General features: G+C 38.0%; 4 protein-coding genes and 2 long non-coding RNA genes across 13 annotated transcripts; 3 read left to right on the top strand and 3 right to left on the bottom strand.

Annotated features, from left to right (window-relative positions):
* The first annotated feature begins 19,923 nt into the window (after positions 1-19,923).
* On the top strand, positions 19,924-150,996 carry ARHGEF38 (Rho guanine nucleotide exchange factor 38). Of its 2 annotated transcripts, XM_060654492.3 has the most exons (14): positions 19,924-20,282; positions 57,491-57,678; positions 82,752-82,875; positions 102,124-102,271; positions 109,239-109,256; positions 119,733-119,932; positions 122,611-122,744; positions 128,192-128,296; positions 130,058-130,180; positions 133,827-134,138; positions 137,556-137,699; positions 138,503-138,701; positions 138,858-139,117; positions 148,712-150,996. In XM_060654492.3, the coding sequence occupies exons 1-14, from the start codon at positions 20,087-20,089 to the stop codon at positions 148,895-148,897; spliced, it is 2,337 nt and encodes a 778-aa protein (XP_060510475.1). In that variant the 5' UTR covers positions 19,924-20,086; the 3' UTR covers positions 148,898-150,996. The 2 variants fall into 2 exon arrangements, with proteins under 2 accessions (XP_060510475.1, XP_060510476.1); XM_060654493.3 differs by lacking the exon at positions 109,239-109,256.
* On the bottom strand, positions 122,215-124,797 carry LOC132692237 (uncharacterized). The gene is made up of 3 exons (XR_009616243.2): positions 124,525-124,797; positions 122,544-122,612; positions 122,215-122,307 (listed from the first exon to the last, which is right to left on the bottom strand). It is a non-coding gene; the product is annotated as an uncharacterized LOC132692237 (long non-coding RNA).
* Positions 144,910-180,168, bottom strand: INTS12 (integrator complex subunit 12). 3 transcript variants are annotated; one of them, XM_060654504.3, is made up of 8 exons: positions 180,059-180,168; positions 171,510-171,674; positions 167,547-167,699; positions 165,836-166,023; positions 163,980-164,139; positions 159,368-159,514; positions 156,209-156,802; positions 144,910-145,154 (listed from the first exon to the last, which is right to left on the bottom strand). In XM_060654504.3, exons 2-7 carry the CDS (start codon positions 171,663-171,665, stop codon positions 156,218-156,220), a joined length of 1,389 nt encoding a protein of 462 aa, XP_060510487.1. In that variant the 5' UTR covers positions 171,666-171,674; positions 180,059-180,168; the 3' UTR covers positions 144,910-145,154; positions 156,209-156,217. The 3 variants fall into 3 exon arrangements, with proteins under 3 accessions (XP_060510487.1, XP_060510486.1, XP_060510488.1); XM_060654503.3 differs by lacking the exon at positions 144,910-145,154 and having other exon boundaries at positions 156,119-156,802; XM_060654505.2 differs by lacking the exon at positions 144,910-145,154 and having other exon boundaries at positions 156,119-156,802; positions 179,991-180,096.
* Positions 180,169-180,205: 37 nt separating this feature from the next.
* Positions 180,206-310,059, top strand: GSTCD (glutathione S-transferase C-terminal domain containing). Of its 2 annotated transcripts, none has more exons than XM_060654501.3 (12): positions 180,206-180,431; positions 189,631-190,068; positions 190,933-191,388; positions 200,102-200,353; positions 205,625-205,718; positions 281,462-281,577; positions 281,740-281,784; positions 284,096-284,224; positions 300,978-301,111; positions 303,479-303,509; positions 306,791-306,860; positions 309,699-310,059. In XM_060654501.3, the coding sequence occupies exons 2-12, from the start codon at positions 189,652-189,654 to the stop codon at positions 309,833-309,835; spliced, it is 1,881 nt and encodes a 626-aa protein (XP_060510484.1). In that variant the 5' UTR covers positions 180,206-180,431; positions 189,631-189,651; the 3' UTR covers positions 309,836-310,059. The 2 variants fall into 2 exon arrangements, with proteins under 2 accessions (XP_060510484.1, XP_060510485.1); XM_060654502.2 differs by lacking the exon at positions 180,206-180,431 and adding an exon at positions 182,252-182,323.
* LOC132692238 (uncharacterized) lies at positions 187,208-190,055 on the bottom strand. The gene is made up of 3 exons (XR_009616244.2): positions 189,914-190,055; positions 189,709-189,801; positions 187,208-187,329 (listed from the first exon to the last, which is right to left on the bottom strand). It is a non-coding gene; the product is annotated as an uncharacterized LOC132692238 (long non-coding RNA).
* A 35,749-nt stretch (positions 310,060-345,808) lies between the features above and the next one.
* Positions 345,809-428,615, top strand: NPNT (nephronectin). 4 transcript variants are annotated; one of them, XM_060654494.3, is made up of 14 exons: positions 345,809-346,492; positions 348,704-348,804; positions 364,117-364,167; positions 379,319-379,411; positions 383,608-383,700; positions 388,735-388,854; positions 391,011-391,130; positions 392,714-392,848; positions 393,142-393,264; positions 395,400-395,777; positions 415,098-415,184; positions 415,663-415,761; positions 424,152-424,408; positions 425,763-428,615. In XM_060654494.3, the coding sequence occupies exons 1-14, from the start codon at positions 346,422-346,424 to the stop codon at positions 425,871-425,873; spliced, it is 1,839 nt and encodes a 612-aa protein (XP_060510477.1). In that variant the 5' UTR covers positions 345,809-346,421; the 3' UTR covers positions 425,874-428,615. The 4 variants fall into 4 exon arrangements, with proteins under 4 accessions (XP_060510477.1, XP_060510478.1, XP_060510479.1 ...); XM_060654495.3 differs by lacking the exon at positions 364,117-364,167 and having other exon boundaries at positions 345,811-346,492; XM_060654496.3 differs by lacking the exon at positions 383,608-383,700 and having other exon boundaries at positions 345,813-346,492.
* The last annotated feature ends 62,685 nt before the right edge of the window (positions 428,616-491,300 follow it).

Here is a 491,300-nt window from a genome sequence, read left to right on the forward strand (position 1 = left end):
AGTATCCCTCTCTGGAAAACAAGAGTCGTACTCCTCTCACTAGGTTCTTGTGAGGGTTAAGTGCGATGATCCACGAGAAGCACTCAGAGTGCCTTGCACATAGTAAGTGCTCAATAAATGTTAGTTAGTAATACATTTCCATAGCATCTTTGCCATCGAATACCCTCCCCCATTTATGTTTTGACTCTCTTTTATTCAATTATCTACTTACATGATAAATTTTCTCATTCTTTTGAATACAATGTAATAAATAGAAAAGGTAAGATATTAACTTTCTGTGGCAAATATTAAAAGCTCTTGTAATTTTTCTCAAGCAGGTGTTCTTAAATCTGAGCTAAAAGATTCGATATCTTCAAACCATCCAAATTGAACTTACTCAATGTGTAACAGTGTTGAACAAAAGCCATAGAGGTCTGAGAATGTTCTTCTAGGATTGTGCCATGATGTAATCTTTTCCACCAATTAAAAAATAATAATAAAAGTTTAGCTTACTTTAGAGACCCATTCTATTCTTATATCTATTTTATATATCAGGTATGTGGGGACTTTTATTTTGGAGGAAAAAAAAAACAACTTACCCTAACCTCCACTCCACACCAAAAACAAATAAATAAACAAATAAATACCCTGGTTCAAGAAATTGCACTTTTGGTGCCAACTAGAAGCCATAATTTTCTAGAGGTCCTGAAGCCACAGTAGAGATATATTCCTCTTTTATTCGGAGCACTTAAACTGACAAATGGAGGAGAGCTTTGGAATGTGCTTTACTGATAGGAGCTTTTTTTTTTTTTTTTTTTTAATCACAGATTTGACATAATTAGATATGTGAGCCACCAACTTTTATTCATTTCTATTCTATCTTGAGCTTTCATAATTGTCTTAATATCCAGCACTGCTTCTGCCCAGGACTCAAGTCAGATGGAATTTCAGATAATATTTAATTTTCTTTCTTTTGAGTTCATATTTAAGTCTGTGTCTTGTGTGGAGTACACGTTCTAAGTCACTAGTTAAAGAGAAAGAGAAGTTACCAGACTGGTAACCATTTTCTTCTCCCTTCTGTTTACAGTTAAAACCGTGCTTTCCCCTACATTGCTAGAGGGAGAAAAAGAGACCTTGGTGACTACTCTGGGGAATAAATCATCCCAAAGAAAGGAATTCCTAAAATTAAAAGTTATATTTTAATGTGAAACAAGATTGAGTAACTCAGCAATTATATTTAAGAGAAGCCTTTTATTGACTAATAAAAAAATTATTGATTTGGATTTAATATATTAATTATAAATATATAATTATATTACATATACATGTATACATTCACAATTATGTGTATAATTATGTTACAACTATAGATGAGCAACTTACTCCATCTTCTGGAGATGTTATAACTATTATGAAAGTTATACGTATTCACTGGTAGAGTTGGGTGTACTCCATTTTGTCTGTTTATTGTAACACTTCTTTTAGAGAGAGAATGAGACAGGGTGTATAAGCAGGGGTGAGGGGCAGAGGGAGAGAGAAAGAATCTTAAGCAGGCTCCATGTTCAGCACAGAGCCCAACATGGGGCTCGATCCCATGATCCTGGGATCATGACTTGAGTCGCAATCAAGAGTTGGACACACAACCAACTGAGCCACAAGGAGCCCCTGTTTTTTCTAATATTTTAAGTGACTTTAAAAATATAACATAAGGGAAATTTAATCATCTAAAACCATGAGGTTCATTCTCCTAGATTCTATGCTACTAATAACTAGGGGTGGGGAGGTTTATAATGAAAACAGGTCCTACGCCAAACTCTATCACACACACACACACACACACACACACACACGTACACACACACTCAAATTTTATTAAATAAAATTTATTAGCAAACAGGCAAAGAACAGCTATTACAACTAGTATAAAATTGGGTACAGCCACCTTATCTCTACTTTACGTGCTCCAAACACAAGCATTAAAAGTTTACTGGAGGCAGATGCACATATTCTAGGGACAAGATTCAGTTTACTTATTATCTGCATAAAATAAGAAGAATGCTAAGAACCAGTGACTAGATGTGTCCTAGCTAAAGGTCAAGCATCAGTACCTCACAAACAATACTTACTATAGGATTTACTAAGTTCTTACTTGCTGAAGAAGCTGGAAAACTTATCCTGTGGAGTGCTCCCACCTTCCAAATTTTGTCTTACATCCTCTTTCTGGTGTCATTTATTTTGTGCTTTCATCCCTGCAAGTCTATAATCTAGAATTCAAATCTAAAGTTTTGGTTAGAAGCTATCATTGGTGATGTTGTGTTTTCTTTTTGTATCACATCTTACACCAAATTCTATCACACACACACACACACACACACACACACACACACACACACTTTCTTAAACAGTATTTATTGGCAAGCAGGCAAAATTATGGCCTAATATTTTGTCATTCTACCAATTGTGACACTAAGACTGCATTAAGGAGCTGACAGTGTGACCCTAGAGTATCAGTGGTAAACAAAGCAAAAAAGATTCCTGCCCTTATGGAGCTTGATTCTAGTGGGACAGAGGTATGATAAACAAGAAAAGTAAATACACAAATGCAATAATTTCAAATAACAATAAAGTTATAAATAAAACAAGGTAATTTGTGAATGAGATAAATACTGTTCAAGGTGGTCCAGGAAAGTCTCTATGAAGAGGTAGCATTTGAGCACAGCCTGAAAGATAAGAAGAAGCCGCAAAGTGAGGGCTTGGGAATGGGATTTCAGGGAGAGTAGAAATAAATTTCCACTTGTGGCGTAAGTGAGTTTGGCATGTTCAGGAAAAGAAAGGAGACTTTCGACTGGGGCATTAGTGATCAGGGGAAATACTTTGTGCAATGTGGGAGACCAGATATTATAATTCTCTGCCACCAAACACATAGAAATAATAAATATAATATTACATGTTTAATTTTAAATGGATTTTGGCTAGGAGACTAGAAAGATTTTCCCACCAGCAACACAAAGACATTCTACCAAAATCTAACTTTCATGGGAGCAGTGGCTTTGTGTTTTAATTTACTGCTATATTCATAGTCCTTAACACAATGCTGGCATATACCAGAAACATACTAAATGTTTATTAAATGAATTAATTGATGTCTTGGCCTGGGCTCTAAGTGAAGAAGAAAAAACGTGCCCTGTAAATTGTAACCAGTGGCTTCCTTTCACATGAATTTGAACACTTAGAGTTGAAATTAAGAATATATGCAAAGTTTGCTAAACTCCAAGATGAAAAAGTAACCCCAAATTGTGACATCCCTGGGGAGCCTAGAAATAGCAAAAGGACACACCTTCAACCAAGTGTTTCTACAGAAAAGAAGCCATTAAAAATAAGCTTAGAATCTAAAATTATAAAACATACAAAGAAATAAGCCAAGAGAGTGAGAGCTGACTTAAGAATGTTAAGTAGTAGAAAAAGCTGAAAAGTAGAAAAGAAATAAGTAAGCTTAAAATTATTACAACTGTTAAAAAAAAAGGATTCACAACATGAGAAAAGAATAGGACTTTAAAAAGGAAGAGCAGAAGATTTGAAAAGGGTCAAAATTATGTATTAGAGTTAAAGAAATAGTCACTCAAAACTCAATGGATGAGTTTGGTAGCGAATTAGATGTGTCTGAAGGGAGAATTAGCCAGACTGCTGCACAAATAGAAATTAAGCAATAGACATTAAATGCAGCACAAATAGATTGTCTTAATTTGGTGTCCCACTGCAGTTAGATAATGAGAAAACAGACTGAGGAACAAATAATATTTGAACAGATAATGTTGGAGTCTTTCCAAAATGATGAAAAACACATGTACCCCAAATTCAGGGAGCATAAGTTCTGAACACAATCAATAAAATAAATTCCACTAAGGTGCATCAGATTGAAAGAAATCTGGGGGAAGAGTGTCATGAGATGAAATTGGAGATGTAGGCAGGGGTCAGATCAAATAGTGTTTGGTTTTAAGTGGAGGACTGATAGTATGTCATTTGCATTTTTGACAGATCGTTCCAGCAACACCATGAAGAACAAATTGTTAGGACCCAGAGTGGGAGCAAGAACAATAATCTAGGCCAAAGATTATAGTGGCTAAATAAATTTGATGTGATGTGACCTAACTTGAGATGTCTTTGGGGGACAAATGAAGGTCATGAAATCCAGAAATAAAGAGTAGTTAATTCTCATGTGGAAAATTTTGACAAAAGGAAAATGAGAAGGGAGGAAGCTGGGCAAGTGATTTCTCTTTCCTTTTTCCTCCTCACAGGCTGTTCAGGTCAGGGTTTCTCGATGCAGCCTGACCACAGACATTCCTTGTATTGAGCAGGTACATGTATCCACCCACCTGCTTTGACATGCCAGCTCATTATGAAAAGTAGTGGCTTTTAGAAATTTAGCCTCAATGCTTAAACTATAACTTTTCTGTCTTTTTTTTAAGATTTTATTTTTAAGTAATCTGTACACTCAACGTGGTGCTTGAATTTGCAACCCTGTGATGAAGAGTCACATGGTCTTACTGACTAAGCCAGTCAGGCATCTCTACACCTTTTATTTCTAAGGCTATGGTCAGTATATGGGAGATATATAAAGTCTTCCTAAAACACAGAGGTAAGTTATTACTAAAACTGAAACTATGAAAAGTCTATAAATAATAGATGACATCAGATAGTTATATGAGTAAATTTACCCCAAGCAATACTCAATAAATGGGTGATTTATTAATTGAGAAACTCTAAAATTCTAATCAAAACATAATTTTTAGCATAAAACACTAGAAAAATGTAAACTATTATTATCGTTGTCACCAGTAGAAAATACAGAAAAAATGACTGTTTAAAGAAAACTTCATATCTGTTATGGAGGTAGGCCAGGGGGTCCTAGTAAGAAACAATTTAACATGAGCATTTCAGATCACCTTAGACTGCACCTGAATAGGTCTGGGGATAGGCCTTAAATAATTCGAGAGAGTCCTCTTCTTCTTTGTTAGCACTCTGTTATACTTTTATGGGAATTAGTGCTTATCAAAGGAGGAAACACTGAATCAGTCTGCTAAAGAGATGTACTTTGGTAATGAGGTAAACTAGATAAGGCATAGTATTAGTAAATTGTATGTTTCCAGTTCACACTTTTCAGTAAAATACAGTTTTGGAATCCCCATATAAGGCTTAATTTATGGATTAATGATGAAAAGCAATGTCTTGTTATGGTCTGGATCCATTTTGGTTTTGACACATAATGCGTGTTTATTAAAAAAAATATATGACCAACACAACCAAAGCCACGGCATTCACCATATGTCACTAAAGTCAGCAGAAATGCAGAGTATTGCACTGTATTACTGCTCACTGAGCTCATTTTGACAACCCCAACTAGATCAGAATTCTCAAAGGTTGTGGTCTGTTCCTTGCCTGAGAAAACTCCTACTGTGAATGGTAAATCACAGGCACTCAATAAGTATTTGTTGACTGACTTAGTGACTTCACCTGTCATCTTGATTTACCTTCAGAATAAATAATTTAAATGACATAAATAATTTCTGGGCCCTAAAATGAATCTCAGCAATGCTGATAAGGTACATATATACATGCTGGTGAATTCACCTTTTCACAAGTTCACAATTACATTAGACTTTTTCTAAATCATTGCTACACCCATCTTCCTATCTGCCCGTGAGCAGCCCCACTCCCCTCCTCCACATCCTGACACACATGGAGTCACACATTTGCCCTAATTACATACTAAGTGTTTCTTTAATAATTTTTCAGAGGAGTCAAAATTCCTTCTGTTTAGAGTAAGCTTCTTTCTCTAGTTTAAAGCAGCAGGTATTCCATGGTCTTCCCAAGACTGGATTAAATATCCTGTTGAATAGTCTGCTTACTGAATTTCTGTGCACACTTCTCTTTTGAGGCACACACAGTCCTAGATCAGAGGCTCTGAGCTGTTTCTCCTTTCTTGCCTTTTATGGTCTCACTAAATCTCTCTTATTATTGCCTTCTAAAACTTCCCAGTTTCTCAACCTACTCATATTCTAAAAACTTTTTTTTTTGTCTTACAATTCTGAATTTCCAGCCTTATAATCCCACTCCAAAATGGTCTGCACATCTTTTATACACTGTTTATACTAATATTAGGACAATTTAGTACATTTAATTTAGTGCAATTAGTACTAAATATTAAAATTTAGTACATTTGAAATCCAACCCCATATTTGGCTTTAGTTTGTGTCCGGGGCTCTGGATGACTCCTAATCCACATCTACATTGTCACAAGGAGAAGAATAGGGAAACGGTTGTGCAAAGATTATACACAAAATAAATATTTCCATTCAAGAGTCTGGCCAAATGATGACACAGCTTACATCAGTGATTTAGCGGGGAGATTGTGTCTGCATTAACAACATGTCTTATGAAAGGCAAAAAAAGTTTAGGCATCAAATGACTCCATTCTATTTTTATTTTTATTTTTATTTTTATTTTTATTTTTATTTTTGTTTTTATTAGTAGGCTTCACACCCAGTGTGGAGCACAACATGGGGTTTGAGCTCACAACCCTGAGATGAAGACCTGAGCTGAGATCAAGAGTCAGATGTTTAAGCAACTGAGCCCTCAAGTGATTCCATTCTAGTTCTGGATTTGCGACCAACCAACTGGATGAGTTTTCACAGTCATGTAAGCTTTATGAACCTCGGTTTTCTAAAACGGGAAATATATTGGTGAAGGGTGAAAACTGAATTCAACTTCACTGGCTCTGACACTCAGACAGTATTTTTCTTGGGAATCACCTACTCAGAGACTATGGAAAAGGCAGGGACTATTCATTTATGAAGAAAGTGTGATTTGATGGGGAGGCCACAGACTTGAGAGCCTGCTGCCTGGGCTGCAATCTCATTTCTGCCCTCCACCTGCTGATCTAGAGTGAAACTGTTTACCTTCTTTCAGTCTCAATTGTGCACCTGTACAACAAGAATGATGATGCTTGCCTCATAGGATTGTTCTGAGTATTGAGCGACAGTATGCAAGTGACATGTGCATAGTAGATCCTCCATAAATGATAGTTTTTCCTTTTTGTTTGTTTGTTTGTTTGTTTATTTTTTATTTTTTGGTATTTTTATTTAATGTATTATTTTTTAAATTTACATTCAAGTTAGTTAGCATATAGTGCAACTATAGGGGTAGATTCATTAATGAATCTTTTCATTACCCATTTAGCTCATCCCCCCTCCCACAACCCCTCCAGTAACCCTCTGTTTGTTCTCCATATTTAAGAGTCTCTTATGTTTTGTCCCCCTCCCTGTTTTTAGATTATTTTTGTTTCCCTTCACTTATGTTCATCTGTTTTGTATCTTAAAGTCCTTGTATGTGTGAAGTCATATAATATTTGCCTTTCTCTGGCTGACTAATTTCACTTAGCATAATACCCTCTAATTCCATCCACATAGTTGCAAATGGCAAGATTTCATTCTTTTTGATTGCAGAGTAATACTCCATTGTGTATATATGTGTGTATATATATATGTGTGTGTATATATGTGTGTATATATATATATATACATATATATATACATATATATATATACATATATATATATATATATATATATACATATATATATGTAAATGGTAGTTATTCCTAATGCTGTTGTTCTACCTACTGATTTGAGGAGGAGATAGCATTTGGGTGACTCGAAAGAGAAATCAGTGAACTAATGCCATAGGCCTACTAATATGTATACTAACATACATACTAATAAAGAATTTAGTAACTGGTAGATTGTTAAAAAGTGTCCAATACAAAAAGCTTAAAGCAAAAAGGGAAAATTCCCCTCTTCAACGCTACAGGACCACTGCCATGTATGTCTCTGTCCAAATTTTTTCCAAGTGTGAAATTATATGCACTAAATATAATTGCTCTAATAAAAGCCATACCATCTTATATACACTGTTAGATAAAATATTTAAATGGCGAGTAGGAAGGAACAATGAATGTTCTTTGGTTTACTAAGAAAACAAGCAGCTTTGCGGGAAAATATTAGTTATGAACAAAGTGGAAAGGAGACATCTCCACTTTACTCCAATTCTTTTTACAAGAATTCTCTGGGATTATTTTTATTAGACATTATTAATAATATTTTGTAAATTTTTTTAATGTTTATTTATTTTTGAGAGAAAGAGACAGAGTGCAAGCTGGGGAGGGGCAGAGAGAGAAGGAGACACAGAATCTGAAGCAGGCTCCAGGCTCTGAGCTGTCAGCACAGAGCCCGACACAGGGCCCATACTCATGAACCACAAAATCATGACCTGAGCCAAAGTCAGATGCCCAACTGACTAAGCCACCCAGGCACCCCTATTGACAATATTTTAAAAGAGATATGTAAAGCTTCACCACTAAAAACCATTATTAAAATATTCGTGTTGCTTGGGTGAAGTAACATCATATACTCATTGTCTAATTTGCATTAAGTTTTCTAAGTGTGGATAACAAATAAATATGAAAATACCTCTTCCAGATGCTACCAGGCAGTTTTCCTGCAAAACCACTTACTTTCAGCAGCATAACAAAGTTTTGCAAGCACAGAGGATGGTTGGAAAAGGATATAGATTCTCTGCTGTTATTTGTTACACTGAGTGCAAACTGACCTAGTTATGGTTGCTATGGATACCATAATTTTGAATTTAATAATATTCTCTGAAGGAGTAGTAATACAGATCTACAAAATGCTGAGCCCAATCTGAATCCCAGACTTGAAAGGTGAAAAAACTGCATCAGAGAGGCCGAATGGTCTATCCTGTGCCAAGAGAGAAATCAGAAGATTCATAGAGAAATCTTAGATTAACGAGGCTGACCTGATTAGCCGAGTGGCCAAAGCTTTTCAGAGTCACTCAGTCTGTAAAATATGCTTCTTAGCTCAAGTGATTCCTACGAGTCCTGTGGCACTCATGAAAAACACGCCCTTTCTTCTACAACTAGTGATTCCATCTCCAGACTCAAAAAGCACAAACATCTACCTACAGTCAATGTGCTGAGCTCTTATGACAAAACAGTTTCAGCGCAAATGAAAACCAAGTAAAATGAGAAAAGAATGCCTTGGAGGTAGAAGAGCAAAGGATCAATTCTTTTAACTGAGTCTCTAGGATCATTCAGTGGCTGTGTATTATGAGAATGCAGCATATAGTCTTGCATATAAAACATGGTACAATGACACGCAAATTTAAATATTCAACCGTAATATTAAGATTTTATTTTTCAATAATGTTTCTGAATTATTCCTAAGTACAATAAAATAAATAAGAAGGTGGCTGCTTGCAACTAAAATAAAAAGTACCCTTAGTTCTATCTCCTACTTAGGAGCCAGTTATCTACAAAGAGGTCCAAATTTGGGGAAGTAAAGGTGAGAGAAACCGGAGAGAGGGAGCAATGAAAATAGTCTTCTCATTTCTCCCTGGGAAATAAGAATAGTTCATCTCCTGTATCAATTGTTTTGACCCAAGTTGCTGTTCCACTGGAATAACTGTCAAATGAGTTCTGGAAGATCATGAACTATTAGAAATTGAATCCAATGCTCTGATTTGTATATTAGCATCATTAAATAGATAGTTTTCAAAGATTCCAATGGCACCTTTTCTTGCTTATGTAGCTGGTTTTGATCATAGGCTATCCCATGCACTTACAAGGGTTCTTCCATTTCCGAAGATCAATTTCCCCCCACACCCCGACAACCTTGAAAATCTTGTAATGGATGATTCATTACAGCTGAGACAAAGGCCCAAATATGATCATACGTCATTGCTAAAATTACTTCAGTCAAGGGGATAAAAACATCAGAAGGTTTACCGCCTTCCAAACCTCAGCTCCCATCCATTGTTTGCTGACAGGATTATTATGCTGCTGCTTGGTCAGTGCATTAACAGAAATTGTTGCTTTCAGGAAGCATAGCAGCAAATATAAAAACACAGCTACAAGATAGCAGGGCCACTAAGAACAATTTGCAGTTGAATAGGAAGCTCTCAAAGCTGGCTTTATGGTCATTTCACAGAAGCATTAATGACTTCATCTTTGAGGAAGTAATATTCTCTGCTTTTCTCTTTTGCTTCCAGATCTATATCCTCCTTTCCCAGGAAAGGAGATCCTAATCATAGACAGAGCAAAAAGAACACTGCAGCTTGCAACTCAGCCTCTCCCCATAAATTAGTAGGCTGCATAAGACCTTAAGCTGCTGTGTCTGACCCCCACAACATTTATTGATTTCGTATTGCTAGTCATGAGGGTTTCAAGGCAAACAGCTTGGAGAGCTTATAGTCTACCAAGTCACAGAATATACAGAGCTCCCTCTGCTGTGATAGAGGTATGACACTATGTGGTCTCAGAGGAGGGTGGGAATGATTGTTCTCAGGGACAGAAGGTAAGTGTCTCAGAGGGGACATTTAAGCGGGTCTTGAAGGATGAGTAGGAATTCACAGGGTGGGAAGCAGTATTCCAAGTAAAAGCAACAGCTTGAACAAAATCAATCCTAAAAGAGAAGAGAATATGGAGTATGTGATGAGTATATGAGTGAGGTTGCATTTTCCATAGATAGTCACAGCAATTTCTTCCATCCTATAAGGTCTTCTTACAATGGCACTTTTTTTTTAGTTTATTTATTTATTGTGTGTGAGAGAGAGAGCATGTAGAGGGACAGAGAGAGAGGGAGAGAGACAGAATCCCAAGCAGACTCCACACTCAGCACAGAGATTGACTTGGGGCTTGAACTCATGAACAGACCATGACCTGAGCCGATATCAAGAGTTGGATACTTGGGACTCCTGGGTGGCTCAATCGGTTAAGCATCCGGCTTCGGCTCAGGTCATGATCTTGCTGTTCACGAGTTGGAGCCCCGCTTCGGGCCCTGTGCTGACAGCTCAGAGCCTGGAGCCTGCTTCAGATTCTGTTTCCCTCACTCTGCCCCTCCCCTGCTCATGCTCTGCCTCTGTCTCTCTCTCTCTCTCTCTCTCTCTCTCTCTCTCTCTCTCTTTCTCTCTCTCAAAGAAATAAACATTAAAAAAAATTATAAAGAGTTGGAAACTTAACCCACTGAACCACCCAGGCACCCCACAATGTCACTTTAATACTCATCCCATTGAAAAGGTGGGGTCAATTTTCCCTTACCTTCAATCTGGGTAGGCTTTGAGACTACGGTGGAAGTGATACTAAGTGAGTTCATAGGATTGGCCATAAAAGAGGATGTGGTTTCTGCCTGGTTCCCTTGAGACCCTCCCCCTTGTATCCCTGAGCCATGATTTCAGCAGTCTGACTTCCCTAAGGCTGCCATACTGTGAAGGAGGCCCAAACTAGCCCACATGGAGAAACCAAAGAGGCCCTGAAAGTGTATGAAAAGAGGCAGCTGCCTCAACCAGCAGCTATTTCAGCTTCAGCCAACGTCCACCTACAACCACCTGGGAGACCTGAATCAGAACTGCTTAGCTGAGCCTTTCCTGAGTTCCTGATCCACAGGGACTGTGAGAGCTACTGCAATGATAATCATTGCTTTAAGCAACTAACCTTTCCGGGGTGATTTGTTATTCAGCGATCAATAACTAGAACAGCAAGTAATTGGAAATGAAACTGGACAGTCTGAGGCCTAGAGAATATTTGGATTCCCTTCTACATGTGGTGGGAAGCAATCCATCAAGCTTTTTAATCTAGAGAATGACATGATCTGATTTACGGTTTAGAAAGGAAATTCAAGAGGCCTTGGGCAAGATGAATTGGAGTAGAGAGACACGGGAGACAAGGAACACACTTGCAGGAGTTCTCTGACTTGTACCTAAAAATCACTCGAGATGTTGATAAAATTTCAGATCCCTCGGATTCAACTCCCCCCAAAGAGATAAGTAATGGAGAATTGTTCCTACATGCCTTAGACAGACAACAGAAAAGCACATTTGTGGTGTACTTGCTGTATATCAGGCAGTTTGCTAGGCACTTTGAGTACAGCAGAGTGGCCAAGACCATGGGCGTTGCTACAAGAGAGGCCTGAGTCTGTCCTTAACTCCATCATTTACTAGTCATGTGGTCTAGGGAAAATCCCTTCGCTTCTCTGAACCTGTGTCGGGATCTGTAACATAGGGATAGGAGTCTACCTTCATTGCTATTTTGCCTAAGTGTAATTCTTACATATAGTAACTGCTCAGTAATAATACATTATTGCACACTTTCTCAGAAATGTCATTCGCACATCACTCAACTGCCCTACCTCCTTTAACAGACCCGCCCTCATTTGAACTCTACCTTTACCACTTTACTGAAGCTCCTTCTGAAAAGTTGAGAAATGACCAACTCTGTGCCAAATTAAAGAATTCTATTTTCATCTTGTCTGGCTTTTCAGTAGACCAACCACCCTTGGATTTTGGAAAAAGCTGCCTCCAGCCTTGTAATGCCACATTCTCCCACTTTTCACCCATCTCAGTAGCTGCTCTCTTCTGCCTTTTGTGCTGGGTTTTCCTCCAGCCCCACTTTTATTTATTTTTTTTATTTATTTTTCCTTTTTTTTTTTTTAAACGTTTATTTATTTTTGAGACAGAGAGAGACAGAGCATGAACGGGGGAGGGTGAGAGAGAGGGAGACACAGAATCTGAAACAGGCTCCAGGCTCTGAGCTGTCAGCACAGAGCCCTACGCGGGGCTCAAACTCATAGACCGCGAGATCATGACCTGAGCCGAAGTCGGCCGCTTAACCAACTGAGCCACCCAGGCGCCCCCCAGCCCCACTTTTAAACTTTACTATTCTTCAGGGCTTGACTTTGGCTCTTCTTTTCTGGATATATTCTCTCTCTTAATGGTCTCATCCATTCCTGACTTTAAATAGTATGTGTATTCTGATGATCATTTTTCTCTTTTATCATAATGTAAATAGTATTTCCAAATTTATAAATCCAAAGGCTACCTATCTGACATTTCCCTTGAGTATCTCACAGGCATTTAACCCTAATGCATCCTGAATGGAGTTTTTGACAACCCCACCAAACTTACCCCTCCTCTTGTCCTTTTTTCTTCCTGTGTTAGCACACAGCACCAAAATCTTCCCAGTTATTTAATCTTAAAACCTGGAATTTATCCTTCATTCCTCTTTTTATTCATCTACCTCAATCTAACCACATACAAGTTCTGTCAGTTCAACTTTTAAAATGTATTTGAGGAGATCCTGGGTGGCTCAATCAGTTGAGCGTCGGACTTTGGCTCAGGTCATGATCTCACAGTTCGTGGGTTCAAGCCTGGCGTCCAGCTCTGTGCTGGCAGCTCAGAGCCTGGAGCCGGTTTCAGATTCTGTGTCTCCCTTTCTCTCTGCCCCTCCTGTCTTGTGCTCTGTCTCTCTCTCTCTCTCAAAATAATAAATAAAAACATTTTAAAAAATAAAATGTTTATTAAAAAAATGAAATGAATAAAAAACAAAAAAATTTTTTAAAAATGAATTAATCAATTTTTCTCCATCCCTACCACCACTGCCATGGTCTGAGAATCTCTCATCTGGACTCATACAATGAGTTCCTAACTTATAATAAGTTCCTTTCCTTCCTCCAATCCAGTTTATGCATGACATTATTCAAGAGATGTTTCTGGTTTGGAATTAGGACTTTTCCAACCTAATAGCACTCTAGGATTGGAATCCAGAAGTCATATAATGCTGGACCTGAAAAAGGTGTCTGTTTCATTTCATCTATACCCTACATCAATAAGGATAGTCTAGGTTATGCTGAAGTAATTCCGAAAAAAGCCTCAAATCTCAGTGGATTAAAACAGCAGAGTTCTCTCATGCTCAAACGACACAATTATTATGGGGTGCCTGGGGTATCTGCTCTGAATTATCCTCATTCTCGGACTTATCCTAATAGAGCAGCCACTGCCTGGACTCTTGCCAGTCATCATAAATGAGGGAAAGAGAGCTATAGCAAAACACACTGGTCCTTAACACTTTCCCAGAAGTGACATATATCACTTTTAATCAGTTTCTTTGGCCAAAGCAAGTTACATGGCCACGCTTTAATTATAAGGGTGTAGGGCAGTGCAATACTTCCATGTGTCTAAAGGGAAAAATGAAAATATTTAGTGAATAGCACTAATGACTAACCCACCCTCACATTTTATAGATGAAGAAACTGGGGTCTAGAGGAATTGTGTCACTTGTAATATCAGGGTGATTGATGTCATAGCCAAAACTAAAACTGAGACTTGAATTCACGGTCCAGTACTTTTAGAATAATGAACCAGGAATGACTTGTTCCTTACTCCCAATAAAACTAACTTAAACTTCTTTTTTTAAAAATTTTTTAATGTTTATTGTTTATTTTTGAGAGAGAGAGAGAGAGAGACAGACAGACAGACAGAGCACAAGTGGGGGAGGGGCAGAGGGAGAGGTAGACACCGAATCTGAAGCAGGCTCCAGGCTCTGAGCTGTCAGCACACAGCCCGACGCGGAGCTCGAACTCACGAAACTTGAGCCAAAGTTGGATGCTTAACTGACTGAGCCACCCAGGCTCCCCTAGATTTCTTAATATCAATGCTTTATTTATTTACATAATATAAAATCCTTGCATTGAAATACTTTTTTACCTCTGCCATAAAACATAAAACACAGACAAGTCAGGGGCCTGTCCTTCACTCTCCCTCACGTTCTGGCAAAGTGTTCCAGTGATGAAACACTCAACATCCCTTTATCCTGTCTTCTCTCATTTCCAGAAAAATTAAATCATGTTTTATGCTGGTTTTTCTAAACACATTGGCTTAAAAAATGCAAAGAGATAAGCAAGAGAAGTATGTGTCTCTCTATATATACCAAACACTCTCTGTCCGTTGAATCCATTAGAAATGTATTCCCAACAAAAACTCAACTGACCAATGGTTTTAGGAAGCGAGGTTTCTGTCACCCTCATAACAAGAAGGCTAAAGGTGGATGGCTGATAGTATTGGTTCAGTAGCTCAGTAGTATCAAAGCTCATAGCTCTCTTGGTCTTTTCTCATGGACACAAGGTGGTTGCAACTATGCCAAGAGACCAAGTATAGATGAAGGGGGAAGGTGGAAGCCAGCTGTGACACCTCTTAATAGAGAAGCAAAAGCCTTCCCAGAATCAACACATTGCCCCCCATTCTAGCAGACTGACCCTGAGGTCTCATTGGCCAGGCCTGGGAATACATGGCCACCCCTACCAGCAGGATAGACTGGAAAAATAGGGAACAAAATTCTCATTATGATTGGTAAAGCCTAATTCTGCCTTGAACAAAAAAAGTTCAAGGAATGCCAAGGGGATAGAACGTGCTAGGATGAATATTAAGAAAACAGCTAACAATGTCTGCCCTGTTTGTTGATTGATTCAAAGGTAGTATCATTTTTACAGTTGACATAGAAACTAGAACTGATACATGAATTCAGCAAAGTCACAGGATACAATATCAATATACAGAAATCAGTTGCATTCTTATACACTAATAATGAAGCAGCAGAAAGACAAATAAAGAAACAGATCCCATTCACAATTGCACCAAGAAGCATAAAATACCTAGGAATAAACCTAACCAAAGATGTAAAAGATCTGTATGCTGAAAACCATAGAAAGCTTATGAAGTAAATTGAAGAAGACATAAAGAAATGGAAAAACATTCCATGCTCATGGATTGGAAGAATAAATATTGTTAAAATGTCAATACTACCAAAGCTATCTACACATTCAATGCAATCCCAATCAAAATTGCACCAGCATTCTTCTCAAAGCTAGAACAAGCAATCCTAAAATTCATATGGAACCACAAAAGGCCCCGAATAGCCAAAGTAATTTTGAAGAAGAAGACCAAAGCAGGAGGCATCACAATCCCAGACTTTAGCCTCTACTACAAAGCTGTAATCATTAAGACAGCATGGTACTGGCACAAAAACAGACACATAGACCAATGGAATAGAATAGAAACCCCAGAACTAGACCCACAAACATATGGCCAACTCATCTTTGACAAAGCAGGAAAGAACATCCAATGGAAAAAAGACAGTCTCTTTAACAAATGGTGCTGGGAGAACTGGACAGCAACATGCAGAAGATTGAAACTAGACCACTTTCTCACACCATTCACAAAAATAAACTCAAAATGGATGAAGGACCTGAATGTGAGACAGGAAACCATCAAAACCCTCGAGGAGAAAGCAGGAAAAGACCTCTCTGACCTCAGCCGTAGCAATCTCTTACTCGACACATTCCCAAAGGCAAGGGAATTAAAAGCAAAAGTGAATTACTGGGACCTTATGAAGATAAAAAGCTTCTGCACAGCAAAGGAAACAACCAACAAAACTAAAAGGCAACCAACGGAATGGGAAAAGATCTTTGCAAATGACATATCGGACAAAGGGCTAGTATCCAAAATCTATAAAGAGCTCACCAAACTCCACAACCGAAACAAATAACCCAGTGAAGAAATGGGCAGAAAACATGAATAGACACTTCTCTAAAGAAGACATCTGGATGGCCAACAGGCACATGAAAAGATGCTCAACGTCGCTCCTCATCAGGGAAATACAAATCAAAACCACACTCAGATATCACCTCACGCAAGTCAGAGTGGCCAAAATGAAGAAATCAGGAGACTATAGATGCTGGAGAGGATGTGGAGAAACGGGAACCCTCTTGCACTGTTGGTGGGAATGCAAATTGGTGCAGCCGCTCTGGAAAGCAGTGTGGAGGTTCCTCAGAAAATTAAAAATAGACCTACCCTATGACCCAGCAGTAGCACGGCTAGGAATTTACCCAAGGGATACAGGAGTGCTGATGCATAGGGGCACTTGTACCCCAATGTTTATAGCAGCACTTTCAACAATAGCCAAATTATGGAAAGAGCCTAAATGTCCATCAATTGATGAATGAATAAAGAAGTTTTGGTTTATATATACAATGGAATACTACTTGGCAATGAGAAAGAATGAAATATGGCCTTTTGTAGCAACATGGATGGAACTGGAGAGTGTTATGCTAAGTGAAATAAGTCATAAAGAGAAAGACAGATACCACATGTTTTCACTCTTATGTGGATCCTGAGAAACTTAACAGAAGACCATGGGGGAGGGGAAGGGGAAAAAAAAGTTACAGAGAGGGAAGGAGGCAAACCATAAGAGACTCTGAGAATAAACTGAGGGTTGACGGGGGAGGTGGGTGGGAGGGAGGGGAAAGTGGGTGATGGGCATTGAGGAAGGTACCTGCTGGGATGAGCACTGGATGTTGTATGGAAACCAATTTGACAAGAAATTTCATATTTAAAAAAATAAAAAATAAAAATAAAAAATAAACAAAAGATATATTTACTACTGAATCCATAGTAGTTATATTATATATCTTTGCAACTGATAAAATTTAAAACTACAATAAAGCTAGCAGAGTCAGTTCTGCTGTAACGCTTGTTGTAAAAACACAAATTTGTTCCAACAAGATGGATATTTTAGGAAACTGAGCATAACACAACTTCATATTTGCTTCTGTGTGATTTCATCCACTTGAAACATTAGGTGAATGCAGAAAACTGTATCCAGGTGCCCCGAACCACAAAGGAATACACAAAATTCATACATGTGCACCCCACAAAATTACCAGTGATTTCAGTTCACTGCCTGGCCTATGAGCCATGCTCATCCACATCTACTGGTATACATTTCGATCTGATTTCACATACCTCTTCTTTCATGATCCATAAACTGTGACCCTTCTAAAAGCCCACTTCCACAAGTTTCCTTCAGTGCTTTTTCAGCATAAAGTACCATATTTATCACACTTTTTTTTTTAAGAGAGAGAGCACAAGAGGGGAAGGGGAGGTGGGGGGGAGAATCCTAAGCAGGCTCTGTACTCAGCGTGGAGCCCATGCAGGGCTCAATCCCATGACCCTGGGATCATGACCTGAGCTGAAATCAATAATCGGATACACAACTGATTGAGCCACACAAGCGTCCCTATTGTACCATTAATGTGTTTCTTAACCGTTTATCACATTTAAACTCTGTTACCATTTTTTTTCAATTTTCTATCTGTTTTTTATGGATCACTGACAAAGTTCTTGAGTTCTGTATCCTTAACACCATATTTCTCATAAGTCCTGTAGTTTTAATGGCACAAGTTTTCAGTAGCACTATACCTAAGTAGTATATCTCTGTTAGTTACCAGGTACACATATGCAAACATATCACATATATATATATATGTATACATATATATGAATTATATATTAGAATATATATATAATTATATTATATATATAAAATATATATATAGATTAGAATATAATTGAGACATTGTTAACAGAAATCAAGCTCATTTTACATGTTTGTGAGTGTGCCTTTTAAAGCATTTATTATATATGCTTGGGAGGGCTTGTTATAAAAAAGATTATCAATTATATTAAACAAAAACCATTCAATATGCCAAGCTATATATAGATGTCTCTACAGTGGGTGAAGATTTGTCATTTATCTTTTAAGGTAATTATGCAAACTATATTCAACCCACACATCTTTAGTGGAAAATGGTATTTATCTTTTTTTCCTCATTTATTAACCTTGTCTAACAAGACTTAGCCATGATTCAGAATGGGTAGCACAAAGCTGGATTTTGGCAAAACCTTTACGATAAAAGAGAATTTGCTTTCCTCTTTTCGTTAACGAGGGCATACAGAACATTCAGTACATCTCCAGGGCTTCCGTGAATTTCCCCCTTGAGAAATCTCAGTAACTCCAAGGAAAAACAACTTCAAAAAAATTAATGAGAGGCACATCAGTATTTGCCTTACTCCCTCCCAATCACTGCCCCTGTCCTTTCCACATTCTTCATGTCTCTTCTCAGTTTCAAACATTTTCCCTTCCCTTCTGTTCCCGGGGTGAGTTTCCCACACTCCATCTGTGAAAGGACCGGTAAAAGATCTCACAGAAATTACACCCCGACACAGTGCTTCTTTTCCTAAGCACCAGAACCAAGAACAGGGTTGGGACCATGAAAGGGTTAATTTAATGCAGGGCAATGTGTGGAAGAGAGACCTCAAAAGTCTCCAGGCTTCAATGGACATTTCCTCCTCATCTTGTGCCTGCTGCCAGATGCCTCTCAAATGAGAATGCTCCTTTCCTCAAGAATGTGGATCAGGGTTTGGCAAATATATTCTTAGTAAACAGTTTGTGAATATTTGTAAAGGCAGAAGTATGACTTTTGAGTGCACACGGTAATCCCTAAAAGTGATTCTGTCCCCACTGTTGTGATGCACATGTAAATTCTAATAGCCCCGGGGAAACTGGGTGGCTCAGTCAGTTAAAGGAGTTCCACTTCGGCTCAGGTCATGATCTTGTGGTTCATGGGTTTGAGCCCCGCATCAGGCTCTGTGCTGACAGCTTGAAGCCTGGAGTCTGCTTTGGATTCTGTGTCCCCTTCTCTCTCTGCTCCTCCCCTGCACTCTCTCTCTCTCTCTCTTTCTCTCTCTGTCTCTCTCTCAGAAATAAACATTAACAAAAAGAAACAATAAAGGTTTAAAAAAATCCTAATAGCACCACACTAACTGTGGGTCACATGTGGGTGACTCTAGCTAAAAGTCACACGCAAGCCCACGTCTGCCTCCAGGCAGCAGACCACGGCGCAATCTCCCAGTGCACCTGTACACACCCACAGGCACACATTAAACCCACAAGCTGCAGGTTACTCTCGTGTATGTGCTTCCCTTCTGCCCTACCCCACCCTGTTCTCCCGTTTCCCCCAACCAACCCCCAGCCTCGCCACACACAATGGGATTTTTGTTTGCTCCGGTAGCATGTGACAGCACAGTCCCTGCTTTGCCTAGCTCAGTGCTGCAGGTCTCTCTGGTAACAGGTGGCAGCTTCCCCTGTAGGATTCTAGGCATAAAAACCAATGACCTCATAGGGGTGGGGCTCTGGGACTCTGGAGAGGTGGCAGTCACAGCCAGGTAACCTTCACAGCTTTTAGTGAAGACTTTTAGTAAGAAGGGGGCTGTTCAACTCTTTACTCTGGTGCCTTCAACCCCGGCCCTGAGGCAATTTAGCAAACAGCCATTGCCTACAAGTCTCAAAAGCTTGTCTTGGCCTCAGATGGATCCCAAAGAAGCCACTGGGAAAGAAAACATGGGCACCAAGAAAAAGAACCTGACCTTCCTGAGGCCCAGGCTCTATATGCTGGAGAGAAGGAAGACAGACACAGTGGTTGACAGCAGTATTTCTGGGGACCACTCTGGTACTTTGAGGAGGAGTCAGTCTGACAGGACCGAATACAACCAGAAACTACAAGGTAACCACCAACAAATCAATTGACCTAGACTACTGCACTCCCAGCTGGTTTCTCCTACTCTTCAATTCGCAAGGAAATCACTTAAGGCAAAGGGGAAAGCGAATATTACCTTCTCTGTAAGGAAGGAAATAAGGAAAATAAGGAAACAAAAAAACCAATAAGAAAATGAAAGTAAATGTCATTCATAAATTATAGGAAAAATTTTTTATGTGCTTTAATCGTTAACGAGCCAATTCTGAATTATTCTTAATGTATTTTTTTTCTTCTGGTGAGAGTAGTATTTTTTCCTGCTGTCTTTCTCCCTTCCTTCTCCCTCTTCCAGCCAATTTAAAAAGTGGGAAGCACTAGAAAGCAAATGATTTAGAAACCAACAAAAGATAGTTTCTCTCAATAGACCGGTGTGGGATGTCATACCATGAGATCTATCTAAGTAATTGTACTGAACTGGGATTGTGGTTATCTTAAATAGGGGCATGAAACTGCAATCATGTCTGTGAAAAACGAGGAATGTTAGTCACTGGGTTGGTATAATAGGATTGGCTGAAAATCACATAGGTGTTCATTCCTTGAGAGTGAATCGAATAGCATCCAAATATGGTAAGAGATGTTTAGCATGCTTAGATTGAATGACTTTTGAGGAAATAACTTCAGTTTTTTTTGTGATAGTCATAAGATAATTTGGCACAGTTATTATAAAACATCCTGTTTAAGTCCCTGAATGTCTATCCCTTTCCATCTACCCTGTCTTTTTCCTCTCTTTCTCTTGAAGGTCACCTGTTCTAGTAAACTTCATTTTGATGTTGATATTGTGCCATGTTTTAAGTATCCACTGCAGTACCTGTTATGTGATCCCCAGACCCTGGCTCTCCTGCTTTGAGCACACTGTGAGTTCGAGCTTGTATAATCCTACCACAAGCTGTCATTCTGGACTGAAAAATTATGATGCGGCTAGAAAGACCAAGAGAATACCCTTGTATTAGTAGGTCTCTTTCTGGAAAAAAAAAAAAAGTACTCAGGCTTAGTTACACAAATTAATTAAACTAAATTAATTTAAATGAAATCTTTACAGCTGCCTGCTACACGTTAATGCTTTAAAAAAAAAAATCCTGATAATTCAGGATTAAAATGCAGAGTCAAGTCTTACCCTTAAAGGGCCTTTCTAAAAACAAAAGAAGGGTATTATTTGATCTTTGAAACTTTCAAAAGCAATGACACTTTACTCAAAGCAATGGATACTTTGGAAAGTGCAAATTTTAAAGTCAGATACATTTGTCTTGCAGTCTTGGCTCTTCCAACTTTCTAACTATAAGACTTTGAGCAAATTACTTGAAATTTCTGAGCCTCAGTTTCCCTATCTGTGAAAGTGGGACAGTGAGACTTACCACAGTATTGCTGAAAGAATGAAATCAGGTAATAACATAAAACGCCTGGCATATTGGCTGACACATGGTAGGTGCTCAGTAAATGGTGTTATTTTTTATTTTAGGAATAATTGGAATAATAATGATAGGGTAGGACTTTCCCTTTATTAATCAAATTTACAAATCTACTAATCTATTTCAACTCTTTTCTGTCCTCTGATGAAGAGACCACATATACAAATTCAGTAAAAGCCTATGGCTTTATCTCTTATAACATATTTATTCTGCCTGAGATTCACTAATTCAGCATCTTTTTGGTCCAGATTTTCCATTAGCAAAATAAAAATGGAAAATATTTTTTGCTCTTCACTTCCTAAACTTAGTTAAAAAAAACAAAAATACCAAAAAACTTCTGCGACCACAGAAGACAGCAAGTGTTTGCTGGTTACTTTGCAGAAGACCTCAGGCTTCTTATGCACTCCATTGGATTGGTGTTGTTTTTTTTGTTTGTTTGTTTGTTTGCTTTTTTTAGTCTTCTTGAGTTGAAGACTTGTTTTTTGGTTTTGTTTTTCTTTTTTTTTTTTTTAACATTTACTTATTCTTGAGAGAGAGAGACAGAGTACAAGCGGGGGAGAAGCAGAGAGAGAGAGGGAGACACAGAATCTGAAGCAGGCTCCAGGCTCCGAGCTGTCAGCACAGAGCCCAGTGTGGGACCCAAACCCACAAACCGTGATATCATGACCTGAGCCAAAGTTGGATGCTTAACTGACTGAGCCACCCAGGCACCCCTCCATTCGATTTGTGACTTCCCTGTGCCCTGATGGATCCTGTTTTCTTTTTTTTTTCAACATTTATTTATTTTTGAGAGACACAGAGAGGCAGAGTGTGAGCAGGGGAGAGGCAGAGAGAGAGGGAGACACAGAATTTGAAGCAGGCTCCAGGCTCTGAGCTGTCAGCACAGAGCCCAATGTAGGGCTCGAACTCACAGACCTCGAGTTCATGATCTGAGCTGAAGTTGGAAGCTTAACCGACTGAGCCACCTAGGCGCCCCGGGTCCTGTTTTTGAAGGTAGAAGAAAAGATCCAGAAGTTAACCCATGTTCCTAGAATCGTCTGTGTAGGAGAAAAATCATCAGGGAATGTAGAGGAGAACATCAGAGCTGTAAAAATAGGCTGGCCCCTGATAAGCAACATTTTTTAGATGTAACTTTTAATAAAATCCAAGTCTGCTATGTAATACCTATTAGAGCTTTTAGTGTGATTCTTCTGTAACTGCTTTGGCAACAATAGAAAACATTTTCTCCTTAACATTCAAAACAGTTCTGTTGGGTTTACACTCTGATCTGCATTATACCCATTATCATGCAGATGGATCCTAAATGAACTTTAGAATTTTTTTATTATCGCAATGTCAAGAGATTTTCCCTCTGCCTACTTTGGAACTGGTGGTTCCCTAGGAGGCACTGAATAAAGATCTGAGCTGGTTAGAGCCCTTGGATGGATGGCCCAAAGCCATTGTGAGGTCACAGTGTGCTTTTCAATACTGGAAAGAGGCCTCGGATTATTTAGCCAGAGTCCTTCAGCAGCTGTGATGCTAGTTGAGTAATACCGTTCACTGCTTTGTCTCTTTGAGCATCCTCCCTGGGTTTTGGGAAACCTAAGGCTTTTCTTTGGTGCCCGTGGGCTAACCTCTTAACTCATACTAGATAGTCTAACCTGTTCAGTTCAATTTCTGGCTGACATCACTTTAGCAGTGAGAATCCTAAATTGTAGTTTCTTTAAAAATGGTACACTGAGGGGCGCCTGGGTGGCTCAGTCTGTTGAGCGTCCGACTTCAGCTCAGGTCACGGTCTCGCGATCCGTGAGTTCGAGCCCCGCGTCGGGCTCTGGGCTGATGGCTCAGAGCCTGGAGCCTGCTTCCGATTCTGTGTCTCCCTCTCTCTCTGCCCCTCCCCCGTTCATGCTCTGTCTCTCTCTGTCTCAAAAATAAATAAAACATTAAAAAATGGTACACTGGGTGAGAGCTACTAGATTAAGCAGTAGAACATGGTCCTAATGAGAGTATCATAAAATTTTTGTAGAAGGTTGTGATCACAACAACATAGTCATTAAGCCTCAGGTTTTACAATAGTTTTTTGCTCGCCTACTGTTAATGGCTTCTTTATGCCTTCAACAGATTTGTTCAGTTAATTGGCATGTATTGAATATGTTATGTGGTGAGCAAAACAGAACACGTGCCAGGGATTACAACTACAAAACCATTAAGAAAAAAAAAAAAAATGACCTTTACTCCAAAGGGGCTTAAAGTCTCATTGGGAAAGATAAGACAGGTAAACAAATGCAATAAAGCAGCATGACAGACTACAGGTGGGATCGGTGGGTCCATAAAAGGAGGAAATTGTCTATTCATGTTTGGGCAGGGGAGGTTGTTGGAAAATGTTGTTGTTAAGAGCTGATAAGGTGGGCACCTGGAGAAAGAACAGAATGGGGAGAAAAGAGTGTTTTAACTTTCTCATCTGAAATTATGTAGTCTGTTTCCTTGTTTCTTGCCTACTATTGACTCTCATTTCCTCTCCTGTGTCTCATCCCCCAGTCCATGAGGGAGACCCTATCTGTCTTGGTAACTCTTCCACTTCTGCACTTAGAATCATGCCCAGCACACTGTAAGCCCTCAGTAACTTTCAAATAGAATGAATGACTTGAATGATGTGGTCTAGGTAGGGAATCAGTGTAAGGAAAGGCATCAGAGCCTGAATTAATAACCCTTGTATCTTCGAATGTGCGGGTACATGTTGCCATTAATAAAGATGATGCTTCAGTAGAAAGAAATATATTAGGGATGAAAATGTACAGAATTGCCTATATAACAAATAATTCTTAGTAGAAGCCTACTTCTTTCCTGACCCTACCTTTCAGAGCACAGCAGACCCTAAGTCCACTCATTCCTCCTCTTGCATTCATCACAAGAGCTATGTCACCTCAGCTTCCAAGCTAGCTCAGTTCCTCATTGCCATTTTACTGAGAACCACAGAGAGGGATCAAAGCTGGGGAAACTCACTGGCTGATTTCTTAAAACTCTTTTCTTTGGGAAGTGATTTTGTGTATGATTATATGTGTGAACTCCACCTTTGAAATGTGCCTCCTTTGGTTATGTACAAGTGTTCCTGTATGCATGCGGATTATCTATCTAATCTATGATTATGTATAGTTGTGTATGTATACTTGAGACATATCTCTGCAATGATTAAGACTTTTTATGAAAAGTTTATTGATAAACACTCAGCAGCTTTTACTGAAAACCCTACATGATTGATATGACTGACTTTGTATGTTGCCTCTCGGTGTGGGTGATATGGGATGAATGTTTATGTCCCCTCCAAATTCATATATTGAAGCCAGCGTGATGTTATTTGGAGGTGGGGTTTGAGGGAGGTAATCAGGTCATGAGGGTAAAACCCTGCTGAATGAGATTAGTACCTTATAAAAAGAGGCATGAAAGACCTTGCTCCTGCTCTCTGCTCTCTGCCGTGTGAGGGTTTGAGAAGATAGCCATCTATCGGCTAGGAAGGGGTCCCTTAGCAGACACTGGATCTGCCTTGAACTTGGGCTTCCCAGCCTCCAGAACTATGAGAAATAAATATTTGTTGTTTAAGCCACCCAGTCTATGGTATTTTTGTTATAGCAGCCCCAACTGACTAAGACAGTGGATCAGTTACTTTTATCCCATATGGCCACCCTAAGACTCTGGTTAATTTTTTGGCCACTGTGTATTCTTGCTTATCAAGTATCAGGTGAAAAAGTAAAAGTGGATGAGTAAAATGCCATCACTGTTGCTGATAACACAAGTCAAATTTGTATCTCCAATTCATTACAGGTCTATGGTGCTTTCTTATTTTTGCAAAGACTATCATATCATTCTCATTAAGAAAAGATTGCTTGGTTGTTTTTATAAAAGCCTAAGGTGTTCTTACCATGCTGATAAACCAACCTACTACATGAATGATATACAGAATAACATATATTGTCGTGTGAGGACAAATGGCTCAAATAATAAGTTAGATGTGGTAAGATTATGGGAGCATTTAATTTGTAGTGATTTTTAAAAATACAGACCAATCTGGGGCATCTGGGTGGCTCATATGGTTAAGCAACCAATTCTTGATTTCAGCTCAGGTTGTGATCTCACAGTCAGGAGATTAAGCCCCACATCAGGCTCCACACAGAGCACGGAACCTGCTTGGGAATCTCTCTCTCCCTCTCTTTCTACCCCTTCCCTGCTCACACGTGCGCTCTCTCTCTCTCTCTCTCTCAAAATAAATAAATAAATAGACATTAAAAAAAAAAGAATACAGACAATCTGTAAGTGAGAATGAGGAGCAGTTAACCCTGGGAGATTTGGTGATTTCTGTTTTGGGCCTAGTGAAGGGTAGAATAAAACCAATTGTGCAGCTGTCTGTGCACATTTCTATCTCAGTGCGACAAGTCCTTTGTGTTCCTCCTTTTCTTTGAGTATTAAGTCCTTTTTTACCTGCCTTCATACACCCATTAGTGAAGTGGGAAGTACTTGGATCAGTAATGTAACACCAACATAAATAAGGTGTATTTCATAGTTTGAAGGGTAAATCTTTATAAAAGGCAAGGCACCTGTAAATCTAGGTAACTTCTGTCTCATCACGTGCATAGAAACCAAAAAGAAGCATGATATTTTACTTTCCTTCTTTTTTAGTAAAGGTATTTTATGGTTTTTGGAAGTAATTTGAATTAAGCAAAGGGTGAGTTCCAGAAATCAAGAAAGTTTGAGCTATTCTTCCACAATCACATTGTGATAAGAAAATGTATTCCTGGGTTCTACTTATGGGACTGTAGATATAACTTTCTTTTTAAATTTTTTTTTAATGTTTATTTTTTATTTTTGAGAGAGAGAGAGAGAGAGAGAGTGCAAGTGGGGCAGGGCAGAGAGAGAAGGAGACACAGAATGTGAAGCAGGCTCCAGGTTCTGAGCTGTCAGCACAGAGCCTGACACGGGGCTTGAACTGACGAACTGTGAGATCATGACCAGGCCTCCTGCCTCTGAGGGAGCTGAAAAATATAAATTTGAACTTGGCCTTTCAGGTTATTATGAAGGTATATTTATCAATATAGAAAGACCTAACACTGTATTTAACAGTTTGCCAGCTTGACTCACAAGCGTTAAATGTATAGACGTGATATGTTGGCCTCTATTTGCACACTCAAGGGAGGCTGCTTATAAGTGGTTTTTGGTTGTAAGCTATGTTTGGGATGTGGCCCTTATTCTGTACTAGGTGTGAAAAGTGAGAGAAGGAAAGGTACAGACTGAGTGACTGTCATCTGCTAGCAACCACGCTGGCCCAGGGACTTTCACACATTATTATTTAATCCCAACACCTTTTCAGTTCTGGTTTCATAGTTGAAAAAAATAAGTGTGTAGGGGAGGAAAGACTTTACTCTCCTGGGTTCAATAGCTGGACCTATGAAATAAACTGACAACAGGCAGATTAACAGGAGAAAAGGTATACAAGTGTACTAATTTTTAATATTACCTGCTGGGTAGCATCATAGGAAAAAAAATGCATGTTCCCACAATGGGGAGATTTGAGAGCTTAGATAGCACCATAATAGGGAAGGGAAAAGGAAATGTAGGCCACTTAGGGGAGAGTAAGTCGTTTATGAAAGATGAATGGGTCTTGAGAAGAATAGATGGGGACATAACAGTTTGTGACAGTTTGCCTGGGTGTGGTGTCAACGTCTTGTTTTCTCTCCTATGATAAGAGTCAATGTTCCCCAATTGATGAAACTCCTTAGAGGGGCACCTGGGTGGCTCAGCTGGCTGAGTGTCCAACTTCAGTTTAGGTCATGATCTCACAGTTCGTGAGTTCAAGCCCCACATCGAGCTCCATGCTGACAGTGCAGAGCCTGATTCAGATTTTCTCTCCCTCTGTCTCTGCCCCTCCCCCTCTCAATATAAATAGATAAACTTGAAAAGAAAAAGAAAAAGAAAAAGAAACTCCTGAGGAGGAGATTTATGACAGTTGAGCTCCTTTTGGAGGATCTGTCTTTAGGCAAATAGAATGCATAGAAAGCCTCTCCCTGCATCTGCTGTTTATCAAGTGCCTTTGGCTCAAAATCATTAATATACCAATGCAACATATTTTCAGATGTCATGTCCTAAACTCTTTCAGGTGGTAGAGCTTGGCTTTGAACTCAGATGCTTTAAATATTTGCAAATAGGATGCATCTAGTTCCTTGACATAGTAGGTATTCATCTGGGTGGTTTATTAGTAACGAGAAGTCAAAGCAATTTGAGGGTTGTGGTACATGTTTTGTAATGGGGTAACATTCCTCTGCTGCAATGATGAAGGCTACTAAATGTTTCACTTTGGAATACATATCCTTTTTGGGGAATGATTGTGACACTCCCCTGCAGGAGTGTTGCTGTATAATAAATGCTCTTTTTGTTTAATTGTCAGGAAACAGAATTACAAAGTTAGGTTAAGCAAACCTGTCATGTGGTAATAGCTTGATGATCTCCATTTCCCACTTCCTTGATTATCTTGACATTATTTCTTTAACTTTAGGCCCTCGTCATTTATTTATTTGCATCTCCAAAACTAATATACAACCAAAACACCAAGAACCCTTGTCTACAGCCACAGGGATGGGATGGGTAGGGATGGGTAGGAGAAGTGGATGTGCATGTGTATGTGCAAGTGTGCATGTGCAAGTGAAAAAGAGTGGAATTAGATACTGGGAACAAGCAGCTCATCATCTGGTAGGTGATATTTCCATAGAATTCTATGAAGTCAGCCTAAATTGGGAGTCTTAAATGCAGCAGGAAGATAATGTTGTGATTAAAAGCCTTTGTCCTAGGTTGTTCTGAACAATTTCTTTGCTGATTAATGAATCGGAGAATAAATGAACACTCTAGGATACCTGTGCTGAGCCCCTCGATAGAGAATGCAATCTTGACTGTCTGACATCCAGTCCTGACTCAAAGAGGAGAACTTAAAGGTCATGTCATCAAGCAACTGCTCTAAGAACTTTGAGTCATTGCAGCCCCTTACAGAATTGTCTTTCCAGAATGCTTCTTAATGATAGGTCTCCCATGTCACTACAAAAAGCTGTCACAGATTTCTGCTTCTTTCTTTGTTGTGAAGTACTTGATGAAGACATTGTTTACCTCTCTCAGTGCCATCCAGTTTTATTCAAGGAAACGCTTTGGCTCTTCTTAAGAATTAAAACATGTCTCCTTCCCAGATAAAAACAAGCAATTTACTGCATTTAGCTTCCTGAGGCTTAGAGTCCAATTTGTACTGAATGCTTGGCCTTTAGAGTAGCTGTTTTCCTTGCCTAAGCATTTCTTCCCTCAAATCTCAGCTGGGATGGATTCTCCTCATTGAGGCCTTTGCTCACCTGGGAGAGTCCTTCTCTGACCATCCTACCTCAAGAGGTATAGGGAAGGAAAGATATTTCCTTTTTTCTCCTAGCTTCTGTGGCTGGAACCAGTGAGTTGAACTGACTAAAGACAGACCAACAGGAAAAAATCATATACATTTTATTTGATGTTAATATTTTTACATGGCATGGAGGGCTTCACAGAAAGGAGTGAAAATCCCAAAGGAGCAGCTAGGCCCATGGTTATATACCATTTTAACAAAGAGTGATAAGTTGTGGAGATGTGACAAGACAAAGGGAAAAAGGACTTGGACCAGGGGTGTGAAATTGTGGGAAAGTAAACAGGAAATATGTGGGGGGAGTTCATAGAACATAAGGATTAGTTTAGTGAGATCTCTACAGACTCATCTTGATGTCAGCTCCCCATCTCTGGTAATAAGAATGTTCTCTTTCTGGAGCACCTGGCTGGCTCAGTCAGAAGAGTATGAGACTCCTGATCATTGGGTATAGAGATTACTTAAAAATAAATCTTAAAAAAAAAAAAAAAAGAATGTTCTCATCCTGATGCTGGGAGGGCATCTTTCTCACAAGAAATTTACACTTTGCCTAAAGGCATTTCTCAATTGCCTTTAGCTTAAATAATCAATATGCCAAAGTAGCATATTTTCAGGTGTTCAGGCCCTTCTGCAGCCTTTGTATTACTTACCTACTGCTCTCTAAAACTACACTGTTCCATTTTCACCTCTCTTTTCCGTATGAATGTAGTTCTCCTTGGGGATAGAGATTTAGTCTTATTTTAACACTCAAGCAGTGCCTGATATATAGTAGATGCTCAGCTCAGTGACTAAAAGTTATTAAATGACTAATTACAAGTATATTGATCCGTATCATTGACATAATTGTCTTTATAATTCTGTCATTCCTATTTCCCCATTACTTAATTGCAGTTAACTTTTGGCTTAAACTGCCCTAAATTCTTTTACTATAAAGGGAGAGAGAATATAAATAAGTAAATATAATTAAACAAGAAAAGAAATAATTTCTTGGCCAAAGAAAAAGGAGATCTCAGTTTTAATGAATTTATTCCACAAGCATTTCTAGGTGTTCATATGTGCCAGATGCTGCCTAGATCCTGAGAATATAAAAATACATCAGAAACAAACCCAGTCCACTGAGTGACAGGCAATGAACCAATAATTGTAGCAATGAGGTATGTGCCTGAGGTGTGCCTACAGGTTGGGTTTCTGGGTTGCAGGTTCTGAGATGGAGATTAGGGTGCAGGAGCTTATTATGTGCTTGTGACCACCACCTGTGGAAGAGAAGGGAAAGGCACAGAACTGAGAGAGAACCAGTTGTGCTGTGATCTGGTCTCAACGGAAGCCTTAGCCAACTCTAAAGGCAAGTCCTAAAGATAAGATGATCCTTGAGAGTTGTTGCCAGTGGGATGAAGGACCCTTACATTGCCCTTCAAGTTACTGGCTTAGGGCCATCCTGGGAAGGAGGTATGAAGGGGAGGTTCCTGAAGAAGGCCTGTCTGCAGGTGGCACTCCCTGCAGCTGGGGCAGTAAGACTTTTGTTCCTGAAGGGGAGCTGATCAGCTCATCACAGCATCCACCTCTTATCAAGTGGTTATTCTTATATTAGATATATAAGAAAGCAATATAAGAATTGTGATGGGAAAGGGGCACCTGGGTGGCTCAGTCAGTTGAGCATCCAACTTCGGCTCTGGTCATGATCTCACGGTTTGTGAGTTCAAGCCCCTCAAGGTCTCTCCGCTGTCAGCATGGAGCCTGCTTTAGATCCTCTGTCTCCTTCTCTCTCTGCTCCTCCCCCACTCATGCTTTCTCTCTCTCTCTCTCAAAAATAAACATTAAAATGGGGTGCCTGGGTGGCTCAGTCAGTTAAGCATCTGACTTCGGCTCAGGTCATGACCTTGCTGTTCGTGAGTTCAAGCTCCACATCAGGCTCTGTGCTGACAGCTCAGAGCCTGAAGCCTGCTTCAGATTCTGTGTCTCCCTCCCTTTCTGCCCCTCCCCTGCTCATGGTCTATGTCTCTCTCTCAAACTAAATAAACATTTTTTTTTAAATAATAAAAAAATAAACATTAAAAAAGTGTGTGTATATATATACATATATATATATAAATATTCATTAAAAAAAAGAATTGTGATGGAAAAGAATTTAAGCATACAACAAGAGTAGAGACATTGAAATCTGAATCTTGAAATCCAATTTGGATTATTTAAGGGCAAGGGGGTAGTGGGCATTCCAGACAAAAGGATTAAATATGTCCTACAACATGGAACAGGGACTAAAACTGGTCTCCCTGTCTGAAGGTTCATAAATGAAAAAGAAGGTACTAACACCAATTAAGCATGCGTACTAGGCACATAGGTGCATTATGTCAAATGGATTGTCTTAAAGAACTCCTGGGCTATCTGTACCTCTTTGGATACCACTGCTATAGAACATGGCAAAGCACTAAGGACAATTAAGCCAGAGGAGCAATATGGTTTGACATTCCAATCCAGTTTTTCATTAAACATCCTCATCCTGCTGTGTGCCCCATTGTTAGTGATGATGAGGAGTTTTCAAAAACTAAATAATTCAAATTATCAGATTTTTATTCTTAGAGTGGAATATTCTAGTGAATCTATGGAGTATACACTTTATTCATTGCAGTTGTGCATCTTTCTAACTTCCTTCCACATGGAACATTTTGTTAAAAATCATAAAATAATACAGCCACTGGATCTGCTTGTTGGCCACTGTTTACTTCAGGAATGTAGATGAACTGGGAGCCTGGGTGGCTCAGTCAGTTAAGCATCCTGCTTTAGCTCAGGTCATGATCTCACAGTTTGTGAGTTCAAGCCCTGCCTCGGGCTCTGTGATGCCAGCTCAGAGCCTGGAGTCTGCTTCAAATTCTGTGTCCCCCTCTCTCTCTGCCACTCCCCCTGCCCATACTCTGTCGCTCTCTCTCTCTCAAAAATAAACATTAATTTTTTTTTGTAAATTGTAGATGAACGTGCAGGTAGAAATTAAGAGTCTCTTGAAGTTTTTGAGTATTGTTCAAAATTTTATCAGCATTGCTGGTTGAGAACTACTGATCTAGAATAATGCCTTACATGATGAGCACTCAGTAAATATTTGTTGAATGAACAAACAGATGGGTAAAACCAGTTTTTCTCATCCAGCAAAAATTTTACATTTTTCACAATAGAACAATTACAACAGAAAAATTGAATACAGTGAAGACTTTACAAAGTAAAGTTCCCTTTCTATTCAGGTCTTAAAACCTGTCCTCTTTCACTAATCTTCTCCTGCTAAAGACTTTAAATAAAGACATTCCCAGAAAGTCCCCATTTATTTAGCTCCTAATTGTTTTGGCTGTACTATGCTGCTCACTGTAGGAGCCTGTAAATTCAAACCAATGCTACTTAAGTATTTTTCAAGCTAGGTAAGCTTTGTTGTAATTTCTTTTTGAAACCCACTCCTTTACTTTCTGCAGCAATTAGCAGTCAGAGAAAATAAATCACATGCCCTTCGAATGAGAATAAAATATTTCCCTGCCCCAATGTTTGAGCTTTCAAATTCAGAGCAGTGGAGGGTCTGCTCTTTCACATTTTCGCTGAATACTTCACTGGCTTTTCTCCAAAACCTGTGTGACATGCAATTATTTTCAACCTATTTCACAGAAGACCTGCTCCATTCATCTTCCTGTGGGTCAGATTTCCATTGAAACTGATAAAAGATTTTACTGTGTGAAACTTAAGTCAGTAGGGTTCAATGCAATGCTAAGCCAAGGTTTTTTGGGTTTATGGGGGCAGACATGAAATATGGTTTGGAGAGGGATGAAAGAACATTCATAATCATATGTGGGGGGTTGGTAATGATATGTCTGGAATAAAACCCTAGATAGAATTATGACTGGTGTTTACACTGGATGGGTAGAGAAGGGGCTGGACAGGTAGAGGGAGGGAGGAGGTGATGGTCAGAAGCTCTGAACTCAATTTATGACTCTGTTACTTAAGGTAAAAGACTTTCTTCTTTAGAAATTAGTTTCCTTTTCTATATAATGAAATAGAACTGGATAGACTTTATCACCTTATCTCTTGTACCTGCTTTTCCCCTCATTATTCCCTATTTCTTTAAATGGCATCATTCCCTGTTCTCGGTCAGAAATCTGAAAGTGAGCTTTGACGTTTCTTCTCCTTTCCCCCATACACTGATTGCTCACCCAGTTTACCTCAGAAATTTCTCTTGGTCTGTTAAATTCTATCTTCTTGGTAACCAGACTAAACATAACTGCCCCAGTCTCTCCCCTCACAACTAGACTGGCTAGATTCATGGGTAGCTCACCATCTCCCTACCTTCAGGCTTGCTCACCACCCTCTTCCTTGAAATCTGGTACTACTGAGGCCAAAATGATCTTGCAGAGAATCTTAGAATTAGGAGTTCTTAAAACTCCAGATTCCTGTGGCACCTGGGTGGCTCAGTTGGTTAAGCACCTGACTCTTGATCTCAGCTCAGGTCTTGAGTTCAAGCCTCATGCTGGGCCCCACACGGGGTATGAAGTCTACTTAAAAACAATAACCAGGCTTCTGGGTGGCTTAGTCGATTAAGTGTCTGACTCTTGATTTTGGTTCAGGTCATGATTTCATGGTTCGTGGGATCAAGCCCCATATCAGGCTCCATGCTGATAGTGCAGAGTCTGCTCGGGATTCTGTCTCTCCCTCTCTCTCTGACCCTCCCCAGCATGAGTTCTCTCTCTCTCTCTCTCTCTCCCTCTCTTAAAGTAAATAAACTTTAAAAGCAGCAACAGCAACAACAACAACAACAAAGCTCCAGATTCCTTACGTAGGCCTTCAAGATCGGTCTCCTGATAATTTCTCTAGACTCATCCCATTATCACATCCTTACCACATTCTCTGACGTTTGCCCTCAGTCACATTAAGCTTTTCTTCTTTTTTCTTTTAAAAAATTTTTTTCTTTAATGTTTATTTCTTTCTGAGAGAGAGCATGCATGAGCGGGGGAGGGGCAGAGAGAGAGGGAGACAGAATCCAAAGCAGGCTCCAGGCTCTGAGCTGTCAGCACCAAGCTGAAGTCAGACGCTTAACTGGCTGAGCCACCCAGGCACCCCTCGCTAAGTTTTTTTTCTAATCTTCTTTTGCTGCCAAGCCTTTGGACATGCTACTCCCTTTGCTCAGGACACTAGCCCTTCTTCTTGACTAGTGCTACTCTTTCAGATTTCATTTCTGTCACTTCTTCTCAGGCCTGACCTCTAGGCTGTGCTATGTCCAGCACAGGTCACAGTTTATTGTAATTATATCCGTATGCCAGTTTTAAAATATTGATTGATATTTTAAATTATGAAGTGATTTGTTTGCACAATCTTTCTAGAATAATTTTCTCTTAAATCTTTTACAGTTGTCACATTCAACTCCTAATTATAGCAGAAATATTTTGGCAACCTGACTTTATCAAATCATTTCAAAGCCTCAGAGCAGTTTTCATGGAAACACACATACTCTTTTACTCTCATATTTCATCAGTTTATATAAGTGTAATTAAATTAATGTAATTACAATAAGAAGTACAACTGAATTAGTTTTGCTGTTGCACACAATTAATTCTTGGAAAACACAACTTAATCATTAAATGCATAAGTGTATGGACATCAGTTGGTTCAGGAAGGAATGGGAAGTATTGATTTATCCCATGACTTTAATAACCTATCTTTACTTCTAGAGTTACATTTCTTGACAGAAAATATTGTTATTTTACTTACTATTATATACTCAACATAAATCATAGTACCAGTTCAAACCTAATATGTAATTTTAAAAATTGGTATTAAATTACAAAGTTTCTTTAACTCTAAAAACTATAGAACTTGGGCTGCCTGGGTGGCTCTGTCGGTTAAGCAACCAACTTCCGCTCAGGTCATGATCTCACTCACGGTTCGTGAGTTCAAGGTCTGCATTGAGGTCTGTGCTGACAGCTTAGAACCTGGAGCCTGCTTCAGATTCTGTGTCTCCCTCTCACTCTGCCCCTCCCCTGCTCATATTCTATCTCTCTCTCTCTCTAAAAAAATAAACATTTAAAAATAAAAGATAAAAATAAGAACCATAGAACTTATAAAATTGTTAACACCTTCAAATTCTGATAATTTATCTTTTTTTTTTTTTTTTTTTTTTTTTTTGAGAGGGAGCAAGTATGTGCATGCATAAGCAGGGCAGAGGAAGAGAGAGAGAGAATCTGAAGCAGGCTCCAGGCCCAGGGTGGAGCCCATCTCAGGGCTTGATCACACAACCCTGGGATCATGACCTGGGCCAAAATCAAGAGTCAGATGCTTAATGGACTGAGCCACACACGTGCCCCAAGATAATTTTTATTCTTATTTAATTGTAAACATATTGATGGCTGTAACGAAATTGTGAATTAATTCAGGGTCAGCTTCTTGCGTTACATTATCCTGTGTTCTCCATAGTCAAGTGACTCTGTAGGTTGCTCAGTGAATAAGTGTTGAATGGTAATAAGTATATGTGCCTGCCTAGTCTGGTCTTGAGGGTATGGGGTGGGGGGTGCTGTTAAGGCATTAGGCACAACCTTAAACTTGGTGTATGAAAATATTAGCTCCAACTCTTATTTATTAAGAGATAAATGAGATTTTAATATAATTACAGAAAACAAAATCCATGATTGTTTTTCAGTCATTGATAAATAGTATCAGTTAGGAGCCTTAATCCAAATAAATAAGGACCTAGGATTTTAAAAGTAAGAATAACTTGTGTACTTTAGCAGGACATATATCCTATTTGAGTCATCTTCCTGCTCTTTCAACTTTCTTAAGAAGCACAACATTTTCAGTGAATTTCTCAGAAACTCATTTACATTGGTGATTTAGCTTCAGGGTAAATGGGAGAGAATTAGACTTTTAAAATTCAAGGGTTCATATTATGCCAAACAGCATAGCATGCAAGGGCTATATTCCCACCTCATTTGAATTCAGCCTAAGTAATAAGAATGCATGTTTGGCCTGGTACTGAAATGACTGTGTTGAAGTCCTTGCCATATTGTGCTTTTTCCTAGAATAGGTCCAGAGTGAAGGAAGGTGATTTCCTGATGGATGCTCAATCTCCCCTCCCACCTTTGGAACATTTCCAAAGCAGAGGGGGGGGAAAAGGAGGAAAATCAGGTGCAGCCATTCAGAACCAGATATAGAAAAATGGCAAGTAAATCATGGCCATAAAAATAACGACTCACATTTTTTGAGTGGTTTCTGTGTGTCACACACTGAGTTAAGCAATTTGTATGCTTTATCTCCATTCTCAAACTTCCTAGCAATGAGCAGTGGTTACAGTGCAGGTTTAGGAGCCAGACTGGCTCAGGTGTGACCTTGGGCCTTAACCTCTGTGTCTTTCAGCTTCTTCATGTGTAAATAAAAGGAAGGGAATTAAAAAATCTACCTTGTAGTGTTTCCGTGAGGACTGAAGAGCTAACACAAGACAAATTTAGTATTTAGCACAACAGGAGTGCTCAAACATATAGGTAAGCTCTTACTGCCATTACCATCACTACTGGTGTTATTCCCTTTCTGCAGATGAAGCAGTTTAGTGAGGCCAAATGACTTGGCCATGGTCTCACAGCTAGTGGATGGCAGTCAGTGCTGAACTGTATGTCCACCTGTCCAGCACAGTTCTACCACACGTAATGTAATGTACCCTGATCACAACGTAAGCAGTCAGGTGCTGGAGGGCAGAGAGCCCAGGCTTCAGAGCTAAGCACATCCGGTTCAAATCCCAGCATTTCCGCACGCTCTGTGAGTCACTGGATAAATTTCATTTACATTCGCTGTGTTTAGTTTACTCATCTTCAAAATCAGAGTAGTGTCCCATTTTTAGTGTTGTCAGGAAGATTATAGATAATGTGTGTTTTGATAAATGGGTACATAATGGGTACTTGCTCATAATAGTTGCTCTTATTAAAGGCTATCACAATGTATTATAACAAGCAGAGTTTCAATAATAGTGCATAATGTTTTAACATCAAAAATAATTTTTAATTATTCATTTTTTAAGCTTGTTTATTTATTTATTTTGAGAGAGACAGAGACAGAACAAGTGGGGGTGGGGGCAGAGAGAGAGGGAGAGAGAGAACCCCAAGCAGTCTCCGCACTGCCAGTGCAAAGCCTGATGTGAGGCTCGAACTCCCGAAACTGTGAGAGCATGACCTGAGCCGAAACCAAGAGTTGGACACTGAATGGACTCAGCCCCCCAGGTGGCCCAACATCAAAAATAATTTTTCAGAATATATACTTCTATAAATAAATGTGGTATATACATATAATGGAACACTATTCAGCCTTAAGAAGGAAGGAAATTCTGACATGTGCTACAATATGGATGAACCTTGAAAACATGCTAAGTGAAGTAATCCATTCACAAAAGGACCAATATTCTATAATTCCATATAATTCCATATGAGGTACTTAGAGTAGCCAAATTCATAGAGACAAAAAGTAAAATGGTGGTTGCCAAAGGTTGGGGAGATGAGGAAATGGTGAGTTGGTGTTTAATGGGTGTGCAGTTTCAGTTTGGCAAGATGAAAAAGTTCTGAAGATGGATGGTGGTAATGGTTGCACAGCAGTGTGAATATACTTAATGCTGCCAAACAGAACACTGAAAAATGGTTAACGTGGTGGGGCGCCTGGGTAGCTCAGTTGGTTAAGGATCTGACTTCGGCTCAGATCATGATCTCATGATTAGTGAGTTCTAGCCCCGCACAGGGCTCTGTGCTGATGGCTCAGAGCCTGGAGCCTGCTTCAGATTCTGTGTCTCCTTCTCTCTCTGCCCCTCCCCAACCTGTACTTTCTCTTTCTCTCTCTCTCTTTCTCTCTCTCAAAAATAAACATTAAAAAATGGCTAACATGGTAAATTTTGTGTTATGTATATTTTACTACATTAAAAAAATAAAAAGTGTATCCTTCTAGGAAAACATTATTATTAAAATTATTGAAATAAAAATCATAGTCTTGAGATCAGCTCCTGCTTCTCTAGTCATATTTTGTGATGTTTTATGTTGAATTCCACCAAGAAGTCACTTTAGTCTTTATATTTTATAAAGTATGCTTGACTATTTTTACCCACAACATACGTTCCTTTTTGAATTGGCAGGTAAGTATTAATCAATGTAGATATTCTAACAATACTGTCAGAGGAGAAATAATATTGTTGTGACACCAAGAGAACATTTTTATTATACACATTACCTTGAAATAACATTTTTGCCAGGAAATTTGATGCAACGTACATGTGATGCATGATAGAAGCAGCCCAGCTAAAGTACATTAGTCATGTGTGCCGCACATGATATATAGCCCAAGAGCCTGGGAGATACAAGGATATAATTAACTATGAAGGTCACTCCATCACCAGGATCATATTTGGAACAAAGATGTATTCAGTTATGCTATTTACTCTATTTATACTTCAACTCATTTTTATAAGCTTCCCTTTCTATGTGATTTTTAAAACTCCCATAAGCCCCCCGCCCCCGGTTTTTTTTTTTTTTAAAGAGCTGCCTTACATCCCAACCGAAGTCAAAACCATTGTGAACTTTAAAATATGACTTGCTTTTGACATTGAAACTTTTTTCCTCTTTTTTTCAATTACTATAATAAATGTTAAATTTGGGGTGGGTAGCGATTTCGATACGCTCAGAAGGCCTTATGTAGGTCTGTTCTATCGGCGTGTGTTTCATGGTTTCATTACATTTTCACGACTTCTGAAGTTCTCTTTTATTCTTGCACTCACTTTGCTTCAATTTAATGCCAGTTCTAATTATTCATCTTCATCTCCCGCCCTTGAGTTCCACCAGACCTTCCTGGACAGTGGGAGGAATTGTCCATCTCTGGTCTTTGCTCTAAGCATTTCCAAAGCCCTTGCTTTTTCTGTAGGCACAATAGTGAATACTGCACATCCCTGCTCTCTCTAGAGAGCTCTTAGCCTCAAAGCACTGAGATTTCTAAACTTTCAAGCAGGATCCTGTTATATGTTGAATGTTTTCATCAGGAGTTTGGAAAGAGGAAGTCTCTACAGCTGCTTCTTTTGTATCTTGTCTTCCACTACCCTGAGTTGTTTGCATCCTATTTTTGTTTAACTGGACTTCTTACTGAGGTAACATTTGCAGAGAGATTACAAGCGTGGCTACTTTCCAAGTCCTATGATAATTGAAATAAATGGTCTTTTGTCCTAAAATAGAAATAACAAGGGGGCCAAGAGCAAAGTCTTTTTCTCTCAGAATGCGTTACACATTATATTGCAATGTCTTCCAGTGTCTAACGTTTCACATAAGAAGTGTAATTCAACTCAGAGTGCCTTCCTAATTTTTTCATTCAAGAAGCTTGTAAGAGTTTCTTTTTATCCTTGGAATTTAGAAATTTCTCCTGAGTATGTTTAGGTATGCTCCTCTCTATGTGTTTCCCTTTTAATGTGAAAGGCAGTTAAAATTGACTAGCAAATGTCCATTTCATGGGTTACATTTTATATTTGTTTATTTTCTCTCCACTGGTTTCCATGTCTTTCTTAGATTAATCTTCCATATGATACATGTTTCCTTCTTCATTTCCATCCTATTCCTTTCTGCATTTCAATCTTCCATTTGGGACCATTTACTGAGTAAGGTACATCTATCTTTTGGAATTATTTTTAATGAAGATATTTTGGTGGTAACCTAAAATCTTGTTTTCCTAAAATATGTTTATTTCGAGAAATTTTTATGAGGCATACAACTGTAGGGTGTCTGCTATTTTCTCTCAGCCCTTTGAAGGTATTATTCTACTATCTTCTAGCTCTGTCTTGGCTGTTGTGGAGGCAGCCATGAGTCTAACTGCTACCCGTTTTTAGGTAATGTGTCCTTTTTCACCGCCTGTTCTTAAGATCTTCCATTCACTCTCATTATGTTGAAATTTCAAATGCTATCTGTATCTAGGTGTAGTTTTCTTTTTTTTTTATTGTGTTTGAAATTCATTGTAATTTCTGATTCTGAGGATTAATGTCTTTCAAAAATTCTGAAAAGTCCTCAGCAACTGTTACCTCAAATATTGCCTCTATTCATTCTCTATTATACCCCGCAAAACTCCAGTTAAGCGTTTGGTAGACACTCTTCTTCAATTCTCAATGTCCTCTACCTGTATTGCATATTGTACATCACATCACCTCTCTCTGCCACATTCCGTATAACATCTTTGGTTTGATTCATTAATTCTGCTTTGTATAGTTTACTATTTTATCTTTTCATTGAGGTTTTGATTCCATTGAGTTTTTAAATTTTCATTATGAATTTTATTTTTCAAAGCTACATTTCATTGTTTATAAATCAACTTGGTAATTTTTATAGCTTCCTGTTTCTTGTTCATAATTTCAAACCACTTTTTGCTTGTTTGACCTATTAAATACACTTTTTAAATACATCTCTGTCTCATAATTCTAATATCTTAAGCTTTGTGGGTATAATTGTGCTATTTTTTTCCCCTGTATCTGACTCACGGTACTTTGTTTCCTTGTGTGTTTTAGGATTTTTTTGTGTGTGTGATCTCATATTCCTTGCAAAATATCTGTGGTAATTATGTGAGACCTGAATTGAAGTTCTATTCAATTTCATTGTTTTGTTTTCATTTTCCTGCTTGCATTTTCTTTTATTTATTGTATTCTCCTCCCCTTTTTATTTCTTATTGAGATTCTTAAATCATTCATCTTCAGTCTTGCTGCTCTCCTTATACATGAATTTTAGGCTACACATTTTCTGTAAGTGATGCTTTAGCTACATGTATGTAAATATTTCTTATCTTTTGAAATAAATATCTTCTATTTATTTTTATGATTTCTTCTATGGCCCATCAGTTACTTAGGAGTTTAAAAAAAAATTTTTTTTTTTAATGTTTACTTTTGAGACAATGCAAGAGACAGAGTGCAAGTGGTTGAGGGGCAGACAGAGGGAGACACAGAATCTGAAGCAGGCTCCAGGCTCTGAGCTGTCAGCACAGAGCCCAACATGGGGCTTGAACTCACAAACTGTGAGATCATGACCTGAGCCGAAGTCGAACGCTTAACTGACTGAGCCACTCAGGCACCCCTACTTAGGAGCTTTTAAATTTAATTCCAAAACAAATAGAACTGAAGAATTTTCTGGATATTTCTTTCTTTTTTTTTTTTTAACGTTTTTTATTTATTTTTGAGACAGGGAGAGACAGAGCATGAACAGGGGAGGGTCAGAGAGAGGAAGACACAGAATCTGAAAAGGGCTCCAGGCTCTGAGCTGTCAGCACAGAGCCTGATGCGGGGCTCGAACTCACGGACCGAGAGATCATGACCTGAGCCGAAGTCGGCCGCTTAACTGACTGAGCCACCCAGGCGCCCCTGGATATTTATTTCTAACCGAATTGCATTATAGTTGTGGTTCGTAAGTACTGAGTCTTTTAAATTTATGGCTTAGAATATGGTATATTTTCATAAAAGTTATGTGTCCTTCAGAAGAATATAAAATCTCTAATTATTGAGCACACTTTTTTTTCTATCCTATTTGGCCTGTTACTGAATTGTGTTTGTAAAACCATTATTTCAGATGATTTGTCAAAATCTGCTTACAGCTCCCTCACTTTGGCATCACGTTTTGAAACCATGTGATTCAGTACACACAATATTAAAATGTTCACGTCAGGAAGACACAGTCGGGAAAAACAATTCATCATTATATAGTGCCCACTTTTATTTTTGCCTTCAAGTTTATTTTGTCAGATGTAAAAACAGCTTCACTTTCTTTTAATTAATATTGGCTCAGGAACTCTTTTTACTTTCAACCTCTCTATGTATTTATTTTTTTCTCTCTTGTAAACAATGCATAGCTGTTTTTTTTTTTAAGTTTGTTTATTTATTTTGAGAGAGAGAGAGAGAAAGAGCACACAAGTGGGGTAGGGGCAGAGAGGGAGAGAGAGAGAAAATCCCAAACAGGCTTCACAGCATGGAGCCAACGAGGGACTCGAACGCACAAACCATGAGATCATGACCTGAGCCGAAACCAAGAGTCAGACACTTAACCTACTGAGCCACTGAGGCACCCCTGGTGGTTTTTAAAATCCAGTTTGGTATTCTGGTTATTTGATTCACTGTGATTACTCATATGTTTCGCTTTACTACCTCGTATTTGTTCCTCTCTGTTTTCTCTTTTCTTCTTTTGAATTGCTTTTTTATCTCATTACATGTTTGTATCTACAGGTTTTGAAAATTCACATCCTATTTCTATGATTTGAATGGTTGGCCTTAAAATTTTAACGTGAATTCTTAATCGAAAAGCATCTAAAATTCATCAATGCCTTTACATTTTCCGCAATACTACAAAGATGTTTAAACATTGAAAATGTTTACTAAGCATCACAGCCTCTGTCAAGCTGCCCGCTCCTCCGATTTGCTCACCTCCTCTCCTTCTCCCACTTGTCCTTCTGCTGCCCGTCCATCCCTCTTCAGCCACACTGGTCTCCTGCCCGATTCCTGAACAGGCCACGCACATTCTCACCTGAAAACTCCCCACTGACTGGTTCCTCTGCTGAAAACTACATACCCAAGACAACTGCGAGACTGTTTCTCAGCATTCGAGCCTGCTTGATTTGACCCCTTACCTGCCATCTTATTTATAATTGCACACCTTTTGAGCACTTCCTAGAGGCTGTCATTGCTTTACTTTTCTCCATACCACTTACCACCTTTTAGTATACTAAATAACGTCCTCCTCTAGAATCTAAACTCCATGCGGAAAGGGATTTGTTTTCTGATGTTTTTTAAACTGCCATATCCCAGCCTCTAGAACACTGTGAGGCTCATAGTAGGCTCTTAATTATTTGTTATATTCAATGAATCCAAGCCCAAAACCCAGATGAGAGCTGACCAATGTCCTCAAATTATTGGGGGATCCCCGACTCTTTTTGTTCTATCACTACTCAGAACCATGGCTGAGACAGATGATTTCTACTGAGAGCTCTCCGTTTGGAGCGTTATTTGTACCAGTTCAGTTTTTCCTGAGTGTGTTTGCTTTTTGTTCCTGGCTTTATGCTGTTTCTCTAATCAGGCTCCTTGCCCAGACCCCAGTTCCACAAGTTCTGTCTCCTTACACAGACATGCAAGTTCTCATCTTCCTGGCCTGCCAGCATCTGTACATGCCTCCGGGTGGTTTGGCAGTTTTTAGCCTCACCGAAGTCCCTGAACTGTGCGTAAGGTTTGCTCCTGCCCTCAGAGGATTTCTTCCACATTTTTGATGGCTCATCCATTCATTGGAAATATTTTTAAAGGAATTTTAAATTTAATTTTCAGACTAATTTTTAAATTTGACTTTAAATGAATCTTTAATGTTTTCCAATGTCTCTGAATCTCCGTCCAGCAATTTGGGGTTCCTTTTTCCTGTTCTGTGAAATATACTTGGTATGGCCTGCCTTTCTTCCATAGCGATCTATTTCTTCTCTCCACTGGCTCATTGTTAATGTTTATCTAATTGAAGACTTTTGTCCAACTCTACACCAACCTTCCAAGTGTGAATTTTCTGGCCCCCACCAGAAACTAAAACCAAAATTGAACAAAGGCTAAAAAGTAGACGGAAAGAAAAAGTCCAACAGACAATCTTGTGTTTGTTTCATTAGAGAAGTTTAAACTATCTGAAAGAGCAGGGGCCATTTTTACTGCAGTGGAAAATTTTGAACCTATTGCCTTAATGTTCATTTAGTTACACTTGCAGAACATCCTGAAAAAGCTGAAGCAGGAGATGGCAAGGTGAAAACAGCAGCTTGTAAAACTTCCTGGTAACCACAAGATGAGAAAAGCTCAATATCACCAAGCTAAGCACGCTGTTCCAGGAGACACTGCTTTGGGAGCTATCCCCAATGATCTCCTTGCTTGCTGCAAGTAATAAACTCTCCCTTCTTGAACACAATCTTGAACGGGTCTTATTAGTTATGCTCACCAAGAGACAAAATCCCTGCATTGGGTTGCAAAGCTCCTGTGGCACAGGCCATCTTGGACTAGCAGTTTGGGAAAACTTGCTGAGGAACACTGTAAGGTGGAAGGAGTCTTATAAGCATATAGTTCAATGTTCTTTTTTTTTTTTTAATTCTTAACATTTATTTATTTTTGAGAGATAGATCATGAGCAGGGCAGGGGCAGAGAAAAAGAGGGAGACACAGAATCTGAAGCAGACTCCAGACTATGAGCTGTCAGTACAGAGCCTAATGTGGGGCTTGAACCCATGAACCATGAGATCATGACCTGAGCTGCAGTCAGATACTTAACAGACTGAGCCACCCAGGTGCCCCTAGTTTAATGTTCTTAAAAAGGGCAGCCTAAGCATGGTGAACATGATCTTTTAGGAATCAGCATATGTGAGGATACAAGTTTCCTACTGTAACAAATCATTGCAAATTTAATGGCTTAAAATCACACAAATGTATTATCTCACAGTTTCCCTCAGTCAGAAGACCAGAGTGGCTGAATAGAAAGTGGCTTTTAGAGTCTCACAGGCTGAAATCAAGATGTGGGTAGAGTTGTTCTCTTTTCTAGAGATCTAAGGGGAGAATCCGCTCCTCACTCTTTCAGATTTCCTTGCTGGTTGGTTGGTACCTATTTCCTTGCTGGCTGGCTATCAGTCAAAGGCTGTTGTCAGCTTCCAAAGGCCACCCACATTCCTTGGCTCTTAGCCCCCTCCTCCATCTTCAAATCCAGCCATGGTGGGTCAAGTCCCTCTCACTTTTTTTTTTTTTTTAATGTTTATTTACTTTTGAGACAGAGAGAGACAGAGCACGAACAGGGGAGGGGCAGAGAGAGAGGGAGACATAGAATCTGAAACAGGCTCCAGGCTCTGAGCTGTCAGCACAGAGCCCGACGCGGGGCTCGAACCCACGGACCGTGAGATCATGACCTGAGCTGAAGTCGGATGCTCAACCGACCAAGCCACCCAGGCGCCCCCAAGTCCCTCTCACTTTAACTTCTCTTTTGTTCTCCTCTGCTAATAAGAAATAATTTGGGGATGTTGGTGGCTCAGTCAGTTAAGTACCCAACTTCGACTCAGGTCATGATCCTATGGTTCATGAGTTCAAGCCCTACATCAGGCTCTCTGCTGTCAGCACAGAGCTCACTTCAGATCCTCTATCCCCCTCTCTCTCTACCCCTCCCCTGATCATGCTTTCTCTCTCTCTCTCTCAAAAATAAACATTTGAAGAAATAATGTAATTAGATTGGACCTACACAGATAATCCAGAATATTTCTTCATTTCAGAGTCTGTAACCTTAATCACATCAGCAAAGCCCCCTTTGCCACGTAAGATAACCTACAGTTTACAGGTTCTGAGGATTAGAATGTGGACCTCTTTTGGGGGACCATTATTCTGCCTACTACAGTGGGCAAGAATCCAGTTTGTAGAAACCAGGAGACAGCAGATCAATAGTGAAAAGGTAAGTCAGGACCACAAATGTTCAGAGATGTTTTCCAAAGCCCAGAAGTTTCTCTAAGAAGTACAACAGGAGATTAGCAGAGATCCACGAGTCAGATGAACGGCCAGGACTCAAGTAGGCAGGATTTGACATTCTTTAGCCTAATGGCCACTAGTAGTCTTTCAGGTACCACCTTCAACTTTATCTGTGCTGGTGTGTTTTCCCTCTCTGGAATGGCAAAGAATTCCTTGTGGAAGAGGAAGGCCTGAGGCACTGTTCTCATCACCTACTAAAGCTATCTCTTGGGCTTCACTTTAAGGATGGAAGCAGTTGGCATTTTGAATCCAATTGGGGTGCTCAGTCTAGATTATAGGCCACCAGCAGAATATCTTTTTTACTTTTTTTTCTTCCATCTCTCCTTATATATTGACTCACTGTGGTCTGAGTTAATATCTCAAATGTATGATTGTGCTAAAAGCAATAAATAATCAGTATCTGCCAACATTTTTATTTTTGCTACCATTTCCCCTGATTATATGTCTTGGTATGGAGACATATAGATTTACCAAATATTTTGCCATTGGATAACGATGGCCACCAACTCTCTAGACTATAAAATGTCTTCCTAATATCCTTCCTCCCCTACTGGCCGTTTTCATATTTTAGGTTACATTACTTCTAGCATTTGTACATCCCGATGTCAAAATCCCTATCAGATAGGAACGTACTCTCCCTTAAGAGTAGTAGAAAAATGTGGTTTAACACATAGAAATTTATGTATTTCAGGCAAAAAGCCTAGGAGTAGGAAGGCTCTTTATGTCTTTCCACACTGTCATCCTTTGTGTGTCTTAATCCCCATGGTTATTGTGTCATAGTCCCAGCATAGCTGGGTAAGAACCATGAGGTGTAGAGGATGAAAGAAAAGGCATTCTAGTGAAGTTTTCCTTGTCCCAAGTCCCAGGTTTTCCTTGTCCCAAGAGACTTCTGCTCATATCTCATTGGCCAACGGTGGATCATAGATTGAAGAAGAGTCTAACAAGTAGCATTTTTATCTATCCAGGATTCAATTTATGAAAGATAAATGGGAGATTAGATATTGAGGAGGCAAATGGCAGTGCCTGACAACTATACTGCTATTATAAAGAATAAAGATATATGGGAGTGCCTGGGTGGCTCAGTCGATTAACAGTCCGAATTTGGCTCAGGTCATGATTTCATAGTTTATGACTTCAAACCCACATTGGGCTCTCTGCTGTCAGCACACAGCCCTCTTCAGATCCTCTTTCCCCCTCTCTCTGCTCCTCCCCCACTCATGTGCGCATGTGTACCCTCTCTCTCTCTCTCTCTCTCAAAAACAAACATTAAAAAAAGGAATAAAGATATACATGTGTATATGAAAAATACTATATACTGTTAAAGTTGAAAAAGCAAATTGCAGAAGAATATGCATTTGAATCCATTATTACAAAACAAAAATAAAAAAAAAAACAAAGACAAAAAACAAAACTAACTGCTGTATGTATGTTTGTATGTGCATGTTAGGGGAATGTTACACCTTAAACAGGAATACAGCTAATGATACAGTGAAAATGATATTACTGATAATAAATAGGGATTACATCCAATAATAATAGCAAACGCACACAATATACTGACACATGCTGTTATATTTAGCAAACATTAACTCATTTTATCCTCATAATAACTTCATAAAGTTTCACTAATGTTTTCCTTAATTTACAGATGAGGAAGTTGACACGCAAAGAGTTAAATAACTTCTCCAAGATCACAGATCTAATAAACATTAGAGATGGAGTTTAAACCCAGAAAGTCCAGTCCACAGTCTGGGCACTTAATCCCTACGATATGTATTATTTTATACTTTGAAAAGAAAATAATAAAGCAATTACCTCTCCTTCAAATCCACCCAAAGCAGCAGCAGCAAGAGCAACAGCAATAGAGCAGAAAGAGCATCCATGAACTCTGAGCAAAACCTGGGCTGTCACTGCAGATTTGTCATCAGTCCTCCCCAAGTGTTCTCTTATCTTTGGGTGCCTTTTCATCTTCCTAAAAACCATGGTTCTCCCTACATGGGCACCCAACCCAAGGAAGCTGCTCAGGATTCCAAACCTGAGCTCTATCCTGACTTTCCCCAGAGAACAGCCCCCCTACTTTTTCTCCTCTTCCTCTCCCCTCTCAACATGGCTGTCCATGCACTTCAGAGCCTTGGAGTTCTCTGGACAAGTTGATAACTATAAAATAATGGGATAATTGTTTGTCCCAAATGGTGGACAAGTTTGAGAGTATAGAGGAATGAACCCTAGCATTCTAATATCTAGAGACACAACTAATATTTAGATTGTTTTAAAGGTCCCAAGGATCTCCCACATACTGCTGCTCATTTAATTCAGTCTTCATGGTAACACTATGAAGGTTTTCATTCCTATTTTACAGATATGGAAACAGAGGCTCTGTGAGGATAACTAACTTGTCCACCATGTTCTTGCTGCTAAGAGTGGCAGAGCTGATACTAAGTCTGATTATTCTTTCCCCAAACTGCAGCCACCTCTTTTTACACAAACTTCCTTGGCCAGGAATTTCCACATATGTTACCAATGAAGTCAGTGACTTGAATAGTGAAAATTGATGACCACTGCTGGAAAAATGAAGCTTGAGGTGCAAGGAATAGAGGAGAGGAAAGGAACATCACTTACATGCCACTGTTTGCATGCACAGTGGTGTATTTGGGTTAAAACCATCTAAATAGTCTTTTAGCCTCAATTTTACTTTTGCATTGACACAGTCTTTTGGTTTATGCTAACTGCTGGACAATATTCATTTCTAAAGCCCTATTTTTCTTTCTTTCCTAAATACTTAGCTCCTCTGCTGCTTTATCTAGAAATAAAAGGTTATCACAGGTGAATATTGGCAATATTCAAAAGTTATAAATAGTTTTGTAAGTAAAAACAGTATAACAGTTGTAAGTTTTAAAGGTAGAAAAGGATCTTATAAAAACTAAATTTGTACCACAGTGCATTGTGGAGACTGTTGGTTTAAGAAATGCAAACAGGCAAAGTATTTGGAGTTCCCACCATAAAATGATGCAAGTCAGGTCTTTGTTCCTGCAGTAAACTTGAATCAAAAGAGCAAATAGGGGCACCTGGCTGGCTGAGTTGGTGGAAGAGGTGACCCTTGATCTCAGGGCTATGAGTTCAAGCCCCATGTTGGGTGTTGAATCTAATTAAAAAAAAAAAAAAACAGAACTTGCAGAGGGAAGATGGATGGTGGGAGGGAAGGAGGATGCTGGGTTCACCTCGTCCTGCTGATTGCTTAGATTCCACCCACACCTGCCTAAATAACCCAGAAAACCGCCAGAAGACTAGAAGAACAGACTGTCCTGAGCCAAGCATAGACAAAAGGCCCACGGAAGAGGTTAGGAAGGGCGGAGAGGCAGTGCATGCTACACGGCCTGGCAGGAAGGAGCTGGGGCGGTGGAGGGGCAGCCCTCCCAGCAAGGAAGAGCCCCTGAGTCTGATTTGCAAAAGCCAAAGGGCCAGATGGAGTGACTTCTGACGGCCAGTGGGACTTACCATCTGGAATGTTAAAAGTCAACAGCTCTGCTCTTAGACAGTGGGAAGGGCAACAGGACACTGGGAGGGAGAGTTGTTGAGCCCCAGGAGACAGAGCTCAGCTCAGTGGGGAACAAAGGTGCTGGCAAGCGCTATCTCCCTCTCCCATCCCCCAGCCAAAATCCCAAAGGGAACCAGTTCACCAAACTTGCTTGCACTGTGCAAACACCCAACACTGTGCTTCTGTGGATCCATCCCTCTGACAGGTCTGCCTGCCTTCCTCCTGGTGCTGCAGGGCCCCTTTCGCAGGAGACCACCAACAACAAAGCAAGCTAAGCCTGCCCCTCCCGCCCCTGTGCACCTTGCAGATCGCCCCTCCACCCTCACTAATATGCCAGATCCCATCAAAGCTGCACCACAAGCCTGGCAGAGTGAAAGTAGCCCAGACAGGGGCCACACCACTCCATAGTGAGTCTTGACCCGGTAAGAGGGGAAGGTAAGGTACACACCAGTCTGACTATGGCCCCAGCGGTGGGCTGGGGGCAGACATTGGGTCTGACTGCGGCCCCTCCCACCAACACAACTTACTCCAGACAGCACAGGGGAAGTGCCCTGCAGTTTGGAGCAACCGCAGGGACTACCCAAAATGACGAAATGGAAGAATTCTCCACAAAACAAACTCCAGGAAGTAGTGACAGCTAAGGAATTGAACAAAAATGATTTAAGCAATATAACAGAACAAGAATTTAGAATAATAGTCATAAAATTAATTGCTGGGCTTGCAAAAAAGCATCGAGGACAAGGGAGAATCTATTGCTACAGAGATCAAGAGACTAAAAGATAGTCATGAGGAATTAAAAAATGTTATAAATGAGGTGCAAAATAAAATGGAGGTGACCACAGCTCGGATTGAAGAGGCAGAGGAGAGAATAGGTGAATTAGAAGATAAAACTATGGAAAAAGAGGAACCTGAGAAAAAGAGAGATAAGAAAATCCAGAAGTATGAGGGGAGAAGTAGAGAACTAAGTGATGCAATCAAACAGAACAATATCTGTATAATAGGAATTCCAGAAGAGGAAGAGAGAGAGAAAGGGGCTGAAAGTGTACTTGAACAAATCATAGCTGAGAACTTCCCTGATCTGGGGAAGAAAAAAGGCATTGAAATCCAAGAGCCACAGAGAACTCCCTTCAGACATAACTTGAATCGATATTCTTCATGACATATCATAGTAAAACTGGCAAAATACAAGGATAAAGACAAAATTCTGAAAGCAGCTAGGGATAAACACGCTCTAATATATAAAGGGAGACCGGTAAGACTAGTGGCAGACCTATCTACTGAAACTTGGCAGGCCAGAAAGGAATGGCAGGAAATCTTCAATGTGGCGAACAGAAAAAATATGCAGCCGAGAATCCTTTATCCAGCAAGTCTGTCAGTCAGAATAGAAGGAGAGATAAAGGTCTTCCCAAACAAACAAAAACTGAAGGAATTCATCACCACTAAACCAGCCCTACAAGAGATCCTAAGGGGGATTCTGTGAGTGAAATGTTGCAAGGACCACAAAGTACCAGAGACATCACTACAAGCATGAAACCTACAGACATCACAATGACTCTAAACCCATATCTTTCAATAATAACACTGAATGTAAATGGATTAAATGCGCCAACCAAAAGACACAGGGTATCAGAATGGATACAAAAACAAGACCCATCTATTTGCTGTCTACAAGACCTGAGGACACCTTCAGATTGAAAGTGAGAGAATGGAGAACTATCTATCATGCTACTGGAAGTCAAAAGAAAGCTGGAGTAGCCATACTTATATCAGACAAACTAGACTTTAAAGGCTGTAACAAGAGATGAAGAACGACATTATATAATAATTACAGCAACTATCCACCAGGAAGAGCTAACAATGATAAATGTCTATGTGCCGAATACGGGAGCCCCAAATATATAAAACAATTAATCACAAACATAAGCAACCTTTGATAAGGATGTGGTAATTGCAGGGGACTTTAATACGCCACTTACAACAATGGATAGATCAACTAGACACAGGATCAATAAAGAAACAAGGGTCCTGAATGATACATTAGATCAGATAGACTTGACAGATATATTTAGAACTCTGCATCCCAAAGCAACAGAATATACTTTCTTCTCGAGTGCACTAGGAACATTCTCCAAGATAGATTACATACTGAGTCACAAAACAGCCCTTCATAAGTATAAAAGATTTGAGATCATATCATGCACACTTTCAGACCACAAGGCTATGAAACTTGAAATCAACCACAGGAAAAAGTCTGGAAAACCTCCAAAAGCATGGAGGTTAAAGAACACCCTACTAAAGAATGAATGGGTCAACCAGGCAATTAGAGAAGAAATTAAAAAATATATGGAAACAAACGAAAATGAAAATACAACAACCCAAAAGCTTTGGGACGCAGCGAAGGCAGTCCTGAGAGGAAAATACATTGCAATCCAGGCCTATCTCAAGAAACAAGAAAAATCCCAAATACAAAATCTAACAGCACACCTAAAGGAAATAGAAGCAGAACAGCAAAGACACCCCATACCCAGCAGAAGAAGAGAAATCATAAAGATCAGAGCAGAAATAAACAATATAGAATCTAAAAAAACTGTAGAGCAGATCAATGAAACCAAGAGTTGGTTTTTTGAAAAAATAAACAAAATTGATAAACCTCTAGCCAGACTTCTCAAAAAGAAAAGGGAGATGACCCAAATAGATAAAATCATGAATGAAAATGGAATTATTACAACCAATCTCTCAGAAATACAAGCAATTATCAGGGAATACTATGAAAAATTATATGCCAACAAACTGGACAATCTGGAAGAAATGGACAAATTCCTAAGCACCCACACACTTCCAAAACTCAAACAGGAAGAAATAGAAGACTTGAACAGACCCATAACCACTGAAGATATTGAATCAGTTATCAAAAATCTCCCAACAAGTAAGAGTCCAGGACCAGATGACTTCCTGGGGAATTCTACCAGACATTTAAAGCAGAGATAATACCTATCCTTCTCAAGCTGTTCCAAAAAATAGAAAGGGAAGGAAAATTTCCAGACTCATTCTATGAAGCCAGTATTACTTTGATTCCTAAACCAGACAGAGACCCAGCAAAAAAAGAGAACTACAGGCCAATATCCCTGATGAATATGGATGCAAAAATTCTCAATAAGATACTAGCAAATCTAATTCAACAGCATATAAAAAGAATTATTCACCATGATCAAGTGGGATTCATTCCTGGGATGCAGGGCTGGTTCAACATTTGCAAATCACTCAATGTGATACATCACATCAATAAAAGAAAAGATAAGAACCATATGACCCTGTCAATCGATGTAGAAAAAGCATTTGACAAAATTCAGCATCCTTTCTTAATAAAAACCCTCAAGAAAGTTGGGATAGAAGGAACATACTTAAACATCATAAAAGCCATTTATGAAAAGCCCACAGCTAATATCATCCTCAATGGGGAAAAACTGAGAGCTTTCTCCCTGAGATCAGGAACATGACAGGGATGTCCACTCTCACCACTGTTGTTTAACATAGTGTTGGAAGTGCTAGCATCAACAATCAGACAACAAAAGGAAATCAAAGGCATCAAAATTGGCAAAGATGAAGTCAAGCTTTCACTTTTTGCAGATGACATGATATTATACATGGAAAACCCAACAGACTCCACCAAAAGTCTGCTAGAACTCATACATGAATTCAGCAAAGTCATAGGATACAAAATCAATGTACAGAAATCAGTTGCATTCTTATACACTAATAATGAAGCAACAGAAAGACAAATAAAGAAACAGATCCCATTCACAATTGCACCAAGAAGTATAAAATACCTAGGAATAAACCTAACCAAAGATGTAAAAGATCTGTATGCTGAAAACTATAGAAAGCTTATGAAGCAAATTGAAGAAGATACAAAGAAATGGAAAAACATTCCCTGCTCATGGATTGGAAGAATAAATATTGTTAAAATGTCAATACTACCAAAGCTATCTACACATTCAATGCAATCCCAATCAAAATTGCACCAGCATTCTTCTCAAAGCTAGAACAAGCAATCCTAAAATTCATATGGAACCACAAAAGGCCCTGAATAGCCAAAGTAATTTTGAAGAAGAAGACCAAAGCAGGAGGCATCACAATCCCAGACTTTAGCCTCTACTACAAAGCTGTAATCATCAAAACAGCATGGTATTGGCACAAAAACAGACACATAGACCAATGGAATAGAATAGAAACCCCAGAATTGGACCCACAAATGTATGGCCAACTCATCCTTGACAAAGCAGGAAAGAATGTCCAATGGAAAAAAGACAGTCTTTTTAACAAATGGTGCTGGGAGAACTGGACAGCAACATGCAGAAGGATGAAACTAGACCACTTTCTCACACCATTCACAAAAACAAACTCAAAATGGATGAAGGACCTGAATGTGAGACAGGAAACCATCAAAACCCTCGAGGAGAAAGCAGGAAAAAACCTCTCTGACCTCAGCTGCAGCAATTTCTTACTTGACACATCTCCAAAGGCAAGGGAATTAAAAGCAAAAATGAACTATTGGGACCTCATGAAGATAAAAAGCTTCTTCACTGCAAAGGAAACAATCAACAAAACTAAAAGGCAATCAATGGAATGGGAAAAGATATTTGCAAATGACCTGTCAGATAAAGGGCTAGTATCCAAAATCTATAAAGAGCTCACCAAACTCCACACCCGAAAAACAAATAATCCAGTGAAGAAATGGGCAGAAAACATGAATAGACACTTCTCTAAAGAAGACATCCAGATGGTCAACAGGTATATGAAAAGATGCTCAACGTCGCTCCTCATCAGGGAAATACAAATCAAAACCACACTCAGATACCACCTCACACCAGTCAGAATGGCTAAAATGAACAAATGAGGAGACTATAGATGCTGGAGAGGATGTGGAGAAACGGGAACCCTCTTGCACTGTTCGTGGGAATGCAAACTGGTGCAGCTACTCTGGAAAACAGTGTGGAGGTTCCTCAAAAAATTAAAAATAGATCTACCCTATGACCCAGCAATAGCACTGCTAGGAATTTACCCAAGGGATACAGGAGTGCTGAGGCATAGGGGCACTTGTACCCCAATGTTTATAGCAGCACTTTCAACAATAGCCAAATTATGGGAAGAACCTAAATGTCCATCAACTGATGAATGGATAAAGAAATTGTGGTTTATATACACAATGGAATACTACATGGCAATGAGAAAGAATGAAATATGGCCTTTTGTAGCAACATGGATGGAACTGGAGAGTGTGATGCTAAGTGAAATAAGTCATACAGAGAAAGACAGATACCACATGTTTTCACTCTTATGTGGATCCTGAGAAACTTAACAGAAGACCATGGGGGAGGGGAAGGGGAAAAACAAAAAAAAAAGGTTAAAGGGGGAGGGAGCCAAAACATAAGAGACTCTTAAAAACTGAGAACAAACTGAGGGTTGATGGGGGGTGGGAGGGAGAGGAGGGTGGGTGTTGGGTATTAAGGAGGGCACCTGTTGGGATGAGCACTGGGTGTTGTATGGAAACCAATTTGACAATAAATTTCATATTAAAAATAAATAAATAAATAAATAAATAAATAAAATAATACTTAAATGGGGAAAAATAAAATATAAAGGATACATCAAAGGCATATAAAAATTATTTTCTTTCTATATTATATCTAAAGTGTCTATAAGATTTGAATAGATGAAATAACTTGTTTAAAGAAAAAAATAAAAAAATAAAAGAGCAAACAAAGTATCTCATAAGTTTCCTCAACTGCAAATTCTCTGAGATTTTTATGCCTGAGGTAGAAGTTTCTGAAGATGAGTATCTTGACCTATTTCAACCACCATGACCTCCTAACTTTGTTCTGAACAAGCTGTGGAGCAGTATTAGAAAATCTAAGCGGTTAAAAAAATTTTTTTCTACATTTTTCAGAGAGAGAGAGAGAGAATGAGCAGGGGAGGGGCAAAGAGAGAGGGAGAGAGAGAGTCCCAAGCAGGCCCTGTGCTGTCAGTGCAGAGCTTGATCATGAACTATGAGATAATGACCTGAGCCAAAGACAAGAATCAGACAATTAACTGACTAAGCCACCCAGGAGCCCCTAAGCAGTGTTTAATTGATAAAATCTGATACTTGACATTTAAAGCACAGCAACTGGAAAATCTGTGAAGTAAGTTAAATTGATATAGTAACTGAGTGTGGAATTTAGAACTAAAAGGAACCTGAGAATGTATTTTAGGGCTCTTTGCCAATGTTCAGGAAAGACTCCTATCTCCTTGCTAGGCCCCCAAATAGTTGATAGATTATTTTTATAAGGCACAAAAAGTTTAGAACTTGGAAAAGCAGATATCAAAATAGTTTTTCAATAATGTCCCTTTTATTTTGGAGGTAATAAGTAATAAGCGGATACTATCTGAACAGGTTTGTTAGCTCTCTACTAGTGAGGTTTCTTTCTATAAGCCAATTCATATATCCCAGGAGAATCTCCATGGCTCCCCACTCCACCCTGTCAAGAATGCTTACAAAGTCAAGTTGTGTATACAACCTGCTCACTGCATCTCTCCTCATCAGTAACCTGCCTTCCTCTTTTATATCCCAAACAATTCATAGTAATGACACCCAATTATAACTTGTCCTTTTGAATTTGGGGTGCCGAAAGGCAGGCTTCTTCTACTTTCTAGTAAAGATATTAACAGGCATCCAAAACTTTTCATAACATAGCTCACGATATGAAAGCTTCAGACCAGCTCATGCATTCATTTTCTCTCCTTGTGTAGATTTTTCTCTTCTTACAGAACTTATGTAGATTATTTCTTTGGTACCAAAAGTCCCAAGCCCTGTAACACTGTGTGTTCTTAGATGCCATTTGTCCAATCCATCTTCTTTCCCAATGAAGGAAGAATAGTTACTGGGCAAATGATCTGGAAGCACATTCACCTGCAAGTCAGGGTTGCTTAAAGACCAGGCTAGCGCACCTTCTAAACTACCACTGGAATCACCTTCACAGCACCCTCCACAGATGTTTGATTATGGAGCTTCTGCCTGAACCCCTGGAACGAGCAAGCCAGGGAGAGAGGAGCGCTCTCCGTACTTCCAAAGTGTCTCTTCACGTTGAAGTATTATGTTGAACCCTCTACTCTAATGATTCTTCCATTGTCTTAGCTTTGCTTCTGGAGTCTGCCAAGAAAATATCCTCTCTTTATGTCCATTCCCATACACTATGACCTGTGTCCTTTTTTTCCCCCTTACACAGACCCTTTTTAAGCCCTTTTTTAAAACTCTACATTCTCAGGAAGTGGTGTCAGCATTGAAGAGGTTTCACGTATCAGTTACTAGAATCACATTAGCTTTAAAGGAAATGAAATTACTTCTGCAACTGCAGAGACTAAGAGGAAAATTAAGTTTGTGATGACTTCCAGCTTGAAGCAAATTCATTTACACACACACGCACACACTGCCCTACTATCTATCACTGCTCTGATTTCATCTGTGACCTAGTTTGTGGCTTCCAAAACTTTACACTGCTGTGGGAAGCTCATTCTTAAAGATATTTAGCTTTCTTACATTATACTTTATATAAAACTTTGGCTATATGTGAGGCTTCCCATTTATCTCAATATCTCATCAACACTGTGATTTTTTTTAATTAAAAATTTCCACTTGGCAGTTCAAGAATTTTGAAACAATAAGATACACATGATACCGAAAATGGGTAATGAAAAATCTTAGTTGAAATGTATTTAATCCACCAGTTCCTCACCCCCATGGATTCAGACTGTGACCTGAGAGAAAAATCCCAATCACATGCAATTGTTTGCCATTTCATTGAGGTTTGCATATTACCCACTGCGAATGAGGGGCAATTATTTTAAATAATTTTTTATTACACACAAAATTGGAAGGTGTTCCACTTACTAATTAAAAATCATCCCTTGATTTTTTTTAAATCATCTTTTGATTTAAAAGCCAATGTATCCAGAAGAAGTTCTGAACTGATTTTTATACATTTTATCTGCAACCTGAAGACCAGGATTATAGCCTAATATAGTAGCAATGGGATATTTTAAAGACAAGCCATGACAGTCAAGTGTCATTCAACTGACTTGTTAGAAGTATCCACTCTCACGTCCCTTGTTGCTCATAGTTTCATAGGATTCCAACCTTAGGGCAAACTACCACACATTTCTTCCTGAGAACACACTCTGAAGACACCCATGCCTTTTTCCTTGCTAACAATAATCCTGAAGTGGCATTGTTTGTAATGAAGGGACAAGAAACCTCAGCAGAATGTCTCACTTGTACATACATGTTTTTATTTAACAGAAAAGATGACTCCACAGGCTGAGTGTTCTGCACCTGAGACCCTAGCTCAGGAAGAAGAGCATCAGATGCAGAGAATGATGGCAAAGCGTTCGAAAATCATCAAGGAGCTGATTCAGACGGAAAAAGACTACCTCAATGATCTAGAGCTGTGCATTAGGGAAGTGGTTCAGCCCTTGAGAAATAAACAGGTAAATGCGACTTTGAGGGTCTCCCCCCCGCCACCATATCCTAAATAGGATGACCAGCACCGTGAAATCCAATCACCCAAGTGGTAGTATCTGCTGCAGGGCGGGTGGAGTGATGGGCCTTTTTCCTGGAGTCCCCGGTTTGGGGTGATCCCGAGTGTCATCAGACCCACATTTCTTGTGTCAGCAGAGGGACACCCAGATTCCTTCCATTTGGCCAGGGAAACTGTATTCTAAAATATGGGGGAAAGGAAGTTCATGGTTTCCATCATTTTGAAATTTCTTTCTTGGATTCTCATGGAACTGATAACAATATGTGAGCAAATAGGTTTCCAGTTCAGGAACAAAGCACTTGATCTGATTCAAAGATGATCCAGGATTTGGAAGAAAAAAATATTGTGTCCCTCCCTCCCCCCCATACATTGAGAGCTCAATTAAACTTACGATTATTCAGCAAAGTAAAATTCAACATAGAAACCAACCTGAATGTAAGGTAACACTTGAAGTGTTTATAAGTTAATCATTCTCCTTTTTAATCAAAGGCTTTTCAGGGTATTTCTTGTAAGGAATTAGAGTATAGGTACAAAGATATTTGATTCATATATAGGTGCATGTATATACACACACACACAATTTGCATGAACATAAACTCACACATATATCTGGCTCTTTTCATCCATTCAACACATTTATTAAGTTCCTGATGTGTACTCGGCACTGTTCCCAGCACTGGGGTTACAGTTCAGTACAAAACAAAGTTCTGCCCTTATGGGGTTTGCTTTCTAGTGGGGGAGAGGAAGAGTCAGACAATCAATAATAAATGAATGAACAAATGAGTAAAAAAATAAATAAATAAATAAATACAAATTAAGATATAATAGATGGCGTTAAGTATAGCAGAGATAGTTTTCTCATCATTAGTTTATGTGCAGACAAGGGATGGGGCATGGGCACAGAGGGGTGATGTTTCTATTTCAAACACCATCGTAAATGTAGACCTTTCCAATGGGGGAACGTTACAGCAAAGAATTGAAAGGGGAAAAGGTGCTCCAGGATGAGGGAGAACAAGAGCAAAGCAGAGGATAACCTGAGGAGTGATAACCTGATCACTGAGGGGGATAAATGGTCCTCACACACAATCGAACTGATATACAAAAGCATAAACTACCAAGGAAAGATGATCAGAATTCCACTACTTAAAGATAATCACCATTCACATGGTTGGGAACATCCTTGCAGGCATCAGTTGGGACGTTTACACACACACACACACACACACACACACACACACACACACACAAAATCACACATATATTTTTACATAAATGTAACAAAAACTACACATGCTATTTTATAGCATACTTGTCTCATTCAGCAATCTGTTTGATGTTTCTGGCCATGACTACTGATACTTATAAATGTTTTTCTACTGTTACTGATGCTGAGACACACTTATGTTTTGGGTGTGGTCACCTTATCTCCTTAGAATAAATTCCTAGAAGTGGAATTGCTAGGTCAAAGGGTATACACATGTAGCATTTTGACAAAAAATTTTCCAGCTGACAACCAAAAAGCTCATACCATTCTCATTTTCATTTTCATTAACAGTGCTTGAGAAGTCAGAATACCTTTTTATATATTCATTATCCATTTGTATTCTCTTAAATCCCTATTCATATTCATGTCTCTTGCCCTTTTAAAAAAATATATGGTTTGTCTTTTTCTTATTGTTTTACAAAATCTCTTTATATATTAGAGATGTTCTTTTTTCATCCTGCACGTTACAACTAATTTTCTCAGTTTGTCTTTTGCCTTCTAACCTGTTTAAGGTTAAAAAGTTAAAACCTTGTTTAAGGTTTATTCATTTGATTTTGCCATGTTTAAGTGATCGAATATATTTAACTTTATGGATTCTGGGCTTGGCATCTTAATATTTTTATAATCATGGGGTACATGTTAAGATGTACCCCATGATTATAAAAATATTGCCAGCCAGTTGTCTCAACTTCAATTATTACATCTTTCACCCAGTACTTACAATATGCAGAAGCAGAGTTTATGTTTCTTTTTCTTTCTAAAATTTTTTAATTTTTTTTTTAATTTATTTTTGAGACAGAGAGACAGAGCATGAGCAGGGGAGGGGCAGAGAGAGAGAGAGGGAGACACAGAATCCGAAGCAGGCTCCAGGCTCTGAGCTGTCAGCACAGAGCCCGACGTGGGGCTCGAACCCACAAATCGTGAGATCATGACCTGAGCCAAAGCGCCCCCAGAATTTATGTTTCTTAACATAAGACTCCTCCAAGAAATACTAGAAAAAAATATCTGGCCTAGAAATTAGGAAAAAGCAGTGTCGATCAAGGTGACCTTAGATATAGAAGTTGGGTTTGGTTTGATTTAAGACAATGTATGAAGAAGGAATTTTTCCTTCATAGGAAGTTACCTTTAGTTTTACTCCCTCCTGGCTTTCAATAGGTACTTAGTATCTGTCAGGCCCTGTTCCAAAGGCCTCATTTGTATGCTCATTTAATCCTCTCACAGTTCTCACGTTGGAAGGTAACTGGTGGCTGTCTGAATCTGGAAATTTCTTATTTATTCTGTAAGAGTAGGAACAACAAAAATGGTCATGATAAAAAGTCATTCTCTAGTTACATTGCTAACTCTATAAAAATATGTTTGAAGGTTTTTTTTCTTTTAATATAAACTAGCTGTGTCTCCTATAACCGCTGCTCTGGCAGTTATATATTTTTTGAAGTTTACTTATTTATTTTGAGAGAGTGCATGCAAGTGGGGGAGGGGGAGGGAGAACATGAGAGAGACTGAGAATCCCAAGCAAGCTCAGGTGCTATCAGCACAGTGACTGACTTGGGGCTCAAACCAGACCCGAAACTAAGAACTGGATGCTTAATCAACTGAGCCACCTAGGCACCCCTGTTCTAGCAGAAATTTATACTTATTAATAAAATGTTTATTTACATACCTCTTAAAATGTTGATTTGAAATGCACCTAGCGTCAGACTCTACCACTATCTACCTTCTCTTACGGTGAGCTTTTACCATCACTCCTATTCTCTGAAAAATTTAGAACCTAGCCCGACATCAATGTCAGATGATTTCAATATTCAGGCAAATGACGCACACAAACCTTGGGGCCTCTCCCCCAATTTCTTGCTCACATTCTGGGATCGTTGCCTCAACCCCATGTCAGCCCTTCACTCCAGGCCCATCCCCTAGAGCTGCCCTTACCTTTACTTCTCCCCTTCAGAACCGGAATTTCAGACTTAGCATTTTCTAACTCTCACGTCCTGTCTCCCAGCACACTCCCACTGGTTTCCTCTCCCTGACAAGTTTCTGATGCCATCGGACGTCCATGCTATTGACCTCACCACCTTTTCACCCTTCATCAATAGCCTACACCTGATTTCATTAACACAGGCCCTCCATTATAATCACTGCTTGCAGATGAACTCAATTCCCTCTCCTCCCTCTCTTTCCATTTACTTGCCTGGAAAAAAACCCCAAAACCAAAAACCAACTACCCTTGATGAAGTTCAATTTTCTGCCTACTTTACATCTTGACCCATGCAGCTGGAACCAATGTCTTCTACAGTTCATGGCCATTTTCTTCCGGTGGGGTGCCCAGTAATGTCTCTGAAGGGACTCTCACATCTTTCTCCTCACATCTCAGACACTCCCTCTTCTGTCCCAACTCTTAGCTAATATCCTTTCTCACCATTTCATTGAGAAAATAGGCACAATAAGAAGATACACACTGTCCCAACACCACGCCTATCAACCTACCTGCATTTCTATCCTTATAGCCTGGCTAATGGTTCTGCTTCTAATTAAGGACAACCTTCTATCCCCTCAGGCTTCCTCAAGGATATCATTCCTGCCGGTGTCCTTTCTCTTTTCTGTATATTGACTTTATCTCCACATTGGATCATTCTCATCAGCATTACCTGCTGTCCTAAAAAAAAAAAAAAAGAAAAAGAAAGAAAGAAAGAAAGAAAGAAAGAAAGAAAGAAAGAAAGAAAAACTCTCACTTGACTCTAAAAGAATTGGCTATATTCTCTGTCCTTCTCTTTTAAAGTTGGACATGAAGGGCACCTGGGTGGCTCAGTCAGTTAAGCGTCCAACTCTTGGTTTTGGTTCAGGTCATGGTCTCATGGTCTTGTGAGTTCAAGCCCCATGTCGAGCTCCGCGCTGATAATGCTGCTGACGGTGCAGAACCTGCTTGGTATTCTCTATCTCCCTCTCTCTCTGCCCCTCCCCCAGGTGTGCTGTCTCTGTCTCTCTCAAAAGTAAAAAAACTTAAAAAAAAATTTTTTAAGTTGGATGTGAAATATTTAATATGTGTAAAACCATGTGTGATTAAGACATTCAAAATAAACTCAATGTACCAAGAATCTGTCCCTGTGATGAGTTAATGATTAATATAAAAAAAGACAACATATAAGAAATGCCCACCTTTTAATTCATAACACATTTTTGTATCAAATGGAATAAGAAGTTTATGTAATGTGCAAATGTTCTCAACTTTAAACCATCTACCACACTGGTAAATTAAACTGGCCCCACCAATATATATGCCATTGTTCAGCTGTAATCTTTTATATGATTCCAATCTTTGTGTTTTGGCTTTTGTTGTTTTTCTTATTTTTTGCTTCTTGTGTAACCTTTACAAGCAGTTCTCAGAATTGGTGTTTCAACCATGTAAAATAAAACGTTTCCGTCGTGGTGACACGTAGTTTATTTAGCATGTTTAACTTACTCTTCAATACTTTGAATTCCTGTTCTCGCACTTCGAACTCCTATTTTCCCCTTGTTATTCTATTCAGATTGTTTGTAGCTTGCTCATTTTTCACATCTGGTACTTGTCTCTTTGTTTAGATATCTTTTCAGTGCTCTCTGTCTGGTCTCATTGTCGACATTGGTTTCAGTCTAGTGGTCACTTTGTCCTCTCTACTAATGTTGAAATACTAGTTATTCAGAGGTTTTTCAGAATTCTCATGTCAGACCCACCTTTCCCCTCACTTCTTAATGCTTTAACCTTGACTAAGTAAATAGATGCTCAAGGGGCGCCTGGGTGGCTCAGTCAGTTAAGCATCTGATTCTTGATTTCAGTTCATGTCATGATCTCATGGTTCGTGGATTCAAGCCCCACAACAGGCTCAGCGCTGACAGTGTAGAGCCTGCTTGGATTTCTCTCTTCTGCCCTTCCCCTGTTTGTGCCCTCTCTTTCTCTCTCTCTAAAAATAAAAAAACAAAAAACTTTAAATAGATGCTCAGGAATTCAGACGAAACATCTATGAATGCCAAGGTAGTTAATTTATGCCATGAGTTTATTTGCCACCTTTTCGATGTTCATTAGCTCCTTTGTGTCCTCGCTTCCTTTCTAACCGTTTAAATACCAAAGTCTTTGCATACGAACCGCTTGTCACCAGTTAGTGTCGAAATTTATAAATTAATATAGACAGTGTTTATGTAACCAGGGGAACGATCTGCAAACCATGCTGAGAAACCTGAGGCAACGTAAATAAATATTATACATGTACAAGTTAGAGTGGAAGAGAACTTTGGGAAGTCATCCGGTCCGTGTCTTTCCTCTTGGTGAGAAGACTGTCTTTGCTCTATTGTACCTCCTCCATGATTTCTTTCTCTAAGTCTGATTCATGTCTTTTCAGTCCAGGAAGACACAAGTTAGCCTAGGAGAATGAAACTTGGAAGGAGGAAGTTGAAAACTGAGAAAAGCACTAGGTTATTTGAGTGAACTTGCACGAATGAGTCAGTGTACTAATGAATGTCTAGACCCAGCCCTTGAGTGACGATCATGGGTACAAATCTTAATTTTAATGTCAAGCCTTTTCTATACATAAAACTTCACCTAACTGAAATCAGGATCAAACTCAACAGTTACATCTTCCTTAATAGCAGCATTGTGAGAGGTTTTGCAAAGAAGGCAAAAATTATTGACAACATTCAGTGTTGAAACATTTAGTGGGAAAACAGGTTCTGATTACTTATTATCCAAACAGGGCAAGAGGCAAGACTGTACATTTTTGGCAGTAAGTCAAAATAAATCAAAATCTGGGCAAACTAATCTAACAATGGAAAAGAGTTTTATGTATAAGGAAAGGACCAAAAAGTGATTGGACAGAGTAGTTGGAAGAATCTAAACACGTTTTAATTTTTATTCGTTTTCAATTACTTCTTTAATTTAAAAAACTTACATAATAAAAAAATTCCAAAGATCTCAAAGACACATTAGTATCTTATAGTACTCAATTTCCTTCTCTAGAGGCAAACACCATTACTAGCTTCTTTTTACCCTTTCAAGGGTATAAACATATATATTTGGATGCATGTTTAGTAGGTTTTTATATATGTAGTCTTATATTTATTTATTTTGGATTTGCTCATATCACCTAACCTTTGAATTATGAAATTTTGTGTTCTCAGAAAGGACAAAAATAATCTATAATTTTGTGTTGACAAGGGTTCAATTGGAATTTTCTGTTAAAATTTGGATACCCCACATAGCAGTAAGTTTGTAAATAATTTTTTTAACTGTTTTTATTTTGAGAGAAAGAGAGAGTGTGTGAGCATGAGCAGGGGAGGGGCAGAGAGAGGAGGAGAATCCCAAGCAGGGTCCGTGCTCAGAGCATCGAGCTGGACGCAGGGCTGTATCTCATGAACCGTGAGATACCTGAGTATCCCAGTAACCTGAGTCGAAATTGAGAGTCGGACGCTTAATCAACTGCGCCACCCAGGTGCCCCATTAAAGTTTATTTATTTATTTTGAGAGAGACAGAGAGAGTGCGAGTGGGGGAGGGGCGGAGAAAGAAAGAGAATCCCAAGCAGGCTCTGAGCTACCAGCGCAGAGTCTGACGCAGGGCTCAAACTCACAAAACCATGAAATCATGACCTGAGATGGTGAGCCAAAATCAAGAGTTGGATGCTTAAGCGAATGAGCCACCGATGTGCCCTGTACATAATTTTTATTAGGCAGAATATATAGGTGAAAATAATCACCTATAGCTCTACCACTTAGAAATAAGTACTATAAATACAATATTTGTGTTTATTGACTAGGCATATACAGACATACCCAAATAGTTTGTGAAATTGGAGTCATACCACATATACCATTATGGAATCCCTTCTCCCTGGAAAATATATTTACATGTTATATTTTTAACCACAGATAACAAATATTAATTTAAATGGACAACATTATTCTTTTATTTATTGGGGGACCATAAATTTGAGGAGAAAAATGTCAATGTTCTCTCTGGATGCAGAGCCCCCACTTGGAAAATGGTGCCCACCAGTATTATCCTGCAGGTCTAGGTGAGCAGTGGGGTGTCCAGTGTCATGATGGCAGGGACTATCTTACATCTAGCAATTGTCTTGTATGACATATGTGACATTTAGCACACTGTTTTGACATACTATCATACCTCTCTCTCAGGGTCTGAAGAGGATAAGGCAGGTCCTAAAATAGGGAAACATAAAAGACAGGGAATTAGAAAGGACAAATCCCCAACTTGCCTTTTTTTTTCCCCAAAGGGGCAGGGAAAGGAGAGGATCCCAAGGCCCACGGCATTCAGCTTCCTGCTCTGCTTCCCACCCCAGTGAGGTTGTTGTAGTTTAAACTATGATGTCAGCCCTGATTCAGAAACTTATGCAGGAAGGGGGCTTGCCAAGTTCCCAGAGCCCAATGTAGATCAAAGCATCTCAGAAAGGAGACTGGAGGAGGGGGCATAAATGCATTATAATCGTGAAATACTGTTCAAATATTGTGTTATCATAAAAACCTATATACAACAAAAAGATGGCCATGGCCCAATTTGTGTTGTATGAATTTAAGCTATAGTCACTCCATTTTAGTTTGGTAAATGATTTTTATATCCCTTTGGCGTTTGCTGTGTTTTTAATGACCCCCACCTCACCAGAGTGAGCCCATATATTGCTGTTCTATATAAAGGGGATTGTAGCTTCAGCACATGTTCTGGAAATCATTCAGGCTTCCTTCCATTTCCTGCTCTCTCTTCTTTGAGGTTTCTAGTTGGCCATTCCTGGTGTCTGTCTTGACAGCTCAAAGCTGGCTTCTACCCCAGCAGTTTCTAGCCTCTGGCTGCCTCGCTATATGAACAATGCTCCTGTTGAGTTACAAAGCACCCAGATGCTGTGCAGCAGTTCCGGAGGACTGCCTGCTTGGCTCTCAGTTGTAGTTTTGCTCCCCAGATTCACTCTCGGAGATTATACTCAATTCTGTCTGAATCCCCTCCACATCCTCCCCACCCCAACCCAGCTCCAAACAGAGAAAACAAAACTTCCCACTTCCCCAAGAGAAGAATTCAAGCAATGTAATGAAATTTTGCTACTCTCCCTGAACAAAGGACAGAATTACAGTGGTGAACTACAGTTAGTTCACTGGAGCACAAGATAAAAGAACCAAGGCAGAAATATTTTATCTAGTAACTATTAAAATATACTCAGCTTTCCATAAATAGAGAGATGATAGAGATGATAGATAATTAGAGCTTCTTAAAGCTATTTCCTAAAACTTTGGCCGCATAACAAATAGAGGAAACCATAGGTGAGCAAATCTATTTTGTCATGAATTTTTAAGTGTCCTAGAAGGACTCTTGCCAAATCGTCTTCTCTGGCTGTCGCCTTCACTAAATGACTTGTACTGTTGCCAGAAGTCATGGTCATTCATTGTCGCTTAATAGGCAACCATGCAATCTTTTTCCCCCTTACTTTTTCTCTATCACCCAGCTACTTTTTTTTTTTACCTAACTTTTTAGAGCAATTTTAGGTTCATAGCAGAGTTGAGAGAGAAGGTACAGAGATTTCCCATATAATCCCTAGCCCTACATATGCATAACTTCCCCCATTATCAACATCCCCCATGAGAGTGTCCCATTTGTTACAGCTGATGAACCTACACTGATACATCATTATCACCCACAGTCCATAGTTTATGGTTCATTGTTGGTATTGTCTATGGGTTTTGACAGATATATGATGACGTATATCCACCATTATGGTATCATGAAGAGTATTTTTACTGCTCTAAAAATCCTCTGTGCTTTACCTGTTCATCCATCCTCAGTCCCAGTCAATGGCAGTCACTGATCTTTTTACTATCTCCATGGTTTTGCCTTTTCCAGAATGTCATAAAGTTGAAATCATACAGTATGTCCAGGTATACCTCATTTTATTATGCTTTCCTTTATTGTACTTTACAGATCATGTTGTTGTTTTTTTTTATAAGTTGAAGGTTTGTGGCAACCCTGGGTCAGGCAAGTCTATGGATGTTATTTTTCTATCAGCATTTGCTCACTTCATGTCTCTATATCATATTTTGGTAATTCTTGCAATATTTCAAATTTTTTCATTATTATTGTTTGTGTTATGGTTATCTGTGATCAGTGATTATGACTCACTGCAAGCTCAGATTATGTTTAGCATTCTATTAGCAATAAGGTATTTTTAAGCTAAGGTATGTTCATTGTTTTGTGGACATAATTGTATTGCATACTTAATACACTGTAGTATAGTGTAACCATAACTTTTATATGCACTGGGGAATCAGAAAATCCATTTGACTCATTTTATTGTGATATTCACTTTGTTGTGGTAGTCTGGAAAGAACCAAACCTGCAACATCTCTGAGATATTCTTGTATATTTTTCAGGCTTCTTTCACTTAGTAACATTCATTTTAGTTAGCTTCATGTCTTTTCATGGCTTAATAGCTCATTTTGTTTTAGGGATGAATATTATTCCATTATCTGGATGTACCACAGTTTACTTACACTTAGTAATATTCATTTTAGTTTCCTTCACATCTTTTCATGGCTTAATAGCTCATCTCTTTTCAAGGCTGAATATTATTCCATTGCCTGGATTTATGCATTCACCTACTGAAGGACATCTTGGTTGCTTCCAAGCTTAGGCAATTATGAGTAAAGCTTCTATAAACATCCATGTACTGAATTTTGTGTGGACATAAGTTCATTTGGGCAAAAGCGAAAGGGTACAACTGTTGGATTGTACGGTAAGAATATATTTAGTTTCATAAAAAGCTATCAAGCTGTCTTCTGAAATGGCTGTATTATTTTGCATTCCCCCAGTAGTAAGAGTTCCTGTTGCTTCATATCCTCTGCAGCCTTTGGTGTTGTGAGTGTTCAGATATTGGCCATTCAAATAGATGTGTAGTGGTACCTCATGGTTGTTTTGGTTTGCATTTTTCTCATGACTTATGATGTGGAATCTTTTCATATACCTATTTGCCATGTGTATATCTTCTTTGTTGAGATGTCCATTAAGGTCTTTAGCTTATTTTTAAATCATGTTGTTTGTTTTCTTATTGTCAAATTTTGAGAGTTCTTTGCATATTTTGAATAATAGTCCCTTATCAGATATGTCTTTTGCAAATAATTTCCCTCACTCTGTGCTTTGTCTTCTCATTCTCTTGATACTGTCTTTCACAGAGAAGTTTTTAATCTTAATAAAGTCCAACGTATCAATTATTTCTTTCATGGATCATGCCTTTGGTGTTGTACTTAAAAAGTCATCACTGTACCCAAAGTCATCTAGGTTTTCTCCTATTTTATCCTCTAGGCATTTTTAATTTTGCATTTTACATTTAGGTCTGTGATCTGTTTTGAAATTTTGTGAAGGATATAAGGTCTGTGGGTAGATTCACTTTGTTACATGTAGATGTCCGGGTTTTCCACCATCAATTTTTGAGAACGCTACCTTTGCTCCGTTGTATTGCTTTTGCTCCTTTGTCAAGAATCAGTTGACTATGGGTCTATTTCTGAGCTCCCTATTCTGTTCCATTGAACTATTTGCCTATTATTTTGCCAATATGCTTAATTACTGCAGCTTAATAGTAAGTCTTGAAATCAGGTAGTGTCAGTCTTCCAACTTCGTTCTTCTCTTTCAAAACTGAGTTGGCTATTCTGGGTCTTTTGCCTCTCCATATAAACTTTAGAATCAGTTTGCCAATATCGACAAAATAACTTGCTGGGACTTTGATTAGGATTGCACTGAATCTATAGATCAGGTTGGTAAGAAGTGACATCTTGACAATAGTGAGTCTTTCTATCCATAAAGTTGAAATATCTCTCCATTTATTAAGTTCTTTAATTTTGTTCATCAGAATTTTATAGTTCCCTCCTCTAAGTCCTGTACATATTTTGATAGATTTATATCTAAGTATGCCAATTTTTGGAGTGGTAATGCAAAGGGTATTGTGTCTTCAATTTCAAATTCCACTTGTTCATTGCTAGCATACAGAAAAGCAATTGACTTTTGTACAATTTTGCAAACTTTTTATAATCATTTATTAGTTCCAGGAGGGTTTTTCCTGGATTCTTTTGGATTTTCTACATAGACATCATGTCACCTGTGTGCAAGGACAGTTTTATATCTTCCTGCTCAAACCGTAGAACTTTTATTTTCTTTCTTGTCTTATTGCATTAGCTAGAACTTCCAGTACAATGTTGAAAAGGTGTGGTAAGAGGACACATCCTTGCCTTGTACCTGACATTCCTAAGAAAGTCCAAAGTTTCTCACCATTTTATTAGCTGCTGGGTTTTTGTAGATATTCTTTATCAAGTTGAGGAAATTTTCTATTCCTAGTTTATTGGGAGTTATTATCATAAATGGGTATTGGATTTTGTCAAATTCTTTTTCTGTATCTGCTGATATGATCATGTCAGTCTTCTTTTTTAATTTTTTGATGTGATTGATTACATTAATTGATGTTTGAATGTTGAACCAGCCTTGCATACCTGGAATAAATCCCACTCAGTCATTCTGTATAATTCTTCATATACATTGTTGGATTTGATTTGTTAATATTTTGTGGAGCATTTTGCATCTGTATTCATGAGAGATATTAGTCATAATTACAGGTCCATTTTCCTATAATGTAATTGTCTGATTTTGTTATGAGGTTAATTCTGGTCTCATATAATCACCCAGCTACTTTTCATATCTCTATTAACTTTCAAAATTTTCAGATTGCATTCTGGGCCTCAAAAATATTTCATCTTGGCACACTGACCATAAATTTCTTAAAGCCAACTACTTTCTAAAACCCTGTATTCTCCATAAAATTACCCTGAACTAAGTGGAATCAAGATGTTAATTTCTTATAGACATGTCTTATTTGTACAAATAGTCACCCTACTCCATTCAAGGTGTATTCTACCATAGCATATCAAAATCCAATGCATATGTACTTTTGTAAGATATTATAATAGGGGAAGCTGGGTAAGGGGTATACAGTGTCCCTCCATATTATTTTTTAAATGCATATGAATCAACAATTATATTTAAAAATTAAAAGTTTAATTAAAAATATAATTCCCTTATTTTCTTTCTCTCTTCTTTTATCTCTTTAACTGCATTATCCTTTTGTTTATTTTATTTTTTTTAATGTTTATATATTTATTTTGAGAGAGAGCAAGCAGGGGAGGGGCAGAGAGAGAGGGAGACAGAAAATTCCAAGCAAGGTCGGCACTGACAGTGCAGAGCCCAACGTTGGGCTCATTCCCATGAAATGTGAGATCAAGAGTTGAATGCTTAACCGAGACACCCAGGCACCCCTACATTACCCTTTTAAATAAACATGTAAAATTATATATATCAAAACAAAATCTTTTCCTCTGACTCTTTACCTAGATTTCTCTACCAAACCTTTCAAATAATTCTCTTTTTCTTGTTGTTTCAGAAAGATAGAGACTACATTTTTAGGGTAAGGGCACACATTAGGTTGTTTAAAGGAAACTGTATAGCATACAATAAATTCCTGTGTATCTTGGCTCTTTCCCATGCTATATTTGGAACACTAGAAGTCCTTCTAGATTATAAAACAAACATGGGGAAAAGCCAACTAAAGGCCTCTCTCACTTCCACATCTACCCAATCTAGTCCCTTCTCCCATAGAGTTTAGCAGTTCCTGAGGTCAACCTCCTCAGTCACAGGACTTCACAGACTTCAGAGTGCAAAGATCAAAGCTAGGCTGATAGCATGAAAACAAAAGCTGCTCATATAGAAAGATGAGCACAAACAGGAATTCTGGTCATTATATTGAATAAAAATCTGAGAAAATCAAGGCAATTCATGCTAACTGTACTTAAAATGCTGGAACCAATTACTCAAAGAAATACTTTTGAATTCTTGATTCTTCCTCTTACTGGCTTTCTGAGCTAATGTGCTTACTTTAAATAATATTCTTCCTGGAAGACTGATTTAAATATCAATGCATATATTCTTCAATCAATTAAAAGTACTGATTTTCATGGTTACTAAGATCACATCACAATGAAGAATTCCATGGTCTACATGGCCACACCTTTATTTTTTAACTTAATTTTCACCCCCTTTGCAAAATTCCAACATTTATTACAAATCTGGGCCATTGGTCTTCCATTATAAGGTCAGATACTTGAAGTCATATTAGAAAAGTCAGAAAAAAAATATAATGACCTCCCCACCCCCACTTTTTAGAACATTAATAAGGGCAGTTCTTGAGGCATGGGGCTGGCTTAGTCAGTAGAGCATGCAACTCTAGATGTTGTGTTGGTGAGTTTAAGCTCCATGTTAATGTTTACTTAAAAAAATAGTTTTAGGGGAGCCTGGGTGGTTCGGTCGGTTAAGTGTCCAACTCTTGATTTTGACTCAGGTCGTGATCTCACAGTTCGTGGGATCGGGCCCTTGGTGGGTTCTGTGCTGACAGCATGGAGCCTGCTTGGATTAGGATTCTCTCTCTCTCTCTCTCTCTCTCTCTCTCTCTCTCTCCTTTTCTACCCCTCCCTCACTTGTGCCCTCTCTCTCTCAATAAGTAAATAAACATTAAGAAATAGTTTAAAAAATAAGGGTGGTTCTTATGTGCTAGAGACTATAGTTATGTAATGTTACATTTGAAAATAAAAATCACACAAGTAAATGGTGCTGCCAACCACAAAGTGACTGCATTACTATAGAATATGTTACCGGCCTCTTTTTCAAGTACTGACAGAGTCATTGCTGTTCACTTTCCCATTTTCCCCAGGAGGGACTTTTCTGTTTTGTCATCTTAGAAGGCACATAGTTTGCCGTCAGATTGGCTTCAGATTTAGTTGGGTATGGAACTGATATATCAATAGGCTAGAATGTGAAAATTCTTTGTATGGGTAGGAAATCTCTTATCTTTGCTTTTTCAAAAAAAGCCTCAGCTCAAAAAATGAGGGATTTTTTTTTAATCCTTGTATTACAGCTTTATGATGGAAGCTCTCCACAGTGTTGTTACATTTATAAGCACCTCATAAGCTCCATTTTAGGGAAACATCGGTTTTCTCTAATTTTTATTATCTATATTCCAGACCAAAACCTGCTGGGCCCAGTGAAGGGATAAATGAATGCATTTGCCAGTTCAGAGCAGGGCTTGGAATGCCCAGAATTGAAAAGAGAGAGAGAGAGAAAGAGAGAGAGAGAGAGATGTGATGCATAGATCTGTTTCAGTATCTAGGAAAGTCATCTCTTCAGCCTGGGTAACATGATCTTGTGCTCATCATCTCACTTCTCAGAACTGAGCTGCATAAACTACTATTTTCATTTGCTTTTATTTGCCATTTTATTTGCGAAAATCGGTGACAAAATTTCAGTGGCTGTAATTATTATAATGTTGCTATGAACCTCTCAAATGACAAGCCAGAGATGTTGGGGCAGCTTTGCTCAGACAGAGATCAATATAGCCGTGTAAATAAGTGCAGGACCATAAATCTTGGATTCCAAAGACCAAATAGTGCCGGGTCAGAAAGAAAACACATATTGGGGAAATACATATTTATTAAGAAACACTTATTTAAAGCACTTTGAATACAGACAAGGTTAGTGATTACATGAGTTAATTAATTAATTTTAGGCCATTTGGAATATTTAAAGACATGTGAAACTCATACTTGCTCTCAAAGACTAAGGATCCCTAGTTAGAGGTGACAAGACTCATAACTATGAAAAGATAACGCATAATGCAAAACAATAATTGCTAAGTGTAGACAATAAGTGCTATTGGAGTTCACAGAAGGGACAGATCACTTCCAGACAGATTAACTAGGCAATATTTCATGGAGAATGTGATATTTTAGTGGAATATGCAAATTAAAAGATTAAATGTTTGTCAAGTGTCTATTGCGTACAATGCCCTCTGCTGAATTCTGCATAGGAATAATGGAAATTTATATCATAGTCCAGCCCTAGAAGAGTTTATAACCTGGTCAAGAAAATGACTTATAAACACATAAAAAGCCAAATAACAATCAAAGATATATTTCAAGGCAATGCTGGAAGTGATCACGACAGAAGGCGGTTTGTGATTAGTTATGCTAATTAGTTATGCAGCAAACAATTACTTTAGACATTAGCAGAAGACACTCACTTTCCTGACCTCTTAATAGCATTTGACAGAATAATTTCCTTTTTCTGTCAACTACGACTCCACATGCACCTGGTTTCCCCCTACTACTCTAACTTCTCTAAACACCAAAGTAGATCAAGGCTCAGGCTGTGGGTTTTTTCTCTCTTTTGTCTACATTCACTCTGTTGAGTATCTGATCTGGTTTCATGCCTTTAAATCCTATCTACATGCTAATGGTTGACAAATGTTTATCTCTACCCTAGACATCATCCTTGAAAGCTTGCTTTGCTTATATACAACTCCCCAGTCAAATCTCTATGTGATCGTCTATGAGGCATCTCCAATTAACATTAGTCCAAATCTGAGCTCCTAATTGTCCCTTTAGGATTTACTCCCTTACAGTCTTTCTCACCTTAAAAAATGGCAGCTCTGTTTTTCTAGATGCTTGGGCAAAAAACCCTAGTGTCATCCTGGACTTTTCTTTCTCTTAAAACCCATATTGGATCTACCAGCAAATTCTATTAGCTCTACCTTCAAAATTTACCCAGAATTAGACCACTTCTCACCTCCTCCATTACTTTCACTCTGATTCAAGAACCCTTCAATAGCCACCTAGATTATTACACCTGCCTCATGACCCATCTCTCTTTTTCCATCCTTGTCTCAACCAAGCAGTCAGTGTGATTCTTCTAAAAATATCAGTCAGATCATGTCCCTTTTCCTCTCAAAACCTTTCAATGGCTTCTCATCTCGTTCTTATTAAACCTCACATTCTTATGATGACCTCTGATGTTGTGCATAAGATGATTCCTCATTCTCTCTGACCTCACCTATTTTTACATTCTGGCCTTCTCTGTGTTCAGTGAACAAGCCAGGAACACTACTGTTTCAAGCTCTTGTTTTCTTTGCCTCAAATGTCCTTCCCCTAGAAAACTCGATGGCTTGCTCTTTTACTGTCATCAAGTCTTCACTCAGCAACTCACTCCTTGACCTCCACCTCACTCTGTCTTATACTGGGTTCCCTTAGAAGCAGATCCAGGGGCACCTGGGTGGCTCAGTCGGTTGGGCGGCCGATTTCGGCTCAGGTCATGATCTCGCTGTCCGTGAGTTCGAGCCCCGCGTCAGGCTCTGTGCTGACCGCGCAGAGCCTGGAGCCTGTTTCGGATTCTGTGTCTCCCTCTCTCTCTGACCCTCCCCCGTTCATGCTCTGTCTCTCTCTGTCTCAAAAATATATAAACGTTAAAAAAAAAAAATTAAAAAAAAAAAAAAGAAGCAGATCCAGATAAAAAGCATTTTAGAGCAAGTCATTTATTTGAGAGATGATCCCCTGGAACAGCAGTTAAGGAATAGGGAAATGAGACAGAGAAGGAAAAGAAGACAATCTAGGGTACATTCAGGAGTAGATTGCCTCTGCAACCCACTGAGGCTCATATCCCACTGGGGACTCCAGGGCACTATACACAACACACTTCAGAGTTGTGCCATGTGAAGGGTATTGATCCACCAATTCCCGTTAAACAACGTTTGAGGGATGCTCCTGAGAGTGTTCATTCCACACACCCTGGACTTCCTTGTGTGTAGACAGGGCAGGAATCTGTGGTAGGAGAAAACCTTCAGATACAGAATCAAAGACACTAGCAGTAGGAAGCCCTTCAATGTGTAAAGGAACACTAGGACAAAGGGGATTGGGTGAGGCATTACCAGGGCTATAGCTTCCCCCAACTTCTCCATTTCCTTTTCTCTGCTTTACTTTATGACTATAACATTTAACTCTATTTACATGTATATATTTTACTTATTTATATCATTTACCTGTCTCCTTTATGAGGCATGAATTTTTGTCTCATTTGCTCATTGCCATATTCCCCAACACCTAATACAGTGACTGGGACATGAACAGAAATAATCGCTTATTGATTGTTCATGAATGACTTCAGACTGGGTGAATGGTCTAGGAAGTCCTGGAGAAGGGATAGAATCTTTGTCAAATAAACACTGGTTAGGCAAAGGCATGGTCAGGAGAGTAGTACAAGAGACCATGAGTGGAGAGCTGTGGGCACAGAAGTTGTAAGTGAGCTAGCATGTGACAAGTGTGAGGATAAGCCATCCCTTTTGATTGGAGCAGACAGTTCTTATAAAATAAAAATAATTGGAGTAAGACAAGGTAGGTCTTGGCCAGACAAAACTGTCAGTCTGGGGAATTTGGGGTCTTCTCTATAGGCAACTGGGGGAGAACTGAATGTTTTAAAGGAGGGGAGTTCATCATTGTGTTGTGAACCCCATTAAACTTATGTTTATAAAAAGACTGAAAGTACTAGGCAAGCTGATTTGGGGAACCAGGAACAAAGAAGAGTTTAGAAGCCTTTTCAGAGACACAAAAGGGGACCCAATAAAGTTTTATGGAGTCACATAAAAGGCTCATGGATGCTGGAGATTGTGTGGTTAAACTATTGATATCTACGGTCCAGGTGACACAGGAGCGAACTTGTCATGACCCTGGGGTTTGGAGTCTGGAACTTGGTGGTGCAGTTACTACATTCAGTGCCCAAACATCTGCCCTTGTATTTTGACAATATAACTCACATGTTTATTCTATACTTTCTTAAAGAATTTCCAAAGAGTCACAAAATTTACTGGATCTTCAGCTTAGAAGGGCTATTCCTAGCAGTACTATTTGTCCTCAAGCATTCATATAAAATTTTAAGTAGGAAAGAAGAGCAAACCTGAAGACTACCTCCAACCCCAGATGACTTCTTTTCTGCCTGTCCCTGTGTCAAGGCAGATAAGAGAAACAAAGCCAGGGACCCTTGGTCAACTATCCACTTTTATCCAAGGATATCAATATCAGCAGTTTACTTTTCTATTAGTAGTCAAAACAAAGCTTGGAATGGACTTCTCAATCCTCTTCTTTTCTCAGAGGACTCGGGAATTTCTTAAATTTGACCACAGTCTCTGGTCTGGCCTTCACTCACCTCTGTTGGCTCTGCTTTCCCTCGTGCACAAGCTGAGTGAGATGTCTGTCCCAGAATCCCGACCTGACTTTCAGCAAAGGGACTGACATCTCTGAACTGATACAGGTCTGTCCACCTTATGTCTTCTGGCCTGGGATGTTTCCTGGCAGCTATCGGGTAAGTTGGGCATTTAGCCGCAAGATTAGTTAAGACTTGCTGTCTAGCCATGATATTGATTCAATTTGTAGTTCAACTCAATTAGCCAGTTTAGAATCTAGTTTCACAGCAGGAAATTTCACACATACAAATCAGTAGTTTTGAGAAACCTGATGAAATAATGGCTAGCTTACCCTGAAAAGCTTTGTGATCTAGAAGCCAACTGTCTGAGTAAATGCCCTAGTAATTAGATAATTATCCTAACCCTGTGGTTGCCAGGGCCTTCTGCCAACATCCTCTTTTCCACTTGCTGCAATTTCTGTCTCACAAACCTTTCCTTCTCACTTGCCTCACTAAAAAATAAAACAAGACCTGGTTCTTTCCTCTCAGAATGTCCCTACTGCATTTCCACTTATTCTAGTTTTTTATACATTTCCAGCTTCCCTCCATGCTTCTCTTACTTTTTACAATTAGTCTTAATATTATTGCACTTAAAGGAGCAAAGATTAATAATGGGGCAAACTAATTTAGGGAACACACCTAGCCCTCCCCATAATGTTGTACATGGAAGTGCCTTGCAGAAGGCGTAGATGGCACCAAGGTCCTGTTAGACTGAGCCAGATGATGTGCAAGGTAGATTTCACCAGTATGAATTCTAACTAAGGGCCCACTTTGGGGCCCTGTGTTGAACATAGATTTGCTGCCAAGCCATACTAAATAGAAAACTGAAGTTTTTTCCAGAAACCATTTCCAGAGAAGCATTTGATTGATGACAATCACTGCAACCCTCAAAGTCAATGCTATTTATTGTCTTCCTTCTTCTATAATTGGTGTGTGTGTGTGTGTATGTGTGTGTGTGTGTAACTTTAAAGTTGTGTGATTTTGATCTCAAATTAGAAGCCTAAAACATATATTTTTAAATTGAGGTCAGGACAATAATATCCAGTTGGGGGCTTTTAATCCATTGGTTATTAGAAGAAAAACAATGTTTGTAATTGCTACTATAATTTGCCAGAACTTGTTAAAAGCCTTAAGAAATATTAATAACTTCATAGGTCTCCTGATTGGCTCAGTTGGCTGAGCACCTGACTATTTTGGCTTAGGTCATGGCCCCAGGGTCATGGGATCGAGCTCCATGTTGGGTTCTGCACTAAGTGTGGAGCCTGCTTACGATTCTCTCTCCCTCTCTCTCCCTCTGCCTCCACCCCTGCTCACACACTCTCTCTCTCTTTCTCTAAAAAAAAAAGAAAAAAGAAAAGAAAGAAAAGAAAAAAATGCCAACAACTTTAGTTCAGTAGTTATGAAATTTATCACATGGAAATAATCATGCATGTAAACCAGGTTTTCACCAGGAGAGCTCGTTGTAAGAGTGAAAATGACATTCTATTTAGATTTCAGAGATTTAGTGACTGGTTATGTAAACTAAAGTATTTCTACATAATGTTGACATTAAAAATGGTGCAACTCAGGAAAATTAATGATATGAAAAAATGTTCCATTTTAAAACATTATTTGAAATACATAAATCTTTTGTACAGTTGCATACACTCAGAGAGAGAGAAAAAAAAATTTGGCAGGATAGACCTCAGAATATCAGTGGTTATTGCTCTGTGGTAGAAGCACAGGTGATTGTATTTCCTTTCTTTTACTTTTCTGCCCATCTTTAATTTTCTACAATGAACATGAACTACTTTTATGATAATAGTTTTTTTTTTTTTAAGAGTTTGTTCCTAGCCTTCTTTTCAATGTTCACTTTTAAAGGTGTCTGTGATTGAGGTCTGTGTGATATCTAAACATGGTTAGTTCTTCTTCCCCGTGGGTTAAGGCTGAGTGTCCCAGGGCTCATTAAACAGAAAACTAAATAAACAGGCGTTTCCCAAGTGTAAACTAAGGAAACTTGGCCTCTGTCAGCAAATTGTCCAGGTTTACTAATAGACAAACTGAGCACAACGGTTTGTCTTTGTAGCTAAAGTTAAGTAGAAACTTATAAAATATCCAGTTAAGGTGATATTTTTAACAACCAAATTAGGTAATTTTGCTTTTGCTTTTTCAAGCCATTTTGGATCTTTATCTACTGTACTTGTAATTCAGAGCCCAGTAAAGTGATTGCAAGGAACATTTATTGATGGCTCCCACAGAGTAAATAGATCATTTCAATTGTAGGGATTAAATTCAATTTAAATTATCAAACTTTTATTGAGTAACTAGGTATGGGCCCAGTAGTATATTAGATCCAGTGGGGTATTCAAACAACTCACAAAGACAAATGTCCTGAAGGAGCTCACAGTTTTGACATAGAGACAGATAAGTTAATAAATACCCCTGATATTCACTATATAGTGGGTTTCAGCAGAAGCATTGAGTAATACAAAGCCAGAGTCATGGAAGCAAGGAGAGGGAGAGGTTAATTCTAATCAAGGGAACAGGAAAGTTTCTTAAAAGGAAGTGAGATTTTTGGTTAGAAATAAAGTGTATTAGTCCCCATTTAGTTATAAGTAACAAATAAAATTCAAACTAGCTTAAATAAAAAGGCAATTTATTAGCTTCTGTAATAAGGATATCTTGCCTTAGGCAAGGTAGATCCAGGCTTAGCTTCCCTCTCTGCATCAAATTTATGGCAATCAAACTCTCCACAAAGATGACTGCCGAAGATAGAAACTTATATACTTAGCGCTTACAATCCAGGCCCTTCTATTCATTAAAAATCTGGGAGGATCCTCATTGGTTCTACTTGGGAACCTGCACATCCTGGGCCAATCACTGTGGCCAGTTAGGTCACATGTCCACCTTGTAGGGAGTGGGGAAGGAGTCAGGGTACCATGACTGACAATTCCACCCGATCAGAGTTGGGAAGCTGTGGCTTCCCCCCCAGAAAGCGACAGAAAGGAGAGAGAGATGGGCAAAACTACTGGAGAAACACTATCATTGCCATCTTCATTTCAGACAAGTAGAATGTTGTAAGGTAATATGAGGGCAAAGCATCTGTGAGCGAAACGAAGAGCTCAGACAAGGATATGAGTGCAGGGCAATGCAAGAAATGCTTTAAACACAGTGCATTTAAAGTGCTTGTGCAGTCCAAAGTAACTCTACACCAATGATTATAGTCACCCAATTGATGAAATGTTATAGGTGTGTTTTCCTTTACTTAGATATTTATACCTGGGAGTTTTGCATACATGGAACTGTAAGGTTAACGTTATTTAAGTGTAATGAGAACTTGCCACATGAAGTATATCCTGTGATGAATATGTTTGTAAAGCAAAGAGTTAAATTGGCACCAGAAACACTTACCTTTAATTTTTCTGTTTTGTACATTTGAGTTATTATGTATTGACTTTGCTTAGGATAATGTATACTTAAGACTAAAGCTTTTTTTCCAAAAATAAATTTTTAATCCATTTAAAATATAACTTAAGCTTTTAGAGCATTGCCCATTTCTAGTAAATGATTAATAAATGTATATAAATGCTTCTTTGAATTTATATCAATAATTATAAAGTCATCTACCAGTTTTAAAAGCCTATTTGGATCAGACATTTGTTTGTTCCTTGGCAAAGCAATGACTGAATGTGAATTTAATTTATGATTCACAGAATCCCCATGAGCCCATGGTGATACAGACGATTGAAACCAGGCCAATTGATGTTTTAATCCTTTCTGTCCTTCAAAAAGAAATAAAATTAAATTCTATATTTTTGTTACTTAGTATTTGCTACATTGGGCTAAGATTACAGATAGAATATAGAATTAAATCCTTACAAAAATGAATTTGAAATCTAAATTAGACAGATAGACAGAATTCTGACCTTGAGAAATAAATTGCAGAAGTAACAACTTTGTGAAAACCTCAGGAACACATCAAAAAATCCAGAGATGGCAAGATATTCTGTCAGCATTTGCTGGTATTGGACTAAAGAAAAGGATTAAAAGATGAATTTCCAGTTCCAAATCCGCCCTGAACTTCATAATTTTGAACATGGTAACTCTTTTCACTCCACATGAGCTTTTCTATCTTCAAACTAATTCATATCTTACAGAAAAGTTGCAATGATCTATGAAATAATAAATACAAAACCTTTAAACTTTTCAGAAGAAAGTTTTCACATTATTATTTCACAAAATGAAATAATAATAGGGTACACTCTATCAATTATATCTGATCTTTTATCATATAAAGCAAGTAAACTGGGAATGAAATTTTATGTTAGAAAGATTCATTTCAAAATATGATTTTAAGAAGTGTTCAATGGTTCATCTAAAGCGAACCAATCTAGGGACACCTGGGTGGCTCAGTCGGTTGAGCCTCTGACTTCGGCTCAGATCATGTTCTCACAGTTTGTGAGTTTGAGCCCTCCTGAGGCTTGCCGCTGTCAGGGCAGAACCCACTTTGGATCCTCTGTCCCTCTCTCTCTCTGCCCCTCTCCTCCTCATGCTCTCTCATTCTCTCGCACGCACACTCTCTCAAAAAATAAATACACATTAAAAAAAAACTTTTTAAAAATAAAGTCACTCAATCTACAAAAATTTAATTCATACACAACTTTTAGAAAACATATTTTGCACTATGCAAAGTTACCCCATTGTTATTTAATTAATACACAATGCTTAAAGCAATTCCTTAGAATAAAAATGTGTTAAATCAGTGGAACCCAGAAATATGTGACATTTTTAGCCATTCAAAATTCTCATTTACAAAAAATGTCATGTAACTGCTACCTACCTTTTAGATATTTTGCATAATATTAAATATACTTTGTAAAATAGAAATTGAAAGTCTTAAGTATCCAAAGATTTCAGGCAGAACAGCCATATGTGCCCTATCTTATTAAAAAGAGTACTTAAAGGAACATTTTGGGAGATACTTAGATACCTTAAGAGCTAATAATGATTGCAGTATAATCATGGAACTACAGATTATTTTTAAATACATAAAAAACTTAAATTTAAAATTTTAAAAATAAAATCAAATAATAATTAAAATATTGAAATAAACCCACTACATAGAATCACATGGAATTTGACAACACATAAGGCTGGGAGTTTTCTTGAAGACAAGACTGATGATAGGAAGGTGAGGAATTTCCCATGATGGTTCGGAGGAATGCGGCCAGCTAGATGATATTGCATAAGAAATAACTGACGTAGTCAACAAATTTTAAACAAGGTGGAATGTGAAGCAATGCTTCCATGTTTAATAACAGAGTATCTGTATCAAAATAATATCTCTGTCTGGTATGGGGAATAACAGATGAGTCAAAGTCGAAAACGGATGAGATAAAAAGATGAGCAGATTGTCTCCCTCCTCCTCTCCCTCCGCCATAGACCTAGCACATCTAGAGAAACCAATGCTGAGAGCATGAGAAAACAGCTGCAGTGTTGACTTTTCATCTACAGAATTCCTCCACATCGGCCTCTAACCCTATACCCTTTGTCCCAATTTCCCTAAGTTTCTTGGCCTCCTTTTTTGATCCTTAGGTGAACTCCTTGTGTCTCTCATCCCTAATTTGCTGACCTGGTTGTGAACCAGCAGCTCTGGTTTTTACCTTTGAAGCTCTTCCATGACTTACTTGGTGATTGATGACTTGATTGCCCACCTATGACCTCACGTACTCCTACTCCTACTCCTATTCCCAGTGGTAGCCCAGTGAAGCCTGTATCAATCTGCTCATGAGCCAATTAGATGCTATCTGATTATGAAAGGAGATCAGACTTAAACTCAAGAGAAAGATTTAGAGTAAGATCCAGCAATATCAGGGCACATATCTCACCAAATTCTACTTAGATAGCTTAGGATGATTGGTCATCCCTCTACTAATCATCCAATGCCTCTGACAGAGTTTGGTTTCATTATAATTCTTGAGACATAGAAGACCCTCAGGAAATACTTAACGAAGGAGAGATGAATGAATAAATAAAATATTATAAGCACCGGCTCTAAGATCTAGGAATGATTATACTGGTTTTTGAGGGGGTGCATGAAGTTACAAAATATGATGAAACTTTAATTAGTAGAACATGTTTGGTGAAATTTCCATTCACATTTCTTTTAAGAAAAAAAGCAGGAAGCAATTCAGTACATCTACTTGTCATCGCTTTTAGAACATCTGTGGTTTTAGAACAGCTTTGAAAATAGTTACTTGCCTAGAGTGAGGTCTGACTTCTGCTGTATAAGCATTAAAGTGTTCTAAATTCATACACACTGGTACAATACCCTCAGAGATGGCAGTTAATAAAAATACTGATTAGGTGGCTTACGTCTTCTTCATAATCTGGTTCTTATAGGAATATGCACATGTACATCCAACTCATTAAAACTTGGTCAAAATAAAGAAAAAGGTAACAGATGCACCATCCTTTTTTTTTTTTTTTTTTGCATGAAAAACTGCACATTTACTCTAGAAATCCCAAATAAGAATGTTTACAGCAACGGTTGATGGAAGCAGCATGGGCTGACACAGAAAATGCTTACTGTTTAGCAGGAGAAAATGTCCTAAATACATTGCGTCTCTCTCCATCAGCTGATGCTCAGTGTTTGTGTTTCTTCAGATTGATCGGCTGGACGTGGATAGCTTGTTTAGCAACATTGAATCCGTGCATCAGATATCAGCCAAGCTGTTGTCATTGTTGGAAGAGGCCACAACAGACGTGGAACCGGCCATGCAAGTAATCGGTATGTTTATTCTCTTCTCCAGTTCTACAATACAACAGGAAATAATATTTTAATAACCTCCCTTTGCTTTGGTTTTATGTTTCTGACTCACTAAGCTTCCCGGGAGATGTATAAATGCTAAGCCCATCTTCAGGCTCATTGTAATTACACAAACTCTGTATTTATCTTCAAATGGGTTTATATCCATTTGCCGAGGTCCCACAGTAGCACTAAGCACACCATTTGCTTTTTAATTTTCAATCTTTCAACCTCTTTGCCTTCCAGATGTTCTCTCATTTTGTTTTATGGCTAACACTTACTTGATCCTTAAAGAATTAAATATTTAAATACTTTAATAGCTTTAATGATTTTAGTCACAGTGTTTTTCAGATCTTAGGCCTATGAATCCATGGACTTTGGGATTGTAAAATTTTTTGCGTAAAGGGATTTTATAATATATAAAACACACGAGTTCTACTTTCCCATGCTTTTCTCTTTTTTCTCTATATTATTTACTTGCCAAATAGATTTTTACTTTCAGTCATAGATTATTTTCTTACTCTGGTAAGATTTGTCATTGAAAAAGCATTGAGCCAAATTTTTATTCCCCTCATTTCTTGGGAGTTTCAAAGGGAATACTGTGTTGTGAACTTTTTGAAGGCAGGTCACACTTCTGAGAGATCATACACATAGTGCCATGGAGGCTAAGACTTCTTTAAATTTTGTTTTTTTCTATTTTACACATAACATGCAATGTATGTTCACTACAGAATTATTGAAACATATCAGGAGTACAAGAATAATACACCCCTCCAATGCCACTATCTTCCCTGTAAGTAACCACTGTTACCAGTTTGATGTAGATCCTTTCTTTGAGATATATACAGAGATGCAAACACACACTCGCACCTTGTATCTTTATTCATAATGTCTTTGTTAATGGAAATCAGAGTTATAAAAAATGAAATTGATCTTGTTTAGTATTTACGGAAGACTCAAAGTTTAATAAGCAAGGCTGAGACTATGCAAAGGTGAATTAACCTATTTGTAGTGTTTTACAGACCAAAAGGTCAGCTCACTCAAAAAGATTCTCCTACTGACAGGTTTATGTTTAATCATTATTTGTGACTGAATGTCCCTGTTATGTACTGAATGTTTGTGTTCCCCAAAATTCATATGCTGAAGCCTTAACCCTCAATGTAACGGTATTTGGAGGTGAGGCCTTTGGGAGGTAATTTAGGTTTAGATGAATCATGGGTCCCCCCATGGCGGGATTAGTATCCTTATAAGGAAAGAGAGAGAGACCAGAGTCCTCTCTCTCCCTCTTCACCACGTGAGGACACAAGAAGGGAGCTGTCTGCAACCCAGGAAGGAGGTCTCCACTAGGAACTGAATCTGCTGGCACCTTGGTCTTGGACTTCTCAGCCTCCAGAACTGTGAGAAATAAATGTCTGTTGTTTAAGCCCTTCCTCCCCCCAGTCTGTGGTATTTTGTTATGACAGACCAAACTGACGAACAGTTTCCATCAAGTTGTAAATATATTTTCTAAAGAAAGGACTCTATTCATTATTACTTCAGTGTGGACTCATTGGCCATTCATTTACTAACTCACTCAGTGAATATTTAGTAGGTAGCAGCATGTTCAAAGGTACTGTGCGGCATTGTTGGGTATCAAAAGATGAAAGAGATCATCTCTGCCCTTCAAGAGTTTGCCACTGAAAAGCTCTTTGAATTGAAGGTGTTTGTATAATACACCCTCAGACTATTTTCTACACTATTGTGGAACTTCAGTGGATAAAAAGTATTTTTAGATGGGGAGTCACAAAAGGATTCTTGAAGATGTTACTTGGACTTACAGGTCAGATTTCAACAAGTGAGGTCCAGGTCCCAAAGACTAAGTAGAAGCAACAGCATGAACACAAGCATGGACAGCAAATGCCAAATGCCAAGCATTTTTAGGAAATGGTGAGAGATCAAGCCAAGCGGGAGTGAAGGATTCATGGAAGGAAGGAGTAAGAAATGAATCTGTCAGTGTAGAATAGGGGCGGACTATACTTCGAATCAAATTTGGAATTCACTCTGCAGGTCCTGAGGAGCCATTAAAAGATTTTGTCAGCAAGGGTGTGATGAGACACACAAGTTTCTGGAGAAAGAAAACTACGGTAAGTTGAAGAGAATGGATAGAAGGAGAAAATGGGTCGTAGATCTGTAAATAGGTTCTTATAAATAACACAGTTGTGTGGTAACAATTATCTAGGCTAAAGTGGATACAGTGAGAATAAAAACTGGGGGTCAAATTCAAGAGAAATGTCAGATAAAACATAAACAAGACTTAGGGGTTGGTTGCATGTGCTGGAGTCAAAGACAATTCCGGTTTAAGAAGAGAAGTATCCTGATTTACCTAGAACATTCTGGTTTTAGCCTTCTCTTCTAGCAGCCAGTCCAGTTGAGCATTTGTCCTGGATTTTCTCCTTTTTAAAGAGGATCATTATTAATAGCTGCACTACAAGAGAGTTGGTAAGACCTCTTCATTGTACTTCAATTTCTAACCAGTCTCTCCTAATAGAATATAAGAGGCAGGTGCACTTGACATAGTTCTCACCATAACACATGCTAAACTCCGAAAGACTGCTCATCTCCCCTTTCCCAACCTTATGAAGTGCAACATGCACGATGTTGGCTGATAAAAAGATGGCATTTGGACACGAGCAGCTAGTAACATTTTCTGGTGGTAGCAGGAGATGTATCTGATTCTACAGATCCTGCTGCCACTGGGTAGAGCACCTAGTCTATCATGGCCTGTGATGGGTGGCCCATGATGGGTGGCCCATGCCATGACCTGTAAGAGCCATGAAGCCACCAGGATAATAGTCAGTGGGTTTTAGTGAAACATATAGGGAATTAAAGATTATTTGTAAGTGAAAAATGTGTGGGAAGTAGAGGCTTAGCAGTCCTGCCACAGAGAGTATCCAGATACTGTTGCTACAATAGTCTGGTAATTTATCTTATGATATGAATCCATAACTTTTTAATTATCTGGTTATGCTTATTTTATTTTGCAATAAACCCTTTCAGAAGCAAGCGTTTAATCTATGCATATTTTATAAAAATTCAGTATTGATCTTCTGTTTCTCAAGAAAGTTGATGACGAACCCATAACACACAGGATACTTGACATCCACCACGGGGTCCTAAATGCTATTGCTGACCCTAAGACAAGCAGAAGACAGAAATCTGCTGAAGGAACAGCAACACCTACATCAAACGTTAGTTATTGTTTTAAGAAGATTGGGCCTATTATTTTATTTTTTTTAAATTTTTTTAATGTTTATTTATTTTTGAGAGAGACAGAGACAGACCATGAGTAGGGGAGGGGCAGAGAGAGAGGGAGACACAGAATCTGAAGCAGGCTCCAGGCTCTGAGCTGTCAGTACAGACGTGGGGCTCGAACTCACAAACAGCGAGATCATGACCTCAGCTGAAATCAGACATTTAACCAACTGAGCCACCCAGGCACCCTTGTGCCCATTATTTTAACACCTTGGCATTTGGCATTTCCTGACCGTGCTTCTGTTCATGCCGCTACTTCACTTGGAAACTTCTTCTTGACCTCCTTCCCACTTGTTGAAATCTTACCCATACTTTTGAGCCCAGGTGCGTGTGGTTTAGCACTTGCGGCTGCGGAAGATGTGTTTCCATAGCACTTCATGCAGCAGGGCTTCATTAGGTCAAAGAACAGTTCTCCTAAGTTAATTCTCTCAGTTTTAGTTCTGAGTTTCCTCAGGCCTGTGAGAATGTAAAGCAATGGCTATTAATGAGTTGACACCAATAGCAGAAGAGTTTACAAACTGTTAAATTATGACACTTTTATAACAGTGTGAGCAGATGAGTTAAATAAAAAAAATCAGTTAATTCCAACAATGATTTAAAAATGTTTAACCAATTCACAGAACTGAAGAAAAGCTTTTGGAAGTTTACTGTGTCAAAGGGGAATTTTCTGAACTTATTGTAAATGTTAGTGTTATTTTTAAAAGTAAACTAGTGAATGCAAGTGATAATATGAGTACATATTTGCGAGTAGCACAGCAACTCAGTAAAATAATGTTTTTACCAAAGTAAGAAAAATATGGAGCAGAAATTTACTTGAGATTGATCATGGTGATTATGTACAAAAGCTGTGATATTCTGTAAATTGACATGGTGACTGTAGTCAAAATTCACAAGTAGTTTAAATATACAAAGTTAGAATAAGCTACATACATGTAATATTTGGAGGATAAAGTTGATGTCTTTAAAAAACAATCTTATGCATGACTAACACTTTATTTGCTTCTAGTGTCACTGATCAACTTTTAGAAATAGACATTCTGTTCAAAATTAGTTAGAAGTCTTTAGTTAAAATATTCAACAAAGAAAGGGGGGGAAGTAACATCAGCTTTTTAATCTGTAAAATTATAATTATTAAGCACAAAATTGCAAATGGGAAGACATTGAAATTTATCCCTACTGAAACAAGGAATTAGCTTTAAAAATGAGAGTTTCTATTAAGTGAAAGATTTCATTTTAAAACTCTATAATTCTACTTTAGAAAACTTGACTTATGGAAAGAAGTGTTGATGGAATTCCTATTAAATAGGATAAAGTTATATCCTGTACCAGATTTTACAAGATCGATATTTGGAAAAATATTCAAAAATCATAAATAGAAACACCTTTTTGGTGAGCTTATTTTGCAAAAATAAAGAAAAGAATCCAAATGGAGGCTAAAAGTCAGTACTTTTGGAAATATTTCAGCCCAAATATTTATGTATTTCAATATAAAGAGATATGTAATCATAATTTTAATATTTTCCATTTAGCAGAATTTTCTTTAAGCTTATTAAGTGCCTCTGCACTTATAGAAGAGTATTTTCCCACTTAAAAAAAAATATGGCCTAAGTTTTTGAGCAGCAACATATATAATGGTAGTATTGGATTTTAACCCATAGAATAAAATAAATATTGAGTTCATACTGATATAAATAAGTGAGGAGAAAGGAAAGGTCTTTTTTATAGTAGATTTCAATGATATAGAAGAAAAGAGGAAAATCGAAAACCCCCATTAGCCAAACAGTACCGTCATTGTTGCAGACAGAATCCACTGATCAGTGTTTGATTTAGTGCCTGAAAGTTTGAGGAGAAATATACTTTCCATAGTTTCAAAGTTTCTCCTAAGTGACTATTAACCTTAAAGGGAAAGATGGTAATTTTACAGTGAGAAACCAGGCAAAGACCACCTAACCCAAATGATCAAGGTCAAAGATGCCAGGAAATAACATGCATTCACATCATAAACCTTTAGTACAATGCACTGAGGGGGACACAACATCATACCTGTATCACTTTTGCCCCAAATATGTGCAATTGTGTTTGATCACGAGAAAACACTAGACATTAGCAAACTCACATAAGGGACACTTGACAAAATAATGGATTGATATTCTTCTAAAATGTCAAATTAATTAAAGATAAGGTGAGACGGAGGAACTGCTGTAGTTTAAGACTGCAGCAGACTAAGGAGGAGTAACAAATAAATGCAAGTGAAAGCCTGGATAGATTCTAGAACAGTAAAAGAATGTAGTGTTGACGTTCAAATATGGTGTTTAGTTAACAGTACCAAAGCACTCGGAGTTCATTTCCTTTTCTGACAATTGTACTGTGGTTATCCAAGATGTTAACCCTGGGGAAGCTGAGTGAGGGACACCTAAAAACTACCTGTACTATTTTGCAATTTTCTGTTAAGTATAAAATTAGTTAATTAGAAACTAAAAATACTATGGTTTAGAGAGAAAGCTCAACTGAACGTGTTCACAATTTCATTTACCGTTTCCATAGCGTAGTGGTTATCATGTTCACTCAACAGAATTTCATTTACCAATCATAAATTGCAACTTCGAGGAAGATTATAGAAAAATAAATTAAAAAATAAAACAGTAAGGCCATATTTGAAAAAGAAAGAGTAGGATTCATATTTTAGTTTCCGTACCCTTTACATGTGGGTTAGCATTATGGTTTGCTTTGACCAATAAAATGTGGCAAAATGATGTTCTACAACAGCCTTGTGACATCCACTCTCCGCTCAGGGATAGAGCAGGCTCAAACTACCCAACATTTCTTTTTTTTTATTTAAAAAAAATTTTTTTTTCAACGTTTTTTATTTATTTTTGGGACAGAGAGAGACAGAGCATGAACGGGGGAGGGGCAGAGAGAGAGGGAGACACAGAATCGGAAACAGGCTCCAGGCTCCGAGCCATCAGCCCAGAGCCTGACGCGGGGCTCGAACTCACAGACCGCGAGATCGTGACCTGGCTGAAGTCAGACGCTTAACCGACTGCGCCACCCAGGCGCCCCCCAACATTTCAATCAACACAGTCAAGGCCTTGTACATGTGAGTGCGGCCTCCTCAGCCAGCTGGTCCCTGGTTACAGATTGCAAACACGTGAGTAACCCCATCAATGACACCTGGAGACAAGGCACCCCAGCTGAGCCTCACTCAAATTGTCAATGCAGAGAATTGTGAGCAAATAGTGTTGTTTTAAACCTTTAAGTTTTCGGGTGATTTTTTTTTCCTGCAGCAATAGCTAATACACATTCATAGAGATTAATTCAACTTAGATGAAAAAAAGCTTGATCTGGAAAGTGGATTTTGAGCTTGGACTTGAAGGATTTAGAAAGGTGGAGATTGAAGGAAATGACTTTCTAAATGACAAATGGCATAGAGGCCCCAAGGCAAGAGAGTATAGGAAATTCTCATAAAGGACAACAACAACCTAATGTGTCTGGAGCATAGTGGCAAGGAGGCCCTCCATGACCCATACATAGTAGCCGAATCAATACAGAGTTCACTGGCAATTTCTTCCCCATGCCACCAACAGCAATTTCTACTACTAAATCTTTCACCAGGATAACCTGATTTTTGGTGAGACGTTTCCAAAATCACGTTACCACAAAATGCAAGCACAGGTATTCCATTTCTCTGTCCTTAGATGGCACGAATGAGAAGTTGTGATTCATGGCTCTAGTGCCAAAGGGAAACTTTCCAGATACCTAGATAAAACCAGAAGGAGGATTTTACTCACTAATAACCTTGGGGTTTGGAAGAAGTTCAAGTTTAAGCACAGAGGCATATGTTTGTAGATATGAGAGCTCTGGGAAATGGTCTGGACTATCATGCCAAGATAAAAACTGGATTTTAAAATCTTGACTTCAGCAGGCTGTCTAAGTAGGAAATGGGTTCTAAATCTTTAGAGATGGGAATATGAGATGTGGCTCTTGTTTCCACTTAAAAGGATGATTATTCTGTAACAATTTAAGAAAACAGTGAACAAAGACAAAACAAGTAAAATGATAGAGTTTAAAAACGCAAGGGTTTAAATATCAGGTCAACTTAGGTATACATCTTGACTCATCCAATTACTACATGTTCAATCTTAGGCAAGTTACAAAATCTCGTGGAACTTTAGTTTCTCATGTGGAAATTTGAGGTAATAATACTCGCCCCATAGAGTATTTGAAGATTAAGTAAAATCATGTATAAATAATGACGGCCCAGTGCCTATTCTTAATAAATATCCAATACATGATATTACTAACTTGCTATACTGAGAATATTAAATTTACCCATCTATTTACCGAGCTTTATTTCTTGTGTATGTAACCATTGAATAAAATGTGATTTTCCCCCCTAGAGGTCCTGATCATGTTTTTGAAACACTTAGATTCACTGGATATGTGTAGCTTCTAGATGCTCCCAATATCTATGCATCTTGATGATTCACAGAGCTAATAAGGCAACACGTTTTCTTCCACAAAGCATGATTTAACATATCAAGTATCATTTCCACATTCGATAGAGTGAATATCAATGCAGTAGTCACTTTCCCAAGATGGCTCTCAATAGACCATGCCTCTCACGCTGCTATGCAGTCTAGTCCCATATTGACTCTGGACTGGCCCTGAGACTCACTAACTCATACAATGAAATGGAAGTGACACTGTGTCAGTTACTGAGCCTAAGCCTTAAGAAAGCCTGGAAGTTTCTTCTTTTGTGAGGAACCTGCCATTTAAGAAGTCCAGTTACCCTGCTGGAAATACCACATGGAGAGGTCATATGGAAAGAGATTAGACCTGAGACTATATAGGGTGAGAAAGTGGCTCAGCTGTCCCAGAATCCTGGCTGGTGCCAGCCTTCCATCTGTCCCTGCCAAGGCACCAGAGTTGTGAATGAACTATCTTGGACCAACCAGTCAGTTAAGCCCTGGGATGACTGCAGCCCCAGCAGGCATCGGGAGTGGAGGCGGGCAGAAGAACCACATGCCTGATTCCAGCCAACCCACAGAATTGTAAGAGAAAATCAAAACAGTCGCTGTTTTAAGGTTCTAAGTGTTGAGGTGGTTTGTTACATAGATAACCAAAACAGGGTTTGCTTCCTCTTATATACATTTGCAACAATGCTGTAATGTTTCAAAGAATTAAAAGAAAGACTGAGTTTTGAATATGTTTGAGTCTATCTTCTGTGCTTACGTCGGGCACACTATAGCGAGAACCAGAGCTGAAAGAAGCTTGTGGTAAAGGAATTGCACTTTCTCATATGCTTTTTCCTGAGGGTGAGTTTCTCCTTTGAGAGAAAGACAATTTAGAGCTTTCTGTTCTTTGAAGGTGTAGTGGGTGATGCACTGTTGTTCTATACGGCAGTACTTTGTTTTCCTAAAGCAGTGTCTCTTGTACGTCCCTGAAGCAGGAATCTGTGCCTTTAGCAGTGATTTTGTGAGAAGAACATTAGTCACTGATAATTCATGTCATGTTGCCATATGGGAAATGCCACAAAGTGGCTCACCTGAATAATTCTTCTACAGTGTGTGTGTGTGTGTGTGTGTGTGTGTGTGGTACTCAGGACACAGGTAGGCTCAACTTAGTTAATTCTGGCCAGCTGGGACAGCCCGGGAACATCCCAGACCCACATACTGAAAGTGAGGCCAGTAGGGGCAAGCCCCAGATGCAGCAGCTGACAGATGAGGGCATTTTATTCTAAATGTCAGCAGTAACAGAAAAGCTATCAGACAGCGTGCCTGCCGGAAAAAAGGTTTTTTGGGGGTGGGGAGGAGGTCAAGAATAAGCAAATCCATACATGAAAGGAAAAATCAGCAGGAAGCCGTCAGCAGGGTACGATGTGGGGTTGGGCTTCCAATCTCCTGAGTGTGGTCAAGCTGGCTTTCTAGGGCTACAAGGACTTATTTCTTGGAAGAAAAATAAAGCCAGAGTGGCTTAGTAACAAGCTCTACAGTTCTGTTCTCCGAAGAGAATGTTAAGTTCTAGGAACCTGCACTGGGGAGCCGGCTCATGAAGGTCCGTGGCTTAGCTGTGCAGTCAGATCTGAATGGAGCGTGGGAAAAACAAATATTGTGCAGAATACACATAGAAATACAGTGCCAAGTCCAGAGTTCTATGAGCCCCTGAACACTTTCCCAATAGGCAGGGGGTGAACATGAGAAGGCGTTTGCAGAGGCACAAGCCTTATAGGTACACGGTAGCCCAGAGAGAACATGGCATTTGTGGGGAGACAAGTCTGTGCTTTCATGCTGACTCTGTCACCACTAGACCTATGGCTGGGGCCAAGACACTGGGGTCAGTTAGGATTGCACTTGCCTACCTGGAATAGAGACCTCACCAAAGAACTTAACTGAAAAGGGGCCGTTCTCCTCCCATAACAAGAAATCCATAATTCAGTAGTCCAAAACTGGGGTGACTACATGCTGGCTCCTTGCAGCGTTTTCCTTCATAGTCCTTGTGTGGTGTTTGGCCTCCTGGACTCACGATGGCTCCTCCACTGCCAAGTATTCCTTCCTGCAGGCAATCAAAGCAAAACCACCTTCTTCCAAGGCTTGTTTCCAAGCCTTCCCAGGGACTTCAGCCTATATGTCATGATTTCATTTCACACACACACATTTCATTTCATACACGTATACATGCACACATAAATACATACTCACACACGTGCTTGGCCACCTCTAACTACCAGAGATTGGAGAAAGGTCAGTATTTTTCATTGGGTGCGTTGCTGGTCTAAATGTTGTTTGTTTAGAACAAGGAAGAATGGATAAGCAATTAGCAATAGATGCCACCTTCATTTGTTCGTATTTCAAATGGGAACAGCAAGTCCTTCATGGCGTACGGGTACAAGACATGAGGAATACTCCCATTAGAATGTAAGCTCCATGAGGGGAGGAATTCTTACCTGTTTTGTTACTGTTGCTTCACCAGCACCTAGAACAGTGTCCTCAGTAGCACTGAGTGAATGAAATAAATGATGGAGAGAATGAGAAGTGTTCGGTACCGTGGCTGGCCCACAGAAGGAACACAGTGATCGTTGTTGCTTTTGTTACCAAGTCTGCCTGTGGTTTGCCCTGTGGCATCTTCAGAGGCTGGTGGGTAGTATAGTGTAGCTAGCTGTAGCAGAGGCTAGCACTCTTGAGAGAGATATTTACTAAGGTGAGAGAAATGGAGAGTCGTGGATTAGCCGAAGAACAGAGTCATTGGCGCTATCCACCTTGAGGGGGGAAAAGTTGATGTATCTCTTCCTCATCCAGCCAGTAGAAATGTTTTAACTTTCAAGTCTCAGAGAGCTAGTGTTTTCTTAATGTGCCACTTTTTATAAAAATGCCCACCTAGAGTTAAAGTATCCAGGAAGTCAAAAAGGTTCGGGAAGAGACCATGAGTTATCATCAAAATAAACAGCAATATTCTTGAATGTTAGCATTGGAGAAATACTTAAGAAGCATCCAACCACCTCACTGCAAGAGCCTGATTTGCCCCAAATGCCATCACTAACTCTGGACACAGCCAGAAGGAGATCCTAATTCTTCCTTATACAAGTCCTGTTACATATTATACACAGTCCATCTCCATGCCCGCTAATGCTCCTGTTTGTCTTGCCCTGCATCTAGGTACTTCCAACTGCCAGGTATGTTGGGTGGATGCTGCCTCAGCTGTAGAATTGCTTCTCCTTTGATAGACCCCTTCACAATGATCACTGTCCTCCCAGCACTAGACACGGCAATGGCCATGGAACAGGACCCCACAACCCCATTGTGGCTCCCCTCCTTTCTCTTTTTTCTCTTCACAGATTAGCTAGCCTTACTGGTCCCACTTCCTCACCTCTCCATCCTGCCTCGCATGATGCCTCTGAAATTGCTGTTACCATGTCACCAGAGAGCTCAGAATTGTCAAATCTAATTGCCAAATTCATTTTTCTGAACTTATCTTACTCCAGAGCTTCTGAAAATTTTTTACCAAAATATTCCTGATACCAAAAGAGAAGTATGAGCACCAAGGAATGTCGAATTATTACCCAAAGCCACTGCCACAGACATGAAACAACTTTGAAGTTTCATTTTATCTTAAGAATTCATGAAAAAAAAAACAAAAAAAGAATTCACAAAAATTTTCCATTGCCTTCTTTTCTATGAAAATGATTTTTTCACAAATGTCTTGTTAAAATTGATACTCAAGGGATTTGATTGCTTTAATCCCATGGTTGCATGCACCACCTGGCACCTGTATTTGGTTTAAACTTCATAACCCTAACCAGGGTCACTAGGGTATGCTTAGTTGTCAGTTTTATTTCCAGGCTAGGTAGGAACTAAGTAAGACTCAAGGCCAAAGGTGATGTTTTCTGTAAGCAGCATATACTCTTCCAATTTCTTTCTTCTCATCTCCCCTCCTCACTTTACCCTCTCCTGGAGAACAGAAGGGGACTAGGAAGGAAAGGAAGGAAACATATACATGATCTGGCATTTTGGCTGGCTAATCTACTGCCTTGTTCAGTCCCAACAGCTGGGCTCTCCTCCAAGGAGGCTAAGCAAACTGGGGAGCTCTCATTGCATCTCCTGGGTAAAAGCTGCAAGCAAAGCTCTTTCATTTGGGGGTGGCAGGTTTACTTAGCTGTGTGTCCCTCAGGGGAGTGACAGCCAGAGGCTCATATTATCTCACCCAGTTCTTAGGCATTCTTTCTAGGGAGTAGGTCATATCTACCCTTTGTCCTCAAAGCCTTCTCACTCCCTTCTCTGTGTTGTGTATACTCTGCCTTGACAAACCAGTTTTACTTAGAACTGCAGAAATTTCTTTTGGGATATATCTTAGACCATAATTTATGCTTAAGATTTTAACTAAAATTCTCTTTTAACATCACTGTATGTAGTTGGTTTTTAGAGTTTAACTTATTACATATTTTTTCTTGCTAATAGGAGTAACTTTGTACTTTTAAAAAGTATATTTATTTATTTTTAGAAAGAGAGAGAGAGCACATATGCAAGTGTGAGCAGGGGAGGAACAAAGAGAGAGGAAGAGAGAATACACTGATAGTGGAGATTGATGAATGAGCTCAAACTTACCAACCAAACTCACGAACCATAAGATCATGTCTTGAGCCAAGATCAAGAGTCCAACGCTCAACCAACTGAGCCACCCCTGTACTTTTTTTAAAGGTTATTTATTTATTTATTTATTTATTTAGATAAAGGAGAGGTGTGGGCAGATGGAGAGAGCAGAGAGAGGGAGAGAGAATTCGAAGCAAGCTCCGCTCTGTCAGCACAGATCCCGACGCAGAACTAGACATGGGAGTAGACGTAGGGCTCGATCTCACAAACTGTGAGATCATGACCAAGCTGAAATCAAGAGTCAGATGCTCAACTAACTGAGCCACTCAGGCACCCCAGTAACTTTATACTTTAATCCCTGTGTCTTGATCATCTCAGGCCGCCGTAACAAATAACCTTAGACTTGTTGGTTTAAAAATAGATATTTATTTCTCACTGTTCTGGAGGGTGAGAAGTCCAGGTCAAGGTGTCTGATTCCTGGTGAGAGCCCCCTTCCTACTTTGCAAACAGCTATCTCCTCACTATATCCTCACATGGTGGATAGAGAAAGCTCTGATGTCTCTTCCTCTTTTCACAAGGCACTAATCCCATCATGTGAGCTCCACACCCACTATCTAACCTTAACCTGGGTATCTCCCAAAAGTCCCACCTCCAAAACCATCACACTGAGGGTTAAAGCTTCAACATATGGATTTTAGGGGGAAATAAACATCCAGTCCATTAAACTCTTCATAAGTAACAATTTAGGTAATATTTTCATAGAATTTTTGAGTTAGATTTTATGGGCAGTAAAGAGGGTCCCTTCAACTGTCATGATTCCTCCCAAAATATTTTCTTATGGAAGAAGAAGAAACAGTGTGTTGATTAGAATTAAGGTCAGCTGGTAGAAACAGCAAACAAAACAAAACATTACCAGCTTAATTAAGAGATGTCCATTTCTCTTTGGTGTAATAGTCTCAAGGCACGTATTTTAGATCTATACAGCAGCTCTGCTCTGCAAAGTCCTCTGGGATACAAGCTTCTTCCTTACCCATATCTTCATGTACAAGGTAATGTTCAAGTTCCAGGTAGCAGAACAAAGGAAAATATGGTGAAGAAGGGGTTAATGATGAGCTATTTGCCTCTTGAAGTTCCTGGATATTGTCACGGGACAACTTTTTGCAGATTTCATTATATGGCCACCCCTATTGCAAGGGAGGCTAGGAAATGTAGTTTTTATTCTGCTGTAGCCAAAAATGTTATTGCTTCAGGGCAAGTACTCATACTGGGAGACAATGGCAGCTCTGTCATCCACAAACTTATGCAATCTCTCTGCCGTATTTCTCACTATTTTATCCTTGGCCTGGTTGACACCAATCAGAATTTTCCTTTCTTCTCCAGACTCCTCAAGCTCTTCTGCAGACTCTTTTCCCTCTGGGCTCCCTCAATGTTAGTGTGCCCCAGCATTTGGTCCTGAAGCCCTCTTCTCACTCTGTAGACTTTCTTGCATGGTCATAGCAAAGTTATGGCTTCTGTTTCCCGAGCTTTACATTCTTACACCTCTTTTTCAGAACACTTTTTTTTTTTTTACCATTTTCTTAATTTTTTTTTTTAATTCACATCCAAGTTAGTTAGCATATAGTGCAACAATGATTTCAGGAGTAGATTCCTTAATGCCCCTTACCCATTTAGCCCATCCCCCCTCCCACAACCCCTCCAGTAACCCTCTGTTCTCCATATTTATGAGTCTCTTCTGTTTTGTCCCCCTCCCTGTTTTTATATTATTTTTGTTTCCCTTCCCTTATTTTCATCTGTTTTGTATCTTAAAGTCCTCATATGAGTGAAGTCATCTGATATTTGTCTTTCTCTGACTAATTTCGCTTAGCAAAATACCGTCTAGTTCCAACCACGTAGTAGCAAATGGCAAGATTTCATTCTTTTTGATTGCCGAGTAATGTTCCATTGTGTGTGTGTGTGTGTGTGTGTGTGTATACATATATATATATGTGTATATATATATATATATATACACCCCACATCTTCTTTATCCATTCATCCATCGATGGACATTTGGGCTCCTTCCATACTTTGGCTATGGTTAATAGTGCTGCTATAAACATTGGGGTGCATGTGCCCCTTCGAAACAGCATACCTGTATCCCTTGGATAAATACCTAGTAGTGCAATTGCTGGGTCATAGGCAGAACTTTTTTTCTTCAATCTCAGATTCATATATCAAATTCCATAAGGGACTTCTCTACTTAAATATATTTTGGATGACTCAAACTCAGTATATCTAAAATTAAACTCAACATCTTTCCATCTTTCCACATAAACTCCATACCTTATTATCATTGTCCATCCACATGCTTACTGAAACTAGAATCCTGAGATATGCTTGGAATTAACCTCTTCATCTCTCACATATGTCAATGTCTCTTGCCCTCTTCTCCATCCTCCCTGTTTTGCTTTAGTGGTTATAGCTAACATCTATTGGACATTTGCACATGCCAACTACTGATATATTACATGTTTTAAATTCATTTAATCTTCAAACAACCCTGCTATTACTATTATTTGTCCATATTATAGATCAGGAAATTAAAGAACAGAGAAGTCAAGTAACTCTCCCAAATGTCACAGGGGTAAATGGTAAAACCAGGATTTGAAAGCACACAGTTGATTTTAGAGCACTCTTTCTTAGGGCTCTAACTTCCTGTGTTAGCCCTCATTATTTATTTGTTGTATTTCTATGGAAGCCTTTTAATTGGATTCTCTTTTCCAGTCTCACTAACTCCTCCCTCAAATTCCATCTTTCATATGACTAATTGCCAGAGTAATCTTTCTAGAATATAATCTAATGATGTTAGTCTGCCACTTAATATCAATCATCTGTGCTTCTCCATCACCTGCAGACTAAAGTTCCAGCTGCTTCATGACACACACAGTCTTTCATGATTTAGCCCCTGCCTAAAAATACAGCCTCTTCTGGAACTTTGCCTAAGTTCTATGGCCCTGTCCAGCCATGTGAGAACCACTTGCAGCTTGTGAACAGACCTTACTCCCTCAGCGTGTTTCTATGCTTTGTACTCATTCAGAGCTCCTACTTCAGGGGCAGGCCGTTATGGAAATTGCTCAAGAGCAGAATAGGTGTCCCCCTGTGTTTTATACAAAGTCTGGCAAATGGGAGTTTACTTTCACTGGCCTTTATAAGTTTCTTGAGGGAAGCCTTGGTTCTCTGTACCTGCAGTACCTACCAAAGTGCGTGGTGTGAAATAGTCACTCATTAAATTGTAAAACCAGGATGGAGTAACTACTTCATTCCCTTTTATGCTCTTTTCCTAAGCCAAAGCCTTGGACAAGGAGATCTCTTGAGTGTCACTGTCTTTACCTTGGTTTACTGCCCTGCAGGGGAAATTCATCTTGGAGTGGAGTCAGAATAATAGAGAGGCCAAATTGTATGGTATGGTATATCTTGGGGATGGACATGAGGGTCTGGACGTAAAGAAGAGGTGGACCAAGAAGAGAAGCATGAATATATTTACATTAGTGAAGGCAACAATTTGCAACACTGGAAAAATGATACCAGGACATAAAATATGGTCGATATTTTGGGGAGTTGTTTGTAGAGGAGATAACTTTTTCTCCTCTGCATGGAGATTGCTTTTGGGGAAAGCCAATGCAGAAATTCTTGGGTTTTAGAATCTTTTTAAAAAGCACACGAAAGTTATATTTATTTTATAGCGTTCTGGTGCTTTTGTGACAGGCAGCCTGAAGTGAAATTACCTTCACTGGTCCTGGCTCAGTCCTCCCTCCACTCCTAATCATCCCTTCAAGCCCACATCCATTAGACAGAGCAGCTGTCCTTCACCACTAAAGAAACGCAGCCCAGAGTTATGTTACCGTGGAAACAGAATCACTTTTTTGCTGCAAGACACATCGCTTTATCTGCATTATTATGAAGCAGAATACATTGGTAGGGCTGGAAGGGGAATCAAATATTCTGCCCGCCAGTGTTGTACTTGGCCTTTGGGTGAATAAATGACTTTCAATTAGAGTGCTTAAATATCTTTTAACTTTAATAATTGTTCTTAGATCCCCAACAGAATTTTACTTGGAAAAGAGTAAAAAATTTGACTCTGCTAGTAAGGAGAAAGCTATAAATTCTTTCAAACTACACCACTTCTGTTAAAAATATATGTGAGTGTGGGCGTGCATGTTCACGAGACTTTACAATTAATGGTTTCATTGTGTGTAAAATAAATGTCTTTGTCCCTTGTTTTTTGACTTTCTGACTTGATCCTATTGCAGATTTATGAGGTTGTCCTTACCTCTTCCTTTCTTTGTCTTTACTCTAAACTGCTTTGTAGTGAACACATATTTGTAATCCTATCTTGGGTTGGGCTGTCTGTATCCAGATCCTTTCTGGACTTGCTGCTGAGTTTCACCCGGGCCTGTCACTCGCTCCCACTTCTGGGTCATGATTCCTTTCGGCAGCCAAAGTCCTTGCTCTACCCTGCACTGTTACTCTCGTTCCCAAGCCTAAATTTAGTTACTATACTATTTTATTTTCTCTTCTTGGAACTACTCTATTTCTTACTGTTTGTGTTGCTGTCTTAAAGACCAAATCTGCCAAAATTACACTGGTGGAAGGATGAATTCAGTAAAATCCCAGGAACAAAATAAAAATCCCTCATCCTTTCAGTTCCGAAGATGCTCACAGACACTGAGTTTCCATACAAGTCCAGAAAAAGCGCTACTAAAAAACAAACAAGACACACACCCACACACCTGCACATGCATATGTGCACACGCACACACACACACAGTCTGAAATCCGATCTAATGGAAAGGGAAGGAAAGTCTTTTACTGGCTGGATATAAATTAGAACAGAATGTGATACTTTAAAAGTACTAGTGTTTTAATTCTAGAGATAGTAGAATAGCATTAAGAGACAAGTGATATTTATTGAGCAACTAGTTAGTTCCAGATGTTTGTTTTTTTTTTACATCTATGTTCCATTTAATTCTCAAATTCATCCTCAGGAGTGATGAGAACTGAGATACTCAGTTACCACCCAAACCCTAAACAACAACGATTTTTGATTCTGAGTTCAATGTTCTTTCCAACCACACCACTTTGTGTAGTGTCCAGCAAAGCTCTAATGTGTTGGGGGCTGACATCTGAGGAAAAACTGAGGCGAAGATAGCCTCTAATCCTGACTTTGCCTCCACCGGACTTTGGAAAATCATACATGTGTTTCAAACTCAGATTTGTCCATCCTTGTTTAATAGGGATAAATAACCTCTTATTTCCTTACACATATAGGGAATTAAGCGGTTAATATGCACAAAGCATGCTGAAAATACAAAGGGCATTCTATTTCCATAGGAAGAATGACTTACTGTTGTTACTGTAATAGCTGCAGATTGGTAGGTCCATGTAACTCTCAATCAGTTCAATCCCAAATCATTGTCAAGCCCACATTTGCAGTATCTTTGAGTGCAGATGCTATCACATATTTCTTCTGTCTCCCAAATCATCTTAACACAGTGCTGGATTATGCAGTGGATACTTAATATATATTTTCAAGTGATGGAGTGGGTCATTAAATCCAACTATTCAATATCTGCTTGAGCCATCAGTTACAGACCCAATTTTATCATAATATCAAAAAGGATGCTTTAAATGCTTGGACACAATTAGCCCAAGTTGTTATATGAAGATACAGTGATAAAACTCTGGTTTATAGTAGTATCCAACTGAGTTTTAACAGGAATAATGGCCAATTCTTCTACTATTACATATAAGGAAATATTTTATATCCCTAAACTCTACTGCTTGTCTTTCAGATACCAAGGGAAATGTTAGCTGAATAAATAGTAAAAGAAAATAATTTACATTGAACCTGAAATTTCACTTTCCTTACCTCTAAAAAATTAGCAATAATTGCTCCATTTTGAGCATTTACTATGTATGAACTGTACTCTACACACTACCTCTTTAATTTTTATAATGAGCGTATAAAATTGGATCTATTATTGTGCCTATAATAATAAAAATAATAATCTGATTCTGGGAGGAATCAGATTCAGAGAGCCAAAGTAACTTGTCCAAGTCATTACCTGTCCAAGTCTGTAACACAGCCTGATTCAAACCCATACAGACTGATTCTAAAGTGTTTTCCTTAACTGGGATCCTCCACGTCAGTCAAATGCATAAAGTCACCTTTGAGAAAACCAACCTTCTTTTGCTGCCTATCTCCATTAAGCTCTTTATTCTGCATTTTATAAACGAGAGGAAGGAAGGGAAGAAAAAAGGAGGGAGGGAAGAATAAGGGGGACAGGAAAGGAAAGGAAAGGAAAGGAAAGGAAAGGGAAGGGAAGGGAAGGGAAGGGAAGGGAAAGGGAAAGGGGAAGGGGAAGGGGAAGGGGAAGGGGAAGGGGAAGGGGAAGGGGAAGGAAAGGAAAGGAAAGGAAAGGAAAGGAAAGGAAAGGAAAGAGAAGGAAAGGAAGGGGAAGGAGAGGAAGGGGAAGGGGAAGAGGAAGGGAAAGGGATAGGGAAAGGGAAAGGGAAAGGAAAGGAAAGGAAAGGAAGGGGAAGGAAAGGAAGGGGAAGGGGAAGGGGAAGGGAAAGGGAAAGGGAAAGGGAAAGGGAAAGGGAAAGGGAAAGGAAAGGAAAGGAAAGGAAAGGAAAGGAAAGGAAAGGAAAGGAAAGGAAAAAGGAAAGGAACGTCTTCCACCCCTCCTGAGTAACCTGGGGATGAAGTGGGACCTATCCAACTTCTTAAGACTAGCCACCGTTGTCAAATAGTAAATATGTGGAATGTCAGTCTGGTTGACTTGATGTCATTTTGCCTTTGTTTTACATTTTTCAGGAGAAGTATTCTTGCAGATTAAAGGGCCCCTGGAAGATATTTATAAAATCTACTGCTACCACCATGATGAGGCGCACAGTGTACTGGAATCCTATGAAAAGGAAGAAGAGCTGAAGCAACATTTGAGCCACTGTATCCAGTCCTTAAAGTAAGGCCTTTTCAAATGATGATTTCCATGCCTAGCAGGGAACATTTTAACTGGATGTAGATGAAAGTTCTCACATAAATCCTATATTTGATGAGGCTTGCTGGGAGCTCCACTTTGTGTTTCTTTATGAAAAGCTGACATGCCAGAAACCCTGATTGACTCTTTTCTCCCCCCTGTGAGCATGACTAAAAATAACATGGGAGAAGATTCAGGGCTCTGTAGAGATAGAAAAATGCAATATCAAAAAATGAAATGTGGAAGAAAAGGCCCTTCTTAAAGCTGTTGTTACCTCCCTGCCCACCCCCCACCATGAGACAGCATGGGGCACCGTGACCACTGCAGCATGTGGAATAATAAAGTTAGTGGAATGTTCCATGGTTCTCTGATGGCTCTCACTTTCCCCCAGATTCACTAGACCAGGTTCAGTCAGACCCTGTTCAAGTTAGTTTCAGGAGTTAGTTATGCCTTCCTTCTTTATCCTTAAAGTTTTGGTGCTACATAATATACATTTTTTTTTAATCTGGAGGAAATTATTCACCATAAAAATCTAAAAAATATAAGGAAGTACAAATAAGATAAAAACACTTGCTATTCCATGTATTAACTCTTTGCTAGACCATGTATTAACCACAGCTTGCATTTTTTCTGATTTTATTTATATGCATAAATATGGATATGTGTTTGGGTTGATTCTCCTAAATGGAATTGGGATCTTATTTTGTATGCAGTGTTCTACCACATGAAGCTAAAGCCGACATTTCTGCCCTACTCCACATCTTACCTAGTGGTTCTACTGCAGTGTTTCATTTCTAAGGATTACCCATTGTCAAAGAATTAACCAGAGAGAGTTGTGATATCTTAATCAAAGCATACCCAGCAGTCTGAGCCTCTAGCATATTCCCCCATTAGGTACTCTATTGCAGGAGGACAAATATGGGGGTCTTAATGTGGTACAAGAGGTTGGTAGCTAAATTAAAATGAAATCATGAGACTACAGTAATCCCCCATCTTATCCATGGGAGATACGTTCCAAGACCCCCCCCACACACACACGCACTGGATTTCTGAAAACTTGGATAGTACCAAACCCTATATATACTATGTTTTTTCGTATACATTCATACCTATACCTATGATAAAGTTTAATTTATAAATTAGGCATGGTAAGAATTTAACAACAATAACTAAAATTGAACAATTATAACAATATACTGCAATAAAAGTTATATGGTCTGTCTCTCAAAATATCTTGTTGTACTATACTCACCCTTCTTCTTGTGATAATGAGAGATGATAGCATGCCTCCATGATGATGCGATGAAGTTAGGTGAATGACAGAGGCCTTGAGAAGTAGTGTTAGGCTACTATGGACCTGCTTAGGATCAGTCATCAGAAGGAGGACCATCTGCTTTCGGATCACGGTTTTTCCGTAGTAACAGAAACCCCAAGAAATGAACCCATGGATAGGGGAATTACTGGTCTCTGGAAAATGTCTTTCCAGGGGAGAGCTGGGATTGAAAGTGGGTTTAAAACAGGAGCCAAATAATTTTTAAAAATTAACGTTACTGCCCTCTATTGGTCATTAAGTTGTTGCAGTTCTTTACCCATTTTTCATATCATGGAAAGACTATATTCAAGTCGCAAAATCACAAGCATTTATGTAGTGCTTACACTATACCGAGCATAGCTCTGGGTGCTGAAAATAAAAAAAAAAGTAATAATAAATGAGAATTTAGGTAACTCTTAAGGATAATATGTGACGTGTAGCTCCAGTTGAGTATTTTTCCACTATTTGCAGTTTAGTTCAGTGTTAGAAATCAATTCGGAGAAACCTTGAAGTTCGAAGTTGTATCCATGTAAATAAATTCATATATTAAAAGCAACATCGTCTAAATATGTATGGAGAAATAATGGTGTTATCCGGGGTGTGAATATCTACTTTTCCTACCTTATACTAGTGGCAAGATCTTATCAGTAAATGTCTTACTTGAGTCACTCTCCTTCTTCAATTTCTAGAAATAAAAATCTCACAGCAAGTGAACAACTAGGACCTTTAACTATCGCTCCAACTACAACCTCAGGAATGGAGGTCCATACCAGGAACGGATGTAGCTAATTTACTTTGGCATGTGCTCCTAACAGCTGACTAGAAGTGGGGCTGTCTGTTCAGAGTGGGGTGAACACTAGTTTATTCATCATTAAGGCTTTTGACTCCTAAGAGAAAGAAATGGACCCTGCCAGAATACTCCATTAGGCAGTGTAGTTCAGTATCATACCCCCTAAAAGCAGCTAAAAGGCAGAGGTAATTTTGAAACATCATGAAGTATCAATTACTGAAAATGACTTTCAGACCCAATGACTTACTTGATCTTTTTCTGAAAGCCTTGAGTTATTGCCCTGGTGGATGTCCCAAATCTTGTGTATTCAGCACTACTCTGATTCTAGGGAGTAATTTCAGGCACTGGAAGGTGCTAAGGCTTAGAAAGCACAAAAATCCAAGCAAAGTAATATTGACACTACTATTTCTTAAGGGAAAGAAAAATCAAAATAAAATAGCTTAAGTTAGAGCTATTTTCCCAAAAGTTGCCTTCATGAAAATAAAGTTGATGATGAATTGTACTGGTCTGCCCAAAAGCTGAGAGCAGAATTATTGACATTACTATAATACTGGCTTCAATTGAGCTAAGCTTTAAATTCTGAGAAACAGGTTTTTAAACAGGTTTATAGGCCAAAGAGAGTCTGGAACACCCCAAGGGCTTGGTTTCCCTTGCCAAGTAATCAGTCAAAGCTATTACTGGGGCTCTGCCTTCTCCTTGTGGCTAAATAACAGAGCCCAAGTGCACAGTTGCCAATTTCTAATGAATATTAGGTGTGGCCTTCATTTCTACCGTGCAAGGGGATATTGAAGCAATAGCCATGAGAGAGGTGGCTTCAGGTCTCAGAAGTTAAAGCAGATTTTAAGCAACTTAGGTTGCATTTGAACTAAAATTAAAATATGTTTATTGAGGGCCTAATAAATATTTATAAAAGTACTAGATAATGTTGAAAAAAACCCACATATATATGCATAGTTCTTGCCTCCTAGGATCACACTTTCTACTTGGGTAGATAAACAAAACCATCTGGAAAGTTTAATAACAATACCAAAGTTAATTTAAATAACACACCAGAAGCTGTCACGGTAAGGTTAAAGACTAATTTCCAAAAGGAGGGTAGAGAGATTTCCTGGTTCTGTAACAGACTTGAGCTCATAACCCTTGGCTATTCTTTGAAGCCCATTATCTTTCAAAAGAGAAAATAATATTTGTATCTAGAAAATAGTTTTGAATCCCTTTGAAACATTAGGACAGCATTTCCTGGTGTATGATTTCCCCTGTGTCAGATCCACAGGGATGTGTATTAAAACTGCACATTCCTAGGCTCTGCTCCAGACATACATACATACATACATACATACATACACACATACATACATAAATAGGACTGCTGGGGGTCCAATCCAAGAAGCTATGGATTAACTAGCACCCTCAGGTGATTGTGGATACATACTCAGGTTAAGAACCACTTCAGAAGGAGAAATCAGTACTTACTAGCTGCTTTCCCTGAAGCATACGACTTTCTTCATAACTATAGACACCATCTAAGCAGTAATTTCAGGGTTTGGGGACCTTAAGAAAGAAAAGGCTAAAACTTTCTGGGAGTGCAGTATCACATCTACATCTGTAACTTACAAATTGGAAATCTGCAAATTTTTATTTATTCAACAAGGAATATTTACAGAATCTCATTAGTGACCCGTAAGATTGCATGAAATGCTATTAATACAGTCTCTAAATTTATGGAAGTCATTTGCTAAAGCTCTGGTTACTTAGCCTCTTTGGGGTTATTTAAGGCTTCTGATCTGTATGCAGAAAATGAAAAATAGAATAGCTATAAATGCAAGTGTAACTATAATTAGAATAGCCTGTCTGCTACCTCCTTATTCTGTTTTTCTAGCTATAAATACCACCAAATCCCTGCTGCCTTTCAGAGGCACTAGAGATCTGTTTATTTTGTAATAGATAAAGAATGAAGGGGCTTTTCCAAGTTTTTTGGTAGTTGGAAGACACATTCCTAGCTTTATGTCTAGTTGTTATAAATTTGTATACATTTTTCTTCTTCCTAACCAAAGCCACCATCCTTGGGAGGAAAACTAACTTCTAGTCATGTGGGTGCTTTGGCTGTTTGTAATACTACTACAGTTTCTCCATTCAGAGAGGAAGCTAAAATCTTGTGCAATGCAGAATCTAAAGGAATAGAGTTTAATTTGTTCACCATATTTTATACTGCTTAATGATATTCTAAAAAACGTTCCAAATAAAAATTAAGATCATTTTTGAGGGGTGCCTGGTTGGCTCAGTCGGTTAAGCATCTGACTTTTGATTTCAGCTCAGGTCATGATCTCACAGTTTGCAAGTTCGAGCCCCGTGTCAGGCTCTGAGATGACAGTGCGGAGACTGTTTGGGATTCTCTCTTTCCCTCTCTCTCTGCCCCTTCCCTGTTTGTTTTCTCTCTCTCTCTCTCTCTCTCTCTCTCTCAAAATAAATAATAAAGTAAACACGAAAAATATTTTTAATCATTTTTGAAATGTTTTTCAATTCCTTGTTGTATGGCACCATGTTTGAACAAAGACTATTATAATTAAGAAACAGCCACATAAAAACTTCTGTTAATTTTAAGTCAACTTATAATGAGGCCGTGAGGGTAAGAGGTGTGGTGAGGGTTGTATTAAATTACTTTTATCCCATAAAAGGGTAAGTGGACACAATTTAACTTCCTCCTTCCTGAATTGTCTTTGGCTGGGGTGAACTTCTGGAAAGTTTTAGCCTAAAAGGAAGAATTTTTAAAATGAGGAGCAAATAAAAAGGAGACATTATAAGGTAGTACTATTATTACAGGTTTTCCCTGTTAGAAAATCTCTCAGGTTCCTTTTTATAAAATGTTATACTGATATTAAATACAGTGTTTAATTTATGTTATAATATTTGTTTTATTTGGTTGAAATAAATGAAATAGAGAAAAAAATTTCTATGTCTTCTTTAGGAGTTAAAAGAACAATCTTTTCTTTCAACTTCAAATTCTCTGTTTGGTTCCAAAATTATCATGTTGTTCAGTTGTTTGCCCCGTAGAAAAATGCATTTATATTTTTATTCAACTTTTCCCCCAAATTTTCTGATCTATGATCCATAGAGCATACTGAGAAAAGGAAATTCCTCATTAGAAGGGGACAGAAATTGAGATTAAAATGTGAATTTAAATAAATGGAAGGAAATGCTGCATGGGGGGTGGGTAATAGTGCAATTTCTTTCATTCAAGTAGAAGCATTCTTCAAATAGCATTTAATAATTGCCTAAAATGATAACAGTTGCTGATTTAAAAAAAAAAAAAACTTATGATTCTCTGCTTGATTACAACAAGGAAATCTTAGATTCAGCAGAACCCAGTTATTTCAAGATGTCTAGGAATCCATTCATAGAAGATGTGTGAAGAGTGAAGGACAAACTGTTTTACATATATGTATACCATTGTTTTCCACATATGTAGAGTACTGGGATTAATTTTTTCAAACCTTTTAAATCCATTAAATCTATGAAATTCAACATAGGTATTTACCATAGATTTTCTTCTCAATCATAGAATATGAAAAGACTATCTATTGTTATGAAATGAGGTCACAAAAATTTTTCATATTGAAAATATTCATTGTATTCCAAAAGACTGGAAACCAGAGGTCGAGGTGATCAGGTTATGAACACAGTTTACTGCTTTATTTCTTTATAGCTATATGAAGCTTTTGGAGGAAAATTTCTATCTCCTTTCTGCCTGAAATTTAACTTGAATGATTCCCACTTCTTTTCTTGTTAATTAATTAATTTGACAAATATGTCTTGTACTCCTACCTGATGCCAGTCACTTTTTCAGGTACTGGGGCTACAGCAGAGAACAGAGCAAGCACACATTCTTGCCCTCATTCAGATGGGGAGCAGAGAGATAGACAACAAATGAAATAACTGTATGGTATATTAGAAAGTGACAGTGTTATGAAGAGAAATAAAGCAGAAAAAGAGGGTAAAAAGTAGAGTAGGATGCATGGCACAATTTTTAAAAGTTTGTTTTAAAGGAACTTTAGGAAGGTTTCCCTAGGAAGGTTTCACTAGGAAGAAACATTTGAGCAAAGACCTGAAGGAGATACCTGAGGCAAGAGCAACCAGGCAGAAGAACAGCAAGTGCCCAGACCTGGAGGCAGAAGCTTGTCTTAAGACTATAAAGACTATAAAAAGAGTCCTGGGCTGTTGCCATAGTTTGGGGGAAGTTTGGGAACAACAGGAAATGAGGTAGAGAGGAAGTGGAAGGAGAGGCAGATCACATTGCCTTGAAGGACTTCCATTTTTCCTGAGCTAGATGTAAGCCACAAAACTAGCAATGGCTAGTGAAAGTTTTTGTGAATTTTGATAATTAGTGAATTGTCATATTGAATAGGTGAATAGTTTATAACCTGGATAACACTGTATACAGAAATATTATGTAGCACTTGAGGGTAGCTTTCTACCAGTCAATTACAGTTTACTTTGTAGTGTTATAATCTCAATTTCTCCTGTCACTATGTTTAACTAATTCTATTCTCTCTTTTCATAATGTAAAAAAAAATGATGTTTAAATCCATTTCACATGATCAAAATTTACTAATTACAATCTGAATCAATAGTTTTTAATCTTATATAGAGTGTGAAACAAAGTTGGTGTAGACAAGATACAGGTAAAATTTAAGGGATGTGATTATAAAATAATGAGACTAATTCTCTAAAACATTCATGAAAATAACATCACTTTATTTTATGTAATAAAAATTTAAGGGTTTTATAATGCTTGCATATTGCCTTAAGTATGTAGATTTACATTAATTTACTTTTCTCCTTCTCTCTTATAGGAAAATATACATGCAAGAGTAAGTACATTTGTTTTAATAATAGAAACCAAATGTAAAGCTCATGGGGAAAATGCTATTGAGTATTTCCAAAAATTAGAATTTTTGTTTTTTACAATTATGTTTATTGCTTCTGATACATTATTTCCAATTTGCCTGAGGTAATCCTACATATTAAATTATCTCATATATTTTACAAAATGTATTAAAAGAATCCTGGGGTATAATATTTAATAAATTACAACTTTGCTGGTTCCAGGAACTCTTTAGGAATTGCTCATCGCATGTATGTTTAGGAACTTATTGTGTCCAAAACATACCTTCCTAAGAACAACATTAGTCTTTAAAAAAAAAAAACAAAAAACCTCAGATTAATACCATAATGTTTTTGAAGTTTCTATAGATTAATGTACAAAAGAAAAGATCTTCATGCATTGTAGTAAATATTGGGTTTCTTCCAATTTGGACTCTTATATGATTTACAGAGAAAAAATCAAACACACATATAAAATATATTTAATATACATAAAATATTAAGATGAAATAGTTTGTCACTGGGATAATATAGAAGTTATCTTATCAGAATAACAAAACATATACACAACACTTTGGAAGATGTCCATTTTTATAGAAGGAAAACATGTCTAGTCTAATACTGAAGGATATTGGCTTAAATACAAACACAGATTTACCAGTACTTTTAAAAAGTACATTTACTTTCATTTTTTTAATGTTTATTTTATTTTTGAGAAAGAGAGACAGAGTGTGAGCAGGCAGTGCGGGGGGGTGGGGGGGGACGGGTTAGTGGGGGGAGCAGAGAGAGGGAAACAGAATCCAATGAAAGCTCCAGGCTCCTAGCTGTCAGCACAGAGTCTGATGCTGGGCTCGAACAGAGAGATCATGACCTGAGCCGAAGTTGGACGCTTAACGGACTGAGCCACCCAGGGGCCCCTAAAAAAGCATTTTTCCGGGGCGCCTGGGTGGGTCAGTCCGTTAAGCGTCCGACTTCGGCTCAGGTCGTGATCTGGTGGTCCGTGAGTTCGAGCCCCGTGTCGGGCTCTGGGCTGACAGCTCGGAACCTGGAGCCTGCTTCTGATTCTGTGTCTCCCTCTCTCTCTGACCTTCTCCCCATTCATGCTCTGTCTCTCTCTGTCTCAAAAATAAATAAACGTTAAAAAAAAATTTTAAAAAAAAGCATGTTTGCTTTAGCATGGTTAGTTAATTATCTAAAGGCCTGAGTTCCTAGTCTGTGTGTGTACTTGTGTACACGTGTGTGTGTGTGTGTGTGTGTGTGTGTGTGTTCTAAACTTATGAAACTGTACATCAGGAAATACAAAAATCTATAAAATAAAAATTATATTAACTTAAGCTGTAAATACCTGTCATTTATGCTTTGGTGCAGAGTGACCATGAGGAAAGACAGAATTTCAGAAGTGAGGTGGAAGAACCAGGCATCGGACAGGGAACCTTAAACTAAGGCCTTGTGCTCGTGTCTTGGCCAAGTTGAGATGTTAGTTTTTGACATACCAAACAGGCACCCAGTTTTCTCTCACTTTATAAGTCTTTTCTTTCAAAAGGGGGATATATATATATATAGCATGCAAACAGATGTGAGTAGTGTTGTTCAATGAGTTCCTAATTCTGAGATCATCTCATGAAAAGGTGCATGATGGAAGGGGGCCCTTGTCCTTTCACACACTGGGATCCTCCTGGCTTCTCTTCAATGATAGTTGATGCATTTGGAGGGGTGGGAAAATTGCTGTCTCCTTAAAAAGCCTTTTGCTCCGGCATTGTGCCTAGGACTAGAGATTCACATAGAAGAACTATGTGAATTACACAAGAACTTCCTATGCTACAAATTCTGCTCAGGTTTCTTTTCCTAAAGTTTTTCTCCTGTGGTTATAAAGACCAAAAAGAGAGAGAAGAGAGAGAGAGAGAGAGAGAGAGATAGAGAGAGAGAGAAGAGGGAGAGAAAGATTCAGAGGAGAGTGAGAGATTCTTTTAATACAGTTCGCATGCACAGGCTCCCACATACAGAATACTCACAACAAACAGTACATTGTATTGAAATACTTGCTTAAAAATTGCTCTAGCTTTTAGGACAGTCCTGCTGCGTGGGAGTTAGCAGGCTTTGTTTGCCCCCCCCTAGCCTATTCTATACATCAAGAACTGGAAAAGAGGACGAGCAATCCCAGCATGTGGCTGGATGAACATCAAAGGCACATTCGCCATGAGTTATTTTCCTTCCTGTTTCTCTCACTCTGGTCATGAGGCACACATGCTGCTACATAAAAGGGTAAAAGGCAATGTCAAGTGCTTTGTAATTGTTTGGCTCCTTAGCAGCTAAGGCCAAGAATATTGCAGCCAAGAGTGCATTTAGGAAATGTAGGTTTTTAGATGCTTCAGAAAAATTCCTTACCTATGGAAATGGAAAATTGTGTCTGGGTTCTTTTTTTACAATTGACATATTTAAAAATACAGAAAAAGATGTTTATAACTTCTAACATGTTTATTTTGAATTATAATCTTATGCAAACATCAAAGACAGTATTAAAGTGACAAGAATCATAGAATCCTGCACCAAAAAAATGCCTCCAAAGCATTTGATCCAAGTCCCCTGTTCTAAAGCAAGAAAAACATAACTATTCTAAATTTAACAATCTCCAGAAATGCAATGTTTTATCTTTATGTTTTTCCACTTTTTTATATGCATCCTCTGTCTGACCGTGTATTCTTACCTTTGGATTCAGGATTTCTATCAATCTCAAAATGTTGTAAATTATTTTCATCTTTCTTAGGTTTTACATTTTTTTTAATTATTAAAGAAACCCTGGAAAACGTAGAAAATCAAAATGAAGATAGTAGAGACAATTGGTAGTCACATTCCAGAGAGTTAACTCTTGTAGCATTTCAGGAGTCCCTTACTTCACTGAAATTTTTTCTACACACACACACACACACACACACACACACACACACTGACTAACATAGGACCGCTATATATTTCCTGTATGTCAACTTACTGCCTCATTCATCAGTGTATCATGGACACCTTTCTATGTCAGTAAATATAAATCCACATTGCTTTATGACTGTATAATATTTTATCTGATGTATACACCACAGTTTAGTTTACCAAACCCTTATAGATACTTGAATTATGTCTATCTGTCTTATAAAGATTGATGTTATGTGTTCATTCTTATACATGATATTTGTACAATAATTTGATTTTCTTAGAATGAGTTTCTAAAAGTGGAATTGCTAGATCAAAGGGCTTTTCATACTTACTGCCAGAAAATCTAAGAAAAGCTGAAATAATTTATATTCCCACTACCTGTGTATGAATTGTCCATTTATCTCCTATTAGCGAGCACTAGAAACAATTAATATGTGTTATCTTTATAACTTGTGGCAATGTAGGAGGCTCCAAATAGTATTATACTGTTTTAATTTCAATTAGTAATAATCTTGAGAATTTTTCATGTATGGTTAATTATTTGTACTCATCTAATAAATTATCTTTTTATTGATTACTTTTATTGAGATGTTCATCTTTTCCTAATAAATTGATAGTGGCTCTTTAATTAGCAAGTGTATTAACACTTTTTCTGTTTGATGTGCTATAAATAATTCTTCTAGCTTATCATCTGACTTTTAACATGGTTTATGGCAGCTTCTGTTTTCATTTTTATCTGTATAGTATTGCAGAGCTAAATTTTAAAATAGATTTATCACTTTTTTCTACCATGGCTTTCAGATTTTGTCTTGTGCTTAAAAACTCCAAGATTGTTTTAAAGTGTAATCCCCTGTTTCCTTCAAATTCTTATAAGTTTCATTTTTAACATTTAGACCTTTGATCTATATGGAAATTGTTTCGGTATAAAGAATCCATTAATTTCGTCATTTTTTTCTACATAGCTAGAAATTATCATAACACCTGATATTGAATAATTTATTTTTTTTCCACAGAGTAGGAATGCCATATTTACCATGTACTTAATTTTCATACATACTTGTATTTATTTCTTGATTTTCCATTTTGTGCTATTCTTTCATCCATATATGTACCTATACCAAATGCTTTCAGTTTTGCAGCTTTATATTTTAATATAAGATATAACTAAAGTTGACCCTTAAACAGCATAGAGATTGGGGTGCTAACCCCATGCAATTGAAAATCCATGCATAACTTTTGACTCTCCCAGAACGTAACTGCTAGTAGCTTACCTTTGGCCAGAAGCCTTACTGGGAACATAGTCAATTAACACATATTTTGTCCATTACATGTATTATATACTGTGTTCTTATAATAAAGTAAGCTAGAGGAAAGAAAATATAATTAAGAAAATCATAAGGGAGAGAAAATATACTCAGTACTGTACTGTATATTTAAAAAATTCATGTATAAGTGAACACTCACAGTTCAAATTTGTGGTGTTCCAGGGGTCAACTGCAATCCCAGCCCAGTACTCTTCCTTTTCAGAATTTTCTTGGATATTCTTGCATGTTTCATTTTTTAAAATGTTTGTCCTTTTGTTAAAATTATATGTGCCGTGGTTGGAAAAGCCAAATAGTTCTACAGGATTTAAGAAAAATAGTCCTCTCTTCACTTACCTGCTTCTTAAGGACATAAGTATTTTCACATCTTTTAGTTAATATTTTGGTACTTATCTTCATCAATCTAAAAACATGTTTGGTTTTCCCTTTTTTTTAAGTGTATTTATTTATTTGGAGAGAGAGAGTGTATGTGTGTGTGCACATGCTAGCAGAGAGGGGTGGAGAGAGAGACTCCCAAGCAGGCTCTGTGCTGATAGCACAGAGCCCAATGAGGAGGGACTCCATCCCACAAACCATGAGATCACGACCTGAGCAGAGATCAAGAGTTGGTTGCTTAACCAACTGAGACACCCAGGTGTCCCTGGTTTTTCTTTTTTAAGTATTATGTTTTGTCTTCCCCTGTAGAAGACAAGAATTTATCTCTCTTCCTATACCATCTCTACTACACACACACACACACACACACACACACACACACACACCCTCCACATCTCTTCATTCTTCCTATGCAGTTACATTGTCATTTGGATTAGAGCCATCATCAGTATTTGATTTCTTGTATGTGAGTATATCTGAGTAAATTTCTTTTCAAAGCTAAACCTTGGAAGAAACTGATTACTTGTTTTCCTGGGAAAACAAAAAATTGTCTCTATTTTTTAAAAAAAATTTTTTTTGTTTTCCTTGTTGTGATCATGAATGCCACACACTCACAGCCAGTCATCTCTTAAGACAGCCAGATATATTATGCATGCTATCAACTTCATCTCCCTAAAAAAGCCTCTCCCAGAGCCCTTCTGACTTATTGAGTCTGGACTGGGTGACTGGGCACAGCCATCTTTAAGGAACTCCCCTCCTGGCATCCTGGAGAATCTTTGCCTCTTTCCTATTTTTAGTACCTCCTTCAATAGTTTTCTATGTTTGCCAAGAAAGTAAAATTTTAGGAAATTTTATATCTCCCAAAATCTTTATTTTACCCTTACACATGATTTATAATTTGATCAAGTATAGGATTCTAAATCGAAAATCCTTCATCTTCAGAATTTAAGGGTAATTCTTCATCATTTTCTAGCTTTCAGTGTCACTACTAAAATCTGAAGCTTCTTCTGATTCTTAATTGTATGTTCGTACCCATTTGCTTGTATGTTTCTCTAAAGGATTGGAGGGTCTTCTTTTTGTCTCCAATAGTCTCAAGTTTCATGAATTCCCAAGTGTGAATCCATCTCATCCATTGTGCTGGATCCTCACCAAGTTCTTTCAACATGCTAACTCATGTCCTGTTCTTGAATTATTTTACTGATGATTTCTTCCCCATATTTGCTCTGTTCTTGGTTTCTGGGACTCTAATTATTTCAATATTGGATCTTTTAAACCAGTCTTCTCTTTTTTTTTTTTAATTTTTTTCTTCTCTTTTCTATCCCTTTGTATTTTTTGTTCTTCTTTCTGGAAAGTTCCTGAACATTTTCTCCAACACTTGTGAGATTTTATTTCAGCTATTATCCTTTTAATTTCCAAGAGCTCTTTCTTAGTTCTTCAAATGATCTGACTTATTTGTATAGCACCCTAAAAATTAGGCTGTTTCTTTTTTTAATGTTTATTTTTGAGAGAGTGAGAGTGAGTGCGTGAGCAGGGGAGGGGCAGAGAGAGAGGGAAATAGAGGATCCAAAGTGGGCTCTGTGCTGAGAGCCCCATTTGGGGCTCAAACTCATGAACTGTGAGATCATGACCTGAGCTGAAGTCGGATGCTTAACCAACTGAGCCACCCAGACACCCCTAGGCTGTTTCTTAAACAGGTTTGCAACTAGTCCTTCTTATTCTAAGCCCCACCTCTCCCTCTCTCCACTTCCACAGGTTCTCAGGGAGTCTAATTAATGAATCTTTGGAGGAATGATTAACTTATTGCCTCTCCATATTACTGGCTCTCTCTGGTTTGAAACTCTCTGGTAATGAATCAATTACCATTAATTCATTTTCTTTACATCTTCTTTTAAGAAAAATTTTTTTAATGTTTATTTATTTTTGAGAGAGAGAGAGATGGCAGACTGCAAGTGGGGGAGGGCCAGAGACAGAGAGGGAGACACAGAATCTGAAGCAGGTTCCAAGCTCTGAGCTGTGAGATCATGACCTGAGCCAAAGTCAGATGCTCAACCAATGAGCCACCCAGGCACCCCTTCTTCACATCTTCTAATACTTAATTGTGCGTATTTATTTTTACAACAATTTTTTATTTATGTCAAATGCTATTTCGTTATTATTTGTATAGCAATGTACAGCTTTTTTCTAAAATTGACTTAAGGTGTTTTAAAAGGAGAGTGAATGAAAATAAATTCAATAATAGTACACATGGTTTGTGGCTACTGTAAAATAAATATTAAATTTAGGATACTTGTGATCATAAAACAGAGGAAATTCAAAGTAATATGATCGATAGTTAAATGATTATTTTCCCTTCCTCTTGTTTTCTCCCTCTAATTAAGATATATTGGTGTACCTCAGTCTCATATATCTGATTTTTTTATCTGCCACCACCGTTTTTACAATGTTTAAACATCATTTTTATTTTCATTGTGCCACTGTTTTCTTGTGTTTGTTTTGAAGCTCTTTATAGCCAAACTGGATGCTGCTAAAACAAAGCCAGCTGTGTTTACTGGACTTTGTAAAGTCCTAATAATTCACAATGAGATTAGCGTAGCTCCTTATGTACTAAATGCTTGCCAAAGTATTCATGATAAGACAGAAGAAGAAGAAACAGAATTACAAATGAATGACTACCTTGGTTTTTAGCCCAGTGTGTATGGGAAATTGTTATGCATTTGGTTACTTTCTGTTGGGGATGCATGTGATAATTGGGTGTTTGGCTGAGCTGAGTTATATCACACATAGGACTCATTTGCCTCTCATAGTTATCAGAACTTAATCTTACTGGAAAGGATTAGGTGGGGTGAATGCCTGGAGTGTCATTATCTTAAAAGACATCCTCTATCTTTTCTACCATATTGCTTGTCTGTGTGATGCAGATATCAGAACATCATTGCTCATCACTTGGGCAACTGTCCAAAGTACGTGCCTGAAGACAAAAGTGTCTGGGAGATTTCTCATTTTTGAGAAAGCCTTTTTAAATAATTGCATTGTGACACTTTTAAGAGAAAGAGTAATAATTAATAATTGTTATTATTGCCCCTTGAAACATAAACGAGAGAGAATAGAACTTTGATATCAGAAAGTAATGGAAAAAGAAGTCATGATAAGGTGTGGACACTCTACAGGGCTGAGGTTGGTTTTTTTGAAAGATCTTAAGCTCAGAGTTACAAGTATGGCCTAAAGGCCATACATCTGGGTTTTTTTCCCCCTGTAATTAAAAATGTTAAATATGTACATAACAATAGACCAGACTAATAAGCTATCTTATTAAAATTGGGTTTTCTTTGATTGAGTTCATTGAATCATTGAATATGATTATATTCATATTTTGATGGCATTTTCAGTGATTTTTAGAGGATTAAATAAACTAATATTTGGTGATAGTCAAAGGAAAACCTCAGAAGAAATTCTGATCATATTCACACAAATAAAATGATTTCTTCTCATCAAGTTAATACCTTCCATATTCCTGACTTGTTCTTATTTAAGGGAATTATTTCTACTTAAGTGTCTAAACTGTTGTATTGTTGAAGAATCTCTGTTAAGATACATATAAATGCTGTATTTCATATTCAGATGTTTTGCTTTTGATATACCATCAGTTAGAAAATATATTTTTAGTTGCTTTTTTATTTTTTATTTTTTTTATTTTAGAGAGAGAGAGAAAGAGAGCACATAAGCAGAGGAGAGGGGCAGAGGGACAGAGGGAGAGAATCTCAAGTAGGTTCCATGCTCAGTGCAGAGCCCGACACAAGGCTCGATTCCATGATCCTGGGATCATGATGTGGGCCGAAATCAAGTCATACGCTCAACTGACCAAGCCACCCAGGCACCCCTAGTTACTTTTCTCAGTATTCATAATAGATTTACATTTTTTTTCCCATCTACTTCACCCCGTCCTCTTGGAAACCAACAACATCTCTCTTTCCCTTTCTCCCTCATTCCCTCCTTACCATCCTGTCTCCTTACATCCCTTCCTCCCGTCCTTAATGGATTTTGTGTAAATGGGTAGAAAGTGCAAGATAAATTGCACTAAAGCAGCTCTTTACTCCCTTGCAAACCATTTACTTTGAATTTCCTCAAAAGAAAAAAAAAAAAGGTTGCCACTTGGTCTGCTTCTGTATTTGTCTTTATTATAGTATCATCATTTTCTCAGCATGTGATAAAGCTCCTTGGTCTAGTATTCATGACCACTGTGCAATTTTTTTGGAAAAAATTCAATGTAAAATAAAAGCACATTACAGAAAATCTGAAATCTATCATTTCAATCTACAAATATGCATTGAGAAAATATGTATGTCAGGCTGGAGATAGAGTGATGACAGAGAAATTGAGCATAAACTGATAAATAGGGAAACAAAATGATTGCAGATAGTTGATAAGTGCTACAATAAAAATGAAAATGGGGAGATGTGTCAGAGAGTGACTGGTGTGTGTATGTGTGCACATACACATGATAATCAAAGTTCCCGAGTTTCTCATTTTTCAAATGAAGAGTTTAGTCAGATGATCTCTAAGGTGTTTTCAGGCCTTTTCTAATGATAAACTTTTCTAATTTTATCCAAAGTTTTTTAGATCCATTTCACTATTCCAGTGATATGGTGTGTTGTCTGTCCCTATTAATATTTAGAAATAATAATTAAAGAATAAAAAATTCACCTATTAAGATTGGAAAGCTGTCTATATTCTTATATATATTCTTACCTACCAAAAACAAAGCACAATTTCTGTCCATGTCTATTTACAGTGCCTCTTTATTTGCCTTTTGACATAAAAATGCTTTTAGAAACCTGACTTCTTGCTAAAAAATGCATGACAGTGGGTTGGGCAATGACATGACCAAGCTTTCAGCTTTTTTGCTTTCTGTGAACTGCTTGGCCAATTGGAATGACTCTATTCTCATGTCAGAACTCCGAAAGAGAGAGTCAGTCATGTGTGCTCACTTGTATGTAGCCATTTGAAGATCTGTTGGTTAAGAATTCCCTGTGGAAAATCATGCAAAGTCATGTGATAGCAATGATTAGTGACAGTGGTGGCATTAATAATATTCAGAGAACTGTTGCATTTATTAGAAATGTCTTCTGGGAACTGTGGTAGAACCTCTGAAACATTATAAATTCAACTATTCAATTTGGTAGAAGAGAGAAGACAATGATTTCTTTCGTCTATACTTGACAAGTCATGTTTTAAATATTTTCCTTGCTAATAATCACAAAAATATCTCCAGGAAGATGTATTTTTCTTGGTTGTCTTTCCAAAAAAGGAATTCTGAATTGTTTCCCACTATTATTATGAATCTTGTCATTAAAAAAAAAAAAGGTAAGTGGAACATGGATGGAAATCCTGCTTTGAGTCCTTTTTGGTGGACAGATATACTCATATGTTTTCTTTTAGGTTTTTAGTAGTAGGATGTTTCAGTCTGGCTTCTTTCTGTCATCCATTGCTCTTGCTTTATTTTTAGAAATTGTGTACAGGGCACCTGGGTGGCTTAGTTGGTTAAGCATCCAACTTCAGCTCAGGTCATGATCTCACAGTTCATGAGTTTAAGCCCCACATCGGGCTCTCTGCTATCAGTGCAGAGCCTGCTTTGGATCCTCTCTGCCTCTCCCCTGCTCATTCCCTCTCTCTCTCTCTCTCTCAAAAAATAAATAAACATTTAAAAATAAAATTGTATGCAGCCAAATGGAGGAAAAATAAAGGAGAAAAACAGTTTCAGGATTAATCATAAAAATCACAAAAATGAAAAGGAGTTAATAAGACAAATGTCTGTGAAACTGATATTATTTATCTCTATTATAGAGGCAAGCCAAACTTACTGGACATGGGCTCTTTGATGATCAAACCAATCCAGCGTGTAATGAAATACCCACTACTGCTCTGTGAACTCCAGGGCTCCACCCCTCCCTCTCACCCAGACTTCAGGGCACTCGGGGATGCCTTCACTGCAGTGAAAGACATTAATGTGAACATCAATGAACTTAAAAGACGGAAAGATTTAGGTAAGAGGAGACATGATGAATTGAGTGCTTTCTGTGACTGGAGTGTTCTGCTTCTGAGAATCAGAATATCTAAGTAGTTACAGCAGTTGTGGTGATCATGGTCATCTGATATCTAGAGTTAGAGGCCAGGGAGGAGAGTGTGATTTTGTCTGGGTTCAGGAGATCATGAGGCACACACACACACACACACACACACACACACAAATGACAAACTTTTAAAAATTAAGCAGCCCTATACTCAACCTCTGTTGCCCACCGCACGCCTGGTGACATACTGTGGCCTGAAGAAACCATAGCGCGTCGTCCTCCTGTCACTGGCTGTATGTGTGGCAAGGAGAGATGGCATGGCCAAGTAGCTGGAGCCGTGGGAATCTAGAGCTTGGTGAAACGGATGGTGAAACAGGTCCAGCTGCTGCTAAATAGAGCTCATCTGGTTCTGGCACATTAGGAATGGAGATTTTGTAGCAATAATTGTTTCACTGAAGTGAACAAGTATATTTGTTTCTCAAATTAACAAATTATTGCTAAGCATTTGTTAGCTAAGATGTAAAATTTGTGTCTGAAGTAGAATGTAGATTTCAGAACAGGAGGCACAGTTATATGGTTTCTATCATCCTGGATATAGTAATGCATTGGGATAGATTGTAGGTCCTCTCATAGTGTAATTTGTGTCCATAAGTTCACAAATGGCTTTGTGCTTCTAACATTAAAGCTCAATTCAAGGAGTGCCTGGGTGGCTCAGTCGGTTAAGTGTCTAACTTTGGCTCAGGTCATGATCTCATGGTTCATGGGTTCGAGCCCCGAGCCTGGAGCCTGTTTCATTTTCTATGTCTCCCTCTCTCTCTGCCTCTCCCCTGCTCGCACTCTGTCTCCCTCTGTCTCAAAAATAAATAGACATTAAAAAAAAATTAAAATAAAGCTCAATTCAACATTAAAGCAATGGTAGGACTTTGGAGCTAACTGCTCCAACAACTTCATTTATTTTTATTGTTTTTATTTTCTAATTTTTGTTCAAAAAATATGTATGTATATTAATAAATTAAAATTATAAAGAAGGTCCCAGAATAAAAAAGTGGAAGTTGTAGAGGAAGAGACACCATAAAGAAAATTAAAAGACAGTCCATAGGCAAAGGATTACTATCTAGAATATACAATTACTGATATTAAATCATTAATAAAAACATTTTAATACAGAAAAGATTAATAATAAAAGTAAGCAATTCAGAAAGAAGAATAAATTATTTTTTTTCAGGGGAACAATACATTTTAATTTATTTAATTTTCCTTAGAAAAAGTTTTTTTAATGTTTGTTTATTTTTGAGAGACAGAGACCTAGCATGAGTGGAGGAAGGGCAGAGAGAGAGAGGGAGGCACAGAATCTGAAGGGGCTCCTGGCTCTGAGCTGTCAGCACAGAGGCTGACGCAGGGCTTGAACTCATGAACTGTGAGATCATGGCCTGAGCTGAAGTCGGACGCTTAACCGACTAAACCAATCAGATGCTCCTCTATGTGTTTTTTTTTCTTCTATTTTCTTTCTTCTTTCTCCTTCTTCTCCTTCTTCTCCTTCTTTCCTGCAACATGCATGGCACTACAGTTTGCTGGGATTTGTTTTTAAATTTAATTATCATGAACATTTTGATCATAAACGTAAATATCATGGACACGTTTCTAATTCATATTGGCCTTCTTTTTACTGGTTCTCTGGTATTCTATTTCTGAGTGTGTCATAATTTATTAAACTATTCCTTTATGAATAAACCTTTTGATTGTTTCCAACATAGTGCTATTAGGAAAAAATGCTGTAGTAAACAAAACTTTGTATGCTTGACTATGGAAAACAGATTCTCTGCATGACTTTCTGATCATAGACGATTCTTTTAGGAGATTCTGCCAAATTGTCCTCCACAAAACTGCATTGGTTTAACCCTCACCAACAGTGTATTAAGATTGCCCATCTCTCCATACCCTTACCAAAACTGAATGTTAGAAATATTTAACATCTTGGGGGACCTGGGTGGCTCAGTCAGTTAAGCATCTAACTTCCGGTCAGGTCAGGATCTCCAGCCCACATTATGCTCTCTGCTGTCAGCACAGGGCGCGCTTTGGATCCTCTGTTCACCCCTCTCTCTGCCCCTCCCCCACCCAAGATTTTTTTTTCTCTCTCAACAATAAACATTTAGAAAACAAAAAGAAATATTTAACATTTTGAACAATATGAGAGGTGAAAATGATTTCAAAGATAAAAAAGTAAAGCTCAGAGAGGTGACTCAACTTACCCCAAATCTCTCAGCTAGTGGAGAGCCACTCTAGGGTCTGAGGTCTCCTTGTGTAAGATCCAGTTTTCTTACCTAGGTCATGATGCTTCATCCTAGAGACTGAAGATAATAAATGTATTATTTGAGGAGAGAGAAAGCTTTTCAGGGATTTCTTTAATGTGGGAGGTAAATGCACCTTGAGCTTTGAGGTGCTCAAGCCCTTGGACAGCTGAGTTTCTGGTCAGCAGGTTGGGCAGCTGGGGTTATGACTGGGCAGTAGCACTGGAACATACTGCATCTGCATCAGAGGGTCAAAAATCATCGAGATTTCTATCTTAAATATTGATCTTACGTACTTTGGATGAAACACACTCTTTCTATGGTGCATGTGTTCAGATCTGTGATTGCATTCTTCCATTTCAGTTCTAAAATACAAGAAGAATGATGAGGATGAATCACTTAAAGACAAACTGTCTAAACTAAATATTCATTCAATTAGTAAGAAATCAAAAAGAGTGACAAATCATCTAAAGATTCTGACCAGAGGAGAATCGCAGGTAACTTTTCTTTTGGGGTCACATACATTCTCCTGGGGAGCATGAGTGCTGATATTTGTGTAAGGTTTTGTTTGGTTGTTATCAGAGTTGTTTCTAGAACACTGAGAATCAAACTAATTGTCTGATGCTGTTCCTTTCTTTCTCCTTCTTTTAAAACTCTCTTTTTTTTTAAATTAAGTTTCTTTATTTTTGAGAGGCAGAGAAAGACAGAGCATGAGTGGGGGAAGGGCAGAGAGAGAGGGAGACAGAGAATCCGAAGTAGGCTCCAGGCTCTGAGTTGTCAGCACAGAGCCCAATGCAGGGCTCGAACTCACTTACCGTGAGATCATGACCTGAGCTGAAGTCGGACACTCAACTGACTGAGCCACCCAGGCGCCCCACTTCTTCTTTTGGAGGAAGTCGAGTGGGGGTGGTTTTGATGCTATTTTAGTTGTGGTGCTTCCTTCCACTCAAGAAGGAAAGGAGAGATAAGGGCGTGAGGACAGGGCTCAACAAGGATGTCCCAGAAGTGCTGACACTCATCATCAACCAGTGCAGTCTCGCCCAAGGCAAAGTCCTCCTTTCATCTTATCTTTATTTCACTTATATATATTTTTTTTTAAAAAAGGGTGTAGGTGCACACCTTACATGATTTTTTTTCCCTACACTTATCCTCTTCCTCTCTCCCCACTCCTATGCACATTAAATTACTGGATAATTGTTCTGTGTCAGCTGCTTGGCCTGGTTTGAACCACTTTCATCTTGACTTCTAACAAATAATGGATGGACTAGCCAAGACTCTCAGACTTTAACGTACATAACAATTACCCGAGGAGCTACCAGGGTTCCACCTGGTTGAAGGCACAACCTAGGAGTCTGTATGTTTTACAAAAACTCCAGGTGTTTTGAAGCTAAATGACCTCGAAATAAGTGACCAATGGAACACACTTTGAGAATCACAAGATGGAAAGTTCACAGCCTGGAGATAATAATTCAGTGGCGTTCTAACCAAAAGTAGGCAGGGCAGTTCTTAAAATACCATATAGCACTTTTATTCCTTCTCATTTGCCTGATTTCAACCCTTATTATGTTAACATCTCTAAGGTTCTTAGTGTGAACTAGAGGCAACCAACCATATGATGGCTCAGCATTGGTTTTAGATGGCCTGTCCTATCTACTTCACTTGCTAGCTGCCAGAGTCTTTCCTTTTTCTGTTAAGTCTGCAGCGTTCTGACCCTAAGACCCTCTTCTTCTTCTGAATGCCTAAAAAGCTTACTGAGTGTTTCCAATCTGGGCACCATAAATATTTGCAGGAGTCAGCGCAGGGCAGAAATTAAGAGCAAAGTCATCCAGATCTGGCTTTGAACCTCACCTCTTCCGCTTAATAAATATTTGCCTTTGGGCACATAACTTAAATTCAAAGCATTCATAAAGATTATAGTAGGACCTAACTCATGGAGTGGTTGTAAGGATTAAATGAGGTGATGCTCATGAAGAAAATACCTAACACAGTGGGTAAGCACTCAATATATATTAGCTGTCATGATCATGATCATCATCATTATCATCATCATCATTATTTTATATCATTATTGTGAGAAATAAGCCCACTGACCCAATCAAAGAGGGACGCAGAGACTCAGAGCACAGTGAAGCGAGGCTTTAATCAATGTTCTTGCAAGAGTGGGTGTCTGATGGACAGGCACACTCCGGGCAGTTACGGTAGGCAATTTATTTCTTAGCATGCAAATCCGTCCCCTGATTCCTCATTGGCTGAGTACTACAAAGGTTACAGCCTTACCCGGACATCGCCTACACCCTTTTAAGGCAAAAAGCAGTCTGATTGGAACAAATGTACATTCCTTGAGGTGATGCGGATACTTCAGTTCTTTGGCAGAGGCTTATTGCAAAGCCCACAAAAAATAAGCCTGCAAAATGGAGAGAGAAGAAGATCCAGGAAGTGAAGTATCTAAGGGTTTGGGGCTCCACTGTGGAAGGACGGGTTCGCACATACTTCCAATAGGTTGTAAACCTATTAACTAGACAGCACAGCTTTTATTTGGTATTTTGGGAAATGAATCATCTCATTTCTCACAATTACCTTGTCTTATTATTTACCTTTTAATGTACAGACTTACTTCTCCTGTAGATATAAACTCCTTTATGCATGGTGTATTAATCAGGTCTTTTATTTTCTATATTTTATGATGTTTTTAACGCCTTGGAAAAGCTGCTGGCCACGAGAGAGGCTCCTCCCAGGGCTAATCCATTCTTAAGGATAGCAAAGGGCTCAGCTGGGATCACTTCTTTCATATGCAAACCAACCAATCCTGACTCTATAGCTCCAAACACCTGCTTATCTATGTCTCACCCAGTAAGCCTGTATTCCTTTGCCTTAAATCATCCTAGGGCCAGCTACCAGGCAACTAGAGACCATCCCTATTGCCCAAAGCCCATGGGAATTCTCTAACCTGGTCAGTCCTGAACTGTTTATCCTTACCCAGCTGTTTCTATAGGGTTTCCCACAGAAACCACAATAAAGGCTCTGGCCTTGACTTTCCCCTTGCTCCTTTCTGCCACCTGACTGAAACCTAGTGATTGTCCTGTGGCCCTGTATGGCATGCAGTGACTTCCTTTCTAGGACTTGTCAATATAATCAACTTCTTCCAAGCCTTGTTTTTGTTTTCCTGTGTGGCTGCACCGACTTTACCATTTCACAGCCAACAGGGATATTTTCGGAGTCCGTGGCATGTACCATTCATGCTAGTACTTTCTTCATGTTCTCCTAGGGGCTCACTGGGTCCATTGCACGCAGACAATCACTCCAGGCCCCTCTCTTAATGTGAAACTATAATGTGAGAAGTTTGGGACATCGTGGTGTGTGGTCATAGGTCAGGGAAAGGAAAATCAAGACATCTGAACTAAAAACAAAAATAATAAAATTGGACTGGGAATTCAGTTTGAGAAGAGACTGTAGCCTCCACAGGCATGTGTAAATGTCATGCACACAATTCTCCCCTAGTCTTTAAGATGCTGCTTCTGGCTTAAGACAATTCTATTGAAGAACAATAGGTAGGTTTAATTCTGGGCAGGTTTTTGTAGAAGCAGTTACATTCTTTAACATATTTATCATCAGCTTCTGATATTTTCCAATTGTGAACTAAAAGTGAATTGTAGGTAAAGTGGCCTGAAGGGATATTAATTAGATTTTCCCCTTAATCTTTTGAGAAGATGTCCTGTCAGCAATGAAGCATTTCACTGTTAATCAGAAAATCAGCTGCATAGGCTGAACTGCAGAAGAGATAAATCTCAAATCAGTCAATTTTGCACTTGTCAGCAGCTCAAGTGAAATATTTGGTGGAGTTAGGGTATAAAACTATTACCCAAGAGGAAGATTCCATTCAATTCATCACACATGTATTGAACTATGTACCAGACACTATGTTAGAGATTGGGAATACAAAGAAATTCTGCATTCAGACTCCTTGGGTTTGAATCCTGGCTCTACTTATTAACATGAGTACATTTCTTTAACTTCCTATATTATTTAGGGTAAAGGCCAAACTTCTAACACAAAAAGATTCCAAAACAAAGTAGCTTAAGCCAGATAGTCATTTATTTCTCTCTCTTACCATAGTCCTGAGATGTGAATTCAGATGAGTGAGCTCTGCTGCACAAATGTCTTTAGGAACCCGGTTATCCCCAGTTTTGTGCTGTGCCTTCCCCTAAACATACTGTCTTCATTGGCTTGGTTGAAGCTGGGTCACTGCTGTGTCTTCAGTCAAGTCCCAAGGACAATGTTACAAGGCCAAAATTCAGAAATGAAACACATCCTTTAGCTCACATTCTATTTGCCCAAACAAGTTACAAAGGGCAGAGCCAGCTGCAGGGGAGTCTGGAAAGAGCAGCCACATGTCCCACTTAACCCAGGGTGCAGATCCTATCAGCAAAAGGACGACAGGGGGAACATCAACTATATCTGCCACACCTCTCAAGCCTCTATTTCTTTATCTCTAAAATGGGATTAATAGTGGCACCTAGGCCATTGAGTTATATAAGAATTAAAATGAGAAAAATGGAAGACAGTTTTCAGCACAGTGTCTGGATTATGGTGTTTAATAAATGTTAGCTATTATTATTATTATTATTATTATTAAGAAAAATACTTAATCTCAAATGCTTGTAATTCATCAGTGGAGAGAATCACTTAAATAATTAACTAGAGCTGTGAGAGCACATGGGGGAGCAATTAATTTTCTACAGTGGAAAGAATAGGAATTCAAGGGGGGATTCATAGAAGGGGTGACAGTTGAGTCCTTAAGAAAATTAAACAGAATTCTGCAAGGCAAAAAAAGGACAGCAGCATATTCCAGCAAAATAAAGTAGCATGAAAAAGGCTTGGGTATAGGAACATAAAACTGGGCAATATTTCTCATACTGTGATCCTTGGAATCTCTTATTTTTGAATCATCTGGATCCCAGCCAAGATACACAAAATGAAATAGCTGGCAATGGGTCCTTGAAAATTGCATTTAAAATAATCTGCCCTGGCATATTGTTCTTTACATCAAATGGGGTTAGAGCATAGAGATCCTAGGCTAGGGGGTACTGAATGTTGTGTGAATTACAAAGAACTGCCCATTTAATCAAAAGCTTTCTAGATAAATAATATTAAGGGGTTTAAAAATAAAATAAAAATGAAACCATTTTCTATACATTCAGTTCTAAGGTCAACCATCTTAAATCAACAAATCTATGAACAGAGAACAGCTATGGTTACTACTGTTGTGGGATTTTTTACCTTAATATCTGGATTCCCTGTCTTGCCGCTTCGAAGAATAAAGAGGTGGACGCAGAATAAAATGAGCAGCAGGCAAAAGTTTGTTAGAGTATGAGAAAATAAGAATAGTATGAAAGCTCTCTTTATAGAGAGGGGGCATTCGAAAGTGAATGCCCCTGACTATAGACAAGGGTCTTTGTTTCACAAGGTTTTAACCCTAACCACCCCCACTCCTCATCCCCCCACCCCTGCTTCCCTTCCCCCACGTTTCTTCTCAGGTTCTACCCTTATTTATAGGTAACTCCAAATGCCTTGTCTATTAATTATTTTACGAACACACAAATGTAGCATAATTTAAGTACATACATAATATATACCATTAAAAAACGCAGAGAAAAGTTTTACCTCCTACAGCTACCATCGCATAGATGAAGAAGCTATGTGAAAGCTGAGAGCAGATTAACCTCACCATGTGACTTTGCTCCACTAATTGAACATCAGTCGTGCTGTGTGCTGGTACACAGCAAGTGCCGTGCTGAGACGGTCAGCATGACATGAACGGTTTTCATCTCAACAAGGAGTTTTTGGTTTTTTTTATCATGTGCTAGGCTAATACAGTCCATGCTATTTTTTCAAAACACCAGATTTGTTTGAGTTATAGAAATAAATAATTTCATCTCTATTTTAGGTAAAAGACAATACCTTTAATAGGGAAGAAAAGCTATTTAGATCTTTAGAAAAGACGGTGAGGCATTGTGTGAAGAACATTTCCCTCTGTCTTCAACACATACAGGTAGGTGAGACAACTGTTTTTGAAGTTTCTACAAGAAGATCTTAATGTCCGTGGTTATTACGAAGAGTAAATGTGAATGTTCATTTGTTTATATGATCGAATTTATATGATAAAATTCATTGTATCAGATTTGGGAGGCTGCCAACTGCAGGTGAGGGAAGCCAGTAGAAACATTTAGATTTTGCTCTTTGTTCCCTTACCTGCCCCATTTCTTCTCCCAATCGAAGTCGCCATGTTGTGGAACATGTGCTCACATGATGCTTGACCACGTGGTGCTGGGCCATCAGCATGCTTTCCTTACAATTGAGATGAATTCATTAATGCAAAATGAATTTAGCAGAAATTTTCTTTATTTGTTGTATTATACTAACACATCCCTTTCTAGTACCTAGAACACATATTTGCAAATTTAAAAGTAGGACTGAAAGAAAAAAGTAAATCAAAGAGGGGGCATAAAATGAAATTAGAGAAGTTACAGAGCAAAAAGTACATAACATAAAGGCCATATAAAAACCACAGAAACTGGGTCTCAAATTTAGCTGTAACCTTCTGAGAAGCCAACTTAAGAAAGGACATGTGATCACACAACTCTGGATGAACTGAGCACTTCTATTTATTTTATAACCAGTGTTTCATAATGCCCCCTTTACAGTTCTGAATAAAATTCACCAGTAATTCAACCCAAGGTAGGTAGGTTTATGTAAAAGAAAATAAACTCTAACAAAATACTAAGAAATACAATATGCAAATGCTCCCACACAACCATAGTAGAAGACAAAAATACACCCCCCCCCCCAATTCCCAGTCCCTCAGGAGGTTTTCCTGCCCTTGTTGAGAATCACTGACTTAACCAAACCCATTGAAGTGCAATATAATTATATTCAGTAGAGAAAGAATTGATCTCATAAAGAAGACATAGTGTCCTCAACATCTTGATAATGGTCATGACTTTGAGACATAGACAGCTAGTAGAATTACATGTAACTCAGTTAACAAATGACCCCCTTCCCATTTCCCAGTTTTTATCTTGGATATCTATTTTTGGAAGCAGATGTTTGCATGTGTAGATAAATTATCATACCAACAGAGGATTATGTTAACAGGCATTATGATTTGGAGACAGGTTCTATGTTAAGTAACCAACAAGCCACAATCTTTTCTCATTTATTAACTGACACAAAGCCTGATTTTACCACCAGTTTTGCTAATCTCTTCCTAAAGCTCTGCTTTATGTGAAAAGAGAACTAAAATTTAATTATAACAGCCAGAGAGCACTGGGAACCTGTCCTTCTTATACATTTTATGAAGTAAATGTATCTTGGGAACATCTACAGGAAAGTCTTCTGTTTCCACTAGCTGATTCAACCAAAACATGAACATCTTCTTTTAAAGACAGCATTACATTCTCTAAAGAAAGCTGAAGACATAAATCAAAGAGAAGTGACTTCTAAAATAAGGGATCTGTAAGAACTGAATGCTGAAGAATGGCCAATGGGGGAACTTAAGATGGAGTCCCCTTAAGAAAGAAGGTGTCATACAGAGCAGTATGAGGAAGTGACAGAGGGAAAGTAAGAAAATAGATTGTTACAAGTAGTCTCATTCATCGTACAGAGCATTCATGAAATTTTTCCTTCCTTTTTTTTCTATTTATCCCTCGGTGGTAATGCAGGGTTATAATGATGAAGTGCACACTTGCAGCACATTTAAATGTACTGAACTTCAGAACTTTGCCCATTTTGTGACTTTGTTCTTGGGTTCCAGGATGCCATGCCCTTAGCGCTGCAGAGTGTAATGGAGCTCCAGGACATCTCTTGCAACAGAGATAAGGAGGAGAGGAGCCATTCAGAGACCCCGAGTAATGCCCCACAACCCTGTGGTGACTTTGTAAGTTATTTATATTCACAGATAAACTAGAAAGTAGGGTTAAGAGAAAAGTTGCTTTTTATTTGTTTTGCTAGAGTTAGAAAAAACATGCACTAAAGCAAACACTAATGTCAAAATTAATAGATTTAAATAGGAGGGTATTATTATTATTATTAACTATTTTAAAGTGGATTAGTGAAGATTTTACTATAATCAAAATTTAAGAGCGTCCCAGACTGTATTTCTAAGAGTAGTCAGTGTCTGTGTCGGTTTTAAAGTCAACATTAAGGGGCGCCTGGGTGGCTCAGTCGGTTGGGTGACCGACTTTGGCTCAGGTCATGATCCCACAGTTCGTGGGTTCAAGCCCTGTGTTGGGCAGAGTGCTGTCTCACTCTGTCTCTCAAAAATAAATAAATGTTAAAGTCAACATTTAGTTTAAGCCTGCATGTGATAGGTCATCAATTTATTAAGTTGGAACACTGTGATTTTCTTTTTTTTTTTAATGTTTTATTTATTTATTTATTTATTTATTTATTTATTTATTTATTTATTTATTTTGAGAGAGAGAGCAGAGAGAGAGAGGGAGTGTGAACAGGGGAGGGGCAGAGAGGGAGGGAGACAGGGAATCCCAAGCAGTTTCTGCACTGTCAGTGCAGAGCCCGACATGGGGCTTGAACTCACAAACCGTGAGATATGGTGAGATAAGCGAAATCCAAAGCCCGACGCTTAACCAATGAGTCACCCAGACATCCCAGAATGCTGTGATTTTCTTAAAGGAGTCTCTGGAAAAGTCCAGAGTCTTTTCAGGAGGAGCAAGGATATTCTCTGAAGATGTGACTTTTATTAACACAGTATATATTGTAAAGTAAAGCCTTATTGAGAAAGGGATTTTACCTTTGAGTCATACAACTTCTGTTCTGCAGTAAAATATGTGCTTTTTATGAGTTCTCTAAAATATAAAGAATTATAAAACATAGCTAGAGCATCATAAAAACATGCTAAGGCCAAGAAAATATTTGTCTGGTAAACTAGTTTGAGTAATACAAATTTTAATTTAGTATCTTTTGTCCCATAGGTATTAATATAGCATAGTAGCATTTCAAGTATTATATAGAAGCTATAATAGATTTCTGCATCATCTTGAAGGTCCTTGAAAGTGGTATTTTATGTTGGCATTATTGGCATTTGGGGTCACACAGTTCTTCACTGAGGCCCTCGTGTTGGGGGATGTTTAGCATTTCTGGTGTAGCAGGCTCTAGATCTCAGTAATGCCCCCGAGTCATCCAGTGAATACCCTCACATAGTAGTTCCAAATCCTAGGAGATGATGCAGCCCCACCCCCCAGGAAAAAAACACTCAGAAGCATCTCTCTTTCCTGGCACTGGGGAATGGAAAATCAGGATCACATGTGAATTAAGACAATCGACGAGATAAATATGAGAGCAAGAGAGAAGTTTTTCCGATGCATGTGAAGTGGAAAAAGTGTAGCTAGTTCTTTATAAATTTCTGGGCTTAATTACAGAGAATACATTTTAGAAAAGTCCTTAAGGGTTTGCTCTTTAGCTTAATTCCAATGTATTAAGTCGATGAGTATTTATTGAGCTGTCAGAGCAGGGTGTACAGCTTCTCCCTCAGCAAGCATGTCCAGAATTTGATAAAAGAAGGGCAGTGTTCTTCTCCACCTTGCATGAGACCACAAGATGATAAATTCGGCTAAATTAAAATAATCGAGAGACATCAATATAAAAGTAACTTTTTAACTTATGAATAAAGTATATTAAACTTTTTAAAAAACCAAATATTAATAAGAGCTCAAAAATCTATCTAAAGGCAGAGCCGTGTTTTTATCTAACCTTAACTAATACTTGCCTACATGTTTTGTATAGGACAAAATATTAAAAGAAATTCTGATTCTTATTTGTTCCAACCATAATTCCTACGTCTGGGTGAATCAGTTTATGTCTATGATCCACAGGATATATATATAGTAATTATGTTGTGATATTGTAATTATATTACCTGTAGAATCCAATCAAGTTACAAATATAGTAATTTATCCAAGAACAGTAAACAGATTCTTCATTTAGTCAAAGGACTCATTAAATAGTCTGCTGGTGTATATTGATTATTTTATAAACTAGACATCAAATTTAATCTGTGTAGTCTATTGCTAGTACCAGTAAGAGATTGGTTTCCCCTCTCTGTAGATTTCCTGTGAGTTCAGACAAAGTTACCAGAGGCTGTTTACTGCTTAGATGCTGATTCCCTAGGACATCTTTCAGGGTACAAAGGAGAAACCTACTTCCAAATTGCTATGACATAATCACGTAACCCAAGCATATATGATAAAGGGTCAAGTTGGCAGTCAGCAGATAGGATACTATTTGCACTTCAGAAGAGAGGGGGAGGAAAGAGAAGTACCAGAAATTAAATTCAGTGTGCCCAGGAGCTGGCATGGGGTTGGGGGTTAATATGAAGTTCATTTTCCTTTCTTTTAATTCTTTTTTATTTATTTATTTGACAGAAGAAGAGGGAGAGAGAGCAGGGGGAGGAGCAGAGAGAGAGGGAGAGAGAGAATCCCAAGCAGGCTCCACGCTGTCATCACAGAGCCTTTCACTGGGCTTGATCTCACAAACTGTGAGATTATGACCTAAGCCAAAATCCAGAGTTGGACGCTTAACCTGCTGAATGAACCAGGTGCCCCATGAAGTTCATTTTCAGTGACTCAGACCTAATAATGTAACAATTTAAGAAATGAAACAAAACCAGCATCAGTTTAGTCTTTCAATGTATTTAAAGAGCAAGCAATAATTCTGTTGTCATTTCTATCACAGGAGCAAAATACCTATAATAAGGAGGTACTTATCTATATAGGGAATACAATTCCACTACCCACAATGAGTTACCAGGGTAGCCAAGGAATTGAGACGGATGTGGGAGGAACAGGATATAGTCTCTTCTAAGACTATATTCCTTTTGTTGCCTGCAAAGGAAGGAAATGATATGGTGAGTCATTTGCAGTCTTAGGGGTCAAAGACTAGAGTTTGCCTCCCACCCCATGGGCTGGAGTAGCTCTGTTTGGCTCTGGGATTAGAAAGAAAGGGAAGAGGGGCGCCTGGGTGGCTCAGTCGGTTAAGCGTCCGACTTCGGCTCAGGTCATGATCTCACGGTCCGTGAGTTCGAGCCCCGCGTCGGGCTCTGTGCTGACAGCTCAGAGCCTGGAGCCTGTTTCAGATTCTGTGTCTCCCTCTCTCTGACCCTCCCCCGTTCATGCTCTGTCTCTCTCTGTCTCAAAAATAAAAATGAACGTTAAAAAAAAATTAAAAAAAAAAAAAAAAAAAAAAAAGAAAGAAAGGGAAGAGAAAGAGTTGAAGGAGATGACACCAATGACAAAACTAGTGGCCGTAGAGGGAAAGTTGAGTGTATTTTGGGTGTGCAGGCTTTAATTTTTGTATTCCTCTATTCCTCCTCCTAGAGTCCCTCTTTTAAGTCCTGGAGTGGGTTTAGCTAGACAGAAAAAAAGATCACATCCTCTCTTAACTTGGCTCAATACTTTCCTGCCTTTCTTTGTGCTCCTTCAGGGAGGACGTAAGCCTACTGGTGATAGTGCAGGACATGTACTAGTTGTTGCTTACTCTGTGACAGCATTGTTTTTCTCTTTTGGCAGGCAGCCCATTTACAGAGGCTTGTCCTGATGCCCCTGTCAGCCCTGCTGTCCTTGTTCCCTGGGCCTCAGAAGCTCATCCAAAAGCGCTATGACAAATTGCTGGACTGCAACAGCAACCTACGACGGGCAGCAGGAGATGAGTCAGACTTGGCCAAAAAGGAGTATGAGGCCCTCAATGCCCAGCTTGTGGAGGAGCTCCAGGTGTTCAACCAGGCTGCCCGGAAGATTCTGTGGAACTGTCTGTGTAGCTTCGTCACTCTCCTTGGGGACCTGACACTTGTGGCTCAGCAGGTTTATTCCACAGTGGCACCGGTAAGCTCAGTACCAGCTCCTGCTACCCTGGCCTGCGAGATCTACTAGAAACCACAGCCATGAAGGGGCGCCTAGGTGGCTCAGTCGGTTAAGTGCCTGACTTCGGCTCAGGTCATGATCTCAGGGTTCATGAGTTCGAGCCCCTCATTGGGATCTGTGCTGTCAGCTCATAGCCTGGAGCCCGCTTTGGACTTTGTGTCCTGCCCCTCTCAAAAATGGATAAACATTAAAAAAAAAAAAAAGAAAGAAAGAAAAAAAACCCACAGCCATGTCAAGTGGCCCTGTTCACAATGGGTATGTGTGTGGTGCATGTGTGTGCCTGCGGCAGGGGCTGTATTTTAACTGAAGCCAGTCATATAGTCTGTTTCTTTCTCTTTCCTCCATAGGAAAATTTCCTAGTTCAGGTTTGTTGTGACTTGCACACGTGTATTTCTTTTTGGAGGTTCCTCTTTGAATACCAAACACCTTTTAGCTTTGTTCCACTCATCAGTGAAGCCAGGGTAGCTCCACCTACTTGATGCTTTGCTAAAGTTTATCAATATTTATTTTGTATTCTCTTCCTATTCAACAGTTCTTCAATGCTAACCATGACTGTAAGATATGGATCCAAAAAGAAGGCCATCTCAATGTAATGACAGAAACAGGGTAACTGTCAAACCAGTCACTTTTGCTTCTGTTTTCCTCTATGGAAAAAAAAAAAAAAAAAGGCCTAGGGTGTGTGTGTGTGTGTGTGTGTGTGTGTGTGTGTGCGTGTGTGTAATTTACCTTTCCATTAGGATATGATTTTATGACTATTTCCCTGACGGAGAAGAAAGATATTTACAACCTAATATCAACTTAAAAAAATCAGTGTGGTTTGTTTGCCCCTCATTTCAATTAGTTCTCATTCAGCTGGGTAGATATTTAATGGGCAACATTTGGAGGAAAATTAATTGTCCTGACTTTATTTTTCACTGTGTATTTAATTAACTTTTAGCTTATCCTTTGAATTAAATTAAGGTGAATAAACAGGTGCTATACTTATATGGTTCAAAAGGCAAAACTACATAAAAATATATAAGCAGCCTCACATAGACTCCTGTCCCCTAATGACTCATCCCCTACTCCACCCCCACTGTTACTAATTTATCCGTTTATGGTTTCTTCATGCCATTAGAAGTAAGTGCAAATATGTATATATTCTTCTGTATATATTTTTCCTATATAAAACTAGGAAATTATGGCAGCATTCTGCAGTTTAACCTTCTGGGGATGCATCCATGTCAGTACACAGAGAGCTTTCTCTTCTCTTCTATAGCTTCATACTAGTCTACTGCATAGCTATACAATAGTGTACAACCAACCCCCTATTTTCTGGATAACGACTTTATTGAGATATCATTCACATACCATATATTCCACCCATTTAAAGTATGCGATTCCACAGTTTTTAGTATTTTCACAAGAGTTGTGCAGCCATCACCACAATCAATTTTATAACATCATCATCACCCCCAAAATAAACCCTGTGCCATTAGCAGTGAATCCACATTTCTGCCCAACCTCCCAGCCCTAGGCAATCACCAATCTATTTTCTGTCTCTATAGACTTACCTATTCTGGACATTTCATATAAATAGAATTTTATAAAATGTGGTTTTTTGTGACTGGCTTCTTTCACTTAGCATAATGTTTTCAAGTTTCATCCATGTTGTGGCATGTTTCGGTACTTAATTCTTTTTATTGACAAATAATATTTCATTGTAGAGATATACCACATTTTATTTATCCATCACCAGTGGATGGACATTTGGGTTATTTCCACTTTTGGCCAAGTATGAATACTGCTGCTATGAACATTTGAGATCTTAGTGAATGTATGTTAGTGGATGTATGTTTTCATTTCTTTTGGGTACATATCTAGGAGTAGAATTGCTGGATCATATGCTAACTCTTGTGTTTAACCTTTTCAAGAACTGCCAGACTTTTCCCAAGTGGCCACACTATTTTACATTCACAACAGTGATAACTGAGGTTCCCATTCCTTACGTCTACCTGTCTTTGTTTTTTTTTTTTTTTTATAGCCATCCCAGTGGGTGTGAAGTGATATCTCATTATGGTTTTGATTTGCATTTCTTTGATCATTTCCTTATTTTAAACTTTTTAAATTGAAGTATAACTTATGTATGGTAAAGTGCATCAGTCTGAAGTGCCCATCTCAATGAATATTTGCAAATACATACATCTGTGTAACCACCATCAAAATCTAGACATTAGCCTTTTCCAGTTCCCCTTAAGAGCCACTCATGACCACTCCTTGGCTACAGTCCCTCAAAGGTAACCATTTTTCTTACATATATATCGTAGACTGTTATGCCTGGTTTGTATTTCATGAAAATGGAATCATACGGTATGTATAGCTTTGTGTATTAACCTGTTCCTACGGAAGGATATTTGGATGATTCCAGTTGCCTATAGCTGCGTAACAAATTACACAAAATATGGCAGCATGTAACAACCAATAGTCATTTATTACAATCGTCTCTCATGGTTCTGGAGGTTCACTGGACTCAAGGCAGTCATTCTCAGTGTCCCTTATAAGGTTGTAGTCTGATAATAGCTGGGGCTAGAGTCATCTCGAAGACTTCCTCAGGCCCATGTCTGAGGTGGGAGATGGGGTGATGACAGAAGACTCAAACAGTTGCGACTAGGACAGTTGGGGCTCCATAGACCTCTCACCCTGCTCCGATCTTTCAACACAGTCTTTTGATATGGTGGCCACAGTGCAACTGGCCTTCTTCCATGGTTAATATTAAGTCTCCCAGAGTGAGTGTCACAAAAGAAACCAGCAGAGGCTACACAGTCTTTTTTAGCCTAATCTTGAAAGTCAGATAGCATCACTTCTGTCGTTCCATTCATTTCCATTCTGTTCATGGAGGCAATTAAAAAAAACCACCCACTTTTGAGGGGAGAGGGCATGGACTCCACTCCACTTCCTGAGGAGAGGCATGTCAAAGAATTTGCTGATTTGCTTTAAAGCTGCCACAGGTTCTTAACAATGTTTCTTGTTTTAGCTTCTTTCTCTTTCCCCCTATCCCACCCTACCACATTGGAAGACCCTCTTGCCATCAATTCCTGAGCCCTTCTTCCAAAATTCCATTGTTTTTTTTATTTCTCTTGTGTTCTTTTATTTAGGCTTGAACCTTTACAAAAATTATCCCTATCATTTTAGTGAGGTTTCCAGAGACAGCAAACTAAATTAGACTTTTTTTAAAAAAGTTTATTTAGACCATTTTTATCTAAATCTTCTAACATTGTCCCAATCTCTTGCTGTGGAGCTATCTTACACTTTCTTTGCTTGTCACAACTCTACTAAATTCAGTATCTAATATGGTTAAATAGTTGTCTGAGAAGAATGCCATATCATTTCTACCTATAGGTACCACTGCTGGCCTCGAGCATCTCTGAAATTCAGAATCGAGTACTAGAAGAGGTTCAAAATCTTAATTTTGTAAAGGACAACAGTGCCACCTTTATTGAGAGGAAACTTAGTTTTGAAAAGAAGAAGCCTGTGCAAATTCTGGTGAGTTTGGTAGGGTTCGTGACAATGACTATCACTTATTTTCCTTGTTCAAATCACAGTGTATTATTTTTCATATCACTTATCTCATCCTAGTATCCTGTAACTTACCTACCTATTATATTTAGGATTTCTTGTCTACTTCTACTTTCTATACTATGAGTTCTGTAAGGTCCTAGATTTTTGCCTGTTTTATACATGACGTATTCCAAGATGCTAAAATGGTGCCTGACAACAGATATAAATATCTCCTGAATGAATGAATAGAATTTTATAGAGCAAAATCATATAGTCCAACTCCTTCATTTTTCTAGATAAGGAATCCCAGGCACTGAAGATAAAGTGGCTTTCTCAAAATCACTAGAGGCAGAGCTGGGAGGGGCCTAGGCCTTTTGACTCATGCCTAATTTACTGATATTGTTTCCCAGAAAAAGACATGCACATATACAATTTACTTAATTAAATAGTATTTTTCAAGTGCTTAATACACAAGGAGTTGTCTACAGTACGGCAAAAAATAAAAATTGTTCTATCCAAGAGGGATTAGAACCTCTGCCTCCTTATGCTCAGTTGGATTTTCTTTCCTCTCTGCAACACTGCCCTCATGTGCTAACTGGAGAATTTTTCACTGCAGAACTCAGCTGGATGCTTCACAATAATTCCAACAATGCCTTAGTGTTGAAATAATCCCAAATCAGTAGATGGCTTCAACATTAAAAAAAAAATCTCCAAAGAAGTATTTACCAGTTCAGTGAGGATTTTATTATACATCTATGTAAACCAAAATTTCTCCTTACTTCTCCCAGCCTGAAGTGCCACGTCAAACTGATGTTCACCGCTCCAAACTTCTGTCCACGTACAGTAAGGAAGAACTCTACCAGGCAAAGCGGAAGTGCAATGCTACACAAGAATATGACATCAATCTTCTAGGAGGGGAATTGGTGGCTGTGATGGAACAGAAAGATCCACTGGGGAGTACCAGCAGGTGGCTCGTTGACACAGGAAGTAAGGGGTTTTTTTTTGCATAAAATGCACAGAACTACCCCCTCTTTTCAGGTGGAGATTTCCCCACAGGCCACTCTGTGCTTCTCTAAACACAAATGTTTGTTGAGGGTACACAAATGACCTTTTTTTTTTTCTTTCTTTCTGTTTCCTATCCAGTTATAAAAGGATATGTGTATTCCTCCTTCTTAAAACCCTACAATCCTGCAAAAGTGCAGAAGGTGGATGCTGAGAACAGGTTCTGTGATGACGATTTTGATAACATCAGCCTCTTTGTGTCCTCACGGCCAGCTAGTGACAGTGTCACAGGCACCTCAGAAAGTAGCGTAAGTGATAGCAGCTCATCTCTTAGTGGCACATATGGAAAGTTTGAAACAAACGGCACTGACGCTGACAGTTCTCAAGAGGTAGATGAACAGGTAAGAATTTGAACCTTGATGTAAAACTGCTTGGCTGTTCAAATCATGAAAGATGTTCTAACAGCGCTCTATCTTGCTGCAAGCCTTGGTGAAAGGGTGTCAGCTTTGATAGCAAGGAGACCCAGCTCTATGAACACTTATTTTCTGTGCACCTTTCTGCAAGGAATTTAATTCTCTGAGCCTGTTCCTCAAGTGAGGAAAAGAGGACAATAATTCCTACTTTGCAGACTTGATGTGAGGATTAGAGAAAACGTATATATGTAAAGTACCCAGCACAGAGTAGACACTCAGTAAATAGAAACTGTTACTATTACTATCCTGCTGTTATGTACTTGGAGTAAAGCAAAGATGGCCTTTTTATATTCCTCCATCAGAGAAAAACAGTTCAATACTGAACAGATTGCCGCCATAAGCAGCATGTGGAAAATTGTCCATGATTCCTCTAAGAGCAGTAACATCATTGAGCTATCTAGTAATTGGCCATTTTTAATCTCTTGTACCATATCCTGAAACCTTTAAGAGCTACTTTTCCCGCACTGCACCAAAGCGGAGACTATTGGGATAATTCTTTTGCAAATTTATAAGTTACCTATAATGTAGCACTCCTTTTTCCTACATCAGAAAGTTTAAGTATATTTAACTGTTAAACCTCAAGTGGCGACCAACTAACTGCTTCTCTTTTTTTAACTTGCTTTTTTCTTTAGTGGCTTTTTATTAATTAATTTAAATTTGTGTTTATATAAGGGTAATACATGTTATCTGTGAAAAGTTAAAATGGTATAAAGGTATACATAAATTAGAAGTAAAGATCTTTATTCCCTTCTCCCCCAACTCTACTCTTCAGAGACAAGTATTAGGGTTTACGTTTTCAGACACTTTCTGTGCATGTACAAACACATATTTTTACAAGTGGGAACATATATGTGTTAACATAATTTGGTTATTTTTTTCCACTTAACAATGTATCTTACACACAACAGTACTTAAATACTACCTTATTCCTTGAAAAATTCTTCATAGTAATTTATTCTGTGGATATATCATAATTTATGTAACTATTACTCTAATAATGGGCATTTAGAATATTTGGGGGGGGGTTTAGAATTTCAAACTACTTCATGCAAGATCCTTGTTCATCTATCTGTGTGCACTTATATGAGTATATACACAGGATAAATTGGAGAGTCAAAGGGTATATATATTGGAGAATATGAGTATATATGAATATATACATAGGAGAATATTGGAGAGTCAAAGGGTATATATATCTAAAGCCTTAATAGACATTGCCATACTGCCCTTCAAAATAGTTTAGTTTCTTTCATCAATGATAACACTGATTCTTGTCCAATTCATGACTATTTTTTTAAAAAAAAACTTTATTAAGGACTTATTTACACATCATAAAATCCATCTATTTTAAGCGTATATAATTCAATGACTGAGTATATTTACCGAGCTGTGCAACTATCACCCCAATCCAATTCTAGCACATTCCCTTCACCCCCCAAAATCCTTTGCACTCTTTTGCAGTCAGTTCTCTTTCCCACCCTAGCCTCAGGAAATGACTGATTTGCTTTCTTTCTCTCTATATTTGACTTTTTGGTATATTTTGTATTAATGAAATCATACAACAAGTGGGACTTTGCAGCTGGTTTCTTTCACTTAGCATAATGTTTTTGAGATTCATCCATGTTGCAGTACATACATGTACTTTGTTGCTTTTTATCACCTGATAGTATTTCATTCTATGGATATAGCATATTTTGTTTATCCATTCACCAGTTGATAGACATTTTAGGTAATTTCTATTATGAATAATACTGCTATAAACATTTATGTACAAGTCTTTGTGAGGATTTCATTTATTTTGAGTTGATACATAGGAGTAGAATTGCTTGTTGTTACGGTGAATATATGTTTAACTTGTTTAAAGAAACTGCCAGACTGTTTTTCAAAGTAGCTGCACCATTTTACATACCCACTGGCAGTGCATGGGGCTTGTGGACTGCAGTTTTTCCACATCCTCACCTTACTGCCTTTTTAAAACTATTATGATAGCCACTCCAATGGGTGCGAAGTGTATCTCACTGTGGTTTTAATTTGCATTTGACTAATGCTGTTGAATATCTCTCATGTACTTATTGGCCATTCTTGTATTTTCTCTAGTGAAATGTCCATTTAAATATATGCCCGTTTTAAAAATTGGGTCATTTTCCTTCTTATTATCCACTTGCAAGAGTTCTTTATATACTTTGGATGCAAGTTCTTTATCAGATATAATTTGCAAATAATTTCTCCCAGTCATAACTGATTCTTAACTCATCTAGACATTACTATATGTTTCTATCACTCTTCTCTTGAAGTTTCAAAACACTGTTTTTCTATTCCTTGTTCATTCTCTTAGTTTATTCAAAGTTTCTAGAAAACAAAATTATATTGTAATACCAATAGATTAATGAAATTTTATCAGTGAAATGTATAGTCATGATTAAATGTCCTGGCAGACTTTTAACTTATCCCAATAGCCTAGAAGGACAGAAATCTGAGGGCCAAATTTGTCAAGACACCCTAAAGCTGGCTTAATGTTGAGGTCCAGTTCTTATTGGCTTTTACAGGGGCTTTTGGAGTAAGCACCTCACTTAGGCTCTTTCCACATGGGATTTGTAGTCTAGTTCCTAATAGCCACTACTGCAAAGTAATTCTCTTTGAGTAATCCTATCAATATGTTTCATGTGAATTAGGTCCATTAGAAGTTTCCATTACCAAGAGAGGAAAAAAAAAAAAATGAGATAATTTCTTTTTACTCAAAACAAAGTATATTGATAATATCTCTTCATAAAGTGCAATTTGTACTCCTTTTCCTCTGAGTTTGGAACTGATTCAAAATAGACCTTGGTGTCAGGTATATATAATATATATTATATATGAAATATATTATATATAATATATATTATATATAATATTATATTATATATGAAATATATTATATATATAATATAATATTATATATGAAATATAATATAATATTATATACATAATATATATATTATATATATATATATATATATATATATAATATATATATATGAAAGCTTTATTCCTAACAAAACTGGATTAGAAAATGCAGCTTAGATCAGTGGCCACATAGGATCCCTGAATACCTACTTCTGTGTTAAAATAATTCAGCTCAAATTGCAGGCCTCTCCTGTGTAGGACAAAGTCTGTCCCGGTAAATTTACTATGATTTGAAGACAATGTACCTGTTAGAAACCTTAGCACAAGCGACAGAAGGAAAGACTACACGGGAATATTTCCCTTAATGTCTTAATTCTAGTCAATAGAGGTACATGGGCTAGTAGTTCTTAGACTTTTCCAGTTTTGCAACTACTGTTTAGCCCTCAGAAACAGAAGGAAAACCTTGTATGATCTTCCTAATCCTTACCAGAGGGCTGATGTTTTCATTTCGTTGACTCTTAGAAAGTGTGGAGACAAGAGAATGGTGAACCCCCATATTTGTGGTGTGACAGTCCAAGAGAACAATGCATTATAGAGGTCCCTAGAAGGTGACTGAAAAGTGGGAGTTAATTGTATCTTTTTGTGTGTGTGTGAACAGTGAGAATACATTGCATATTGTAATATGCACATTTGAGATGTCCTGCAAAGCAATTTTCTGTGCAGCTATTTAAACTTATGTTCTTGATTTTATTTTATCATCAGGATCATCAACTGAAACTTGTTTTGGTTTAACAAGATGACACTTTGACTCACCATTTCTTTCCCTATCCTTTCCTACTGTGGCAGTAACACTTTTTTTTTTTTTTTTTTTTGCTTTCTTCCAGAATTGAAATATCATATTGTCATTGGTGTTGTAGACTGTAATCTACTCTTATTAATGGCTCCAGTGGGCCCTGACAAGAAAGACAGGTAGAGAGGGAGCTTTGCCCTATACCTGATATTCAGGAGGCATCACTGGGATCCTAAAAATTAATCATAAATAGGCATGTTCAGACTGACTTCAGACTAGTGGCTCTGCAGTTTTTATACTCAAGCTAAGTTTTTAATGTGAACTCCAAGAATAAAAGGGATCTATGAATGGGCTTTGGAAGGATTTACAAATCACCTCAAATATGTTGGAAATTTTGTGCATATGAGCATAAATAACTATGGTAAAAGAAGTCCATAGCTTTCAACATATTTTCAAAGGGAAATTCTATTTTAAAAGGTTAGAAATCACTGCTCTAAAGACTTAACTTGCTTATGCATTCTCCCAGCCACTCAAGAAAAAAATTGTTGGGTTAAAAGCCTCCCACATTTTCTAGAATGGTTCTAGTGGATCAGAAGTCTTATGGGTAAGGTGAAAATATAACTTATTCTCTATAATAAGACACTTTTGTTAATGAAAGAGAGTGCCTACTAGATGAGATAACTGTGACCGGTATAATTGGGGGATATGGTCACTCTCCTTATTGGTCCTTTATTGGGACTGAAGAACCAATCCATTCAGATTCCTCCATGCACATCCCACACAGAAAGCATGGACTTTCTCCTAATGTTTTAGAAGCTCCCTAAATTATGGTCCAGAGACTCTGTAAGAATAATGGGGAGGAGTTAATGGATATTCACAACCTGACAGTACTGATTTATACTAAAGGACTTAATCTTTAATCTCGTGACTCACTAGTTTATGCTAGATCAAAAAATATCACAAAAACAGTCAAACAAATATGCCTTCCTATCCTAACGTATTTTCCCCTTTTGCCTGTCAAATAGTAATGACATGATTGACTTAGTTTTCTATGATGCACAACAAATGATCACAAAGCGGCTTAAAACAACATAAATGGATTATCTCACCATTTCCAAGGTCAGAAGTCCGGGCACAGCTTAGCTGTGTGCTCTGCTTAGCATGTCACATAGCTGCAATCCAGATGGTTTTGGGGCTGTGTTTCTCCCTGAAACCCAGAGTTCTCTTCCAAGCTTGTGGTTGTTGGCAAAACTCAGCTCTTTGTCCTGGTAGGACCGAGGCCTCCATTTTCTTGCTGGCCATCACTTTCAAATAAGTGAGAACCACTTTCAATAACTGGAGGCTGCTCTCAAACCCTTGCCATGTGGCTACGTCTGTAGGCAGTTTGCAATAGGGCTGCCCCTTCAAGGCTAGCAGATGAGCATCTCTCTGGTTTTAAAGTTCTCCCTTCAGAAATGGTCTGAACTCTCTCTTAAAGGGCTCACTTATTTACATCAGGCACACTCAGGATAATCTTTGGCTAACTCACAGTCAGTGTATTAGGGAACTTATTATGCAGGACATGTTCAACAGAAGGTGTCCATTTTAGAAGTCTGCCTATCATAATATCTAAGATGCCTTGCTTGGTAAGCAAGGTAGAGGACGAATGTGATGCAATCTTCAGCACTTTTCAAAGTGGACCAGGTTTGATAACGGCTAAACCCAGTTTTAAAGGGATGTTCAATGTCTGAGAATCAGTGCAGTTTCCTTTTTTTCACATAAATAATACTGACAACATAAATTTTGAATTAGAAACTTAGGAAAAGTTAGTTGTTTTGCAGATAATCCTAAATTCACTCTCTGGGCCTTCATCTTTACATGTTTCAACTATTTTTGATGATAATGCTACATGTGTAGTATGTCATTGTTTAGAAAGTGTTTCAAAATGAACCATCAAGCTGTAATATAATGTATATAAGCAGTCATTAAAATGAGGCATTAGAGAACTATTTATTGACATGAAGATTTTCAAATATATTTTAAAGTAAAAAGCAGGCTGCAAAAATTATGTATACTACAATTCCATGTTTATTGTTACTTCAGGTTGGTAGGTAGAAAGAAAAGAAAGGACGAAGAGAAGGAATGAGGGGAGGAAGGAAGGATGGAAGGAAGGAAAGAAGGGAAGAAATACAAGATATTAATAGCAGTTGGGTGATTCTTTCTTACCTTTCTTTAAAATTATTTCTTTATAAAAATTGCTGGCATAATAACAATATATAATTGTTCACTGAAGAATGTGAAAGCTTGTTCCTGGAGGGAAGAGAAGAAAGAGCATTTTTCATGCAATATAACCATCTCAGCTTCCTGAACTACATATGATATATACTGTAAATACTGGGTTTGCAGCTTTTTAGTTTTGGAAAGGAAGATTAAAATAAATTATTATTGTTGTTGTTGTTAATTGAAGAACTGGGAAGAAATCAATAAAATGAGATTCAGTGGAGACAGCTAATGTGGCCACTAAGGGAGGAATAATTAAATGCACAAATATAGAATAGGGGAATGCCTAGCTGGCAATGCTACTACAGGGAGAAATCTGGTGGTTAATAAACAGTGGATAATACATTGAGTATGAGTCAATAATTCGGTACACAGTGTTATTTAAAAAAAAAGTAAATGCCGTGGAGAACTGGGTTGTATTCATAGAATAGAGTACATACAATGAGCCAGAGCTTTACAGAGTACAAAGAAGCAGCGAATAAAATACATTTTAATAAATGCTGAGGAAAAAGAGAGAAGGATCAGATGACTATGGATTAAATTAATAAAATGTAATTAATGCATCTGGACCAAACATTAACATTGCAAGCTAGAAAGTTATTAGTTTGGAACAACTAAAATATTCCAAAAAATGAGAAATTCTTCAGCTTTTATCTAGAACAGACTGAAAACTTCTAACTTGTAGTCTAATGTTATCAACTGCTTTCTCTTTAAAAGTGGACTTAGTTCCAGAGGAGGCATAAACATATAAAAACTGAAATATACTTATCCTAAATTAATTCTGGACCACTATCACTTAAAGTATATAATTTTGTACTTTAAATTTACAATTTCATGAAAATCTATATTTAGTGTATAAAATATAACCTCTGCTGTAATGTCATACCAAATAGATCTAGGTGGAAGATTTTATATTCCTTTTGAGAGAATGTGTGCCAAAGTGAAAAACCACCACAACTATTTAGGAATCATATATTAGTAGGTAATTCAATCTGCTAACCAATCTATAGCTGCATTGGTAAAGCATATATGTTTTACCAAGGAAACAAGTAAAAATTATACAAGTTGGCTAGTAACTGCTAACACAGGCTCTTAACTGATAATTTCAGAAACTGTACTATGGTGCATCAGATTCCTGAAAGCTTTTGCCCACCAAACCCTCTACTCTTCTCTTGTGAATCTAATCAATATCTTCATTTCCTCATCAACAACAAAAACATCAGCAGCAACATATTAGAGACCTCAATCCCTTTCCACAAGAATATACTCTGCTCATCCTTCCTAGAACAAGAGTTTGGTTCCTAAAGTAGTATGAGAAATGGACCAAGCACTGGCGTTAGAAAATACAGTCCCAGCAGCACTGACTAACTCTATGACTAATGCATTGTACTACTCCAATTCACAGCTCACAGGGTTGTTGAGGATGAAGCACATTTGACATGTAAACTCATGAGCGCTAGAAAAGATGGTGGTTATTGCTGCCACTCCATTGCTCAAGACCTTATAGCATCTTCCCTTTTGTTTTCTTCTTTAATTTTTAAATTACAAAATAATCCATGCCCAACAATCTGTCTTGTGTGTATCTTATATGATGCAAGGTGATCTCTTGTATATTCTTGTAGAATATCCAAGCCTTTCAACTCAACTTTTAAGTCAAATTAACATATATTTGAATTCCTACTGTGTACCATGATGTGGTCAGCAAAGTTTAAGTGTTCCTCTATCTCTCTCTCTCTCTCTTTTTTAAGTAAGCTTTACACTCAAACTGGGACTTGAACTCAACCCTGAGATCAAGAGTCACATGCTCTACTGACTAAGCCAACCAAGCACTCCATAAATCTCCTCTCTTTGAAGTGGAACTCATGCTGGAGTTGTTGAGACGATATAAAATCAATGATATCAAATCTTCATCAGAAGTTAAATAATAGTTCAACATCTACAAGAATAACTTATGCTGTTAACTATATAGTCCCCTCCCTACACTCCCCAGTCTCCTTTCCTGTTCAATGAAGTCATCTTATTTATCATTTTCTTTTAACATTGACTCTCAATTTTGAGAAAGTTAATCTGCTTGCCTTTCCCATATACTGTTTTCACATATTCCCTGTACTTTGAAATATGACATATCCACCCCTTTATCAACTTTGTCACCTACAGAAGGTTACCTCTTTCAAAAACTAGCTCACAAGTAGTTAATATATCTCTCATGTGCGTAGGGTGTTTTTTGTTTGGTATGTGTGTACATTCTGTGAGGCACATTTTTCCCGAGCTGGGTTGTAAGTTCTCTGACAATATTTGGCACTTGATAGGCACTTAATAAATTTTGATTGAATGAATAAATAAAATGTTAGTCAATTGCTTAATTTTATGATGTAAATAAACATTTCTGTTATCAATCTTACAATTTTAGTGGAAAAGGACTAAACATGTAGGGGCTTCTTATGCATCTAATAATTCTGAAGTATTCTTTTGAGGTTAGAGAAAAAAATATTTAATGATTATTTTTATAGAGAGAGAGAAAGTGGGGGAGGAGCAGAGAGAGATTGAATCCCAAGCAGGCTCTGCTCTGTCAGCACAGAGCCCAATGTGGGGCTTGACCCCATGAACCATGAGATCATGACCTGAACCAAAACCAAGAGTCGGACTTGCTTAACCGACTGAGCCACCCAGGTGCCCTAAGGTTAGAGAAAAATTCTTTTGACTGAAGCATGTTTTATTAATTTCTTCTAGGCCACTTAAAATTATTTAAAAATTATAAATTTAATGCATTGTCATTATAAAGGCTTAGAATATAAACAAGTAAAAATGAAAATCACCTCTAATTCTACCAAAGAAACTAACAGTTTTAGACTTATACAACTGATTTTATATCCTTTTTCTTTTTTTTTTTGGCTTACTGTTTCATCATAAAGCATTTGCTCCATGCTATTAGTCTCAGAAAACAGCATTTTTAATGACTAAATTTACTTACTGTAAAGGTCACAAATTTCCTTAGTATAAAGGTACAGAATAGACTTAACTATTCTCCTCTTACTGAACATTCAGTGCTACTTCCATTTCCCTCACTTTCACCTTACAAATGGGGATTGCAGTAATATTAGTATATAAAAATCTCTGCTAATGTCTCTATTTCTGTAGAAGAGATTCTTAGAGCAATTACTGAATAAAAAAAATAAAAGAATTAACATTAAAAAAAATCTTTTAGGGGCCCCTGCTTGGCTTAGTCAGTAGAGCATGCGACTCTTGATCTCAGGGTCATGAGTTCAAACCCCATGTTGGGTGTGGAGCCTACTTAAAAAAAATAAAAAATAAAAATAAATAAAATAATCATTTAATAGAAGCTGGGAAATTGCCTTCAAGCATGGACAGTTTAGACTCCTCCCAAAAGGACAATAAGAATGCCTATTGAACTATTCTCATCTGGGTCAAGGTTTAGCAAAGTAAATCCATCAGAAGGAATTGGGGAATGTGACTTTGAAAAAAGAAGAACAGTGTTCTTTCTAAAAGCTTGGAAATCTTTGTAATGTTTGTCTAAATATTTCTAAATATTGGTTCTGCTTCCAATAATGGCATTTCCTTCTGTCTAGATTTTCTATGCAGTTCATGCTTTTCAAGCACGAAGTGACCATGAACTCAGCCTTCAGGAGTACCAAAGAGTCCACATACTTAGATTTTGTGACCTAAGTGGCAATAAAGAGTGGTGGTTGGCTGAAGTTCAAGGGCAAAAAGGATATGTGCCAGCTAACTACCTTGGGAAGATGACTTATGCTTAAGAAAAGAAGCCCTTGAATTCTGTTTTCTGGCAGGTTATTGATGGACTACCTCATAAAACTTACAAAATGTTGGTCTAGAAATCAAGAAACCTCCATACTACATGAACTGATACTGTATCAAGTTTTAAGGAAGACTGCTTCCTAACAAGATTATTTGGAAATGTATTTTGAAGAATAAATGTTGAAGGAAACAAACAGAAACAGCAAAACAAACAGCTAAAGCTCCAACTACCAACTACTTAAAAATGGAGATCTTTGAAAAGATAAATGTATCCTTTATCAGCATGAAAGGCTGGATCTAAGGATAAGATTTTTTTCAATGTATTGTATTATGTATTTTGCCTCAAATGTTTTTGTTTCTCTCATTCTCTTTTGTGTGTGTGTGCACATATACACTCACACACATGTAATTATATTCATTATGTGGTTATGTATACTATGTGATATAGATTATACACTGTTATGCATAAACCAGGGAGTATACTAAATATACATAATAGGAATTAACAGCCAGCTAGAAATCTTTGTTGTGGAACATCTCTTTACTGTAAGTTTTAAATGAAAAAAACCCTGAATGACCTTATAATATCTAACATTTACTGAATGCATACTACATGACAAAAATTGTTCTATATGTTTATGTGGTAACTTATTTTTTATTTTTTTTTAACCTTTATTGATTTTTGAGACAGAGAGAGAGAGCATGAATGGGGGAGGTTCAGAGAGAGATGGAGACACAGAATCTGAAACAGGCTCCAGGCTCTGAGCTGTCAGCACAGAGCCCGACGTGGGGCTCGAACTCACGGACTGTGAGATCATGACCTGAGCCGAAGTCGGACGCTGAACCGACTGAGCCACCCAGGTGCCCCATGTGGTAACTTATTTGATACTCACAACATTATGAAGAAACTGTGGCCCACATGGATGAAGTAATTTAGCCCAGGTACACTGCTAGTAAGGGCTGGGACTCAAACCTAGGTCTGGTTCTGGGATCTACACTCCTAACCACTATGCTGTACCAACCCTCCAGGAGTATACATTTGCTGTCAGCAAAGCACTTAATGATGCACATAATGGACATTGATAAGGACCATTTTTCTCTCAGGTCATATTTAAGTATTGAGAAGTTTTTCAAAATCAAGGGCTAGGAGGATTTCCATGATATTAGTCTAGAGAAAATGACGTATCTACGTTTATTTTTTTGTTTTGTTTTGTTTTGCTTAAACATTTTTTAAAGTATAATTGTTTAAAAACGATGCTACATGATCACTAATGTTACTTGAATGAGGAAATATTTTTGGATCGCTCAATCATTTCGATGATGAATGTGGAATGTGTGCTCCATGTTCTGAGCCAAGATGTAAATATTTTTAGTTGCCGATTGTACTTAGACAAAGAAGGCATTAAGGATAACATTTGCTGAAACACAATGTCCTGGGACACTGAACTTTCACTTGGGAATAGCTCAAAATTGTCCCCTAAGATTTCAGGATATTTTGTCAAGACATTTTATTGACTTGTTGATGCTCCTTTAGGACAGTAAAAAGATTTAAAGTTTGACTTAGTGGTTTCCTTTAAACACCAACATAAAGTGGACTTTCATTTCCCACATAGAATGTGCTAATAATGACATTAAAGATTTAATTGTTACTTTGAAAGATTTGATCTCTAGAACGTATACTGTAACATACATTACTGAAGAATACAAAACAAAATGAACAGGGATTTTCAGAGGGCTGTTTTAAGTATGCATATGACATGTACAACCATAGAAATTCATTAAGACATTTCCATGACAGAATAATTTGCATTTCATAATATTGTACCTGAAATACTTAATCTAAAGATAGTTTTATAAGGTTCTAATGGTAAGTTGTTTTTGCATAACATTTTCTTGTTTTGAGTTTGGATACTAAAAGAAGATTCTCTTTTAGACATACAGAGACTTTTTATGTCTTTTAAATGGTGCTTTGTACCCAATGGTGAAAACATAATTCCAGTTTGCGTAGGGCAAAACAAAAGGAAATCCAAACTTGCTACTTGTGGTAACTATGAACATGCCCAACAACCAAACTGGTGGGGAAACTATATCTAATGTATTTTTTATATATGATATTTATACTTTTAATATATAAAAGTATATATATTTATACTTTTAATATATAAAAGTATAAAAAAATATATAAAAGTATAAAAGTTAATATATAACTTAATATATATTAAATGCATGTATTTAAATTAGCTGTGACTTCAATACTCCCCTTAAAATGAAGATTGATAGAAATAGCTCATATTTGCTGTTTTGGCTGAAATAAGTCACTAGATGTATAGAAGCTTTGTCTGCTTGTGTGGTCCTAGGTTGATGCCTCCTGTCTCACCTTTTTAGAAACCACACCACTAAAATCAGAGCTGCAGTTAGCTGCTGAGCAAGTGTAATGAAGCCATCTCCTGTAGTCCCTCACTATTGTAATGAACATACATTACTCTAAAACTATGTAGTTGCTATTTTAAAAATATACCTACATTTCATATGCCATTTAGGCTTTATTTTTTTAACGTTATACAATACCTTCATTTTCTTGATATGTTGTTAAGAATCAAGTAATTATAATTTTGAGGTCAGACATTATTTTGTTGAACATAGGGGAAATGAAACTCAGATAGTTATGATGTATGTAAGTCTTTAAGAAATTTAAAAAGATAAAACTATTGGTGACATCATTATAATTAAGGCATGAAGAAACAATTATTTCTTTGTATTTTAAAATTTAAATGTCATTGTAAAATATAGAATTCTCTGAAATGGGTATTTTTACCAAGAATGAAGGAGAAATTTCTGTGGCTGTTTTCCTTTGTAAAACAAATAAACAAGTGTATGTAAACATTTTATTTAGTATTTATTTTTAAATACAGATGTTCTAATATACATAATAATGTTCGGAATTATAAAAGATCCAGTAATACAAATTACCATGGGTACTTAAATCACGTGAAAAAGTCACAAAGCCACTATCCGAACATTCCTTGTACTTTAGAAAAATATTCTTTTGCTATTAGTATAAAACAATTCTATGAAGGTTGAGCTGTGCAGAAGAGATACAGCGCACATTGTTAATCATATAAATGCAGCACTGCATGAAATACTTTTAAGTGCTGATGTATTTCATATTTTGCCTGAAATATAATTTGGACTTTTAGAGATGGCTATTAACTGCCTGTCACTATTTGTGATGAATAGTTCAGATGATGTACAAAAATCAGTGTTTTTATTACTGAAATATGAAATTAAAAACTGCCCATAAGCTTCTTAGATTTTTGTCTACTGCAAAACACTCTCAAAGCCATGTGAACAGAGATAAAATCTTTATATTCTAACATGGTGGGGAAACTAATTTACTGAAATCCTGTTTGTCCTAACTATGGCTTCTTAAGGTACTCAGTGTAGTGCCCAATACTGAATACATCTAGCCCTCACAAAATTCAAGCCAAATTAAGCCTATAAATTTACATTATAGTTGATGAAGAAGTAATTAAATTTCATTGACTGGAAGGACACTCAACTTTACATTCTCTGGGGGAAATTCTACTATTTATAGAATGTTACTATTTTTAAAGGCTAATTTTTTCTGTTACTTCCTTCTATACACGAAATTATATAAAAACTTAGTCATTAAATTATCTGTTATCTACAAAATTATCCAATATAACGCATCTTCACACCTGGACCATTGGAATTCAACCTGCATCTCTGAAGGCCAGCTACTTCTTTCCTGTTATTACACTCTTGATATAGGCAAGATTTGCTTCGGTTTTTCAGTAAAATAAGTCACCCCTTAGCATATAGCAGAATGAGTAGCTCTTGTTCAAAAATGTAGGGGGTATATGCTTAGTCAAGTTTATCTTACAAGAAAACAATACTAAGGTGTGTAAATGTATTTATGGCTTTCTCTAATTCTTTATATAATTTTTAAGATTATTGTATTAATATATTTATTTTTATAAAATGATGTATTTCCTATACAACCTGTGATCATCACAGTATAATTAAATAATCTGTTACTAATAAACAGTACCATGACATCCTTGTTAGGTATCAGAATCAGAAACCTAACCTTAGAATGTTAGATGCCTTCCATTTTATCTCATTAATTATCATCTATATTTTATAGAGGAGGAAACCAAGGATTACACAGCTCATATATGGAGGGACTGGGATTCAAAATCAGGTCTTCTGACTTTAAGCCAGGGTTCGTTTAGTGGTTTTTTTTTTTTGTTAAGTCACCAAAATCTAACAAAGCACAATGTGCATAAAGTGATATTGACCAAATTTCTACTAAAATATGATTTGAGCTTACAATCCTAAAAGCTTACTTTGGCTCACCTACTTATAGGTCTATTCATTCACTGGCATAATATTTATTGAGAATTACAGTGGGATGCTGTGCAATGGTGTGCTAATGGTGTGCAAATCAAGATCTCTGTTCTCATCCAATTTAAAATCTAGTGGTGGTGGTGGGGAAACCTATGTGTAACAAAATAAATTAAATGATAAATACTATTAATGTAAAGCTGGCGACTTTCATCACATGGTCAGTTAAAAAGCTTTGTAGCTCACTTAATGGTATGGAACTGATGAATGGATAAAGAAGATGTGGTTTATATATACAATGGAATATTACTTGGCAATGAGAAGGAATGAAATCATGCCATTTGTAGCAATGTGGATGGAACTGGAACGTATTATGCTGAGTGAATTAAGTCAGAAAAGGACAGATATCATTTGTTTTCACTCATATGTGGATCTTGAGAAACTTAACAGAAGACCATGGGGGAAGGGAAGGGGGAAAAAAATAGTAACAGAGAGGGAAGGAGGCAAACCACAAGAGACTCTTAAATACAGGGGACGAACTGAGGGTGGATAGGGGGAGGTGGGGGAGTGGGGAAAATGGGTGATGGGGATTGAGGAGAGCACTTGTTGGGATGAGCACTGGATGTTATATGTAAGCCAGCTGGACAACAAATTATATTTAAAAAAATAAATAAAAGCATGACCTTTGGGAAAAAAAAATGGTATGGAAAAAATCAGTCTAAGATCTACCTGAAGAAAACTTTAATATAAAAATACCTGTATGAAATATCAAACTGAATTATATACAGTACTAGATGTTTGCATACTTACACATATGTACAGATTCCAAATATATATTTATGCACATACAACCTATACAAAGAGCCATGCTCAATGAAAAATAACTTCCTAAAAGGCTTCTAACATCCTCTCTGAAATACTACAGAAATTAAAAGTTGCGTCTCTTCTCAACTCTTTCCAGTACATGTGTTCTGGCTGTGATGGGATAAAATTTTCCCCTTCAAGTGCCAGTGTGCAAACTGTACATTACGGCTTTAAGTTTTCATAGGTACTGTAGTCACACGAACTGTTAATTCGAGCTTAGCTTGTATCAGATCGTTTTGTCCAGTTTAGGTCAAACTAGCCCTGACCTATAAACAAATATGATGATTTTATGGGTTTTCCTTTTTTTTTTTTTTTTTTTTTTATAGTCTTTTTGATCCTAATGGGGATTTGGGGCTCATGCCAAATTATGTTTAATCCACAGAAATCTGTTTCTCAAAACAGAAACATCTGTAGGCAGATTTTCAACATGTAAATAGATGTTTACTCCACATGTAAGTAATGGGATTATCTCAATCTTGGATTCTATTTTACTATGAATAATTTAGTGCCATTATTTAAGGGTAGTTTAAAATAGTAGCTTTCCTTTTATTGTCACAGAAATCTCATATCAATATATTTTAGAAATTGTTAGAAAAAGCTAGAGATTAAGGGACTCGGTTTGAGATTAGAGGTTTTAAAGATTTAGTAGCACATATCAAAGTTGAAGAAATAAGGCTGCTCATAGTCTAATGAATGAAGGAAATTTTGGACTTCCAGTTTCTGGATGAAATGAGGTATTCATGAAGTATGAAATGGCTGTTGAATTTTCCTGTGAGTAATAAACTGTTTCTCTGGGCCAGAAAGCCTCATATCTTCTGTCAAAAACTATATGTAAAACAACAGTAGGCTAATTTGTTAATTTACAAATAAGGCTACTGCTCAGACTCCCCACATTTTGTGATTTAACAATGTACACACACATCAAAATAATTTCAAGATTTAATCATGATATAGGAGCTTCTTTTATACAAAGGTAACTAAAATTGAAACGTTACAATACATTTGGGCAATAGAAATAAAGCAGCCCTTTTTCTTTTCATGGTATAGGAAGAAACTACCAGCATGTAAACAAGTCAGGAATTGTTTTGGAGTGGATATTTTGCTCAAGAATTCTCAGGTGTGTGTATAATCAGGGTAAATCAAAACTCAACTTTATTAGGTACTAACTATGTGCAGATGTTAGACTGGCAATGTGAGGAAAAGTGGGCAATGGGAGAAAAATATTGCATTAAAAGGGCATGGGAGTTCACAATCTACAGAAGAGATACATCCCTAAATAATTATATGAAGTGATAAAAAAGGTATAATACAGAAATGTGAGAAATCAGTTATGAAAAGTTAATTTTGAAAATGGGGAGATGAAATATTTGGGGTGAGAGGGAGAATCATGAAATGAGGCTGGGGACTAACAATGAATATCTGGAATATTGAGGGGAAAGTAGAAAACTTTATAATAAAGTGGCATTCCTGCCATCTTATAAGGCACCTAATTCAAAACCCTAATTCTTAGGGCTTTGCTAGAAGATGAACTATTCGTTTTTTAAAAAAATTCACATATACTACCAGTCTCTTGGGATTCTAGAAGTTCTCATCAAGAATTAATTACTTTGTGGTTTTTTTTTTTTTAGTTCATTTATTTATTTATTTATTTATTGAGAGAGTGAGAGTGAGAGTGAGAGAGAGAGAGAGAGAGAGACAAAGAACGAGTGTGAACAGGGAAGGGCAGAAAGAGGGAGAGACAGAATCTCAAGCAGGCTCCATGCTGTGATGGGGCTTGAACTCAGGAACTGTGAGATCATGACCCTAAGTTGAGATCAAGAGTCGGATGCTCAACTGACTGAGCCACCCAGGAACCCAAAGAATTAATCATGCTAGTCAGTGTTTTCACACACCATGGAAACTTAAAAATGGTAAAGAGATTTAAAATAAAAAGATTTCCAAATTTTGTTAAATAACATTTAGCATTTTAAGGTAAGAAATAATAGAAATTTCATTGTGAAAATTTTTATTAAATTATAGTATATTACAGGTTATGTCCTAATAATAAGATTTTAGGGTAATGTCAAATAAAAACCTACTTGGCCAGATTACTTCTTGAGTTTCTTCTGGGCAGCTTTCTTCTTGACCATCTGTAATCGCTTCATGGCATTGAGCTGTGATTCTTGTGAAGTTGGACCTTTAAGGGATGCTAAGGGAGAGCTGCTTGATTCTGAAGTGGTTTTGCTAGTGGTATTTCCACTGGACCCTGATGTCCCACTATTTCCATTCCCACTGAGTTGGCTGGTGCTTCCTGGAACTAAACTACTCGGACTAGGAAGACCCACTTTGCTAACATTGTCACAACTAACGGAGCGACTAAGGCCAGTTTTGCCCAAAGTTAGAGGTGGAGGTGGTTTCAAGGGTACAGTGGGTGCAGTGTTGTTATTGGAACCTATTTTGGAACCTATTCCACTTTTAGATGATGTCGCCAGACCAGTCAAACCCACAGGCTTCTGGTTAGTTGATGAGGTAGCTGGTTTCCCACTATTGTTTTGGGTTGTTGAACTCAACTTTGCTGTTGATGGACCAGCAGAAGAAGTTTTAGCTGCAAAAGCTGCCCATCCAGTTAGGCCACTAGTTACTGAAGAAGAAACACTGGTACTAGAAGAATTTCCTGAAATAGCCGTGGATGTCTAAAAAACAAGATAAATATTGCTTTAGAGCCAAGTATAATTAATACATAATGTAATATTCTTAAATATATAACAAGTTTAATTTTGGACTTTTTATACAGAAGTAATGGTTTGGGAAATTTAAATCACACCACCAAATTAAGTTCTTATGAAACTGATCTGAAAAAAAAAAAAAAAAAACAACAAAAACCAAAAACCAAAAAACACAAACATTAAACTTATTCATAGCTAATGGATGCTACCACTTCCAAAGCAGAAATTCTGGGATGCCATATTCTTGTTCTAATGATTCTGAAAAAGAAATGTATGAAATTCCTTTTTGGGAATTGCTTTTAGATTCAGTTACAAGGTCTATCAGAAAAATCAGATTTAATGCTTTAACTTGTTTTTCACCTAAATAAAGTAATATCTAGCTCAGTAAAGCACCTTATTCTTTAGACTTTGCTCCAAATGGCTTGTGGATCATTTCAAAAACAGAATCCACTCTTAATGAACAAAAATGCTCATACCCAGGAAATTTAGAAGATGTCTGAGATAAACAGATTTATTTGATAATTACTTATTGAGTAAATGTGTCAGATTCTGAATTCATTTTTTAAATAATTTTTTTAAGTTTATTTTTGTTTATTTTGAGAGAGAGTGAGCAAGTCGGGAAGGGACAGAGAGAGGGAATCAGAATCTTAAGCAGGTTCCTCGCTATCCATACAAGAGCCTGCCGTGGGGCTCAAAGTCACAAACAGTGAGATCATGACGTGAGCCAAAGTCAAGAGTCAGACACTTAACCAACTGAGCCACCCAGGCGCCCCAGAATCTGTTTTTTTTTAAAATGTCCCAATACCAATTTTGAGTAAATAGCTCCTGCATTGCAAAATATATACAGATTTGCAATGTTAACTATTTGTAATTATACAGCTCTGGTGATATATTAAAAAGGTTTCATAACTTTATTTCCACAATTTGTTCAGGTTTCCATTGAAACTATCACATAAGAAGAGATCCCTGCTCTGTATAAAGGATTTTATTAACCGCCTCAAGAGCTGCACAGTGACATTTAGGCAGGTCTGACTCACTCCCAGATGAATTTCTTAAAGATTTAACACCTTAGTTTCTCTAATTAACTTCACGGCCAATCAAAAGCTAACAGTGATACCAGCGTCACTATATAAATAAATATTGCTCTCATTCACACGAGGACAAATTTTTTTCACCTCCGCACTGGGCAAAAATGTACTTTGTTCAAATTAATTATAAACTGAACTTCTCACCAGCATGCTCTCTACCTTTATATTCTTAAGAAGAGTCACAAAAGTGTAAAATTTATTACAGGTAAAAGATTAAGTCCTACAAACACTAATTTACTTATCAATATGGTAATTACCATGCCTAAAATATATGCTGTTATACTTTAAACCTGAACTCTGGGAGAGTTGGTAAAAAAACATTTTTACTTCTTACAAGGTAGCCTTCAATACCATCTGCATGTAAACATTTTTAACCCATGTGAAAAGTAATCAGAATAGAGTGCTGAGATATTTGTAAGAGGAAAAGCCCAGATTTTTGTTCACGTTCTCTGAAAAACAATAGGATTTTTTCACATTATACATTACACAGTAACTTTCTCGTAAGATTATCCAGAGAAGATAAACCACACATAAATTACAAATTCCTAGAGGAATGCACACAGGTAATGAGAAAAAGTTAGTAAAGAAAGCAAAAGGACACAAGTGTGGTAAACTTAATTTTCAGTTATGAAAAAATCTAATTTTTTCCTTTTCTATTAAACACAAAACTGTCTGCCATATGGCTAAATGATCTTTCAACAAACATCACAGAAGAAAACCCATCTGAAGTAATTAAAAAGACCAACACTTATGAAGTACAAACAGAAAGCAAGTTCTGTGTTCATAGCGTTTTAGTTTAATGGCTTGCTGTTACTGGTATTGCTTTTCCACAGAATGACAGATGGCTTATAATACTATCAGGACAAGCAAAAGTAAAAACAACACCAATAATCCAGACCAAGTAATTTCTTAGTCTTTCAGTAAAGAAAATAAATTTCTCAACTATTCCTCAATTTTTACTGTAAGTAAAAACTACCCATTATCTTAGTTAGAAAGCCATTTGCTTTTTAATATGTGAATGGAACCATTTTTTTTCCATAGTAAAAAATGTATTAACTTTTATCATAAAAATACCAAAACCTTTAAATCAGAATCAACATGACAGCCAAGGCCTTAACTTATTTGCCATAAAACGATTTCATGTTGGATTTTTTTTTTTCAACTGTTTATTTCTGAGAGAGAGAGAGAGAGAGAGAGAGAGAGAGAGAGACAGAGAGCGGGGGAAGGGCAAAGGGAGAGGGAGACACAGAATCTGAAGGAGCGCCAGGCTCTGAGCTGTCAGCACAGAGCCTGACGCAGGGCTCAAACCCATAAACCCTGAGATCATGGTCTGAGCCGAAGACGGATGCTCAGCCAACTGAGCCACCCAGGCGTCCCTCAAGTAAGTATTTTTTAGTCAATTAAATTAAAATCCAATCTTAGAAAAAAATGGAATGTACTGTACCTTGACCTCTGTTCTCTTAAATGCTAGAAAAGTTGTCTCTTGTTTGAGTTTAGTTTCTGGTTTCTTAACCAATGGATCTTTGACAGCTGGAGCTACAGAAACAACTGTGGGGGCTGGTTTCTGGGGTGGTTTCTGAGTTTTTTGAGCCTGTAAAAAATCGGTGGATTAAATTAGATACAAAATATTAACTGAATGCACACACACACAAAAAAGACTAAAAATCTGTCACAGGACTCCTCATTGAATGAAAGTATAGTTGAACATTTACAAAATATTGTGGTGACACTGAAAATACAGATTCTTGGACAAATTATTTTTTATCATCATCCTATGAATGGTTTTATATATTTTATTCATTTCTAAACAGTAAAGATAATATTAAGCTTTAGAAATCATGCAGATGAGGGCTGATTAAATACCATTTTAACAAGGCAAAACAAATTGTCTCTTTAAAAAAAGAAAATCACAAACTATTTGTAACCAGTTAGCTTCACTTGTAATGAAGGGTATTTATCTATTATAGTTGGTCAATAAGACTTAGAAGAGTGTTTTTCTTGATATTCAGATACATGTCTCTAAGTAACTGAGGGTCAGTTGAAAGGTACTTTGGATCAATTATGCAGTTTTAAATACAGAAAATACAGAATGTGGATAAAGAACTATTGTTGATAAATAAGTATCTTTCTGAAGTTTTTCCACACTGCAGAACTAAGCATATTAAACTCTTTGAGAAAGTTCACAAATACAACTTTCTATGTTATCAAAGATGAATCTATACTCCCCATCCCTTTATAAGCATTTTTGGTTTTATTTTGACCAATAATTGATTTTTTCCTTTTTTTTTTTTTGTAACTTGGTAGTTTATTACATTCTCTTCCAAATAAAGTGGGTTATGAAGATGATTTATGTTATGTAAGAGTCTAGTACAGTGTCTGGCACATGTTGACTGCTGACAGTCATAGTTAATTAGACAACTGAATCTGGAAGAACCCATGCATCCTGGATGGGGAAAGATGCTCCGAGCCAGTCCACTGTCTTTGACAATCCTAAGAAGATCATGTGGGACTGTATCAGGAAATTTATAAATAGTCCGTTCCCATTTCTGGAAATTGGAATGCAGCCTGTTTTGTCTGAGCATTCTTGTGTAATCTTCTCGTGTTATGGTTTACTTTACCATGATTTTGATCCTTAAGTTTCAATTCATCCCATTTTTTAATATTACATGCTTTCCATATGAAAGTGTACCTACTTTCAAACATCACTTATAAAGCAACATTCAGATCAAGAATATTATTAAGGATGCTAGAAGACTACCTGTGGTAAAATATCTCAACTAGCAGTAAAGAAGGGCCATATTATCCTCTATTACAAAACCATGTTATGAGAATGCAGCCCTCAGAGTAAATAAAAAATACATGGTTCCATAACCATGGCTTTCATGCTTACATTTCCTTCAACCCACATCTTCCAGAGGTTAAACTCTGAAGACTGACCTAACTTGTATGCATTAGCAGATGAAGATTCATTATAATGCAGCCAAGAAAAGGCCTCTACATAGAAGATCATGTTTGGATCTTCTGGCTCCTCTATATCACCTAGCCATCTTAGAAGTTGAGTAAGAAACACCCAAAGCCCTTGGTCCTTTGATGGTAAATACTAGTTTTGGGAAATAGGATATTATCACTGACTTGGTGCTGTTCAACAAGGTACTATAATTTTTCATTGGGTGACTGCTTCACACATTGCAGAATATATGAAATTCCCCACTCAGGACAATAATTGCCAGTATGGCAGCAATCAAAAATACCACGTATTGCTAAATGCTGCTGAGTAGGTGTGTTACTACCCTAGATTGAAAACCAATTCAGTAAGTCATATGAATCTCCAACATAGCACTAGGGCAAAACCCATTACGTGGTAAAGAGAACATTATAGAACTGAAGAACGATCTTGGAGCCTGCCACACACTATCACAACATTCTTAACTAGGTCTTCCTATAATAATGTGTACTGCGGAACCTGCCCTAGTTGGAGAAATTAGTGTGAGGAGAATGGGGATATAAGATGCTATTTATAGTATCTCTAAAATTCCTTGAAGCAATAACCAATGCACGTATCGGAACCTCACTGAAAGCAATTATAGTTAGAATGACTAGGTGTAGCACCCACACTATTTCCAAATTCCTTTCTCTCATTATTTTGTGTTTACTGGATCCTGATCTTTAGGCTCACTTCAGATCATGGCTTTTGGTATTTCTCCAAGTCTATTCTTAGTGAATTCCAATCATGTTTTAACATTAGTTATGGCTCTCCATTCAGTACTTTAACCGTTGGACATATGGACTAAACTTACTATTTCTGGTACTAACCCACATTTCCTCCATTTTACATACCTTAAACTGAGAACAACAGAATGTAGCACATGTCTAGTCCTGAGCTCTGCTCTGGTGCTATGCCAATGAATGAGACATGGTCTTACTGATCAAATTAATTACACATTTAATTTGTAAAGCAGATAAAGAATAAAGGATACCTGAGATGAAGAAAAGAGGAGAAGGGAACAGGAAAGCTCACCACATAATCAGGGAATGATACACTTAGTCTGGCATGGCCAGAGTGTACGGGTGTATACGGTGAAGTGGTGGGAGAAAGGAATACAAAGACAGACTTGGGTCAAAGAGAGAAGGTCTGTAAATTCCCCCTAATGTGTATAATCTCATTATATAAGTAATTGAGAGCCATTGGGTGTATTTAAGTAGATAAAATTAGATAAGTACTTTAGAAGAATAATTCTAATTGTTTTAACTGAAGTGAATAAAGTGGATTGAAAGGAAGCGAGAAGCCTCCTTAAGAGGCTAAAGCAACAGACAAGAAGTGAGGGATTTGTGGAACAAGGTAATAATGGGCAAAATGAACAGAGTCAAGAAATGGATAAGAGGAAGAACCAGCAAATTTGGTGAACAAAGTAATATGGAATTAAGAGAGGCATCAAGAATAATGTTTTCTCATTCAGGCAACTGGGGGAAAAACTGAGTGGAGAAGAAAACAATTTCAATTTTAAAGATGTTAAAGTTACTGTTGGATATCGGGTCAGCTGCCGAAGTTCATTCCAGAAACAGGGTCAGAACCATAAACATACATTTGGTGCAAACTAAGTCATATAAAATGGAGGAGAAAATACTTTGAGAGTAGTGTTTACTTACTTGAAACTTTACAATAGAGTAACAGTAAAAAAAACCTTTGAAAGTGTACTAAAGAAAGACATTATGGTCACAAATTATTTATTTTTACTATTATCAATTCTTAGTGACTACTTCTGTCAGTGCCCTGGAATGCACTATATTGCTCACCCATAATCATTTGGTTGAGGTCCTGGAAGACTAGTTTAAACAATAAACTAAATAAAAATCAGACTAAGAAAAATTATACCTTGTCACAGAAAATCCCTGTTACAAACTGAAAGTATACATACTAGTGAGATTAATAGGAAATAACAACATTTCATATTATATATATATTTAATGTTTATTTTTTGAGACAGAGAAAAAGGCAGAGCTGAGTGGTGAGGGTCAGAGAGAGGGAGACACAGAATCTGAAGCAGGCTCCAGGCTCCAAGCTGTGAGCACAGAGCCTGACGCAGGATTTGAACCCACAAACTGCGAGATCATGACCTGAGCCAAAGTCAGCCACTCAACCGACTGAACCACCCAGGTGCCCCAAACATTTCCTATTTCTGATTTAACTGACTGAAAAGTAAAATAGGTATCCTGAATTTTTACTTTTAACTAAATATTCCTAACTTTAAAAAAGATACATTTGACCAGAAAAGTCTATGTAGAAATTTATTTGGTTAACAGACATGAAAATTCTTCTATCAAGAATCCCTACTCTAAGGGAAGGAAGAAGAGGAGAAGCAAATAAGTCACTGGATTTCTTTAAAGGAAAATTAAGTTCACTTATCTATTTTTTAAATGAATAAAAGTTACAATGTTATCCAATATAACAAATGGAAACGCATTTCAGTATGATGTTAAAGGCAGTTATGTTAGTGAGCAGTAGAAAATGAAAGTACATTGGGAAAATGAGATAAATGGTCACTCAAAGACAATGAGGAGGAAAAGACAGAAGAATAGAGAAACACACATGGAAAGACACAGATGCATATACAAATAATGTCTCTGTAAACAGCTTGTGAGTTTGATGGTTTCAGCCACTCAGGAACAGACATTTTCAAAATGTCCTTACCAGACTCACCAAAGACCAGGGCTTTATATCTCACCATTTCCCACAGTGCTTTGTAGTATTTCTAAATGTTTGTAAATACACTGACATACTAGTAACAAACATTAATATTTTGTGAGTCTCTAATCTTGTTTATCTATAATAGAATAAGCTAAAAGCTGAACAGAGAAAAATGGATATAACATGGTCTAAGAGTTTAGGCATAGATACATAAATCATACATATACACTATACATACAAACATTTAAATAATCAGTATTTGTAATTTTTTTTTCAACTAACTTAAAGGTTCAAATGTTTATTTTGAAAAGCAATTATCAGCAAAAAAATGACAGAGACCATTTAAAATAGAGAAAAAAAAGATTCTTACCATTCTTTTCATTTGTCTGGTACATCGGGCACAATACCACACAAGGCGAGGGTCATTCACTTCCTTGTCTGTCACCTGAGGCTTATGGCAGTCTTGGTGGTAGAGATTATGGCACTCCTGACATTCTACTAATTGATTTCCAGATGCCACCGTCATTTGCCTAAGAAAATAACCATTAAACACTGCACTTATTTGAATGCAACAATTTAAAGCCATTTTAGGGTTGATTTTGTAAATGTGATATATTAAAGAAGGTGAACACCAAACAAGAAAATAATAAGCTCTAACATGTAGCCTGCACATGTTAGAGTTTTTAAAGCTTGTGCTCAACTATGAACACAAGGTGCCTCAGTAACTGAATTTGGCTATATTCTCTTTGCCATTTCGCATTGTAATTTTTTTCTTTTTCCCAGAAAGTAGACTTTGGCTAGTTGTCCAACAGTCTCATAATATTTTCTCTATACTTCTATTATATTCCTTTATATTTGTTACCTACATGCTGTTCTTTCTTCTTCATTAACATACAAGTTCATTAAAAATAAGTTGTCTATATATTTAAATTGACTTATATATAAAGGTGGAAATAGGACCCAATTATCTACAGTGTTTAGTATATTGCTGTGCAAATATGGGTGTTCAATAAATACATGTGTTATCAGCTGAATAGGACGTGTATCAATAAAATATAAATTCTAGGGCGCCTGGGTGGCTGACTCTTGATTTTGGTTCAAGTCATGTTCTTGTGGTTTGTCATATCAAGTCCTGTGTCAGGGTCTGCGCTGACAGTGTGGACCCTGCTTGGAATTCTCTCTCACCTTCTCTCTGTCCCTCCCCCACTCTCTCTCTCAAAATACTTAAATATATATATATGTATATGTATATATATACACAAATACATATATATATATATATATGAATTCCAACAGCTCAAAAAGCACTCACCACAGACTTAGACTATCATAAGAACTCTCCAAATGGAAGGTTACAGTTACTAGTTCTCTTTCCATTATTACTATACCATTTATTTCTTATTTAAAAGTGATAAACTTTATGGTAGATGAAGTTTGAAATAAATATATGTGAAAACAATGAAGCTGTAACAAATGTTTCTATTCAGAAATACATTAACTCATTCTCTACAAGGCTCACAAAAACTTATTTACTCAGTTCCAATGCACCAGAATCTAACATTTTCATGAAGAAAACAGCAACAAAGATGGTAATCTTTTGTTGTGCTAGGCAGTAAAAACCATTAACAATTAAAAATATAGCCCTTTGCATCAAGGAGTTTCAAATTCAGTTATTCAGATTTCTACAGTGCATCTCCTAATAAGCAAAATTATTCATGTTTTTATAATTATGTATCCATGTTTTAAAACAACACTCAGAATAATCTACGTGATTCATTTACTTCTTTTCCATTATTTCTAGGAAATGATTTTATGGTGTTTAGAAAATGATGTATAACAGCCTATTTTATAAGTACTATCAACAATTCAGAAGGAAAAATAAAGCAACACAGACTTCTTAAAAAGAACAGAAATAATTGACTCTGCTAAATACTCTTCATCACTAAAGAATAACACAATAATTGGTTTCCCTCTAGAACCCAAGAATGCAGAAAATGCTGCTATGACATAATAGATTAAAGATGCCACAGTAAGAAAGATAAAATATTTAATAGTTTTCAAGATGTTAAATTGTTAGATGGGGCAGTTCACAGAGAATAATTTACTCATCTATCTACTACCCACCACCAAATAATAAAAACAAAAAAAACCCACCCAACAATTGGTCTGATTTTGTTTTCTTTTTCTTTGTTCTTCATGAAAACAAAAGAACCTGTGAAAACTTACCTACAAACAACACAGGCCAATCCCATCTCCATGGCAAAATCATCAGCACTGGTCTCCTCAAAACTGGAAAGGTCAGCCATAGCTAAATCCTTGCTAGTTTGGACAGTAATAGGAGAGGACCGTGTCTCTGGTTTCTCCAATCTAGGTTTCTTTGGAATATCAACTCCTTCAGTGATGTCTGATTTCATCTATAAAAAGCACCCAATTAGTAAGTAACATGTTAGAATAAACTTTAAATCACTGAGAGATGGATAAGATAGACACTGCACAATGATCAAGTCCACTTGATAGATATTTTGACATAGATAGTTAGGGGCAGATATAAACACTAAAGATCTGTAGAAGACTTATAATAAATTCATCATCAATACATTAAAAGAAACCAGCAAGGTAGAAATAAAAATCAGAACATTTTAGCATGTAACTGTATTTGTCTTTTTATTCTTTTATCCATTAAAGAATTTTGGAAGCTCAATGGATTTACTTATATGCCCTGAAAAGCCACAGCACTAACAAGGCTATTTTTAAGGGTAGTTTTTATTTTAAATATTTTAAATTATAAACTACCAATATTTAAAACATATTGAAAAGAAGTAAATAGCAAACTATCTACCAGTTATCCAGATATTGCCATATTTACTTCAAAGCAAATTCTGGCTCCTCTCTTTAAGATATAAATGTTATAGATGTATCTGTCAGATTGGCAACAATTAAAAAGTCTGGGAAGACATGGAGAATTTGCAATTCTTATACTTTATTCGTGAGAATATAAATTTAGTACATGCACTTTGGATAGTAATTGGCAATGTCTAGTAATGTTGAAGAGGTGCCTATCCTATTACATCCATTTACGGATATGCATCCTATAGAAACTATCACCATGTGCACAAAGAATTTATCTTTAAAGCAGCTCACTGAAGTGCCATTGTACTAGAAAAAAAAGAGAAATAAACTAACTCCTCATCAGTAGGGAAATGGATAAACTGATTTACTTACTGAATAAATGTTACATGGTAGCTGAAAGAAATAGATCTTCATGTATCAACACAGATGAATTTCAAAAGCACATTTCTGAGTGATGAAAAAGTTGCCAAAAGATATACATGTACAGTATGATACCATTTATATAAATTTAAAAGCACAGAAAACAATATAGTTTACGAATAGCCAATATTTATCACAAGTATGAAAACATTTGGGACTAATATACTCCACTTTAAGGGCAGGGATTACTAAAGATTTTTTTAATGTATTTTTTACGAAGTGCTAAAATCTCAATAATTGACTATGTGCAAAAATCATTCAAAATAGGCAATCCAAGACTTATTTGTAGCTCTGTTAAGGTACACATCATCTTGTAACAAATTTCACATTTAGTCACTTATTCCTTCCTATCTTTTCTTCTCAGCAACTGTTCCATTTAGAATATTTAATATTTAAGTTATGGATTAAAGTTTATACTTGAAATTAGCACATCGCCTAGGGCTCAACTGCGTGTTGCCAATGACTTTAATAAATGGTTAAAAAAAAACAGTTTCTAAGTTTTACTGATTTTTCAAAAAACCGACATCTATAATTATCCAAATATGTTTACTGGGTAATTATTGTGTACTTTTACCTACTATTATGTAAAAGAAGTGAACACCAAAGAATTGTTCCTGCTTATAAGCACAATTGATTTCCTTTTTTAAAAACTAGATTAAATTCTTACTTTATCAGCTGGTCTCTTTTCAGCTTCCTTCTTTACTTTTTCAGTTGTGAGGACTTTGCCATTATTATTGCCAGAAGGAAGACTGGAGGATGTTTTGGGCTCTTGCTTAACAGAAATAGCTTTTGCACTTGAAATTTTGGGTGGCTCCACATCCTAAGAGATGAAATAAAAAGATACCTATAATCAACTGTTCTAACCAATTGTAGAAAGTAGACCACAAATGTAAACGATTTTCAGTTAAAAATTATCGTGTTTGGCCAATGTAACATCCATTTCTTTAAACAGATTTATTGAGAAATAATTGATATACAAACCGCATCTATTAAAGTATAAAATTTGCTAAGTTTCATGTGAAACCAGCACTACAATCAACATAATAAACATATTCATCATCCCCCAAAGTTTCCTTGTGGCCCACTATAATTACTCTTAGAGGCATACATCCTAGAGAAACTATGTCCCCCCATCCTCAGGCAACAATGCTTTCTGGAACTACAAATTAATTTACATTTCCTAGAAATTTATATGAACAGAATCATACAGTGTATACTCCTTTTTCTGGCTTCTTTCACTCAGTCTACTTATTTTGATATTGATTCATATTGTGCAGTATATCAATAGTTCATTCCTTATATATTGCTGAGTAATATTCTACTGAATGGATATACCACTTGTTTATCCATTTATCCATTGGTGGATACTTGTTTATAGTTTGGGGCTATTACAAATAACGTTATTATGACCATTCATGTACAAACCTTTATATGGATATTTACTTCCATTTCTCCACAATTAATGTCTAGGAGTGAAATGGCTGGATTATATGAGGTGTATGTTTAACTTTTTAAAAAACTGCCAAACCATTTTCCAAAGTGTTATGCCATTTTCCATTTCCACCAGTTGTATATGAGAGTCTTAGTTCCTTCACATCCTCATCAACACATCCTCTTTTTACTTTTAGACATTCTAATAGGTATATAGTAGTGTATTACTATGGATTCAATTTCCATTTACCTAATGTCTAATGATGTTGAATAGTTTTTCAAGTGCTTGTCTACCATACGTTATTTTGTTTAGAAGTTTTTATTAAAATGTTTTGTCCTTTTTAAAAAATGGAGTTGTTTGTTTTATTAATGACTCTAAAAAAAGTTCTCTATAGGTTCTGGATACAAGTCCTTCATCAGACATATAATTTACAAATATTTTCACCCAGTCTCTGGCTTGTCTTTTTTTTTATTTAAAAATTTTTTTTTTTCTTTTTAACATTTGATTAGTTTTTGAGAGAGAGAGAGAGACAGAGTACGAGCAGGGGAGGGGCAGACAGGGAGACAGAATCCACGAAGCAGGCTGCAGGCTATGAGCTGTCAGCACAGAGCCTGATGTGGGACTTGAACACATGAAACACGAGATCATAACCTGAGCCGAAGTCGGATGCTTAATGGACTGAACTACCCAGGCACCCCTGACTCGTCTTCTTACTCTGTTTTATGCTTCCAATCCTTGTTCTTATATTACCACTTTGCAGATATTTACACTTGCTATGTATTACTAATAGTATAAAAAGTTTATGTATAAGATACCTCTTGGAATCGCCCTTCAAAAAAGGAGGGCATTTCCTACCATTCTAAATAAAACTAGCACATCTGAGTGCAGTCTACTTTTTTGAGACAGCAGATAAATGTAGAAAAATACAAATAGGAACGATATACATTAGATTCAGAACAGTAGCAACCTCCAAGGAGGAAGAAATGGGGAAGGGATAAAGAATGGGGCTTTCGATTTCTTGGTAGTTGCACTTGATTTATTGTGCTGTCTAGAGGAGGTGTTGGCAAACTGAGGACTGGAGGCCAAATCTGGCCTATTGCCTGTTTTTTATAAATAACGTTACATTAGAACACAGCAATACTCATTCATTTTATGTATTATCTGTGGCACTTGCATGCGACCATGGCAGAATTAGATTGTTGTGCCAGAGACCATGTGGCCCACAAAGCCTAAAATATTTACTATTTGATACTTTACAGAAAGTTTGGTGACCATTCATGTAGACTTAGGAAAGGGATGGAAAAAATGTTAGCAATGCAGATTAATTTAAAAGTGTAACATAAAAAAACGAAAAACATAATCTTGTAGGCATTTGAAAACTATTATCTAATTCAGCAAAAAAGTTACAAGTCATTGGCGGAGGAGTTAAGTTCTAAGTTTTTTTTTTTTTTTTAAAGTTTATTTTGAGAGAGGTTAGGAGCAAGAGGGGGAGGGGCAGAGAGAGGGAGAAAGAAAACCCCAACATGGGGCTAGAACTGACGAACAAGGAGATCAAGACCTGGGCTGAAATCCTGAGTCAGACATTTAACTGACTGGGTCCCATCTAAGTTCATTACTTCACATAGGACTTACTGAACGATGTAAATGAAGATATCAACTGATTTTTATGTTGCAATTACACTTGGAGAGCCAGCTGTCAATGTTTATAAGCATACCACTGCCTCCAGGTGATTCTCTCTCTAGAGATGTAAATGGCAGCTGAAGGCTACAATGAAATGAATCTACGGTTTTTAAATACCTGACAGTATTTTCTCTAAACTGATCAATAAGAAGTAACTCTAGTTAGAAATCTAAGGGCAGGAGGCTTTTTAATCAAAACAAATTTTTCATGTACTTTAATAGATGAACTTCTGTTTGAGAATCTCAAAATACAGTACTGCTTCTTTAGTAATAATAGGTTTTACCTATTGGGATATTATCAACATTCAGAGCAGAATGAACTTACTAGTGTGTTTTGTAGAGCTGTATAATTTGGCAAGTTTGAACTCACTGAATTTACCAGAATGAGAATGGTAGAAGAAATGAGGACACAATGGCGCTACTATTCAAAGGGCAATAAAAAGGCTTGAGAATACTAGAGCTAGTGTTGGGCACTGAGTCTGGGACTTGGGCCTGTCTTTAATTTGAGATTGTGGGTTAGACTGAGCTAGTGATGTAATCCTGTCTTCCTTTTCTCATCTTGTTATCTGGGTCCAAAGACCTGGATGACTTTGGAGTTTCAGGGCTCTAGAGCTTTGGAAAGGTTTGAAAGAATGTCTCAGGTATTACAAATATAATAAATGCTGCCATTCACTAAGAGCCTATTATGTACCGGGTAGATACTGCACTAGGTGGCTTACATGCTTTATCTCATTTAATTTTCACAATTTTGCAAGGTAATCCTTATTACCTCCATTCTACTAATGAAGAAATAGAGGCTGGGGGAAATGAAGTTACTGTGTACCTTGGTTTCCTTATTTTTAAATGAAAATAAATAACACCTATTTCAAAAGATCATTATCACAATTAAAATTAATTATACACACACACCAAGCAGAAAAATACCTGAAACACAATAAATGTTCAAGATACATTATCTATTACTACACAACTAGTAAGAGGCAAACTGGGATTCAAAACAGGTTTGTCTGGTTCCAAAATGTATACTCTTTTCACATAAAGTTGTTTGGCTGCTTTGTCATTATCAAAGTTGGAGCCACATAGTTGTCATAATTTATCCATATACCTCCTTTTCCCCTTAAAGTATCCTATCCATATTCAATGTACTTCATTGCAAACTTTGTCCTTTTACTTCATTAAACATTAAAACATTAGAGAATAATTACAAGTCACGGTTTCATCCAGTAGCTTAAAATTTTGGGGGGATGAGAAACAATTAGAAATTAAATCATAAATAAGTAGGTTTCCCTACACATAAAGTAGAACAGAGTATCCCTCACACCCAGCTAACTTTTCCATGTAGAGTAAAAGTTCTCTGAAAACATGAAGGAAGAATAGAACACTAAAGAATATAATTTCTTCATGCCACAATGAAAGATTATTTTGGCAGGGAGACTGTTTTAAGATGATCTAAATATTAACACTGTTCTACTGCAGGCCTTACAAAACTCCCCCCAAGCTTTTAATTCTTGCAGGTACCTTTTGAGATGGACGGTAACTTGAATCAATGCCCCGAGCCAAAGATTCATCAAGTAGTGCCTTTAGCTTTTCTGCAGAATCTTTACTTTTTGAATGTAAGAAGCCAAGTGCTTTCAAAAAAATAGGATCAAGTTCCAAGTTCACAGCAGCAGCCATTGCAAACACCTGAAGAAAATAAGAAAGGGGGGATTAATTTAGAGACAATAAGCAATTATCTATGTTAAAGTTTATCTATCAGGTTCTTTTATTTATAATAGGTAATACTGTGCCCATTATACAAAATCTGAAACATCAGAAGAAAAGTAAATTTCCTTGTTATTCCTACCAACTTCGTTTCCCCTGAAGCAAGAACCTTATCAGTGTTGTGTGTATCCAGACCATGAATTCAAATTCAAATCCTGAATTTGAAATGCAGATAAGCTCCTCCCTGCCACAGAGCACCTTCCTCAGGGTTTTAAAATATACACTTACAGTTCAGTGTACAGGAACTTGATGTGTTTAGGTCAGGTTTACCATATGTCAAAATTTCTTCTCTCAAACCTTATTTCCATTACCAAAAAAAAAAAAAAAAAAAAAAAAGATTTGAGGCGGCGAGGCATGGCAGGAGAACAATGGTTAAAGGAAACATCAGGTGATGAGCTAAAGGTCATTGCTGCAACTTTAACCTCAACTACCTTTTTTAAATCTCCTTAGTCCTCAACTCCATTCTTGAATGCCTCAGAAAACATACTAAGATAATCTATTGGACTACATTTAGATTGTGGTATCTCATGCATTAACCTACTTTTAAAAAGCAAGGTCTCTGAGGAATGGTGCCATAGTTACTACCAAAAAATTATATATACATAATATAATTTATATACATAATATAAAATCTCTCCCATAGGGCCTGTGATAATGTTCTGTGTCATTAGCTTAAAATACAGTGAAGATGTACATCAAAGGCTTATGAAATTCCAAAACATTAAAAAATTTTGTTTTCAGCTAATACCAATGCTATCATGTGGTTCTAATTCTTGTGTCACTTTTTCAAATATTACCCCAGGCAAGGAATTATTAAAATAAAAATGTATACTTTGTGTTCAATCCTTTGATCAATATTCTAGGGCTTGAAACTGTCTTCTATCCTTGAGGTTAATAATGTAATAATGCAACACACATGTACTGTTAGAGTTAAAGATCTATCAGCAATTCCACAGTAATCTCTCATTTTCAGGGGTTTATAAAGCCATTAAACCTTGCTGTAGGTTGAATCTTGGCATATGAAAGTTCAGACTAAAGATGAATTTTGTTTGTTCCTTCCCCATCTACTTCTCCCCAATCCCTTTCCAACTTTGACAGGAAACACACCCCCACACCTACAGGCTTTTTTTTTTTTTTTTTTTAGTTTTCAAGACGGTATTAGATACCTTTCTGATAGCCTCAAAATTATTGTCAAATTCCGTACTCTAATGAAACACCTGAATCATCCATGAATCCCAAAGCCAATACTAAAAGGACAATTATCTACCTCAAACAGTTGTATTAGTAATTTAATGAAAACTGAGAAGCAATCTGTCACTTAAGACTATATTATTACATACATCATCTATGTAGATGATAGGTACAGAAAGGTTTTTTTTAAATTTACTCATGGTATAGGCTGATTACTATACATATTTTCTGGAGAATAGCTCCTCATTAAAATGTCCATGATGAAAAGAGTAAACCTGCCATTCCTCCTGAGTGCTCAAGGGGAATATGGCCTAACCTTTTTATTGACCAAACTTTTTATAGTTAAAAAGCACAGCATTTACTTATCCAGAACAATCTGTTTTATGAGGTGCTGACCAAAGGGCTAATATGGAGAAGAATCCTTCCAATATACTAGAAAAACAATTCCTTGAAATTTCTATGCTGGAAACCAGAAGCAAGGTATTTACTGTTACGTATTTCCATAATCACAGACAAAAGGTTTGCGTTACAGATTAGGTGACAAGAGTCAGTGCCTAGCTTATAAGACTACAGAAGTCATGTCATCAACACCAACATTCCAACTGGAACCTTGGAATCTGTTCTTTTTATATTATCCTGCAGTTATAAAACTGAATAGGCTTTGTACCCATGCCCTAAATTACTAACATGTCTCAAAGGTCTTAATAGTGGAATATAGGGAAAAAATATAAGAATTTCTATTTTTAATTTTTTATTAAAAATACGCTATTAATACACAGAATGATAGCAGTGTAGACATATAATTGATAACACATATAATGAAGTGTGCTCAATTTCACCCTCAGGGAATGATGAGACAAGTTTGGAGGCCAATGCTTTAGTCTATCCAGCAACTGCTAGTTTTCCTTTCCCTAGTATGTATACATCAAGGCTGCTTAAGGTACAAACTACCTTTCCGTAGAAAGGCCTTCCAGTACTTTCATTCAGCTAAGCCCTTCCCTCCCTCCACAATAACTTCATTGCTGGCTGCCCATAATCTTCTAGCCCCTACTCATTATCTATATATTCCCCTATATTTTCTACCTTGTTTTTCAAGCACTCCTTGCATCTCTTTACCTTTACTATTTCCCCCACTACATCTCCTTTTTACCATGGTCTCCCAAGTGGTACTCCTTCGACTTCCTACTCAAAGAGCAAAGAGGTCTACAGAGATCTTATTCCATATAGCTGCTTTTGGAGAAACATTCCATGGCCACCATTTATCAACATCTTCCCTTGAAATCTATACCTATACCTTCCTGGTTGCTAAGGTATGGAACATTTGCACTAGGCTCATCTTCTTACTTCTCCCCACTGTCGTCTCTGGCAATTTTAGCATCTATATTGATGATCTTCTCCAGCTTCCTAGTTTACTTAGATCTTCAATCCCAAAGAGCTTCATCTTCAGCCACCAAAGCCTGAAAGTAGCCACAATTATTCTCCTTTTTTTGACTATAATCTTGTATCTTTTTATCTCTTCCACTGTTTTCACTAAGGAACCTCTTCAAGGTACCAGGTCAACCTTCCTTTATTTTGCCTCCTCCCCCTGTCCCCCATTTCTTTCCTTGCATTCCACCTGCATTTTGAATTTATAGAGGCCTCCAGTTTCTTAGTTCCCTCTGCTTTCTCCTTATTGGCACCTCCTTGCCTCAACTTCTTTCCCACATCAAACAGAAAACAGTATTTGGGCCTAAAATAAAACACTCAGTTACATGTTTTATCCTATATATTTTAGTTTTCTATCTTACTTTTCCTCACTTTTTTTTTTTTTTTTTTTTTACCGTTTATTTATTTATTTTGAGAGAGACAGAGACAGTGCAAGTCGGGTAGAGGCAGAGAGAGAGAGGAAGAGAGAGAGAATCCCAAGCAGGCTTTGCACCATCAGCACAGAGCAGGATGCAGGACTCAAACCCACAAAACAGTGAGATCATGACCTGAGCTGAAATCAAGAGTTGGATGCTCAACCGACTAAGCCACCCAGGTGCCCCTCCTCACCCTTTTATATTGCTTTCTCTAGTTTCTATTACTTCTCCTTTCTTACGGACAAATGCACACATAGTAAAATTTATTTTTCAGCTACTGAAGTCCTTAAAGAGGTCAGCAACTAATTTCTCAATTTATCTCCTTTATTATTATAACCAAAAATATTTTCCTGGAGTTGTACCAAATTATGTTAACTTTTATATAGTTCCTTCCCTGTATATTCCAAAATCCATGACCAAAACAGACTGGAAAAGAGCCATATATCATTCTTACTGAGGATTAGAGCTAAGAATTCACTCCCACCAATACCACTACTATCCCATTCCTAGGTTATTGACATTTTTTAAAGTAGTAATTACTAATTTTCTGACATTCTTTTTTTTAAAGCAACACCTAGATTTTAAATTAATTCTACATTTAAAGCATTAAGTTTCTTTCATGTATCTATATCTGTATATATCTATTTATATATATATATATATATATATATATATATATATATATACACACACACCTAGGACTTGTTTTTTAGAATTCTAATCCTCAGTGAGAATTCTTAGCTCATGATAGGAATGATCTATGGCAAATGCATATAGCACAGAAATTCCCACTAAACAGTGACCTCTTTTTCCCACCTCTATCCATCTAGATTTATCTGCAGTATGTCATTAAAAAATTTTTTTAATGCTTATTTATTTTTGAGACAGAGGACAGAGCATGAATGGCAGAGGGGGAGAGAAAGAGGGAGACAGAGAACTCATAGCAGGCTCCAGGCTCTGCACTGTCAGCACAGAGCCCAACGCAGGGCTCAAACCCACGAACTGTGAGATCATGACCTGAGACAAAGTTGGACTCTTAACCAACAGAGCCACCCAGACGCCCCTACAGTATGTCATTTTACTTCCTGTCCTATATTTCATGGTCCAGCCTTTCAAAGACTCTCTTCTCTAAACACCCGTGTTCTATAGTCCTATAATTTCATCTACTTTCTAGCCATCCATCCTGTTATTTACCTTCTCCCTGCCTGCACCCAAACTCTTAAATGCAGCTGAGAGGAATACATACTCTGCATCTGTAGAGTCACCAATCTCATCTAGGCACTCAACACGATTTAGCAATCCTATCATGCTTCTCTCCTCAACTCACTTCCCTACTTTCTGCCAAGATCAGTTACACTTTCTCCGTTTTCCTTGAAACTGCTACAGTATCTCAGTAGATGTCTTCACCAATTTCACAGAGAAGACAAAAGCTGTCAGAGAGAAACTAAATCAACATCCTGCCACTACATCTACAAACTTACCTGCACCCATCCTTTCCTTTTTCCTACCTGATAAATGAAGAGGTGGCTCTCCATGTAATGCTACCTGTAACTGGATTCTACCTTTTCCTTCCCCATCTGGACCCTGAACTACGGATTATTTACTATGTCCTCTCCATCACCCTCTCTCTCTTTCTTTCTACTGGCATCTTTTCATTTACATTTAAATATATTCAAGCCTCTTCTATCCGGTCTTCCTCATTTCATAGCAAAACTTCCTTCAGAAAGTCATCCTCATTCTATACTCCCTTTTTTCATTCTTCTACTTATGCTGCATTTAATCCTGCAATTTGGCGTTTGTCCCACCATTCCGTCCATGAAAATGTTCTCACCACCGTATTCATAGCTTTAGGTAAACAGATCTTGTTTTTTCCTCCTACTTCTTTCTTAGCCTTTTTGTAGGTTCCTATTCCACTTCAACTTAAGTGAGTTCTGGGTCTCTTCTTGTCTCACTCTACACCTTTCTCTCAAAATGTGACATCTGGATCAGAAGCACAGGCATTACCTGGGAGCCTGTTAGAAATGTAAACTCTTGGTCTCTACCATGAGACCAACTGAAGAAAAAACTCCGGGCACAGAAATCTGTATTAAGCCTTCAAAGTGATTCTGATCCACTCTAAAAGCTTGAGAATTACTGTGCTAGACAATTTGATATATACTCTTTTGCCACGGATTATAAATTTATCTCTCTGGCCCATCTATCTCTTCCAAGATCCAAATGCCAGCTTTAAATGGGTATCTCACTGGTGCCTCCTATTCAACATGTCCCTAACAGAGCCACTCATAACCTCTTCTTCTGTCTCCCAACCAGATCTTCTAGCATTCCCTCTCTCAAATGATACTTAACCCCACTGCTCCAGCCAGAACCTGAGTATCAGCTACTCCTCCTACTTCCTGAACCCTCACCCTACACCCTTGTGTTCAGTCGCCAAACTTCCTAAATATACCTCAAATTCATCTACTTTTTTCGATCCTTGCTACCACCACCCTAGACCAAGCTATCACCACCTATTATCTGGCCTACCATATTAGCTTGATCAGTCTCCCCACAATCACTCTTGTCCCTCTCTATACCTTCCTGTATTATTCACTGGGTTAAAATGCCCTCTGCACTTCTTGCTGTCCAAAGGTTAAAGAACGAGATCCTTAACGAGGTCTCTAATGCCCTACATGATCTGGTAGTACATGTAAAATAGTTACAAGAGTACCTGGCACAGTGTACACACTCATTAAATACCATCTAGTATCTCAGACTATTCCCACTCCTCACTCACTGTTGTAGTCACATAATTTAGTTTAAGTCTTTCAACATATCATACGCTCTCACCTCAGCACATCAGTAGAAAGTGTCCCATACCCATCTTATTCATCCTTCACATCTCAGTATTTTTTTTCCCCACACTTCCCAAATAAAATAAGAAGTCTTACTGTTATTCTGTTCCCAAACATCCTGGAAGTTTGGAATAGTTACTATACTGTTAATTATGTAAACAGTCTTTCTCACTAGAATGTAAATTCCCTGAGGATGAGCACAGGATTGATCTTACCCGCTGCTGTTAACTGTGTGCCTAGCAGAGTACCTGGCAGGTAGTGGGTATTCATTAAATGCTGGCCAAGTGAATACACAGTATTCATTTCCTCTTTCAAAAACTTTCTCCTCCGTGATTTCGATTACGCTTAACTTTTCTGGTTCTTCTCTTCTATCTATCTCTGGCTACTCTTACTCTGGTTCATCTTTTCAGCCCTGTCACTCTTGGTATTGCCCAAGTATCTGTTCTCATCTATCTTTTTTAGTTCTGCTTCCACTTTCTTCCTGGGTTATCTTCTATTTATGTTTTTAATTTAACTGTCATCTTTAGGCAGATGGTTTCACATTTTTCACCACTCCAATCTCACTTAAACTCAAATCCCACATTTCCAATTGCTGAGTAGGTATGTCTACCTGGTTTCCCAATTTAGTTATGACTAAAATCGGTATTATGAATACCTTCCTCCAAAAGTTCCTTGTCCTGCACGTTTTTCAATGAACGACACAACTTTCTGTTAATCTAGTCTGAGGCCTAAATCACATATTAATGTTCCTGAAACATATTTTCCTTTCCTTCTTATTTTTCTTCTTCAAAAATTAAAACTCCCTACTGCCTTCAAAATAAAGCCTAATCTCTTGGCCTACCATTTATAAAAGACAATTCATTAACTGGCACAAAAACTTTAAATCTTCATATACAGATTCTCTTTACAGCAGCGCCATTAGCTGGCCTTGACACCTCTACTCACTTTTTCTGTCTGGGAAGCTTTTTACCTATTTTTAGATGTCCAAATTCTATGTTCAAATATTACTTCTCACGAGGACTCTATTCTCAGCTGGTATGTCCTTCTCCACCCCAAATACTAATAATCTCTCCCTCCTAGGATATCTATTAGTGCTTTCTCATGGTACTAGGACTTTCTACCTTGAATCATACTCTTTTTTTCCCCCACAAGTGTTATATTCCCTATAAAACTCTGAGTACCTTATGAGGGAGAGTCTACATTTATCTTTTTGCCTATTACTTTGCTACTTTGCAAAGTACCAAAAATAATGGCTATAGAATTATTAGGGATCAAAGTAAAGTGTAATGGTCTTTTCTCTCCTTCTACACAATTCTAACCACTTACGAAGTCCCTTTACAAAAAGAGCAACAAGAAACTCAAATCCATCTTCCATGCACCTAACCCCCTAAGCCTCACAAGCATCAAAAAAGCAAAAGCAAAATAAATAAAACCACCTCGGTCTTGACTAGAGACCTGTACAGTGTTCCTACCTGCAATACTTTCTTCCTACTCCTTTACCTGGCTTAAATTCATTAATCCCGTTAGACTGTAACTCCATGAGGGCAGGGTCTTATGCAGTTAACATAGTTTGAAACTTAGACTCTCAAAAATATTTATTGAATGAATGAACTAGGTTTTGTTTAAATGTCATTTTCTAGGGCGTCTGTTATCTCTCCAACCCAAATTGGATATTCATTTCTTACCCTACATGCCAATCTTAAACACACACACACACACACACACACACACACACACACATCCAAAGTTGATCATCTGCATGTGCACAAGATAAAGGAAACTGAACTTATTCACACCAAGTGCAATATTAGGGTTGCCATCTCCTAAACGGCTTTGCCCTTTATGTCTTTGGAGGCTCTTGCAACCTTCTACTAAAAATCTTTTTAAAGATGCTGTCCGTTTCATTCCTCTACTGAATTCTTGGCCTTGAGTTATACTGATATCTTAGGGACATGTCTGGAAATGCAGGGAAAGTGGAAAGACCACGATTCCAAACCAACCAAGTGACGGACTAGCTGAAAAGCGACAGCGGACACTCAGAAAAAAGAATCTCAAGCCTTTGATCAAAGCATGACACACCGAAGGCCTAGCACGGAGGGAAGGTCTTTGAGGGAGCCGGAGGAAGGGGGGAGGCGGAAAGAGGGAGCTGCATAGAGAAGTCGCCAAAACCTTCCGAGGAAGGTCCGAGACGGGGTTCTGGAGACCTAGTCCCTGGGGCCGTGCCCTAGATAGGCGAACCCGCAACAGACTCGGAGGAAGCACAGCCCTCACCGAAGGGAGAGAGCGGTCAGCCTGGGGCACGCGACCGCCCGCAAATTACGAAGTTTCCCCCTAAAGAGCGAGGAAACTAAGACTCCACGGAACTACTCTCACACCTCGCCCCTCGCGGAGGTCTCGAGCCTCCCAGAGGCGGCTGGGAGCCGGGTAGCTCGTCACAACTCACCGCTCCGCCCCGCTACTCCGTCCGTTCCCGGAGGCTCCTTCCGAACCGGTCCCGGAACTAGCCGGCTCCGAGGAGGGGGAAAAAAAGGTTCCTGCAGCAGTGTGAGGAGGGAAACTTTTTGGCTGTGCGACGGAAGGAAGTGACGTTACCCCCGGTTTCCGGTCCGCCGGATTATGAATGACGGCCGGCAGGGCTGTTTCCAAGACACTGTGCCTGTTGTTTCTCCCCTGGCCTCTCTGGCAGCCAGTGGCCTCTTGGGCGAAGACTCGCAGAAGCGGCCTCGGAAACCTGGCTCGCGCGGGGCGGGAAGGCGCAGGCGGCTCGTGTCGCTGACACGCTCACCCTCCGTGCCTGGCCGCGCCTCTGCGACCAGGTAAAGAGGGCGCTCAGGCCGCCGGCTTCGCAGTCCCCCGATCCCCCTGACTACTCTTTGCATCCGGAGGCGACTGGGCTGACGATGCGGGATGGAGAGGAGGTGGTGGGAAGGGCAAGGGCGTGGAATTAGTGTCCGATGTCTCTCCAGTGCTGGGGTCCCTCAACCTCTTTGACAGCCACAGCTTCTGAGGGTGCTGGTGGAGGCTCCGGGCCCCTTCTCAGATTTCCCAGGGCAAAATTTCCGGTCCTCGTGGCTTCCTCTGCTGATGGGGGAATGGAGCAGCTTCTGTTTGCAGCAGTCTGTGGAGTCGTTTGCCTTTTGCTGCGAAGTGTAGTTTTAAGACCTTTTGGCAGGCTGTAACTTTTTTTTTCTCTTTGACACTTTGTTTTCCATTCCATGCCTTCCTGGTTGGAGAAAGAAGTTGTATGTGAATACTGCCTAACAGTTGCTCCAAAGGATTTGCTTGGGGGGGGGGGGGGGCGGGATTTGTTTCTGTTACCCTAGCAAAACTGTTTCAGTTCGGTTTTAAACTTCTGTGTGGAAAGTTTGAGTTTAACTGGCACGGAAATTGCTTTGGCTTTAGAAACGCCCGTACTTCCCATCCAACTCTACCTGGTTTGAGATTAGGTGCCTTGTCTTTTTCCTTTTATTCTTAATCCCAGGATTCCATTTCTTGTTATAAATTCTTGAATGTCAAGGAAATTCCAGCATTTAATAGTATATCTTGTGCTAAATTAATGATTTAACAAAATACTGCTTTTCCAAGCTTATCTATAGAAACAGTATTAAAGGAGAAAAAAAGCTGGCACGAGTTAGTGACGTGGCAATTGTAAACATGGTCATTTAAATATTGTGAAAATAAATTCTTTGTTGTAAATACAACCGAATGATTTGCTGTCATATTTAATAAATCAAACTTTAAGCTATGTGAGTTTTTTTTTTTTTTTTTAATGTCTGGTGGGGAGTTTACTAAGAGGATTGCTTTAAGCATACTCATGTGAAATTATGTTTGAGTTATATCTGAAGACATTATTTTAAAAGGTCTAACTTTAAAAATAAGTCTGAGAAGAAATCAGTGAGATTTGAGAATTGCTTTATCAGTTCTTCTATTTATTTTTTTACACTTCTACATGTTTACCTGCTTTAAGCAAAGCTCAAACTTGAACTTCTGTAATAGTGGGCCTGTCACGGTTTAAAAACAACAACCCTGTGTTTAGTATGTAGCTTTGGTTATTACCCTTATTTGAAATAAGAACAAGTACTGAGTATCCAATCAGCCTTTCTATAATAGGAACAATTTAGCAGACCTTGAAACTTAACAAATTCTATAGACCAGTCAACTAAAACATCTGTAGTATACACAATTCCTTAGTGTAAGTTTTTATCTTCAGGTATTTAAAGTAGCCCACTGAATCCTGTTATGATTAGTACTTAGAATACAAGGTTTTAAACCATTTAGATCATAACAAGCCTAGATATTGTTTGCTGTGGGGATTCAGTAATTTTATTTCAGGCTTGCTGGCTTTTTTGTTTGTTTGTTTGTTTTGATGTTTACTTATTTATTTTTTGAGAGAGAAAGAAAGAACACAAGTCGGGGAAGGGCAGAGAGGGAGAGTGAGACTCAGAATCTGAAGCAGTCTCCAGGTTCTGAGCTGTCAGCACATAGCCCTATGCTGGGCTCGAACCCACGAACTGTGAGATCATGACCTGACCTGAAGTCAGACGCTCAACCGACTGAGTCACCCAAAGCACCTCAGGCTTGCATTTTATGCTGTGATCTCCATTAATTATGAGGTCAGACATAGCTGCAAGCATTATGATTCTGTAGCAGAAGATGATTCCCTGATTCACCAGAGAGCTGACATACTTCCCTTATGGCTAAAGTTACAGTAAGCTTTTTCACTTTTAAACAGTTTTTCTGCACTTCTTACCCAGATAACAAAACAGCTAATTTTAATTATTGAACTTTGTCCTCTAGGACTTAACTATATGTATCCCCATGGTACATAATGTAATGAGGACTGAAGCAGCTTGGGTTTTTTCTTTCCTTTTTTAACCTTTAGTATCTAAGGTAATTAGCTGCTGTCTAACCCTATATGAGCAAGCTTTTTTATACATATAGATAGTAAGAAAATGGGGTAGGATTTGCAACCAAATTGTGTTATTTTGTGAAATGCATAAAACACAAGCTAAGCTCTAATATTCATAATGTTGAACATTTGATGTAGTAAGGAATTAAAAGGGTTTAAATTTTAATCTTTAAGAAAATTGAATTTGTAATTTCATACCTGTAAACTGTGGTGAACTATTTATTTTGTACAATATAAACAGTTAACATGCAAGTTAGGGTATTACGCATTCAACCATTTTGTGACTTTGTGGCTTTCAGCCTCAGTAACAGATTTTTTATGGGAGGGTGGGGGAGGGGAAACTTCAATTCAATAAAAATCCCTTACCTTTCTTGAGAAGTTTGGAAGTATAAAGTATAATTTGTGGATTGCCAGTCAAAATTTGTTTTTTAATAGTATCAGTGGATAAGAAATTTTGAGATAAATTACAAATGAATAATAATAGCTGGTATTTATTTACAGGCTTACTAATGTGATAGGCATTGTTAGGTTCTCACAGCACACTATATGGTAAATCTGATGTTATTGCCCCCATTTTATAAATGAGGAAGCAAAGGCACAGAAAAGTTATATTGCTATTAAATATCAGAACCAGGATTTGAACCCCGTTAGTCACCTCCAGAGAGTCTAGGCTCTTATCCATTACTTTATATTTCTTGGTGTATAAATATTCTACTTATTAAGTGTATAGAATCCATTTCAGCTCCTAGCTCTCTTGACTGAGTAGCAGTACACACAAAAACTATAAGTTTGGATGGATTCTAGTTACACGTATTCCAATTCAGCTCACCGAGGTCCTCTTGTTTCTTCATTTCGATTTAATGGTGTCAAGAAGAATGAGGCTCATGTACCAAGACTAAAGTTCTTAATAGCATTGTCATTACAACGATTACTGATACTCATTTATGTACATTCATTCATTTCTTAAACTAAAGTTTGAGTACTGATAAGCATTGGAGATAGAAGGTCAGGTAATAAGTGCTATAAAGCAAAAAAAAAAAAAAGGGGGCACCTGGGTGGCTCTGTTGAGTGTCCTAACTCTTGATTTTGGCTTTAGGTCATGATCTTAGGGTCCTGAGATCAAGCCTCTCGATCTCATGACTGAGCCCCACGTGTTGGGTCTGTGCTGAGCATGGAGCCTGCTTAAGATTCTCTTGCTGTCCCTCTGCCCCTCTCCCCAACTCAGGCGCTAGCTTGCTCTCTCTAAAAAAATTAAAAAAAGGAAAAGGATAAGGGGCTAGGAGGTAATGGGAGTCCTTTTTCAATTCAGGTTGTCAGGGAAGGTCTGTTCTTGAATTAATATTCAGACACCTCAATGAAGTGAAGGAGCAAACTAGGCCTAAGGAATAGCAGACACGAAAAAAATTCTCCAGTGGAGCATTCCTGGCTTCTTTCAAGAACAGCAGGGAGAACTGGAGAGGAGTGGGTGGGCAAGAGGGAGCAGAGGTAAGGGATCAGGTCAGAATAAGGATAGTTAGGGTCATGGCAAACTATAGGCCATGATAGGAAATTTGGATTTCAAGTGTTTTGGGGAGCCACTGGATGGTTGTGAGCAGGGGGTGTGATCTGATTTATGTGTTTAAAGGATCATTCTGACAATTGGAGAGTGGACTGATGTGTGGAGAGTGGAAGAAAATAGTTAATAGATGTTTGTAGTAGTCTTTATAAGAGCTGGTGATGACTTAGGTTAGTTGATAGTGGTAGAGGTGCTAAGAAGTTGGATTTAGCATATATTTCAAAAGTAGAAATGGTAGGTTAGAGAGAAAAAACAAGTTGAGTGAGACTTCAGAATTAAGGGCCTGAGCATCTGGGTGAATGGTGTTGCCATTTTATCAATAAGGGACTGCTAATGGGAGAAAAACAGGTTTAGAAAAATGTCTAAGGGAAGATGTCAAGTACAATGTAGGAATCTGAAGTTCAGGGGAAAGGGTGTCCCTGAGATAAAAATTGGGAGTCATAGATGATATTTATACCTATGGTGCTGGAGGTCACCTAGAATAATAGTACTGTTATATTGTCAGTTGTGGCCCATTAATGGGTCGTGAAGTCAATTTACTGAATACTAACCAAAATTAAAAAAAAAAAAAAAAAAAGGATGAAAGGAAGGAAGAAAAGCACAGGATTAAAAATAGCAGATACATCCCATGTAGTAGGGTATTTCTTTGTGATTCTTGTGTTTCAGTTTTATTCAGTGTATAATGAGTTGCATTAAAAAAAAGTCTTATTGTGTGGCATAATTAAAACTTTGAAAGCCAGTGGGGCGCCTGGGTGGCTCAGTCGGTTGAGTGTGGGACTTCAGCTCAGGTTATGGTCTTGCAGTTCGTGGGTTTGAGCCCTGTGTTGGGCTTTGTGCTGACAAATAGCTCAGAGCCTGGAGCCTTCTTCAGATTCTGTATCTCTCTCTCTTTCCCTCTCCCCTGCTCATGCTCTGCCTCTCTCTGTCTCTCAAAAATAAATAAATGTTAAAAAAAATTAAAAAAAAAAAAAACAACAACTTTGAAAGCCAGTAATCAAAGGAGTGAGTGTAGCTAAGAATAGGCCAAAGTACTGAACCACAAATTACTAAGGTCTGTGGAGGATCCAAAAAAGAGAATTAGGAAGGAACTACCAAAAATCTTGTCAAATGATTGCCTTTAGGGGCATCTGGGTTTTTAGGGGCACCTGGGTGGCTCAGTTGGTTGAGCATCCAACTTTGGCTCAGGTCACCATCTCAAGTTTCTTGGGGGTTCGAGCCCCACGTCAGGCTCTGTGCTGACAGCTCATAGCCTGGAGCCTGCTTGGGATCTGTGTTTCCCTCTCTCTTCCCCTCCCTGCTTGCACTCTGTCTCCCTCTCTCTCAGAAATAAATAAATAAACATAAAAAAAAAAATTAGAACAGGTTTTTATCAAGGATTACTGAGACCAGCACAATTGCTTAGAATAACAATTTCTGATGAGCTTCACTTTGGTGGAATTGTTGCTCAATAAAGTTGCCATATGCTTCACTTTATGAAATTTTAAATTTATAAAACAGTTCTATTTATATTAGAAAAATGGCTATTCCTGAATGTTTGCAGATAAGATCCCTTTGTAGATTCAATTAATGCTTTTGAATTGATGGATAGTTCTTATCCATGTGTTGGAACTAAAACGTCCTTGTAAGGATTGTGAAGATTAGAAGTAATGTATAAAAGGTGTATGTGTTTAGCACATAGTTGGTGGACAATCAAATGTACGTAGGATTACTTAGAATTATATTCTTTGTTCACTCATTTAACATTTATTAAGCTATCAAATTCCATGCATAGTGATAATTTCTTATATGAAAAAAACAATATTTTGTTACAGTGGTGTACTTTTTGGTCTTTACCTATTATGTAATATATAACTTACCTATGTATCCATTATGTACTATTTAGTTGCCATAGATCCAGTCTTGAATTTTGAGCACAAAACTTTCAAACTTTTTTTCAGCTTCTGAACAAGTATGCTTATTTTCAATACATTTAGTATATTTTTTCTTTCTCTTTATATATACACATGCATGAAGTGAAGTAGTAAAATGCTTTTAGAGTTTAAAAACCCCATGAAACTCATTTACCTTTTCATTTGTGACATACTTCAATTTATCAAGACCACGATATGTTAATTAGAATGAGAATGCAAAAAAAAAAAAAAGGTAAATGCCTAAAATGTTAAACCTGTGACTGCTTCAGTTATGTTTAAATATATCTATGAAGAGTCACAAGTAATGAAATCAGGCTTAAATATTTTCTTTTCCCTTTTTATTTCCTCAGCAGCATTCCCAAACAAACTGGCATATCCAGGGAAGAGATGTACCCTCCATCAGCTCTGTTTAGCAGCCAAGTCTGTGGTTTTTGTCAGCTATTTTCTCTCTCTGTCTCAGGAGTAGTTAGAGTGTAGCACCTGTCAAGGCTGAGCAAATGACACTACTTCTGTGCTTGGCAGGAACGTAATATGGAGTAACAGGAGCTGCCCCAGGAACCCCGGAAACCCCAAAGATGATTCTATAGTACCTACCTTTTTAAAGCTCATGACATAAAAATAATTATGTAAGGAATCTCTAGGTAGAAATGGAGAAGAAAAAAAGAGAAGAGGGTTTTCTCTTGCCTATGATGTTTGCAAACTTAAAAACTGTGTTCTACTGTCTTGAAAAACACATAGTACAAGCCAAAAACATATCAAATTTGTACAGGTTTGCTAATACTTAATATTTATTTTAGAAATTATGTTAGTACTTAATGGGAAGAAATTGCCCAGGGAGAGTAATTTTTTAACTCCAAGATCATTAAGTAACATTTTTAATCTCCCAGGGGGGAAAAAAAAACACAACACACCAACATCTATATTGGAAAAATAAATTATGTTAAGAATCAACAGTACTTTGCATTTTCTCTCCGGCATCTCATTAATTTTTAGATATCTCCATGGGCAGGTTATTGCTATTTTGTTTTGTTGACATTTAGCATTTATTAAGTGCTCACAGTGACAAAAGTTTATAAAATATGTAAAAAAGCCTATTCTCAAGGTACTTATTCTTGGAAAGTAGCAAATAATACATGTACTCTAATTTTTTAATTTCTAAATCACAAGTTGTAAAAGAGCATGACATTGTTTTCAGTTTTGTTTTTATTTTTATTTTTTAAAGAGCAGGACTAATCTCATAATTACTATTTCCTAGACTGCTGGGCAAACGAGGAAATCAATCATGTTTTCTTTCAAATCTGCTTCTTGAAGCATTTAGGGATCTTCTGTATAGTATCGCACTATCAGCAGAGAGAATTAAGAAGATCAGTAAATTATCAGCCGTAGATTTACAGGAACAAACTCCTCAAAGAAATGATTAGTTTCCTAGAAAAGGTGGTTTCTTTTGCCTGTGAGCTTTAATAAGCACCCTTTAGTAGTTTGTTTTAAAGCAAACTGCAGGTGCAAAAAAAAAAAAAAATTAAAATTAAAAAAAAAGCTAAGCTTGGGAGAAAATGGTTTCCATGGGTAAAAAAGTTGTTGCTTCTAAATCACATGAAATAATTTTTCCCTAGATAATCTTTTAAAGAAGTAACAAAACATTGTGCAGATCTGTTATGTTTTACTAAAAGAAATACAAAATAAAATAGTAGTGATTACTTGCATTATCAAAAGTTTCTCCAAGACAACACTTTACTTACTATATTGCTTTGTTATAATGAATTATTAGCTCTTTAACAAAAAACCTGAGGACCAAGACACTTAAAAATATTTGTTTTGCTTTCAATTAAAAAAACTAAGGAATTTAGAATATAAAGGAAATTTAGTATTTTTTAAGATTTCCTAAATTTCAGAGTACACTAATATTTCAGAGTACACTTAAAAGAAAGTTTCAGGTGTACTCTTTAAAGGCTTTTAAAATAATTTTTCCTCTACCATCTTCCTATTACAGCTTTCCATCGTGAATGCTTTTAAAGAGTGCCATCTAGTGTTAAGTTTGGAATTGTGATTTATGGATTAGAACACGGGAATTTTAGACCCAGGAAATGTAGAAATCAAACAAAGAGTCATCATAATTGACAATATTCTTAAAGAGTATGACTTGAAAACACCCATCAATAATTTGATCTCGATTGTATATGTTTGCATCTTTAAAATAACCAGTGTGTGTATGTATCCATGCATTCATTCAACAAATACTTCTTGATTTTATCTATCTATCTATCTATCTATCTAATCTATCTATCTTCAGGTTCTGTTTTAGGCAGAGCAGTACACAAAACAAAATTTCTGCTCTCATGGAACATTCTCTCTGTGGGAAACAAAATATATAGTATACTACCACAGTGCTAAGTGTGGAGAAAAGCACAGAAAGGTTTTTTTCAGGGAGGATGGGGGTTGGGGTTTTCAATTTAAATACAGCAGCCAGAGATCATCTCAATAAGAAGTTGACATTTAAGTAAATACTTGAAGGAGATGAGGGAGTATTCCAGGCACTGGAACCCACTGCAAAGGCGGGAGTGTATCTAGGGTTTTAAAGGAATAACAAGCCACTCTGGCTGGGGCATTGAGTGATCAGATCAAGGAGATCTTTGTAGGCCATTGTAAGGAGCTTTGCCTTTTTTCTGAATAGGATGGGAAGCTATGGACTGTTTGAGTAGAGTAGTGACATGATCTTACTCCATTTTTAACAGGATCACTTTGGATACTATGTTGAGAATAGAACAGAGGGGGAGGTAGGATGGAAAGCAAGGTTAGAAGATAGTTGCTGTAATACAGAAGAGAGGTGATTGTGGCTTGGATCACAGTGGAAACAATGAACATGGTGTGGAAATAAACAGATTTGAGATATATGTTGAGGAACCAAAGTAAGTTTTTAATGGATTGGTTATGGAGGTGTTAAAGAAAAGAGTAATTAAGAATGATTTCAGGTGTTTGGCTGAACCACTAGAAGGATGGTTCTCCATTAACTGAGACGGGGAGGATACATGAGGAGCAGGTTTAGGGTGTGGGGGTGAATGATTTTGGACATGTTAACTTTGAGATATCTTGGTTGTCAACATCTGAGTTATGGGGAAACTTCAGATCTTTTTCTGTTGTGATTCAGCACGCTCATCATAATCAAAACTCACTTACTTTAGGAGAATTTATTTCTCATGAGGGAATGAATATCTATCCCCCCTCTCCAATTATTATATCGTAGAGTCATAAAACAGCAGCTATTTGGAGGCCCAGCATGGCCAAAGCTTCTCCAGACAGCTCCCAGTATTCTTGGTTACTTCTTATTTCCTATTCTATTCATTTCTTGTTCTTACCTGTAGTGAGACCCCAAAGTACTTGATTGGGAGGGTTCTACTGCAGAGCACCTGGGGTATGCTTATTTTAGAGGGGTGTAAAATCACCTCTAAGACTAGTTAATTGCACCGGGTGGAAATCTTTCTTTTGGAAGCCATGTATTCAGTCCAGGAACAAATTCTCGTAGAATCGTACCTATCACAAATCCTTGCTGATTTCTAGAAAAAGTTTTAAAATATTCGTCTTTTATTTCAGCTTCTAAATTACTATATTCTAAGGTCTATTAACCACTTTTATTTATGCTTCAGGTGACCCAATGAAAGAGGAAAATGAAAGGCATTAAGAAAAGTCTTACAGAAGAATATCTATACTTGGACTTTTCTCACCAAATGGAAGGATGTATCTTTCCTCTTCATACATCTGTAACTTTATTTTTGTTATCATACTGTGACTGCAAAATCTTCAAAGTTGGTTTAGTCCTCACAAAAGAAAGCACAGATATTTCACTAAAAAATGTAGTGCCCCAGGATGTTGAAATACAGATTATTTCAAAGCAAGAACTTCCAGCAATAGTCCAGAATTGCTGTTTACCTGCAGTAGTAGAAAAACCAGACAATTTCTGTAGAGCAGGACTTGCTGTTGTACTGAGACACATAATCCAGAAATCATATGAAGCTGACCCCTCAAAGAAGGAAATTTTGGAACTTCTGGGTTTCAAGAAGACTTGCTTGAAAGCCTGTGCTGAAGTAAGTATAATCTCCTTTCTGTTATTTAAAGCCATAAAACGATAACACATTCAGTCGAGCATTTATTTTAACTATCTGTAGGAGGCTAAAATTGCATTTATTTAAAAAACCTATAGTAAGCAAGGAAATAAAGTAGCCCTTCATGTATGCCAATATTTCAGTGCAATGATGAGAAGTAAGAATTTAAGATTTAAATTGTGAGGTTTGGAGACATTATTTCTAGAGAATGACTTTTTAAAAAAATCTTTTGTTTTAATTACATTGAGAATTTTTATTTTTTGTTTTATTTTTTAATTTTTATTTATTTTTTATGTATTTTTTTAAATATATGAAATTTATTGTCAAATTGGTTTCCGTACAACACCCAGTGCTCATCCCAAAAGATGCCCTCTTCAATACCCATCACCCACCCTCCTCTCCCTCCCACCCCCCATCAGCCCTCAGTTTGTTTTCAGTTTTTAAGAGTCTCTTATGCTTCAGCTCTTTCCCACTCTAACCTCTCTTTTTTTTTATATATATTGAGAATTTTTAAATGAAACTTTACACATGAACAGGAGCTCTAGTACCACTGCTTTGAAAATTGTACTTTTTAGGGATGGATGGACTTTGAAGGCTTTGAGAAGGAAGGATTTATTCAGTAAGAGGATGCTCGAGGTGAGCATGTATTCCCAGGTATAGGAATGCATGACCATTGTTTAGTGTTGTCACTTTTGAAGCACTGTACTAGCATAAAAGCCTAGCCCAGGGATGGCTTAGCTCAAGGCTACATTGTCAAAACCAGTCTTATTTCCCAACAGAAAGTTTTCTTCAAGCTACGTTGACAGTAAAGTATCCTTTAATCTCTTGTTTTGTTTTATTTTGCAGGTTAGTCAGTGGACCAGGCTATGCGAACTCACCATCCCTTTAGCTATTGAGAATTTTCTCAAAGAGTCTTCTGACCAGCACCCAACTATCCCTGCAGAAATACTGCAGCTAGAGAGAAAGCTCAGTGAGCCCGTTAGAGTGCATAATGATGACAAACTCCGTCGCCAGAAGCTGAAGCAACAGAAGGCTGCTGGGGTTGGGCCTGCCCATGCTAAGAGCAAGGTCCTTAGACAAGAAACATCTGAAGAGTTGGACTCTTCATCCAAGAGCCTGGAACTGCAAGTGGCATTCTCAAAGCTCGCAGTGTACGAAGAACCAGCTACTACCAACAGGGAGCCTTCTCACATCAGAAAAGCAAAAGTGTCTGACCTTCCGCCTCTGGAGCATGTGTTTGCAGAAGGCCTGTACTTCACTCTGGCAGATATCGTGCTCTTGCCCTGTATCCATCATTTTTTGGTAAGGGTTATCGAGAGTGTATATGTTACTGTAAGTTTCAGTCTATGAAATTGCCTAGGCTTGCATTCCTATTCCATTTCTTACTATCATTATGCTCCTGGGCGAGTAATTAATATCTGTCTGCATCTTCTTATCTGTGAAATAGAGATAATACTACCTATCTAGTAGGATCAGTATGAGGAATAAGTGACAATTTGTGTGAAGTGTGAGCAGTGTTGGGCACATGGTGAGCTCTCATTAAGTGTTCGTAATTATTAGGACTTTTAATTTTGAGTTGCTAAAATTTAGCAGTCGTTATTATGATTAATTTCAAATTGCTCCTGTGATTCCCTTCAAATATTAGAAGTTCCAGTATTAAAACACTAAAAAATCTTGCCAGCTATATTTTAGAATTAAATAGCTACTTAAGATACTAATTACATTTGGGGCGCCTGGGTGGCTCAGTCGGTTAAGCCGCCGACTTCGGCTCAGGTCATGATCTCGCGGTCCGTGAGTTCAAGCCCCGCGTCGGGCTCTGTGCTGACAGCTCAGAGCCTGGAGCCTGTTTCAGATTCTGTGTCTCCCTCTCTCTGACCCTCCCCTGTTCATGCTCGGTCTCTCTCTGTCTCAAAAATAAATAAACATTAAAAAAAAAAAAAAAAAAAAAAAAGATACTAATTACATTATGTTGAGTATTATTAAATCAAAAATATTTTATCATTATGTCTGTGCTTCTCTGTTCCTTATAAGATTACAGAAGGTAGCTATTCAGTGTTGTGGGAGAATATAAATGGAAAATTTTCTTTCCTAGTATGAGTGTGTGTGTGTGTGTGTGTATTTTTCTCTCTGTGGAGGAAAAAAGAACACGGTGAAAATAATATTAGAGTGAACATGGGAAGCTATAGCTCTCCTCAGCTTTCCACTTGGCTTTCAAGAGCTGCATTTTTCTTGCTTGGAAGTGTTTCACCCTTCCCCCTAAAAAGGAATCAGATATCAGATTTCGTTCTCATGTATCATCAAGACTTCAGGTATCTCTAGTGACAAATGAGAAAAGATTTCTAATGAAAATCTATTTGGAGGCCAGTGCTCCACCAGTAAGTTAGGTGGTATTGATTGGCATTTTCTTAAAGGTAAGATTAGAAACCAAAGTAACTTTAGATGTTGATTAACATTTTAAATGTCATATGTGTGCATACTATCCACAGAGCTCAGTGGGGAGAAAACATCAACTTTTTTTTTCTAGTCATTAGACTAGATTTCTAGATTTCTAATTTAGATTTCTAAATTCTCTTGCTCCTGACCCTCCCCTTTATTAACAATGCCAGTCATTAGACCAGTCATTTGATACATATGATGAAATACTGTTGGTATTTGTGGCTTCTTGGTCCTCTCAGATAACTTTGTTTTTAATTTTGTAAGAATGGAATCAAAATGCCACATCATTCATTTATTCATTTGAGAAACTTACTGAAAGCCTACTGTATATATCAGGCACTGTTATAAGCACTGGAGATAGAGTGATGAACAAAACAGATAAAGTCCCGGACCTCATGGAGTTAATATTCTACTAGGGGAAGATGGAAATGAACAAGTAAACAAATTATACATATATATATATATATATATATATATACACACACACACACACACATACATATATATGTGTGTATATATACACACATATATATGTATATATACATATACACACATATATATATACATACATATATAAATAAAATAATAATGGTACAAAGAAAATAAAACAAAGTGATAGAGAAGATGAGTACCTGCTTTCAAACTCAACAAAACAAGTATAAAATTGGATTTACCTGTATGAAGCTGATTTTAGAGCATTGTCCAAACATCCAGTTTCAGCTGGTTTGTGTTTGATTTTAGTTTAATTTACATGCTATTTACCGAATTAGGATCAATTGATGCTGAAGTATTTTTAATTGAGAGGGATTTTTTTTCCACCCTCTCCATTCAGGCAGGACATCTATTAACTACTACGGAGTAAGTTTACCTAATACTACTGAAGAATTCTGTTCTTAGTTTAAAATAGGGGAAAACTTGTATATTCAGCCTTTTTTTTATTAACCCATATTCTATGATTCCATTTTTCTCTTTTGGCATTTACATGTAAACTAATTCTCACAATATTTTCCTTTGTATTTTTCTTGGATCTGCGGTTTCTTTTAGGGTTTAATCTTTCTTTTCCAAAGCCTTGATATTATTTCTGTTATGTTTATTTTGCTCCCTTAAGTCATCTTGGGTTATGAAGCAGTTCAGGTAGTGACTATGATGCAGAACATTTATGCTTGCATTACCAAACATTGAGGTGATGGAGTGGCATTTCAAATGACAAAAATCACAATCAAGTTCATGGTCAGGAATGAAAGTTAAGTTACTAGGCTTGAATCAGAAACATAGAGCCGAACCTAGAGCAGGGATATTTAGCCAAAGGAATAAGGCCAACAATATAAAAGAGAAGCCAATTTTGCTAACTCAAGTTTTGGAATACCAGAGGTCAAAATTAGAAGAGCTTGGGAAAATACACTGTTCTATTGAACAGAATAAAGTCAAAGATGCAAACAGTAGTAAATAGAGTGGCCATCCTGCTCCAAGCTTTTCCTTCTCAGTGCATATTAGTTTGCAAAGATAACCCAATAGCCCAGTGCTTTGTCATGGAAGGTGCCTGATAAAGCCCTCTCCAGAAAGTTTAGGAATTCATCTTGAAAGAAATAAATTAAAATGCACACCTCTTATGATTTCCCTTCTTTAAGTCATTTTCCAGCATCTTCTAGTAGTTAGGATAGCAACCACATGGGAGGAATAGCAATGAATAGCAACACTGGGGCAAAATCCTGCTGTTCCCTGATAATAGAAAATTATATAGTTATTTTTAAGTTGCTACTGGTAAGCAAGTATACTTTGATAGGACTATCTACAAGATTATTCTACTCCTGGGCACCTGGGTGGCTCATTTGTTAAGCATATGACTTCAGCTCAGGTCACAATCTAATGGTTTGTGAGTTCGAGTCCCACATCAGTAAGCTTGTGTCCTGCATGGGGTGAGCATGAGCCCCGCTTTGGATAAAACACGAGCCCCACTTCGGGTGAGCCCCTTTTCTCTCTCTTTCTTCCTCTGCCCTGTCTTAGATTCTCTTTCTCTTTCTGCCCCTCATTCACTTGCACTCACTCTCTCCCTCTGTCTCTCTCAAAAAAAATACTCTCCTTTAAGACAAAATTTGCCATTTCATAAAATATTTTCATAATTTGAACACGATTTAACCTTTTACATGTTAACTTCTAATGCTTTGAATTGATTTTTTAAAAAGTATGACACGTATTGCTAACGTAAAATTATTGTAGAAACTGATTTTTAAGCAAAAGTACATATATTAAATGTCTCTTTCACCATCCCCATTGACATAAAATTAGGAATAAAGTGGGAATCTTACTATCAGCCAGCATATTGCAAACAACATGGAGGCTGCTTATTTAGTGGTTAATGTGTATATTCTATATCCTCTCCTATGCATTAGGTCCTTAAGAGTTTTCAGGTGTTTTTTTTTTTTTTTTTTTAATGTTTATTTGATTTTGAAAGAGAGAGAGAGGGAGGGAAGGGCAGAGAGAGAGGGAGACAAAGGATCTGAAGCAGGCTCTGTGCTGACAGCAGAGAGCTTGACACAGGGCTCGAACTCACGAGCTGTGAGATTATGACCTGAGCCAAAGTTGGACACTTAACCAAGTGAGCCACCCAGGCACCCCAAGAGTTTTCAGTTTTAATAACCCACCAGTTCTAATCTATAAGTAAAAAAGACAGAATCGGGATTATATTTCCATTTAGACAGATCATTTACTGCTTACATTGCTCACCTAAGCATTTATTTGTTGTGACATATTTTCAAAAGAGTAAACATGGCTAAAAAATGATATAAAGTACAAAACATTTTATATAATAGGTGATTGGAAAGTGATGCAGTGGAGGAGATACTTAGATAGATGTAACATCTTGCTTCTCTCCAGACAAGTTTTGCTCTCCTTTATTATAATTAACTACAAAGCCATTAGCGTTTCATTTTGTGCTCTTGGTAGCAGTAGTTTTTTATTTATTAGTTTAAGAATAAATGATCTTATTTTCTTGTCTTTAAGTAATTATGATATTTATAATGTTTTTGATCTTATCAGGCAGGTAACTTTTTAAATAATTTCTTAGGAACAAATATAATTTTCATCTCACACATTTTTCACTAGCCACTTCCTTAAATATATCTTCTTGATTGTAATGAATGTGCTTCAGTACCTCCTGAGCTGTCTGGATATTAGCAGGGCAGCCTGGCATGTTGATTAAATGGGATAACTTGTCATGCAGAGTAAAACTTCTCAATTTCTTTTAAACATGAATTATTGTTACTTAGTCACAACTTATTTTCAAACGGAAGGAAAGATGCCGTATGCATCTAACAAATAACAATAAATCATTACCAAGGAGAGGAAAGGAAAGGTGAAGAAATGAGAACATTTCTTATGTGATTAATTTATCATGACTTAAGCTCAGTTCCCTTAGCGCATAAGCTATTTCCAGGCAATTAAGAATTTTGATGAGAATTATAAACTGGCTCCCAGAGTGACATTTAGAAAGTATATTTCAAACTTTTTTTTGCTTTAATTCACAGGAAAAAATGCATTTTACAAGGTGGGAAAACATACTTATATAAATATATATCTTCTATACATTAAATATACTTCTAAGTATGATATAAAGTAACCCATCTTACTACACGCTGCTTGCTCTGATATTTTCTATTATATGTCATTTTTTTTAAGTTTTATTTAAAAAAAATTTTTTTTCAATGTATGAAGTTTATTGTCAAATTGGTTTCCATACAACACCCAGTGCTCATCCCAAAAGGTGCCCTCAATACCCATCACCCACCCTCCCCCCCTCCCACCCCCCATCAACCCTCAGTTTGTTCTCAGTTTTTAAGAGTCTCTTATGCTTTGGCTCTCTTCCACTCTAACCTCCTTTTTTTTTTTTTTTCCTTCCCCTCCCCCATGGGTTTCTGTTAAGTTTCTCAGGATCCACATAAGAGTGAAAACATATGGTATCTGTCTTTCTCCGTATGGCTTATTTCACTTAGCATAACACTCTCCAGTTCCATCCGTGTTGCTACAAAGAGCCATATTTCATTCTTTCTCATTGCCATGTAGTACTCCATTGTGTATATAAACCACAATTTCTTTATCCATTTATATATCATTTTTAAAACTGTGTTGATGTTTCAAGTTACTCAAGGGTCATAAACAGCTGTTTGAAAAACACTAATTTAGGAAATTACTCTTTGAAGCTAATATGTAGTTTCTTGATCATTTATTCACTCAACAGAGTGACTATTATTTGCAAGGTAGTGTTTTAAGTCCTTGTTATATACAAAAAGAGTTAGACATAAGCTCTGCCCTTATAATCAATTACTTGTGCTTATTTAAAGTCCAGTTAAAATAGACTAAAATGTATATGCATGTGAATTTTTTATTACTTTTCTGTCCTTTCTGGCTTCGGCTTTGGTACTGATTATTGCTAGATATATGTGTCAAGATTTTCTTGATTTGACCTTTTTATTTATCTATTTGTTCATAGTCACCAGTCATAATCTGTGACATTATTACTGTTTCTATGGAAACAACATTCAGTGCCTCAAAAAGAAGCAAGAACATTCTATTTTTTAAAGAAATTGAAGTTTGGTTGTGATGGTAGGGAGAAAGCATCTGGCCAAAAGAAAACAAAAAGATAATTTAAATCAGGAGGAATGATTTCACATTTTCTAATTTAAATAAAAGCCTTACTTTAAGTGTTGTGTGATAAAAATTGCCCTGTAAATGATGCTAGTTATCTTTTTACTTCTATATATTTATAATTGTAACTTTTATCTTTTTACCATTTTACTTTAGTGAAATTTCCTCCTTACTCCATCAAGTCTTTTGTAGGGAATATAGTCCTGACAGTGCTTCTTACATTATTATAAAGTAATATTGTCTTGGGTCTGTGTTACAGTTCATACATTTAGGGAAGAAGGCTTCACTTAAAAACAACAACAACAAAAAAAAACAAACTTTAAATCACCATTAAAATAAGAGTACAGCCTCTCCATTTCTCTCATCTGCACACTTATCCAGTGAGTGCATAATTTCCACTGAGATTCCTCAAAATACACCAGTGATTATAAACTCTATATAGACATCAAGTTATAATCATTTAAAAGTATTACATAATAAACTTTGAAGAAGTCAACACTTCAACACATTTCAATCCTTCCTCCATTGGCCACTTAAACTAACTTTCATAAGTAAGTATATATTAAGTATCTCAGGTTTTTGACTAAGCAGTGTCCTTTTACTCTCTATATTCAGAGTGTTGAGAACTTATGAAATATGATGATGGTCTGGGACAGTGGAATGTGTTCTTGCCAGTGAATTATAGAGGAAGGGGTTTCTAAGTTTGAAGGAAGTTGATTAAGGAAAAGTTTTTAGAGGGGCATAAAAATATACTACCAATGAAAGATGATAGAAACTGGAATACAAGGTACAAAATTTTACAAGATGATTTCCAATTGTAGCATTTATAGACATTTCGAATGTTGTCATGTTATTTTTATTGATTCTCTTGGAATAATCCATTCACATTTTTTGTCCTTTTTCTGCTATGTATTGGTCTTTTCCATTACTTTTTTTTTTTTTTACTTATAGTATAGTCAGTATGTAAATATATTCTTAGTTTGTCTGTATATAATGTTTATTATTATTATTATTATTATTATTATTATTATTCAAGTAATTCACAAATACCTTTTGGGCCTCTTATTCTTTGTAAGACATTAGTCCTTTGTCAGTCTTATATCTTATCTAAATAGTATGTTTTGATTTTAAATGTATCTTTAAAAAAATAGACTTTCTTTCTTAGGGTAGTTCTAGGTTCACAGTAAAATAAAGCAGAAAGTACAGAAAGTTCCCAATATTCTCTGTCCCCATACACACAGTCTCCTCTACTATCAAAATCCTGCACCAGAGTCGTACATTTATTAAAACTGATGAACCTACATTAAAACATTACTATAACCCAATCCATAGTTTATAATAGGGTTCACTCTTTCGGTTGTACATTCTGTGGGTTTCGACAAATGTATGACATGCATCCGTCATTATTGTATCACACAGAATAGTTTTACTGCCCTAAAAATCTGTATTCCACCTATTCATCCTCTGTCCTAACCCCTGACCACCACTGATTTTTTTACTGTCTTCATAGTTTTACCTTTTCCAGAATGTCACATACTTCAAATTATATGGTATACAGGTTGGCTTCTTTCACTTAGTAATATGCTTTTAGTGTTCATCTGTGTCTTTTCATGGCTTGATGAGTTCATTTCTTTTTAGTGCTGAATAATATTCTATTGTTTGGATGTACCACAGATTGTGTATCCATTCACCTACTGAAGAACATCTTGGTTGCTTCCAAGTTTTGGCTATAAACATCCAAGTGCAGGTTTTTACATGGACATAAGTCTTTAACTTATTTGGAGTGCAATTGCTGGATCATATGGTGAGAGTTGTTCAGCTTTGCAAGGAGTCGCCAAATTGCCTTTCTTAGTGGCTGTTCCATTTTGCATTCCCACCAGCAGCAAATGAGAGTTCCTGTTGCTCCCCATCCTTGCCATCATTTGCTTTTGTCAGGGTTTTGCCTCTTCCCCATTCTAGTAGGTGTGCAGTGGTGTCTCCTTGTTTTAATTTGCAATTCCTTAATGGTATAAATGATGTACATTTTTTCATGTACTTGTTTGCCATCTCTGTAACTTCTTTGCCATATATATAACTGCCAATTACATGACTCTCATACTTTCACCAGAGATATTTGAATGGCAAACCAGCACATGGTGCTCAACATCATCAAATCATAGGGAAATGCAAATTAAAATCACAATGAGATACTGCCGCACATCCACTAGAATAGTGAAAATAAAAGAGACTGATAATACCAATCATTGGCAAGATTTGGAGAAATTAGGATCTCCATGCATTGCTAGTGAGGATATAAAATGGCGCAGCCATCAGGGAGAAGTGTTAGGCAGTTTCGTGGAAACTTAAGCATAGTTTCCATATAACCTAGCAACGTGGCTCCTAGTATCTACTCCTAAGAAATGAAAAACATTCCCATACAAACACTGGTGCATGAGTTTGTATAGCAACATTATTTATAATTACCAAAAACGGGAAACAATGCAATGTCTATCAACTGGTAAATGGATGAACAAAATATATTATTCCACACAATGACTACTACTTATAATAAGAAGAAACAAACTACTAGTAAATGCAACTGCATACATGAACCTCAAAAAATTAATGCTAAGTGAAAAAAGACACGTTTTCTGGTTCTACTTATATGAAATACTAGAAAAGGCAAATTATAGACATGGAAAGGAGATCAGTGGTCGCTTACAACTAACTGGGGAAGCAGAGATTGACTACAGGTGGTCATAATGGAAATTTCTGGTGTGATATAAGTGCTCTAATCCTGGATTGTGGTGATAGTTGCCCAACTGTATAAATTTACTAAAACTCATTGTTTGAGCTGTATGCTTAAAATGTGCGAATTTTATGGTATGTAAAGTTACCTCAATATGGCTGTTAAAAACAAAAAATATAGTGTAGTGTGTTTTGTTCTTTGTCTGCCTAGGCAATTATCTGCAAGAAACTTTCTGAAAAGCTGATAGAATTTCCACTGCTGGCTGCTTGGTACCAAAGGATTCAGGAAATGCCCAGAGTAAAAACAGCAGCTTCTCAGTGTGGGATCCAATTTCTCCATTTACCAGAGTTGCTGACCACCTTGAAGGAACAAGATGCAAACTTAAGTGAGGTCCCAGGTGTAGAGGAGCAAAATGATGCTTCATTTTTAGGAGGACCAAGACCCACTATGACCAAGTTAATGGTACTTAAAATGTTTTCATTAACATTTTCTTTGAAAAATTCCATGTGATAATGTTGCTGAGCATTCTACCCCAGATTATAATCATTTATTGACATTACTTTTGTTTTAAATTTTATTTGTAGTTGTTTTACATCACCCTTGACCAGTTAATATTTCCATGTCTTTTGCATGTAAGTGAGGTATAGTAAATTGAAGATTTTTAATAGTATGTGTCTTTGGAGCCAAGTAAGTCAGAATATATATTTTTTAAAAATATTTTTCTCAGGGTGCCTTGGTGGCTCAGTTGGTTGAGTGTCCGACTCCGGCTCAGGTCATGATCTCGCAGTCTGGTCTGTGAGTTCGAGCCCTATTTCAGGCTCTGCTGACAGCTCAGAGCCTGGAGTCTGCTTCAGAGTCTGTGTCTCCCTCTCTCTCTGCCCTTCCTCCTCTTGCACTCTGTGTCTTCTCAAAAATAAACATTAAAAAAATATTTTTTTAATAAAAAAAGTATTTTTCTCGAAACTTGTTTTTTTATATTCAAGACATTGACCAAGGTCATATCACATCTGGTCAAATGTATTGTTTTAACCTGGTGTTTTTCTGTTGCAAGGTTTTGGCCTCAGTTTTTAAATTTTGACATGGTGGTTTGAAGTTAAAGAATATGAAAATGAATATATCAATTTACTTTCTAAGGTTTTGCCTACATTTAAGTTTTTAGTTCTTTGCATTTTGTTTTTACTTTTTACTTTAATAACTTTTTTAAAGTTTATTTATGTATTTTGAGAGAGAGTGAGTGAGCACAAGTAGGGGAGGGGCAGGAGAGAGGGAGAGAGAGAGAAAGAGAATCCCTGGCAGGCTCTTCACTGTCAGCACAAAGCCCAACACGTGGCCCCATCTCACAGACTGTGAGATCACGGCCTGAGCTGAAATCAATCTCCAGGTGCTCAACTGACTGAGCCACCCAGGCACCCCTGTTTTAAAGCCTTTTGATAGAATAACACATATGATCTATATTTCTCTCTTTGAAGCAAAATTTGTTTCTAATAATATTAATTGTACAAGTTCTCCCCAATAGACTTTCTTTTCTCTGTCATTCTAAGCAATTTACAAAAATGTTTTGCCTTTGACTTCAGCTATTTGAAGATTTATTTGAATAGAGGAAAAATCAGGAAGTAATTTGAAATGTTCATCTGAGTTGTACTGGAAAAATAGTCATTATATTTCCCCACTTGGGTTAGGAAGCATTTGAATTCTATCATTAATAAAGTTTGCTCAATTAGAAAAGAACAGGATTGTATTAGTGACCCCAGCCCCTTACCTTCTCAGTTTTGTTAGCTTCATGATGAAACAATGAAATAAGATTATTTAGTTGATTTTAGAAGATATCAAGGCATGTCCAAAGTGTGATGTGTCTTGATCAGATGGCTGTACCCTGTCGGGATCTCAGGTTCACCTCCTGAGTTTCTTTAAATGATCAGCAGGAGGGGCTCCTGGGTGGCTCGGTCGGTTAAGTGTCCGACTTCGGCTCAGGTCATGATCTCGCGGTCTGTGGGTTCGAGCCCCGTGTCCGGCTCTGTGCTGACAGCTCAGAGCCTGGAGCCTGTTTCGGATTCTCTGTCTCCCTCTCTCTCTGCCCCTCCCCTGTTCACGCTCTGTCTCTCTCTGTCTCAAAAATAAATAAACGTTAAAATAAATAAATAAATGATCAGCAGGAGAGTAACTTGCTTTGTATTAAAATACTAGTATTTAGGGCACCTGGGTGACTCAGTCGGTTAAGTGTCTGACTTCAGCTCAGGTCATGATCTCCAGTTCATGAGTTTGAGCCCCATATCAGGCTCACTGCTGTTAGCGTGGAGCCCAATTCACACCCTTTGTCTCCCTCTCTCTCTTCCCCTCCCCCGCTTGCACTCTTCCTCTCTCTCTCAAAAAAAAATAAACATTAAAAAAAATGTTAATAAAATTAAGCAAATAATATACAAATTTTTAAAGTTTCAAAAAACCAAAAGTCTGCTTTTATTTGTTTTTTATTTTTTATTTTTTATTTATTTTTTTGGAGAGAGAGAGAGACAGAGTGCGAGCAGGGAAGGTGCAGAGAAAGAGGGAGACACAGAATCCAAAGCGGTCTGCAGGCTCTGAGCCGTCAGCATAGAGCAAACCAGAGGCTCCAACTCACAGACTGTGAGATCATGACCTGAGCTGAAGTCGGAAGCTAAATCAACTGAGCCACCCAGGCACCCCCAAAAATCTGCTTTTAATTCATAGTTACACAGAGTCTTGAATGAAAAATTGGTGATTCAGATTTTTCTACCTATGCTTTTCTAGCAACAAAATGACATTAGGAAAAACATTTGTATTTTATACGTCTTAAAAATATTTATAAACAGTGAGATATAAAGAACAAATTTAAATTCAGGAAAAGTTAACAAGCAATTGTAAAAATAAGCTGTCTTATAATAACATAAAAAATATAAAGGAATCTTGACTTTTTAATTTACAGAGAATGTGTTAGTTCAGGTCCCCTGAGCAGACTCCAAGATGGGGTTAAATGTGCAAGAGAGCTACTGAGGGAAATCTGTGAGGTAAAGTGGGGAAGGAGACAGAGGAGGCTGGGAGAGCCTTCAGTCTGGGATGCAGGTTTGACCCTTGTACATGAGTCAGGAAAGGAAGGAAGACTGGGTTAGAGAAGTTTTAGAGTTTAGTGGAGGTCTGAGAAAGTTTTGGCAAGCCAAAACTTTGGGAATCCTTGAGCCCAAATCATCTGTAAGAGAGTTCCATGTTTCTCAGGAATAGGCCTAACATAGTATCTTAACCAGTCTCACTCATTGGCTTGGGAGCAGCCCATGGGAAGACTACTATGGACCAGGTAACTTGAATTCTAGTCCTAGCTTTGTAACTAAGCTAACATTCTGATCTTCAGTATGTTATTTAACCTAAGGGCCTTAATTTCTCCATTTATAAATTAGGAGAGTGTAGTAGCTATTCTATAGGATTCTTTCTGATTTCAAATCTTATGGTTATATAAAAAATGATTGGGACATTACATCAACAATTTAAAAACGATGGCTGGGGGCTCAGTTGGTTGAGGTCTGACTCTTGATTTTGGCTCAGGTTGTGATCCCAGGATCGTGGGATCAAGTCCTGCATAAGACTCCTCACTGAGTGTGGAGCCTGCTTAAGATTCTTTCTCCCTCTCTCTCTCCCTCTCTCCCTCTCCCCCTCTCCCCTACTCTTGTGTTTTCTTTCTCTCTCTAAAATAAAAATTACAAATTTAAAAAAGAAAGTCCAAACCTGAAAATAAGTTAAAATTTCTATTTTCATTTAATTCTAACTTGATAGTATGTATTAGATACAATAAATGTTCCTTTTTAGCAGGACATTGTATTTGCTACTTACTAGTGAATTATTGACATACATTTTGAAAAATAGTAAATATTATATCAAAATAATATATGAATGTATTAATTTTATTTATACAGTAACTTTTAATTTTTGTGTAGTCACAGTATTTTGTGCCAGTTACATGAGGACAAATGAAATTGGTGCCAAGTGGTAGTATAAAATAGTGAAGTATTTCTTAGGAACACTCACATCTCACTTTTTCCCTCATCTTTTTTCTTTGGTATACTCTTACCTACAAAATTTCCCTTATTCTCCAAAGGTTTTAAATTTATTTATTCTGTTAGTCCAAAAAATGTATATGTTTAGTCATTGTTTTGAATGTGGGATATATGAAAAACAAATTGGACTGCCTTCATGGGCCTTATATTCTGATAAGGAAGGTAAATAAGGAAAAAAACACAATTTAATGTGTGAACACATTAGGTAATGATAAGTGCTATAAAAAGATAATGTGGGGTAAGGGAGTGGAGGTTATGTGGGTTGGGGTCCTTTGTAGATGGAGTGGTCAGGAAGGCTTATCTGACAAGGTGAAGACGTTGAGCAAATAACCTGAATGAATTGAAGATTTGGAGGAAGTGTTCTAGGCAGAGGGTCCAGCTACTGAACAGACCCTGAGCAAATCTATAGAGACAGAAGGTAGATTAGTAGTTACCTAGGTCAAGGAGCTGGGGGGGGGGGGGGGGGGAGGCAGGATAGAAAGTATCTACTAATAGATATGGAATTTCTTGTTGAGATGATGAAAAATTTCTAAAATTAGTATTGACTGTGAATATTATAAAAAGTATTGAATTGTATGTTATAAATGTAATGGTATATAAATGATATCTCATATAGTATTTTTGAAAAGACTCTAAGGTAAGGTTAAATTTGGTGAAATGAGGGATAACAAGTTCAGTATGGCTAGGCTAGAATAAGGGATACAGAATAGAGGTAGATGATGTCAGAGAGATGTGTTTATTTTTCTGGGAGCAGATAAGTTCTCTAGGCCTCTAGGTCTAAAGATATATCTCTACCTCAAATAAGAATCTTTATACTATTTCCTTTGGGACCAGAATTCAGCTGGTTTTCATAATGGAAAGTAATCTCATGAACTAATTGATTCAAACTAGTGATAGAGTCTCAGAAATTTTTCTTTTGAATATAATATTTCTGAAGATAAAAATACCTGAACCATGGATATCTATCCTGTGGTCCACATACCCAGAATGTGATTGCAAGGGGTCTGGGAGTCCGTATGTATGCCATGTAACTATCAGTAGATCAAATAAGTAAATGCATAACTTTTAACTTCCTCCTCAGGGGAAGGAGCCTGAGAAGTTTTTTGTATACTGGAAAGTGGTCCTCATTTTTGAAAATGTTGGGAACCATTTGGTTACAACAGAGGAATCTTTTTTTTAGAGCATTATAAGCACTTGTAAAAGACTGGTATGGATGATGTTTTGGGGTATTATGTTGAAGTGGGTGCTTTTTGTCATGTAAATGTAACTCCTAGGTGGCAGCAACTTTCATATATGTGAAGACAGGTCTTGATGGACATATGCAGAATCAGTTTTTTATTATCTCTGTGTGGAGCGTTTTTGATAAAATTTTTATCCTCAGGTAACTTTTCTTTTTGACACCTAATTTATTTCTAGGTAGCTTATTCTATGTAGTTTTAGGTAATAATTTAAAAATAGCATTTTTTTTTGTTATCTTAGTATAAAAAATAGGAAAGTGTGCTCTCAAAAAACAACATCATATTTTTTATGTAACTAAATATTTTGAGGAACACTTAATGGTTGTTAATATTTATGTTTCTTCTTGTCAGTATAGAAAATAGAAATTTGATCTTCTAAAACACAACAGAATTTTATTAATTCATTAATTCAGAAAGAGTCTATTTCCTATTTCTAGGAAAAAGGCATTGAAGTGATGTTTTCTCCCCACCCTTGCCCTACTTGGACCCTTGATTGGAATAGTCTTCCTGCAGCAGTGAGCCCAAAGGAAGGTGAGTTTTTTTTTTTTTCTCTCCTTTAAGTTTTAATCATAATCTTTTCAGATCCATCTTCCAATTCTCTAATTTCCTTTTTGGTTTTGTCTAATATTTTGATTATACTATCCATTGGGTTTTCTTTTTTTTTTCTTCTAATTCTTTTTTTTAAGTACTTATTTTAATTACAATTAGTTAACATAAAGTATTATTCTAGTTTCAGGTTTGCAATATGGTAATTCAACGCTTCCTTCATCACCCTGTGCTCATCAGGACAAGTGCACTCCTTAATGCCCATCATGTGTTTAACATATGCCCCCACTCCCCTCCCCTCTGGTAATCATCAGTTCTCTATAATTAAGAGTCTGTTTGGTTTTTTTTTTTTTAAATGTTTATTTATTTTGAGAGATTGAGAGAGAGAGAGAGAGAGTGTACAAGCAGGGGAGGGGCAGAGAGAGAGTGTCCCAAGCAAGCTCCATGCTATTGGCACAGAGCCCCATGTGGGGCTCGAAATCATGAACTGTGAGATCATGACCTGAGCCAAAATCAAGAGTCAAACACTTAACCAACTGAGCCACTCAGGCACCCCAAGAGTCTGTTTCTTCTTTTGTCTCTCTCTCTCTCTGATTTTTTCCCTTTCCTTGTCTGTTATGTTTCTTAAATTCCACATCTGAGTAAAGTTTTCATTTTATTTATATTATAAAAATTTCACATATATACATTGTTCAGATTCAACATTTCTAACATTTCCTACATTTGCTTTATCTATTCCTTTCTCTTTCTTTTGCTGAAGTATTTTGAAGGAAATTCCAGGTAACATGCCCTACTATAGTACATACATCTAAGAAATACTGACATCTTAAATAATCACCATGTTCTTATCATACCTAATAAAAATTATCAAGAATTCCTTGATCCTTTCGTAACCAGTCCATAATCATTTTCCCCTAATTGTTTAAAGTATTGTTGGAAAAAATATTTTTATAGTTAGGGTTTTAGTTAAATAATTATATCTTTCATTGCTAGAAATTATATTTGGGTTGTTATAAAAACTTTTTCTTGCTCGTGTTTTAATTTCCTCTTTTCATAATCTTTTAAGCATAGTTATTTTATATTCTGTATTTGTTATTTCTAATACTCGATGTCCATTTAGATCTAATTCTGTTTGTTTTTTTCTGTTGACTTCACTCCTGGTGTTTTATTTCCCTAATAGTTTTGTAATCTTATATTGTGAATTCGTTTTGGGAAGTTAAATCTGTAGGAATCTTGTGGGGCCTGGGTTAAGAGTAAATTTCCACACAAAGGGGGCGCCTGGGTGGCTCAGTTGGTTAAGCTTCTGACTTCAGCTCAGGTAGGGATCCCATGGTTCATAGGTTCAAGCCCCACGTCAGACTCTGTGCTGACAGCTCAGCTTCGGATTCTGTGTCTCCTTCTCTCCCTGCCCCTCCCCTGCTTGAGTTCTGTCTGTATGTCTCTCTCTCTCTTTCTCTCTCTCTCTCTCTCTGTCTCTCTAAAAAATAAACATTTAAAAAAATTTTTTCCACATTTCTTTGGAATTTCTTGCTGATGTCAGGCAACTCATGATACTAGAACTTAAGGCCAGTTAACATTAGTTTTGTTTGTTTGTTTGTTTTTAATTTTTTTTTCCAACGTTTTTTATTTATTTTTGGGACAGAGAGAGACAGAGCATGAACGGGGGAGGGGCAGAGAGAGAGGGAGACACAGAATCGGAAACAGGCTCCAGGCTCCGAGCCATCAGCCCAGAGCCTGATGCGGGGCTCGAACTCACAGACCGCGAGATCGTGACCTGGCTGAAGTCGGACGCTTAACCGACTGCGCCACCCAGGCGCCCCAACATTAGTTTTTAAACATGAGATTCCTTTAACCTTTTCATTTGGAGCTGAGGTTTAAACAGACAAGTTACCTTTAATCATCTCCCTTTGCTATTAAATACGATTTTTTTTAATGCACCTTTTCATAGGGAATGTAGCTTTTCAAGGTTTCTGCCTTCATGTAGTGATATTAGTTCCCACTTTCCACGATGTTAGGGATCCAGGACCACCCTCTCTTCTTTGTCTTGCTATTAAAGCTTAAATCCCTATTAGCAAATACCCTCCCAGCAGCTGTAATGTCTGTTCAAGATTATTACACTGCTTTTTAGTTCCTTTCCTCCTTGTTAACGCCCTGTGTATTTCCCTTTATTCTCAGAAATCCATTTAGACAGGCAAAGGATGATTGTTGAGTTTTACATACCATTTTAGGTGTTTTTAGGTGAGAGAATTTTTTTATACCTCATTGTTCTATTTCTTTAATTGTCCACTTATGTTTTAGTTTTAGACTAAGCCAAATAGAACTTTTGATTTCCAAATGCTCTTTGAAATTGTTTGTCTGCCTTTTTCATATTCTTTTCTTCTGTGATGCTTCCTAAATATCGCCTGTGTCTCACTAATCAATTCTATTCTGTCAGTCAAGGAGATAAGTTAGGATTTTTCCAGGATAGAATAAGATTTTGTTGGGCAGTTAAGAACTCTGGCTCGAAGATGTTTTATAGAAATTAAGTTCATTTTTTGTTCTTTGTTAAATATATGAAAAATAGTCACTAATGAATTTGTTAATGGTTTAGTTTTAAATATTTTCTGAAATTCTGAAAATTTTAAATGTTTGTTTTTATTGACCTTGGATTGTTTCATGTACTCTGGTTACAGTATAGATTTTGAACAGGCTAAAACTGTAGTAAATGAAAATCAGATTTTCACGAATATTTATATTTACTAAGAAATGAATACAGAGATTTCTAAGTGCCACATGCTTTGCTTTACCCATAATTAATTTACTATGAAGCCAAAATATTATTTTCAGTTATTAATTGAGCAATCAATTATACCTGCTACCAACTCAGAGATCTAGCATTAAGCATTCAAGTCTGGTTGTTTTACTGGTTGGAACTGCATATCTAACAGAGTTCATGGAATATATTACTCATTATATCCCTTTAATTGGATCACCTAGTTTTCATAAATATTATGACAAACAAGGAGCTGTAACAGCAGAGCTACATGATTTATTTACATTTCATTCACTGTTTCTTAAAAGGTTTATATAGTTTGTGTTAAAGTAAGGCAGAAATGTTGCATTGTAGATTTTCTGTTTTCAGTTCTGGCAATTTCAATATTGCATCGTAATAGGATCATTGTGAAATGAAATTATTATATATATGGGTGTGGAGGTCACTGTGAAAGTGTTCTCATGATTTGTGGTCTGGTATTTTTAGAAGAGATTGAATTGTAATAAGATTTTATTAGTACTAGGTTCATTTGGATGTCACAAAGGCCGACTTCTTATGTGGAATCCGCTGAATTTACATCAAGATTATGGTACATATTATAAGAATCATTCTCTTTACTAACAAAGGCTATATTAATAATTATAAAGCGTATATAATAATTATATAGCCTATATAATTAATAATTATATAGCCTAATAATCATGATGCAGTCTAATTTGTTTCTTAAGCCTGTCTAATCTCCCAACCTCTTGTTCTTACCCATTTCTCTCCCCACATCTTACATACCATTCCCTGAACTTTTCAGTTTCCCTTATATGACCTGTATCTATTGTCTCCATGCCTTCACTTTTGTTTTTCCTTCAGTCTTAAATATTCTTCTTCCCACTTCGCATCCTATTGAAATTATACTTATTTTTTAAAGATCAACTCAAATGCTGCTTCCTCCATTAAGCCTTTTGCATGGGCTATGGAGTCAGCCTGTCTGAGTTTCATACCTGTACTTCTAACTAACTGGATAATCTATGGCCAGATTTTCAACTTCTCTGTGCTTCAATTGCCTCATCTGCAGAATGGGGATAAAATAGTATTTACCTTAATGAGATTGTTGGTACATTCAATGAATGAATATATAAAGCACTTAGTACAATATATTAGAATTAGTCACTCCCTCTCAACATTCCTTACTACTTTCTTATACTTCATTTTTGGTACATATAGTATGCTTCTCTTACACTCTATTTATATGCATGTTTTCCTTCTCTAATAGACTATGAGCTCTTTGAATATAGGATGACTACTCAATATTTTTTTATTAATTTCAATTGAATTGAGACTACAGATCCCTTTTTGTTAACTTCCCAAATTCCTGCTTAAACCAGGTGGCTTTGAATCCTTTTGTCTCATTGTCTCTTAAAGGGCTAAAATAATTGAGATTATTTAGTTTGAAGGAAAGAGAACTGAAGATTTAATTTATACCATCATTATTACTGTTGTCATTATTATTATAACTACTACTGCTATTATTATTATATTTTACGGACTGTTTGGAAATCAGTTGTAGATTACACTACTTTACTTCTAAAAACTTAACTATCTGCTTTAAGAACAAAGACATTTTCTTACTCCTTTTCTCATAGCCATAGCACAATTATCGAAACAGGATATATAATTCAGTACATGCTATTATCTAATCCAAAGTCCAGTTGGTTGTAGTATGTGTAATTGATATGTCACTTTAAGCACCCAGGCACCCCATCACTTTAGTTCCTTTAATGTGAAGTAGTTTCCTAGCCTTTCTTTATCTTTCAACATGGACTGTTTTGAAGAGTTCAGGCCAGTTTTTTTTGTAGAACATTTCTCAAATTTGATTTGTCTAGTTTCCTCATGCTTAGATTCAGGTTCTGCATTTTGGCAGGAACACCACAGGAGTGAAGTGGTGGCCTTCTCAGTGCATCATAACAGAAAGCACATTACATCAGTGTGGGCCCAGCGATGGTAACTTTAATCACTCGGTTAAGGTGGTATCTTCCAGGTATCTCTACTGTCATGTTACCATTTTGCTCTATTGAATTAATAAGTAGTTTGTGGGGAGATGTTTGAGACTATATAATGTCCTGTTTTTAAAATTTCATTCACTAGTTTACATTCATTTGATGCTTTTCCTGTGATAGTTACAAAATGGTGCTTTTTCAGCTTTATCATCCTTCTGTATGTATTAGTTGCCACCCAACTGTAAGAACATTTTCCCATCTATCTATCATCTATGTATCTATTATCAGTATCGACTCAGGAATTCTTTTATTAAATAAGTTGTAACCCATCATGGTTGGTCTTTGGAGAGAGTTGGATCCAAGGTGGGGAAAGGAAGGAGTAAATAACCTTTGCCCCTATCAGTGATTCTTAACCAGGTTCTTACCAACCCCAGGGGACATGGCAAATAGCATGACTTGTTGTTTTGACACATGGTCTGGGATGCTTAAACTTCACCATTTCAAAGAATTGTCTCACCCTTATGCTACAGTATAAGTAGTGCTCTCCTTGGGGGAATCTAAAACATACAAGCTTGTTTTAGGGCCTCTAGGCAAGGTACATAGAAGCTTCATTGTCCTAAGCCATTGCTTTTCAAACTAGGGCATCCATCAAAATCATTTAGAAGGCTTATTAAAACAGATTGCTGGCAACTAACCCTGAGTTTCTCATACAGTTCTCAGATGGGGCCCTATAATTTGCATTTCTAAAAAGTATCTAACTAATGCTGCTTCTGCTGCTCTGGGGCCCACACTGTGAAGTAATTACTATAGATAACTGAAATAGTACATGCATTAGCTGCTTTGATTTCAACTTTTGCCACCAAAATAAGATGAACAACGAGGTCAAAGCTGTCTAAATTTTTTCTTTACAAACTAAAAAATTAATTTTCTGTTTTTAGCATGCATTACATCAAATATAAGAGTTGGTACAAACCTCTGAACCATTTGGTAGCTATGAAAAGTTCTACTTTAGGCCAGGTATACTAAAATTATACTAACAAATTTAAGTGAAAGTAGATGTATCTTATTATGTAGAAATAGCTGTCTCTTTTAAGAATTTTTCCCCAAAATATTAATCTTAGATTTACACTAGATAAAATTAGCATATTTGTTTTCTTACTTTTACAATGTAAGAATATATCCTCCCAACATTTTTTGTTTAAATTGAATAGCTTTAGATTAATAATAGCTATTACATTTTGAACTTTTTGGCATTTAACATACTAAAAGCACACCAAGAGAATGAGATCAAAGGTTTGGTTTTTTTTTTTTTTTTTTTTTTCTATTTTCTGGGAAAAAAATTTCCTAACATAAATGTTTTTCATTTTTCTAAGTTATACTTAGCTGTGAAATCCAAAACCTGACCATATTTGCCTCAGAAGCCTACAAATTTGTAACTATTTTCTCTTCTTTCAAGGGTAAGGTTCTCAACAAGCATTTTGGTGCTTTACCAAAAGTAACACAACTTTTATTTAAAGTGCAATTTAATCTGAAACTAAAAGCCACTAGAAGGTAGTATATATAAATATAGAAAGAATTTATATTAAGTAGTTTAAAATATAACAAGGTTGAAAAGAACAAGTTTGTTATTTGCTTAGTAGTACTCTTTTGATTAGTGCCAAACACTAATATATAGGTGTAGAGACTGAGATAGAAAGAGATAAATCACATATGTATAAGTTACATAGTATGTATATGAATGATTTAGAGCCGACCATGTGTTAAATTCATCTCCTTTTCTAGTATAAAGTTAGAGAAGTCAGCTAGAGTAATAAAGAAGTCATTGAAGTGGGAGAGAGGTGGGTAAAATTTTACTAGGCAAATTCTTCCAATTATAATAGCATTAGACATTCCTTACATAAAATGTTAGTCTTGGGGCAACTGGGTGGCTCCGTTGGTTGAGTGTCTGACTCTTGATTTTGGCTCAGGTCATGTTCCCAGGGCCGTGGGATCAAGCCCCATATCAGGCACTGTGCTGAGCATGGAATCTGCTAAAGATTCTCTCTCTCTCCCTCCGTCAGCCCCTCTCCCATGCTCACACACTCTCTCTCTAAAAAAAGAAAGAAAGAAAGAAAAAGAACTCTTACGCATGACACCAAAAGCATGATCCATAAAATTTTTTTTTGATAAATTGGACTTCATTAAAATTAAAAATGTTTGCTCTGCCAAAAACTCTGTTAAAAGCATAATAAAACAAACTGAAGACTAGAAGAAAATATTTGCAAACTGAAAAAATAAATCTGACACAGAACTTAGATATGGAATACATAAAGAACTCTCAAAACTTGACAGTAAAAAACAAACAAAAAATTCTTTTTTTAGGAAATTAGAAAATGGGCAAAAGAGATGAACAGACATTTTACCAAAGAGGATCTATGCAGTTGGCATATATGCATATGAGCTATCATTATACACCTCTCAGAATGACTAAAAAAAAAAAAAAAAAAGTAACAGCACCAAATGTTAAGGAGGGTGTGGAGAAACTGAATCATTCATGCATTGCCGGCTATGAATATAAAATGGTACAGCCCCTCTGGAGAATCATTTGTCATTTTGTTTTTTGTTTTTTTTTTTTTTTTTTTACAAAACTACACATATAGTTACCACAAAACTCAACAGTTACACTGTTGGGCATTTATCCCAAAGAAATGAAACCTTATATTCATGCAAAAACCTGCATGTGAATATTCATAGCAACTTTATTCTTAATAACCCCAGACTGCAAACAATCCAAGTGTTCAGTGGGTGAATGATTAAACAAATTCTGATGAGTCTATGCATAGAAGATCACTCTGCATTAGAAAGGACTGGACTATTGATACTTGGATGGATCTCAAGAATTCATTAGTTAATGAAAAAGGCCCCTCTCAAAAAGTTACCTATACTATGTGATTGAATTTATTAAACATTCTCAAAATGATAAAACCAGGGAGACGAAGAACAGATTAATGGTTGGTAGGGAACAGAGATTGGCACAGCACAGTGCTGCTTGTAAAGGGAGTTCCCTTGTGATAAGGTGGTTACATCAATCTATATATTGGATCATATTGCATAAAACTATGCATACATTCACAAATGAATGCATATAAAAGCTGAGCAAGGTCTGTAGTTAACAGTATTGCAACAGAACAGCTTCCTAGTTTTAATTTTTTTTTTTTTTTTACATTTATTCACTTTTGAGAGACAGAGCACAAGCAGGGGAGGGTCAGAGAGAGAGGGAGACACAGAATCTGAAGCAGGCTCCAGGCTCCAAGCTGTCAGCACAGAGCCTGAAGCAGTGCTGGAACTCACAAACCGCGAGGTCATGACCTGAGCCGAAGTCGGACGCTCAACCTACTGAGCCACCCAGATGCCCCAACACCTTCCTAGTTTTAATATTATACTATAGTTATATAAGATGTCACCACTGAGGAAGTTGGGTGAAATGTTCATGGGACTCTATATACTATTTTTGCAACTTCCTGTGAATCTGCAGTTATTTTAAAATAAAAAGTTAAAAATGTAATTTAAGTAAAAATATTGGAAAAGATAAAGAAATAAAGATGATTGAAATATTTCTCAGCTCATCTTTTTCAAAAATATTTTTCAGAAAACTTCTGGAGGTCATTTATAAGGCAGATGATAGTTTGATAAAAGGCTCAAACTGCAAAACATCTTAATGTATTTCCTTTAAAAAGGAGTGCAATGCAATGCAAATATATACACATAAACATTGACTTTAACTTTGACAGTCTTGTATCACAGGTTGCTATTCTCAAGCTCCCAGAGCTTTGGAGAAAGCCAAATTGTCATAGCATAATTTGAGCTTCTTTATTTCAATATTGCTCCAAAATAGTGATTAGTATGGTCTAGGAATAGCTCAAATATTAATCCTGGCTGAGTTTGCACTGGGGCTCCTGCCCTGCCACCAGAAAACTTCAAGGTTCCTTGAGGATGTCTTTGTGTCATATACGTTATAGGGATACAGATGTTACCTTCATGAGAAGTAGAGAAAGTTCTTTCATACTGAAAGCTTAGCAGTGTCCAATTTCAATTATACATTTGCATTTCAAAGTACTGAAAAATGGGACTGAGTTTTGTTTTGACTGTCAAAATGGTTGAGTGAGTAAGTTTATTTTGAACTTTAAATCAGCTCAGTCACATGTGCAAATGACACAGTTGTAAAACATTGTACTACTAACTAAAATCTCTGGAACCACTTTGTGTAAACAAGGCCCGAAAAAGAGTCGCAAGATTAAATTCAAGTTTTATTGCTTCAAAGTCCTCAACCATAATAAGTACCGGGCCACTATCTACCATTGAGGCAACAATTCTTTAGCTAGGGTAACAGTGATAAAATGTGCTCACAGCTTTGGTACCTTAAATCCACATAGCATTGAGCTTGCTGGGTTTTTTATCTCTTCTTTTCTTTTTCTGTTTTTAGGAAAATACAATGCCTTTTTTTTTTTTTTTAAGTGTACTTAACCATGGCATGTGATTAAAGAAAAAAAGTTAAAAGTCTTTTTTTCTCTTGGAACTAGATTTGCTATAATTCTTCCCAGTATTATGTTATGCTTTGTTCTATTCTTTAGGGTTAGACTTCAAGAACCCTATGTATATACCATGTTTTTAAGTATTTTGCAAGCAGAGCCTATGATGATTGATTACCAAGAAAGGTTTTAATGGCCAGTTCATCTAGGATGGATTATATAGGATCTTCTGAGAGTATTGCTTTTTGAAATAAAAGTATTTGACATGTAGTATCTCTGTGATTAAACAAATTTATCTGATTTTAATTTGATTAGGTCATATGTAGAATGTAAAAATTACTTAGAAACTTTTTTGTTGGTGTAGAAATGAACAGATTGAGAACTTATTGAACAATTGAGATTTGTGTCCATTCCTAACTCCACTAAGTCATTTATTTATTTTTTAATTTTTTTTTTAAAGTTTATTCATTTTGAGAGAGACAGAGCAAAGTGGGGAAGGAGCAGAGATAGAGGAAGAGAGAGACTTCCAAGCAGGCTCCACACTGTCAGCATGGAGCCCGATGTGGGGCTCGAACTCACGAAATGTGTGATCATGACCTAAGCCGAAATCAAGAGTTGGATGCTTAACCGACTGAGCCACCCAGGCGCCCCTCCACTAAAGTCGTTTACAATGGCACTAGGCAGTTTTAAAAGTTATTGTGGTTTGTTTTTGGAATATTATAGATTCACTAATCTATAGAAACCACAGATTATCTATTTGAGGGAATATTGTTAAAACTGATTATGTTTCAGAAATTGAGTTGCTTCAAAAGGTTGAGATAGGATTTATGTGAATTTCTTATGAAAGAAATGCTTATTTCTGAAAACTAGTCCGAGGCAAGTGTTCTAATCTCTTCAGTTTGTGTTGAAATATGGTTGGAGCGGGACCACAGTAATTCAGGAAGACCTTTCTGATAAACAGATCTGGAGCATTGTACTAGTCCTGCTATGTTTCCAGCAGAACCTGAGTTCTCTTAGGACTGGAGATTTGTACCCACTTCAAGATAAGACTTTTCCTAAGAGTTTCTTCCAGGTTTTCCTTTAAGAGTTTTTCCAACGGTCACTGATAATGGGTACTGTAATGACAGGCTTTGATATTTTAGAACAAGGCATATTTGGATGAAACTTCCAGGAATGTTGCATTGATTATTAATGGACAAATTTTCAGTGAGCACCCATTTTAAGTGGAGCAAAACTTACCGTTAGTGTCATCCAGAAGCAATGAAAATAGGGAAGAATCTTTCCCATAAAACAAACATCTGCAGTATTTTGTTTCAGTGTTGAACATCATTTCTAATGAAGACAAATGAAAAAGCAACCCTGAACACTTGCAGAGTTATTTGCAGTCATGCGTAAACTATATGTAACGTTGCTCTGAAAGCAATGACAACTTCTGTTTATAATTAATGCAAAACCAGCACTGTATTAATACTACTACATACATTGGCAAAAAGGTATTTCCTCATATAATTTAGTTCCTGGATTGCCTTTCCAGATTCCGTCTGAATATTTCACACTAAATAACTTAGTTTTTAAGGTTAAAAATTCTTGATATTGCTTAACTTTCAAGAATTATGTTTTAAAAAGGTTAAATGTTTATAATCACATTTAGAAGACAGAGGGAAAACTAATGATGTGGACCTTTATTTTTCTGCTGATGGAAACTAATTAGTATTATTCATTTCAGCTTTAATTGGCATTCTCTGTGCTGGTCCCAGACATTTATGATTAAAATCAGCTCAACAACACAATGAACTATTTTTTTCTGCACTTTGAACCAGCTCTTCTTACCACTGAAACCCATTCATTATTTTTATTTAATTAGGCCTAATTCACATTGGAGAGATACTTGAAGCAAGGAGATGTCCCTAATAGCTATTACAATCACAATAGCTCATAGGCTCTGCAATAATTTAATTGCTAAAGATTGAATCATCAGAAGAATTTAAAAAAAAATATCCTTAACCATAGGACAAAAGTGTAGTCATAAACAGAAAACTGTCATTATGTAAATGGCAGAAGAGTACAGTATTAGTAACCCAGAGCATAATGTTTCTAGATGTGAATTTTATGTACTTATTTGAGGAAAATTACTAAATTAGTTTTTATGTTGAAACCAGTGATTACATTAGAAAGTTGGCTGTAAGTGCAAACTTTTGTACCTAGGAATTTTTGCATACGATTACATAGCAAATATTTTACGAAACTAGGTAAGGTCAATTCCCAGGACAACTCCTTATCTTAAAAATAAGTTACTTTATATGAAGGTTTTAATTTGACTTGTCTCTTGCAGTAAGAAAATAAAGGTATTTTTGTACACAGTGTGCACATTTAGCAAACTAGGCATGAAAAACTATTTATGGGGTTTTTTGATGGGGAAAGATTAGATAGAGCCAAGTCCTCTTGTTTATTTTAAACAACTTTATTGACTAAATACTCTCATTCCCTCGGGGACATAGTCACACTTAATTTTTTTCAACAAAACAAGGAAAGAAAAGAAAACCAAGCTGCCAAAGGCAGTATTAAAGAAAATGACTTAGAGATTTGCTTTCCAGTCATGCCTATCTGCTTTCATCAGGTCTAGATGGTTTACTGTAAAATTAGGTAACTGTTGGATTACTTGGACCATGATCTAGCCAAAAAGATGTTTTAAAATAATTTTCTTTGTTTATAAAATAAGTGCTTTTGATAAGTTTCTTTCAAGTGACCTTAAAACTCATTAAAAGTAATATTCAAATTTACACAGCTACTTTTCATTAGACATTAGATTCTGGTTTACACCCTCAATCATGCTTTTTAAAAAGTGATTGTATAAGTCAGATTCCCAGTAGGAAAAGATGGCACTTTCATATTGGGATCATTTTGGAAGAAATTTATATGTAGAGGGATTGATTACAAAGTTGTACACAGGGTATCCTGAACCATGAAAAGAAAGGGAAGAAACCCAGGGTCAGTAGCTGTAGAGCTGTTTCCACCTGTAGGCCTGGAGAGGACACAGAGGAAAGTCCCATACAGCAAGCTGCTTGGAGAGGGGCAGGAACTTTCAGGCAAAAGAAGAGGCAGCCTCAGGTGACTGTAGTGGTGACAGCCAGAGGAAAAATACACTGCCCTTGTTCTCCTTTCCCACTACCATATGTCTGATCTGCTGGGGCTTCTCATTGACCAAACCCATCTGAACGCCGGTGGGCAAGGAAGTCTGTTGATACAGCCCACTCAAGTCAACCTCCAAGGCAGAGAGCCGGTTGAATTTGGAGGGCCAAATTAAGATATCAGGCAAAGTAATTGCAAAAATTCACTAGAGACACACTAGCGATCACATTTGAGCCTCATGGGGGGATTAAGCAACATACATCATGTAACATACAATCGTGACATGTCAGTCAGCTGAGACTAGAACTCCATCTCTGCATCCACTATGCTTCATAAGTATCCCATACTTACCTCTTACAGCATATGTACAGGTCTTGTGTGTGAAATTACACCAGTTTGTATTGTTATCTTAGCAAAATTAATAATATTGGGAATTTATTAGCTGGGGATTGGGGTTTGCCCACATTAGGAATGTTTTGGAATAGTACTTCATCTCACAAAACTTATTTCAGTCCATACTATAACTTCCTAAAAATTACTTTCAGTGACCAAACATATTATAGAAAATTGCTATTTTTTTGTGATTTTTAAGTCCTACAGATGTGGGGTACAGTGAAAAGAGGAATTATAATAACCCTCTGACTATAGGAGTCTTTGCTGAAGTGGCTTAAAATTTGGAACTTATTTGGTTAAAATTAAAAACAGTAAAACTCTTAATATATTAAGAATTTCCATTCCCAAGATGAATTCTACCCTTCATTGTTAAAATATGGTTACTGTTAACATGTTCAGCTATTTTCTTACCTTATTCTTTTCACTATTCTATTAATACCATCTGGTCATATTATACCAATTAATTTCCCACTTGTTGAATGCACTTGTGTTCTATCAGGAGTAAGGGTTGCAGATTATGGAGCATGTCTTCAAACTCTGCTCACATTCTGGAAACACTTGATCACAATGCTCACTCTGAAATCAAAGATCTTGCTCATGAACAACAATTTTTGTGCCATGTCTGACATAATGGTCTCCTTGCATTCTAGATCTCCCCTCCTTTCTCATAGAACTTGAATGGTTAGCAATTATGAACAAACTCTTAAACCAAAACAGCTATATTTATGTAGCTTACTCCTCAGGTCTTTTATATCACTGTATCAAGGAGTAGAAATGGTCAATGTCAGCTGAGTTTTTCTGCTGCATCTGTGATGATAATATTTTATTGCAAATATTGCATGTACCCAACCTACTCCACAAAGAAATACATTCCCTTGATTTTCTACTAGTGAGAGGCTCTTGTTAGGTTTGAATGCCTGTTGCATATAAAAGGTTCTAGTACCAAAAAAAAAAAAAAAAAAAAAAAGAAAAGAAAAGAAAAAAGAAAGAAAGAAAAAAAAAAGACCATTTCAATATAAATGCAACATTTTCTCTTTATTAGAAAACAATCAACTATAATTAGTGGAAGAGTATTCTAGCTTTATAAATACTTTTAGTGAACCTTTAAACATTTCTGTTCATCCTTTCCTTTTTACCAGGCAGTGTGACAGCACGTGCCATTTGTTGTCCAAATATAGTAAAGAATTCAGCTATTTCAGACAGGTATAGTGTTTGCTTTTAGAAAATTAACTTAAGAATTTTGAAGCATAATACAACCATCTGCTAATAGAGCTGGTAATTTTTAATGATTCCATAATATTTCACCTAGTATTGAATGTATTTTGCTTACTTATCTGCTATTGAGTATAAAGTTGCTCACCACTATCACACTACAAATAGCACAACAATGAAAAACATCCTGCGCATAGCTTTTCCTATTCTTTGAATTTTTTCCCAGAAGTGAGTTGACAGAATGAAAGTGTGTGAACAGTTTTGTTACTTAATGATACATATTGTTAATTATTTTCTAAAAGGGCTTTAATTTATGTTGCCATCAGCAATGTTCAGGAGCCCCTGCTTCACTCCCACCTTCCCAGGCATTAGTTTGTCACCTTTTTTTTTTTTTTTTTTTGTAATTTTTACAGGCTAATAGGGACAACTTGTTTCATTTTGTTACAAAACTTGTTCATTTGTCAAACTTGTTCATTTGTTATTTTCTCATAACATGGTTGGATATTTGTATTTATTTCTCTTAATACCTGCTTCTTGTCAATCTGAATGAGTTCTTTAATATAATAAATATATTAATCTTATGTTTATTTGCTAAAGATATTTTTCTAGGATATTGTTGCCTTTATCATTTTAATTAGTGATATGTTTTTCTTAAAGCTAAGAAATGCCGCAGGTTCTGTGTTTTAGTTCCGTTTTGTATATAGGAAACTGTAGTGGAAATGGGCAGTTTCTGTAGGTTCTTAAAGAGTGTGACAATCTCAGGCTAAACAATAGCATAGAGCCTGTAAGTTCTAGAAGTCACCTAGCAATGTGAGATCAGAAATCTGAGATTTTTTAAGCTGAGATTTTTTAAGTTTTATTTTTTTTAATTTTCTATTTGCTCTACCTTAACTCTTTAGCAAAGTCTTTTTTTTTTTTTTTTTAATGCCATCCATCTCCATTGTATTAATGGGAGCCCAAGTAAGTTTAAGTTTTTTTGTTTATTGAGAGAATAAATGTCCTTAGAAGGCAGCATGAAGGTGGTGCTGGAAGTTCAAGTGAACCCCACTTGAAAGGTGAAGTTTAAGGGGACAGAGTTGAGGCTTCTTGGTCCAGTTGTCTCTTACTCCTGGACAGTTAAACCACAGTAGTTGTTTTTAGTCTCAGTAATAAAGGAGAATCCCCTGCCAGTTGCTATCTCCCTCGTCCAGGCTGAGCTCCATGAGGCTGGGAGCAGGTATTTGTGTTTGTAACTCTTACACCTCCCTGAGCGACCAGCACAAAGAAGACAGAGATGTCATGAATACTTGAATGAAATAATGAATTGTAGGGAGGAAATATAGTATGTGAGGCAGTTGGAGTTGAAAATATATATATTACTGAAATCTGACCACTGAGTGTCCTCAGTGGAAGAAAATGATAAATTAAAATTCTAAGGTCTGATTTTTTAAATATTACTGAAAGAGGGCCGCCTGGGTAGTGCAGTCGGTTAAGCTTCTGACTCTTGATCTCGGCCCAGGTCATGATCTCATAGTTCATGAATTCAAGCCCCGCATCGCGCTCTATGCTGATGGCTCAGAGCCTGATTGAAATTGTTTCTCCTTCTCTCTGCCCCTCCCCCACTTGTTCTCTCTCTCTCTCTCTCTCTCTCTCTCTATCTCTCTCTCTGTCTCTTTCTCTCTCTCAAAATAAATAAATATAAAAAAATAAATAAAATGTTACTGAAAGTAACAACAATGTCTGCAAACATTTATATGGACTCCAAACAAAAAAGGAGATTTTTTTTTCCATTATTAGATTGTGGCTCTTGTTTTTTAACGGGGTGGTTAGTGAAATGAAATATACTAATTCATCAAAACCAGTGTTTTGAGATAACTCAGTCTTACAATTGTGTCCCCAAATAGCAGAGCATGATAGTTTTTGCATATCTTCCTCAGTAGGCCATCTCACTGGGCTTGTGAAACAGTGCTGAAGTAGGAAACCTGTGTGTTCTCTGCCTTCACAGTATGAAGAAGACTGGTTCAGAAAACTGTGTTATGCAACCTAGTAATTGAGTCAGTTAATGGTGCAAGCATTTTGCTAAGATTTGGGGGAAAAAAAAGTAAAAGAAAGAAAGAAAGGAAAAGGAAAGGAAAGAAAAGAAAGAAAAAAGAAAAGAAAGGAAGAAAGAAACAAGGGAGAATTCAGGGATAAAAAAATACAATGAATTCTAAGTCAGTGAGGGCTGCCTCCTAATATTTAACTTAGAGAATCTGCTTCAGCAGCAGGATTTCCTATTGGAAGCCCATAGGAAAAGATAAGTCCAATAAATCTATATTGTTCTGTAATAAATGCCTTCTCGAACTTTCTTTTTAAGGAAAACAGATTTATAAGCATTATTTTTTTCCTTAATCCCTTATTTTGTATGAGACTTTGATTTTACCACCTAGGTTTTGCCAACTATATTACATTTTAGGAACATAACTTCTGTGGTTGTTAGGGGATTACTGAATTGGAAAGACTGAAGCAGCAGGTAATTGTAAAAGGCCAGAAAGGAAGGATATTGATTTTTGGTTGGAAAAGATTTCAAGCAGGTCAAGCAGGTCTTGAATTTGGCCTTGAAACAGAGTAAACTTTAGATTAAGAGAAAGAAGAATGTAAAGGATTTTAGGGAGAGGAAATAGCATTAACAAGAGTAGAGACAATAGGTGTGGAAAGGGAATTTCAAGTGAATGTTAGAAAACTAGTTTTATAAAGTAATGTCAGCTATGGATTAATTGGTAAAGTGGGATCAGCTCATTGAGAACTTTTAATGTCATAATCTATACTTTTTTCTTTTCTGTAATAAAGACCAAGTTTTGTAGAGGGGTGTGTGTGTGTGTGTGTGTGTGTGTGTGTGTGTGTGTGTGTGGTGGGGGGCAGGTTAAGGATATTATTTTCTTTTGATTTCAAAAACACTTTCCATTGTTTCCTACCTCTTCATAAGGACAGATAACAACTATTTTATATATAAACCTTTATACTTTTACATGTTCTTTTCCTAAAAATGAACTTTCTAGAGGGAATAGAGGTATTGTTACTCATGTAATCTATTGATTTTCTGACCCTAAGTGCCAGTGTAGAATGTGAGTATCAGAGACTGGTCAGTGCTTCTCTATTAAGATAGCAGAATAGATCATCTTTCCTTGAGAAAAAGCTGTCGTAACTTTACTGTATTTATTGAGTATAAAGCAGTGTTTGACTTCTTGATTCTGCAGACTTTTATTTGACTCTGTTTTTGGCTTTCATCAAAGGCTACAGCCTTTTTTATGGACCTCTCTTTGACCACCATTTTGTTCAGAATATAATAAAAACCTGGTATTTTAGTGCAGTTTACTGCTAGCTGGCTTATTTTGTCATTTTCTTCCAAAGTATAGCAATGTGGGCAGATACCATGCAAAGAAACTTGACCAAAAGCACATGGAGAAAATTCTACCTGTTACTTTTGTCAAGGGTTCATTAGCCTCTTTGTAATCCTTAAATCTAAGTCGCCTATTGTGTCTGTGCTTTATCACCCTCGATTAAATCTGCTTGAATTTGAAAATTCTATTTCTGGAATTGCTCTTTATTTGCACATTACTGAAAGACCTCATTTACTCATGTCTGGGAGGACCTGGGTAGTACTGGGTAGCCCCTAACCCACTCTCCCTGAGAGAGAAAATTCCCCAGAAGTTCTGAGTAAGACAGAAATCCGTTCTTATGCTTTGTTGTCAGATTGGAAATGTTTTTGCCTTTAGTCCCTGAGGCCAGATTTCAGGTGTTTTCCCAAGGGAACTTCTCATATGGAAAATAGTCCTCCCCTGAATAATTTTTGTCACCTAATAAATGATTTAGATTGATACTGTCAGCACTATGGTGGGCACCTGACTGAAAGGGGCGCATCTCATATGCAATAGGTTATGCATTTTGGCTGTCAACCTGAAATCCTAGATAAACGTGTTCTAACTCTGATTTAGATTCCCCTTACCTGCTTTTTAAGGATATTCTTAGCATTTACTTATACCACACCAAGCTACAGTTTATTTGTGGAGTTAGCTGATTTTTCTAGGGCAATTAACACGTCAGATTTAAAGTAATAAACACTGAAACAGATGGAAAATGATTCCCGAGTAGGTAAGTCCAACTGGATACAGTTTTGTCCCTGACCTGGCTAATATGACTGACCTATTACTTCAAGGAATGTAGTAACAGGTGTTGATATTTTTCCAAACATCAGTTTGGTCATGTTTGGTAGGATATGCTTAGTGCAGTGTGAAATTGACATTTCAGAGTTCCAGGTTGCCATTTACAGTGACTGGTTTCTATTGATGAACTTTGTGCTTTTTTTTTTATTTACAGACCCACATAGCTTTTAAAAATTGATTCTCAGTTTTAAACTGACTCATGCCTTTATTTCAGACAAAATTGTTGCGTTTGTCTATCTTTATTTTTGGGTGTAATATCTATTGAGGAGTGCTTCCATTTCACTCCTTCCTGAATGTTTCTAAGTAAAAAGAAATTTTACATTTTAAAAGATTGATTAGTTAATTTAGCTGTTTTCAGTTAAGAATAGACTTAATTCATCCCAAACACATTGTCTCTCATTAAAAAATATATATGCTAAAGTTAAGTGACTTTAAGAATAACTATTTGCTGAATATCTACAATGACAACTCCCTTATTTACATAATGAACAAGACAAACATACGGATGAACTTCAAAATGTTAATACCTTATCAAACCTGTCACGATTTCTTCTTTTATTGTAGAAGGTTCCTCAACTTGGAAATTTCACATAGCAGATCAAAATTTAAGAGTACAGAGGATATTAAGATTCCTCCTAAAAATTTGTTTTATATGAAGCCCTTCCTTCATTGTTAGTCACCATAAAATACATTCTTATAAGGATGAAGCAAAACAGAAAAAAAAGGAAAAGCAAAACGGGAATAATTATACTTAAGAATTTAAGAGGTGTTGGAGCACCTGGGTGGCTCATTTTGTTGAGCATCCAACTCTTGATTTCGGTTCAGGTCATGATCCAGGGTTGTGGGATGGAGCTCCACGTCTGTTCCACACTGAGTATAGAGCCTGCTTAAGATTCTCTCTCCCTCTCTCTCTCTCTCTCTCTCTCCCCCCTCCCTCTGCCCTTCCCCAATTCATGCATACACACACACTCTCTCTCTCTCTTTCCGAAACAAAAACAAGATTTTAAGGGTTGAACATTTTTCTTCTCAGCCTTTGCATATGTCTTTTTAAAAATATTTATAAAGTACTCAATTGTGCAAGACATTGTCTTAATATTATCTCATATAATCCACATAGCAGCTCAGTGCTATATTATCTTCAGATAAAGAAGTTTACGTACAAAGAAATTAGGTTATTTGCAAAAGACCCCACAACTAGCAAAATGCAAAGGGGGATTTAAAGCCAGATTGTGATTTAAATAAAGCATGGCCTCTGGAGCCAGACCATCTTAACCAGGTACTTACGCCGCATGTTTGCAAGAAAGAGCCTGCATACCAATTTTCAGTGTTCTCCTATATCATGCATTTTGTCATAACTTTACCAAAGGCACGATTATAAACATAACAGTTATTTCAGTATTAGTAGAAATATGAAGGATGTGTCTGAGATGTACCAGAGAATTATACATTACATTAAAATTTAGAATCAAACGTGTACTCTTCTGAGTTTTCTGATCATATTTCTCCCATTGCAAACCATTCCAAGGTTTTTATATTGAATCAAAAATATTTGTTCAGTAGTAATTTGATTTGTCATCAGAGCTAGTTGTGTCACTTCCATGGGTCACCGATAAAGTCATCTTAGAATCATTATTGGCCAAAAGAAGAATTAAAAAAAAAACTTCACGTTTTTGCAGTTTTATTTTGGATTTGGCTGCTTTCTTTCATACAAATATTCTTCAGTATCTCATCACCCAAAAAACTTTTTTCTCTAGAAGTGATAAATGTTGAAAAGGGGTGGGTTATAATAAAAACAAAACTAGGTCAGAAACTCATATCTAGTTTAACAATGTGCCTCTAAATTATACATATAATATCAATCAGCCAATAATGTATTTACTGTATTTATATATAAAGTATTTACTTATATATGTGTTTATTAGCAACAAAAATGAAGCAAGTTTTATAGAAAAATAAGCTATTGATGTTTCAAAAAATAAAACAACATACTTTTAATGTCTTTCAAACTCTTCCACTGCTGTTGCGTATCTAATTCAGATGTGCTAAATGTAATCTTGTACAACCGCTAATTTATACTATAGCACATCTCTCCAGTTGACAATTCTTATTTTAAACTGTAATAATTTGTTCGCTCATGAGTGGTTATAGCAGGGTTAGAGAAAGATGTGTTTATAGTTAGTGTTACTAGTCTCCTTAAGCTGCCATAACAAAATGCCACAGACTGGGTGGCTTCAATAACATTTATATTCTCACATTTCTGCATATTAGAAGTCCAAGTTCAAGGTGCCAGCAGGATTGGTTTCTGGGGAGGCCTGCCTTCCTGGTGTGTAGACAGCCTCCTCACTGTGTTGTCACATGGCCTCTCCTCTGTATTCACATTTCTAGTCCTACAAACACTAATCCTATCGGATTAGAGCCCCACTTTATGACCTTATTTAACCTTAAATACCACTTAAAGGCCCTACCTCCCAGTACAGTCACATTGGGGGTTAAGCCTTTGGCATATGAATTGTGAGAGGACACAATTCAGTACAACTTTTAGCATCAATAACATGGGTGATCTGCCAGGTTCTACTAATCATATTGTAATTTTAACACATTTTTCTTTAACCTAGCCCACTGAAATTGTGAGGTGTTTTGTAATCATATCTTTTAGGTTTAGGGACGAGGTATACAATTGGGATAGCTTTCAAAAATGTTTAAACTTGACTTATGTAGAGACACAGATTGTCTATCACAAACCAATTCCCACACACCCACAATCGCATATACACATACACTGTGTAGCTGAAATAAGAGCTTATGTCATAAATCCCACCCTCTTATAAGCAATGCACTGCCATACTTTCTGTTCTTTTCCGTCCTTATATTCTGTTTTCCCATTCATTTTTTTAAATGATGCTCATGATCCACTCAATTGTTTTGACCCACTAAGTTGACTTATGGGTCAATTGCTACCGTCAATTTGAAAAACCAAGAGGTAAAAACTCTCATATGACCAGTATTCTCTCAGAAGTGGCATGTTGTTGACTGTGCATTTCTAATAACTTACTTAGCCAGTAATTACATATTATATTTTTAACAAAGAGTTTGGCTATGCAGTTATTGACTACTCCCAAGTACTCAGCAGCTAGAGGAAAATTCACTAGAAAGTGTAACCTTTCATTTAGAGGGTAACCTAGTTTCTTCCAAATCTTGAAACAACTCAAATAAGAGATCCATTGTTGGTGCATAGATAGAACATTGTTGGCGTTGGCTCCCTAGCAAGCCAGAGTCTCATAAGGATCAGGTGTAAATGGACAGATATACAAAAAATCTTGATATACTCATTGTCATCAACCATCTGTATCCTTTTTACATTAATTGGATTCACCGTTTTAGTCAAGGTCCTTTCAGAAAATAGAAACCATTCTAAGTATTTTATACGAGGATAATTTAATACAAGGTGTTAGTTGTATGGGTGATAAAAGCTCAAGAAGCCAAACAAGGGGGTGGTGACTCATCCCGGAGACAGGAAGCTGCTGTGTTACTAGAACCCAGGAGCTGGGATCACCTGGCAAAAGCTGGAACCATGGAGAGAAGGATTGTCTGAGTGAGTTAAAGCCACAGAGATTCTTCTGCTGCTAGGGAGACACTATCAAAAGCAGAGAAGAGAGAAGAGAAATACTCCAGTTTCTCTCTTCCTCCTACCATCGAGTCTTCTGCAAATGCCACCCATCGGTTAAAATTGCTGGAAGCCAGAGAACAGGTGAAACAGAAATATAATTCCTTACCATACAGATCAGAGCCAAGAGAGACAGGGGCTGGATCTGAGGCAAAAGAAACAAATGATTGGCACAGATACTGAGACTCATTTGTTGATTCTTATTGGATTAATTTCATTTTATTCATGATACATAACGATTCACTGTTGTAAATCACATTCATGCCTATAGATTCATAGATTGAGTTTTAGGATTTTGGAAAACCTACCTTTCTCTCATTCTCATTGCATAGATGTGCCATGATTTATTTAACTGTTTTCTTCTTGTTGAACATTTGATATTTTACCATTGTAAATTACTCTGCAGTGACTATGTTCATGCGTATGCCCTTTCTTCCATATTGTTTAAACTATTATTTTAAAAGTTATATACCCAGAAGATGTGTTACTGTGCCGAAAGCATGAACAGATTTATGGCTCTTGTTATTTATTACTGGTTTTCTTTTCTTTTTAAATTTTTTTAATGTTTTTATTTATTTTTGAGACAGAGAGAGACAGAGCATGAGCAGGGGAGGGGCAGAGAGAGAGGGAGACACAGAATCCGAAGCAGGCTCCAGGCTCTGAGCTGTCAGCACAGAGCCTGATGTGGGGCTTGAACTCACTGACTGTGAGATCATGACCTGAGCTGAAGTCGGATGCTTGACTGACTGAGCCACACAGGTGCCCCACCAGTTTGCTTTTCTAGAGCATTCTTCCAATGTATCAGCATCAACGTACGACAGAACCAATTTTAGTGACTTGTCTACATTGGAATAGTGTCATTAAAAACTCTTGTTGCCCAATTTAGTTGGTGATTAGTATCACTGGTTTTCATTGTTGACTCTTTGATTATTAGGATGTTGAATATACTTTTCACATGTTTATTAACTAGAGGCATTTTGTATTTTGTGAATAGCTTATTCACATTCTTGCATGTTCTTCTAACAAGTTTGCTTACAAGGCTAGGAGTGAAGAAGCCAGAAAACAGTTTAACATGAAAAACAAAACAAAACAAAAACTACAAGCCTTGTGTTCATCCTTAGGTCATGTAGCCAAGGGGGTGGACTAGAATAAAACATTCTGAAAAGTCCTTTAAAGACTCCTAAATCATCTAGCCTGATTGGTTCCCACTGCAGTTCACAATTAGAGCATCCTTTGTCTCTCCCTTCTTTATCCTTAACTGGGGATTATGAAGTGGTCCCTTTTTCAAAAACCAAGCAGTTAATTGCTTGAAGTTTAGTCTTCTATTTTACAAACACTTGAACACATTACTAAGCTCAGAGAAAATGATCAAACTTTTCCTTTTCTTTTTCATGAGAGCATTTTATAGTTCTTTACCTTTTTTGTTTAGCATAAACAAAACATAAATATGTTTTCACTTAAAACATTTATTCAAAAATGAAACAATGTGTTTTGACATGAAATAGCATAATAGTTTTTGTATACTTAAATCTGTATGTATATATTTTTATACATAGTATGCTTTTGAAAATTAGTTCTTAGTATTCTGTAAGTGAAAATTTTCTTTTAGATTTAGGAAGGATCTTAGAGATTTTCAACCCTACTTTTATTCTTTATATATTTGCTAACATGGGGAAATATCTTAAGAGTTTTAAAATAAAAACATAACATCTTTCTTATACTCAGGGCTTACAACAATAAAGGTCTTAATTGATCTCTTTGCACATGTTTTAATTTCTTTGAAAACATTAGACTGCATACTTTAAATTCACAATAATTATTTAATTAGAACTCACAAGATATATAATATGACTGGCTAAGGATGTGCTGATTTTTACCCAAATGTAACATGGTTAAGATTGATTTCCTATTAACTGTCATAAAGTATTCCTTATAACTTATCTTTATGTTGAGAAAATTATTAAGGATTTGTATTATGCTCGTATAATCTATTCTATAAAACAAGTACAGAGCAAAAAACACAAAGTATAAATATATACATATTTTCTAAAATGTTTTAGTTTAAATGAGGAATAAAATTATTTTACATTTACTAAATACATTTGAGAGCATTTATACCAACTAATCAAAAATCATTTGTTTAAATATTATGAAACACAATTCATTATAAATCTTTCCTATTTAATTAAAAAAAGAAGCAATTATTTTTTAAAATACACTATGCTTAGCCAATGGTCACTCCGTGCCCTGAGGACAGAGAGCCATCATAAGTCCAGGTCCACAGAGGGGCTGACTTTGTGAACTAATGGTCATTTAATGATGAAGGAAGTAGCCAGTAATGCATGAGTGAAATTAATGAACCCTCTGTGGCCACATTTTACAAATCCACAATTGAAAAAAAAGTGCAGTTTGTGACCCATTGCAGACTCATTTTCCAACCATCTCCTGTCTTTCCCAGATTTGTATTTTAAGTTGGTATTTTAAGATCCTTAAAGGTCTCATACAATTTTTTTGCCTCTATGCCTTCGCAGCTGCTGATTTTTCTTCCTCGAACCCCCAGAATTGTTATCAATTCTTCAAGCTAAATCTTTAATAGTCTGTCTTTGGCTGGTGAATTTTATAGCTGATTCCCTCATTCTCTAATTGTTTGGTTGGTTTTTCAGATTTTCTATCATTGATATGTATATGTAACTTTTACAATCAGAAAACAGATTTTATTTGTTTGTTTGTTTGTTTGTTTGTTTATACCCATCATCTATATTTTTAAGAAGCATAACAGAGATTGCCAAAAGGAAAAAACTTGTGAAAAGCCCATTTTAAATTAACCTCAGAGTAGCAAACTGAGTTGAATATGAAGCTCAAGCAGGTCTTAAACGTTCAGTGCATGTGTATCTGTTCTTTCTCTGTGCTATTTCTTATATTTTTCTTGTACACAGCCTTCATGCTGAGTATATTCTATTTTAGCATTTCCCCACATAGTACCTTGCAGAGAATTTTGCTTGACAAAAATTAACCATCTGCCACTGCTAATTTTAAGGATTCTAATTTTATTTATCTTGTTTCAGTTTTTTCATCCCTAGGATAAAGAAATTTTGTTGGATGAATTTTATGGGGCCATCTATCTCTAATATGCTACAGCGTGATTTAGGTTATTGCTTTATAACTGCTTCCTAATCTCCATTCTCTACCTGCCTCCAGCCCATTCTAAAATTGTTACCAGATTAATCTTCATGATGTATAACTGATCAAATCTAACCTCTTCTGGAGTGGCAAATACTAAAATGGGATTATTGTGGATTATCATTTATTAAAAGGCTACTAAATAGCTGTTAAACAAAAATGTATTAATACATTTTTATTAATACATATCAATAATTTTGTATTACTAATAAAATGTATTAATACATTTTTGTTTAACAACTATTTAGCAGGCTTTTAAATTTATTAATTTAAATGTATTAATACATTTTTATGTCTGATACATTCTTAGAACTAGGGATACTGAATTGATTCCAAATTTATGCATCTCACACTAATGGGGAAGTTCAAATCTTACAATTTTATATTTAACCTTAGCTGATAAATATACTTATCTTCTTTTTTTTTAAATTTTTCTAATGTTTATTTTTGGGAGAGAGAGAGCACGAGCAGGGGAGAGACAGAGAGAGAGGGAGACACAGAATCTGAAGTAGGCTCCAGGCTCTGAACTGTCAGCACAGAGCCTGACACAGGGCTCAAACCCACAAACCATGAAATCATGATCTGAACTGAAGTCGGATGCTTAACTAACTGAGCCCTCTAGGCAGCCCATGTACACTTTTCTCCTAATGTTAATTTTCCTTATGCAGAATATGGTACTTGTACTCCAATGTTTATAGCAGCACTCTCAACAATAGCCAAATTATGGAAGGAGCCTAAATGTCCATCAACTGATGAATGGATAAAGAAATTGTGGTTTATATACACAATGGAGTACTACGTGGCAATGAGAAAGAATGAAATATGGCCCTTTATAGCAACATGGATGGAACTGGAGAGTGTTATGCTAAGTGAAATAAGTCATAGAGAGAAAGACAGATACCATATGTTTTCACTCTTATATGGATCCTAAAACTTAACAGAAGACCATGGGGTAGGGGAAGGAAAAAAAAAAAAAAAAAAAAGGTTAGAGAGGGAGGGAGCCAAAACGTAAGAGAATCTTAAGAACCGAGAACAAATCGAGGGTTGATGGGGCGTCGGAGGGAGGGGAGGGTGGGTGATGGGTATTGAGGAGGGCACCTTTTGGGATGAGCACTGGGTGTTGTATGGAAACCAATTTGACAATAAATTTCGTATTAGAAAAAAAAAAGAATACGGATCTTCCAAGCAGAACTAGTTTCTTTTTCTCGTGTTCATTGCCAACACTTCTCTATCACCTCCAGTTTGTAGCGGCTTTCCCTCCTCTCTCACATATCTATTTATCTTTCAATATTCAGATGTTACCAAAAAACTTTTACTCAACTCTCTCCTTCTCTTTGTATGGCAAATTACTTTTTCATCTTGTACTGTATTTAGGTGTGTGTGTTCTACTCCATTAGACTGTCACCCTCAAAGGCAAGAAGTAGTTTAAAAGCATAGGCTTTAGAGTCAGACCACACACATTTACCAGTTAGCCTACTTAGATAAGCTACTTGTCTTCTCTGAGGCTTAGTTTCCTTAGCTGTGAAAAGAGGATGTTAATAATGACTTTTTTACAGGGCGACAGTAAGGCTTAAATGAGATAATATTTGTGAAGTACTTAGTACCTTGCTTGGCACGTTGATCAGTGTCCGGTAAATTCAATGCATCCTTAATAACACCATTGTTTTATTATATAATTGAAACTATATTAATAATCCCTCTTTCTAACCTGTGACCTTTTGCAAATAACTTATTACTCATGTAGTGTTTAATACATATTTTAGAAAAACTTTGATAAATGTTGTTGAATAAAGGGTTATAGGAACTCAGAAGAGGGAGTAATTAATTCTGATCATGGGATTGAGGAAGACTTGGTTGTCATTGGCGTTTGAATTTTCACAGCTGAGGTATGATTTTGACAGGTAGAAATGAGAAAAAAGGGGCATTTGAAGCCAAGAGAATAGCAGCAATTTCAGAGAAAAGTGCTCTCTTGGCTAAACACTAATAATAGAACCTACTTCGTAGGGTTTTTTTTTTGGAGAATAACCGGCATAGTAAGAATGCTGTAATATTAACTGTTGTAGCAATTCATACATAGATTATATGTTAAGTAATGAGAAAAACTCTTGTGTGTGTGTGCCTGTGTATGTGTTATGTGACACATATTCTTCCACATTAGCTTGAAGGACCTTTGTATGGCAACATTTCCTTAATATTGCTGTTCGCAATACCTGTTAGAAAATAACAAGATAGCATTTATTTTTTAAAATATTGTTTATTTCAGCTACATTTTATCCTTTCTGTTTGCATTGGTGAGACAGTACTTTGCAAATGGTTTTCAAGTTATCAGCTGTTAGGGATTATCATGCCATTGTTTCTCATTGGTTTACCTAAAGTTGAGAGAAAACGATTTAAGTGACAGCCTATAACATCTGCAACTGCTTGATATGTGAAAACAATCAAGGGATGTATGTTATGTGAAGTCCAAGGTTACTTTTTTTAAATTAAATACAAGTCTTGAATTTATAGTATTTTCTATAGCAATATAACTAAGACTTTTTTGGTCATATTCTCTTTAAACTTTTTATTTTGGTATACTTTTTCAGACTTAGAAAAGTTGCAAGAATAATACTAAGAATTCTCATATACCCTTTACCCAATGTTAACATTTTGCTATATTTACTTTATTTCTTCCTGCCCTCTCTTCCTCATTTCTCTTTCATTTTCTCTTGACTGTTTTGTTTTTTGTTTTTTGTTTTTGTTTTGTTTTTTTTTTTGTTTTGTTTTGTTTTTACCGTTTATGTATTTTTGAAAGAGAGATTAGCAGAGAATGAGCAGGGAAGGGGCAGGGAGAGGAGGAGACAAAGAATCTGAAGCAGGCTCCAGGCTCTGAGCTGTCAGCACAGAACCCAACCTAGGGCTTGAATTCACCAACTACAAGATCATAACCTGAGCTGAAGTCAGAAGCTCAACCAACTAAGCCACCCAGGTGCCCCTCTCTTGACTGTTTGAGATTTTTGCAGACATGATACCCATTATTTATTCTTGAATATGTAAGCATGTGTTTCCTAAAACCAAAACCAAAAACAAAAACAAAACAAAAACAAAAAAACAAGGATATTTCCTTAAATAACAGAAAACTAATTATCAAAATTATAAAGTTAACATTGATACAATACTACAGGCCTTATTCAGATTTTGCCTTTTGTCCCAATAATATCCTTGATAGCAACAGAAAAATCCCATATTGTGGATTGCATTTAGTTGTCATATCTGTCACTTCTCAGTCTTTGTCTTTCTTGAGCTTGACATTTTATTTTTTTTATTTTTTATTTTTAAATGTTTTTTTTTTTAACGTTTATTTATTTTTGAGACAGAGAGAGACAGAGCATGAACGGGGGGAGGGTCAGAGAGAGAGGGAGACACAGAATCTGAAACAGGCTCCAGGCTCTGAGCTGTCAGCACAGAGCCTGATGCGGGGCTCGAACTCACGGACCGCGAGATGATGACCTGAGCCGAAGTCGGACGCTCAACCGACTGAGCCACCCAGGCGCCCCGAGCTTGACATTTTAAAGGACATAGGGCAGTTACTTTGAAGGATGTCCCTCAATTTGGATATGTAAATTAGTTACAATTAATGTTTAGATTCAGGCAATATACTTTGAGCAAGAATATTGCAGAAGTGATATTATTCTCTTCTCAGTGAATTATGTCAAGAGGACAATGAAAATCTTAATAGATGAGTATTAGTTTGAAAAAGAAACACTATCATAATTATTTAGAATATTTACTAATTTATATTTCTCAGTTCTTTTATTTTTATTTTTTGTTTTTCATTTTTCAGCCTATTAGGTAAAATATTCAGTAAGGAATAGCACTTTCTCTGCAGTGTTTTCTGTCAAATCATTGCAGTTTGCCAAGTATATTTATTGTTAAATGAAGATAAGTACAGGAAGAAACTCTTTAGTAAGAAATTTAGTATTTACGCCAGTAAATGCTGACATGAATTTGATATGAAATAGAGCATTATGACACTTTTTTGTTTGTTTCTTTTTGATGGATATAAACTAAGCATTTGAACTAAGTAATTGGTTTGAGAGATTTACTTTTGTCAAAATTTGCCACCAAAGTCTGGGACCACTGAAAGAGAAAATAATTGAGACATTTTCGATTAACATTAACTTGGTATGGGTTAGCTTTTCAGACAGCAAAGGAAAGTTTTTTTCTGTTAGGTCAGAATTAATTTTAAATCAGCAGTGCTCTTTATGTAGATAGATACATAACATTCAGACTTTAAACCTGATCTTTTTTTTTTACTGATTTTCCCCTCTGCAGAGAAAAAAGTACTGCCTGAGTACAAAACCTGCTGCACAGATGTTGTATCTAATTACATGTTTCATATTGTTCCTTGCCAACAAATACATGTTAATAATAATGAATAATCAACCTTGCTTAATAAGAGCAGTGCAAAATGTGTTTCTGCCATTTCCCATGATGGATAGACCCAGGGGTGCTTCAAAGATGGTGTCCTCACCACATTGGTGGCCCATGGCTTATTAACAACAACCTGCTCTAGATGATGAAGTGTGAAATTGATGAGCCCCACAGGGAGTTTGATCTGAGCTTTTCAGGCTGCCTTACAATATTCAATTGCTGTGTTCATTGGCTCACTGGTTTCCCCTAAGGCCTCTCTTCATGATGCTCTGGAAAATTTTTCCTGGCTAAGTTAACGTATGTGCTACTGTATTTGGCTAGCAACCAGATTGCTAGGATAAAGCTGCTAGGAAATTTTGCTAGGTTCTGTTCCCCAGCTGGTAACAGGAAGTCTGAGCCATATGAAAGCTGATTGGACAGAGACAAATGGATGACATATTTAAGAAGTCATTATGAGAGAGCCTAGCATTATGAGAGACCAAGGAAGATCAAAGGAGAAAATGTACAGTTATCACCTCCAATCCTTTTTTCAAAGCTTTTACAAATTAGTTTGTTAGTGATTCATACAGTTAACACCTCTGAACAGTTTTTTTTTTCCCAATAAGAAGAATTAACATAATTTTCATTGACGTATGAAATTGGTCAATTAGCCAAATTATACATAGAGTAATTTGGCAGGGAGTCTGAAAGTACAGTGTATATTGTGTTGCTAAAATTCATTTCAGAAATTTTTATGTTTAGAATTATTTTCCTTGTGGTTTATGTGAGAAGTCAAGATATTCTTATGTCCCTTTGTATTTAGTAGAAAAATTCCAGGGAGGCAGGCGAGAGGCCTGAATGTGAAGCCATCTCCTAACTATACAATCACATGCAGATCAGCTCAGAGAATTATAATATTTACCTCCCATCATTAAGAAAAATAATATGTAACTATCTTGCACAGTGCCTACTTTTACTTTTTCCTCTCACCCAGGACTTTGATCTTTCTGTCAAGATGCAGAGAATGGAAAGAAATGTTAACACTACCTGGTATTTTATTTTATCATGAGATTTTGTTTTTCCTTGAAGTTCTGAAATTTAACTTTTCTTCCTTTTGAAACAAAAATCGCTTTATGGATCTATTAACATTGTTGGGGAATATTCTGCAGCAGAAGAGAAGTTGAATAAGTGAGCAGGGAAAGGTGAAAAGATTTCTACTACTTAGGGAAGGAAGAACTAAAGCATGAACATATATTTGGTAAGGTTTTTAAAGATGAAATCTAAACTTTCAGATTTTTTTTTTTTTTTGGTCATTTACAATCCTCTTAGTTTCTGAAACTATGTTTTGCTTTGATGACGATAATACAGGTTTGGGAGAAGCAGCTAGAAGTCAAAATGAGCCTTTCCCCACAGCTGCCTGGGATTGCCATAGTGAAAGGTGTGTAGCATCTCAGTGGGGGGCGGTGGGGGCAGTTTTCACATTCTGAAGCCCAGAAATGCTTTCCAGCAGGAATTGTTTTTCCGTGGGATGCCTTGAAAGATGTTTTTCCTTCATTTAAATGCCTTGTCAGAATAAATATGCCACTTCTTGTACTGGCGTTGTACAAGGTCAGCAACCCCCATAACTCTAATTGCCCTTGGCAACACTAAGCAATGGTTATGGGTAGCTTGCACAAGCAGAGAGTAGTTGAGAGATAAAAGAAAGGAAGAGGAGAATATAAAGAACAGGGGAAGAGAAAGAGAAATAAAAAGGAGACAGACAAAAAAGTCATTCATGGCTTCAGAATACATAGGAATTATGATTGCTTCAGAATTCTTAATAATCACCTCTGATCTTTTGTTTTAATAAATATACAAAGAATTTATTTCAGATTTTTCATTTCAAGTTATATGAAAAGAATTACTGGGTTTTTGTGTGTATATTGTGTATTTAAAAAGGACTCTACCAGTTTGGCTTACCCTCAAGTAATTTTTTTTAATGTCAAAGTCATCTCGTTGTTAATAACAACTGTGCCAGAACATAAGTTCACCTTATTTGTACAGAGCACTTTTCACATTCTTTCCTTCTGTTTGAGATGGACAATTTGTTCGAATTTTGACCTTTCCTACTCTTAGAGGCATAAGTTGGGACTGATTTATTTGGATAAGATTGGATATTGCACCTGGTGTGGATAATACTAGATTACATCTTCAGGAAATTGAACTTTTCTTTTTACCCTTTAGAACAAACAGCTTTCTGAAATGAATATGTTAGGGACAGTGTTAGCTTTTTTTATTTTTATTTTTTTTTAACTTTACTCTGTTGCATAGAATCTTTTAGTTTTACAAAAAAATAGTTTCCTATTGCTTTAGCAATATGATATATACACTTTCTGAGACTAAATTTCCTGGTATGTTCTTGATAAAATCAATGTATTTTTGTTTTTGTTTTATATTGTTTTGACGTGTATGTTTTAAAACCTTTGTTATTTTAATGTAAGTCAAACTTACAGAAAATTGCAAAAATAGTGCAAAAAAATCCTAATTCATCAAGGTTTACATATATATATATGTGTGTATATATACATATATATGTATATATATATGTATATATACATATATATGTGTATGTGCATATATATGTATATAAACATATACACAGTTTTTCTTGAACCAGTTAAAAGTAAATTATAAATGTTTTGCCCCTTTAGCTATTATGTTCTTTTACATCAGGAAAAAAAATTCCTAAAAATTAGGAATTTTTATATCAATACTATACTATTATCTCCATAACCTATATTAAAATTTCATCAGTTGTTCCAATATTGTTTTTTATACTTATTTTTTTTTTATCTGGTTCAGGAATGCAGTCCAGGATCATACTGTATTTAGTTTTCATGTTTTTTTAGTTTCTTTTAATCTGCAATGATTACTAGGCTTTTCTTTGTCATTTATGACCTTGATATTTTTTTTTTTTGGAAGAGACATTTTTGAAGAGTACAAGCAAGTTATTTTGAAGAATACTTCCATCACTAAGTTTGTTTGACATTTTTTTTTGTAATTAGACTCAGATTAGAGATTTGGGGCAAGAATGCCACAGAAGTGGTATGCCACAGAAAAGGTACATGATGTCAGTTTATGCCGTTATTGGTAATGGTGATGTTGATTGCCTGGTTAAGACGGCACATACCAGATTTCTCTGCTCTAAAGTTCCTATTTTTCCCTTTGTAATTAATAATAATTTGAGGGGCAGTACTTTGAGACTATGTATCTTATTCCTCACTACATTTCATGTAACATTCATCAGTGATTCTTGCCTGAATCAATTGCTATTAATTATTATAATGTTTACAAGATGGTGATTTTCTAGCATTCATCATTCCTTCTGTATTTATTAATTAGCAAACTGAGGAATTTACTTATTTATTTATTATTCTCTTTATATCAGTATAAATTCCTGGATTCCTGTTTTTCAATGGGTTACATTCTATTATTATCATTATTAATTTTGATACCCAAATTGTCTTAGATTTGGCCAGCAGGAGTCCCTTCTAATTGACTCCTACATCCTTTTGACATGTTCCCATCTTTCCTGGAGCACTTCATTAATTTCTGTCACCATAAATTGTTCCATGGGCATAAATACTCATAACCCTGGATTACATAAAGCCTTCTGAGATACAACACCAAAATCACAAGCAACAAAAGAAAAAGTAGGTAAATTGGACTTAATCAGAATTTAAAAACTTCTGTGCTACTAAGAACATCATCAAAAAAAAATAAAATAAAAATAAAAAGATAACCTACATAATGTGAGACATAATGGGAAAATATTATTGCAAACAATGTATTTGATAAGGGACTTATATCCAGAATATATAAAGAACTATTTTCTTCATAACAAAAAGATAAATAACCCAATTAAAAGTGGGCAAAGGAAAAACAAATAGGCAAAGAATCTGAGTAGACATTTCTTCAAAGAAGATACATGGATAATAAGCACATAAAAATATATACTCAACATCATTAGTCATTAGGGAAATGCGAGTCAAAATCACAATGAGATACCACTATCCACCTAATAGAATGGCCACAAACAAAAAGATATAACAGCAAATGTTGCAAAGTACAGTTGACCCTTGACAATATGGGTAATTGGGAGCACAGATCATCTGTGTGCCCTACCCCCCTGCCCACACAGTCAAAATCCATGTATAATTTTGATTCCCCCAAAACTTCACTACTAATAGCCTACGGTAGACTGGAAGCCTTACCAATAACATAAACCATCGAGTAACACATATTTCATATATGTATTATATAATCTATTCTTATAATAAAGTAAGCTAGAGAAAAAAATGTTATTAAGAAAATCAGAAGGAAGGGGGCATATTTAGCTGGCTCATTCAATAAAACATGAAACTCTTGATCTTGGGGTTGTAAGTTTGAGCCCCACGTTGGATATAGAGATTACTTAAAAACAAAATCCTTTTTAAAAAAATATTTTTTAATGTATATTTATTTTGAGAGAGAGAGAGAGAGCACATGGGGGAGGGGCCGAGAGGTAGAGAGAGGATCCCAAGCAGGCTATACGCTGTCAGGGCTGGAACTCATGAACTGTGAGATCATGCCCTGAGCCGAAATCAAGAGTCGGATACTTAACCAGCTGAGCCACCCAGGTGCCCCTAAAATAAAATCTTTAAAAAATTTTTTTCTTTAAGTAAAAAAAGGATCAAAAGGAAAAGAAAATACATTTGTAGTACTGCTATATTCGTCAAGACAAAATCCATGTGTAAGTGTACCAGTGCAGTTCAAACTCGTGTTGTTTGAGTGTCAGCTATATATGGAGAAATTGGGATCCTCTTCATTTGCTGTTGGAAATGTAAAATGGTGCAACTACTCTGGTAAGCAGTTTGGCAGTTCCTGGAAAGGGTAAACATGATCATTTGACCCAGCAATTCCACTCTAATGTATATCCCCAAGGGAAATGAAAATATATATCCATATGAAAACTAATACAATGAATGTTCATGTGTGTGTGATATACAACATATGGATTAACAGTAATGTATTTATGTTACTTGTATATATGTATATGCATATATGTATATATGTCTATATGTCTATACTGAGAACCGGAACTTGCTCAAAATATTTTTTTACTGGTAAGGGATTAAGTGTTCAAAAAGGTTTGGAGACCATGGCTTTAGAACAGTGGTTCTCATACTTTTGCATGCACCAGGTTTAACACAAGGATGTTTGTTACAACATAGATTTCTGGGCCCCAGCCTCAGAGTTTCTAGTTCAGTAAGTCTAGGATGAGGCCTGAAAATGTGCATCTAACCAATTTCTAGGTAACACCAGTGCTGCTGGTCCAGGGGCCATGATTTGAGAACTTAGTTTGTTGTCTTTTGTGATAGTGAAGCTTACCCAGGAGGCTTGCTAAAGTACTTGTTTTCGGGCCCCATCCCTAGACATTATGGCAGTAGGCCAGGGCTGGGCTTCAGATTTTGCACTAACAGCAACCACAGGTGATTCTCACTGAGTGGGCCTCAGGGTCATCACTTTGTGAGAAACACTGCTCTGGGGCTTACAAAGTACGGTGATGGGATGCCAGTGTCAGGCAGGGAGGAACAACATTGGCTCTTGTGTGACATTTTTCCCTTTTAAAGGACATTTAAAGAACAGACATGAGTAAGTGCAAAGCACTGGCAAAATAAAAGGAGGAAAATTATTCATCCTTGGTCTCACTAGCCTTGTAAACCTTCTGAATTTCTTGACAGTGTTTTCATTTGTTTCTTTGTTTTTTGTTTTTTAATGCAGAGTTGTGTTGCTATTACTGATTTCTTGGTTTCTTTACTCTTAGTAATGAAATTGTGTATGCAACTTGTTTTCTTTTCCCCCTGAATTATTTATTGGTCATAAATTAATTCCCTGTAGTTTTATGAATACTTTATAAACATAACCTATTGGATTACAGTTGTACCACCATTTATTTTATATTTTCAGATATTTAGGAGTTACAGTGTATACATTTTCATCAGATTCAGAGAATATTATAATTGGATGTTGCCAGAGTTGATTTCAACTTTCCCATTTTAGAGATGATTAAACTGACTTTCCCAAAGTCACAAAGTTAATAAGTGGTAGAGAAAAGGCTAAAACCCCTTTTCCCCTTTATTCTACTAATTATTTCACCGTGTTGTATATTTTCTTTAGTACTTTAAAGTTGACTAGAAAGAGCGTTAGATTTAAATCTATCACTTTGCTAGTCATTTGCTATCTATCATCTGATCTTTTTTCCTTTTCCTTTTTTTCCTACTTGTTTTTAGATATTCTGAGTATTTTTTATGATTACATCTTATCTCTACTAGACTTGATTGGCTTGATGGTTATATCCTACCTTTTAAAAAATGTTCATAGTTTCCCTAAGGTTTAAAATATACACCTTTAGTTTATCACAGTCCACCTGCAAATACTATTTTCAGAAAGTGCTTTAGAATAACATAAATTCAGGCACATAACACACACATAGTTTCAACAGAATACATCTTGTTGATTTGGTATAGATATAAGACATTTTGTATGTTGTTGACATTTATAATATAAAATAAATATATTTCTTACGTAATTACTGATGTTTTTTAAATGCAAAGGCGACCAAGCCTGTTGTATTCCTTAACCCAAATATTTCAAATTTCTGAAGTGCACAAACATGAATTTTGGAATATTTAATTAGCCTTTATAGACATCCCGTTAATAATACATACTTTATAAGGAAAACGTTTTTCAAGTTTTTCTTCTTAATTGCAGTGTTGCTAATAAAGCAGACTTGGGCCATAGCCCAAGGACAAATGAACAAATATTGAATGTTATTTCAAAACTACCATGGATTTTTGAACTGTGAATTTTAGCATAAGAACATGAAATTGGAGTTTGTATGTCTATGTGTGATTTCTCTCTTTATGCATTTACTATCAACATAACATAGTCATTAAAATTTAGAGCTAGAAAGGAACTCAAAAAAATCATTTAAACTTTTTTTAACAGAGGAAAAAGAATGGACTGTACTGCTAATTATTTATTGCTGTACCCCAAAACTGAGTGGCTTAAACGAGCTAACATTTATTATATCAGTTTCTGTGGTTCTAGAATACTGGCGAGGCTTAGTTGGGTCCTCTGGCTCAGAGCCTCTCATAGGCCTACAGCTGTGGTGTCAGTGAGGCTGTGGTCTCACCTTAAGCTCCATTTGGAAAGGTTTCTCCTCCAAGCCCATTTGCATGTCTGTTGGCAGGATTCATTTCTCAAGTGCTGATGGAATGAGGGTCTGGAGTCCTCATTGGTTCTTGGCTGGAAGCATTAGATTCTATAGGCATCTCCATAGGGCAGCTTATAGCATGGCAGCTGACTTCTCTCAGAGTGAGCCAGGAAGAAAGCAAGCTAAAGAAGGAAATCAGCCTCTATAGGACTTAAACTTTGAAATAACATACCAGGGTACCTGGGTGGCTCAGTCAGTTGAGCGTTAGACTTCAGCTCAGGTCATGATCTCACAATTAGTGGGTTCAAGCCCCACATTGGGCTCTGTGCTGACAGCTCAGAGCTTTCTTGGGATTCCCTCTCCTTCTCTCTCTCTCTCTGCCCCTCCCCTGCTCGTGTTCTGTCTCTCAAAAATTAAAAAATTAAAAGTTGAAAAAAAAAGAAATAACATACCATTATCTTCACTGTATTCTGTTCGTTACAACTGAGTCACTAGTTTCAGCCCACAATCAATGGAAGGGGATTATACAAAGGTATGAATACCAGGATGGGAGATTATTGAGAGCCATCTTGGAAGTTGCCTAGGCCAGAGACCAGAGACCCGAGACCCAGATAAGTGAAGTACCCAAAGTCATACATACATTTTTCAGTGGCAAAGCAGAGCCAACTGTCTGATGTCTCAATTTTCAGTCCACTCTGCTTTCACATTTTAGTCATGAAAAAGGAGTTGGTGACATAATAACTTCTCTTTGAGAGCAAAAATTGCTTTTAACTTCCTTCAACCCATGGGATTATGTATAATATTGCAATGGGGGAAAGATAAAGAGAGGGAAGCATAGCATAATATCATTAGTGATTTCGCTTTCCTACTCAGTAGAAATCTGTGCCAAGTATAGAAGCAAATTTTTAAGAGAGAACGTGGAGATCTCCCAGCTAAGCCTTCAAAACTCCAGGCCCAGCGTTCTTAGTTGGGTGTATCTATAATAAACTCACATTTTTACAGAAAATGATAGATATAACATTAGTGTGCTCCACAAGTCTTATATAAATTACATTATGGTACAAATAAAGTATGTTGATGCTAAGTAGAGGCACTAACATGGTTTTAATATGTGAAAGACTTCATTAATGCTGTACTTGGATGCAGTGGTGCTTTTGCCATCAAATACTAGGAAATAAACATTCTGGAGTCGTAGGGACTGGAGAACAAAAGAGGACACACCCAAGTGGTGGTTTGGAAAAAGGATGTACAAGGAAATAAGCAAGACAGATTATCACTGCTGCCTTCTTAATTTTACGTTCTTAGAGCACTTGTTCAAAAAGAAGTTATAAGAATCAATATCCAGCCATTCTTATTGTTTTATCACTGTAATAAAGCATGGGTAGCTAATATATACCTAGCAAAGAATGATTTGTTATGTCTTTGCTCACATTCCATTTTCTCGTTTAGGAAAAAGTGGAGTGATCTTTCTCATGGCCTAAAAAACAGTCCATGACAAGTAGAAGACACCCATTTCTCTGATACAGGCTGTGAAGTCTGCTAAGAAAAAAAGAAAAGAAATGTTAAGATATAGAACTATTTGGTTGATGATAAGTAAAACATACTTCTTAAAAAATGCTTTGGAATGGCAAACTTTTAACTTTAGCGTGTTTCTTTGAGTTTTTTCCATAGGACCCTTAGACCCATGAAATGAACATAGCGTGATTTACTGTTGAAAGTATGATCTTATCTAGTAGTTTGTGCGGTGTCCAATAGATGTTCATATAGCTGCATTTCCTTTGAAAATTTAAAATATCCTTCAGTACCCCTGTGAGTTTGCTATAGCTCCCTGGGGAACCATAATCTAAATAATGTATTTGTTTAATCCTATCAATTGAAAGCCTGGATGTTCAGAGAAGAGGCTCAGTCTCTTCCTGTGAAGATGTGAGGCATAGGGAACAATCCAGCATCAGAATCGTTAGCAGATCAGGGTCAGAAGCATCCAACTGAAAGAATCAATCATAGTAAATTCTTAAGTTAGAATCAGGACATATTAAAAAATACTAAAGTAGAGTCAATATATGCAACAAAGATACTTCTGGACTTATTTGTTTTTTCATTCAGTGGCTGAGGAAGGCCCAGCACTTCATTTCCTTGTGGGTCTTTTCTTCCCTCTTTTTGTATATTTCACCCCAGATTATTCAGCCCCTGCTGGTTCTGCACAAGATCTTGCTTTGGGGTAAAGATTAGTATAGAAACAGATTAAAATTGTTTACAAAACATAAGAATTATATAGCTTTTATTTCTAAACACTCTATACCAAACACTGCTAAACACTGCTACACCAAATGCATTTCAAGACATTTGTTGCCTCTATTCAATTTTCAGGTTTTAATAAAATGTCAAATAAATATTCAGCTTTGTACTCAAAGTACTTTAAGCTATCTACAGTTTCATTTCTTTCCTTCTAACAGTTTAATTGCTGAAATGTCTTTAAAGGTTATATTAATGTATATCTTAATAATTATACTAATTTATCTGTATTAACTTAAAGTTAATGTATATCTTAACTTTTCCAAGGATAAAATATGATCCATAAATATGTAGTATTTTAAAGATTCAATTGCACTGAGTCAAGACAAGTAAAATAATTTTAACTCTTTCCCAGAGTCAAGTTATAAATGTATTTTTCTAGGAAAAAAAGAACTTCCAAAATTATAATTTCCAGACAGATGCACACTGGTATGGTAGAAAGAATGTTGTAGAAGACAGAAAATCCATGTCCTAGTTCAGCTCTGCTACTCATTAGTGGCATAACCTTGGGCATGACTGTAAACTTGCATAATTTTTCTCATTTATGAAAATTGAGGACAGTTTTCCTGCCTTCACAGGATTATTTTAATACTCTTTTTTAAAGTTTTAGCTGTGTTGTATAAAGAACATAGAATATGATTTTAGAAGCATTTGAGAAGTGACATTCTTTTCCACTTACTTTGTAATTCAAACTAACCACATTAATCTCGCTTAGCCTCAGTTTCGTATCTCTAAAATGGACTTGCTAATACTATTCTCATAGAACTATTGGGAGTAATAGTTGGGAATAACGTCTTGTAAACTATACCAGAGTTGGCTTGCATGAGTGCAAGAGTTGACTTTAGTATCAAAACTGTAGTCTTAACTATAAGGTATTATTATCATGTTGAGCAGTACTCCCCTGCATTGGAAATGGGCCAGATGACCCATAAGATCCCTTGTAAAATGAGCCACATAAAATAGCACTATTTTTAGACTTATGAACTTTTACTCCTGGAAGGAAACTTAGAAATCATCTCCTTAAATGTCCTCTACATTATTCTAGTTTGTATGATGCTCAGCACAGCAGTGGGTTTTATGTGCAAAGGGAAAACACTCATTCTGAAATTCAAAAAGCTTGGTTTTATGAATAAGAAAAGCCTACAGTTTTCATGGTATAAAGCTTTTTAATGTCGAGATCAACAGTGTAATAAGATCTGTAATCTTTTTTTTTTTTTTTAATGTTTATTTCCTTTTTGAGAGAGAGAGAGACAGAGCACGAACAGGAGAAGGGCAGAGAGAGAGGGAGACACAGAATCCGAAGCAGGCTCCAAGGCTCTGAGCTGTCAGCATAGAGTCCAACGCGGGGCTTGAACTCATGAGCCGAGCCATGAGATCATGACTTGAGCCTAAGTCAGATAGCCAACTGACTGAGCCACCCAGGTGCCCCCGATCTGTAATCTTAATGTATATAAACCTAAGTTAGAATTTGTTAAAATAGCCAAGCTGATGATAAATATTTTTTGCAACAGCATAAGAGCACTGCTAACTCATATGTATTAAATTCTTACCATATGCTAGGCTTTATAATTGTTATCTACCTCTTAACCCTCCTCTAATCAGCCACAACCCATTAATTGGAGTTGAAACATTCCTAATCTGTAGCAACTCATAACAATTAGCTGCTCATTAGTATATTTACTATGCGCTAACACCAGACTTATATAATTTTAGCAAGACCTTAGGGCTCCTTATATTCTCTAAACTTATTGACTAAGCTCTATCTCTGATCGAAATGTATTCAAGCATACAAATATATTTTGAGTGTTTTTTTTTTTTTTTTACCTGAGTCCTTGGGCATTATTTTTCTAGCCACCTGGTAGCTTGGTAAAATAAGGCAACAAAAGATGGAGAGAGGTTGAAACATAGCAGCTTTCCTCCACACATCTTCTTATACTTGGGAATTCAGAGCCCTAATCCTCAATCCCACTGTCTTTTGAGAAAATTTCTGAATGGTACCTCCATTGTCATCCCCTGGAAAACAAAGAAAAAAGGTAAGAGAATCTAATCATGCTCTGAAATTTTGCCTTGATTTCTTCTCTAAGTAATAAATCAGTTGGATGCCAAGTGATTACTGAACTCCGTGGAAGAATAACGGCTAAGTTACTGGGAGGGTAGACAACCAGAAAGCCTGAATGGCCAAATCAAGAGATGTCTTGTCAGTTGGTTCCTCTCAGCAGTAGTTCACTTTTATTTGAAATAAATGAAAAATATCCAGAAAGAAAATAAGTAGCAAAAGTTTAGCCACTTACGTGAGGGAATAAAAAAGGAGACAAGAAGGGGTAACAGTTAAAGAACAAAAGATATGAGACATATTGACGACAGCCAATAAAAAGAACCCATTTCAATCTTGACCCCAGTAAATCCATTGTAGAAGGATATTTTTGAGATAGCTGAGGAATTTCCACACAAACTGATTAGTTAGGTGATATTAAGAAATTATTACTAATTTTGTTGGGTGTGATATCCTGATTATGGTAGAAAAAAGAAAGGCTTTATGTGTTAGTGGTCCATACTGAAATATTTAGAGGTGAACTAATATAATTTTTTGAGGTTTTCTTTAAGATTACCTCAGGGGAAATATTCAGGTATGGGGATAGATGGAACAAGATTTGCAAAATGATGCTATGTATTGAAGCTAGGTGATAAGTAATGTAGAATTTCATTATACTATTCTCTCTACTTTTGCATATTTTTCAAATTCCCATATTAAATTTTTAAAAAATTAAGAGAGAATGTCAGCCACTTTCTCCCAGCAAAATAACTGATCATGGTCATTAGTGATTATCAGCTGCAAAGTTAATTATGCCACTGGATAGTTTTAGAGTTAAAGAATCTTGTCTCAGATTTTCTACAGCATTCTGTTGTGGAAAATGTCTAGTTTTTTTCTTTAAGAGCCCCGTGTTCTTGGTAAAGAGTAGAATCAAAATCTTGACTATCAGCTCTGTGTGAAAATGTCTTCCCATCTATTAAGTAAGTTTTCAAAAGCTATATCTCTCCATAATCTTTTTATCTTCAAGTTTAATTTGGCTAAGACGGGAACAAAATAAAGAATAAGCAAAGTTATAGTTAACATGTGGAGAGGAAAGCAAGAACAGTTGGGGATGTATGATGAAAGGGAATTAAATTGCACAAGGTATCACTGACCAGAACCAAATGTAACCATATTTTCAAGTAAGAAAATTCCCATAAAGGGGCTAATTTCATGTATAGTAAAACTATAGACATATGATAAAAAATATTGTGGGAAATATTACCCAAGACCTTCTTCAGTCAACTCAAAAAATAAGCTGAGCTGCTGCTTTCCATCTTTCCAAAGGAAATATTTCCTTTTCTAAAAAGAGGATATTTCAGGTTTTATTTTAAAATTATGAAAGTGACATAATAGTATAACAGAAAGCTTTTGAAAAGAGACATACTATACAAATCCAACAACCAGAATCATTTGTATATCACTCTTTCCAGTCTTTTGATTTGTATATGATGCAGACACAGACAGAATAATGGTCTGACTTTTTTTCACATAAAGTTATTTAATTAACATCTTTCATATTTAATTCTTAAATCCTTTGTAATCTCACAGACTCTCTGAAAAGTCTCTTTTGTTCATGAATACAGTAACAAGGACATATTCTCAGAAGTTCTAATTATGCTTTGGGTATTAAAGAATAATTATCCGGTTTTTTTGTTTGTTTGTTTGTTTTTAGTTCTCTTAAATATATTTTATTAGGGCTAACTCTGACACCCAATTCATATAAAATATATTTGCTTAGGGGCACCTGGGTGGTTCAGTCTGTTAAGCGTCCAACTTGATTTCTGCTCAGGTCATGATCTCATGGTTTGTGAGTTCCAGCCCTACATTGGGCTCTGCGCTGACAGCAAGAAGCCTGCTTAGGATTCTCTCTCTCCTCTCTGCTCCTCCCCTGCTCATGCGCACATGTGCTCTCTCTCTCTCTCTTTCTCTTTCTCAAAATAAATAAATATATTGCTTAAAATGGGATATGTGCATTAGCAAGAGCAATACAGAGGGAAGATCAAAAAGAAGAAGGTGGAATCTGTGGAATTGGGCTCCATTTTGCACCAAGTGTTGTGCTTTGACATGTTCACTTCTCAGGCTGATTTATAGTTAGAAAGGTTTCGTTCCAGTACTCCTGCATGAGATAAACCCCTCCTAAATACATTGCATAGTTCAAATGGCTTGCTTACCTGGAGATATCACTGAAACCAATGGCGTGATTCACAACTCAGTGATCCACGTTTGAGATTTGCCTTGGTCAGCTCTGGGTAAGAAGAAGGTAAATTCCCCACAATAGCAACTGCCTTCTTTTTCATATTGAAGACCACTACCCATCTCATCTTTGGAACATTACTTGTTCACAGTTGTAAAAAGAACCCCATGGAGCCATGAAAAGTATTCAAGTAGTGATTACTGCCAAAGAAGGTACAAAAGAGGAAGTAGGAATTGTGGCGAGAAAAATTAAAGACAAAATTGTTTGTCTTTTGATTCTAAGTTATCCCTGACTCATGAGAACTACATCCCCCTTCCCCACCCCAGTTATGGTTTGAAAGACATAGATTGTTTTCTCTTGATTAAAATTTCTAAATGAAATATTCTTTCTTAGCTTAACTTACTAAAACCCTCGGAAAGGACTGTGCACTGCATATTTGTCCACACCTCAAAGTTACACATCAGCCCCACTCTGAAAGAGCCTGTTTCATTAAAACAAGTTTCATGAGGGGCACCTAGGTGACTCTGTTGGTTGAGCCTCCGACTTTGGCTCAGGTCATGATCTCCCAGTTTGTGAGTTCGAGCCCTGCATCAGGCTTGCTGCTGTCAATGCAAAGCCCACTTCAGATCCTCTGCCCCTACCTTGCTTGCTCTCTCTCTCTCTCTTTCAAAAATAAATATTTAAAAAAGGGAATCTTAAAAAAAATAAAACAAGCCTCATGAAAATTAGACTGCCCATAAATGTACCAAAATATAGCTTTCTTATATCTAAGAATACGGTATAAAAGTTTTTCTTTCCCTTCTCTTTAATAGACCTTTCACCTGAAAATAAGAATTTGTACCAAAATTGTTCTCACCACAACCAAAAAAATTATACCTGACTTTTCAAAAACATAATGACTCATTGGAAAGGTGTTGTCCTTTTTCTCTAGTGGTGTCAGATTGTCCTGATTTTTCTATTGCCTCTTGGTAGTCCCTTGCTGGCTCCTTCCCTGTAGGATGCTGTCCTTAGCCTTCTTTGCTTCTCATCCTAATCTCTCTTTCTCTCTCTTTCTCCTCTCTCTCTCACTTCATAGTTTCAATTCATCAATCTCTGAAAAATATTTTTTCAACCAGATCTTCGAACCCTGGACCAAATATCCAGTTGCCACAGTGAATTTCTCACTGGTCTTCTACCAAAACCGCTCTTCCATGGCCCCTGATTCTGTAAATCACTATTCCACCTGAGCATGCCAGAATCCTGGTGGTTAGGACACAAGCTTGGGAGTCTATCAAACCCAGGTCTCAACTACTTAGCTGTTTGATCCTGGACAAGTTGTGAGCCTGTGAAAAATGAGACTAATAATCCCAGCCACCTCATAAGACTGCTATGAGGTTGACATGAGATAATGCACATAGAACACACAACTCTTGGCATACGGTGAATACTAGAGAAATGGTAACCATTACCGTCAATTTCCCCTTTTCTCCTCATTTCATTCTGTTCCTATCCAATTAGTCACCAAATCTTATGGTTTTGTTGTCTTTAAATTATATGTCTCATATCCATTCACACCCCATATCCTCTGTCACTACCTTGTTAAAGGCCACCATTGTGTTTCATATGGATTATTGCAACAGGCTGCTACTAGGTTTCTCTGCCTGTAGTCTGTTCTCTACTTCACATCTAGAATGCTTCATTTTTTAATGTTTATTTATTTTTGAGAGAGAGACGGCAATCAAAGGAGGGGCAGAGAGAGTGGGGGACAGAGGATTATTCGAAGCAGATTCCATGCTGACAGCAGAGAACCTGATGCGGGGCTCCAACTCACAAACCGTGAGATCATGACCTAAGCTGAAGCCAGACGCTCAACTGACTGAGCCACCCAGGAACCCCTAGAATGCTTCTTAAAAACACGACTATGGATATATCTTTCTTCCACTTTTAAATTCTTCAATACCTTTCCATTGTATTGTAGATAAAGTTCCACTTCCTTCCTGGCTTCTGTGTATTGCTCCTGTCTAACTCTGTCACCATTTTCTGACTCTCTCAGTAGTAAGCTGTTTTTGGCTCCACTACCTAAACCATTCCTTCTCCCCCTTCACCATATCCTTAGGTTTGATTCTCCTAGAAGCTCCCATTGTTCTAGGGATTTTCGTTACCATAGTTGTAAGTACTGTGTATTTTCATTATATGTTTACTTGCCAGTGCCCCTCATCAAGACTGTAAGCACCATGATCAGGGACAGTGCCTGTCTTACTGGTTAAGAGCTTAATAAATATTGGAAGGAAAAAGTAAAGGAGGGAGGGGAGAAGAAAAACAACAGAATTCATTCTAACACATGTGCTGTTTTGGTGTTACTGAATTGAGTTGCAAATAAATTTTGCCTTGATTTTAAATTCAACGTCTATTTCACATTTACTCTTCCTAATACCATACCTATGTTTTTGCACACGTAATAAAGGGGCTGCACTTTACAATGTGCATCTTCTATCTCAAATCCTAGCATACTACATCATCTTGTTTCTCATTCTCCCTGCCCCACCACCCCAGCCAAAATCTGCCTCTTTTCCACAAGCCAGTAAAATGGATTAATGGGTCTCTGGATATTTTTTATCTGTATAAATTATGTGAGTAGCATGAAGCCCACCCTGACAGAACTATGCTGTGCTCTTTTTGAAGTTGGATTAAGAGCTCACTAAGCAGGGTGTGCCTGCTAAATTATAATGTTGTAAAGCTTGAATCCTGGAAACACGTACCATCGATATTTTGGGGTTTAATAGGATTAGCTCTACTATGAAGGAGTTTGAGAACATACGTTATGTTCCTGTAAAACTGTGTTTCTGGGTCAATTTGGCATGAAAGGGATGAACTGCTTTCCCCCCAGTGTCCAAAAAAGATCTGTTTGTTTCTACTCTGGGGATTTGAAAAATATACAGAAAATTAGCATCTCGTACGGTATTTTAATACTTATTAATCTATATAATAATGTTTTCTTGTTCATGTTCTTGAAATAAAACATTAAAAATGCTTCTTAACTATGTGACATTCTGGAAAAGGCAAAGCTCCAGAGATAATAAAGAGATGGGTGGTTGTCAAGAGGTGGGGATGTAGGGAAGGATGAGTAGGTAGAACAGAGAGGATTTTTAGAGCAGTGAAACTAGTCTGTATGACCCTACAATGGTAGATACGTGTCATCATACATTTGCCAAAACCCATAGGTTGTACGACACCGAGAATGAGCCCTAATGTAAACTATGGACTTGGGATGATAATGACGTATCAATGTAGGTTCATTAGTTGTAACAAATGTGCCCTCTGGTGTGGGATGTTGATAGTTGGGGAGGTTGTGCGTGCCGAGGGGCAGAGGGTGTATGGGAACTCTGTAGTTTCTGCTCAGTTTTTCTGTGAACCTAAAACTACTCTAAAAAACAGTCTATAAAAAACACTCATTTTACTATCTTTAGTGTGTATTTTCCTAAATTTCCCAAATGTTTAACAACTCTGTGCTCTATAGATTGTATTCTATTATTAAATATATCCTCACCAGCAAAGTTTATTCATATATGGAAACGTTTTATTGGAATATTTCACACTTCCAGAATTTGAATTGGATTTTTCTTTTTATTTCACCCTATTTACTTTTTTTAGCTTAGTTTTTCTCCTTTTGTCTTATTATTTTCTTCCTTATATATTGTGGTCATTATTTACTTGATTTCTTGGGTCAAATGCCTAAGTGATCTATATTTGCATGGTTTTTCTTTCCCAATAGATGTATTTCAAATAAAAGCTCTGAACTTTTTTTTCTGAGACCTGCTTTGGCTGTATTTCATAAGTTTTGACACAGTGTTCTCACCATTACTCATTTCTGATTAGTATGTGGTTCCATTTTGGTTAATACGTTCATCCTAGAGTTATTTATGGAGTATTTTAAATTTCTAGATGCTTAGTGTTTGTTTCTTTCTTTTGGTGGTTTTATGGCAGGTTTTATTGCATTTGTGATCAGAATTTCTAATCCAGTGCATGACCACTTTTGTAAAATGTTCATTTAAAACTGTGTGTTCAATTTATGCTGAACACAAAGTCTATATATGTGTATGTATATGTGTTCATAAATAAAATATCTTAAGATTCTTTTAAAACACATGGAAATATTAGTTCTAGAAGCCTCCCTCTCAATAGCTGCTTGTTACTGAGCAGGAAGCCTGCCCACACAGACATTTAGATCAGGAGCCATCAGCTGCTCAGATCCAGCCGATTGACTGTATATACACACACACTTATGACCATTTACAGTAGTTCGTTATTTAGCACTCAGTCCCCTTACTTACATTTTGTTGATTGAATTATAAAATGTATATTATATTGGCCAAATACACAATTTACAATGTTTGATCTTATTTATAGGCTCTCTATCTTTTTCTTTTATTCATCATGATTTCTTATTATGTTTGGTTTTCTCCTTTTCTGAATTTTGCTAGATCACATTTTGTTGCGCCCTCTCCCTCCCTTTATTCTTTTGGCTTGTGTGAAGGCCACAAATCAGTGGCCCTTAGGACATGTAACAACACACTTATATTGCTTGGCCTATACACCACTAAAACATTTTAAAACTCACTTGCCAACTTTTTAAAAATTACACATTTATGTATGGATAGTTTTTGGAACTGGCTAAGAGGAAGTTGGATTGCATATACATTTAGTTTGGATTTGAGGGCTTTATTTATGTGACTTATGGTCACTTTTTTTTTAATGTTTATTTATTTTGAGAGAGAGAGAGTGATAGAGAGTGAGCAGGGGAGGGGCAGAGAGAGGGAGACAGAATCCCAAGCGGGCTCTGCACCATCAGTGTGAAGCCCTATGTGGGGCTTGAACCCACGAACTGTGAGATCATGACCTGAGGCTGAATTGAATCCTGTCATTCACTCAGCCGATTAAGCCACCCAGTCACCCCTAGCTTATGGTCACTTTTGCATAGAGTTAAGTTCTTGCCAGCCATACCAGTGAGGATTGGCTTCCAAGAAGTTTCTACAGCCCGCTGTGCTGACTCCATTCCTTTCTAGGCAAGAAAGTTTCCAGCACTTCAAAAAGATCAGTTGGGGTGCCGAGGAAGGTAGAGGAGGGGTGGTAAGAGAAGGGAGACGCACGTGCTTGTGTATGTTTTGAAATGGAGCAAAAGAGGCCGAGTTTGTCAGTGTATATTCACAGGCATCAGGACACATTTGAGAGTTTGGTACTCCTGCTGAGTTTGTCAGAGAACCTAACTCTCTATTCTTTCCCACCACGACTTTATTTCTTGCTTTTTACTTTCTTCCCTCTCCTCTCCTTTGAGATATGTAAATAAATAATTGTAATAGCATGTGAGGATAGTTGTATTAACATACTGTAGAAAGGAATGAGATTTTTTTTTAACATTTATTCACTTTTGAGAGACAGAGAGAGACAGAGTGTGAGTGGGGGAGGGGCAGAGAGAGGGAGACACAGAATCCAAAGCAGGCTCCAGGCTCTGCATAGAGCCCGATGCGGGGATGGAACTCATGAACCGCAAGATCATGACCTGAGCCGAAGTCAGACACTTAATTGACTGAGCCACTCAGGCTCCTCAGAAAGGAATGAGATTCTAAAGAAAGTTTGCTAAGGGTGCAGAACATGACATTAACATGTTGAAAAACAGGAACTCTCTCACCTTCCTGTCATTCCTCACTCAAAAACAGTGTCTCTCCTGTCCCACGCTAATCCCATGAAGTAGGCTCATGATGACTTTCATTTTCTGGGCATGTTACCATCAAACCTCTTCTCTCCCATGTCTCCCCTTTGGCTTCAAAGCTTAGCTCTTTGAAAGTGTGTCTCTACTTCCTCACGTTTTATTTACTGTTAACTCTCTTCAGTCTGCCTGCTGTCTGGATCGCTTCACTGGAGCTGAGTTGCCTGGAGACATCTCTCTAGGGTGACCTTCCCTCAGTCAAATTCATTGAACGTGTTTCAGTCTTTAAGTCGCCAAGCTTCCTCTGCACAGTGTATCGCTATTGTTCAGCCCTTCCTGGGAAGCAATCCGAGCTCTTGCTCTTACATCTGTTATTAGCGTGCTCTCCTGGTTGTGACTTTCCCTTAGTCTTCTTTGGTGACTTCTTTTCCTCTCCCTCCTTTTTAAATATTGATATTCCCAAGGTTCTGTCTTCCGTTCTCTTCTCTTCTAAATCCAGCATTCTCCCCGGGTCACTTCATCTTACTTGCATGGCTTCGGTCAGTGCTTATGTGCTGATAACCCCCAAATTCCTGTCCTGAGCTCCTCACCTATATTTTCAAGAGTGTTTTGGTGTCTCTAGCTAGAGGTCCCATTGTACCAAAAATGGGATATGCCCAAAGCTAAACTTATCCTTTCTTTTTCCCATATGGCCCATTCCTTTCCCATGTTCTCTCCTTCTCAAAACTGTTTCCCTTTTATCTTGAGAGAACAGTATTAATATCTCCTAAAATTCCCAAGTTAGAAATACAGGAGTCCTCTTCAGTTCTTCCCTCTTCCTCATTCTCATTTAACCCTCTGCTTTCTAAATATTTTTCAAATTCTTCATCTCTTTGCTCTCCCTTCTACCACTTTTCTGTCTAGCTATCACTTGCTCAGGTTTAATCACCCTCAGAAGTCATTCCAAGATATCCCTCTTTTTCTCTCATCCCTTCAAGCCCCCCCCCCCCCCTCCACACACACACTAAGGGGAGTTCTCAGATGTGCTTCCTAGCACTCAATGTGTAGCTGTGTTTTAGGACTTTTCACTGTGTTTTATAATGGTCTGTTTGCCTGCTTGTTCTGTGTGCTGCCTTCCCTACACTTTGAGATCCCTAAGGATAGTGATGTTGATCTCCGTGACCTCCAAGATGTAGCACAGTGCCTGGTCCATAGTAGAAATAAGATGAATACTTATGCAATACATTTAAATTAGAAGCAAGAGATATAAACTATTGAAATTGGTTTGCAGAAGGCTGTATGATCTATTTTGTTGACCTTATATACAAATTTACAAATACCATTTAGGAAGTTTTACCAGATGTCACTATGATTTCTTGGGGACTTTTCTGGGCTTTAAGAATTGTCAGCCTGAATTTTTTTCCAGGTATAGACATGAAGAAAAAGTGAGAAGTATCATTTTTATTTTTTAGAGTAAAATAATGATTTTTATAAATTCACATGGCACAAAATGCTAAAATATTTTGAATTTTTCTACACAGAGGCAAAGCATGGAAGAGAATATTAAAAAATGGTGTCAGTTGCTATTGATACATAATAGTTGCCCAGTAAAAAATGGCCAGTTCCATTATTCATGGTAGTTATATTCTAAAATCATTGGGAACATTGAAGTAGCAAATACTGAACCATTACTTCTCAGGAAATAAAGGATTATGTTTTCACAAGACTCTGGTCACATTTTCGTCAACCAAACCATATGTAACTTTATGTGTGTTTCTGTCTAAAGACACCTTATTTATTTATTTTTTTTTTATTTTTTAATATATGAAATTTACTGTCAAATTGGTTTCCATACAACACCCAGTGCTCATCCCAAAAGGTTCCCTCCTCAATACCCATCACCCACCCTGCCCTCCCTCCCACCCTGCCCTCCCTCCCACCCCTCATCAACCCTCAGTTTGTTCTCAGTTTTTAACAGTCTCCTATGCTTTGGCTCTCTCCCACTAAAGACACCTTATTTAATATGCTTTGTTGATTCAATAATACTGAACTCACAGCCAAGAGCACTACACCATGTACCTGAACAAAGCTTATGTGACACATTTTCTGTGTAAGGCACATTACAATCTTCTTGCACTTAGGAACACTAGACAATACTTCAGCACTATGCTTGGGGATCATTTTAAACAGAAAATCACCAACAAACGTACCAACATATGGAGGCTTAGGTGGCTCAGTCAGTTAAGCATCCAGCTCTTAACCTTGGCCCAGGTCATGATCTCATGGTTGTGAGATCAAGCTCCATGTCAGGCTCAGAGCTGACAGTGCAGAGCCTGCTTAGGATTTTCTCTCTCTCTCTCTCTCTCTCTCTCTCTCTCTCTCTCTCTCTTTCTCTCTCAATAAATAAACAAACTTAAAATAGCACCAACATATGAAAAAATATGGCACTAAATAGACCATGAAAAGGATACTTGTTTACAGTATAAGACCTGAAATCAGAAGGCAGAGCATTGCCTTGTTCAACCTCAGCTGAGAACATGTGTTTCAGGCCACTCAAATTTTTTGCTGACCTGTGCATGTCCATAAATGACTACAAAAACACTTCAAATATTGATCCTGAGGTTACAAATAAATTTTAGTGAGTAAACAAATTCACAAATGCAGAATCTGAATAACGAGGATCAATTGTATTTCATTTTTTCATTCTCCTCTAGGTCTTGGAGATATCAAGATGAATGAGTACAGACCTTGTTAAGTGAATTCTGTTAGGATTTTGGGGCTAAGGGATAAAAAGTGTTTTTTTTTTAAATCTTAGAAATTTATTTAATGTAATAAAATGACTTAAAATGTCAATTTAAAACTCTGATCTAATTTTATAAAATTGAATTACAGAAGCAAATAGTTACCTATTATGGGTAGAAGGACTTCTGTATAAAGTTCATCCATATACTACTTTATTTACTTTTGTGCTATAGTGAGCCTGTAATATTCTCTGACTTTAACAAAGAGAAAAATGAGTAATTATGTCAAGAACAAAAATTAAAAGTAAATAAAATTAGAAGGAAGCTTCTGATGCCAGATTCAGAAAGGCTATTTACACCAAGACTACACAAAACCACCTGCCATTTTCTTGTAGTGATGTATGTTTCTTTTCTATCTTCTCTTTTTAAAATTTTTTCTTTCAAGGGCCATTGCATAGGTGCTTAGAAGGCCAAATTTATGGAGTCTGACAGACATGGTTTCTAGTCCCTCTTTTTTTAATATTTTTTTAAGATTTATTTATTTATTTATTTATTTATTTATTTATTTATTTATTTATTTTGAGGGAGAGAGAGTGAGCGAGAATGAGCAGGGGAGGGGCAGAGCAAGGGAGAGACAGAGAATCCCAAGCAGGCTCTGCACTGTCAGTGCGGAGCCCTACGCAGGTCTCAAACTCAGGGTGCAGGGCTTGAACAGTGAGATCATGACCTAAGCCAAAGCTAGGAGTTGGACGCTTAGCCAACTGGGCCACCCAGGCACTCCTCTAGTCCCTCTTTTTTGTACTTATTGGCTATGTGACTTTGGACAAGTTAATAAACTTTTCTGAGCATACTATTTCCTGAGCTGTAAAATGGGAATAAGGAAGGATGCCCCAGTTGTAAAAAAAGACAATCATGAGGGATTTGACTTATCCTCAGTGTAAAATGAAGGCAATGTCAAGGGATGAAATTAAAACTATATAGACTATAAAAACTATATATAAACCATAAAAACCATTTAGACTAGCTAGGGCCTGTCAAATAATGATATAGTTTGCTTTGTTTCATTTCCTCAGAGAGGGTGAATATTCTCTTTAGACACTCACCTCTTAGAGAAGATGAGTCTATTGCCTTCATAGGTAAACATAGCTATGTAAAGCATTCTTGAGCCACAACTATCTTCTGTCAAGCCTTTTTATATATTGCTCCATTTTGTGGCATGTATTTCTGTAGAGAAATCTGAGGCCAACCTGTCTTTTCTCTTTAAGTAGATAACTAGTTCCCCTGCCTTCATGCTTTAATGCTTAAAGGTATTTCATCTGATCATATTCTATGTAATTTCAGTTTTTTCTCAGGGAAATCAGTATCCTTTCACTAATTTTGCTGTGGCAGGTGAGTTGTTTTCAGATATAATTCATGTCTATTTTCTGTCTGGGGAAGTTTCCTTCCCTCAAGAAAATAGTTCATTGAATAAAATGTTCATTCCATCTAATTTGATCTTCTCTTCAGGAGCACTGGCTATCCATAACTTGACTTTTCATTGTTTCTTCACCACATTCCACATATTTCTCATCTCTTTAACTCTTTTTCTTTGCCCTTCTTTTTTTCCTTTGAGAAGTTTTTTTTTTAAGTCATAGTCCAGTTTTTCTGTAGTAGAAATCCTGCTTCTTAAATTTATAATAAGGTACTTGTGATTTTTGAAGCAATAATACCTCCAGATATATGACATGAAGGTCATATATCTGGAACCATGTAGAACACATCTGTGAACCAGGAGGTAAGCCAAAAAGTCCCTGGTCCCTTGAGGTAGTTCGTCACCATTCTCTAATGGGAAGTGGGTAGATATGAAGGAAAGACAACCTACATTTACTAAAGGCCAGTGGCTTAGCTGGGACTATGCTGTGGTGCTATTTATTTCTCACAAGAGTCCAATCAGATAGGATTGATACGTACATTTACAGATGAGAAAGCAAATACTCAGAAAGATTTGGTAACTTGACAAGGTTAGACAGCTAACAAATGCCCGAGCCAGACTTGAAATACCAAAACCTTTGTTCCTTCTATAATACCATTTTATCTCATGGTAGTACACATTTCCCCTAGAAAAGCTCCTATTTGGTCTTTCAGTCATAATCTATTTTTTCTTTTTGTTGGCACTATACTCAGATTTCATTGGCTGGGCTCCAGGTCTACAAGGAGGAAATTGAAAATAGAGAATGTTAGAATAAACATTGTAGCAGCGAGAAGTTTCTTGGCAATAGCTGGAGAATGAGAAAGAACTATAAAAAGCAAACTAAACTTACTAATTCTAGTAAAAATGAGAATATACATCTCTATACCTCTGAGGACATTACTATAATGCTGTATGGTATATAATTGAAATTCATAAATGTGTCTTAGATTAATTACGGAAAAATTAAATTATATTCAAGTTTTTAAAAGAAGGCTAGAAAATGTGCATCCATCTTAAGTAATTTCAAAATCATAGAAATGTTTTCAGTTGTTTATAATTGGAAAAAAAAAAAACACGAAAGGAAACATTCCAAATGACTATCAACAGGAGAATAGATAAATTATATTATGGCTCTACAATGGGATACTTAATGCTCTCGTTTCTCTTCAGATCGCATAAATCTTTCGCCTTTTACAATGAATACTTAGAATAGTGAAAATAAAGTCCAGATTCATGTATCTACGTGAATGAATCTTGCAAATAGTGAAAAATTCAGTTTGCAAAAAATAAAGTATAATATAATTCCACCTATCTGAAGTGTAGAAATATTCAAAGCTAAGTAATATAGTATCAGGGGTATATATTTATGTGGCAAAACTAAAAACCAATGTAATGGTAACCACAAATTCAGGATAGTGGTGCCTCAGGGCCAAGAAAGTGAGGTACAGTTGGGTAGGGACATATACACAGGACTTCAAAAGTGTAAGTAATGTCTTATTTCTTAAGCTGGGTGTTGGATACCCTAGTATTAATTTTATCATCAGTGTTATTGTTTATAAGTTGTATATGTATAAAATACATTTGTATGTACAAATAATTTAACAACAAAAATTTGTTTCTTAAGAAGGTTATATTTTAGTTATCTAGAAATTTTTAGTTATGAGAAATATTTCCAAAGATATCAGATAGATGATTCATTATTGTTACTATTACAAAAGAAACACAAAAATATACAGTAGTATATCAAGGAGCTCATTTCAAAAACAACATTTCTTTATTTACCTAAAGAAAGTTCTTTACATTGGAATGTTGGGCACTAGTGTACATAAGGCAGTTCTTATAAGAGGAAAATTTTTAAATAAAAGTCAAATCCCCTAAATTTTATGTTTTCTGTCTTCTAAATGTTTTTGTGCTTTGGTTTGCTTCAGAGCACAATTCCAGTAACCAAACATTGCATTAAGTTTTAGAGAGAATGTCACCTACTTCAGAGATTTTTACATGTCATGATATTTAATATTAAGCCTGAGACCTTCATGGGACATTTTGTTTCTCTAATAATCATGACTGAGCTACTTGTTATATTACTCTTCTATTATAAAACAATTTATTTTACTCTATATTATAGCTAAACAATTATTTTTATTTGGATTACATAAGTTATCTTTGAATTTCACTTCAATTTCGTTAAGGGGAATATTACAAAATATTTGTTATGGGAGGGGTGTCAGAACTGTTAGAGCTGAGAAATAATCTGTATCCACTTGGATCATATGGACAGACTTATCTGCAGGGTTAAGATCAAGCCAGAAGCCTGCAAGAAAAAATTAAATTGTATGAAGATTTAGGAAGTTTTATTTACGTATTTTCCCATGGTACTTGTATTTTAATTGTACTATAATTCATAATTAATAATGTAATACAGATTGACATCCATGATTAAGAAGAAAAACCTATTAATTTTCACCTCTTATAAGTGAAAGATTCAGCTTCCCTCTGGTTAAAACTCTAGAAGCCACATATATATTTTGAAAAAAAAATTTCCTTGAGAAAAAATTTTACACAAAATTATTTTTAATTTCGTCTTTAATTTTGGGAGGGAATGGATATTGAATTTTGTTTTTTTTAATTTCTTTTTAATAGGTGGTTTGGGAACAGAGCATACTATGATGCCTTGTATCAAGAGGGTCCCTCTTTATATGCAAAATGCTTCACTTTTCCTGGAAACTAATCTCCTTAAAAGCTAATACCCAAATCAAACAATGTACCCTTTTCAGTGCTGAATAAAAATAGGTCAGGAAGGGATTAAAAGACTGGCACAGCACTAAAGTGAAGCAATGAAAGTTTTACTCTTTAAGCTTCCCCTTGTTATGTGAGAATTCATAAATTACCAGTTAATTCAGACTTCTTCCTTCTGCCTCCTCTTCCTTGTCTCTCCGTATGTAAGCCCTTATTGTTCATATATGTATGAAACATTGTTTTCTCGGAAATTTTCCCATTGCATCTGTTAGAAATTTTTTTACTATCACTCTGCACTGAGTCCATCTTGCTTCATCTGTGTATTTAGTCAATGAAGAAACTTAGATTGATTTTGCATAGTATTCATTTCCTCAGTTTCTGCTCTGCTTCCTTCTTCACCTCTCCTTTGCCCTGAAATCTTCTTATGGCTCTTAACAGGCTTCAGGTGACTGAAGTGTTTGAGTCAATAAACATATTTGGAAACCTACTAGATACAAGGAGGTATAGAGTCAGTGTAGAGTTGGGTGAGATGTAAGAATTGGAGGTCTCATTGAGAATCCCTCAAAGTAAGACTGTGATAAGTACGGTCCAAATGTAAACTCCATTTTTTCATGAAAATAGTTGTCTGACTCTTGGGGTGGCATTTAAACATTCTGAACCTCTTTTATTTTCACGGAATATAGAAGATAAAATACGTGCCTTTGTATATAGTTTTATTTAAGTAGTTTTCAATATAGGAGTTAACAGATACAAAGTTCTTTTTTTTTTTTTTTTTTTTTTTTTTTTTTATTTTAATCCAAGTTAGTTAACATACAGTGTGGTATTGGTTTCAGGAGTAGAACCCAGTGATTTATGACTTACATACAACACCCAGTGCTCATGCCAACAAGTGCCCTCCCTAATGCACATCACCCGTGTAGCCCTTCCCCCCACCCACTTCCCATCCAGCAGCCTTCAGTTTGTCCTCTGTATTTAAGAGCCTCTTATGGTTTCCCTCCCTCTCTGTTTTTATCTTCTGTTCCCTTCCGTAACCGATACAAAGTTCTTATCATGGTACCGCCATGTAGGAGGATTCCAATAACTGCTTTATATTCTTAGTACTATTGTTTTATTTAGCCAGTTAATCATGTTCATAATCTCTACATTATATGTTTTTCTTTACATCTCCACTTCCTTGCCTATAAAATGACTGGATTAGATGATAAATTCTAGAGTTTCTTCCATGTTTGTAATCATATGATCTTTGTTTAAGGACGTAAGTCCTTCATATTCATACTCCTTCTATAAGACTTCCCAAGTCAGCTTGATATAATAACTATTTCATATCATCTTCCCTCTTCAAACTTTCAATGCTTCTTCCCCTTTTCTCTTAATTCACAGATTAAAAATAAAAACCTCCAGAAGACTTTCTACATGCTTCCCCCAGCAACTGTACCAACACACTTGCCTCTGTAGCCATCCACTATAGGTCCTCCCGCTGTATTGTTGTTTAAGCCCACGCCTTGCACTAAGCACTGTGCACTGTACCTCCTCCCCTTACACCCTCAATAGTTTGTTTGTTTGTTCTCCTGGATCCTGCCCATCAGATAACAAAAATGCTGAATGAAATATCCCCCAGTTTTTTAAGTCCTCTCTTCCCCTACTTAGTCCTATAGCTACCACTCTTCTTACCTGCGATGGTTTCATTTGCTCTTCCTCCACTTCCTTGCCAATATTTTGTTAAAAAAAAACTGCTAACCTGTTTTTGTTTTTGTTTTTGTTTTTTTTTTAATTGCACAGATAGACCCAGGACTGAATACCCATGTAGCCTTCGTATTTTTTATGAAGGCCATTTCTACTATTTTGTCTTACTTACATTATCTCTTTAATGCATTCATTTTTCCTGAATCATTTGAGTATTCCTTATAGACTTTGTGACACTTCACCCCAAAATGTTTTCTCATGTATCTCCTACAAGAGCATTCTCTTACATAACCACCATCCAATAATTATACACAGGAAATTTAGCATTAATACAATACAATCAGCAAATTTACTGACCATATTTAAATACTACCGATTGTTCAATAACGCTCTCATTCTCTAATATCCAGTTTCTAATCAAGGATTATACATTGCTTGTAGTTGTCACGTTATCTTTAGTGTTCTTTAACCTAGAACACTGGCCTTTAAAATTTTTCTTGTTTTGGGGCACATGGGTGGCTCAGTCAGTTAAGCATCCGACTTGAGCTCAGGTCATGATCTCACGGTTTGTGGGTCCAAGCCCCACTTTGGGCTCTGTGCTGACATCTCAGAGCTTGGAGCCTGCTTCAGATTCTGTGTCTCCCTCTCTCTCTGACCCTCCCCCACTCATGCTCTCTCTCTCTCTCTCTCAAAAATAAATGAACATTAAAAAAATGTTTAATTCTTCTTGTTTTGTATGACATTGACTTTTTCCTTTTTGAAGAATCTAGGCCAGTTATATTGTGGCATATCCTCAATTTGGATTTATCTATTACCTCCTTCAGATGGAAGCTAAACCATTGGCAAGTGTACAATATAATGACTCCCAAACATTTTTGGCAGGTGTATCACAGAGTTGATGTTATATCTCTCTGAGTGCACCACAACAGCAAGCACATAACAGTTTGACACATTATTTATGATAAGTTTGATCACTTGGTAAAAATGGGTTCTCTTACATTTCTCCATTGTAAAGATCCTGGCTTCCCTTTGTAATAGTAAATAATCTCTGGGAAGCTACTTTGAGCTGTCTTGTTCCCCAGTAGTTTTTTGCCAATGATTTTAGTGTCCATTGATGATTCTTACCCAAATCAGTTATCACTGTGGTCATGGTAAAATGGTGATTTTTGAATTTCCGTTATGCCTTATCCACTTCTTAGTTGTCCTTCTCTCTTGAACCCACAAAAATCAGTCTTCTGCCCCACCACTTCAGCAAAACTGCTATTGCCAAGGTCGCAAGGACTTCCATTGACCAAATATAAGGAAGAAGTCTCAATCCTTATTTTCCTTTCATATCAACTGCATTTGACAAAGTTAATCATTCCCTTCTCCTTGAAATACTTTCTTTAATTGGCCTCTGAGAAGCCACTAGAATGACTCCTTGTCAATCTTCTTTTCTGGTTCTTATTTAGCTTCCAAACCTTTAGACATGAATAAAAAAACCTCAGGATTTAGTCTTCATACCTCTACTACAACACAGCATGGCAGTATGATTATTCTAGTTGCTCAGGCCCAAAATTCTGGAGTCATACTTGACTCTTTCTTTTATCCTCTTCATCCAATTCATTAGCAAATTCTGTCATCCATATCTTTAAAATATATAACCTAACCTAACCACATTTCCCCATGTCCATTACTCTATCCTTAGTCTCAGCAACTATCATAACTGGCCTTGACTATTTTTGCAGTAGTAACCTAGTCAGACTCCCTGCTTCTACCCTTCCTTGCCTATAGAAATCCTTTCAAAAAGTCAAATAATGTCACAAAATCCATCTAATTCAAAATAAAATCCAAAATTCGTACATAGATTATAAAGCTTTATATATTTTGGCCCTTGGCTACTTGTTTCATCTTCTCCTCTGTCAGCCTCCTATTTGTTATCCCCCTTGTCTGGAAAACTCTTCCTTCAGATAATTCATATACTTCATCACTTCATTCAGATCTCAAATATCACCTTATCGGTGAGGCCCTTTCATATTTTTCCATCTAAACTAAGTCTCTCCTCCACTCTTTGTCCCCCTCCTCTGTTTACTTTTCCTCTTAACTCCTGATGTAGTATATGCTTTTTTGCTTTGTGTATATCATCTGTCTACCCACCATTGGAATGTGTGTTCCATGGAAACAGGGACTGCTATGTCCCCAACCCTCAGAGCAATGCTTAGCACACAGTAGGCACATAATAAATATTTGTTAGTTGGCTGTTAGAATTCCTTTTACTCTTCTATTATTGATAGAGAGAAAATGGGTTTTTCCCTCACCTTCAGTGAAAGTTTTAGTTTTGCAACTGCTCTTTTTTCCTTTCAAAACATTGTTTGCAATGTTTTAAAGTCTACCTTAGCAAAGAAATTATGTTTGTGTGAATTGTATAAATTAATTGGTTATTTATAATTTTGCTCTTTGTAATTACTAATTGTGGTATATTTTCTCTCAGTGTTTGGATATGATTCCTTAAAAGGCAACTAAAGTTCTCATATGTTAGCCTATTACTGTTTGTTTTTATAATAAGTGAAAGTACAAAGTCTTTTACTAGATCACTCATTTATGGATTTTAAAGCCCATCAGTACAACAGTGTTTATTTTAATGTTCTGCATAATTCTCTAGGAGTCTACCTGTTTTCTATTAGTTCATGAAGGGAGAAAGGTCTGGCTTCTTTTATTAACTTGAAAGTAAAAACTAATCACGTGTTATAAGATTAGAGTAGACTAATGGAAATTGATGGAAAATTTTTGATGAACCACCATCTCCTCGTGTTTTATTGTTGTTGTTATTGTTGTTGTTATTGTTCTATATGTTTTTTTTTTTTCTGTGTATCCTAATGTGGTATTTAAATAATGCAGAAATACCTAAGACTTCAAATGTGATTTTAGCAGTTCTTGGAAGTGATCAAGATATGCATCTTCTTTTAGAGAATAAGGATATTGCATGCCTGTTGTGTGTATATGCAGCTATATAGGTGTTACTCATAAATGTTCTCATGCTACCATGTCTGTACCTTGAACATCAGATGATAGATTTTAGGGCTATTCATTAGGGAGGACATTTTGATGTTTGTATTGAGTATCTAGAAATGTTAAATTTTAAGCCTCATTCTCAAGTTTGCATAAACATTTAGCTATTTCAGTGCGTATAATTAAACAATGCACCTATTTTAACTGTGATCAACACTATCAGAGTATTTCAAAAGTTTACATTAAATATGTTACATCACTTTCTTGTCTAAATTAATATTTGAGAAGAAATATTATGAAGGCTAATGTCTTCAAGCTTTTAAGCCTAGCTTGTATGACTCTCATGTTCAAGAAAAATGTTTTTGGTGCCTTTTGTTCCTTTTTATTGATGACTCAGTCACTTGTGCCTAACTAGCATGTGACTGGGTTTTGTGGTTATGCTGTGCAATTTCTGGAGGTTCCTAGAGATACAGTTGTCCTGAGATAGGAGGTTTTATAGTCTGAAGAGTCTGATTTGTGTCTTTGTTGACTCACTGCATTCAGTAGAACTGAATTTGAAGGATGAGTAATCATTTCTAAGCAGAGGAGGGATAAAACAGTATTCTCTGAAGTGGGTTCCTAAAATAGTTCCTAATTAGATAGTAAAAACAGGGGCGCCTGGGTGGCTCAGTCGGTTGAGTGTCCGGCTTCCGCTCAGGTCATGATCTTACAGTTTGTGGGTTCGAGCCCACATCGGGCTCTGTGCTGACAGCTTAGATTCTGATTCTGTGTCTCCCTCTCTCTCTGCTCCTCCCAAGCTCATGCTCTGTCTCTCTCTCTCCTTCAAAAATAAATAAAAACATTAAAAAAAGAATTTTAAAAAAAGATAGTAAAAACAGATGATTTGTTGTCAGATGGTTTGGGGAAAAACTGTTTTTTACACTGAGACTCCTTAGAGCCTTTATTATGCCAGCGGGCATTGTGATTCTTCAAAAAATTGCATAATGTATGAATTTCCTAAGAGTACCTGATGGTGGAAGCCACTTTTTCTCCCTCCCAATATCTCTTAATATCTTGACATACTAGTGTTCCACAACCAAAGCTTAATAAATGTTAATACTTCTATGTCTTCACAGCTTAGACTTTTAGGTGCAAAAGTAATGGTCAATAGCTGATCGGAAACTATAGTTTCACAATTGTGTATGCACAATTGTATATGCACAAAACCAACCAAACAAACAAACAAAAAGCCAAAATAATCACAGCCCTCTTGACATTTACTTGGTCAAGGAATACTTCCAAGATTCAGGTAACCATTCGAAACAATTTTCAGAAACTCAGAGCAGAAGAACCTGGAAGTAAATTTGAATTTGGGATAGGTGAACTTTTCTTTTTAGAAAGATGTAACTTCTCTCTTCTCTCTCTCTCTCTCTCTCACAACACTTGCCTTGAATGTTCTATAACCACCAAGATAAGTCCTGCATAATTTTTTTCTTTACTAAATCAAAGCCATTTATACACATGCTTCAAGTCCAGCACTCCTACTGTTTGACATTTTTCTGAAAATTTGACTTTAGCATGACTTTCATGCTGATTTTGAGATTAGAATTAAGTATATTACCAAAATACAAAAGAATGATGTTCAATAATGGTGAGAATTTCTCTGGTGTCAGAAATACAGATGAAGCGTATCTATACCACGTGGGGGAGACAGTATGTTCTACATACATAGTGATGTAGAAGACTTTCTATTTATTTCTCTAAAACAGACAATAAACCGTATTAATATTTAACAGACAAATTGGTAATCCTATATTTTTGGGTCCTGTTCAAAACTATTTTACTATCAGTAATAGATAGAAAGGCCCTGGAGGGAGACTTAGCAAAATTCAAACCCTGGCTCCAGTATGCTATGTGACCAAAGCAAGTTACTTTATTATTTTAGTTCAAATTTATTCATCTGACATCATAGTAACAGCACCAACATCGTGACAAAGGATTGAAATAGTAAATAAAAACATGCTTAGCACACTGTAATCATTCGGTAGTGCTAAAAACAGCAAATAAGAATATCCATTCAGTACTACTTGGCAATGAGCAGGAATGAAATCATGCCATCTACAGCAACGTGGATGGAACTGGAAGGTATTATGCTGAGTGAAATAAGTCAGTCAGAGAAGGACAGATATCATATGAAACTTAACAGTAGACCATGGGGGAAGGGAGGGGCGAAAATAGTACAAACAGAGAGGGAGGGAGGCAAACCATAAGAGACTATTAAATACAGGGAACAAACTGAGGGTGGATGGAGGAGTGGGGGAGAGGGGAAAATGGGTGATGGGCATTGAGGAGGGCACTTGTTGGGATGAGCACTGGGTATTGTATGTAACCAAAGAATCATGGGAATCTACCCCCAAAACCAAGAGCACACTGTATACACTGTATGTTAGCCAATTTGACAATAAATTATATTGAAAAAAAAAAGAGAACATCCATTCAGTGACTACACACACACACACACACACACACACACACACACACGATGAGAATAAATATATATAATTGTAATTATCTTTCTCAAACATCCCTACCTCCTCTCCACCTGAAGACTGCTTAAACAGTTCCCTTATGGAATGCTTTTTCTTTTATTTCCCATGGCTGCTGCTTTTCATTTTGATCTGAGTTTTGTTAACTGCTAAATGAAGCTTTTCTGGACTATCTAATCTAAATATTCACCAAGTTAATTTCAACCATATATGATTTTAATTTTCTCCACATCATTTATCACTTGATTTAATTTTTGTCAAACTCCTTTCACTGGAATCTAAGAGTCTCCCTTGTTCTCCATTGCCTAAGGTCCTAACACCTTGGTAAGTGTTTTAAAAATATGTGCTAAATTAATAAACTACTCTGTAGAGATTATCGTGAAAAAATTTCAGAAAAAAAGAGGGAGATTCAAAATTCCAGTTTAGGAAAAAATGTCAGTTCCTGCTTTCCACTGCCCTACCGAAGCCCTGAACTATTATATCTGTGTATCAGTAAACTCGGGTCTCCCATATGACTCAGTTTCAGTGTGGCTTTGCTCTTTTAGATCTGTCATCTCTTGTGATTGAGGACAGGGCCTGACCACCAACATGTCTCCCATGGTATGTCCTTCCCCTTCCTAGTCTTTTGTATTTCTCCCTTTTCCTCAATCCTACTGGCTAGACCACTTCTAAACACTACCGTTGCTAGACCTATGTGAATATCAATACTTGTCCAGATTTAGTTCCTTTTGAATACTAATTTGGACCACTTTCCCCAGTCCCTACCCATGCCTATTGCTGGGTTAGTCCCCATGCTCTTTTTCTCTCCATCCTCTCTTACTGTTGAGGTCCCAGCATTCTTTAATGTTCTATTTGTATAAGTTAGGCTCACAAGATTTGAGACCATCAGAAACAGAAAAGAGTAAGATTGAAATGTAAGACTTTCTTTGAGTTTATGTGGTCCCTATGTAACTTGTAATAACTACCACTGCCTTGGAGTGTTCACTTTTAGGCAGAATGACCTTTTTTTTTTTTTTTTTTTTTTTTTTTTTGAGAGACAGCACAAGCCAGGGAGGAGGAAGAGGAAGAGAGAGAATCTTAAGCAGGCTCCATGCCCAGTGTGGAGCCCAACGTGGGGCTTGATCTCACAACCATGAGATCATCACTATGAGATCATGACCTGAGCCAAAATCAAGAGTCAGATGTTTAACCAACTGAGCCACTCAGGCACCCCAGTATAAGAACCATTCTTTATTTTGGTTATTGTCATAACACCTAGCGCCATTTCACATATAGTTAGGTGCCTTCATAATACTATTCAATGATGATAATCCTTAAAAGCCCAATGTTAGGATGTCATTCTGGTCATCTATTGCTGCACAAATAATCACCTCAAAGCTTAATGCCTTTAAATAACAATTATTGATTTTATTCACAAACCTGGGATTTAGTATGGCTTGGTGGGAGAGCTTGTCTACTTACACAGTATCAGCTGGGGGAGGGGGGCTTGACTTCCTAAAGTACGGTGCTGTGTTCCAAGAGCAAATGACTCAAAAGACAGAAAGTGGAAGCTGCCAGAAATGGACAGTTTTGTTTCTGTATTACACTGGTCAAGCAATCATAGAGCTCAGATTCAAGGGAACAGACAAAGAAACCACCTCTTGATGGGAATACTATTTATCAATATAGCATTAATATTATTAGAGAATTTGGGATTATGTCACCTTATATATTCACCATTTTTGTTTTTTTAATGTTTATTCAGTTTTGAAAGACAGAGAGAGACAGAGCATGAACAGGGGAGGGGCAGAGAGAGGAGGAGACACAGAATCTGAAGGAGGCTCCAGGCTCTGAGCTGTCAGCACAGAGCCTGACACGGGGCTCGAACTCATGAACCATGAGATCATGACCTGAGCCTTAGTTGGCCGCTTAATCGACTGAGCCAACCAGGTGGCCCATCATTTTTTTAATCAAAATTAAATATAGTGAGCAAATCAAACAAGAAAATCAGTAGGTCAGATCATAGTAGAAATTCGAATACTACACACAAAAGAAGCCATTTTTTGAAATTGCTTCACTCTGGGAAAGTTAACACTCAACACTTGAAGCTATACTAGAGTATCACTTAACCTAAATACTTTGAAACATACCACACTGGAAGCCAAATTGAGGATTACTTGAATGATATCAAAAAGTTAATAAAACTATTAACATACCTTGCTGTTGTTAACTTAGGCCTCTGAAAGAGGGAGAATAAATAAATACCTAAACTATTTTTTTAGAGTTCATGGTTTTTTTTGTTGTTGTTGTTCTAAAGCATTTCAGCGTGGTTTTGTGGGCAATTTGGAAGATATTGTGGCTTTTTTTTTTTTTTTTAACTACATTCCAGGGCAAAGTAATGTTTCCTTTGTGTGGTCTAAATAGCGTTTAAATGGAATGAAAATATATATGTTCAATTAACTCTGGGATCTGGTATTCTTAAATCAAAATGTTTTATGCATCTTCGAGAAAAATACTGCAGGAATCAGAAGGTTTTAAAATGTCTACTGTTTATTGTATTTAAGCCCTTCTATAGACAAAACAAGTTTTGACCTGACAAATAATGTGACTACATTTTCTCCAACTTTCTCCCTCAACCCAGCATCTTGCTTAAGTATTTTTTAGTTATTAGATTTTTAAAGATGCTCTAAAATTGGATATGGGAGGATAAAGGTGCGTGCTGTGTTCAGGCAGCATCTGCAGATCTGCCTAACATGAAAGATCTCCCACATCTATTTTCATTTCTTTCCTCGTGGATAATCCGATTTTGCAACAAATTGATTGCTCAACCTCCCCATGTCACTTTTCTATAAAATCAAAAAGGTTGCTACAGTCCCACGGCAAGGAAATCGTCTCTTTCTGGGAAAGGTGACACTCAAAGGTCAATTCATTAAACAGAGTGACTTATGAGACCTCCGAATAATGTCTTGGTGATATATTCCAAAATGTTGAGTCCAAAACTTAAATTGATCTTTTTTACTGGTAAGCCTGCTCTTGGAAATTTTACTTAGAGGAAAATCTGAAATAAACTGCATTTTATGACTGATTCTGAAGAACTACATTTTTCCCCTAAGATGCAATTACTAGGGAAATCCCTCATTTTCTTCCTAGAAAGCACCTCATTTCCTTGAACTCACACATAGAAAAAAGTATCAATGCTGAAATTTTGATATCACAATTAGTCAAAATCATCTGTTTAAGAGATAGTAAGTCATAGTGGAAAGAAGACTGAACCTGATGTATAGAAATTCTTGGTTAGAGTCCCAGCTTTACTACTTACCAGTTGTGTGTCTTTGAGCAAGTGCTAAGTTTCAGCAACCTCATTAAGGCTCAGTGTCTCATTTGTAAAATAAGGAAAATGTCATCCACTCTGACAACCTGACAGTTTGGAGGTTAGATTGTATATCAAATATGCAAGTGCTTAATAAATTGCAAAGCATCTTAAAAACAGGAAGTGTTACCAACCATTTTAGAAACTTTGATGAAATATATATGGATTTTTGTAAGTTGTAGCTTAAAATTTCATTAAAAATATATTGTACAATGTGGTTAATACAATATATTTTCTAAGCTCAAATAAAATGCTTTGAATTAATTAAACAAGACATAACTTTTTTTAACGTTTATTTATTTAGAGAGAGAGAGAGAGACAGCATGAGCAGGGGAGGAGCAGGAAGGGGTGGGAGGGAGAGAGAGAACCCCAGACTCCACCCTGTCAGTTTGGAGCTTGACTCAGGGCTCCATCTCATAAACCATGAGATCATGACCTGAGCTGAAATCAAGAGTCAGATGCTTAACCAACTAAGCCACCCAGATGCCCCAAGACAACTTTATTAAGGACAGAAACCAGATGTTACACATCTTTGTGTTCCTAACATTGTCTAGACCAGTTAGTTCTATGTAGATCCGGTTGGTTGGGTGATTCATTGGTCAATGATTGACTAAGATTATGTATGAGGTCATTATTCCTCAATTTAGAGAGGAATAAATTGGCCTTTTTTAACATTTTGAATTTCTAATTAGTAATTATTGAATGCTCTAATACTGTGTGTAACAAAATTATGAGAGTGAAAATAACCATCACACTGTTGTTGCATGATTGTTGTCTTCATAGGCTACACTGTGGTGTGTGTGAATGGGTTGGGGTGGGGAAAGAGGAAGGTTATCAGATCATTAGTATCCCTTGTTGCAAGAAAGTTGTCACTGTGGGGTTAGCATGGCTAAGAGGATTCATGATGCTAGCCTGCAACTAACTTTGAAAAATGTAAATCAAAGGACTTTTCTAAATGTTTAGTGTTTCCAGTAAGTAATCTCCAAAATTTAGAGCAAAATCGTGCTAAAGTGTAAATTTTATGTTGCTGCTTATTTTCATGCACCAACACATGAGTTTCTTTAGGAATTTCATTCCTGCCTTTCTAGCTCTTTCCAGTTTTTCTTTAAATTCCAGTTAGTTAATATACAGTGTAATACTAGTTTCAGGTATACAATTTAGTGATTCAGCACCTACATACAACACCTGGTGCTCATCACAAGTGCACTTTTTAATCTTCATCACCTACTTGACCCATCCCCCCCCCCCACTTGCCTCCCCTCTGGTAACCTTCAGTTTGTTCTCTACAGTTAAAAGTCTGTTTGTTAGTTTGCCTCTCTTTCTTTTTTTCCCATGCTCGTTTGTTTCTTAAATTCCACCTATGAGTGAAATCATATGGTGTTTGTCTTTCTCTGACTTATTTCACTTAGCATAATACTGTCTAGCTCCATCCACATCATTGCAAATGGCAGGATTTCTTTTTTTTTTTTTATGTCTGAGTAGTATTCCATTACATATATATCCCATTATATATATTATATATAATATATATCCCATCGTGTATATATATATGTATATACATACATATACATATATATGTGTATATCTATATATATATCTATATATATATACAACGTCTTTATCCATTCATCAGTCAATGGACATTTGTGCTGTTTCCATGGTTTGACTATTGTAGATAATGCTGCTATAAACATCAGGGTGCATATAGTCCTTTGAATTAGTATTTTTGTATGCTTTGGGTAAATACCCAGTAGTGCAATTTTGCTGGAGCACAGTGTGGTTCTATTTTTAACTTTTTGAGGAACTTCCACACTGTTTTCCACAGTCACTGCATCAGTTTGCATTCCTACCAACAATGTATGAGGGTTCCTTTTTCTCCATATCCTTGCTAACACCTGTTTCTTGTGTTTTTGATTTTAGCCATTCTGACAGGTGTGAGGTGATACTCATTGTACCTTTGGTTTGTATTTCCTTGATGATGAATGATAATTGAGCATCTTTTCATGTGTCTCTTGGCCATCTGGATGTCTTCTTTGGAAAAATGTCTATTCATATCTTCTGTCCATTTTTTAATTGGTTTATTCATTTTGGATGTGTCAGATATGTCATTTGCAAATAACTTCTCCTATCTCATAGGTTGCCTTTTAGTTTGATTGTTTCTGTCACTGTGCAGAAGATTTTTATTTTGATGAAGTCTCAAGTTTATATTTGCTTGTGTTTCCCTTGCCTCAGGAGACATATGTAGTAAGAAGTTGCTCCGGACAAAGTTAAAGAGATTATTGCCCATGTTCTCCTTTAGTATTTTAATGGTTTCCTGTCTCACATTTAGGCATTTAATCCATTTTAAATTTTTGTCTAGCTTTTGATATAGCTTTAAATAGCTGCTTTCTTATTCCTTCACCAAAGTTCTCAGAAACTTTTCCATTCCCATCTAAAACTGTTTTGTAGTTGACTTCTTTTACTATTTCAACAAATATCAGCATAGCATTGATAGCTAACTTGTTTTCATGCTTAGTACCCGCAGAAGTCAGCATGTGACCTTAAAATCTAACTTGTCTTAATTCTACACAAAATGAATTCATTAAACTTTTATTTATCACCTGTTATGTGCCTATCAGTCTCCTAACACTCTTTCCATTAAATTGCACCCAAGTTCATCTACTCTGGAAAAATCATCTGTATCTACTTCAGAGAAATAGAAGCAATTTTAGCTAATGGTTCTTTTGATAGTTAATATAATTAATTATGCCTATATACCATTTAAAAAAATTTTTGAGATATAATTGACATACATTATTTTGGTTTCAGGTGTGCAACATAATGATTCAATATTGGTATGCGTGGTCAAATGATCACCACAATAAGTCGAGTTAACATCCATAACCATACATAGTTATAGAATTTTTTTTTCTGGTGATGAGAACTTCTAGGATCTACTCTATTAGCAACTTCCAGATATACAATACAGTATTATTAGGTATAGTTGCCATGCTATACATTACATCCTCACGCTTATTTATTTTGTAGCTGGAAGTTTGTACCTTTTGACCCCCTTCACGCATTTTGCCTCCTCCCACCCCCACCTCTGGCAACTACCAAGCTATTCTTTAGATTCCACATATAAATGAGATCATATGATATTTGTCTGACATATTTCATTTAACAAATGCCCTCAAGGTCCATCCTTTTTGTCTCAAAATGGCAAGACTGCATTCTTTTGGATAAGTGAATAATATTCAATTGTATGTCTATATACCACATTTAATCCATCATCTGTTGATGGACACTTAGGTGGTTTCCATATCTTGACTATTATAAATAAAGCTGCAATGAACATAGTGGTGCATATATCTTTTTTTTTTTAATGTTTATTTATTTTTGAGAGAGAGACACAGAGTGTGAGCGGAGGAGGGGCAGAGAAAGAGGAAGACACAGAATCCGAAGCAGACTCCAGGCTCTGAGTTGTCAGCACAGAGCCTGACACCAGGCTCGAACTCACAAACCGCCAGATCAACACTGACTGAAGTCAGACACTTAACCAGCTGAGCCACACAGGCACTCTGGGTGGTGCATGTATCTTTTTCAGTTAGTGTTCTCATTTTCTTCAGATGAATACCCAGAAGCGTATGATAAATTTTTTTTTTCACTAGTTAACCATAGTAGTGCTTTTTAGAATAAAAGATTAGTTCTTTTGGGTAGTAACAAAGAGTTTTAAAAAGTTCCATTTTCTCTTTGTCTTTAAAAACAATTATTACAAAAGTACTAAATGTAAACATTGTCAGGAGCAAGGAAAACTGGTAGGGTCCCTGGGTTCTAAAGCAAGAAAATAGGTTTCAAGCAGAGGGAACAAATTTTTAAAGCCACCACCTCACTGACCTTGATAAATTCAAGGAACTCACCATTGTTTAGAAAGGCTGGAATATGGGGGGATATATAAGAAAGTTCCAGAAGATGAGTTTGGCAAAGTAATGGGGCCCAGATCACTAGAGATCTTATTTTCTTAACAAGAAGTCAATTTTTTTTTTTTCTTAAGCCAACGAGGTGACTTTAAAGGTATTTTAAGCAAAGAAGAGATATTTTAATGGGTAAATTTGGAAGGGACTTTAGTTAATATACACAGGAAAAGCATACTTTATGACAAGCTATGGCACAAAAGATAGGACCTAATGAGCATAACATTTCAGAGCAATGCCAAGGGAAGGGAGCCTGGGAAGGAGAGTGAGAAGGAGAATCCTATAAGGAGTCCAAGTGCTTTCTTGATCTAGAACACCAGGGTTCAAAATGAGTCAGTGAGTTTCAATGAGTTAATTCTATTTCATTTTCTTAATGAAGTTACTTAATGACAACTAGCATTAGTTGAGGTTGAATGCTTCAGAGAAATTTATTAATAATACGATCTGATTTGAGGGTATACTCTATCCTGAATAAAAATGATGCAGGCTAGCATTATAAGAGACCATCTTTAATATATAACAATGTAAAAATAGCAGTGCTGTCTATTCGAGTAGAACTTGTCTCTAAGGAGCTCTAAGCACATTAAATATTAAAGTGAGGCCATGTTTTCTCTACAGCACAGACAGGCAAAATAACAAGCAATGCTCTTTCCCATCTGGTCCTGCCTATAATTTCAGATCTACTTACGTTCTGCCACTTTTTCATTGATCCTCATTTTTAAGCGCATGAGCTAATTGAGGTTTTCCCCTAAATATGCCATATCATTCTTAGCATGCTTTCCTTGCCATCCTATCTGGTGAGTTTCTGTTCCTCCTTAAAGACTCAGCTGAAATGCCCCAAGTGTCTGTAAGTCCCTCTGTGAAGTCTCAATTATTTTCAATGCACATACATTTATTTTCCTTTATATAGTCCTTTTTATAGTCCTTTATTTTCAGTGCACATATATTTGCACATAATGAACACCTATCCCTTCTTTTTAGATACTGTTCCCTAAGGACAGGGACTATGTCTTAGTCACTCTGAGATATGTCCTCAGCATACAGACAGGTGCTGAGCATAGTAGGTGCCTAAGTGACTATCCCAAGCATGAAAACCATAGGCTACCCTGGGGCTAGGACCTGGGTTTCACTGTCTAGGGCCCTGTACAACATAAGTGACCATTCATCAGCTTGTCTTAAAGCCTCCCAAAAATAGTAAAATTTGCGGTTGCCCCTTTCCTCTGACCAGAGGTCCTGTCAGTGCCACTTTGTCTATTCGGTTGTCTTGTGCCTTCTCTAGAATAGAATAGCTCTGCTACATCCATGACTGTTAAAGAAATTTGCTCTTTTGATTTTATAACTTTCCAAACAAAAAGCATGTTTTTAAAAATTATCTACATCATTAGTTTTAGCCTTTTTTGTCTTCATATTTAATGATAAATTTTTAAAAAACTTATAGAATGTGGTTGGTGTGCTCTAGCGCAAAGAAAATACTTTGAAAACAAAGCAGCAAATGAATCTTTAGTAAAGAAGTCAAACGTGTATCCAGGCGCCCAACTGCTTTCCTTTTACCAGGAAGTCATGACATTTAAGATGCTTTGTTGCTTTGGACTAAGAAATAAAAAATCAAGAACAGCATGATCTTGAGCATAATTTTAGACTGAGCAGGTATCCTGGCTACAAATGTGCACATTTCCTATCTAGGATATTGTTTTAAATTTTATTTTCCTTATTTGATGCTTTGGACTGGTGTTCCAATAAAGCTCTTCCTTCACTTAAAAATTGACTCTTTTATCTTTGTATTTTCTTTTTGGGCACTGCAAACAACACTGAAGTTGTCTAAATAATCAGGTTCCTCCTAACTTGAATTAGACAAGGAAAAGACTTGACTTTCACTGTGGGAGAATTACATCACAGAACAAATGACATCATTTGTATTAAAACACCTGATCATTTGATTCTTGAGTTTCTTTTTCAGTGATGACACTTAAAGAACCAGCATTTTTAGTCAAACTAAAAATAGATTGTAAATTTATGCTTATAAATGGTGTCTTAGGCAGAAGAATGTTAGCTAAAAATAGAAAGTGGGATTTGATTTTTAAATTAATGCCATGTCTCAAAATACCACTTTCTAACCTCGTTCATTGTATTTGAGATCCTGTTCGTGTTTCCAGGAGCTTCAAAACTGGAATGGGGAGGAGGAATGCTTTGTTAGAGGTGGCTTTTCCATAAAGCATCTGGGCATTATGCTACTGTGTTTTTAACTCAATCTGTGAGAGTATGTGCAGCTTAATAGTGCCTATTTATTTATTTAATATTTATTTATTGGGGGGGGGGGCAGAGAGAGAGGGAAAGAGAGAATCCAAAGCAGGCTCCACACACTGTCAGTACAGACCCCAATGTGGGACTCAAACCCATGAAACTTGAGACTGTGACCTGAGTCGAAATCAAGAGTCTGATGCTTGACTGAGCCACCCTGGCTCCCTAATAGTGTCTATTTAAACACAACCCTGAAAATTACCCCTTTGCCTTCAAACTTCATTTCAGCATGAATTCTTTATATGCAAAGATGGAATCTCAGCAAGAAAAACAGATCTTCATCAACATTTGCTTTTGAAACAAACCTAGGAAAGTTAGATAATTCTAAACATCTAGTAGAAATAATGGTACCAAACTGGATGTTAATTAGTTATTCCATTAAATAAATGTTTTTTTCTCCTTGTTCTTAACAAAGGTAATTTCTTTTGACTTTACGAAAAATCCTTTGGCTAAGAAATGTTAAGAAATCCACAAAGCTGAGACTAAAGTGTTCGTGCTCATTTCTTGCCTCTTGGTGGTTTCCTCAAAAGGTAGCATTTGTGACTAGCTTTCCCACAGGGCTCAGAAATATTTTTCCCTTTTTGCCCTCTAACTCCCCTGCTTCCTCTTGTTGCTCTCCCTCTTCCAAATTAGAACTGCATTGCTAAAAGAAATTAGGTGGAGAGGTGCCTGGGTGCCTCAGTTGGTTGAATGTCTAACTCTTGATCTCAGCTCGGGTCTTGATCTCAGGATCATGGGTTCAGACCCCATGTTGTGCTCCACACTGGATGTGGAACCTACTTAAAAAAAATTAGGTGGGGGCGCCTGGGTGGCGCAGTCGGTTAAGCGTCCGACTTCAGCCAGGTCACGATCTCGCGGTCCGTGAGTTCGAGCCCCGCGTCAGGCTCTGGGCTGATGGCTCGGAGCCTGGAGCCTGTTTCCGATTCTGTGTCTCCCTCTCTCTCTCTGCCCCTCCCCCGTTCATGCTCTGTCTCTCTCTGTCCCAAAAATAAATAAAAAACGTTGAAAAAAAAAAATTAGGTGGGTTGGAGCGCCTGGGTGGCTCAGTTGGTTGACCGTCCGACTTCGGCTCAGGTCATTATCTCGCAGTCTGTGAGTTCAAGCTCCATGTCAGGCTCTGTGCTGACAGCTCAGAGCCTGGAGCCTGCTTTGGATTCTGTGTCTCCCTCTTTCTCTGCCCCTCTCCCACTCATGCGCTGTCTCTCTCTCTCTGTCAAAAATAAATAAACCTTAAAAAAAATTAAGTGGATTTATGAATGGATGGATAGATGAATAAAAGTGTGATAAACCAGGGGCACCTGGGTGGTTCAGTCGGTTAGGTGTTGGATTCTTGATTTCAGATCCGTCATGATCTTGCAGTTTGTGAGTTCAAGCCTCTCAACAGGCTCTGCACTAACAGTGTGGACCCTGCTTGGGATTCTCTCTTTCTCTCTCTCTCTCTCTCTCTCTCTCTCTCTCTCTCTCTTTCTCTCTCTCTGCCCCTCCCCTGCTCACACACTGTCTCTCAAAATAAATAAACTTTTAAAAATTTTTTAAAAAGGAGTGTGATAAACCAAATATAGTAAGTTGTTAATGGTAGAATCTAAGTGGAGGTTATAAAGGCAGTCACTGTAAGATTCTTTCAACTTTGCTGTGTTGAAAATTGTCATAATCTTTTAGGGGTGGTTATCCAGGAAGGATAGGCTGACAGGAGCTTTCACATATTTTGTTTAAATTTTTCACAATTATATTATTAGAGAAAAATGAAAATAAAGCTACATGAAACTGTCTTCACAAATGAAATCATCAGACTATTGGTTTAAAGGCCCTTTATGTTTGAAATTCACATTAGGGCACACTAAATAATTAAGAATGTGTATAGTGATTTAGCTGTATGATGATGATCACATTATTACAATAGGAGATTGGTTATATAAGTATGGCATATATAGTCAATGAAATACTATGCAGCCATTAAAACTTATGGTACAGAAATAAATGCACTGACATGGAAAGAGTTATAATGTTTTATATACTATCTTCAATATTATGAATTTCTAGATACATCTGGAAGTATGTGTATACAAAGATATTTGCTCTGAATTATTAGATTATGGATCTTTTCTCATATTTTTTCACATATTTTTTATTTTTTCCTAGAATAAAGATTTTCCAGTATTTTTATTTTAGTAACATAAGAAAGAAGGAAAACAGAAAAGAGAATAAAAGGAAAAAAAGCCAGGCTATTTTTCTGTGAAAATGGAGCAGGGAAACCTTGGTATCTGTAAATAACTTTTGATCAAGCCAAAAGATTATCTGGGTTTTTCCTTTTATCTATATCAATGAAATCTGCTCTCTATATTTTCTTAATCTTGCTCTTACAAAAAGTGCATTTGAAACATGTAAAAACAAATAATTTCATTCATTCTTCTGAAGTTATTTTCATGGACTTAACTAGTAGCTTTGAAGGAAAGTTAAGATATTTTCATGCTGTTAGGCCCAAGGCATTTCATACTTGGAAATGCTCTATCTTTAATCTCTATTGCATTAGATTTCTGTGTCTGACTCATAAGGAAAGGAAGCTTCAAAGCTGAAATGGTAAAATCTAATTTCTCTCTAAATACACTAAGCATTGATACATTTCCGACAATGTGACACCTATGTCCCAAGTATCCTCACCAAAATAACTAAGAGTTCAAGGACATGCTGATTAAATAGTAAGAATGTTTTTATTTATTATAAATCTGTTTTGTCCAAGGAGATTTAAACAATGAGCTAGAATTAGGTAATCTTTGCAATATGTCTCTGGTAGAGATAGAGGGAAGGGACTGTGACTCTTAACTTTTATTCATCCAGTAAACATTTACTCAGCACTTTGTGTATGACTCTGCGATTAATATTTCACTTATTGTTTCCTCTCTAGAAGATGTTTTTTCAATGACAATCGAAAGAAAAATTGGATGTGAATAAAAGTAAAAATATGCATAGAGAGATTTCATTTCTGGGTTCCAGGTCTCTGGTCCTCTCTTCATGGATTATGTGGAATTTGTAACTCATTTATATATTCACCCCTCTTCCTGGACGCCGGCCATCCATTCTCTGAGTGCCTTCTCACTCTCTCACAATGCCTACCATTTCATTGTCTTCACTTCTTGTCTTCCCCAGGCAAAATGTCCAGTGATCGAGCTTTAAGGAAGCAACAGCAGTTAAACAACCTTGTTTATGTGGTGACAAGTCAGGCCAAACCCGGTGACAGAATTGTGGATTTCTGCAGCGGCGGGGTATTATGTCTCTCCTCTTATTCTCTTTAGCCTTCCCCCGACTGTGTGACTTTACTGTATTACATTCAGAGTCATGTTTTTATTTGGCAAGACTGCTGTCTCAGAATGAGAAGAAAGCATTAAGGACCCGAGTTAACTTGTTTCTTTTTCTGCCTTCTCCAGGGCCATGTTGGCATTGTCCTTGCTCACATGCTGCCATCATGCCAGGTAAAAATCTGAATAGCAGATAAAGGGAAACATTGGAAAACTATGCAATTCAGTTAGCTGAGTCTTACCGCTTCCCTTTGAATTTATAAGCATTCATTCAGGTCACATATGTGGCACAGATTTTTTTTTTTTTTGGTCTTTGAACTAAACTTCTAAGAATCTTTAAAAAAGTAAAGTAGGACCACAGTACAGTTTTAACTTTTATAAAAGGGTTATAAATTTCTTTAAAGTTTATTTATTTATTTTGAAAGAGACCAAGACAACCTGAGTGGGGGAGGGGCAGAGCCAAGCTGCAGAGCCCAGCAGAGCCTGACATTGGGCTTGAACTCACCAACCGTGAGATCATGACCTGAGCCAAAATCAAGAGTCGGAAGCTTAACCAACTGAGCCACACAGGGGCCCCTGAAAGGGTTATATTTTTAAATAATGTATAGAAGAAATAACGATTCTGTGGTTAAATAAAATAATGAATGATGAAACTAGTTTAATTGTCAACATAATTTTATACTGGAAATACTAGCTTCTGACCCTTGTTAAGCATATCCTTTCAGTATCTTGATTTTTATCCATTGTATCAAAATTGTAACAGCAATAACAAAATTTGTCAAAGAAAAAAATAAACTCTAAATTTACCACACTCATCCATCAAATGCTTTTCTCCCCATATTCTTAACATCATTGTCCATGAGGGTGCTTCTTACTGCAGATTCTGAAAAATGCAAAAACGATTTTAGTCACCAGCTTTCACTCAGTATGTTTTTCCCTATTACAAATAGTTTCAAATATCATTATTAAAATATCACTAAAATGTGACTACATAGTATGTTTTTAAGTAAATGTACCACAGTTTATGCAGTGGTTGCCACTATTTGTTAGAAGTTTGTTATTTTTAGTCTTCTGCCATATGAAATCATTTCCTCACAATGACCATCTTTTAGCATAAAAGTCTAGAATTTAATGTATTTAAAAAAATACAAATCAGCGGGTGGGGGAGAGGGGAAAATTGGTGATGGGCATTGAGGAGGGCACTTATCGGGATGAGCACTGGGTGTTGTATGGAAGCCAATTTAACAATAGATTATATTTTTAAAAAAATACAAATCAAATGGGGCAGATTCTTTGCTTGTGAACTTTCTAGAAGGTGTAAAATAATCATAGTGATTCCTTGCAGAAGGGAAAGATGAGCATAGACTGGCCAGAAAGACATGTAACAGAAAGATGGGGAATGGAAGGGTATTATTCTTTCCCTTCCTTAGAAAATGAGAGGCAAAATGAACAAGGAATCCTGGGAAAAAATAGCAGGTGTCTGTTTCATTATCAAGGAAAGTAACAATTTTCTTGGTTGGAGTTAGAGGAAGAAAGCTCATAGAGTAGAATCCTGGAGAAACAAAGGCAGAGATATGGGGTCTTTTTCCCCTTCCCAACAATTCTGGAAACTTAGAGACATTGAGCCTGGAGAGGGGAAATCTTGGATAGAATAATGAATGGCCAGAAAGCCTTAAACCAAGTATACTCTGACAGGTTTTTTTATACAAAGGGACCCAGGATGTTTCTGTGAAGACAAGCATAAGGACAAAATAAGGGTAGAATTAGAGATGATAGTGATGAAAGGGACTTAATTCTGCCCACTTTTCTCTCTCTAGACCCGTAATCCTTTCCAATCTTCATTGGCCTGCATTCCTAGAGACTCCTAACTGGTTACCCTTCCTTCTGCCTCACCCCCACCAATCCATACTACACATTGCAGCAACGGAACCTTCTTTTATCACATGATCTGGCTCCCGTTACCTCTCCAGACTCAATTCTACCCTCCACACCCTGTCCCCCACTCTGCATCACCACCACGCACCGTGCCCAGAGACACCAATGTTCTCAGTTTTTCAAACACCCTGTGTCTGTCTCACTTCCCACTTCATGCATGTTTCTCTCTCTGCTTGAAACACTCCTCCATTGCTCCAGCTAGTTTCTATTCATTGTTCAGGCCTCAGCTTCTATATTATTTTCCGTGTTAAATGGCTGAAACCTTCCTTAGTCATCAAGTCTGAGTGCTGTGATGACACATGATATGTCTTTCGTTAAACACTTACCACTGTATTGTAATTGCCTGTTTCTCTTCTATCACTCCATCCATAAGGTGCAAGAACTCAAGGACCTTGTTCAGTTTTGTAACACACTATCTGGTGTACTTCCTGGCACAGGACAAGAATCAATGAATATGTTCTACATGAAAGCTTAAATGCAGTAATAATATTTTGCCCTAATGTCTGAATTATGTTACTGAATGTACTTTTGTTTCCTGGATGAAATCTAGGTTACGTTAATAGAAAACAAGGAACTATCATTAATTCGTGCTAAGAAGAGAAGTGATGAACTAGGTTTAAGCAACATTTGGTTCATTCAAGCAAATATGGAATATTTTACAGGGATGTTTAATATTGGGGTAAGTAATCAAACAATTTCAATTTCTTCAGTTAATTAAGAAAAATTATATGCCTTAGACTAAATAAAGGAGATACTTTTATATTCTTTGCTAGCAAGTTTATAACTTGTGTTTTCTACTATTTATGAAGTATAGCACATTAATGAGTATGATTTCATTCATAGCACTTCACCATTATGTGACCGAGGTAACATTTGTTCCTCTCCCAGATATGAACTTAATTTTCTTCACTGCAGAATCCCCAGTGCCTAAAACTATGTTTGACATGTAGCAAGTGCTTACAAATAGTTATCAGTGGAATGAATGAATGATTTCTAATGACAACGACTTCCCTTGGTTTATTTTACATTTTTAAAAGATAATGAAAGAAAAACAAAGAAATGTTACTGTTATTCCTTGTATTTGTTTTATTTGTTTTTAATTTTTTTAATGTTTATTTTTGAGAGAAAGAGAGAGAGACAGAGCGGGAACAGGGGAAGGGCAGAGAAAGAGGGAGACACAGAATCTGAAACAGGCTCCAGGCTCTGAGCTGTGAGCACAGAGCCCAACACGGGCTGGAACCCATGAACCTTGAGATTGTGACCTGAGCCAAAGTCAGAAGCTCAACAGACTGAAGCGCCTAGGCACACCTCCTTGTATTTCTTTTAAATACTTTTTTCTTATTATTAATGAACAATATGCTCAATACAGAAAAATACGTAATAATATAAAGAAGAATCACCAGTATTTCAACTACTGAAAAAATGAATACCGTCGAAAACCTTTGGTCTTTATATATTCTTGCACACATACAAATGCATGTTTATACATATGTTACTATCATTGACATCATACTACATAGATCTTGGTTTACTGAACATTGTCATAAATCTTTCCCCTACTCATCAATAATGTTTCTTTTTCTTCATGTTGTTATAATGTGTAATTATTACTATGATGGATATCTTATGCGTTAAGACTTTGATATGTTTGCCAAATCACTTTCTAGGAAAATTGTGCTAATCTGCACTCCCGACTGTGTGTGTTCACACAACATACACAATAGGAAGGTCTAGCTGGAACTCTTCTTCAATTTCAGAAACTCAGACTTTCGTAGTTCTTATAATTTTTGTCCAGTGAGGTTCATTTCTTAGATATCCACTACTGAAAATTTGTGGGGTTTGTTATCTTTTGCAGCAAAAATGTATGCAGTTTGTTTCCTTTGTAGACATGATCCAGATGGGTTATGTCAAGCCAAGCCTATAGGAAGAGAAGTAAGCTATTAATAAGGAAATTCAGGAAAACGCAGATATCCAAAACAGCAAATTCAAATTGATTATATATTTCTGTGCAACCTAAAATTTACGTAAATGTTGATGTAAAGGTTAAAACTTCTCCCACGAAATGAGCCATTAAGCCAATGCCCATGTTACCAGTACACCAGGCATAATATTTAAGGTGACAAGATATTGCTACCCATTTACTCAACTCTCAAATTACAAAATTCGGATCTTATTAGCCACATGTCTCCTTAGCCTTCTGTGGCTTATGGGTGCTAAAACATTCTGGCATATTCTTGTAACTTGCAAGGTCATAATTCACTAACACCAACTGAAAATGTTTATGTCTTTTTTGATGTGATATTTTCTCTATATTTCATAATAATATAGTCATAATGGCCTTTTTCTTTCATAATTACTTTTGTCAAAATATATAGAAAATTAATTAAAATTACTTGGAAGATTAAACCAAAATTAGATTTACTCACAAGAAAATAATTTTCCCCAGGAGGATAATTGAGGTATTGTCACTAGATAAATCAAACTGATTGCATCAGTGGCTCCAACTCTTAAATAGATTACAGTGAAAATAGTGTAGCCAGAGAGGAAATTAGAATAACTAGGTATTGGAAATGCATTAAAACTGCATTAATCCATGATCTGGTGATATTTTCAATAAGGGTTTAGTTAGCATTTATCTTTGCTTAGTAAATACCTTTTCCTTTTACCATTTTTCTTTAGATGTAAAAATAATGATGTAAACTAGATTTTAAGGAGAGAATCTTAAAGTCTTGGAAACAGCTATGTTTAGGAACTTTAAACAAATCATATATATGTGTGTGTGTGTGTGTGTGTGTGTGTGTGTGTGTGTGTGTGTGTATCTTCCACCTACTGTACCTGCCCAACATAACCAGAATCAATGAGGTAATGTTATTTGTTCCAAAGGGTCATTTTGTAATTTCTGGCTCACACTGTACTTATTTGAGAAATATATAATCCTTACAAATACAAATGCCTGATAAGCTTATAAAAACATTTAAAGTCTCAATACATTTTAACTTGAACAACAACAATATTCCATTCATGCTCTTAATATTTGTAAAGATTTTTGAAAAATATGCTCATTGACTGCAGGGCTTCAGCGAGATAAGCCTAATCATACAGGAGTTTTACATTTTTACTTTACATGATATTTGCAATGATTTGTTAATGACATAAAAATTAGTTACAGTGGTAAACAAAGAAAATAAACATAATGGTAAAGAGTATGGATTTTGATACTGGCCAAGCTTGTGCTAAAATCTCAGCTTGGCTGCTTACTGGCTGGATGGCCCCAGGCAACTTATTTAAACTCACTAATCTTCAGTTTTTCCATATATCCTCATATTTTCCATATATTTGGCATAAAATATCTGGCTCATAGGATATTGATACAATGTATGTGAAGCACTTAGGAGGTTGTCTGCCATTTAGGAGTACTCAATAAATTGGGCCTCATCTTACTCTGTGCAGTATGATCTTAACCATGTAAAAACTGATTTTAAAAAGGATGGGAGGTGGGACCCCTGGGTGGCTCAGTTGGTTAAGCGTCTGACTCTTGATTTTGGCTCAGGTCATGATATCACAGTATGTGGGTTTAAGCCCTACATCAGGCTCAGCACTGACAGTGAAGAGCCTGTTGGGATTCTCTCTCTCTCTGTCTCTCTCTGCCCCTCCCATGCTTTCTCTCTCTCTCTCTCTCAAAATAAGGAAAAAAAACTTTAAAAAAAACACCTTAAAAAAGAAAAAAAGGACGGGAAGAATATGCTAATATGGATTTTTTAAAGGTAGCTATCTCTATATGCTACGTGGTAACATTTTTTTCTTTATTATTTTCCATGTTTTCAAAATACCTCAAATTTAATGTGTCATTTTTATATTTATAATAATGTAAGCAGTAAAGATTGAAGAATAAATATTTGTGTTTAATATTTTTACAGATAGATTGCTTATTTAGCCAAGAGAGGCTAATAGGTCCTTAAGGATTACTGCAAGGCATCTAAAAGAATTCTGTACATATAAAATATTTTTTTCTTTCAAAAAAAGTATTTGATTATTAGAGAAATACCTTTTGATTGGCTTATTCTGATTTTGATTATAATGAATATTGGTGTCCTGAGGAATATATAAAAGTCTTTTCAAAAATAAGAAACATCCAAGAAGGTATTTTTTCCTCCTGGTTTCAATATATCCAGCTGTATGACCCTGCATTAAGTATGTGTTAAGGGTTGAATGTTTGCCTCCCTCAAAGCTTCATATGTTAAATTCCTAACCTTTAACGTGATGGTATTAGGAGGTGGGCCTTTGGGAGGTAATTAGGTCATAAAGGTGGAGACCTCTTGAATGGAATTAGTACCCCCTGAGAAAAGAGAGTTTGCTTCCTCTCCAGCTCTCTACCTGCAAACCAGGAAGGGACCCCTCACCAGACATTAGATCTGCCAGCACCCTGATCTTGGACTTCTCAACCTCCAGAGCTGTGAGAGATAAATGTTTGCTGTTTAAGCTACCCACTGTAGGGTGATTTTTTTTTTCCATAACAACCCTAACTAAGATATGTATTGATTACCATCCCTTAAAGGGAAACTTACAAAAATTGCTTCAAAAGCAGACCTTTTAAAGCTTTAAAAAAAAAAAGTTTATTTATTTATTTTGAAAGAGAGGGCATGCGTGTACACGTGCATAGGGGAGGGTCAGAGAGAGAGCGATAGGGAGAGAGAGAATCCCAAGCAGGCTCCGTACTGTCAGCACAGAGCAGTCACAGGGCTCAATCCAATGAACTGTGAGATCTTGACCTGAGCCGAAATCAAGAGTCAGGCAGTCAATCAATAGCCATATAGGTACCCCAAGGCTTTTTTTTTAAGAGGCTTATTATTGCCTTTTTGTTTGATGCAGGATAAATAATCTGCATTATTGTGAAAACTTACTTTACAAGATTATGCTTTTTAAGACCTAATTTACCATGTGTATTAATATGCATGCTCTCAAACAGTATTACAGAAAGGACCATGACTATGGAAAAACACACTGCATTAAAAAACAAAAACTGTGTCAGTGCTAACTAACTTTCCCACCAAAATGTTTTAACTGACTAATTCCAATAGTAACAGAGTCTTCTGAACCAAGTGATAGATACTTTTTCTAAGAGTATTGGTGAATATTTTCTATATTGCCAATATATATCTAAATCTCAAAACAGTTTAGCTATCATACCCATAACAATTTTAATATTATAGTTTAGGATTTATCAGTGCTGAGTGCTTAATTACAAGCTCGTTTCTAGTTATATATGTTAGTGTACAATTAGATGCACATGCAATTATACAATGTAATTCACTAACACTTTTGATGAGTAATTTATGTAATCCTTGTTTTAAAAGAAAAGGAACTTGAGGAACTACATAGTCTGCAAACACAATTTTAAAAAATCATTTTTCAGTGGAGGATTTCCCAGGCCAAGAGAGTGTATAGAAGTATTTCAACCCCCTTCTCCCCAAGAAAGATCAGACTTCCAAATAACAAGGAGAACAAAAACCAGAAGAATCATACTCCATCTGTGATGAACCTGTGTTCAAGATTCTGTAACTTGGACTACTATATATGAAGGCAGAAAGCAGATTAAAGAAAAATAGTAAAGGATTGAGTAGAAAAGAGGAGGATCAAACTTAAAAGCATGAGGATAGGGAGTGACTATCAGGAAGCAAGTCAATTTGCTCTCACAGGATCCCAGAATATTTCAAGAATGTAGGATACCAGAAACCTCAGAGGAAGGGGATAAGGAGGAGCTGAAATCATCTTTAATTAAAAATATTATTTAGAGACCCAGATTCCTACCCTTATCTTGAGTAGACTCCCTGACTCCTGCGAGAGACTAGAAGTTTATTCTGTGAAGAAACTGAGCCAGAGATGCTCAAAATACGGGGATACTGTTCACAGAGGAGGGCAAGGGTGATGTGCCATATTGAAAACAAGAACTCAGAATCTGCACACTGAATAACGGATCTCTTCCCCCTCACCCCCATTTGCCCTTAATTCCAGAAATTTGGAAGCTAGAATTATGTTCTCAAAGAAATAAAAAAAATATTTCTTTTTAGAATCAACTGTCCCCAGAGAAAATAACTACAGATACTGTAGCTGTAATTAAAAAAAAAAAAGTGGGGGAGCTAGCCACCTGATCACTCAGTCACTAGTGAAGCCCACCAGTGTCGAAGTCTTTCATTCAGTACTTCCAATCAGCTTTTTAGTCATTCACTCTTTAGTGAATATATAATATATTATATATTCACTAAATATTATATATTATATAATATATTATAATATAATAACATAATATATTATTATCCAACATAATAATATATTATGATGGATGTTTCATTCCATCCATAAAACAAGTATGGAATGAAAAAGAAAAAAAAAAAAAAAGAACCAACAAAGAACAAGAAGTAACTTCTTGGAAACTAAAAATATGTTAACCCATAAAACAATAACAACAACAACAACAGGGGCATTTGGGTGGCTCAGTCCATTAAGTCTCTGACTCTTAATTTAAGCTCAGGTCATGATCTCACACCTCATTATATCAAGCCCCACATGGGGCTCCAAGCTGAGAGGGTGGAACCTTCTTGGGATTCCCTCTCTCTCTCTCTCTCTCTGCCCCTCCCCTGCTCACTCTTTCCCTCTCTCAAAATAAATAAATAAACTTAAAAAAGAAAAAGAAGAAAATCTTAAAGATGACATATTAGGACATCACCTGAGAAAATGCAAGAAAAAAAGACAAAGAAATAGAAACTGATATAAGCATTTTTTAAAAAAATATTAAAGATTCAGTTCGTGAAACACAATACCTCAAGAATAGAACTAGAAAGAGAAAACAGATAAAATAGTGGAAAGGAAAATATAAAAAAACTAATAGAAGAAAATGTGTCAATAATGAAGAATCCATTTCTCTTGATTTAAAAAGCCCACTACTACAAAGCTATAGCAATCAAAACAGTATGGTGCTGGCACAGAAATAGGCACATAGATCAATGGAACAGAAAGAGAGCCTAGAAATAAACCCACATTTGAATGGTCAATTGTACTACAACAAGAGGCAAGAATATACAATGGGGAAAAACAACCTCTTCAATAAATGGGGTAGGGAATACTGGACAGCTACATGCAAAAAAATGAAACTGGACCACTTTCTTACACCACATGCAAAAATAAACTCAAAATAGATTAAAAACCTAATCTATTATCATAGATTATGCCTATCATAACATAGGCAATAATCTCTTTGACATTAGTCATAGAAACATTCTTCTAGATATGTCTCGTTAGGCAAGGAAAACAATAGGGAAAAGTAAACTAATGGGAGTACACCAAAATAAAGCTTATGCACAGGGAAGGAAACCATCAACAAAACAAAATGGCAATCTCCTGAGTGGGAGAAAATATTTGCAAATGATATATCTGATAAGGGGTTAATATCCAAAATATATGAAGACCTTATAAAACACAATACCAAAAACAAAAACAAACAAAAAAATCTGATTAAAAATGGGCAGAGAACCTGAATAGACATTTGTCCAAAGAAAACATAGAGATGGCCAACAGACACATGAAAAGATGCTCAACATCACTAATCAGGGAAATGCAAATCAAAGCCACAATCAGATATCATCTTATGCCTGTCAGAATGGCTGAAATCAGGAAGACAAGAAATAACAAGTGTTAGCAAGGATGTGGAGTAGAAGGAACCCACATGCACTGTTGGTGGGAATGTAAATTGGTGCAGTTACTGTGGAAAACAGTATGGAGTTTCCTCAAAAAATTAAAAATAGAATTACCATATGATCTAGTAATTTTACTGCTAGGTATTTGCCCAAAGAAAATGAAAACACTGTTTTGAAACGATATATGTTTCATATGCGCCCATATGTTTATTGCAGCATAATTTACACTAGACAATATATGGAAGCAACCCAAGTGTCCATCCATAGATGAATGCATAAAGATACACAGATACACACACACACACACACACACACACACACACACACACACACACACTGGAATATTACCCAGCCATAAAAAAGAATGAGATCTTGCCATTTGCGATAACATGGATGGACCTAGAGGGTATTATAATAAGTGACATAAGTTAGAGAAAGACAAAAACCATGATTTCACTCATATGTGGAATTTAAGAAACAAAACAAATGAACAAAAAAGACAAAACAGACAAACAAAACAAACAAACAAAACAATAGTAAATACAGAGAACAAACTGGTGGTTTCCCAGAGGGCAGGGTGTGAAATAGATAAAGGTGATTAAGGGTTCACTTATCTTGATGAGCACTGAATAATGTATAGAATTGTTGAATCATTATATTATACACCTGAAATAAAGATAACACTGTACATTAATTATACTCCAATAAAAAAAAAATAAGCCCACTTGAAAAATGACCCAAACCTAGGCATATTGTTTTGAAATTTTACTACACCAAGGATGAAAAGAAGTTCCTAACAGTTTCCAGAGAAAAAAAGGAGGAGCCATATACCAAAAATTTGGAATTTGGCATTTTGATGCCATCACATATCTCAGTAGCAACTTAGAAAGCTAGAAGACAGTGAAGCAATACCTTCAAAATCTAAAGAACAATTTCCAACCTAAGATTTTATACCTTATCAATCCATCAATCAAATGTGAAAGTAATAAAGAAAATTTCAAGGTCTCAAGAAATGTACCTCAAGAAACTCCTGGAAGATATGCTTCACTAACACAAGAGAGTAAATAGGAAAAAGGAATAAGTGGTATCCAACACAAAAGGGGCTGAAGAGAGTTCTTGGTATGCTGGCAAAGGGACTCTCGGGACCAGAGCTAGGTAGAAGGCCTAGAGAGCACTGATCATTAGCTAAAGGTCAGAAGGCCCAGGAAAGAAAAATGGAACTGATTGATTACTTGGCAGTTTTCATACAGTGGAAAGTTAAACAATAGGGCATTTTACAGAGGTTTTAGGTAGGTAGAGACTTGAATGTTAAAAAAAAAAAAAATTGTACAGCACACTTTAGCTCAGCAGTGAACAGTATATACACAAAGCAATAATAATAAAAACATTGCATAAACACTTAACTAAAAATTGGAGTTAATATTTTTTAAGTTTATTATTTTTGGGGGGAGAGTGAGAGAGAGAGGGAGAGAGAGAATGAGCTGGAGAGAGGCGGGGGGCGGGGGGGGTGGGACAGAGGATCTGAAGTGGGCCCTGCACTGACAGCAGTGAGCCCCGTGCAGGGCTCCAATCCACGAACTGCGAGATCATGACCTGAGCCTAAGTTGGATGCTCATCTGACTGAGCCACCCAGGTGCCCCAAATTGGGGATAATATTAAGAGAATGGTAAAAGGGGAAAAAAGGTGTAAATGTAAAAAAAATAAAACCAAACAGAACAGAACCTCATCTCCCATAACAAAAATCAATAAATAAGGCCTAATATTTATAAATCAAGAGATAACAATGTACATTTGTTATATGGAAAAAGAGATAGATTTCAGGAAAGAACACCAGTGAGTTGAGAAGCATGGGCTTTGGTTGCCAGACGTTCATTCAGGGGTAGAAGAGTATATAGAACAAGGGAACTTCTGTTATTACTGTACCTGCTTTTTAGTATTATTTGAATTTTAAAACCACTTATCTATAATGTAATTGCACAAAAGTTTTGAAAGAGGAGGAACATGGGTGCACAGTTGAGACCAAACCTGCTTACGTATAAAATATCTGGTTAAGAATCCTTTAAGAAGAGAAGGTGCAGAGCCTAATTGGGCTGGGAAAATTTAGAGATCATCCAGTTCAGCCTTCTCATTTTACAGATAGAGAAGTTGAGGAATGTAGCAAGTCAGTGCGAGAACTGGACTGGAGTCCAGTCTGTGACTTCTTGTTCACTCCCCACATCTCAGAAAGGAGCAAATGGGAACATCGAGAACTACAACAAAGTTTGGTGTCAGTTTGAGTTTAAATCATGGCTTCATCACTTGTGACCTTAGACCAGGTTTCACTAGCGAGGTGGCCTTAGACATGCTATTGAAAATGGAGATAAGAGCTACTTTAACGTATTAAATTAAGAAAATAATTAAATGATTACGTCAAGAAAATAATCAATGTGAAGATCTTGCCATCTAACAAATACTGAATACATGCTAATTCTGTATGGTTTTATAATTTCACAAGATTGTAGGACCAATGAAATTAATAAAATGAACGGGAATGTATTTGTAAAGAGTAGTTATCTAGGATGGACACCCCGAAATGTCTGAGTTAGGGTTCTTAATTTGTTGTGTGACCTGGAATAAACTTATTCCCTCTATTTATTTACCCTTTCTGGGCCTTTCTCATCCTAAAATAGTACCTACTTAGGTATTTGTGCACCCATGTTCACAGCAACACTATTCCCAGTAACCAAGAGGTGGAAGTAACTCAAATGTCCATAGACAGGTGAATGGACAAACAATGTGATAAATACATATATCCAGCCTTAAAAAAGAAGGAAATCCTGTCCTGCTACAGCATGGATGAACCTTGAGGATGTTATGCTGAGTGAAATAAGCCAGTTACAAAAAGACAAATACTGTATGATTTCTCTTATACGAGGAATGTAAGGTAGTCACGTGCATAGAAATAGAAAGTAGACTGGTGGTTCTCAGGGGCTGATGGGAGGGGGCAAAGGGAAGTTGTTCAATAGTATGGAATTTCAGTTTTACAAGATGAAAAAGTTTTGGAGATCTGATTCACCACAATGTGTATACTTAAAAATGGTTAAGATGGGAGGCGCCTGGGTGGCTGAGTAGATTAAGCATCCGACCTCGGCTCAGATCATGATCGCAGTTCGTGGGTTAGAGCCCAGCATCGGGCTCTGTGCTGACAGCTCAGAGCCTAAAGCCTGCCTCAGATTCTGCATCTCCCTCTATCTCTGTCCCTCCCCCATTCACACTTTGTCTCTCTATCTCTCAAAAATAAATGAACATTTAAAAATGGTTAAGATCGTAAATCTTATGTGTTTTTTACCACAATAAAAAAGGTAAATAAAATAGTTGTTCTACTTCATAGCGTTGTTGTGTTAAAAACTAAATACAGGAAAGCACTTAACATAGCACCTTACTCAATAAGTGTTAAATTTTATATTATTGATGTTAATATCACTCCCTATTTCATGAAAATGCCACTTGTTCTTTCCTCTGTGCCTGTGACTTCTTCGCTTTCTAAACTCCTTTCTATCCTATAAGGCCCTCCTCAAATCCCACCTCCTCCAGGACACCCTTCCTAAATTTTCCCTATCTGAATATCCCCTGTCCCTCCTTTGATTTTTATTTGTGCTTTTTTAATGGCACTTAACTTAATCTATCTTGTATTAGACAGATTTGTGTACTGTTTGTGTTTTACTCTTCTTTGTATCCCCTGTGAATCACAATGTTAGAGACATAAAATAACCAGAACTTTATGAGTTGTTTCAACCTGTATGATTCCCAGATTGAGTTGATTAATGTATCAAATAGTTTGGATTCAGTTGTTACTATCGCCAGAGCATAGAAAAGGGATCATATTTCTGATCTTTGTATTCCCAGCCACTACCATGATACCAGTATATACAAAATGCCTAGTAATTGTTGGATGAATGAAAGAATAAAAGAATGATGAACGAATGAATTGTGCGATTTCTATAACTGCAAGTAATAATTATAGGCCTTTAATGATTAATAACAAAGAATAGCAAATTAGTCAACAAAATCACTTTTCCGTCATGTTGCTGTAGAAACTCTCTACCTCAGCTGTCTCATGGTTTTTTTTACAGTGTATTTCTTTTAATAAGGATTGAAATAAGATGCAAAAATTGAAATGGTTAATGTGAATCTTAAGGCTTAAAATTTATAGGTTTTTATCTGCATTCATTTTCCATTTTTCTTGTAAAAATGTACCACAAATATGGCAGGTTAAAATAACACAAATTTGGGGCGCCTGAGTGGCTCAGTCATTTAAGCGTCCAACTCTTGATTTCCGTTCAAGTCATAATCTCACAGTTCGTGAGTTCGAGCTCTGTGTCTTCTGCACTGACAGCATAGAACCAGCTTGGGATTCTCTCTCTCCCTCTTTCTCTGCCCTTCCCCTGCTTGTACGTGTGCTCTCTCTCTCTCTCAAAATAAATAAGCTTAACATAAAATAACACAGATTTATTATCTTAGAGTTCTATAGGTCAGAAATCCAGTTGGGTTCAACTGGTTTCTCCAGTCCAGGTGTCATTAGGTCAAAGTCAGCTGTTAGCTTGGTTTGGCTCTTATCTGAAGGCTCTAAGGCAGATTATTCAGGTTGTTTGTAGAATTTAGTTCCATGCTGTCGAGGGATTAAGGTTCCTGCTCCCTTGCTGGCTCCGCCAGGATTCATTCTTAGGTTCTAGAGCTAGCTGTGAAAACAAGCAATTGTGGTTCAAGTCATTCTCATGCTTCAGATCTCTTTAACTTTTCCTCGTGTCTCAGCTGTCTTCCCACCTGAGAAAATTCTCCACTTTTAAGGCCTTATGTGATTCTATTGAGCCCACCCATGTAAATCCAGAAAAATCTTGGCATTTAAGGTTCTTAATCTTAATTACATCTGCAAACACTCCTTTTTGCCATGTTGACAGGTTGCAGGTATTAGCATGTGGACATCTTTGGAGGCTAATTCCACCTACTATACCATCCCATCTCTTCTTCGCCCTTAAAGTTTGTATAGTGATGTCGTTTCTCCTGTAGAATTTCCCACAATTTGTATTTTGCTGATCATATCCCCCTGGTGTTGTTTCACATATTATCCCTGTATTGCCAGAAATTAGATTTAGATTGTGAAGACATAATCAGATCAGGTTTACTTTGGGGTAAGACTACAGCATAGGTGGTAGTGTGTTCTATCTGTAGACATTTGTCTGGTTTTTCTCTTGGACAGTGTTAGCAGCGTTCGAGATCATCAACCCCTAGCCCTATTATTTTAGCAAGGATTTCAAAATGGTGACATTCTTCTAATTTTATCACTCCATCTTCATTTACTTGATTAACTGTTTGGTTATAGGAAAGGCTGGGTAAAACTAGATTCTTCCCCTGTATTTTCTGGTTTTCAAAGTGAGTTGGTTATCTACCAAAAGTGACCAGGTTTTTGTTTTTGTTTTTGTTTCAATATGATTACTAACTCATCAATTTCATGTTTGAAATACTTCAATCCATTGCAGTTATCATTCTCACTGATGCTCAAATATTCCCATATTTGTTCGGTGGGAGCCCCTTGAGGTTGGCTCCTAAGTCCTTTTGATAGGACTTCAATAGAATTTGGTAGTGTCTGTGCTTTCAGTATAACAAGACATCCCAGCTCATCTTGTGCATTTCCTACCTCCTATCCAGCAGCAACTATTTCTCCACGAAGCTTTACATTCCTTTAAAGGAACATGGTATTTAGAGTACCACAATTTAGGTACTGGGGATAGTCATTGCTATTGGTTTGGTCTTTGTTTCCAGGCTTTACTGTGGTCTGAGCTAGGCAATTAAAAAAAAAAATCATTGTGGTTTCATACTGACACGTCCAACTTAAATTCAGGACTATGGGATTTTAACTTAGCCTCACTTATCTATCTCCTATCTTTTTCTTCTTTCTCCTAGGCTTAAAAAAGCTTTTTGTTGGGGCGCCTGGGTGGCTCAGTCAGTTGAGCGTCCGACTTCGGCTCAGGTCATGATCTCACAGCTCGTGAGTTCAAGCCCTGCATCAGGCTCTGTGCTGACAGCTCAGAGCCTGGAGCCTGTTTCAGATTCTGTGTCTCCCTCTCTCTCTGCCCCTTCCCTGTTCATGCTCTGTCTCTGTCTCAAAAATAAACAAACGTTAAAAAAAAATTAAAAAAGCTTTCTGTTGTTTCGTAATGACATCAGCAGATGTCTTATTTGTTTTATCTCACAATATACACGTTTGAGTTCTAAGACAAAAATACAACCACCAATGATGATTACTGAAAATAGTTCAAGAATTTTTTGACATTATTTTTCATCTAATAATATCTACCATGGCCATGTAGAGAAATATTTTTCATTCCTTTTTAGAGCTGCAGAGTAAGCTACCAGTCCTCTGTCAATGGAAAATTGGCTTGTTTCCATTTTGTTGTTATTTCCAATATTGCCTCAATGAATAAGTCTTTTTATGTTTTGGCCAGTGTATCCCTTGAACGGATTTTTAGAAGCGAGATCACAAATTACACACGTAATTTTGCTGGATATTGCTAAATTCCTCCTCCAAGGGATTTTGACATTTTTGTGTTCCCACCATCATTGTATGACAGTGTTTTCCTATATACCCTGGCCCATAGACTGTCATCAAATTTTAGAATTTTTGCTACTCTAATAGGTGATAAGTGTTATCTTACTGTATTTTAAATACTTATTTCTCTTATTTTGAGCAATATTGAATAGCTTTGGTTTAAGATATATTTGCATATTTCTGAATTGTCCAAATCTCTTGTCCATTTTACTATCAGATTATTGTGCTTTAGTTTCAGAAGCTTCCTACGTATTAGGGATAGTAACCCTTTGTTTATGCTATAAGTTGCCATTTTTTTTCTCATTTTCTCATTTGTCTTTTTATATTTGGTTTTTGGTGTGGGTTTTTTTTTTGTGCCATTTAATTTTTTTTTTTCATTTTTACCTTGTCAAAGGTAAAATTTCCCACTCCTCTAGGTTATAGAGGAATTCACTCATGGTTATTGTTGTCTTGCATTTTAAATCTCCAGTCCATTTGAAATGTACTAGGTATGGTGAGAGGAAAGGATCTAATTTTATTTTTCATATGGCTGTAGGGTTAACCCACTATCAATTATTAAAAAGTCCATCTTTGGGGTGTCAGGCTGGCTCAGTCAGTGGAACATGTGACTCTTGACCTGAGGGTTCTAAATTCTAGCCCCACATTGGGTGTAGAGATTACTCAAAAATAAAACGTAAAATAAATTAAGTAAATAAAAAGTCCATCTTTTCCCCAGTAATCTGAAGTGCCACCTTTGTTTTATGCTAAATGTATTTTATACAAATATTCATGTTCAAATTGTTACATTGATCTATATCTCTCTTTATTATTTGCCTGTTATTTCTGACCTGCATTTGATAACAATGGAAATTAGGAGCATATGAAGCCATAAAACCTTTTAGGACTAAAATCTATTATGTAAATAGTTCTTAGATTTTTTTTTTAATGTTTATTTATTTTGAAAGAGAGAGACAGACAAAGCGTGAGCAGGGGAGGGGCAGAGAGAGGAGACACAGAATCTAAAGCAGACTCCAGGCTCTGAGCGGTCAGCATGGAGCCCAATGCAGGGCTTGAACTCACAAACCATGAGATCATGACCTGAGCTGAGGTCAGATGCTTAACCTACTGAGCCACCCAGGCACCCCAATAGTTTGTAGGTTTAGTTGCTTTGTTTAAATGGGGGAAAGCAATTCATTCATTTGTGTGTAGCAAAGAAAACGTGAACCTAAATAAAGAGAGATTCATAAAAGCAAATTGTCTAAACTTTTCTTAAGAGACTTAAGAGGGTTTTGTCAGGAAGCAGCCTGATGTAATTAATGCATGAGTTCAATCTCTGGGGTCAGGATCCTGCCCCTCAGGACCTGCTTTGTTGTGGGCATGTTCTTAATTTCTCTGAGCCTTGGTTTCCTTACTTCAGAAACGGAAATAATAAAATCTTTGAGGGTTGTCGTGAGCACAGAAGGATCTGCGTGCCATCACCCAGCCTACTGCCCCCACATAAAGGGCATTCAGGGAGTGTTGTTTCTCTTTTCTTTCCCTTCAGGGGAAAATAGGTCTATAATTTTTATGGTGAGGTTTTCTCTGGCTACTCATGAAAATAAGAGCCGGTCTTATTTTTACTCTGCAAAACTGAGTAAATAAAAGGGGTAGATGAGAAATCAAGGTTCTTTACTTCCAATACCTCTGTAATTGCTGCCTTCACTGGACAGCAGCCTTCCCAGGCTCTACTTTCAGAGTGAAACAGGAAAGGTGGATTGACAACAACCACAGGGATTTCTGACTTCTAAACTAATGTAAGCCTGGAGGGAGGGGAGATTCCAGAGAAGGAGTGAGAACAGAGATCTGGCTTTTCTCTTCTCAATACAACATTGCTTTTGGTTTTCCAGTTCAAGAGAGGAATCTGGCTTATGATACAATTTCCAGAAAATCTCCTCTTCATCTTGAAAGCCCCTACCTACCCTGAAGTTGAGAGAATATAATTATAATCCAATACAGTTTGGTTCTGTCCAGAGTGAGATGGATATCTGAGAATTTTTCTGACAAAATGCTTTATTTTTTAAGATCCCCATATCAGATTTTCTTTCATAAAGTCCTATTTTGCTTTATTTAGCTTAATTTCACAAATGTCTATTTTAGATTGTGATACAATATAGATATATTTAAGGAGTTTGTTTTGAAAACATTTCAAAATCATTTTTGAAGTTTTTTAAATGAATTATTGAAGCCCTAATCAGACTTTAATTCATAATTTTATTCCTTTCTTTTAAAATAAACCCATTTAAAGTAGTTTTATGCATTCATCAATGTTAAGAACTGTTATATGAATATGAAAAGGCACTACTAAAAATAATTTGATCAGTTTTCACACAACATTGTTAGATTATATTCATGCAGCATTTGAGTGTTTCAAATGCATTTTTATTTAATTTTTGCAACAGCATTGTTATATCAATATTGTTAACATAGCTTATTTATACTGAAGCCCAAAGAAGTTATATTTTCAATGGCCCAGGATTTCCCAGACAACTACAGTTTGAGACTAGAAATTCAGATTTCAATCTAGTGTTCTTGCCACAGTGCTACAACCAAACTAAGTTCATAATCAGCAAAAGCATTAGGTTTAGACATGCATACATATTAAATTTTCCATAGTTAACATAATGGCAGATTTTCCATTGAATGAATCTTGTACTTCAGTTGCAATATTCCATTTGTAACCTTGCTTAGTTTTCTTAATTAATATGGATATTAACTAGTCCTTTGGTATGTCCAAATGATAATAACTATTTAAAATATTATGGAATAAGATTCTGGTAACTTGAAACTCTCAGAGGATCAGTCCTCACAAAAAGTTAAAAAAAAAAAAAAAAAAGGCGGGTGTGGGTGGGTCCTGGGTGGCTCAGTGGGTTAAGCCTCTGACGATTTCTCAGTCTGTGAGTTCGAGCCCTGCCACAGAATCTGTGCGGACAGCTCAGAGCCTGGAGCCTGCTTTATATTGTGTGTCTCTCTTTGCCCCTCTCCTGCTTATGCTCTGTCTCTCTCTCTCTCAAAAAGATAAATAAGTAAAAACGTTAAAGAATTTTCTCAAACAAAGTTAAAAAAAAAAAAAAAAAGGCACAATATAGCACTGTTGGTTAAGAAAGAACTTAGTCCCTGTGTCTGGTTTTGTTTTCCAGGTGGCATTGCATGCTTGTGGAGTGGCAACAGACATGGTGATTGAGCACTGCATCAAAACGCGGGCTGCCTTTGTCACATGCCCTTGCTGTTACGGTTTCATTCAGAACACCTCAAAGTTTAATTTTCCAAAAAGGTGAATTTTAGTGTTCTACCTAAGGCACCAACGTGGGGAATAAAGTAACATACAAAACTCATTCGATACGAAGCTGCAGTGAAATTTCAGTTTTGAGCTCATTTCGTCTTTCCCCAAAGGCAGGTATTATTTATAAATTATATAGGGAAAAGACGATCTCCTCTATGGCTTCTCCTTGACTTTTCTCTGGATCCGGCTCCAGAGAACGCATTTAGAAGCAAGTCTATCTAAGAGTGAGCCGACTAGGAGTCTGATGGCTTCGGCACTTCTCGTCACCTGCGAGAGGCAGTAGGTGTAGTGGTTGAGTGCGTAGGACCTGGAAATCTTCTGCCTGGGTGCAAAAATCGGCTCCTCAGACTTTTACACGTTGTTTCACCTCAGGCAATTTTTCTTCAACTCTTTTTGCTTACGTTTTCTATCTACAAAATGGGGGTCATAACAGCAACGTCCTCACGGTTTATGTAAGAATTGAATGATCTATGTGTAAAGCACTTAGAAGCAGCATGGAGTAAGCATTCAATAAAATGTGAGCTGTTGCCAGTTACAGTAGTAGCAATAGTATGTATGTATGTATGTATGTATGTATGTATTTATTTATTTATTTATTTATATTTAAATCCAAGTTAGATAACATACAGTATACTCTGAGCTTCAGGAGTAGAACCCAGTGATTCATTTCTTACCTCTGACACCCAGTGCTCATCTCAATAAGTGCCCTCCTTAGTGTCCATTTAACCCATCCCCCCTATTTTATTTTTTTAAGCTAATGTCTTTACTTATTTTGAGAGACAGCTAGAGAGCAAGCAGGGGAGGGGCAGAAAGTGAGGGAGACAGAGGATCCTAAGTGGGCTCTGTGCTGACAACAGAGAGCCAGATGAGGGGCTCCAACTCATAATCCATGAGATCATGACCTGAGCTGAAGTCAGACACTTCACTGACTGAGTCACCCAGGTGCCCCTGATCATTTTTAAGATAGAATAGATTAAATACGTTAGTTTTGAAAATTCTATCCCATAATGTATCAAAAAAAAAAAAACCTTCTTGATCATTTGCATGATTACTTTCAAGAAATATTGGAAAATTTCCATCAGAATTTATACTTATAATAGCTTTCTTTTACTTTTTGAATTTTTTTCTGTATTTCATTATTTTGTTGTTTACCACAATTTGCTACTAGTGAGAGAAAACCAAAGAATTTTGGAAAAGCAAATAATAAAATATAACTTAAGGTTTATGCAATAGCTGAAATGTCTCTTTATTCTGAACCTATACAGATAAAATGTTTGTTTTACAACCCATCAAGAAATCTGTAAGTCTAGCACTATAAAGGTTCTTAAGAATGCTAGTTTGAGTTATTCAGCCTGCGGTTTCACTTAATTGATTTTAAAATCTTACTTTAGTGTCTGTCAACGTTTTCATATCTCTGTAAATTTATTGATACTTTCTCCTTTTGTCATTGGAAAACTACTCCTCGGCCATTATCCCCCTCCCCTAATCACCCCAAGGTCAGGTACCAGACAAGTAGGGACAGCCCTGATCTCCAAAGCCACTGACATTATTCAAGCTAGCCAGTCCTAAGTTTGCCCATCCTGCCTTGCCATCCCTTCCTGTGGGATTCCCTAATAAAGGCTCCTGCCCACATTTTATCCCACTCCCTCTGCCTTCTAACCAGCCTGGTACTTTCCCATGTGGCCCTGTGTGGGATACCTTCTCCTCTGGGGAACTGTGAGGAAAAAACTATCTTTCCCATGGCAATCATCCCCTCATCTGTTGGCTTCAGCATCCCTGAATAGCAGTAAACCCTACGTTTTAAAGCACCTGGATCTGGGGCGCCTAGATGGCTCAGTCAGTTAAGCATCTGACTTCACCTCAGGTCGTGATCTCATGGTTTGTGAGTTCAAGCCCCACATCCAGCTCTCTGTGCTGCCTGCTTCAGGCTCTCTGTCTCCCTCTCCCTCTCTCTCTGCCCCTCCCCAGCTTGTGCGAGTGGGCACACATGCTCACTTGTGCGCGTGTGCTCTCTTTCTCTCTCAAAATAAATAAACATTAAAAAAAAAGAAAACACCTGGATCTGTGTGCACCCATGTGAGAAAGAGAAAAGCAAAATGGTTGTGTGTCTCTAATAGTCTAAACAATCTTTGAAAAATTCTTTAAAATTAATAACATACTGATAGCATGCCTTTGGCTTTTCTTAAAGACATTTCAAACTGGTATAGTTTTTAGTTTAGGATAGCATTATGTACTCCTCAGATAAAATATGCATTTTTGTTTATATTTTCTTCTATGTAGAAATATAGATGATTCTATTCCTAATCTTTGGTTTCCCTACTATTTAAAATAATGACTCTTTTTTCTTTTCTATTTCAGTGAACAATTCAAGAAAACTTTATCGTACAAGGTAACCTCAAAAATTTCTAGATGTCTTTCTAATATACTTTTTATTCCTTCTTTATGTTTTTGCTCTCTCAAATTTCTAATGGGATATGTGATCTATAGTTACCTTAGAATTACTCATTAACATCTAATACGGTGTCGGGGTGGGGGGGTTGCTTTCTTTTGGGGTGGCTTTTTTTTGTTTTGCAAATCAAGATTAATGTCCAAATAGGTGGCAAGATTCGTGAAGGGTCTGAGAGTTTACCCTGCAAGCTAACATGTTAGCCTGCCACAGTTTCATGGATGCTGGCAGATAGGAGACTTCTGAGTCAGAAACACAGAGTAGCAGCCAGACTATCATCATTTTTGCACTGACCTCCTGAGACCCAGCTCCCGCTGGACAGCACAAAAAGGGCCCAGTGACACCCTCACACACAGTGAGTTGCATTACAGGAGAGGAAAACTGAGCTTAGAAAGCCAGATGTCTTAAGATTTAATCTTTAAGCCCTTTGCTCCAGAGGGAGACAGTGTGTAGTTTCCAAAGCTGCTCCCTATATAAACATCTTTGAGAAGAGGATCTAGAACACAGGCAAATTTTTCTGTAAAAGGTCAGATAGTTATAAATATTTTGGGTTTTGTCAGCCACTTAGTAATCTCCCACCAATTATACTTTGTCCTGGTCATTGTTGCTTTTGTTGTTGGTGGTTTACAATCCTTTAGAATTGTAAAGACCATTTTTAAGTTGAAAGCCATACCAGAAGAGGTCATAGTCTGCATCTGGCCTGCGGGCCACGATTTGCCACCCCCTGGTCTGGAACCAAGGGCACGAAGAAGGCATGAAGAAACACAAGAGACCCATGGAGAATTGTCTCTCAACAGTAGTCAGAACATTACATAGTTTTGAGTCACCACTCTGAGCAAAACAGTTTTCCAGCTTTCTAAATATCACTGGCTAACTAATTGGTCCATAACATGGCATGATGCAATACAAGAAATGGGGATGAAATTTGCCAGAAACACATAAATAATCCTATTAGAACTTGATAAATTACTTTAGATTCTTAGTTCACTTCTTGCACATGTATAAAAATATATGGTCTCATTTTGTGTGCCAGCACGCATCTTTCAAGATTTTTCCTTCTCCATCCAACAGTGAAGGAGTGAGGGACTACTTGTACCACCTTGGCACATTTATCTCCTTCACCTCTGTCTCCCACCCTCTCCTTTCCCCTCCCACCCCCACATCTGAGCATACACAGATACCTATGGAGGGGAGAGGAACTTGAGTGTTCATGCTTTCATCCAGAACCAGACTTTTCTGGTCTTTCCCTATTGGATTTAAAGTTTGTATGTCTTAGGGAACTATAGGGTTTTGAGGGAGACATTAGGACCCCAGGAACTTTATATTCATAAGACTCAAAACACCTTACCTTTCTCTTACAAGGCCCTGCCAGCCTGCCAGTAAAATAGACAATGAGTTGAAAAATAAACACAAATTAGGTCCCCGTTTTTAATCCATCTTTGAGGGATGACAGCTAAAAGCAAACTGAGAGGATGTGTGGAAAAACCTAGGGCAGTGGAGACACAAGGTGCCACAGTCTCGCTGGCTAGAAAAGAATACAAAATTTCTAAATAATAGAGACAGGGCACCCAGTCTCTTCCAGAGAACAGAAAACTCAATAGTACCTAGTTCATCTTTGTCTCCCCTTTCTCCCACACCCCCAAAAGCTGCTTGGCCACCAGCCCTTTTGAGGGTCTGGTATAAAAGCTCTGGAGAGAAGTCTCAGCTTCTTGGATACTGTGGCAAGATGGTACCTCAGTATTTCTTGACTTAACCATGATGGGTGGCCTGCCAGCCAGAATTAAGTGCAGGTAGTGCCCATATATATTGAGAGTCACTCTGGCCACGTTTTTCTCCACAGTTCAGTTCACCAGCAAACCTTTACTGACTTCCTACTATGTGCTGTCCCCTTTCAGAGTTTAACTTCTATTGGGGAGAACACGTACACAAATAATTCCAGTAAAATCTGGTGATGCTTATAAGGACAAGAGAAACAAACCCCATCTGAGATGATTGCCTCACCATTAAATGACTTTTAATTTTCAAATGCCATCAAGACAAAGGGCATGCTTTTTCTTGCCTTTTCTTCAAATTACATCATTCTAAATCCTTCTTGTGCCCCTTTGTTGATGCCAGTTCATGGCTGCTTAATAAAAGTTATTCACTTGAACCATTTTATTAGTGTCCTACCCATTGGCCACGAAATTTTATAGTGAGCATTACAGTGTTTTTTTTAATAATGCATAAAATTTGAGACAGAGGTAACCCCTCAAAAAGACCTAACATCACACAGTCACTTCAATTACCTTATTAAAAAATGGAGGCCTCGATTGAATGTACAAAAGACTAAGGGAACAAAGAGGGATTGGAGTTCAACCGTTTGCTAAGTTGACAGGTGAGATCATTTACACCCTTGGAAACTGCAGCTGTTCTGAATGAACAGTTGTCATGGGACATTGAAGTCATTGCCACTCCGCCTGATCACTCACCTGTGGCTGCTTGCAGATTTCATAGTGCCTTACAGACTCATCAGCTCTCTGTCGCTATACAGCCTTGTTCTTTTTTGCATTAAGGCAGTCTTTCCTAAAATTAAGCAGAACAACCCTTTCTCCCACTCTCTCAAGTCATTGTTATGGTTGGCCTGAAACCCGAAATCGATACAGCCCCAGAAGCCTTTGGGAGTGAGAGGAGACAGAGTGAGCCAGCCTCCTCTCCTCCAAAGGGACAAAGGAAGAATCTAGAAAAGCATAGGAGTAGCCAGCACTTTGCTGGGTATCCCAGAGAACTACAGAAACCACAGACAGTGATGATCTTCTACAGTATGTTAGTAGGAAGAAAAACCACTGAGACTGTCTTCTTGGAGCCACTAACCCGAACCCCAACCCTAACCCTAACCCTAGCCCCACGTTCCTGAGATTCAATTTTATTACAGGAAAAATACAAGTGAATCTTAGGTCTTTTAGTTTAACACATGATAATCACAAATTGTAACTATATTTGAGCTAAGAGCAACTAGTGAAATGGCCCTGAGGATTTTCCTTGCACCTGTTCCTAAGAACTGCATCTGAGGAACAGTCTGCTTGAAGGGAAAAAGTTACTGACTGCCATTTTCTGAAAATGTGTTTCTTTTAGAAGTATCATGTATGCAGTACTTTATTCAATTAAAAATGAGTGGTTTTTATAATTTTCACAATTTTGAAGCAGAAAAATAAAATAGACTCACATCCTATTGCTTTATCTTTTAGGAACACATGATTCTGTGCAGATTTGCGGATCAGACAGCTGTCCAGCTTCCAGCCCAGCGAAGGCTCATAGGTATGTGTTTTCACAGAGCAGCTGGTAAGTAGATTATATACAATATGCCTAGGAATGAATGGACTGGCTCTATATGGGGAAAACTGGTCCATTTGTCAACAAGGAACTAAAGTTTGTTTTTCCCAGAAAAGGCAATCCATATTGAAAAGAGCTTTGTAACTGTAAGAGTATTTTATCCCATTTTTGTTAACATTAATACTTTTAAATTCATTTTCAATATTTGTACATTGTGTAGAATTATGTTCTTACTGTTATGAACAAACTGAAGGATCTGTCAAAAGCCACAGAGGAAAATAATAAAGATGGGAAAATCAACTACGCATGCCAAAATTAATGCATTAAAAAATATGTAAGCAAGGATGATAACGTTTTCTTTCTTGGTAAATGTATACTTGTGTATTATTAATTATACACCAGTTTATTTGACATCTGTAATAGTAAGCATTACCTTGGAATTGGAAGACCTACAATAACATTTCAAGTTTAAATAATGAATTTAAAGTCTTATCCAAGACTTTGCTTTAGAAAAAGAAATCGAATTTAGATGGACAACAGCGACTAACAGTGCACATTTAAGCATTGAGCTAAATGCCCTTACCCATCATCTCAGTAAATTCTAATGAAAATACTTATGGGATATGTACTTTTATTTAGACTTTACAGATGAAGGAACTAGGACAAAACCCTGTCCAGGATCTTTTACCCAGTAGATGATGGAGCCACACTATGAACCCAAATTATTTGATTCCAGACATGAAGCTCCTATCCACTTTGCAATGCCCCCCAGTTATGGAGTCACATCACTGGAAGGCTGGATTCCAAAATTAGGGCTTGAGATGATGGAGTGGAGTCAAAAATAAAGCCCCACATTGAAGGCCATCATAGTATATTGGAAAACAGATGGCTATTTCTTTGAGCACCAGATGTGCTAATTAGCTTACATCCAGGGACTGTATTGTATGAGAAGTAGTTATCTTTAAACTCTAAAGTCAAAGTCAGCATAGCAAGATACACACAGTGAGAGAGGCATTTGAGACCTGAGGCTGAAGGAAGAAGTGATTTCCTTCTCTTTCTCACACTCTGGAGCATAAACATATGGAAAAAGCTCTTCCTCTTTCCTGCATGCAACCTCTGTCCGTTTCCCACTCTTTTTCTCCTCCTCCGCTCCCTATTCCCAACACTTTGAGTTCATCGAGTGTACATTTGAATGTTCAGGGAGCGCTGGAAGGGAAGTTGCTGGAGTTGAACAGGAGGAGTAGCATCTGGCATAATCACTGGCATGAGGGGAGGGAAAGTCAGGTTCAAAGTCATAGACTCCATCAAACTTCAGCCTCTGTACTTTGCACGGGCCATACTTTTGTTCTATGAACATTTTAGGAGGCTTCCCAGGCCCCAAAAGGTAGACTACCAACAACTGAATTTCAGTTGTAAAGATACTTCAACATGTGAAAACATGAGATTCTTCTACGTAATAGAAAAGGAAAAATTAACTGGACTGGGATCCAAGCCAAGGATAAATGAACTGCAGTGTAAGTCCAGGGTGGGTACTGAAGGAATGCAGGGCATCTATTCTGACAGAGAATGTTTTATTTTAAACTTAAGAGTAGATGGGCGTGGGGGGAACCTTTACAGATGTCTTAAAGGACAAACAGTATTTTAAGAGAAACGTTAGCCACACGGATGTTGATGAACAGAGGGTGATTTCACCTGAATGGAATTCAAGACATCTCTCTTTATATCATTTCATTTCTAACATAGCTCATCCTTTTTGGCATAGGGGCTTTTAAGGAAAAAGTACAAAATAAATATTTTAAACCTGAGTGTCTTGTTGCCAATTCTTACCTACACATTTCACCTTCCACTGTTTTTCTGTCTTCCATAGACAGGGTTCTTCTGTCTTCCATAGAACTTCTCTGTTTCAGTTATCTGGCTTCACTTCTGAAGCTGTGTAAGTCTAGCAGTTTCTGCAGACATTCAAGTAAATTATTTAAAAATAATGTTCAGTTATTATTATAATTAGGAGGGAAAATGGAAAGAAGTTCTGCATAGTCAGTAACCTTTTGGAGGATGAAGTTCATATACTGAATTTAGAGGAATTGAAAGAATAAAAGTAAACCATAGCTTTGAATATATTCAACTTCAAATCATTTTTATTTCCAGACCTACCTTTAACATAGAAATTAGCATTGGCCAAAGGAACACAAATTAGCTGCTTTGCCTGCCAGGCAGGTTTTCTTTTTTGTTTTCCAAAGATTACACAGAAAATTGAATACCACTATTTTACAGGGATGCAGGAGTTCTGAAAATTGATTATATTACACTCAACCTGAAATAACCAACACACTAAGAATTTTCGCAAATATTTTCCATTTCTCATTTTCCTTGTCCTAAAAATTCCAGGTTCAAATGTAGTATGTCTTTCAGATGTCTCATTGTTAGCATGATACTTCAAATATTATTGAAGATAGATGTTAGTTTTCCTTAATATTACAGGTAATACATTTTCATAGGGAATGCAGAGACCAGGTCTTTAAGTGTACTTTTAACCAAAGTGGGAAATAGGATCTGTAGTCTATATTTAGATGTATTTATGAATACATATTAAAAAGTGAACATTCTCTAAACCATTAGCAGACACAAATCTGTGAAATGTCATATGTGATTGTCTTGCATCCATACCGATCAAGAATGAAGTTGAAAGAGACCAAATGGGTCTTGGGAACAAATAGCATTCCCCATGTACTTGTGGATTTTATCACTGTGTAGAGTCCCTTAGACAAACTGAAATTGCACTGTTTGATGTAGGGTGTCTCATGATACCATTTTTCTGTATTTCAGGAAAACAGTGCATGTGCCTGGTGGATCTGGATCGAGCAAGAGCTGCAGAAGAACGTGGTTACTCCGTTCAAGTAATATCCATGGAGCCGGAGAGCTGCTCTCCCAAAAATAACATGATCGTGGGAGTCCCCATTTAGAAGGAGATATTCCCATTTGATGTTTTGCCATCCGTTTTCATGATGAAAGCCCAGTGGCATTTAGGAGGTTCTTGGCATAACTAGAAAACAGCATTAGCCATCTTGAACTTATTGTGCTCAGGAAGGAGACCAGCAGGAAAATCATGGAAGAAAGGCTGCCTGCAAAGCATCACAAATGCTCTTGTAATGTATGATTAAAGGACCGCTGGTTTTCATAGTGAGAATCCCCTGAAGTCCCAGCTGCCAACAGAATAATACTCGGTAGTGGAGGTTCCATCCCTAGAATAACAATTTCCTTCTCAGCTCACAGCTTTTCTGATCTTGCCAATGTGATGTTCAATTCAAAACAATGAATCGAAGCCTTTATAATCATTGCAGCCTTTGTAACCATTTAGATATTCAAATGGAGGCCACAACTAGACTCAGTGGGGTTTGCTGGTTGGCTGATTGTATTTTTAACAACTGGTCTTTTTCTATAATTTTAAAAAATATCTCATCAGGCAATTACAGTATGGTTAACTTTTTAAGCTAGGGTGAGTTGGATTTGTATCTCATTTCATACACTTCCTTGAATATATTTCCCATAAATTACCAAATGAGATCATCACTGGTTCAAACATTTTATATGAAGACATAAAATAATTGCAGTAAATTTCCCATTATGGAAACATGTAACTTGGACATAAATTCTAACTAATCAGTAAACACATTGATCGATTGTTTCAAATTTATAAATAATTATTGAGGATCCATTGTTTTCAAGACCTGGCCTACATTCTTCGAAGGGTACAAAGATGAGTTACAAGAAACATGATGCCTTGTCTATGGAATAATCATGAAAAAGAAAAATTAACGAATTAGTTAAGTTCTGTATATCATAATATAATGTATGGTCACAAGATTTGTTTTCCAGGTATCATATCTTTTAGTTATGTTATTTTGGTAAGACGTATTGAATATAGATTGGAGATGGGAGGAGGGCAGAATTTGGAAGCTTATTTGAGTATTTCTCCCTTCTCACATTCTCCTGTTCCACTAGCCAAAGTTTTGAAAGACAGATGGCATGTCCTTTCTCACATGCTATTAATTATTTAACTTCTACATGTCCTAGGTTATTCCATCTGAGATGAGATTTATTTCATTGATTTTGATGTTTTCAACCCCTGTATGACACATACCAAAAGGAAAAAGAACTTTAATAAACAACTCTTTCCTCAGTGTGGGCTAAAATGTAGGAATAATTTATTCAGAGGAGGGAGGGATGAATTCTTGTTTTCTGAGATAAAATTTAAGAAAAGAGTTAATCATCAGCCCTGAGTATTTTAGTCATTTTTACCTATAGACACACCATGCTCTTTTATCCTGGGCTTTCTTTTTTAAATGAAGTTATAATTTACAGACAATAAAATAACAGATTTTAAGTGTCTAGTTTGAGAAGTTTTAACAAACTGCCATGCAACTGCCACCAGAAATAAGATATAGAGTATTTCCACCAGCCCAGAAAGCTCTCTGACATCCCTTTCTGTTCAGTTTCACCTACCCCACAGACAACCTCTTTCTGATTTCTATCACCCTCTATTTTTTCTGTCTGTTTTCGTCTTTCATATAAATTAAATCATTTAGTATGTAGTCTTTTGTGTCTGGCTGCTTTTGCCCAACATGGTATTTTTTGGGAAATATCCACATTGTTATGTATATCAATAGTTTCTTCTTATTCTTAAGTAATACTCTATTATATAAATTTATCAGAATGTATTTATTCATTCTCCTATTGGTATTTATTTGGATTCTTTTCACTTTGAAAATATTACAAATAAGGCCTATGAATATTTTTGTACAAGTCTTTTTGTGGACATATGTTTTCATTTCTCTTGGATAAATACCTAGTAGTAGAATTGCTGTGTCATTAAATAAATGAATGTCAGTTGCCAAACAACTTTCCAAAGTGGTTGTACCATTTTATATTCCCACCAGCGATGTATAGAAATTCTAGTTCCCCACATCCTCATAACATTTGATATTTCAGTCTTTTTTACTTTAACCATTCTAGTGGACATAAAATAGTATCTCATTGTGGTTTTAATTTTCATTTCTCAGATGACTTAGTGACATTAAGCATCATTTGCAAAGTTAATGTTTAAGTCTTTTACTCATTTTTAAAATTAGGTCATTTGTCATTTTTTATTGATGGTTTATAAAGAGTGCTTTATATATTCTGGTTAAGAGTTCTTTGTCAGATATATGTATTGAAAATGTTTCTCCCAGTCTGTGGCTTATCTACTCATTTTCATAATGATTGTTTTAATTTTGAGGAAGCCTAATTTAAGTGTTTTTACTGGTTAATATTTTCTGTGTCTTCTATAATAAATCTTTACCTACTCTGGCATAATGAAGATTTTTCCTGTGTTTTCTTACAGAAATGTTACGGTTTTAGCTTTATACATTTAGGTCTATGACCCATCTCAAATCAATATTCACATAGAGGTAGGTAGGTTTTGAGGAATATACATTTGTTTTAGCACCATTGATTTAAAAACCTTTTCTTTTCCCATTGGATTGACTTGGCAACTCAGTTGAAAATCAATTAATATATACGTATGAGTCTATGAAGTCTTTAGTCTGTTCCATTAATTTTTTTGATTACTGTAGCTTTATAGTAAGTCTTGAATACCAGTTTTCTTTTTCTTTTTTTAAAGATTTTAATTTTAAGTTATCTCTATACCCAGTGTGGGGCCCAAACTTACAACCCAGAGATCAAGAGTTGCACCCTCTACTGACTGAGCCAGCCAGGCACCCCACCAATTTTATTTTTCATTGTCCATATTGTTTTGTTGTTCTAGATCCGTTGTGTTTCCATATAATTTTTTTTAATTGGCTTATCAATTTCCTTAAAACAAAAATAGCCTGCTGAGAATTTTGGTATTGTCTAGATCTTTAGATCAGTTTAGGGGAAATGAACATATTAACAATACTGGGTCTTACAATCTATAAACCTAATATATCTTGCCATATATTTAGATCTTCTTTACTTATGTCCACTAATATTTTATAATTTTCAATATAGATGTTTTATTTATTATTATTTGATAGTTTTGATGCTGTTACCTAAGTTTTTTACATGTTGTGCCACTACTCAGAATAGCCTCCTCTTATCCCTCCCATTAACTTAGGCTCATTCACCCTTCTGCTCTTAGACCTGACCCCCCAAGGGAAGCCTTTCTTAACTTCCCTGGAGTTAGGTACCTGTTACAGAATGTGTGCCATCTGGAGGAGTCTTCTTCACCCACCCCAATTGACTCAAAGCACCCCCCTCCCAAAGACCATATGTTAAGTATGGAGAATAAAAAAGGAAGTGACTCCACTGTTTTCCCACCCTTGTTCTCAGGCGTGGAAGTCTCCAACTGTGATGGCTGTGGCTAGTCATAGATATGGGTATTAATGATTGCCCTTATGGCATGAGTTTTCTGTGTAAATCCTTTCCAAGGCTCCTTCTCAGCCAGGGCAAATAAAAGAGGTTGGATGCTGGCAGCAGGAAGGTTGTTGCAATGACAACAATCCCAGCAAGTGACCTGGTTTCACCCCTACACTTGTCGATCAAAAGCAAAGCTGCTCCTCACTGATCTCTCTCCCCCACAGCTGTAATATTAGAAGCCAGAGATCATCTTTCATTGACTTTCAAGCCTGGCTCAGAGATAGAGATGTATAATTATTAATGACTAAACAATTTTATCTTATTTAGGGAGACATTTCAGACATACTAGAAACCAAAATGTTTTCAGAGCACACATGCAAAATAGCATGTGAATAACAATAATTAAACATTTCATTTCATTCTCAAGATTCTCACTGCAGGTGTTATCCTCTCCATGGTTCAAGAAAATTGCCATTAATAGAATTTCCACATATACATGTTTTTCTATTGGCTTTCATAATAAAGTTAGAGATATGTTCCTGTGGAAGCAATATAATTAAATCATTAAAAAGGAACCAATACTTTTTTTTTAAGTTATAATTTTTAAAAAACAGATTCTCGGGGTGCCTGGGTGGCTCAGTCAGTTAAACGTCCCACTTTGGCTCAGGTCATGATCTCACAGTTCATGAGTTCAAGCCCCACGTCAGGCTCTGTGCTGACAGCTCAGAGCCTGGAACCTGCTTAAGATTCTGTGTCTCCCTCGCTCTCTGCCCCTTCCCCACTTGTACTCTGTCTCTCTGTCTCTCAAAAATATATAAACATTAAAAAAATTTTTTAAAAACAGATTCCCAATACAAAGTAGTTAGGCATTTTTTTCATGTTTATTTTTGAGAAAGAGAGAGAGAGCGAGCAAGTGGGCGATGAGCAGAGAGAGAGATAGGGAGACAAAATCCGAAGCAGGCTCCACACTGTCAGCACAAAGCCCCACATCACAGGCTCACACTCATGAACCATGAGATCTTGACATGAGCTGAAGTGATTGAGCCACCCAGGTGCCCCAGTAGTTAGGCATTTTTGAATAGATATTTTTTATGCACCAGAAATACATGTCTTTAGAAGACATGGCTAAACAAAAGGAAAATTTTTTACATCACTGTTACTACTTTGTTTTATATCTTCATAGACTTTGCTTTATACACAGACACACAGAGAGATGTAACAAACACTAATTCAGTATTTAATATTTGCTAGGCACTATTCGAAGTCCTGTGTTAATAATAACTCATTTGGAATCCTCATAATGACACTAAGAGCTAGATACCATTAATGATCTCATTTTATAGAAACTAAGGCCAATGTTTCACCGGAAGAGCAGACCCAGATATGAACTCCGCTAGTAATTGGGAGAGCTTAGAATCTATTTCAGGCTCTTTAGCAATCCTATTGGGATTGGCTGAGATATGCTATAGTAACAACATCTCTCTGCCTTTTGAATTTCTACATAAGAAAGATGTATTTTTCACTTGTACTATATATCCATCCAAGTCAGCTATGACTCTGCACCACATTATCTTTACACCTGACCAAGAAGACTTTTAGGAAACTAGCTGGTCTCATGGAAAAGGAAAACAGACGTGGCAAACTACCAGCTAGCTACTGCTCAGATTCTGCTCAGATGTGATATACTTCACTTCCCTCATTTTGTTGACTAAAGCAAACTACACAGCCCCTCCAGTATTTTACAGAGTGGGGATGTACAACCTTGGTTACAGATAATTGCAAACAATAATGTACCACCAACAGTGTAGTTGAAGGAGGAAGAGAAGAGGAGGAAAAGGAAAAGAAGAACAGAAAGAAAAGGCCATTGCATCTTCCAGTTTAGAAATAGAGATTCTGAATGCAATTAGAGTAGGGCATTTTATTGAATCCATCAAAGAGAAAAGACATGTACTACATGCCTTGTTCTGTGGACCTTTCATACTTACTTTTGGAAAAGAACTTTCCAGAAAAACACTGAAAGGAGTTATTTTCTATTATTATACAAGATTGGAGAAACTTTTATTAAACTGGAGTTTCAGATTTGCAAATTCTGCATCATATATCAAAGTGCTTGATCTGTAATGCCAACTATTCCTTTAGGTAAGTATGAGCTTTTATTCCTATGAATGTATGATGATTCGTATTCCTACACCCTTAACCAGGCATTATCAGATTTTTGCTTTAATCTCGGCCAATTAGATGGGCAAAAATGCTATTTTGTTTTGATATTCATCCTTGAAATCCTTCATGTGATTGCATACTTTTCACATGGTTATTGACAATTTATAGTTTGTGAATTACCTATTCATGAATTCATTAAATTAATCAACACATCTATTGATCTCTTGCTTTGAGGCCAAGTATTGCATCCATATTTCTTTTGTGTGTGTATGTTGTTTTTTGTTTTTGTTTTTTGAGAGACAGAGAGAGAGAGTGCAAGCAAGCCAGGGGCATAGAGAGAGAGAGAAAGAGAGAACCCCACAAGGGGCAGAGAGAGAAAGAGAGAGAGAAGCGAGGCTCACTCAAAGCGGGGCTTGTGATTTCACCCGAAGCAGGGCTCATGCTCACCCAATGTGGGCACAAACTCACCCAAAGTGGCGCTCAAACTCCGGAACTGTGAGATCATGACCTAAGCTGAAGTCAGGTGCTTAACCAGCTGAGCCCCCCATGCACCCTTGCATCTATATTTCTTACTCATTTTTCATCTGGTACTTTAATCTTTCATATAAAAATTAGTAAAGGTTTATTAATAGATTAAAGACTTTTTGTTAATTGCATTACATTTTTTTAAATTGGCCTTTATGGAGGAAGTTATTGTTTTTGTTTTGCTACTAAGATTTCAAAATACAGGAACACCTGGGTGTCTCAGTCAGTTGAGTGTCTGACTTTCAGCTCAGGTCATGATGTTTCTAGGTTCAAGCCCCTCTGTGCTGACAGCTCAGAGCCTGGAGCATGCTTCACATTCTGTGTCTCCCTCTTCCTCTGCCCCTCCCCTGCTCATTCTCTCTTCCTCTACCTCTCCTTCAAAAATAAATAAAAATTAAAATAAATAAAATAAAATAAAATAAACAAAATTTTTAAATACACATTTAGTCACATATGTCACTCTTTTCCTTGTGATTTCTGGTGAGAAAGATTTTTCCCACCCCGTGATTTAAAAATAGCCTGCTATATTTTTGGTATTCTAATTCTTTAATAGTTTTAGTTTTTATACTTAAATCTGAAACCCAGCAAGTATTTCTTCTGATGGGTGGTTTGAGGTCGAAATCTAATATTTTCATATTAGTTACTTTCACATATCATTATACAAATCCAACTTTTACCATTGATTTGAGAAGCGTTTTGCATACTAAGTATACTTGGGATATTTTTCACTTTTATTATTATCTATTGAATTCTTGTACCAGAATCATGCTCACTAAATTATTATAGCTGTATAATACATTTTGACATAATAGGGTAAATTTCATTTTGGATGGTAATATAAAAGGTTTATGACCTGAGACACAGAGAAAGTTGTGAACTTCTTCTGAAATTATACCCTGTAGTTCAAAATAGACACACATTTTCCTAAAGAGGGGGACCATAGTTTTAACTAGACTTTCAAAAGGATACATGACCACAAATAACAGTAAGTATCACTGATCTAATGGAAGGGGAAATGTAATAGAATTCAGTGTTCTGCACTAAAGAATTAGCCACACATTAGAATCTTTTTTCAATATTTACAATAAAAGAATCATTATTTACTTTTTCATGGTGCTCTAAAGAAGCCAGGTTTTAATCATTTGTGTTCGTTCACTTTTACATCTAGTTTATGTGACCCAAGTAACAACAGTTTATAATCAAGCAAGTAAAACCAAAATCTAGCAACACACAGCAGAGAATATTACTGGATGACTGATCTGAAGGGCCCTGAAAATTTCTATGATATGAGTCAGATACTGTGTCAGCGTCTGTCACTTCCTAGAAGAAGGCTTTCTGCTCAACTAATCTGAAGTGGCCTCTCCTACTTCCTCTGGCTCCCCATAATACATCTGTGTGTATCTGTTACATGTTCCTCAGTAGAATCTAAGCTCCAAGCAGTCTGTTCTATCCGTCATTATACACCTTCAGCATTTACTCCAAAGTCAGGCACACAGTAAAAATTCAGTAAATACTTATAGAATGAGTATTATATTTTAACACTTTCCACGTGGGCTAAAAATATATATGAGGCTTCCCTTCCTCTCTGCAGACATATATCCAGGCATCAGGCATGTGGGACTTTTGTATTGTTTTTTGGTTTGTGTTGTCTTTATTTTGTGTGATATCCTAAGATACATTTAGCAAATCCAATGCTAATGATGAGTAAGAAGTGACAGTTACCGCCTATGCCATCTGAATAGTTTTTATGAAGAAGTTATTTCCCTGTCCACGGAGCAAAAGGCAAAAGGGAATGTGTTTAAGCTAAAGTAAGGAGATGAACTGCTCAACAAATGTTAGTTTGATATTTTCCATGATGCACCTGCCCCAGCATTAGAGCATGGCTCAAATGAGGCGCTTCATAAATATCTGTGAAGTGAGTGATACTGAATGACCACACAGAAAGAAAACGGTGGAATGTGCAATCTGGAGGGAGATGCCATCTCTGTCACTAGAGCTGCTTCAATGAGAAAAGGGAAGCTTGCTCTTCACACATCTGACAACAGGGCTCAGTCACAGATCATTTCTCACCATCTGTCTGCATTTCAGTCTAAAACAGAGCATATGCAAAGCTTTGGAGTCCCACAGACTCTTTTTGCTGTACGATGCTTACTCCTGGGTATACAATAGCTCACTCAATTATCTGAGAATAATGGATAATCTGGTATAATTTTGGAATGCAGCACATATTTTGTTGAGAACGACAACCATATCCCATAAGAAGCTCTCAAGAATTAGGAAAAAGTAAGCTAGAACTTCTTGGATAGGAAAGGAAAGCCAGCGTAGGGGTAAAATTTTGCCATAGATAGTTAAAACCGTGGTGTCTATACTTAATCAACTAGGAGCTGACTACAATAGGAATAAAGGTGAATTTTATGCATGATCAAATTTACTTCACTGCAAATTTTAAACAGTCATCTTGTATTTCTTGGATTTAATCATTTGATTCATATTAGATTCTTCATAAATCACCCACAGTTTTCTTTGAATTTAATGAGACTAAAAATACATCGTACATTTCTGGCTAAATGGCAACTGCCCTTTCCTCATCGCATTTTGAGTTTAGAACTCCGCAGTGCGGAGAGATGGCAGTGATACTCTGGATAGACGTCTAGCGGACTACTTGACGGCATGTGCACTGCTGAATGAAGAGCAGTCACTTCGGGAAAGCATCTGTGTGTTTGGGCACGTGAAAGGAGCTGGTGGGGAGAGAGGAAACAATGCATGTAAATGAAGATAGCTGGGTTTCCCCTCGGTCTCACCATACGAGAGCATGTGCACCTTATTTCCAGAATTAGACAACTAGAAATAGTTTATGTGGCCAAATTATTAATTCCAGCAACTTTAGTAAATTAAACTCCCAAAGTTTCTAACAGATCTGATTCGTACTGGAGTCAGTCTGATTTGTAAAAACATCCAGAGCAAGAGATCTTACCTTCTCTCTCAATAAATCTTTAGTGTATTTTCCATATCTCACCTCAAGGAAATTCATTTTAGCCAAATTCTTCATGCTGCACTTAAAATGCATCTCAGGTGTTTATGTCAGTGAAAAACAACAGCTGTGAACTACACTGTCCTTGTTTTAAATTTGAATATACTTCAAAAGTGTGACTTTGAACCCGTGTTTTCTTTATTATTGTTTGTATGGCATTGTCAGAATTAGCATCAGACTGAAGAGTCCTAATTTTAACTTTTGAGTCTTATTTCCTAAATCTTTCAATATTTCTAAGGCTCCCTTCCAAACCTCGCCCAATGTCCACCTCCTCCTTGACTGTAAATCTTGGATGCATTACAGAAAGAAGTAATCTGAACAGAATAATTAATGCCAATTACTCTCTTAATTACCTAAAGCTTCCTAAGTCTTGATGTTTTTGGCAGAGGAAGGCCTTGCCTTGTTCTTCTTCCTTAAAATAGTCTTGGCTATTCCTGCCCTTTTGCTCTTTCATCTAAAATTTAAGATCTGCTTGTCACGGTCCATGAAAAAGACTTATTGGAGCTGCATTGAATTTAGAGATTGCTTAGAGAAGAATTAACATCTCAACAATATCTAGTCTTCTTATTTCTGAACATGGTGCTACACATGAACAAAGGTAGTTACCTTCAATTCCAACTTTATCGTATACAGATTGCTGATTTTAGCAAACATTTTTTCTATATCTACCGAGGTGACCATCTGGTTTTTCTCTTTTTAATATATTAATGAGACTAATTCCAGTAATATATTTTTTTAATGTTAAAATGTCCTTGTATTCCTGGGAAAAAATTCAAATTTTAGCTCAAGGTAAGTATTTTTGCAGTTACTAATATTTTATCTATTTTTTGCTTATTTTTTATTTTAGAGAGAGAGGGAAGAGAGAACACAAGCGGGGGGAGAGGGGCAGAGGGAAGAGAGAGAGAGAGAATCCTAAGCAGGCTCCACACTCAGTATGGAGCCTGACACAGGGCTCAATCCCACAACCCTGGGATCATGACCTGAACTGAAATCAAGAGTTGGATGCTCAACCAACTGAGCTATCCAGACACCCCTCTAATGTTTTATTTTTAATTTGGTCATCTTTGTTCATAAGTGCTATTGTCAAATGATTATCGTGTTCTGATGTTATCCTGATCTGGTTTGGGTAGGAAGGTCAAGGCTACTCTAACACCATTAACTGATACATGAAAAATATTTTTTTATATTCTCTAGGACTGTTTTTATAAAATAGGGATTGCCTTTTTTGAATGCTTGGCTCATTGGCTTATAAAACCACATAGTATATTTGGGGACAAAATAATGGGAGAACATGCTCATTACATTTCTTTGATGATTATTGGTATATTCATATTTTCCATCTCTTCTTGAATTGCTTTTTCAAGGTGTGTTGTTTGAAGATATGGTCTGAGTTAGCCTCTTTATTTCATTAGCTAGGCTGGTGATGAAAACTTAAAAAGAAAAATCTAGGCTTCTAACTGACTTTGAAAAACACCTTGTATTACTTTTTGACCCTCTAGCAATTTGTTTTCTCACCTAACAGTTATGCTGTCTGGACCATGTTTTCTAAATTTATTGCTTCATGCAACTGAATCAGCTAAACTTCCTAGAGCCAAGATAAATTAGAACTATCTCTTTTTCTTGATCTACCTGGGACTTTTATCCTAATAGATCAGGTTAGTCTGACAGTATTTATTCTTCAAGAAGACTTGCTGGCAGCTATCAGCAAGGTGCTTGCAAGTTTTTTCTTTCAGTGATTTTTAAATGTATGTTTACTATATAGAATTTATACTCACATTGGTATAGTTTTTGGAGGTCTTTACTGTGAATATCATCAAGTGTGCTTTCCAAGAACAAATTTTAGAAACACAGTAATAAAAAACAGACAATAGAATGGAATCTTGAATAGGTTCCTTAAAGAGGCACGTTGTCCTTAAGACATGTGGAATGTAGGTAAAGAGAAATGGATACAAAATCCTGAGTGTTTTCCTATCTCCCCAGTCACAAATTAAAATGTACTATAAATTTATGTCACTGGTGAGAAGCATTAATGAATGGCTCTGATGATGTTCCAAAACAACTGAAAGAAGACACCAGTTGCCATCAGAAGCAAATTAAAAGATTATTATCAAATATGATGGGAGAGGAGGATCATCTCAATGGTTTCTTACCCCACCCTAGGCATTCCAGAGGAAAGGAGATATAGCAGCTGCTTCTGTTTTACAGTGGATTTGTATGGCTTTCATAGTGTGTGTGTGTGTGTGTGTGTGTGTGTGTGTGTGTGTGTTCAAGAGTTTCCTAGTTCATAACTATTATAATTCACTCAATTTTTTTGAAAGAATTATTTCATGGATTGCCAGATTGCAGCCAAAGACCAAAGCCAGCCTTTTGCCTGTTATTACAAATAAAGTTTTATTGGAACACTGCCATACTCTTTTGTTTATGTATTTTGTATGGGTTTTTTTTTTTTCAGTAAAATGCAGTAGTTTCAATAGAGACTGCCCCTCCAAAGTCAATAATATGTAATCTCTTGCTCTTTAGAGAAAAAGCTTGCCTTTCCATGAATTAAATCATTAGATGTCAAAAAAATCCAGAGAGTAGCTTAATATAGAGCAAGTGATCTTAAACTAGGGTTTATAAATAGGTATCTGGGGTCCATCATTCCAAGAAACAGTTTGTGTCATTTATTGTATATGTGCATTTTACTGGTTACAGGGTCCCAAGTCTTTCATCAAGTTCTCCAAGTGGTCTTGTGACCCAAAATGTATTAAGAACTAACGTTTTAGGTGAATATTGCTTTTTTGTTCTTTGGAAAGCTTGTGGAATGGGCTAGAAGAAAAAGAACTTCATAAAACTGACCCAACACAAGGAGATATCACTTTGTACCTGTTAGGATGGCTATCACCCAAAAGACAGAAGGATTGGTAAGGATGTGGAGAAATTGGAAACCTTTTACCCTATTGGTGGGAATGTGAAATGATTCAACCCCTATGGAAAACAGTATGGAGATTCCTCCAAAAATTAAAATAGAGCTACCACATGATCCGACAATCCCACTTCTAGGAATATACCTGAGGGAAACAAAATCCACTATCTCAGAGGGATGTTTGCACACCCACGTTCATTGTAGCATTATTCACAGCAGTCAAGATACAATGGTACATAATACATATACAACGGTACATGAATATACAAATGTACAATATACAATTATTTCTCCTTTAAAATGAAAGAACACTTATGATATATGACTACATGGATGAACCTGAGGATGTTGTGCTAAGTGGAAATAAGCCACTCACAGAAGGACAAATACTAAATGATTCCACATACATGGGTTATCTAAAATAGCCAAATTCACAGAAACAACGCAGAATGGTGGTTGTTAGGGGCTGGGGGCAAGAGGGAACCTGGGAGTTGCTGTTCAACAGGTATAGAGTTTTAGTTCTGCAAGATGAACAGGTTCTAGAAATCTGTCGTATATACTGTGCCTATAGTTAACAATACTCTATCATGCAATTAAATGTTGTTGAAGAGTAGGTTTCATAAGTGTTCTCATCACAAGAAAAAACCTGACCCAAGGTTTTTTTTGAAAGGATGGGAAAGTTGGTAAATAATGTTATCTAAGGGGTGTGTGTCTGTGTGTGAAAAACTTTTTATAACTCTCTAGAGTTAACTCTAAGTCATTTATTTCTATCGACTGTGTGCCACATACTGTTCGTGTCTTATTTTCACAAAGTTTCCTGATGAGTATTTGTCTCTTGGTTTACAGATACATGAACTACAGCTGACAGGATACATAATTTATTCTAAACAACAGCGAGTAATAGTAAAGATGTGAATTGGAGTATGATTCTTAACACACTGTGCATCGCACACCCTGCTCACCAAAGACTCGTAAATTATCAGAATTGTCTATGACATGTAATTAAGGAATTTAATGCCAGCTTTAATTTGAGAAAAATCTTCCATTGTTGCTCCACTGAGAACCCCAGTCCTCAAGGTCCATTCCCACTGGATATGTTACACAGCTCTTTCCCTGAACTCAGACCGAAGAACTCACTGACTTTCCATAGTCTAGGGAAAATTTTCTTCTTGCCTGTGGCCTTCCTCAGAGTCATCCCTTTCTCTCTGCTCCTTGTCCCTGACACATAGCCTTGCCTTAACAATGAATACAGGCTTACAAAAAGGATAGTTGCTTTCAAGTTGCTCCTGTTTAAGACACTGAACAGACCCTTATGTAAAAAAAAAAAAAAAAATACAGGGGCACCTGGGTGGCTCAGTTGGTTGAGCATTCAACCAACTTGATTTAGGTCATGATCCCAGGGTCCTGAGATTGAGTCCCGAGTCAGGCTCCATGGAGCCTGCTTAAAATTCTCTCTCTCTCTCTTTCTCCCTCTGCCTCTCTCCTTCACTCATTCTCTCTCCCAAAAACTACAGGCTTGCTCGTTTTGTGTGTGCGGGGGCAGGAGTGGGGGTAATTAATGGGGGTGGGTAAAGAGAACCAAGCCACAAATGAATTTTTTTAAATACATTATGTTATGGTAGCCTTACTGGCAGGGAGAAGCCATTCAGTTCTTCGTGGGGGAAAGTGATGGATGGGAGCACTGCTTTAAGAAATGGGAAACTCATGCATTTGCTTAGAATCAAGGTTTGGCCTTCTCACAACATAACACAGACTACCTCACAAGCAGCAGGAAGTGGTACTTCCAGAGATCTTGCTACTTTTGGCTGGAATACATGGGCTGAAGGAAATTAAGACAGGTAAAACAGATTACGTAATGAATATCCAGACTTAGAAAAGTGGGGATTTTATCAGGCAACAGGGATTATAAAGGCAAAGGAGGAACCTAATGGGGAAAGCATACTTTTCACTTGGTTTCAATCCACCATATTTTCTTCATCTTCAAAGTACACAAATTTTATGTCTATGGTGAATGCGGAAATTATTATGAAATAAAATTTGATTACTTGAAAACAATTGCAAATACACAGGTGGCAAACATTGCCCTTAAATTGCAACTTGCAAATGGAATGGAGTTGAATGGGCTTTCCCAGTGTCCATCCCCTGCCTTACACCTTTGTGCATGAGAAAGATAAATGAAAATAGTGGAAAATTTCCTCTATAAAATCACTAATGTATTAAACTACGCTTTGAAAAGTATAACTAGTATATTTCTTTGTGATACTAATGTTCCAATGCTACCTTTCCAAGTTAGGCATCCGTTTCAAGAAAGGCATCCTGCTTCCTGGATGTACAAATCATTTATACGATGTTCAATCTATCATTCTGTATTAAATTGCCTTTGGTCTTTTTATACCACTGCGCTGGAAGAACGTAAGGTCTTGGCAATGACATTTGTGCTTCCTAAAGTGGGTAACATCCCCTCTGGGTAACCTTTTGTGAAATCACATGGACTAACACTGCTTGTCATCCTCTAGGCAATGACATTTGAGCCGCTGCTGTTTCATCACACAATCTCAAAGCCAATTACTCATCCAGGTTTTCAGCAGCATTAACGACGATGACTGTTTTCTTGCTGACTTTATAAAATGTATCTTGGCATTTTCAATTACCCACATATTCAAGAAGACAAGCTTTTGTGTGAGTGTTGACTCAGGCCCACCGCCGTGCTGATGATAGAGGTCCCGTGACCATACAGTCAACTCCCATTAATAAGGGAATATTCGGCACATATGCTGAATCAGTTTTTTAATCCTATTATTTTAATCACCAGAGTAAGAGTCTCCATTATTCTTACTAAATTAGTGGAGCAATTTACAGCTAACCCAAAATACCTTTTTTTTTTTTTTTGTATTAGATTTGGCTCCTTGCTTAAAATTTACTACTCATAATATAATAACTGATTAGAGGGGGAGGCAACATAAAAGCATGTTAAGTCTTGCAGCTAGAACTTAGTTAAAAAATAGAAAATAAAAACTTGTTTGCAACTCAAAACAGGGTTTAGATTTGAAAATAGTCATGAATCCACAAATAGTCTTTGTATAAAGAATAGAGCATGGTTTCTGTGTCTCCCTCTCTCTCTCTCTGCCCCACTCTCACTCCCGCTCTCTCTCTTTCTCAAAAATAAACATTACAAAAAAAATTGTTTTAAGGGGTGGGGGATGCCTGGGTGGCTCAGTCAGTTAAGCATCCGACTTTGCCTCAGGTCTTGATTTCGTGGTCCGTGAGTTCGAGCCCCGCGTCGGGCTCTGGGCTGATGGCTCAGAGCCTGGAGTCTGCTTCAGATTCTGTGTCTCCCCCTCTCTCTGCCCCTCCCCCACTCATGCTCTGTCTCTCTCTCAAAAATAAATAAACGTAAAAAAAAAAAAGAATAGAGCATAGTTTTAAATGCCCACTATAAATAGTCTTTTGGAGGGTCTGCCAGTTTAGAGTCCGGAGGTTTTCCATAAATTGTCCGCACATCCCATAACCACCTTCTGCCCGCAGGGGGCCCCAGGAAACTGACACTGCAGAAGCATGCGCAGAAAAGTCAAAGGTAGAAGGAAAGAGAGAGGTAAGGGTATTACTCTCCACCCTCTGCTTCTGAGAAGGGCTCTCTCTCTGGTACTCTGTGTGCCTTAACAACTATAGCTTCTTCTGAGGGGCCTTTGCTCTTCCTCGTGGTTCCAGGCTGGGCTGTGATTTCCTCCTCTCCTGCCTTTACACTCAAAACTGTTTACCTGCTTCCCATTTTTCTGGTCGCTTAGGATCTCACATTCCTTCTTTACTCCCTTCACCCCGTCTGCACCTGACCTGGGCTCTGCAGTCAAGTCTCTTTTGAATCACCTGCTGCAATCCTAATTGATACAGAGACTAAAAATGAATAGAGGTGGGCTGCTTTGAAAGGCATTTTTTTTTCATTTTTCATTGACTATATTGGAATGTAGGTGTTGACAGGGGGGAAAACTTGTGCTAAAGGATCTGACTAATTTACAGATTTTAACAATTAAGGGCTGGCTATTTATAACTCTGTTGTTAACATTTATCCCCTTGGTCTCCTAGAGTTACACTGCCTGGACTTAGGTCAAATTGTCTGTGTTTGTAATTTGATAGCATACAAGTGGGATTCTTTCATCTATTTCATTTTGGTAAATTCTCAATCTGGTATTATTTAAAGGAAAATAGAGTTGTATAACCCTAGCAAGTGTAGAATGTCTGTTTATAAATCTCAGCATTCATAGGTCATAAAGTCAAACACTTCAGCAAGTTTCAAACTGTTACACATTAAAGTAGGTGAGATTTTAAAATTCCTCAAAGAGCAAATCAAAGTAAATAATAAAATTCAAAATAAATAGCTCAAGCATTTATATAAGCAATCTGAACTTTAACTCTCAGCTTTTCAAATCAAATATTTTCTTTTCACTTGTACAGATGTCTGTAATGTTATCAACCATCAATGTTAATTTGTTAAATCCTCACCCAATACCAGCATACTGTAACTATATGTTAAGTCTGTGTTTTCTTCTTGTTAACATTTATGTTTCAATCTACTTTATATGTGTGTGTGTGTTTATACATTTGGTCTCAAACGTTACTCCTCTAAACAGTCTGGTTATCAGAATTGTTTGGAGAGCATTTTAAAAACATAGATTACTGGGTTGCATCTCAGTTTCTATAGAGACTGGGGCATGATGGGACTATGTTGCATTTATCATTGTGTCCACAGAATGTAACACGAGGCCCTTATAATCATGTGTGGAATGAATGGATCAGAATGTCTGAAGGTTAAGTTCTAGGAATCTGAATTTTTAGAACTGCCCGCAGGTGATTCTGATGCCTGATCACTTCCAGAAGCACTGATTTTTAACTTAGAGTTCCAGATCTGAAGGAGGTCTTAGTCATCATCTAATTTAACTTGCTTGTTTTGGAAATGGAAGAACATGAAGTTTGAGTGATTAAATATCTTGTCATATATAATCATAATACTTTCAGACTTAGCACACATTTTAGGAAAAAGGATGAGACAGAGAAAATGAGACTAAACAGTAATTTTTACCTTAAAGAGAGGTCATTTTGCAACTTGGCCTTAAGGACTATGAGAGGTCAGCTTGTGCAGTCTGAAGCTGGACTTATTACGGCACATGCCTACCTTAGACTCTTGGTCAGGATCCTATGTCAGGGCTAACTAAGGAGACTGTTCTGCCCTGTACCCCTCCCTCCCACAGGCTTTCGACCAGTTATGCCAAATACTTGCAGTATCTACATTGGCCTTCTCATCCATGAGAATTTCTCAAAAAACTCTCATCTTCTCCATGCATCGTGAATTAGGCAAATAGTAGTGAAGTTATTTTTCCTTCCAAAAAAAAAAAATCCGTCCATAATGTAAAATTCACTTGCTAACATGATATTTTGTGCAAATATACAAAAAAATGTTTAATACCCAACCTTCTTCTGCCTGCATATTAACATGATTAGAAAATATTTGTGGCTAGATAGTCATCAGAAAGTAAACATTTAGTCACCTAGCTGTTATTCACAAAATTATTTCACTATGTTTAAATGGAATTCACTGCTAACCACAGTAACTCTTATCTCTCTTTAAAGGAGTTGTGTAGCTAATACCTTCAAGAGTATTCAATATCCCAAAATAAAAGTGCTGGCATAATTTTTTTTTAATGCTGGTAAAGTAAAATTTAGTGTCTGCTGGAAAATGATCCTCAATCTTTTTTTTAAGGGTGTATATTGTCTCAAAGACTATAAATCTTTGTAAAAGATTGCATATCATCTCAAAGACTTTAAGTAATGATAAAATAATAATAGTAATTAGCATTGATAAAGCACTTACTATGTACTAGTTATGTGTTAAACATCATGCATAGAGTACTTCATCTAAAAAAGGTAAGATACTTAGGGAAGTATAATGTATGAATATTTGTGTGTGTAGGCATATATATATATATATATATATATATATGTGAGCATATATATGGCATATCTACTTTTTTTTAACTTAAATATTAAACGTATATAGAAAATCTCTGGGCAGATATTAAGACACAGTTAATCATTTTCATTTTGGGGATCACTGGTGGTAGCCTACCCATACCCATTCCCCTTCTTTCTTGCCAACACAACAGAACAGTTTCGCTTAGGCAGCCTCACTCATGGGGTAAGTTCTGATTGACCCAAACCAGCCACAGAAATCTCATTTTCTTTTGCTTATGGTGATCTAGGGATAGGCAAGTGACTCAGTTCTTGCCTGGGGATTGAGAGATAAGGGCAAGTCTACATAGGACTTCTGGAAGAATTTTCCTCCTCAGAAAACAAAAGATGTTCATGAGGAGAATACTCTTTTTGCATGTACCCCTTTCCTTCCTGTTTAGGAGCCTTTTATTTGAAAGTGTACTGCCTCGGGGCACCAGGGTGGCTCAATTGGTTAAATATCCAACTTCGGATCAGGTCATGATCTCACGGTTCATGAGTTCGAGCCCTGTGTCAGGCTCTGTGCTGACCGCTTAGAGCCTGGAGCCTGCTTCAGATTCTGTGACTCCCTCTCTCTCTGCCCCTCCCCTGCTTGCACTCTGTCTCTGTCTCTCAAAAATAAATAAACAAAATTTTGAAAGTGTACTGCCTAGAGCTGTGTTAGCAACGTGACCATGAGGTGTGATATTGTGAATGAAAGGTGGCTCCCTGATTGTGTCACAAATTACGGAGCAAACTTCATGTAACCTAGCCAGGATTAGTAGGGGGTTTTGTTACTTGCAGCCAAAGCATCCATGATGTTTTTACTGACAGAGCTACTCACTTCTGGGGAGTAGAAACGAAAGTACAGGAAGAGAAAACAGAGGCTTACTTTTAATTGCATATCTTTTTGAGTTGCTTTGTTTTATCATGTATGGGCAATACTTTCAACACTAGAAAGCAACTGTGTTAATTTTTTTCAACTGCATTTCTTTTTTTTATTTTACGCTTATTTATTTATTTTGAGAGACGGAGCACAAGTGGTGAAGGAGTAGGGAGAGAGGCAGAGAGAGAGAATCCCAAGCAGGCTTCACAATGTCAGCACAGAGCCCAATGTGGGGCTGGAACTCACACACTGTGAGATCATGACCTGAGCCAAAGTCGAACGCTTAGTTGATGGAGCCATCCAGATGCCCCTTTGCATTTCTAAACAACTGGTTCATTAATTTGGGGAAAACTGAGAGTCATAATGTTCCAAACAGCACCTTTATTTCTTAGCCCACAATTTATACTCAGGCACTCTTCACACCAACTATACACATGTATCATCACTAGGAATATTTGAGCTAATTTGAATTTCAACATCAAATTTTTCTTCTCTCCAAACTACGTGTGAGCATTTGCATGTCTTCCAAACAGTGCAGTGTAAGGAATCTCGCTAGCATACGTTTGTAGGGGAGACGTTTAGTGTGCCTGTTGTGATTTATTCAGGCCCCACAGTTTCTTTCTGAAGTAAGAGTGTGAATGAACAGTTGTATCCACTAGCTGGGCCCAATATGAGCCAGTCGATATTTCTAGCAGGTAGATTGATACACTGACCTTCATGAGGAAGAAGGGTGAAATTTCAGGAAATGTCAGCTAATGTGCTCTTCAGAGTTTCTCCAAGGAAGGACCTGTGTCTTTGTATAGCCCAATCAATGTTTTCATCAACTTAACAACTATTGGTCTTTTTAAAAAAGTTTATTTAAGTAGGCTCCACACTCAGCATGGAACCCAACACGGGGCTTGAGCTCACGACCCTGAGGTCAAAACCAGAGTGGAGATCAAGAGTCAGACGCTTTACAAACTGGGCCACCAGGCACCCCTAACAACTATTGGTCTGTGAGAAAGTTTATAATGCCCATTTGGAATGTACTTGTGCAGGATTTCAGGGTCTAGGTTTGCCAGGGTCTAGGTTTGCTACCTCCTTCCCACTTCCCTAGGCTTTCACGTCTCAGGCTTCTGGCATAGGTGAAATGTGGTTATAGGAATTGAACGGAACTTGGTACTCTAATGCTACTGCACAGAGAAATGACAAACTACTGTATCATAAAAAGTTGACATCCCTGACCTCATCAGCAATATTCACATTAGGTGGATACAGGGTGAAGAATCAGGATCAAGAGAATTGGAGCAAAGCCAGTCTTAATAACTGCCACTACTATGTTACTTCCCATATAACAGTCCTTCATTTCAGGATCCCATTTACTTCATGTATTTATAATGCTAAGACCTGTTGAATTTTTCTTAAAGTTCTTGAAAATCTCACTTCTTTTGCAATTCCTTGTACTCTCATAACTACAGTACCCTTTTTCTCAGATCTTTTCTTCTCCAATGCATGTATCTAGTGCTATTATATTAATCTTTCTTGAAGAACTTTGTCATCATATTACTCCCTATTTAAGATTTACTGAGAAATAGAAACAAACATTTGAACAAATGGAGAGATTAAAAAATCATTTAATAGCATGTGGTGCCTGGGTGGCTCAGCTGGTTGAGCATCCAATTCTTGATTTCAGCTCAGGTCATGATCTCACAGGAGTGAGATCGAGACCCACGTCTCACCCTCCCCCCTCCACCCCCTCCCCCGGATGTGGAGGGTCCTTAGGATTCTCTCTCTCCCTCTCCCTCTGCCCCTCCCCACCTCATGCACATATGCTTTCTCTCTCCAAAAAAAAAAAAAAAATAGGCAAAAAAATAAAACCAAAAATCACTTAAGGTCAAATGGTAGGATCTCCATTTTTCCATGAGCTATTCCTTCTCTCATTTTTTTGTCCCACGTGTACTTATCAACTTTTAGGGAGATAGATAAAATAACCATGAATCTATTTAGAATATTTGCTTTATTAACTCCTTTAGATACCCTTATGACTTAAAATTGCAAATATAAAATTATAGATTGATTAACTTAAAATATTTTTTCAACATTGAAGGAAAAAATTTATTTAGACTCCATGCAGCTTCTACATGACTGTCTTTGTCAGCTCCACTTTTTGTCATTTAACAAAAGCAGACATGCACATGCCCTCCCTCTGGGGGATTCACTTGCAAGGAGGAGGAGAGCTGAGGATCCTAGAGCTGGGCTCTGAGCAGAGATCAGGAAGAAGAACGAGAGTCCCCAGCACAAGAGACTCTATAGGCAGGGTGTTGAGTAAGGCATCTCCTGGCTCCAGCCCCTGGGTCAGATACACTACTTTCGCTGTCACTTACATGTTTCATTTTGGTTGAGAGGCCATAACAACATCCTCATTCTAACTAGTTCCTTCCGTGACTCTTTAACTTCTAAAAGATGCTGTGACATATCTATTTCTCTTGGTCCTTAGTCTTTACCCACTCAGCTATGGGTAAATGACTGTGAGGCATTTTCCTAGTAAGAACATTTCCAGAATCCCAAAATAGAAAACGATGTTCCTTTAACCATAACTTTAATACTATCAATCTTAGAACATTCAGAAGTAGAATAGCTTTTACGTTGCTATTTTCATGTAATCATGCTGCAATGTCTGCGGGTCTACCTACTTTAGCTGTAATTCAAACCTAATGAGAGTTTCCTGCACTAGGCTTTATAGCCAATATATTATCAGCTATTTTCTTCTCTTTTTGGGGGGAAATTAGGTTGTCATAAGGTCACAGAGAGTGTAATTTTGTAGTGATGAGGTGAGATAATCACGTTCCTACCACCCCAGCATGCTCTTACATGTGCATACTCTCAAAATGGAACTTTTAAACTGAATTGTGCTATAACTAATTCAAACATACATTTCTTCTGCCCTAACAGTGCATGCTGTGAATCTATAGTCTGTGAAACCACCAAGCCGGGGGTGCAACAGACAGAACATGGTTTTGGAATCAGGCATCTCCAAATTAGAAACCAGACTCTACCGCTTACTAGCTGTGTGACCTTGGGAAAGTTACTTAACCTCTCAAGATCTCAGGTTCCTTATTTGAAAACCAGGAATGATACTGACCTACCAGAACTGTTGTTTTTCCTGGAAAAGCAACTGAAAAATTCTGCTTAGTTGTCCATCTTCCTTTACCCCTCGGCAAATAAAGGCCAAGGATTAAGTGTCTGCCAAGAGTTAATATCCAATCAATTACAGACGCATTTTCTTTCCCCTCTGGGAAAATAGTCTTCCATTAAAAATTATAGTTGGATTTACATTAAGACATCCTTAAGTGTTAGAACCATAGGAAAGATCGAACTTTTTTTAGCTTTAGGCTGAGAATAACCACTCAGTTACACACAAAATTTTAATACTAAAAGATCCAAACTGAAAACAATGCAGTGACCTAGTGACACAGAAACTGGATTTCAAAAGAAAAATAAATCAATCATGATTGCTTCAAACAGAATACAAAATCAAAATGATAAAAATTAAAATTTCATTTTTAATTATATCTGAAAAACTAAAAAAAGAAAATCCAAATTTCAAAACCTTCCAAAAAGGTTTGCAACTATAGGATCAAACAAACGATTTTTTTTTGCTCGAATAAAATAAACAATCATTTATGTTAAAAACCAAGGTAAACATTTTAATATTTAAAAGGTTGCATATCCTACATTTTAATTGAAAAACTGTTAAAAATAATTCGGTATTTTATAAAATATTTTATAAAAATGAGAATATTGTGCCATCAAACTATCCCACTGCCAGAAATAAATTCTCATCCTACAAAGATGGCCCTGCAAAGTTGAAAGTCAATCCAGTTGATTATATTCCTTGACATTCCTGCTGTCTGGCCCCCAAGTCTGAGTGGGGCTAGTATTTGGCTCTGAAGCCTTGATCCTGTTTGGGGAGATGGTGGCAACAGAGGGCGTCTCTCCATGAACCCAGTTCCTTACCAACAGACAGCTCTTCTGGTCCTCCAAGAGAGGGTTGGTTCAAAACATCCTAGTCCACCATTGCTAGAAGCAGAACTCTTGCCTGTTTTTGTTCTATATCTGATGACTTTACCCTTCAGATTTCAAGCAGCAGGCAGATTTCTAAGAAAATCAGTGATAGAGTTCTAAACGGTTGCCAAACAAGCTTTTAGTGGAGAAAATGGGTTTTAAAGACATGGTAAATGGGAAAAATTGGAAACATCCCTAAGGAGATCCGAATCTTTACCACAGATGGTAAATCCAATGATTACTATATATATTATTTTATGTTATAAATCACATCATCCTCACCTTGAGGAATCTTCTGTGGAAGCCCCTTCAGCTTCCAGGATGTTACTAAAGTCCTTGAGAGTCATTATTCCTGACCTTTTAGGTTTTCATCTTCTTTCCCCTAGTCCACTATCCCAGGGTTACTTTTGAGGAGTAAAAAAAAGGATTGGTTAATTACCATAAAAAAGGCAACTTCCTAGCGAAGATAATCTGTTATACATGCTGCTGCTGTTGTTGTTGTTGTTTTTAAGAAAACAAAACCAAACTCAATGACTACAAGGGACAAAGCTGGCTTCAGTTGCAGCTTGAAAGGTTGGGTAGGACTTAGATGTAACGCAGTGTACTGCACATAAGAGTTATGCAATAGAAAACCTGTTAAATTATTTATTGAAAAAAAAATCTTTCTTCTTGTCTATGAAGAAATTTGAGCTGATTGCACCAAGGGTCGACATGAGCTGAGAGGACACCTCCTGCCTGGCAGGGAGCATTTGGCACAATTCCTAGAAACCGAACCTGGATATCAAATCCCGTCAGTGCTTTCTTTTCCTTCTTCTGAGTTGGTATGTGTCACTTTCATCTTTATTTCATTAAAAATAACAAAGTCTTTATGTATCCAGTGCAGGTGAATCCCTCCCTCTCTGGAAGCTTAAATTGGCTGTGCTGTTGGCAGAATTCATACCTGTTGTTGAAAGACAGGAGCCTCTGTTTCCAACCTCTATTGCAGTAAGACACAGGAAATCCCTGTGGCAAAAAAAAAAAAAAAAAAAAAAAAAAAAAGCCGTGCTCATAAGAATGCAGAAACAGTCCAGCATTCCTTCCTATCTCAGATTCTCAGATGCTGTGGAAAGAGACAGATGTGCAGACACCCCATAGCTTTATATTCAGATATGCCAGGGTAGGGAGTGTCATTTGGATCATAAATGTTGGGGTTATGCATCCTATGTTAGACTTACTTTTCCTTACTTCTCCTCAAGCTACCATTACTTGAGTGTTTTCTATGTGCCAAACACCGTAATGATGGCATTACCTTTTAGCTCTATAGTTTCACAGTAACTGTGAAAATTAAATCAACATTAACCAGATACATGTTGGTTGTTTAATAGTCTTTATGAGATGGTCAGTCAAGTGTGGCCACAAGAGGAGACAAAAGAGAGGCTTAGAAAAAAAAAAAAAAACAAAATTTACTATAGATCCAGGTCCTAGAGACAGGTGGCATGCAAAGTGGGGCCACATGGGAAACACTAGGGTGGTCAGGAAGCAGAAGACAGGAGTAGGGAGGAGGGCTTAGGCCCATGGCATTTATTGGGGTTTCTGTGGGAAAGGCGAGGTAGGACAAGATTATGAGTTTAGGATTGACTAATTTGAATAATTTTGGTGGGTTTTGTTCTCTCGGGCTGGTCCCTAGTTGCCCGGCACCTGGCCCTGGAATAAGGCAGAGTTAGCATTACTTTTAGGATGCACAGGCCAGATAGAAGAGTATGGTTCTGGACTCTTGGTTTGCATATCAAAGTCATGCTCCAGGCTGGGCCCCTTTGCTATCTCTTAGAATCAGCTAGCCTAAAGAAAGGTAGTCTCTCTCCAGCCACAATGGCAATGGTCTCCTACGATGTCAAAACAATATACAGAAAATTATATATATATATATATATACACAATACATTAGTATTCCTGTATAGTAAAAGGAAACTGAGGTTCAGGGAGGTTCAGTTAGAGCTCAACTAGTATTTATCAGAATGGGATTAAATCTGAAGTGTGACTGACTCTAAGTGCTAATCCTGCATTAATTTTTCCTTAAGTAAAGTTTTTCCAACTCATACTGTATTTCTAGACAAGCATTTAGAAAAATGAGATCATGCCTCAAAATGTTTTGATTTCTTTGGTGGGTTGTTTTGCAGATTAATTTTAGTTAATATGCACATTACCAGAGTTTGGAGACACTCTGTTATTAAAAACATTAATCTACCAATATCCTCCAACGGTTTGATTTCGGTGAATTTTACATTTCAGTTTATTTGCACTGGGGAATAAGGCTTTGCTCATTGAATAAACCATATGGCTTGAGCTGTACATTGCATTGTTTTTGTCCACCTGTGACAGAACAAGTAAAAGGTTATACATAAGGAGCTTTTTAACAAGGAGCTATGAGGTCTTAGAATTGTATTTTGTATCTCCATTTAGGAAAAACAATCTATTCTATGGGAGACAGATTTTATGGTTTAAACAGAGGGGGCAAAACTGTTATAAAGAATGTGAACTACGGGGCGCCTGGGTGGCTCAGTCGGTTGAGCATCCGACTTCGGCTCAGGTCATGATCTCATGGTCTGTGAGTTTGAGCCACGTGTCGGGCTCTGTGCTGACAGCTCAGAGCCTGGAGCCTGCTTCAGATTCTGTGTCTCCCTCTCTGACCCTCCCCTGTTCATGCTCTGTCTCTCTCTGTCTCAGAAATAAATAAACATCAAAAGAAAATTTAAAAAGAATGTGAACTACCTATATATAGGAAAGATAGTACAATTAGAAATTTAAAGATTTTATGGAGAACAGAACTCAGTGTCAGAAACAAACAAACAAACAAACAAAAAAACGCTTTTATGGGAAATGTTAGAACAAGAAACAAACACCTAAGCTACAGCTTTTAGATCAAGGCTAAATGTTAATAGTTGGGAGACTATATCTTTATCTTTTTATAAATTAAATTTACTTTAGTCCTGTTTCTTTCCAAAATGAACTCAGAGAAAAGCCTCAAGAAATTACAGTATAAAATAAGGGTCATAAAAGAAAACTCCGTTTTTTCTTACTTACAACTCTTCCAATGCCAAATGTGTGGGTACCATATCAGGTAATTCTCCACTTCTCCGTGGATACCAGCTGCATGTCTTACAATTTAATTCATTATGATAACCTACCGCCCAGAGTTAGAGTAGACCCCACAAGTTAAGGGCACTGTCCCACAGATTGTTCCCCTTTGGACACCAGCGACCAGTCCCAGGTGGTCAATGGTACTTGTGACTGACCAGGTATAAATCCGGGGTTCCCACAACACTTTCCTTGGGTTCAATACTTCGCTAGAATGGCCCACAGAACTCAGGGAAACACTATTGCCAGCTTATTGTGAGGGATACAAGTTAGGAAAGGCCAGATGGAAATGATGCAAAGGGCAAAATGTGGGAAGGGGTACCCTCTCCAGGCTGCCACCCTCCTGGCTTGTGGATGTGCTTACCAACCTGGAATCTCTCTGGATGCACTCCTTTAGGGTTTTTATGGAGGCTTCCTTGTGCAGACATGATTGATTAAATCACTGGCTATTGGTGATTGTACTCAATCTCCAACCCCCTTCCCTTCCTCAGACGTTCAGGGGTGGGCTGAAAGTTTCAAGGGACCAGCAGGGGTCACCTCTTAACTTAAACTCAGGTATGGCTGATGGAGACTTACTATGAATAACAAAGATGCTCCTCTCACCCTTATCATTTGGGCAATGGATAAGGGTTTTAGAAGCTCTGTGCCAGGAACCAGGATGATGAAGACCAAATATATATTTCTTATTATATCATAACATCGCAGATAAAAGAGAAAGGGAAAATGAGGACCAGTGAAAGCAGGAAAAGAGCGCACATGCTAACCCATCCTAAAAGTTAAAATGACTCTTGTGGTAGAATTTTAACTCTGGGCTTCCTGGGGGATTTTTTAAAACGTATATATCTATTATCTATACTTATTTTTTTAACCTTTTTTTAACATTTATTTATTTTTGAGAAGAGAGAGACATAGCATGAGCGGGGAAGGAGAGAGGAAGAGGGAGACACAGAATCTGACACAGGCTCCAGGCTCTGAGCTGTCAGCACAGAGCCCGATGTGGGGCTCGAACTCACGGACCGCGAGATCATGACCCGAACCAAAGTCAGACGCTTAACCGACTGACCATCCAGGCGCCCCACTCATTTTTTAATGTATGTATATTTTATATATATTTATATATATATACACATACTATATATATACACAAAATATATATATATATATATATATATATATATATATATATTCTTCTAAGTTTATGTGAGAATTTTAATTGTCCACAATTTTAAGTAAACAGTAAACATAACTATCGTACACAATTTAAATTATTGGGGAACATTCATGGCAAAATATATATGCTCTTTCATTTTTAAGAAAATAATACTTTATTATAGATTTTATTTTTTAGAGTAGTTTTAGGTTCACAGAAAAACTGAGTGGAAGGCACAAAGATTTCTCATATACTACCTGCCCCCACACATGCATCGCCTCCCCCATTATCCACATTCCCCACTGGAATGGTTCATTTGTTACAGCTAATGCACTTACATTGACGTACTGTAATCACACAAAGTCCATGGTTTCACATTAGGGTTCACTCTTAGCATTGTATATTCTATACATTTTGATAATGTATAATGACATGTACCCACCATTATAGTATCATACAGAACAATTCCCCTGCCCTAAAGATCCTCTGTGCTCTGCCCATTCATCCTTCTCTCCTCATTAACCCCTGGCAACCACTGATTTTTTTTTCACTGTTTCCATAGTTTTCTGGCAGCCACTTTTAAAAGAAACTCTTGATACAGTAAGTTTTCATCAGAAAATAGAAGATGTAAAATTTTCTCAAGAAAGACAAAATTTTTTCTTGGTCCTAAATTCTGTATGAAACTAGTTACCTTAAGGAATCAAGATAGATACATTGGATAATATCGACAAGGGTCTTCCAGAAACTGCAGGTGCAGATCTTATTTAACTCTATTTTGAAATAAACTCACAAAAGCTGAAGGCCAACTCAGTAAGAGTCTTCCAGGCTCTAAGTTAAGTTCCAAGAGATTAACTTGATCCAAGGTTAATATTTGGGAAATCCAGACTTGTATATAGCATGTCCCCTATCAAGACTGCCTTCCATAAATATCATTTATTTTAACAAGGACTTTTATAAGCACTAAAATTATGCCTAAAGAACTGGTCTTCTGTGTTGTTTGAGAACAAACAGATCCATGTTTAGAGACCAGAAGGCTGATCACTTATTATGAAAGGTGAAAAGCTTAACCAGTATTTCCCCCATGTGGCAGTGGGATGCAAGAGTATTTTAGGCAACTTTGAATTTACTCAAATATTTTGATAAAAGCTCAGTTGAGGCTAGATATTCACAACACAGCGTGTCAGAGTTGGTTTAGGCAGGGGAACTGTTAATGCAAATGTTTCCAGTTGCCTGCCTTTGGACATAGAAAAATCTTAGTAGAGAAGCATTTCATTCCCGGCAGTAAAACCTTTCCTTGAGGCAATTGATACTTGTCAGCTTGTACTACTTGTCGTAGTTGCTGGCCTAAGTAATTTATACAATTTACCTAATTTAATTGGGTGAATTAGATGCTCAGGATCCCAGATCCATTGACTTGTTGTATGATGAAAATCACTGATTAAATGAATTTTAGAGAATGATTTTTGAACACGATGACTTTTTTTTTTTTTTTTTTTTTTTTTTTTTTTTAGTGATGTCATAGTTAATGTCAGGCTTTCTTTCTGGCAGTAAATACTAAGTTCACTAGCTTCTTGAGGCCAGGACAAAGACAATGTCAGGTAATCAATTTAAAATTTTCATTTTGGGGGCACCTGGGTGGTTCAATCCGTTAAGCATCTGACTCTTGATTTAGGCTCAGGCCATGATCTCACAGTTGGTGAGTTCCAGCCTCATGTTGGGCTCTGTGCTGATAGCTGGGAGCCTGCTTGGGATTCATTCATTCTCTCTCTCTCCTCTCTCTTGAACACACACACTCTCCATCTCTCAAAATAAATAAATAAACTTAAAAAAATATTTTCATTTTCCTCCTTGACATACAGGAAAAATACATTTTCCGATTTTTCTTGCAGTTATGCTTGAAGCCACGTGACCAGGTAGTGGCCAATGGAATGCCGAAAATCCCCAAGTATGTTTGCTCACACTCTCCCTCCCCTTTATCCATGTGGCTCCTTGAGGAAAACTAGGAAGACAAAAACCACAGAATGGAAGGAGCCCAGATCCTTGAATAGCCACTTGTCAAGGATCACTTAGGAGAATGTCCAACCTGCATTAAGTTTTGCACTAACGAAAGGAATATTTATTGTGTCAAGCCAAAGGTATTGGAGGTGATGTGCTAGAGAAGCTGACTCATGTTACCATTCCTGGTTTTCTGATCTTAGAAATTCATCCTCAACATAAAAGAATCTTTCCATTTTTACACATAAAAACATGAATCGAAATTGCTTTAAAATTTGTATCAGATCACTAAGTAACAGTTTTTTAAAGGCTGAAAAGTAGAAGGCTAAAACATAACTCTGTAACTATTGAAACTGCTTTCTAATTTGGTCAGCCATTTGTGCCCATTTCAATTCCTCCAGTGGTATTCAAATAGAATTTAAAGGCCTATCCAATAAAGTCTTCCATTGTCTTTGGCAGAATTACGTGAAGGTGGATAAAAAACATCAACAGTAATAGTCGTGCCTGAAGCTTATTGCTTTCTCATGTGTGCTATATTAGACCAAAGACCAATGCCTCCAGTTTGTAAAGAGAATGCTGGCATAAAATTTTGGACCTCAAGCTTTTTTTTTTTTTTTTTTTTTTTTTTTTTTTTTTTTGATGTTTGTTTATTTTTGGGAGAGAGAGAGAGAGACAGAGCACGAGAAGGGGAGGGGCAGAGAGAGGCAGACACAGAATCTGAAGCAGGCCCCAGGCTCTGAGCTGTCAGCACAGAGCCTGACACGGGGCTTGAACTCTCAAGCTGCAAGATTATGACCTGAGCTGAAGATGGGCACTTAACCAACTGAGCCACCCAGTTGTCCCAGACCTCAAGCTTTTTAAGTTGGTAATTTAAAATTACATTTTAACTTTTCACATAGGTGTGTGTTTGTATATTTAAATTACATTTTTAAAACCTATGTTACCAAATAGAGTAAAACCGTGGATTGTGAGTAACTTGTTCTGCCAGTGTTCCACAAAACAAGCAAACATTTCTGATACATTTTAACTTGATAAAGGAGCCATGTCTTACAATAGGAGTAAATATGAGTAGTCCATAGTCCGTGATGCTGAACGTCACAGATCACAACTAAGCCAATGGTTCTTGAAATTCGCTTTGATATACAAATGCTTTGGATTACAAGCATGTTTCCAGAACTAATTATCCTTGCAAACCAAGGTTTTGCTGTATTTTTATTTTTTCCAACACATTTTAAAAATACTATCTGGCTGTTCTAGTTACTTAATCATATCATCTTTTTTAATCTTGTTTGTAATGTTTATTTATTTTTGAGAGAGAGAGAGAAAGCACAAGAGGTGGAGGGGCAGAGAGAAGGGGAAACAGAGGGTCTGAAGCAGGCTCTGCACTGAGGCGGGACTCATGAACCGTGAGATCATGACCTGAGCCAAAGTCTGATGCTTACCTGACTGAGCCAGCCAGGTGCCCCACTAAATCATATCATCTTAATGAGAATGTTGCCCCTTGTTTACAGTAAGTCATATTTTCCCTTCTCTGCATCAAGTTGTAGTTCTAGAATATTATGAAATGAAAGAAGTGATGTGGGCATTCTCATGTCATTCCTGACATTAATCGGAACTCTCCCAATATTCACATTCTACGTTATACTGACTTTTAGTTTTTATTATTTTATTAATAGTTCGTTACTTATTTATTTATTTTTAATATGAAATTTATTGTCAAATTGGTTTCCATACAACACAATTTTTTTTTTTTTTTTTTTAATTGGGAACCAATGGAGTACCTGGGTGGCTCAGTTAAGCGTCTGACTTCAGCTCAGGTCATGATCTCACAGTTCCCGAGTTCGAGCCCTGTTTCGGGCTCTGTGCTGACAGCTCAGAGCCTGGAGCCTGCTTCGGATTCTGTGTCTCCCTCTCTCTGCCTCTCACCCGCTCACACTCTCTCAAAAATAAAGAAACATTAAAAAATTAAAGTCAGGAGTCAATAGTGTTGATTCATAGAGTCTGCAGCAACCTCAGGTCTCCTTACGTTTAAGTCAACATTCAGAACATTTAGGCCTGCAAGACTGTAATGGTCACATTTGCCACTTAATTACTCAGGAGGATGGGGAACAGGGAGCACAGTTTGCCTGCACATTTGTATCAGGTGCTTCTCTTCAGTGGAACCCCTCACACTGCAGAACAGCTCAGGTTCCTGAAGACACTTTACACAGCTGTGAAACTGCTCTGGCTTAACATCCTTAAGCCCCCTCTGAAGCCACTATCTCATCGGCATAGTGTCCAACATCTATCTCTTCACGGGACATACCCAGTTATAAGAACCACTGAACTCAGCTTTGTTCAGTGCTATGGTTTGCTACCAGGTATATTTTGTTCTGTCTAAAGGCAGTTTATCAATCAGGGGTCCATTTTTACCAGCAACATGGCAACAGAGTTCACAAACCACCTTATCAGGTTGCCCGGGAAACGGAGCTAGAAAGTTAACATAAGGTCAAATTCGCACGCAGAAGGGTAAAGGATTTTGTTAACCCTTTACCTACATAGAGGTTTTTGTCAACTTGATTGTAATGGATTCTTTTAATATGTTAATAGATTATACTTGTAGTCATTTTTTAGGGCTTTTGCATTTATACCAGTGATGAGCTATGCATATGCATGTTTGTATACATGTGAGAAAGCTATTTTTTCCAGACTGAAACATCAGTGACACCTTAGGAAAATGTGTAAGCACATAGATTAGCTCCATAACAGAGTTTAAGTAGTATTGGAATTAATCACTCTTTGAAGGGATGATATACTCTGTGGTATAACTAGAGCTGCTGGAAAGGCTCTAGACCTTACCCATGATCATTACCTATGAAGGACACAACACACATCCAGATTAAGGGAATATCATTGTAGGAACACCTGCGTGGCTCAATTGGTTGAGCATCTGACTCTTGATTTCAGCTCGGGTCATGATCCAGGGTTGTGGGATCAAGCTCCATGTGGGGCTCCACACTGAGGGTGGAGCCTGCCTAAGAATCTCTCTCTTTCTCTCTCTCTCTCCCCACCTCTACCCCTCTCCCCTGCTTGTGGGCGCTAATAAAAACAAAAGTGAGTATCATTGTAAAAAATGAAGATGTTAGTGTATTTCACTGCTCCTTGTTGCTTTTATAAGGTATCTTAAGAAAGAGATGAGCTCAGCCAAAAACTGGCTGCTTTGCAAGCAGGAATAGAAAGAAATGAGAATGTCCAGAAATGTGGGGCCTCCTAGGATTGAAAAAGACAACTGCTTGGATACCCCCAAACATTAATATCAGTAAAGGGATCTAAGCCTGTGGCAAGGATCAGAATAAGGGTGTTACCTTCCCAATCAAATCTATTATTTTAGCTAGCTTCAAGGTGGCTTCCATTAAGATGAAAGAGTAAGGTATGGATATAAGGAAGCAAAGAAATAAAGCAGGCCTAAGAAAGAGGACTAAAGATTTTGGTTATTGTTATTGGTACAAGGAACTGACTGGAAACAATTAGATTAGGGTTTTTAAAGAAATCTTGTAGCCACAGAAACCATGAGTCTGGCCTGAAAATATCTGTTTCTGTTAGCTCCTGAAAGCAGCACTCAGATCCTTAAGTTGTACCAGTAGAAAAAGAGCTGTAAGTGATGTAAGAGCCCCAAGGAAGACACATGCTCCAAGGGTCCCTTCTGATGTGGGTGGCTATGAAAGATGAATGGACAAGGTTGTAGAAGCGGAGGTGAGCTGACTGTCTGACCAAGGCAATTCTTCCACTGCTGGAGCACAGAATCTCTATAATTCTTGCTTAGCTTGGAGTCAAAACTGCAGTGAGTAAGTAGCTGTGTGTTTCTCATCCTTCTCTTTTCTTACCAGTTTTTTTTTTTTTTTAACGTTTATTTTTGAGAGAGTGAGAGAGAGTACGCATGTGCATGCACAGAGGAGCAGAGAGAGAGGGAGACAGGATTCAAAGCAGACTCACTGACAGCAGAAAGCCCAGTTCATGGCCGGAACACGCAAACTGCAAGATCATGACCTGAGCTAAAGTCAGATGCTTACCCAGTTAAGTCACCCAGGCACCCCCTTAATAGGAGTTTTTAAAGCAGTTATCCTGTCCCTATGGCACCACTGTTTATGGGATAGGGGGAGAAAGAGCTTGCTGACAGCGACTATGAGAACCTGATAGAGAAAACACATTTTCTCTACCCTCTGCCTGGACACTACCCCTACCACACATCCTCACTTTATTCGGTCTCTGCTTAAATGTCACCTCCCCAGAGGGGAGCAAATCACTCTACTTAAAATCACACCCCATCTCTTACCACCTTACTGTTCCTTTACTCTCTCTTTACACCTTTACCCTCTCTTCATAGCACTTACTCCTCCTTGCTTGTCCCCTTTTATTCCCCACCCCTCCACCCCCCAGTATAAACTCTCAGGGCACAACTTGTCTGTTTCCCAGCTGAAGTCCTACTACCAAGAAATGGCCAGTACATTGTAGGCTCTCAATAAATATTTGTTGGAAAAAAAATAAAAGATGAAACAATTAAGAGCTTCTAATGTCCAAGGGTTTGAAGTTGTGTTTGTTTGGTCCTGTTTTGTTACTTACCTGTATCACATTGTGATCGGTGATAATTATTTGTGAGAACATTGGGATTACCACTTGCAAGGTGACATTATCGGGTAGGAAACCTAACCAAAAAGTTGTCCTCTTGGAAAAGTACAGGTATTGCTAAAAGCAAACTGTTTTCATCTGGTTCTGTCTTGTTTTTAAGACTGAGATAGTGAAATGTCACCCCCATGGGAATTTCACCTTGTTTCTGGAATGGTGGTCATAATTGTAGCATACCAACCAGTTAGACCTTGGAATTCCTGTAGGGTCTCCTCATTCCACGATTCAACAAAGACTGATATAATTAGCTACTACTTACTCAAGGGAGAAGCTCAAGTTCGCCAGGAAGAATTCAGTTCCATCTGACCCAACATTTAATATTTACTGAAGCCTTGTGCCCTTGCCCTCCTATTTGTTAATGTCTCACAGAACTCAGAGTGGTAGAAAAGCAGTGCATTAAACACATTGCATTACAAGTTACAATATGGGATGCGTGATGGTGTAATTACACCACAGGAGTCTCAGCCAAGCAAAAAGTCAGAAAGGGCTTCCTGGGTAAATGTCAGCTAAACTTGGACCCAAAGGGCAAGTGGAGAGTATCCAAATGAAGAAGATGAATGGAGTGTTTTCTAAGCCAAAGAAAAAGATATGGAAAAAAAATTTTAAAGGCATGCTGATGAGGCATTACACATTTTTTCCAGATATTGTCCTATTTTCATCTGTCATGTCCTTCTTTCCTTCTATCTCTAGCTTTTAGCCTATAGGTTAGCCCCTTCTCAATAACCATCCATTGCTCTGGGGAGGTTTATTTGCAAATCCAATCCAGGAACCAATAAACAAAGAAAACGGCTAAGAAGTAGCCTGGAACCGAGCCTACATTACACTTACAAAAATTTGATTTTCTGCAGAAAAAATATTTTGACTCCTACATTTTTGGACTTCATTAGAAAGATCTGAAATAGATGACACCAAGCTGTTTGCCTAAAATAATGTCCCAAGGCTGAATTGGCATGGATATTTCCTGAGATTAAAATAGAAACTTGTTTTGCTAACAGAAAACAACTTGGAAATCAAAGAGTCGTTTAAGTTGAGACCGTTATTTTTCCTTTTCTTGCATAAAATTCCTGTTTTTATACACACTAAGAAATCAGGATAGTGAGCTCACACTGCCACAGAACTTTCCATTAAAAAACTGAAGTTGGAGAAACCTCAAAAAGAAAATAAAGGTAGAAAAATGTTTGTAATATAACAAATTCATTCAACAAACATTTATGAGCACCTAGTACGTGCCAGGCACTGTTCTGGGCACTAAAGAAGAAACTTTCCCTTGAAGAGTTTGCATTCTACCAGAAAGACAGACATACAAACAAGAAATAAATTATACAGGACACCGGAAGGTGAGTGCTATGGAGAAAAGAACAAGGTAGAACAAATCATGGGGCATCCTGAGGGGGCCGATTTGCAGCTGTAAATTAGCAAATTTAAAGGCTGAATTCCTTCAAGAGGTAACTTTTAATCAAAGCCTGAAGTGAGAAAGTGAACCATGTAGATATCCAGGCAAAGTATCTGCCAGTCAATGGCCCAAAGGCAGGGGCACACCTGAGGTGTGCGAGGAACACATGGAAGTCATGGGCTAGGGAAAGAGAGAGAATAGGAGATTAGGCCTGAGAGGTATGAGAAATGGAGTCATTGGGGCAGGGTTTGAGAAGAGGGATGACTCAAAGGATATATGTTTTTACGTGCATTTTACAATGATCGTTGTGTGTTTTCATTTGAACAGTCTTTTAGTACATTATTTTTTACTCTGCAACAGCAGAACAAAGATTGTTTAAAATGGTTTCTAAATGATCTCCCCATGATCAGGCACCACAGGCTGCTAAGTAATAACAGCCCTCCATCTATGGCCTGCACGTGCCCCTGGAAGGGCAGCCTTTGCTATCGTTCTAACGTGCTCGAAGTTGAGCTGGCAAAGATAGAAAACAGCCTGCACGTTTCTTCTGCAAAACTCGACTGGAGAGCCAAACATTTCTTTCGGTTGGTTACAAAATAAAAAAATATGCCTTTGCCAACTCTGCGGGAGAAGCAAACTCCCGGAGTTTGCCTTTGCTAATTTGTCCAAGTCGTGCAGTCGTGCTGTGGTTTCACTCACTGCAGACACTGCTCAGCTCCAGCCCCACAAACGTCTCCCGTCTTGGGCTTCTCCGCCCCCGGCGGAAGCTGCTGCTAGCCCCTGCGGTCACCACCTGTTCAGGCGGAACCCGCGAAGCGCGCACCTTCGCCCCGGGTCCTTTCCCTCCCCGGCTCACCCTTCCCTGCGGAGCGCCCTGCGTTCCCTCGCCCAGGCCGGGCTTGCAACTTTCCTCGCAGCCTGGCGCCTGCCCCACTTGGCTGGCCCTCAACAGACGCTGCTTCCCTCAGCGCTTCAGCTCCCGAGCTTTCCGCGGAGGGGCCAAGCGCCCACACCCCCGGCCCCGGCCTGGGAGGGCGGTGAGGCGGGCGCACGCGCCCACCCCCACCCCCCTCCGCCCCCTGCGCCCCTCCCCGCGGGCGGCGCAGCTCCCCCTGCAGCACCTCCCCTCGCGGGGAGGGAGCCAGAGGGGGCTCCGGGCGCCGCGCTGCAGACCTGCTCCGGCTGCTCGCCGCGCCGCTCTCTTCCGACAGCTGCAGCAGTCGCCGCGGCGCCCGCAGCTCCTCCCTGGAGCCGAGGGGACGAGCGCGCCTCTCCTCCGCTCCCAGCACCCCCAACCTGTTCCCCGCGCGCAGCGGTGCATTCGCCGCCCGACATGGATTTCCTCCTGGCTCTGGTGCTCGGCTCCTCGCTCTACCTGCAGGCGGCTGCCGAGTTCGACGTGAGGTGGGTTGGGCCCCGGGGCGCCCTCTTCTCCTCCTTCCAGAGCTAATTCCGCGGGCGCGGTGCTGGGGTTCCCTCTCCCCGCCCGGCTGCGAGGTCAGAGAGGAGTCTACCCGGCCAGAAGTTGGGCCACCGCACGGCGTCGGCAGGAGGAGAGCCGTCGAACCGCTCTCCAGACCGGTGGCTGCCCGAGGCTGGGGAGGGCGACCCCTTCGAGTCCTGGAACCCAGCCGCGGCTCCCAGCTCCCGGATCGGGAATCAGGGCTAGGGAAGGAGGAAGGCTGGAGCCCGGCCCCGGGGCTCGGAGGGCGCGGGCTAGCTCCTAAGCCGAGGTGATGCGCAGGACACCTTTGGTCAGGAAACTCTGGCTCGTGATTTAGATTTCCCCACGGCCCTTCCGCGGGGAAACTTCCAGATGCCCGGGCCAGATCCCGGCCTGAAGCTGTCAGAGCCGCTCACACAAAGGGTAGGGGCGAGGAAGCGATTGGGCTTCCAGGGAGGACCCGTTTGCCTCCGCACTTGGTTTGCTTGCGGGAGGAGGACTCGAAATAAGGACTGAAAGGAGGGGAGCGCTACGTGTGTGTTTGTGTATGTGTACGCACGCACACACCGCTCACGAGACCTCGGGCGAGCCAGGCTGCAGCGTGCTCTGACAGGTTCCAACAACCCCCGGCTCCGTCGCCGCTGTCACTCAGCCGCTCCCCTGGCGGCGGCGCGCGGCGCTCTCTCCCCGCCGCGGGATCCGCTCTGGCGGGTGTGTGTGTTTGTGTCTGTCGGTCAGGAGGGCGTGCTTGGTTATCCCACCTCCTTGCAATTGTAGACCAGACCCGCTCCGAACGCCGAGCGCTGTGGCCGGTGCACAAACCAGGCTGGAACAGCCGGGAGAGATTTTAACCTGGGTCACACCGCCATCCAGTCTTCCTCTTTCAGAGACACCCCCCCCCCCCCCCAACCTCTCCAGGTAGCCTTCTGAGCAGCCCCAAAGACAGCCGCACCTGTTTTCCTTGTAATCTTTGAACGAATCAATTCCACGATTGATTGGCTTTCTTGTACCTGGAGGGGAACAGGAACCGAGGAGAACCAGTGGAGCGCTTAGAAGAGCTACCGCTTGTTTACCACCTGGTTGGAGGAAATAGAAAGTTCGAGGTTATTTTGTGCTTTGTGCTCGCGGGCATAAGGGGAGATAAAAGAAACGGGAATTGAAAAGATTAGGAGTGTTTAAGAAAATGTGGGTAGCGGCCAGAGGCTGTTTTATTTTATTAAAGCAATTCTTTGCCCACGTGTTGTGCATTTCTAGCACGCACACATTTGCAATAAGAAATACATCACATGGTATTGCGTTAAGATTTTTAAGGTAGCTTTAAGTTTAAAACAGCCAATTAAAATATTGAGCCTGTGGGAGTAAAAAGTCAGGTGGGAATCTAAAAGAAACGATTTACCAAATAAGGTGTCAAAGTGGAACCTGGTGGATAAATTGGTATCCTTGAAATTGAATACTTTTAGTCCTTATTTACATTAATGAGGAAGATAACAGGGATTGTTGATGCAGGAAAGTTTCACACCACAGGGACACTTGAGATGTTAGCTACACTTTAAACTCTTCCAGGTTTTATTTAGACTTCTTTTTCTAATACTTCTTTATTTTCTGGGAACATTTTCTGCCAAAGAGTCCTATCTCGAAAAGAGATCTGTTTCATTTGATTTTGAGGACTCCCATCTTTCTGCCCCTTCCCACATCTTCTCCTTTCCAAGGCAGAAAATGTAAGGCAGATTTTTTTTTTCTTTCTGCTTTGACATGTCATATTATTTAATACTTTTCAGTTTATGATAAATCAGTCAAAACTGGTTTTCCCCCAAGTAACAGGTGTGGGTCTTTGAGGAATCTGTTTTATTTCAAGCTTCAGAAACCACCCTGTGAGTGTCAGCCTTGAGAATTCTTGGTTTTAGCTGATGCTATTTCCATATTACAAAGGATCTTCCCCTCCTTTTCACCGTGCTCCTGTGTGTAGTACATATGTTTAACTGTCTGAAATTTGGAACTAGATCACAGCAGAACTATTTTCCTGAGTTTTATCCTTAAATTTCTGCTGGCAGGAAAGAGTTCATAGTAGATTGTTGGGTGTGATTTAAATTCTTTTTTAAAAGTAATACCAGAGGAAATAATTTTTAATTTCAAAAGTATCTTTATTTATTTTGAATCTTTTTGTTCGGTAGGTGGCCCAGGCAAATAGTGTCATCCATTGGCCTGTGTCGTTATGGTGGGAGGATTGACTGCTGCTGGGGCTGGGCCCGCCGGTCCTGGGGACAGTGTCAGCGTGAGTATCCTCTCTGGGAACTTCAGCTCCCTATGGGGTGCGGCTTTCCACCATTATTCATGGCTTCACTCTGCACATCAGTGGGCTCATTACTGAGCAAGACTTGGTGGTGTGGTTCTGACACGGGAGTTTTCAGTTCCTGACTCCTTATCTTGCCTCTTTCAACCGGAGCCAGCTGTACGTAGCAAGGGGCCAGCTTTGTCAGTCACAGAAGAGCCACGTATGATGCTTTAGCATTTGTCCCCAATATCCCCAGCTCCTGTTTTCTCATCAGGCTTTTTCTTTTCTGTGCTCCAGACTCTGAGATGGAGGTAAGATAATGAGTCTAGACTGTATTTACACTAAACAGTCTCTGAACCTTATAGCACTAATATAATCCTTACCATACCTGTTGTGGAAGGTAGCCTATTTGTAAAGCCTTTTTTTTTTTTTTGAAGTGAGATTGTATTGACTATTCTAAATAGACCACCCACTGTAATCAAATAACACCTCTGAAATAGCATAGTTTTTATTTTCTGTAAGTAATCAACATCATGGAATAAGTGCCACATCAGAGTACTGATTTTTTACCTTTTCCATGGATATTTTAATAGCAGAAATTAGAACCACATCATGGAAGTTTGAGAAATTGGTTCCCAGAAACTGTATTGGGATCTCAAAATTGTATTCTATTCCCCTACAAGAAACTCTGCAAATGATCAAGTAAATTTCTGGGCATCTGTCATGTCTGGTGGGATGATGGGAACACAGTTGGATTCCTCATATCCCAGTGCTCACGAGAAAGGAGCTTAGAGGAATAGAGAAGTGAAGTGAGGAAGGCTGGAGCCAGACAGGGCAGAGCCCTACAGATGTGTTGGCCGTGGGAGGAATAAATTTAAATTCAGGGAAGCTAGGAGTTCCCACAGCTATGTCCATCTTTGAGAATTGTGCATGATATCTGCCCTTAACTTTGCGAAGAAGGAGGGAGAATAATATTAACAGGTTGACATCTCTGGTTGGAGATGGAAAGGTAAAAGGGGACTAAGGTTTTTCTGTTACCTGCAAGGCACTGGGCTAGACTTTTTGCACTGTTGGGCCATTTCGTCTTTTAATTAAGGGAGATGATGGTAACTCCAGTTTCCAGTAAACAAAAGAACTAGGCAAAGCTGCTGTGCCTGACAGGTTAGTTTTTTTTAAGTTTTTAAACATGTATTCATTTTTGAGAGACAGAGCATGAGCGGGTTTGGGTGGGGGGGGGGGGAGTGCAGAGAGAGAGGGAGACAGAATCTGAAGCAGGCTTCAGCCCTGAGCTGTCAGCACAGAGCCCGACATGGGGCTTGAACTCATGAACCGCGAGATCATGCATGACCTGAGCTGAAGTCGGATGCTTAACTGACTGAGCCACCCAGGCGCCTTTCCACTGGTTAGTTGTTTTTAAGGGAAGATGGTCAAAAAGAAGAATGGTGCCTGGTGGAATAGTCTTCTGCCCATTATACCACAGTGTCAAGAAGCATTTGCACAGCTGGAGGCCACAGGTGTGGAAATTGAAGAGCAATCCGCTTTTGATAATCAAAGCGCGAAGAGAGGATGGGCTCAACACACATACCACACCGTCCCCAAATAAAAAACATGAGTAATTTCTTTGCGGGAATGGAGGTAATTTCCCCCTTTGCTGCCTTAATTGTCAGGATTATTAAAGTGCTTTGGGGTGTGCAGGGTCTCCCAGCCCGACGGAGGACAAGGCTGTTCTGGCAGAGTGCCCCGAGCAAAGTGGAGCGCACTGTCCCTGCAGACAGAGTGCCAGAGTGGACGGCCGGCAGAGGCGGAGGAGTCCATGTGCACTCTGCCAGATGTGCTAAAAGAATTCCAAGGAGAAAATTCCTCTGTGTCTTAGAGGTTCATCAACCGTGGAGTTCCCCGGAAAGAGCTTCTAAGAGCTGTTTTGCCTTTTTACATGTAGTTACGTTTTCTCTAGTATACACCAGCTTGGTGATTCTGAATTTAAATGAACGTAAAGACTTTGCACAGTTTCGGCGGCATTACCGAATTTAAACATCCAACATCCGAGGAAGTTCCTAGCAGAGTATTTTTCCCAGCAGAAATGAGCCACCATTTTATTATTTTCTATACCGTCGTTTTGTTTCTAACAGAGTGTAAAGTGGTGAAGTGTAGCATTTGATAGTAGTTATCTTTCTTCCTATTCCTTGAGAATCTGTGGAAGCTGCTACAATGACATGAGTCAATTATTGAAATGATAATGTTATAAAAATGTATAGATCCTGCACAAATCACAGCTTACCTTAACGGAGAATTGGTGGAAGTTTGAGAGGCAGCATAATGGAGGGGAACATGGACTCTGGAGCTAGACTGCCTGGGTTTAAATTTCAGTTCCACTGCTTATTAGCTGTGTGACCTTGAGCAAGTGATTCGACCTCTCTGTGTTTGAGTACAACACCTCATAGGACCATACCTGAGGTGTAAATGAGTTATTTGTAAAGCACATAAAACAATTCCTGGCACAGAGTAAATAGTATGTATGTGTTTGATGATGTGGGATGGGACACACCCATGCTATCAGATTCTTTGTTTTCTAGGCATGATAAATGTATTTTTGCATTTATACTGCCAAAATTTAAAAAATGATTCTAAGATTCTCAGTGATACAATAAAATAAAAAGCCTTTAAATTAAAAAGGGCCAGATGGATCTTTACCATTGATATTATAGATGGCAAACTTGTAAAAAAAAAAAAAAAAAAAAAAAAACAACAACAACAAAACAAATTCAAAGATGGATGTTTCCTTGTGTAAGTTTTGTTTTTGCAGAATCCCAGATGGTCCAAATGTCTCTTGTCAGCTTAGAGTTCCCCCCATCTTTGTTTTGCTATAAACAGGTGGAGGAATGTGGGGGCCAGAGGTCAGCTCAAAGTAGGAAGAAGAGCACCAAAGAGAGGCTTGCTGGGGACAAACAGAAAGCTCCCGATTAGTTTTTAAAGGAAACTTTTAATTTAAAAAAATTAAATGTTTTTGTCACTACATTTATTCAAGGAAAAAAATGCCTTGCTGTTCTTTAAACACTTACACTTGTAGGTAATGGATTACCTACAAAACTTCCAGAGAGCTTCTGGGAAATTTACTGTGAAAAATGTTTTTGCCTTTCTGATCCTTCGATAATTTTAGAGTTCTTACCCATGAGGACCGTTCTCCTTTCCTTATCCAAGGTCCCCTGGTTCTTGTGTTTCTGAATGATTCAGTTAGGAATTTTCCTTCAAATTAGCACAGCAAAGCAAAAGGAAACTATTCTTACCTAGACACAGAACCTCCAGATTTGTCCCTTAGAAGATGTGTGGAAGTGGGGGGAAGCCATGCCCTCATTATGTTTCTTATCAGCTCTCACGGTCTAGTTCGGTGACCCTTTGGTGTTTAATCCACTTGGTTGAGCATATGTAAGCCATTTTGACTCTATTCATGTGACTCAAATATATGTATTTACATAGAACATGCTGCTTTTCATGTTCACTTGCTACTTTCCTTTACATGGGCTTGTTTGGAGAGGCCAGTTGACTTTGCAGGGTGCTAGTGTTGCTCAGCCTCTGCCCCAGGTCACGGTGTCTAGCCACCAAGCCCCCGTCAGGCAGACTTCTCATCCTTCCCGCAGGAACTGAGGAAGAACGATGCTACCCAGACAGGCAGAGGAGCTGTCTTCCTGCTTCCTGCCCGTGCCACCTGACATTCTATCCCAACGTTCCTGCCTGGCTGTGGAAAGTAAGACCTGGTCCAGAAACAGGCAGATTGTGTTTTCATACTCCTTTGAGAGGGCATACCCTTCTCTCTATCCTTTGATTCTTTGTTTTATATTCTTTTAAAGAAGTTTTTATTTAACCTCCAGTTAGTTAACATACAGTGTAATATTTCAGGTGTACAATATAGTGATTCAACACTTCCATACAGTACCTGGTGCTCATCACGACTGGTGCCCTCTTTAATCCCCATCATCTATGTAACCTATCCCTCCACCTACTTCCGTTCTTGACTCTTAAACAGGTATCTACATATTGAGAATTCAAAACTTGACTTCTAATTGTCTTGGGCTTTATCTTCATGGACTGTTGATTGTGACTCTTTATGGTAAAGGGAAATTTTCTTAATCACAACGCACTGATAGTTCTATATGTACAGCACACAGCACCTTAATTAGATTTGTCACAAAATACTTGTTTCTTGTTCTGTAATTAATCTATTCCTTCACTTTCCCATCATATTAATGGTATACTTCGTTTTAGTGATTTCAACAATTTCTCCTGACAAGTGGAGATCTCTGTACAAAAGATTTCTCAGGGGCTGTGTATTTTATTTAAAACAACCGCGTATGCTGTGGAACCAGCTCTTAACTGAAAGCACCAGATTGTTTGGGACACCTGAGTGTCTCTGACTTTTATACCTGGTTAGCTAGTTAACTTTTCTCAGCTGCAGTCTTTTTATTTTACAAGTAGATTTCTCAGATGCGTTGCAGCTCTGAACTCCATCTGAGAGCTTCCTTAAGGCAGAAAGAGTGTGGAGGTTAAATATTGTATTTCTACGTGGTTGTCTTTTGGTTTACTTTAGATATTTGGTTGCATACGTAGCTATGACAGTAGTGTTTCCGTCCAAAGCACTCTTTAGAGGTGTGAAGAAAAATCCAAAATACAAGTTCTGTGTTTCGACAAAGATCGTCAGTTTCTGAGTTCTTTGGCGGTCACTGAGCATTTTGTGGTTTCCGAAGGAAATTACGTGAATTCGGGTGGTTTTGTATCATTTTTCCTTAAAACGAGGCAAAATGCAGCTGTTCTGTTATGTTTTTCTGAAGGTTTTTGGAACGATATAAAACCTATACCTAGAGGTTGACTTTATTAGTTCTAAACCTCATTTCTTCCCACCTCCTCCCTGAGGTTAGCAAAGGCTAAAACTGTACAATTGTCCTGGAAAGTGAAACTTTTGAATTCTTATCAATGTTAAATAAATTTATAGGCTAGTGTGACATAGGGACCGAGAAACAGTAATTTATTCTAAAACTATTTTGGAGTTGTCAAATAATTTTGCTGGATAATATATATTACTGGCTAAGGATTGTGGATGACCGGAAAGACTGAAGAGCAAATTGTTAAATTCTTTCTGTACTTCAAATGAAAAGGTTATTAGTTTTAGTAGAGATTTTGATTTAGTCAGTGAAACATTTAGATTTCATATTTCATTTGTTACTTGTATCTAGGTTCAGAAACTTGAAATGGAACGTGATTTATTGATTTTTGCTCCCTATACTGGTTTCCTGTCCTCAGCACACAATTATATAGATTACACCTTTCTTTGCTTATTGAGATTTTGAAAATTTTTCTTTGAAATAATCAAGAGTAAATGAGAAATACTGGAATTGGCTTTGAAGGTCACACATAGTGCTCCCCCAAAGAGAGGTTATTCCTAGTGAGTGCCTTTCCATGTTTACTCAACAGCGCTAGCAACCTCCATTGAATGTGAGAGATAAACCTTTTTATGCTCATACAGTCACATGTGCAAGAGAAACTGGGAGTCTCAGGTGGGAGCTGTGTTGAAGATGGCCGGCAGGTCCTGGGTCCAGTTTAATGGAGCTGGGCACACTTCACTATTTTAAAGTTGTTAGCTTCCTCCTCTATTTTGGGGTGGGTATGCAGATTTTTGGTTCTTTGCTTTTGGGTTTTTTTGGGTTTTTTTGTTTTGTTTTGTTTTTGTGGTAGGAGTAAAAGCAGTTCAGTGGACAATCTTATAACTACTTTTCAGCACGAAACCCGCATCTCCAAATCCTCAGGAAGTGGAGTTTTTAAGATTATTCAACTACCACTTTCCGTGAAAAGGTTATTTAAGAACACCATGTACTTTGAGTAACTTCAAGTGGTCTTGGAATGCAGATTCCAGACTAAAATCAGTGTTGAAGAAGTTTGACCTTTTCAAACAGGTAGTTTTTGAGTATGTGGAGTCTTGAAAGTTAAGTTTCCCAGAAATGACTTTGTTTCTTCATTCTCTTCTGATCTTTATATAATACTTTTAAGATCTACTGATTCCCTAAGATCCCTTCATAGAGTTAATCTGGAAAGGCCTTAACCTTTATGGATTGGAAATGTTAGTGCTTCACAAGCTGGGACGTCAGGCCACGTAAAGGGAAGCACTCTCGTCGCTGCACAGTCAGCTGCTACATGTGCTGCTTCAGAGTGCATGTACACGTCCACACTGGTACCAAGGACGCACTTCTGGCCCCAGAAACAACACTGTGTTTCTGCTTGAGAACTTTTGGATAAGCTCTGAAAAATACAGGTGTGTTTTTCCTCCCTCATTCCCTGTTACAGCAAATGTAATAGCATTTTTGAAGGGTGCATTTTATCTGTAGAATTCAGGTTATATGCATTTTGAGTCCTTTGAATCAACTGAATGCTTTTAAAGCGATAATCCAGTGATGTTGAGGGAGTCCATGCAGCATCCCTTGGTGAGTAATGGAAGATATCTATCATAGGGGCTGGGCCTTCATCATGCTGAAGATGAAAGGGAGGGAGAGGAAGGTTCTGATAGCCTAATCCTCATTACTCCCCCTTCCTTCCTCACCACCACACATAGATATTGTCACCCCTTTCCCACCAGTTTGATGCAGGTTAAAATGTTTTCCCCATCAATCTTCTAAAAATATTTATTTTGTCAGAGAAAATGCACTTATTTTTTTTCATATATCCCTCCTCAAGAGCAATGAATATTATCAGCTTTTTGTGTACCTTTCAGAAAGAATTTACATACTTATGGACAAATTCCTATATCTTCTCTACCCCATCTCTTTTGTCCAAATGAAAGGCACACTGTATACATTGTTCTGTACCTTCTTTCCCTTAACAATATATCTTGGAAAGCTTTCTTTATTATCAGTATATGAAGAGCCTGCTCACTTTTTTTAAAAATGGATTTGTAATACTCTATTACATGGCTGTATCATAATTTATTAATCAGAATCTTCTTGACGGACATTTGTGTTGATTCTAATCTTTTACTAATGCAAACAATTCTAAAATAAGTAACCTTGAATATACAGTGAAGAAATATTGTTTTGGATGTGTTCTAGTATTTTCTACATATGCGTTCGTAGTTTTGACTAATTGATCAAAGGTTTCTTACATGGTAGTTAGTAGGTGATGGAAAAGACTGGATTGCACTGCTGACTTAAGGCTCTGGCAATTCCGTATCCAGAACCTGATATGTTGCTTGATTCTAGGATACTCTGATCCCTGCTCTTTCCCTCCAAAACCCCTCTGATAAGTCCGTGAAGGACCCTTTGTCCCTCCTCTTCATCTGTTTCTTCTTGACCAGAGGCAACTGTCTGATATTGTGAGGATGGAGTGAGGTTTGTCTGTTTGCCAGGATTTCCACCAGGATTTAAAAGTGACTTTAAAACCATAGAGGTGTAACTTTTCTATTAGTTATTCTAACCTTTATCTTAATTGTAAACTTAAATCATTTTATTTTAAAAATTAAATGCATGCCTAAGTCAAATATTAAAAGACTCGAAGACAGGGAGAGGGTAGTGAAAGTAAGCCTTTCTAACTTATTTTTCTGACACCTAGTTCCAACCCCCAGGAACTGTTTCTTAGTGATATTTGCAGAGATTTCTAAGCATTTGCAAAATTATCTTTGTTCATAAATTGATAACACAAAATAGGATTATTCTCTATCTTCTTTTCTCATATATTGCATTTGGAAATCAGTCCTTATCAGTTCATGTAAGCATGACTCATTCTTTTTTTTTTTTTTTTATTTTAACGTTTATTTATTTTTGAGACAGAGAGAGACAGAGCATGAACAGGGGAGGGGCAGAGAGAGAGGGAGACACAAAATCTGAAACAGGCTCCAGGCTCTGAGCGGTCAGCACAGAGCCCGACGCGGGGCTCGAACTCACGGACCGCGAGATCGTGACCTGAGCCGAAGTCGGACGCTTAACCGACCAAGCCACCCAGGCGCCCCCATGACTCATTCTTTTAAATGGTTGTACAGTTTACCATTATATGGGTGTACCTAATTAACTTAAAAATCCCTATCTATGCACATTTAGGTGATTTTCAGTATTTTGGTTTTATGAAATGTGTTGCAGTCAGTATCTTTACATATTCATCATCACTGTTACAGTGATAGGGACATCCTACTCTTATGTAAGTACAGTAATTGAAGAACTCTCATTTTACTTTTATAAATTATCTGATAAAAATATGTAACTTAGGGGCGCCTGGGTGGCGCAGTCGGTTAAGCGTCCGACTTCAGCCAGGTCACGATCTCGCGGTCTGTGAGTTCGAGCCCCACGTCAGGCTCTGGGCTGATGGCTCGGAGCCTGGAGCCTGTTTCCGATTCTGTGTCTCCCTCTCTCTCTGCCCCTCCCCCGTTCATGCTCTGTCTCTCTCTGTCCCAAAAATAAATAAAAAACGTTGAAAAAAAAATTAAAAAAAAATATGTAACTTAAAGGAGATTCAAATTTGCATAATATTACACAGTGGAAACCTTCCTTTTAGCCACTTCTTATTTTTGATTCCTTAGAAGAGAGTTTAAAAATAATAGAATTGGTTTCTTTGTTTCTATTTGTTTATGTTCTACCTTGTTTGGGGAAGGATATGAAGATGGCTTCCAGGAATGCATGCAATAGAAAAACAGAATTAACAAGGGCTAGGGGAAGGAAAAAAAGGATACAGTAAAAGATAAGTTGTTGGGAGGAGAGTTATTATTAAAATATAGATATGTAAGACTTCGGTCCTAAATATGTCTTCTAATTTGGCTCTTAGCTTCCGGTAGCCAAAGGAAAAATAAAAGTGTCATTTTCATACAATTCATGATGTTTGTTATGGGATAGACGAGTTATTTGGGGGAAATTGTGGCTTTTCCCATATGTAAACTTTCATGTGGTCCCTCACAGAGCAGTAGTGAATGGTGGAGTGGAAGGGGCCACAGCAACATTTCTGTCCTGAAGGGAGAGGGAGAGGGAAAAGGAGAGGGAGAGGGAGAGGGGGAGGGGGAGGGGGTGGGGGAGGGGGAGGGAGAGGAGGGAGAGTCTGGCGCAGGGCTTGATCTCAGGAACCTGGAGATCAGGACAGCTGAACTGCTGAAATCAAGAGGTGGAGTCAGACTCTCAACTGACTGATCCACCCGGGTGCACCTGGTGGTGGTTTTACAAACCCATTTCCTAGAAGATCCTCTGATCTAAGATGAGGACTTTAATTTTTTTTTTTTAATGTTTTCATTTATTTTTGAAGGAGAGAGAGAGAGAGAGCATGAGCGGGGGAGGAGCAGAGAGAGAGAAGGAGACACAGAATCCGAAGCAGGCTCCAGGCTTTGAGCTGTCAGCACAGAGCCCTATGCGGGGCTCAAACTCACAAATTGTGAGATCATGACCTGAGCCGAAGTCAGATGCTCAACCGACTGAGCCACTCAGACGCCCGAGAACTTTACTCTAAAAGCGCAGTTCATGGGAAGTTTAAGAAGCATTATCTACATATTTAGTTTCTGATAGCTCAGTCCAGCCCAGAATAGCGTGATTTGTGAACTCTTTAGGACTTTTAGGACAATTCCAGGTTAGAAAACACAGTTTGAAGTTAGGATCTCTCTGTGTCCTGAAGTTTGGTGTATTATCAAAGTCTATTCCATACTGCTTGCTTGTTTGCTGGCTTGCTCTTTCTCTCCCCTTCCCTCCTTCCTTCCTTCCTTCCTTCCTTCCTTCCTTCCTTCCTTCCTATTTTAAAGATCAGTCAACAGCTTATAGAGTTGGTATCCAGAGGCTTTGTAAATGGAGTGCAGATAGATGTCTTCTATTAACCAGTATAGAGGGGTTCTGCAAATAAGTCAGTGGGAGAATTTTTTTTTGTCAATTTTGTATGAGTTACTTTTGTATTCATTGGATATCAGCACAAAAGCTCATCAACGTTTTGCTATGGCTTAATTCATTTCTAAGCAATTATGGGTTGGGATAAAAGATGAGGCACAAACATTGCCTCCAGGCATCATTTATCCTACATGAGCTGTTAAATGAAATAGGACCAGTGAACCCAGGAACATCAAACTCCTTGACCAGTGCTCATTTCCCCAAAGCTCTTGATTGTTGCAGATGTTCAAAGGAGCCAAAATAACCCTTAGTTTTTATCCCAGTTTCCCTGGATCTCATGAAGGGCTCTTATAAGTAAGTCACTTAGGCCTGAATAGACTCAAAGCGGAATCTGTGGTAAGTACTTTTCATGTTCCTAACCAGACTCAAACTTGACTCCTTTTCACTGGGGTGTGAGGAAGAACTGGTTCTCCTGCAGTCCTCAAGCCCCAGGGGGCAATGGAGCCTAGAACCCTAGTGCACACAGGTCCTCAGAGAATCTCTCTCTCTCAAAGGAAGATAGCTCAGTGTGTGGCTTAAGAGGGCACCAATCAGTCAGTACCCCATCTCCTCAGGAGAAGCAGAGAAAGGAGCTTTGAATGCCTTTCCTCAGAGGTCAATACCAACCAAGACTCTAACCTGAGAATGGTTACCTATGTCAGTCAACCTAGAAGGGAGCTAAGAAGTTTACATTGCTCGGGCCAAGACCTTCTCTTTTTTCATGGGAACAAGTAAATGATCGGTTCTCAAAAATCATACAATGCAGCCAAAATAATGTGGCTTGAAAACATTTCAAAGTGATATCAGTCACTACAACCATAGAAAAATATCAGTAGCATAGGCCTAATGTGATTGACGGTGCATCCTTGGGGATCTATCAGGGCAAATTAGTTGCAAAATGTATACCTAGTTACTAAAAATTGATTTGTTACTAACTATAGAGTTCAGTTAAATAATACCAAATTAAAGAAATTTTCCATTTTAACACTCCATAGCTTTTAACTTTTCTGATTTCATCACTTAATTAATAGTAGTGCATAATTAGATAATTATGGTCATACTAGAATTTCTAATAAAATTACTAATAAAGCCAGCATAAAGGAATGCATTAACATTGAAGCCCAGATAGGATAAAGTTTTATTATGTGTGGTAAAAGAGTGACAGATATTTATGTGTTCTTTGGATTTTCTTTCATAGATTTCTCAAGAATTTTAGTATAACTTAGTCTGATGAAACAATGTTAAGTGAACTTGTTACTATGGAGGGGAAATTTATCAATAGGCCAGGCAGTTTCTTAGCTTTAGAATATAGTAGTTGACTTTGAGGAAAAAAATTTTTTTTCTAGTTATATTTTATTACAAACCCTCATTTTCTGCCATACATTGATTGAAAGCTGGAGAGATCTCCTTGGTAGGTACTAGGTGTCAGGAGAGAGTCAATTTGCCACTAGTTACTTGCATGTGGATAATCTAGAGTCAGTTAAATTTTATTTTTTTTAAAAGTTCGTTTGTTTTTAGAGAGAACACATGCTCCTGTGGCGAGTGCATGCAGGAGACAGGCAGAGAGAGAGGGAGAGAGAGAGTCTGAAGGACTCTGCACTGTCAGGGTCAAGCCCAACGAACCCATGAGATCATTACCTGAGCCGAAATCAAGAGTTGGATGCCCAACTGACTGAGCCCCCCAGGTGCACCTAGAGTCAATTAAATTTTCAAACTGAACATTTCATTTGGTCAGTACCTTTTTAACCTTTCTGTAGATTAATTACATAAATTCTCCAGAACCAATGTGTTTTCCCAAAGTAGCATCATCAGATCACAAGATTAGGGTTGCCTTTTGTACATATTATTGATTTCTGGTGAAATTTTAGGAAATATGTCATGGTTTAAATTTGCACTGATGTACACAAAGGAAGAAACAATTGGAAATTTCTGGATTTATGCTTACTTTGCCAAAAACAACGTTTCTTTCCCAAAAATCTTTAGCCTTATTTTCATACTTTAGAGTTCTCAAATTCAGTTTCTAAGAGAGATCCCTAAATGGTCAAAGGTATGTGTTGTGACATTTATGGAAATTACCTCCGTAGACCGACATCCAAATATAAGCTTCCTGCCACCCAAAATATTTTTCTAAAGCCTTTGGTACCTCCTGTTTTATTTCAGTGTTAAAATTTGTAGGTACTTAGTCAAATCTTTGCATGCCCACAAATAGCAAATAGGTAAACACAAATTGTAGCTCTTACTGTGTTTTTTTTTAACATGCCTGGGTGCTTAGAGTTGATTTTATATACACTTACTATGGTAATAGCTTCTAATGGATAAATCGTCCCATGTTCAATACGGTTACATAAAGATTTCATGGTGTTTCACATAGATAATGGCGGTTTAAGGTCCTTTGTCCCTTGGATTGAGTTTTAAAATCATCGATGAATTAAAAGATTCATCGTATCTTAGTGTCTGTGTACAGTCAAGAACTAAGACATTCCCATGTATAGTTTCTTTTCCCAACTAAGGCAGAAAAAAATTTTTTTGAAACAATTGGGGGAGTTGGGGGGAAACTATAAAGAAATGATTTGTAGCTTTGTTAAATGTTCTGTTCTCTAATCTTCTGTTGGATTCTGATGAATTCTGTAGCTCTAAGACTTACAAAGTAGTGGGCTGAAAGTTGGGATCATCCAAATTACTCAAAATATGCTGTTCATGGGATCTGTTGTCCTGGATATTGATGCTTTAAATGTCCAGTGTTGGATTGTTGTCTATGAATAGAGTTTGCCAGGCTAATATATAATATAAATTTTTTTGACAATGAGAAATGTAGTGTGAAATTTAAGGTTACATTGTAGAGAAGTTTTTAGATTTACTACTTTTTCTAGCTGCAGATTAGGGTTGAGAGGTAGAAGTGCAGTGTCAGGAAGGACCTTTTCCTTTCATGCATGTACCTGGCATTTGTCACCTGTAAAATGTGCATATGTCATGCTGTGCTCTTTGCTTAAGAGGCTGTGCGACTCCTGTCTGGAGCATGTGGTAATTTTATCAGTCTTAGTCTGGGGCATTGCATCATTTGCTTTTCTAAGGTTATGCTTAACCTAGCATTTGTGCATTTTGTAATTAATTTACAGTGAAGTAAACCATACACTAGAAAATAGGCATACATTTGGATAATAGGTGGGTTCAGTTCTTTAGGGTTTCTCATCCCTCATTTTTTTTTTTTAATATTCAAAACCTAGGATTGACTTCATATCTGTAAACCTGCGTTTTGCAGGCCAGAAAAACTAATCTCCAAATAGTTTAGTTTCTCTGGATTATGTTGGCCACAATTTCATAAAATCATCAGTGTGCTTATTATTTTTAACCATGCCTCATATCACCAAGAGCCCTCAACAAAGTTCATCATAGCAACACTCAGGTGAAATGAAGCAATGGTTCTTGGGCAGGTCACAGGAAAGTTCTAGACTTGTAAACTATGAGTGGCTTGGCTTTGCTGTCAGGTTGCATGTATTTGCTACCGTGGCTGTTTTACAATGGCTGTGGAGAAACAGATTAGCAGGAGAAGATGGGGCAGATATTTCCATACTATATGCTGCTAATGAATCCTATTTTAGTGCTTCTCACAGTGGTCTTTATATCACAAAAAATACACGTAGGGCATTTATTTTTGGCGGCTTTCACAAAAATTGTGGCGACAGTTGCTTGTGAAAATTTCCTTATGCATCAGTAGAGGCTAGACCCCAGAAACTTCTTGGAAATAGTCTACTCCGGGTTTAACATTGCTTTGACTTAAAATGCAGTTTTGTATAGTTTTCAAAATGCAAATTTTAAAACATGGGCTAAAATCTCATGCTAGAAGCCTTATTTAATGGATATACATATCGATACCATACATTTTACTAATCTACATGTGTCAAGGCTGACTTACATAAAGTAGGAGAAATGTGACCCAACTTAAGATATTAGAAGACAAAAGTAAACTATACAGAACTGTTTGGCTGCTTTGTACTAATATAATGAGTTAGAAAGTAATGATGTTTGCTATTCTTTATTGTTTACCTTTATTTAAAATCATTTTATTTTTCTCGATAAATTTGATTATTTACAATTGGCAGTTAAAGAGTATTAAAGAAACGGTATCCTTTTATATTTTTCCCTTATAATACATAACCATAGGCATAAACAATTGTCCTTAATATGTGATCCAGAATGTAATTTGCAATTTATGCTTTGATTTATTTTCAGCCTTTTGCTAAAATTGTACCTGATATATTTCATTATTCTATTTTAAGAAATGTGTCAACATCAAGATATGGTGAGTTCTTTTAAAGTTAACATCAACAACAATAAGATACAAAACACTAATTTATTATGAACCTGACCAATATGAAAAATATCTCTAACAAGCATATATGTATATATAGACACACATATATGTATATGTGTGTGTCTGTATGTGTATATATATGTGTGTGTGTGTATATATTGAGATATATATATATATATATATATATATATGAAAAAATATGTGCCTTTAAAAATACAGAACAATCATTCTGGATCAATAGTTAAATTATTGTGTCAAATTGGGCTTAGAATATTTTTCATCTGGTATTACCCAAAAAAAGGCTCCATTCACTGAATTTTAATTTATGAAAATAAGTACATAAATCAAAAGTTGAAGCCAATATTTTACGCCTTAAAGAGGGAAGGTATTAATCCACAAAGAAGTAAAAAATCCCCTCTTCCCTTACCTCTAGGACCTCTAGGCTGGTCAAATCCTAACCATTATTAGTATTATTTCAAGTTTCTTCCGTTTACTTTCATTAAACCGGGTTATTTATGTATCTTCAAGTGAAATGGCTGAGCTTTCACGGTAATTCTTGTTGCTATTGACAACCAAAGCAGCCATGCAAGAAGAAAATGCTGTGGAAGGAAAGAAAAAACAAACCTTAATTCCTCCCCAAAGTTGGAGAGAGAAGGGAACACAAAATATGTAAGAAACAGGTAAGTAAAGATCTATCAATTTAAAAACTACCAGCCTTGGTTACTAATTGATTCACAGTTCTAATTTTTTTCAGATATTTTGTCCAACACTCATTTAAATAAAAGGATACTGTCTCTTGGGACCAAAAATTAATATTCTGAAAATGAAAAATTGGATTGGAAAGGTACAGTGCCGTGAGCAGTCTGAAATCTTCTAATTTAGAATTTGGACTATGGAAGAATAGCACAACTTCACTTGGTTAATATTTTTGTTACAAAATGTTTTTTAATGACAAAATGGTGACTAAAATATTACTATTTTAAACATGTCCTAGATTTTTTTTTTTTGTTTCAGAAAAGCACTGAGAGTTGAATATGTGTAAGTCTCCGGGAATGTAACAAGTTGCTAAATACCCAAGTCCAGCCTCCTTACAGAGAAAAGATCTGGAATTTCTTTTTTTGGACATTTGTTTTGCAGCTTTCTACGTCTTAAGGCAGAGAATAGCCAGGATAAGGTGCCAGCTCAAAGGTTAGATGAACATATTTCTTGAAATAATTTTGGCTAATCTATGTCTTGAAAGGCATAACCTCTAAATAATAACTTTACAAAGCTATCAATAAAACTTAACCTTAGTTGTGTTTTTGAGTTGCCTTTTTTGGGGAAAACTATATTTTTTAGAGATGTACTTACTCTTCATAATTATGTAAGTTAATTTTATTTCAGTTATTACATTAAACTTTTCCCTTTCAGTTTATAATTCCTTTCTCCTGTCTTATGAATCTAATAAATTGACCTCCATTCTAACTTAAAGGACAGTTTATATTTTTAATACTTAAAGAAGCAAATTAAAAAAAAGTCCACCAAATGAAATTACTAACACCAGCCTATCATTAACCTGAGGGAATTGTATCTCATATCATTAATTCTCCGTGGAAGAATTCAGGTAAGAAATATTTTTATTGTGTAAAATATAAAAGATGTTATAATAGGACTTAGCAGTGTTCATGTTGTTTTGGTACAAAAAAGGTTCCTCATTTAAAATATTTTTGGAAGTGAATAGTGTCACTTAACAAATCACCCTTGTGACACTTTAGTGGGAGATTCTGGTGAAATAGGTGAAATTCTCTTTAGTGGAATTGGGGCCAAGAAGGCAATGTACTTTAAACTGATAGATAAAAGACACTAGCACATGTCATAGAAAATGTTTTTAAGAGAGGATTTTAATAAAAACATTTTGGGGAAAATTTGATAGTGCTAGAAGTAAAAGTTAAAGGGTTTCTTTGTTCAGGGGGATTTAAAAATAATCATAGTGTATGTATTTTATAGTTAGTAAGAGTTAATAGGTTTAACTAGCAGAACTACGGCTGAAGTTAAGGAAGCAATGCCAGGGAAAGTGCTGTTGAGCCTTGAACAATAGAGGTTTGAATGCACCGGTACACTTATGCATGGATTTGTTAAAAATACAGTACAGTACGATAAATGTATTCTCCTTACTTTCTTAATAACATTTTATTTTCCCTAGCTTGCTTTATTGTAAGAATACAGTATGTAATATATATAGCATAAAATAGGTGTTAATCAACTGTTTATGTTATCGGTAATGCTTCCAGTCAAAAATAGGCTATCAGTTGTTAAGTTCTTGGGGAGTCTAAAGTTATACACAGAATTTTGAGTGCAAGGCGGTTGGCACCCCTAACCCCTGTGTTGTTTAAGAGTGAACTGTAGAATGTGTCACCAACAGACCTAGGTTCAGGACCTATTCCTGTGACTTACCAATTATAAGATAATAGACATTTTATTTAACTTTTCTGAGCCACAATTTCCTAATCACTAGATCTACTTTGCAAATTGTCACTGGCTGTGGGTGCCTCATGCAGAACAATTCTTGATAAATGTTTGCTGTTATTAGTGTGTGGTCAATATGTAGAACATATAGAGTGTAATAATATATAACTATATATGGAATACTTTGAACACCTCAGTGTTTGACTAGAGTCCTTCCTAATATCCACAGATTAGCATGTTTTTAAATACATTTGTTTTTATGCCCATTTTTTGAAAGCAATCAACTGGAAGTGGATTTCTCATATTATTCATTTCTAAAAATAAAATTTTCATCGAATAGCTGTCTGTGTTTCTGAACCATTCCTTTTCCACATCTCTAATAATATCCATTTGCAAACCTCAGAGGGGAGTATGGATTTGGTTAGCTAACCAAAGGAAAAGGAACCGGAAGAAACTAGAATTCAATTGTAGAATTACATTTAGAGTTGCTATGACTTATTTGACAAACATTTGAGAACTTAGTGGAAGCAAGGACCTAAGTTAGGTGCTGGGAGAGATTGAAGGATTAGTAAAACATAGACTCTCTTTTGTGAGGAGCTAATTTGGTAAGATGATTGTCTCTTATTCCTGCTAGGATTCTAAAGTAGGAAAGAGTTTGGAACAAAGAGTTGAGACTGTTCAGAGGAAGAGACACTTCTTGCTGGAGAGGATCCAGGAAGATTTTATGGACTGGGTGGTGTTTAGTTGATTTATTCATTGTACAGAAATATACTGAGTGCTATTACCTGCTTGATGTCTCTGCACTGCAGATATCATTGCAATGGGATGAAGCTCTAGGCATCCATGTTGGTCATTGTCAATGTTGAAGGTGCACATATTAGGACAATACTGGGTGAGAGGTGTGTTTTGCAATAGGGTACAGCAAAAGCTGTATTAGCTGTGCTAATAGGTCAGATTTTGCATACAGGTGAACTTGGTTTCCCTTTCAGAGTATTTTAACATTTCTTGAAATAGTTGCCAGTGTTTCACAGGAAAAATGGTTGTCAGCATCAGATTTTGTTGCAAAATCGGGAGTCCTGTATTGCTGCAGGGAATCGGTGGGCTGGGGTTGGTTGCTCAGTGGCTGTCCTGTTTGGCAAAAGCATGTACTCCATTTTGCCACGTGGCTTACTCCTTCAGGGCAAATGCCTGGGACCTATAGGCATTTGAGGTTCTGGGGCTAATTTCTGAATGTTTTCCTGATTGGTAGTTTAGAGAACAGCCATTTGAGGCTCAGGATTAGAGGCAATTACAGTAAACCTGGTGAGCAGTTAGGTTTTATCTTAAGTAGTGGTAGTGAGAACACAGAGAAGGATAGGGATTGAAAGATACTTTTACAAAAGGAGGGAGAGGCATGTAGCATTAGGACAGTGGTGGGGAGCTCGGGCTTTGCAGACACCCACTGCTGGTGTGGCAGCTACCGCCACTGTGAACTGTGTTTTTGAGAAACGTACTTCACCTTTCTTAACAACAGCTTCTTTTTTGGTAAAGTGTAGGTGAGAGCCCTACCTCATAGGTTTTTATGAGGATCAAATGAAAAAATGCTTACAAAGCACTTGGCTCAGTAACTGCAGCATATGTTAATTCGCATTCAGTAAAATGGTGGCTGATGATGATGGTTGTGAGGAATGTAGAAGATGGAATCAAGGATGATGCCCGTTTCTGGTGTGTTAGTCCGTGACCTAGAGAACATTGAAGAAAGTGCAGGTGATGACTTCCATGTTCAATGTGCTATGTTCGGAGGGCTTGGTGAGACTTTGCAGTGGAGGGTGTGGTATGTGATTGGTCTAGAGCTCAGGGGCGAGATCTGAGAGGGACTCAAGCTGTGATCTGGTGATCTCTTCACCAGAATCCTACACAAAGCTTCCCTCCCCTCCTTCAGCTTCTTCAGTCAGCAATGATATTCATCGCTACTGTGTCCATAGAGGATCAACTTAAATCGTGTATGAAGAATGTGGGAGAGGGAAAATAGTACATTGCATGTTGGTTGAAATGTTATCTACTAGTTTTAAGTTTTTGAAAACCATTTTGACCAGGGAAAAAAATCACCCTGTACAAACGTTGCATCCTTTTTCCCCCTTGCAGTTGGCTTTTTCTCTTTTACATCACAGTGACTCCTAATTCTAGGCAAACATTCAACTCAAAGTGAATCATTGTTAGGAACAAATGGCCACGCTTATTTTGGAAGTTTGTATTCTTTCTTAATTCTTGTTTTCTTTGCAAACGTTCTGAAAATCAGCCCTGCCTCAAGTTCTAGCTTAGATGCTACCTTCTCTTCTCTGCCTTCCTTACCTTAGCAGTGGGAATTCTCCTGTCCTTTCCGTGCATTTAGCTGTAACATATTCCTGGAGCTTGTCTCACACTGCCCTGCCCAGTGGTTATTTGTAGATCTGTGTCATTCGTTCTGCTAGACCGTTAGTTCCATGAAGCTACTGTCGGTGTCTCACGTATTTTTATATCCAGTGCGGTAACTTCCACTGTGTCTTGTCCAGTTCAGCTCAGCTCGGCACACTTGTGAAGGTGTAAGGACCAGGACCTCTGTGAACAAGGGACGGAAAAGATACACAAGACATAATCTCAAGAACTAGATTGTGGTTTTCAGGAAGGACAATTTACTGGAAAAAATGAATATATTGAATTTGCCTGTCTTGTGACCTTGTTACATATCATAGATCTTAACTCTTTATGAAGGTTCCAAAAAGAAATTGAAAACACATAAAATATAGTCTGATTGTGGCATCTGCTGTTTACAATCCATTGATGGTTTGCAATTATGGATGGACTCCTGATTCTTTGAGTGTAAGGCCCTCCAGGCTGACAACTGCCTTAATTTTAAAGGATTATTTTCTGCTGTATAGGCACTGTGAGAGTGGACTGCTATTGTATTTTCAGACTGTCTGCTGCTTCTTGTATCTCTGGATTCTCTTACGCTGCTGGCTCTGCATGAAAGGCACTTCACCCATCCATGTGGTGAATTCCTACTCGTCCTTTAAGATTCAGTTCACATTTCCTCTTGTAAGCTTTTCCTGACAGTTTTTGCTACCCCTCCCTCTTTACAGAGAAATCTTTTTTTTTCTGTATTCTCTTAACACCTTGTACACCTGTCATATCCGTCTTGGTTGGGAGACCGTATGCTGTTTCAGAGAAGGTACTGTGTATTTAAAGAGCTCCAAGTCTAATGGAACTAGATAAGGAAAATAGCTAATGATGATACATAAATAACTTATGATAGAGGTATGTGCAGAGGCTTATGAAAGCAAGGGCTCCAAACTCAGAATGAGGGTCTAAAGCAAAGTGGAGATGGTAATGTTTAATCTGAGTAGTAGTGACGCCTGAGTAGATATTAGTCCAGCAGACAATGGAAAGAAGGACATTGCATAGAAAAGAATGGAAGTCTCAGAGTGTGTTGTTTTCTGGGAACTGCAATTAGTTGGTACTTTTGTGGATGTGATTGCAGATGAGGCTAGTGGGGTAGGCAGGGGTCAAATCAGAAATGTGGTGTTGGAGCTTGAACTACTACAATGAGCTGGGTAAACATGACGAGGAGTCGGTGAGTGAGTGAGTGTAAGGAGGAGAATATCATGGTGAAATCATGGGTTAGTGAGGTCCCTCTATTGGTAGACAGGCCTGGATTGAAGTCCATGGTACTGGAGGCAGGAAGGCCACTAGGCCACCACTTATTTACCCAGTCCTTCACTGATGGTCATTTAGGTTGTTTCTAAATTTCTGTTTAGGATTTTTCATCAGATAAATTTGGAACGGTAAATAAACTAATGTTTTCTTTAAAAACAGCACAAATGCGCCTCCCATCAAATCTATGCACGGTCACAAAAGTGATTCCATTTTTTAAAAATAGTTCTTTGTACATTTATTCATCTATTTTGAGAGAGCGAGTGCAAGAGAGAGCATGAGAAAGGGAGAGGCAGTGAGGGAGGGAGAGAGAATTCCAAGCAGCTTCTACACCAGCAGGATGGAGCCTGACATGGGACTCAAACCCACGAACCAAACCGTGAAACCATGACCTGAACTGAAACCTAGAGTTGGATGCTTAACTATGTCCGTAACTCTTTTAAACACAGGAATTCTGATTGCTGAAAGAAGTGATAATGGTTACATTAAAATTTTCTGGCCTTTTGCAGTGATCGCTCAGTAAACCTCAAAATTACAGCATCATCTCCTCAGCTAAGACAAATATAAGTATTTTCAATGAAAACAAATACTTTAATGTTTCCTTATATCCTAAAGAATTCTTACGTTATGAAATCAGTTCTCTTATAGATTTATTTTACTCCTTCCCAAAACCTTTTCTGACTCTCTTAAATCTGTATAATCGATCATTTCCTCTTCTGTATCCTTTACAAATGCATCTGTTATTAAGACATCTTTGCTTACTTTTGTCTTTCCTTACTGGACTTAGCCTCCTGAGGATGAGGACTTGGCATCTCATTCATCTGTATTCCCTCAGTTCTTAATACAATGTCTCAGACACTGGAGCCTTTCCTCTTTGCCATCCTTAACCTCATTATAGCTACCATTATATTAAGCTCTTACTGTGAGATGGGTACTGTCCTAAGCACTTTATTTGGATTTTTCTCAGTTGGCTGTTCCAGCAACTCTATGGATAAGTTCTACATGCACCATGTGGGTTTCCTATTCAATAAAAAATGGGAATTCTGGCAACTTTGTCAGATTCAACCTATGATCTGCATATTATAGCAGAGAGAAGGTGGGTAATCTGCATAGGTCATAGTGATAGAGTTGGGACCCCAGGGGTCTAACTCTAACACCTGTACTCTTAAACCCTCCTCAAGAGTGCACTGATAAGTGAACAGTGGTTCACAAGTGAAGTAATACTATTTGTCAAGGTGTGCATATTATTCTATTGGTGTTTATAAATTTTTCCCATTTTTGTGTTTGAAAATTTTCAACTCCACAGAAGTTTTGACAGTATAGGAACACCCATATATTCTTCTTCTACAATTATTAACATATTGTACATTTTTTTGCTCTCTATTTAAACCATTTGAAAGTACCTTGGAGACATAATGGCACTTCATGCCTAAATATTTCAGCATGCATCTCCTGAAAACAATGACATTTTAACTACAAATCACAGTATCATTATCATATTTAAGAAATTTAACATAGATACAGTACTATCCTGTAATAAGCAGTCTAGATTTCTCCAATTATCTCAAAAATTATTTTTTATGGATTTTTTTTTCTTTTGCATTCAGAGCCAATCAAGGATCACATAGTATATCTAGTGGCATTCCCTTTTGGTCTCCTTTAATTTAGAATAGTTCTGTCACTTTGTCTTTTTTTTTTTTTTTTTTTTTTTTTTGCTTTTTACAATGACGTTTTTTTGAGTGTACACCAACTGATTGGTAGAATGTTCCACAATTGATTTAAACTAAACCTTTTATGCAAGAATATTACATAGGTGGTCATTTATTACGATACTCCCATTGCACACGATGTAGTTCTATTTTTGGTGATGCTAAGTTTGATCACTTGATTAAGGTTCTCAGATTTGCCACTGAAACATATCTTCTTTTTATAATTAGTAACCTGTTGGATGATACATTGAAACTGTTTTGACTGTTCTGTTTCCTAACAAACTTATAGCCCATGAAAGCTTTAATATCTATGGATAGTTATTTCCAAATTAGTTATTTCAGTGGTTGTTGCAAAATTTTTTGAATTCTGTTATTCCTTCTGCGGGTTAGCTGTCATTCTTCTTTTTTTTTTTTTAATTTTTTTTAATGTTTATTATTTTTGAGAGAGACAGAGAGCAAGCAAGAGAGGGACAGAGAGAGGGGACACAGAATCTGAAGCAGGCTCCAGGCTCTGAGCCATCAGCATAGAGCCCAATGCAGGGCTTGAACCCACAAACCGTGAGATCATGACCTGAGCCAAAGTCGGACACTTAACCTACTGAGCCATCCAGGCGCCCCTAGCTGACATTCTTCTATAAAGAACTCTGTCTTCTTTTTTAGAATCACTTTGGACATATGGGTTCTTTCATTATTTGTTATCAGTTACGATTCCTATTTTTCTTTGTGCTCAAATCATTCCAAATTTGGCCAGTGGGAACACCCCCAAGCGATCTCCTATGTCCTTTTCACTTGTTTCCACCATTCTTTGAATACATCCGTGTTTTTTGTCTCAGCAAAATATTCCAGCTTCCCTGACCCAGCCCTGATTCCTTTATTGTGGAATGGTATTTAGAAACAAAGATCTGGGGGGCTAGGTGTGCTGATTGTTGCTGTTAACCTAAGAAAAGAGAAAAAGTAAAACCTATATCACACTTCCAAATAAGTAGTAACAATTTCTTATGTGTTCATAAAGTATCATTTGGTATTAATCTAAATTTCACTCTTATATCACATTAGAGAACAGGAAAATTAGAATTCTAAGTAAACTCAAAATGATAGCAACCTTTAGAAGATTTTTTAAGTGGTCAGCAATAGTGCTTAACTATGTTAAATAGAAACTGGTTTGAGATACAAAGGTGCAGATGCAGGCACTTACTTTCTCTGGTCTACTTCAGGAATTAAAAGTTAAATAGAGGAAATAGGTAATGGGTAAATATGTGTGAGTTGGATATTCCCAAAGGCCAAAATAAAATAAGATTGTCAGATAGCTCTTGGAAGATGACATTGCATAGACCAGAAACATTTGTATATTTTAACTTCATGCCCTAAATGATAAATTGATTGGCTGACTTAACGTTTGACTATAGCTCCTGATTAAGTTCTTAGTAAAAATAATGTTAGATAAAATGCAAGAGTAAAAGAAAATCGTAGATGTAGCACTCCTTCAGAAGAGATAGCAGTTATATACTTCATTAGTGATTCAGAATCTGGGATCTGTTACAGAACAAGCAATGGAGTGGGATTATGGCAAAATATTCTGGTTACTTTAATTTTCTTAAATTATAGATCGCGTTCTTAGCTGTAACTTTTCTTTCCTGAAAATGTAACTAAAATACCTTTACATCTTTAATCACTTTGACACTCTTACCCCTCTCATCCTTTCCTGCTTGGTGTTTTTCCTCTCCTCTTCTAAAGCCCCTCAAAATGTTAGGTTTTCTGGCTTTTTTCTTAATATAAGAACTAGCGGATTGACCATGAAACTGGGGTAAGAGTTCTTTTCTGGTATTGGGCAAGTCATTGAACATTCCATGCCTCCACTTCTGTGCTGGTAACATGAGGATAAAGTCTGTCTCTTTCCTGCCACATATGGATATTGTGAGGATGAATTTAACCAGTCATATAAAATGAGTTCTGTATTCCTGAGAACATTTAATACGTAGTATTTTATAGTGATAACAATCAGGGACATTTTTATTTCAGTTTTTACTACACCAGGAATTGGGATTTGGAAATTGGATAGTGGACACTAGGATACAGGATATTAGGAAGCCCGCAGAGTTGTTTTTCTCTAGAGATCTTAAAATCTGGAGGATTCTTTCTTCTGGATTGTGTTGTACCTGCCCTAGGGAGTAGCACAAGGTCCTTTCCAGTGGAGTCCTGTAAAATTCTGCCTCCATTTCTTCAGGTCTCATGAAGAGACCTGTTTCCCGCTTCTTTCAGCAATTCTCTCTCTTCCAAGGCCACTTGCTTTTTGTAAAAGATACTCCTCATCATATGTTCCTGTTCTCATCACAATGAGTTTTTCCATAGCTGGGCTCTCTGAAGCTTTAGGTGTAATGAGAGCTCTCTGCGATCTCCCTGTTTTGTATCCAGTCATTCTCTTGCCTACCCTTGCATACTTCTGTGTCACCTTTGTTTCTAAATTACATATCCTGGAGGACAAGTTTCTTTGTTCTGCTTTGAATAGTGCTATATCTGACCGGCAACACGATGTAGATGGCAAAAATTACAAATGATTCTTAGGACCCTAAAGACAATCTTACTTACATTAGAAAATCCTTCTCAAGTTACCAACAACACCTGAGGTTGAGTTGGTTGTTCCCCTTGTCTCTCCATCCCCACCGCTTGCTTGGGCATCTCAACAGGTCCTCAGTTTTTCACATGTTGATACTTGACTCCCTGCGTGATTAGTTTACATAAGAAATATTATATAGAACTGATGTGGGAGTTTAATTGTCCCCTGACTTATTTGAAAACTCATTACATAGCAGTGTCAGAAAACTGTTCAATTCTCAGAAGCCCAGCTATATCAGTTAGGATGAATTTCTTAAGAGTAAAATTGTAGATTGCAGTCACACAGAAGGCATGGGGGCATGTGACATGGAAGACCTATGTCTGCTTTGCCAGTTGAGTCGTGCTTCTTTTTCTAGTTAAAACAATGACACGTTATTTTAAGGGCACCTTGGAGATTATGCTGCAAGAATGCTAGTAAATTTTGAGAGTGATTGCCCATTTGGGCTTCATTCTGCCATCCAGTTTTGGGGGGAAAAATCTGTCATTCATTGATTGTCTGATCCTCACCTGACTTTCATTTACTGAGCTGCTATACCATATGTGATACCAGAGGAGAGCAGACCTCCAAATATGGCCCAAAGTTCTTGTCTTTGACTCACACGAAGGCCAGAAAAGCAATGCTGCTTTTTCTGCTTAACCTTTAGCGCCAACAGACACAAAGTGCAAATTTCCAAATTCCAGTTTCCTCCAAATCAAGCGTATCATCTATTTTTGATGTGTTTAGAAGATCACTCTAAAGTGGACCACTCTTTTGATTTTTTTTTTAACCCCTGACCTGCTGTCCACAGCAGATTTTAAGGGTTGTTGTTTGCTGGCTCCTGAAAGCTCACATTCCAGTGGAGAGGGTTACCAAAAGGGGGACCAGTTTAGCAGAAGTTGGAATAGTGTTTCTCTAGCCTCAAGATGAATACATATTTTTGATCTAATTCTTTAGATTTAGGAATAAAGTTCTTTAGCTACTTCTATGATTATTTGGTTAAATTAGAGGTATAAAATAAATTTGACAAGTTGTTATTCCTTTATTAGGATCTATTCATAACATTTCTGTCCTAAATGCGTACCAAAGAAAACATCTGCTGGCTTGCTAATAAACACAGATAAAGTCAGATTCCATAACTTTGTGTTCAGGGATAATCAATTAGGAATTGTATTTGGCTGCAAATAACAGGGGCACAAAGAACAGTGCCAGCATGGTTATTCAGGGTTAATATTGTGACTTCTTGCTCTGTACTCTTCTCCCTTCTCAGGATCCCCTCATGGTCATAAAGTGGCCAGTGTAGTTCAGCCATGACTAGTCAGCCCCCTTTTGAAGTAGCATTTCAAAAGCCCTATGCAGTAACTTCTGTTTACCTATAGTTGGCCAGAATTTAGTCACTTGGCTACCCATATCTACTAGGGAAGATAAGGAATGTCGTTTTCCATTGCCAACTCATTCCCCACTCCCCAAATGAGCAAACAGAAATGCCATTCTCCTTTTAAAAAATGCTTATTTATTTATTTTGAGAGAGAGATGCAAGTGTGAGTAGGGGAGGGGTGGAGAGAGAGAAAGAGAGCGAGAAAGAGAGAGAGAGAGAGAGAGAGAGAGAGAGAGAGAGAGAATCCCAAGCAGGCTCTGCATTGTCAGCATGGAGCCAATGTGGGGGCCCCAATTTATGAAGTGAGATCATGACCTGAGCCTACGCCAAGAGTCAGTTGCTTACCTGACTGAGCCAGCCAGGTGCCCTGCCATTCTCTTTTTAAAAAGAAGGGAAAAATAGATATTGGCAAGCACCCAGCAAGATTTCTGCCGCTGGTGCCTTTTATGATCTGCCCTAACCTTTTGGCTCCTCTGCTGTTGTAAGCACTTGACAGTGGAGCTTCATTAGCACACTTGGCACTGGGAACCCCTTCACTTCCCTTCCCCTGTATTTTATGCATATTCTGAAAGGCTTTTGTCTACCAGACAAACTAGACTTTAAACTAAAGGCTGTAACAAGAGATGAAGAAGGGCATTATATAATAATTACAGGGTCTATCCATCAAGAAGAACTAACAATTATAAATGTCTATGCACTGAATACGGGGGCCCCAAATATATAAAACAATCACAAGCATAAGCAACCTTATTGACAAGAATGTGGTAATTGCAGGGGACTTTAATACCCCACTTACAACAATGGATAGATCATCTAGACACATGGTCAATAAAAAAACAAGGGCCCTGAATGGTACATTGGATCAGATGGACTTGACAGATATATTTAGAACTCTGCATCCCAAAGCAACAGAATATACTTTCTTCTCGAGTACACATGGAACATTCTCCAAGATCACATACTGGGTCACAAAACAGCCCTTCATAAGTGTACAAGAATTGAGATCATACCATGCATACTTTCGGACCACAATGCTATGAAGCTTGAAATCAACCACAAGAAAAAGTCTGGAAAACCTCCAAAAGCATGGAGGTTAAAGAACACCCTACTAAAGAATGAATGGGTCAACCAGGCTATTAGAGAAGAAATTTAAAAATATATGGAAACAAATGAAAATGAAAATACAACAATCCAAACGCTTTGGGATGCAGCGAAGGCAGTCCTGAGAGGAAAATACATTGCAGTCCAGGTCTATCTCAAGAAACATGAAAGGCTTTTGTCTTCCATCCCAACTCTCAGCCTCTTAACCTCTAAGGATTTCTTCAGATCACCATTTCCTACAGGGGGCCTTTCCAGGATCTGCAATCATAGTTGTGACTATAATAGATTATGACCGTCCTGCCCCTCCCCCCTTTCTTCTTGCATCTCCTCTCTCTGAATTCTTGGTAAGTTTTGGTCAGTATATTCCAGTTCCACAGTTAATTTTTCATATCCTCGGTGACTCTCTCATCCGCCCTGACACTCACCTAGTATAATGCATGTATATAACAAATGTCCAATGCATGTTTATCGAATTCCACCACAGACCTGATGCAAGAGAATGGGAGAAGGTCCTTTTGTGCAATATTTTTCAGAGTGTTTTCTTTTTATGAGAGAAAATGATTGGTTACATCAGCATTATGAATATCCTATTCCGTTGGTAGCTGTTGGCTAATACTTAGGTCATTAGTTACTTTAGTGAATAGTCTGTTGGATGGAAGTACAAACAGCAGTTTGTTTGAAAATTACTGACACTGTAAACATGTAAGAAACATTAACAGTCTTGGCCTTTTGGAATGTGTGCTTGTGATGTGCCTAAGATTAGGGCACTCCACTGAGAACAAATAATGAGAAAGGGAGGGGGACAATCAAAGCTTTTGTTCCTGTACAGCACCTGAAAGTACCATAAATGGATGGTCATCAAGCTGTTCAGGGGGTCAAAGGCAATAAACCTAGGCACCTAAAGTTTGTTTGATAATGTGTCCTCTTCTAAATACATTTTTCATGTTTTTAAGTGGTACTTCCCATGTTTTTTAGAGATATTTTCAAATTCCAGCTATTTGGGGGGATTATTACTTCGACTTACACTTACTGATTTTGAGACGTTTACTTTATTTTTTAAATTATGACACTCTGGGTGCCTCAGTGATAATTGATTCATTCAGGTTGTATTCATATATAAACATTAAGATTTATGGAAAATCTTTTAATATGAAAAAATTTTTAACATGCATTTCTTGGTTATGGGACCTGGAAATAACATGAAGAATAGTTTATTTCTGGGACTTGTTTTAAAAACTGCATATAAACCATCCACTCGTGTCCAGTTGACTGAAGAATCATATCGAAGACCCTCCTAGACGGTTCATTTCTTCTCAAAGACCTGAACAAAATTGCTTCCTTTTGAATTTCGTGCCATGTCTAAAATCAGGTTTTAAGAATTTTCCAAGTGCATCTCTCTACCATTTACACTTTATACTCTGCTCATCCCTTCTTTCTGCAAGCTTTTTAATACTTGCTGAGCAGCACTTAGGATTAGTAGTGATACCAGGTGGGGTGACAGACAAGCAGGAAAGGCTTGAAGTAAAACTGGCAAATCAGCACTGTGGAGTGCCAGATGAGGGAGAGGTCAGCAAGGGCTGAGTGAGGAACTGGAGGAAACACTAAAAAATAACTAGCACATTGGTTTTACAGGAGTGTTCAAGTTTTGAAGGAAGTGATGTTTGAGAATTGTGAGCGAGGAAACTAGGAGCATATCCCAGAATGGACGCAACCTTGGCTGCTATGGGAAGTAACAGGTGTCAGGGACTTTAGAACTCAGGGTCATTGTCGACTACATTCCCCTTGGTCTCCAAGAGGTGTCCACTCCTCACTCAGTGCTCACTGAAGCCCCTCTTTTCCTGTCACAAACAAATCATGCCTTTCACATGTCAACTAGACTTTCTAGTCCATCCCACATAACATCACCAGGTTAATATCCTTAGAATTTTTATTTTCATCAGGTAATTATCCTGATGATGATGATGATGATAAACTTCCAGAAACTTCCCATTTCCTGTAGATAGAGTGTATTTTCCTCAGTCTGAAATTTAGGGAACGTCATCATCTGATAGCACTCACCTGTGATGGTCTACGTCTCATTTTTCCATTGACATTAAGCTGTCTCTTCACTGCCTCAAGTATCCCCTGAGTAAATGATAATTTATCTTGCTATATAACTCTCCTTACCTTGGAGAGTCTTCCCCTTCTCTGTCTACCCATGCTTTAAGAACCAACTCAAGTCTCTTCTGAGGCTTTTTGTACAAATCTCTGTGGATATGATTGTGTGATGATTTCTTCACAAATTTCATACATGCCACCCATTTTTCTCATAAACAAATGTTGCCCTAAATGAAAAGTGATTGTTTTGTCTTTTCATCTACACTGTTAGCTCTTTGAGACTAGTGACAATGCTATACAACGAGTTTTCTTCTATTTTAGCATCTCGCATAGCACTGTGCACAGATTGGGCGTAGAGCGATGTTTCTTAGTCTGGCACCATCACATTTTGGGTTGGATGATTTGTTTTTGTAGGGGACTATCTGAGCATTGTAGAGTGCTTAGAGCCTCCCTGTATTCTACCTGATAGATGCCAGTAGCACCCTCTCTCCAGTATGACAACCAAAAATGTCTGTTTATACCAAATGTTACATAGGGGACAAAGATAGCCTCAGGTGAGAATCACTGGTATAGAGGAAACAGAATAAATTCTGACCAGTGTCTTGGCAGAAATGGAAGACTGTAAAAAGCTTTGAGTGACGTTTTACAGCATTTTGGAATCTTGAGGAAAGAGCAACTCAGTTGATGGAAGATAGTAATTGTAAAATAGAACTTCCTGTTTGCTGTGATAGACCACAGCAAGGGTGTAGGCAATTGCAACACACCTAGGGTTAAGAAAGATCAAGATGAAGTGGATCTTAAGTTGAAGTTCCAGAAATACTGAATTTTTAGTTTTTACTTTATTTCAAGCCATTTCATATTAGAAATAGCATTTCCAATAAAATTGATATTATTTAATGAGAAATTTATCTGGAGTTCATACATACCCAATATCTTTGGACTAAAAACTACTTTTGAAGCATTTTGGGGGGAATGAGTTTGAAATTACAGGTACCGGTTATTATAAAGTTGCAACTATTGACAATGATCAGTTGTGTTTATTCATAGTTTTACCTCTTTTTTTTTTTTTTTTTTTTTTTTTTTTTTTTACTGCTTTAACATTATACTTAAGTTTAGGCAGTTTTCCAGCCCAAGCGATACACACACACACACACACACTCCTACATGTATGTGAGAGTATTTAGTCTAACAGTGCTTACCACACTCAGACATAGTGAATTTATATATTTGTGCTATTCTGTTGTAAGTTCTTAGTCTTCTCTTTTATTATCAGACTACTATATGACATAGATGCTATACGGTTGATGTTCAACTGACCTAGAAGTAATGCATTAAATCCTCTCTTCACAGCTGTATGCCAACCACAGTGCAAACATGGTGAATGTATTGGACCCAACAAGTGCAAGTGCCATCCTGGATATGCTGGAAAAACCTGCAGTCAAGGTAGGAAAACAGACATAAATTACAATCACAAACCCCCTCTATTTCTGCCTAATATAAAAATTAGAGGTTCTCATGCCAAACCACTTTTCCACGACTGCTGTTTCTAAATGTGTGAGCTGCCATGTTCTGAAAGATAAAAATGTAATGTGAAATCTTAAAATGTATTGCATCAGAGGGGAATTAAAAGAATTTCATCCTCTTATTCATTGATACTAATTAAAATACACATTTAAAGAAGAGAAGCACAGCATCGGTAATGTAGAAGCCTTCCATTCTGCTCATCTTTGTTTCTCCACTAACTAGTTGGGAAGCTCTGGCTGATTTTTGGCCTCCTTGGACCGCTGTTAGATGAAACACCTTCAGTACTCAAAGTTAGGTAGGAGTTTGAGATCCGTTCAAACTCTGAGCCCTTTCGTTTTTGAGATTAAATTCCGTTCAACTGTTACCAGATTGCAAAAGTTCCTCTGAGAAATAAAGATTTTGACTAATTTATTTTTGTTTTAAGTTGTTTATAAAAGCTGGTGTTTACTTAGCACCGTGCTCAGGTAGTTTACATATATTATCTATTTTCATTATTACAGTGTCAGGAGGTAAAGTGTTATTTATGATAATTAAATGATAAATAATAGCTTATTGTTATTTTTCACTTAAAGAGATATCAGGGATATTAAGTATCTTGTCTAAGTTCACAGAATTAGTTGGTGAAAGATCCAGTATATGTCTGTTTAGGACTGTTGGCTATGTAAGAAAAGCTGGGGTTAGATTTCACCAGAGAGATACAAGGATAAGAGTCAATTTTTACTTATTTCTTAAATGTAAGTAATATGTTCTATCCTTTTTAGTGTTGAATGAAACAGTTACATGGGGCCTGTCTCATAGATAACTTACTTGACCTCATCAAATATGGAAATGATATTTTTGAAACACTCCTGTTCATCAATATCTGATACTCCTTGATATGCCTCATGTAAACTCGTGACTTATGGGCATAATTTCCACAACAGTACAGAAAAACTTATGTTTAAAAGTATATGTAATTATTCCTGAACTGTCAGAGGAAATCCATGCTAATGAAATGTGACATATCCAATGGTAGGAGAAGCTGTTATTCTAAAGTATGTTCTGTATTATCTGTTATTTGATTAACTTTTTTCCCAATGCTTCTTTTATGTCTTATAATATTTTTTAACTTGGAATTTACCAAACATACCTGGATAGTCTTTTTGAAGTAAGTAGAGTTTTTATGATCTCAGTTTACTCTTTTAAAAATCCATTTAATTTTCCTTCCGCAGTCTAAGTTTGCAAGTAGTGACATGTTCAGTTCTGATTATTGAATTCTCAATGTGTTCATCTTAGAGTTCCCACATGCTTCCTTTTTTAAAGTGGTGAACATAAACTATCAGAGGTTTCATCAATATGTCAGTACCATAAAACTTTGTTGTCCTGATGCCAGGAATTTATACAAAGGAGGTTATTATAAGAAGCCACTGTTGAGATTGCAGAGAAATTCATTTAAATTTATTTTCAGGAACTACATCAACTTTAATATGCTTCAAAGACACTGAAACTATTATTGTAACAAGGATTTATCTCTGGGTATCTCCTATTTTCAGAAAAGCCAGTTTATCATGTACTTTTTACTGTAATACATACCTGTTTCTCTAAAGAAAAGTTGAAATTTACTGAGTTGAAATCTTGCCTCCTAAAACTATATTCCTTAGGGGGGAAGAGGATTTCATTAGTAGCAAAATGGGATTTTACACCCGCAAAAAATAGTGCGGACACTGAAAATGTAATTTCAAGTCCAATCTTGAATATAAAACCACAGCTTACAGTAAACATATGTTTTTGATTATCTCTTTCTTTGCCTTCCTTACCAAAAAAGCAATTGTGACAAGTTCCCAATGGCATGGTTTATGGTATTTGAGAGCAAGAATCCTTTTTGGTCTCTGATTTCTAGATTCCTGAAAACTATTATTAAAATGACTTGCACACACTAAGTGCACATTAAATATTTGCTAAATGAATGATTGTTTCATATAATGGCTCTTGGTCCTGAACACCATACTTGTAAGGGCTCCATGCAGTTGTGCAGTTGCCCAGTCCAGCACTGTAGGCAGTCTCTGAGTCTGTGGGCTGAGAGCCCTCGTCAGGGTGAGAGGCAGCTGTGGAGGAGCTGGCTAAGTGGGAGAACTGTCCAGAGACACAAGGAAAAGATATTAGAGCAAATTGTCTATATCTGTTACATAGCAAATTAATGTAGACTGTTTTTATCTGGCACATACATTTTAATAAACTGGCAAATATGCCTCAGAGATATTGGAACTCCCAACAGGTTTCTTTTTTCTTCAGGAGAAATGTCAAGAAGAGGTATATTTGAGATGATTTCATAGAACTGGAAATTAGCTTTTCATTGAAAGTAGGTTTCTGTGTAAGGCAAGTATTCGCTAAAAAATTTGTTGCAAGTTGTGTGATGTAAGAAATAACCTCCTGCAGACTTGATTGGTGGAGTGAACAGCTTGTATGAACGACAAGCATTTAGCAAGTGCTTTCAGAGCTACCTGGGGGCAGCCAGAATAGCAGGGCAAGCCCACTTTGCAACTGGCTTAATTTAACAGCCTTGTTGCAGGATTGATGTGAATCTGCTGTGGGTGGCTTGCTTCTCCCTCTGAGTCACTTCTGGATTTGTAATGAAATGCTAATCCTAACTCTGGTTTGCTTTTCCTCCACCGTATTTTTCTGATAGTTTTTATTCATGCATACTCTTCTCCTCTTTGAGTCTCTGTACCCATACCAATTCTCTTTCCCCTCAGCCAAAAAATGATACTGTTATAGGTAATAATCTTTTTATAACTTTCCAATTAGGGAATGATTTTTATCATGTAATATGTCCTATCATTGCATATTTTCAGAAATGAAAGATCTATGTTCTTGAATGCAAGAGGTGGGCCCCCTTACAACCAGAGCCATGGCTAGGGTTAGGGTTGGCAACCAGGAAGTGACATGGGCAGAACCACCCACAGTGCAGCGATCTCCTGGAAGGGTTGAGTTGAGGGCACATGGTCAGGTATGGGTCAGGCTTAGGGTTTGGAATCAGGAGCCAGAAGATTGAATGGACCACGGTTAGGTAAGTTCTCCTGATCACCCCCTGCAGCCCCATCCTGGCCCTGGAAATGGTACCATGCAATTCTGGCTTATATTAAGGGCTTATAATAATTTCAGAAGAAACAGTTTATAAATATCAGTTCCTAATGTTTTGACAAAGTTTATGTTTCATATGTTGAATTCCTCACCCCAAGATCTAGTATCTCGTAGCACAGAACTAGACAGTACATTTTGGTGGCTTAGGTAAATCTGAAAGTTGATTGCCTTCCTTAGGACAACAGTCTACATGCTATACCCCTGTGTAGTAAGGTAATTCCAGATAGCCTTACTTTTTAAAAGATGTGTGGTTTCAACCCAGAAACCAGTGTTCATTTAATTTGGAATATTAACTGGTTATTAATAGTATGAAAGCCTTGAAACAGGATGCGATTGCCTTTTTGACTCTACTTTCGAGTTACTCATCTTATTTTGGTAAGTTAATAATGGCAAGAGTTAACCTCTTTTGTGGAAAGCTTACTGTATATTCCTACTAAGTGTGACCTAAATGTAACACGAGTTCTTACATGTGAATAACATTGGTGAACTGTCATGCTATTTATTTTAAAAAGCTCTATGCAAATCATAAATGTGTGCATAATTGTGGAGTATTTTAAACTATTGGACAACATAATAAGGAAAAGTCTTGATTGGACATTTAAGACTTCAGTGTCAGGTAGACTGTAATCAGTATTTGTATAATCGAGTTTTCTGTCTTTGTCAGTGACTACAATCAGGCTTTAAAAAATGACCATCTCTTTTTTAGTGGTTTCTCTAAAGATTGGTGTAGGAATGATGTATGTGTGTGTGCATGTGTGTAAAATGTACTTGTGTTCTTGGGAGGCAAGATGGCAGTGATAAATTTTAAGGAAAATAGAAATTAAAATTAAAAAACCAGAAGAAACTAGAAACTGATTTTTAAAAAGCATGTACAGTATCCTTTTTGAAATCCACCAACTTTATGTAATTGTTTAATATATACTTATAAAGATTTTTAGGGCTAAAAATGACATCAGTTCAAAGTTGACTCTTATTACCTTCTTCCTGGTGTGAAGACGAACACTTCTACCCAACTCCTCTTGACCAAGGCAGTGAACAGCCTCTTTTCCAACCCCTGGATCATCAAGCCACAAGTTTACCTTCAAGGGGTGAGCGTGTATTATCTCAGGTGGTTTGCTCTCCCACCTGCACGGCTTCCTGCAGTTTCGTCACTTTTTGCAAATATCCTGAAGACTAGCCCCAGGAGTACCCAGCCTTCGGCATCCTGAGCATGTGAAGCAAGCAACAGGAATTGTCACCTGGTGCTGATTCTCTGTGCTCTAAAAAGCCTGGAGCCTCCACTGTCCTTTCACTGCATTAGAAATATCATTGCTTCTCTTCTTCTTTTCTGGGCTTCCGAATGTTTTCTGAAAGTCAAATGGCAAAATAACCTTAATTTTAATAGGTGAAGTCAGGAATTCCAAAGCAACTGAGATTGGGATTTTGATGACTTTTGCTAAGTAGATTTCAGAAATGATGAAGTCCTCTCCCCTGCCACCATATCTGGAGAATAGAGTTTTAGGTTACCTGGAAATCAAACCATACGTTATTAATTTCATTCTTTTGATGTACATTTTGTGATATTAGAAAGCCTAGGTTCTGGTTCAGTATAGCCTTTAAGTGGCTCTGTGATTATAAGCAAGTCATTTAGTGTGTCTCAGTCTTAGCAAACCAATTAGTAACGGGGAGAGAATTCTTGCCCTATTCACCTGTAGGGCTGGTGTGGGAACAGGCATACCAGAAATACTAATGTTTTCATTATGATGAAGTTTTGTACGAAAGTTTGGTGGCAGCATGATTTTACAGTTTTTCTTCTAAAAGACTGTATCCTTTACCCACTCCTAAATTTAGAAACTTAGAACGACTGAATTAAAATAGTTTAAATTATTAATTAGTTTCTCTCTGCTGATAGCAACTTAATGCACTTGTGTATCTTCTGCATAAAGAATTAGGGCAATAGAAGTAATTTCAATCATTGAGTTTTAAACAATGAAAGTTATGGCAGTTGAATGACATCTATTTGCCTATGACCTCCACGTTAGATAAAATGTAAAAGGTTAAATTTCTGAGACGTTGCCAAGTTTAAGGGTCAAAGAAGAAAAAAAAAGTCTAAATGTATTGAATGGAAGATTATTTTCCTTAAAATCCACTGGGTTATCTTATTCAGTGAATTTATTCTAGATTTTTTAGGCTATTTTTCAGTGTCTGCATGCTAACAAAATTTCTGATTCTTTTTTCCCTACAGTGTAATTATAATGCTGTGCAGCTTGCATTTTTGTTCTGGACTCTCTTCTTACTCTCCCCTCCACCCCCCCATCCTACCTTCCCAAGCTCCTGAATCCATCAACCTGCTTAAATATATGCCTCACTGTAATAGATGTGCTTTAAGAATGTATATGTGATAATTGAAGCATTTGAAATGTAAGTGGTTTAATTGTAAAGTGATGTCTTTTGATGTGATAAAATAGGTACATGACAGAATTAATTTTTTTATTGTAGAGTTTCCTTATAATTTATATTACAAACTTCTAGAGAAAGAACAGGATTAAAGTGAATTTAAGTAAATACACTAAAGTTTTCTTTCCTAGGTTCTTTTATCACCTTTAAAACTGATTTGAGAAAGTGTGATCATGTTCTTTATATTGTTCTACTTGTTAAATTTTTTTAACATTTATTTTTGAGAGACAGAGACAGAGTACAAGTGGGGGGGTGGGGCAGAGAGAGAGGTAGACACAGAATCCGAAGCAGGCTCCAGGCTCTGAGCTGTCAGCCCAGAGCCCAACGTGGGGCTCAAACTCACGAGCTGTGAGATGATGACCTGAGCCAAAGTCAGACGCTCAACTGACTGAGCAACCCAGGCGCCCTGTTCTACTTGTTATTATAGGAGAATTTGCTGCAAATTGGAAGTGGTGTTTTTGGATTTCTGACTTGATAGTAAGACATGTGTTACTAGGTCAGTAGTCTAAGAGGTTTTGGAAGCAGCACATATTAACTCAATTTTGTAAGGCATTTGGTCAATAAGAAAATAAAGCTATAATCATCATAAACTAGAAACCCTGAAGAAAATTGAGAAAAAAGAAGTTCATCACCAGGACACCAGATGCTTTTAATCTTTCGAAGCTCCCTGCTTTAGCAGAAGTCTGATATTTGGTAAATATTGATAACACGGATTATTGTGGAATTCTATTTCATAATTTCTGCAGTGGTTTTTGTAAGGGTCAGTGTGAAGTTTTTAGGACGCACATGCCTGTAGCAGATGGAGCAATGATGGCAGTCACTGGAGACATCGACACCAGCCAGCTGTCAGTGGGTATCAGCCACTCCATCACCAGCTGTTAGAGTACAGCTTTCTCAGATTGCTTTCAGCGTATTAGATATTTATGTGTCAATTTAATAATAGTGAAGTAGCCAACAAACGTCTCTGCATTTACCCATTGAATGCTGCATGTTTATTTCCTCTTCCATATTAATTTCATACGGATTCCCAGGTGGGGGATTTGTTTTTGTTTGTTTTTGAATTATGACATCTTGTTTTTCACTTCCGTTCGGCTTCATGATTCTTAACCCAAGAGTACTCTTTTTCTCATGGGAAGGGAAGGATAGATTTGGACTGAAGACCACTGGCAGCCCCAGTCTGGATCATGAAAACTCTCATAGCAATCTTGAGGGGTCCTTTGTTGGTCAAGAGTGGAGCTGCCATAATAACTTGGCTTCAGCTTTAGTTCATGGACAGTGTCTAAAGAAATTTCCATCAGCATAAATATCCCTTGTATAAGCTGCTTAGAGCTGCAGACATCTGGCCAATTTCCATCAGGAACCCACAGAAGTTTCTGTGGCTCTTTAAAAATAAACCTAAGTGTTCTTAATTGACACATTTTATATCCATCAATAACTTTCCCTTGAAATATAGAACTCAGTCTTAATCTATGGCTTTATTGTACTGTTCGTTTTTTTTAAATGTTTATTTTTGAGAAAGAGAGAAAGAAAGTGGGGGGGGGGAGCAGAGAGATAGAGGTAGAGAGAGGAAGACACAGAATCTGAAGCAGGCTCCAGGCTCTGAGCTGTCTGCACAGAGCCCAAAGGGGGCTTGAACTCAAGAACTGCAAGATCATGACCTGAGATGAAGTGCGATGCTTAACTGACTGAGTCACCCAGGCACCCCTCTACTGTTCTGTTTTATATTTGCTTAGTGCAAAAAATATTTAAAACACAAAGCCTTTCTCTAACAATGTGCTCAGCTTTAAATACTATTTAAATTTTTATTTTAAATGTTTTCATTTATTTATTTTGAAGAGGGGGCAGAGAGAGAGAGAGGGAGAGAGAGAATCCCAAGCAGATTTCCATGCTGTCAGCACAGAGCCCAGTGGAGGGCTGGGTCTCTCAAACCATGAGATCATGACCTGAGCCAAAACCAAGAATCAGACACTTAACCCACTGAGATACCCAGGTGCCCCTAAATACTATTTAATACCAACCAGGAACTTATCAAATCCAGGTGCAAAACTGCAGGGATGTATGGATATATTGGGAATGATAATTAACTTCTCTTAGAACATGAGAAAAGATTCCCTGACTCTAATTTTTAGTAAATACTGAAATACAAGTTAGAAGAATATTAGAGGTGGAGTGAATTTCTTTCTCTTTCTTCCTTTAGTTAAAATTTTTACTTCATGTAACAGAGAAGTCAAATTTTTGGTTGATACTATAATCTGCAAAGCACCTTCCTTGAGGAAATTTAAAAAATATATATTTTAAAATATGATTCTGTTTTGAATGCCCTTGACCGGGCATGAGACAATAAAGTAGAAAACTGAAGAAAGCATGGGAGATGATGAAGGTATCTGGTTTCCTTATTTAACCTTCCTAGGCTTTGCCCAGCTGGGGACCTGCTCACTGTCGTGTTAAGGTTAGAAAAAAGACCATGTTGGAAAGTTAGTAAGATATGAAAACATTTGTAGATGTAACAACTATTAGGTGGTTTTAAAAGCAGTGTAATTTGGTGGTTTAATTAAATGAAAGCTATAAATTACCAGTAAACGAGCAGATCAGATTTAAATTCGATTAGATTAAAACACCTTGTCACTAGACATACCTGTATTTCTGATTTGATGACATGGATTAATAGATAATTTATCTCGTCAGGTGCTTATGCTGATAGTTCCAGACACAGTAAACATGTGGTCGTATTTATTTTTAATGAAGTCTGTATTTTGGGCATTAGTATTTCACTTTGTCACTATGAGTTTTATGTTCACTTGAAGCAATATTCAACTTGGGCTAGAAAATTCTTACAATGTGAAGTTTATTAATTTTACGTTGATATTTAAATGGACGAACCTAAAATACATAGTAGTCCACCACGTATCATCCAGTAGTATTTCCATATACGTTTCTTAACTGCCCAATGAAAACATGTTGGAGGGTAGGATTTTTTGTTTATTTTGTGACCTGAATACATCAGTAAAGCAGAAAACTGAAATTTCTTCTTTAATCTGAGATCAGTGTGTAGAGAATCTGTAAAACTGAACAAGAGAAAAACCACACTAGTGATCACTGTAATTCATGGAGCTCTTATCCTCTGAAAATAGAGCTTTCCTTTGGAAAGGCCAAAGCAGTCTCATGTTTTAAAATCTGTATACTTCCTGTAAACTAAGAAAGGCTCACAGAGTATCTTTTAAAACAGAAAGAGATTGAAAGAGCAAGATCACATAGTCAGAAGTGAAGCTGGTAGTAAACCTAGATATTTGGAGGATATTGGAGTCAGGTACGTGGTAGGCACCTCTACCCATGAGGTGGATAGTCGTCTGCTCTTTCTAGGGATGATAAGGTAGGCACGTGTCTGTGAGGAGAATTTTTCAAATTGTCCTTTGTGGACAAGTACTCTAATCAAAGTTCCAGAAATTCACACAGCCCTCTCATTGTTATAAGGTCATTTCTGATGGAAAGTTCTTGGTCATCCCTAGTGTAAAATTAACCTTAAAATTAAGATGGCGTAAAGAAGCTCTATCTCTTATGGAAATTACTGGTTACAGTAGCTTGACCTTCTTTTCTCATTTATTCTTTAATATAGAGAGGTATTTTAAATGGTTTATATTAGTGTTGAGGTTTTCTCATTATGTTGCATCAACCCCCATTCTTTCCAGATCTAAATGAGTGTGGCCTGAAGCCGCGACCCTGCAAGCACAGGTGCATGAACACTTACGGCAGCTACAAGTGCTACTGTCTCAACGGATATATGCTCATGCCAGATGGGTCCTGCTCAAGTATGTCAAGAATCTTAACTGTTTTAGAAGTGCTCTGGCTTGATTTCACATGGTGCTCTGATAGGGTGTGTGAAAATAGCCTCCCAGGCTGTCCTAACCAGGATGTGAGCATGTATTTATATGTGTGCCTAAAGAATGGAAAATCAAAATAAAAATTGCCCTTTTACGTGTCTAGCATTATTTTACCATGGGTGTCCACGTTAAACTGATTTGGAAGTGGTATTTAGAACAAGAATCGTAAACTTAAATGTGTTTTCTAATGTTTTTTCCCCAACACATTTTTGCCTGTCTTCTAGCTGGGCAAAGAACTGCTCTAGCCGGAAAAGGAGCATTCGTACCTATGTGAGGACTGTGTTGCTGTTCACAAGGACAGACACTAAACTGTTAAATGGTAGAGAATCCATCAGAGGACCCAATAATGCTTGACTGAGTATAAACCATTCATAAATACCTTCTTACTTCACGTTTACATTTCTTTATAGTCGTCTAAAGACTAAGATATCCCTTTTCTAAAAAACAAAATCTACTTCAACTGAAAAAAAATGATTACAGTAACATGAAAGTAGACTTCATGTCTTTGTGAGAAAGAAACGTATCATGTTTTCATACTATCATTTGGATGTGTTTGTAAGATGGACAATGCCCCGAAGGCTGTAGGCTGAACATTGAATTGAGATGGTGTTTATATAATACCATAATGACAATGATATATATAATGACAATTGATGACTTGATTTTCATTTTTACTGAGTTACCTGTTAAATTAGCTAATTATAAATTAGTTAATTACCTGTTATCTCTCTTGAACTGGGTTACATTTTATTAGAAAAGTTGAGCTAATCTTAGTTAGCATTGCAGATTTAGCATGGAACCTTTAGAATTCGGTGAATTCATGTTTAATACTATGTGGCAGTGATGCTGGAATCCTCCAACATTGTACACCTCAGTGGGATGTTTTATGTTCCTAGAAAAATTTAGTGGGAAATTGAGAAAGTTAATTGGATGTTTTAGTTAAGACTGGCATTTAGCATGAGTAATCTGGAAAATTACCTCAATCTTCCACTTTTCCTTGGCCACTGGAAAAATTTCCAGATAATCTACGTGAGGTAAAGTTTTATATTTGTCTTTTAATTTTTAATTTTTAATTTTTTATTATTTTTTCCATATATGAAATTTATTGTCACATTGGTTTCCATACAACACCCAGTGCTCATCCCAAAAGATGCCCTCTTCAATGCCCATCACCTACCCTACCCTCCCTCCTACCCCGCATCAACCCTCAGTTCTCAGTTTTTAAGAGTCTCTTATGCTGTGGCTCTCTCCCACTCTAACCTCTTTGGTTTTTTTTTTTTTCCCCCCTTTTCCCTCCCCCATGGGTTTCTGTTAAGTTTCTCAGGATCCACATAAGAGTGAAAGCATATGGTATCTGTCTTTCTCTGTATGACTAATTTCACTTAGCATAACACTCTCCAGTTCCATCCATGTTGCTACAAAAGGCCATATTTCATTTTTTCTCATTGCCACGTAGTATTCCATTGTGTATATAAACCACAATTTCTTTATCCATTCATCAGTTGATGGACATTTAGGCTCTTTCCACAATTTGGCTATTGTTGAGAGTGCTGCTATAAACATTGGGGTACAAGTGCCCCTATGCATCAGTACTCCTGTATCCCTTGGGTAAATCCCTAGCAGTGCTATTGCTGGGTCATAAGGTAAGTCTATTTTTAATTTTTTGAGGAACCTCCATACTGTTTTCCAGAGCGGCTGCACCAGTTTGCATTTCTCCACATCCTCTCCAGCATCTATAGTCTCCTGATTTGTTCATTTTGGCCACTCTGACTGGTGTGAGGTGATATCTGAGTGTGGTTTTGATTTGTATTTCCCTGATGAGGAGCGATGTTGAGCATCTTTTGTCTTTTAATTTTTGAAATGCATTAAAGGTCTTCCTCAGATGATAACAGAGCTGGTTCACTTCTTAATCTTCTTGATCCCTGGGGGAGTAAGGTCTTTCTGTCCCTCTGTTTTCGACTGTCTTTAGACTGTTGGATAATTGAGGCCTTTTTGTCTTCATTGTTGATTCAGTGTCAAGTTAAAAAAACAGTCATAGAATTTGTCCTCTGCCTCTCTGAGTCAGCCAGTCACACTCTTTCCAGGTGCCCTGACGTGCTCCATGGCAAACTGTCAGTATGGCTGTGATGTTGTCAAAGGACAGATACGGTGCCAGTGCCCCTCTCCTGGCCTACAGCTGGCTCCTGATGGGAGGACCTGTATGGGTGAGTTGTAAAATCAAGCGTCTCTGTCAGCAGCCTCTCTAGGATAAAAGGACAAAGGGAAAGGTGATGGAGTAAGGAAACGAGGCAGTTACCTACATCAGGCAATTAGCTATCCTTCAGAAGATAGCACGTGTCTCAGGAGAGGACCTCTCTCTATGAATGGAGAATGGACACCTTATTTCCCTAAAAATGAGGGACGGGGGGAAGCTTCGGGCAGAGGAAACCACATGTGCAAAGACTTTCAAGTTTAAGAGAGCACAATATTCAGGAAAGGCAAAGGAGCTCAGTGTTTCTAGAATGTTAAGAAGGAATGAGTGATAAAGCTGAATAGGTAGGCAGGGATAGGTTATATATGCTGTGCTAAAGAGTTAGATTTTTTTCTTGTAAATTAGGAAAACAGTATAGGATTGTGGTTAACTAGCTCTGCTGTGTGCTTGATATGTAGCCTTAGGCAAGAGACTTCCTTTCTTCGAGCTTGAATCTCCTCATCTTTAAAATGGGAGTAATGCCATGTAGAATCATTATAAGAATTGAATGGGATTATATATGCGAAGAGCTGAGCAGAGTACTTAGCATGTAATACGCTCTCAATGAATAGAGGTATTGAGTGATTCCAGAGAGATTTATTAAGTACTTTCTATATTTCAGGTGCTGTGCCTAGTGTTAGGATATATAGTAGGGGACACGGCAGACAAGATTTTGGTCCTCACAAAGCTGATAATCTAATGGGAAGACAGAAAAGAAACAAATATCCAACAAAATTACAAACAATACTAAATGTTAATATGAGGTATTAAGAGAAAACCATAAAAGGTCTATTTTAGAAAATAATGGTAGAAATGGTGCAGGGCACTGCACTGGAAGAAGAGAGGCTGGCCTGTGTGAGGTTTAAAAAGAAAGAAGGCCAATGTGGCTTCAGGACAGAGTGAGCGTGAGGGGCAGTGGCTTGCGTTACAGCTGGTGAGGTACATAAGGACTACATAGTTATTGCAGGGTGATCACAGACATTGTGAGGAATGAGGATTTAACTTAAGCAAGTGGAAACAGTTGAGGAGTCTTAAGCATGGTAATATCCCAATTTTATGTTTTAATAAAAGATTTTGACAGTTGAGAGGGAGTGCTCTGGAGGGGGTAAGATTGGCAGGGAAAACACTGGTTCCGAGGCTCTTGCAACAGTCTAACCGAGAAGATTGCAGCTTGGACTAGGGTAGAGGTAGTGGGTGAAGAGAAGACTAGATGAGTTCCAAAAACTTTTCAGAGGCAGAATTAACTGGGCCTGATGATTTGAGATTATGGGAAATAGGGTTGTCAAGGATGCTTCCTGTTTCCAGTTGGAGCAACTAGTGGATACAGGTGCAATCTCTGCTGAGCTATGGTGCGAGAGCAGGACAGCTTTGGTCAGGAGGATGCATGGAAATTTGGAGGTGTGGAATTTATGGTGCCTGTCAGGGCAACCAGCTGGATAACATTTATGATGAGCCACTCTGTTCCAGGCAGCTGTGTGCGGACATTTATTTTAAAATCGATCTCATCTGAACATGGCGATGCTGCTCCTCTGAGACGCAATTGATTTATGTTTCTAGATGTTGATGAATGTGCCACCGGGAGAGTGTCCTGCCCTAGATTTAGGCAGTGTGTCAACACTTTTGGGAGCTACATCTGCAAGTGTCATAAAGGCTTCGACCTCATGTACATTGCAGGCAAATACCAATGTCACGGTAATGAGCCCTGACCGTCATTTTGTTTTGTTTCTTCCTGTGGTGCGGAAAGCTTTCTCAACTGGGGCGGTGATTGGGATGTTAGACGCAGGGGAGGGTACCGGCCTTACATTAAGCAGAAGTCCAGTTCAACCACTGGTAGTCCTGGATGTCCATGTGCTTTATTTCTCCCGTGTCTCTGCTGATTTTACACAGACCTTTCAAAAAAATTTTTTTGGAGATTCTATATAGTTTTGCTGCCATCATGCTCCTCTCCCGGATAAACTCCCTTCTTTTCCCACTTCCTGATGCAGATATAGATGAATGTTCCCTTGGTCAGTATCAGTGCAGCCGCTTCGCTCGATGTTACAACTTGCACGGGTCCTACAAGTGTAAATGTAAAGATGGATACCAGGGCGATGGACTGAGTTGTGTGTGTAAGTAGTGTTTATCTCCCACCTTTAAATTCTAGCAGGATATATGGAATTGTACAAAGGCAGTTATTGGGGAAGATGAGGAACTAGATTAATTATCAAGAAAGTATCATTTTTATAGCTAATAATATAGTCTATTTTCTGCAATCAAATCACTTTACTCAGGTATTTAAAAAAATTAATGACTCAGTAATACATTCTTTTTTTTAATGTTTATTTATTTTGAGAGAGAGAGAGGGAGAGAGAGAGAGAGAGAGAACAGGAGCAGAGGAGGGGTCAGAGAGAGGAGAGAGAGAATCCCAAGCAGGCTCTGCACTGTGAGTACAGAATCACAATGGGGTTTGATCCCATGAACCATGAGATCATGACCTGAGCTGAAATCAAGAGTCAGACACTTAACTGACTGAGCCACCCAGGCACCCCAACGCAGTAATACATTCTAATCTTAAAAGCATTCAATTCCTGGGCTAAAACTTCTCAATAGCCTCTGTTTGGCTGGCAAGAAATTATGGAGCTCTCTCTGAAAATCAGATATTGTTATAATCAGAAATAAAAGTTTGTCATTAACATTAGATTATGACAGGAAGAAAATATGAATATATTCTATGTCTTTTGTTCCTCTGTTTTATGTCTCCAAATTCTATTAAAAAATCTTTCTGATATTTATTTACTCTAAATTTAGAACTGTTTTTGCTTTTTAAATTCTTACAAGTTCTGCTTGGAGTATGGCTATGTTAGTTGATAAACATGAAAAAAATAACCTCCAAGATGCAAGTTTTACAAATCAAAGACCATAATTTTGTATATAGTTCATGTGACAATAGGTAATTTTTAAATTTTTGGAGTAAAATATTTACTGAAAATCATGAGCCATAAAATCATGGGGATTAAGGGATTTTTGAAGGGTCATGTAGTCATACTCCCAGCCTGGAATGAGTGTATCATTCCAGGAAGATTAACTATTAATTCCTTTTGGTGAAGATAAGCACAAAAAAAAAAAAAAAGATTCCACAGATAATCACAGTGACCTCTGAATTTTTTTAAGTGATAGTATAAATTAGTAAGGGGGAAAGCAAACCAAGTTTAAAAATATACAGAACATTTAATGAAAACATTTTGCATGAAAACAGATGAACATATGGGAAGGGGTAGGAAGAGAAGAGAGGAAAACTAACCACAAGAGATTCTTAGTAATAGAGAATAAACTGAAGGTTGATGGAGGGAAGTGGGTGGGGGAATGGGCTAGGTGGGTGATGGGTACCAAGGAGGGCACTTGTGATGAGCACTGGGTGTCGTATGTAAGTGTTGAATCACTTAAATCTACTCCTGAAACCAGTACTGCCCTGTATGTTAACTAAAACTTAAATAAAAATAAAGGAAGGAAGGAAGGAAAGAAGGAAGGAAGGAAAGAAGGAAGAAAATGTTTTGCATGAGTTGAATTTATATAGAGTATGGAAAAGTATTAGTCTTTAGACAGTTTGAAACACGATTTTATTATATGGGTGTGCCATAGGGACACTTAACATAGACTCTCAATATACATTTCTCATATTTTAAAAAACTTAGAATGTTTCTGCATTTAAAAAAATCTCAGTGATGTCTATTTCCATTTTACAGAGACTTGAAATTCTTTGTGTTTTAAATAATACATATCCGTTACAGAAATACCAATATAACTTCTGCATATATCTGCAGGATGGATATATGTGTGTATGAATACATATGTATATATCAAATACATATACACACAGTTGTTATTTGGAAAACAGTATGACTTACAGTAAGGGAATATTCTAAATGTGAAAAGTAAGCCTAGTTGGCATTAGATATTCTAATGTGTTTTTCACAATTTGATTCCAAAACTGACCTTTTTTAAAAATATTTATTTATTTTGAAAGAGAGTGACCACACATGTGAGAGAAGCGGGGGGAGGGGCAGAGAGCGAGAATCCCAAGCAGGCTCTGCTCTGTCAGTTCAGAGCCCGACATGGGGCTTGAACTCACAAAGTGTGCGATCATGACTTGAGTTGAAATGAAGAGTCAGACGTTTAAGCAACTGAGCCACCCAGGTGCCCCTCCACAACTAAGCTTTTAGAGAGAGATTGTCACACACTAATTTAAATTCTTTGACTCTTTCAGATATTCCAAAAGTCATGATTGAGCCATCAGGTCCAATTCATGTACCAAAGGGAAATGGTACTATTTCAAAGGGTGATGGAGGACACAGTAATTGGATTCCTGATGTTGGAAGTACTAGGTGGCCTCTGAAGACACCATATATTCCTCCTGCTACCAACAGGCCCACTTTTAAGCCAACAATAAGACCTACACCAGAGCCAACACCTCAGCCAACCCCACCGCCATCCATAGAATTCGGAACATCACCAATAACAACCCCAGAAAGACCAAGCACCAGACTAACAACTGTGCTGCCAGTTGCCACTACCTCTCCAAGATGGATTACAGTTGACAACAGGATACAGACAGATCCTCAGAAGCCCAGAGGAGATGTGTTCAGTAAGTCATATAAATGATAGCACGTTTTGGGTTTTTTTCCAGTTTTATTGAACTATAATTGACATACAGTGCTATATAAGTTTAAGAAATACAGTGTAATGGCTTGACTTACATAGATCGTGAAATGATTACCACAGTAAGTTTAGTTAACATCCATCATCTCATATAGGTACATAAGAAAAAAATTTTTCTGTGATGAGAACTCTTAGGATTTATTTTCATAACAACTTTCATATAAATCCAATAGCAGTGTTAACTGTAGTCATAACATTGTACATTATATCCCTAGTACTTATTGATCTTATAACTGGAGGTTTGTACCTTTTGACCACTTTCCTCCAGTTCTTCCCCCCCTACCCACCACACCTGGTAACCACAAATCTGATCATTTTTTGTAAGTTTTTTTTTTTTAAGATTCTAAGTATAATATGTGAGGTCATATAGTATTTGTCTTTCTCTGACTTACTTGATTTAGCATAATGCCTCAAGGTGCATCCATATGGTCTCACATGGCAAGATTTTCTCATTTTTTAAAGGCTGAATTGTATATATATTCCATTGTGTATATATACCACACCTTCTTTATCCATCCATCCATTGATAGACACTGAGGTTGTTTCCATGTTGTGGCTATTGCAAATAATGCTGCTGTGAACATGGGGGTGGAGATATCTCTTTGACATGGTGTTTTCATTTTCTTTGGATAAATACCCAGAAGTGGAATTGCTGGATCATATGGTAACTCTAGTTTTAATTTTTTGAGGAACCTCCGTACTGTTTTCCATGGGGGCTGCACCAATTTACATTCCCACCAACAGTGCCCCAAGGGCTCTCTTTTCTCCACCTCTTTGCCAGCATTTGTTATCTCTTGTCTTTTTTTATGGTGGCCATTCTAACAGGCACAAGGTGGTATCTCATGGAGGTTTTAAGTTGCATTCCCCTGATAATTACGGACGTTGAGCCTCTTTTCTTTTGGCATTGCCCATGTGTGTGTCCTTTTTGGAAAAATGTCTATTTACAACCTATGCCCATTTTTATTTGGATCATTTGGGTTTTTTTCCTGTTGAGTTGTATGAGTTCCCTGTATATTTTAGATATTAACCCCTTACCAGATACATTGTTTGCAAGTATTTTTCTCCAGTCTGTAGTTTGTCTTCACTTTGTTGATGGTCTTTTTTTGCTGTGCAGAAGCTTTTCAATTTGATGTAGTCCCACTTGTTTTTTATTTTATTGCTTGTGCTTTAGGTGTCATATCCAATAAAATCATTGCCAAGACCCATGTCAAGGAACTTTTTCCTATGTTTTCTTCTAAGAGTTTCATAGTTTCAGGCCTTAAATTCAAGTATTTAATCAATTTTGAGTGAATTTGTGTGTGTTGTATAAGATAAGGGTCCAATTTCATTCTTTTGCATGTGAATATCCAATTTTCCCAGCACCATTTGTCGAAAAGACTCTTTTCTCCATTGAGTATTCTTGGTTCCCTTGTCAAATATTAGTTGACCACATATGCTTCAGTTTAGTCCTGCACTGTTGATTTTGTTCTATTGGTCTGTGCATCTGTTTTTATGCCAACACCACACTGTTTTGATGACTGCAGCTTTATAGTATAGCTTGAAATCAGGCAGAGTGATGCCTCCTGCTTTGTTCTTCTTTCTCGGGATTGCTTTGGCTACTCAGGGGCTTTTGTATTAAGCACATTTTTAATCAGTCCTTTATAATGACATTTCAATCATAGGCCATGCCTTGAATAAGAATGAAACTTATAAAAAGAATTAGCTGTACAAAATGTAAGTCATGTGTCCTTATTGTTAAATGTTATAAAGAACTGTATAAAAAGCAATCAGCTGGGTAACTAACAATGTGTGTAGCAATGAAGGGAATATCATGAAGTCATGTAGTGGGTCATAGCTCCTATCCAGTGTGAGAACTCTCCTAACATGTTCAGATCTCCTCAAAAACTCTGAGATGGGAAGCTTGCTATATCAGTGCCATTTAACTTTTAATCTAATCGTTCATTTAATCAGTGAACATTTTTGAGTGTGTTTTAGAATCCCAGGCCCTGTATTAGGCATTGGATTTACAAAGATAAAACAGAAAATGTATAATCTTGTTGGGAAAAGATCGTCACCCTGAGGATAACTGGGGTAGTGTGTTGGTGAGAGAGATTTGTGTAGCACTTTATGGAAATAGAAGGGGCGCCTAATCAAGTATTGACTGAGGGCGTGTTTGGGGTGAGGAGGGCTTCCTGAGGGAAAAGGGGCAAAGAGCATGAGAAAAGGGAGGCACTGCAGTTCATGTAGACAGCACACCAAAGGCACAGGAGTAGGAAGCAGCCTAGCATAGGCAATAAAGTGCCAGTAAACCAGAGGGTTGGGTCAAGGATTGAGGAGAAAACCAGACAGCTACCCCTTCTGTTCGCTGTGACCGGTGGTTGGATCTGGAATCTTTCTCCCAGATTTTCAGGGGTAAGTGGGTAAAGGATGGTGTCACCCATGAAGATAGAGGCTACAGGTAAAGCCACAAGTTCTGAAGAAGGAAGAGGTTGCCTTATGACCAGACCAAAATGTGCAATTTTACCACTTGGAAATATTCACCCTGTATTTATCCATTTGTCACGTTTCACTGTGCTTATTCTTAGCCACCTTTGTGTTCACTCCTCCTGTCTCCTCTTCTCCTCTCCCGGTACTAGTTTCTTCTTTTCCTTTTCCCATTCCTCCGTGATGGAACCAGACCTTGCTCCCTTATAGTGAATACTTTTGCAGTTGTTTACCAGGTGAAAAGAATACTGGCATTCATGATCTTTTTAAAAGAGAAGACATTTCTCTTTGCTTGTGTGTGACTCTCAAATTTTCCTTCTAGGTCATTGTCCATTTAAAGAGAGATTGAAATTCTCTAATTCTGATGTAGTTGTAATTGTGTGTGTTTTGGGCAATAAATATAATTTTTAGAGGAATCAGATGGTAGATCTAATATGCACATCTTTTACTTGAAAATAATATATTTGTAATTTTTCTACTCTTTCCCTTTCTCTCGCCCTCCTTTCCTCTTTGTCTCTGCAGTGTCTCTCTCTATTTTACTCCTCTACATTGTTTTGTTTTCATCTCTTTGAGATCATACAGTGGGATCTTTATTCGTGGGTGCTTGAAGTACATATAGTACTTCTATTATTCTGTTGCCTTAACGTAGGGTCGTAAAAACTTGGCTACGTAATATAAAAAGACACCGTAATAACATAGATATCAACATCTTTCTGAGCCTTTTATTTTTTCTCTTTTTAAAAAGTATGTCTTTCTTTCCATTATTCCTCTCTGTATCAACACACATGTGAATTAAAAATAAGCAATCCAATCGAGTTCACCAATCGAATTTAGCAGGATAAAACTGGGGAGACATGGGTTCTGATGATGTTTGAGAGCACTCGTTCTAAGAGAGTGTGGTCTTAAAGACATGCCCTGGAAAAGAATTACTTTGATCGGATGCCAAGGTGGTTGCATTCCACAGATAGCATTGCTGCCTCTAGACACTATTGCCCCAAATTAGATTTCACCCTCATTTCATCTTCAGCTATAGCTGCTGGTTACCGTTAGCACGTAGGAGGGTATTTTGGACACTTCTTAATTTGCTCTCTTGTGATTATAGCATATTTTCTGAAAAAGGGGAGGATTCTAAGTTTTTAACTCAGGGCAAACAACTAGTGTTTATTCACTGTGAAAACAGAAAGGAACCTTAGCACTGTTTAGTTCAACACCATCTCTTTGTTGAATATTTTCTTTACATCTGGCAAAATAATTTCTTGAAACCATCCTTATTCTCTCCACGGATCTGAGAATAGAATTTGGCTCTTCTCATTTCATAAATTGTCAGGTGATATTATTTACAACTGCTGTTAGGCAATCTCCAAACAGCCCTATACTTCAATTGTATTTTTCTTTACATTGAAAGATATATATTTGTTTAATGGAAAAGGTTGTTTAACAGAGCTCTTCTTTAGTGTGTGTGTGTGTGTGTGTGTGTGTGTGTGTGTGTGTGTGTGTGTGTCTTCCCGAGAAAAGACTAAAGATATTTTAAAAGGAAATCAAGGAAAAAAAATTATAATGCAAATACATCTGTAGCCCACTTTTTCCCCCAACTCTAGATTTGTATATCCACCTGCCTAACCTTTCCAGTTGGACAGAAATACATGTGTCAAATTCCGCACATCTACTTGTTTCTGATTGTCAGCCCAAATACATTCTACCCATGGTCTTTCTCATTCGGGAGATGTCACCTCCATCCTAGTAGTTGCTAAGACCAAAGAACTTAGAATCATCTTAAATTACTCTTTGTATACCCACATTCAATCTGTATGGTAATGCTGTTAGCCTTACCTTCAAATGCTATCTAAAGTGGGACCACCTCTCACCATCTCCAGCACGGCCACCCTGACCCAAGCCATTCTTCCCCTGGAGTACAGGTCTGAATTCCTTCATCTAGATGATTTGTGGGATACAATTTTTTTTACATTTTAGAGAAGTAATAAGGTACATATGTATACCAAGGCAGGTGAATGTTTCTACAGTGAAACATAGGAATATTTACACTAGTTTGGCTACCAAAGACAGTTTGCTTAAGTGTAGGTTACTTTTGCCACCTGATGAGTTACAGAAACAGTCTGTGGATTTCAGCTTTATGGGTGAGAAAACATGGACCTACACCACCGGAGCCTTCCAACAGGTCTCCTTGCTTCTACCCTGGTCCCTCCATGGTCTCTTCTCAACCCAGCACCTAGAGGGATCTTTTATCTTTATTTTTTTTAATGTTTATTTATTTTTGAGAGAGAGAGAAAGAGAAAGAGAATATGAGTAGGGAAAGGGCAGAGAGAGTAGGAGACAGAGGATCCAAAGCAGACTCTGTGCTGACAGCAGAGAGCCCTATACAGGGCTCAGACTTAACAAACCACACGATCATGACCTGAACCACTTAACTGAATGAACCACCCTTGGTACCTTGCTAGAGGGATCTTTTAAAATATAAATGATGCGGCACCTGGATGGCTCAGTCTGTTAAGCAGTTAAGCATCCAACTTTGGCTCAGGTCATGATCTCACAGTCTGTGAGTTCAAGCCCTGCATTGGGATCTGTACTCACAGCTCAGAGCCTGGAGCCTGCTTTGGATTCTGTGTTTTCCTCTCTCTCTGTCCCTACCCCACTCATGTTCTCTCTCTCTCTCTCTCTCTCTCTCTCTCTCTCTCTCTCTCTCTCTGTCTCTCAGTCTCTCAAAAATAAATAAACATTTAAAAAATTTAAATATAAATGAGATGTCATTCAAAGCTCTGCATCAGCAAGCAATTCGTTCCATAAGACCAAAAGCCCTCCCAGTGTGTCACAGAGTCCTAGAGGCTCTCATCTCCTCAACTGTGCCCTCATTGACTCCACTTGTGCCTCCTCACTGATCCTCAGACTGGAGAACTTTTGCTGCAACCAATCCCTCTCCCTAGAACACTCTTCCCCTAGCTCTCAGCTTGGCTTGCTTTCTCACCTCTTCACGCAGGTATCAGCTTATCAGTGAGGCCACCCTGACCCCTGTATTCAATTGTGACCTCTACCAACCACCACCAGCACAGCTTTCTACTGTTTTTCTCTTTTTAGTAGCATTTATCACCTTCTACTATACCGTATTATTTACTTATTTATCATGTCTATTGTATCTCCCTACTAGAATACAAACTTTTTGAGGACAGGGATCTTTGTCTGTTTTGTTCATTGGTGTATCTCAAGAACCTAGAATGATGCCTGGCACATAATTGATACTTGAACACCATTTGTGGAACAAAGGAATGAATTGATCACTGATAGCATTTTAACATAAAATAATCATTGTGCGTTATCCATACAAAAGCTAGTTTAGTGTAACAACACGTTTAATCTGTATTTATGAATTAAAACATTGTTTCTTTCCTTTCTCTCTCTCTCTCTCTCTCTCTTTTTTTTTTTTTTTTTTTTTTTTTTTTTTTTACCGTGGTGCTTCCACCATTTTCCCCTCTCTTTCTTCCCTCCCTTCATCCTTTCATTTTAGAGATTGGTATTCTATTCAGTGGAATATTAAACCTGAAAATTGAATGTTAATGAGAAGAAAGATGATGTTGGTTTAGAGCTAATGACTCAAAGCCTATATTTCCTAGCTTCTGAGACTTGCTCAAATAATTTTTGCTTTATAACTTTATTATTTGAAAGTTGGCCTGTGAGAAGGCACACACATTTTTTAAAAACAACATTTCTTGTAGATATAAACAAAATACTGTTGAAGCTGGAATTTTTGTCCTGTTACTACTCCTAGAAAGAAAGAGGTTCAAAACAGAAAAAGAAAAATTTTAACTTCAAATAAGCAATCGGGATGGAAGAATTATAATATAGCCATTTCACATTTTAATTTGGGGCCTAAAATCTTTCATCTAGATGAATATCAGTTAATTACTCAAGAGTGATATCCTTAGGAGGCTTAAAACAAATCATCCCCCTTACATTCAAAATCTCTAATGGTAACTAAAGTCTCTCACAGTAACCCGCCTTACTGTTGGGATATTCTCTCTTTAATATAAATTCTTGAAATTATAGTTCACACCACTTCAGTATTGTCAGGTAATTATGGCTGATGGACACAGCTGGTCAATGTCTCCAGACCCCATACTCCATGTATTAAAAGAACACGCTCAGGAAATTACTCAGCTGTTTCTTTTTTGGGCTCAGTAATTTCTGTTTCATAAACCTTTTCTTAGAAATATTGTTTTTCAACCCACTTTTAGTCTTTTTGGGTTGCCCTTTGAACCTTCTTTCTCAAATCTGTCTCAAACTATGGGGTCCAAAGATAGTCAGATATGACCCAATATTGATTGCAAGGAGAGTTTCTTTAACCATATTTTTCTAATCTAAATCATTTCCCTCTGTTGCCAAGTATGTTGTCATGCAGATTATGGGCAGCTGTTTTATCCCCAGATGTTTTATCCCTCAAAAATAGTCACACAATGCCTGGTACATAGTAGGCACTCAAAAATATTTATTGAGTGGAATGAAATAAAATTTTATGCTGTAGTCAACTTTTTTCAATCTGTGTTATTCTTCAAATGCTTGAACTAGCTAAATTTAACTTGTTGGTTCTGATAGTTTGTCTCCAGATCATCAAAGTTGATTTCAGATTATGGTCTCTCTGTTACCCTGATACACCTTACTATAGTCATTGAAAATAAACATTGTCTAGAAAACTCTAATATACCTCTTTTTGAGTATGATGTAGGGAAATAGTGAAAAGGCATTGATTGAAGGGAAATAGGAAAACAAGATTGAGACGTGAAATTGAGGAGTTTTTAACTGCTGCTAAGGAGAATATACATTGAATCAGAAGATCTGATTTCAATTCTTCTATTATTTATGAGTTAGACACCTTTGGACAAATTACTGTACATTATCTCTCATCTGCATAGTTTTTGAGACCAATGGGTTTATCTTTGACTCTGGAAGAGCCTGGTGGAGGTTAGGGGGAGGGTTGGGGAGACAGTAAGATGCTGGGCAGACTGAGAGCAAGAAAAGCAGATTTAATTGGTGGGACACCTGTTTGGACCCAGAGATACGCTGCAGGGAATTGCTAGAAAGTTGGAGACCTAGACCAAAGACAAAAATCTGGTATCAGAGCAGGTAGGAGCTACTCCAAAGCAATAAATAAATAAATAAAATAAATAAAAACTCTATGTAGAACCTGAAGTAAAGGAACTTAGGGGGAAATGCATTCTAGTCTGGTAATACAATGAATTATTATGCAACAGTGTTTTGTTTTTTTTTTTGAGAAATATTTAATGCCTTGGGAAAATACTGATGTTATAAAAAGCTTAAGTGAAAAGAATATACAGAAGTGTACATATCATTTGACCCCAATTAGGTATAAAATACATGTCTGCATATGTCTGGATGAATATAAAAGTTTGGAAGAAAAACAAATTAGTAATTGTGAATCTATCCAGTTTATGATATTTGGGGTAACTTTCCTTGTCTTTTTAAAAATATTTTAAAAATTATACATATATACATGTATGTATACATATGTATGCATACATACATATGTATACATACATGTATATATATATACACACACACATACACACACATATATGAGTATATGAATGAGTGTGTGCACACTCCTGCCTGGGAGGATGAGAGGAAGAGGGAGAGAGAGAGAATTTTAAGCAGGCTCAAGCCCATCCGGAGCCTGGGGTGGGGGTTGGGAGCCTCTGTCTCCTGAGTGGTAAGATCATGACCTGAGCCAAAATCAAGAGTGGGACTCTTAACCAGCTGAGCCACCCAGACACCCTTTCCATGTCTTTTTGTTGTCCTTAGTGATGTTTCATCGTCCCATTCCCACTGCTGTTGGTCGCTGTAATGTATTCCCAGAGTGATTCCTTCAGAGAGGTGTCAGTGGTCATAGAATCCACTCTCCCCAGCAAGAGAGTGAGTTGTGTGTTTTGGAAAAATACCCCATGGGATTCTCATTTTCAATCATATAATTTTATTTAGAACATCCTGGTTTTTAAAGATGCATTAAACATTTTATTCTATTTTTAACCTTTCAGAATTGTCTTTATAATTGAGTGTGTCAGATATGTCCAGTTTTAGCTAGAAAGCTCGGATTACCACAAGGAATATAATACCAGTTGGACCAGGAGCAAATTTTTTTTTTCAAAGTGTTGTCAGAAGCTCCTTGGAACCGGAGTAACCTAGGGTGCTTATTTAAGATGTAGATTCCTAATCCTCACCACACATTTGCTAAATCAGACTTTCTAAGGAAGTACTTCTCTGTCCTCAATGTGTATATAAGTCACATGGAACTTGGTTAAAGTGAAAACTTGGATTTATTGGGTCTAGGGGAGGACCTGAGATTCTGCATTTTTAACAAGTTTGCAGGTAATGCTGTTGATCTGCTGACCACACTGAATAATAGGGCTCTCTAAGTCTTAATGGGAGCGCCAGCCAGTGGAACCAAGACAGAATTAGCCAGATGTGGAATGTTTCAAATATAGCAATTGTGCCTAAAATGTAGCATGTAGCATCTGGGCCACATAAAGAGGGAAAATGTCACAGAATAAAGATTACAGAATATAATGTAATGTGTATCAGTTGCTCTTATGAGTGGCCTTATCAGAGAGCCAGACTCATTGTTTCTGTGTTTTCCTAGACCATGAGAATGTGTTGAAATTCCAAGTACCATGCAGTAAGATGAAAATTGTTTCCATTTTCTTGATTGCTGCTTTGCTGCCTGCTGTGTACCATTTCCTTCTCTTCCTTCTGTGGGTTTTTACAGAGTCTGTGGCTGGTGCCATCACATTGTTCTTAGTTATGAAAATAGGATCTCTCTTCTTATTCTATGTGGTAATGAGTAAAAAGATTGTTTCTGCTGAGGGGCGAAAAGGTCTTCAAACTAGTTTGCTGTCTGGTAAACAGCAAGGCCCACAGAGACCCTGAGAAGATGCCTGACATCTCCCTGAGGATTGAATTTCTGCTAGTGTTTTGAAGGAATGAGTTGTCACTGCTTACTGGTCAGGATTTGGGGCTGTGAATTCTGAAAGTTTTCAAGATTTTTGATTTATATTTTAATTTGATTTTATGGTGGCTGGTAAAGAAGAAATAGTTCTCTCTGGAAGGGACAAAATGAATTCTTGGTGAACGTGACCAAAGTCAGAAATCAAAAAATGCTAAGTTGTATACACAGTTGTCTGTAGTGTTGTAATGAAAAGTATTGTGTTCAGCCACTCTGTGATTTGGGGCATATCACTAAATCTTCCCATGTCTTTGTTTCCTCACCTATAAATGGGGACAATAATAGTATCTACCTCATTGAGCTGTTGAGAAAATTAGATGACAGGTTGCATGTAAAACTCTTAACCATAGTGCTTGGCATATAGTAAGAACTCAATACATAATTGCTCTTACTACTTCTGGTTGATGTTGTTGAATTCAGTTATATGATAATAATACCATATACTTAATTCATAAGAATACAGCCCTATTTTCTGTTCCAGTTCTGAGTCTGTATTTTTCTGAAGCCTTTTATTATGGTTCGTTATAATTTTAATACTATTTTTGGCTAACTGGATCATATTGAACCAAATTGGCTTGCAAGTGAGAGCTATTAGGTGAGTAGAGAAAATACAAAAGGAAAGCTGCTACTTTGCATATCCTTTACTTTTTACCAAGTAATTGGAATATCCTGTTTCATTTAGGTGTTGATAGTGACCAGGTGAACAGTTGTGATGTCAAAAGAGAGACAGGATCCCCTCGACTTCCTACCTGTGCATATAGTGACAACAGCCTTTTGAGAGATGAGTCTGTCTGGGTGGGAAACAGGTGTCGTGTCTGATACATACCAAAAATAAAAGCTTTTTTTTTTTTTTCCTCTAAAGTGATTTCTTTGGCCTGAGGGCATTGACACTTGTCCCGCAGAGCAGGTGGGATTCTGCACCTCCCTGGGTGTTCGTGCTGTGCTCAGTGCCAGCAGCCCTATCGGGTAGTCTGCTCACCCACCGCGTAACCTGATCAACCACCGGGTGGTCTTCTCACTCATTGGGTGGCCTGCTCACCCACCGCTGGGTCTGTTCACTGCCTGCTCTGGAGTGTTCCTGACAGGGCTACGTTTTATGGCTTCCTTGGCTCAGAAGAGGGAAAGAGAACAGAACCTGTCATGCTTTCTCTTGCTCTGGAAAAGTTGTGTTATCATCCTTGTGGTCATACTTAGAAAAGAACCATCTTTTAGATACTCTGTTCTCCCTGGATTGCACCAGGCAGTGCTTTGAGGTGTTCTGAAACTGTTAAAGGAGAAATAGGTGAGGCATGTAAATTGGGCTCCTTGCTGAATGCTGTCACTGTGTCCATGTTCCACCTTTCATGAGAGATTTAATTTTTCCCAATTCTGCTCTTTACTCTCATCCCAAAGGGCTGTCTTTTGAACATTTTAGATTCTTCCTATGGATGAAAGCTTTGGCAGACAAGGGCTTATTTCTGTGAATCCCAGAAACTCTTTTCTTTTTGCTAGTGATCAGTTATATGGCTAAGAATTTTCTCTAAAGTGGTTAAGGAAATTTCAGAAACTCCTTTCCAGTCCTTTTATTTGCTTCTTTCTGGTTATTTAAAGCTATAATGTGTATGTTCTTCATCTGGAGAGGGAAAGAAAGGGGGCGGGCAGGGGGGAGAGAGGCAGGAGACTGCCTCATAAAACCCCCGTCACTCATCTCCACTCTGTAGTCTCTAAAAATCCCCTAGGTTTTGCCTCCAGAACGAGACTTCAGAATATTAGGAGAGTGAGGCTCCTGGGGGGCTCAATAGTTTAAGCATCCGACTTCAGCTCAGGCCATGATCTCACGGTTCCTGAGTTCGAGCCGCGTGTCAAGCTCTGTGCTGACAGCTCAGAGCCTGGAGCCTGTTTCGGATTCTGTGTGTTGTCTCTCTCTGCCCCTGTCCTAGTCACATTCTGTTTCTCACTATCTCAAAAATAAATAAACTTTAAAAACGAAAAAGAATATTAGGAAAGTTACAGATGTACCATTGTCTTCCAATGAACCAAACCTGTCACCACAGAAAGAATTTAAGACCGTGTTATCTTCAATCTTTTTGTCCCGCAATAAATGCCAGAACTGGCCTGGGTAATGTCATGGTAGCCACCATTATACAGAAATGGAATTTGCAAACCTACCTTTAATAAATAGTGCTTACATTTTGCTATAGTTCACTCTTTGGAAGAAGTCTGGCAGTGGGAGGTGTGTATGATAATATTTACATTTACTTCACTGTGTTTACTTTTCATTTTTTGGGGGGGGTAACAGTATACTTGACTATTTGGGAAACCTCATTTATGAGTGCAAGTTACACATTAATGTCATATTCCTTGGGAAAATATATTTAATAGAAAGTGCTGGGCCAAAGTATCTTTTAAGAGATTTCCTGCTTTTTTGTGTGGCCGATTCTTCTCACGGGCTCCTGGGCTCTCCAGACATTGTGAAAGAGTACTAGGTCGCTGGGCACAACCCAGCCACATATTTATCCAGCTGTCTGTGTGCTTCACTACCTGCACACCCCCTTTGTTTCAGTTCATGACGACTGTAAGAAGCACCGAGCAAGTGATATTTTTTGGTGAATAAAACATTGGTCAATGGAAGGGAAAAATTTAGGAAATGAGTCTTTTACAGAATATATGAACATTCTTGGGGTGCCTGGGTGGCCCAGTTGGTTAAGTGGCCAACTTCGGCTCAGTTCATGATCTCATGGTTCGTGGGTTTGAGCCATATGTCGGGCTCTCTGCTGACAACTCAGAGCCTGGAGCCTCCTTCAGATTCTGTGTCTCCCTCTCTGCCCCCTCCCCCGCCTCCCTCCCTCCTTCCCTCCCTCCCTCCCTCCCTCTCTCTTTCCCTCTCTCTCTCTCAAATATAAATTAAAACATTAAAAAAAATTTTTAAAAAGGATTTCTGTTATGGAAGAAAAAAAGTACCTAAAACATTGAAAGAAAAGAGAATTCTGTGAGAGCACACATACAGACCCCTACCCCATAGCAACTACATGTCTGTTACTTGTATTTTGATTGCTCAAAGAGGACTTTCAATAGAGTCTTGGTACCTATATTAAATGTGAGGCTATGAAATTGAAATATATCTGTGAATTTAAACATGTTCTTTGATTCAAGAGAATTATTTTAATCAAGGAAGAAAATGTTAATTAAAATAAATGATAAATAACCTTGCCTAAAAATAAAAGTATAACCAGGATAGACACTTATACATGATTTTTCTAATTATTTTTCCCTGCTTTGTATTTTAGCTAATAGTCGATCTAAATATGTAATATATTTTATAAAAACAAATACGTATCTGATACTTTCTAGTTGAACCATTAATTTTTAGAATTAAAATGGTATAATTGTAGAGATTAAAAAAAGGATAGGAGAAATGCTAACAATACAATTCTGCTACCCTCTGCCCATCCATCTTCCATCTATTCTATGCACTCTTTAACGTAATCAGTCAAGAAACGCAATCTGCTGAGTACAAGACACTGGGCTAAGAACTTGTTGTAAAGCAATGAGCATACTCTTGCCCTCATGGGATCTACATCCTGGAGGTGAAGACAGACATCTAACAGTTTCCCCAGGTATTGAATGCTTTAAAGGAGAATCGAGGAAGCTGTGTGAGGACGTGGGGCTGGCTAAGCTCTCCTGGGAAGGACAGATGGGTGAAAATCTCTTGAGGGGTGATGCTTGCACTGTGACACACAGGATGCATTACTGTGGGTGAGTGCACCAGGGAGTGAAAGGGTGTGGAACTAAAACATCCTTCTAGTTCTAGAACTCACAGGTAGGAAAGCAGGGTGTGGGAGGAAGGGCACCAAATGCAGTTAGAGATGCAGTGCCTTTTAAAGCCCTGTAAAAATTTCAGACCTTATTCTGGTGGAAGCTGGAAGCCTTTGGAAGATTTCGGATCAGGTACACCATTCTGGTTGTAGCATGGAGAATGAGTGGGAGGGACGTGAAAGTGGACGTGAGAAAGCAAATATGATCAAAATGAACATAAACTAAAGAATGTTCATACAACTCTTTTTTTTAATTTTTTTTTTTAATTTTTTTTTTCAACGTTTATTTATTTTTGGGACAGAGAGAGACAGAGCATGAACGGGGGAGGGACAGAGAGAGAGGGAGACACAGAATCGGAAACAGGCTCCAGGCTCTGAGCCATCAGCCCAGAGCCTGACGCGGGGCTCGAACTCACGGACCGTGAGATCGTGACCTGGCTGAAGTCAGACGCTTAACCGACTGCGCCACCCAGGCACCCCTTTTTTAATTTTTTTTAATGTTTATTTATTTTTGAGAGAGAAAGACAGCATGAGCAGGGGAGGGACAGAGAGAGGGAGACACAGAATCTGAAGCAGGCTCCAGGCTCCGAGCTGTCAGCACAGAGCCCACCGCGGAGCTTGAACCTACAAACCCTGAAATCATGACCTGAGCTGAAGTCGGATGCTTAACCTACTGAGCCACCCAGGTGCCCCCAGAAATCATTTCTTTTTATAAACAATTCTTACATACAATTACAAAAGACAAAGCAAACCAAATGGGAAAATACCATTTTCATTTCCAGCACGCATATTACCATTATTGTTACCTTTTTATTAACTGAGGTATAATTGACCTACTTCCTTATATTAGTTTCAGGTGTACAACACAATGAGTAGATACTTGAATGCGTGTTGAAATGATGACCACTATAAATCTAGTTAGCACCCATCATAATACTTTATTACAGAGTCTTTTCTTGTGATGAGAACTTTTAAGATTTTCTCTGTTAGCAACTTTCAGATATGCAGTGCAGTGTTTTTAATTGTAGTCACCATGCTTTACATTACATCTCAAGAGTTACTTATTTTATAACTGGACATTTATAACTTTGGAGCTCTTTCACCCATTCACCTGTTTTTGGCAACCACCAATCCGTCCAATCCGTTGTCTGTATCTATGAGCTTGTTTTTGTTTTTAAGATTCCACATTTGAGTGAGAGCATGTGGTATTTGTTTTACTCTGACTCAGTTCACTTACCATAATGCCTTCAGGGTCTTTCCATGTTGTCACAAGTGGCAAGACTTCATTCCTTTTTATAGCTGATTATTACTCTGTGTGTATATATGCCATCTCTTCATCCATTCATTAGTCAGTAGACACTGAGGTTGTTTCCATATCTTGGCTGTTGTGAATAATGCTGCAGTGAGCATGAGAATGCTTATATCTTTTTGAATTACTGTTTTTATTTTCGTCAGATAGATACTCAGAAGTGGAATTGCTGGATCATATGGTGTTTCTAGTTTTAATTTTGGGGGGAACCTCCCTAGTGGCCGCACCAGTTTGCATTCTCATTACCATTGCACAAAGGTTCCCTTTTCTCCACATCTCTGCCAACACTTGTTATTTCTTGTCTCTTTGATTACAGCCATTCTAACAGGTGTGAGGTTTTTATTTGCATTTCCCTGTTGATCGATGATATTGAGCACCTTTTAACGTAACTGCTGGCCCCTGTATGTCTTTGGAAAAACGTTGATTCAGATCTTCTGCTCATTTTGTAATTGAATTTTTTTTTTTTGCTATTGAATTGTCTGAGTTCTTTATATATTTTGGGTATTAACTTCTTATTGGATATGATTTGCAAATATTTTCTCCTATTTAGTAGCTGGCGTTTTCATTTTGGTGGTGGTTTTCTTTGCTGTGCAGAAGGTTTTTAGTTTGATATCAAACTAAAGTATTTTTGCTTTTGGAGTCAGATCCAAAAAAAAAATCACTGCCAAGACCAGTGCCAAGGAACTTACTGCCTGTATTTTCTTCTAGGAGTTTTATGGTTGCAGATCTTACATTCAAGTCTTTTCTACTTGTGGCCATCCAGTTTTCCCAATACCATGTTTTTGAAGAGACTGCCATTTGTCCACTGTATATTTTTGGCTTCTTTCATTGTAAATTAATTGGCCATATGTGTTTGGGAGGGCGTGTTTTGTCTCTCTTATTTTCTAGTCTGTTTTTTGTTTGCTTGTCTTTTCTTGTACGTAGTTAACATCATACTGCTTGAATGATTTTGTCCCACAACTTATTTCACCTAGTGTTGTCACATAAAGTGTAAAATACCAGGTAGCAGGGTAGTGAACCTTCTCTTGACACTTGACTCTTAGCAATCCATATGTGTATGTGTCAGGAAGGAGAAATAGTTTAACAATTTGGCAGAGTTACAGAGAAGAGCACACACAATTGTGAGAACTAATAGCCGCGGAGCGTTTAGGTCTCTGAATTGCTTGGACTGTTTCCCAGTGACCTGCACTGAAGGTGTGCTTGGTCACCTGCTGAAGTTACTGTTTTTGGCACTTGGTTTCCAAGAACTATTAATGAGACATCTGGCATTAATGGAACATTAATGAACCATCCAAACACGTGATCTCCTCCCTTCCTTTCTCCTCAACCTCATCCCAAGTCACATTCCCCCACTTCTCAGCATCCTCCAGACGCCATGAACTCCTTTCTCTGGATATTCTGAGCGCCTTCTTTGTAACTGCTGTCTGAAACACTCCCTCTTCCCCCACATCACCACTTTGCTTTTTGCTTGGAAGTTTCCGTATTCTTTCCTTCTTGGTGTAAATGGTGCTTCCTTAGAGAGGAACCCCTTGATCTCTCTTTATGACCAGTTTATTATTGAGAGTGGAAGTAACCCTCATTATTTAATGCATGCATTAAATCATTTAAGAACACTTCTAATAATATATTTTTAAGAAAGATATTTGCAAGCTGTGTTCACACGGTGTTATATCAGGGATGGAAGTTACCCACTAAATAAGCATGAAGTGTTTAAGTACATTTGTAATACAGAGGTTTCTTTTTTTTTTAAGGTTTATTTTTGAGAGAGAGAGAGCAAGTAGGGGAGGAGCAGAGAGAGAGAGAGAGAGAGAGAGAGAGAGAGAATCCATCCCAAGAGGCTTCATGCTGTCAGCACAGGACCCGATACAGGGCTAGAACCCATGAACTGTGAGATCGTGATCTGAGCCGAAATCGAGAGTCAAGAGTCAGATGTTTAACCAGGTGCCCTATCAATACAGAGGTTTCTAAGAACACACCTTGCCAGTGCCATAGAGAACAGCTTTATCTAGGGCAAACTGCATTGAATGCAGTGACACCCATCCTATAAAGAATGAAGTGATGGAAGGAATTGAGTACCTGATCCAAAGACTATCATTAATAAAACAATCAACAGAGTAAAAAAAAAAAAAACACACACGCAAAAAAGAATGAATTGATGAATTCACTTAGAAACATCTATATTATAAGAAAGCTAATTGCAAGCTTCCTATGACAGGTGTTATATCAGTGACTAGAAGTTATCCCCATGTTGTAATATATGTATTACAGTTTTAAGATCACACGTAATAAAGAAGCTTCTAAGAACACCGAAAATAGGCCCCTTGTGCCAGGAAACCTTTGTACCAGCCTCCCCCTCTACACCAAGACTCTATTTACCATTTGAGTGTCCTTCATCTAGGAAAAAAAGGGGGCTGACAAACAGCCACAAAGCAGTCCCATAATACAGTATTAGAAGATTTGAGCTATTCCAGTCCAGAGATGAGTTGTGTAAGTTACAACAAGAGACAAAAAATGATTGTTCTATAGAATTTTTTACACTTTCTCTGTGTAATGAGAAATGAAGCATAATTGCTTACAACTTTATAATATTTCTAGTAAGTAAGAGGCAATCTCCCTCTTAGAGGCCCAAAGGAAGAAAGGAGAGCTATAAAATGGATATTGTTGCTGTTAGTCCTTTGGCTATGAAAGAGGGTGGCTCATAGGGGAGAGAGAGACAGAGAGGGGAGAAGGAGCAGGAGCGTCGGTTGAGTGTCTGACTTCAGCTCAGGTCATGATCTCACGGTCTGTGAGTTCAAGCCCCGCGTTGGGCTCTGTGCTGACGGCTCAGAGCCTGGAGCCTGCTTTGGATTCTGTGTCTCCCCCTCTCTCTGCCCCTCTCCGACTCACACAGTGTCTCACTCTCTCAAAAACAAATAAATGTTTAAAAAAAAAACTTAAGAGGATAGCCAGTTACCTCAGCCCAGGGCACCTGTGATCAGGTTATATCCCTAGAGCTGGTCTATGGACTGGCTTCTCTCCCATCCCTTTCAGGCTGGGTATATATGAGTGTGTGTGTGGAGAGGAGATGGGTCTCCGCTGTTTGGACTTTTGAAACAAAAAGGGAAAAACTTGAAAAGCAGTAAGCAAAATAAAAACCATCAGTGTGAATATTATGGGATTATTACTTAATTTAAAAACAAAATTCTTGCTAAAAATAATAGGAACATTGTTGAAAAAGAACCCTTCTGACTAATGTCTGTTCCTTGGTGTTCTACATCTTTTACTCCCTGCCTTATAAAAATATAGTTAATGAATTTAAGTTCTGGCGTAGAAAAGGGAGTATGCCCTGGTCTTTGGCCAGGAATTCCCCTCCACCAACATTCCCACATACCCCCTCCATCCCCACCCCAGTTACTCTTCATGACATCTTCTGGTGGTTTTCCTTTGCAGCCCTCATCAGAATTTAGAATTGCAGTGTGGATTTAGCTACATGTTTCATGTTGGCCTGTCTAGCTAGAATGCAGTGTCCCTGAGGGCCAGGTCCTTGTCGGTCTTGTTCACCCTATTGCCTGTCCCCTTGGCTACCATGGTTCTTGGCATATGGGGGACAAATGTATATTGAATAATAACTAATGCTTTAAATGACTCCGTTTTTTAAAAACGGATTCTTCAGCTCTGGCCCAGTTGGTTCACTTGAGGAAAAGGGTTGACAAAATGTGAGTTTCTGATAAGATTTTCACATTCATTCAGTAAACACTTATTGAGGGCCTGTGTCCAGGTCACGCCCTGGAAATGCCATATGAATAGGACATGATTGATGCCATCCTGGACCTCAGAACCTAGAGGGACAGACGTGCATGTATGTGAAGAACTACAGTTCTCTATGGAAGGTAGTAATAGAGATGCGAACACGAGTCTTTGCGGGGTACAAAAGGAAAGAATTTGATTCGCCTGGGGCATGAACGTTTTTACCCAGACAGGGATGTTTGCATTGGGTCTTTGCAGGAAGAGGGGGAAGTTTGGCAGGTTAACTAGTAGGAACAAGAGGATCCCAAGCTGGGGATGGAGTCAGAGATATGAAAATGAATGGTGTGTTTGGACAGTGATGTGTGTTTTAGGGGGCGAGTTGTGAATCCTTCCCCAGGGAGTTTGGATCTGATCTTTAAGGAGCCAGGGAACCTAGAGATGGTAAGAATTGTGGATGGAATTCAGCAGCGGGCAGCATTCACTGGAGACGAGTTGATGCTGTGGCTAGAAAATCAAACCATTCACTGCAGTTGCAGGCAGTTTCCACTAAAAAACAGCCTTAATTAAGAGTTCATAATGTATCTTTTCATAGAAACAAATTCTAGAATTTGACAGAGGTGAATATTTTGCCAGAAACGGGTAGCTCTTTTAAAATGTATTCTTCAGGCAAAGACTTTTTAATTTTTTTATGTTGACTTTTAGAAACACTTGAAAAACATTTCCAAAAATTGTACTCAGATAAGTGTTATAGTAGAAGTGCCTGTAGAACAAACCGCATGAATCTTAACGTGACATGTAATATTTTTAATTAAATATTTTGGATTCTTCGGATGAATGAAATGCCTAGGTCTTCTCCCCCGACGCTGTGATTAAAGGCATGCCCCTTTATCAATACCTCCTCAAACCAAACCAAATTTCTCTCTCTTGCAGTTCCACGGCAGCCTTCAAATGACTTGTTTGAAATATTTGAAATTGAAAGAGGAGTCAGTGCAGACGATGAAGCGAAGGATGATCCAGGTAGATAACGTACATTTTAGTAGTGTTACAATGACATTTTAGTGTCTCCTTCCATTTCACGAAAATGGCTTTTAAATTGTAGATTATTTAGTTATGTCTGGGAAAAAACATTATTTTTTACAACTCGGTTTCCTTTGCGGTTCCACAATTGTTAAGTGAAAATCATGATATATCATCATTATCTTCTTTTAAAAAAAAATATTAAAGCCGCACTTCAACTGTGAGGAGGAAATCATGTTTTGTAACTGATGATGTAACAAGGTCATAATTTGGCAACATTGGCGTGTTCTATTCTTACAGCTGAACACACAGGCACAATTGTTCTAAGTCAGGATTCGGATTCGTGTGATCTTTGATATCTGGTGGGGTAGTTCTATGTGGCTGGAAGAGAACATGTGTACAGACAGAGAACAAGTTTGTTTTTATTGTTAGTCATTGGGTTTGCGGTCTATTCATCTTTCTGGTCATTTTCTCATAGGTGTTCTGATACACAGTTGTAATTTCGACCATGGGCTTTGTGGATGGATCAGAGAAAAAGACAGTGACTTGCACTGGGAACCAGTTAGAGATCCAGCAGGTAAAACCAGTTAATATAGAGCAGTTTGATCCTCTCTGAGGGCCCTAGTTCTGACAATCAAGAACACTGTAACATGCCTCTGTGTTTACCCTCTTTATTCAGTAAAGAAAGATCTCATTTAGCATTTCATATTCCATTTTTTAAGTGAACTAAACTTGTTAGCAATAAACTAGAATAATATTATGGGAAGACAAGTAGTTCACTAAAAGGCCAGCTAATTTCCCTCACAGAGGTTCATAAGTAAAACATTTAGACTCATCCTAACATATAATTTTCAAGTTATTTATAGTGCCCCATTCCCGAGCATGAAAGAAGTAATATCATGGTACATCAGCCATGGTGGTAGTCCCTAGTTATTTTCTCAATTAGGTCTTTTTAAAGATTTGACACATTGCAGAGACACTGGAAATTTCTGTGAAGTTGTGAATATTTCTCTGGAAAAAATTTCAGTCTACTTTAGATGCTGGTGAAATTAATTACAAATTACTACCATTTATTCCACAAGAGAATGTTATTAGAAAGGTTGAGTTAGACATAGATGCTTGGAAAATTAAGACTTTTAAATTGCATGCTTCCTGGGGTGCCTGAGTAGCTCTACAGTAGCAATATAACAGATTTTTTTAAATGAAAATTTGAAGTAAGGTTTTAAAATATGAATATTCAATAAGCTTAAATGGGTTTTTAGATTTCTCTTAGCTATAAAATAAATTTTAGTGACCCCACCTGCCTGCCTCCCACAAACACTCTTCTCATTTAAGGTGCTCATTTAACTCTGAGCAAGACGTTATCTGTTTATTTTTGAGAGAGTTGGAATAAGAGCAGGGGAGGGGGCAGAGAGAGAATCCCAAGCAGGCTCCTTGCTGTTAGCGCATGGGGCCAGATCCCACGAACTGCTAGATCATGACCTGAGCTGAAACCAAGAGTCGGATGCTCAACCGACTGAGCCACCCAGGCACCCCAGGGCATGACGTTATTATTAATGTCACAAATATCTGTGAATAAGAGAGAAACCATGTATTTAATATCTACTGTAGTCCTGACTCATTCATCATCTCATTGGTTCTATTTAATCTACTCTTATCCTGTGAAGCAGGTAATATTGTCCTGTTTCACAAAGGAGATACTGAGGCCCAGAGGTGGTATACATTTCCTCAGGCCACAAAGCTAAACAAGGGACTTCCCCTCCAGGTGTCCCTGTACTTCCTGTGGCCTCAGCCTTCTCCGGCAGGTGCACTGTCTATGATCAGCAGATGTCAGGACTGTAGGTTTGACTGACCACTGACCTGAAGTAGTTTGCTACAGGATGAGGGAGCTTTAGCAGTCATGTGTGACAGGCTGGTACACACCGTTCATGGCCGTAACGAGTAACTCTTTCAAGTGAGGTACATTGTGAGAGTAATTCATGCTAAACTAAGAAGAATTCATTATACTTCCATGTAGGCATCCTATGTAGAAAATCTATGTAAAATACTTGATTTTCAGAATTAAAATACCAAATTGGTTCTAAAGCATAGTATTTAAACACTTTTTATTATTCATTACATATGTTGATGTTTAAATTTGTTGTGCCCCAAATTCCACTTGCCCTCTGAGAGAGAGGATTGGAAATTAGCATGGTAGACAAAAACATTTGGAATGGCCATTTGGCTATGACAGAACAGAACAAACTGAAAGGAAGTGATGGCTGTTTGGGTGACTGGGTAGCTCTTGATGATTGATTCTGGCCCCTGGAGGATGAGCTTCTGGGGTTGCTCCAGGTTTTACCAATTTGGATGAATTGGATCTTGAACTTGCATATTGAAGGCATACCAGCCAAACGGAGTAGAATGACTCAGAGCCCAAGGAGAAGGTGGCAGTGTGTGCTGAAAAAAATTAGCTCTAAAACATTAGATCAATAGGCAATATTTAAGAGGGTGAAATGTATGGAGAGTGAGTGCAAGGTATGGCTCATGGTCTAGAAACCAACTACACACGTGTGGGAAGGGGAGGAAGTGCCTCAGTGTAAACAGATTCTAGGGGTCAGACTGAAAACTTCAGGAAATGTTGAAAATTAGGAACTTTTTATTGTTCCAAGGAAGGAGACAGGGAGCTAGCTCTCAAGGCACTGTCTCCCCGTGGGGTGAGTACAGGAAGCTTTCATTCAGTGTATTAGGGGTAAGGGGCAGGAGGCTTGCAAAGGCATTTTTTGGTTCAACTGTGCACGCCTAGCATGTAGGCATGCGGGTGCATACATCGTATATTCAAAAGATGGCATAAAACTGCCCCTAGGAAGAAATCTTAGTATTATAACGAGCTGCAGGTAACTTCAGGACAATCAGGGGGAGCTTCTCAGGCCCTCATCTCCAGTCCAGCTCAGACTGGCTCACGTAAGGGGCCAGCAGGTAAAACATGTTCCTTCTCTGCTTTTGTCCCTTCCCTCCTCCCTTCTGTTGACAGCTAGGATGCACAGGGAAGTTACTCAAATAAGAGAGGTGAAAGCCTTTTTGAGTGGAATCTGTGTCATCACTGTCATTTCCATAGACATAGGATATTTTTTCCAGAGTGGAAAATCCACTTTGGTGGGTTCGTTCTCATCTGAAAAGAATAGAGATAATTGTAGGTCACTCATAAGAAAATGACCTAGATGGAAAGGTAGCTTGAAGCCTATGGGAAACAAGTGAAGAACCAAAATGTTTAGCTTGGGGAAGAAGTGATGGAGCAAGACTGCTTTTCAAATACTTGACCAACAACAAGGGGATGAGAAGTCAGATCAGTAGGTAAAAGCTACAGGAAGATCAGTTTTGGTTCACTCTCGGAACTTTGCAATCAACAGAGCTGTCTAAAAAGAACAGAATGACATGGAAATAGGGAGGTCTCCCCTGGTGGGGGTGTTTGGGTGACATACAGCAAGAGGTTGTTTTGAGCAGTGGATAAGGGTTGAGTTAGAAAACCTCATACACAGCCTCCAAGAGCCTCTGACTCACATTCAAATGCCCCCAGGTCATCCCAAAGAGATTACTGAGCAGCAGGGCCCTGGCTTGGAAAGTGGATGGAAGACCAAAGGGTGGAAGAGTGAAAGAAGGGATAGCAGTGCGTGGCATATGTCATGGTGGAATTGCAGACAAACGTTTTAGAATATGTTGGGAAAATCTAACCAAATACTGATGGAAATACTATTAAAGCTTAGTATGAAAAATGCCTATTTTTCTTCTAGGAAGTTCAGGGGTGTGAGTGTGTGTGTATCACAAGCTAAGACCAGAGCAGAATATAACCAATTTAATAAATGATTCCTTTGTATTGCCTAATTACCAAGCTTATTGTTTACTTGCTTCTATCTAGATTATGCCATTTGTAAAGGAATATATATTTGGATTTCCACAGTTACGACTGATTTTAATGTGCATTTCTTATGCAAGATCCAGATCTGCAGATATTCTCATATGCTAATATCTCTAAGAAAACCCTCAATTAAAACACACTTACAACTTTGAGAAACAGCTGCAAAGTAAATTCATTTGCTGGCTGTTCTTCCTGGTGCTCATTAGGTTTTGTTTAGCACATTCAGTCTTCAACCTAATTGTGAGATAGTGGAATTAATACATGCCTCTAAGGGACAGAGAAGATTGTGCTGCTGACTGATGTGATGTGCTGCAGGCATGTGGCTGTGGCCCTGAAGACACACCCTTCTGTAAATGTCAAGGCTTGACCCCGGGATGGGGGTGGGGGCTTTTCCTGAAACCCCAATCTCTGGGGATCAGGGTTAAAGGAAGCTGACTCAATGCTCTGTCTACTACTGATCACTACTCACTTAAATATATAGCAAGCCAGCATGTACATGCAAGCGTGTCTGTTGCAGCATTAAATATTATTTTGAAATACACAAACATGGAAAAACAAATCAACAGTGAAAATATAAGCTCCCTCTCCCAGCCCTGGCTCCCAGTTACCCTCTCCAGATGCAACTAGTTTCTTGCTTATCTTTCCAGAGGGATCTTTTTCTACACAACAGCATCTTGCTTTTGTCATTTGAAGATACTGTCCTTTCGTTTTTTTAATGTCTTATTTTTGAGACAGCCGGCATGAGCCAGGAGGGGCAAAGAGAGGGGGAGACAGAGGATCCAAAGTAGGGCTCAGTTCTGGCAGCAGAGAGCCCGAGGTAGGGCTTGAACTCATACTGTGAGCTTAAGACCTGAGCCAAAGTCCAATGCTTAACTGACTGAGCCACTCAGGTACCCCAGAAGATACTGTCTTTGAAGAGTTTAGAGGCACATGGACTTTGAAGCCCAAAGGCTTGGGCTGAAACCCAGTGCCACTACTCACCAGCTTTGACTTGGAGCAAGTTATTTAAGTGGAGATGGTAATATCTATTAAACATATGTAAAATATTTAAAGCAGTGCCTGGCCCACAGTTACCAATAAAACAGTATTAGCTATTGTTGTTGAAGATTGTCCTGTAAACAGAACACCCTTATTCTTATTTATGGCTGTTAACTCCATTCCCTCTTCGATGTACCACACTGTATTTAACCAGCCATCCACTGAGGCACATTTCAGCAGAACAGTGCTCCAGTGAAGATTGTCCGTGTATCATTTCATATACGCTTGAATATATCTGTAGGATAAATTCCTAAATTGGAATGGCTAGGTCACAGGGAATTAGCATTTTGAATTTTGATAAGTTCTCAAAATTGCCCTTCATAAGAGTTGTAGCAATTTATGCTTCTGCCAATAATATTTAAGAACCATTCCCAATAGATCTTACCCAACTATTTTTTTTTAAGTTTGAGAGAGAGCACGTGCACGCAGGGGAGGGGCAGAGAGAGGGGGTTAGAGAGAATTCTAAGGCCCCCACACTGCCAGTGTGAATCCCGACGGGGCTCTTGATCCCACAAACCGTGAGATCACAACCTGAGCCAAAAATCAAGAGCGGGACACTTACTGACTGAGCTACCCAGCTGCCCCTAAATTATTTTTATCCTTGCCAAATTTAAATGTGACAAGGCCTCCCCTTTTAATTTGACTTTCTCTTATAGGAAAAGATGGTCAACTTTTCACAGGATTTAAGTAATTTTTTTTCTATGATGCCCTTTATTTTGTGCATGTTTGATTTGTAAAGCTCTTTAGATAAAAAGGGAACCTGGTTCTTTTTATGTTTTTCAGATTTTTTTTTTTTTTGCTCATCTTACTGTTTTGTGCTATTTTTATCTTAAAAGTAAAAATTTGGAGGGCGTTTGCTATGATGAGCATGGGTGTAAGTGATGAATCACTAAAGTCTACTCCTGAAACTAATACTGTATGTTAACTAACTAGAATTTAAATAAACACTTGAAATTACAAAAAAAAACTTTTAAATAAAAATTTGAAACTTAAATGTTCTTCACGAAGAAACTGGCTAAATTATTAATGGCATACTTGGAGCTATGAAAAATGTCTATTTGTTGACATAGAAAAATGGCTAATATATTTCATGAAAAAAAGGAAGTTACCACACTGGGAAAATGTTTATACTCATGTGCATTAGCATTCATATATCTCCATAGGACAATGTTCAGAAGTTAAAATGTTAGTAATTATCTCTGGCTTTGGGGATCATGGCTTATTTAAATTTTCTCTATGCTTTTGTACTTCTTTTTCCTACAGTGGGCATTACTGTATTACTTCTGTTTAAAAAACAAAAAATTGGAGTGCCTGGGTGGCTCAGTCAGTTAAGTGTCTGACTTTGGCTCAGGTCACGATCTCACCGTTCGTGAATTCGAGCCCTGCATGGGGCTCTGTGCTGACAGCTCAGAGCCTGGAGCCTACTTCAGATTCTGTGTCTCCCCCTCACTCTACCCCTCCCCTGCTCATGCTCTGTGTCTCTCTCAATAATAAACGTTAATTTTTTTTTAAAAAAACAAAAAATTAAGCCCTTTGTATTTGAGAGGTAAATCCCAGCAAACTGTAATGATCTTAGTTGTCTAGCTGGGCTGGTTTCTCAGCAAGGCCATGATGTATAAGTAAAACTGCCAAACTCCCCCTCATTTTCTTTTGGCCACACAATTAATAGGTAAGGTAATGGACATTATGTTGTTGTCTTTGTAAATTGAAGTTGTAAAGGCACAAACCAGTGTAGAGTTACAAATAAGTACATTCAAATTTTATCACCTAACTTTCTGGCAAGTTCTGCAGCATTTATTGTTTCTCAAAAAAAAAAAAAAGAAACACTTTCGATACTATAATGCTTTAAACTGAAACCATGAAAGTGTCTAATATAGTTTTATATTTAAACCAGTATTTTGGAATCAGAAGTAAAATTTTTATCTAATAGGTAACTTGTTTGAAGCACGAGATCCATTTTTCCCTTAGCTACCACCGCACCCTGGTAACATTTCCTTTTAAAAAGGGAAAGAATCCTTTAACGTAAAACAAAAACCTGGTTCCCCCAGAGCAACTCTATAGAGGAAGAGCAGTGGTGGCCTCGCTCACTGCTCACCGTGATTTACGCTGTAGCTTTAAATACCTGTGCAAAAGGACTAGTTGACTCTCGTCAGGATGTCGTGGTTTGCCTGCAGTGTCTGGCATAGAGATATTAGCGAACATTCCACAGGGTCTTAAGGTAATCCTTGTTTTCTTAAAACTTGCAGGTTAACTGTAATAACCTTATATCTTAGTCTTAACCCAAATACCTGTGATGATTCAAAGCTGACTTACAGGGAGACATGTAAGCCCCAGCTAAATGTTTTGGCCCCAAATATTGTTTGGATTAATTTGGCAAGGCACAGGGACAGGAGGAAAAGAAATATGTGTGTGTTCGCTGAGTCAAGTACATGCCTCAAGGACCTATTTCCCCTCAGGTTCTTGCTGTGTTCTTGGAATATCATTTATTCAACACATGACCTCAAAGCCCTACCATGTGGCAGGAATGTAAAACGGGGTGGTTTGGAGGAAAGGTTGGTCCTGACATCAACGAGTTCACGGTCTGCTGGGGGACAGAAACCCGTAAACCAGGGATTTCAGTCTGAGAGCAGCAGGCACTGCATAGGAGGCCAGGCAGTTCTGAGCGCAAATTGTTTCCCTGCCCCTCACTGGCTAGACGACCCCTTGGGTGCCCTCACCTATCCAAGCCTTAGTTTCTGCAGGTGCACAACAAGCCAAATTCATGTTCACTTCAGAGACCAGTTAGCAGGGCTGAAGGTGTTCCCTTTAAAGAGCCTGGCACAGGGAAGTATATGCTAGTCACCTATTTGGTCCTTTGAATGCTCAGAGGGAACTTAGAGCAGTCACTTGAAGAATAGGACATCCCCCAAATAATCTTGTCTTACACAGATTAAGCATAAGAAAGGATGGTTTATCTTTTAACTGAGAAATAAGTAGTGTCTCTACCAAAACAGGTACATGTGGTCAGCATTCCAACCACATATTTCTTATGGACAAATCAGTGCTGAAACACAGGGTTGTTTTTCAGTTGGCTGTAATAAAACAGCTGGTGGAGGGATGTCACTTGTATATGGACTGTTTCCAAATACTACTTGCAACTTTCCCTCTCTTGGGAAGCAATATCCCCCCACTTCACTGCTCCTTAAACTACTCGCCCCCCACTATTGTGGTTACTCTAACAATAGGAGGAAGCAAACTCTGTAGCCCTAGGGATCTGAGGACATCATCAGACTGATTTGTCCAAATTGAAAGTGTTTATTTGTGTACATGTAAATGTAATAAACATTCTATATATTAATTATGTATAATGTTACAGATTTGCTTTGATATAAACATGTCTTAAGCTACTTACCTACAAAAAAAACTGATGCTCCAGGAAGATGTAGAGGTTTCCAGAACACCTCTGCATCTTCCTGGGATTTGACGTACTCCCATGTAAGAAAAACAGCAAAACTGACCTTTGCAAAGGACCCTTCTTGCTTTAGAGATTTAAAAAAAAAAAAAAAAGTGGAGAGAAGAGAGAATAAACAGATCCAGTGCCCCTTTAGATCACTGTCTGCTCTGCTGCCTGGAGGTTAATTATCCACATAGAAAATTCTCCCTGACAATTTAGAGTCAGCCAGCCAGCCAGCTTGACAACATAATCAAACGCTGGTGAGGATCAGGAGATGGGGAGCTTGTGTCTTCCCGTGTATGTCTGCTCATACTCAGCAGGAAATATTCATGGTGTTAGGATTACTAATTATCTATCGTGTCCTTGCCATAATTTGTACTCTCCAGGAGCCAAGTATTTTCTGTAAATACAAACCATAGAATTTAAAGTAGGCATAGAAATAAGATCCCCCTCCCCACCCCCGCAAATGTGGAATTCTGTACAAGGGACTATTCCAGTTTGCAGTTTCTGCAAAGTAAATCTTAAGTTTCGCCATCCATGCTGTCTGTGCTAGAAAGGGATGTCGGCACGTACACACACAGCCCTGCTTTTCCCATTCCAGGTGGACAATATCTGACAGTCTCGGGAGCCAAAGGCCCAGGGGGAAAAGCCGCTCGCTTGGTGCTACCTCTCGGCCACCTCATGCATTCAGGGGACCTGTGCCTGTCGTTCAGGCACAAGGTGACTGGGCTGCACTCCGGCACGCTCCAGGTGTTTGTGAGAAAACACGGTGCCCACGGAGCAGCCCTGTGGGGAAGAAATGGTGGCCGTGGCTGGAGGCACACACAGATCACCTTGCGAGGGGCTGACGTCAAGAGCGTAAGTAGAACCGCGAAGGAGGCAGAGCCTGGGAAGTTTTCCTTTCAGAGGAGAACTGTAGGATCTGAATCTGAGGGAGCCTTGTTCTCTTCATTAATTCAGGCACAAAGCTTTGTTTTTCTGGGTATGAGAGCTCCGTTCATTCATTGCCTCTTCCTTTAATCCCTTTTGCTGCTGCTTATGTTCTTCGTTGCAACCTCTGATCACTGCCACTCTCCCCCCAGCCTTGGTGAAAATCCCCTATTTTTAGTGAAGAAAATTCAGGAATCGAAAAGGAAAAAAAAAAAGTTAACAGCAACTTGAAAGGGCAGAGGGGGTGAGCTTAACTGTTGCTGCTTTTCCTTTTTCTTCAACTCCTTTATTTTTCAGAGTTACCCTAAAGTTTTTCTTTTTTGAAGTATTTCTTTAAAGGCTTTTTTTTTTTTCCCCTTTGCCTCGGAGATCATAGTTAAACAGCCTTGGGTGGGAACCCAGAACAATATGCTTGGGAAGTCCTATTCAGGAGAGGATGTGGGAAAAGCTTTGATTGAGTATGTAAGTTTTATCTTAAGTAATCAAGTCATAGGTGGCAATAAGATGCACTATAGCATCCCGCTGAAATAATGTTTTTGGAGGAGCATCTTTATGCTCCTATTCATAAACCTTGCTATTAGGAGATTATGCATAGGTGACCACAGATATAGTTTCGAGAAACTATGTTAAAAGGGATAGACTCCATTTATATAAGCTTTTATCAGTCTTAGATTTATTGTACTCTTTGAAAAAAAGTGTAACATTGGAAAAAAAAAAGGCATTTCAAATCCTAGCACAGGAAGGTTTCTGTTTTTAAAAAAGCAAGGATGATCTACAGAAGATAAAATACAAGAAAGTTTTTGTTCTTTACGTAGGTAAAACAACACTGTGATTTCAGTGTGGTGTTTGGTCTGAGTCCATTTTAGGCCAACAAAGTCAGCCTAACCCAAGGAGGAAACAGCAAACATCCACGATAGGCGGCATGATTATGATCTTCCAGAGTTTTGGCTCTTATTTCTACATCTTTATATCTGTCTCATTTACTTCTGTCCTTGGTAATCTTTCACAAAGTGTCTGCTTCATAAACATTCCTAAACTGAAGTAGTCTGTCATTCAGAATGGCTTTTTAGAGAGTAACATGTGTCTGATTAACAGTTTACTCATGATTTCAGTTTCTACCAAAAGGCAAGCCTCAGGTGACCCTGGCTATGTTCTAGTCTTTCCTTCTGTCGAGTAAGTTTACTGTTTGGTTTTGGGGGAACGTTTGCCTTTATTTTGTGAAACAAATGGGCATTGGGAAGGGGCACAGGAGGCTTGACTGGTGTGTGCATTCTCTCCCTAGGTCATCTTCAGAGGTGAAAAAAGGCGTGGCCACACTGGGGAGATTGGATTGGATGATGTGAGCCTGAGAAAAGGCCACTGCTCTGAAGAACGCGAGCAACTCCCGAACTAGCAATGAACTCCCCCTGTGGCTCTTTTCTTTTTCCAATCTTCACCTCCTGTCCTCTCCTCCCTCTTATCAGGCCTAGGAGAAGAATGGGTCAGTGGGTCAAGAGAAAGTCTGGTGGGTGACCCACACCTTGCTGGCCTGCTTTTGTGCAATTCCAGTGAATAGTGACACCCTCCTTGGAATATAGGGGGCACCTGTAGACACATCCAAGCCAGCTTTCGGTGTTGCTTTCCATCCTGTGTCTTTTTTGGGAAGGGCCCTGGCATGTGACCTGTGCCATCGTTCCTTCTGGTTACAGGTGTTCCCAGTAGCAAACCATGGGAGAAGTTTTCAAAGGAAATCTGTGCAAATGGCCATTCTGTTATCTGTTCAGTGTTGTACCATGAGTAGTATTGACTTCCCCTAAGAGATGTTGTACAATGTGCTTGTGAAATTGGTTTCTCCCCTTGGCTTGTTAGCTCTGGCCTGACCTGAACTCTGACTTTTACTGCCATTCACTTTATAAAAGAAGGGTGTGTAACTTATCAAGATGCATTTATTCTTGTTATCTGTATTTTTCTTTTAAAGACATGATGTAGAATGGACACGTAATCCCTCGTTAGTAGTATTGTGTTTCGTGTAAATGTGCTATTGATATTAAGTAGTTACGTGTTCCTAATATATACAGACTCTAGTTGCAAGGGAAAAGGCAGCTTGCGAGCTCTTGAATTAAAAAATACCCGGTGAAATGTCATCCAGTTCCATGACCTTATTTTGGCAGCAAGAGAAAATTGGAAGAAATGTCAGGTGTGGTAGTGGAGGGATGAATTTTTTCATGGCCTTGAGTTTGATCACGATACAGGATAGCGAACCATTCATGTGGACAAGAAGCTGAAGTTTACATATAAAACTCTCACTGTTCCAGGGTATACTTTAAAACCAACAGTTTTTACCGTAATAACATGGCTCTCTTTGGTAATAAGTAAAACATGTTGTAAAAGTTCTGGTTGTTTCAGAGAAAAGATCCTGTTTATGGAAGGGTGAGGGGAAGTGTGGGGGAAGCTCCGTTGGGACAGGTTTTCATACTGTTTTAGATCCGCATACATGTAGGCAGGTCTAGCTCCTAATGTATGTGACGTCTTGTCAGAATGGGTCAGGGAGCAGGTCCTGTGCCTGGACGCATTGATGTGTTGGAATGGGACTCACGCACACATTAGAGCAATAAAATCTGGGAACCCCCCCCCCAAACCACATTTCCTCCCTGCCGATGTTACCTATATATGAAAAAAATACCTAACTTTTAAAAGGCAACTTAGTCCTGAGGCTTTTACTTCATTCCTGATTAAGTAATCAAAATATTCTCTGCTGTTTTTGCCAGGAATCACAAAGATGATTAAAGGGTTGGAAAAAAAGATCTATGATGAAAAATTAAAGGAACTGGGATTATCCAGCGTGGAGAAGAGAAGACTGAGGGGCAAACCATTGCTGGTTTTCAAGTGTATGAATGGTTGGTACAGAGAGGATGGTGACCAGCTGTTCTCCATATGCGCTAAGAATAGAACAAGAGGAAACAGGCCTAGACTGGAGTGTGAGAGGGCATTTCCTGGCAGGGACAATTGTTAAATTAGAATCCTTTGTTTAAAAAAAAAAAAAAAAAAAAGTTAATCTCTCTCCCTCTCCTCTTTCTCTCCCTCTCCCTGTCTCTCTTCTTTCTCTCTCACCCTCTTCGAAGGTTTAAAAATAGATAAAAATGTGTTTATTTAAGATGGTTAAAGATGTTCTTACATCAAGATAGAGTGACAGATTACAGAATCTTCCAAAAGCTGTTTTGATTCTATTACTAGGTAATGAAAATCTTCGGAACTTAGTCATTCGGATGAGGCCAAGGTCTAATTTAGGCATTTACCTCTTAGCCTCCGAATGGAGGAGAATCAAAAGGGGGAAAAAACCCATCAAATGGGGAGCTCACTGAAAGATCTCTCCCTTTATGGCAAACCTAACAGGATTAAAATGGTAAAATATCTGTCCATCATACTCCTTTAAGAATATTGTGTTTTGGTTTTGGTTTTGTTTTTTTTTTCCCCTATCTCAAAGATGTCCTAATGTGGTAGGGTTCATTTCTTTTTTTGGTAAAAGTATAACCCTTTCACCTGTTCAGTGGATGATAGTTCAGGTTTTTAAAGAGACCATAGCAAGGAACAGAGGCTAGAGAGTTGTTTTTTGTTTTGTTTTGTTTTTTAATCTGGTGCATTCTCTCTGCAATGTGTGTGACAAATTGGCCACTGATAGAGAGTGCTATGCTATACTCAACACCAGTTTCAGGATCCTTGCTTCACCCAGCCGCTATAATTCAGTTTCATTTGTCAATGGGAATCTCCCAAGTTCCACAAATTTACCTATTTTTCCAAAAACAAAAATTACCAACAGAGTATCTTTAGTCATTTCACTTGGTGAAGGCAGGATGGGAGCAGGGATGTAAATCTGTGAGCCTTTGAATAGGGGCCAGATGGTATGGATTTAGATCCATTTTTAATGATTCATTTCCTTTGTGGTCATTTAACTGCACAAGTGAAGAGGAAAGGGGGAAATAATTGAAAATGTCACTTTTAGGTGCCAATAATGGATTGCACTAAACTGACAGAAGTTATCCAAAGTACTGTATAACATCTTGTTTATTATTTAATGTTTTCTAAAGTGAAAAATGTTAGTGGTTTTCCAAACAGCCAAATAAAAATAATTCTTTGTAAATAAAAGCACTGTTAATGACACCTATTGTCTGTTATTGTTTGAGTTTTGTTTTGTTTTTAGTTGGGAGAATACTGGAGTAGTCTGAGGTTTCACGAAGGCCGTCTATCATAGAACCCCTCTTACTGCTTGGAAGTGACCCACATCGGGATGCTTTCTAGGCTATGAAATAGGAGACCCTCTTCATCAGCACGCACAGGGCACGTCATACCTTAGCAAATTGCTTTAGTTACATTCCCTTGTACCTCACTTCAACATTAGCCTCAAGTCCTTTTATAGGAAGGCAGGATAAACTAGAATATATCAATATATAGGAATTAGAAGTGAAAAGCCTTTTTTTTTTTTTTTTTTTTTTACTAGTGTTGGTTTTGTTAGTTTATGGTAGTTTACTCGTATTCCAATAACCTTTCCTGATGGAGAAAACAACTATAAGGAAACAAAACTAAGGACATCATTCAGGATTAAAAGTTTTCCTGACAAGGTAATGAACCCCCATCCTGGCACTGCAAACTGTAATGAGGGATAGTCCTGGGGGCCCCCTCAACAAATTCCCCTGTTGCAGGACAAAGAGGAAAATCTGGCGTTTAAAAGAGCCACTAGCAAGGGTGCCCGGGTGGCTCAGTCAGTTAAAGCGTCTGGCTCTTGATTTCAGCTCAGGTCTTGATCTCCTAGTCTGTGGGATCGAGCCCCAGGTCAGGCTCTGCACAGACAACACGGAGCCTGCTTGGGATTCTCGATCTCCCTCTCTCTGCTCCTCCCCTGTTCGTGCTCGCTTGCTGTCTCTCTCAAACTTAAAAACAAAACAAAGAGCAATTAGTATTCAAAAGATCCAGCCCTAGACGAGGATGTGGAGAAGAGGGAACCCTCTGAAACTATTGGTGGGAATGCAAAATGGTGCAGCTGCTCTGGAAAACAGTATGGAGCTTCCTCAGAAAGTTAAAAATAGAACTACCCTATGATCCAGCAATTGCACTACTAGGTTATTTACCCAAAGAATACAAAAGTACTAACTTGAAGGGATATGTGCACCCTAATATTTATAGCAGCATTATCGACAATAGCCAAATTATGGAAAGAGCCCAATGTTTACAGACAAATGAGTGGATAAGGATGTGGTATGTATATACAATGGAATATTATTCAGCCATAAAAGAATGAACTCTTGGTACTTGCAATGACATGGATGGAGCTAGACTGTATGATGCTAAGTGAAATAAATCAGAGAAAGACAAATACCATATGATTTTAGTCACAGGTGGAATTTAAGAAAAACCATGGGGGGAAAAAGAGGAGGTGGGGGGGATGGATGAAATAGGTGATGGGGATTAAGGAGGGCACTTGTAATGAGCACTGGGTGATGTATGGAAACATTGAATCACTAAATTGTACACCCAAAACTATTACACTGTATATTAACTAACTAGAACTCAAATAAAACCAAAAGAAAAATAACAGAAGATCCAGCCTTAGAAAGCTGCCAAATGGTGGGAGAACTACTGAAAGTCTTGGGGTAGGTCAGGGCATGGCTAACATTCCTCATTCACATTGATAGCATGGATGAATGCAGTCCAGGTGCCCAAGCCAACTTACCACCTTAGGGGCCCTGGGCCCCTAGCCCACACCAGCCCCAGCAGTCCCACTGAGGCAGCCCTAGCACAGCACACACCGGGACACCCCTGGTCAGCATTCACTACAGCCCCAGCTGTTTCACCAAAGTAACAGGCAAAACGTACCCCAGAATACTCCAGACCCATACAGCGTTGGCCCCAGACCACTTGCTAGGATGGCCCTATGCATTGAGCACCCCAGGACCCTCTACCCCATACCTTACCTCAGCTCCAGCTGCTCAGGCAGGGAGCTTTCTCTGCAAAAAGCCTCAGGACACACTGGCTTGTACCCACTTCAGGTTCAGCCATCCTGCCAGGGTACCCTCTGTGTGGAGAGCCCTGGGACTTCCCCCAGCCCATGACTTCAGCTCTGGCCATCCCACCAGAGCAGTTCCAGCACAAAGTGCCCCGGGACCCCCAGCCCATGCCAGCCACAGTTCAAGCCAGCCAAACATGCCAAGCATATACAGTCTACATAGAGAATGACCATACACAAACCATTCCTTCAAGTTTAGAAGTAGCTATTCTGCCTAACTTCTAGAAACAAACACTTTCTGTGCAAAATGTAGAGATAGAGATAGAGAAATATGCTCCAAATGAAAAAAGAAGACACCCCCCCCCACCACACACACACCGCTCATGCTCTCTCTCTCAAAAACAAACGTTTAAAAAAATTTTAAGTGCAGAGCCTGTTTGAGATTCTCTCTCTCCTTCTCTTTCTGCCTCTCTCCTCACACTTTCTCTGTCCCTCTCAAGATAAACTTATAAAAAAAGAAGGCAGAGACAAATACCGTGATTCCACTTACATGTATACTCTAGAAAACAAGTGAGGGGCGCCTGGGTGGCTCAGTCAGTTGAGCGTCCGACCTCGGCTTAGGTCATGATCTCGCGGTCGGTGAGTTCGAGCCCCGCGTCAGGCTCTGTGCTGACCGCTCAGAGCCTGGAGCCTGTTTCAGATTCTGTGTCTCCCTCTCTCTCTGACCCTCCCCCGTTCATGCTCTGTCTCTCTCTGTCTCAAAAATAAATAAACGTTAAAAAAAAAAAATAGAAAACAAGTGAATAAACAAACCAAAAGCAGAATCAGACTCGTAAATACAGAGAAGTGATGGTTGCCAGAGGAAAGGTGGGGATGGGCAAAGTGGGTGAAGGGGAGTGGGAGATACAGACTCCCAGTCATGAAATGAAGAAGTCGTGGAGATAAAATTACTGAATGTGGAATATAGGCAATGGTATCCTAATAGTGTTGTATGGTGACAGATGGTAGGTATACTTGTGATGAGCATAGCATAGGATATAGAATTGTCAAATCACTGTTGCATACCTGAAACTAATGTAACATTGTGTTTCAACTATACTTGTCTTAAAAAAAAAAATCAGCAAAAAATTCATTCTGCAGAATTATAAAAAATGTGCCCAATGGCTTCTTTCTTTCCAATATGCAGAGAACCCTTATCAGCTGAGGAACTCAAATTTTAGATAAGTACATACTTTAGCAAAAGGGAAAGAAAAACGACAGTTTCCTTGTCTCAGAGATATTTCCTGATTTCAGAGATCCTTCCTAATCATCCCTAGGAGATCCAAAAAAATCTCAGGTCTTCTGAGTAGGTTAACTAAGAAGATAAACCTCTTGCAAAACCTATTTGAGGTGAGGGTTGGAGGAAGCAGGTAAGTATGAGATTCCAGGATCCACTTCACTGATTTTCTGGACAGATTTGATAGCACTTAACTATGTGTGTGACTGTGGTGTACAACAGGAAGCAGACTTCCCCTGTGGGTTTGTAATCTAGAGACGAAGATGGACATTTTTCAAGTCGTATATAATCAATGCAAAACTACTATTCTGGAAAGTAGTATATGGTACCTTGAAGGCTCTGAAAACATGGTGGGTGCCAGGACTTTTGGCCCACCACTTTTTAAACCCTGATGTGCGTGGGAATCACCTAAAGATCTTACTGAAATGCAGCTTCTGATTCAGTGATCTGGAGTGGGGCTTGAGATTCTGTGCTTGTAACCATCTCCAAAGGTGATGGTCACTAAGTTCCGGGGTCCCATTTGAGTAAGAAGGACTTAATGATAATACACTGAGGAACCTGGGGCCTCTATCTCTGTTAACATTAACTGTTAGAAGGACTAAAGTTCCACAGTTGCAAGATCTACATTCACAAAAATTTAGTAAATTCCAGTGCCTTTTTTCTTTGAAGAAATTTTGGGTCTCAATAAATAGAGAATATCAATAAATAGACAGCATTTTAAAAGAACATAAATTCTGAATATCAGTACTATTACTAAAATGAAAAATTCACTAAGATATTCAACAGCAGATCTGAGCTCACAGGAGAAACAGTCAACTTGAAAAGAGATCACTTGAGATTATCCATTCTGTGGAACAGAAGGATAAAGTTTCAATAAGGAGAAAACAACTAGACCTAAGATCAACAAGGAAATAGAAGACTTGAAAAATTCTGTCAACCAACCAGACCTAACATGCATCTATAGAATGCTCTGCCCAATAACACAAGAATATACATTTTTCTCAGGTGCATAGAGATGTTGACAGACTATAATTTAGGCCATAAAACAGTATCAGTAAGTATAAAAGTACTGAAATTATACAAAATATGTCATTCAACCACAATGGAATGAAATTAGTAACAGAGGGAAATTTGGGAAACTCACAAATATATGGAAATTAAATAACATGCTCATAATCAGGGGCTAAAAGAAGAAATCATGGAAAAAGTAGTATTTTCAGATTAATAAAAATGAAAATACAATGTGCCCAAACTTATGGAATACAGCTAAAACACTGCTTAAAAGCCTATATTAAAAAAGAAGAAAGTGAAATCAATAATACAAACTTCAACCTTATAAAACTAGAAAAAGAGCAAATTAAATCATAATACATAGAAGAAAGGAAATAAAGATTCGGACATTTGAAAAAATGAACAGAAAAATAATATAGAAAATGATTATGTAACTAAAAGTGGATTCTTTGATGAAGAAAATTGATAAGTATCTAGCTAGACTGAACAAGAAAAAAGGACTTAATAAAAAAATCAAAATGAGAGGGGACATTATCACTAACCTTACAGAAATAGAAAGTATTATAATATTCTGCACAATTTTATACCAACAAATAAGATAACCTAGTTACATGGACAGAGTCTTGGACACAAACTACTGAAACTGAGTCAAGAAGAAATAAATAGAAAACCTGAACATACCAATTGAAAGTAAATAGATTGAACTTATAATTACAAATTTTCCACAACAGAAAGCCAATGCCCAGATAGCTTCAATGGTGAAGTCTACCAAATGTTTAAGAAGAATTAAAATCAAGTCTTTATAAACTCTTAAATAATTGGGAAAAGAAACACTCCTCAACTCATTCTATAAGACCAGTTTAAAAATAAAACAGTTTGGAGATTATTGACATTGTAACAATATTAAATCTTACCTTTCATGAACATGGGATACAACAAAGACAGTAGTCAGAGGGACTTATAGCAGTAAATATTTTACAAGATCTCACCAGTAAATGTTATATATTAAAAAACAACAGTAAATATTTAAAAAGATCCCAAGTCAATTTACATGAAGAAACTAAAGGGGTGCCTGTATGGCTCAGTCTGTTGAGCATCCAACTCTTGGTTTCAGCTCAGGTCATGATCTCACAGTTGTGAGTTTAAGCCTCACATCAGACTCTGTGCTGGTAGTGCAGAGCCTGCTTGGTATTCTCTCTCTCCCTCTCTCTTTCTCTGCCCCTTCCTAGCTCGTGCTCTCTCTCTCAAAATAAATAAATAAACATTAAAAAAAGGAAACTGAATTTACATGAAGAAGCTAGAAAAATAAGTTCAAATTAAACCCAAAACTAGCAGAAGGAAAATAAAGATTCAAGCAAAGCTATATAAAATATAAGAGAAAAACAACACACATAATCAACAAAATAAAAAACTTAAAAAAAAACCCACAAAATTTAAGAACAGTTAGCTAGACTAACAAAAAAAAAGAAGACACAAACAACTAAAATCAGAAATGAAAGTGGGACATCATACCAAATCGATGGAAATAAAGAAGATAAGAGAATACTATAAACAGTTGTATGCCAACAAATCAGAACTAAAATGAAATGGACAAATTTCTACAAATTACCAAAAAGAACTCAAGAAAATAAAATCTCAACAGACATATGACAAGTAAAGAGGCTGAAGTAATAATCAAAACCTCGCAAAGAAAATTTAAAGAATTTAAAATTTAAATTTAAATTTACGTCAATTAAAAGAATTGACATACAATCTTCTCAAAGTCCCTAAGAAATAAAAATGAGGGAACACTTTCTAACTCATTCTATGAGGCCAGTATTATTCTAATACCAAAACTAGATAAAGACATCATGAAAAAAATATATAGACTGATACCCCTTCTAAATACAGGTACAAATATCCTTGACAAAATACTAGTGAATCAAAACCAACAGCACGTTAAAAACATTATACAATTATACACCATGGCAGGGATTTATGCCAGGAATGCAAAGGTGGTTTAAAATAAAAAAAAAAAAATCAATCATTCAACATTTTACTGGATATTCTAGCTAAAGCAATTAGATAATAAATAAAAAGTATTGAGGGGCATCTGGGTGGCTCAGTCAGTTAAGCATGTGACTTTTGGCTCAGGTCATGATCTCAGTTTCTGAGTTTGAGCCCCACATCAGTCTCTGCACTGACAGCTCAGAAACATATGACAAGTAAAGCCTGCTTCAGATTCTGGAGCCTGGAGCCTGCCTCAGATTCTGTGTCTCCCTCTTTCTCTGCCCCTCTCCCACTTGTGTTTTCTCTTCTCTCTCTCTCTCTCTCTCTCTCTCTCTCTCTCTCTCTCTCTCTCTCAAAAAAAAAAAAACAGTATTGAAAAGGAAGAAATAAAACATATTATATTTGTAGATGACATGATCCTCTGTATAGAAAACCCTGTGCATCTACAGAAAAGCTACTAAACCTAGTAAATGAATTCAGCAAAGTTGCAGGCCACAAGATCAACACTGAAAACTCAGTAGATTTTTTAGGCACCAACAATGAACAATATGAAAAGAAAATTAAAACAATTTCATTTACAATAGCATCCAAAAGAAGAAAATAAAAATAAATTTAACCAAGGAGATAAAAGACTTGTATACTGGAAAGTACAAAACATTGCTGAAAGAATATAAGACCTAAATAAAGAGAAAGGTGTCCTAGGTTTATGGACTAAAAGGTATAATGTTAAGATGAAAATGCTACCAGTGATCTATATATTCAGTGCAATCTCTATCACAATTCTAATGATTTTTTTTTTAAGAAATTGGAACACCAATGCTCAAATTGATATGAAATTTAAAGGAACCCTGAATAAGCAAAGGGATCCTAAATACAAATTTGGAAGGTTCATACTTCCCATTTTCAAAACTTACTACAAAGCTACGTGTGGTACTGGCATAAGGACAGACATATGGACTAATGGAAGAAAATTGAGAGTCCAGAAGTAAACCCATAGCAATGGTTAACCACTTTTTAATCAGGGTTCCAAGACCATTCAATGGGGAATGAATATCCTCTTCAAACAAATGGTACTGGGACAACTGGATATCCACATGCAAAAGAATGAAATTGGATTCATACCTCACACCATTAAAAAAATTAAAAATTGCTCAAGCCCTAAATGTCAGAGCTAAAACCGTAAGACTCAGAAGAAAATATACAGGTAAATTTTCATGACCTTCAGATGTGGCAATAGATTCTTAGCTATGAGAGTAAAAGTATGAGCAATGAAATAAAAAGATTAAATGAACTCCATGAATATTGAAACATTTTGTACATTAAAAGACAATCACTAGAGTGAAAAGACAACCCATAGAATGGAGAAGATATTTGCTAATTGTTTATCTTATAAGGGTTTAGTATCCAGAATATGTAAAGAACTTTTATAATTCACCAAGACAAACAACCCAATTAGAAAATGGAAAATGGATTTGAATAGACATTTCTAAAAAAAAAAAAAAAAATCCATTTGAATATCAATAATATGCACATGAAAAAAAAATGCTCCGCATAATTAATCTTTTGGTATTCTGAGAAACCAGTAGGGTGTCCAAGAATTCAACTTAATTCTGATGCTATCTACCCAGAGAAAACATCAGATTCCACAGGTTAAGTGTTCAGTCTTACAAGACTGCCCTCCCAACCTTCTGACACAAGTTGTAAACCCAGGCTGTTTACCTGTGTTTCTGACCAACTGGCTACAAATTTGAGGTTCTCACAACCTCCTCTTGAGGTTTGATTAATTTGCTAGAGTAGATCACATAACTCAGAGAAACATTTTACTTACTAGTTCACCAGTTCATTATAAAAGGATACAATTCAAAAACAACTAGTTGGAAGAAATGCAAAGGCAAGGTGTAGGAAAAGGGTGTGGAGTTTCTTGGTCCTCCCTCTCCAGGCTTTCCAACGCCCCCCCCCCCCCATCCCCAGCCCCCACAGCACCTCCCTGTGGTCACCAACCTGGAAGCTCTCCAAATCCAGTACTTTTGAGTTTTTATGAAGACTCCATTACATGGCCATGACCTATTAAATCATTGGCCATTGGTGACCATTTCAACTTCCAGCCCCTTTCCCCTCCCTGGAGATCAGGGAGAGGAGACTGAACAACTTTCCAACCCTCTAATTTCACTGATGGTTCTCCAGGCAACCAGCCCCTATCCTTAGATGGGGTCCCAAAGTCATCTCATTAACATAACAAAAGACATCTTTATCACTCTCATTACTTGGGAAACTTCAAGTGTTTTAGGTCTGTGCCAGAAACAGACTGAAGACTGGATACATATTTATTATAAATCACAATATCACAATTAATCATTAGGGAAATCCACATTAAAACACAACTGATACCACTTCACACCCACTACCTAGGCGATAATAAAGAAAATGGAAAGTTACAAGTGTTAGTGAGGATATAAAGAAGTTGGATATTGCTGGTGAGAATGCAAAATAGTACAACCACTGTGGAAAATGGTTTGGCAATTTCTCAAAAAGTTAAACGCATAGAATGACTGCGACCCCAAAATTCCATTCCTAGTATATACCCAAAATATTGAAAAACAGGTATTTAAACAAATACATGTACAAATTTTCATAGCAGCACTATTCACTAATAGCAGAAGGTGGAAATAGCCACGGTGTTCATTAACAAATAGATAAGCAAATTAGGGTGCATCCATACACAGAATATTATTCAGCTATTAAATGGAATGAAGCACTGTTATACATTCCACAATGTTGATGAACCTCAAAAACATGATGTTAAGTGAGAGAGGTCACACACCAAAGGTCACAGATTCTGTTATTCCACTTATATGAAATATCCAGAATAGGTAAATCAATGGAAACAGAAAGTAAATCGGTGGTTGACAGAGGGGACACAGAGAATAACTGCTTAATGGGTAAAGGATCTCTTTTGGGTGATTAAAAGGTTTTGGAAATAGATGTGGTGGCTGCACGACTCTGAGTGCAGCTGATACAACTGAATTGCTCACTTGTGAATGAGTACTTTTAGGTCAGGTATGTTTCATCTTTTTTTTTTTTAACGCTTATTTATTTTTGAGAAAGAGAGAGTCAGAGCAAGAGCAAGGGAGTGGCAGAGAGAGAGGGAGACATAAAATCCAAACCAGGCTGCAGGCTCCAAACCCACGCACATGAGATCATGACCTGAGCCGAAGTCAGACGCTCAATGACTGAGCCACCCAGGCGCCCGTCATCTTTTTTTTTTTTTTTTTTTGAAGTGTATTTTTATTTTTGAGAGAGAGAGAGAACACACGTGGGTGGGGCAGAGAGAGAGAGACAGAGGATCTGAAGCAGGCTCCACGCTGCCAGCACAGAACCTGATGAGAGGCTTGAACTCACCAACTGTAAGATCATGACCTAAGCTGAAGCCAGACACTTAACTGACTGAGCCACCCAGGTGCCAAGGTATGTTTCATCTTAATAAAATATTTCTTTTAATGTTCAAATAATGTATCAGGGGGAAAAAAAAGGAGAAAGAACAATAAACAGATGAGACAAATAGAGAACAAAGAGCAAGATGATAAATTTAAACCAAACTTAACGATAATCTTATTATATATAAATAGTCTAAATACCCCAATTAAAAAGAAGAAATTGTCGGATTAGATAAAAAAGCAAGAGTGAATTATATGCTGCCTATAAGACACACATAAGAAACAAAACAAAGCAAAATGTATGGATGTGGAATATTTAAATCTGCTAACCTGATACAGAACATTGCTTTGTCTAGCAAATGGCAGGGCCTTCAAAATAAGGAAGTCTTAATTGAGGGCACTTAAATAGAGCTAAGGCAGTGATCCAGGAAGCCTGTATTTTAGAAGACAGAGGCACATTCATGAGTTGGGGATAATTTATTAGATATGATTTTCAGGGCTCCAGGATGCAGAAACCTGAAAACAACTTGGGATTACAGTGCAGGTTGGTCCCAAGTTGATTTTCTGGGGTTAATTCACTAAAAAATAATAATCGAGCCCTCATTTATAATCTGGAATTCAACTTCCAAGAGCACAGATTACTAGCCTGGAGGCTCTGTTCCACTGTCTCATGCACACATTTTCCAGACCTAACCCCTTCAGATATTCTAGATTTACCTGCAGACAGTGTTTTTCAGAGGCGTTAAATTATCTAAAGCAGTCGTTCCTAACTGGGGGCAATTTTTACCCTTGGGAGACGTTTTCGTAACGCCTAGAAACATTTTTGGTTGTTACAAGTTGGGGGTGCTACTTGCATCTAGTGGGTACAGGCCGGGTATGTTGTTAAACATCCTATGGAGCATAGGATGGCTCTATACAACCAAGAATTGTCTGGCCTAGAATGTCAACAGGGCAAAGTTGCAAAAGCCTGATCTAAATCAACAATTCCCAATTGAGGACTTCCAAACAGCACTCCCCACAGACCCAGCAGCATCAGTTCTGGGAACACACTAAAATCACAGCTTCTCAGGCTCCAGGTCTGAACTACAGAATCAGAAACTCTGGAGGCGGAGCCCAGCAATCCGTGTTATAACAAGCTCTCCAGGTGATTCTGGTCAGTGTTGGCTTGAGATTAAACTTCCTTACTCTTTCCATTTCCACTCTCTAGAAAGAGTGATTTACATAAGACTAGTCCTCCAATGCTTCCTTACCACTACTAGCTCATTCCTTAACTCTGAACTTCAACATCACTGGTCTACAAAGATTGCTTTCAAAGGTCGCTCATCATTTTGTATATGATTCCATCATTCAGTTCACACATATTGTTACACCAAGCACTTGGCAACGGTGACCACAGCACCCACTGCCTTGAAATCTTCTCCCTTGGCTTCCATGAGCCCCACACTCACTCCCATATTTGCAACCTATTACTGGAAAAACCCAAGGAGCCCCACATTTACCAAGTCCAACTGTATTAATTACAGTATGATATTAATCCTCCCCATACCTTCTCTCTTCTACTGAAGCCTGCTCCCCATTGCCAATCACTGTTTCTCTGAACAAAAGCAATATCTTATCAAGGTCACATTGAAAATATGCCACATTAAAAAAAAAAAAAAACTTATTTCTATGTATTTGAATCACTGACAAATTTTAATAATCCTGCCTCTGAAATAGATCTTCTGCCTCCATCCCACACCAATCAAAAATGCAAAATTTGGTGGATCAGTCTTTAAGCATCTGACTTTGGCTCAGGTCATGATCTCATGGTTTGTGAGCTTGAGCCCCACTTTGGGTAAAACATGAGCCCCACTTCAGATCAAGAGCATAGGACTCTTGATCTCATGAGTTTGAGCTCCATGCTGGGTGTAGAGATTAAAAAAATAAATAAACTTTAAAGTTTGACTTTGGCTCTGACTTTGGCTCAGATTGTGATCCTGAAGTTCATGATTTCCAGCCTGCATCGGGCTCACTGCTATCAGCTCAGAGCCTGCTTCATTCAATCCCCCACTCTCTCTGCCCTTCCCTCACCAGCTCTCTCTTAAAAAAAAAAAAAAAAAAAAAGCAAAATTTGAGGGGATGACTTTTTTTTTTTTTTCATATTTGAAGAGAGAATGACTTAATTCACATGGCATTTTAAATGATGGGTCAATAGTACTCCTCCAGCGACACCTGGGTGACTCAGTCAGCTAAGCATCCGACTCTTAACTTGACTCAAGTCATGGTCTCCAGGTTCGTGAGTTCGAGCCCCACGTAGGCCTCTCTGATGACACATGGAGCCTGCTTGGGATTCTGTCTCCCTCTCTTTCTGTGCCTCCCCTGCTCATGTTCTCTCTTTCCAGATAAATAAATAAAATAAACATTAAAAAAAATAGTACTCCTCCCATTTTGTCCCTTTTATAGACAAGAGCCACGAATGCAGAGCAGAAGTTTTTCACCTATCTTTTTATATTGTATGTGCTTTTGTAAGCTCATTTAAATCTATTATCAAGTAACATGATTAAAACAAAACACCAAAACATACCTTGGTTTCTTTGGGGCTGAACTCACTGTCCGAGTACTCTGAAGAGGGGCCACTGGCTGAGAGCAGGAAGTTTGGGATATTTAGGGATAAATAGGGAACATCCTTTCTTACTCTTTTAAATAGAAATCAAATGCATAGCCGTGAGCTGTGCTTTTTAGCCTTGTTTTCCAAAGTATGGTCAGCAGACCAGCTGCAAAAGCTTCACCTGTGCCTTTTTAGAAGCAGAATCATGAGCCTGCCCAAAACCCAATGAAGCAAAATCCACATATAACAGGAGTCCCTAAGTGATTTGTACATGCATTAAGTTTTCTGAAGCACCGTTTAAGAGAATAAAGGTTTTCTATAGAGTTTAGATTTCACCCCCATACAAACCCCTGGAAATATATCTGCCCAGCTTGACTATGCTTTAGAGCAGTTGTTCTCAAAGTGTGGTCCTGGAGCCAGCAGCTTCAGCATAACCAGGGAACTTGTTAGAAATGCAGATTCTCAGATCCACCCCAGGTCTAGTGAATCAAATGCTAGAGGTGGGCTTTAACAGCCCTGCAGTGATTCTGACGCTGACTAATGTTTGAGAACCACTGCTTTATAGATGGCAGTTCTGGATCACAGAAATTCAGAGGTTCCCTGACTTCCCTAATGGTTTACTCAGTACCCACAGACACCAGCACTGTTGCAGGCAACATCAAATACCTAAAAAGGTTCAACATGGTTTTAGAGCTAATTCATAATTAGGAGAACCTGAGTTGATGTTATTCCACTGGTATTGTGAATCATAACATTTGGGAATACATAGAAAATTTAAAGTTTATAAGTGTTTTCCATGGTACTTAACTTAATCCTCAGTGCAAAACAAGGATATAGATATAATTGCCTCCCACAACAGATGAGGAAACTGTGTTTGAGAAAGATTAAGCAACTTTTTTTAGGGTATATTAACAGGCTGGCTTAGTCTTTGAACCTAAAAGCACCATTGTAAAGAGATCTTCCACCAGCTGTTTGAAAAGTTAACTGAAGAAGTTTCAAATGCTGCTGAAAACTCCAAAGTGTTTTGTACCTTTTGGGGAACAAATTTCAGGGTAATGAATGACTCATAAAAAATAAGATTCACAACTTCCTCTCGAACAGTGCTACAATAGCAAATATATCGAATAGAGAGAGAAAGCAAATGAGGTCAAATGTTCACATCTGGTGAATCTAGGTGAAGGACTTATGAGTTGTTATTGCACAATTTCTGCAACTTTTCTTTAAAATAATTTTTCTTTAAAAATGGCATCCCCACAGCTGCCAACATTTGTCTGTGTGGTCAAGTAGACGGACACTATACTTCTTTACCTCTCTTTGCGTATGTTTTCAGGACTTCGTCAATAGCTTTAAGTGTGAAACAACTTACCTCTGCATTGTGAGAGAGCAGGGAATGGAGGAGGAACAAGCAAGATGCATTTACATTCTTTTCCCTTTTGCAGTGAAGCTTAGTCATTTATGCTAATATTCTTTATTGGGGTCAATCATTCACCATCAAAGGGCAATTCTGAGTCATGATTTTTAATAACATGGTTGTGTTCTGTCTAATCCCAGGCAGAAGACCAGTTTCACCCAGGGATGTCCTGGGGATTTTCAGAGAATCTGGCTTTCAATGTGCTGCTTTGCCCTGGCGCTAGAATTCTCAAACACTTGCCAGTGACTATGTTTGGCTACATCTCAGATATTTCATACACTGTCCTCCTACATCCATACCACTATGCTCATGTTTCACAGCTAGTGTTTCTGAAAGCCTTTTTGATTAAATACTGGATTGGGGAACAACAACTCGAAAGATGTTATTGAGACAAGTAGGAGAACTGATTTAAATAGCAGCATCTATCAAAAATGAATGATTACACTTCCACATGCCCCAAACCCACTCATAAGGAGCCAACAACCTGCCGCACGGCTTGGGTCCTCTTGACTTCTATTCCTGTGTGGACAGCAAGGAAATTATGCTAAGAGCTAACAACTGCAGATTGTTTATGCCTGCCAAATACTTCTGCATTTGCTCTCCCACTTGGCCTCATGATGTATTTGATTCCCTCAGTTGACTGCAGTGCTCCAGTGTAGGTAGTATTACTTTATAAACAAGAAATCTGAGGGTCATCGAGTAACCAAATTTCTGGAAGTTGCTTGGATAGGAGCTACCAGTGCTGTGACTCAACTCCAGGGCTGATCTTTAAAATTCTCTTATCCACTGCAGAGCCAGAGGGGCAAGTTGCAGAGACTCTGCAGGGCCATGGTGCCGGCCCAGGGGCAGTAAGAGTCTTCAGGGTCTGAGCATCCACTTAGTTGTGGTCAGAGAACTCACTGAACATTTTTTAAGATGGCCAGAATAATAAATGCTGACTGTGGAATATTGAGAAAATTCCAAAAGAAGGGAAAAAGGGAGGAAGGAGGAAGGAATGGAGAGAAGAAAGGAAGACTCCTATCTCAGCCTGGAAGTAGACATCAGTGCTACTTTGTTATACAACCTCACAGATTTTCGTCTTATCCGTACCTTTGCTGTCCAAACCTATAAAGGCAAAGGCTTATAATTAACATCGCTTAATGAATAGCTTTCCCTGAAGTGGAACATACTCTTACTACCTTCTGCATAGTATTCTATTGAATGGATAAACCATAAACACTGATTCTCCCGGACTTTGGACTGCCTCTGGAGACCAGCCCTCTAGGGACTCCAGAAGCCTAATTATGCTGCAGGAAATGATTCACAATCCGTTTGTAATTGCTGGCCTCTTGCCTTTCTTTCACTTGCTCCACTGAACCATGGAAACATTCCCTGGAGGCTTGGGTTGTAATGCACAAAGTTAGGTTCCCAGAAAAGCCAGACTTGAGTAGTTGGTAGTCCTTTAGAAATACATATAGGAAAGAAATCGTGTACATTTCCATCACAAACATATAGGAATCTTTCTTTATCCAAAACCATTTCATGTATAAATAACATAAGAAGGGGCACCTGGGTGGCTTAGTTGGTTGAGCATCTGACTTCCACTCAGGTCATGATCTCACAGTTTGGGAGTTCGCTGTGCTGAAGGCTCAGAGCCTGGAGCCTGCCTCGCATTCTGTGTTTCCCTCTATCTCTCTTTGTCTCTCTCTCTCTCTCAAAAATAAATAAACATTTAAAAAACAACAACAACAATATAAGAAAAAGGGCAACAAAGTTTGCTGCTCCCTCCCAGTTGCTCTGGGGGTGCCTGAAGGGGAATTAGCAGTGGGCATTAACAGGAGTCCTAGAATTGGGGGGACTGCAGTTCATCTCAGTGGGTTGTTTTTCTAAGTTTTTGGTAATTAAAACATTATCACAGTGGGGCTAAAGTCAAAGTTTAGATGCCGTCGTGGATAACTCAGCTTTGTTCTGGAAGCTTACCACAGAAGACAAAATGCCTATGAGCCATATAGGAGGTGGGCAATCTGGTAAATTTGTGGCCAGACCAATGTCAATGTTGGAAAAATAACTTGCAATTTTATCCCCAAATAACCGTGCAGTCCTTCTGATGCACAAAACATGGTGTATTATTTTCTACTTTGGGTTTGCTTTAAAATGGCACTTTATTCCAACTGCTACTTAAAACTGCTAAATGTTAGTGACAGTTGTGTTGCTTAGAATTAAAGGCTGAGAGAATGCCTCATAAATATCACAAATGTCCAGGGACTTCTGGGTAAACACAAAAACATCTTGCCTTATTGTGCTTGGAAAGGGGTCCATGTTTAGCCTGGACAGTGTTCATTAAATAAAAGGGCTTTTCAACAGACATTAAAATCATTTGGGAGGTAGTTTGGTCCCTTCTCGAAGGGCTACTTTAGTGAGCAGTCCTGTGTAGAGTGGATACTTGGGTTAGTTCCGCACCCCTGGCTCCCTGCACCCTTGGCTTTCCAAGCACAGGGTCCGCCCCAGCCCCCCTCCAACACTCCTGTGTCCCTGGATTCTCCCTTAGCAGTTTCAACTCCAGGCTCCTTCCCTAGAGCACAGTCAGGCCATCCTTCCCAGTAGGATTGAGGTAGCATGAAACACGGAGACCTATTAGCCATCCTAGAGCTAGAGGTTGTACTTGGGTTTCCCAACAATGCTCAAAACAGTGCTCGTCCCAACCTTTAGCACTGTTTGTGATTCACGGTGATCCCAGTTAGTTCCCCCAACTCTGCCTCGCATTACATACAGTTTGATCTTCTCCAAGCAGAGTAGCTTTACAAATCAAAGGTCCTGGTTCTTCTTTGGAAATTGAATGCAGTCAAGCTTTGTAACATATCTCCCCTCAGGTCAGGAGAGAAGTCTGGCTATATGTCTGGTTATTTTCCCCCAGGGAAAGTGAGATTAGGGGTTCTCTGGGCCTCTGCCCTTGCTCTCCCTGTCATGGGTGGCTCTTCAGAGCTGTTTCAGCTGTACCGGATTGCTGCAAAGGGTCTCTTGCTCTTGCAGTGCCAGTAACGTGGAGAGGTTATGCTCCAGAGGCAGAAAACAAAATATGGTGAAGAAAAGTTGCTTTAAGTAATATTATCTTCTCTATTTAGTTTCATTTCCTCACATCATATTTAGCTGCTAACAAAGAAGAAAAGTAATAGCCTTTGAACCTCTCTGTTTTTCGAACTCTGTTCTTTGTTTCAAGGAATAAGATGTACCAACTGTTTCTACATTTGCATTACGGTTAATTTTTCAAGGTGTCTTTTTGGTCTAATAAGAACTATGTGGAAAGTGGACTTTCTCTATGACATTGCCAGGCTTGCTGAGAACATATAGTAGGGTCTATTGTGTGGTCTTTCAGGGTGTATAGAGCTCTGTGTCTCCAAGGTGGGCATTGTCACAAGAGTCTGAAGACCTTCCAGTGCCTAGCCTTCGCACAGTCTATGCAATGAATAGGTCTCAGTCTTTTTTTAAATGTTTATTTATTTATTTTGAGAGAGGAGAAAGAGAGTGCACACACGTGCATGTGTGTGAATAGTGGAGGGTCAGAGAGAGAGAGAGGGAGAGAGAGAGAATCCCAAGCAAGCTCGGTGCTGTCAGCTCAATCCCACAAACCTTGAGATTGTTATCTGAGCCTATTATCAAGAGTTGGATGCTTAAACGATGGAGCTAGCCAGAGGCCCCAGGTCCCAGTTTGAGTTAGATACTTGGGCATCACTGTAACTGTAACTGCTCATTTGACTTTTTCATGGACATCCTTAAAGATATCGTCTGACACCAATGACTGACAGTTATTCCACTGTACAAAATAGATTCTATCAGGGTTTTTTTGTTGCCATCTAACAACATTTCCACAAACTTGGCAGCTTAAAAGAACTCACATTTTTTATCTCAGTTTCTGTGTTAAGAATGTAGGCATGGAGTAACTGCATTCTCTGCTATAAGGTCTTACAAGGTGGCAATCAAGGGGTCAGCCAGGGTTGTGTTCTCATCCAAGACTCAGTTGTGGAAGGATCTACTTCCAACCTCATTTAGTTGTTGGCAGAATTCAATTCCTTGAGTCTGCCTCATTTTCTTGCTGGCTGAACGCTGCCCTCAACTCTTTGAGGCATCCTATGGTTCCTTGGGGCAGGGGGCTCCCCCAGATGACTGCTTGCTTCCTCAAAGCCATCAAAGGACAGGGAGACCCCAGCAATATGGGTACTAAAATCTTATGCAATGTAAAAAAAAAGAAAGAAAGAAAATAAAAATAAATAAATTTGTATGCAATGTAATCATGTATGTGTAATCCAGTGGTCCACTTGAACCCATCTACTTAGTAACACACAAAGAATATCCTGAGCCCTGCCCTTTTAATATGCTTAAATGTACTTTGTGTCTGCAGTACTTGAGGAGAATCAAAAACCTTGAATTCTTCCTCTCTTTCCTCTAAGATTATAAGAAAGTTGCTCTGCATACAACACATTCACAAAGTGCTGTGCTAATTCTGGGAGGAAAACTTTGCAAAGTGTTTCCACTTTGATGTGCTAGATTTTACTTTATATTCAAAAGCAAATGTCTTTCTATTCACATGTTTATGAGATCACTGCGGAACTGAGCTGCCATAAATTTCTCCTTTAATGGATCACACTTGTATGCAAAGAATACCAAGTTATTTTTATAAAAATCTTAAGTCTCTAGGTATTTTTAAAAACAGTATTAATGGGCCATTCTGTCAAGTGTGCATTGCTATTCTTACCAGGTCTGTATCTTTTCAAGTTGGTTCCAACTTGATTAATCCAAGAAGATTAGCCAGCTGTCCTAAACAAGTTCTTTTTAGCTCCAAAGTTTGTGTGGCCTTATTAGAACAGCTCTGGGGAGGCCTGTGAGCACACACTGTTAAATACTGGCTCGATTCCCATTCTCCTGTTCTCCTACTATACAAAATCTGTGATTTCCTTGGGCATGAAGGAAATCCTCTCATTGGTGGGAGTGGTTGGCAGCTCCTGATATGAGATCACTGGCTATTTTGTACAAGGTGTATGATTTCCCTTTGACCTGACAATGCCACTTCAAACTCCCAGCATTTTCAAAGGAAATGAAAAGTGCCATATGGAAAAAAATGGTTAATCTGGTTATTTTAGCAATTTTAAAATCCCAAACTAATTGAATAATGAAAATACGATCTTAGTTTATATTCTAAGAGGCTCTTAACTGTTTTAACAAAAAGCATCATTCATTAAAAAAACATTCCAGTCTCGGGGCGCCTGGGTGGCTCAGTCGGTTAAGTGGCCCACTTTGGCTCAGGTCATGATCTCGGGGTCCATGAGTTCGAGCCCCGCATCAGGCTCTGTGCTGACAGCTCAGAGCCTGGAGCCTGTTTCAGATTCTGTGTCTCCCTCTCTCTGACCCTCCCCCGTTCATGCTCTCTCTCTGTCTCAAAAATAAATAAACGTTAAAAAAAATTAAAAAATAAATATTCCAGTCTCAACAAAATTCATGAAAGGTATAGTTTTGAGGACACAATTTGTTTCTTGAGAGTGTCAACCATTCTTCCCCTTTCCTCCTTGCTCTGTGACCTTAGTGCATTTAGGTCACAGTGTACAATGTTCAGTAATCTAAAAACTGTCTACAAGGTAGCAGATGTTTGGATCTTTGACTTATTTTCTGGGATGTTACATATTCCTAATATTTTCCTTCATATCTTCTTCTATTCTTTCCTCTATTCTTTTTTTTTTTGTCCTTGTCACTTTCATTTGCCTCCAGAGCCTTCCATTTCACTGCCTGTCCATACAACTCTTGGGCATGTGTAGGGACATAGGGGGTGATGGTGATTGCTATTCCCCCTTCCCTGGGTTCCAACCAGCCACCAATTTAGGAACTTCTGTGCTCTTTGAAGTAGAAAGGAAGTCACTACATTTTCTCTTCTTTCTTCTCCCTTCCCTCTGTCTGATGTCAGGTCAGACTTCCAGTCCACAATTGCCTTTTGGAGGACATTAATAGGGCTCCTCTTTTTGCCTCCTTCATGTCTTTCTCCATCTTGTAAGCACCTCAGAGGAGACCTTGTCCCTGGGAAGGGAAGACTGACGCAGTCCTGTCATGTCCAGCTGCTCTGGCTAGGAACATCTCTTGGCTAAATGAGGAGAGAGTCATTCGGGTTGCAGGTCCAAGCTGTCTTCTCAATTCTTACTTTTGCAGTGAAACAACTGGTGTTTTGGTCTCTATCTGATGACTGGATCTTTTTAGTTTATTCCTCATCTAGAGGAGAGAGGGATGCTATGAATTAATGTCCTCAACTACCAATAAAGTGCTATCAACCTGGCTCTGCCCTCTCCTTTAGCTCATAGGGAGAGAGCCTGGAGGGAACGGAATGGGAGTTTTTTGGGCAGCAGAGCTTGTGAACAACTTCACAGGGCATGGGCAGGAAGGCAGACAAAAAGCCGGATGTCCTGTGAAATGAGGGCACTTGGGATCTGGGCCACCAAGCCAAGTTTAGCTCTTCCTGATTCCAGCCAGATCACAGGAGGTGAGACAAAGTTTCAGTGGAGACTCTGGGCAGGAAGCCAGGCTTGACAAACCTGCTAAAAACATGCCTGGCAAGTGCCCCGGGCACAGCTCAGGAGACCCAAAAGATGGACACCCTCAGTGAGTCATGCTGACAGAAAAGGGTGGCCGGTCATGGCCTCTGAGGGGAGCAGTGCTCTCAGTGTCTGTATGGTCATTTCCAGCCTATTTGGGGCAGGAGGAGCAGTATGTCCCCACATTGCTATCCTCAAATGAAGAATCATGACTTTGACCGACTCAGACTTCATAAGGTGACCATATTTCTATATTGGACCTCACAGATCCCATTACAAAGAAGGGGAGACCCTATAGACCAGGAACGTGGTACGGCCAATGGCATGATGTAGAGGACTATCCACATAGAATCTGAAATGTCCTGCTGCACTTCAAGTGCACATCAAAAAGAACTCCCCTCCAACCTTCTGTTATTGGTTGTGGTTTTGGCTTCACAAAGCCAAGTTTCTTGGGCAGGCAGAGGAAGAAAAGGCATATTTATTATTGCCTCTTTGGTGATGGAGCAAGCTTATTGAATGAGATGCCTCAGGCTGAAAGAAATGAAGTGTTTGCCCCGAGTGCTTCAGTGAGACCTCTATAAGCTCCAGAGCAATGGCGGAATCACTGGGTCCTGTCACCACGATGATGCCATCATGAGCAGTAGCTGCACATATACAAAGCCCACATTGTCTACTCTCTCTCAAGCCTGGTCCTTTCTCCTGTAGGCCTGCATTTGCCTCAGGGAGCGTAATGTGGACAGATTCAGGGAGAAGTGGCCACGGGGACAGCAGCCCCCACTGGCACTAACCATGTGCTCATTCATCTCTACTTGATGGTGCCTCATCCTCATCCTGCCACCCAGGTCCTCCAAGTGGCTTCTCATAATCATCATTGTCACAGCCTTTTTTCACAACGCAGTAATGCCCATGTCTGCCTATTACCAGCTGTGTGACCTTGGGCAAATTAGTCTTTCTGATCCTAGGTTTCCTTATCTTAAGTATCTTCCTTCAGGATTTATGTGCAGATTAATTTGAATAGTATATTTGTATAGCACTTAACACAGCCTCTGGCCGTAAGAGTCATCCAATAAATAGAAGCCATTATTACTATTATTATCGGTATTATCATTGTTACTGTTATTACCAATGTTATCATTGTTATATTATTATTGTTATTATTACTGGTGTCTTATACCAGTTTCTGATTCCAAACACTAAGGGCCTTGAATGTGTAGCATTTACTTTATGAGGCATAGCACATGTATTTTAAATGTAAAATATGTCTCTTATTTTGAGGGCAACAGGATCAATATGCAATGAAATTTTATTCCAACAGCTAATTTTGGGATAAGAGAACAGTATTTGGGTTTCAGTTCCTCATTTTCATCATACAGCTGGCTTGGGGAGAAATATGGATTGCCATTGTCTTAGTCTGATCAGGCTGCTCTAACAAAATACCATAGACTATGTAGCTTAAACAATAGAAATTTATTTCTCAGTTATGGAAACTGAGAAGTTCGAGATCAAGGTGCCAGCCAGTTGGGTTCCCTGAGGAAGGCCCACTTCCTGGCTTGTGGATGGTCACCTTCTCATTGTATCATCTCATGGCAAAGCTCTCTGGTGTCTCTTCGTATAAGGACACAAATCCCATTATGAGGGCCCCACCCTTATGACCTCCTCTAAACCTAATTACCTCCAAATACCATCACACTGGAGGGTTAGGGCTTCTTAACCACATGCCTTTTGGGGGGACACAATTCAGCCCCTGGTAGACATGTTCAGCTGTCTCTACCTTAGATATAGATCTGGCCAGCAAAGGATTTGGGGGTCCTTCAAGATGGACAAAGCGATGTAAGGGGAAACAGCACTGCGTGACACATTCTCTTCAGGAGACAGAGCAGGGCAAAGAAACCCACTGACTGGTGGTTATGAGACCATGACTGTTTACCTTGGAACACTCAGTCATCTTAACATACCCATGAGTCAAAAGGCATGGGGAATTCAAACCACATCCTGGATGACAGCCTCAGATTCCTAAAGAGTATAAACCTTTGGCATCCAAACTAACTAAAATCATTAATTAACCAATAGGGTAAGACACCATGTTCGAAATGAGTTACACATTTTTCATGTTGTGTGAATCTAGAAAAGGTGACACAGGGACAAACTGAACACACCCAACACCCTGGCAAAGAACCAGAGAAAAATTATGAAAAAGTTAGGAAGCCACAAGAATGCAAAAAAAAAAAAAAGAATAATAACTGATTACGGAGCACTCACTGTGGTCCAAGCTGCTGAGATACGCTGTTTTATTTGAACATCGCACAGTCTTTAAAGACATATTTTTATCCTGATTCTATAGATGAAATAATTGAGGCCCAGAGACTTTAAACAACTTGCCCAGAGTCACACTGATTAGTAAGTGGCATTGGGCTCTAAAGTTCAAATTCTTTTGAATAAACCACGTTAATGCCGTGACAGTTCTAGTCAGTTGTACAGACAATGCCGCTTTAAAGCTCAGTAATCAAGGCAGTGTCGAATAGGAGGGGTAAGGAAGCCTTGTGGACGAGGCATTCAAATGACTCCTTGGGATTCTCCCCTCTTAGTAATCCTGTGATGGATCTTGTAAACCATGTTTTCACCAGCAAGTATGTCTTGTTGACCACCAACCCATCGGCCATGTCTCAAAATACTACCAGCGCTCTCTGACAAATTGACACCTATCAAGCAACAGCAACACTAAATATTTCTCAGTTTAAAGAAATTTCTTATTTAAAAGATAGTATAGGGGCACCTGGGTGGCTCAGTAGGTTAAGTGGCCGACTTCAGCTCAGGTCATGATCTCGGGGTCCGTGAGTTCGAGCCCCGCGTCGGGCTCTGTGCTGACAGCTCAGAGCCTGGAGCCTGTTTCAGATTCTGTGTCTCCCTCTCTCTCTCTCTCTGCCCCTCCCCTGCTCATACTCTGTTTCTATGTCTCTCAAAAATAAATAAAATATTTTTAAAGTGTAGGAAGAAAAAAGTAGTATAATTTTTGGAGCCCAAATTCTAAAGACAGCAATGGTTCTTTCTGCCTGAAACATCCCCATTTAACGCCTCACCTCTCAGAGCTTGTGCAAATAACGCCCCGCTCCCCGACCTTGTGTTCCAGGAAGGGAGAGAAGTATTTTCCATCGAGCTGATCCCCACAACCACCCTGCCAGGGATTGCTGCACACACCCTCTTCTGTGGATGAGGAAACAAACTGATGCTCAGAGAGCTTCGATAACTTGTCCAAAGCCACAGGGAAGGAGGAACCTGAAATCACGCCCAAACCGTGGGTTCTACTGCACCAGCCACATGCCACACTTTGTGCGGAAGGGATAGGTGTGCTCCTAGGCGGGGCAAGAATACACCAGATTCCTGTAGGACAAATACACCAGAGCCTGGGAGGACTTTTCCTGGTCATTGTTTGAAAAATTTCCTGAGAAAAGTTTCACTCCACACAGGAGCTGATGCATCTGACTTTCAAACTCTTAGAGTAAAACAGTAGCCAGTAATGAAGCAGGAAATCTTCACATAATAGCAAGGAGATCCCCTTGGTTTCCCTGCCAGCCCTGGATCCTGTCAGGTCAGCACACAGCCTTATGCCACAGCCTGTCCTGTCCTCCCAGGATGAGGGGGCAGCCTGGCCACCTGCCCGAGGAACTAGAGGCTTGGGTTTGCCTCCACACGTTCCCCACTTGACTTCAGTTAAGTACGCTCACTTCCCAGTGGTTCTCTGTTCCACAGATATAACGCCACCTCTCTGATATCCACCAGGGAGTTAACAACTGTCATTTCAAACATGCGTTCATTTGTTTACATGAGAACAAACTGAGATGTAGCAAGGTTCTACACCAACAATAAGGATTATTATTTCTTTTTCGTAGAGGAGGAAATTTGGGATCACAGAGGTTAAGTAATTTGCCCAAGGTCTAACAGAAACTGTGAAGTCCCTGACTCCAGACCCCACATGCTGATATTGCCTCAAGTGAATTAGTAGGTAAGCCAGACTAGAAGCTGAGCCTTTCAGCTTCCACTTCAAAGCTCTTTCCAGTTTTTATGCTGCTTCCCTCCCTGAGACGAACTGCACACAATGTCACCTTTTCCTAACACACCTAGGAGCCAACATTATGAATTTGCTATTAATGTGTACTGAAGAATAGGTGCCAAGGCAGGTGCTGTGAGATGTAGAACAATTGGGTTCTGGCCCTGCTAATGGCCCCCAAATCTGAGTGTCCTCAGACAGCTCTGACCAGCTTGCTCTTTAGTTCCTAGCCTCGACCACTTCAGTGAGAGTTGACCGCATCTTTTGTGGCCCAGCTGCCTTCCCGCAAAATTACTCCTCTGACCAAAGCTGAGGCCACCCTGTCACAAGCGAATACCCTCACCATGGCCGATGTGGCACTGCGGGCTGCTTGCACGAGGCCAGTGATGGCATCGTCTATGGGGCCACAAACAGCTCCTGGTCAGGGGCACCTTCATGTTGATCTCACCTCGTGCTTCCTCTTGGGCACTTGTTTGTGTTGAGGTGGGGGAGGCATTTGTTCCTTGCTTCCTCCTTTCCGGTTTCTCCTCCTCCAGACAACAGAAGCCTGTTGCTAATTAGGTGGAAACACTCTTTCCCCTTTCTTGACAAGTGCTTTGGGTGGGGCTGAGCCCACCCTAGCTCCAGGATAGATGCTGATCACTTAGCTAATCAATTAGTAAGTAGTTAGTGGTTCAGACCCAACCTGTTACCACAGACCCAGGCCAAGCAGAGTCTTCCCCTTGCCTCGGTGACTGCTCCAAATGTGGGCCCTCCACCCAAGCTAGTCAAACCCTGTCGACCTCCAGGTTATTGCCAAGAGAGTTAACACAAAGACTTTCCCTTCCCTGGATGGTACAGCGTGAGAGTGACAGTCTTGCAGCTGTGGCCACCACTTGCCATCATCAGAGGGACATCTGAAGCTTTCAAAAGCACTTTGGAACCCATGGATAAACTTGACCCTGTGGAAAACAGAAAGACAGAGAGAATGTAGATCCTTAGAGACTTGGTTGAGCCACTAGATCAAGCCTCACTTAAAGCCAGAATTCTCTCTTGACCTTTGAGTTGCGTGAGTCAGACAAGTATGTTCAAGGTCTGAGCCAGTTTTCTCTCCCTGTGGTAGAGCCCTGTTCCTGAGGACGGCTCCTGTGACTTCTTTGTCTTCCCCTGTATCTGCTGACCATGTGCTTTGCTCATACTACGTGCTTAGTAAACACACTTTGGCAAAATAAAAATATTTCATTATTCGTAACTCAGTGCTGCTGGGAAATTGGCCCGTGTTGCTGTTGCTTTTACGGAGTTCCCAAAGCACAAGATATTGTTCGCAGCCAGACCTGCGACACTAAGCTGGCACGACAAGGCTGAAAATATTTAGCTTGCCAACACATGCCGCGTGCTGCAGGTAGAAAACGTATAATTAAAGTGAGATTTGTGAGCTGTGTGTTGTTGCCCTAAACAGGAATTATTTTTGATCTCCATCAAGCACCACTGTGACCACCCAGAGAAAGCTAGAAGTCAATTTTTATTTACCTGAGGGATTCTCTTCCCTTACGTTGCCATGAAAAAGAATTCCCTGAGAAAGTTCTGACTAATTAGGATTTTCTACACAACTGAAGAAGTTAAATGCTTAGAGTCTCTACTGTGATGGAATCTTCACATGTGACTATTTTACTGAACAATGTATTTTTTGCAGTGCCCATCACCGAGGAATGCAAAAGCTCTCATAGCTTTTTGCATAAAGGGCTGCGATTTCAATTCCTGAACAATACCTGTGTCACCTTGAGCAGATCATTCTCTGGGCCAGACCTTCCACTGTGAGATGAGAAAGTGGGTCCCAGCAAAGCTCTCTGTCTTCGTGCTGTTTAGATGCTGACTAAACACAGTAGAGCATTTTGAGCATTTGGTGGTGGTTTCTCCAAGGGACTCAGAAGTGATTGGAATTGCCCTTGTCCACAAACGTCTTTTCTGAGCCTGGAGCACATGGGCCCTTTGTAAGTGTTGGCTGAATGAAATTGAAGCCAGAAGGGAGCAGCCAGTTCTGTTTGAATCAACCTATCCAAAGAATTGCTTGAGCAATGCTACCTCTGTGCTTTACTCCGGCTCAGGGTGGGGAGACCGAAGTATATCCAGCCCTCACCTCAGAGAGCGTATCTGTTTGTGGAAACCAACCCAAAGTACACGAAATAGTAACAGAGATGACAGTTCACAGTCAATTAGCAATGTGTATGGCACAGACTGAGGTGCTAAAAGAAGTTAGGGGGCTGGGATAACGGAGAGGATGGAAGAAGCCAGAGGTTCACGGAAGACGAAGTCTTTAACAAGAGTGCCACACAGATGTGTGCATGCATGTGTGTGTGCGCGTGCATGTGTGTGCATGTATGTGTGTGTGCTTGTGCGTGTATGCATGTGTGCACGCGCACGTGTGTGGTGTGAAGGAAGGCTCAGGGAGTGACAAAATCTCATATTTGAGGCTCTGCTCTGCTTTAGCTTCTGGTTGGGTAAGCCAGGACTCCTGCAGCTATTGTATCTTTAGAGCTTTTTTTGCTGCTGTGGAAAATCACCCCTCACTGGGGTCAGAATATTATGGCCCTGACTTAAGCCTCAGCCTCAAAGAGTGTGCACATTTCCCGCATGGCAAGACAACATCACCGGTAACATAACCTCCACGTTAGGGAGCCAGTAAATAAATAAACCTTTACATTCCAGATCAATCCACGCAGCCTCTGACAATGACTTATGACTTGTACTGCTAGGTTAAATATTAGTCAAGGGTGCCCTAGGCAGCTCACACACTGAGATTTCTAGAGGAAAAGGCATGAGCTTGGTCAGTGAACACAGTCTGGGCCTGTAAAATGAGATATCTTGGACCTGAAGCACTAGAAATACGGGGGAGAAACCATATGAGTGAGATGTCTTCAAAACACAGCAAATTCACTCGTCTAGATGAAGTGACAGATCAGTTTTGAAGTTGACACAAGTGAACAGAGAGGTCCTCAAGGTCATCATCTTAATTTATATTCTCACATAAGTGCAGAGGTAATCATCAAAATAATAATACCAGCTCCATTTCTGAAATGCTTTGTAGTTTTTTATATTCCTTTGTGGATCTCAGTCCTGTGACACCGAGGGATAAGCTCCATTTCCATTTTAAGATGAGCAAAACAAGTGTCAGAGAAAGGAGATTCCTTATTCAAAGTCACATAGCTGGAAGTGCTGGTACCCATTTATATCTTGGGATTTAAGAACAAACCCAAGAATGCATCTGACTCGTCAGGTATACCAAGAGGCTCTTCGTAATGGCAAAACGTTGTCCCACAGCTGGATCTCTCTGAACTAACCTTATGGTACATCTGTATAATGCAATACTCTGCAGCCATTAAAATCTATTTTGAGGGCCTGTATCTATTAACATAAAAAAAATGTATGCCATATCACTTAGTTAGAAAAGCAGTCACCCAACTGAATATAGGGTAAGATTTTCTGTTTCTTAATAAAAGGGATTTGCATATCAGAAAACCCCCATTGACATATATATACCCACATATATATATGTGTGTGTGTGTGTATGTATATATATATATATATATATATGCATGCTACAGGATTATTAGTAAATGTTTTTATGCTTCCCTGTTTCTATTTTTCTCTCTTTAATTTTTTGGGGTTTGAGATTTTGCTTTTGAAATAAGAATTAAAAATCAAAACAAAACAAAAAAGGAAGCAAGGGAAAGATAAAGTCTACAGAAAAAGCAAAGACTTTACCTCTGATAAGATCCATCCTATTGATTTGTGTCAATGTGTGACATTTCTACCATTCTTCTTCTTTTTTTTTTTTTTTGATGAAAACTATCTCAAAAGATGTAAGTTTTGGGTACAGTGCCACTAACTCCTGCTCTCACACACCCTGGCTAGAGACAGATGAGTAAGTTCCCTAGAAACACCTAGACCAGGGCCCTGCAGGAAATTCACATTTGCATCATACAGAGGAGCTGCTCTCGGGGAAGATTGAACTTCCCTGATGGGCCCAAGAAGCATAAACTCTAGGATCTCAGAAGGGGGTAAAAAGAGATGGGAAGGGGAAGTAGGAGGATGTTTTGTAGTGCCTGCTCTTGGTGATGAGAGGGAGGGTGACCCCATAAACAGGTGGTTGAATCCACAGGGACGTGGGGCTGTCTCAGTAATCCGTCTGAGCCAGTGTTACAGGGCTAATGAAGTTTGCGTAAGTGAGAGCATCTCTTTAGCCTTCTGGTAAAGTCAAACACTGGATTTAGGTTCAGAACTATCTGGAGTATGGGGGCTCAGGGAAGGGATTAACCTCTGGGAGGAAGTGACCCATTGGGAGGTGTCAAGGTGGAGGCTGGAGTGGGTACAGCCCTTGGGGAATTAACCCTGAATTAACGGTGGAGCCTCCTGAGCTTCGGTCTTATTATTTGACGTGGTACTTTCTCCTGTTGTTTTTTTTTTTAATATATGAAATTTATTGTCAAATTGGTTTCCATACAACACCCAGTGCTCATCCCAAAAGGTGCCCTCCTCAATACCCATCACTCACCCTCCCCTCCCTCCCACCCCCCATCAACCCTCGTTTGTTCTCAGTTTTTAAGAGTCTCTTATGTTTTGGCTCTCTCCCACTCTAACCTCTTTTTTTTTTTCCTTCCCCTCCCCCATGGGTTTCTGTTAAGTTTCTCTGCTCTTCAAACTAGTTGAATCAAAGTTTTCCGTTACTGGCAATGAAAGCATCCTTAAGGAATCCACCCACATTTAATGAGTCCATGTATGTGCCAGGCATTGTGTAAATGGCTCTATGTGTGTTACTTCACTTGATCCTCACAGAACCTCATGACAGGCATACCATTGTCATCCCCTGTTGGAAAACCAGGAACAGCTGCCTAGGGAGGTTTAGGAACATGCCCAGTTTACACAACCCCGGAGGGACAGCTTTGTGTTTGAACACAGACTGGCTGACTGGGAGAGCCCCACTCTGAGCCACTCACCGTGGTTCTATTCACATTTCTGATTTACTGTTTGGTGACTTGTCAGATTGCTCAGTTGATATATTTTATCTAAGAGTTGTTAGTAATTGAAAAGAAAGAATTTGAGGGTAATTCCAGCCACGATTCCAAAGCATACTCCCTACTCCATGTACACCGGTCTCCTCTGCAAAAGCCAAACTCTGCAACCAGTTTGTCCAGGGGAGATGTTGGTGGGGGTGGTGGGTGTGGGGGTGGGCTGGGGGTGGGAATGGTGGGGGGGCGAGGGTGGGGATGGGTTGGGGGTGGGGGGTAGGGGTGGATGTGGTGGGGTGGGTGGGGTGAGTGGGGGTAGGGGTGGGGGCAGTGATGGGTAGGAGGCAACCTCAGAAGTTCAACTCCTGGCTCTAGACTTAATGGCTGTGAGATCTTGGGAAAAGCATTAAACTCGTTGAGCCTCAGTTTCCTCATCTGTGGGGGGGGGGGGTAGGAGAGACCTATTTCCCAGTTAGTGTATGGGTTAAGAGAGATACAGTGGGTAAAGTACTCAGTATAGTGCCTAGCCTGTCGCAGAGAAGCTACTTGCTGGGAGACTTGCTCCTGTGCTTGTAAGGAGCACAGGCTTGGGAACTCAGGATGAGCAGTACTCCAATCTTGCCTTAGCTTCCTATGTTCTAAGATGAGAGAAAATTATTTATTTATTCAACCCTTCTGTATTTTGGCCTCCATTATGGACCGTAGACTGAGATAATGCTGACTTACAACTATGAACAAATTATAGTCTCCATTATCTTGGAAATTACAATCTAGCCAAGAAGCATAGACAAAGGGGAACTTGTAATATGGTATGTGAAGTTCTATAGCGGAGAAGCACAGGGTACGATGGAAATGCATGAGAGTTAGACTCAACCTGGGCTTATGGGTCAGGGAGACTTCCTGGAGGAAGAGGCTTTTATTTTTACTTATTTATTTACTTTTTAAGCCAGCATTTTTATTTTTGATGTGATGTTTGGGTCTATAATTTTTTCTTCTTTTTTATTGTTAAGTTAGCTAACATACAATGTAGTCTTGGCTTCAGGAGTAGATTCCTGTGGTTCATCACATGCTCATCCCAACAAGAGCCCTCTTCGATGCCCATCATCCATATTCCACACCCACCAAACCCCCCACCCCCATCAACCCTCAGTTTGTTCTCTGTATTTAAGAGTCTCTTATGGTTTGCCTCCCTCTCTGTTTGTATCTTATTTTTCCTTCCCTTTTCCTATGGTCATCTGTTAAGTTTCTGAACTTCCATATGTGAGTGAAATCATATGATATCTGTCTTTCTCTGACTGACTTATTTCACTTGCATAATACCCTCCAGTTCCATTCACACTGTTGCAAATGGCAACATTTCATTCTTTTTCATCACCAAGTAGTATTCCATTGTATATATATACCACATCTTCTTTAGCCATTCATCAGTTGATGGACATTTGGGCTCTTTCCATACATTGGCTATTGTCAGTACTGCTGCTATAAACATTGAGGTGCACGTGCCCCTTCGAACAGTGGGGCACTCATGTATCCTTTGGATAAACTCCTAGTAGTGCTATTGCTGGATCGTAGGGTAATTCTATTTTCAATTTTTTGAGGAACTTCCACACTGTTTTCCGGAGTGGCTGCACCAGTTTGCATTCCCACCAACAGGGCAAGAGGGTTCTGTGGAGGAGGAGACTTTTAAGGTGAACTCATGAGTAGGAGTGATCCAGGTTGAAGTGAGCATGGGAAAACAGAGAGGGGAAAGAGCATTCAGGTCTCAGATTGTTGGGAAGGTGAAATACAACGTGTATGAACTGCTTAACACAGTGCCCAGCAATTTGCATGTGCTCGAGAAAGAGTAGTCATTTCCTTACTTCTAGAACACTTGAAATATATACATTTTTCTATTTGTATTTCCAACTTCAGAGTGAATGTTCCCCATTAACTCTCAAGCAGTTTTCTGAGTCTCACCACCATTATTTTATATAAGAAGAACAATCATACTCTGCTCGAAGTCCCCTGAGCAGCAGTAGAACGGATGCCATTCTCCCCTTCTTCAGAGATGGTGAGTGGCAGGCAGGGTAAGACTTCACCGAGTGAAGGTGGCAAAGACTGGCAGTTTGCTGGGCCTGCAGGAGCACATTCACAGCTGCCTTCACCAGCAGCTCCAATACTTTTTAGTTCCTCTGAAAGGAAGGGAAAACCTAGAACTTCCTAATAGTTAAGCAATCAGATGATATTCACCTGCAGACAAAGACTGGCGTCGCCATGTCTCGCTTCTTCTGCTCGCTTGACAAAGAGCCTGCATTTTGAAATATCTCCATGGTGCTTTGGAATTTCTCCTTGAACTCGATTCTTCATACCCGCTGGCTCATTAGGAAAAGACAGTATTGAGTTCTGAGACTAACATTTGAAGAGAGACATGAACAAAGCGAGGAATGTGTACAGGAGAAGGTCTCAGACAGTGAAGAGCTTTGGAACCATGTTAAATGAAATCAGGAGCTGGACCACTTTGTCACTCGTATGGAGAGGGCATTAGTACTATTGTACTAATGCAGCTGTGTTCTCTGTTAGTCTATGCAAAGAAGGTATACAGTGAGGACACTATATTAAGCTTTATAATCTTGTTTTATTAAAAGTTAAGGTGGAAGCTTTTAGAAAAAGCAAATCTCATGAGCCACTGTTGGCAAAAATGAGCTCTCGGCCACTGCTGGTTAAAGTATAAGTTAGTACAATTACTTAGTACAATGGATTGTCTGGCAGAGGTGAAGATACATATCTTCTGTGCCTTCTATTAATTTTCCTTCTAGAGAATTTCATGTCCCAGGGACACAAATCACACATGCCCCAGAATATATGTATAGGAATGTTTGAAGCAGTGTTGTTCATGATTGCTCAATGCTAGAATCAATCTAAATGTCTCTGCCCAAAGTAGAATGGATAAATACGTGGTGCTATAGACAATGGATTGCTATATAGCAATGAGGAAATAATGCATTATAGTTATAGGCAACAATGTGGATTTTATAAATATAATGTACAAAAGAAGGAAGTTCAAAATAATACATATCTTGTGATTACATTTATATAAAGTTCTAAACTAAGGCATACTAAGTTATGATTTCAGGAATGCCTGAACACATAGGTGATGAAACCCTAACAAAAACCAAAGAAGTGTCAGGATAGTGGGGACGGAGGGCTCTCTGACTAGGAAAGGACACACCGGGAGCCTCTGGGGTCTTGCAGTGGTCTATTGCTTGATCTGAGAAATGTGATGTGGGTGTTTGTTTTATGATTATCTATTAACTATACACTTATGTTTTATCACTTTTCTGTACTTAAAAAACATAAAAAAAATTTTCTGTGACCTTCTGGAAAAAACAGTGGCCTATAAAGCAAATCATTAATAAAATCATTCTCTAATGGATGTTCAAAGAGAAAATTTTCCCCAAAGAGCCTCTGTTAGGGGCCTAATTTATCTCTAAATCCAAGACCTTTGGACACTGGTTTTGCTCTAACCAGGAAAGACTTCTTTCCGGATATATCAGATAAGCTGGCTCTAACTCTCTGAGAAGCATGTTGGGGCACTGGAGGGGAGATTTTTCCTCTTTGATAACCTGTTGCTTGTTAACAAAACTGGTAAGATCTGGTATAGACTAGAAAGCCAGGGTGTTCTGCAATGAGGCTAATTGTTTCTAGAGAAACTTGGAAACATTAACCAGGATCCCCCCAGGAGGGCGGCCCAACGGATTATGTTTTGCTTCTAACTTGTGTAGATTAGGAATAAAACCTGACGTGTGCCTGGAGTTTCAATCTCTGCTATATTCCAAAATCTATTAAACACATAAAACAAAATAAAAAACAAAAGTAAATGAACAATAGGATGAGCTATCTACCTAAAGTGCCGTGCATTTTTTATTGGTCTCATTAAGGACCCCGGGGCTTTATGAGTTTACGTGGATAGAAATTTTCAGGCACAGGTTATTGATTATTGGAATTACTCCATTCGGAGTCTTTAAAAAATATAGAGAGATCACCATTTTACACTTTATGACCTACTCACATTATATACAAATTTCATGTTTACAAATACAAAAGACAAAGAACCACAAAGAATCAAAGCAACTGCATTATAAGCTATATTCAGTATAGATATTGTTGTTCCTGTTCTGTTCTGTTCTTCAGTTTTAGAAGAAAATCGTAAATGTCACCACACAGGTAGACTCAACTTTTAGAAGCAGGAGACAGCTTGTTGTCTGCACGTTTCTGAGTTTCTACAGAACTGACACTACAGTGTTTTCCAGATCAAGTTGACCAAGAAAAGGCATCCATTGCTGTTTGAGTTTCAGTGCTAGTGAAGAATGGGCTTCCCATGTTTTCAAAACCAGTACTCATCATCTGTGTTTCCATTCAATTGAACTTTGCTTTCTAAAGCAGGTGTATGTTTAGCAGTGGAGATTCCTTCTGTTTGAGTTTCTATGTCAGGTGAATCAACACTCACGAAAAAGCTAGAGTGTTTCAGAATACTTCACAGAGGCAAATGGGAGCTGTTGTTTAACCGGGGGGTTGAAGTCAGTCTGTGGCTACATAGAAAACATTTCTAGGCATAGGAAGTTAAAATTTCCCCCAAAGCTTTGGAACTGAGTAGAGGTATCTGCAAGTAAAAGTCAGTGTAGGTCCCTGTGTCCAGCGATTCCAAAACTTGCTCAGTGCTCATGTAAAATTCACTCTTTGGATTGAAGTTGGTTATTTTGAGAGTGAAAAGAACTCTGATACAAAATTGTTCCTGGGATTCTGGTTGGGCAAGATGGGAACATCCATGTTAGAGCAGACTTTCCTTATCCAATGTCTGATTATGCAAATTACTTGAGAAGATACTAGCTTTATTTGACAGCTTTTCATTGTGCCTGATGCTTCCCATTTTCCATTTCCTGCTAGGCTGATCCCTGTGTTCTTGGGGGACCTCATGCTTGTGGGGTAAATGTGTGACTGTAATGAAGCTCTATTGGCATCAAGGCAACCACACGTATACTGCAATGTCTTCCCACAAACCTCTGAAGTTTTTTCAAGTCTCCTTCTGTCCCATATGAATTGCTGCATTTATGACATTTATGCTGTATTTGGCCTGCATTTTCATGAAGTGCAGTTTTATAAGAGCACTATAAACACTTAACAAAGAAATACTTAATTCCAAGAAATTAATTTAGGAATTAAAGGTTCATTTCTCTCAAGCACCAGACCTAAGTGACAGTTTGCAGGAAATAAGGATACCAAAGAAACACATTAATCAACACCATGGGAATACACTCAGCAAGACCCAGAATCTGAGAAACTACTGATCAAGGAGCTCGGCTTCTCTGACAAATAACTTCATCAGAAAAGAATAATAATCAGAAAGTGGGACTTTAAATTGGAAAAGACTTTAGAGCATATCAACCAAATGTCATTTATAGACCTTACTTGGATTCTAATTTAATGTATCAACTATAACATAAAACAGTAAGACTACCAGAGAAATTTGAATACTGCCTGATATGTAAACTATTATTAACTTTGTGTAAAAAAGTGTTCCGTTTTTCTGAGGTGTTGTAGATCAGATGTATGTTGGTTTGGACATTTACTAGGAAACACACACACACACACACACACACACATACACACACGTGTGTGTGTTATGGTCTGAATGTCAAACAATTCATATGTTTGCACTATTCCAAATACAACAAAATTCGTATGTTGAAGCCCAGCACCCAATGTGACTATATTTGGAGATGGGGCCTTTAAGAAGGTAATTAAATGAGATTATATATTATCCTAATCTGATAGGACTGGTGTCCTTTTAAAAAGAGACACCAGAGCACTTTCTCCTTGCCCAAATGCACAGAGAGAGAAAAGGCCACCTGGGGACAAGGCCAGAAGGCAGCCATCTGCAAGCCAGGAGGAGACGCCTCACCAGAAACTAAATATTTTAGCACCTTGATCTTGGATTTCCTGGCTCCAGAACTGTGAGAAAATAAATTTCTGTTAAGTGACCTAAACCGTGACATTTTATTATGGCAATACCAGCTGACTAATGCACTGTGCCATCGTCCTCAGGAAGCCAACATCTTCTCATTTTGGGGCTCCTGTCTCAGGCACCACACAGGGCTTATTTCCATAAAGTAACTGATATTAATCACTTAATCTAGTTAACAAATACGGGAAATCACCATGTGCCAGGAATTAGTCTAGACACTGGGAGTACGGCAGCAAATAACATCATATCCCCACCCTTAGGGAATGTGTATTCTACCAGGGAACAACAACAACAGCAAAACAGTACAGATGAGGAGACTTTATGCCCCAAAGCAAGGAATATATTCAACACTGGAGGTTAAAAGCTCTTTCCATTGCGTGAAAGGAACATACCAATGAATGTGTTTATAGACCTATTAATCAAGAACAGAACAAAAAGAAACTCTGCAAGAGGAACTCAGGAAGAAACTCTTTATCTTCCCCTTTGAAAAACTGCCAGAATTTCACACAAACTGAAGTTAAGATTCACAGTCTATGAAAATGATAAACTAAATTTTTTTTTTTAGTTCAAAAACCATCCCAACAAACAAACAAACAAACAAAAGGAGATCCTTCAGAGAGATTATATAATAACCATCTTGTCAGATGAGGACACTGGGAGAAGAACCCAGCCCTTCCACACAAATGCCCCCCTCGCTGCATGGCCGAACTCAGAATGCCATAGCCTCCACATCATAAAATCCCTCCCCAAAGGTGCTGGTGTGTCAGACATCACATGACCGTGGTAGTGCTCTTCCCTGCAGGTACTGCCTGAGGCATAGAGCCAAGAGGAAGTGATTGAGCTACAGTTGCCCAGATAACCTGCATCATGGCAGGAAGTGATGAAAAATAAAGTTCTAACAATGAGCCCCACTGAGAATCTTAAAAAAAAAAATGCCTACTGCTTTTCATAAATACCAATAATTCCTAAGAAAAAGACGGGATTTTAAACAAATGTAGCCTCATTTCCACATCAAAGATTACTTTGAATATACAAATTTCCAATGTCAAGCCATGATTTCAAATCCCTCCTCACCAAAAGCCGGGGGACAGGCATGTGATACACAGAAAATCCCTTATGGGTTGGTCAGTGTAAGAAGTCTGCCCAATAAGGGCAACTTGGTTGCTCATATGTCTGTTTGTGTTTGCTCTTGGATCCACCCCTGTTTGTCCCATTCTCGGCTCTGCATCATATGGGACTGACCCGGGCAACTGCATTTTCTAGGCAGCCTGAACCTGGGCTTTTGGACCCTGGAAACCCCTCTTTTTCCTTTAAGTCTCTAACAGCTCTCAATATTGTCTCATTGTCCCTTTTTGCCTTTTGGGGTTTTCCAGTCGCTCTATAACTAGTTCCCCATATTATTAACTGTTCTCTATTGCCCCATGTGGCATGGGTTGCATTTTTTCTTTCCTGGGCCCTGACTGACATAGAACTTTACACAGATGGTGACTTGTATCATCCAACCAGAGCCTCTCCCTTGAGGAGCTGGAACAGAGATGCAGAATTAGCAGCACAGTAGAAGGAAAGGCAGAGAAAAGCAGAGCATCAGAAGAGGCAGCCAGAGATGCCTAGCAGACCAGGCTGTATTCTCTTCTAATGAGTAATTATGTTCTCTAAGACTTTTAATTTTACAATTTCCAATTTGTTCTAGAAGACATTCTAGTTTTCTTGAAAGCAGCCAGTGTGTCAGTTGTGTCTGTTTCTGCTCGCTCTTACTTTTCTTGGCATCCTTACAACATACTGGAGTGTGCCCCTGTGCCCTGTCACCTGAGAGAGCCCATCACTCAATACGCTTTGAGGAAAGAGGACCCTCACGTGATAAATAGGGAAAGTGCTGTAAAGGTGCAGATGCTGAGTGCATTCTGATGTGTGCATTCCAGGCCAAACTTGAGCAAGGAGATTCCAAACTACATCTTTCTAGATCCCTTTCTGTCCCAGATTCAGATGACACCAAGAAATAGACCAGTGATTGTTCCAGGGCTAGAATCTGGGATGGCACAGTGGGAGATAGATCCTAGTGTATCTTTGTCCATCCTTTCACATTCAGGCCATTTGTGTCTTTCTATTTAAAGAGAGGTTTCTGGGGGCACCTGGCTGGCTCAGTTGGTTAAGCCTCCAACTTAGGCTCAGGTCATGATCTCACAGTTGTGGGTTCGAGTCCTGAATCAGGCTCTGTGACAGCTTGGAGCCTGGAGCCTGCTTCAGATTCTGTGTCTGTCTCTCCCCAGCTCACACTCTGTCTCTGTCTCTCTCCCAAAAATAAATAAACATTTAAAAAAAAATTATGAAGAGAGGTTTCTGTAGGTGACACACAGTTATCTCAACTAACCTTTTTTTTTTTTTTTTTTTTTTTTTTTTAGTGTTTATTTATTTTTGACAGAGAGAGAGAGACAGAGCATGAGCAGGGGAGGGAGAGAGAGACACACACACACAGAATCCGAAGCAGGCTCCAGGCTCCGAACTGTCAGCCCAGAGCCCGACACGGGGCTCAAACTCACAGACCATGAGATCATGACCTGAGCCGAAGTCAGACGTTCAACCGACTGAGCCACCCACGGGTCTCTAAACTTCTCTTTTGATTGGGGCGTTTAGACTATGTAAATTTAATCTGATTTTTGATCTGGTAGGATTTAAATCTACCATCTCACTATTTGTTGTCTGTTTTACTCATACCTTCTTTGTTCTTTCCTTTTTTTGTCTGCCTTAGTTTAGATTAGTTGAGGATTTTTTATTATTCCATTTTATCTTCTTTGGTGGCTTCTTAGTTGTATTTCATTGGCTTTTGTTGTGGTGTGTGTGTGGATGCTTTAGAGTTTATAGCATACATCTTATCATAGTCTAACTTTAAGCAATATATTACATAATATATAGTTTAAGAAATTATAAGAGGATACTTCCATTTCCCTCTCCCTGCCCTTGTGCTATTGCTGTCCTACATTTTACTTCTACAAATGTCATCTATCCCACACTATATTATCTTTGATTTAAACAACCATATTTAAAAGACATCTTTTCAATGAAGAAAAAGTATTTTATACTTTATCCATTTATTTACCATCTAGCACTTTTAATTCCATTATTTAGATCCAGACTTCCCTCTGGTATTGTTTTCCTGTTGCCTGTAAGACCTCCTTTAACACTTTTTGTAGAGCAGGACTGCCAATAATGAATCCTTTCAGGCTTAGTGTATTTTTTCTTTCAGGCTTTATATATTTTAAGAGTCTTTATTTTGCCTTTGTTTTCAGAAGATATATTTACTGGATATAGAATTCAAGTTTTTTTCTTTGTTGTTGTTGTTTCCTTTCAGTACTTTAAAGAAGGTCACCCACTGACCTTTGGCTTGTGCTGTACCAAACAGAAATCTACTGTCATCCATATCTTTGTCCTCTGTACATGTCTTTTTTCCTCTGACTGCTCTTAATATTTTCTCTTTACCAGTGGTTTTAAGGAATTTGATTCTTTGTGCCTGACATATGTTTCTGCACAGTTCTTGTGTTTTGTGTTTGTTGAGCATCTTGGATCTGTGGGCTTATGGTTTTCATTACATTTGAATTTTTAATTTTTTTTAATGCTTATTTATTTTTGAGAGAGACAGACAGAGTGCAAGTGGGGGAGGAACAGAGAGAGAGAGGGAGACACAGAATCTGAAGCAAGCTCCAGGCTCTGAGCTGTCAGTACAGAGCCTGACACAGGGCTCAAACCCATGAACTATGTGAGATCATGACCTGAGCCAAAGTTGACACTTAACCGACTGAGCCACCCAAGAACCCCTATTACATTTGAATACATTTGTTTATTATTTCCTTAAATGCATTTTTCCCCCCTGCACTCTCCTATTCTGCCTTTTTGGGATTACATGTATATCAGACTTCGAGTTGCTATCGTTTTTTTAGTCTTATTTTCTTGCTGTGTTTCATTTTAAATAGTTTCTGTTGTTGCCTTTGAGGTCATTATTTTTTTATTATACAGTGCCTAGTTTGCTTTTATATGGTATATGTTCCATCTCAGTATTGTATTTTTTTATATCTTCCATATCTTTCCTTAACATGCTCATGCTTTTCTCTATTTTCTTAAACATATGAACTATAGCAACATTTTAATAACTACAACTAAATTTTTAAAAATGGTAAGTATTTTAATTTCTCTGTGTACTAATTCTATCATCTGTATCATTTCTGGAATCATCTCAAGTCACTGATATTTCTCCTCATTATGGGTACAAAATTCTGCTTTTCTTATGCTTGTTTTTTTTTTTCTTTTTTTACTGGATGCCAAACATTGTAAATTTACCTTTTTATGGGTGCTGGATATTTTTATACTCCTTTATATAGTGTTGAGCTTTGTTCTAGGACTTAGTTAAGTTACTTAGAAAGATCCTGATCCTTTTGAGGCTTGCTTTCAAGTTTTTTAGGTGGTACCAGAGAGCAGCCTTTCATCTAGGGCTAAGTTTGCCTTTACTACTGAGTAATAACTTTCTGAGTACTCTGCCCGATGCCCCATTAGTTATGAGGTTTTCCATTGGCTGGTGGGAACATGAACTGTTTGTAACCTTATGAGCTCAAGGAATTGTGCCACTTTTCTTTCTGATTTTTTTTTTTTTTTTTCCTGGCTTTGGTAGTTTTCTTAAAAGCACATGCTGATTAGCATTCAGCTGAAGACTCCAGGTGAAACCTCTGCACATCTCTGGAATCTCTGTAAGCTCTCTCCTATTGTCTTTGCTGCCTTATGAATTCTAGCCTTTGCCTCCCCAAATTCTCAATTCTGACTCAATTCTGAACTCAGGGAAGCCACTGACTGTTTCTTCTCCCTGTGTTGCAGGGACTGTGTTGCAGTCCAGGAACCTCTAGGAAGTAAGTGGGGGCAATTGATTACCTTCTCTCAGTAATCAATGTCCTGCATTGTCCATTGACCAATATCTGAAAGCCATTTTTTCACATATTTTTGTTCAGTGTGTTAGTCTGAGGTGTGTATTAGTTTCCTAGGACCAGTGTAACACATCACCACAAACTAGGTGGCTTAAAACAATAGCAATTTATTCTTGCACAGTTTGGAGGTCAGAAATCCGAAACACAGGACTGCAATGTCTCTGAAGGTTCCAGTAGAGAATCTAGTGCTTATCTCTTCCAGCTTCTGGTGGACGTCCTGTCGTTTCTGGACCATGGCCACCTCACTTCAATCCCTGTGTCTGTTTGCACAGCACCTTTTCCTCTGTGTGCCTGCGGTAATTCCCTTGGCCTCTCTTTTATAAGGACACTTGTGATGGGATTTAGGGCCCACCCAGATAATCCAGGGTGATCTCCTCATCTCAAAATTCTAATTTAATTACATGTACAGAGACTATTTTTCCAAGTAAGGTAACATTTACTAGTCGAGGGATTAGGACTTGATACCTTTGGGTAGATATCTAACCTCTTACAAATTGGAAGGGTAAATTAGGCTCCTGTTACCCCATTTTGGCCAGAAGTAAAAGTCTGGTGGGTAAGTATAAAATGGGATAAAAAAAAAAAAAAATAGGTATGGAATGAGAGAGGAAGAAATCCTGGGGGGTTTATTCATCAATTCAACGGTTTAAACAATTTAGTGAATGCCTAATATGTGATGAGGACACAGGGTTGAACAGCGTATCTTTGCCCTCAGGGCGCTAACATTCTAATGGAAGGAGACAGATAATAGAGAAATCAAATATATCGTCTTCACATGGTGATGAAGGCTATGGAAAAAATGAGGCAGGGAAGAGGCAGGAAAGGGGTTCCAGAAATAAGAGTGAGGCTACAATTTTAAGTAGAGTGGGTAGGGAAGTCTGATTGAGAATGTGGTATTTGAGTAAAGACCTAAAGGGGGTGAAGGAATGAGGCATGCACATATCTGGTGAAGGTACTTCAGGCAGATGGACTACTTAGTACAAGGGTCTTGACATGGGAGCGTGCCAGTGAGTTTTGAGAAATGGTAGGAAGCCAGTGTCAGCTGGAGCAGAATGAGCCATACTGAGGGGCCACATCAAACGGGACATTAAGAGCTATTTGCAATGACTTTGGCTTGCATTGAGTGAGATGGAAGCCGCTTAGCATGCCATGAGATGACCTGGGCTTTAAAAGGATTCCTCTGACTGTGGTGTTGAGAACAATTGCACAGTGTGGAAGCAGGAAGATATGTTAGGAGGCAATAATCCAGCGAATGGAGGATGGTGGCTTAAATTAGGATCATAGCAACGAAGGTGTGAGAGGTCATTAGATCTGGGAATATTGTCCAGGTATATTCTTTTGGGATTGCCAAGAGAACCTGCTGATGGATTGCATGTGGGGTGAAAGGAAAAGGGGCGTCCAGAACAAATCTAAGATTTTAGGCCTGAGCAATAGAGGAACGAAGTTGCTAGTAACTGAGATGGGAAAGGCAGGGGGAGGGGCACGTTTAAGAGGGAAGATCAGAAGTCTCTTTATTGGCTATTTAAGTTTGAGATGCCAATTAGACATCCCATTGAGATGTCAAAGAGACTATTGGATATACTGAATCTGGCATTTAGAGGATAGGTGCAGTTTGGACATAAAGTACATACATATAGTAGTCATCTGAGAGCAAATGGAGAGAAACCTAATACTATCAATTCAATTTGGGGAGGGGCATATTTAACCGTCCTCTCTCTTAACCTTGGGAATTTTGTAGAAAATGTTTCTAAGCACATAGCTATCCTGTCTGTTCAGTGCTCATGACAAAACTGAGTTTAAAATATGAAACAGAGAACAGTACAGAATGGAATAAATGTCTAGGAAGTGCAGTTGTTAGGAAGGGAGTATCTGGAATTTATCCTAAATTAGATATTAAATCTTCACAAGAGGGGTGTTATTGCCTCTATTTTATGGACGGGGAAACTGACTTTCAACAGAGGTCAAATGACTTGCCCAGAGTCACAGAGTCAGTGAGTTGTAGAGCTGTGAAATGCAGCCTGGCCTGGCTAACTCTGGAACCCCGTTCCTTCCTATGACCCTACAAAGCCTCCTGCTCAAACAATTCGTTTAGACGGGAGGATCATGGAATCTTCTGGGCTCAGGGCTCACTTCTTTATTTATGAGGTCAACCTCTCTGTCCCAGGAAAATTCTAGACCAGTTTCCACAAAATAAGGCAAGGGAAGCCATAACTGGAAATATCCATAACTTGGTAACTATTCTCACTATTAGTCTGAAAACAAAGAATATTGTGTATCTCACCACTAGGTTACATGAGATCATGAATGAGCAAAATATGATTAAGACTGATTAGGAAGAGAAACATGGAATAGGAACCTTGCCCATTAATTAACATTACCACTATTGATACTAGGCCAGAAAACCTTTCAACTTAGGGGCACCACATTAGACAATTTAAATAAAGTCTCTCAAACTCTAAGATACTCCCCAACCTGCCCCCACCCCCAACCTTTATCACTGTGCTTTGCCAGATTATCGAGGCCATTTGTAAGGAAGGAAAAGTATGCTGGTGAATAGGCTGCCTTTCTGTCAACAATGAGCCTACTTATTCTTCCCATCCTTTCTTCTTAGGTCCTCTATAAAAGGTAAAGTCGTTTATCATCTATCGTAATACCTCAGAATCAAATGTCAGTGACATCGATATGGGAGGATAAGAGAGCTCATTCAAGGTGAAATGGATGATGCTATTCCATTTGTTTATCACACTGGGTGCGGGGAGGGAGGAAAGGGAAACAGGGAACATGGAGCTGTGTCCCTCACCAGAGGAGATGGGTGAGCCATGCCAACAGCCTTCTCTTTCCAGAACACCAAAGAAGCCATTGTTATCAACTCTATTTTGGCCTCAACAGAAGATATCTGATCCCAGTGTGGAGGGTTGTTTCCATGGCGGAACTAAAGCAGTCTGTCCTGACACAGAGGTACCTAGACAGCACACACGCTCTGCCAACACCGTGCTTGGATGTGGGCTCTCCACTACACATGGCATAGGCTGCACCCATTGGGGTGGCCTTTCCTGGTAACTACAACTCTGGGGTCTCCGGGGGTTTACCGTGGAGTTTGCGAGGTTATGGCTCACTTACTCTCTCCCTCTGGCTCCACTTCCTTGAGTCACTTTTCCAGCATTAATGCCCTCTCACAGAAATGACAGAAAGTCAGACAACAAGAAGGGGACTTTTTACTTTGGGTTGTCTGGCAGGTGGGCAGTTGGAAAGGGCTGAGGGGAGAGAGTTATGTCCTTGAGACTGAATGCATTGGGAACAGGGCTTTAAACAGATCCTGGCATTGGAAAAGATTTGTGTTCTTTGACTTTCCTGTTACTTGGTACAGGAAATTCAGTTGTGAGTTGGTAAGGAAAGATAGCCGGCAAGACAAGGTTTGTATTAGAGGACTCAGTGGCACAAAGCCACAGGGGACAAGAAACAGTGGGCATGGAGCCATTGACAAGAATTTTAGTATCCTTGTCTCACTGGGTCTGATCTCTTGATGCCCTGGGGGAAATGATACACTCACTAGGAACCAGTGCTGACAAATGCCCAGAGATTTCACTTTCAAACTGTTGGTGTCTGGAATGAATTAATATAACACATGATACCCCTCCCCCTCCCCCACCCCAACCCTAAGTTAGTTTTCTAGAAAAACTTTCTGGACAATGAAATGCCCAGATACCCAGTGGCTTAAAAAGTATAAAAATATGAGTATTAAGCTGACATCCTGGGAAGGAGGCATCTCCATAAGAGGAGCAGATTTTTAGTGTGGACTCCAGCCATGCCTGGCCAAATAAACAGGACATGAACTTCCCAGCAGACCCAGCCAAAGCCATCACCCGTTCTTTTGCTCAATGAAATTAAAGGGTGCAATTAACAATTTCCATGACTTGGGCCTCATTGCCTTCAAATTACAAGAGGGTAAAGAAATAGGGAAGAAAAGGGAGATGCTGGCATTTCAGAAATTATGACCTTCAAAGGAGGAAGAATAAATCCAACCACAGGGAAAGTGGTCAGAAATGTGATACCCTTTGTGAGAGCCCAAGGAGATCCCCAATTGCCAAACCGCTGTATCTGAGAAGGTAATGCTGGGGCTGAAGCTTCCAGAAACCTATGAATGGCTCGTTTATTTTACTGAGGCTGAAGCTGATGGGGTAATCATCAGGAGAGGCTGTGGATCTGATTGATGCTCAGGCAGCCAGGCTTTCACCGTCAGCCAGAACCTCCTCAGTAATTATCCACTGCTGTTTGCCATGCAGTCACATGTGTGTGCGAGCGGGAGATGGGGAGACACAGTGTTATGCGTGCGTACTTGCAGGCATGCGTGTCTAGGTATGAGGGTTGCACAGGGGAAGGGTGACCCTTCTGTGCTTTTAAATCCAGGCCAAGATTTTTCTCTGCTTTGTGTTTATGTATCAGAGAGAGGTGAAATCATCAAAATTTTCAATATGCTAAACCATACACTAAAAACAATTTCCATTCCTCCTGTAACTCAAGCTTCCTCAGGCCTCACCAATGTAACAGGAGTAAATTAATAGCCTAAACATCACAGGCTTCTCCCCCACCCCCACCCACCCACCAGTTGCCTGGCACAGAAACTCCAGCTCCGCTGAAGTCTCACCCAGTTTCAGAGGCGCCTGGGTGGCTCAGTCAGTTGAGCTTCTAACTGTGACTCAGGTCATGATCTCACAGTTCATGAGTTTGAGTCTCCCACTGGGCTCTATGCTGACAGCTCGGAGCCTGGAGCCTGCTTTGGATTCTGTCTCCCCCCCCCCCCCCCCCCCCCCCCACCCCCCGCTCATTCACACTCTCTCTCTCTCTTTAAAAAATAAATAAGCATTAAAGTGTCACCCAGTTTCGGACACTCTCCTGTGCAATAACATGTGACCTGAGAAACAGCTGTTGTATGCTCTTCTGTTCAGGGTTCCTTGGCTGAGGATCAAGAAGCCACCTGAGGGTGACTATGCCTCACCTTACCTCTGCACAGCTCCGGAGGTCTTTTTGATAGGCCAGAGGTCCATGTCAGTGAGGTGTCTCTGCTTCCAGTGGCTCAAATCTGCACCCAATGGGGTGCTAAGGAAGGGCTGCACCTTCTGGAGTTCTCGCCAGCCTGAAGCCACCTGTCTTCCCTGTTCTGTCAGTCTTGCCTTATTGCCAGACCATGCATAACCTTGTGAGAACATATTCTTCATCTTTTGCCTGGCACCCCCTCTTTTCACACAGGGTAGGTACAAATGCAGGAGGCCAGGTTCAAGGACCAATATTCTAGAGCAGTGGTTCTCAAACTTTAGAATTTATTAGAGTCACCTGAAGGCGTTTGTTAACACGCAAGATTTTGCATTTCTCCTGAGTTCCCAGGTGATGCTGATACTGGTCTCTGGGGAGCACATTTTGAGAACCACTGCTCTAGGTCAGCACTATGCTGCTCCTGGGCTACTATCCCAGCACTTGTCTTGGAGCTTCTGCCCACCAACAGGACAAACATAGCTAGACCTGTGAGGATCTTAGCAGAAGGCCCAATTTACGTTCAAGATGACACCTCCACCACTAACATAGATGAGAAAATATTGATCCTCCCATGTTTTTACTTTTAAAGCAGAGGTTACTTATCTGCATTCTTGCCATATAGGATTTGACTTAAGAACTTCAAACACACATATCCCTTATGTATGAATAGTTGACCAACACAATTCTGGGTGTGGGCATGGGACTCCATCAAATGCTGAAGAATGGCATTTATGTGGCTTCTTCCTCTGACAATAGAAACCATTGTATTTAGGGGATACAACATTGCCTTTCCTAGATGAACTGTGAAGTTACTTATGGGTAGGAGGTCTGGAGGATTAGAAAAGAGGAACTGTAAAGCCAGGGAGAGGAAATGGGGGGAGATGGATGTCTTCCATGTTCAGTCTTTGAGGGGTACTGTTAGAATTATAGTTTCATTGTGGATTAAATGGGCTTTCAGTAAGGGGCCTTCCTGGGAGTCTAAACCATGTCAAACATTTCTGTGGGAAATGTGTTATGAGAAGATACAAACTGACCTAACCTAACAACTGGAACTCAACTTGTTTCAAATGAGAGATTCCAGTAAATGTGCTAAAGGTCTTTTGTCATAGATGAACATTCTTCTGCTTTCATAGATTTATCATCTGTCATGCTATGGGAGAAGTACAATTATATCTGGCATTTGTTAGACCATTGAATTATTGCTGTTATAATTGGGTTTCCCATGTCTTTCCCATGGAATTACAGAGATCATCACTATGGCATCTGCTGGGTCTGAGATGGATCAAACCTGAGGTTACGATGGAAAAGTTGGGCTCCTGGGGACAGCTTGTGCACAGTGTGAGTTTGGCTGGAGGTGGTTCTTGGCAATAATGGGACAAGAGCAGAGCTCTTGGGGGAAGGGAAGTGTGTGAAAGCTGAATTTCCAAGATTTCATGAACTCTGGGGATCTTCAAGTTAATCTCATTCTACCCCTCCACTCCATAGATGAGAAACTGAGAGGTCCAGAGAGTCTGAGTAACTATGCAGCCTGATTATGGCCACTTGGGATCAGCTTAGAGCTCCAGAGTTAGAATTGCCTCAAGCTACCTCCTGTAGAACATTCAGTTGACCACCAGTGCTTGAGGAAGTAGCAGGTGCTAGCAGAAATGAGTTTTGGGAAATACTAATTAAACAGAGAGCTTATTATATAGCAATTGATAATCCAAATAGCATTCATTTATTTATTCAAAGAATTCATATGCTAAGCACTATTCTAAGTGCTGAGGATCCAGGTGTAAAGAGACAGAAAAAGTCCCTGCCCTCACAGAGCCTACCTTCTAGCAGGCTCCTTCCCCTAAGCATATATTTCAAATTTTCATTATTTCCTTGAAGCCATCATTTCCCCTTTGTATCATGTAGAGAAATTGGAAACTATCAGGTATGAATGCTTTCAACTTCTTTCTCCCACACCTACATTCACCCAGATTTACACCATCTCCTCTCCCCTTCACTAAGCTCTCCTCCACTGCCACTCACGGTAGAATCATCTCTTCTTAGGTACCTTCCAGTCTGTCCTCCCAGGCTCTGGATCCCAGCCTTGTACTCATTGTGTCTTCAGCATTTTTGGCCCCATGAGCTCCATCCCTTCATAAGGTAAACATATCCAAGTCTCCTCTATTCAAAAAACTAACAGTAAAGAGCTCCTCGTTAGCCTTATATTCTCCCTCTGTCTTCTGCCTTCTCTTTTTCCCTTCACAATCAAGTTTCTAGAAATTACAGTCTTCTCACTTTTTCTCCATTTTCTCATTTTCCAGTTTACTCCTCAACCCAATGCAACCAGCTTTGGCTCCAAGGAAATTACTCTCAGCAAAGTCACCATGTATTTATTGAGTACCCACTATGTGCCAGATAGTGGAATAAGCACTGAGGCTATGGAGGGAAACAAGATAGGCATGGCCCTTGCTCTCTTGTCACATGCAGTCTAGTTGGGGAGGCAGATTTTAGACCAATTAACATGGAAATAGATACACAATTACAAATTGGGTTAAGTGCTTTGAAAGAGAATGGGAGGATGTTCTTGAGGAGAGTGCAAAGGAAGTTCTCTATGAGGAAGTGACATTGCAGCTGATAAAATAACCAATTTCTAAATTCCTTATATTACTTCACCTTCCAGCACTGTTTGCCACTCCTACCCATTCTTTTCTTCTTCAACTGAACTCTAGGCTCTTGACCTCTTTCTGCCCCTGAGCCCCCCCCCCCCCACCCCCGGTCCATCTCTGTCCCCTCTCTGCTCATCCCTCATTACATATTGTTCAGAGTTCAACATTCAGCCTTCTTGTCTCACTAACATCCTCCCTGGCTAATGTCATCCACATCCATAGCTTCAGCCATGACCAATGTGCTGAAGCTCCCAGACCTGTATGTTCAGCCCAGATTGTACCCCAAGCCCTTGGCTCATTTAGACAGTTTCCTTCCAAGAAACTCCATTTGGGTTTCCACCAGGTAATTTAAGTTCAGAGGTGAAGCCAGTCACCTCTAAGGAGAAGAGGTCAGCATTGCTTCTTGATGAAGCCTAAAGCCAGGTAGCCAACCTAGACTTCTCTATCTTCCATGCTGCTCCCTCACCCACACACATAGACATTTTTCTAAACATTACTAAGTCCTGATGACTCTATATCCTTGCTATCTTCTTTCTTCATTCTTTTATTTCCATTCCATTGTTCTTCCTTTGTTCAGACACTTGGGCCCCCCCCCCCCCCCCCCCCAGCTTCCCATGTTTCCCTCTGCCACATGGACAGAAGTCTTACTGGACTCCCTCCAATCAGGTCTTTCCTCCTTCAATCATCCCTCTTATCTGCTATAAGTAAATGTCTGGGGCCCCTGGGTGGCTTAGTCGGTTAGGCATCCAACTTCAGCGCAGGTCATGATCTTGTGGTTTGTGAGTTTGAGCCCTACTTTGGGCTCATAGCTGTCAGCGTGGAGCCCACTTTGGATCCTCTGTCCCCCTCTCTCTGTGCTCCTCCACCACTCATGCTCTCTTTTTCAAAAGTAAATAAACATAAAAAAAAAGAGTGACATGTCTAACATTTGCAATCGATCAGATCATGCTGCTGTTCAGAATTCTTCAGTGGCCCCTGCTCTGGCTCTTGCTCCATGCTTTAGTCCATGCCTCCACCCACACCCAGTCCTCCCTTCTCTGGTCATTCCCTGGGACCAGAAGGATGCACACAACTAGAACTTATGCTTCCCTTCCCAACCCCAATTCAGAAATCCAGAACCCTGGGGTTCCCTGTGCACGTGGTGCAGAAGCACCTCTATTTGTGTTCTTGCACAGGCCCAGGAAGTACTGGGACAGGCTGTTTTCACCCTCATGAATTTTCACTACTTTTATCCCTACTGAGTTTCTATTTCCCCTCATCTTCTAGCTGCTGGGCATCCACTTTCCTCTACCTGAAATGCCCTCCTCTTGTGCCCAGAGTAAAAGTCTCATTCCTCAGTAGGTTGTAGCAAAAGGGTCTCCCTGACACCCTAGCCAACCCAGCCATGCTTCCTTCTGCATTGTGACTCACCTCCCTGTGGTTCAACCTTGAACTCCTGCAGAGCACTGCTGGCGGCTTCTCCATTTTCTTAGTATTTCCTGGCCTATCCTGGGCCTATAGATCCAATAAAGGAAGCTACCTCTACTAGCCAAGAAATGCATCTTGCTTGCTCAATCTCCCATTGCGTGCATTTCAATAGCACAAGAATTTAGAAGAGGCACACATGGGCATGGGATGTAACATCTTATATAATTAATAATATCAACTACCTCAGGTATTGAGTCTTTCCCATGTGCCAGGCACTGTGATAAGTGCTTTACATACATTGTCACATTTATTTTCACTACGACCCTGTGAAGCACACATGATTATTAAACCCACTTTACAGATATGGAAACCGAGGCTCAGCCAAGTTAAATTAAATGTCTCAGGTCACACAACCAGGAAGGGAAAAGCCGAGTCCCCACGTAAAGACTCTAATGCACATACTCTTTGGTGGTACCTCATGCTGTTCTACACACTGCATTAGAGCAACCTCTCCGTGCAAAATGTGCAGTCACTCCTCTTCCAACATTACAAATGCATTTAAACATGTAGAAGAGTATGCTTAGGAATGCAAAGTTCCTATATGCCCCGCCAGTACTTTTCCTTAAGGAAAAAACACAGAGCAATAATAAAAATAAAGATGAACAGTCAAACTGCTACATTTTTTAACTCCAATTTTACTTAGTATGTGTGTTTGTAATAAGAGACATGTTTAAGGTAGTTTTTAAAATTGAAAGTCTTTTTTTAATGTTTATTTATTTTTGAGAGAGAGAGAGAGAGAGAGAGAGACATAGAATCTGAAGCAGGTTCCAGGCTCTGAGCTGTCAGCACAGAGCCTGACGCCGGGCTCGAACTCACCAGCCGTGAGGTCACGACCTGAGCCAAAGTCGGATGCTTAACCAGGCCACCCAGGTGCCCTTAAAATTAAAAGTCTTAATAAAAATACTCTAAGGAATTATTGTGTGTGTGTGTGTGTGTGTGTGTGTGTGTGTGTGTTTAAGCAATTAGGCCACTTCTAGAACAGACACAGAAAGGGAGCAACGCTCTCATGAATTCAAATTTCTTTCCTCTTATTTGAGCCCATGAATCCTCAGATAGTTAAAGTAACTTATTACTAATATCAATAATTAATCAGCAGAGGAAAGCTTTATCGCGGCAATGTGTGCTCAGCGGCAACCGAATCGTGTACTAATCCGCGCATCAAGATAAAACTCCCCCTCCGAGATTCCTGGGAGGACGTGCCATCACCACTCACAGCAGAATTAACTCGCTGTGCTTTCAGGAAAAGGATGCATATTAAGGACAAAGGCAAGAGAACATGTAGCGGCTTAAAGGGAATTTCAGCTTGCCGCTCGGTACAACGGGCTTAAAACAGGATCTTTGAAAATTAAGAAGTCAGAGCGAGCACTGCAGTTTATCAAGGCAGGATTGCACATCCTCATGGTGGGAGGGTAGATTTTCTGTAAAGGTTCAGTGGGGGCGCCGCTGTTGCTGGGCTTCTTCCAGGAAGCAGATGCCTGACGGCTCTGCGGACATTTGGCAGATCATCCAAGCAAATAGGTGTCGTGTCCCTAAAGATCAGCAAGAATTGCTCCAAATTCCCTAGCGTCCAGCTCCTGGCTGTTATAAACGGTCACGGCCCTCCCTGTGGCCCTTGTTTTAGGGTAAGCTTCTAAAAGGAAGGGCTCTATTTCCTTCTTCCTCTCTGGCCCTTCTTCATGCCTACTGCAAGCCTTAGCACTTTTTTCTGTTTTAGCTAGTTAATTCCCACATAATGGGTGGAAAAAGACCTCAAGCATGGAGACATTTTGAGATTTACTGTGCTTTTAAGGGTGAACTCATAATAAGGTGAAAAACTCTCCTCTGGTAGGTTAACAATAAAAAGTATAAAAATAGTCACCTCTGTTTATATGTGCTCTGTATGCTATATGCCTTATAACTATTTTTGTCTTTATTTCTCATACCAACCCTGCAAAGCAGGCACTGGTCAATCCTATTTAACAGATAAGGAAACTGAGGCTGAAGGAGTAGAATAACTACCCCAAGGCCACACATTCAACAAGTGGCAAAGTGTCTTACGTCCAAAGCACAAGAGCCCCCCAACTTGAGATGTGGCCTCATTAGGGACAGCACTGGTTCGCTGGAAAGTACCAGGCCCAGCTTTTGTTGATTGTACAGAATAGTTATAGCCTGTGCCACACAGTTATGTTATTCCCTCTTAAAATTCTTTTGTATGTGCCAACCCTCATAACAGAGTTGTTACACCATGTGCTCACTCTTTAATATCACCCATTGCATATCTCAGGGTGTGGGCACGTACCTAGCACTTAATCAATCCTTGTCAATTGATGCTTCAATGTTGTGAACAGTCATTCCCCTCATTCAGTCAATAGACTCTCATTGAAGCCCACTTCTCCACGGACAGGGTACTGGTTTCTATGGGAAAGAGCAAAATTAAAATGCTATTCATTTTGCCCTCAGAGTAATTTAGAAAGGAGGGGGAGTTCTAGATGTAGGAAAGAGAAACCCTACTCACGTTTTGCCTATTCTCCTTCCTTTATTCTCCCCACAAAAGGAGGGAATACTAATCTGATTCGTCTGGTTTTAGAACATTTGTTTGGGCGACACTGATGGGCAGGTGTGATGGTTAATTCTATATATGTCATCTTGATTGAGTCACAGGGTGACCAGATATCTGGTGAAACATTATCCTGGGTGTGTCTGTGAGGGTGTTTTTGGATGAGATCAACATTTGAAGTGGGTATATTGAGTAAAGCAGATTGCCCTCCCCAATGTGTTGAATCCAATCAGTTGAAGGTGGAAATAGACCAAAAACAGAATTCTTCCTATTCTTCCTGCTTAATGGCCTTTAGAACTGGGACATTGACCTTTTCCTGCCTTTGGACTTGCACTGAGACATTGGCTCTTTTTGGATCTCGAACTTGCTGGCCTTTGGACTGGAACTACAGCATTGGCTTTCCTGGGTTTCCAGCCTGCCAGCTCACCCTGCAGATCCTAGGACTGGCCAGCCTCCAAAATTGTGGAAACCAATCTCTTATATTAAACTATATATATATATATATATATATATATATATATATATATATATATACAGTAGGATTGCTGTAGTTTAAGAATTTTGCCCTTCTTTTACTTCCACTGCAAGTGGTCTAATTGGTAAGCTAACATAATGTCCCTTTAGTTAGCTGGCCATCTTTTTTGTTGTTCTTATCTCTCTCTTTTTTTTAATGTTTATTTATTTTTTTGAAAGGGTGAGAGACAGAGGGCAAGCAGGGGAGGGGCAGAGAGACAGGGAGACATAGAATCAGAAGCAGGCTCCAGGCATCAACCAGCTGACAGCATAGAGCCTGACACGAAATCATGAACTGTGAGATCATGACCTGAGCCAAAGTCGGACGCTCAACCGACTGAGCCACCCAGGTGCCCCTGTTGTTCTTATCTCTTTATATGCATACTTAAACTTATTGGTCTTTTGCTTTAGTTCCCATACCATGTAATAAATTAGAAAATGGGATTCTAAGATTTAGATTCTGCCTTGGAGTACAGTAGATACCCCACAGGCCTTGAATTTAAGCCATGGGTTTTAACTCAGGTCAACAAAATCTCTGAACTAGGGAGTAGTGGTCACTGGCCCAGCCATAAATTGGTACTTCTTCTTGCACTTGCTGTTATCCCTGATATTTAAATTTTATTCAGGAGTTTGGTGGAGAGGAGAGTGACTGGCAGGGATTTTCAGGTCCCTTGCTTTAATACCATCAAAGAATACCAAGACTTTATTACCTGACATAACCTACTAGCTACATCACAGGGACAGAACAAGGTGTTCTCTTGAAAGTGCAAGCCATACGTTATGGGACCTCAGGAGAGCACACTTTAACTCAAGAGCATTGGGGAATGGATGTGTTTTTTCAGGCCACTTCTTCCAGTACTGGTTCAAGGGACATCCTTGGAATGTAAAGAACATTGGGAGCTAAGGAGTGCATGTGGTAGTGCTGAGTTAGAGTGTGTCATTGGGGCTTGAAAAGAGACTGATGTACAAGTTGGCTAAGTCAGGCCAACAGCTCTGGCCATATCTGCAGGATGAAAATAATTCTACTTATTTATGTATGAATAGACACCCACCCATACTCCTTTATTAATCATAATCCTTAAAGCCCACTAAGCTCAAATAACTTCTCAGCTGCCTATTAGACAATGTGATAGACTATATAGTTTTGTAGCCCCAATACATCCAGAAATAGTTTTTAAAAAGTCAAGGTCACATTCAATAACCCTCTAAATTTATGCTCCAAACACAAGTACTCCCAAAGTCTACTTACTATTATGAATACATTTGTGTTTTGATGGGATCTTGCCCATTTAAAACGGGTGCCACTCTCCCCTTGTAATGGTTTCCGGGGAGAATCCATTTACTTCTCCCTTCTGCATGGAAAAGTGGCCACGGAGCTCACACGGACACTACTGAGGAGAATGACCTTCAGCGGGCAGAGATAAACAAAAGCTGCTTTTCATCTTCCAACCATTGATTTTCTGCAAGGCAAAACACAAAGCTGCTTTGAAGTCCAGGGGAGAGCTGCAAGGGAAGAGGGAGATAAAACTGAAGGAAAGACTGGATTTGAAATAAAGTTAATCTCTGTCATCTAGGTGTAGATGGCTATTGGCGAAGCTGAAACTGCCAGATTTTATCAAGAGAGAATTTAGATTATTGTAAAAAGAAGGTGTTTTAAGTTGGTAAAACTGGGTTAGGGGAAGGTGGTGTGGAAAACAAAGAGAAATCTGAAAGGATCCTGGATAAAATAGATCCATTTAGCAGAAATAGTTGCTTTTAAGCAAACAGTAGCAAGTGTGTGGTGAATAATCTGAACACTGCATGAAGGCTGCCCTCCTGTTTAGGTTGCATAACAGGACCAAACAAGGGATCGTAAGAGTATTTGTGGTGTCAAAATTTCTTCTTAAGAACAACTCAATAGATACCAAATGTGGCTTGATAGTTTGATAGATCAGTTCTGACTTTTATAAAAATTGTAAGCATATTGCATTTGAATAATACTTTCATTTTACAACATGCTCTTCCATTCACTTCAACATAAGCCAGGAGATAGGCTGGATAAATACTGTTATCCCCGTTTTATATGTGAGGAACTAGAGCCTTAGACCCCTTGGGAATTGCATAGGGACACACTGAGAGGGCCAGGGGAGAGGCCAGAATAGCCAGGTTCTTGGATTCTTGCTCTCTTCCTCCTCCTACAGGCTCCCTCTATTTCGTGGTTTCTTACGGGAGAGAAACTCTAACTCTTGCTTCTTTCTCCTCTTTCAGAAGCGTGTATTGTTTTTCTCTGCATCATTTTTTGACAACTTACTCTTAATGTATTAGCGTTGGGATTCTGACACATATTTCTTATTCTCATGGAGTCTGGAGGTTAAATTCTGACACCCGAGATCGGGAGGCCCAGCTCCGAAGACAGCCACAGCGGAGGCTGAGGTTCCTAACCAGTGCTGCAAGAAGTGGGGTTGACCATGATTCTGGTGGGTGTAAGGGTACTTAGTGTTGTGAAATGAAAGATCCTTGAGAAAGTTCAGCCCCTCTCTCAACCATGAATACAATTTCCAGCCAACCTGAAACCCCAGACCACAGTTCTTCCTCATTCCAGCCCTCTAAGATCTGGGTGAACAAACACACACATGCCATTTGAGGGGAAAGGCATCATGGAGGAGTTAAGACTTTACCAGCCCTTGAGACAGAGGAGTCGCTCATGTGTTCTCATGGAGCCACAGACATGTGACCTGGAGCCAAGAAATGTCAGGTAGAGGGTCTATGTTGGGAATGGCAGCTTTGGAGTTTCAGTGGGAACTTTTGAAAATTTACTGTTTTCCTTTGGTTATTTTTATACAACTAATTTGTACCATATACTTAATTTAGCATTTTGTTCAGTTCCTGTACATCATCTTTTTGTTCTAGCTGGTAAGTAATGAAGTACATACCCGATAATCTACTCATATCAAACTTCAGGCAGGCTTTATGATAAATGTCTAGCAGCTTTAAAAAAGACTCAGTTAATGTCCTGGGCATGACTAGCTAATTAAAAGAATGAAATAATTACAACAATTAATTTCCTCATTAATTTATCCTTTAATAAAGAATATTCTATTGACTTAATAGAATTAATTTGGCTGACAATAATGAACTTTAATATGAATTTTGATATTATATTACTTAATCAAAAAGGGCAGTTTTAAATTCATTTCAGAATGTCATATAATTAATTATTTATAGGGTACTTAATATAGTCAGCTTCTGCTTGAGTTATTGTCATCTTATGGGATAGTTTCTATACAAGTATGCAACATCTTGCTTTATGTAGTTATGTAAATCACCACTGAAATTTTAAATAGTTGTTATATTGCTGCCTAGAAGCCATTTCAAAATGGCATTTTCAGAATTTATATTTAAATGAGAAGGTTAAGATATAAATTGTTTTTTAAAACTATCTCCTTTAATTATTTCTTTCACAAATACATATACACTTTTAAAAATTTGTGCTTTACAAGTAAATATACTTTGGAATGTGTGTTTACATGTCCAATCAGCACATTTCATTTCCAACAGGTTTTGTAAAATATTAGTTAACTAGTATCCAGATAAATATCTATAGGTATATTTATTTCTGAAATCTGAACTAGTCCTTTTCTATTATCTGGGATGCTGTTAGACTTGATCTGCTTAGGATAGTTAATTTAATATAAAAGGGAGGAATTTTAAAAAATTTCCTTGTTATGAGGAAAAAATTTATCTCATGCCTCTTTCCAGGCACCAGATGGTGGCATAAATCAAAATTATTATCTTATATTAACAATAAGGCATGTTGATATGGGAAAAAATCTTGTTACAAAACCAAACATAGATAAATCACAGTTTAGGGGGACCAGACAGTTATTGAGTTGTATTAGCCCCAAAAGAGGGTTGAAAGCTTTTAACACTGATCAGCCTCTATCAGACTAATATAGGAAAGTAAATAATTCAGACTAATGTCCTACCTCTGAATTGATGTTGTGTGATAACTTTTTTTTTCTACACAGTAGTAAATGGGTATGTTCCTGAAAATGGATTCTGCCTGTTTACAGTAGTTGCTAAGGGTAGGCCTTTATCCCAAGGCAGATCTCAGTCATAAGCAGAGCACAGTCATGTTAGGGCAGGTGGGGGACAGGGTGGACAACACTTTGGGGATAAGAATCTCTTGAAATCTCTGTTAACAGGAAATAGGCTCAGAACAAGGAGTTGAAATGGTCACACTGGACACTGCATTATGTTAGATATGCTTTATCCTGTCATCTATATTGCCATATACAATTAATGATATTGTGTGAATGCAGAGATTGTTTTTAATCCTGACTATCCATTAAAAAAAAAAGATTCTTTTTCTTGGTGGTACCTCACTATGCAAATAGTCTCTGTGTCATTTGGCCTCAATCCGGTAGTCATATTCTTCACATGCCTTTCAGATCTGTAATGACCCTATATGGTGTCCATGACAATGAATACGTGGTACATGGGATTATTAATGATCTTAAAGATAATTTTAGAAAAGATATGCTATCTGACAAGTAATAAATTATCAGGATATTTTATCTCAGTGCATAAAAATAATTTTTTAAGTTAGAAAATGACGTAAATGACCTCTATTTCTTCTATTTTATGATTAAGGGACTTAGAAACCAGTTACCCCCTCCCTGCTAGTTCTCAGCTTTCCACACCTGACTGGGAGGCTGACACAAGGACTTTCCCAATCCTTTGGGCCTAGTCCCTAGCTAAGAAATAGAAGACAATGATTGGACACCAACTTTGACCCTGTGTATAAAGGATATGACTGTAGGCAGAGACAATGTGGTTTTCTACTAGGGATGTGTTTTGGGTAATGTTGTCTTGGAGGTGAAGGGGTAACACAGTACATAGCAACAGTTCCTCAGAACAGTGGTTCTCCCCTTAACCTGACTACTTCTATTATTTTGCTGGGGAGGAATCTTTACTTGTGAATGGTGAATATGACAGGGGCAGTGAGAGTGGCATCTGCTAGGAGCTGATATTAAGTGGCACTTCTATGTCATATAGTCAACAGTGAGTTTAATCAACATGTTTAGCTTTTCATTTTTGTATCCCATGCATCATATAACACAGAGCCACACCTAAAGTTGATCTGTAATGAATGTGTAATGGGTTGAAATTGATGTCTTTTACCTTCTCTATCTATATGTAATGGACAAAGAAATGGATTAGGAATCAATGAGAAAGCAGAATTGTAATTTTGGATCTGTCCTTTACTGGCTGTGTGATTTTTGTAAAATTGCTTCACTGTTCTTATTGTGTGAAACAATGATGCTTGGGTGGGATGATCTTTAAAATTCCTTTTACCTTCATGATTTGTCATCTCTAGACAACATAGTGACCATAGGATGGTTAAAATCTATGGTTTTCTGGTAAATATAACTACCTGGCTTAAAAAAAAAAGAATAAAAAGAAAGTCACAATTTGTGATGTTTGCCATTTCTGTGGTGTAAATACTCCTGTGTAAATACACTGTGGCTACCAGTGCGAGGTCATTGAATACAGAGTTGGGAAGAAATGGGTATATTCGGCTGTTTCAAGCCACTAGGAGCCAGTTTGAGCACACTATATATCTTAAAATAATAAGTTATTCTACCTTAAAGGACTGAAAATATGCTAATGTAGTTGAGAAAAAAGTAATAATGAGAAACAAAAATAAATTTCCAGAGGTAATGAGAAAATTAATGCCTGGATTGTCTCAGCTTTCAATGCTTTTAAAGTTTTTCAAAAGAAGGGTAACCCATGTACTGTTTTTTAAAGTCATAGATCTATATAAAGATAGTAATATCTTCAAAAGCCATATCTTTTAGAGTGGCAGGATATAATATTTAGAATCTGATCTAATGCTTTAAATGCATTTGTTATAGCTCTAAGATTAGTTTTAAGCCACCTCAGGACAGTGTTTTACCTTCTACCACCCAGAGGATTAATATATAATATCCAGGAATGTTGGCACTACAGTGACTTGGTACTCATCCATGCACTGTTTACTGGTCACAGTGAGCATTTGAACAGAACAGGATTATCATAATGCTGCAGAGAATGCAAACTAAAAATGTGTCCTCTGAAAGGGAGGAGAAAAAAATATTAAAGAATGTCAATCGAAGGAGACATGAGGCCTGGAAGTCATGATAGAAGCTACAAATATCACAGTCTATCTAAAGAATACTCAATTTGCCAAGATCCAAGTTTAGTCTTCATGTGACAAGCATCTATCATAAGGCATTAACAAGAAAATTACTCAAAGATATAAATACATGAAACTTAAAAAAATATGGCCAACTTTAAAAATAGCTTACTTATAATGTGTACTCTTTCTAATATTAAATGAGATAAAACTGGATTACAAACCCTAAGGTTTGTGTGTGAGCAATTGCTAGTGTCAGACATTAAGGTTTATAACACTTCTCTGTTATCTTTCCACATAAAATCTAAGGTGGTAGTTGTGAAGGGTATTCAGTCTTGAGACTGAATGCCCAAACAAAAATCCATCATAAATATTCTTGTTTTGCTTCTACTCTTTGGCTTAATGAATGTTTACCAAGAAAACTGCATTATTTGGTTAACAACAGGTATATATGGAGCCATCCATATGTCACTCGTGAGGTGACTATTCATGACTCCGATACAGCGAAACATCCATCAACCCTACAGCAGGCAAGGGAACAGTCCTCTCTGTAGAGTGGATTTTACCAGAGGAAACTGCTGCATGAGATCTTTTAGAGAGGCTGTACCATACTTAAAAATACATATATTTATTTATTTTGGGGGAGAGTGCAGGCAGGAGAGGGGCAGGGAGAGGGGGACAGAGGATCTGAAGTGGGCTCTGTGCGGACAGGCTGACAGCAGCGAGACCAGAGTGGGGCTTGAGCTCATGAACCACGAGAGCATGACCTGAACCGAAGTTGGACGCTCAACTGACTGAGCCACCCAGGTGCCCCTGTACCATACTTAAAAAAAAAAAATAAGTTTTTATTCATTTAGCTCTAGAGAGAGAGAGAGACAGAGAGTGCACAAACGGGGGGAGGGGTAAGAGAGGGGGAGAGAATCCCAAGCAGCCTCTCCACATTCTCAGCACAGAGCCCGATGTGGGGTTCAAACTCATGAACCATGAGATCATGACCTGAGCCGAGATCAAGAGTTGAATGCTTAACTGACTGAGCCACCCAGGTGCCCCCAGAGGCTGTACCATAGTTTTGATATTAATCTATAAAGAAGTACAGTTGACCCTTGAACAGCATTAGTTTGAACTGTGCAGGTAGGTCCACTTTCATGTAGATTTTTTTTTTTCATAAATACAGTATAGTACTGTAAACGTATTTTCTCTTCTTTATGATTTTCTTAACATTTTTTCTCTAGCTTACTCTATCGTAAGAATACAGAATATAATACATATAATATATAAAATATGTGTTACTAGATTGTATGATATTGGTAAGACTTCTGGTTAACAGTAGGCAGTCAAAAGTTGTAAATAGATTTTCAACTATGTGGGGGTCAGTGCCTCTAACCCCTGTGTAGTTGGAGAGCCAACTGTATTTTTATGGAACTATTTGGAGAAGGAAATAGGAGTCAAACAAAGATCTGGCACCATCTATGCTTTCCAAAAGTTTGATATAATTCATTGTTCTCATTTTTAGTCAGATGAACACATGCCTTAAAACCTGTTCTAATCTGGGGACTTAGCCCAGCCTTTCCGTTGAACGCCTCCATCTGTCCACAACAGATTTGTTTTTCTTTATTCAGAATATCAGGACAATCTCTCCTGTACCTTCCTTGGTTTGGTAGGAAGTTTTTTTAGTCATTTCATGGAGCGAAGAGTTCTTTGAGACTGTCACTGTGTAGTCAATAAAAATTCCCTACCAGAAGGCCCGAGGCTGTCTTTTAACCCTATGTGCATGTTAAAACCACAGTTCCTGGGGTCTATGTTGATATCTGATATCTGACAGTGTTTCAGTTTCTGTTCAAATCTGACATCAAGGAATTTTTTTCTTTCAAACTTGGTTAAGTATTAGACATTTTTAATATTCTTTTTTAATTTAGCATTTAGATGCCTTGGAAAGGGGAAGCAACTAACTTAGTTTACTCTGGTGTTGGAAGTTACTTGCTCCAACCTCTATGATTATAGAATTTTAGAGCTGGGCAGAGCATTCGAGATTTGTTCTTCTCTTAGTGAATTAGATTTCAGTTTATTTTATAAATCGTCAGGTACCACATAAATTTGGCACTTGAAATAAATTTCCCAGTTTTTCTTCTATCCATATAGATCCTAAAATCTCTAAGCAAGAGATTCAATTCAATTTTACACTTAACAAGCAGCTCCAGTGTAGTGGGTTGCTGACTACAAAAAGATTTCTGACTACAAAAATTATGGTCTTTGACCTTAAGGATGGGCCCCAAATGTGAAGATAATTGCAAAATTATGTAATAAGTCTATTATTAGAAGTATGAATGGAATGTTTTGATAGTTTTAAGGCTTTTAACGTAGCATGGGGAAGTCCCAGAAAACTGGAGGTGCTACTGGATTATGAAGGATTTATGTGTGTGTGTGTGTGTGTGTGTGTGTGTGTGTAGCTGGTTGTGGTAGTTAGGGCATTCCAGACAGAGGGAAAGGGACTGCTGTTGCCAGAAACAAACAGTGCTGATAGTGACAGTGTAGGAGTCAGTGAGATATTACAAAGGACCTCTATAAGTCGTGGGTCATATAGGTTTAATTCAACAGATAGTTGTTGAGGTCAACTTTGCGGAAACTATCTGCCACCAAATAACATGCCCTGCACATAAACATGGCAGTGATTGTACGCTCTTTCTTATTTTACTGTTGAGAATATGAAATATTCATAATTTGAATGTTTAAAAGAACTCATTAAAAATTAAGCCTAAATGTATCAAGTTTTAAGAAAGATCAAATGCAAAATTGTGATGATACTATTGACAAGTATCTACTTGAGATACTTGAGAGAGATACTATTATCTTCTCTCGAAGCTCTCCTCAACACTCAGGTCTTCGTCTTCCCCTAGCCTACCAGCCCATTCAGTCAAATCCTCACCCTTCCATCCTTCTTTGCTTTCTCAGTAAGGGAAACCTAAAACTCAGAACCATCCCTTCTGAATAAGCATGAGTGCTGCGTTATGACTAGGAAGTCAGATAAGTCATCAAACATTAAAGAAAAGGGCGGGAGAAGTTAATGATTTATTTCCCTTACCATGGTAGATGATGACCTCAAAATGCTATTAGGGAAACAGTGGTAAAATTTTCTTATTATTCTCACATTTTTTCTTTGTATCTTATGTAGGGGTCACAGAATGATATAACCACCAGTTATGTCAGTGTCTTGCACCTAATGGGTACTTAAAACATATTTGGTGAATGACTAAGTATAATTCAATAAGAAAAACAAATAAAATTACATAGCCTCTGGGAGAACTTGATATCCACACACCAAGAACGAAGTTGGATACCTATCTCACTCCATATACAAACATTAAATCAAAGTGCTTGGGGGGGGGATTAATGGGGAATGACTGCTAATAGATACAGATTTCTTTTTTGGAGAATAAAAATGTTCTGGAATTAGATAGTAGTGATGATTGCACAATTTTGTGAAAATACTAAAAGCCAATGAGTTGTACATTTTAAAAGGGTGAATTTTATGGTATGTAAATTATATCTCAATAAAAAAGTAGATGCAAAAAATCAAAACAAATAGCAACAATAAAACCACAGTCAGAGAGTTGAATTAAGGCTCTTATTCAAACGTTCTATACCTAGGTAGTCCTAACACTGAAGAGGAATATAAGTTAAAGATGAAAAAAACCCACTTTTTAGTCAAAATTGAAGGTAATCAAGAAAGGTACTATATTTCAATAATTCTAAGATGCATATTTTTTCACATTTCTGAATGTGAATGCATCTTATAATTGATGGTAGGTCCAGTTTATTTGGCTGCTTTTTCTTTATGGTACATAAAATTGTGATAGGTCTTAGAGTCAATGAAGTACTGTACTTTTTTTTATTTTTTAATTTATTTTATTTTTTTATTATATGAAATTTATTGTAGCAACGTGGATGGAACTGGAGAGTGTTATGCTAAGTGTACTTAATTTTTATAATAATGTGGCAGAGCTGCTAATTGCTTTTCAATATGTGTTCTCCTCTTCCCACACAGTAATAATAACTTTAATAATAATAATACATGGGGGTGCCTGGGTGACTCAGTTGGTTAAGCATCTGACTTCAGCCTAGGTCGAACTCGGCCCGAGTTCGAGCCTCGTGTCTGGCTCTGTGCTGACAGCTCAGAGCCTGGAGCGTGTTTCAGATTCTGTGTCTCCCTCTCCCTCTCTACCCTTCCCCTGGTCACGCTCTGTCCCTCTCTCTC

Source organism: Panthera onca, chromosome B1 (genome assembly GCF_046562875.1).
Source record: "Panthera onca isolate mPanOnc1 chromosome B1, mPanOnc1 haplotype 2, whole genome shotgun sequence".
NCBI lineage: Eukaryota > Metazoa > Chordata > Mammalia > Carnivora > Felidae > Panthera > Panthera onca.

Excerpts from the sequence above, each read along its gene's own strand:
- GSTCD (XM_060654501.3), top strand. The coding sequence starts at position 189,652 with ATGAAAGGCATTAAGAAAAGTCTTACAGAAGAATATCTATACTTGGAC. Across the intron at positions 190,069-190,932 it reads GCTTGAAAGCCTGTGCTGAA|GTTAGTCAGTGGACCAGGCT; the intron begins GTAAGTATAATC and ends TTTATTTTGCAG. Across the intron at positions 284,225-300,977 it reads CAGGGATGTTTAATATTGGG|GTGGCATTGCATGCTTGTGG; the intron begins GTAAGTAATCAA and ends TTTGTTTTCCAG.
- NPNT (XM_060654494.3), top strand. The coding sequence starts at position 346,422 with ATGGATTTCCTCCTGGCTCTGGTGCTCGGCTCCTCGCTCTACCTGCAG. Across the intron at positions 346,493-348,703 it reads GCTGCCGAGTTCGACGTGAG|GTGGCCCAGGCAAATAGTGT; the intron begins GTGGGTTGGGCC and ends TTTGTTCGGTAG. Across the intron at positions 395,778-415,097 it reads GCCCAGAGGAGATGTGTTCA|TTCCACGGCAGCCTTCAAAT; the intron begins GTAAGTCATATA and ends TCTCTCTTGCAG.
- ARHGEF38 (XM_060654492.3), top strand. The coding sequence starts at position 20,087 with ATGGATCCCAAAGAAGCCACTGGGAAAGAAAACATGGGCACCAAGAAA. Across the intron at positions 119,933-122,610 it reads TAAAAGACGGAAAGATTTAG|TTCTAAAATACAAGAAGAAT; the intron begins GTAAGAGGAGAC and ends CTTCCATTTCAG. Across the intron at positions 139,118-148,711 it reads CTCAAGAGGTAGATGAACAG|ATTTTCTATGCAGTTCATGC; the intron begins GTAAGAATTTGA and ends CCTTCTGTCTAG.
- INTS12 (XM_060654504.3), bottom strand. The coding sequence starts at position 171,665 with ATGGCTGCTGCTGTGAACTTGGAACTTGATCCTATTTTTTTGAAAGCA. Across the intron at positions 166,024-167,546 it reads AAAAGAGACCAGCTGATAAA|ATGAAATCAGACATCACTGA; the intron begins GTAAGAATTTAA and ends TGCTTTTTATAG. Across the intron at positions 156,803-159,367 it reads TTAAGAGAACAGAGGTCAAG|ACATCCACGGCTATTTCAGG; the intron begins GTACAGTACATT and ends CTTGTTTTTTAG.